The 576716-nt window shown below is 36.7% G+C and overlaps 5 protein-coding genes, 1 long non-coding RNA gene and 4 pseudogenes across 10 annotated transcripts in view; 6 read left to right on the forward strand and 4 right to left on the reverse strand.

Annotated features, from left to right (window-relative positions):
• The window catches only part of LOC110199240 (interferon omega-1-like), a 15876-nt gene extending 965 nt beyond the window's left edge, over positions 1 to 14911 (reverse strand). The window contains exon 1 of the mRNA XM_078153059.1: positions 1 to 14911. This exon is cut by the window's left edge and continues 965 nt beyond it. The gene's annotated coding sequence lies outside the window, so the exon portion shown is untranslated.
• LOC144456893 (interferon omega-1-like) lies at positions 10766 to 11316 on the forward strand (annotated as a pseudogene).
• Positions 14912 to 24231: 9320 nt separating the features above from the next.
• LOC110199230 (interferon tau-2-like) lies at positions 24232 to 24989 on the forward strand. The gene has a single exon (XM_020973971.2). It carries the CDS (start codon positions 24435 to 24437, stop codon positions 24984 to 24986), a length of 552 nt encoding a protein of 183 aa, XP_020829630.1. The 5' UTR covers positions 24232 to 24434; the 3' UTR covers positions 24987 to 24989.
• A 9132-nt stretch (positions 24990 to 34121) lies between these two features.
• On the forward strand, positions 34122 to 59192 carry LOC110199235 (uncharacterized). Its single transcript, XR_002321951.2, has 4 exons — positions 34122 to 34250; positions 53282 to 53442; positions 56447 to 56611; positions 59111 to 59192. It is a non-coding gene; the product is annotated as an uncharacterized LOC110199235 (long non-coding RNA).
• On the forward strand, positions 38497 to 39137 carry LOC110199231 (interferon tau-2-like; annotated as a pseudogene).
• Positions 58259 to 243791, reverse strand: CDC42SE2 (CDC42 small effector 2). 5 transcript variants are annotated; one of them, XM_078153062.1, is made up of 7 exons: positions 203236 to 203468; positions 189170 to 189395; positions 121703 to 122039; positions 106240 to 106301; positions 83239 to 83340; positions 69835 to 69951; positions 65799 to 69198 (listed from the first exon to the last, which is right to left on the reverse strand). In XM_078153062.1, the coding sequence occupies exons 4-6, from the start codon at positions 106276 to 106278 to the stop codon at positions 69853 to 69855; spliced, it is 240 nt and encodes a 79-aa protein (XP_078009188.1). In that variant the 5' UTR covers positions 106279 to 106301; positions 121703 to 122039; positions 189170 to 189395; positions 203236 to 203468; the 3' UTR covers positions 65799 to 69198; positions 69835 to 69852. The 5 variants fall into 5 exon arrangements, 4 of the variants coding, with proteins under 4 accessions (XP_020829633.1, XP_078009188.1, XP_020829632.1 ...); XM_020973974.2 differs by lacking the exons at positions 65799 to 69198; positions 106240 to 106301 and adding an exon at positions 58259 to 60620 and having other exon boundaries at positions 203236 to 203452; XM_020973973.2 differs by lacking the exon at positions 106240 to 106301 and having other exon boundaries at positions 203236 to 203450.
• Positions 91362 to 92004, forward strand: LOC110199228 (melanoregulin pseudogene; annotated as a pseudogene).
• Positions 243792 to 249539: 5748 nt separating the features above from the next.
• On the forward strand, positions 249540 to 257046 carry HINT1 (histidine triad nucleotide binding protein 1). The gene is made up of 3 exons (XM_020973972.2): positions 249540 to 249758; positions 251808 to 251912; positions 256733 to 257046. Exons 1-3 carry the CDS (start codon positions 249648 to 249650, stop codon positions 256895 to 256897), a joined length of 381 nt encoding a protein of 126 aa, XP_020829631.1. The 5' UTR covers positions 249540 to 249647; the 3' UTR covers positions 256898 to 257046.
• A 9714-nt stretch (positions 257047 to 266760) lies between these two features.
• Positions 266761 to 378459, reverse strand: LOC110199243 (solute carrier organic anion transporter family member 4C1-like). Its single transcript, XM_020973998.2, has 13 exons — positions 377967 to 378459; positions 365327 to 365590; positions 359547 to 359732; positions 356622 to 356718; positions 341529 to 341650; positions 336185 to 336300; positions 324619 to 324763; positions 323409 to 323604; positions 315043 to 315196; positions 295577 to 295767; positions 291031 to 291095; positions 283534 to 283671; positions 266761 to 268410 (listed from the first exon to the last, which is right to left on the reverse strand). Exons 1-13 carry the CDS (start codon positions 378265 to 378267, stop codon positions 268265 to 268267), a joined length of 2121 nt encoding a protein of 706 aa, XP_020829657.1. The 5' UTR covers positions 378268 to 378459; the 3' UTR covers positions 266761 to 268264.
• Positions 268988 to 270326, reverse strand: LOC110199245 (DNA replication complex GINS protein PSF2 pseudogene; annotated as a pseudogene).
• Positions 378460 to 576716: the final 198257 nt, after the last annotated feature.

Below are 576716 nucleotides of genomic sequence, written 5' to 3' on the forward strand. Positions count from 1 at the left end.
ACACTCCCTTATATAGTGCTGATTATAATTTTCTTTACTTAAGTGGGATTTTCTTGCACTTTCTATTTTCTTTTACTCAGTTCCCACATTGGCCTGAGAAGATGTCATTAAAATCTAGCCTTGTGTCTATCTGTAGAAGTGCAACTAAGCTTATTCTTAAAGAGAATTATTCAGATTAAACTGTTTCTGATGAGGGACCCTCCCCCAACTTTGTATTACACTTCTTATGAGTGGCCAAAGCCCATTAATCTTCTCCCTCAAATGTCTCTTGAATCTGTCCTTCTCCACTGTCACCATTTACATTCAGTCCCTCATTACCTCCTGTCTTCCTTTGAGTTCCGCAGCACTCATCTTCCCAGTTATTTTTTCCAATCTCTTTTTCCTTTTCAGTATCACTTCCTGCATCATCTTCTACCCCTTGGTAGGTGTACCTCAGGGCTCTGTCCTGGACTATCTTTTATTCTACCTTTGCATTCTCTCCCTTGGAGATCTTATAGTTCTCATGGGTTCAAATTGCCTCTCTAAGTAGATGGGTTCCAAATCAGGTATTGTCCAGTACCTGCTGAATGTTACTTTCTATATAACCTAGAGGCATTTAAATTAAGATGCTACCAGTAGAACTTACTATTTGTCCCCCTCCTCTATTCTCATCTTCACCAACATACTGTTCCTTTCCTATTTCTATTTTTCATAGTCAATTGTTAATAAGCATTTATTAGGCACCTATTATGTTGTCAGACACTGTTCTAAGTGTTGGGGGATTAAATACAGGAAAGAAAGACAGTCCTTACCCTCAAGGAGCTTACAGTCTAATGGAGGAAAGACAACATGCAAAAGAAAGCTTTAAAACATGGGGGCATAGTGGAGAAGTCAAAGAAGTCCAAAATGAGTGTGTGTGGATGAGAAGTCCCTTCTTCCTTTTCCGCATGCCACTTCTTTCCCATAATCCATCATTTCCCAAGTCTAATGTGCTCCACATTCACAACATTTCTCATATGCCTCCCTTTATTCCTTTAGCATTTTATCACCTAGTTCAAAGCCTGAGGACCTCTTAGTTATACCTACATAGTAGTCTCCTAATTTCTTTCCCTAGTTCCAGTCTCCACTGTCCATTCACTTGCCATGTCACTAAATTTTTTCTTTCTAGATCTAACCATAATAACCTTCAGTACTTTCGCATTCTCTACAGGATAAAATATAAACTACTTAGCATGGCATTTCAATCCTTCTAGATTTGGATTCCTATCTATCTTTTCCATTTTTATTGTATATTATTCCCCTTTGTGAATTGGAGTTACATTCACAGAAAATGTAATTCCTCACATTGAGGAGACTTAAAGATGCCTTAGAAGTTGTATAAAAAGTATCAAGCTAGTTTAGAACTGTACTTATTTCTGAGATTGGAAAAAGTGTGACAATCCAGGAAAACCCTTTAGGAGGAATGACTTGTACTTTCTAAAACTGAATCCACTTTCCCCTGGACTCTATCTGTACTAGTGTGAGAGTGTCATAGACTTTTGAAGGGTGTTTTATAGCAATTATTCTCACTGTACCACTTTATTAAAAGCTTATCTCTTAAAACTAAATCTATTTGACTAAATGATTCTCAGATGATAATTATAGTGCAAAGCACACATATAGTGGTTCATGAACTCTCTGTCTCTCTCTCTCTATATATATAAATAGATAGATAGATAGATATACATATATATACATATATATACATATACACACAACACACACACACACACACACACATACATATTGATAGAATGACATCCTCAAAGCTCTAAGGAGTATACCTAGAACCTTGACAGAACATAATTAGCCACGATGTGGGGACTTGACTTGTCAGTATGTGGGAGAATTGGGATAATAGCTGGATGCTAGTAGAGCTGTGAATTGATCCAGCCATTTTGTAAAGCAATTTGGAACTCTACCCTCAAAGTCACGAAATTGAGCACATACCCTTTGACCCAGCAATACCACTACTAAGTCTCTAGCCTCAAAGAAATGAAAGAAACAGGAAAAGGATACACATAATCTTGGCAGCTCTTTTTGTAGCAGTAGTAAAAAAAAGAGAGAGGGAGAGAAAAAACTAAGGAGTCTCTACCTTTTGGAGAATAGCTAACTAGTGAGATATGAATATGATGAAATATCATTATGCCATGAGTAATGATGAACAATTTCAGAAGAAAATGGAAATACTTCTATAAACTTTATGATACAGAGTGAGTTGAACACAACTAGGAGAAAAATTTGTACAATGACAAGAATATCATACAGAAAAACAACTTCAAAAGACTTTAGAACATATTCCATGAAATGACAAATCATTACAATTCCAGAGGATTGAAGAAGAAGCACACTTTCCATTTCCTGCCAGAGAGGTGATAGACTTAATGGTACCTACATTCTTAGACAAGTCCAGTTTGGAAATATGTTTTATTTAGCTAACCATATTTTTAATGAGAATTTTCTTTTTCTCCTTTATGCTTCAGTAGGTGGAGGGGTGAAGAAGTGAGAGGGAGGGAAAATAAATATTTGTTAATTGGAAAAAATGATTAAATTTAGAAGAAGGAAAAAGATAGTAGCTCTAGGGAATGTTACATATACTTGCTCATATTTAAATTAAGTTCTTGTCAGTCTTTTTCTTTATATGTTAAATTATTGCTATGTTTTGCTTAATTTGTGGGATTGGCAAGAATATTATGTCTGTTGTGACTATGGTAGGCTCCAGGTTTTTTTTTTCCTTTTGTTGACAATTTCAGACCCAAGTTCTCCTCAAATCATTGATTTGGGGACCAGGATTGAGGCAGTGACCTCATAAGTCTCGTCCTGGCACAACACATGAAGCAGCATGGAATAATATAAATAGACCACTAGAGTTGAAGCCAAATAGTCCTGGGTTCAAATCCTTCCGCAGACTCTGGGCAAGTCATTTAATCTCTGTGCCTCAGTTTTCTCATTTCTAAAATGAGGAGGTTGGATTCAATGATCTAAAGACCAGTCCAACTCTAAATAAATGATTCTGTGACTATGTAAAATTGTTCTTTACACTTTATTTTGTCCAGAGGCCTGATCGCAGCAGCCTCTTTCAACAATCTTACCAATGGGGTGAATATGAAAAGACTGATTAAATGTCTTTTGTGCCCTCTGCTGGCCGCAGTGCAGTACTGCTCATATTCCTCTGTCTCTGAATTTATGACCATCTCTCTGTCTCTTTATCAAATTAGGCTTTTGGTGTGACTTTTTTTATTTCTTTTTTTTCTCCCATTTCTACATTGTTTGGCTATAATCTCTCATGTCCTGAGCCTGGAGCAGAGGCTCACCTCACATCCACCACCTTGTAACATAGTTTTATTTTTGAACCAAACAACCTCTGTTCTCTCTACTGGGTTTTCACTGCTACCACATTCCCTGGTTTTCACAAGATCCCCTACCCCCTATCCCCTGTAGCCTTTTAGGGAGAATCCATATCCCCTATTTTCCCAAAGCAACCTAATGCTGACTCTGGCTTTTTAAAAAGGAAATTTATTATAAAACACTACAAGGAAAACATGCAACAATCATAACACATTTGATTAGTACTTTATTTTTACAGAACATTTTCCATGCAATAATATTGAAAGGTAAGGGATACAAATATTAATGAACCTATTTAGTAGATGAGGAGGCTGGTGAAGTGAATTACTTAGGGTCACATAGCTGTAAAGTGTCAGAACTGGGAATCCACTATAGATCAATTCCCAGTCCTATGGTCTTCTCACTATAACACACGGACTTTAGAGCTGGCAAAGGAGCTTTAAAATTTATAAGCGGTAATGTTTTTAATACTTTGATTTTGGTCCTAATTACAAAATACAGGTATAGACCTAATGCTTTTTTTTTTCTTGCTTTTCCCTCCTGCTCAGCTTCCTTCTACTTGCTCTTTTTCTGATATTAGAAAACTTCTAGCTTCTACTATGGATTAGCTTTCTAAGCTGCTCCTGCTCAGCCTTCTGGAACCTGCTTTTCCAGCTCTCAGCTATTGATAGCATAGGTAGGGATTTTCTTCCTACAGGTCTTCATTGCCATCATTCTCAGCCTACTTCTTTATCTTCACTAGCTATGGCCAGATCATGAGCTCTAAGACAGGTTACTTGCCTGGGATTTTTTTTTGGTGGTAGGGATGGGGGAGAGCCTTGAACATAGACACCTATGGTCCAAGGTAGAGTATGGTAAGTGCATAGGGCACCCAAAGTACTATGAGAGATTCGGGAATATTGGTGTCAGGGATGGTGGTTGTGCTCATGCAGGCTTTCCGCACGGATCTGTCTAGATGTGGCTCATAGGGAGGCAGGAAGAGACATCTCTAAAGTCTTCTCCTTTCACCCCTCTACAATGGAGACTTTGTTTCCTGATAGGAGGAGAGCAGAAGATTGGGGCCAGAGGGTGTTTACTCTCTTCAGAAAGGGAGTACCAAATTAGAATTATGTCTATGTGCCCTCCTAACTATTATTAGTCTAAGGGAAATAATTTGTAGGTTCAAGCTGATCTCCTGATTGCTATCCCTCAATGGTAAGGATTGCTTCAAGCTATATATCCAAGGCTTGACTTCCTTCCCACCAAATACCAATTACATAAAGATGGCATATGGCAAATAAACTCATTTATTCAAACTGAGAGCAAACAGAAATCAGCTAAACACTTAAGACTACATGTCAGACAATATACTGAGGGAATGAAGCCTTCCAAAGGCAGTGAGAAATCTCAGCTCAACCGAAAGAGAGTCCCAGCTCTTACCCAAGGGGAAATTCCTCCAAAGTAATAAGCTGGGAATAATAAGCCAGGGATAGGGACATGATCTAGGTGGCAGCTCCTCTATATTAGTTTCTTTCCAGACTAGAGCTGTGTGTCTTCACTCTGGAAGCTGGAAGCCAGAATAGGATCTCTCTTCTCCTAAGCTCTCACCAACTGCTTCCCTAATAAAGTGGTGGAGCACTAAGTAATCAATCTCTACCCACAAGGAGAGACTTATGCAAATGGACTTTGAGCCACAAATTACATAGAGATTGCTTCTCCTTTTGGTTACTGGGGAAGGCTTCATTGAAAGAGGTCAAGATTTGTACCTTATATACATTACCTTATTTCATCCTCAAAACAGTCCTAAAGAAATAATTTTCTCCATTTTAAGATAAGGAAACTGAGGCTCAGAGAGGTTACATGATTAGAAAACATGAACTTTATTTTTGAGTGTTGACTACAAGGGCACATTATTTCCCCCTCCCATAGGCAATAGATCGCTTGGACTAATATGTGAACTTTATTAGAGAATGTATCCAAAAGAGAGATACAAGTTACTTCCAAAAGGGAAGAAAGCTCACAAATCTTGGTTGCAGAAGTGAATAATGGAATGGAGGGAGTTGGTTCCATTACAGTCCCAAAGGCACAGAAATGATATTTTATGATGCATTTATCTTGCCTTGCAGGGTTTGCCATGACTCTAAGCAAATAGAATACCATTTAAAAAAAAAAAAGTAAAGCTAATAGCCTAATATCTCTCAGAGAGAATTTAGAAAAGAAATTCTATGTAGAACTAGACAAGATCTTTCAAACTAAATGAACACAGATGATCCACTTCAATGCAGAAATGAAGAAGAGCAAAATCTATATTAGGAAATGTAGTCAAGGCTTAAGAAATTACAGAAGCTAAAGTTTATAGACTATTTAGCTCAGAAGCCTCATGTGTGCACATCATGAATGCTTTTGATTCAATTCAACAACATAATTAAAGGAGCGGTTATTTTCAATGTGATGTGCTGGGGATAAAAAGACCCATGCAGCATTTGCCTTGCTTATCCAGTAGTTTACAACCTAATTAGAAGACGTCATTTTAACACGAGGGCAAAATTTAAGTTGAATGGAGAAATCCAGATAACTTGATATAAGAAACTTGAGGAGGTAAAGGAAGGATTCATGAGAAGATACATCTGAGCTGGACCTCAAAGGAAGGAAGCAATTACAAGTGAAGATGAAAGAGGGAGAGAATAAGGAAGATATTCACTGAAGATATAGGGTACGGCATAAGTAAAGATGTGGGGATAAGATGGAGTAGAAGAAAAATTAAGGATAGAGTCCCATTTTGGCAAGAACATAAAGTATATGGGAAAGAACTATAAGGTAAGGCTGAATGCATAGGCTGAATATGGACTACAGAGAGCCTTGCTGGTGCCATGAATTTATACTTTGTTTGGTAAATAATAATCCACATTTAGGAAGTTCTTTAAAGTTCACAAACAAACTTCTTGATAACATTTGTAATCTTTAGAGCACTATATAAATATATTATTATTATTGCATTATCATTTACTTTGTGAGGTTGAAAGTATAAATATTATTTAGGTCCATTTTAATAGAGGAAGAAACAGAGGTTATGAGAGTTTAAGTAATTTGTTTTCATTATAACTAATAATTGTCTGAAGTGGGATTTGGACTCAGACCTTCTACGTCCAAATCTGCCATTCTATACGATATCCCACAGTGACTCTCACATAATAGCTTAGAGTAAACAGTTGTATGCTGGTAAATGCTAACAACCAGCTCTGCAAAAAACACATAACATACTTTTAAATTTAATCTGCATTCGCCACATATTTTCCATACTTTTCTTAAATCTAGGCAATCAACAAAGCAATAAAACAAGCCCTGATCTGTAGTGTTTGCCTATTTCTAAAGAGTATGTACCCATATTGAAAATTTATGAAAATTAGCTGGTGAGAGCAGACTCCAGAATATCCCAGTTTGTGAAGCCCTTTATAAATATTGTTTAATAGAATCCTCAACTCTGTGACAAGGCAAGACAGGCCACACAGTTAACAAGTTCAAGAGGTGGGATTTAAACCCAAATTTCTCTTATCTCTTTTCTCTCTTCTAAGTCATTTCCCCATGGTTGGCAATGGGGAACCACTGGGAATGTTTCAGTGAGAGTGTCATGATTATAGCAACATAAGATTACTCAATCAGTTTTCTGGAGGAGGAGCTGAACAGAGGATAACCTGGAGTTAGGAAGAACTGTTAGGAGACAATTAAAATAGCCTTAGCAAGAAGATATCAGGACCTGAATAGGATGGTTGTTGTAGAAGTTGAGACAAACTAAATGCAAGGCACATTGCTGAGGCTGACACAACAGAGCTAGGTAATGTACTGCCTTTACAGGGTGAAGGAGAAAGGAATCCTAAGTGACTCCACAGTGAACCAAGGATGACACTGTTAACATTAACAAAAATAGAGCAATTTCTGTCCCTTCTTGAAGTTTGCAAGTGAAGAAAGGTAATAGATTTAAAAGGATATGGAATATCTGTTTGGAGTTTTTAAAGCATCAGAATTTTATTTTCTCTACATCAAAAATTCCTCGAGGGCAAAAGGGATATGAGAAAGCAAAAGGAAACTGAACTCATGTCAAATATATTGAAAATAGAAGTAGAGAAAGTAGTTTCCCCTCTAGTCAAGTGAAGTAAATTTAGCTGAGGTAAACCAGTGCAGTGAACTCAGCAACTCAGGGTACCCAAAGAAACCAAAACTACAGGGCCATGACGTAAGCTCTGGCAAGCAAAAGAGCCGTATCTGAGGGCTAGATCAGATAGCTGAGGGGGATTCTGTGAAGTCTGAAGGGTACAGATAATTCATACACAGATGCACAATCACTAACTAAGGAAATGCTAAGATAGGCTATTTGGGTGGGCACCCCACCACACCCATAGAACCCTGAGTGTCTTATGTTTTATTAAGGGTCAAAGGGGAATCCATGGGACAGAGATTCCCTGCCTTACTCTACCTCATAATGAGAGTAAGAACTGAGCTCAAAATTGGATCCCTGGAAATGGAATCTCATTAATCTGACTTCATAGGAAACCTGTTTCTTATTTGGGGACCAGACATGAATCACAGAGTATGGGAATGTTGGAGTAAGGAGAGACTTTAGAAATAATTTCTGTTGAATCTTTGAATCCTTAAACTTAGACATATTGTGATGTGTTGGTAGATTCAACTCAACAAACTTATGTAGATGTCTTTGTCTTTTTGCAATTCAGTTAAATTATCTTTATGAATTTTGAGGCTCTACTGTATAGTGCATATGTTTTAATTATTTTAATTATGTTTCCATTAAATATAGTGCCTTTGTTTTTCTCTAATGATAATGATAATTTTTTGCTTTGCCTGAAAGCACTTATCTTCTAGATGATTGTGGCCTTTCCCATTAACTGTACAATCTCTTCTATGAGTCCACACATGTCAGCACACACAGGCATATGCTCAGACCATCCCGAAAGCCAGCTGTCCCCAGGAGCTCACATATCATTTCTCATTGACCAAGATGTTGTGTAGGGACATGTAGCATTCCATCAGAGAAGGGGTCTCCCATTCCACCAACTATTCTCAGAATAAACCTATCAAAAGGTCACTATTGCAAACAGACTTTCCTTCCCTGTGGGAATGCTATTAGGTGCTAGATGAGGCTGAGCTTCAATATGATCCAAGGCATAAGCACCCAGTTTAAATTGTACATACTAGGCAAGTGTGTACAGGGTGGTGGTGAAGGGCTGAAGGGTGAGCACTTTAAGGATTAGCAATCTCTGAAGTTCATTCATAAGGATTTTACCTTGTCAGGTTACTTTCCTGTTTTGTCTTATGAATTCAGCTGTAATTGTTCTATATCTAGTGCCTAATTCCTCTTGGAGGAGTTTTTTGGGTCTGGAGAAAGTATCTAGTCCACACTGCTAATTGACCCTTTAACCCTAATTTAGTATTTTATGTTCTAATATTTGGAGACAATACATCTAGGGAAAGTGGTGGCCAGGGAGGGGTATTTTGTTATGAAAAGTTACAAGTGTGTGATGTATTATTGATGAAGTAGTGAACTGATCCAACCATTCTGGAGAACAATTTGGAACTATGACCAAAGGGTTATAAAACTGTATTCCCTTTAATCCAGCAATACTACTGCTAGGTCTATATCCCAAAGAGATCATAAAAAGGGAGAAAGACTGACTTGTATAGAAATATTTATAGCAGTTCTCTTTGGGGTGGCAAATAATTGGAAACTGAGGAGATGCCCATTAATTGGGATTGTCTCAACAAGCTGTGGCATGTGATTGTGATGGAATACTATTGTGCAATAAAAAATAATGAGCTGGGACAGCTAGGTGGCGCAATGGATAGAGCACCAGCCCTGGTGTCAGGAGGACCTGAGTTCAAATTTGACCTCAGACCAAACACTTGATGCTTACTAGCTGTGTGACCCTGGGCAAGTCACTTAACCCCAATTGACTATAAAAAAACCAAAAAAAATGATGAGCATAATGATTTCAGAAAAATCTGGAAAGACTTACATGAACTGATGCAAAGTGAAGTGAGAAGAATCAGGAGAACATTGTACATAGTAACATCAATATTGTACAATAAAGAATTGTGATGGGCAGCTAGGTAGCACTGGCCCTGAAGTCAGGAGTACCTGAGTTCAAATTTAGCCTCAGACTAAACGCTTGATACTTACTAGCTGTGTGACCCCGGGCAAGTCACTTAACCCCAATTGCCTTAAAAAAAAAAAGAATTCTGGATGACTTAGCTATTTTCAGGAATACAATGGTCCAAGACAACCCCAAAGGACTTGTGATGTTATCTGCCTGCAGAGAAAGAACTGATATTGCCTGAATACATACTGGGGTTTTTTTTTACTTTCTTTAGTTCTTTTTTTGTTTTCTTGCACAAAATGACTGATGTGAAAATGTTTCACATGATCACACATGTATAACCTATAACAGATTGGTTACTATCTCAGAGAAGGGGAGAAAAAGAGGAAGAGAGGGAGGGTTATAATTAGGAACTTAAAACTTAAAAAAACCAAATGTTAAAAATTGTTTTAACATGTAATTAAGGAAAAAAGAAGATATCATTTTTTTAAAAATTACAAGTGTGTTCAGGGAAGCCATGGGAGAATAGATTAGCATACCCCTTCCAAGAACAAGGACAGAGTTAACCAGGTTATGCTCTCAAATTTGGAAAAAGTGAGGTGAGGAAAGGCAGGCCAGAGAGGTTATACACAAGGCTAATGAGAAGATAGCAGGGCTGAGAAATCAAGTATGAATGCAGGAAGACTTAGATGTAGTGGATGATGTGAGAAAATCATTAATCAGGAAGGCTAGGTTACAGGGTGGGAATTAATTGGGATGAAAGAGTTAAATTGAGTAGAATATTATTTCTGGTCTGAGTTGCTAGAGAACTATTAAGTAGGAGGCCACAGAGTAAAGTGAAGAAAGGAATGTCATTGAAATCAAAAGAAGTAAAGAGTTAATGAAGGTCTAAATGCAGATGGTGGCAATGGAGGTAGTAGGGAGAGGACATGGGTAAGAAATATTTCAGGGATACGTTTAATAGCATTTAGCAAATGACTATATGTGCCCAACAACAGAATGACACAAAAAAAGAAGCAAAATAGGATGTCTCATCTCAAAAAGCTTAATCTGTAAGCCCTCTTTAAGGGTAAATTTGGTTGAAATTCTACAATGTTTCAAAGATGGGGTTGCAATGACATCTTCTAAGATCAATATGGAAAGTAAATAAAAGAAAGTGAAAAAAGTGAAGGGAAATCCCATTATAAGTAATGAAAATTACAATTAACACTATATAAGGGAGTGTGGCTTTGAGGCCAAATAACCCAAGAAGCTGAGACAAAGGCTCACTGGTCTCCCAGCTCAGCCAAACCCAAATCATCCTCCGTGTCACCATGACCTCCGGGACCTTTTTGCCAGTTGCCCTGATGCTGCTCTGCTCCAGCACCCTCTGCTCCCTGGGCTGTGACCTGACTCAGGGACTTCTGGAAGACTTCTCACTTCTGCACCAAATGAGCCCATTTTCTCTGGGGCCATGTTGGAAGGACAGGACGAACTTCAACTTCCCAAAGGAAGCCATGAAAGGCAGCCAGCTCCAGAGGGAAATTGCCACAGTAATTTTCATGAGATGCTCCAGCAGATCTTCACCATCTTCAGCCTGAATGCCACTCCTGAAACTTGGAATCAGACCCACCTCAAGCACCTGCTCAGTGGACTGCATCAGCAGCTGGAACAGCTGGAGAGGTGTCTTGGGCAGGATGTGGAGTGGGAAGAGCCTTCCTTAGGAAGTGAGAACCCCAGGCTGGCCCTGAAGAGCTACTTCCAAGGAATAAGGCAGTACCTGCAAGGTAAAGAGTACAGCCACTGTGCCTGGGAGATCATGAGAGTAGAGATCAGGAAGATGTTTCTGTTCATGAACCAACTCACAAGAAATCTCAGGAACTGAGGAAGGAAAAACAGACTTTCAGTTCTTCAAATAATTGGATGTTTCCTCAAATTAAACAGTCAATCATTAGCAAGAATTCTTTCTATATCAATTGAAAATCATCTGTATTCCCTGAATGATTTTAAAACAATGTAAGTTGCCATTCCTCTAATGGAAGAGGCTTTGAATACAGAGAATCATCATCTATGTTTAATAATTGAACATTTTAAACTTTCCATCCTTCTATTTATCTATTTATTCGTGCTTATTTTTTTATTTATATTCATTCTTATGCTAATATTTATATTTATTGTTCATAGATGGGACATTTTTATACTATTTATATTGAGCATATTGTTAATCGTTATATTTCCAATATAAAATGCATTATTTTAAATAGCTGTTTTACTAATAAAATTATTTTTTGAATGAACCTCATGTGAAAAGGCTGATTTAATAATCTTTTAGATTTCAAAGAAGACTGATTGCAAGAACGCAATTCAACAACCATCTACCAAAACACTTAAGTTCGAGGCACTGTGCGACTCAATGGATATATATACACCAGCAAGATTACATGGTCACTGTGCCCTCAGATGACTTACAGTCTAAAGGAGAGATACCACCAGTGTCCAAATACATGTGTCCAAAGGCAAGATATAACAGAGACAAAGCTGTGGAGCTATGAAATGATATGACAGTTCTGGAAAGGAAATTATAATTAGAGAAATAAAGTGACTAAAATTTCCATACCCTTTTGCTGAGAAATTCCATTATTAAGTTTTTACCCTAAGGAAGTCATTGATAAAAAGAAAGTCTCCAGTTAAGCTAAAATATTTATAGGGTTACTTTTTGTGGTAGCAAATAGGAAAAGAAGTAGATGGTCACTGACTGAGGAATGGCTAAACCAGGGCATTGGCTATATTGCAGTGAGTGACATTCCCAAGTACTGCCTGAGCTCTATTAAAAATGTAATTGAGAAATATTTAACAAATTTTTGGTTTTGTTTTTTTTTAACAAAATTTTTAAAAATACAATAGAACATGGATAATGTTAATATGTGATTTTCTATATCAATATGTGGCCTGCAGAGATCTTTAAGTACAGAGTTAGATGGCACAATGGATAAACTTGGAAGACCTTAAAATCTGGACACAGGCACTTACTAGGTAGGGGACCATGGGCAAGTCCTTTCAGTTCTTTGTTCCTCACCAGCAAAATTGAGAAAATAATGGCACCTACCCGACAGGGCTATTGTTGTGAGAATCAAATTAGATGAAATATGTAAAATGTTATATAAATGGCAGCTATCATTACTAGTATTAATTGTTATCATTATTATTAGATGACTCCCACATTGAATTTCCCATAGTGCAGTATTTAAAGGGTCAAATACACAAATATTAAAATAAATGAAAAAAGTGTAGATGAATAGTGAATACAAAAGTAGCTTAGGTATTTATAATCATGAATGAAAAGAATAAAGATTGCAGGCAATGGTTGTGATGTAGTGTTAAGAGAGGAGATAATCCCACATTTCACATGATTCATGCAAACACCCCTTTTAGGTCCTCACAGGTAGAGGAATTGCCATTTTTCCATTTGATTGACTTTCAGCTGTGCCATTTTCTGTTCAGGGACAATTCTTTTAACTCAGCCCTATGTTCTCATTCATGAATTAGGGAGAGAGAGCTGTCAAACATTAATTAAGGGATGAAGCATCATATCTTTTCACTGTGATCCACTGATGGAAACTTGCCCCATGTCTATTCTCACTCTTTTCTGGCCTTTTTAGGTAGGGTTTTGGTAAGAGGAGAAAAGGATCAGAGGAAGGAAAAAGAATAATGTTTACTGCTCTTTAACATTAAGAGATTCTCTTTTCTCATTTGAGCTTAGAGACCTTGGTGTAATGGAATCACTGGATTGGGTACCAAGAGACCTGATCCTAGTGTTGGCTTTATCACTGATTAGATGGCTCAAGGAAACTTACCTGGCCCCTCTTTGCTTCAGTTTCCTCATCTTCAGGCTGAGGAGACTAGATCTGGCAAATTTCAAAGTCTCTTCCATCTAGAAAGGTTTTGGTGTCTGAATTTGACAGACGTATTTTATGAGGATGTTTGCTTCACTGCAATCATTACATATATCCACATATCTTTTCTCTGGAGCCCACATTTTCACCTGGAGCTTTCCTCTGCAAGTAGGGAGAAGTCACAGTTTTTCTCATAGTTTCTTCAATGCCTATCAAAGACAATAATGGAAGGTAACACTTTGATTTACTTTCAAGTGATTACATTTTTTTGTAATCAGCACCTGGGCTTTTCACTTGCTCATAATGGGACAAAGTTGGACTTCTGTCCTTGCAGCCATTTCTGTCTCTTCTTGTGGTTGTTCACATAATGAAAATATGATAACTATTGATAACTTCAAAGTGATCAATTCTTTTACTGAAAATCTTTTCTTCTATAACCAATAACCTGCAAGAGTTATGTGTGTTTATCATAAAAAAAAAGCATCCATTTTCCAAGTAATTTCCTCATTCTCTCAAGTGATAAATCTATAATTAGGCCAATCCTGTCCAGTAACAAATATGGTCAATGTTGAGTTGATATTAATTACACAATATATGATACATGCTACATGATTGCTCTGCCTAGTACTCTGTTTCTGTCTCTCTTTCTATTTGTTGCTGTTGTTCCAACTCTTCATGTCCAACTCTTTGCGACCCTATGTGGAGTTTTCTTGGCAAAGATACTGGAGTGGTTTGACATTTCCTTCTCTAGCTCACTTTAGAGAGGAGAAAACTGAGTCAAACAGGATTGTTCAGAGTCACACAGCTAGAAAGTGTTTGAGGTCAGACCCGAATTGAGGAAGATGAGTCTTCCTGACTCCAGGCATCACCTAACTGCTATCTCTCTCTCTCTCTCACTCTTTCACCCTGTCCATCCTTAGAAGTCTTTTGCTTCTGACTACTGTCTCCCCCTCCTATCAGCTCTCCTTTCTATCAGCCCTCCTCCTCCTTCTCTTATCCCCTTTTCCTCCTATTTTCCTATAGGGTAATATCAATTGCTATACCTAGCTTAGTGCATAGGGTGTTCCCTCTTTGAGCCAGTTCCAATGAGAATAAGTTCAAGTGCTTCCCTGCCCCAATTACTCCAAGATGCTCCTCCACTATAAAAGCTGTTTTGCACCTCTTTTATGTGAGATAATTTACCTCATTCTACATTTCCCTTTACCCTTCTCTCAGTGCATTTTTCTTTCTCACCCCTTAATTTTTAATTTTTTTAGACAGTATCCCATCATATTCAACTCACACCCATGTCTTCTGTCTAATGCATAGATAATGAGAAAGTTTTTAGGAGCTACACTTATCTTCTTCTCGTATAGGAATGTAAACAGTTTAACTTTGTTAAATCCCTTATGACTTCTCTTTCCTTTTTACCTTTTTATGCTTCCTTTAAGACTTGTATTTGAAAGTTAACTTTTTTATTCAGCTCTGGTCTTTTCATCAGCAACACTTCAAAGTCCTCTCTTTCATTAAATGTCCAACTTTCCCTTGAAGCATTATGTTCACTTTTGCTTGGTAGGTGAATCTTGGTTGTAATCCTAGCTACTTTGCCCTCTGGAATATTGTGCTCCAAGCACTCTAATCTTTAATGTAGAAACTGTAAAGCTTGTGTCCCTGACTGTGACTCCATGATATTTGAATTGTTTCTTTCTGGCTGCTTGCAATATTTGCTCTTTGACCACATGTGGTTTTGAGTGTTTTTTAAATAATTAAGCTATTTATTTTCTTCATGGTGAACTATTCTTATATATTAGCTTTAAATCCAGTTTGCTCACTTTTTTTTTTCACAAATTGCTATATTCTATTTGTCAGGATTTTATTTTTAAACATTTAATTAAATATTCTTAGTGATATCAGTCTATATTTTGTCTTTTATTTATTATTACTTATTTCAGTCTATAGTTCTCATCTTTCATTTATCATTACTCATTATAAACATTAAAACTGTATTTTGTCTCCAAAGAGGATTTCAAAGAGTCTTTCTCAATTTTTGAGGATAATTAGAGTAGCACAGGTATTAATTGCTCTTTAAGAGACTGATAAAATTCTCCTATAATTTGGTAAAGAATAGTGTGGGGTTTTTTTTAGTTGTTCATTTATATATATTTGAAGTCATTTTATTCAGACTTAATTATTTAAGATTCCCATTTGCTACTTAAAAAAAACTTGGGGTATCACATTTTTGTACATGATCCCATATTTCTTTTGAATTCTAAGCTTTGTTGGCATATAATTTGGTACAGTAAGATCTGAAAATCATTTTGTATGTTTTTTTTATTTTTATGATTTTATGGTCTCTTATCGGTTCATTTCCCCACACTTGTCTTTTTAAATAAGTTGGTTAAAGGTATATAGTTTTGATGAGTTTTTTTCCAATAAACCAGCATTTGGTTCTATTTATCAATTCTATAGACTTTTAAGATATAATTGATCTATTTCTTCTTAGATTTCCTTTGCTGAGCTGTTTGGTTTTCTTTGTTGTCTTTTCTTTTAAAAAAAATACTATTTGTACAGTTCATTGATGCTCATAATATTTTATAAGTATTTTTGGAATATAATTTTTCCTCTGAGCACTCCTTTACAGGAAATAAAGAAATGCTGAGGTGTTATCTCATCATTTTCACTGTCTTTCATAAGTTGGTTAACTGTTTTGTTAATTTGTTCTTTGACATACTTGTTTAGAATTAGGTAATTAAGTTTCCATATGGGTCTATAGCTTTTTTGTGCTCCCTTAATTCATTTCCACTTCTGTTGAATAAAACTATTGAGTTTCTTTTATGTACACTTTTTAAAAACAATTTTTGGGTAGGCAAATGGGTTAAGTTCCTTGGGCAGAGTCACACAGCTAGTAAGTGTCAAATATCTGAGACAGGATTTTGAACTCAGGTCTTCCTGACTCCAGGGCCAGTGCTCTATGCACTGCACCACCTAGCTGCCCAACTGCATACTCTTTAAGAGTATATGTGGTTTCAGTTCCACAAATACATGTTGCATATGTATTCCTAAAATGTTTGAGTTTGTTTTATTATAAAAAGAATTCGTTTGGACATTCTATTTAAGGACACATGGTTAGTTTCCCAAATATAAGTCGATATGTTTTCTTAAAATGTCTGAGTTTCATTTAGAGTACAGAGTTTCCTTGTGCATCCTCTTTAAGAGTAAACACTGTTTCAGTCCACAAATATAAGTTGAATGTGTTTTGTTAAAACTTTGAGTTTGATTTATGAGTTCAAAGAGTTTCTTTTGTGCGTCCTCTTTAAGAGTAGACACAGTTTCAGGTCCACAAATATAAGGGGAGTATGTGTTCAAGTTTTGTTTATGATTGCAAAAAGTTTCCTTTTTGCATACTTTTTAAGAGTAGACATGATTTCAGTTCCACAAGTATGTCCGGTATATGTTTCTAGAAGGTTTGACTTTCAGTTATGAATACAAAGAGTTTCTTTTCTGCATCCTTTTTAAGAGCAGACATGGTTTCAGTTGCACAAATATACATTGAATATGTTTTGTTGCAACTTTTGAATTTGATCTATGATTACAAAAAGTTTCTTTTGTTCCTTCTCTTTAAGAGTAGACATAGATTCAGTTCCACAAATATACATTGAATATGTTTTGTTAGAACAATTGAGTTTGATTTATGATTAGAAAGAGTTTCTTTTCTGCATCCTTTTTAAGAGCAGACATGGTTTCAGTTGCACAAATATACATTGAATATGTTTTGTTGCAACTTTTGAATTTGATCTATGATTACAAAAAGTTTCTTTTGTTCCTTCTCTTTAAGAGTAGACATAGATTCAGTTCCACAAATATACATTGAATATGTTTTGTTAGAACAATTGAGTTTGATTTATGATTAGAAAGAGTTTCTTTTGTCCTTCCTTTTTAAGAGTAGACTTTGTTGGTTGCACAAATATAAGGGTGCTGGTGGAGCCAAGATGGCGGAGTGAAAGCAGTGACTTGCTTGAGCTCTCCCCCAAACCCCTCCAAATACTCATAAAAAATGGCTCTAAACAAATTCTGAAGCAGCAGAACCCACAAAAAGACAGAGTGAAGTAAATTTCCAGCCCAAGACAACCTGGATGATTGATCAGAAAGGTGTATCGTGCCGGGCTGGGAGTGCACCGCAGCGCAGCGTGGGCATGCAGGCCACAGCAAACCTGGAGCAGGCCTCAGTGGACTGAATTGCGGGCAGCTGTGGAGGTTTCCAGACTCCTCAATCCACAAATGCCAAAGACAACTTAGAAGGTCAGTGGGAAAAGTCTGGTTCTGTGGTGCTCAGAGAGGAAGGCAGGGTCTCAGCTCCATTCCCCAAGAGCATGGCCCGAGGGGGGGCAGCTGCTTCCCGAGCTTCTGACCCACAGACTGAGGGGGAATCCACTGGCTGATCAGAGAAGGATTGCAGGGATCTCTTTGCCAGTGCCCAAGGCAGGAATCTCTTGCTTTGCCCGTGTTTGGATCTGGGTCACAGTTCTGGGCAGCAGTGCTGGGGTGAGGAGGAGCACTGGCATGGTGGAGCCTGTAGTGGCTGTGGAGAGGAACCCCTCCTCACAGTTACAGGACAGAAAGGAATACTTGTGGTCACAGGCCAGGAAAGGAGTAAACACCTCACCCTTATCATACCACCTTGGAAGAACTGAAATTTACAGGTCCCTACAAGTATCTCTGAAAACAGCTACAGAAACCCCTGAAGCTTGGGACAGTACACTCTTCACATTGGAAGCAGACTCTTACCTTAACAAAGAGTTTAAAACTCAAGTAATTGGCTGGGATCATGAGCAAGCACCACAAAAAGAGTCAGACTTTATTATCTTACTTTGGTGAAAAAGAAGATCAAAATATACAACCAGAAGAAGACAACAAAATCAAAGCTCCTACATCCAAAGCCTCCAAGAAAAATATGAATCAGTCCCAGGCCTTGGAAGAGCTCAAAAGGGATTTTGAGAAGCAAGTAAGGGAAGTAGAGGAAAAACTGGGAAGAGAAATGAGAGTGACGCAAGAAAATCATGAAAAACAAGTCAACAGCTTGCTAAAGGAGACCCAAAAAAATACTGAAGAAAATAACACCTTAAAAAACAGCCCAACCCAAATGGCAAAAGAGGGCCAAAAAGCCAATGAGGAGAAAAACGCCCTAAAAAGAAAAATTGGCCAAATGGAAAAGGAAGTCCAAAAGATTAATGAAGAAAATACTTCTTTAAAAATTAGAATAGAGCAATTGGAAGACAGTGACTTTATGAGAAATCAAGACACTGTAAAACAAATCCAAAAGTATGGAAAATTAGAAAACACTGTGAAATATCTCACTGGAAAAACAACTGACCTGGAAAATAGATCCAGGAGAGAGAATTTAAAAATTATTGGATTATCTGAAAGCCATGATCAAAAAAAGAGCCTAGACTTCATCTTTCAAGAAATTATCAAGGAAAACTGCCCTGATATTTTAGAACCAGAGGGCAAAACAGAAATTGAAAGAATCCACAGATCTCCTCCTGAAAGAGATCCCCAAAGGAAAACTCCTAGGAATATTGTAGCCAAATTCCAGAGTTTCCAGGTCAAGGAGAAAATATTACAAGCTGCCAGAAGGAAACAATTCAAGTACTGTGGAAACACAATCAGGATAACACAAGATTTAGCAGCTTCTACGTTAAAGGACTGCAGGGCATGGAATATAATATTCTGGAGGGCAAAGGAGATAGGATTACAACCAAGAATCACCTACCCAGCAAAATTGAGTATAATCCTTCAGGGTAAAAAAATGGTCATTCAGTGAAATAGAGGACTTTCAAGCATTCCTGATGAAAAGACCAGAGCTAAACAGAAAATTTGACTTTCAAATACAGGACTCCAGTGGAACATGAAGAGGTAATCGAGTTTAAGTGATTTGCCCAGGGTCACACAGCTAGACCTGCTGGGACTATCGTTCAACAGAGCAGCTCAAAGAAGGTAGAAAACAAAGCCATGTGATTTGTGTGGGAAATGTGCTTTGCAGATGGGTTATTCAGATCATGCATTATCTATGGCTTTGCTGATTTTCTATTCAGACAATGCATGGAGAAGATGTGGCCAAAGTCCATGGCTCTTTAGTGACTTCCATGTATCTAATATTTTGTTGAGTAGGTGATTGCTAAAAAAGTTATTTAAAATTTTAACAAATCATGTGATACCCAAATTTCTGGCAACTTTATTCTACGTACAGAATACTTAAATTACATCTAAGTGTAACACCTACTCTACCCTTTAAAAATACATGATAAAAATAAAATTGAGAAAGTGATAAAAAAAAACACCAAATATAAGGGTGCTATCTGTCCTAAAATGTTTGAGTTTGATTTATGAGTACAAAGAGTTTCTACTTTGCCTCCTCTTTAAGAGCAGATGTGGTTTCAGTTCCATAAATATATGGCCAATATGTATTCCTAAAACTTTAGGTTTGATTTATGAGTACAAATAGTTTCTTTTGTCTCTCCTCTTTAAGGGTAGATTTGGTTTTAGTTACACCAATATAACTAGAATGTTTTTTTCTTAAAATATTTTAGTTTGATTTATGAGTACAAAGAAATTCTTTTAGGTACAATTTTTTCAGTTCCACAAATAAGTCAATTAAGTTTTCCTAAAATGTTGCATTTTCATTTATGAGTACTAATAATTTCTTTTATGTATAATCCTTAATAGTAGACATGGTTTCAGTTTCACAAATATAAGTATGTGTGCCTAAAATGTTTGAGTTTCATTTCTGAGTTTAAAGAGTTTTTTTGTGCCTCCTCTTTAAGAATAGACACGGTTTCAGTTCCACAAATATAAGTAGAATATGTGTTCCTAAAAAGTTTGAGTTTCTTTTATGAGTAAAAAGAATTTCTTTTGGACATCTTCTTTAAGTAGACATGGTTTTAGTTCCCCAAATGTAAGTCGAATATGTTTTCTTAAAATTTTGAGTTTCATTTAGACTACAAAGAGCTTTTTTGTGAATCCTCTTTAAGAGCAGACTTGGTTTCAGTTGCAAAAATATAAGGCTGGTGTGTGGTCCTAAAATGTTCAACGTTGGTTTATGAGTACAAAGTGGTTCTTCTTTGCATCTTCTTTAAATGTCGATAGATGTGTTTTCACTTCCACAAATATAAGGTGAGTATCTGTTCTTAAAATGTTTGAGTTTGATTTCTGAGTATAAAGAGGTTTTGTTGTGTGTGTGCATACTCTCTAAGATAGTTTCAGTTCTAAAAATATAAGACAAAATGTATTCCTAAAATGTTTGAATATCATTGATGAATACAAAGAGTTTCTTTTGTGCATCCTCTTTAAGAGTACACAAGGTTTCAGTCCACAAATATAAGTTGAATATATTTTGTTAAAACTTTTGAGTTTGATTTATGATTACACAGAGTTTTTGTTCCTCCTCTTTAAGAGAAGACTTGGTTTCAATTACACAAATATAAGACAAGTATGTGTTCCTAAAATGTTTTAAGTCCATTAATGAATACAGAGAGTTTCTTTTATTCATCCTTTTTAAGAGTAGACTCAGTTTCAGTACTACAAATATAAGGGGGGTATGTGTTCCTAAAAGGTTTGAATATCTTTGATGATTGCAAAAAGTTTCTTTTTTTTTTTGCATACTTTTTAACAGTAGACATGGTTTCATTTCCACAAATATAAGTTGAATATGTTTTTCTTAAATGTTTCAGGTTTGTTTATGAGTACAAAGAGTTTCTTTTATGTAAGCTGTTTAAGAGTAGACATGTTGTTGTCCACATCCTCCACCAAAAAAAAAACCCCAAAAAACAATACAAAACAAACAAAAAAAAACCATAGACTTGGTTTCAGTTCTACAAATATAAGCCAAGTATATGTTCATAAAAGTTCTGACATTCATTTATGAATACAAAGAGTTTCTTTGGTGCACCCTGTTTAAGAGTAGACATGGTTTTAGTTGCACAAATATAAGAACTAGAATGTTTGAGTTTAATTTATGAGTACAAAGAGGTTCTTCTTTGCATCTTCTTTAAGAGTAGATGTGTTTTCATTGCCACAAATATAAGGCAAGTATCTGTTCCTAAAACTTTTCAGTTTGATTTCTGAGTACAAAGATTTTTTTTTTGTGCATCCTCTATAAGAGTAGACATGGTTTCAGTTCCAAACATATAAGATGAGTATGTCTTCCTAAAATGTTTGAGTTACATTTATGATTAGAAAGAGTTGCTTTTGTACATCCTCTTCAAAGGTACACAAGGTTTCAGTCCACAAATATAAGTCAAATATGTTTTGTTAAAACTTTTGAGTTTGATTTATGATTACAAAGAGTTTCTTTTGTCCCTCCTCTTTAAGAGAAGACTTGGTTTCAGTTGCATAAATATAAGGGTGTTATGTGTCCCAAAATATGTGAGTACAATTTATGATTAAAAAGAGTTCTTTTTGTCCCTCCTCTTTAAGAGAAGACATGGTTTCAGTTGCACAAATATAAGGGTGTTATGTGTCCTAACATGTTTGAGTTTGATTTATGAGTACAAAGTTTCTACTTTGCATCCTCTTTAAGAGTACATGTGGTTTCCATTCCACAAATATACATCGAATATCTTTTGTTAAAACTTTTGAGTTTGACTTATGATTACAAAGAGTTTCTTTTGTCCCTCCTCTTTAAGAGAAGACTTGGTTTCAGTTGCACAAATATAAGGGTGCTATGTGTCCTAACATGTTTGAGTTTGATTTATGAGTACAAAGAGTTTCTACTTTGCATCCCCTTTAAGAGTAGATGTGGTTTCAGTTGCACAAGTATAAGCCTGGTATGTGGTACTAATATGTTGGAGTTTGGTTTATGAGTATAAAGAGTTTCTTCTTTGCATCCTCTTTAAGAGTAGACATGTTTTCACTTCCACAAATATAAGGCAAGTATCTGTTCCTAAAACTTTTGAGTTTGATTTCTGAGTACAAAGAGTTTCTTTTGCCCCTCCTCTTTAAGAGAAGACTTGGTTTCAGTTGCACAAATATAAGCGTCATACGAGTATGAATTACTACAAAGAAGAGTTCCTTTTGTCCCTCCTCTTAAAGAGAAGATGTGGTTTCAGTTGCACAAATATAAGGGTGATGTGTGTACTAAAATATTTGAGTATGATTCACGATTGAAAAGAGTTCCTTTCATCCCTCCTCTTTAAGAGAAGACTTGGTTGCAGTTGCGCAAGTACATGAGTGTTATTTATCATAAAAAAGAGTTCCTTTTTTCCCTCCTCTTTAAGAGAAGACTTGGTTTCAGTTGCACAAATATGAGTCATATGAGTATGAATTACTACAAAGAAGAGTTCCTTTTGTCCCTCCTCTTAAAGAGAAGATGTGGTTTCAGTTGCACAAATATAAGGGTGATGTGTGTACTAAAATATTTGAGTATGATTCACGATTGAAAAGAGTTCCTTTCGTCCCTCCTCTTTAAGAGAAGACTTGGTTTCAGTTGCACAAATATATGAGTGTTGTTTATCATAAAAAAGAGTTCCTTTTTTCCCTCCTCTTTAAGAGAAGACTTGGTTTCAGTTGCACAAATATAAGGGTGATGTGTGTACTAAAATATTTGAGTGTGATTCATGATTGAAAAGAGTTCCTTTTGTCCCTCCTCTTTAAGAGAAGACTTGGTTTCAGTTGCACAAGTATATGAGTGCTATTTATCATAAAAAAGAGTTCTTTTTTCCCCTCCTCTTTAAGAGAAGACTTGGTGACAGTTGCACAAATATAAGAGTCATATGAGTATGAATTATTACAAAGAAGAGTTCCTTTTGTCTCTCCCCTTAAATAGAAGACATGGTTTCAGTTGCACAAATATAAGGGTGTTATGTGTCCTAACATGTTTGAGTTTGATTTATGAGTACAAAGTTTCTACTTTGCATCCTCTTTAAGAGTACACGTGGTTTCCATTCCACAAATATACATCAAATATCTTTTGTTGAAACTTTTGAGTTTGATTTATGATTACATAGAGTTTCTTTTGTCCCTCCTCTTTAAGAGAAGACTTGGTTTCAGTTGCACAAATATAAGCGTCATATGAGTATGAATTATTACAAAGAAGAGTTCCTTTTGTCCCTCCTCTTAAAGAGAAGATGTGGTTTCAGTTGCACAAATATAAGGGTGATGTGTGTACTAAAATATTTGAGTATGATTCACGATTGAAAAGAGTTCCTTTCGTCCCTCCTCTTTAAGAGAAGACTTGGTTTCAGTTGCACAAATATATGAGTGTTGTTTATCATAAAAAAGAGTTCCTTTTTTCCCTCCTCTTTAAGAGAAGACTTGGTTTCAGTTGCACAAATATAAGGGTGATGTGTGTACTAAAATATTTGAGTGTGATTCATGATTGAAAAGAGTTCCTTTCGTCCCTCCTCTTTAAGAGAAGACTTGGTTTCAGTTGCACAAGTATATGAGTGCTATTTATCATAAAAAAGAGTTCTTTTTTCCCCTCCTCTTTAAGAGAAGACTTGGTTTCAGTTGCACAAATATAAGAGTCATATGAGTATGAATTATTACAAAGAAGAGTTCCTTTTGTCTCTCCCCTTACATAGAAGATGTGGTTTCCTTTGCACAAATATAAAGGTGTTATGTGTCCTAATATGTTTGAGTTTGATTTATGAGTACAAAGTGTTTCTACTTTGCATCCTCTTTAAGAGTAGATGCAGTTTCAGTTCCACAAATATGTCAAATATATTTTCTTAAAACTTTAGTGTTTCCTTACAAGTACAAATGCTTCTTTTCTGCATCCTCTTTAAGAAGATATATAATTTCAGTTGCACAAATATATGTTGAATGTGTTCATAAAATTTCAGCCTTCTTTCATGATTATGAAGAGCTTAATATATGCATAATCTTCAAGAGTCTAAGTGGTTTCCATTCCACAAATGTAAGAATGAGGGACTTCTGGGATATTTATCACCAACACAAAACCCCAAAACTTTTTTTAAATAGAGTACAAATGAAGAGAAATCCCATTATGAGGATGAAAATTACACTCAACAGAATACAGGGGTGGTTGGCCTAGAGTCCAGATAACACAAGAGACTGGGATAGAGGTTCACTGGTCTCCCAGCTCAGCCAGCTCCAAACTATCCTCAGCATTACCATGCGCTCCTGGACCATATTGCCAGTTGCCCTGATACTGTTCTGCTCCACCACCCTCTGCTCCCTGGGCGGTGACCTGACTCAGGGCCTACAGAAAGACTTCTCACTTCTGAACCAAATGAGCACATTCTCCCTGGTGCCATGTTGGAAGGACAGGACCAGATTCAACTTCCCAAAGGAAGCCATGGAAGGCAGCCAGCTCCAGAAGGAAAATAGCACATCCATTATTCATGAGATACTACAGCAGATCTTCACCATCTTCAGCCTGAATGCCACTCCTGAAACTTGGAATCAGACCCACCTCAAGCACCTGCTCAATGGACTGCATCAGCAGCTGGAGCAGCTGGAGAGGTGTCTTGGGCAGGATATGGAGTGGGAAGAGCCTTCCTTAGGAAGTGAGAACCTCAGGCTGTCCTTGAAGAGCTACTTCCAAGGAATAAGCCAGTACTTGCAAGGCAAAGAGTACAGCCACTGTGCCTGGGAGATTGTGAGAGTAGAGATCAGGAAGATCTTTCTGTTCATGAACAAACTCACAAGAAATCTCAGGGATTGAAGAAGAAAAAACAGACTTTCAGTTCTTCAATTATATGGCTGCTTCCTAAAATTAAGAAATCATTAGCAAGAATTCTTTCTATGTCAATTGAAAATCATCTGTATTCCTTGAATGATTATTTTTTTAATTTTTAGGCAATTGGGGTTAAGTGACTTGCCCAGGGTCACACAGGTAGTAAGCGTCAAGTGTTTGGTCTGAGGCTGGATTTGAACACAGGTGCTCCTGACTTCAGGGCTGGTGCTCTATACATGGCGCCGCATAGCTGCTCCCCCCCCCCGCCCCATCAATGATTTTAAAATAATATAAGTTGCCATTCCTCTATTGGAAGGGGCTTTGAATACAGAGAATCGTCATCTATGTTTTATAACTGAACATTTTAAACTTTCCATCCTTCTATTTATCTATTTATTTGTGCTTTTTTTTAATCTTGTTTACATTTATTGTTCATAGAACGGACACTTTTGTACTATTTATATCGAGCCCATTGTTAATTGTTATATTTCCACTATAAAATACATTATTTTAAATAACTGCTTTACTAACAAAACTATTTTTTAAATGAACCTCATGTGAAAAGGCTGATTTAATGATCTTTTAGATTTCAAAGAAGACTGATTGCAAGAACGCAATTCAACAACCATCTACCAAAACACTTAAGTTCGAGGCACTGTGCGACTCAATGGATATATATACACCAGCAAGATTACATGGTCACTGTGCCCTCAGATGACTTACAGTCTAAAGGAGAGATACCACCAGTGTCCAAATACATGTGTCCAAAGGCAAGATATAACAGAGACAAAGCTGTGGAGCTATGAAATGATATGACAGTTCTGGAAAGGAAATTATAATTAGAGAAATAAAGTGACTAAAATTTCCATACCCTTTTGCTGAGAAATTCCATTATTAAGTTTTTACCCTAAGGAAGTCATTGATAAAAAGAAAGTCTCCAGTTAAGCTAAAATATTTATAGGGTTACTTTTTGTGGTAGCAAATAGGAAAAGAAGTAGATGGTCACTGACTGAGGAATGGCTAAACCAGGGCATTGGCTATATTGCAGTGAGTGACATTCCCAGTACTGCCTGAGCTCTATTAAAAATGTAATTGAGAAATATTTAACAAATTTTTGGTTTTGATTTTTTTTTAACAAAATTTTTAAAAATACAATAGAACATGGATAATGTCAATATGTGATTTTCTATATCAATATGTGGCCTGCAGAGATCTTTAAGTACAGAGTTAGATGGCACAATGGATAAACTTGGAAGACCTTAAAATCTGGACACAGGCACTTACTAGGTAGGGGACCATGGGCAAGTCCTTTCAGTTCTTTGTTCCTCACCAGCAAAATTGAGAAAATAATGGCACCTACCCGACAGGGCTATTGTTGTGAGAATCAAATTAGATGAAATATGTAAAATGTTATATAATGGCAGCTATCATTACTAGTATTAATTGTTATCATTATTATTAGATGACTCCCACATTGAATTTCCCATAGTGCAGTATTTAAAGGGTCAAATACACAAATATTAAAATAAATGAAAAAAGTGTAGATGAATAGTGAATACAAAAGTAGCTTAGGTATTTATAATCATGAATGAAAGAATAAAGATTGCAGGCAATGGTTGTGATGTAGTGTAAGAGAGGAGATAATCCCACATTTCACATGATTCATGCAAACACCCTTTTAGGTCCTCACAGGTAGAGGAATTGCCATTTTTCATTTGATTGACTTTCAGCTGTGCCATTTTCTGTTCAGGGACAATTCTTTTAACTCAGCCCTATGTTCTCATTCATGAATTAGGGAGAGAGAGCTGTCAAACATTAATTAAGGGATGAAGCATCATATCTTTTCACTGTGATCCATTGATGGAAACTTGCCCCATGTCTATTCTCACTCTTTTCTGGCCTTTTTAGGTAGGTTTTGGTAAGAGGAGAAAAGGAGCAGAGGAAGGAAAAAAATAATGTTTACTGCTCTTTAACATTAAGAGATTCTCTTTTCTCATTTGAGCTTAGAGACCTTGGTGTAATGGAATCACTGGATTGGGTACCAAGAGACCTGATCCTAGTGTTGGCTTTATCACTGATTAGATGGCTCAAGGAAACTTACCTGGCCCTCTTTGCTTCAGTTTCCTCATCTTCAGGCTGAGGAGACTAGATCTGGCAAATTTCAAAGTCTCTTCCATCTAGAAAGGTTTTGGTGTCTGAATTTGATAGACGTATTTTATGAGGATGTTTGCTTCACTGCAATCATTACATATATCCACATATCTTTTCTCTGGAGCCCACATTTTCACCTGGAGCTTTCCTCTGCAAGTAGGGAGAAGTCACAGTTTTTCTCATGGTTTCTTCAATGCCTATCAAAGACAATAATGGAAGGTAACACTTTGATTTACTTTCAAGTGATTACATTTTTTTGTAATCAGCACCTGGGCTTTTCACTTGCTCATAATGGGACAAAGTTGGACTTCTGTCCTTGCAGCCATTTCTGTCTCTTCTTGTGGTTGTTCACATAATGAAAATATGATAACTATTGATAACTTCAAAGTGATCAATTCTTTTACTGAAAATCTTTTCTTCTATAACCAATAACCTGCAAGAGTTATGTGTGTTTATCATAAAAAAAAGCATCCATTTTCCAAGTAATTTCCTCATTCTCTCAAGTGATAAATCTATAATTAGGCCAATCCTGTCCAGTAACAAATATGGTCAATGTTGAGTTGATATTAATTCCACAATATATGATACATGCTACATGATTGCTCTGCCTAGTACTCTGTTTCTGTCTCTCTTTCTATTTGTTGCTGTTGTTCCAACTCTTCATGTCCAACTCTTTGCGACCCTATGTGGAGTTTTCTTGGCAAAGATACTGGAGTGGTTTGACATTCCTTCTCTAGCTCACTTTAGAGAGGAGAAAACTGAGTCAAACAGGATTGTTCAGAGTCACACAGCTAGAAAGTGTTTGAGGTCAGACCCGAATTGAGGAAGATGAGTCTTCCTGACTCCAGGCATCACCTAACTGCTATCTCTCTCTCTCTCTCACTCTTTCACCCTGTCCATCCTTAGAAGTCTTTTGCTTCTGACTACTGTCTCCCCCTCCTATCAGCTCTCCTTTCTATCAGCCCTCCTCCTTCTCTTATCCCCTTTTCCTCCTATTTTCCTATAGGGTAATATCAATTGCTATACCTAGCTTAGTGCATAGGGTGTTCCCTCTTTGAGCCAGTTCCAATGAGAATAAGTTCAAGTGCTTCCCTGCCCCCAATTACTCCAAGATGCTCCTCCACTATAAAAGCTGTTTTGCACCTCTTTTATGTGAGATAATTTACCTCATTCTACATTTCCCTTTACCCTTCTCTCAGTGCATTTTTCTTTCTCACCCCTTAATTTTTAATTTTTTTAGACAGTATCCCATCATATTCAACTCACACCCATGTCTTCTGTCTAATGCATAGATAATGAGAAAGTTTTTAGGAGCTACACTTATCTTCTTCTCGTATAGGAATGTAAACAGTTTAACTTTGTTAAATCCCTTATGACTTCTCTTTCCTTTTTACCTTTTTATGCTTCCTTTAAGACTTGTATTTGAAAGTTAACTTTTTTATTCAGCTCTGGTCTTTTCATCAGCAACACTTCAAAGTCCTCTCTTTCATTAAATGTCCAACTTTCCCTTGAAGCATTATGTTCACTTTTGCTTGGTAGGTGAATCTTGGTTGTAATCCTAGCTACTTTGCCCTCTGGAATATTGTGCTCCAAGCACTCTAATCTTTTAATGTAGAAACTGTCAAAGCTTGTGTCCCTGACTGTGACTCCATGATATTTGAATTGTTTCTTTCTGGCTGCTTGCAATATTTGCTCTTTGACCACATGTGGTTTTGAGTGTTTTTTAAATAATTAAGCTATTTATTTTCTTCATGGTGAACTATTCTTATATTAGCTTTAAATCCAGTTTGCTCACTTTTTTTTTCACAAATTGCTATGTTCTATTTGTCAGGATTTTATTTTTAAACATTTAATTAAATATTCTTAGTGATATCAGTCTATATTTTGTCTTTTATTTATTATTACTTATTTCAGTCTATAGTTCTCATCTTTCATTTATCATTACTCATTATAAACATTAAAACTGTATTTTGTCTCCAAAGAGGATTTCAAAGAGTCTTTCTCAATTTTTGAGGATAATTAGAGTAGCACAGGTATTAATTGCTCTTTAAGAGACTGATAAAATTCTCCTATAATTTGGTAAAGAATAGTGTGGGGTTTTTTTTAGTTGTTCATTTATATATATTTGAAGTCATTTTATTCAGACTTAATTATTTAAGATTCCCATTTGCTACTTAAAAAAAACTTGGGGTATCACATTTTTGTACATGATCCCATATTTCTTTTGAATTCTAAGCTTTGTTGGCATATAATTTGGTACAGTAAGATCTGAAAATCATTTTGTATGTTTTTTTTATTTTTATGATTTTATGGTCTCTTATCGGTTCATTTCCCCACACTTGTCTTTTTAAATAAGTTGGTTAAAGGTATATAGTTTTGATGAGTTTTTTTCCAATAAACCAGCATTTGGTTCTATTTATCAATTCTATAGACTTTTAAGATATAATTGATCTATTTCTTCTTAGATTTCCTTTGCTGAGCTGTTTGGTTTTCTTTGTTGTCTTTTCTTTTAAAAAAAATACTATTTGTACAGTTCATTGATGCTCATAATATTTTATAAGTATTTTTGGAATATAATTTTTCCTCTGAGCACTCCTTTACAGGAAATAAAGAAATGCTGAGGTGTTATCTCATCATTTTCACTGTCTTTCATAAGTTGGTTAACTGTTTTGTTAATTTGTTCTTTGACATACTTGTTTAGAATTAGGTAATTAAGTTTCCATATGGGTCTATAGCTTCCTTTTTGTGCTCCCTTAATTCATTTCCACTTCTGTTGAATAAAACTATTGAGTTTCTTTTATGTACACTTTTTAAAAACAATTTTTGGGTAGGCAAATGGGTTAAGTTCCTTGGGCAGAGTCACACAGCTAGTAAGTGTCAAATATCTGAGACAGGATTTTGAACTCAGGTCTTCCTGACGCCAGGGCCAGTGCTCTATGCACTGCACCACCTAGCTGCCCCAACTGCATACTCTTTAAGAGTATATGTGGTTTCAGTTCCACAAATACATGTTGCATATGTATTCCTAAAATGTTTGAGTTTGTTTTATTATAAAAAGAATTCGTTTGGACATTCTATTTAAGGACACATGGTTAGTTTCCCAAATATAAGTCGATATGTTTTCTTAAAATGTCTGAGTTTCATTTAGAGTACAGAGTTTCCTTGTGCATCCTCTTTAAGAGTAAACACTGTTTCAGTCCACAAATATAAGTTGAATGTGTTTTGTTAAAACTTTGAGTTTGATTTATGAGTTCAAAGAGTTTCTTTTGTGCGTCCTCTTTAAGAGTAGACACAGTTTCAGGTCCACAAATATAAGGGGAGTATGTGTTCAAGTTTTGTTTATGATTGCAAAAAGTTTCCTTTTTGCATACTTTTTAAGAGTAGACATGATTTCAGTTCCACAAGTATGTCCGGTATATGTTTCTAGAAGGTTTGACTTTCAGTTATGAATACAAAGAGTTTCTTTTCTGCATCCTTTTTAAGAGCAGACATGGTTTCAGTTGCACAAATATACATTGAATATGTTTTGTTGCAACTTTTGAATTTGATCTATGATTACAAAAAGTTTCTTTTGTTCCTTCTCTTTAAGAGTAGACATAGATTCAGTTCCACAAATATACATTGAATATGTTTTGTTAGAACAATTGAGTTGATTTATGATTAGAAAGAGTTTCTTTCTGCATCCTTTTTAAGAGCAGACATGGTTTCAGTTGCACAAATATACATTGAATATGTTTTGTTGCAACTTTTGAATTTGATCTATGATTACAAAAAGTTTCTTTTGTTCCTTCTCTTTAAGAGTAGACATAGATTCAGTTCCACAAATATACATTGAATATGTTTTGTTAGAACAATTGAGTTTGATTTATGATTAGAAAGAGTTTCTTTTGTGCTTCCTTTTTAAGAGTAGACTTTGTTGGTTGCACAAATATAAGGGTGCTGGTGGAGCCAAGATGGCGAGTGAAAGCAGTGACTTGCTTGAGCTCTCCCCCAAACCCCTCCAAATACTCATAAAAAATGGCTCTAAACAAATTCTGAAGCAGCAGAACCCACAAAAAGACAGAGTGAAAAAATTTCCAGCCCAAGACAACCTGGATGATTGATCAGAAAGGTGTATCGTGCGGGCTGGGAGTGCACGCAGCGAGCGTGGGCATGCAGGCCACAGCAAACCTGGAGCAGGCCTCAGAGGACTGAATTGCGGGCAGCTGTGGAGGTTTCCAGACTCCTCAATCCACAAATGCCAAAGACAACTTAGAAGGTCAGTGGGAAAAGTCTGTTTCTGTGGTGCTCAGAGAGGAAGGCAGGGTCTCAGCTCCATTCCCCAAGAGCATGGCCCGGGGGGGCAGCTGCTTCCCGAGCTTCTGGCCCACAGACTGAGGGGGAATCCAGTGGCTGATCAGAGAGGGATTGCAGGGATCTCTTTGCCAGTGCTGAGGCAGGAATCTCTTGCTTTGCCCGTGTTTGGATCTGGGTCACAGTTCTGGGCAGCAGTGCTGGGGTGAGGAGGAGCACTGGCATGGTGGAGCCTGTAGTGGCTGTGGAGAGGAACCCCTCCTCACAGTTACAGGACAGAAAGGAATACTTGTGGTCACAGGCCAGGAAAGGAGTAAACACCTCACCCCTTATCATACCACCTTGGAAGAACTGAAAATTTACAGGTCCCTACAAGTATCTCTGAAAACAGCTACACAAACCCCTGAAGCTTGGGACAGTACACTCTCCACATTGGAAGCAGACTCTTACCTTAACAAAGAGTTTAAAACTCAAGTAATTGGCTGGGATCATGAGCAAGCAGCACAAAAAGAGTCAGACTATATTATCTTACTTTGGTGAAAAGAAGATCAAAATATACAACCAGAAGAAGACAACAAAGTCAAAGCTCCTACATCCAAAGCCTCCAAGAAAAATATGAATCAGTCCCAGGCCTTGGAAGAGCTCAAAAGGGATTTTGAGAAGCAAGTAAGGGAAGTAGAGGAAAAACTGGGAAGAGAAATGAGAGTGACGCAAGAAAATCATGAAAAACAAGTCAACAGCTTGCTAAAGGAGACCCAAAAAAATACTGAAGAAAATAACACCTTAAAAAAGCCTAACCCAAATGGCAAAAGAGGTAAAAAGCCAATGAGGAGAAAATGCCCTAAAAAGAAAATTGGCCAAATGGAAAAGGAAGTCCAAAAGATTACTGAAGAAAATACTTCCTTAAAAATTAGAATAGAGCAATTGGAAGAGTGACTTTATGAGAAATCAAGACACTGTAAAACAAATCCAAAAGAATGAAAAATTAGAAAACAATGTGAAATATCTCATTGGAAAAACAACTGACCTGGAAAATAGATCCAGGAGAGAGAATTTAAAAATTATTGGACTATCTGAAAGCCATGATCAAAAAAAGAGCCTAGACATCATCTTTCAAGAAATTATCAAGGAAAACTGCCCTGATATTTTAGATCCAGAGGGCAAAATAGAAATTGAAAGAATCCACAGATCTCCTCCTGAAAGAGATCCCAAAGGAAAACTCCTAGGAATATTGTAGCCAAATTCCAGAGTTCCCAGGTCAAGGAGAAAATATTACAAGCTGCCAGAAGGAAACAATTCAAGTACTGTGGAAACACAATCAGGATAACACAAGATTTAGCAGCTTCTACATTAAAGGACGCAGGGCATGGAATATAATATTCTGGAGGGCAAAGGAGATAGGATTACAACCAAGAATCACCTACCCAGCAAAACTGAGTATAATCCTTCAGGGGAAAAAATGGTCATTCAGTGAAATAGAGGACTTTCAAGCATTCCTGATGAAAAGACCAGAGCTAAAGAAAATTTGACTTTCAAATACAGGACTCCAGTGGAACATGAAGAGGTAATCGAGTTAAGTGATTTGCCCAGGGTCACACAGCTAGACCTGCTGGGACTATCGTTCAACAGAGCAGCTCAAAGAAGGTAGAAAACAAAGCCATGTGATTTGTGTGGGAATGTGCTTTGCAGATGGGTTATTCAGATCATGCATTATCTACAGCTTTGCTGATTTTCTATTCAGACAATGCATGGAGAAGATGTGGCCAAAGTCCATGGCTCTTTAGTGACTTCCATGTATCTAATATTTGTTGAGTAGGTGATTGCTAAAAAAGTTATTTAAAATTTTAACAAATCATGTGATACCCAAATTTCTGGCAACTTTATTCTACGTACAGAATACTTAAATTACATCTAAGTGTAACACCTACTCTACCCTTTAAAAATACATGATAAAAATAAAATTGAGAAAGTGATTAAAAAAAACCAAATATAAGGGTGCTATCTGTCCTAAAATGTTTGAGTTTGATTTATGAGTACAAAGAGTTTCTACTTTGCCTCCTCTTTAAGAGCAGATGTGGTTTCAGTTCCATAAATATATGGCAATATGTATTACCTAAAACTTTAGGTTTGATTTATGAGTACAAATAGTTTCTTTTGTCTCTCCTCTTTAAGGGTAGATTTGGTTTTAGTTACACCAATATAACTAGAATGTTTTTTTCTTAAAATATTTTAGTTTGATTTATGAGTACAAAGAAATTCTTTTAGGTACAATTTTTCAGTTCCACAAATAAGTCAATTAAGTTTTCTAAAATGTTGCATTTTCATTTATGAGTACTAATAATTTCTTTTATGTATAATCCTTAATAGTAGACATGGTTTCAGTTTCACAAATATAAGTATGTGTGCCTAAATGTTTGAGTTTCATTTCTGAGTTTAAAGAGTTTTTTTGTGCCTCCTCTTTAAGAATAGACACGGTTTCAGTTCACAAATTAAGTAGAATATGTGTTCCTAAAAGTTTGAGTTTCTTTATGAGTAAAAAGAATTTCTTTTGGACATCTTCTTTAAGTAGACATGGTTTTAGTTCCCCAAATGTAAGTCGAATATGTTTTCTTAAAATTTTGAGTTTCATTTAGACTACAAAGAGCTTTTTTGTGAATCCTCTTTAAGAGCAGACTTGGTTTCAGTTGCAAAATATAAGGCTGGTGTGTGGTCCTAAAATGTTCAACGTTGGTTTATGAGTACAAAGTGGTTCTTCTTTGCATCTTCTTTAAATGTCGATAGATGTGTTTTCACTTCCACAAATATAAGGTGAGTATCTGTTCTTAAAATGTTTGAGTTTGATTTCTGAGTATAAAGAGGTTTTGTTGTGTGTGTGCATACTCTCTAAGATAGTTTCAGTTCTAAAAATATAAGACAAATGTATTCCTAAAATGTTTGAATATCATTGATGAATACAAAGAGTTTCTTTTGTGCATCCTCTTTAAGAGTACACAAGGTTTCAGTCCACAAATATAAGTTGAATATATTTTGTTAAAACTTTTGAGTTTGATTTATGATTACACAGAGTTTTTGTTCCTCCTCTTTAAGAGAAGACTTGGTTTCAATTACACAAATATAAGACAAGTATGTGTTCCTAAAATGTTTTAAGTCCATTAATGAATACAGAGAGTTTCTTTTATTCATCCTTTTTAAGGTAGACTCAGTTTCAGTACTACAAATATAAGGGGGGTATGTGTTCCTAAAAGGTTTGAATATCTTTGATGATTGCAAAAAGTTTCTTTTTTTTTTTGCATACTTTTTAACAGTAGACATGGTTTCATTTCCACAAATATAAGTTGAATATGTTTTTCTTAAATGTTTCAGGTTTGTTTATGAGTACAAAGAGTTTCTTTTATGTAAGCTGTTTAAGAGTAGACATGTTGTTGTCCACATCCTCCACCAAAAAAAAACCCAAAAAACAATACAAAACAAACAAAAAAAACCATAGACTTGGTTTCAGTTCTACAATATAAGCCAAGTATATGTTCATAAAAGTTCTGACATTCATTTATGAATACAAAGAGTTTCTTTGGTGCACCCTGTTTAAGAGTAGACATGGTTTTAGTTGCACAAATATAAGAACTAGAATGTTTGAGTTTAATTTATGAGTACAAAGAGGTTCTTCTTTGCATCTTCTTTAAGAGTAGATGTGTTTTCATTGCCACAAATATAAGGCAAGTATCTGTTCCTAAAACTTTTCAGTTTGATTTCTGAGTACAAAGATTTTTTTTTGTGCATCCTCTATAAGAGTAGACATGGTTTCAGTTCCAAACATATAAGATGAGTATGTCTTCCTAAAATGTTTGAGTTACATTTATGATTAGAAAGAGTTGCTTTTGTACATCCTCTTCAAAGGTACACAAGGTTTCAGTCCACAAATATAAGTCAAATATGTTTTGTTAAAACTTTTGAGTTTGATTTATGATTACAAAGAGTTTCTTTTGTCCCTCCTCTTTAAGAGAAGACTTGGTTTCAGTTGCATAAATATAAGGGTGTTATGTGTCCCAAAATATGTGAGTACAATTTATGATTAAAAAGAGTTCTTTTTGTCCCTCCTCTTTAAGAGAAGACATGGTTTCAGTTGCACAAATATAAGGGTGTTATGTGTCCTAACATGTTTGAGTTTGATTTATGAGTACAAAGTTTCTACTTTGCATCCTCTTTAAGAGTACATGTGGTTTCCATTCCACAAATATACATCGAATATCTTTTGTTAAAACTTTTGAGTTTGACTTATGATTACAAAGAGTTTCTTTTGTCCCTCCTCTTTAAGAGAAGACTTGGTTTCAGTTGCACAAATATAAGGGTGCTATGTGTCCTAACATGTTTGAGTTTGATTTATGAGTACAAAGAGTTTCTACTTTGCATCCCCTTTAAGAGTAGATGTGGTTTCAGTTGCACAAGTATAAGCCTGGTATGTGGTACTAATATGTTGGAGTTTGGTTTATGAGTATAAAGAGTTTCTTCTTTGCATCCTCTTTAAGAGTAGACATGTTTTCACTTCCACAAATATAAGGCAAGTATCTGTTCCTAAAACTTTTGAGTTTGATTTCTGAGTACAAAGAGTTTCTTTTGCTCCTCCTCTTTAAGAGAAGACTTGGTTTCAGTTGCACAAATATAAGCATCATACGAGTATGAATTACTACAAAGAAGAGTTCCTTTTGTCCCTCCTCTTAAAGAGAAGATGTGGTTTCAGTTGCACAAATATAAGGGTGATGTGTGCACTACAATATTTGAGTGTGATTCATGATTGAAAAGAGTTCCTTTCATCCCTCCTCTTTAAGAGAAGACTTGGTTTCAGTTGCACAAATATATGAGTGTTATTTATCATAAAAAAGAGTTCTTTTTTTCCCTCCTCTTTAAGAGAACACTTGGTTTCAGTTGCATAAATATAAGGGTGTTATGTGTCCTAACATGTTTGAGTTTGATTTATGAGTACAAAGTTTCTACTTTGCATCCTCTTTAAGAGTAACAGTGGTTTCATTCACAAATATACATCAAATATCTTTTGTTGAAACTTTTGAGTTTGATTTATGATTACATAGAGTTTCTTTTGTCCCTCCTCTTTAAGAGATGACTTGGTTTCAGTTGCACAAATATAAGGGTGATGTGTGTACTAAAATATTTGAGTATGATTCACGATTGAAAAGAGTTCCTTTCATCCCTCCTCTTTAAGAGAAGACTTGGTTGCAGTTGCGCAAGTACATGAGTGTTATTTATCAATAAAAAAGAGTTCCTTTTTTCCCTCCTCTTTAAGAGAAGACTTGGTTTCAGTTGCACAAATATGAGTCATATGAGTATGAATTACTACAAAGAAGAGTTCCTTTTGTCCCTCCTCTTAAAGAGAAGATGTGGTTTCAGTTGCACAAATATAAGGGTGATGTGTGTACTAAAATATTTGAGTATGATTCACGATTGAAAAGAGTTCCTTTCGTCCCTCCTCTTTAAGAGAAGACTTGGTTTCAGTTGCACAAATATATGAGTGTTGTTTATCATAAAAAAGAGTTCCTTTTTTCCCTCCTCTTTAAGAGAAGACTTGGTTTCAGTTGCACAAATATAAGGGTGATGTGTGTACTAAAATATTTGAGTGTGATTCATGATTGAAAAGAGTTCCTTTTGTCCCTCCTCTTTAAGAGAAGACTTGGTTTCAGTTGCACAAGTATATGAGTGCTATTTATCATAAAAAAGAGTTCTTTTTTCCCTCCTCTTTAAGAGAAGACTTGGTGTCAGTTGCACAAATATAAGAGTCATATGAGTATGAATTATTACAAAGAAGAGTTCCTTTTGTCTCTCCCTTAAATAGAAGACATGGTTTCAGTTGCACAAATATAAGGGTGTATGTGTCCTAACATGTTTGAGTTTGATTTATGAGTAAACAAAGTTTCTACTTTGCATCCTCTTTAAGAGTACACGTGGTTTCCATTCCAAATATACATCAATTCTTTGTTGAAACTTTTGAGTTTGATTTATGATTACATAGAGTTTCTTTTGTCCCTCCTCTTTAAGAGAAGACTTGGTTTCAGTTGCACAAATATAAGCGTCATATGAGTATGAATTATTACAAAGAAGAGTTCCTTTTGTCCCTCCTCTTAAAGAGAAGATGTGGTTTCAGTTGCACAAATATAAGGGTGATGTGTGTACTAAAATATTTGAGTATGATTCACGATTGAAAAGAGTTCCTTTCGTCCCTCCTCTTTAAAGAAGACTTGGTTTCAGTTGCACAATATATGAGTGTTGTTTATCATAAAAAAGAGTTCCTTTTTTCCTCCTCTTTAAGAGAAGACTTGGTGTCAGTTGCACAAATATAAGGGTGATGTGTGTACTAAAACATTTGAGTGTGATTCATGATTGAAAAGAGTTCCTTTCGTCCCTCCTCTTTAAGAGAAGACTTGGTTTCAGTTGCACAAGTATATGAGTGCTATTTATCATAAAAAAGAGTTTCTTTTTTCCCCTCCTCTTTAAGAGAAGACTTGGTTTCAGTTGCACAAATATAAGAGTCATATGAGTATGAATTATTACAAAGAAGAGTTCCTTTTGTCTCTCCCCTTACATAGAAGATGTGGTTTCCTTTGCACAAATATAAAGGTGTTATGTGTCCTAATATGTTTGAGTTTGATTTATGAGTACAAAGTGTTTCTACTTTGCATCCTCTTTAAGAGTAGATGCAGTTTCAGTTCCACAAATATGTCAAATATATTTTCTTAAAACTTTAGTGTTTCCTTACAAGTACAAATGCTTCTTTTCTGCATCCTCTTTAAGAAGATATATAATTTCAGTTGCACAAATATATGTTGAATGTGTTCATAAAATTTCAGCCTTCTTTCATGATTATGAAGAGCTTAATATATGCATAATCTTCAAGAGTCTAAGTGGTTTCCATTCCACAAATGTAAGAATGAGGGACTTCTGGGATATTTATCACCAACACAAAACCCAAAACTTTTTTTAAATAGAGTACAAATGAAGAGAATCCATTATGAGGATGAAAATTACACTCAACAGAATACAGGGGTGGTTGGCCTAGAGTCCAGATAACACAAGAGACTGGGATAGAGGTTCACTGGTCTCCCAGCTCAGCCAGCTCCAAACTATCCTCAGCATTACCATGCGCTCCTGGACCATATTGCCAGTTGCCCTGATACTGTTCTGCTCCACCACCCTCTGCTCCCTGGGCGGTGACCTGACTCAGGGCCTACAGAAAGACTTCTCACTTCTGAACCAAATGAGCACATTCTCCCTGGTGCCATGTTGGAAGGACAGGACCAGATTCAACTTCCAAAGGAAGCCATGGAAGGCAGCCAGCTCCAGAAGGAAAATAGCACATCCATTATTCATGAGATACTACAGCAGCTCATCACCATCTTCAGCATGAATTCCACTCCTGAAACTTGGAATCAGACCCACCTCAAGCACCTGCTCAATGGACTGCATCAGCAGCTGGAGCAGCTGGAGAGGTGTCTTGGGCAGGATATGGAGTGGGAAGAGCCTTCCTTAGGAAGTGAGAACCTCAGGCTGTCCTTGAAGAGCTACTTCCAAGGAATAAGCCAGTACTTGCAAGGCAAAGAGTACAGCCACTGTGCCTGGGAGATTGTGAGAGTAGAGATCAGGAAGATCTTTCTGTTCATGAACAAACTCACAAGAAATCTCAGGGATTGAAGAAGAAAAAACAGACTTTCAGTTCTTCAATTATATGGCTGCTTCCTAAAATTAAGAAATCATTAGCAAGAATTCTTTCTATGTCAATTGAAAATCATCTGTATTCCTTGAATGATTTTTTTTTTAATTTTTAGGCAATTGGGGTTAAGTGACTTGCCCAGGGTCACACAGGTAGTAAGCGTCAAGTGTTTGGTCTGAGGCTGGATTTGAACACAGGGTGCTCCTGACTTCAGGGCTGGTGCTCTATACATGGCGCCGCATAGCTGCTCCCCCCCCGCCCCCAATGATTTTAAAATAATATAAGTTGCCATTCCTCTATTGGAAGGGGCTTTGAATACAGAGAATCGTCATCTATGTTTTATAACTGAACATTTTAAACTTTCCATCCTTCTATTTATCTATTTATTTGTGCTTTTTTTTAATCTTGTTTACATTTATTGTTCATAGAACGGACACTTTTGTACTATTTATATCGAGCCCATTGTTAATTGTTATATTTCCACTATAAAATACATTATTTTAAATAACTGCTTTACTAACAAAACTATTTTTTAAATGAACCTCATGTGAAAAGGCTGATTTAATGATCTTTTAGATTTCAAAGAAGACTGATTGCAAGAACGCAATTCAACAACCATCTACCAAAACACTTAAGTTCGAGGCACTGTGCGACTCAATGGATATATATACACCAGCAAGATTACATGGTCACTGTGCCCTCAGATGACTTACAGTCTAAAGGAGAGATACCACCAGTGTCCAAATACATGTGTCCAAAGGCAAGATATAACAGAGACAAAGCTGTGGAGCTATGAAATGATATGACAGTTCTGGAAAGGAAATTATAATTAGAGAAATAAAGTGACTAAAATTTCCATACCCTTTTGCTGAGAAATTCCATTATTAAGTTTTTACCCTAAGGAAGTCATTGATAAAAAGAAAGTCTCCAGTTAAGCTAAAATATTTATAGGGTTACTTTTTGTGGTAGCAAATAGGAAAGAAGTAGATGGTCACTGACTGAGGAATGGCTAAACCAGGGCATTGGCTATATTGCAGTGAGTGACATTCCCAAGTACTGCCTGAGCTCTATTAAAAATGTAATTGAGAAATATTTAACAAATTTTTGGTTTTGTTTTTTTTTTAACAAAATTTTTAAAAATACAATAGAACATGGATAATGTTAATATGTGATTTTCTATATCAATATGTGGCCTGCAGAGATCTTTAAGTACAGAGTTAGATGGCACAATGGATAAACTTGGAAGACCTTAAAATCTGGACACAGGCACTTACTAGGTAGGGGACCATGGGCAAGTCCTTTCAGTTCTTTGTTCCTCACCAGCAAAATTGAGAAAATAATGGCACCTACCCGACAGGGCTATTGTTGTGAGAATCAAATTAGATGAAATATGTAAAATGTTATATAAATGGCAGCTATCATTACTAGTATTAATTGTTATCATTATTATTAGATGACTCCCACATTGAATTTCCCATAGTGCAGTATTTAAAGGGTCAAATACACAAATATTAAAATAAATGAAAAAAGTGTAGATGAATAGTGAATACAAAAGTAGCTTAGGTATTTATAATCATGAATGAAAAGAATAAAGATTGCAGGCAATGGTTGTGATGTAGTGTAAGAGAGGAGATAATCCCACATTTCACATGATTCATGCAAACACCCCTTTTAGGTCCTCACAGGTAGAGGAATTGCCATTTTTCCATTTGATTGACTTTCAGCTGTGCCATTTTCTGTTCAGGGACAATTCTTTTAACTCAGCCCTATGTTCTCATTCATGAATTAGGGAGAGAGAGCTGTCAAACATTAATTAAGGGATGAAGCATCATATCTTTTCACTGTGATCCATTGATGGAAACTTGCCCCATGTCTATTCTCACTCTTTTCTGGCCTTTTTAGGTAGGGTTTTGGTAAGAGGAGAAAAGGAGCAGAGGAAGGAAAAAGAATAATGTTTACTGCTCTTTAACATTAAGAGATTCTCTTTTCTCATTTGAGCTTAGAGACCTTGGTGTAATGGAATCACTGGATTGGGTACCAAGAGACCTGATCCTAGTGTTGGCTTTATCACTGATTAGATGGCTCAAGGAAACTTACCTGGCCCCTCTTTGCTTCAGTTTCCTCATCTTCAGGCTGAGGAGACTAGATCTGGCAAATTTCAAAGTCTCTTCCATCTAGAAAGGTTTTGGTGTCTGAATTTGATAGACGTATTTTATGAGGATGTTTGCTTCACTGCAATCATTACATATATCCACATATCTTTTCTCTGGAGCCCACATTTTCACCTGGAGCTTTCCTCTGCAAGTAGGGAGAAGTCACAGTTTTTCTCATGGTTTCTTCAATGCCTATCAAAGACAATAATGGAAGGTAACACTTTGATTTACTTTCAAGTGATTACATTTTTTTGTAATCAGCACCTGGGCTTTTCACTTGCTCATAATGGGACAAAGTTGGACTTCTGTCCTTGCAGCCATTTCTGTCTCTTCTTGTGGTTGTTCACATAATGAAAATATGATAACTATTGATAACTTCAAAGTGATCAATTCTTTTACTGAAAATCTTTTCTTCTATAACCAATAACCTGCAAGAGTTATGTGTGTTTATCATAAAAAAAAAGCATCCATTTTCCAAGTAATTTCCTCATTCTCTCAAGTGATAAATCTATAATTAGGCCAATCCTGTCCAGTAACAAATATGGTCAATGTTGAGTTGATATTAATTCACAATATATGATACATGCTACATGATTGCTCTGCCTAGTACTCTGTTTCTGTCTCTCTTTCTATTTGTTGCTGTTGTTCCAACTCTTCATGTCCAACTCTTTGCGACCCTATGTGGAGTTTTCTTGGCAAAGATACTGGAGTGGTTTGACATTTCCTTCTCTAGCTCACTTTAGAGAGGAGAAAACTGAGTCAAACAGGATTGTTCAGAGTCACACAGCTAGAAAGTGTTTGAGGTCAGACCCGAATTGAGGAAGATGAGTCTTCCTGACTCCAGGCATCACCTAACTGCTATCTCTCTCTCTCTCTCTCACTCTTTCACCCTGTCCATCCTTAGAAGTCTTTTGCTTCTGACTACTGTCTCCCCCTCCTATCAGCTCTCCTTTCTATCAGCCCTCCTCCTCCTTCTCTTATCCCCTTTTCCTCCTATTTTCCTATAGGGTAATATCAATTGCTATACCTAGCTTAGTGCATAGGGTGTTCCCTCTTTGAGCCAGTTCCAATGAGAATAAGTTCAAGTGCTTCCCTGCCCCCAATTACTCCAAGATGCTCCTCCACTATAAAAGCTGTTTTGCACCTCTTTTATGTGAGATAATTTACCTCATTCTACATTTCCCTTTACCCTTCTCTCAGTGCATTTTTCTTTCTCACCCCTTAATTTTTAATTTTTTTAGACAGTATCCCATCATATTCAACTCACACCCATGTCTTCTGTCTAATGCATAGATAATGAGAAAGTTTTTAGGAGCTACACTTATCTTCTTCTCGTATAGGAATGTAAACAGTTTAACTTTGTTAAATCCCTTATGACTTCTCTTTCCTTTTTACCTTTTTATGCTTCCTTTAAGACTTGTATTTGAAAGTTAACATTTTTATTCAGCTCTGGTCTTTTCATCAGCAACACTTCAAAGTCCTCTCTTTCATTAAATGTCCAACTTTCCCTTGAAGCATTATGTTCACTTTTGCTTGGTAGGTGAATCTTGGTTGTAATCCTAGCTACTTTGCCCTCTGGAATATTGTGCTCCAAGCACTCTAATCCTTTAATGTAGAAACTGTTAAAGCTTGTGTCCCTGACTGTGACTCCATGATATTTGAATTGTTTCTTTCTGGCTGCTTGCAATATTTGCTCTTTGACCACATGTGGTTTTGAGTGTTTTTTAAATAATTAAGCTATTTATTTTCTTCATGGTGAACTATTCTTATATATTAGCTTTAAATCCAGTTTGCTCACTTTTTTTTTTCACAAATTGCTATATTCTATTTGTCAGGATTTTATTTTTAAACATTTAATTAAATATTCTTAGTGATATCAGTCTATATTTTGTCTTTTATTTATTATTACTTATTTCAGTCTATAGTTCTCATCTTTCATTTATCATTACTCATTATAAACATTAAAACTGTATTTTGTCTCCAAAGAGGATTTCAAAGAGTCTTTCTCAATTTTTGAGGATAATTAGAGTAGCACAGGTATTAATTGCTCTTTAAGAGACTGATAAAATTCTCCTATAATTTGGTAAAGAATAGTGTGGGGTTTTTTTTAGTTGTTCATTTATATATATTTGAAGTCATTTTATTCAGACTTAATTATTTAAGATTCCCATTTGCTACTTAAAAAAAACTTGGGGTATCACATTTTTGTACATGATCCCATATTTCTTTTGAATTCTAAGCTTTGTTGGCATATAATTTGGTACAGTAAGATCTGAAAATCATTTTGTATGTTTTTTTTATTTTTATGATTTTATGGTCTCTTATCGGTTCATTTCCCCACACTTGTCTTTTTAAATAAGTTGGTTAAAGGTATATAGTTTTGATGAGTTTTTTTCCAATAAACCAGCATTTGGTTCTATTTATCAATTCTATAGACTTTTAAGATATAATTGATCTATTTCTTCTTAGATTTCCTTTGCTGAGCTGTTTGGTTTTCTTTGTTGTCTTTTCTTTTAAAAAAAATACTATTTGTACAGTTCATTGATGCTCATAATATTTTATAAGTATTTTTGGAATATAATTTTTCCTCTGAGCACTCCTTTACAGGAAATAAAGAAATGCTGAGGTGTTATCTCATCATTTTCACTGTCTTTCATAAGTTGGTTAACTGTTTTGTTAATTTGTTCTTTGACATACTTGTTTAGAATTAGGTAATTAAGTTTCCATATGGGTCTATAGCTTTTTTTTGTGCTCCCTTAATTCATTTCCACTTCTGTTGAATAAAACTATTGAGTTTCTTTTATGTACACTTTTTAAAAACAATTTTTGGGTAGGCAAATGGGTTAAGTGCCTTGGGCAGAGTCACACAGCTAGTAAGTGTCAAATATCTGAGACAGGAATTTGAACTCAGGTCTTCCTGACTCCAGGGCCAGTGCTCTATGCACTGCACCACTTAGCTGCTCCAATTGCATACTCTTTAAGAGTATATGTGATTTCTATTCCACAAATATAAGTAGCATATGTGTTCCTAAAATGTTTTAGTTTCTTTTATGAGTAAAAAGAATTTCTTTTGGACATTCTATTAAAGGAGACATAGTTAGTTCCCCAAGTATACATCGATGTTTTCTTCAATGTTTGAGTTTCATTTAGAGTACAAAGATTTTTTTTGTGTGTCCTCTTTAAGAGTAGACACCATTTCAGTCCACAAATATAAGTCGAATATGTTTTGTTAAAACTTTGAGTTTGATTTATAAGTTCAAAAAGTTTCTTTTATGCATCCCTTTCAAGAGTAGATGCAGTTTCAGCTCCACAACTATAAGGTGAGTATGTGTTCCTAAAATGTTCGAGTTTCACTTACGATGCAAAAAGTTTATCATTTGCATACTTTTTAAGAGTAGACATGGTTTCAGTTCCACAAATGTAAGTCGAATATGTTTTTCTAAAACATCGCAGTTTTATTAGTATAGTTTCTTCTATGTATCATCTTTAACAGATGTACTGTTGCCCGCATCCTCCCCCCGAAAAAAAAAAACAATACAAAACGGAACAAAAACCATAGACATAATTTCAGTTCCACAAATATGAGTCAAGTATTATATGTTCCTAAAAGTTTTGACTTTCATTTATGCATACAAAGAGTTGCTTTTGTGCATCCTCTTTAAGAATAGACATGGTTTCAGTTGCACAAATATAAGAGTGATATGTGTTCGTCAAATGTTTGAATTTATGGGTACAAAGAGTTCCTTCTTTGCATCCTCTTTAAGAGTAGGTGTGGTTTCAGTTCCACAAATATACATCAAACATGTTTTGTTAAAACTTTTGAGTTTGATTTGTGCATGCAAAGAGTTTCTTTTGTCCTTCTTTAAGAGCAGACATGGTTTCAGTTGCACAAACATAAAGGTGTTATGTGTCCTAAAATGTTTGAGTTTGATTTATGAGTACAAAGAGTTTCTACTTTGCATTCTCTTTAAGAGTAGATGTGGTTTTAGTTGCACAAATATAAGGCTGGTGTGGTCCTAAAATATTTGAGTTTATTTATGAGTACGAAGAGATTCTTCTTTGAGTCTCTTTAAGAGTAGATGTGTTTTCGCTTCCACAAATATAAGGTATCTGTTCCTAAAACTTTTGAGTTTGATTTCTGAATACAAAGAGATTTTTTTTGTGCATCCTCTTTCAGAGTAGATGTGGTTTCAGTTGCACAAATATAAGACTGGTATGTGTTCCTAAAATATTTGAATTTGATTTATAAGTACAAAGATTTTTTTTGCATCCTCTTTAAGAGTAGAGATGGTTTGAGTTCAAAAATATGACACGAGTATGCATTCCTAAAACGTTTGAGTTTCGTTTATGATTACAAAGAGTTTCTTTTGTGCATCCTCTTTAAGAGTAGACACGGTTTCAGTCCACAAATATAATTCCAGGGGCAGCCAGGTGGTGCTGCGGATAGAGCACCAGCCCTGAAGTCAGAAGGACCTGAGTTCAAATCCAGCCTCAGACCAAACACTTGACACTTACTAGCTTTGTGACCCTGGGCAAGTCATTTAACCCCAATTGCCAGGAAGGAAGGAAGGAAGGAATGAAGGAAGGAAGGAAGAAAGAAAGAAAGAAAGAAAGAAAGAAAGAAAGAAAGAAAGAAAGAAAGAAAGAAAGAAAGAAAGAAAGAAAGAAAGAAAGAAAGAAAGAAAGAAAGAAAGAAGGAAGGAAGGAAAGAGAAAGAAAGAAAGGTTGAATATGTTTTGTTCAAACTTTTGAGTTTGATTTGTGAGTTCAATGAGTTTCTTTTTGTGCATCCTCTTTAAGAGCAGACAGTTTCAATTCCACAAATATAAGTCAAGTATGTGTTCCTAAAATGTCTGAGTTTCATTTATGAGTACAAAGAGCTTTTTTTGTGTTTCCTCTTTCCGAGCAGATGTTGTTTCAGTTGCACAAATATAAGGCTAGTATGTGTTTTGAAAATATATGAGTTTGATTTATGAGTAAAGAGAGTTTCTTCTTTGCATCCTCCTAAACAATATACATGGTTTCAGTATCAGAAATATGAGTTTAGTATATGTTCCTTAAACATTTGAGTTTTTTATAAATACAAAGAATTTCTTTTATTCATCCTCTTTAAGAGTAGACACTGTTTTAGTTCCACAAATGTAAGGCAAGAATGTGTTCCTAAAACTTTTGAGTTTCATTTATGAAATCGAAGAGTTTCTTTTGTGCATCTACTCTAATACACATGGTTTCAGTTCTACAAATATAAGTTGAATATGTTTTCCTAAAACGTTGCAGTTTTGTTTATGAGTACAAAGAATTTCTTTTGTGTATAATGTTTAAGAGTAGACACGGTTCCACAAATATAAGTCGAATTTGTTTTGTTAAAACTTTTGAGTTTGATTTATGAGTACAAAGAGTTTCTTTTGTGCATCTCCTATAAGAGTAGACACAGTTTTCAGTTCCACAAATACAAGTATGTGTGCCTAAAATATTTGAATTTCTTCTATAAAAACAGAGTTTCTCTTGTGCATGCTCTTTAAGAGTAGACACAGTTTCAGTTGCAAAAATATGTCAAATATGTTTTGTTAAAACTTTTGAGCTTGATTTGTGCATACAAAGAGTTTCTTTTGTGCATCCCCTTTAAGAGTAGACATGGTTTCAGTTGCACAAATATAAGGCTATTATGTGTCCTAAAATGTTTGAGTTTGATTTGTGAGTAAAAGGGGTTTCTAACTTTGCATCCTTTTTAAGAGTAGACATGATTTCAGTTCCATAAATATAAGGCCAATATGTGTTGCTAAAACTTTTGAGTTTGATTTATAAGTACAAAGAGTTTCTTTTGTGCATCCCCTTTAAGAGGAGATATGGTTTCAGTTCCACAAATAGAAGCTGAATATGTATTTCTAAAACATTTGCATTTCTCTTATGAATACAAAGAGGTTTTTTTTGTGCATCTGCTTTAAGAGTAGAAATGCTTTCAGTTCCACAGATACAAGTTGAGTACATGTTCCTAAAAGGTTTGACTTTTGTTTATTAATAGGAAGTGTTTCTTTTTAGCATTCTTTTTAAAAGTAGACATGGTTTAAGTTCCACAGATATCAGAAATGTGTTTTCTTAAAAGGTTTGAGTTTAATTTATGATTACAAAGAATTTCTTTTGTGCATCCTCTTCAAGAGTACAAGTGACTTCAATTGCAAAATATAAGGGTAGTATGTTTTTTTAAATGTTTAAGTTTTATTTATGAGTACAAAGAGTTTCTTCTTTGCATCCTCTTTAAGAGTAGACATGATTTCAGTTCCACAAATATAAGTCAAATATGTGTTCCTAAAACTTTTGTGTTTGATTTGTGATTACAGAGTTTCTTTTGTCCCTCCTCTTTAAGAGAAGACTTGGTTTCAGTTGCACAAACATAAAGGTGTTATGTGTCCTAAAATGTCTGAGTTTGATTTATGAGTACAAAGAGTTTCTACTATGCATCCTCTTTAAGAGTAAATGTGGTTTCACTTGCACAAATATAAGACTAGTATGTGTTCCTAAAACGTTTGAATTTGATTTGTGAGTACAAAGGGTTTCTTCTTTGCATCCCCTTTAAGAGAAGATGTGGTTTCAGTTCCACAAATAGAAGTTGAGTATGTATTTCTAAAACGTTTGCATTTCTCTTATGCATACAAAGAGGGTTTTTTGTGCATCTACTTTAAGAGTAGAAGTGCTTTCAGTTCCACAGATAGAAGTCGAGTAAATGTTCCTAAAAAGTTTGACTTTTGCTTATGAATACAAAGAGTTTCTTTTTTGCATCCTCTTTAAGAGTAGACATGGTTTCAGTTGCACAAACATAAGAGTGGTATGTGTTCCTCAAATGTTTGCATTTGATTTATGAGTACAAAGAGTTTATCTTTGCATCTTTTTAAAGAGTACAAATGTTTTCACTTCCACAAATATAAGGCAAGTATCTGTTCCTAAAACTTTTGTGTTTGATTTCTGAGTTCAAAGATTTTTTTGTGTGTGTGCATCCTAAGAGTAGACATGGTCTCAGTTCCAATAAAAGATGATTATGTGTTCCTCAAATGTTTGAGTTTCTTTATGATTACAAAGAGTTTCTTTTCTGCATCCTGTTTAAGAGCTGACGTAGTATCAGTTTCCCACACATCAGTAGAATGTTTCCTTTAAACTTTTGAGTTCGATTTTTGTGTACAAAGAGTTTCTTTCATGCATCCTCTTCAAGAGTAGATGTAGTTTCAGTTCGACAAATATAAGGCTGGTGTGTGTTCCTAAAAGGTTTGAGTTTGATTTATGAGTACAGAGAGTTTCTTCTTTGCATCCTCTTAAAGAGTAGACTTGGTTTCAGCTCCGCATATACAAGGCGAGAATGTGTTCCTAAAACTTTTGAGTTTGATTATAATTACAAAGAGTTTCTTTTGTCCCTCCTCTTTAAGAGTAGACATGGTTTCAGTTGCACAAATAGAAGGGTGTTATGTGTCCTAAGATGTTTGAGTTTGATTTATGAGTACATAGAGTTTCTACTTTGTATCCTCTTTAAGAGTAGATGCGGTTTCAGTTGCACAGATATAAGGCTGGTGTAAGGTCTAAAAATGTTTGAGTTTGATTTATGAGTATAAACAGTTTCTTCTTTGCATCCTCTTTAAAAGTAGATGTGTTTTCAATTGCACAAATATAGGGCAAGTATCTGTTCCTAAAACTTTTGAGTTTGATTTCTGAGTACAAAGAGATTTTTTGTTTGTTTTTTTGCATCCTCTTCAAGAGTAGACACAGTTTCAGTTCAAAAATATGAGACGAGTATGCAGTCCTAAAACGTTTGAGTTTCATTTATGATTACAAAGAGTTTCTTTTGTGCATCCTCTTTAGAAGATACAGTTTCAGTTCCACAAATTTAAGTCACATATGTGTTCCTAAAATGTTTAACTATGTTTATGAGTACAAAGCATTCCTTTTATGCATCCTCTTTAAGAGTAGACACAGTATCAATTCCAAAAATATGAAGCGAGTATGCGGTCCTAAACTGTTTGAGTTTCATTTATGCTTACAAAGACTTTCTTTTGTGCATCCTCTTCAAAAGTAGACATGGTTTCAGTCCACAAATACAAGTTAAATATGTTTCATTAGAACTTTTGAGTTTCATTTATGAGTACAAACAGCTTCTTTTGTGCATCCTCTTTAAAAGTAGCCATGGTTTCAGTTGCACAACTATAAGGCTGGTATGTATTCCTAAAATCTTTGAATTTGATTTATGAATACAAGGAGTTTCTTCTTTGCATCCTCTTTATGAGTAGATGTGTTTTCAGTTCCACAAATATAAGTCAAATATGTGTTCCTAAAGTGTTGAGTTTAATTTGTGGGTTCAAAGATTTTCTTTTCTGCATCCTTGTTCAAAGTAGACATGGTTCAGTTCCACAAATATAAGTGGAATATTTTTTCTTAAAACATTTAAGTTTGATTTATGAGTACAATGAATTTTTTTTAATGTATAATTTTTAAGAGTAGACATGGTTTCAGCTCCACAAATATGTCGAAGATGTTTTTCTAAAACGTTGCAGTTTCGTTTATGAGTACAAAGAATTTCTTTTATGTATAATCTTTAAGAGTAGACTCTTTCAGTTCCACAAATATAAGTCAAGTATTTGTTCCTGCAGCATTTGAGTTTCTTTTATGAGTTCGAAGAGTTTCTTTGGTGCACCCTCTTTAACAGTAGACATGATTGGGGCCGCTAGGTGGCACAGTGGGGCAGCTAGATGGCGAAGCGGATAGAACTCCAGCCTTGGAGTCAGGGGAACCTAAGTTCAAATCTGGCCTCAGACACATGACACTTACTAGGTGCGTGACCCCGGCCAAGTCACTTAACCCTGACTGGCTCAACAAAAAGGAATAAAAAAAAAAAGGTTTCAGTTCCACAAATATACAAGTATGCGTTCCCAAAATATTTGAGATTCAGTTATGAATACAAAAGGTTTCTTTTGTGCATCCTCTTTAAGAGTAGAGACAGTTTCAGTTCACAAATGTAAACATAAAAAATACTAGACTTAATTAGTAATGACTTAGCTTTGTGAAAGTTATCTTACTTCTCTTTACCTCAGTTTTCTCAAGTATAAAATGAAGACACTGTATTGGAAACTTTCCATGGTTTCTTCTTCCTTAAAAACCTTTTTATATCTGAATTTATTTACAACATCAGGATTTGTTCACGTCACTGCAATTATTACATGTATCTGCTTATCTTCTCTCTGGAAACCATACTTTCTCATGCACCTTCCTCTGCAAACAGGGGATAGTACTGCAAATGGTTGTCTCCATGCCCATGAAAGGCAATAACGAAAAGTAAAGCTTTGATTTGCTCCACTATGATTAAATTATTTGGAATCAGCACCTAGGTAATTAACTGTACAAAGTTGACTTTCTATCCTGGAAATAAGTTCTGTCCTTTCTGAGGTTTTTCAAATAAAGGAAAGTGAAAGATTTATAAGGGAATGAAATTTCTTCATGGACCTTTTAAATCACAAGAATTTTATTTTCTCTCCACCAAAAATTTCTTGACAGTAAAATGCATGTTAATTGCATTGAAAATAGAAGTAGAGAATGAGTTTTTCCCTCTCTCTGGCCAAGAGGAGGAAATTCAATTGAGATAAACCTAGAGCAGTTAACTCAGCAACTCAGGGCGTCCATTGAAAGCCAAAATACAGGGCCACGATGTAAGGCCTGGACTGTAGGGAAGCAAAAGAGCTGTATCAAATGCCTCGAATGGATAGCCAAGGAAGACACTATAGACTGAAAAGAAAGGAAAATGAACACTTTCATGCTCAATCACAACCTAATGACACACCAAGATAAGCTATTTGTGTGGGCATCCTACAATACCCAGTAGCAATCTGAGTGTCAATATGTTTGCAGTTCTCTAGGCAAAATCCATGGGACTCAAAGTCCCTTCCTTATTATGTATCATTTAGACTAAGAGTAAAAACTGAGCCCAATCTCATTTTATTTAAAATGAGCTAGGTGGGCAGCTAGGTGGCTCAGTGGAAAGAAACTGGAAAGGTCCTCCTGAAGTCAGGAGGACCTGAGTTCATATCTGGCCTCAGACCAAACACTTGACACTTACTAGCTGTGTGACCCTGGGCAAGTCACTTAATCCCAATTGCCTAAAAAAACCCAAAAAAACCCAAACAAACCCCAAAATGTTCTTGGATCACTGGAATTCATTCTCACAAATGAGACTTCAGGGGAAACTTGGTTCTCATTTAGGTAACAGGCATAAATCACAGAATTAGAGATGAGTTAAACAAGGAGGAACTTCAGAAATCATTCCGGCTGAACCACGTTGTTCTTCAAACTCATAGCCTATCTATGGTGGTATCTTCTTAGGCTTAATTCAAAAAGCATGTTTTGGATGTCTATTATGTCTAAGGCCCTCTTTAGGATTCTCCCTCATTAGACTATGAGCTCCTTAAAAGCAGAGACTGTGTTTATTTGTTTTGCCACTTTTTTTGGCATCCCCAGAACTTAGCGTCTGGTACGTTATAGGTGCTTAATAAGGCCTTTAAAATGCATATTATTTTTAATATATGAAGAACAGAGAATGTTTGTTGTCTTGTTAACTAAGATCATGAAGATGAAAATCATCATATTTCCTGCATTCATTAGTTTGACTGTGTAGCATGGGATTGGCATGTATACACAATAAATGTAATGCAACTTAAGAATAATTTAGTGCATAGGAATGGCCTGAAAGGTTTAAAGAATTAAATATCATTTCTTGGCTTTAGGGTAAGAAAAGACAACAAGAAAAATGTTGATCTTGAATTAGACCTTGATCAAAGAGGAATATTTCAATAAAAATAGGAAATGGAGGTGTATTTTAGGCAAGTACTAATGCATGAAGGAGATGGCAGCAGGAGATCAGCAAGTACTTGAACTAAAGTGCAATACTGAATATGTGAAGGGAAAAATTTTTTACTCTATTTACTGGCTGTGGAACTTTGAACAAATTACTTACTATTTCTGAGCCTTTCTTTTTCTCTTTGTAAAATATAGATTAAAAATACTGACTAGAGCAATATTCTGCTTAAAGAGATGTCGAGAAAATAGAATTAGCAAGACTTCTAAAATGATTGGCTATGGTGGCCAAAGGGAGTGGGAGGAAAGAATCAAATATGATTTGATTTTATGAAACTGAGTGACTAGAAATTTTTTCAAAAGAAATGAGGATTTTTTAGGAGAGGAAGGATTGGGATTACGGGTTTAAATCATCAATAGAACTTGAATGCCAATTACCCCAAAGCACACATTTTACTGATGAAGAGAAGAAGGCCTAGGGAGGTTAAGTCACTTGTCTAAGGTAACACAGACAGTAAACAGCCATTGCTAGGATATGAACTGAAGCTGTCTAACTCTAAATCCAGAGATTTATCCCCTAGGTTGTGCCTAGGTTGCACAATGGAAAGAATGACAATCCTAAAGACAGTCAGGAAAACTCATCTTTGTGAGTTCAAATCTGGCCTCAGACACTTACTAGCTGTGTGACCCTGCACCAGTCACTTAACCCTGTTTGCCTCAGTTTCCTCATGTGTAAAATGAGTTGAAGGATATGGTGAATCACTCCAGTATTTTTGCTAAGAAAACACAAAATGGGGTCATGAAGAGTCACACATGACTGAAAGACTGGACAACAACAAAATCACTGCCTCCCATTTAGGAAGAAACAGAAAGAATTCTATTTAGGAGATATTGATTTGGGGATGCTTAAGGTACATCCAAGAGAATCCATCTCCTTGTCACCTCAGTGTCTTGTGACCTCTTTCATCAGCAAGAAACCAGGTGTCTCAATTCCTTTAATCCTGTTTTTTACTCCCTCCAAACTGTGTGGAAACCAAGAGTTCTAGGTCCTTGGCTTTTGACCCAGTTTATTTCTGCACCCACATGCATTGCTAAATAAATCTTTGTCTGGACATAACTACCTAATTTTCTTTATCCCATCATAACAGTTATGGTGACCAATGAAGGGACTGAAGCTGTGAGTCTCTGTGTGATGACCAGATCTTTACTGAAGGAACACCATAGGATTTCTTTTAAGGGACTGCCTTGGTGAAGGACTTCCCATTTCTAGAACTCCATGTCCTCCCAAACCACATCCAGATGGCAAGAGGTAAGTGGTCCCTGATGAGGAAGCCTTAGGGGTTTGGCTCTATTAAGCTGATGGACACTCCCTTAGGGAAGTTCTAATTGGCCTGAGATGAGGGGAAACTTCTCATTCAGAAGGGGATGATTAAGAATACAGCTCTCAAATTAAGCAAAGATTGGTTTAAGATACATAAGAATCTCAATGGGTCCCACACTTTGCCTGATAAAGGAACTTTGGCATGATTAGCCAAAGGAAAAAAAATACTGTATTTTTCTGAGAAACTTTCAAAGTCTTCTGAAACACTCTCTCTCTGCATTTTTAACTGGCAAAATTGGGGAGGTAGATGAAAACACAGATGAGGAGGAAAAGAATCTTTGTTCCCAGTCTGCAGGATTTTATGGCATAGTAAACTGATTGGGGACTAAATTTGTTTTCTCTACTGTGAATATCCAAATTATGGTTTGAATGTTTCTATAAATACTGAAACATTTTAGTGAGTTTTGGGGTATCATTCTGTAGAATTTGTTTTAAGGAAAAATAAGAATAAAGCTGTGAAAGTTACATGAAAAATAGTGCTTAGACCTTTCTTTTATCACTCTTCCCTCGAGTGTGACAGATTTATTGTTTTAGTGACAGGAAGAAAGGTGATTTCAGTGATTAGAGAAGGGAACTAAAGCAAGTTTGAACGTAATATCAGTGAAGTTGCAAAGTTAAAAAAAGGTTTGCATTTTGTAGTTTAAATTTAAGAACTGTCTATTATTAACTCTTTCTTGACCCTGAAAAGAGAGAGGCAATAAGGGAACAGATTAAAAGTAAGTAAAATTTAACTTGGAAGAATGTTTTGTGTTATCACTGTATTTTCTTGTGTGACTGACATAATGGAACTCAATTATTTAGGTGCTTAATAGCTATTGTCCTTTCTTCTCAAAGAGAACCAAAATGACATTACTTTTTTGGGGTCAAGGCACAGGGTGTCCATCTTTGGCTGATCAGATCAATATGAGCTCAAAGGCTCTACCACAGTTCAGATTCAAATAGTACATATGAACATTTGAAGTCTCTAAATTTGTGTATGTCATGTTTCTTTTGAGCTACTGCATTTCTACTTTTCTCAAAGAGCATGGCACCTTCTTTGACACAGCCAGGCCATGCTAGATGGTCTGTGCCACATCTCACAATCGATACCAAATTCTTCAGAGAAACTTAAAGAGTGTCCTTGTATTGCTCCTTCTAACTTCCATGTGAGCACTTGTCTTTGTGAGTTCTCCCTAAAATAGTATCTTAGGCAAATGAATGGTTGACATTTGAACAATGTGGCCACCCCATCTGAGTTGTGCTCTCTGCAGTAGTTTGAATGCTTAGTAGTTCAGCACAAGAAAGGACCTCAGTGTCTAGAACCTTATCTTGCTAGATGATCTTCAGAATCTTTCTAAAACAATTCAAATGGAAGCAATTCAGTTTCCTGACATGGTGCTGGTATACTGTCTAGGTTTCACAGGCATACAATAATGAAGTTAGCACAACATCTCTGTAGACCTGCAGTCTAGTAGCCAGTCTAATAACTCTTCCACACTTTCCTTTGGAGTTTCCCAAACACTGAGCTAGCTCTGACAATGCATGTGTCAACCTCATCATCTATGTGGACATCCCTGGAAAGTATACTGCCAAGGTAAGTGAACTCATCCACAGTATTCAAAATTTCTCCATTTGTTGTAAATGATGGTTCCATGTACAGATGGTGTGATGCTGGCTAGTGGAGAACCTCTGTTTTCTTGGTGTTAATTGTTAGGCCAAAATTAGCACAAGCATCAGAGAATCAATCGATTTGATACTTTGTTGCATCTCAGCTTCAGAGGCTGATTAGAAATCTTGACTTAGAAATCATCTTCAAACAAAAAGGCATGCACCAACTCTCCCTCCACTTTTGTATTGGCTTGTAGCCTTTTCAAGTTAGATAATTTACTATCAGTGTGGTAGCTGACCTTGGTGTTGTTTCCAGCCTCATTGAAGGCAACATTGCTGAAAACCTCATGTTAACACGGAAGCAAGCACATAGCCCTGTTTCACTCTATTGGTGACTGGGAAAGCATGACAGCATCATCCATTACCAGAACCCTTGCAAGCATGCCATCATGGGACCGGCATACAGTGCTGATGAACTTCTCCAGACCACCAAATTTTGCCATGATCTTCTATAAGCCCTCATAACTGACAGTACCAAAGGCTTTGGTCAGATTGACAAATATTGTGTGTAGACCTCTGTTCTGCTCCAGGAATATCTCCTGAGTTGTTGGGCAGCAAACACCATATTGACTATTCCTTGGCCCTTTCTGAAGTCATATTGGCTCTCAGGTACATGGTCATCTTCCAGGTGAAAGAGGACTCTGGCAAGAATCTTGCCAGCAATAACTGAGAGAGACCCCCTGTGACTGTCACAACACAAATTATTTCCTTTTTCTTAACAGAGGACAATGGAGGCATCCTTGAACTCCTGGGGGATAACCTCCTCCTGCTATATATAACCTGGAAAATTTCAGTCAGCTTTTGTATGAGTGCTGGACCCCCTGTCTTGTGAATCTTGGCTAGAATAGAATCAGCACCAGACTCTTCCACATGAGAGGAGCCTGATGGCATTCAAAACCTCTTGTCATTTGGAAGTTTAGTTAGAGAGGGATTGATTTCAACTTTATGTACACGGTCAATGGCTTCAGCATTGATTGATGATGGTCTGTTGAGAACACTATGGAAAAGTTCATCCCACCTGTCCAGGATCATTCCTCATCACTAATTAATGTGGCTCCATCAGAACTGAGTAGGTGAGATGCACTGTAGGTCTTTGGCCCAAAAATAAGGGCATCATGGATTGTTTCTATCAGCATAAATATGAATTTCATCTGCCTTCTTACTGAGCCAAGAATCTTGCATCTCTCTAAGCTTTGCTTGCACTTTATTTTTGATGGAGTTAAACACTGCCTTCTCAGAGATGGATGAACTGTTCTGGTAAACCCTATTCTCATTTTTCATTTAGCAGTTTCTGAATTCCCCCATAATCTTCATCAAACCAGTGTTGATGTTTGTGAGTGATTTGGCCCACATGAGTAAATACAGAGCTGTACACCAAATCTCTGAAAGTTGCCTACTCCTTTTCTACTCCACTGTTGTCATTTGTGAGTCGGCCCAGCTTTCCCTCCAGGTTAGTAATGAACTTTCATGCTCAGAGAAATGCTCTAATCTGTAGATACTAAGTCTTCTGGCAGTTGTCTTGCTTTGTGGTAACTCCTTTTATCAAATATGAATGTTTATCTTGGAGAGGATGTCTGATAGGTCCAGCATTCTGCACCACACATTGCCTTCATCACTCTCACATCCTGTATCTTCTCCTTATAATGACACAGTCTATTAAATGCTAATGTTTGCTGCAAGGGTGCATACATGAAGTTTTAGTTTAGGTAAATGGAAGACAGTGTTGGTGATGAAGTCATGAGACACTTAAGTCTTCATTAGTAAGTGACCATTGCTGTTGCTGTTTCTGACTCCATTCCTCCCAAGGACTCCCTGCCATGTCTGATAGTCTGTGCCTACTGTCTCTCTGGCATTAAAGGCACTCAGAACTCTAAGCCTGTCCTCTTTTCAGTACACTGATGATGAGGATCTCCAGGTTTTCATAAAATTGTTCTTTGACCTCGTCAAGGTTCATCATGGTGGGAGCACACAGATGATAGTGGTATGCTTTCCTGCTAGTGGCAGTTGCAATATCGTTAGCCTGTCTCTCACTTCTTTTGGGAGGCATACAAGTTTGTTGATTAGATTGCTTTTGATTGCAAAAACCTATACCACGTTTACAGTACTCTCCATCACTGTGGTCACTCAAGAAAAATGTGTATTCACCTCCAACTTTGGTAAGCTGGCCTTCATTTGCCAGCCTTGTTTCACTCAGTGCTGTTTTTTTGTTTGTTTGTTTTTTTAATGAGCTAACTGAAAACCAGTGGGTCCTGAAATTTGAAATGTTAACAGTAAACGGCTTCTTGGGAAAAGTGAGGTTCCAAATATTACCATTTGAGATTGTAAACCCAAACTTGGTTTGCTTGGAGTTTTGCCCTGAAAATAAATTATGTGGTCTTATTTACAGAGAGATATGTTCTCCTATTAAGAAAATTGCAGTAAATCGTAACACAAAATACATTTTCAATTTAGCACTATGCTGAAATATGCATGGATCAAGTAAACTTGAATTAAAATTCAGTCTCAGAAATTTATTAACTATGTGATCTTAAATAAATTTTCATTTCTGTTCACCTCAGTTTCCTAATCTGTAAAGGGGATAAATAATAGTACCCATGTCCCAGGGTTGTTGTGAAGATCACATGATTGTAAAGTGCATAGTGCCTGGCACATGGAAGCACTACACAAATGTTAGTAAATGTAAATACTCTATATTGGTTTTGAATGCAATCACTATAGAATGCCGAAAGTAATAAAATGAGTTATTTTCTATGTAAGATATTTTGGAAACACATTTAACTGAATTGAAGTCACCTGACTGGTAATAAAAATTTTTGTTTCATATTTTAAATACATGGTATTGTGTATGTGATTATTGCATTTCTATAATTATTTCTTATATTGCAAAATTTAGGAAACCACTGTATCAGAAATGCTGTAAGAAAAGTAACTCCTCTTTTTATCTGGATGCTGTTAGATTACAAATTGAGTTGTTATATGAATGTGGTCAAAATGTTTGAAATCTGTTAAATATTTAATGAGTTATATCAACAGGAGTAAACCAGCCTCTAACCTGTGGGTGGCCAGAGCTAAACAGAGCAGCCTAGAAACAGGAGAGTCAGAAATCAAATGGAAGTTTAATTTCAAAGTGAGGGAAATGCTTACAAGCAAGAAGGGGATCTAGACACATGTGCTCAGGCCCCATCCCTCGTGGGGCGACCCAAGACCGTGAGGAGAGATCTCAATACTTATACCAATAGCTACACAGTGAGCTGTAGCCCTGACAATGAGGGCTAACAGCAACAATGACACATGTTTGATTCATAGCAGGGCTTCATGATCAGAAAACGGGTACCTCTCCAGTGCTTGTCCAAGCTCAGAGAACACCTGGTGTTGGTCAAAGCAATACAATAATTACGTAATTTTGCCAGATGGTGAGATCACCCAGAGAATGAGCACAAAGGACTGTTGTTACGCCAAGCTCAGAGCACAGCTTGCTTGCTGGGTCTTAGCTCTGGAAAACAGGGTGTCTCCTAATATCTTGACATGTATATTTGCTTTAAAGTGGATTATAATAAAATAGCACAGACCCCTTTAAGTTATCTTCATCTGGGAGGTTCTTTGGGTCTTTCTACTTGGGTGAAGTCATAAGATCTTATCAGCTCTGCTGATAAGACAGGCTGCCCTACGATAAAATCCTGAAGTACTGAAGTTTGAGAAACGAGTCAAAGTGGGGAAATTTATAAGTTTGCTTATTGTAAAGAGTGAGTTTCATCTGAGATTATTTGACCATCACTTATGTAAAATTATGAAATTGTGCCTGTCAATAAGAGGCTGCTAGAGGGGTCAGTGGATAGAGCATTCATTCTGGAGTCAGGAAGACCTGAATTCAAATCTGGCCTCAGACAGATACTTATTAGCTATATGACCCTGGGCAACTCACTTAACCCTTATTTTCCTTAATCCACAGGAAAAGGAAAGAGCAAACTACTCTGGCACCTTTGCTGAGAAAATACCATGGATACTATGGTCAATGAAAAATTGGACACAACTGAATAATAACCTCTTAATAGTCTATATTGAAGTTCACATCTTTGAGCCAACTTAGTAACACTATATCTTATGTTCAAAGACATCAATCTTACCTTCAGAGTGAATAGGTAATGCAGATTGGAGGTTTACTATAATCAGCATTTTTCTGGGGGCTTTGAGTCAATTACCACTGATTCACTGCATATATGAACTTCAGAATGTGATTATTCTTTTTTGTGTTTGTTTCTTTTTGCTAGGCAATTAGGGTTAAGAGACTTGCCCAGGATTACACAGCTAGTAAGTGTCAAGGGTTTGAAGTCAGATTTGAACTCAGGTCCTCCTAACTGCAGGGCCATTGCTCTACCCATTGTGCCACCTAACTGTCCCAGTGATTACTCTTAAATTATAAATGAAAGACAAATAAGATGTCCTTATATGTGTTCATTATTAAATAAATATATATTGTAACACGAGAAAAATAACAATATATTAGCCTAAGCTATGATCAGTGAAATTTTGCAATGTGAGGTAAAATCTCATGGAACTGTAATTGATATTACTCTAAGTTTTCATTTTAGGATTCTCTGTAATGTTAGCAAGCCACCATTCTAGGAAATACCACGTGCTGCCCAAAGGGAGTGTAGTGTAAGAATGTCTACAGGTAGATATCTGTGCCTGTGAAAAGCTGAGGAGATGACCTTGATCTTGTGTAGAAAAGGTAGGATCCTCTTGACTCAGTTTTCCATTATGCTATTTCCTTTCCAAAGAGGAAATTTTCCCACCTGGTTAATTCTGAGCCTGGCTTTTGATACCCTGTGAATAAACGTGGACCTTTGACACATATTGATTATCAGAGATGCCTGGATTCCCACGCCTGGAATTACGCTGAGCTAAGAAAGTTTTTCCCCTCTTATGGCTTATGTCAGGTCAGTCTGTGCTTTTGAGGGTACATTCTTGATTTTTTAATAAACATGTCCCTCTTATGGCAAGTGAAAGATGAGATAACTGAGGAAACAAAGGTTTGATTTTCTGAGCATACTGGTTTATTAAGCAATGCATGACAATTGCCCAAACAAACCAGGATCAGACCTCCTCGGCTTGGGACTGGACCCCAAATACCAGGGGAAGACAGACTTTTATATGTGAAAAACAATTAACTGAAGGGCAGCTAGGTGGTGCAGTGGATAGAGCACCAGCTTTGGATTCAGGAGAACCTGAGTTCAAATCCAGCCTCAGACCTGGGCAAGTCACTTAACCCCACTGCCTAACAAACAAAACAAAACAAAACAAAAAAAACCAACACAATCAAATAAGACCGATCAAATAAAAGGAAATAATACTTTAGGTAATCTCATTTCCAGCTGAATAAAGATTAAGGACTTTCCAAGTTGGGATGGAGACAGCAAACAGATGCAATTCCTTGAATTCAGAAAATGTGTTCCAGGTGTCTGTAAACAATCAAAGGAATATGGTAACAGTATCTGATTAAGGCCAGTTTTCAGATAAGACATACGGGTTGCATGATATGTACAATTCTGAGAGAACCCCTTGCATCAGTCTTTGGATCTAACTGGGTTTATGGTCAGCATAACCCGAGTCTTTAGGTAAGGGTCTCTCAACGGCAGGTAGAGGTGGTCCGGTTTCCCAGCCACCCAAGACTAGTTTCAAGCAATGCAAAAAGGTTTCTCCTAATTCCCACCACTGAATAAAGTTTTCTCACAAGACAGAATTCGGACCAGACCCATAATTAATAGAAACGGAACTGAGCTAGCTCCAGAATTGAGTCACGAGATGGATTTGGTGTGGTTCACTCAATCCCCACAATTAACCACTTGTTGTCCTAATCCCCTTAATTCCCTCAATTTCCCCATTCCTTTTCCTTTCATAGCAAATTTCTATAATTAATAGTGGAAGTTTTGTTGTTGCAATAAAAAAATCTATTAATTGATACTAAAATATCTCTGACTTGTTATAATAGGATGCAAGTGTGAAAAAATCTCACTATTTTCAATCTGAATTTGTAGTCAATTCTATCCTAAGCAACAAAGCAAACGGGATCTTGGGCCTGCTATCTATCCATTTGCTATAGTAGTTACATATTCATGTATAAGATTAGGTCCTTGACATATCTTGTTCTTTCAAGGTGATATGGGAATAATATCTTCAAAAGGGGGGAGTGAGACAAAGATATAAAAGTTTTCCTAATTAAATGGAATAGCAAATTTTGAGATAGTAACGGAACTAGGAGACATTGTTTCAAATGTCTGTAATAGGATATATAGGCCTTGAGTTCGTTTTAGTGACAGCTTCTCATATTTGGTTTAAGGATTTTATATATAAAACTACATTAACAATTGTAAATAAATTTTAAGTCATTTCCCCCCCTTTTTTGAAGTGTCTGTCTAATAATTTTAAGAGACAGAACAGGTCATTTCTCAAGAATGGCTGTTTTGCATTTTCTTTTGCTTTTTTTGGTGAGGCAATCAGGATTCAGTGACTTGCCCAGGGTCACACAGCTAGTAAGTACCAAATGTCTGAGGCCAGATTTGAACTTAGGTCCTCCTGACTCCAGGGCTGGAGCTCTTTCTACTGCACCACTTAGCTGCCCTGAAATTTTTTTCTTTTTAAGATTCTTCCTTCAGCCTGCTGATGGCAGATATCAGATACAGGGCTCATGTCAACATAGAAACAGTAAAGTAATATGTAACAACTGATATTCTCTGAAGTTTCTGGTGAATTATGGATTCATAATTTGATATTCTTCTTATAGCTTTGTTGTTAATAGGATCAAAACCATAAGGCTTGAACTGGTTTTCACCACATGAACTAGTTCATGGAAAAACAAACTTAGGAAGCTGTACAAAACTGTATTGAGTATTGTTACTGGCAGATTTTAGCAGAATTACCTAGGAAATCTTTGTAGGTGACTTGGAACCGCAGAAGCAGATTTACTAAGAAGAGCCCCCGTTAGAACTGCTCTGAGACTGGGATTTATCTCAGAATTTCCAAGGGAAGATTTTCCACATAGGACATCTGGGACTCGAGATGAAACATACCTATTAAATGGACTTTGGGAGTGGGTTTCCAGGTTACAAGGAAACTTGATGTTACTTAATGTTGGTAATCATTATTGTATTGCTTTGGCCTTTTTGTTTCAGTGTTCATGTTTGTTGAGTTTTCTTGGCTACCTTGGTGACATGTAAATCTCCTCTCTCAGATTAGTCCATGGTGAGCCCTCTAAGTTGTTTATCTGTAGCCTGAACTTACTTTACTTAGAACTTAAGAGTCTAGTTAACAACATTTGTCTCCTTAGGGCATATGTAAGATTATGACTCTATTTGTACCTTCCCCCCCCCAACCCTTTGATGCCCATTAAGGGAGACTATCATTTCATCCAAAAATCCCTAATAGATAAGGCATTAAAATAAGTGATCCTGGGGGCCAAGAATCCCAGGATCAAAGTGGGGAATATAGGGGCAGCTAGGTGGCGCCGTGGATAGAGCACTGGCCCTGGAGTCAGGAGGACCTGAGTTCAAATCCCACCTCAGACACTTGACACTCACTAGCTGTGTGACCCTGGGCAAGTCACTTAACCCCAACTGCCTTGCCAAAAAACAAAACAAAAACAAAAGAACAAAGTGTGGAATGTCGCATTAAAAAATAGCATTAGTGACTCCATTTTGACTTTATTTACCATTTTGTTAGGCTTATTTTCAGCAGCTTGCAAATTACCTGATTTTGGAGAAGTCACAAGATTACTCTACCTCCCAATAGTCATCCAACTTAAAGAATGTCACCAAACTACCCCCTCTCCCTCTCACCTCAGTGTCTCCTGATCCCCTCCACCAAGGAACCAAGTGTCTTAACCCCTTTAATTCCTGTTTTCCACTCCCTCCAAACTGTATATTAACTATTTAGAAACCAAGGTTCTGGGTCTTTGGTACAGAGACCCTTGGATGCAACCACATGTATTGCTAAGTAAACTGTCATCTGCATGTAACTACTAGGTTTTCTTTATTCTATCATAACAGGCTTCAATGCCAAGCTCAAGAGTTTGCATTTTACCCTACAGGCAAGAGAGAGCCAAATTTATGTTTAAAAGCCAGGAGGCAACACATTCAGGCCTGTGCAATTACCATAAAAGCTCTGAGAATGATAAATTGTAGAGTGGACAATGATTAAACATAATACATGTTCTAATTTAACTTAGGTCAACCTAAACAACATTTTTATTTGACATGACATCTACAGCTGTATTTGAAACTCTAATTATTGTTCATTCACTGCTTCAATTAGTTAAAAAAAAATGAGCCCATAAGAAAAAGACAAAATCTACATTTCCCTTCTTACCAAGGTTAAAGTAGAATTTTTAAAAAAAATCTTGTAGCAAAAAGTCTCCAAGGTCATCCCCTGCGGGTTTCTTTAATCTATTTATGATTGATTTCTTTCCTATTTTCAGAACGTTAAATGATAACTCCAGTAATACATTTATGTTAATTATGTGTCTAACTTTCCTTTCAGACACTAGATCCCAGTGTACACACACTAATGTTTCTTACCTATAATGAACCAGTCCCTTATGGCTCTAAATATAATACGCTTGAAAATCTTAGTAACAGTATACATATACATATATATACATATGGATTACTGAAGAGATTATGAGAAACTCATTCATTTATCTTAACAATTGTGTATGTTTACATACACATGCTTCATTATTATGTTACACTTAGGGTCAGCAGAATTGTGTTAGGGATCGCCTTCGAATAGGGTCCAAGATACCCCCATCCAAATACTGCCTGAAATTTTGACTGGTAAAAAATTTGGAGAAACCCAATATTTCCATTTTTTTTAAACCTTGTCTATGTATCACTGCTTCTCTATACAATAGTGTATTCACTTATTAATACTTCTTATTAACTCCAAGATAATTTTCATTCCCCATTATCAAAAAATTACCATCTTAGGGAGATTCCAATTTGTAGTACAGTTGGAAGAACTTTAATGGACACCTACTCCAAACTACACACAAAGCCATCTCCATTATGATATACCTTTTTTTTAGGCAATTGGGGTTAAGTGACTTGCCCAGGGTCACACAGTTAGTAAGTGTCAAGTGTTTGGTCTGAGGCCGGATTTGAATTCAGGTACTCCTGACTTCAGGGCCAGTGCTCTATCCACTGTGCCACCTAGCTGCTACACATTATAACATACCTAACAGGTGACTGACTGCCTAGCCTCTGCTTGAACACATCTAAAGCAAGCGAACCCACCACCTCTCCAGGCAGATCTTTCACTTTTGGATGACTTTGTTTCAGGAGTTTTTGCCAAAATAAAGCCTAAATTTCTCTCTTTGCAACTACCGCCTATTGTTCAAGGGGCTCCCTGGTGGCAAATAGAACAGATCTAGTTCATCTTTCATACGACACTCCTTCAAAAATTTGAGATAGCTATCATGATCCTTCTGAGTCCTTTTCTCCTCTAAGCTGAAGACACCTAGTTCCTTCAACCAGTCCTCATATGACATGGATTCAAGGGCTTTAACAATCCAAATTTCTTTCCTTAGATATTCTCCAGTTTGTCAACATGCTTCTTATACCATGGGCCCAGAAATTAAAACTATGAGGTCTAGCAACAAATGAAGCCAAGTGAGGTGAGGTCAGAGTTCAATGGGAATATCACATTCATATTCCTAGAATACAAATATGCTATTCAACGCAGCCCAAGATCACATTAGCATTTCTTGGTTGCCACACCAAAATATTGACTCACAGTGAAATGCAGTCCACTAAAACCCCATATATTTTTCAGAATTTCAGAATCCACAATGATAACTGGACCGTTATCAACCAGGATCCACCTCCCAACCTCTAATTCTCTGCAACATGGGTCAGGCTAGTTTTGCCTTGAAAGACACCAACTATTTCCAGAAATTTATTGGCCCAGAGACCAAGGCTTAAGCTATGGCTACTTTGACAGAGTTTCTTAGTAGCTTCTGACTATACTGAAGTGACTTCTTAGTAATTTGAGGGCATAAAAGGCTCATTCATGTAGGGTCTGAACCCTTCAGACTTGGCAGATGTCCCAAGACCTGTCAAGTCTTTTCTGCTAGCCAGATAAGTTTCCACATTAAAAAAAGGAGGGTGTAGGTGGGGTTAATATTTACCTAAGCTTAGTGTTAGAGAAAGGGGCTAGTTTGTGATTTCATTGGTATAGGAAACTCGAGGATGAGGAGACTCCATCTATTAATGAAGGTCAGCACCTTCTCTGCAATTGAAAGTATAAGAGAACTACCTGACTCTAGCACTGAGAGGTTAAGTGACTTGCTCAGGGTCTCCTAGTAAGTATGGGTTAGGAGTAGGATTTGAATCCAGGTTTTCCCATCTTCAAGATGTTACTTCTTAATTATAGAAGCAATAACCCATTTCTAATGAGAATTTAATATCAAGTCTGATTTTCTTTTTGGGGGGGAGAACACAGAAATAGGATACAATATTAAAAAAAACCCTGCTAAGCAGGTTTTTAATGACAGTGGCTGTAAAATGAAAGGATAAGAAACTCACTTTTAAAAAAGTTTTATACTTGAACATTAGTGCATGAAAGAATGGAAAAGGTAAACCGGAAACCAAAAGAAAATATTTATTGAATCAAAGTCATTACTTTCATTTTAATATCTACAAGCCAACATGGAAATGACATCATTCAAGAATGTAAATAGTTTACAAAAAAAAAGTATGCTATAAAGTATGTTATAAAAATACCCCAATTTCTTTTTCTGGATGCTGAGCAGAGGACATCTGATGAGAGCAAGTTTTGAATCTGCTTTAATTGATAATTGGTGGCAAAAGCAAAACAAAAAAATTATAACCACAAAACATTTTTTTTCGAAAGGCCCAATGACAAAAATTATGTTGGAAATACTGGCTTCCCTTTCTGAATTCCCCTTCCCCCAACACTCTCAATCACTCAATCATAGTAATTCTGCTTTCCATATATTGGCACCATTTCAAGCCTGAATCATTGTTGTCAGATACCATGTGAGTTAACCACAACTGTTATTCCCCAATTTAAAAAAAATGCATTTCACTGAAGTTGACCAGAAACTAAATTTTGGGTAAGTGGGCTCTATTTTTTGATCAGTTTCTATTTTAAAAGGAAATAATGCTTTACCACAGGAAAAGTGTTTGTCCCTTAGACATAATTATATCACCTTTTAAAATGTATTAAAACTCTTAATTGATCAACCAATTAGTTAATTAAAGCCAGCCTCAAAACTTTATAATGCTTCTAATTTTTCTTCCTAAGTATCAAAAAACTCCAGAAAATGTGGTTCAACATTTTAGGGAGTTTTCTGATCACATGATTTAATTGTAAAATCTCCTCCCTGTGACAAGCATACATAATATTTTAATAGTATCACTGGAGAGGCCACACAGCAGTTTAGAAAGCTAAGGAATGAAAACTTCAGTTCTTGCTTATCAATGGAAGCTCACATTATGTCTTCTGGAACATTCATTCCTTTGAGTCAGGAATGGTTCTACGAGCAGCGAGGGGGTGCAGTGGAGAGAATGACAGGGTCTGGAGTCAGGGGGACTGAGTTCAAATTCTGCCTCAGACACGTACTAGCTATGTGACCTTGGGCAAATCATTTCACCCTGTTTGCTTCAGTTTCCTCATCTGTAAAATGAGTTGGAGAAGAAAATGGCAAACCGTTCTAGTATCTTTGCTAGGAAAACCCCAAATGGGGTGAAGAAGAGTCAGATATGCCTGAACAACAACAGGAATGGGAAAGAAGACTGACCCAAATGCCTATCTGGACATCAAAGGAAGAAAACCTATGATGTTGAAGAGCCAATGACTTTACAGACCTGGCTCCTCCTGCTGTTCTAATTCAACTCTCAGGGAGTACGATGTGCTGTCAGTGCTGCTCCTCCTGGCCTCGTGTCAGCCTTTTGCCCACAGAGTACTGCACTCTATGCAATATGATTTATGTGACTGAAGAATTTCAGCAGTACTTGTAAGAAAAATAGTAGATGGAACGTAGCTATCACTTGTTGCAAAAAGCATCGCTCTTTTAAAGTGCACACACTCTGACAACATTATGTGAAATGACAATGCACAGCAGAACTAAGTATGCCAAATAGTGCTACGGAAAAAAAATGCCAAGGTCAGTGTGGTAGTCATAGTCGCACAACTGGATCATCAAATCAAATACATGCAAGACTGCTGTTTCCAAAATGACAATGATTTTCTCATGTCAAATTCTAAGGAGCAAATTATATTAATGAAAAGGATCCTGGGGACCATTTGAAATCACAAATCCTAAGAATCAACCATCTGGTTCTCTTAACCCAATATACTACATCTGACCACTCTTACAGGTATAGTGTAAGTATGGAAGTATAATTGGGTGGCTACTTCATTTCCAGTAAATCAACTTATAAATTACCAGAGCAAAGGTAATATGCAGGGCCTTCATACATCTAGCATTTATTTAATTTGTTATTTCAGAGAGAACTGAGGCTTAGGTGAAGGGGAAATATGAACAAATATAAAAATTTACTTCTTTGCATTTGTTTAATTTCCAACTTGTTCATGACACTCTGGTTAAGCTCAATTTTGCCCTACAGCTAGATAACTGTATCAGACAAACATGGATAGCAGTGATTTGTGCACAGGATTTAAAAAAAAAATCAACAAAGAATCAAATCAATGACTTTGCTTTAAAATTACCATAATGATAAGAAGTAGGGATAAGGAATGGGAGAAGAACCATTTCAAAAATTTGGAGACAGTGCAATATTCAAATTTAAGTCGTGAAAGATGAACATGCTTTGGAACCTGAGCAAAAGGCTTCTTACCAACAGTAAAAAGTCACCCTGTAAGTTGCTTTCAATCATTTCTGTTCTGCCAGGTCAATATGTTGCCATTGGCAACTTAACATGGCCTGGAAACACTTAGAAAAAAAAAACAAAAACAAAAACCCTGCCAACTATGTTGAGAAGTCCACTGAACTGCTATTAATAACATAGCCAGGCAGTTCAACATTCTGCTGATGGACAGTCTAAGAGTCAACATAAAAAGCAAAAAGGAAGAGAAGGGAAAAAGAAATGTGCAGCTAGTGCAACACCACTTGAAAACTGACTGGATGAAAGTACTGTCATATGTTATTTACATATGTTACTATAAGTTTACAATCTTGAGGTCAGTTCTCTTAAAATAAATATACTAAACATTTACAACAGAATGTCTTATGAATGCAAGCTTTTGTTTTATTTCAAGATCAAATAGAACTAAAAGCAGCTAAGTAACAAGTTATCTTTTTCGGTGATAGATAAGGACATCATTGTAGTGCCATACTTAAATTTTCTCCATTAGCAGCAATATCAGCTGCAGCAAATGAGCAATTTTTATTTCTGGCACCAAAGAGGCGACTTCCTAAAGCCAGGCATTGACTCTGCCAGACTTCAAACAAATGGGAAAACGGTCATTGTGCTTGTGGGTCCCAGACTTTCCCAAATATATAAATAAAAAATGATAACATGTCATGCTTGGGACCTAAAATTACAATAAGGAGGGTGGTGGAGACAGAAAAGGTTTTTTTTTTAAATGAAAAAATTGGCAAACTAATGCTCTATAGTAGTGATTAGAGAAAAAGGTCATGCTAAAATCAGTTGCCTATTTATTCAAACTTGAAAAATGTTTAAAATATAAAATCACAACCCAGCCTATTACTTATCAATTATTTTGGTAGAAGCCAAACACATGCATGCCAATGGAAGGCATGACGAAATCCACTTTACAAATAGCTTCTTTGGAGCCTAACAGTAACTTTTCACTGAAATAATCACAAGAGGTTGAACAAGGTCCCATCACATTTCTTTCTTAAAATAAGCATGGAAAGTAGTCTCAAGGGCCCCCTCCCCCCCCAAATCCCAAACCAAAACAATTCCAAAAACCAAAAAACTTCAAATAAACAAAAACAAAACAGTAGAAAGAAGAGATATGGAAATTCACACGAACCTGTAAAGACAAGAAAAAAATCCAAGTTATTTCCAATATTATTATTATTAAGAGAACACTCAGGGCTTTTGTTTTTGTTTTAATTTCGAGAAGCTTACAATTTCTAAGTTAGAAAACAAGACAGTTAAAAATGAAAACAAATTTACTTCTTTGGGTTTTACATAGCTCATACAGCATAAGCATTCAGTAGTCTTTTTTTTTTTAAACCGTGATGCATTTTTAATATACCTCAATTAACTAAAGGTTTCTTTTGGGGGGGGGCACGAATGGACCAAAGCCTCTGCTTAAATTGGATTTCCCTGTTAGTACTGTCAAATTTTACATTATGGCAAAGAACAGATGCTATAAATGATAGTATTGCTATCTTAATTGCCCTCAATCAGCATAATTTTGTCAGTCAGCACCAATTTTTGCATAATTGAAGATGTAACACCATAGAAATATACCCCTTTTATTAGAACTCAAGGATTAAGAATAATACAGCTTCAGTTGCTAATTGGCTAATAACCATGTGTTGAATTGAATTGGTTCTTCAAAAAGTAAGTACCAAATAAACGGTACTTTCAGTATTTTCCGGTGGTAATAGAGCCTGCACATCTCTTGATTCTGAGGTATAACAACACCTGAGATACTTACTGGAAAGGGCTCCCAAGGTTATCCTGCCTTTGTATCTACAAGCTGCATTTGGACATTTGAAGACATTCCACCTCCATAACCTCCCTTGGATTGCATTTGGTTCTGTATGGAGCTAACCTAAAAAAACAAAAAAGGGTGAGTTGAAAAAAACAAACAGAACTTAGGAAGGCTAATCAAAAGTAAACAAAATAGTTCTCATTTTGAATTCCCCCTCCAACTATGCTTGCTATGTTTGCAGAATGGCATTTCTTTAAGTGCTTTTCTGGAATTTGAAAATTTCTACAATGGGCAAGGCTAGAGAGGATTAACATTTGTTAGCGTATTTCTGTGTTTTTTCCTGACATCCTATTTATGATGCTTAACCTTTCTAGGACTTGGTTTCTTCACCTGTAAAATAATAGGATTAGACAAGGTCTTTGAAATTTTCTTAAAATGCTAAGATGATATGATTCTAACTCCTAAAAACATCATAATCTCTCCTCTACTATGGAAATTCTTGGTGAGGGTGATTACAGTAACAACTAACATATAGATAGACAGACAGAGAGAGAGAGATTTGCAAAGCACTTTAGATAAAATTATCTTACTAGATTCACACAACAACTCTCAGAGGTAGGTGCTATAATTATCCTTGTTTTACAGATGGGAAAACTGAGGCTGAAGGAGATTAAGTTGAGTTACAGGTCACACAGATAAGGATTATCTGAGGCAGGGATTTAACTCATGCCTTCCTGACTCCAGGGGCAGCTAGGTGACAAAGCAGATAGAGTACTGGGCTTTGAATCAGGAAGACTCATCTCTGTGACTTCAAATCTGGCTTTAGACATTTACTAGATGTGTGACCCTGAGCAAGAACCTTAATCCTGCTTGCCTCAGTTCATCATCTGTAAAATGAGCTGGAGAAGGAAATGGCAAACTACTTTCCTTTCTAAGAAAACTCCAAATAGGGTCACAAAGAGTTGGACACAACTGAAATGACTCAACAACTTCCTGACTCCAAGTCAGGAAGTCTGTCTTTAATTAAGTACACATTTGAATTCAGCTTTCCACTTTTCTCCCCAAACAAATGTTTTTTTCTGTTTAGTAACATGTCTCTTAGGATCCTACAATCATTGACTTAAAGGTGAAAGGGACCATAGGTAATATCATCTGATCTAGTACCATCATTTTATAGACAAAGAAACTGAAGGCCAGGGAGACTAAGTGACACAGGTCATTTAAAGTCATAAAGAGAGTAGGTGGCAAATCCAGTGTCTGAACTCGGTTTGAGGGCTCTTTCTATGATGTGCTTTCTTTATTCAAAGTTCACTTTCTTTAGCAACTACTTGGAACACCCTCTACACAATCATATTTAAAAAGCCCATACACTTAAAACTCACGTACCTTCCTTATGTGAGAGCCTCTCAGACTCTCATGTAGAGCCTACTTTATTCTTTCACATATAATTCTATTATGTAATAGTGACTTAGCTTTCTAGACCAGAGGACACAAAAGCTGCAAATAAGAAATTCAGCTAGCTTAATAGTGAGAGAAGGGCGTTCGTTATATCAAACAAACACAAGAATTCACGAAGTTTGGGGCCCTCTAGTTAAGAGGCAAACAGCCTCAACGGACCCTAAACACATTAAAGCACAGCACAATAATTGATGTTCATGATGCCTCAGTTGTCAAAAAAGCTAAATTATGTTCTATATAAATCCTTTTGAGCAGATTATAAAGTATGTAATACATTGTAGAAGCCTTCGTTTTAAAATAAATTTAGAAGTTACAAGACTTACAGAGGCAAACTTTGGTTATCTGGAAAATTCCCTTATTTTCCCAATATGTCAAAGAGTGCATGTGAAATGTCACTCCATAAAACTTTTCTTATTTTAATTTTTTTCTTTAAAAGGAGTGAGTTTTATATAGCAGACTAAACACTTTAGTATCAAGGTGAGGGGTGGTGGTGGGGTTAGGTCCAAATTCTTTCCTCCTCTTTATTGTCCTTCTCTTATTCCTTATCATCACGACCGTCCTCTTCCTCATCTCCTTCCATTTCCTTCTCTTTCCTCAGCTTTGAAAATTTTCACTGTAAGAGGTTTTTCCCGGTAGGCAGCCATATCCATTTCCATTTTCCCTTCTATTTTACCCTCCTCATACGGTGGCTGGCCAATTGCAGGAGTATTGTATATTTGTCTTCTCTGCAACCTTCCCCCTCAACCTTTCAGCCACGTTGCCAGTGGTTTCTTGCATTCGTGGGATGTACCAAAGCATACATACAACAGACAGCTAGAAAGGGTACCCATTACAACAGTTCTCCAAACCTTCAGTTCCATCTTCTATAATTATGCCTTTGTAGATGCATTTAGTTCATCACGCCTAAAATGGATTCCCTCTTAGCCCGTACCATTTCCTACCTAAACCTAACTTTGAACTGGTCTCTCTACTTTCAGTCCCTTCTCTCTTCAGTCAATCCTTTAAAGAGATTCCAAAATACTCTTTCTAAGGCATAAATCTGACCATGTAACTCCTCTATTAAAAACAAAACAAAAAAACCAAACAAATAAACAAGCAACAACAACCCAACCACAACAACAACCACCACCCAACCACAAACTTTCAGCCACCTACTGCCTCTAGGATAAAATGCAAAATTTTTTTTTACTCCCTTATTATAATCTTTTTTTAAAAAATTTTAAATCGTATTTCTTCTTTTTCTTCCAATTACCCATAAATTTTTTTTTCAACATTTAAAAAAAATTTTCAGTTCTGAATTCTCTTCTTCCTTCTTTCCCCTTCCTCCTCCCCCCGTCCCTGACACAGTAAGTAATCTGATATAGGCTGTATATGTGCAGTCATAAATAACACATTTCCACATCAGTCACTTTATGGAAGAAAACTTGACCCCTGAACCCCTCTGCCCCCCCCAAAAAGTGAAAAAGAGTATGCTTTGGTTTGCATTCAGACTCCATCAATTCTTCCTCTGGAGGTGGAAAGCATTTTTCATCATGAGTCTGCTGGGATTGCTTTGGATCATTGTATTGCTGAGAATAGCTAAGTTATTCACAGTTGTTCATCATACAATATTGCTGTTACTGCGTACAGTGTTCTCTTGGTTCTGCTCACTTTGCTCTGCATCAGTTCTTGTAAGTCTTTTCTGATTTTTCTAAAATCATCCCTCTTGTCATTTCTTATAGCACAATAGTACTCCATTACAATCATATACCACAACTTGTTCAGCCATTACCCCAAGGATGGGCATTCTCTTAATTTCCAATTCTTTGCCACCACAATAAGAACTGCTAGAAATATTTTCATATGTAAAGATCCCTTTCCTTTTTCTTTGATATCTTTGACATGCAGACCTAGTGGTGGTATTACTGGATCAGTTTGTTACTGCTTTGGACACTGTTGCAAGTGACTCTCCAGAAGTAGGTTCAAAACTCTACATTAGTTCCCAATTAAAATGTGAATTATTTAGCTTATCACTAAAGGTTTTTTACAACTTGCCTCTTACCTATTTCTTCAGTATTTTAAAGATAGTCAATAAGCATTCACTATGTGGCTGGCACTATGTTGTGTTGAGAATAAAAATATAACAAAAAGAAACATAGTTCCTGCCTTCCAGAAGCTTATATTCTAATGGGAAAAGACAACACATAAAAGGAAGCTGAAAATCTGGGTGGGAGGAAAAAGTACTTGTGCAGGGGCATGGTGGTGAAGCTTAAAGAATCAAGAGTAGAGTCAGGAAAGGAATGAAGGATGGTTGCTCTTGTTCCTTCCATAAAATGTAAGTTCCAGGAAGAATTTACCAATAAGAAGAGGAAGGGGTTTTGCAGTGGAGGGATTTTTAAGAGTAAGAAGGCAGTTGAGGCTTTTTTTTGATAAATATTTTTATTTTGAATTTGATTAATATTGATAAACATGAATCATGGAAACATTTCAATATATAAAGAAAAAACAAAAGGAAGACTGCATATTCAACTTGAAACTTCTGTTTTATACTTCAGACAGAGTGATAGATGTTAGCTTAGTTTTTTTCCCATTATGTACATCTTGGTTATTGTTTTTGTTTTGTACTATTCAAATTTAACATGGTAGTTTCAATACTGCTCTGCTTCTTTGTGTCCTCCTTCAGAACTTCTATTATAACATAAATTAATAATATAATAATTCTATTCTACGTTTATTTTCAATGATTCATTGATGTTCTTTTCTTCCCATTTCTGATTATACTCTCCCTACCTAATTAATCTTCTTTCTTAAATATTCCCCTCCAAAAAATGAAAAAAGCTCCCCTTGTAACAAATAAATAAAACAAATTCATAAATTGACAGTATCTGAAAAATGAATATGCCATTCTGTGCATTCCCTAGTGCACCACTGTTCTGCCAAAAGTTGAAAAACATAATTTATCATCAGTCTTCTGCAGTCATTTTGTTGATCCTAATTGTCAGGTCTTTCATAGATATCTTTCTTTATGAAGTTAAATTATCTTAAAAGTTTTTTCTCCTGTTTCTGCTCACTTTACTATGCATCAATTCGTATAAATTCTCTCAGGTTTCTCTGAAGCCTACCCTTCCATCATCAATTAAAATAGAATAATATTCATTCTTATACCATAATTTGTTCAGATATTTCTCAAATGTTGGCCACCTTTGTTGTTTCAATTTCATTACAACAACATGTACAATTGGGTCACTTCTCTCTTTCTTCAATTTCTTAGGGAGGATAAGCATAGAACCAAGGGATATGCACAGCTTAGTGATTTGGGGGTTTCCAAATTGCCTGAACCACTTTATGGCTCCACAAGCAGTGGACTGGGGTGTCTGCACTTCCATAGCCTCTTCAACAACTATCACTTTCCTTTTTTTTTTTTTGGTCACTTCTGTAAATTGTAGGAGTGAGATAGCAGCTCAGTTTTGTTATTGTACATTTGCCATAATTATTATAAGTTTGAACATTTCAATATAGTTCTTGATAGCTTGAACTTCTTTTGAAAATCACCTGTTTCTATCCTCTGACCATACATCTATTGTAGAATGGCTTTTGTTTATATATTTTTATCAATTCCTTTTATAACTCGGGTGTCAGAACTTTATCAGGGAAACTCACTGCCAAGATATATTTAATGTTTCCCTTAAATGTTAATGGTTTCCCTTTTAATTTTAACTGCATTGATTTTATCTGTGAAAAAAAAAACTTTTCAGGGGCCAGCTAGGTGGTGCAGTGGATAGAGCACTGGCCCTGAAGTCAGGACTTGAGTTCAAATCCAGCCTCAGACCAAACACTTGACACTTACTAGCTGTGTGACCCTGGGCAAGTCACTTAACCCCAGTTGCCTAAAAAAAACAAAAAAAAAAAACAAAAAAAAAACTTTTCAATTTCGTTTAATCAAAATTGCCCATTTTATCACAAGTGATCCTCTTTATTCCTACTTTGTTAAAGGACTATTTCCTTAACCACACTTGTCAAAGATATCTCCAAACTTTTTATTATATCATCTTTTATATCTATGTCTTGTATATATTTGGAATTTATCTTGGTATATGGAGTCAGACAAATTTGAAGTTCTCTACATATCTGAGATGAGACCTTTACCTGAGAAACTGTTGATAAAATTTTTTCTCAGTTTTCTGCTTTCCTTTTAATCTTGGATACATTGCTTTTATTTGTACAACCATTTTTTATATGTCACAATGCTCTCTATCTCTTATTTATTCACAAATTATTTTCCTATACATAAATCTGATAGGTAATGTTCTATTCTTCTTCTAATTAACTTATGCTACCTCCCTTACCTAGGTCATGTATCCATTTTGATCTTATCTTGGTAAATGGTGTAAGATAATGGTTTATACCTAGTTTCTGCTATACTGAACAATTTTTACCAAACAGTGAGTTCTTATCCCAAAAGCTTAAATCTTTACGTCTGTCAAACACAAGATTATTATAATCATCTATTACTGTGGATTATGTACCTATTCTATTCCACTAATCCACCATTTTATTGCTTAGTGATATTAGTTTTGATAATTACTGCCTTATGATACAGTTTAAGATCTGGCATAGTTAGATTTTCTTCCTTTATATTTTTTTTCATTAATTCCTTCGATATTTTTGACCTTTTCTTCTTTCAAAGGAATTTTATTATTTTTTTTCTAGCTCAATAAAATATTTTAGTAATTTAATTAGGATAGCACTGAATAAGTACGTTAGTTTAAGTACAATTTTCATTTTTATTATATTGGCTCAGCCCACCTATAGACATTTCTCCAATTATTTCAATCTGACTTTATTTGTATAAAAAGTACTTTATAATTATGTTCACGTAATTCTTCATACAGTGAAGAGTTTGAAGAGGTTTATTAAATTACTGGATGAAATAATGACACAGAGACACAAACCTACCAGCAGTTCAGAAGGTGTCTCACCTTATGATGCAAATTGTACTTCAACAATCTGCTCTCCCAGTGTGGGCCTACTCAGGGAAGATGCTCTTTGACCACAAGAATGAGACCCTGGCCATCACAGTCCAGCCTGGAGAGGGGAGCAAAGCTGCTTTCAGTGACATGCAATCTTTGTCCAGGGGAACGTTCTTTTTCAACCGTTTGTTTCATTTTTTCTTTATGGTCCATCGCAGAATCTCCCTTCAGATGCCTGGCTGAATTTGATGTCTACATGGATATGGTCAACAGAAGAAACACCATGGACATGATCCTTAAGGTGGCTGATTCCCAGAACTACCACAGTCCATCCTGCTCACATCACAGAACATGAGCTCTCTTCCCCAAGTAGAATGATTAGAATGCTCCAAATGCCAGACAAAGAAAAAGGCCAGAGAGCCCTGCCTTTCCAGCCAGCCAATCAAGAAGCAGAAGACCGAAGCTGATTTCTAGTTTAATGTGATTGTGCTACTGGCTTGTGATGGGATTGTACGGATTTTGTTTTCTCAAAGTGTTGTGTATAAAATTTCACTACTTTAAAGAAATAATATATGATAATTGAAAGTATTTCAAAAATGAATCTTCTTTGTTCCCCCTAATAGTAGAATGTAAATCTCACCTTGAATTATAAAGTGAACCATGAATTCCATTTCTTCTAATGTGTGGCCTTGAGAAACTGTAATGCTGTTAGGATTGGTTCAAAACCATTCCCTCTTTCCCAGGCTCATCTGTCTTATAAGAATTGAATAGATATTGCTGAATGTATATTTGCATGGGATTTATTTTTGCTCTTATGTTTGCAAAATTCCAATAAATACTTAAGAGCCTAAAAGTACAGCAGGCATACCACCAGGTATTTCACCTTGTCTATGATTATTTTAAATGAATTATCTGTTCCTATCTCTTCTTGCAGGGCTTTGCTGGTGATGATATAAAATGCTGATGATTTATGTGGGTTTATTTTATATCCTGCTACTTTGCTAAAATTATTAATTGTTTCAACTAATTTTTAGTTGAATCCCTAGGATTTTCCAAGTATAACATCACACTATTTGCAAAAAGAAATAGTTTTATTTCCCCACTGCCTATTCTGATTTATTCAATTTCTTTTTTCTTCTCTTATTGTTATTGCTAACATTTCTAGTATAATACTGAATAATACTGGTGATAAAGGGCATCCTTGTTTCACCCCTGATCTTACTGGGAAGGCTTCTAGCTTACCCCCATTACAGATAATGGTTGCTGATGGTTTTAGACAGATGCTTCTTAAGGAAAAAACCATTTACACCTATGCTTTCAACTGTTTTTAATAGGAAGCAGTATTGTACTTTTGTCAAAACCTGCTTTCATCTGTAGGCCACAGGTGGCAATGGATTTACCAAACATTATGCTACATATGTTCAACTATTTCTGGGTCTTCTGTACCTAATTTGTTCTAGTGATTGACTTTTCTGTTTTTTTCAAACTGGTACTAAATATTTTTAATGACTTATCAATAATCTATTTTTTGGTAGTATAGTTTGATTCCCAAAGCCCCTTTTCCTTCTCACTTTTTCCATTATTTCCCTTGAAATTCTTGACCTTTGTTCCTCCTTATAAATTATTGTTTTGCTTTGTTTTTTTCCCTAGCACTATATAAAGTAATCCTTTGGTAGTCTGAAATGGGACTGAATTTATAACATAATTTAGGTAGTATTTTCATCTTGTGGCATATTTTTGGCATGACCCAACCACGAGCAATTAATATTTCTGATTACTTTAAAGTGCTTTGCAACTATATATATAAATATATGTGTGTATAAAAAAATAAATAAAATTTCTCTGTCTTGGTAGCAGACCTCCCAGATATTTTATACAATCTCTAATTATTTTGTTTTTTATTTTTATTCTGAACTTAAAAACAAACAAAAAAAGATCATTTCTATACATACAGCAGAATACAAAAAGAACACGAAATAAATGAATCTGCGGGGTTTTTTAAAAAAAATGTATACAATAAATTCTACATGTTGCTTTAGGTAGCTAGGTGGTGCAGTGGTTAGAGTGCTGGGCTCAAAGTCAGGAGGACCTAAGTTCAAAAACAGCCTCTGAAACTTTCTAGCTGTGTTACCTTGGGCAAGACACTTAACCTCTATTTGCCTATGGGTCAGTGATCCACTAGAGAAGGAAATGGCAAACAACTCTACTATTTTTGCCAACAAAATTCTTCATGGACGGAGATTCACAGGGTCATGAAGAGCTGGACATGACTGAATGACTGAACAACAAACAGGATACTTTCAGGACTGTCTTACTTTTCTATATTTCCTTTTGAACTTCCTTTGTTCTTTTCTATGAATTTTTGAAAAACCTCACAATAAGTTCCTTTAAAAAAAATCACTATTGCTACCCCTCCTAAGCAAAATGTCCATGTCCAAAAATATATGTGTATTTGTGTTATTGCACCTTGTGTCCACCAGTTCTTTGTTAAAAGGTTTCGTGTTTCATGATAGGTCCCTTGGAAACACAGTTATTAAGCCTTTTGAAGTAATTATTCTTTACAATTTTACTACTCTTATATAAATTATTTTGGTTGTGCATACTTCACTCTGTATCAGTTCATACTACCCAGGATTATCTGAAATTATCTTTCATAATTTCTTACAGCAAAGTAATATTCTATTATCACAATTTGTTCTACCTTTCTCTAATCCAAGACACTCCGTTAAGTTCTACTTCCTCCCCTTTAATCTTTCAGAAAAAGTCTATCTTGATTATGACTATTCCATCCCTGGTATTATGTTCCCTTCTGCTTCCCCACCTGCACCCCATTCCATGCTTGTCTCCCTGTTGATGAGAATGGGAAGGGTAAGTTATTTTGGGTTCTAATTGTCTTCTTCTTTAATTTTGGTACTTGAATTAGTTTTGTCTAGATGTCTGTGGTATTTTTTTTTCGTTTGTTTAATGTAGGAGCTCTACATTTTGGTTATGACATTTCTTCGATTTTTAATTTTGGGGATACTTTCAGGAGGCTATTTTAAATGATAAGAAATCTGTGGGATAAAGAATTCTTTAGTTTTCAATCAAGATCTCTGATATCATTACTCTGGGGGTATAGATTAAAATTAGAACATCTTGTTCTTTAACACAAAAGGAATTTGAAAAAAGTTACTGGGGTAGAGAATATTTATGGAAATGAAGGTGAACAAAATGTATCTGTGGATGAGGCAGGTTCAATTTACTCAATTAAGTCATCACATCTTATCCCACTTGAAATCATCAATCAACTAATTTCAGTCACAGATCTTACATCAGAGATTCTTAACTGTTTTGGAGTCACGAACTCATTTGGTAAGCCAATGAAGACTATGGACTAAACTCAGAATAATGTTTGTAAATGCATAAGATAAATTACACAGGGTTAAAAAAAGATACCAGTTATACTGAAATACAATTATCAAAACAGTTAAAGCAAACAAACAAACTTCAGGGTTCCCAGGTTAAGAACCCCTGTCTCAGACAAGATGTGAGAAGCCTATTGACAGCCATTTGTTGAATGAAATGATTCCAGACAGGAAGTCTGTTCCAACTGGTTGAGGGATTTCATCACAACCTTTGGATCCTACATGAAAGTATTAACATTAGCTTGTAATGGGGAGTTATAGTAAAAGAGAGAGTGTTTCAATAAACCTTTAAGGAGGAACTGCCTGGGGAGTGAGTGCAAAGGATAGGCTTCAGCTCTGGCCTTGGCTTAGTCAGGGGTAGGGAACCTATGGCCTGGAGGCCACATGGGGCCCTCTAGGTCCTCAAGTGCAGCCTTTGACTGAATCCACACTTCACAGAACAAATCTCCTTAATAAAAGGATTTGTTTTGTAAAACTTGGGCTCACTCAAAAGGCTGTATCTAAGAACCTAGAAGGCCACAGGTTCTCCATTCCTGCTAGGTCTTTTCCTCCCCCTCCCTTTTGGATAGAGGATTATCTTGTGAGCTTCAAAGAATTCAGAGGATGATGGATTTCCCATCCACCTCCAATTGTCCTAGCAGCATTCTCAGCAGTATCTGTGTTGAGAAGCAAAGGACAGAATGGACAGAGTAATGGTTTCATAAGGAGCCCAGGAAAGAAACTATAGCATGATTAAGGGAAACTCTTTGAGCACCTTGTCAATGACAAAAAAGGATTTCAAACAACCTGAAGCTATAAGCTACCCCTTTGCCTTATATGCTATCTAAAGCTAAACTCACTTCCCTCAAGACTCTTCCATACTTGTGGGAAAGTGTGTCACAGCATTGGTGGTGGGAAGGATTGTATTAACTGACCTTATTGTACACTTTAGTAAATACTCCTTCCTAAGAGCTACTTAAGGCTGGCTGACTAAATATTTCTTATTTTCTCAAGGCAGAAAACTACTAATATTAAGTTAAAATATTTTCTTTTTGAGAAAAAAGCATATCCTTCATACTTTTTTGCAAAGTACTTATATTTATGTATCTCTCCATTGTCCTTTGAGTGCTCCATATTTTGATTCTACTTTTGAGATGATGGTGCAATGGACAGCAGAATTGTAGTTAGAGAGATTAACTTCAAATTTACTCTCTGACCCTTAACAGATGTGTAATATTGGGTATTTAACCTCTCTGGGTCTTAGTCTTCTCACCTGTAAAAATGAGAATGTTGCTTTGTATGATCTCTAAACTATGACTATATAAAACATAAGATACATAATTGTTCCTGTAAATTAAGCTGAAGCCAGAAAGGATCACTTTTCTAAGGCATTTAGGCAGCCTGCTGAGTACCCTACCTCTTCCAAGCAAGTTCCTATTTAGTTAATGGGCAAAAAAAGTTTTTAGGATCAGCCAATAATTTCATTCAGAAAAATGAATCCCACATATAATTGGACATCCATGTTATGTGCCCCTCAGTAAACTTCATCTGAAAGAAGAATTAAGCTCCTTTGTCTAGTTTTGTTTGGAAGCATGTTTATGGAAATGGAACTATGGCCTCCTAAAAATTATATACCATGGTTCCACATAAAACACAAAATTGCAATGGCAGGTAGTGCCACTGGAGTGAAATGCTTTCTGGGATTTTTGCATACACTTCTTAGAGAGACATGCACTTAAAACTCAAACACAGAAACAAAACCAGAGTGAAAGTCATAAAGTGGGGTTCAATTCAGATGTACACTTCAAATTGTGTGGGCTGGGGGCATTTCTTATTAAAAGACATGAGGAGAAAAACACATCCAATGAATTAAAAGCCATTTGTTTACTATTCACAAATGGCATAGATGACTACATTATAAAAAGAAACAGATGTTCTATACAGAAGCAAGAGTTCAAAGGTCATCATAGCACTGTATCTTGATGGCAATGTAACATCTCCTGCTCATTCCTAGAAGTAGTCAGGTAAAACCAAGTACTTTTCATGCAAAATTAAAAGTGAACAAGCTGCTTTCTTTCCAGGAAGCTACAAATAGTGTCCCTTTGCTTATGTAGCAATTGATATGGCAAACTTATATACTCTGATAGGCAGTAGCCTAAACTCCCACCTGCCAATTTATAAAAAAACCACCATTCCCTAATTAGGTCTTTTTTTCCCCTCTTCCCAAGGTAACAAACAAAGGAGTCACAATTTGGGAGCGGGGAAAAAAAACTCCTGCCTTACTTTCCTCACCTGAAAAAATGGAGGTGTTAGAAATTCAGGACTGAAAAGGAACTTAAGACATCCAACTAGTTCAATCATCTGATTTTATAAGTGAAAAAAGGAAATCCAGAAATTGAACTGATGTGGGTCATATAGTTAACTAACAGAGGAGCCAGAAGCAAATCCCAGGTCTTCTGATTCCTAGCCCTGTGTTTTTCAGTACTCATAAAATGAGGAACTCATATGAAAATTTGAGTTATTATAAAAGGGTAAAGTTTGGATTAGGAATAATTTCATTCAGAAAAACGAATTCCATATATATGTATGGTTACCAAAGATCCATATATAATTGTACATCCATTTTATCTGCCCCTCAGTAAACTTCATTTGAAAGAAGAATTAAGCTCCTTCCTCTAGTCTTGTTTGGAAGCATGTTTATGGAAATGGAACTGTTGGCTCCTAACAATTATATAGCACGGTTCCACATAAAACACTAAAATGCAACAACAGGTAGCGCAACTGGAGTGAAATGCCTTCTGGGATTTGGGACCTCTAAAACATCTAAAGATTAAAATATAGTATTTTCTTTCTATTTTAGCTAAAACATATTCCAGATAAAAGAAAAATGTTTAAGTTACTTGTGGTTTTTTTTCTTAAAACATTCCGCATCCTTTGTATCCTACTGACAGGTATAACATTTTTGTTCCCACAGATTATTTGCTCTTATGGATGAAAGGATAAGTGAAAATTCTAATAGTCTGTTTGAGGCATCACAATTTGCTCTGTTATCACTCAAAAATTTTTTAATAATAACATCAAGGAGACACAGAAGTATACTTAGGAAATAAACTCTACAGTAATGTTTGCATAAAACACACTTAAATCAAAGAGAGCAAATACAGCATATAAAGGAGGAACTATTTAAAATTGTTGCTCTCTGAAGTAGGGACTTTCAAAATCACAGTTTAGCTACTTTAAACTCTTAACTATGGGAAACAATAGTTTGCTTCCAGTGCTACACTGAAATGGAAACATGGAAACCTAAAAGGTTGTATCTTCCCTTCTGAACTTACATATTTTAATGTCTCAATGTTCCCATATTAAAGGAATAAGGCAGCAATGTGGCTGCAGAGGAAGAAGCAAAGCATTTGAAGGGGGGAGAGTCAGTAAAATATTTAAAAAGGGATATGAGTTAGAATGGTTAAGTGATACACATTTGCCTACATCATATATACTTTTTCATACTGTCTTCAAACTTTAAGATTTAATTAGAGAATATTTAAATCATCACACAGACTCCATTTTTGGCTCTCAATAATCATGTATGTTATATCATATGTCAAAACTATGCTTACTGAATTCATTCCACTGAAAAGATCACCTGATCCCACATGGGCTGTGTGAACAAAGTTTGTTGGCTCGCCTATCATGCTTCGGTCAATCCTCCGTCTCCTTTTCTAAAATGAGAAGAAAACAAAGCCAAAATCAGCTATACATGAAAAGCATCAACAATTTTCAATATAAAATTAATTTCTACAATTGGGGTAACTGACTTGTTACAAGAATTTTTTACAATGCTTATCACACATTGAACTTTAGAAGTATTGTCAGAATTACACGTTACTTGAACTCAAGTATTTAGTCCCAGTCCAAATATTTATATTGTAAGCATTTAAATTTCACATTAAAAAAAAGATGAAAGCAAAAGGCAAGGACAAGAAAATCACTTTCATCAGTCAGCACATCCCCTACACTGCTAGCATGAATGGGGTACAAATCAGCAGTGTTAAAAAGAAATGTGATCTCACTCAGAAAATTTCTGTGCTAGTCAAAGTTTTCATTCATCTTTTTTGTTTGGAGTAATGGTCTCAGAAGTCACTATTTTCTAAAGTCATCCATAAACATATTGATATTTAATTAAATAATAATTTAATTGATATTTGATGTCACACTATCTGTAACCATGAACCACTATCACTCTAACCCATGTGTCATTATAATAATTTTCTGTACTATATCATATACATTTTTTTTTTCCGGTTCCTTTTCCATATCACATCTTCTAGATATCGATGTCCCTCAGGATTCTGTTCTAGGTCCTTTTCTCTTCTCCTCCTATACTGCTTTGCTAGATGATCTCAGCAGTTCCACAGACTTAATTACTATCTCTATGCTGATGATTCTCAAATCCATCTAACCAGCTTGAATGTCTCTGCTGACCTCCAATCTTACATCTCCAACTGCCTTTCAGATATCTTGAGCTGGATGTCCAGTAGACACCTCAAACTCAACACGTCCAAAATGGAACTCATTATCTTTTCCTCTAAACCCTTCTCCTCTCACTGTTGAGGGCAACACCACTCTCCCAGTCCTTCTGGCCCACAACCAAGAAGTCATCCTCGACTCCTCACTATCTCTTACCCGACCAGATCCAATGTGTTTGCAAGGCTTGTTGATTTCACCTTCACACCATCTTTTCAATATGCCTCTTTCTTTCCTCTGACAATGCCATCATTCTGGTGTAGGCCCTCATCACCTCATATTTGGATTATTTTAAAAACCTGCTGAGTCTGCCTGCCTCAATCTCTCTCTACCCCAATCCACCCTCCATTCAGTAACTAAAGTGTTGAGTGCAGATATAATCATATTACCTCCCCTTTTCAACAAACACCAATGGCTGTCTCAGCTCCAGGATTAAATACAAAATGCTGTTTGGCATTCAAAACCCTTTATAACCCAGCCCCCTCATACTTGTTCAGTCTTCTTATACCTTATTCTCTGACACATATTCTTCGATTAAATGACCTTTGCCTTCTTGCTGCTCTACAAACAAGACAATCCATCTCTCTGCTCCAACCACAGACCTCTGTGGCTACCTATGAGTCCCAACTAAAATTCCATCTTTTACTGGAAGCCTTCCCCAACCCTTCTTAATTCTAGTACCTTACCTCTGTTAACTATTTCCTATTTATCTTGTATGTAGCTTGATTTGTAGATATTTCTTTGCATTTTGTCTCTCCCCCTTAGACTACAAGCCCCTTGAGGACAGGGAATGTCTTTTGCCTCTTTTTGTATCCCCAGGGCTTACCATAGTGTCTGACATATAGCTGACACTTGATAAATGTTTACTGATTGAATGACTGCTTGGGGAGGAGACAGAGGACAGGGTAAGGAGGAGGATAGATTCAGGGAGGTATTAGTCATAAGCAAAAAACAAACTCTAATCTCAGGAGGTGAACTGTGAAGAGGGAAAGAGAGAAAAGATAATAATCTGTGACTGGGCTCTGCTTGAGGGAAAAGGGGATAGAAGAAAAGAAAAAGTATAAAAGAAGAGAATGGGGGAAAATACAAAATTAACGATCATACTTTCAACTGTGAATGGGATAAATCCATAGAATGGAAGAGGACAGCAAACTGGATTACAGAATCTAACAATATGTTGGTTCACAAGAAACATAACTGAACATAAAGATTTGCATGAAATTCAGGGGATGAGGCTGAAGCAAAATATATTATGCTTCAGCTGAAATTTAAAAAAAAAGATTTCTCAGACAAGACAATAACAAAAATAGATTTGATTAAGAGATAAATTATGTAATCATGAAATGTACCATAGATAATGAATTATTATCAATATATAACATATATGCACCCAATAGCGTAAGATCTAAATACTTAAAAGGAGAATCTATATGTCTTAGAGAGAAACACTAAGCAAAACAGGAGATCATGATGTACTCCCTTTCAGGGCCAGATAAAACTAACTTAAAAGGAACAGAAAGGAATGTATTTAATTCTCAGCCGTCCATGACACCTCTACAAAAAAATTGATCATATATTAATACATAAAAACTTCTCAAAATTCAGAAAAGCAAAACTATCAAACATATTTTTTACTGACCACAATGCAAAACCTTACATTCAAAAAAGAGCTGAAGAAATTTTAAAAATTAATAGGATACTAAAAGACTTAATCTTTTATTGAAAGATGGGTCAAAGAAAAAAACTGTATAATGGAAAAGTACATAAATACAAGACAATATGCCAAAATTTTGTAAGGTAGCCAAAGCAATCCTTAGGGGGAAAGCTATATCTCTAAACACTTGCATAAAGATCAACAAATTGAGAATATAAAAAAGAGAAAGAAAAAAACAAAAACCCCCCAAAACTAGAAAACTAACAAATAAAAAAAAAAATTAAGTACCAAAATAGAAATGTTGAAAATAAGAGACTGATAAAATTGAAAGCAAAAAAGCTACATGAAATTATAAACTAGAAGCTAACTGGATTAAAAAAAAAAGAAAGAGAAATACCAAATTACTTATATTAAACTGCAAAATGATGAATTCAGAATCAATGAAGAAATAAATTATTCAACAGTATTTTACCCAATCATGTATTACAAAAATGAAAACCTAAGTGAAAAGGATGGATATTTACAAAAACATAAAATGTCTCTATTAGCAGAACAAGAAACAGAGGAATTTAAAATTCAATCTTATTTTTTTATTTTTTTTTAAGCAATTGGGGTTAAATGACTTGCCCAGGGTCACACAGCTAGTAAGTGTCAAGTGTTTGGTCTGAGGCTGCATTTGAACTCAGGTCTTCCTGACTTCAGTGCCGGTGCTCTATCCACTGTGCCACCTAGCTGCCCCTCAATCTCATTTTTAAAAAAAGGAAACTGAATTGCCAAAGTTAAAAAAAAAATTTAAGAAAAAAGAAAACCCGGGGCCAAATACATTTCCAAACATATTTTATCAATTGTTTAATGATCAATCATTTCCATTGTTACATTAACTATTTTTAAAAACAGAAAAATATGGGGTCCTATAAAATTCTTTCAATGATACAAATATGGTCTTGATAGTTAAAACAGAAAGGGTAAAACAGAGAAAGAAAACTTTAGACAAACATCCCTATTAAGTAATAATGCAAAAATTTTCAATAAAAATAAGGAAAATATAACACAGATTATAGACTATACATTATAATTATATTGGATTTATACTAGAAATGTAGCAGTTTGTTCAATATTAGGAAAACTATCAATATAACTAACTTTATTAATAACAAGAACAAAAAATCAATTATAATACAGAAAAGGCTTTTACCAAGATATAAGATCAATTCCTGTTAAAAACATTAAAAAAGGGAAAACTGGGACATCAATGCATTGCTGATGGAGTTGTGAACAGATCCAACAATTTTGGAGAGCATACGCCCAAAGGGCAAGCAAACTGTGAATACCCTTTGACCCAGCAATACCAATAATAGGTCTATATTCCAAAGAACATAAAGAAGGAAAAAGGACCTACATGTGCAAATATGTGTGTGCGTATATATCAGCCCTTTTGGTGGTGTGAAAATGTTGGAAATTGAGGTGATGTCTGTCAGTTGGGGAATATTTGAACAAGATGTGGTATATGAACGTAATGGAATACTATTGTGCAATAAGAAATGATGAACAGTCAGATTTCAGAAAAACCTGGAAAGACTTGTACATTCTGATGCTGTGTGAAGTGAGCAGAACCAGGAAACATTGTACACAGTATCAGCAATATTGATATCAACTATGAGTGGACTCAGCTTATCTCGGCAACACAAAGGACTCACAAGGAAAATACTATCCATATCCACATAAAGTCATCCTGATCTGTATCTGGCCACTGGACTCAGATGATGTTGGAGGAGAAAGTGAGGCTGGTGACTTTGCACAGCCCTCCCTCACTGAAATCCAATTCAACTGCAAGTCATCATCATTTCCCTGATGCCATGGTCCTCTTTGAGAATGAAGGCTAAACCACAACCTGTGAGTTGTCTGACTGAGGACCCCGCTGGCCGGCTCCAGTTGGGCAACTCATCTCATCCCCTCTCCACTCCTCCCCTTACCTGAAGGTGTTCTGCCCAAAGGAAGGTAAGTTTTTGATGGCTGAGACTTACCTATTTCTATTGGGGTTTACTGGCTAGATTTCCTTCTCATTGACCATGCCTTAAACCTAATTCACTCTGGATCTCATTGACTGGACAACAATAGGTCCCTGCCTAACCACCACTTAGTGGTTTATTTCTGGGGTCCTCCTGCCTCAGAATGAATGTAAATCAGGCCTGCACAACCTGGGGCCTGAGGGCCACTTGCAGTCCACCAAAGAATTCCGGGCAGCCTGCAAAAAATATAGAGGAAAACATCCTTTGTAGGTAGAGGAAAGGCCGTTGGCTGGCCACAAGCACTCCACGGGCTTTAAGTGGGCCACAGGTTGTAGGCCTGATATAAATATTAACTGTTTCTCTTTTGGCTAGCAACCCTGAGGGTCTTCCCCTCCCAGTTCGATTTTTTTTTTTTTAATTGAAGGGGCCAGTCCTTGACTCACTTCTTAAAGAGGACTTATTCACTGAATGGGCATAACATCACTTAAAGTGAGAACCTGAAAAGACCTTAGCTTAAAAAGGCCAACATTTCCCACTGCATCCTGAGCCATCTCCAGTTGTCTTGATATGTATCTGGCCACTGGACCCAGACGACTGGAGAAGAAAGTGAGGTTGGTGACTTTGCACAGCCTTCCTTTACTCAAATCCAATTCAACTGTAAGCCATATCATCATCTCCCTGATGTCATGGTCCTCTTCAAGAATAAAGGGCAAACCACACAACCACCACAAAACAGTGATGGACTCTGAGTACAGACTGAAGCACACTTTTTTCACTTACTTTATTCTTTTTCATGTTTTTTTTTTATCATTTTGATATGTTTCTTCTTTCACAGCTGTGACTAATATGAAAATGTTTCACATGATAGCACATGTATAACCTATATCAAATTGCCTACCATTATCAGGAGTGAGGAGGGAGAAAAATTTGGAACTCACAATATTGTAAAAATGAATGCTAAAAAAATTGTCTTGACACGTAATAGAGAAGCAAAAAAACCTATTAAAAACATTAAAAAATATAAGAATAGCCAACTCTTGCTTAAAAGTACATATTTAAAAACTAAAAGCCAGCATTACATGTAATGGGGATTAACTATAATGGTAAAAGCTAGCATTTAAATGGTGCTTTAAGATTTTTAAAGTGCTTTACAAATATTATCTCACTTTATTCTCTTAACAACTCTGGGAAATGGGCGCTATTATTATTACCATTTAACAGATGAGGAAACTGAAGGAGACAGAAGTTAAGTGACCTGACAAGATCACAGAGCTTGAAAGTATCTCAGGCTAAGTTTGAATACAAGATTTCCTGATTCCAGACCCAGTACATCTTACATTGTGCCATGCAAGTAAAGGCCTTCAAAGTAACATCAAAGTGAAAGCAAGAACATCCTAATTATACCACTAATAGTTGATGTAATGCTAGCAATAACACACACAGAAAAAATGAGGAAATAAGCATGGGCAAAGAAGAAATAAAATTATTGATTTTTGCAGATCAGATGATACTATAGTTGACATACAGTCAATTAAAAAACTAGTTGAAATAACAACTTCAGCAAAGTTGCAGGATACAAAATTAATCCACATTATCTTTTTATTATCAACAAAACGTAGGAGGAAGACACAGGAAGAGAAATTCTATTTAAAACAAATGGTTGGTTGTTGGAGAGGACCAAAATGACATTTTAAATGTACAGTCTCTCAGATTGTGGCTGATCAGACCAATATGAACTCAGAAGGCTCTACAACAGGTTGGCCACAAATAGCCCATATGAACATCTGGGATGGAGATGTCTCTAAATTCTCTCATCTCATGTTTCCTTTGAGCTACTACAATTCTACTTTGCTCACAGAGCACAGCACTTTCTTGGAAGTGGACATACCATGTTGGACAGTCCTGTGCCAGTGTCTCACATGTCTCCCAATCAATACCAAAGTTCTTCAGAGAGACCATGAGAATGTCCTTGTATCATTTCTAAAACCTGTTGTTTAAAACAACTAGAGTTGTTTTCCCTGAAAGTCTATCTATAAAGAAACAAAGAGAAATATAAGAATACAATTATAAAACAATTTTTACATAAATATAGACCTAGGGAAGCAGACTCAAGATGGAGAAAAGTCAGGGACTCAGCTGAGTTCTCCCCCAAACCCCTTTAAATAATGTCTCAAAATAAATTTTAGAATGGCAAAAACCACAAAAGGAGGGAGGAAAACAATTTTCCAGCCCCAGAGAACTTCAAAAATCAGCAGGAAAGGACCAGGATGTGAGAGTGGAGCACAGTGCAAGCTGCGCCAGTGCAGGCTGGGCCCCTGCAAACCAGCAGAGGGACCTTGGGGGCAAATGAATCAGTGGCACCAGTGGTGGTTTCTGAACCTCTCAGCAGGCAGATGGTAAGGGGGTTGAACAAGTGGTCAGAAGGAGATTAAAGGATCCTTTTGCTGGTACCAGGGACAGGACTCTGTTGCATTACCCATATTTGGATCTGGGTCTCAGTCCCAGGGAGAGAAGGAGCATTAGCATACCAGAGTTTGGGGTTGCAAGGGAGAAGAGACCCTTGTCACAGCTTCAGGGAAGAAAAGAGTGCTTGTGGTCACTCATAGATCAGAGCACAGGCCAGGGAAGGAGTAAACACACCTCTCCCTAGATCATACCACCTTGAAAGAACCAAAAACTTGTAAGTCCTCAGAATTACCTCTGAAAACAGCTGCACAAAAACCCTGAAGCTTGGGGTGGTTCCCCCCTCCACTCCAGAAGCAGAACCCCACTTTAGCATAGAGTTAAAAGTCAAGAAATAGCCTGGAAAATGAGAAAACGGCAGATAAAGATCCTGACTATACAGAAAGTGACTATGGTGACAGGGAAGATCAAAACACAAACTCAGAAGAAGATAACAAAGTCTAAACTTCTATATCCAAAGCTTCAGAGAAAACCATTAATTGGCCCCAGAACATGGAAGACTTCAAAAAGGATTTTAAAAATCAAGTAAGAGAGGCAGAGGAAAACCTGGGAAGAAAAATTACAGTGATATCAGAAAATCACAAAAAAGAGAATCGACAGCTTGGTAATGGAGGCACAAAAGAATATTGAAGCACCTTAAAAAACAGAATAGACCACATGGTAAAAGATGCACAAAAATCTAATGAAGAGAAGAATGCCTTGAAAAGCACAATTGGCCAAATGGAAAAAGACTTACAAAAATTCACTAAAGAGAAGAAACTTAAAAAACAGAATCAGCAAGGAGCCCACCCTTCGTGTCTGTGGCGTGGCATTCTAGGCTTCGTGCTGGCTGTCCCAGGTTGGGGGCCAGCCCAGCTGAGGCGCTGCTGACCACGACCACAGTGTGATGCACCTGATGCCCGGCCCACTGATGCCTTAGCATTGACTTGCCGGGCAATCCCACCGGCTTCTGCGCTCTAGTAGGCTGGACATCCAGCAGGCCTTAGGGACCTTGGACAGGGACAGACAGACAGGGAGATGGGGACAGGACCAGTCAGGGTCCTTTCCACCTTGTCCCGCTGAGTCTCCAGGTGGTCCTGGACAGCTCTCCATGGGGCTGCGGGCCTGGCTGAGGACACTGTGCTGCTGTTGCTGCCCATGAAAATGCCAGGGAGACCTGCACCCGCCTGAGAAGGAGTCCCTGCTCAGTGGCAACAATCCTCACACCTCTTTTGCAGCAACTCTAGTGAGGAACGATGAGAATTCGTGGAGTACAACTCACCATGTCTCCCATACAGAAGTGGATGATGCTAGGATACTATCTAATTCGATTGTCACTCACAATCAGCAGCCCAAAGATTCAGAGGAATGGCAAAAACTCAACTGTGATATCTACACCTTAGGGAGAACTTGTAGGGGAGTGAGGAACAGATGGAAATGCATTTTGGAAGATTTAGACTTTCAGAAGGAAACAGACTCCTTGTTATCAGTGACTAAACTCAGCGCCATCAATGACTCTCAGAATAAGGAAAGCACCGGAGATACCATTAAAATTTGCTGAAGAGACAACCATATTCCCACCAAATTGGGAGCTCTCAGAGAGGTACCTCTTTGTGGTGGAACATCTCATTGCTCCTGATGCCACAGAAGAGGTTTTTAAAATGGCCAGCCTCACTTATCCCAAAAAGCCTGGACTGACCTACTTGGCCAATGGCCAGAAAGAACTGCCCCACCTTCCATCTCCAAGCCCCTAAAGAAAAGGACCTGGAACAGAACCTGAATTTTCCCCTGGGAACTCAGGGCAACCAGCCAAAGTACCATGGATTTTCTTTGGAGAATTATAAATAGGAGGGAGACAAGAAGAGAGAAAAAGAAAAATGTCTGTGTTGTGATTAGGAAACACATATCCGTGTGCAGAAGGATTTGGAACCTTGCCCAGCTCCACGGAAGGTCTAAACTAGCCCTAGTGTGGGCCTTGTACTAAGAGATGATTACAGTTAAGATTATCATCCTTAGTTAGGAAGATTCATCGTGTGTGTTTAAACCGTCAGGGAAACCCCATGGTCTCAGTCTTCCTTTGGAAAACATTAAACTCTGCTGATTCTCACAAAAGGAAAATTCAGTAATCCAACAGATTCAAAACAATTTTATTGAGTGCCTCCTATGTGCAAAGCACAGTCTTAGGTGCCAGTGGACACAAAGATGAATAAGATACGGGTCCTGCCCTCAGGTAGCTTATGGTCTAGTGGGGGATGGGGCAACAGACGGGGTGGCAGGGCGGAGAAGGCTAAGAAAAGGTAAATGGATCTTAGTTGATAGGAAGCTGCTGGTCATCCCATGTCAGGATGAACTACTTTCAAATCGTGTACAATATAATCTGCTGAACCCAACACTAAATCTAAACTGAATATGGCGTAATCTTTCTTTGGTCATTCAGAAAACACATCAGCTCCTTATGGTGCCTCAGGAGTATCACTAACAAATGTTACTTTTTATGCAAAAAGGATGTTGGGCGAGTTACTAGAGACGTGTAGAAATCCTGGTTTGGAAGAAGGCGGGGGCAGGTTGCTTTGATGAGTAGTGAGTTGCCCATCACTGGAGGTATTCAAGTAGAGGCTGATGAGCTACATGCTAGGGAGTATGAATAGCTAGAATATATGACCTCTGAGGTCCCTTTTGATTCTGATCTTCTATCTTTTCAATTACTATATTGCTAGAAAGCTTGGGTTTATTGTTAGTGAGATGGAAAATCTGGACCTTACCAACATGTGAGTTTTGAGATAGCAATTTCTCAAATCTAATCATAGCAGGTTACCTCATTCTTCCTATTATGTATAGGAACCAGATGGATATCTAATAAAAAGCTGTTTTTTTTTCCTTAACCAGAAATAATTGAAAAAAAAAAAGGCAGAATTGGCCAAATGGAAAAAGAGGTACAAAAATCCACTGAAGAAAATAATTCCTTAAAAATTAGAATTGGGGATGTGGAAGCTAATGATTAAACAAAAGCAAAAAAAATGAAAAAAAAAACCCAAACCAAAACAAAAACCAGAATACAATGTAAATATCTCACTGTAAAAACAGCTGACCTGGAAAATAGATGCAGGAGAGATTATTTAAGAATTACTAGACTACCTAAAAGCATGACAAAAAAGAGCCTAGACATCATCTTTCAAGAAATTATCAAGGAAAATTGCTCTGATATTCTAGAACCAGAAGGCAAAATTGAAATAGAAAGAATCCATGGATTACCCCCTGAAAGAGATCCCCAAGTGAAAATGCCCAGGAATATTAGAGCCAAATTTCAGAGCTCCCAGGTCAAGGAGAAAATACTACAAGCAGCTAGAAACAATTCAAGTATCATGGAGCCACAGTCAGGATAACACAAGATTTAGCAGTTTCTACATTAAAGGATCAGAGTGCTTGCAATGCTATTCTGGAGAACAAATGAGCTAGCATTACATCCAAGAGTCACCTACCCAGCAAAACTGAGTATAATCCTTCAGGGAACAAAAATGCATATTCAATGAAATAGAGGAATTTCAACCATTCCTGATGAAAAGACCAGGGCTGAACAGAAAATCTGATTTCCAAATACATGACTCAAAAGAAGCTTTTAAAAAAAGGTAAACAGGAAAGATAAATCACAAGGGATTCAATAAAGTTAAACTGTTTACATTCTTATATAGGAAAATGATACTTTTAACTCCTAAAAACTTTCTTATTACTAGAGCAATTAGGAGTATGCATATACAAAGGGTACAAGTATGAGTTGAATATGACCGGATGATTATCTAAAAAAATAAAATTAAGGGGTAAGAAAGAAAAGTGCACTGGGAGAAAGGAAAAAGAGGAGGCAGAATAGAGTAAATTATCTGACTTTAAATAAAAGAGGTGTAAAGAGCCTCTATACTGGCAGGGAAGATGGGGGAGGTGAAAGGGAGAATATGAACCTCATTCTCATCAGAACTAGCTCAAAGAGGGAACAGCATACACACTTAGTTGGGTGTAAAAATCTATCATATCTTACAGGAAAGGAAGAGGTGAAGGGGATAAGAGAAAGGAGGGGAGACTGGTAGGAGGGAGGTCCAATTGGAGGAGGTAAAAGTCAGAAGCAAAACACTTTTGAGAATGGACGAGGTAAAAGGAGAGAATGGGATAAATAAGGAAAATAGAATTCAGGGAAATACATAGTAATCATTATTGTGAAAAAAAATTTATTTTTTTTTCTGATTCTCTGATAAAGACTTCATTTCTCAAATGTTTAGAAAAATTGAGTAAAATTTATAAAAAACAAGAGCCATTCCCCAATGAATAAATGTTAAAAGCATATGAACAGGAAGTTTTCAAACTAATGAAAGCTATCTACAGTCATATAAAAAATGTTCTAAATCACTACTGATTAGAGAAATGCAGATTAAAACAACTCTGAGCTGTGTGACCCTGGGCCAAGTCACTTAACCCCAACTGCCTCACCCAAAAAACAAAACAAAAGTAAAACAACTCTGAGCTACCACCACACACCAATCAGATTGACTAACATGACAGAAAAAGAAAAAGACAAATGTTGGAAAATTCACACACTAATTCACTCTTGGTGGAGTTGTGAACTGATTAAACCATTCTGGAGAGCAATATGGAACTATGCTTAAACAACCATAAAACCATACACTCTTTGACCCAGTAATATCACTATTAAGTTGGTATCCCAAAGAGACAAAAAAAAAAAACAGAAAGGAAAAGGATCTGTATGTACAAGGTATTCATAACAGCTCTTTTTACGATGGCAATAAATTAATTGAGGGGACGCCCATCAACTGGGGAATGGCTAATGTGATTGTGATGAAATACATATTGTGCTATAAGAAATGATGAGTGGGATGCTCTCAAAAAAACCTGGAAAGACTTACATGAACTGATGCAAAATGAAATGAGCAGAGGCAGGAGAACATTGTACACAGTTAACAGCAATATTGTATGATGATCTGCTGTGAATGACTTAGCTGTTCTCAGCAACAATGATCCAAGACAATTCTAAAGGACTTATGATGAAAGGTACTATCCATATCCAGAGAAAGAACAGGCAGAGCCTGAATGCAGATCAAAGATACTTTTTCTTTATTTTTTTAAAAATAACATAACTTACATGGAAATATGTTTTGTATGACTACACATGTTATAACCTATGTCAAATTGCTAGCCTTCTGAATGGGAGGGAGAGGGGAGGAAGAGAGTGAGAGAATTTGAAATTCAAAATTTGAAAAAAAGAATGTTGAAACTGCTCTTCCCACATTATTGGGGAAAAATAAACTTTAAATTTAAAAATTTTTTAAAAAAAGAGCTAAATAACTGGAGAAATACTATACATGGATAGGCTGAGCCAATCTTATAAAAATGACAATATTAGGTAAATTAATTTAACTATTTCGCGCCATTCCAATCAAACTACCAAAGGATTATACTATAGAATTAGAAAAAATACATACATACATACACATATATACACACACACACACATATACATATCTATCTATCTATCTATCTATCTATCTATCTATCTATCTATCTATCTCTATATATATATATCTTCATCTGGAGAAACAAAAAGCAAAAATTTTCAAGGAAAATTTTAAAAAGGGAAGGAAGGGGGTCTAATAGTACAAGATCTCAAACTTCATTAGAAAGTAGCAACCATCAAAACAATTTAATGCTGGTTAAAAAAATAGGTTGATCAGGAGAGCTGATAACTTACAAAGAATAAGGAAGCAAATCAGCACAAAAACCTAGTAAGCACAGAACCCCAGGAACAAGGGTTAAGAATTCACATTCAACAAAAATCAGTGAGAAAACTAGAAAGGAACCTGGCAGAAACTACGCATTGACCAACATCTAATGCTACATACCAAGACAGACTCCAAATGAGAACATGCCTTAGATGTAAGTCATGGCATCACAAACAAACAAGAAAAAATGAAGAGATCATACAAGATTAAATGACAATTTTGATTATAAAAAATCAAAAAGGTTTTGCACAAATAAAACCAATACAGCTAAAATTAGAATGGAAGAAAGTTAATTGGGAAAAAATATTTACAGTATGTAAATTTTTTTTATTAATTTATTTTTAGTTTTCAACATTTACTTGCAGAAGTTTTGAGTTTTAAATTTTCTCCCTCTACTTCCCCAAGACGGTGAGCAACCTGATATAGGTTCTACATATACATTCCTATTAAACATATTTTCACATTAGTCATGTTGTAATGAAGAATTAGAACCAGTAAGAGGAACTACAAGAAAGAAGAAACAAAACAAAACAGAAGTGGGGGGGGGGAGAGAGAGCAAATAGCATACTTCGATCTCTAGTCAAATTCCATAGTTCCTTCTCTGGATGTGGATAGCATTTTCCATCATGAGACTTTTGGAGACGTCTTAGATCTTTGCACGGCTGAGAAGAGCTAAGTCTATCAAAGTTAGTCATCTCACAGTGCTGCTGTTATTGTGTACAATGTTCTCCCGGTTCTGCAACACTTCACTCAGCATCACGCCATATAAGTCTTTCCAGGTTTTTCTGAAGTCTGCTTGCTCATCATTTCTTCCCCCCCCCCTTTTTTTTTGCTTTGCTTTTTTTTTATTTGTTTGGTAAGGCAATTGGGGTTAAGTGACTTTGCCCAGAGACACAGCTGGTGCGTGTTATATGTCTGAATGAGGACGGATTTGAACTCAGGTCCTCCTGACTCCAGGGCTGGTGCTCTATCCACTGCACCACCTAGCTGCCCCTTGCTCATCATTTCTCATAGCACAATAGTATTCCATTTCATATACCACAATTTGTTCAGCCATTCTCCAATTGATGGGCATCCCCTCAATTTCCAATTCTTTGCCACCACAAAAACAGCAGCTATAAGTACTTTTGTACACGTGTGTTCTTTTCGCATTTGCATGATCTCTTTGGGATACTGCCCTAGAAGTGCTATTGCTGGGTCAAAGGGTATGCATATTTTTATAGTCCTTTGGTCATAGTTCCAAATTGCTCTTCAAAAAGTTGGGATCAGTTCACAACTCCACCAACAATGAATGCATTAATATTCCAATTTTCCCACATCTTCTCCAGCATTTATCATTCTCCTCTTTTGTCACGTTAGCCAATCTGATAGGTGTGATGTGGTATCTCAGAGTTGTTTTGATTTGCATTTCTCTAACAATAATAATAATTTAGAGCATTTTTTCATGACTATAGATAGCTTTAATTCTTTATCTGAAAACTGCCTGTTCATATCCTTTGACCATTTATCAATTGGGGAATGACTTGTATTCTTATAAATTTGACTCAGTTCTCTATATATTTTAGAAAAGAGGCCCTTATCACAGACACTAGCTGTAAAAATTCCTTCCCAGTTTTCTGCTTCCTTCCTAAACTTGGTTGCATTGGCTTTGTTTGTGCCAAAACTTTTCAGTTTAACATAATCAAAACTATCTGTTTTGCATTTTGTAATGTTCTCTATCGCTTTTTTGGTCATAAGTGTTTCTGTTCTCCATAAATCTGACAGGTAAACTATTCCTTGCTCTCCAGTTTGATTATAGTATCAGCCTTTTCACCTAAATTGTGTACCCATTTTGACTTTATTTTGGTATAGGGTGTAAGATTTTGGTCTATGCCTGGTTTTTGCAATACTCTTTTCCAGTTTTCCCAGCAGTTTTTGTCAAATAGGAAGTTCTTATCCCAGAAGCTGGGGTCTTTTAAGTTTATCAAACAGGATTAGTATAGTCATTGACTACTGTGTCTTGTATACCTAACCTATTCCACTGATCCACCGCTCTATTTCCCAGCTAATACTAAGTAGTTTTGATGACTGTTGCTTTATAATATAATTTAAGATCTAATATGGCTGGGCCACCTTCTCTAGCATTTATTTTCATTAGTTAAGAGGCATACTTTTGAAAATGCATAGTATGTATATTGAATGGATTCAAATTTATAATAAAATGTGTCATTTTCAAACTGATAAATGGTCAAAGGATAGAGATGGTGGTTTTCAGAAGAAGAAATCAAAACGATCAACACATTTTAAATGTTCTAAACTACTAACAAGTAGAAAAATGTAAATAAAAGTTATTTTGAGGTTCCACCTAAAACTTATCAGCAGAATGGCAAAATGCCCTCCCCCTCAAAAAAAAAAAGAAAAGGAAAATAGCAAATGTTGGAGAAGCTATGACAAACCAGTTTTCCTAATTTAATTGGCCTAGTTATACTGGGAAGTAATTTGTAAATACAGCCCAAAATTTAGTAAATTGTGCATGCTCTGACACAGCAGTACCACAACATTTAAGTTAAGAGAGCAAATAAAGAAGAAAAAAGATCTATATGTATAAAAAACTTATTGAAGCCCTTTTTGTGGCTGCAAAGAAGTGGAAATTCAAAGACTACACACAAATTGGGGAACGGCTGAACAAATTATGTTTTACGAATGTAATGAAATACTATTCTGCCATAAGAAGGGAAAGGAATCAACATTTATGTAGCACCTACTATGTGCCAAGGATTTTACAAATATAATCTAATTTGATCATCACATACAAAAAATTGTGAGGTAGGTGATGTTATTATCCCCATTTTACAGTTGAAATTAAGGCGAACATAGGTGACTTTTCCAGGTTCACCTAGCTACCTTCAAAAAAAAGGATGTAACAAATGATCAAGGTAGAAGTTTCAGAGAAAACTCAGAAGACCTGTATGAACTGATGCAGAACAAAGTGGCAAAATCAAGAGAACAATTTGTATTACAACAACATGTAAAGAGAAACAACTTTGAACTTAGAGAGACTTAAGAATTCTGATCAACATAATGAGCAGCCAGGGAAATTATAATGAAACATCACAACCACCTCCTTGACCAAGAGATGATACAGACTGAATCATATATTTTTGGACATTATCGATGTTGGAATTCCTTTTGCTTGGCTATGCCTATTTGTTATAAGGGCTTTATTTTTCTCTTCTTTCCAATCAGGGGGAGATGGGACAGAAAAAATGTGAATTTTTGTTAATTGAAAAAAAAAATTAAATGGACCTAAATAACCAGAAAAATATTAATTTGGCATGGGGAGGCTGAGCCAATATAATAAAAATGACAATACTACCTAAATTAATTTACTCATTTAGTGTCATGCCAATCTAATGATCAAGGGATTACTTTACAGAAGTATAAAGAGTTATAATAAAATCCAGCTGGAGAAATAGTCAAAACTGTAAAGAAATAACGAAAAAAGTGAAAAGGAAAGTGGTCTCGGAGTATCAGATCTCAAATTCTGTTAGAAACCTTTTGTTGGGGCAGAGTTCAAATCCGGCCTCAGACAATTGGCACTTACTAGCTGTGTGACCCTGGGCAAATCACTTAATCCCACTGCCTAGGCCCCTCCCCCCCCAAAGAAAGAAAGAAAAAGCTTTTGTTGTTATTCAGTCAGTCATGTCTCACTCTGCATGACCTCCACTGTCTCTTGAAGTCTGTTTACATTCATTGTTTTCATGATACTATCTATCCATCTCATTCTCTGATATCCCCTTTTTCTAATTATTTGCAACTGGTTAAGAAATAAACAGGTTGATCAATAGAGCAGATCAGTCACCCAACATACAGAAAGAAACCAACGCAGTAGCCTAGTGGATGATAAACACAGAGACCTTAGTTATAGGGACAAGACTCATTATTCAATAAAAACTGCTGGGAAAACTGAAAAGCAATCAGGCAGAAATTAGGTATATACCAACACACCACACCATACAGATAAAGAGAGATAGAGTTAGACAGATAGTTATTAGTATATAGATAGACATGTATATATATGATGTGAACGTTCATCTGTATCTGGTTTCTGCCTTATTGCTTTCTAGAGTCTTTGTGTTTATAAACCACCAGACTATGGTGCTGGTTTTCTTCTTTATGTTGTGTGACTAATCTGTTCCACTTCTCTATTTCTTAACGAGTAGCAAATAATTATGATGATTACTAGTTTTTAATAGAATATATAACTCCATCTGTACTGTTTATCTTAGTAGATCAACCAATCAATAAACCTTTACTAGTATCTATCTCAATAAAAATGCCAAACAAATATGACACTTATATGTCTTATCACAAATGAATTACAGAAAGGAAAGAAATACATTTCACAAATATGACTGGGGAAGAATTTCTGACTAAATAAGGGATGGAAAATATCACAGAAGATAAAATGGACAATTCAGATAAAATTAAAATTTTTGCACAAACAAAATCAGTTCAATTAAAACGAGAAGGGATTGTTATCTATGCAATTTTTAAAGTTTCTCTGATAAAGGTTTCATATGTAACGTATGAGGAAATGGTTCAAATATATAACAAATGGCATTCTCCATTCAAATATGGGAAGATTCTAGATGTGTCCTTTCTGAACCCTATCACCATCACAGATCACAAAGGAAGTCAAATTATGTAAGACTTATATGAACAGAATGAAGTAAACAGCCAGAACAATTTATACAATGACAACAACAACATTGTAAAGAAAAACAACTTCGAAGGAATTAAGGACTATGATCAACTCTGATCAACTCTATGACCAGCTCTGATTCCAGATGACTAGTGATGAAATATGCTGCCCACTTTCTGATAGAGAGGTTAAGACTTTTTTTTTAACGTGGCCAATGTAGAAATTTGTTTTGCTTGAATATACATGTTTGTAACAGGAGTTTTATTTTTCTTTCATTCTCAAGAGCTGGAGATAAAGGATACTTTGCAAAAGATAAAATATGATTCTTAAAAATGAGAAAAGACCATTAAATTTGGAAATGAAGAGCTCATTGGTAACTTTGGAGAGAACAGTTTCAATTAAATTATAAGGTTGGAAGCCAGATGATAGAGCTTAGAGTAAAAGAGAAAAGAAGAGGAATCAATTATGAACAGCCTTCTCAGTAAGTTTAGCCACAAAAGGGAGAAGAGATTATATCAGATCCTCGGTTTTTTTTGTTTTGTTTTGTTTTTGAGGATGGTTGGGGAGAGAGTGGGGAAGATGGGCATGTTTGTAGACCACAGCAAAAGTAGACAGTAGAAAAGGAGATACTGAAGATAAGAGAGAATGGGTATGGTAGAGAAGCAATCTGCTGGAGAATATGGGAAGGAATGGAAGAACTTGGGCAATTAGAGGGTTTTGTCTTGGTAAGGGGAAAGGCCACTTCTTCATATGGGATAGATATTCTTTCTCTGGAGTAAAAAAAGCCTCCAAAAGTGGTGTTACTGGGTCAAAAAGTGTGCACAGTTTGGTGACTTTTTACATAGAGTTTCAAATTGGTTTCTAGATTGGTTGGACCAATTGACAATGCCACCAACAGTATATTAATGTGCCTATTTTTCCTCAGCCCCTCCAGAAATCTTCATTTTCCTCTTATGTCATCTTTGCCATTCTGATGGATACGAAGTGGAACCTCAGGTTTTTTTCAAATTTGCATTTTCCTTATTGTTAGTAATTTTGGAGCACTTTTTCATATAGTTATTGATAACATCAGTTTCTTCCTTTAAGCACTACTTAAGATATAATGGCAAAAGAGAGTTCTTACTCTTAAGGAAGTCTTAATCTAAGGAGTGAAAACATGTAAATAACTATATACAAACAAGCTACATACAGGATAAAGTAGAAATAATCAACAGAGGGAAGAATTAAGAGAGATGGGCACAATCTTCCTGTAAGAGGTAGAATTTTAGCCGGAACACAAAGGCTAACAGTGTTAAAAGGCTACAGAAACATGAAGAAAGATGAGGATTGAGAAAAGTCCATTAGATCTGGTGATTAAAGAAATCATTAGGAACTTTACAGAATAGTTTTCATTCAATGATGAAGACAGAAACCAGACTAGACAAAGTTAAGAAGAGAATAAGGGGAAAAGAAATGGAGGTACCTATATGGACTTTCTCAAGAGTTTAGCCATAAAGGGAAGGAGACATATGAGACAAGAGATATGCAGAGGAGTGGATTAATCGAGTGATTTTTGAGGATGAGGGAGACAGGGGCATGTTTATAGTAGCAAGGAAACAGCTAGAAGACAAGGAGAAACTGAAAATAAATGAGAGTGAAGATAAAAGAGAGGGAAATCTGCTGGAGAAGATGCACAAGATCACTTGTGCATGGAGAGGGATTTGCATTTGTCTATTCATCATTTCTAACAGCACAGTAATATTCCATTACAGTCATATGCCATACCTTATTTAGATACTACCCGACTGATGAACATCTGCATTGTTTTCCATTCTTTGCTACTAAGGAAAGTAATGCTATAAATATTTTGGTATATATAGTGAGCCTTTCTTTTTATTGTTCACTTCTTTAGAGGCATATGCCTAGTAGTGGGACCTCTGGATAGCAAGAATAATAAGTCACTTTCTGAGAATAATTCCCAATTACTTTACAGAGTAGTTGGCCTAATTCATAGCTTCACATTCACACATGCCCAAGTTTTCACAATTCCTCCATTATTGACTTTTGTTAATTTTTGCTTCTTTGTTTTTAGTAGTAATGTGGAGTATTACTTCATATGATTTGTAATTTTTTAAACAATAATTTGTAATTCTTTTGTAAACTTTCTGATGACTTCCTATATCTACTAGAGAAAGGCTTATGGTCTTATACATTTTTATTAGTTCCTATATACTGGAAAACAAATCCCTTATCAGAGTTGCTTGATGTAAATATTTTCCCAATAGAGTACTATTTTTTTTGGGGGGGGGTGGGCAATTGAGGTTAAATGACTTGCCCAGGGTCACACAGCTAGTAAGTGTCAAGTGTCTGGTCCGCGACAAGATTTGAACTCAGGTGCTCCTGACTCCAGGGCTAGTGCTCTATCCACTGTGCCACCTAGCTGCCCTACTTTTCTTTCTTATCAAAGTGGTGTTAACCTTGTGAAAAAGCTTTTCAAATTCATGTAAATGAAATTATCTATCTTTTCTTTTTTGGTAAAAAATCCATTCCTCATAGTCACAGCTATGAATTAATTATACCTTACTCCAATTTTTTGTTGTATGATGTTTACATGTCATATGTAAAGAGACTACTGTGGTATATGATGCAAGATGTTGGTTTAACTAAATTTCCACGTAGTTTGTTTTTGTCTTATTATTTAAGGACATGATTTCTTCATATACCATATTCTTTTCCGTAAGTATGATCCTTATATTATCTTTGCACACCCTGTCTTCAAGGTCACAGCTACTTTGACTTATATATAACTCTTGTGCTTATAATGTTGTTACCTCCTGTTTTTCTTATGCCAAATGTTCTTCCATTTCTGTTATTTTGTGTTTCCAAATCAAATTAGTGTCTCATTAATACGCATCATAGAGTCTGCAAGATGCTATGCATGCTATCTAATTAGATTGTCATGCAACCGTATAAAGGTGGGTGCTATTATTATCCACTTTTGGACTTGCCCAGGGTCAAACAGTAAATGTCAGAGATGGTATTTGAACTCACTTCTTCCTCACTCCAAGTACAATGCTCTTATTCATTATGTTACCTAACTGCCCCCATATCCTCTCTTTCAGTGTCTATTTTAGAGATTTGGAGAATTCCCCAAGTTTTAAATTAGAGATCTAACTTTCTTTATAATATTTTACTATACAAATTTTATTAAATTTTAGGAATAGTCTGGAGTATTTTACTTGTTGTTCTTTTGGGAGTCCACAATAGTCCCTTTTACATTGAGGAATTTGGGCTCATTTTTCTTCATAGTATAATACTTGTTCATTGTGTTCTTGCCTCTCTGCATTTTTAATCACTCTTCTATGTGTTTCTCTTTCCATTTTGCTATCTGTAACCAATTTTAAACTCAGGCTTCCTCCCTTGGAATACTGGTCATTTTTCTTGTATTCTCCAATCTTGTTCTGGTTTTCTTCTTTTCAATGCTGCAGATACCCGAAATCTGGCACAGGCCCCTATCCAATGTCAACTCCAGCAACTGGACTGGCCTCGGATGGACTTCCAGTTCCATTTTCCCCATACTTGGAAAATTTCCTTCCTAGCCTATTGTGCACTGTATTCTGTGTTGCCAGAATCTTCCACCTCCCTCTTCCACTTATTCTTCTTTTCCTTTGAGTGGCTGTGCATTATTGGTACCTGCTGCCACGTGAAGAAAGAGGAGGGATTTAGCAGTGTCAATAACATGTAAGGGCAGATAAGGACCCCCTTCCTTCCCAGAAACACCTCAAAGCCAAAGCTTAAGAGATTACTTATGCTGATCGCACTCAGTATGGGTTAGGATTGAGGGACACTAAGTGGGACCTCATAAGTATTTAAGGTTTTTGATGTTATTCCAAGGGGTCTTTATTTACATGCAGTCTTTTCTTCTCCTTATCTTGTGTATTCAACTTTATATCTGGTGCATAATTCCTTTTTCTTAGGCTTGCAGGTTGGGAAAGTTTGCAGAAAACAACTGCTCAAAGATTCTACTAATGATATGATCCAAGAACAAAGTTTTCAAAAGAAGAAACTAAAACTATCAATAACAAACTAGAAAACATTCAAAATTAATAGTAATCAGACGTTAAAAATAAAACTAAGAGGCATCATCTCAAACTTATCAAAGAACCAAAGATCAAGAAACATAGATCTAGATTTGGAAGGGACCTCTGAAACCATCCTCATTTTACAGATGAGGAATTTCAGGCTCAAGGAGGTTAACTGACTTGCCTACAGTAGGCAGCTAGGTGATGCAGCGGATAGAGTGCTGGGCCTGAAGTCAGAAAGATGAGTTCAAATCTGTGTGACCCTGGGCAACCTGTCTGCCTCAGTTTCCTCAACTATAAAATGGAGTTAATAATAGCTAGATCTACCTTTCAGGGCTGTTCCAAGGATCAAGTCAGACACTCAGCATGATGTCTATCATATAGCAGGTGCTTAATAAATGCTCCTCATCTCCCCTTCTACCCCCCCAAGGTTACATAGGAAATAGCTGAGACATTAAAATATGGAAAAATTTTATGCTAAAGGAGCTGTATGAAGATAAATCATATTAATTAATGTTGATACAGCTGTAAGTTGATCCAAATTCTGGAAGACAAATTAAAAAAAGCAAACTAAATTGCTTATACCCTTTGACCTACAGATGACACTACTGTACTCACAACACCCCTGTTTATAATAGCAAAAAGCTAGAAGTACAGTATGCACACACCAGCTTTTGATAAGGTATCTCATACTATTTTCAGAGAGAAGATGGAGAGATGTAGATTAGATAATGATAGAGAGCAGGCCTCTACAACCTATGGCCCACCCAAGGATTTTGGGTAGCCCCAAAATGTAGAGGTCCAAGATCTTTGGGCAGGTTGTGCAAGCCTGATATAGAGGGATTCAGAACTGATTGGATGTCCAAACTCAAAGAGAAGTTGTTAATGTTTAATGTTAACATGGCACGAGGTCTGTAGTGGACTACTCCAGGAATCTGTGCTTGGGTCTGTGCTGCTGGACACTTTTATCAATGACTTGAATGAAAGTATAGACAATATGCTCATGAAATCTGTAAGATGACACCAAGGTGAGAAGGATAGCTAACACCCTGGAGGACAAAGTCAATGAGGATCCTGACAGGTTAAAACATTAGGCTGAGATGAAATTCAATAGAGTTAAAGATAAAGTCTTATCCTTGAGTAAAAATAAACTTCACAAATATACAACAAGGAAGGCATGTTTAGGCAGTAGTTGTTCTGACAAAGATCTGGGGATTTTAGTACATGCAAGCTTAATATTAGTCATCAGTGTACTTTGAAGTAGCAACAGAAAAAAAAAATCTCAAGTGATCTTGCACAGCTTTAAATGGGGGCCTTTCAGCTTGCCTTTCAAATACACGAATACAGGTACTGTGTCCTCCCAGATTCTTCTCTTCTCTAACAATAAACATGCCCACTTCCTTCAACCAATACTCATATGATATGGACTTAGCTTACCTCATACGACATAGATTTACTTACCTTGGGGATCAACTCTGTTAGTAATGTTTGTTTTGCCATTTCCAGTGTAAAGGGTGGCCTTCCTTTGCAGAGAAAATGTAAACAGATTAAGAATGGAGAGGTTCTGCTGTCTCTCTGTTGTCAGCTATTATCATTCCATGCATATCAAACTAAGGTACCTTTCCTTTGATTTTTTTCCTTTTCTCTCAACAAAGCTAAAAAATCTAACCAAAAAAACCTTTTTGTTGACCTAAATTTCCCTCATCATCCTCAGTTCATTTTGCTCTTTAGCATTTCTAACACTATTTTTAGAGGATCATGCTAAACTTTTATATTTATCCTCTGTTACATGGCATTGATTCCATCATCTATTCATTTTTTTAAAATCAAAGACCACTTAATCTATCAGTGTTCTCCGTAAACCTCTAAGATTAAGTTTTGGATGAAATACCAAGTTGTATGAGTGAAGAGTTTCTCTACTGGACCTCCTCTAACCTCTTCTTTCCCCCCACCACAAAAGCATCCCTGTCTCTACCAATACAGCCATGCCCTGTGGTGGCCCTCATCACCTAACACTTGGACTATTATACAGCATAGTCTCCTGACTCAAGTCCCTCTTCAATCTTGTCTGTTCTCCAATCAGCTGCCATGGTGATCTTAAAGTGCAGGTCTCCGTCACCATCCTACTCAATAAGCTCTATTGGCTTCTTATACCTCCCAGATCAAATATAAAGTCCTCTTTGGCATTTAAAGCTCTTCAAAACCTAGCCTCTTCTTACCTTTCCAGTATTCTTACATCTTACTTCCCTCCACATATACTATGATCCAGTTTATATAGGCTTATTTGCTGTTCCTTGACATCTCATCTTCAAATTCCATGTGTTTTCCCTGGCTTCTCCTATATATGGAATGTTCTCCTTCCTCATCTCTGCTTCTCAGCTTCCCTGGTATCCTTAAAAACTCAGCTCTATGGCAGCTAGATGGTACAGTGAATAGAGCACTGGTCCTGGATTCAGGAAGACCTGAGTTCAAATGTGATCTCAGACACTTGACACTTACTAGCTATGTGACCCTGGGCAAGTCACTTCACCCCATGGCCTCACAAAACAAAAACAAACAAAAAAACAAACAGAAAGAAACATACCCACAAAACATCTGTAATCCTACCTTCTACAAGGGGCCTTTCCCATCCTGATCAATACTAGTGCCTTCCTTTGGAGGGTACCTCCAGTCAATCCTTTATATATCTTGCATGCATAAAATTATTTGCACACTGTCTGCCCCATTAGAACATGAACTCCTAGGGGGCAGGAACCATGCTTTTGCTTTTCTTTGCATCCCTTGTGACTGGCAATAGTAGGCACTTAAAAATTCTTTAACTGACCAACATTTTTTACCTCCCTCAGTAAAATGCAAGGTCCTGTTTTTTGGATTAGTAAGATCTGGCTTCCACAACTAGTGTTTTTGAATCATATGAAAAACAACGGAAGCATTTGGATAAATGGTAACTTCTCTATATACTTTTGAATAAGAAGAAAAAATATAAAAACATTAATCTAATCTTTTATTATACATATATACCACTCTTCCTTGCAAATGGAGGTAAAGAAATGGACTATTCTTTCTCATCACCTACCTTCTCCCCACCCCAAACTCAAAACTACCATTGGAATTTTTTCTCAAAAAATTAGGAACAAAAGACCTAAATAACTGGGGAACTAAAATGGACACAGAGAATATTAATTTTTAACTATTAAGTATAATATTTGCTATAGAAATGTGTTATCTTTTCCTACATGGGACCTATAGTATTTATGATTTTTCCTTATGAGGTATATATCAATTTTTATTTATTATTATAATTTACTTAGTAGTATAAAATATTCCTATCTGTTCATTACAAGACAGTTACTCAATAGATGATGGATTTTTTTTTTATCCACAGCAATTCATGACATGGTCTATTAAGTCATGGAGAAGGCTGTGAAATGTATCAGTGGAGGAAATGCACGAATAAATGAATCAAGGATCCAAGAATATATAGCCTATCCAAGATGGGGAATATGCAACATTTATACATGGATTAATTACATGGAGAAAGAATTACAAGTTTAATTTCCTCAAGTTCTTTTTTTATTATTTTCAAAAAAATGAAGATTTGGAAAGGAAAAGTATTGGATATTCTCACTGAACAATATAGCCTTTTCAGAAGTTGAGCATTTTGAAGCTGGACTATATTAGCAACATGTGACAAGAATGTGATTTGAATTAGGTCTAGCTAGGGGAATTCCAGAAGCACCTTTTGTGAAGTAGAACAGAAAGTGCTATATTTCATCTCAAAATGTGACAACTATTGATAACTGCAAAGTGATTAACTCTTTTAATGAAAAATTTTCTTCTATAAGCAATAACCTGCAGGGATTATTTATGTTTATTGCAAAGAAGTATCAATTTTCCAAGTAATTTTGTCACTCTATCAAATAATAAATCCAGAATTGGGTCAATATGGTCCAGTAATAAATATGATCAGTGTTAAGTTGACATTAATTCAATAATGTATGACGCATGCTATATGATCACTCTGCCTAGTACTCTCTGTTTCTGTCTCTATTTGTTGTTGTTGTTCAGTCGTGTCCAATTCTTTGTGACCCCAGTTGAGGTTTTCTTGACAAAGATACTGGAGTTGTTTGCCACTTCCTTCTCCAGCTCACTGTACAGATGAGGAAACTGAGTCAAACTGGGTTGTTCAGGGTCACACAGCTTGTAAGTGCTTGAGGCCAGATCTGAATTCAGGAAGATGCGTCTTCCTTACTGTCTCTCTTAGGGCCAAGCACTACCTAGCTATTCTTTCTCCTCTCTCTCTCTCTCTCTCTCCATATAATCTCTTAAAATAATTTAAATAATAATTACCATAATTACACTTACATATTTTAAAGTCGAAAATTCATCGTGTTAATCAAATGTATACTCTAATGCCATAAAAGGTTGAAGGAATTGGCAATATTTAACCAAGAAAAGAACTACTTAGTGGGGGCATGAAAGCTGTCATTAAGTGATTCTAAACCCCTGCTTGCTTATATAAAAACCATATTCCTCTTTCCCAACTGCCCATTCCCTTACTTCCATCCCCTTCAAATTTACTCCCCTCCACCAACATTACACTATAGATTTGCCCTTCCCTTCTACTATACTTTCTGGGATGCCAGCCACATAATTAACACGCTTACTTTCATCTTAAACCATTTCATTTTGCACTCCTAAGCCAGAAGCATTCATTTAGATCTGGCTCCCTCCTATTGACACTGAATCCCTAATTATACTAGTTCCACTTTTTACTCATACGTTTTCCTTAAAGTAGTCATGTCCAGATTCTCCTGTTACCATCATCACTAAATAACTTCTCCTCTGAGGCCTGTTCAATCCAAATTAATCACCCAATTCTATTGGGTTATGTTATGTATTCCCGCCCTCCTCTCCCTACTAAGTTCACATCTAGCTTCAGAAACTTCCTGGCTGTGTGACTGTGTGTGAAATTAAAATTGAAACAACTCTGAGGAACCACCCCACACCTATCAGATTGGCTAATATGACAGAAAAGTAAAATGATAAATGTTGGAGGGAATGTGGGAAAATTGAGACAACTAATGTAGTGTTGGTAGAGTTGTGAACTGATTCAAGCATTCTGGAGACAAATTTGGATCTATACCCAAAGAGCTATCAGACTCTGCATACTGTTTGACCAAGCAATACTACTACTAGGTCTGTATCCCAAAGAGATTAAAAAAAGAAAAGGGAAAAGGCCTTATACGTACAAAAATATTTATTCTTCTTATGGTGGAAAAGAATTGGAAATTGAGGGGGATGCCCATCATTTGGGGAATGGCTGAACAAGTTGTGATATATGATTGTGATGGAATACTACTGTGCTATAAAAAATTATGAGTGAGATCCCCTCAGAAAGACCTGGAAAGACTTACATGAACTGATGCAACATGAAATGAGCAGAATTAGAACACTATACACAGTAACAACAATATTGCACAATGAACAGCTGTGAATGATTTAGCCATTCTCAGCAATACAATTATCTAAAGCAATTCTGAAGGACTTCTGAAAAATGCTATCCATCTCCAGAAAAAGAACTGATGGGAGTCTGTAAATCGAAGCATACCATTTTTTGAAAAACTTGTTTTTTCTTGTTTGTTTTTTGTCCTGCCTTCTTTCACAACATGACTAATATGGAAATACATTTTGTATGACTCTATATGTATAACTAATATCAAATTGTCCGCTTTCTTAAGGAGGGGGTAAAGCAGAGAGGAAGAGAAGAATTTGGAACGCAATATTAAAAAAAAAACAACAAATGTTTAAAATTGTTTTTACATGTAATTGTGAAAAACAAAATATTAAATTTAACAAAAATTTAAAAAGAAAAAAGAAAATAAATATTAGCTAGTCATCTTATTTTTTAAATGTCAATTTATGTCATTCAATCAACAGTCAACCAGGTGCGGGGAGAAATGCCTAACATGTGACAGGAAACCACAAAGACCATAATGAATGTTGTACCAAAAAACTGAGAAACAAATTGAATTGGACTAGTTTTCTATATCATTCGTATACATATTTTCCTTCTCTGTCTTCTGGAGTCACAAGAAGAATATTACTCCTAAGATGTAATTGAAAATAAATTTTAAAAGGTTCTTTAGGGCTCAGCACTTCTAATCCACAAAATATTAACAATGATGGGAATTTAATTTTGACACAAGTGTGTTAATTCTATTACTTACATTAAGTTATAAAACATGGTATATCTTATCACTGCTTTGAAAAAATATAACCTCAGGAACACACGAAACCCCAAGATGTAATCATAAAAACTTCTCCAAAAGACCACTGTTTTAATTATGATTCCGCCCCCAACAATTCTGCCAGTTCAGTCATAAATATCAGCTATCATATTTTCATTGAAATTATCACTAGATTTTGAAGGGTTACTCACATTTGTCTAAATCTACAGTCAGTTCATTGTTGGGAAAAATGAAAATGTTTTCACACAATCCATTAATAAATTTAATATAAATCACAGTGTACAGAAGACTTTCTACGTCACTTCATGCCTACGTGTGATACAATGTAATGAGGTACCCGCTTGAGGTACAATATATTGACTGTGTAGAATCAAGATGACTAATCATCACAGCAAGAAAGAAGCAGCCTCGCTCCTCCAATACAACTTGTTCACAAAATCTAGATAATGTACTAGACCAAAACCTGATCAGGAAATCCATGGAAAAAACGAGTAAGGTATTTTTCCGGGCCAGCTCAGCATAGACAGACAGATAGAAAGGTCCAATAATACACAATTCCAATACTACATAAACTATTTAGAAAAAAAAATAGGAAAGGAGGGAATCCTAGGCCAGCTGGGTGGTACAGCAGACAGAGCATCAGCCCTGGAGTCAGGAGGACCTGAGTTCAAATTCGGACTCAGACACTTGATACTTACTGGCTACGTGACCCTAGGCAAGTCACTTAACCCTGAATTCCTGAAGGAAAGAAAGGGAAGGAAGGAAGAAAGAAAGAAAGAAAGAAAGAAAGAAAGAAAGAAAGAAAGAAAGAAAGAAAGAAAAGAAAGAAAGAAAGAAAGAAGAAGAAAGAAGAAAGAAAGAAAGAAAGAAGGAAAGAAGGAAAGAAGGAAAGAAGGAAAGAAGAAAGAAAGAAAGAAAGAAAGAAGAAGAAAGAAAGAAGAAAGAAAGGGAAGGAATCCTAACAAATTCTTTCTATAATATAAATATGGTATTGATACCTAAACCAAGGAGAGTTAAAATAATCAAATCAAACTCTGTATCAATATCCCTAATGAAAATTGGTGCAAAAAATTTTAAATAAAGTGATAGCAAGAAAACTAAAGCAATATAACACAAAGATTATACAATATTACCAGGATAGATTACCAAGAATACAGGGATGGTTCAATATTAACAAAATAATAAACATAGTTTACCATATTAATAAAAAAGAACAAAAATCATGATTATATCATCATCAGAAGAAAAAAAAGCTTTTGAAAAGATACAATACTCATTCCTGTTAGAAAATAAAAACACTAGAAAGAAATACAAAATAAATGGAGTTTTCCTTAATATGAAAAGCAGTACACATTTAAATTCAAGAGCCAAACATTAACTGCAATGGAGAGACAATGCCCATTACAAACAGAGTCCCTTCTAATAAGATCAAGGGTAAAGTGAGAATGTCCTTTATCATTATTACAATTCAAGATAGGGCTAGAAATGCTAGCTATAGGAATAAGGCAAAAAAATTATGGGAAGAAACAGGCAAAAAGGAAACAAAATGATTGCTTTTTGTAGAAGATATAATGGTTTACTTACAGAAAGTTGTAGGATATAAAATAAACCCCGACAAATAATCAACATTTCTGTATATCACTAATAAAATCTCCAGCAGTAAGACACAGAAGGAGAAATTCCATTTTAAATAACTACAGACAGTATAAAATACCTGCAAGTCTACTTGCCAAGACACAAACAGGGACTAAAGGAATAAAATTACAAAATATTCTTTATGCAAATAAGGCCAGATCTAAATAACTAGAGAAATATTCATTGATCACGGGTAGATTGAACCAATGTGATAAATTACTCAATGCTATGCCAATCAAAATGTCAGGATTATTTAAAAGAACTAGAAAAAAATATCAAGTTTAATCTAAAGGAAAAAAAGGGTTTTAGCATTAGATATAAAGTTTGACATCATAAAAGAATCAAAGTCAAGAATATCAAGGGCATTTTTACAAAGTGGAAAAAGAAGCCTATTAGCACCAGAAGGCAAAACTATACTACAACATTTAAAAATGCAAATGAATCTAGTTCCCTAGTGTTCAATAAACCCAAAGACCTTGGGTCCTGAGGTAAGGACTCAGTAATTTATTTAATCTGCTTGGAAAACTGAACATCAATCTTGTAAAAATTAGGTTTAGAATAACATATCATTATATAAGCTACTAATAAAGACATGAACTAGATACAAAAGGTCACATCATAAACAAATCAGAGGAACAAAGAAGAAAATACTTTCAGATACAAGTACAGGGAAAGATTTTATGACCAAACAAGGGAGACATAGCTCCCTTAAGATGAAACAGACAATTTTAATTATCTAAAATTTAAAAGTTTGTGTACAAATTGAATTCAGCTGATTAGAAGGGAAACAACTGGGGAAAAAAATCTTTGCAGCAACAAGTTTCTCTAATAAAATTCTTATTTCTAAAATATATAAGAAACTGATTCAAATGTATAGGAATGAAAACCATTCCCCGACTGAAATGTGGTCAAAGCATATGAATAGGCAGATTTTTTAAAAAAAACTTACTGATTTTTTTTTATTTCTTCACAACACCATTGTGTTCTTATGAATACTTTCCATTTCCCTTCTGTGAGAACTACCCCTTTGACAAATGGGAAGGGGGGGGTTGTTTGTTTTAGAGAGGAAAAAAAATCTCAGAATAACTGATCAATACATTGAGGAAGTATGAAAATACATGCAATATTTAACACTTACGGACCTCCCACTTCCACTAAAGGATAGGTGGGGGGCATCTTCTCATACCTCTTCACTTGAGGCCCACTTGATCTTTTAAATTTTGTTATATTTACTTTTGATTATTTTGGTGTATATTTTTTTCTTTCCATTTACATTGTTACAGCTACTATGGATATTTTCTTGGCTCTGCATCAGTTTTCATGCTTCTCTGGATTCATTACATACATCATTTTTTTTTTTAATGTGAGGCAATTGGGGTTAAGTGACTTGCCCAGAGTCACACAGCTAGTGTGTCTGACTTCCGATCTGAACTCAGGTCCCTCCTGACTCTGGGGCCAGTGCTCTACCCACTGCACTACCTAGCTGTCCCTGTGCACCATTTTTTACCACACGGTAGTGTGGTACTCACTCAAGCATCAAAATTTGTTTAGCCAATTCCCAATCCAGGGCTAGTTACTTTGTTTCTAATTCTTAGCTAACACAAAAAGTGCTGCTATAAATATTTGAGTGCATAGGGACTTTTGCTTATCAATGGCTTCCTTGGAGTACAGGCCCCGTAACAGAGTCCCTGGTTCAAAGTGTATGGACATTTTAGTCATTTTATTTGCATAATTCAAAATTGCTTTCCAAAATAATTGCACAATTTCACAACTCCACAAATAATTTATTAGTGTGCCTATTTTTCCACGATTTCTCCAACACTGACATCTGATCTGTTGACATCTTTTCTCATTTTTGCCAATTTTCAGGTTGTGACATGAAGCCTCAGGGTTGTTTTGATTTGCACTTCTCTTGCTTTTAGTGATTTAGAACATTTTTTCATGTGGTTATAAATATTTTGCAGTTGTTTTGAGAACTGTTTATTCATATCCTTTGACCACCAATCTATTGTGGCATTACTAATAGTTATACACACACACACACACACACACACACACACACACACACACACACACACACACACACACACACACAGAGCTTATATATCTTGGATGTTGTTGTTCAGTTACTTCAGTCATGTATGACTCTTCCTTATTCCATTTGGGGTTTTCTTTGTCAAAGATACTAGAGTGGTTTGCCATTTCCTTTTCCAGTTCATTGTACAGATGAGGAAGTGAAGCAAACAGGGTTAAGTGACTTGCCTGGAGTCACGTAAGTGTCTTGAGGCCAAATCTAAACTCAGGTCTTTCTGATGCCAGGTCCAAAGCTTTATCTGCTGTGCCACCTAGATGCCCCATATATCTAAGATACCAAACACTTAATGGACAAATTTGATACAAAGATTTTCTTTTTCCAAATTGGACCACTTCTCTTCTTATCCTGGATGTATTAAATACTGTCTGTGCAGAATCTCTGCAGTTACAAGTATTCAAAGTTATATATTTTTTATTTTATAATTGCCTCTATCTCATTTAAGGATACATTTCTTACTCATAGCTATGAGAAGTACATAATCTCTTCTATTTTTTAATAGTATGATCTGTAATATTAGGCATACATCTACTTAGAATAGATTGTAGACAGGTATAAGATTTGATATAAATCTAATTTCTGCAAGACTGCTTTCCAGTTTTCTAGCAATTTTTATCAACAGGGAGCTTTCCCTGTGTAGCTTGTATTTTCTACTTTATTAAACAGTGGGTTATTGAGTTCTATTGTTTCTGAAACTCCCTTGTCTAGTCTTTTCCATTGATTTATTTTTCTATTTTTTTTAACTAGTACGAGGTCATTTTGATGACTGTTAATTTATAATATAGTTTGAGGTCTGAGTGTAGTCTCTCTTCCTTACTTTTTTCCATTGTTTCCCTCAATATTTTAGATCTTTTGTTTTTCCAAATGAATTTGGTATTATTTTATCAAGCTCTGTCAAGTATCCTCTTGGTAATTTGATTAGTACAGAATTAAAGATATAAACTAATCTTGGTAGTATTGTCATTTTTATCATATTGGCAAGGCATAGTCATGAGCACTGAATATTCATTCCGCCAGCTATTTTTGTTGTTCCTTAATTCTTTAAGGAGTGGTTTGCAATTAAATCCTTAAGTGTCTTTTGTGTGCACTGGGAGTCTGAGTCCCAGGCATTTTATGCATTTTGTAGTTATTTGGAATGGGAATTCTCTATTAGTGTTTCTTGGGTTTTATTATTAACATACAGAAATGCTATTTACTTTTGAGGATTTGTTTTGTAGCCTACAAATTTTCTAAAGCTATTAATAATTTCAATTCATATCCTTGCTGATTCCCTGGTGTTTTCCAAGTAAAAACCATCATATCATCAGCAAACAGGAAATAGTTTTATTTTCTCATTACCTAATTTTATATCTTTAATTACTTTCTCTTTTCTTATTGCTAACACTTCCAGTATTATATCAAATAACAGTGGAGAAAGTGGGCATCCTTTCTTCAGTCCTGTTTTTTGGTTTGTTTTTTTTCCAGTTGTGTCTGATTCTTCATGACTCCTTTTGGGAACTTCTTGGTAAAGATACTGGGTAAAAGATGAGGAACTGAGGCAAACAGGGCTAAGTGATTTGCCCAGGGTCACACTCTAGGCCTAGAGCTCCAAGCACTGAGTTTATCCTTGCTTCACTCTTGCATTTGTTGGAAAATTTTCTAATGTATCCCCATCACATATGATGCTTGCTTTTGGTTTTAGGTAGATGCTTTTCATGATATTAAAAAAGGTCCTTCTATGCCTATACTTTCAAGAGTTTTATTGCTGTATTTTATCAAAGGCTTTTTCTTCATTTATTGAGATGATCACATGGTTAGGAATATTTTGGATTTTTTTGTCAGATTATGTTTATTATTTTTCTAATGATGAACCATACTCATCTCCTTGGTATAAATCCCACTTGAAACAACATTAATTAATTATACTGGCCTACTGTTTTCTTTTGGAGTTTTTAGCTTTCCCTGGTTTAGGTATTAGGACAACAGGAATACCTTGTTTTATTGTGCTTTGCTTTATTGCACTTCTCAAATATTGTCAGGGTTTTTTGGTGTTGTTTTTAACAAATACAAGGTTTGTGACAACCCTGCATTGAGCAAGTCTATCAGCACCATTTTTCTAACAACATGTGTTCACATTGTGTCTCTAGATCACATTTTGGTAATTCTCATAATACCTCAAACTTTTTCATTGTTATCCTATCTATCACGGTGATCTTTTTTCAGTGATCTTTGACATTACCATTGTAATTGTTTGGGGGTGCCAAAACTGCCCATATAAGACAGCAAACTTAACTGATAAATATTATGTGTGTTCTGACTGCTCCCAAATCTCTCTCCCTCTTCTCAGGCCTATGTGTCTCCTTGAAACAGCAATATTGAAATTAGATTGACTAACAACCCTACAAAGACCTCTAAGTGCTCAAGTGAAAGTAAAGGCAGTTGCTGCAGAAAACTTCACTTATCTCAATAAATTGCTACAGCTACCCCAACCTTCAGCAACCATCATCACCTTGTTCAGTTAGTAGCCATCAACACAGAGGCAAGACCCTCCACCAGCAAAAAGATTATGACTTGTTGAAGTCTCAGATGACAGTTAACATTTCTTAGCAATAAAGTACTTTTTAATTAAGGTATGTACAATTTTTTTTAAACGTAACACTATTGTAAACATAATTTATATGTAGAAACCAAAAGTGAGCAACAAGGGAAATGGAGGGGGTTTTATGCTGCAGTGGGAAGGGGGGAAAACTGCTAGGAGGCCACCTCAACAGTCTTGGTGGCTGGTATTGGAGGTGAGAAATATTGGTGGCTGAAACAACAGAACTCGGTAACTGACTCATACAAGATATGAGAAAATCTCAAATATACGTGACTGGGCAAACTGTGGTATGACTGACATCAACAGTGAAGTGAACAATGTAATTTTAGTGGGTAAAGGCAACAAATATTATTTTGGATATACTTAGTAGCCATGGGACATCAAGTTGGAGACGTCCAGGAGCAGCTAGAGTTGTTGCTCAGAATCAATCAACCAATCAATTAACAAACAGGCATGGAACGCTTTCCTTGTGCCAGGCACAGTGCTAAGACAATGAGAAATACAAACAAAACAAAACAACAACAAAGAACAATAACCGATTTGCTGTCAAGGTATTTACCTTCTATTGAGTGCACAATATAATTATTAAGAAGACATTCACACACACACACACACACACACACACACACACACACACACACACACACAACACACACACCACACCCGTTATCTACCAGGTATCCGAGAAATCTTGGTGCAATTTTGAGCTGTCTGGGTCAATGAGAGGTTAAGTGACTTGCCTAGGATTATAGAACCAGTAGGTGTCAGAGGAAGCAACTGAAAACAAGTTTTCCTGTCACCAAGGCAAGTTAACTTAACCACTACACTGAATTACCTCTATATGAGATATATACAAAATAATTACAAGGTAACTTGGGAGGGGGCTGGGGTGAGAGTGAGAGGAGGAACTCACCACTAAAGGAATCAGGAAAAGCCCATGGAGAAAGTGGAGCTTTAAGTGGCAGCTAGGTAGTGGATAGAGCACCAGCCCTCAAGTTAGGAGGACCTGAGTTCAAATATGAGCTCAGACCAAACACATGACACTTACTAGCTGTGTGACCCTGGGCAAGTCACTTAACCCAAACTGCCTTAAAAAAAGAAGAAGAAAGTGGAGCTTGAGCTGCACTTTCAAGGAAATTGAAGATTCTAAAAGGTGGAGAAGTCAGGGCAGTAGATAAGGATTTGGGCATCATCTATGTGCAGGGAATAGTTGAAACCATGGCAATGAGGTTTTGTGCAGAACAAGAGATCTTAACCTGGGATCCATGACTTCATGGATAGATTTTAGAAGCTCCCTGAACATAGATGGGAAAAAATACATCATTATTTTTACTAACCATTAAATATAAATATGTATGTATGTGTATAGATACATTCTCATTTATGAGAGACAAAGAGTGAGAGAGAGAGAGGGAGGGAGGGAGAAAATGAGAATATCTTAGGCTTTGCCCAACTGCCAAAAGTGTCCATGACACATACAAAAAAGTTAAGAACTGCCAATAGAGAAGATGGTACTCTACTTAAATTGAATCCTGAAGGAAACTAGGGATTCTAAGAGGCAGAGGTGAAGAGGGAGGGTGGTCCAGGTACAGGTGTCAGTCACTTTAAAGGCAGAGATTTGGGAAACAGAGTGCCATATGTGAGGGATACTATGAATGCCAATTTGACTGCACTACAGAGGGAAGGAAGTGGAGTAATGTATAATAAGGCTGGTTGGGGTCCAGTTATGGAAGGTTTTAAAAGCAAAAGAGAGTTTATATTTGCTTCTAGAGGTAACAGGAATTTATTGAGTAAGACAGTGACATGGTCAGACCTGCACAGAACAGAATGTATGCTTCACATATGAATAGGGATGGTTACATTCTTTGCATCTCCAGTGCCTAGCAAAATGCCTGGCACAAAGCACATGCTTAATAGATATCTGATTGATTGATTGACTAACTGGAGAATGGACTAGAGAGGAAGTGATTTTTGAGTCAATCTGGCTATCAATTGAAGTAGTCCAAATGAGAGGTGCCAAGGACTGAACAAGAGTGATAGCTGTGTGCATGGAGAAAAGAAGGAGTAAACCAAGAGATGTAGATTTGTCAACTAAATAGGCATGTGGGGTAAAGGATGGAGGAGAGTTGGATATGACATCAAGAGTGCTAATCTAGGATAATGGAAGGATGGTAGCGCTCTTTACAGAAAAAGGAAAAATTCAGAAGGTCGGAGGATTTAGGGGAAAGATGATGAGTTTGGTCTGGACATAGTGAGTTTTTGATGTCCACTGGGTAACCAGTTTGAAGTATCTAATAGGTAATAGAAAATGTGAGACTGGAGCTCATGAAAGAGAGTAGGGGTGGATATACAGATCAGGGAGCCATTTGCACAGATATGATCATTAAACCCAAGGGAGTGCATGAGGTTACCGAGTGAGAGAAGAGAGGAGGGACCACAACAGAGATATAAAGTAGATCCACAGATTACAACTATGATACTGATGCTAATACAGTAAAGGAGAATGAAGAACTACAGATTGGTAGGAACAGAACCAAAAGCAAAGAGCGTTACAAAAACACAGAGAGGAGAGCAAATATCCAGTGGCCAACAACGTCAGCAGAGAGGTCAAGAAGGATAAAGATCAAGAAAAGGCCATTTGATTGGCAACAGAGATCACTGATAATTTCTAATTCTGCATTAGGTGGACTTGTTTTTCTTAACTAAATGTATCATTATAGGAGAGGTTTCTGTAGGGGGAAGGGTGCATTAGTACGTTACAGTGTTTTATTTTGTTTTGTTTTTAAAGCATCACTACATAGAAAGGGAAGTGTACAGGCATTTATTAATTATCTAAAACACGCCAGGCACTGTGCTAAGTGCTTTACAAATATTCTCATTTGATCCTCACAACAACCTTGAGAGGTAGGTTATTATTACTCCTATTTTATAGTTACAGTTAAGGAAATTAAGACAGACAAAGATTAACTGACTTGCCCAGATTCATACAGCAAATAAGTGCCTAGTTTGAATTCAGGTCTTCCCAATTCCAAGTCCACTGCTTTATCCACTGAGTTCTTTACCTGCCTCTAACACTGAGTGTAATGAGCAGAACCAGGTAAATAATTCATACAGTGACTACAATGTTATGGAGAAAAATAACTATGAAAGACTTAAGAACTCTAATCAAAGTAATGACCAACTAAAACTTCAGAGGACCAATGATAAAACATGCTAGCCATTTCTTGCCAGAGAAGTGATGGATACAAGAAGCAAAATGAGATGTCCATTTTCAGACACTGCTAATTCATGGATCTGTTGCGTTTACCTATCCACGCTTATCTGTCAAAGGGGAGGTGATTTTTTAATTTGGAAGAGGATTTAGATGGAATGAAGGGCATAAGTGATAGCCAGGTCAAAAAAAAGAAAAGAAAAGAAAAGAAAAGGAAAGAGAGTCATTGAAGCATTAAAAAAAGAAACAGAAGATAAAAAAGCAAGTTTAGAGGAAAGGAAAGCAGGATAACTATAAAAATAATGTGCTGAATTTGTTATAAGCTTTTTTTAAAAGACAAGTTATTTGTAATAAAGTCAGTTTCATTTACAATGCTCTTTTTCTATTCTTCACATAGAAAAATTTTGTTATGTGTTATCTATCTGTAACAAATTATTAATATTAAATAAAGTTAAAGATATATAATATATTACATATAATATTATATAACATTAAATAAGTTATTTAAGAAAAAAACAAGTTACACATGAGTTTACAATTATTTCTATATTTCTCTTGTTTGTAGATTGAAAGATTTGTGTTTGATGGTTAAGCTCACAGTAAAAAAAAATTAAAGCATCAATAAACCATTTATTTAAAATTAAAAGAAAAAAATCCCTGCTCTAAAGAGAAACAATACTATTTTATTGTCATAGGGTTGTTTTGATTCCATAAAGGCAATTTTTACACTTAAACCTTAAAACAAGTAGTTCAGCATTTCTTAAATTGTTTTCAATTCTCTTTACTACCCTCTCCTTAAAAAAAAAAAAGATTCCTAAAATCACCCCAGCATTTCTCATTAGTAAAACTATTTTGTGATCATTTAATTTTAAAGAACCACGACTAAAAATGGTTAGGACTTCCACAATTAGAGCCCTTACTAGCAATGATTCTTTAAAAAGTCCAGGGAGCAAAAAGGAAGTAAAGGGAGAGGTCAGTTCCCTGCTACCTTCACCACTAGACAACTACTGAGACATCGATAGCTCTACTCCCCACAGGACCCCTCAAAACTGTCCTGCAAACTCACAAGTCTCTTGGTTTTAGAATTTGTGTCTCCTTCAAAGTCAGCCCCCAATACCCTGTTAATCCCAAATGTATTAATATTGCTTCATACTTACAGGCTGAGGCTGCTCTGCAATACAGCAATTGAAACACAACCAGAACTCACTCATGCTTACGATCCAAAGTGCAAATAAAGTATCAATGAAGTTTTCAAATCACAGCTCCAGACACTCCACAAAGAATTGTTCTCAGCCCAATAAATGTACAATTTATCCTGAAAAGATGACTGGTATTTTTTTCTTTCCTAGAACTCGGGTCTCTCATGCAGGCAACTGGATAAAGAAAGTTAAGATGTTTTTCCTGTCTTGGTTTCTTTTTCCAAAGAGTCTTATTTCTGGACCACCAGCAAAGTATAAAAAAAAGTTGTATAGTTCCAGGGATATCACTTTTATCCTGAAAAGAAAAGAAGAAAAAAGTTAAATGAAACTTAGAATCAAAGGATATAATTAAATACTTCTCAAAAGAAATATAAACAGTTAATAAACATATGAAAGAATGTGCCAAATCACTAATATTAAGATGAAGGAAAATCAAAACAAATCAGAAATTTCACTTCATACCCAGCAAATTAGCCACTTTTGTTGTTGAATCAGCTCATCTCAAAAACACTGATGATCCTGATTACATAGCCAATGGCAAAAAACTTCTCCTAAATACACAAATTAATGTCCATGTATGCTCTAGCCCTCCAGTTTCATGGAAGCAGTTCCCCAAGAATATTCCACATGGATGACACCACCTTTTATGGTCTAAGTATGCACTAAGTCCCCATTTACTTTAAGATAACAGGATGGGGAAGGGGAGAGGGCCAAGACGGCAGAGCAGAAGAAGCAACCCAGGTGAAATCTTCCAAACAACTTTAAAATAATACATCAAAGTGAATTCTAGTGTACCACATTATATAAAGTTCAGGGTGACACATTTTTCCAGCACAAAAGAACTTAAAGGTTGGTAGGAGAGGTCTTCTATGACACTGGGGTTGGAATTGCCCTGGAGTGCATGTGATAACAACACCATCAGTGGGCCTTGGAGGCATCTGCAACAGGAGCAGAAGCTGCTTTGGGAGCTTTCTGGCCAGCAATGGCAGCTGGTTACAAAGAGATTACAGGGGACCCTGAACTGACAATGGGTCTAGGTCTAGGAGCTGCAACTCCATTGAACATGGGCAGCTCTGGATTGCAGTTCCAGAACAGAAAGGAGTACTTGTGGTTTTTCAGAAGGGAACAGGGGTTCTGGTCACAGTTCCAGGGTAGGGAGAAGCATTACCACTTCCGGCTGCAGGGGAGCAGGGCCCTTTCCTGGGTAAATACCAGACAACAGACCTTAAGAGCAGTGACCACACCTCTCCTTGTATTATACCACCTTAGACGCACTGAAAACTTGCAGACCTCCAGAACTAGCTCTGAAAACGATAGCACAAAAAGGCCTAAAGCTTGGGATAGTGCCTTCCCACTCCCAGGTGGACAGAATCCATTATTAACATAAAGTTCAAAGTCAAAAAACAGGCTGGAAAAATGGGCGTATAACAAATAAACAAACAAACAAGAACCTGATCATAACTACTATGATGACAGTGAAGATCAAAACATAAACTCAGAAGAAGGCAACAAGATGAAAACAACTACAATCAGCCTCAAAAAAAAAAAAAAGAAAGAATTGGACAGAAGCCTATCAAGAACTCTTGGAAGAGTTAAAGAAAGAGATAAAAGTGAAAGAGGAAAAACTGGGGAGAAAAAATGAGAGCGATTCAAGAAAATTAACAGCACCAAAAATACAAAGAAAAATAATACTTTAAAAAACAGAATTTGCCAGATGGTAAAAGAGGCAGATTTCAATCATTACAGTATGAGGAATGGAATAAACATGGGCAAGGAGGTAAGAAAGCTCTAGGAGTTTTTTCCTCTCCCTTACCCTTCCTTAAATATACCAAAACAATTATCACGAAAGTGAACTACACTTGAAAATCTAGATAGAATAACTTAAAATGGTGACTTTTCCTTGATGTTCATTTTAATATGATTGATCAAAGATGTAGTCAAGAGAAACCAAGAAATTTATATTTATTTGAACAACTGGAAGGAATTATGCAATGCAGTACTGCAAACATTCTAATAGCTGAGTAAAAGTGAGTATTCCTTCAGAACCTTATGTCTTTAAAGTGTAGAGGGAAATAAATAAGAAAAACGGAAGTCCTCTGGGGTGGACTGGTTTTGTTTTGTGAAGATAATTTTGATACACCTACTTCATTTAATCAGCATTTTCTCAGTACACTGTGACTTGACTGGCATCAGTGATTGTATTAGTGAATTAAGCAGAATAGAATTAAGTTTAACTTAGTTATGCTAGCTAATGCTGTTATCAAGATAAGAGTTGTGATCGATTAATCCACCATGTATTGATGATTTTATTAATTGTAGTTGATTTATCAGATAGTCATACTGCATTAGTTAGGTCTGATATAAGGAATTATCAGTGTGCTAACCCCACCCCCACTCCAAGTGTAGTACTTGAAACAAGGTTCATTTGCCTTTCTACTCCTCTGAATCACCATTGCCCACTCCCTAGTGACCTTTTTGCTTTAAAGCCACAACTTCCTTGGTCCCCAGGAAATGGCAAACACTTGTGTTTGAGGGGCCATGGAAAACCCCTGCTGAGATGGTCTGCAGCAGACAGCCTGCAGTTAGTAGCCTGTAGCTGATGACCTATGAAAGGCCTGCTGACAAAGTGGTTGTGATTGATGGACACTGCCTGTGGCAGATTAGCCAATCATAAGGAGTTTCCACACTTCTGAAGGAAACTCCCTATGACTGGGGAACCTCCCAGGGATTCCCAAGATCGAGAAAGCCCCTTAGCCCCTTAAGCATCAGGATCCCTGACCATGAGAAAGATCTTGGCCCCAACTGATTATGGACCACCAGTCTCCCTAATAAATTTATTAATCAGTCTCAGGGCTCTGTCTCAGTGACTTTTGTTGAAGACTAGAATTTTGTGGCCATAATGCTGAGGTTTTAAAGAAGGGAAGCTAAAAGTTATATATCCTAGTGTAGAAAGAAGGAAGGAGATAGAACTTGTTATTTCTAATAACCAATGGGCATCAGGGGAAACTCAATCAAATGGATAAAGGAGGGATGAACACATCCACAGTTTTGGCATAGAAATATATCAAACTCAACAGGGAATAAATCAAATAAAAAATGGGAATGGGAGAGGGTTCTGAGAGGGAGAATTTATTCCAGAGGGATATTCTTGGGAGAATAAATATTAAATAATCAAATCTCCTGCTCCTATAAATGTGGGTGGGGTGAGGACATTAAAAGGAGGTGGACAAAAAGGAAAAAAAGAACTAGAATCTAAGGAGCTGGCTTAGTCTGCCTCGTAGGCAATTAAAGAATGGCTGCATTTATTGTGGGTTATGAATGTAAAGGAATATTATTTCACTTTAAGAAATGACAATCTTATTTCAAAGAAATTTAGGTAATACGAAGTAATGTAGAACAAAGTAAGTAGAATCAGGAGAACAATTAATACAAGGATAGCAACATTTTAAATAAAAACTACTTTGAAATACTTAGATCAATGCATGACCTACCATGTCAGAAAGTGAGCAATGATGGAAAATATGGGAAAGGAGAACTGAAATGATCAAAGACTTCAGGAAGAAGATAACTCAGAGACTGTGAACATCAGTAAGTCAATAGAGAAAATATTAGAAGCAACCGGAAATATGGACTCCAGATCTAGTAAAAGAGTTCAGACATCCGTAAATAAATACTGCAAAACAAAGGAAAATGATCCAGCACTTGATGAGACAGAGGACCCAGTGGAATGTGAGAACATGGAACCACAACATGCTAATCTTAAGTAGTTGAAAAGAGAAATGAGAATTATGGGAATAGAATTCACGGCTTACACAGAAAAAATAATGGGCAGAATAAAAAAACTGGAATCTTCAATGGTAAGCCTCACCAAAGGGTGAAAAAAAGAGAAAATAGATTGGAGATGCAAATATATTAAACGAAAATCCAGAAGAGAAAAAAAGTTTTTAACATGCTCACTGCACGTAAAACATGTTGATCTTGAAGACAGGATAGGCTGCATAGACACAAACTAAAGATCATGGACTTCCTAGAACATGACAGGAAAAAAAAACAATACTATAATAAAAGAAATCACAGAAAAGAACTGTGCAAAGCACAGAAAACAAAATTCCAATGGAAAGAATTCGTAGATTGTCCTAAGGGAGGGGGGGGAAAAAGAGAGACTACAAATTCCAAGACACATAGTGGTTAAATTTAATAATCCAATTCAGAAATAATTAGTTGTGGAAGCAATCGGGATAAACATCTTAAAACACAAAAAGAAAGGAAATTCAAATAACACAAGACTATTCTGCACCTACTAGAAAATGTGGGAGGGGGTGGAATGTGTTACAAAGAGCACTAGAGCTCTCAGGAAGAAGAGAGTCCAAAGGACAACGGTCAAGGAGGAAAAAAGAAAGGGCTGGAAATGGGGAAAAGAGAGAGATTTTGTATCTGAGGTGGGAAGAGACACCACTGATAAATGCTCATATGAGAGAAAAGTGACATTCTATCAAGGGATATAGGGACCTTATAGTGGCTATTATTTGCTAGAATTTGGTGCTAAGAGAGACCATTCATTCTGCTTCAGGAGAAGGTGAATCACAGCTCCTGGGAGGTAAGAAGAGTGGGAGGGAATAGATCCAAGGAAGAGATTTTGAGGAAAATGGTTTGGGAGAGGGAATGATTAAGAGGAGCGCAAAATCTAATAACAATCTACAATATAGGAAGATTCACACCACGGGGTAATATCCTCTCACTCACCTACAGGAATTGCTAAGACTAACACACAACAGAGAATACGAGGAAGGGAGATAGGGAAAGAGATCTACAAGGCAGTAACAATGTGTTTAGAAGAAAGAACACCAAAAAAATGATATCTCAAAGACTGGTTCTACTGGATTCACATGAGAATGCTATCAAACTTTGGAAAGAACAATCAGTACCCAGCACAGACTATCCAGAAGATTTGGGAAATGCATTCTTAAGCAAGGGATAAAGACAAGATGATAAAATCACAAAAGACTAAACAGATAACATGGGTCACATAAAACAGGAAATCTTCTATACAGACAAAACTAAATTTAGGATAAGAACGGAGGCAATTAAATGAGAAAAAAAATCTTCGTGTCAAATTCTTGACAATAGATAGTTATCTGTTAATTGTTTATGTGTGTATATACGTATACACAACCCCCCCCCCAAGACTCAAAGCCATTCTCCAACAGATAAGTGGTTAAAGGATATAGAAAAACATTCTCAAAAGAATTACAGAGTATTAACAGTCACAGGGAAGAAAGAATTCTCCAAATCACTAATAAGAAGAGAACTGAAAATCACAAGCCTGAGGTTTTACCACATACCCTACAAGTTAGCAAAGATGACAATAGTCAGTGTCGGAGGGGCTGTGGGAAGATGCATGCTGTTCAAGTTGTGAATCAGCACAACTGCTCCAGAAAAGAATCTGGAATTATTCCAATAAAGTAACTAAGATGTCCGTAACTTCTGACCCAGAAATTCTATTTATAGCCTCATATCACAAGGAGACCAATGATGAGAAAAATCCTCATGTACACCAAGATATTTATAGCACTTTTTTGTGATAGCAATCAATCAATCAATACATATTATGAAGTCAGTAGTTGGAGCAGAGGAGGGAAAGCATGCCAAGTATGGGGGACAGCCAGAGAAAATACCCAGAACTGAAAGTGTCTTGTTCCTGGAACAGCCAGGAGGCCAGTGTCACTGGAACAGGGTAAGAGTCAGGGACAAGATGTAAGAAGACTGGAAATGTATAGGTGGAGACTAGTTTAAAGCTTTGAATGCCAAACTCAGCATTTTGTATTTGCTCCTGAAGTCAATAGGAAGCCATGAGTAACATGATCAGACCTGGGTTTTAGTAAAATCACTTAAGTGGCTGAATGGAGAATGAATTGGGATGGGGAGAGATCTGAGGCAGGGTATTCCAATAATCAGGGCATGAGGTGATGGGGAGTTGTACTAGAGTGATGTCAGTGTCAGAAAAGAGAAGGGGGCATATTCAAGAGATGTTGAAAAGGTGAAATTGGCAGGCCTTGTCAATAGCTTGGATATGGAGGATGACAGTAAGGGATACAAAATGTTTTAGAAACAGAGCAGCATTGATTGAGGAATGGATAAACAAATTTTGGCACAAGAATAAAATGGAGTTTTAATGTGATGTAAAAATAATGATGAATGTGATGAATATAGAGCCAAGAAAACAATATACACAACTCCAATACTGTGAATGGAAAAAAACACCACACACATACAAAAATCAAAATTCAATGTTGAAAAAAATTATAAAGAATAAAGCATGGCTAGAAAGAGGAGATGAGAAGAAATTCCCAAACCACTTTTTTGTAAAGTTGAGAGATCAACACGTGTTTAACAGTACATGGAACAGTTTTTCAGACTTTTTCAGTTTATTAATCAGTTAAGCTTTTTCTCCTTTTTGTCTTAAAAATATTATTTTTTATATGGAACAGCTCTGGGAAGAGGAAGGGGGAAGAATACAGGGAAAATTAGGCTGATATAAAAAAACCAAAAGATATAAGTAAATACCTTTTTAAAAAAAACCAACAAATCACACATCTACAACTAAATTTCTACCTAATATATTTATTCAATATTGTACAAATCAAACTCACAAAGTGATACTTTATAAAACTAGAAAAAAAATTTAAAAATTCACATGAAGGAACAAAGAGTCAAAATTTATCTCAAGTATAATAATAATTAAAAAATAAATCAAAACGAAGGAAGACATCTATTCCAGATCCCACACTATACTATAAAACAATAATCATCAAAATTACTTCTTACTAGTTAGGAAAAAAGTAAGTTCAATCAATGAAAAAGAGTAAGGCTCATAACATATAGAAACAAAAACAGTAGCATTGTATATGATAAACTCAAAAGACATCAGTTACTAGAGGAAAGCTCCACTATCTAACAACACTAGGAAAACTAGACAGCAGTATGAAAATGTTTTGCATGTTTGCACATGTATAACTTACATCAAACTGCTTATCATCTTAGGGAAGAGGAAGGAAAGGGAGGGACAGAATTTAGAGCTCAAAATTAAAAAAAACCAAATGTTAAAAATTGCTTTTGGGGAAGAAAAAATATTGTTAGAAAAAAAGAAATGGTATTTTCTTTTTGCATTTTTAACCTCAAATCATAACCTTGTTGAACAGCAGAAGCAGAAGTATTTATATGGATATAAATCAAAGATCTTTTTGAGGACACTCCATATAATTATATAAGGAGGAAGGCATGTTGTATATGTATGATAGACATTGTCTTAGTAAGGAAATATAAAGTGAAGAACACAATTAATTTATGAACCAATAAGCACTCTCAGGAGGGAAAAAAAGAAAATTGGAGAAAATATATATTTTTTTAATATGTAAGGGGGGGAGAGAATGCTGCAAATATATCACTAATGGGCTTTACCAATTAACTAAGCCAATAAAATACCAAAACTATGCAATTATGACTGATTTGTCCCCTTCCACAATAATTTTCTACTTAACATATTTTTAACTTTGCATTTGGCTTAAGAAAGTCAAGTTATTTCAGTATTTTCATTTGTAAAAATTTTAAAAAGTGGCAAAAGCAGGCCTTTTTTTTTCAGAATTATAGAGAAAATAAAATAAAATTCACTGAGACACTGGGGAGTGTTGGGCGGGAGAGAACTGAATATTTCCCTTGTCTAAATGGATGTAGCCAAAATTTGTCTCTTGTAAAAAACTAGAAATTTCAAAATTATACATTTTTACAACTTGGGTTAAAAATAAACCTTCTCTAGTGTACTTTTCTGAAATTCTTCAATCTATATATACAGTCCCAGTGGTAATAACATTAGGCAAATGTAGGAAGAAATGATAAAAATTCTCATACCAGCTTATTTTATCCTTTTCCATCTTGTCTCTTCTGGCTGCAGCAAAATTATAACATATATTTTTTTAAACTAATACAGACCCTAATATCAACATCACTGACATAATTTAAAGAGTGTCTCAGAAAGATAGGATAGTGACATGTTATGACTGAGTACAAATGATTTTATTTGAAAGAAACCTGAAAGAAATTAAAGGAATAAACGTGTTGTATTTTCTCTTTCGGGCAATTCTGATGTTATCTGGTTGATTAAAGCAGAAGCACATTAAATAACCATTTGTTATTGTTGTTTAGTTGTTTCAGACACATCTAACTCTTTAGTCATGTCCATGACCCCATCTGAAGTTTTTCTTAGCAAAGATAGTGAAGTGGTTTATCATTTCCTGAAGAAACTAAGGCAAATAGTGTTAAGTGACTTGCTCAGGGTCACCCTGCTCATAAGTGTCTGAGGCCAGATTTGATGTCAGGTCTTCCTGACTCCAGGTCCAGCACTCTATCCACCGTGCCACCTGGCTGCCCTAAATAGCCATTTAGTAATCAGGAAGAGTTAAAAACTGCTTTGGAAGGTGCTGGGTGCCTCATTTTTAGCCACAGAGCAACTCAGAAGAATCTGAGTCATCAAGTCTCTGGTTTTTAAGCAACTTCTCAAAAAGACACTTTCTGTTAACAGGAGAGGTGGCATGGTATGGTGGAAAGAATGCTAGATTTGCAGTCAGAGGATCTAGCTTCAAATACAAGGTATTTGGGCTAGTTTCTTAACTTCTCTGGGTCTCAGTTTCGACATCTGTAAAATAAAAGAGGATGGACTGGATGATTTTTAAATCAGTAAGAAGGGCAGTATGTTCTTTCTAAATCTATGATCCTATGATTATTTTTAATATGAGAATATACTAATGTAATGTTTCATATGCACATAAAACATGCAGCTTCTATCACCAAAAAAGATGTTTTTTAATAAAAAAAAAGTCCTTGTCTGTTATTTCTTCTCTACCTCTTCTAGCTCATACCCAGTGCTAGTCATACTTTGCCAAACCCCAACCCTGGAAAGATCTCACCATCCGTGACTGCCATTTCTACTCACTTCCTGCTTAATGGGGGTGGAGGAAGTCACACAACTACATAAACTAGATCACCTACAATTTTGTTTTCTCATCTCAGTCCTCACTGCAGCAAGGAAATCTTTTCTCTTTCTTTAAATGATTCTCAATTGCAGACCCTAACGTAACTATTCCAAAACTTCTCGTCTCTCATAAAGTCGTCCACACTTCCCTTCAGCTCACGATTTCTTGACACCATCCCCCATTCTCTCCTACTGTTCTACAGTTTTTGACAAAGCTGACCCTTCTACAAGCAAACACCAATCCTCTAAATGTGCTGCGGATCCACATCGTCTCCAGTCTCCTATAGCAAACAGCCGCACGATAATTCCCTCTCTTTCTCTATTGCATCTCTCTTTATCTACTGGTCCCTTTCCTGTGGCCTACAAACACACCCAGGTCTCCCCCATCTTTAAAAAAACTCTCGATTGAACCTTTCACAGCCTCAAGCTGATGTCCTTTAGTTCTACCTCCTTTCAGTCAAACTCAAAAACACCTGTCTACTCTGGATGACTCTACTTCCTCTCCTTTTACTCACTTATCAACCCTTTGCAATCTAGCTTCCTGCTTCATCACTCAACCGAAATTGTCTCTATAAGATCATCATAATCTGCCAGATAAAACAGTCATTTCTTAACCTTTATCCTTCCTGGCTTCTCTGCAATATTTGACCCACCTCTCCTCCTATACTCTCCTCTCTTAAGTTTTTGTGAAACTGTTCTTTCTTGGTTCACCTACTGGTAAGACCACTCTTCAGTCTTTTTGCTGGATAGTAACCCATGTTACACCCTCAACCACTGCGAGTACTGTAACACTCGGCCTTCTCTTTCACCTGCATTCTTAGTAACATCAACGGCTCCTCCCACCGATTTAATTATCTATAGTCTGTGCAGATATAAATCCAGCTTTAGTTTCTCTACGTGCTTGGTCCGTATCACAAACTACCTATTAGACATTTGGAAATGAATTTCCTCTAGGCATCTGAAATTCAACATAGCCAAAACCATTTCCCCTCAAAAATCCACTGCTTTTTTGAATTTCTCTACTTCTGTCATGGGCATCCACCATCTTTCTAGTCACTGGAGGTTGCAACCTGAATCATCCTCAATACTTCTCTTCCTCACCCCACTTATTAGTTCAGTTGCCAAGTTTTATTTGCATCATCTCTCACATCTATCCCTTTCTATCTAGATACCATACCAGTCTAGGCTTCTATTACCTCTCATCTGGACAACTGCAACAGCCTCATAATTGATCTCTCTACTTCTACCCTATCCCTTTTCCAATACAATCCTCCACACCAATATGGTTTTCTTAAAGCACAAGTCTGACCATGTTACTGCTCTGGTCAGTAGAATCAAGTGTTTCCTGACTGCCTCTAAAATCAAGGGCAAACTACGCTATTTGGTATTTAAAACCCTTCACAACATGGCTGCAAGTTGTTTTTCCAGATTTATACATTACTCCTCTTCACATACTGTCTATGATTAAGTCACACTGCCCTTCTTACCATTTCTTATGCATGATACTCAACTATGAGAGCTAGAAAATTATGCTAAGTATTCACAGAAAACGAAACAGAGAGACCCAGTAATAATAAGTCAGTGATTAGTTTACTTAACTTCATGAAAAGATACAGAAGTATTTGGGGGGATATAGATTTTAGGGCACAAATTTGAGAAAGAGGCATCTCCTTTTCCTTTTCAAGACCCCATGGAGGCAGATCTAGAAGAGAAGCTTCGGCCACTCTACCCAGCAAGTTGCTTGCTGTGTAGAATATATATATATATATATATATATATATATATATATATATAGATATAGATATAGATATAGATATAGATATAGATATAGATATAGATATAGATATAGATATATAGATATAGATATAGATATGTGTGTATGTATGTATGTATGTATGTATGTATGTATGTATGTATGTATGTATATGCCTTGTAGAGCTGGCCTTCTTGCCAAGGTGCAACTGAGATATCTCAGAGTTTTTTCATTTCCTAATGTGACAATTTAAGGGCAGTTTGCTAGGCAAAGATGTTAGGAGTGGGCTTCCTGGTAGCCTACCATCCTCACTAACTAGGTGACTAAGTAAACATGCTTTATGATCTGGCCTTGTATAGGGGAGTTTAAGAAGGAAGGTACAGTTGGAGAAGGAAAGCAAAATCATAACAAAATTCATCATGATGAACAAAAAGTCAAGAATCTCAAAGGAAATAGTAGGGAACCTAGCAGTACCAAATCTCAAAGAATAATATAAAGCAATGATCACTTGGTATTGGTTTGGGAAAAAAAAAAAGAGGAAGTTGAATAGTAGAAGAGATTAGCTACAGAAGACTGAAAAGCAATCAAACATATTCTACAAACCCAAGGACCCAAACCACCAGGGCAAAGGATTCATTATTCAATAAAAATGTCTTGGAAAAACTGAAAATCATTCTGCCATAAATTAGGTTTAGACCACCATTTTACAACATAAAGCACAATCAACTCTAGACTTCTTTCTTTCACATCCTTCACAGAGACACAGATTCCCACTTATGACAGGGCACCCTCAACTATCCTCTCCATTTCAGTTTTTTATATACCACTTGCTGTTTCTATCTTTACCTAAACCTTGTACCCGATCTAAGAATCTTTTAAAAATTCTTGCGGGCTTAATTTGTAAAATAAATTCTTCTGTCTTTTAAAATGGTCAGACAGATACTTTAAAAATGGGAAAATGATTTCACTTTCTTTACAATTATCAATATAATTTTATATGTAAAATTCTTAATCAAATTTTGAGAACTTTACTAAAACATACCCAAAGTCTGAATTTCCATACTAGAAACATATGGAAACCAATCATATACGTATATATATAGTTTTCAGAGAAAACAGTCTAATCATGTTGCTTTCTCAAAATTTATTATTCCATTTCATTAGAAAACTTTTACAATACATCTTTGTCTTATTACTTCGTTTAAGTCTTCTCTTTAGGAGGCTATAGCATCCCTATGTTGTAATTTTATTGTAAAAACAAATTAAAATTATAAGATTTTTCATACATCCTATTATGGTAACTCAGAAATATTGCAGTATCAATCTATTAATTAACAGATTTCATATTGTACTTAACAAAATTTCTACTGTTCACCTGACTTAATTATAGAAATTTGCTATGAAAGGAAAAGGAGAGACACAGCTATAATGTCAAGACCCAACCCCTCAAGGGCACAGACTGACTTAATATATACCATAAACGGGGAAAAATTCCCTTAGCTCTGGTTTGATTCCAGGCATGAGTCTCATCTGACAGCCAATCATGTAGTCACAGGGTATCAAAAGCAAGGATCAGGATTAACCAGGTGGAGAAATGTCCTGTTCAGAATAGAAACTGCACAACGAGGAAAGTGAGTCAAAAGGCTCCTACCTTAGGCCTTACCAAAGTCATTCTCTCAACTTTTCCCAGGGACAGACATCCACCTGTAGTTCTCAGACTGCCATTTTATACTATTGGCTTCCTGACAATTCACACAATAGTAAAATATAGTCCTCAAATAGCAAAATTTCATTAATAATAATTTAGGGCTTGAAAATTATTAATTTTCTCATGTTTCCCTAACAGCTACATTTCATTTATCTTTACTTATAAATTAAAACTAACCACATTCTGGGGTTTCAGACATAGCAAATACTTGATTTATATCTTTAAACTACCCTATACATTTTCATAACTTTTATAAGCCATAGCAAAAAATATATCTGTTTTTAAAGGTCTAGTTTTATCACATTCTTTTAAAAACTCAATTCATAATCTAACAGCAACCAGATAAAAGAAGTGATTTGTCTAACAGCATTTCTGATACAATGGTCTCTCAAATTTCACAGTGTAACAGAATCTAGAAATACAGTAATAACATATGTAACGTCATGAATTTAAAACATGAAACAAAACTTATTACCAGTCAGATGACACTCATTCAGTCAAATGCACTTCCAAATTATCCTACATAGAAATCATTAATCTTATTACCTTTGGCATATACTAATCACATCTAAAATCAAGTAAGAATTAAAGAATTTTAAATTCAATTAAAGAATTAATTAAATTATTCAATTAAAGAAATAATAATAACAACAGTCAATATTTATATAGTGCTTACTGTATGCTAGTCATTGTGTTAAACATTTCACAATCATTACATCATTTTGATCCTCACAACAACCCTGGGAGGTGAGTACCGTTATTATTTTCCTTTCTCCAAATCAGGAAAGTGAGGCAAACATGGGTAACTTGCTTAAGATCACACAAGACTAGAATATAACTCAGGTTTTCCTGTATTTTCCCTATATTTTTGTTGTTGTTTTCCAACACCTTTATTCAGGAACCTGACGTGACTTGAGGGGGATTAAGAGTGTCAGAGGGGGAGTAAAAGGAGGGTCTGTAACTGAGTTATAGGGGTTTTCTGAAGTGGAAGTCAGAGGGGAATCTCTGAGCTAGGATGGAGGGCTCATGGAGTTTCTGATATGGGATAGGGGGTCAGAATGGGGAATCTCTGAGCTGGGATGAGGGGGAGGCAATTCAGGGAGTCCCTGATTTAAACAATTTTTTTCTCTTTCTATGTTCAAGGAAGTGTTAAGTACCAGGTAAATTTAAACTGCAAACTACATGCTTTTTTGTCCTTTATTTTGGGGCTGCTTTCAAACTAGCTACCTTTCTTCATTACACTAAAACAATAGCTTTATCAATTTCCAGAAGAAAAAAAATTGCTTAAGTGTTACCCCTAAAACTTTTACAGAATTTAATTCTTATTTTTCCTTAAACCAAATTCTACAGAGTGGTACTCCAAAACTCACTAAAATATTTCTGAAGAGGGTGAGTTCCTGAAATTACCCAAGTCCCAGGAGTGGTCCCCTGCAATTTAAAATGCATAATCTCCAAACTCTTTAATGATTAATCTCCAAATCTCCAAAATATACTAAGAAGTTTTTAGCAATTCTACAAACTAGGGAAAAGTTACAGAAAGAACCTTGCAGGTTTGTTTTTTTTAAACCAAATCTCTTGCTGAAAAGTGGCAGTTAGTTCCACTTATTGGGACAGAGAATCTGGCATGATTGTTTCAAATATGAAATCATGAACCTTTATTGATCTTCCCCAGCATTCTAAGTTCTCTGGCTACTGCTTTTTTGGGAGTTTTTCTGGCTAGCTGCATTTTCCCTTTAGAAATCTTTTGAGGTAACAGAATCTACAAACAGACACAGATTTTTCCCAAAACCACACAACCCACACAAAACAGTAAGACAAACACATACTTATTAGCCTTAATTTTTTTTTCAGTTTGCAATAATGAAAAGAGCCAAATTAGCCAAAACAAATGACTAGTTGATTCCCTTGCAAATATGTCAGATGTCATACAACTCCCTCTCTACGGTACAGCTTTGTTATCCCTTTAAATATTGGAAGCATCCTTTGGTCTCAGGCTACAAAAAGTATATTCAAGGGAGAACCCACAGGTACTTTACTACCACCAGAACCTATCTTCCCTTACTACCCCTGAGGGAAAACTTGAAAACACTGAAACTTAATCCTAATCCTAAACTACCCCCACTCCTGAGGGAAATTTAAACCTTAAACCTCCCCACTTCTTAGGCAAACTTAATCAAAATCTAAACTAACCCAATCCCTAGGGCAAACTTAATCTAAAACCTAAACCTTACCTTAGCTCAGAAGATACAGAGATCAAGAGCAGGAGATTGACCTCTGGGGGCAATCTTGTGCAAAAAAAAAAAGTCCCTGAGTGAAAGATTAACCAGAGCACTGCAGGGAGCTTTCCTGGAAGACTATCAGCTGGGGGTAGAGTGGGGTGGGGAGACTTGAAGGAGTGTCAGAACCCTGACTTAACCTGGATGGTTCTGCCAAAAATGAAAAGAGGTACGGATGAAGGCAGAATAGTACTTTCAGACCTGAAACTATATTATGAAGCACTATCAAAACCATTTGGTATTGGCTAAAATATAAATAAATAGATAAGCAGAACACAAGGGAAACCCAGAAACAAGGGAACTCAATGACTCAGTGCTCAATAAATACAAAAACATAAATTACTTAGGAAAGAACTCCCTATTTGATTTTTTAAAAATTGCTTACAAAACTGAAGAGTAGTCTGACAGAAATTAGTCAACAAAATAAGTGCCAGGCTCTGTGCTGGGGAAACAAAGGAAGGCAAAATATAGTCCCTGTTCTCAGGGAGCCAGCAGTCTAAAGGAAGAGACAACATGAAAACAAAAATGTACCAACAAATTCAGCAGTAGCACTTCTAGATCTGCATCCTAAAAAGATCATACAAATGGGAAAAGGACCCACATGTACAAAAATATTGACAGCAGCTCTTTTCGTGGTGGCAAAGAATTGGGAATTGAGGGGATGCCCATCAGTTGGGGAATGGCTGAACAAGTTGTGGTATATGAATGTAATGGAATACTGTTGTGCTATAAGAAACGATGAACAGGCTGACTTCAGAAAAACCTGGAAAGACTTGTACGTTCTGATGCTGAGTGAAGTGAGCAGAACCAGGAGAACGCTGTACACAATAACAGCCACGTGATGCAATGACTAATATGGATAGACTTAGCCCTTCTCAGCAATGCAAGGATCAAAGACATCTCCAAAGGCCTCATGATGGAAAATGCTATTCATATCCAAAGAAAGAACTACAGAGTTTGAATGCAGTTCAAAGCACACTATTTGCTATTTTTTTTCTTCTGTTGCGTTTTGTTTCCTCTTTCTGGTGGTTCCTCCTATTAGTTCTAATTCTTACTTACAACATCATTAATGTGAAAATATGTTTAATAGGAATGTATATGTATAGCCTATATCAGATTGTGTGCTGTCTTGGGGAGGGAGGGGGAGAAAAATTTAAAACTCAAAAGCTTATAGAAGTGAATAAGTGAATGTTGATAATTCAAAATAAATTAATTAAAAAAAAGAAATTAGATCATCCCACAAAAAAAAATTACCAACAAGATACATACAGGCTACATTAGAGTTAATCCACACAGACAAGGCATTAATTATCATGAAGGGAGATCTGGAGAGGCTCCTTATAGAAGGTGGGATTTTAACTGGGTCAGTGAAAACATATGGACAGGTGTGGAGTACAGAAAGGTAGCTAGTCTTTTCCTGACAGTAAGGGAAGAAACTGTACTCCTGCTGCTGCTGGGTTCCTGGCCTGGCCTGGCCTGTCCTGCCTTGCCAGAAGAGGAAAGAGGAAAACACCATTCCATAGGTTCCTTCCACAAGGGTCCCCTTTTCTCAGCCATGTAATGCCTTGAAAGGACTGAGGCTAAACCCCTAAGGATCCTGATAACCTATCTGAAATGATGGGTCATGATCCCCACCAGGTCATACCCAGTGACTCTGAACCCTAAACTCTATCCCTCACTGCCTACTCCCTTACTCTCATTCCACTCAACCCAGACACTTCCCACAGTATCTCCTTGACTCAGCTTCCCTGGTCACCACAGGTTGCCATTACACCCATTCCCCTCAGCTCATTTGTTGAGGTAGGTGAGTTACAATACTCCTTGCTCCCCACTGCCACTTCCAGACTATATTTCAATCGCTATCACTTTCTTCCTTTGAGATTTACGTTTAGACAAACATCTTCTACCACACATCACAATAAATTCAAAATGGATACATAATCTTACTATTAACTAACTTTTAAAAAATTAGGCAAAAGCAGGTCATATGCCTTTTATAACTATGGGTAGGATTTGTATTCTTAAGCAAAGAATAGAAGCAATTACAAAAGATAAAATATCTAACATTGTTTGCATGAAACTAAAAAGTTTCTGCTCAAACAAAACTAGTGCATTTAGGATAAGAAGGGAAGTCCTAAAATGGGGGGAAAAAATGTAACAAATTTCTTAGTAAGGGTTTGGTGTCCAATATTATGTAGACAACTAACACATACACATATCTACAAATATATAAAACCAACATATTTTATATGAACCATTCTCAAAAGAAGAAATGGGACAAGCTAGTCCCAACCTACCTTTCCAGTCTCACTGAACATTATTCGATGTCCTTGCTGTTTCCAAAATAGCCCAACTGACCTCTTCTCTGTTCCTCATTCATACCCCATCTTCTATCTCGCCTTTTTGTTAGTTGTCCCCCCAGCACTTCCATGATTAGAATGTACTCCCTCATAGAGGTCCTCTCTTCCTTTAAAATGCAACTAAGGTAGTACCTTCTGCATAGAATCTCCTAATCTCCACAACTGGTAGTGACTTTCCTCCCAAACTATTACTCATAATACAGATATGAGAAAGTGTTGTTGTTCAGTGGTTTTTAGTCGTGTCCGACTCATCATGACCCCATTTGGGGTTTTCTTGGCAGTGATACTGGGGTGGTTTGCCATTTCCTTCTTCAGCTCATTTTACTGATGAGAAAACGGAGGCAAACTGGGTTAAGAGGCCTGCCCAGGGTCAACACAGCTAGTAAGTGTCTGAGGCCAGATCTGAACTTAGGAAGGTAAGTCTTCCTAACTCCAGACCAAGAATATGGCAAAGCAGTAAATTATAAGATACAGTTTATAATTATAATATATATTTATTTTTATTTGTACTAGTGTCCCCCATTAAAATGTAAGTTCATTGCTATATTTTTTCATTATTTGTTCTTGTATATTCAATGCCTAGAATATATTAGGAACTTAATATTTGTTAACTGGTTAATTAATTCTACTTTGAGTTTCAGAACCTCCCTCAGTTTGGCAGCTTCTACTATTGAAAATTAGAGCTCCATTAATGGGTGAGGTCCTAGCGTAAATATCATACACCATCCTCACAGTCATAGGAACTGGAAGTAGACTATACCAGTCCAAACACACACACACACACACACACACACACACACACACACACACACACACACACACACACACACACACACAGAGGCAGAAACAAAAGAACTGGTAGCAGGCAGGGAGGGATTTTTACTTTCTCAACTCAATATTCTTCCCAATAGAGAAAGCACCATTCTGTTTCTGCCTGCTTTCTGATCTGAAAGGGTTGCCTAACTACAGACTAATGGACCATTGGTGTATCAGTGCAGTATTTATATAGCATAAGCACCAACTGATTCTTCAGTTTCCTACCCCATGCAAAGCTAGATTTACCAGCCTTAAGAAGGCTCAAGTTACCTATACCTTGCTCCTAATCCACAACTGTAAATAGAAATTCAGGCTCCAATTTTTGTTAAGGTTATACCATTAAAAGTTATAGTTCAGGGGCAGCTAGGTGGCGCAGTGCATAGAGCACCGACCCTGGATTCAGGAGGACCTGAGTTCAAATCCCACCTCAGACACATAACACTTACTAGCTGTGTGACCCTGGGCAAGTCACTTAACCCCATTGCCTAAAACAACAAAAACAAAAAACAAACAAACAAAAAAGTTGTAGTTCGAAGTTCTCTTCTCCCCCCCCCCCCGCCCCCTACTGACTGCCACCATTGCTGTCCTATTGTCATAGATAAACATTACTGAAAGTTATTCTGACTCAGTGACTCCATTGTTCCCAGTCCTGCTTGTCAATCAGTATTGGGGGAGGCTCAATTGCCTTCACTTTTATATTACCTGCTATCCATCAAGTAACAGGTCACACCCCCTACCTGTTAGCTAGCACATACCAGCAAATACAGTGATAAGGAATGGCCCATCCCTTTTTCCTGAAGTGGACCCATTGGAATTGTCCTTATCTCATTACGAAAATTATCAGTAAAAGCTGGTTCCATCTTGAATTCCTTATTGATCTTTTGTGATCAGTCTGTCAATGTGTTGCTACCTTGACATCTTTCTAAATAAATTCCTTGGGGCAGCTAGGTGGTGCAGTGCATAGAGCACAGGCCCTGAAGTCAGGAGGACCTTAGTTCAAATCCAGCCTCAGACCAAACACTTGACACTTACTAGTTGTGTGACCCAGGGCAAGTCACTTAACCCCAATTGCCTAAAAACCATAAATAAATAATTTTCTTTTAATTTTCTTTTCCCTGAGTTTTGCTGCACTAATCAGGGTGAAAACCTGAAGGAAGAATTTTCCTTTTAACAGCATCAATATTTATTGCTTTTAAAACATCTGAATTTTTTAATGAATGCTGTGACATGGTAATAGATAAACATCAAACAATAAATGTTAATTTGTTTAAATCACAATTTTTAAAGAAATGAATTTGATGTGAGATGTTTTCACCTCCTTTGACTATGGGGCCCTCATGTACTCAATAATTAACATCTTAATTTTCATCTTAAACTTTTTCCTTTCTCATTCTTTCCTTTTTCAGGCATTCATTGAGGTCTGATTCCTTCCTAAAGATAGTGCATCACCAAACACCCTTTCTAGTATTAGCTGCACTTTCATTCATACCCCTTGACTAAATGATCATGGGGAAAGTTAAGAACATACTTGTTCCCCACTGCCACTTCCAGGTTCTCCCTCTACCTTGATTACTCAACAATTCCTCTTCTTTCAAGGTTCACATTATTCAAATTCGTCTCCAAATCCTAATGGTTGGTTATCAGTTGGCCCCTAGAACACTTTATTTTCTTCTTCAATATTTTTCAATTGCTTGGTTTGTATTCTTTATTTCCCCAAATCCTGTTCTCACATTAGAAGACTTCAAATACACAGAGATACTTCCTCAAAAACCTTAAGTTCCCAGTTCCTCAATCTATTCAATTCCCATAACATGCCCCTCCACTCCACCTCAGCCACACACAGTGATGGTCATTAACTTGATCTTGCCATTACAACACAACTGTTCTACTTACATGTTCATGAACTAGGAAATACCATTATCTGAAAACAACCTATCATTCCATCCTTCTCAATAATGCTCTTCATCCTCACTATGACCTCCACCCAGTTCTTTCCCAGGCCAATTCCTCCTCCCCGTTTTTCAACTGCAGGTACACTTGCATATCCCTTAGTGAATCTGTTCAACTCTATACCATCCTTGAATTCCCTTAACTTACCACCAATCATGACTTGCTAAATCCTAACCTTACCATCTTCCTTTTTTCCTATGCATATGGTGCTGAATAGAGCTAGAAGAAATCACAAAACCATGTAGGGTAGGCCCACTATAATTTTATGGTATTTAATATCAACCTGGACTTCACTGCAGCAAGGCAGTAATCCTTTTATACTTTCTCAATCAATTTGTTCTTCCACTTACGATATCAGATATTCTAAATCTTTTCACTTCTTCCCAGGTCCTTGTTACCTGACCCTGACCTCAATGGTTGGAGCCAATCTTGTGATAATCTCTGCAAACTTCTCATTGCAGCACCTGGAGCCTGCGGTTCTGACCAGATGTAACCACTCCCCAACCTCCCTTGCCTTCTCTGTGGACTTTCAGTTGTTATGCAAAACAATTTATTTAATAGCTTTTCAAGGCTGTGCCTTCCATGAGACTCCCTCCCAGTTGTTATTTAAACCCCGCCTTCTTTGCCCCTGTTGGGCAGTCCAGGACTTCTGTGATGTGTGATGTCCTGAAAAGCAATTCCCTTGCCTCAATTAAAGATCCTAATTTTTTCCACTCTGATAGTCTTCTTTATTTCAGGTTGACATATGGTGTCAGAATAGGGATTCAGACTCTGGCCCAGCTCAATGCTGGTTTCAACCTCCACGACCTGGTATCTGCAGAGGTCCTTTGTGTCCAGTTTGGACTTGACTTGGCAGTTCAACTTGGGAAGTAAGCTCTTGAATTCCTGAACTCCCATTTCTTTTTCAGCTGAGCTCTTAGCTCTTTGATCTAATGTTTGTTAAAAGACCCATAGCCAATTTTGGGTCTGTTCCAACAGGTCCCCTTAAAAAGGGACAGTTGCTGGGTTTGTAATTATGGATCGTATGTAGCCACTCTGACACATCTCTCTAAAAGGATGGCTGCTGGGTATATGTTATATACTTTTGTCTGTTTTTGTGGAATACCGTTTGTGTTAAGTGTGCTGTGTGTATGTGGGTGCTCATAAATAAGAAGCCACAGGCTTAACTGAACCTTAAAATTAAGTTTTTTTAGAGTATATTCAGTTTGAATCTGGAGAACTGTCTGGCTTCTTGGCCACCAAACAGTTTTAAATGTTAACTAAAAGAGAAAGGTTTGTTCGAATCAAGGAACAACCAAAAGGTAAATAGGATTTGATTACAAAGTCTAATTGGATACTTGGAAGTTTTATACAAAGCCAAAACTTCCCTCAAACTTTTTTTATTCCCTTCATATTCCAATTATATTTCAGACTATTATTCTCTAATCTTTACTTTAGTGAGTTCCTCCTTAAAAATGTAGTCAAAACCAGTGACTTATTAAAGATTTTTACTTTACCTAAAATATAATCAGTTACTATTTTGTTATTCCCTAAGAGTACCAAAAATCCTTTAAGATATTCCTAGCAATTATAGAAACTTTAACAGCTTATAAAAACTTGGTCTACTCAAATAACAAGTTTTGGGTATGTTATTCAGAGAAATAACATTAAGCAATTAACCAAATAAATTTCATATAAATTCCAAGTTGCCTTCTTAAATATACTTCTCTTTTTGTGGGCAAAAAGCAAACTAGTCCTCAAAAATTTAACTACATAATATATTATAAAAATAGGTAAGAGTTTCATAATTTATAGCAAAATTTCTAAGTTCAAACACACCAATTCAAAAGTTATTTCTAAATTTATTTCTCCACTTGAATTTGAAGATTTTATGAAAGTATGGAAATGCAGTAATTACAATTGAAGTTTTTTTAAAAAGCAGAGAGAAACTTAAAGACAGCTATAAGTAACGGTTTCTGAGATTTTAAATTTGTTTGTTTTTTGTTTTTGCTAGACAATGGAGTTAAGTGACTTGCCCAGGGTCACACAGCTAGTAAGTGTTATGTGTCTGAGGCCGCATTTGAACTCAGCTCCTCCTGAATCCAGGGCTGGTGCTCTATCCACTGAGCCACCTAGCTGCCCCTGATTAGTAATTGTAAAACCTAGTTTTGAACTAAATTAAAATGTACTTTTAAACGGGATGATTGAAGTAGATTAAAACCTAATATCAGGCTGCCACTTAAAAATCTTTAGCATCGGATTAATCAGAAATAGCAGGCCCCATATCATGAAATGCTTTGTGAAACATACTAAATAATTAAAATTATAACTTGAGATTCTGTTTGATACCATTTGGAAAATAGATACAGGTATAACTGAATTTATTCTGATCTCATTTTAAAAGAAATATGCCTCCCCTAGTAAAAATGCTTTTGGTAAGCCAGAATTTATTATACTGTTTAGCATTAAGACAAAGTGGTAACGTGCATGGATCTGGAAATTTGTTAATTATGTGATCCTAAAACAAGTTACCTCAGTTTGCCAATATGTTATGTGGATAAAGATAATACCTCATACTGATTTGGTAATTCATTATATTAGGACTACTAGTAAAATGGTAAATTCTTTTTAGATCAGTATTTCTTTGGGTTACAGACCAAAATACTATTCTTTGAGTTATAGTCAAATTGTTATAGATTTAATAGTTAAAGAAATGATGCTAAATGTTTTAAAATGTTCATTTAGAAATGCAATAGTATTTATGATGTTTTTATTTAGTTTTAATTGAGAACTAGAAATTACAAAAGGAAAAAAATTCTGAAGCTTTGACTCTTAGCTACAAGCAAGGTTAGATAAGCATCTAGTAGTCCTGCCCCACCCACCTTTCAGGATGTTTTTTAAAGAAGCTCTTGTTTAAAGAGGCCTTGCCCATATTACACATCAATACTATATAAATGTTGGCTGTTGTAATTTTCAGTGCTCTATTCACTGTATTAACTCTTGGTGAAAACTCTCAAGGACTTGAGTATATCTTGTCATCAGATCAAACTCTTTAGGGATTTCTGCCTGAGCCAATAAATAAAGAAACAAACAACTAAATTAGTCCTCCATGGGATCTTTGAGGATTGAGGAATTTTAACACCAATGGGCTTATGATATTTAGCCTAACATACTTTGAGCTAACATAATAATAATCATGAAACTAAACTGGTAAAGATGTATATGTATTTCCTAGTGCTATTAATGAAAAATTAAGCATGTGCTTGTATTGTGAAACTTAGTAAAAGGGAATAAATTCCACCTGAATATATTTAGCTGTATTAGAACTATGTGAGACATGATTTTCTATGTAAGGTAATTTGGAAATGCATTCAATGGAATTGAAATCGCCTGACTGGTAATGGCTTTTGTTTCAAGTTTCAATTAATAATATTGTTTATATTTTACAATCATGCTGTTAAGAATGCAGCTGCTCTTCTCATCTGGATATTGCTAGATTATGAACTGAACTGTTAAACGGTTAAATGAAAGGAAAATGTTTGAAAACTGTTAATATTCTGAAGTACTATAACTTAAGAAACTGGAACCTCCCATGTTTGTCTATAGTAAAGAGGAAGTTTATCTGAAATTCTGTGGCTACCACTTACAAAAACTGTGCAGCACTGTGAAAGAATTTGTGCATTGCTCCACTTAGTAGAATCCCCTCCCCCATTGCAAACATTCCTTGATGAGAGGGAGGAGTACATAGGAATTTGTTTATAATATAGGACTGTTTATTGTGAATTACAAAGTTGCATCTGGAATAGTCTATATACTGACATTACATCTTTAACCAACTTAATCTTTATAGACTATAATCTTCTTAGGATATATATTTTTGCTTTAAAAGGTTAGTAAACTATCATATATGTACTACCTATCTGAACTTACTGAATGTGATTACTAAATTCTAATAACTGCCTTTTTATATAAGATTGAATTTTAAACTGTATTTGAGAAAGGAAAACATTAAAAGAAAAGAATATTATACAAAATCTTTTATATGATTTTTCTTTCTCTTCCCTTTTTTCATTATTTATGTATTTATTTTTAGTTTTCAACATCACAAGATTTTGAGTTCCAAATTTTCTCCCCATCTTGTCCCTCCCCCTACCCCAAGACAGCATGTATTCTAAAAACCCTTTCCCCCAATCTGTGTCCCTTCTATCTCCCCCTTTCTGTTATCCACTTCCCCTTCTATTTTCCTGTAGGGCAAGATAGATTTGTATACTCTACTGCTTGTATATCTTATTTCCCAGTTGCACGTAAAAACAATTTTTAACATTTGTTTTTAAAACTTCTGAATTCCAAATTTTCTCCCTTCCTCCCTCCCCATCTACGTGTAGTCATGCAAAACACTTCCATGGTAGTCATGTTTTGGAAAACTAACATTTGCCTTCCTCCTATCCCACCCCCCATTTCTTTTATATGATTTTTAAGAAGGCTTAATAACTTTGCAACCTTGGGAAGGTTAAGGTAGGACTCTCCTTGACTCAGCTTCCCATCCAAGAATGGTATCCCTATCATAGACTTGGCTGCTTATGCTATTCTCACCTGAATTCAAATGGAACTGAGGATGCTTTAGTCATTCTATACTCTTGGGCTTCAGCCTGGAGGCTGTTATAGCAGTCCCAACCGGCCTCTTCCTCTCATAGCAAAATATCTATAACCAGGGCAAATCCTTCTTCACATAATTGTTGTTGTAATACATTAGCCCTTCCTGCTGTTTTCAATCTGAGATTCCATGCCCTGAAGGATTCAGTAAATGAGTATTTGAGGGCAACTATGTGGCACAGTGGCCACATAGAGCACTGGCCCTGGAGCCAGGAGGGCCTGAATTCAAATCTCACCTCATGACACTTGACACTTACTAGCTGTATGACCCTGGGCAAGTCACTTAACCCCACTGCCTAGCCAAAAAACAAACAAACAAAAATTAAAAAGTAAATGAGTATTTGGCCTCATGATCTGGCTGTCTATAGTTATATACTCATGCCTAAGTCCCTTAAATTTTTCAAAATGTTATGAGGTTAACTAAATAATGATGTAAAAAGTTAGTGGAACAAAAATATTGTATTAATTAGTTCCTAATTAAATATGAAACATCTTTAGTTTTGTTTTAAAGAAAAGGATTAACTTTAAAGGAGAATAACTTATGGAATATTCTGTGCTACCTCAAAGGGAATTCTAATTTTTTACTTAGGCTTATTATTTAATGTGGGATTAACACTTGTATATAGAGCACGCTCTGAAATGCAAGCAAATGGAACAAGGGTTTAAAGAGGACCTGAGAGTTGCAGTCTATGTGGGTGTAATATCTAGTTCATTTGAGCATGGTTAGTAGCTGAACATGACAAGTCACATGATACAATCTGGAATTATTTTCTTAACACCATTCAGACATCTTACCATTCATTTCTGTGGCCATTAAAGTTAGCCACAGAAGTCACCTATTTACAAAGGGTATTATTATCAGATGATCCTTAGCCACATCTCATCCTCCTAAGAGGGGAATGAGTTGCTTATTTTTTTCCTATAAGCTTTACAGACATTTTGAGTTTCCATGCTCTTGGTATTCAAATATTATGATGGCTCTGTGTATTTATTTGACAGTTTTTCACTGATATATGCTTAAGCAAGCATTTCAGTAAAACAATATATTTATTAAAAACAAATTTTTAAAGTAATAAATAGGTGTAGAAGAGTATTACATATTAAGTATCTTGGGTTCTGTTCTTAGAATGGCAGAAGTATGTAGGAAGACTGTGTTTTTAAAATTATTTTATTATTTAATAATAGGATATTTGACTACAATGGTTTATTACTGTCTGATGTTCTTGTTTCACAGCACATTTATACTAGATTTTTCCTTCCATTAATATTATTTTATTTCATTGCCAGGTTTATGAACTTTGGTAACCTGTGTTCTGTTTTTAGCTTTTGTATTTTTTTTTACAGCTTAGCATCTATCTACTTTTCAAATGTTATCTTAACTGTGGTTTTATTACACATTTTAAGGCAAACTACATTTTCATATCAAGTATGACTTACGTCAGATCTAACCTTAACGAGGAACCTTCTATCCTGTATATCTGCTCAAGAAATTTTGATGATTACTTACAATTAATTTCTAATGAAAATGTAAAAAGACGCTGCCAAAATCATATCATACTTTTAATTAAATCAAGATGGCCAATGAGATTAACTTTCACCACTGCTCTGTGCACTAAGGCTAAATGATTTAAAAGCCATTAAAACATTTCAATCAATATTAAAACTTTAACTAATTCAATAATGCTAAATGTATGTTGCTGCTGACAACACGGGTCAGTAAGTTCTTCAATGGGTTCCTTACAACAATTTAAAATCAATCATGTCAGGTATTGTGTTAGATGGTGGGGTTCAATTTTTCACATATATATGCAAAAACCTAGAGTATTTAATCTGTTCCTTTTGAGAATATGGTTGTCGATTTAGCACTCTGACAAATCATAGGACATTTTTCTGCTATCATTGTCACATAGATGACACAAGATGCTTTTTTATTAAGTTTCATATCACAGTGATACTGCTGCCAAATCATTCAGATATTTTCATGGAAAATATAAAGTGCCAAATGCCAGACAGAACCCACACGTTCTTATTCTTTCCCTGGCACTATGGCTGTGTACAGCAGAATTCTAATTTCCTCACAGATCTCCCAGATAACCACCCAATTTCTCCATGGCTTATACAGGATGGGAGTGCTGGCTAGTGGGAAGAACAAGGCAACTCATGACTTGAGGTTTCTATCTCTAGCTTGGCCACCCTGGAGTCAGCTGCTGCAAATCCCTGAGTCTTTGGCCTCCTTAACCTTCACCTTAAATAGACATCATTGTTGTCTTAGATTATTTTCTGCCTTGAGGACCAAAGTTAGCAGCACATCCAATTCCTCCCTTGGTCAGTGACTGAATCATCTAGATCAAAAGGGGGAAATGCTGAATGCAGCCATCACAGGGAGCCACCTGACCCTGACCCCATGTTAGAGCAGGTCCAAACTGGCTGGAGCCAGTCTTAGGACATTTGGAACCTACTATTCTGATCAGATGTCACCACTCCTCAAGCTAATAAGAAGGAAGGAAAGGTTTTCAAAGAGACACATGGAGAGATTAAAAGAACTGATGCAGAGAGGTAAGCAGTAGCAGAGTAATTTATACCACAAGATCGATTTTATAAAAATAAACAATTCTGAAGACTTTTATAAACTGACAGAGTGAGATAAGAACTGGAATAACTGATACAATAATGACACTGTAAAGACAAATAGCTTTGGAAGCTGTGAGATTAATACAATGAACATCCATGATTCCACAGGACCAATGATGAAACATACTATCTACCTCTTGAAAGAGATTTAGGGTACAGAATGAAATATAAATAGATATAAATTTGAATATAGCCAATGAAAGAATTATGAATTTGTTATAAGGAATTAGGTTTTTTTATTTCTTTTTTTTTCCAGTGGGTTCCAAGGAAAGAAAATACATCTTAAAAAAAATTTAAATAGAGATAAGGAGTGATACAGATATGGAATGTTGCATGCACTTAGAGACGAAGTAGTTGTATTAATAGTTTTGCTTAATTGTTTTACTTTTTTACAAGAGACTTGTAAGTGTAACATAAAAACAAAAACCAAATAACAAATAAAACCCTTTTTTTTGGGTAAATTTGTAATCAGTTTGAAAAGAGAGACTGGAGTCAGATTACGAAAGTACCTTTTCTAATAGCAATTATTATTAATGACCTTAAAAATTTTGGAATAAAAACACCAAAATTGACACTTACCAGATTGATAGTTCAAGATTCTCTTACAAAACAAGAATATCTATTCACAACATATATAGATATTGGCTAGGCAAGGGAGTTAAGTGACTTGCCCAGGGTCACACAGCTACTAAGTGTTATGTGTCTGAGGCCCAATTTGAACTCAGGTCCTCCTGACTCCTGGGGCAGCTACACAATCCACTGCACCACTTAGCTGCCTCACAACTTATATTTCTTAATCAAAGAACCTAAATTTTGAGATTTGTGACAGGTTCACTTTGTAATAGGTATAGATAACACCCTAACCTAAGGGAGAAGTGTTTTCACAACATGGTCCAAAAACACTGAGGGTCCATAGAACTAGAAATCTTACAGGAAAAACAAACAAACAAGCCTTATTTGTTTCTTAAGTCAGTCAAGCAAGCCTAATCAACAAATCTTTCCAGTGGTAGACCTGGGAACTGCAAAGCAAACAATAAGCCTTAATCAGATATCAGTGGCCTTAAGACCTTGTCAATTAAAGACACAATATCAAAAGAATTTAGTCTGGCTCTAAGGGTAGCTGCTTTTGAAATCAGTAAAATAGGTTGTTGTTGTTATTTGTAACTGAGGGAGAAGGCAGCACAAAGTTCTTACTATTTTTTTAGCCTAATGAAAGCATCACATATAATTGTGCAAAAAACCTACATACACTTCAGCAATAACATCACTAGCACTTAACATCAAAAAAATAATCTTCTGAAAAGAATTTAGATTCAATATTTATCCTAGACACATTTGCTTCTATTAGAGAGGAAGAGATGAGCTGAAATTGGTTCTAACAATTTCAGGGCATTGTTTCTTTGTCTCTGGAAGATAGGAGATTTTGGTTCACTTTGCCAGCTTCAAGAATGAAGGACGGGAAGTTTTATGTCCTAGCTTAAGTCCAGAAAGGCTTCAAAAATTTCTATATAGAATGAACAGTTATTTTCCCAAAGGACTCTGCTATTTAGGTCACAGGTCATTTGTTCTTCCTCTACTTTAACAGCACCCAGGGTCTCATAGAACTCCCAATACTTCCCCTCCCCCCCCAAAAAACCCCCCAACAAACCTTTGGGTAATTAATGAGATCTATTTTATTGCCCTCACGGCTGTTACCTAATTTCAGCATTCTCTCTGCAAATTATCATACTGTTAAAGGCACAAAATGTTTCATAAATATTAGGTTTTTAAATACTTTAATCCTCTGTCTAAACATTTATCCAGAAACTGAATTTAATACCTTTAAACCAGGTATCAATAAAACCTTTTTTAGAAAGTTATATAACTGTGTGTGTGCGTGGGGAGGAGTACTCTATATATTTAAATCATCTAAGATTTATCTCTTGAGTTTTGTAAGTTTCAAAATGTACAGTTACACAGAAATATTTTATATCTAACAACAGGACTCTCTTACTCCCATAATTACTCAGATTACCGTTATTTTAAATTAAAGGAAAGAGAAGTATCTACTCTAGGTGAGATGAAGTCACCTTTTTAATTCCGTAAAATATAAAAATGTGGGGCAAATTCCACCATGCCAAAGAAGATGGTGGTGTTGCTATTCTTAAGTTCTGCTACCATTTTCACTTACTCAGTTCCAAATAAGACTATTCTCTGCCTTGATTTTTGGAATGCTGCCCTAATTCTTTTTTCCTAAGTCTTGTTACCACGGTTGCAGCTGCACAGCCAATTCTGGTTGAAATACAAGTCTTTTTATGGATGAGATTTGGGGGTTGGGGGGGTGGGGAGGGAGACACAAAGGATTTCATTATCTTTTCTCAGCTCAAATAGTGAGGATAGAGCACTCTTTCCTGAGCCACACTAGGACAGTACAGTTCTCCACTGAAATAGACACATACTGTCCCTAAATGAAAGGAGTCAAGCAACTCACTCATAACTATTTACATATGAACAATCATGCAAGGAACATGACATCCTAATGATACTTCAAATATGCCAAAAGGTTCTCAAAATCCCCCAGCAAAAATGTAAACGTAAATGTATCATAGCTATAGCTAGGCAGACACAATGGCAGAGTGCCAGCCTTGGAGAAAAAGTCATGATTTTAAAAATAAAATACATTTGAAAGGAAAAATTGATATTTTATAATAGAAGCTATTGTTAATGATCTCAGAAACTTCTGAATTAAGACAACCAAAATTTAAATTTACAGGACTGATAGTTTCAAAAGTCTAAAATTTACATATTTAAACCTACAGTGGAAATAGAATATCTATTTACAGATTAGGTTTCTCAAGCACAGATGCCAGTTTAAAATCTCGTTATGGGAGTCTGAGGTGGAGGAGAATAAGAAGACTGAAAAAGCAATCTATACTCCTCCATTTTTTATTAGAATCGCCTGAACTGTTTGTTCTGTGCTGAAATCCCATCCAGCTGCTTGTTCTTATTCCTGAATGACAATTTGTGACTAAATTCAATTTGCAGAAAAGTTAGAAACAAAACTGATACAACTATTCAGATAAAATTATTTTGCTATGAAGTATAAAAACAATCAGAAAAGCTAGCTATAAAGTAAAAATAATTTACAGAAATTAGTTTTTATTAACCATCACATAACATTTATAGGTGGTACATATTTTGTATTCATGTAATATTCGAGAAATTTGGAATTTTAATTATTCTAAAGAAAAATGATGAGGTTAACAAAATCCACTGGTGTTAATTATTGCCTGTTCTCTCTGTTCTCTGGGTGATTTATTCATTGTTAGAGAGAAGTAAAAATGAGGAAAGAAAAGACACTCCCCCTTTAAGAATTTGGAAATACAATGCATATTTCAAGTCACAGAAACAAGTATTTCCAAGCTTGCAAGTATGTAATTAAAGCATACCAGAAACAGTGAATATCTGGAGCATTTTAGGCAAGCAACCAGAAACTATCATTACTTTAAATGTTCTTTAAGTCACATTTTAGAAATCCACACATCAAATTAATACAGCACAGAAGTGGATGTCTTTGCAAATTTTGCAATTCAAATATGATCTTAAAATGCTTCCATGAAACAGACAGGGTTTGGTCCTAGATTAGAAAATTTCCCCATCCAACCTAAAACCAGTATGGTTGGTATTGTTCATCAACATCAACTCTTGTAGTTCCCCAAGAGTTTGTCACTGAAAACACAAACTGTGCATCTCTGAAAGCATTAACTTATGACGTCAAAGACAGAACGAAAAACAGACCATATTTTTGCCATAGGATTTGACTCCTAAATGGATCAGTAACAAAACCTGACTTCAGTATTGTACAGACCAAGTAGAGTATATCTCCAGATCATCCAGAAAAATGTCCTTTAATCAAAACCACAAAAGAATTCCTTCCAGGGATATACCCATGCAAATCTTGACTTCTTGTGCTAAGATTTACTACAAAGGTGCTTATTCATTCCCATTATTGAGGTAGTGGTTTACACAATCGGGTCAGATGCCCAGTAGCAACTATACTGAGAGCACCAACTACTAACTAAACACAAAGTAATTACTTCTAGACAATTCTGGGGAAATAACCAAAAATCAAGAAATTCAGCATCAATTCAAATCCCCCAAACTATCCAGCTACCAGTGAAAGCAACATAAAAACCAAAATCATGGATATTACAGGGTTAGGTCAGATCATTTTTAAATAACTACCAGGTTAACACCAAGTGGTACCATTCTTGATCCTGTGGTATGGAAGAAGCATTGGATTACTGACCTGGATTAAAATTCAGACCCAACTGTTTACTAGTTATGTAACACTATCAAGGCACTTCTCCTCCTGAGCCCTAAGTAACTACAAAAGTAGGGGAAAAGATAACATTAGGATTACCTGGAAACTTACGGGAGAAAAAAAATTTAAGAAAGGAGGCAGCATGGAACAATGGAAAAAAGTAGCTCTGGAATCAGAGGAACTGGGTTGAAATTCCTCCCATGAGGTTTACAACTTGTAAAATACTAGGCAAGTCATTTAAATACTCTATACCTCAGTTTCTTCATCTGTAAATGAAGAGGTTGGACTACCTGGCCTCTGATATCCTGTCTCCGCACAAATATATAAGGTACAGCTACCGAGAAGAACTAAAGATTCTATTTCAGAGACGCAAATTCAGCCTGATGTGATAAGACCCATGACTGGACTATGTTCCAGAAAGGTAAACTTAATTTAAGAGGAACAGGATAGATTTTTTTTTAAAGGGGGGAAGGTGAGAATTGTTTAATAACAAAAGAGGATATGATGTATTCATGTAATGGAATCTAGGAACCATATAGGAGAATATGGTGACAATCCTTTTGGTAATAATCCATAGAGGCAGTAAGAGAAATTATATCATCATCAGAACGCAAGGCAGACCACTTAAACAGAAAGATAAAATAAATAAGGATTTGGAAAAGAAATTATAAGCCTGGTACGGAGACAAAACTCAGTAGTAACACGTTAACACCCATTAATCTATACGCAGAGTTCTTTCTCTCAGAAAGATAGTGTGGTTTAGTAAAAAGAGTGTCTGGAACATAGATAGTAGAAAAAAGTATCTGGAAAATAGTAAAATCTGGTTTTAAATCCAGTCTGTCACTTTATTAGCTGTATAACCCTGGGAAAATCACTTCTCCCCTTAAAACCTCCTTTTTCCCATCTGCAAAATGATTATAATAATTCCATGTTATTATAAGGATCATAAGAGATAAAATATGTAAAGTGCTTTGTAAAACTAAAATGCCATATACATGTTAATTACTATTATTATTGTTGCTGCTGCTGCTGAATATAGAGGCATTACTGCCATCAAAACATCTTTGCAAGCAAAAGATCAAGAATCCAACAGTCAATCACCTAACTGTAAGCTCCTTCGGGACAGGTGCCATATTTTACGCACCTTTTTATCACCCTCTCCTTCTATCTGTGCCTTGTGTTTTTAATTAGATTGAAACCTCTTTACTACTATACAATCAGCTATTGCTGCCCTTGCTGAGCAAGGAGGTACACTATGACAATGACTATTAGTAACCTGAAGACTTACAAAATTAATATTCTATAGTTCAACTTCTGGATCTTCCAGTCACTGGCAGCACGATCTGTGCAAGTCACTCTCCATCTCCAAGGCAACAGTTTCCTCATCCACATAGTGACTAGATGATTACTGAAATTTTCTGGCTTATATTGCAAGTAGAGGTTATCCCCCAGGAGCTCAAAGATGCCTCGCCTCCATTGTCCATCTCTATCAAAGAAAAGGAAATGGATGGTCCTGTGACAAACACAGGGGAGAAGGGGATCCTCTCTTTAGTCACTGCTGGGAAGATTGTTGCCAGTCCTCCTTAACAGTCTGATCCTTCACCGTGACAATGGCCAACTGTGTGGCTTCAGAAAAGGCTAAGGAATAGCTGACATGGTGTTTGCTACCCAACAACTCCAGAAGAAATGCCAGGGGCAGAACAAGAGGTCTGTACATAACATCTGTTGATCTGACCAAGGCCTGTGATACTATCAGTTTCAAGGGCTTGTGGAAGATTTTGTCAAAATCTGGTTGCCTGAAGTTCATCAGCAGTTTCAATATGGCGTGCTTGCCTGGGTTCTGGATAATGGATGATGCTCTCGTACGTTTCCAGGCACCAATGGAATGAAGCAGGACTCTGTGCTTGCTCCCATGCTTTTTAGTCTGATGTTTTTAGCAACAACGTCAGAAGCCTTCAATAAGGATAAAAACGGCATCAAGGTCAGCTATCACACTGATGGCAAATTATTTAACTTGAAAAGCTACAAGCCAAGACTAAAGTGGAGGGAGAGTTGGTGCATTTTTTTTTTGTTCACAGATGATGGTGTACTTTCAAATGCAGCCTCTGAAGCTGAGATGTAACAAAGTATGGATAGATTCTCTGCTACTTGTGCTAATTTTGGCCTGACAATTAATGCCAAGAAAACACAGATTCTCCACCAGCCAACACCACACCATCCATACATGGAATCATCAGTTACAGCAAATGGAGAAATTCTGAATACTCTAGTTACATTCACTTACTGTGGCAGTAATAACTGCTAGTTATGTACATACAGATGGTGTGCTTGACACCACACACCCAGAGCTAGCTCAGTGTTTGGGAGGCTCTGAAGTAAAGTGTAGGAGAGAAGAGGTATTAGGCTGGCTACCACACTGAAGGTCTACAGAGCCACTGTGCTGACCTCACTGTTGTATGCCTGTGAAACCTGAACAGTATACCAGTGCCATGCCAAGAAACTGAACTGCTTCCATTTGAATTGTCTTAAGAAGATTCTAAAGATCACCTGGCAAGATAAGGTACTGGATACTGAGGTCCCTTGTCGAACTAAACTCCCAAGCATTCAAACTCTACTACAGAGAGCACAATGACAATGGGCTGGCCATGTCGTTTGAATGCCAAATGCATGTTTGCCTAAAACACGACTGTATAGAAAACTCACGCAAGGCAGGTACTCCTATGGTGATCAGACAAAGTGATACAAGGACATTCTCAAGGTCTCTCTGAAGAACTTCGGAATCAATTGTGAGACACAGGAGACACTGGCACAGAACTGCCCAGCATGGCACGTCCACTTCAAAGAAGGCTCGATGCTCAAATTTAGAAACATCTTCACTCCAAATGTTCATATAGACTATTTGTGCCCAATCCATGGTAGAGAATTCCGAGCTCATACTGGTCTGGTCAGCCACAGTTGGACAGACTGTACCTTGATTACAATATGGTGACGTCATTTTGGTCATCTTTGAGAATAAAGGACAACAACCAATCAAGCAACCAGGTGATGACAAAGGTCTCTTCCAGCTGTAACAACTGATTCTAAGATAACAGCAGGAACTAGCTTCTTAGTTCTGTGAGAACAATTTATATATATATATATATGAAAAAATTTAACAATGCAGTTAAGATGTGAAAAATGACAGAACAGTATTTATATAACCAAAAATTAATGTAAACAATATATACTATTGCCTTGGAATGGGGAAATGGACATTATTTACATTTAAATATGAAAACATCTCAAAATTTTCTAAGTTCACAAAATTTTCCATGCATTTCAAAATTTTTCTAAGCTCTAAGAATCAATTTTGAGAGTTAGAAGGGACCTCAGCAGCCCATGTCTAAAAGAAATCCCCACTATAACATATCTGAAAACTGGTCATCCAGCATAAAAAAGTGAATGACCTCTTTCCTATTTTTAAAACAAATTCATTACTCTTGTAGATAAATTCAATTTCAATACAACTGTTAAACAGTAATGATGTAGAGACGCATTAGTATCTGACAGCAGGACCTCTACCAGTTTTGTGACCATGGGCAAGTGACTTAACCTCGCTGACCCTCAGCTCTCTATGACTACGTTTATCAACAGGTCCCAAAACTGCTTCACTGAGAAGATGACACAGTGACAAAATTACAGATGCTTAATATATTAGTGTATATCAAAGCACAGAGAAAAGGACCTTAAAATACTGTATGTCTTGGGTTTTTAAATCATGACAATTTTATGACAAATTAATCGTGCAGGTAGTCTAAAATAATATGCAGCAAAAATACTTATTTACTAATTATAAATTAAGCAAATTGTATATCCAGCACTCCAAATGTATAGATACAATTGAGCATAAGCAAAACAACAGTTAGTTCATAGATGTTTGCAAGTAGTTTATAGGAGGGATCGGGAAACATTGGGATTCTTGGTCAACTTAGACAAAGATTATGTATCACTATGAATAAAATTGTTTTCACTGTGAACAGTAAAATGACATACATATCATGAATCTGCTGAACTACTTATCTAAGTCCCACTGCTAAAAAGTTAGTTCAAATTATGCTGAAAATTTATTTTAAATAGGAAATTTAAAAAGATTCAATATAAGGTTAAAATTCTGTCATGCTTTGATGTTTTTTGCACCACATACAATTTCACTTCCACCTGCATCGACGATGAAAATTTAGCAAAACAATTGTACCAAAGAGGAAAAATGAACAAATTTTCCAGGCTGACTTTAACCACTACATTTAATTCAATTTCTTTCAGTTACTATTATTAACTTAATTATATATAGCAGCAGCCTTCTTTCCATTTGAATTGACAAAATAAACTTTTATTATACAGAAAACTATAATTCAAAAACTTTCCATTTCTTATAGTCTGGTGGAAGTACAAAGAACTACAGTTTAAATCCTAATTTCTACTAAGTACCAATTACTTATTTCTCTGCTTCAATTTCTTCTATGCCCAATCAATCAACAAGTATTTATTTATGTGCCAGACACTGAACTATATTATATGCTGGGGATACAAATATTAAAAAAATGAAACAATCCCTACTCTCAGGAAGTTTATAATTCTATCATATAGCTGAAATCATCACATTATCATTCTCTGCTATTGATGGAAAAACAGCAGATCCTCAGGAGGAAAATGAAGTGATGTGAAATTTACTTGGGACAAGCAATAATTTTGGCATTATTTCATTTTATAATAGCAATGGTCATGTAACTATGCTTCTACTGACACTAGGTTGACTCAGAATATCAAACTAGATAGAATCAGATTGAGCTACTTTTCCCACTTTTAGTTAATTCTATCATGTAAGTGTTGAATTTGTACCATATACACATACTTCATTGCTCTCTTTTGCTTGTTTTTAATTTTAATTTGATGGTTTTAAAGAAAGGATATTATTCCCAGGAAACCTGCAAGATAATCAAACTGCTGTCAGAAGACATCCAGGTTAGCCTATCAGGTGTGGGCATCTTCATCAGACTACAGAATATCCACCCCAAAAAATGTTTAGAGAAATTATAATAATAGTAATAATAGCTATTATTAAATAGCTAGCATTTGCATAATGCCTTTTATGTGCCAAGTACTGCCATAAGCGCCTTACAAACATTCCATCTGGAGCCCCCCAAAAAGACTTTTGTCTTGCCACTAGACTTTAATGACTGGAATAGAAAGAGAAAGAGGCTGACAACTTTGTGCGACTCTGCCTCACTTAAATCCAATTCACGCATATGTCAAGATATCACCCCAAGATGTCACCGGTCCTCTTTGAAAATAAAGGACAAATAACAACAATAACAATTTGATGAAATAACTAAAAACATCTTTAAAATAAAAAGAAAACCTACAGGCTAGACTTAGAAAAATGGTCAAATGTATGTTTACTATCCAATGTGATAAAAGTATAGTTTCAATTAAAGACTGTAGTGTATGACCTCAATGTCAAATTATGCAAGATGTATTACAGCAAAGGGAGGACATATTGTATATGTTTTCTAAAAATTTAAAGTTTTAAGATCCACTGCATGTTAATAAATGTATTTACATTCAGACACAATTGTATATGTATTTGCTGATTCAAAGTCAAAAATATCCCTAGTGCTTTCTTGCTATACATAACTACTAGTTAGACTCCACGTGCAAATATTCAGCATTCATTTGTTCAATTATGTACAAAGCACTGCACTAGGCAATGAAGATAATTCCTGGAATTTGTAATGAAGCAATTTTAACAGTCATTAATGGTTAAAATATCTATTATATATCACTATGGTTTCAGGGAATAGCAATAAAGAGAGCCCACAAAACTCTTTCAGCTTCCTACAGAAAATGTCCACAAAATATAAGAGATCATAGGATTATAGCATTACAATTGGGACAGATCTTACAGGTCACTAGATCAAACCTCACATTTAACACATAAGCAAAATGGACCAGAAAAGTAATGTAATTTTACAGCAGGTCACATGAGTTTTAAGTGATAAAGCTTAAATTTGAACTCATGTCTAAATCTAACACTTTTTGAACTATACTATCCCATGCTATTTTCTCCATTTTGAAGTTATGGAACTAGAACCTAATTTCATTGCTGCAGAATAAGGAAAGTTTGCAATTCATAACCTAACTATCACAGAACCATGTGCCTTTGAAGTCAAGGTCTCTTAGAGGTTATCTAGCCTTCAAGTCCCCTTAAATTACAGATGAAGAAATCAAGGCCCAGAAGAGTGAATCACTTGTCCAAGGCTATAAGCTGAGTTAACATCTGGGATGGGAAACCATGCTCTCTCATCCCAAAGTTCATTCCACTATAACAAGCTGTTTCTCCTCACTGTTTCAATGCTTATTAAACCTCTGTGCTATTACTGTAAATGAAGCGTGCAAACGGCAAAGAGAGGGACCACAAAGAATGCAGAAAGGGAAAGAACTCTAAGAGAGTCAGGAAATTTTCAGTAGTTACACCAGATTATTATAAATGCTGCCTGCTGCCCTTTCCATGAATTGCTCTCTAGGAGTCAGTACATTGCATTCTGCCATAAGGAATGTCCTCCCAACCTTTGAAAACACTAGTCAACATTCATCTCCTCCAAGAATCCTTCTCTGGATGAGCCCGTATTATCTTACTCATTGCAAGAGTCCTTTGTACTTTTCAGGTTGCAATTATTTGCAGTTTCCTTGAATGTATTTTTAGATTGTTTTCCCAAAAGTTTTTCCTTTTTTTTTTAAATATAAATTTATTTATTTTTAGTTTAACATTTACTTCCACAAGATTTTGAATTCCAAATTTTCACCCCATCTTGCCCCTTCCCCCACTCCAAGATGGCATGCATTCTGAACACCCCTTCCCCTAATCTGCCCTCCCTTCTATCTCTCCCCCCCTCTTCTCTTATCCCCTTCCCCTTCTGTTTTCCTGTAGGGCAGGATAGGTTTCTGTACCTCATTTCCTGCATTTCTTATTTCCCAGTTGCATGTGGAAACATTTTTTTTTAAACATGTGTTTTTAAAACTTTGGGTTCCAAATTTTCTCCCTTCCTCCCACCCCACCCACCCTCAGTGAAAAGGCAAGCAAGTCAGTACAGGCCATACATGTGCAGCTATGCAAAATACGTCCATAGTAGACATGTTGTGAAAAACTAACTCTATTTCCCTTAATTCTATCCTGCCCCTTCCCATTTATTTTATTCTTTCTTTTGACCCTGTCCCTCCTCAGAAGTACTTCCTTCTGATTACCCCTTTCCCAATCTGCCCTTCTCTCTATCATCCCCCTGCTCTCTTGTTCCTTTCCTCCCCTACTTTCCTGTAGGGTAAGACAGATTTCCATACCCAATTGAGTGTGTGTTATTCCCTCAAGCCAAATCCTATGAGAATAAGATTCCTTCATTTCCTCTCTCCTTCCCCTGTTTCCCCTCCACTGTAAGAATCTTTTCTTGTCTGTTTTATGTGAGATAATGTACCCCATTCTACCTCTCCCTTTCTCCTTCTCCTAGTATAATCGTCTCTCACTCCTTAATTTTATTCTCCAGATATCACCCCTTCATCTTCAACTCACCCTGTGCCCTCTATCTATCTATCTATCTATCTAAACATACATATAATTTTTCCCCTCCCACTACCCTAATAGTGACAATGAATTATAAGTATCATCTTTCCACGCAGGAATGTAAACAGTTCAGTCTTAATAAGTCTCTTATGATTTCTCTTTCCTGTTTACCTCTTCACATTCCACTTGAGTCTTGTATTTGAAAGTCAAATTTTCTATTCAGCTCTGGTCTTTTCATCAAGAATGCTTGAAAGTCCTCTATTTCACTGAATGACCATTTTTTCCCCTGAAGATGATTACGCTTAGTTTTGCTGGATAGGTGAAAGTTTTCTCCTCCTTATATCACACTCTTCCCCCCAACAAAAGAAAGCTTCTACAGAGGATGTGTTCTACTTTCTTTGTACCCTTCTCATAGGAAGAAGTGAAGTACTCTAAAACAAAGTAAATGCAGTTCAATTTCTTTTTTAACCTTTCTATGAAGTACAGAAATATCAAAGGTCAGTACTGCAAATCAGCAGAAGTGGGTTCTAGGTCCCATCAATTAGCTGTGTAACCTAAGTCATTTTATCTCTCTGAGTTTCAGTTTTCTCATCTGAGAAGGCTAGATTAGATTTGCTATTTTTTTATGTACATAGTTCTAAACACAGTTCTAAAAAAATCTAAATGGGTGTAGGTCATATTGAGCTTAAAGTACTACAGAATTTTGCTTATTACTTCTATCTGCTGGTTCTGCTGGTATCTGCATTTTCAGTTCTTAGGCAGAAGTGTGATAAACATGGTTACACTTAAGAGAGAAAAGGATGAATGATTGTGAAGTACAGGCTATATATGCATTTACAAGCAGCTACAAAAGGCAGTCAGGTGGCACAGTGGATAAAGTGCCAGGCCTGAAGTCAGGAAGACTATCTTCCTGAGCTAAAATCTGGCCTCAGACTCCTGGGGCAAGTCAATTAACCCTGTTTGCCTCAGTTTCCTCATCTGTAAAATAAGCTGGAGAAGGAAAAGGAAACTACTCCATTATCTTGGCCAAGAAAATCCCAAATGGGGACACAAACAGTCATACATGACTGAAAATGACTGAACAACAAAGCATCTATGAAGGAAGAAACTAGGAAGCCAGGAAGGAAGAAACAAAAAAAAGCAGCAAGCATACTGACTGGACTTGTTCACTAGAACTCCTCACATTTATATGAACTACTGTGTCTTCCCATCTTTTAATTGTGAAGTAGGTATTCTGAACCCAATTTACATATTCATCCTTATTAAACTTCAGTTTATGAGATTTAGCCCAAGATTACTAATTTTCCTCTAGTTATCATTTTAGCTCCTTCCCCCCTTCTCTGCTAAGGTCCTCAAAAGAAAGCTATCAACAAATTACCTGCCTCTATTTCTTCTCTGACTCTCTTCTAAAACATCTTCAATTTGGCTTTTTATCACATTATTTTTAAAATAAGTTTTTTATGGATATTTTCTTTCTCTTACATCACTATAGTTATCCCAAGTATTTCTTCATCTCTTTTCCAGAGAGACATTCCATATGAAAAATAGCATGTTTTGGAGTAAAAAAAAGTTAGAACTGATCAGTATGTTTCAAAAGTCCAAAAATATGTGCACTGTGTAACACCTGTGATCCTCTTACATCTTTGTTACATCAACTTTTGACTTTTTTTTAGTGTGTCAATCTTTCCATTTCTACTGTAAATATTGTTTTCTTGGCTCTCCTTACTTCACATCATTTCATATAGATCTTTCCTTGCTTTTTCATATCACATATCATTTCTTACAACACAATAATATCATTATATTTATGTACCACAACGTGTTTGGCCATTCCACAACTGATGGACATTTAATTTGTTTCCAGTTCTTAGATAACACAAAAAGTGCTGCTACAAATACTTTGGTGCATTTGAGGACTTTTTTCTTATTAATGGCTTTTTGGTGTATAATCAAGTCTTTGTTTCAAAGGGTAATAACCATTTAGTATGGACATTAGTCACTTTATTTGGATAATCCCAAATCACTATCCAAAACCATTATACCATTTCACAGCTTCACCAACAATATATTACCGTGCATATCTTTCCAAAACCCATCCATCATTGACTACTGCTATTTTATGTTATTTTTGCCAATTTGCAGGGTATGAAATGAAATCTCAGGGTTGTTTTGATTTGTATTTCTCTTATAATTATTCTTTCATGTAGTTGTGAATACTTTGCAGTTTTTCTTTCAGGAACTCTTTGTTCACATCTTTTGACTATTTCTCTATTGGTGAATATTGGGGAATATACACATGTACACACACACATACATACGTATAGATACACACATATATATGTTTGCTTATATCTTAGATTCCAAACCCTTATTAGAGAAATTTGATACAAAGATTTTCCCCCCATTGAACCACTTCCCTTATCCTGGATGTATTACTTTTGTCTGTGTGGAAAATTTTCAGTTTCAAATAATCATAATTATTTTATCTTCTGTAATTGCCTCTATCTCTTCTTTAGTTAAGAACATATCTGTTACCCATAGCTGAGAGAAATATGATCTTTCTCTTCTAATTTTTTTATAGTATGATCTTTAATAAGAAGGTCACATATTCATTCAGAATGTATTGTATTGTGTGCATGTGGCATAAGGCATTATTATAAGCCTAATTTCTGCCATACTGATTTCCAGTTTTCCCAGCAGTTTTTATCAAATAGGGAGTTTCCCCCTGCATAACTTATTTTCCACTTTATCAAACACTGGGTTATAGTGTTCTCTTTTTTCCGAATCTCCCTTGTCTAGTGTGTTCCATTGATTTCTCTATCCTTTAACCAATGCCGGATGATTTTAACAACTGCTTATTTATAATACTGTTTGTGGTCTGGAAATGCTATTTCTCCTTAGTTCTTATTTCTTTTCACAACTTCCTTTGATATTCTAGACCTTTTGTTTTTCCAAATGAATTTTATTAACATTTTATCAAGTTCAGTAAGTATCTACTTGGTAATTTGGTATGGCATTCAAAGTATAAATTAATTTTGGCAGTATTGTTATTTTCATTATACAGGCATAGACAAGCCATGAGCACTTAATACTTCTGCAGCTATTTAAGTCATTCTTTATTTCTTTAAGGAGCACCAAACAAGTGCCACAGAATTAATACTTCTGAACTGTGGTGCTGAAAAGACTTTTGAGAGTCCCCCTGAATAGCAAAGAGATCAAATCAGTCAATACTTAAAGAAATTAATTCAGATTATTCACTGGAAGGTCAGACACTGAAGCTGAAGCTTAAATACTTTGGCCACATAATGAAAAGGCAGGACTCAATGGAAAAAACCCTAATGTTGGGAAAGAGTGAAGGCAAAAAGAAAAGGGGATAGCAGAGGATGAGATGGATAGATAGTATCATGGAAGCAAAGAACATGAGTCTGGAAAAATACACTATCCAGACTTCTACTTTAGTCCTTCCTCCATGTACATTAACTTTAAATGTATTGTATTTATCTAAATTAATAATCTCTGATTTTCTATCTGTAATCGATAATTTTTACGTCTATATTATATTTTTATAATCTATATTTAATAACCTATAATTTTCTACCTATAATATAATTTTCTATTTATCTATATTTAATAATCTAAATCTTGGCAACATATCTGTTCTGGAAAATTTTGAAACTCCTCAAATAAAGTAAAAACCATACCAGCTTCTCAGAAATGTCAGTTAAAAAGCAGTTCACAGAAAAAAAAATAGTAAGTATAGATAATAATGAAATTTTTAAAAAGTTTTAAAGGTTGCAAAAAGAATAGCAGTTAGCAGCAATTTGTTAAGGCTGAACGCACTGAGCAAACACAGAAACCTCATTGAATTGAGCCACAACACTGACAAAATTGAACAACAGAAGTCTTAAGAGCATCTTTAAAAAGAATCTGTGATCAATACTTATCAGTTCAGGAAGGAGAAGAGAAAAAGGAAAACTTCTCAGTACAAAATGAGTCTTTAAAACATGTAACAACAAAACTAAATACCAAATACTAAGAAAAAAGTATCAAATAAAATAAAATTAATAGATCTACATTTATAGAGTCATTGACTTTACCCAAATTCTCTTAGTGCCTAAATTCCTCCTGAGTAAACTAGGTAAACTCTCAGGTCAATCAAGAAATTTTGTAATAACTTGAGCCATGGTTAGCTACGATATTAGTTTATTATCTCCTTAATATGCTCCCAAGAAGTATTCTGGCAAGGAAAAGAGGCTAGATTGTAGTTTGGAATATGGTGGGATTATCATTCCCCCAAACCCTTAAACATAGCAATATTAATCTCTTCCTAAATTAAAAGCACAATGGGCTAGACTTCAAAATTCACTGCCCCCTAAATTTTATTGAGCACCATTCTAGACTAACTGATGATCTGATACTAGAAACACCCATTAACACTCTTTTTGGTTCTAAGCTGTGAGGACATAAAACTTACATAACAAAGCTTTTAAATGTCTCTTAGAATCCCCAGCTTCCTTCAATGCTGAGAGAAATCTTTCCTTATCACCCCAGCTGTTGTTGATTTTTTTCCTCAGATTATCTTGCATTATACTTTCTGTATACCTGGTACAATCTACACCCCTCCCTCACTCAAGTAAAAAGAAAGATTATAAGTTCCTTGAGGACAGTTATTTTTTTCCCATGCATTCCCAGTACATAGTATAGTGTGTTGCACTCATGTCCTTAATGAATATTTGTTGAATTCAATATACCAAAGCCTGACCTACTGGCATAGCCTTTCGTAATTCAAAGGTTTTCTCACTACCAAGATGAGTTAGTTCTACCTATTAACAAAATACTTCCTTAAAGGCAACTATAGCAAAGTTTCTCCTTTGTACATATTAAGAACATAAAAGATTTTTTCAGTAGACAGTATAGAAATAATTTTCTGTCCTCTGATCATTAAGTAATATTAAGTGAAGCTTAAAAAGGGAGACATAGGACAAAGAAGTTGGCCATTGTTAAAATAAAACAGAGATTCCCCATAAAAGTTGAGGATCTCCAAATGTTCCTGTTTGAGTACATGGTTCTGATATTATCTAGCACTAAAACAGTATAGTGCCTCACAAAACAGATTAATAATAATTCAAATAAATTCATTCTAACTCCACACAAGAAAATCCAAATGATTATCTATTGTCCAGATCATGAAACATAACATAATCTGAATGTGAACGTCTGTGTAAGTGCCCGTATTGTGGATGGACAAGGAAATGGACCTATAATCGAATAGGAGGAAGAGAACACGTTAGATTGCATTTAGAAAATTGTACAGAACTTTCCATGAACCCAAGATACTCCATGAAACAAAAACTAATCTTTTTAATATCAATTTTTCTGGTAATGCCGTACAATCGCAGAACATGGAATACCACAATCTTATTGGTTCACATATTTAAAGCTGGAAGGAACTTGAGAGGTCAACTAGTTCAATGTCCTCATATTAAAGATTAGGAAACTGGATCCCAGGGAGGTAAAATAATTTGCTAGATAAATCCAGTAGTCTTCCCAATATACTATGGTTCCAAAGGAACCAATATGTGGATGACCCAAAGGAAAATAAAGAAACACAGTTGCTAACAAATATCAAACAAATCTGAGAAAATAAGTTTTGGAACAGATAGTAATTTTTTATTTGAGGATTATGTTCATCCAAACAAACACAGAACGTTTGCAGAAAAGAAAAAAGGGATACTATAAAATATTATTCTTCAAAATTCACTCTAAAAGTTCACTCCTTAAGTTCCTTTACTGAGTATTCATCTGTGTTGATGTCCACTAACTATGGGCATCCTTCAAGGTTCTATTCTGAGACTTCTCTGTTGTCTACTTACTATCTCATTTGGCGATTTCGTTAGCTCCTATAGGTTCAAACAGAATCTTAAATATGACTCCCAGAAATCAAATCTTGCTTCTCTCGTGAACTCCAGTCTGGAATCACTAACTGCCTAATGGATATTTGGAATTAGATATCCATAGGCATATCAAACTCAACATGTTCAAAAGAGAACTCATTATCTTTACCCTAAAATCCTCCCCTCTTCCAAATTTGCCAATTATTGTCAAAAGTCCCACTAACCTCTTAGTCACCAAGGTGCCCAACTTCAGTGTTATTCTTGACTCTTCACTCTCACTAACCTCCCATATCCAATCATGACCAGATCTTATTGTTTCTACCTCTACAATATTTAGATCCCCTTCCCTCTATTCACAGTCACCACTCTGGCTGAGGCCTTAATTGGTCTTCTTCCTTCATCTCTCTATACTCCAATTTACTGTCCACTTGGTTGATACACTAATTTTCCTAATATGCAAGTCTAAATATAGGATCCCTCGGTATCTCATTGATTCCTTATTTCTTCTTAAATCAAATATAAACTCTTTCCATTTGGCATTTAATGCTCTTCCCAAACTGGACCCTTATTAACTTTATAATCTTCTGACACCTGACTCCCCTCCACATACTCTATGACCAAACCATACTGACCTACTTGCTACTCCTTGCACCCAACATTCCATCTCAAATTTCTTTTCACTAGCTGTACTTTTCACTAGCTGTCCCTCACACCCAGTCCTCTCCCTTCTTACCCACTTGTTAGAATGCCTGGCTTCCTTCCAGACTATCTCAAATCAATCATCTGCACCAGGACTTTTCCAACCCTTGAAGCTGCCACTGTCTTCACCTCTAAAATTACTAACTTCCACCTGTTCTGTATAGATTTTGTATATTCACTTATATTTTGTCTTTCCCGTTAGATTGTAAGTTCCTTGGGAGCAGAGTTTGTTTTTTCACTTTCTTTGCATCCCCAATGCACTATGACCAGAACATAATAACTTAAAAAATGCTTGTTGATTAATTAATTGGTTGATCTAAAGAAATATCAGAGCTGACATATTTTAAAGTTGAAAAGAAATTAAATTCATCTTTGAAAAAGCAAACATGGGAATAAATAAAAATACGTTAAGAAAAATTTAGAAATTATACTCCTTGAATTATGGTCAACAAATTGTCACTTCAATTCTACTTTGCCTATGACATCTAAAACTTTCTTCAAATAAAGCAAAAATCACTATAAAATGAAATTACATCAGAAACTACTTACTACATTTGTATTTCCCCCCCCCCGCAAAAGCCAATAGTTAAAACACAGGAATTATTACCATTTAATTGCAACGTGAGTTTCATTCATTTTCAACCAGTGACAGCAACCCATTTCCAAGTGGTTCATAAGATAATATTTAAACACTAAACAAATCAGATATCAGGGCAACAAAAATGAAGAATGGTGGCTAAGAGGGGTATTTTTGGTTTGGAAAGTTAAAAAGTTGATAAATATATGAAAGTAGGTTGACATATACCTCCAGTATCAGTCAGTCAATAAATAAGCATTAAGCACCAACTTAATGCACCAGGCACTTTGCTAAGTGATGGGGATGCAAAAGAGACAAAATGCTTCAAGGAGATCACAATCTAATAGTGGAGACAATGAGCAAACAAATACGTACAAATAAGCTATATATAGGATAAAAAGAAATAAAAGACAGAAGACACTAGAGTTAAGAGGGGTTGGGAAAGGTTTCCTGTGGAAGATGGAATTTTAGTTGGGATTTAAAGGAAGCCAGAGAAGCCAGGGGTCAGAGATGAGGAGATAGAGCATTCTAGGCATGGGAGGCAGCCAGAGAGCATTCCCAGAGCCAAAAGACGAAGCATCTTGTTTGTGGAACAGCTAGGAGACCAGTGTAAATGGATGAAAGAGCATGTGGCAGTGAGTAAGGTGGAAGAGGACTGGAAATGAAGGTGGCTAGGCTGTAAAGGCCTTTGAATGCCAAAGAGAAGATTCTGTATTTGATCAACAACTCATAGGGAATCACTGTATTTTACTGAGTGACATGGTCTGATCTACACTTTAGGAAAATCACTTTGGTGGCTAAATGAAGATGGATTAGAGCGAGGAAAGAATTGAGGCAGGCAGATTACTAGCAGGATATTGCAGTAATCTAAATATATAAGGTGATTCACCAGAGTGGCAGCATGTCTGAAGAGAGAAGAGGGCCTATACCAGAGATGTTGCAAAAGGTGAAAGCAGAAAGCCATGGCAACAGACTAAATAGTGGGAAGGTGAAAGACAGTGAGCAGAGGACTGGACTGGAGGGAGGGGCTGCCCTTCATATTAATAGGGAAAATAGGAGATGGGGAGGGTTTAGAATAAAAGATAATGAGTTCCATTTTGGACATGTTGAGTATAAGATGGTCATGTTGAATTCAAGATGTAGCAAGGGCAGTACCGATTTTATTATGATTCTAGGACTGGAAAGGTAGAAAGCAGCAGATGAAAATATGGGGGTAGAAGAGTCAAGAGATACATGGCTAAAGCAGCTGGGTCTGATATAGTAAGCCCCACATGAGACACTCATCAATCAGGACCTTGGGCCCCAGGATAATGCCTTCATGAACATCTAAACAAACTTTTTTTTCCCATTTGTTTCAAAATAGTAATCTTATAAGTTAATAGGCATGTGACATACATTAACATCTATGATGTAGTGAAAAGAATGCTGGATTTAGAATCAAAACACCTAGCTTCACATCCTGGCTCTACTACTATCTGTATAACGTTGGACAAGTCACCTCACCTTTTCTGGGCCCAGATGTCCCATTCATAAAACGAAAATGCTAAATTAGATAATCTCTAAAAAGTACCAACCAGGTCTATAACCCTATGAATGAGGAAGTTGCAGTCCTTTACCTAGGACAGGTCTGGCCCAAGGCAAAATCATTAAGTACATGATCTTTACCTTCTTTTCTCCTCCCAATTCCCATTCATAAAGAGGCCCAAGTTCTTTGCTTCCTGACATTTTCCACTAAAAACAAACAAAAATGCATTTATGATAAATTTTGTTTTGACATCATACAAATCCCACTATTTCCCTAATGAATCTCCCTCAAATGACACCAGTAGTACATGCAATCTTATATTCGAGTAGTTTTGTAAAAGGATGCTAATATGCTTTATAAATTAGAATGTCCAATTTTTTTTAACTGAATTTTGTGGCCATACAAAATTGTGTATGTTGCTACTTTGGTTCTGCTCCTTGCATAACTTCATGTATCTGAAAAAATCTTTATTTATCCCTTATGACAACAACATTCTACATTTATACACCACAATTTGCTCAGTCACACCTCAGTCTTTGGGAATACTGTTGTTCTCTTTTTTTGCACTTACATACAATGCTACTGTGAATATATTTATAGATATGGGTCTTTTATTGATACTGCTGGGTCTTCCCATTAGGAAGGTGCCTCATCACCAAAAAATGTTCCCAAGCTCAGAACTTTTACCATATCATCCCATCAAACCTTGTCTTTCTCATTCCATTCTGTAGGGCCTCAATCTTAGCTAGAAAAGAGTAAAGGTTGAAGAGTTAATCCACTTCAAATAAACCAAGTAGTCTTTTAAAAATGGCTCTAAAGGTAGAAAATTCAAGAACTATGGCAGATATTTCAGTCTTAGAGATCATCTAATCAGTCCTACCCCTTCATTTCACAGATGGGGGACTTATAGATTGATAGATAGATAGATAGATAGACAGACAGATAGACAGATATAGAGATATAGAGAGCTGTTCATTCAATTTAAAGATAGAACCAAGATTGTCTTCACCTTAATATCCACCCTTTTCTTGAACTTTCCTATTTCTATCAATGGCTACAGCCTCCTTCCAATCAATAAGATTCTCAATGTTGGAGTAATCTTCAACTCTTCACTGTCACTGACTCCCCATACACAATGAGTGACCAAATCCTGTCACTTCTACCTCCATAACATATTTAGAATCTATCCCCTTTTCCCACTGGTGACCATAGTTCAGATTCCCATCACTTACAACCTAGACTACTGAAATTGGTTTCTCTGCCTCCAATCTGTCCTTTCTCAATCTAACTTTCAGAGAGGAATCAAAGTGAAATTCTTAAAGCTCAACAACATTTCATGTCTTGGCTCTGTGCCTTTGCACCCTGTTGTCTATGCATGGAACATTCTCACTCCTCATTTCTCTTGTATAGCATCCCTAACTTCCTTTAAAGCACAACTAAGAAACCACCTCCCATTCTAGCTGAGCCCTTTCTAGTTGTCAGTGCTCTCCCTATTCTGTAAATATTGCTTAACATGCTTATCTGTGTACGTGATATCCTGATTTTTTTTCATTCTTGCCTTTGTATCCATAGAACCCAGTACTAGCATGCACTCAATAAATGGCTTTTAAATGGAATGCTCATTGACTAGAAACCTAGTCTCATGATACTCAGTCCAGTGTTCTTTCCATTACACACAGTAGACAAGTGTGCTAAATAACAAGCCATCCTTCTATAGTCCTTCAAGTCACATCACACAGATGATTGTTTATTCTGCCTAAAAGGCCTCATTTAGTTGCAATAATTTACCCATTTTTAATAATGATTCAACAACCAGCATCCTGCTACCTTTCAACTACAATCTCAACATAATAAAACAGACACAAAAATTTAAAAATTGGAAATAACTCAAAATTACCAGTATTTATTTTTTCATTAAAAACAAAAAAAACCCATAAGCTTTTCTAAGTCCATCTTAATTTTCTCAGATTTGGCCATGGAATCCCTTGGCCTTTTAGGGACAAATCATGGTCTTCTATTATTTCTACATAAATATATAGAGATTTTAGGGAATAAATATGAACCTTCAGTTAACAAACACAAGTTCACCACTTCTCAGTAGAACTAATCCTGTTACCTAAAACCTACTTATTCACAACTTTACCACAGATGAAGTAATTCTGTCAAAGAGAGATACTGCTACTTTAAGAAAGAAAGAACAATGAAACAGCAAGGGAAAAGGACATGACAAGAGTTATGAAAATATAAGCAAGTGAACACCTCCTACATTGTTACAGTGATCAATATCAATCTGATGAAAGAGCAAAGGAATGAGCAAGTAAAATTATTAATTATGTCTTTAGTGAAGCAATGTTTAGACTCTAACATTAATCTGGGATCTTTAAGACTCAATATGGAGACAGTCATAGAGACAAGCTCCTTGTATATAGTAAAGTCATGTACAACAGAGATCTTCCATTCTTTTGATATACATAAAACAAACAAAAAAAACCCCTCAAAATAAAATTGTTTTACATGTTAAATCTTTTATCTCCAAGTAATCCTTCTTGATCCCATAATATAAACCAAGAAGTAAATGACAAATATCAAAACTATAAATTTTGATAACTGCATTAAAGTAAATGGTGACATTTTAATCCTATCTTAATATCACAATATTAATATTAAAATCTAAAACTGATCTTTTCTCAAAGTCCAAAACTAATGAGCCACAGTGACAGGGTACTTAAGATTTCACTCAATACTAATATATTTTTGTTTCAATTTAATAAGGAAGCGAAGATACATGCAATAGATAAATACCTGGATTTGTTTACTTGATGCTTCAGATCAAATTCTAGCTCTATTGCATATTACCGGAATGCATTTCTTTAGGCCTCATTCCACCACTTCACTTCTTTGAGGCCTCATTTTCCTCCTCTAGAAAATCAGAGGGATAGACTAGATGATTCTTCAAGTTCTAAAGATATAATCTAAGGAAGATTCTGAGAGTATATCAGCAAAAAGAAAAACTATGCCTATGTACTATCCCTGAAGTTGTTAAAATAATGGTTTACATTAAGAGGAAAAGTAAGTGTCCCCATAAATCATTGCTTCTGCTATCAATATAGTTGAAAACACCCAACAAACCAGTGATTCAGGAAGATTACATCAAATTATTTGCAGCAGTGAACATCAAAGGTACTAATGAAATTAGGAACCACATAAACGAATTTTACAAGGATCAGGCAGTTCCTAGTGGTGACAAATACTTGTGATATTAATGTAAATTTCTGGCTTTATGTGTTCTCTCTATTAATATACACTGTTGAAATGATTGAGACTTTGTCACCTTTCTAGTCAAGAGACAATACTGGAATTGACTCTTTTTTTGACGCCCTGAACTGAAAGAGGATGCATTTAACAATACCAGAATTAGAAAATGTCATTAATTTTTCATTCATTTGTGCAAAGGAAAAAGTCATTTAAAAATAGCCAACCGTGATAAATATATTCACTGAAATGCCACTTTTCTTTTCCCCATATACATGGTAAAAATTTAATTCCTAAAGAAAATAGTCTGGCATGTACCCACATGACTCTTTTTAGGTCTTGTAATTTTTAAAAGTATGCCTGACCCCTCTTTTGCATAACTCTGACAAAAACAACATTACAACTGTGGGTTTCAGTAAAGATGACAATACTTCGAATGATAAAAGTATTTTCCTTCAACAAAAGATACGTTTGTGTTTCAAATATTGTTTTAATGATCTACACAGGCTGAAACTAATGATTTTAATTTATATTTTCCATACTGCATGGATATCAAGTTTAGAAACATTAATAACCAAAACAACAAATTAACCCATCACCTGCTTAAACTTCTTAACCATATGAATAATCCACAGGCTCATATTGTACATGGACAGGTAAGTACTAAATTAAATTATTATTTATCATAATAATTAGGTAATAGGGTCTTCTGGTTAACTATTTTGCTGTTTTTGTGTTGTTTCAGCTGTGTCTGACTCTTTATGACCCCATTTGGGGTTTTCCTGGCAAAGATGCTGGAGTGGTTTTGCCGTTTCCTTCTCCAATTCATTTTACAGATGAGGAAACTGAGGCAAACAGGGTTAAGCATCTTGCCCAGAGTCACAAAGCTAGTAAGTGTCTGAGGCTTCAGATCTTCTTGACTCTAGGCCCAGTATTCTCTTTTCACTGTGCAATTTAAATGCTAGCAAACAAGTCACTAACTTTCCACTTAAAATACCTCCAAAACCATAAAATGCACTTGATATTAACTGGTAATGGAAAGTAAGCTTATTGCTTAGAACAGGTGATAGATTTAGAGCTAGAAAGGTTCTTAGAAGTCATCTAGTCCAATTTTTCATTTTACAGATGAGGAAACAGAGTTGCAGAAAAATAAAGTGTCTTGTCTAAGGTCAAAAAGGTAATAAATAGCAGAACTGAGATTCAAAGCAGGTCTCAACAGCCAGCCAACAAATCTGCTTTCTGCAATTGATTAAACACAATATGATTACCATTTACCACAAATCCAAATAACCAGAAATCTTACATAACTAGATGTGTTTTTACCATTATGATATTGGTTGTTATTTATAAATTCATGAGAATAAAAAGAGAAATTTTAAATAAGACATTTCAGGTTATTATCAATCAAAAACCAGTTACCGGCCTGGAGCAAATAAGGCAGCAGCACAAACACTGGGCAATGAAAACAGTGGTGTAAAGGAAGGATAAGGGGACTGAACAATTGATCAGAAAGAGTTTACAGGGGACCCCTCTGCTTGCACTAGGCACACTACTGCTTACAGCTACAGGGAAGCAGGGGACTTGGTCATAATTCACATGCTAATGCTTGCAGCTGCAGGGGAGCCAGAGTCCTTCCCAGATAAACACCAAAGTGCAGACTAGAAGAGCAGTGACCACAACACTGACTGGATCATACCAGCTTGGATGCACTGAAAACTGACAGAAACGCAGAACTAGCTCGAAAATAGCAGCAAGAAAAAGCTTGAGGTTCAGCACAATGTTCCCCATCCATAGGTGAGCACAGCCCCAACTTTAACATAAAGTTCAAAGTAAAGAAATTGGCTGGGAAAATGACCAAACAACAAAAAAAGAACCTGACCATAACAATCAACTATGGCGGTGAGAAAGATCAAGACATGATCTCAGAAGAGACAATAACATGAAAAGAGCTACAAGCAACGCCTCAAAGAAAAATAAAACAAATTAGAAAAAAAGGAGGCAAAATGGTGGAGAAAAGCCAGGAATTTGCCTGAGCTCTCCTCAGTTTCCCTCAAACAATGTTAAATCAAGCCTCTAAATGATTCTGTAGTGACAGAACCCACAAAAAGATTGAGTGAAATAATTTTCCAGCTTCAGATAACTTAGAAAGGACTTCAGGAAAGACCTGTCTCACCTGGGCAAAAGGGGAGCGCAGCCCAGGACAGGAGGGGTCTGGGCAACACAGCAGGAGGCCCTTAGCTACAGCACAGATCAGTCCCGGATTGGAAGGCTACTTGTGAGGCCTCCAGCCCCAGCCCAGCAGGTAAACTGCCAGCCCCTGAACCACCAGCACAACAGGCATAACTAGGCCTGGCTATCCTAGAGCTCCAGCTCAGTGAGGAAGCCACCAGCCCTTGAGGCCATCTGCAGAAAGCCAATGACTGAGCCCCTGCCCTCCAGCACAAGAAGAGTGGGACAGTGTCTCCTGTATCCTGGGCGCAGAGCTCAACTTTAAAAGCCACAAATAGGCTACAAAATGAGTAAAACAAAACAAAACAAAAAAGCCATGACCATAGAAAGCTATACTATGGTGACATAAAAGATCCAAATACAAACTCGGAAGAAGACAACAATGTCAAAATGCCTATATGCAAAGAAGCCTCAAAGAGAAATATGAATTGGTTTGAAGCCCCAAAAGCCTTCTTGGAAGAGCTCAAAAAGGATTTTAAAAAACAAATAAGAGAGGCAGAAGAAAAATTGGGAAAAGAAATTAGAGTTACGCAAGAGAGAATCATCAGCTTGGAAAAGGAAGCACAAAAATTGGCTGCAGAAAACAATTCCTTAAAAAAATAGAACTGCCCAAATAGGGGGGGAAAAAAATCCAATAATAAAACAAAAAACTCCTTAAAAAGTAGAACTGGCCAAATGGAAAAAGAGATAGAAAAGCTAACTTAAGGAAATAATTTCTTATAAACTACAATTGGGCAAGTGGAAGCTAATGACTCTACAAGACATCAAGAATAAGTCAAACAAAATCAAAAGAATGAAAAAAATAAAAGAAAACATAAAATACCTCATTGGAAAAAACTGACCTGGAAAACAGATTCAGGAGAGATAATTTAAGAATTATTGGACTACTTGAAAGCCATGATCAAAAAAAGAGCCTGGACAGCATCTTTCAAGAAATTATCAAGAAAAACTGCCCTGATATCCTAGAACCAGAGAGTAAAATAGTCGTTAAAAGAATCCACCAATCACCTCCTGAAAGAGATACCAAAATGAAAATTTCAAGGAATATTGTAGCCGAATTCCAGGACTATCAAGTCAAGGAGAAAATACTGCAAGCAGCCAGAAAGAAACAATTCAAATATCAAGGAGCCACAGTCAGTATTACACAGCACTTAGCAGTTTCTACATTAAAGGACTGGAAGGCTTGGAAAATGATATTCTAGAAAGCAAAGGAGCTTGGATTACAACCGAGAATCAACTACTGAGCAAAACTAAGCATAATCTCTCAGGGGAAAAGATGGCCATTCAATGAAATAGTGAACATTCAAACATTCCCAACGAAAAGACCAGAGCTGAACAGAAAATTCGATCTTCAAATACAAGATTCAAGAGAAGCATAAAAAGGCAAACAGGAAAGAAAAAAACATGCTATTCAATAAGCTGTTTACATCCTTACATGGGAAGATGACACTTGTAAATCTTAAGAAGTGTATATCTAGGGGCAGCTAGGTGGCGCACTTACTAGCTGTGTGACCCTGGGCAAGTCACTTAACCCACTGCCTAACCAAAAAAAAAAAGTTTAAAGAAGCGTATTTCTATTAGGGCACTTAGAAGGAGTATACATAGAGGATGTAGGTATAAGTTGACTATGATATAATGATATTAAAAACATTAAGGGGTGAAAAAAGATTGTACTGGGAGAAAAGGAAAGGGGGAGGCAGAATGGGGTAAATTATATCACATGACAAGGCATGAAATGCCTATTACAGTAAAGGGAAAGAAAAGAAGGGCTGAGCATTGTTTGAATCTTACTCTAGTGGGATAAGGCTTTTAAAGAGGGAATAACAAACACACTTGGTTGGGTACAAAAATCTATCTTACCCTGCAGAGAAGTAGGAGGGAAAAGGGAAAAGAAAATTGAAGGGTGCTTATGGAAAGGAAGACAGATTGAGGGAGGTGGTAGTCAGAAGCAAAGCACTGGTGAGGAGAAACAGGGTGAAAGAAGAGAGAGAAAAGTATAAACAGTGGAAAAATAGGACGGAGGGAAACACACAGTTAGAAATCATAACTGTGAATGTGAATGAGATGAACTCATCCATAAAAGAGAAATGCATAGCAGAATGGATCAAAAACTAGAATCCTACAATATCTTCTTTACAAGAAATACACTTGAAGCAGAGACACACACAGAGTAAAGGTAAGGGGCTGAAGCAGAATCTATCATGCTTCAGCTGAGGTTAAAAAAAAAGCAGGGGTAGCAATTCTGATCTCAGACAAAGCAAAAGCAAAAATAGATCTAATTAAAAGAGACAAGGAAGGAAACTATGTCTTGCTAAAAGGTACCACAAACAATGAAGTAATATCAATACTAAACATATATGTACCAACTGTTATAGCATCCAAATTCTTAGAGAAGTTAAGTAAGTTGTAGGAAGAAATAGACAGCAAAACTATACTAGTGGGGGACCTCAGTCTCCTCCTCTCTGAACTAGATAAAACTAACCACAAAATAAACAAGAAATAAGTTAAGGAGATGAACAGAATTTTAGAAAAGTTAAGATATGATAGACCTCTGGAGAAAACTGAATGGAGACAGAAAGGAATATACCTTTTTCTTAGTGGTACATGGCACCTACACAAAAACTGACCATTTATTAGAGCATAAAAACCTCACAATCTAATGAAAAAAGGCAGAAATATTTTCTGATCATGATGCAATAAAAATTACATGTAATAAAGAGCCATGGAAAGACAAGCTGAAAACTAACTGGAAACTAAACAATCTAATCCTAAAGAATGGGTTGGTCAAACAACAAATCACAGAAACAATAATTTCATCAAAAAGAATGATAATGAGACAACGTATCAAAATTTATGGGACGCAGCCAAAGTAGTACTTAGAGGAAATTTTATATCTCTAAATGCTTATAGGAATAAAAAAGAAAAAGAGCAGATCAATGAATTGGCATGCAATTAAAAAATAAAACTAGAAAAAGAACTAATTTTAAATCTCCAATTAACTCCAAAATAGAAATCCTGAAAAATCAAAGGAGAGATAATTAAAACTGGCAGTTACAAAACCATTGGGCTAATAGGTAAAACTAGGCATTGATTTTATGGGAAAAAAAGCAGTAAGAAAACCAATTTCCAGTATCACAGATGAAAAAGGTGAATGTGCCACCAATGAAGATTAAAATTACAGCAATTACCAGAAGCTATTTTGCCCAAGTGTATGCCAATAAAACTGACAATCTAAGTGAAATGGATGAATATTTACAAAATATAAATTGTTCTAATTAACAGATGAGAAAATAGAATACTTATAGAACTTAACAGAACCCTATCTTAGAGAAAAAAAAACTAAAGAAGCCATAAATGAGCTTCCTAAGAAAAAACTCCAAAGACCAGATGGATTTGCAAATAAATTCTACCAAACATTTAAAGAACAATTAATTTCAATATTATATAAACTATTTGAAAAAACAGGTAAAGGAATATTACCAGATTCCTTCTCTGACACAAATATGGTTTTGATACCTAAACCAGGAAGAGCAAAAGCAAAAACCAATTTCCCTAACAAATACTGATGCAAATTTTTTCAATAAAATACTAATGAGGAGATTACAGCCAATATATCACAAAGATCATACACTCTGACCAGGTGGGATTTATACAAGGAATGCAGGACCGATTCAATAACAGCAAAGCTATACACATACATAACCATATCAATAACAAAAAACAGGGCGGAAACTAAGAGTTTTGTAAAGATGACTTGCTAGTCAGAGCAAACATTCTTTTTCAACAACAGCCCAAAAAGCATCTTTACATATAGACCAAATGGTCAATATCAAAATCAGATTTATTCTATATTTTGTAGCTAAAGGTAGAGACACTCAGACCTGGAGTGGACTATGGCTCAGATCATGAGCACCTTTTTGCAAAATTCACACTTAAAGTGAAGAAAGTAGGGAAATCATTAGCCTTTATAGGTATAACCTAAATAACATCTCTTATGACTAAGAAGTGGATGTGATGAATAAATCTAAGGAATTAGATTTGGTAAACAGAGTGCCTGAAGAACTATGGACAGAGGTTCACAATAGTGTACAAGTAGCAGCAACAAAAAATATCCCCCAGAAAAAGAAGATCAAGAGAGCAAAATGGCTGTCTGATGAGACTTTACGAACAACGGGGGAAAGAAGGAAAAAGAAAGGTAAAGGAGAACAGGAAAGATATACATAACTGAATGCAGAATTCCAGAGAATATAGCAGAGAGATTAGAAGGTTTTCTTAAATGATCAATGCAAAGAATCAGAAGAAAATAACAGAATGGGAAAGACAGAAGATCTCTTCAAGAAAATTAGAGATATCGAGGGAACATTTTATGCAAAAATGGGCGTGATAAAAGATAAAATTGGTAGGGACTTAACAGAAATAGAAGAGATTATGAAGAGGTGGCAAGAATATACAGAAAAACCATATGAGAAAGATCTTAATACTACTGATAACCACAACAATGTTTACTGATCTGGGGCCAGACATCCTGGAGAATGAAGTCAAGTGTGTCTTGGAAATCATTATTTTTACTAGCTCTTTTTGTGGTGGCAAAGAATTGGAAATGGAGAGGATGCCTGTCAATTGGGGAATGGCTGAGCAAGTTGTGGTATGTGAATGTAATGGAATACTATTGTGCTGTAAGAAATGATGAACAGGCTGACTTCAGAAAAACCTGGAAAGACTTATATGGTCTGATGCTGAGTGAAGTGAGCAGAACCAAAAGAACTTTGTACACAATAACAGCCACATTATGCGATGACTAATATTGTTAAACTGAACCCTTCTCAGCATTACAAGGATCTAAGACATCTCCAGAGGCCTTGGGATGGAAAATGCTGTCCACATCCAAAGAAAGAACTATGGAAGTCAAATTGCTATCACTTATTTTTACCTTCTGTTGAGTTTTGTTTCATCTGTTTGATGGTTCTTCCTATTGGTCTTAATTTTTACTTACAACTTCACTAATATGAAAATATGTTTAACAGGAATGTAAATGTAAAGCCTATATCAGATTGTGCGCCGTTTTGTGGAGGGTGGCGGGGAGGAAGAGGGAGAAAAATTTTCAACTCAAAAGCATATGGAAGTGATTGTTGATAAATCAAAATAAACTAATGAAATTAATTAATTAATTAATTAATAAACAAACAAACAAATAAATAGAAATCATTGTTTACAATAAGGCTAATGGAGGTGATAGAATTCCAGCTACGCTATTGAAAATCCTAAAAGATGATCCTTGTTAAAGTTCTGTACTCAATATGCCAACAAATTCAGAAAACTCAACAGTAGTCACTGTATTAGAAAAGATCATTTTTGTCCCAATCTTAAAGAAGGGCAAAGCCAAAGAATGTTCAAATTACCAAACAATTGTGCTCATTTCACAGGCAAGCAAGGTTATGCTTATGATTCTCCAAGCTAGCCTTCAGCAATATGTGAAATGAGAATTATCAAAAGAGCAGGCTGGTTTTCAAGAGGCAAAGGAACTAGAAGACCAAACTGCCAACATTCACTGGATCATGGAGAAGCAAGTGAGTTTCAGAAAAACATCTACCTCTGCTTCACTGACTACACTAAAGCTTTTGATTATGTGGATCACAACAAAATGTGTCAAGTCCTCCAAGACCTGGGAGTACCAAATCATCTACTTGTCTCCTGAGGAACCTGTATGATGAAGAAGCAACAATTAGAATCGAACATGAACAACTGATTGGTTTAAGAGTGCAAAAGGAGTACAAGACCATATAATGTCATCTTTATGCAGAGTACATCATGTGAAATGCCAGACTGGACAAAAGAAAAGCTGGAATTAAGGTTGCTGGAAGAAATATCAACAACTTCAGATATGCAGGCGATTTCACTCTGATGACAGAAAGTGAAGAAAAATTATTGTTAGAAAAATTTGAAACAAAAATCTACTACAGGAGTGAATAAAGGAAAGCCTTTATTATGGTTCTCGCGACAAACGCGGGCACACTGCACTCCAGTACCAAGTGGGCACTAGTTCAGTGGTAGAATCAACTTTTAAATAGTAAGGTCCATACTCCACCCAGCAGGGCTAGGACTGGTCTAGTTTATCTGAGTTACACTCTTCCTGAACTGCCCATTCCATGTTCCTCCATGTTCTGTTAATTCCTCCCACTTCATGCGTCCCATGTTCAAAAATGGTGGCTATCTCTGCCCTTGGGGTGTGTCAGTTAATATTTAATAAGCTTATTATGCAAGAGCAGTGGAGAAAAGCCTTTGCCCTGTGGAGGCCCTGTACTTGACCCCAATGGTTGCAACCAGTTTCGCTTCCAGGGCTCACTCTTAAGGAACTAGCTGTCTGCAGAATGTCTGGGGCACTTTCTGATTGGTTGAGGGACTATCCACAAGACTTTGGAAGTCCTTCTCAGAATTCCCTTGCTCTGTTGTGGAAGCCTAACTCCTAATTCTTTTTCACAATTATGAAGCCTCTTGATGAGGGTAAAAGAAGAAGTGTCAAAGCTGGCTCGAAGCTTAGCATTAAAAAAAAAAAACTACAGTCTTGGCAACTGGTCCCATCACTTCTTGGCAAACAGAGGAAGAAGAAATGGAAGCAATATCAGATTTCATAATCTTGGGCTCAGAGATCACTGTAGATAGTGACTGCAACCATAAAATTAAAAGATGCTTGCTCCTTGGCAGGAAAGTTATGGCAAATCTGGACAGCGTACTAAAAAGCAAGGACATTCACCTGGCTGACATTGGCCAATATGGTCAAAACTGTGGTTTCTTCCAGTAGTAATGTATGGCTGTGAGAGCTGGACCATAAGGAAAGCAGAGCACTGCAGAATCAATGCTTTCGAATCTTGGTGTTACAGAAGACTTTTGAGAGTCACTTAGATAGCAAGCAGATCAAATCAGTCAATAATTAAAGAAATTAATTCAGACTATTCACTGGAAGGTCAAATACATTAATTTAAGCTTAAATACTTTGGCCACATAAAGAAACCTAAAATCTCCTCAAACAATCATCCTACCTCTTTATCTCTTCTTTCTTTACAATCTAGGAACTGTAAGAGTAGTGATATCCTTGCCACAAATAGGGAAATTCAGTGGACAGGAGGGCTTGGGGAAAAAATAATGAATTCTTTTGAGGTCAGTTAGTAAGTTAGTAATGATGGGATATGGGCCCAAGCCAAGACCTTTGCCCCTTACCCCAAAAAAGAATTTGGGTCCCATTTGTCTACAGGATTCTCCTTAAATTTTCCCACTTGATCAAGGAAGTCTCTGGTGTCTCTCTAAGGCTATAATCCCATCAAATAGCCTTTCAAAATCTCTTATCTCCATTGCCCAATCTCCCAATTCTCTGTTACCCTTAACTAGAGCAGCCTATTGTCTATTACCTCTTCCCACTCCCCATCATGGTTCTGGGCTACTTCCCACCCTAGACCCTATCTAGACCCCATTCTAGACCTCCCAGTCACTGATCCCTCCTACAGTCTTTCTGTATATAAGGAAGGTCATCTTGTCTCCATTAAGGTGCTCAGATTCTTAAAGAATAGCCAAAGGCTCAGATTCCTTAAGAACCTAGCCAATAGCTCACAAATATTAAGATTCCTTAAGAGTCTGACCAATATGGTGGATGTTTAATAAAACTTGTCTTTGGCTGAAAGAAGGCTTGGGTTGAATTCATTCGGACAGGACCCACATGTTGTGATTTTGGGATTCCAGTACTCCTAACCCTGTAGACCTCAACAGTAATGGAACTCAGGTTGATTAAATTTAATCCATGGAGTTGATGAGATCACTGAGAATATAGTGACCTACTAAATTGCTTTCACCAAATGGTCTAATGGTTAGACTTTACCCTATAATCTCTTAATTGACAGATCCAATGGTCTTTAGTGACCTCTTTGCAGATTGACACTGTTGCCCTCCCTTTCCTCCTAAATATTATCTCCTCTCTGGATTTTCATTATAATTATAATTTCTTCTATATAATACCTACCAAGTATGGGGATACTCCAAGGTTCTAGCCTGAGCCTTCTACACTTTGCTTTCTACATTCTCTCTTGGGGACTTCAATAGCTCACACTGGTTTCACTCAGTGTAGTCTGTCTTCTGAGCTAGACCTCAGACTGGATGGGGGAACTGGAGTCCCACATCACCAAGAGCCTTTTTACTGAACACTTCAAACTTGATGTCCTAGAGACACCTGAGAATTATAGCAAAATATAACAGAACTCACTATCTTTTCTCCAAAACCTTTACTACTTCTTTTTTTTTTTGTGAGGCAAATTGGGGTTAAATGACTTGCCCAGGGTCGTACAACTAGTAAGTGTATTGTGTCAGAGGCCAGATTTGAACTCAGGTCCTCCTGACTCCAGGGCTGGTGCTCTATCCACTGTGCCACCTGGCTGCCCCCAACCTTTACTTCTTTTGAACTTCCCTATTTCTGTCAATGACACTGCCACTCTTCCAGTCTCCCAAAATTGTAAATTTATTGTCTTCTAAAGCTGGATCCAGCTTTAGTTACTCAATATGGTATCAAGACCCATAATCCTTTCTCTAAGGTTGTGACAATGGAAAAGTTTGCTAAAAATAAAATCAAAGGGGCAGCTAGGTGGCATAGTGGATAGAACACCGGCCTTGAAGTCAGGAGGACCTGAGTTCAAATCCAGCCTCAGACCAAACACTTGACACTTACTAGCTGTGTGACCCTGGGCAAGTCACTTAACCCCAATTGCCTAAAAAAAAAAAAAAAACTACTCCACCATCTTGCCAGTCACCTGAGTTGTGTGAATTTACCACAATAATAATACATGGCAGTATCCCCTTTTAATATTAACGCTTATGTGGGTAGTACAAACTGGACAAGAACACATAACCATTTCAGGTATAACCTACAAGTATCTTGGAGCTAATCTTTTTTATGGGAAGCAGGGTCTTTATCATTAGAATTCAGCATTGTAGCACCAGCTCTGCTTAAGATCAAAAATCTCAGTTACACAACATTAAAGGATTTAAATATTTAATTCCTACTAACTCAGCTCCCCAACCCATTTCTCAGGCTGTGTGCAGCAAGCACAGGAAAATCCCAGGCTTATGCTTCACTGTGAAGCCATAAGGGGCCTTTCCTCATTTTCCCATGGCAATGACAGCATGAAACATTCCTCCTGCCCCCATACCAAATGCCACAAAAACCAAGACACTAATTCTATCCAGTCATACAAAGGAAAGAGAAAAAACCTTCGGAAGGAAAAAGAGCAGAAGATTCAGGCAGAACAAAGCCCAATGCCAAAAGAGCCAGAGCTTCCTGCCTAAAGAAAAGCGGACTAGAAACCCAGATGCGGCCAATCCTCTCTTCCTTAAAAATGCCTAACAAGAAGCAGCTGAGAATAATAATAACAGCAACAACTAACATTTAAATAGCACTTACTGTGTGCCAGACGCTGCTAAGCACTTCACAGTTATTACCTCATTAGATCCTCACAACAACCCTGGGAGGTAGGTGCTATTATTGTCCCCATTTTACAGATGAGGAAACAAAGCAAACAGAGTGTTTGTTAAGTGCTTTCCTAGGCTACCCAGTCTCAAGAATCTATGTGTCATTCAACTGCCTGGAATTATAAGAGAAAGGCTGAAAGGGCAGAAGCCTAAATAAAAGCAATAAACAAACAGAGAGGATCATAAAGACAAAAGGAAGAATGAGTAGAAAACTGAAAAAAGGGGCTAAGATGCCATGAACAGTTACACAAAAGAAAAACAAAACAAAATTTCCTGATAAAAACAATAATTCTACAGACCCTCCAAGGACCACTGAATAGCAGCAAGAAACTGTATAATGATTCAAAAGAGAAACAGAACTATTACAAGAAATACTCAGGGTGAAATTAGGTAGAAAAACTAAAAACACTCAAAATAAAACTAGAAATAAAAAACAGCAACAGACTACAGTGCTTAGAAGACACAATAAACATTCTCTCTTAAGAACTGGAGGCTCAGAGACAAAAAAATGAAAGATTTGAAATGTAAAAATACAGAAATGGAAGGATTTGCTGATGATAAACAAAAAGCCACAACACTGAAATAACAAGTTCTACACAAGCTAAAGTAACTGACCTTGAAAACAGGATCTGCAGAGATAACTTAAGCATCAAAGATAAATCGAACAAATAAAAAAACTGAATACCATATTAAAAATACTAATACAAGAAAAATGCCCAGAATTTCTATTATCACCTGAAAAAAGAATATTTTTAAACTCCAAAGCATAAGTGGTTAAGTTTCACAATTTCAATGACAAGTAACTTTTGCAAGCAGCCAGGTATTACTGTACAATCAAGAAAAATTAGAGGGAAAAAATAGTATATTACATATATAAAAAACATTTATATACATAAATACATAAAATATAAATAATAGTATATTATAACTACAACTCAAAATAACATACACTGAAAAATGGGCCTAATTAATCATATATAAAAAAGATGGAATTTCAACAAGAGGGGCACTTGTGGCATTCTTTTTTAAAAGAGATTTAACTTCAAAATACTCTTAAATGACAGAAATACAATAAAGATAAATAAGTACAATTAGCAAGAAATGACTAAATAGTAACATTATGTTACTGCTTAGTCATTCTCTCGTGTTTAAAAAGAGAGAGAGAGAGAGAGAGAGAGAATTGACCTGACAGATGGTCAGAAGGAATAAAGAAAGCTCAATGAACAAAAAGGACCTTAGGGACTAGAGATTTAACATTAATTAAAAGAATCAAGAGAAAGGGAGGAAAAAGAAAGACTGTATAGTGGGTTCAAATCTCACTTCAGATATAGCTTTGTAACCTTGGGCAAATCACTTAACCTCTCTGGCTCTTAGTTTTCTGATCTGTAAAATGAGGGATTTGGACTCAATGGCCTCTAATGAGATCTTATAAGACCTACAATAATATTCCATAGACTAAATGCTGTGAGTCCCTATAAATTAATTGGTATCTTTTGTGGGAGTATTAAGACAGTGGACAGTCACGGGAATGAGGTTGTGAGCTAGATGTCTACCCACAGCAAGTTCACATGTGAATAATAAAGGGATAATTTCTTTAGTCTCTCAACAATAGAAGGGGCTGTGGAAGACTAGGAAAAAGCAATGGTGCAGAGAAATTGGGATGGAAGGGGATCATTACCATGATGGAAGAGATATACATGTATATGGAAAGACACCAAGACCTTTTTTAATGGATTTCATCTGGTAAGAATTTGTCATTTGGAGACCATCTTGTCAGAGACAGGCATATCTTCTACAGCTACACCCCAACCAAGGAGAGAGTAGCCAGCACCCTAGAACAGAGATGGGGAACTTGCGAACTGGAGGCCACATGTGGCCCTCTATTTTGGGCCCCCCTTTTGACTGAATCCAAACCTCACAGAACAAATCACTTTATTGAAAGGATTTGTTCTGTAAAATTTGGACTCGGTCAAAAGGCCGCACCTAAAGACACAGAAGGCTCTCAAGGGCACAGATTCCTCACCCCTGCCTTAGAATAACAGGGAGCACACAAACCTGGTCTCAGTAGGGAAAAGGGCAGGATGTTGGCCTTGGTCCAATGACTTGGGAGTCAGTGTTTCTAGTAGGAATGCAGCTTCTTTTCATGAATTTACATTTCTAAGTGTGAAGATGGTACTTCAAAACTGTATTGGTCATGAATCAGAGAATAAAATACAAAGGAAGAGAAATAATGAGAACAACACAAATGAAAACTTCTAGAAAAGCATGTGACAAAAGGACTGTTACTTATAAGAGACAGGAGGAAAGGAAGATTTTTGAACCACTTATTAACTAAGTAAAAAAAATCAAAAGAAGGGATTAAATTTTTTTTCAATTAAAAATTAATAATTTAAGTAAATTCAAAGAACAAGAGATGGGGCAGATAAAATTAGAATAGGTGGGAGAGTAGGAAAGCCCATTGGAAAGAACTGGTAATACAGTAGTATAAACAAAAGTAATCACAAGGAAAAAATGCTGACTTCATAGAGTAAAGAAATAAAAATCAATACAAAAGAAACAAATCAAAGAACACAAAACTAACAAACATAACCTTAAATGTGAGGCCATTTCAGGAAAGGATTCTTTCTTGATATTGATCTTTCTCTATTTCAGTATTAGACAGTTTTGATACTTTTTTGTTTCAATGAAATTTTGTTTCCCATCTCATTATCAGTAAACTAATAATCATCAAAATCTCATACAAGGCAATAAAAGTAAAGAGGGCTTAAGAATGAATGTGAGAGATCCAATCAATGGGACAGATAGTTGCAACATAAGGAAACAAAGTATCAAGTTCCATCATATTAGATAAACACAAAAGACTTCATTTCACCTTATACAAAGATAATCTAAAGAGGAGATGTTAGGGGAAAAAATTGCTTAGATTTATGGATTGAATAAAAGTTTAAATGAAGTTACAGTGAGGATCACAGAAGATAAAGTATATAATTCTAAATCCATAAAATTGGAAAGTTTTTGCAGAAACAAATCTAATAACACTCAGAATAAAAGGGGGAAAAAATAACTGATAAGAACATTATTTGCAGCAAGTTTCTCTGAAAGGTCCATTTCCAAACTATATAAGGAACTTATTCAAATTTATAAGAATAGGAGTCATTTCTTCCATTGATAAATGTTCTAAGGATATAAACACACGATTGTCTTGGGAATAATTGTCAGGGTATCTATAGCCATATGAAAAAATGCTTCAAATTTCTACTACTTAGAGAAATACAAATTAAAGCAATTCTGAGATTTCACCTTACACTCATCAGAGTGGCAAAGATGACAACAAAGAAAATAGCAACTGTTGGCAGGAATGTGGGAAAACAAGCACACTGATGTATTTATTGTTGATGGACCTATGAAGGTATGCAACCATTCTGGAAAGTAATTTCAAATAACACATTAAAAAATTATTAAAGAGTACCAGTACTGACCCAGTTGTATCATTGCTAGGCCTTACCTGAAAGTGAACAAAGAAAAAAGAAAAAGGGGCAGCTAGGTGGTGCAGTAGATAAAGTACTGGCCCTTAAGTCATGAGGACCTGAGTTCAAATCCAACCTCAGACCAAACACTTGACACTTACTAGCTGTGTGACTGTGGGCAAGTCACTTAACCCCAAATGCCTAAAAAGTTAAAAAAAAAAAAGGAAACAGTCCTAGATATGTACATACACAAAAAAAAGATTAAAAAAAAATAAAGCTACATACAGAAGGAAATCAAAGGCAGGAATGGTATAATAGCCTCAGAGACAAGACTTGGATTCAAGTCTTGCCAAGACACATTGTTTATGAGGCCCTAGGCAACTCATTTAATCTCTCAATACTTTAAGCAGCTCTCTAATATGGTAAGTTACAAAGAAGATGCTAACTTAAAACTGTAAATTAAGTTCTTCACCAGGAACTTCCTATGCCAATGAACTCAAAGGTCTCTATGCCCTAACACTACAGTATGAAAAATAAATTTATACTATTTGGAAGAAATGAAGCTGTAAAGAATTTTTTAAAAGGCATATTCACTGAATATATTCTAGTGTACTTAAAAGCCAATTACCTTAGTTTTAAAATGCCTTCATACACTTTATAAGTCTTACTAATGCAGTGCCTTCAGAAGACTACTAATGGTAAACATGCCTCCATACTCTGGGCAGTGAGGTGGTCAACTACAGATGGGACATGCATTTTCAGACACTGATGTTTTCCTTGACTATGCTTATCTGCTATAAGAGACGGTACTATTGCAGGGTAGAGTGGAAGGTGTCATTGGGAAGTCAGAACGACTCAAAAAAAAAGAGAGAGAAAATATCAATAAAACATTTAACAAGAAAAAAATTTAAATACCTTTATATATGCTCAAGGGCTTCTAAATTTAAAAGAAGAAAAGAAAATATGCCAACAAACAGTCTCTAAATTTTAAAAGCGCATTTTTAAATCAATTATTTCTAAATCAGAAAGGACTTTCTCTAAAAATACACAGAGAAAGAAATGGTGATTATATCTCTAGCAGTCCAAAATCTGTGGCTGAAGTATTGAACCAAACTACCCAGACTACTCACAGCTTATGTATGTTACTGTACTACAGAGCCCAATTACCCTGAATTACAATGGGGAAACTCCTTCAGAGTTCCCAAATGCAAAGCCAGGAACACATCTCACCTTCTTCCCACCAGCTGTCAGTGGAGGTGGATCTTTGCCACTTGTGTTGATCAGGAACTTTTGCTGATATAACCCCCAGGCAACACTTGTCAGTCCCAGGTGGCTCCTCACACCTTCTTTCTATTCTTCCATTGGTCCTAGAGATTTCTCCCCTTGCTTCTTCCAACTAAGGTTTCTCTCCTTTCTGGCCCATTGTGCAACAGAACATAGTTTTATAGTTTTTCCCCTATGGGTATAGAAAAAAGGCAAAATGGTATGTTGAAAGAGCACTGCACCATAGGATATTACAAGGACAAATTGTGTTTTAGGAAAAGGCATCTGTAGGAGGTGTACTTCAGTGGGGAAGGGATTTGAGATGAGAATACCAATTAATAGACTTATCTCTTATAATCAATTCTATGTTCGATTCCATTCTGATTTTTCAATCAATCATCAAGCTTTTTATTACGTGCCTGTTGTTTAATCATTTTTCAGTTATGTCTGAATCTTTGTGATCCCTTTTGGGGTTTTCTTGGCAAAGCTACTAGAATGGCTTGCCATTCCTTCTCTGGCTTATTTTACACATGAGGAAACTGAGGTAAACAGGGATAAGTGACTTGCCCTGGATCACACAGTGTCTGAGGCCAAATCTGAACTCAGGTGGAGGAGTTTTCCCAACACAAGGCCCAGCACTCTATTTACTGAACCACCTAGGTGTCCCAAACACAATATAGCTGTTTGCTGTTCAGTTGTGTCAGTTGGGACAAACACTGAACTAGGTGCTAAGAATACAAAAAGAAAAGTGAGACAAAACTGACGTCCAAGGGACTTAGAATTTTATTGAAAGGATACAACATATCCAATGAAATTTTGATGGCCGAAAGCTACCCAGTTAACTTGGGGTTTACTGGCTAGATTTCTTTCTCAAAGATCAAGCCTTAAACCCAATTCATTCTGGATCTCATGGATTGGACACGGATTGGTCCCTGCCCAAGCACCACTTACTGTTATTTTTTGGGCTCTCCAGGCTCAGAGTAAATGTAAATAGTAACTGTTTCTCTTTTGGCCAGCAACCCTGAGGGTCTTCTTCTCCCAGTTTGATTTTTTTTTTAAATTAAAGGGGCCATCCCTTGACTCACTTCTTAAACAGTCCAGTTCACTGCATGGGCATTGCCTACTCAAAGAGAGAACCTGGAAAGCCCTTAGCTTAAAAGGGCCAAGGTCTCCCACTGCATCCTGAGCCATCTCCAGTTGTCCTGATCGATATCTGGCCCCTGGACCCAAATGACTCTGGAGGAGAAAGTGAGGCTGGTGACTTTGCACAGCTCTCCCTCCCTCAAATCAAAGTCAATTGCAAGTCATGTCATCATCTCCCTGATGTCATGGTCCTCTTTGAGAACGAAGAACAAACCACAACCACAATAAATGCATCATATGTAGGAAATCAATACAAAGCAGTGGCACAAGAGATAGACACGGCCCTAACAACTGGTGAGGGCAAGAAAGACCCTCTAAAGGAAGTAGCATGTGAGCTATGCTTTGAAAGAAGTTAGGGCGGCAGGTAGATGGCACAGTGGATAGAGCTCTGTCTGCCCTTGGAATCAGGAGGACCCGAGTTCAAATCCAGCCTCAGACACTTAACACTTACTAGTTGTGTGCCCCTGGGCAAGTCACTTAACCTCCACTGCCTCATCAGAAAGGAAAAAAAAAAAGTTAGGAATTTTTAATTCCCAGAATCCTATATAATATAAATTCCAATGATGCAGATACATTGAGTTTATATCCAATAGTTCTGACCTTAGGTAGCTACATTTCATATAAAAGAAAAACTTATTTTATAACATTTCTACCCCATGAAAGCCAAGTTTGTAGGACCGGTTATTATTTTGGGAGAGGGTATTAGATCTCTGAGGTAGTCTAATGTGAGTTTTGATCCATGAAACCAGGTGCTACCCTCAAACTTATAAGATAGAAGGAGAGGCAAGGGGAGAATTCTTCCATATCAGCTTGGGCCAGAAATGGATAATTTATAAAACAAATACAGGTTTGATTCACTCCTGCTAAACCCAAAAAAGCAAGAGATTTGGATCGAAAATACTTTAATGCAACTGAGTATTCAGTTTTTTAAATATAAATTGGTATTTTGGTTTAATCCCAAATTGAGGTAGAAGGTCCTTAGGGACTAACTAGTCCAATCTTCTCCTTCTGCAAATGAAGAAACTGAGGCCTGAGGTCACATGGTTTGTAAGTGGAAGGGCCACGATTTTAAACCAGCCTCATTGCCTATACACCCAGTGCTATTTCAACTGTGCTTTCATTTATATTTAAGCAAATTAATGTGTTTCATATTAGTCTTCCTTATCCGCCACAGGGAACACATGACTAAAACCTAATGGTTTTTAATGGTTTATTGGCTCAGCAACTTTAGCAACAGTTTGCCTTTCAGTGAGCACTCCTTCCTTCAAGTGAAAGACTTAGCTACTCTGATTAAGACAATGATCCAAGACAATTCCAAAGGACTCATGATGGAAAACTCCATCCACCTCCAGAGAGAGAGAAGGATGAACTGAGTGCAGATCGAAGCATACTTTTTTCACTTTTTTATCTTCTTGCTTTGTGTGTTATTATTATTATTTTTTGGCAACACGGCTAATAAATTATGTTTTGCATGTCTTCACATGTATAATTGATATAATATTGCTTACCTTTTTTTTTCTTTAAATAAAGTTGCCTGGGACTTTTTTGTTGACTAAAATTATCCCTGGGGAACTGCTCTGGCTGAATTCAAAATAGTTTTTAAAAGGCAGCTAGGTGGCACAACAGTTATAACACAGGATTTGGTGTAAGAAAGACTGAGTTGAAATACTGCTTCTGAGAAGCATCTGTCACATTAGATTGTGATGCTGAGCAAGTCACTTAACCTCTCTATCTCAGTTTCCCTGTTTTCAAAATGGGGATTATAATAGCAGTCAACTCACAGGATGAGTTAATGTACTCCTAAACCTTAACGAACTGCATAAATGCTAACTACTATTACTAATACATTTTCATTATCATTTTCTTTGATTAAATTATACATTATTTTTGATGATTTTATCTTTGTTCTACTGATTTTAGAGTAAATAATTTTAAAATAAAATAAAAATTTTAGACTAAATAATTTAGTCACTAAGTCTGACTACTTTCTTTCTGATTATCACAAATTTACAGCTAGAAGGGAACTTAAAGACTATTGAGTCCAACCCCTTCATTTTGTAGATGAGAAAACCGAAGCTGAATACCAAGGATCACCCAACCAGAAAGTGGACCAGAATTTTAACTCAGACTAGGGCCCAATGCACTATGCCACATCTGTTTTATTATAATTTTATTTTGTTGTGGTCAGTAAAGGATGTTTTCATATTTCTGCTTTTCAGCATATGTTAATGAGGTTATACCCCACAACAAAGGGATTTTTTTAGAGGTACCATGCATAGCTGAGCAATATGTTTATCTTTTTAATTCCCATTTGGTAACTGCCAAAGATGTATCATATCTAACTTTTTAAAAATCCTGTTCAAGAGCTTATCTTCTTTCTTATCTATTTTTCATTAGATTTGCCTAGGTCTGAGAAGGATACACTGATGTCCCCAATTATTACAAATTTGCTATTTTCCCCTATAATTTCAAATAATTTTTCCTTTAAATATTTAGATTCTATTCTCCTTCATATAAATATCTTTAGTGATACTATTTCATTACTTATGATGTCTTTAAGCGTAACAGATTCTCTACTTATCTTTTTAACTCTATCTACTTTTACTGTTATCCTGCCTAAGATCATAAAAATTACCCCTGCTTTTTAAAGTTTGCCCAAAGCATAATAAATTTCCCTTCATCTCATTTTTAACTGTGTGAATGTGGGTTTTAAATAAGCAATACATGGTTAGAGCTGACTTTCTAATCCATTTTGTGGGTAGTTCATTCCATTTACATTCATAATTATGATTCAGTCACTCAATCAACAAGAATTTATTAAGCCCCTACTATGTACTAGGAACTATGCCAGAAACTTGGGGTATAAATATAATGAATGAAAAAATACCCATTCACATGGCCCTAAAAGTCTAATGAGTATATACTGAATAATAATGAGGATGATGGTGATGATGATGATAATGATGATAAAGCAAATAAATACAAAGTATTTACCTAGAAAAAAGTTTGGGAGACAGAATACTAGAACTTAAAGGATGAGATAAGGTTTAATGTAAAATATGGTGCATCTTGAAAGAAAAGTGAGATGGAAGCAAGGAGAGAAGTGAAATGATGCAAAGAAGGGGATGCAGGATTGTGCATAAGGAGTTGATGGGAGGCCATTTTGGCTGTATCATAAAAGTGGGCAGGGGGAGGATTGATAGGGAGCAGAAAATGATCTGAAGCCAGATTTGTGAAAAGCTTTAAAATCTAAACAGAGGATTTTATATTTAATATTATAAGTAATAGGGAGTCACTGGAATTGATTGAGTAGGGGAGCTGCATGGGCAGATCTGTGCTTAAGGAGCTTATCATTGTGAGAAGGGTATAAAATAGAGAGCGCTATGAAGTAGTGACACCAATTAGAAGGCTTTTTCAATAATCTGAGGCCTACACTAAAGTGGTAGCTGTGTGAGAAAAGAGAAAGGGTCAGATAGGAGAGCTATTTTGAAATTAGAATCCACAAGATTTATGACTTTGTGGCTATGTGGGATAAGGGAGAGTAAAAAGTCCAGGATAATGCTGAGGATATAAAACTGGAAGACTGGAAGGATGGTGATACCTTCTTCCATGTTTGTACACACTTCTTGTACACTTCAATTATGTGAAATAGTAAGTTCCTCCCCTTTCTTTCTCACCTCTCCTCTAGTACATCTCCTTTCCCCTCCTTTTTTCTTTCCTCTCTTAAAGCCAATAAAACAAAACTTAATCACATCCAGTTCCTATTTTAGTATGCTACTTAATTCCATCTGTCACCTTTGGAGAAAATGGGATTCTGGAGGCATTAGACTAAAATCACTTAACATTTAGCCTTTTCCAATGGCTCACAGGAATTTTGCTGTCTAGTTTTAACTTCTATACTCAAATTTCAAAGTTTCCCTATTCAGCTCCAATCTTTTGAGCAGTAATGTTTCAAAGTCCTCTATTCTAGATGGCGGAGTGAAAGCAGTGACTTGCTTGAGTTCTCCCCCAAACCCCTCCAAATACTCATAAAAAATGGCTCTAAACAAATTCTGAAGCAGCAGAACCCACAAAAAGACAGAGTGAAACAAATTTCCAGCCCAAGACAACCTGGATGATTGATCAGAAAGGTGTATCATGCCGGGTTGGGAGCACAGCGCAGCGTGGGCGTGCAGGCCGCAGCAAACCTGGAACAGGCCTCAGAGGACTGAATCTCAGGCAGCTATGGAGGTTTCCAGACTCCTCAATCCACAAATGCCAAAGACAACTTAGAAGGTCAGTGAGAAAGTCTGTTTCTGTCCGTGGTCAGAGAGGAAGGCGGGGTTTCAGCTCCATTCCCCAAGAGCGTGGCGGGGGGGGGAGGCAGCTGCTTCCCGAGCTTCTGGCCCACAGACTGAGGGGGAATCCAGTGGCTGATCAGAGAGGGACTGCAGGGATCTCTTTGCCAGTGCTGAGGCAGGAATCTCTTGCTTTGCCCGTGTGTAGATCTGGGTCACGGTTCTGGGCAGCAGTGCTGGGGTGAGGAGGAGCCTGGCATGGTGGAGCATGTAGTGGCTGTGGAGAGGAACCCCTCCTCACAGTTACAGGACAGAAAGGAATACTTGTGGTCACAGGCCAGGAAAGGAGTAAACACCTCGCCCCTTATCATACCACCTTGGAAGAACTGAAAATTTACAGGTCCCTACAAGTATCTCTGAAAACAGCTATACAAACCCCTGAAGCTTGGGACAGTACATCTCCACATTGGAAGCAGACTCTTACCTTAACAAAGAGTTTAAAACTCAAGTAATTGGCTGGGATCATGAGCAAGCAGCAAAAAGAGTCAGACTATATTATCTTACTTTGGTGAAAAAGAAGATCAAAATATACAACCAGAAGAAGACAACAAAAAAGCTCCTACATCCAAAGCCTCCAAGAAAATATGAATCAGTCCCAGGCCTTGGAAGAGCTCAAAAGGGATTTTGAGAAGCAAGTAAGGGAAGTAGAGGAAAAACTGGGAAGAGAAATGAGAGTGATGCAAGAAAATCATGAAAAACAAGTCAACAGCTTGCTAAAGGAGACCCAAAAAAATACTGAAGAAAATAACATCTTAAAAAATAGCCTAACCCAAATGGCAAAAGAGGTCCAAAAAGCCAATGAGGAGAAAAATGCCCTAAAAAGAAAAATTGGCCAAATGGAAAAGGAAGTCCAAAAGATTACTGAAGAAAATACTTCCTTAAAAATTAGAATAGAGCAATTGGAAGACAGTGACTTTATGAGAAATCAAGACACTGTAAAACAAATCCAAAAGAATGAAAAATTAGAAAACAATGTGAAATATCTCATTGGAAAAACAACTGACCTGGAAAATAGATCCAGGAGAGAGAATTTAAAAATTATTGGACTATCTGAAAGCCATGATCAAAAAAAGAGCCTAGACATCATCTTTCAAGAAATTATCAAGGAAAACTGCCCTGATATATTGAAACCAGAGGGCAAAATAGAAACTGAAAGAATCCACAGATCTCCTCCTGAAAGAGATCCCCAAAGGAAAACTCCTAGGAATATTGTAGCCAAATTCCAGAGTTCCCAGGTCAAGGAGAAAATATTACAAGCTGCCAGAAGGAAACAATTCAAGTACTGTGGAAACACAATCAGGATAACACAAGATTTAGCAGCTTCTACGTTAAAGGACTGCAGGGCATGGAATATAATATTCTGGAGGGCAAAGGAGATAGGATTACAACCAAGAATCACCTACCCAGCAAAACTGAGTATAATCCTTCAGGGGAAAAAATGGTCATTCAGTGAAATAGAGGACTTTCAAGCATTCCTGATGAAAAGACCAGAGCTAAACAGAAAATTTGACTTTCAAATACAGGACTCCAGTGGAACATGAAGAGGTAAACAGGAAAGAGAAATCATAAGAGACTTATTAAGATTGAACTGTTTACATTCCTGCATGGAAAGATGATATTTGTAACTCATGAGAACTTTGTCAGTATTAGGGTAGTTGAAGGAAAAAAATTGTATGTATGTATATATAGATAGATAGAGGGCACAGGGTGAGTTGAAGATTAAGGGGTCATATCTGGAGAATAAAATTAAGGGATGAGAGAGGATGATACTTGGAGAAGAAAGGGAGAGGTAGAATGGGGTAAATTATCTCACAAAAAAAAAAGTCTCTCACAGTGGAGGGGAAACAGGGGAAGGTGAGAGGGAATGAGGGAATCTTATTCTCATAGGATTTGGCTTAAGGAGAGAATAACATACACATTCAATTGGGTATGGAAATCTGTCTTACCCTACAGGAAAATAGGGGAGAAGGGGACAAGAGAGCAGGGGGTGATAGAGAGGAGGGCAGATTGGGAAAGAGGGTAATCAGAAGCAAATACTTCTGAGGAGGGACAGGGTCAAAAGAAAGAATAGAATAAATGGGAGGGCAGGATAGGATTAAGGGAAATAGAGTTAGTTTTTCACAACATGTCTACTAAGGAAGTGTTTTGCATAACTGCACATGTACAACCTATATTGAGTTGCTTGCCTTTTCAATGAGGGTGGGTGGGGAGGGAGGAAGGGAGAAAATTTGGAACTCAAAGTTTTAAAAACACATGTTTTAAAAAAAAGTTTTCACATGCAACTGGGAAATAAGAAATACAGGAAATGGGGTACAGAAGTCTATCCTGCTCTACAGGAAAATAGAAGGGGAAGGGGATAAGAGAAGGGAGGGGGAGAGACAGAAGGGAGGGCAGACTAGGGGAAGGGGTATTCAGAATGCATGCCATCTTGGGGTGGGGGGAGGGGCGAGAAATTTGGAACTCAAAAACTTGTGGAAATGAATATTGAAAACTAAAAATAAATAAATTTATATTTAAAAAAAAGTATGTTTAAATGTTTATTAATTTTTTGCAAGATAAATTATTCCTGGTTGTAAACCTTTATATTTTATCTTTTAGAATACTGTCTCACAAGATTGCCTCTCCTAAAAGGACTTGTAGCTTAGTTTTATGCTGTCTTAACTGTGGTTCTTTGATATTCAAACTCTTTCTTTCTGACTGCTTAAAGTATTTCTTTGACGCAGAGGCTCTGGATTTGGGCTATGACATCCTGGATGTCTGTCTCCTCACTAGAACTGGCTAGGGGTAGGACGTGGGAAGAGGGTGAAGACAAGGCCCTGGGATCATTCTCCACCAGTTTCTACTTCAGCACTCTTTTCACCATGCCAGTGATCATCATCACCATCATTGCTATGCCACCAAGAAGGCTTTACGAAATAAATACTTACATGTGCCCTGAGTTTCCGAGTTTTCTATAAAATATGTCTAAACTGGTTGAAGATTTGCTGCTATGCATGTATAACCTATATTGAATTGCTTACCTTTAAAATGAGGGTGGGTGAAGAAGGAGGAAGGGAGAAAATTTGGAACCCAAAGTTTTAAAATCACACGTTTAAAAAAAAGTTTTCACATGCAACTGGGAAGTAATACAGAAAACTGGGTACAGAAATTTATCCTGCCCTACAGGAAAATAGAAGGGGAAGGGGATAAGAGAAGGGGGGAGAGATAAAAGGGAGGGCAGACTAGGGGAAGGGGTATTCAGAATGCATGCCATCTTGGTGTGGGGGGGCGAGATGGGGTGAAAATTTGGAACTCAAAATCTTGTGGAAGTAAATGTTGAAAACTAAAAATAAATTAATGTATACATACATATACAAAAAAATAAAAATAAAAAGATTTGCTGCTATGGGAAAAATGTTACCCTTGGAATAGTGGGACCTGAACCCCAGCTCTACAGTTTACGAACTTGCATGAGCTTAGGCAAGTCACTTCATCTTTACTGGCCTCAATTTCCTCCTCTCCAAGATGAGGAAATTTGGCTAAATAATCACTAAGGTCCCTTCCAGTTTTAGATCTATGACCCTATAATCCTATCAATCCTATAGCCAATCAAAGATTAGAAGATCAGAGTGACCTTCCTGAACTGTAACATCCTCATTTTACAGATGAGGAAATTCAGGCATTAAATGGTTTGCCCAGAGTCACAAAGCTATGGCAAACTCAGACTGAAGCATTTTTGTGTGGAAATATGATATTCTTTGATGAAAGTATGGGTATGGATGAACATCAGTAAAGAATTCTGTCTTTTGCAAGTTCTGTTAAAAATTAGGTATTAAGAGTATATCCAGGGGCAACTAGGTTGCACAGTGGATACAGCACCGGCCCTCAAATCAGGAGGACCTGAGTTCAAATCCAGCCTCAGACCAAACACTTGACACTAGCTGTGTGACCCTGGGCAAGTCACTTAACCCCAATTGCCTTGAAAAAAAGTACATCCACATAAAAATCTCAACTGTAAAAAAATACTACTGACTTTCAGGACATTTTATGAACAGTCATTACTGTTTGATATGCCATTGCATATCAATTTGACCTTCTAAAGATAACTGAAAGCACAGAGGTATAGAACGATAGGACATCATCAGGTTCCTAAAAAATACCAGCTAATATATGGAGAATTTAGATAATATAGCACAACAAAAAAGAAAATATAGTCTTTCCTCAAGGATTAGTCAGTGCAATGGCACAAATCTCTTCCATATTTATTTTAAACTACTCTTACAATAGGTTCTTATATTATTGGCAACAAAGTCTGGACGTAGGTAGTAAATTATACCTAATGACTCTTACATTTTCAGCACTATTCAAAATTTGTAGCAGACAGATGAAAAGTTAGAATGATTATTTCTTGAAAAGGTACTCCATGTTGGGCAAATAGAGCAAAGGAATCCAGTTTCTCTTGGAGGAATTTTTGTAAATAGAAAATGCTGTTTTTGCAAAATCAAAAACAAGGCCAAAAGCAAGAAGCTCTTGAATAAACATATTGTATTAAATAGCTTCTCACTTCTTTCTCAAAGGAAAATTAAGAATACTACAGTTATCCCTCTTCCTCATCACAAAATGTAAAGAAATATTTTTAAACTGACGCAAGGAAATATTAAAGCCAGAGGTAGTGGGATGAGGTGGACCCCGCCTTAGAGTCAGGAAGGCCTGGGTTCACATACTGCCTCTGACACATTCAACTGCGTAAGTCACTTAAACTCTCAGTTCCCCAAAGCAACTCAATTACAGAGTAACTACCTATCTGCAAGAGTGAAAAAAGTTCCCCACCAGTGTTTCCTATACAGATAAAATAACAGATCAGGACCAAAAAAAAAAAGCTTTAAAATATGTCTGTATGTGGTTAACAGCCTCACTTCCCCGCCCCTCCTACCCCTTGTCCAAGTAACTTATTCACATGTAAATCATTCAAGTATACTTTTAGGTGTAACATACATCTGTAATTTTAAGATCACAGGATTTAGACACAGAAGCATCACAAACTTGGAGCTGGAAGGACCCACAGGGAAGGATCATAAAGTTTGATCTGGAAGAGATTTCTGGTTCACTTATGTTAAAACTCCTGATGTATACCTAAGTGGGAAGAGACTCTAGATTTAGAATTGGTGAAAATAATATAATCTCATTTGATCCTCACTACAACCCTGTGTGGTAGATGCTATTATTATTCCAATTTCACAAATGAAGAAACTGAGGCCTAAGGAAGTTAAATGATCAAATGACATAATATTTGTAAAAGCACTTAGCACAGTGCCAGGTACATAGTAGGTGCTATGCTTATTCTCTTAACCACATTCACTTACCCAAGATAGTACAACTAATAGAGCCAGAACTTGAACCTATATCCTCTGACTCCAAATCAATTCATTTTCCCCTAAAATTATGACTTCTCTATATGTACATGTAGTCTGTATCATACAGACTTTATCATATATGTAGATACACACACACACACACACACACACACACACACACACACACACATACTGGAACATTTAATACTAGACTCTAGTTCAAGCTCTGCCACCTCGGCTGTGTGACCTTAGGAAAAGTCATACAAAATTCTTTGGGTCTCAGTTTTCTTATCAGTAAAATCTGAAGATTGGAATAAAAGATCACAAAGTGTGTTTCTTCTCCATTCTTCAGGTCTTTTTTTTTTTTTGGCTAGGCAGTAGGGTTAAGCGACTTGCCCATGGTCACTCAGTAAGTGTCAAGTGTCTTGAGGCTGAATTTGAAGTTAGGTCCTCCTGACTCCAGGGCCAGTGCTCCATCCACTGCACCACCTAGCTGCCCCTCTTCCTCTTCATTCTTTAGAGCATCTAGGTGATACAGTACAGAATGCAATGGATTTGGAGTCAAGAATACCTGAGTTCCAACGCTGCCTCAGTTACTTACTTCTCAACCTCAGTTTCCACATCTGTAAAATGGGGATAATAATAGCATCTACCACCCAGAGTTGTAGTGCAGCTCAAATAAGATAATATGTAAACCTCAAATCACTATATTATTCCCACAAATTCTAAGTCTAGGATCCCTCCCCATTTAGATAAAGCACCAAGGGTTTTAATATATGTGAATCATATATAACAAAAGAGAAAAAGTGGTATATAGTTTTGTCATATAACATCAATTTTAGCCAAAAACTTTAATCTTAAGATAAGATTTTTACAAATTCACCTTACTTTTTGCTTCATAAAGAAAATAAATATTTTATTTCTAATACTATTGATGTGTGTAATGGCAAAATAAGTTTGGTATTTATTTTTATTTCCCACTTTCAAAGACCAGAAATTAAATCTCTTCTTTAGTCTCAAACGCATTCAGTTAGAGAGGGGCAAGGAAGCAATTATTTAAGAAACACCAGATGTTACTATGGCACTTGACTTGCATCCACATATCCAGCAATACTGGCCTCCTTGAAGTCAGTTCCTCACACATGACACTCCATCTCTTGATTCCATGCATTTTTCACTGGCTGCCCCCCCATGCCCAGAATGTTCTCCCTTCTCACCTTCTGACCACATCTTCCCTGGCTTCCTTCAAGTCTCAGCTCAAATCCCAGCTTTTTCAAGAGGCTTTTCCCAGGCTTTTTCAATACTAGTGTTTTCCCTTGGAGATTAACTCCACTTTGCCCTCGTTCTTAAACAGTTTTTGCAGATGACAGTGTCTCCCTTATTAGAATTTGAGTTCCTTGAGGGCAAGGACTATTTTTTGTTTTTCTTTGTATTACCAAGACTTAGCAGGATGCCCAACATAAAGAATATACTTAAATGCTTGTAGACTTGCCTAGACTTGACCTAAGGTGGGGACTTACATATTAAAATTCAGCAATTAAGGTTCTATCTATTTGCCTACATCTTGGTTGTCTTCATTCATGCTAGGTGCAACACCAAACATTCATATATTCAACACCAAATATCAAGTCTTCCCTGGTCAACGGTGTGAGGGACAGAGGGCAGTGTCTGTGTGTGTGTGGGGGGGGGGTATACGCACGACTTCATTTTAATTCAGATAGGCTTAGGTTTTGCCTCTCTGCCTTCATATATAAAAGCCTTGATCTTGAACATTTGAGTTTCACTTATAAATTCCATGTCACACTTAACACTTCCCCAACGTAAATGCTTATTAAAGTAACAGCTAAAAATAAACCAGAATGTTTCATACATGTGAAGTCAGCACTCTAGCTTCTTTTCAGCTATCGTTGCTACCTTATAAAGTAGCTACCACACCCAATAACCAGCAAAACATACCTATAGAAACATCCATTTGTCCTTGAACTCAGTAGGCACTTTTATTAGACAACCTGTTAGAGTTTATGCTCCTTTACAGAGTGTACTGATCTCATTTCTAACCAACTACAATAAAAAAAAAGTTGCTAACTGTGTAGTCGCCTTTACAAAACATTTACTTTTAACTGCTATAAAATGATGACTGTCAAGGGTCACAGCACTTCCTTCACCCACTGCAACTCATGAGTAATTTTTAAATGTTTTCCTATACACTGCAGATGTGAAAAAAAGGAACAAGAAGCCACTTGTGCTTCAGATGAAAAAAAACCTCCTGTTAAGTAACTATGAGAAAAAACCTAGTTGTTCAAATATTAGTTCCATTATGGTTCTGAATATCTGGGGAAGGCTGTGGTAACCTCTGCCTCTCAGCTAACATCCAATTCCTATACAAGAAACCATTACCTCTTCCACAAAAATAAAATCTAAAGATGTCCTGCCAATTTCAGTTTGCAGGACTCATGACACCTCTTTAATCTACAGGAATGTGAAATCTGATTAGTCTCTGATTCCACACTTACATTGCTAGTGAAGCTGACTTTCGAGCGTCTAAAAAGTTAAAGGGAATTGTCTTAATTTTCATTGAATGCCACATGTCAGTTTGAATCATCTCTAGTTCTGCACAGAAGTTTTAAAGCATTTTGAACTAAATCATTTAAAGTAAAAGCCGGAGAGGCAGAGGAAGAGAATCAAACGTCTAAAAATGAATAGAAAAATGTGCCCAGGAACGAAAATGGAGCTTCACGCTCGCCTCTAGCACCGCTCTGCTCTGGACCGTCATGGTGTTAGAGGTGAAGGCTACGGTGGCGGAGTCACAGAGAAGCAGAACAAGAAGGCTCCAGTCGGACTTGGTTTCGCTGTTGGTGGCGGTTTGTCTGTTTTTCTCTTTTGGGGGGTGGGGGTGGAGGAAGAGGTAACTAGCTCAGCCCAGCTCCGTCTCAGTCCCCCTGTTGCTATGTCTCCTTGCAGCTGAGGATGTGCAAGCAGCCAGGGACGGGTTGCTACTGCAGCAGAAACTAGGGCTAGAGGCTAGGCTTTCTGGGAAGTGACCTCTCCCAACTAACTCATAAAAAGGGGGGGAGGGGGTGGAGAGGGCAGAAACGAATAGTGAAAAGGAGAGAAGTGGAGGTGGGAATGTGGGAGCAGACGAGACCAAGTGGCGCACCGCTAGGACACGGATGCCTCGCCTTCCTCGCCTTCCCTCGCCCCACTACCTCCATCCACTCACCAGTTTTATAGCGGGTGTTCTCCTTTGTCTGATCGCCTCCTTTCTTCCCTCTCTCTCCCGGTTAGCGGCTGCTTCTCTTCTGCTGTTTCTCCGGTGCTCTCAGCACTGCCCCCTCGCTCCGAAGTCCCCCACCCCCTTCCTAGTCTCCTCCCTTCCGCAGTCCCCTCCCTAGGGCTCGGAGGGAGAATGGTGATAATAGAGGATCTCTCCCCCAGAAGGAGGAACCCGGAATAATGCTAATGCTGCCGCTGCGCCGCACCCCCTCCCCTTCCCTGCACACCCACACCCACACGACACACACGCTGGACCCCCACCCCGCCAGTCACCTCCCACACCCTCCCCTTCGCCCCACTCCGGCGCGCTCCGGGTTCCGCGGGCGGCCGCAGCTGCCGGGTTCTCAGCCTCCCACAGGGCGTGCGGCGAGGGCTGCCATTCACCTCTCTCACTTCTCCTCACTCCCACCCCCTTCTACCTTCCTGCAATGAGGAGTGCTTACTAAAATGCTGGAAGTGAGCGAAGATCGCAGATGGGAAAAAGGAAATTCGTAAAAGAGGGAGGGGGAAGGGACTCGAACGAGGCAAGTTGCAAAGGAGGTGAAGATGGCGACTCTGAAGCTGTGCTGCACGGCTGAGAGGGAAGCAGTGAAGAGCCCCCGACTCTGCTTGTTGCTGAGGCTGCCGCGGCTGCCCCCTTTGCGCTCCGCGCCTGGCCTCTCGGGTCACTGACCAGGTGGGATACAGGGGAGGGGCGAAGGCTAGAAAGGCCGTCCTTCATCCTGCTAGCTGTGGCTGCTGCCTCGTCGGCCATGCACACGGCTCGCGGCTGCCCTCCGGTTCTGCTTCTGCCGCACTTTCAAACAGCCGCCACACTCCTGACCACTCCTGGGAGAGGAACCCGAAAAGGCAGGCCGGGCCCGAGGGCCCCCTCTGGCGCCCAGTCTGAGAGCGAGCGAGAAGTAGGGCTGCAGGGGGGAGGAGGAATTCCTCAACTCAGCAACTCAGCGAGCCGAACTTCAGACCTGGGGCCTGCAGTGCAACCTGGCCACCTCCCTTTCTAAATGTTACATATTAAGGTTTCCTTTAAACTGGATCAAATTGGACGAATCAAACTGCCAGTTGCACATCTGGCCCAGGGCAGTCGGGCCTGGGTCCACTGATTTCAAATCTAGTGCTGTTTTTATTATACATGTTGCTTCGTTCAACCCTCTCATTCCATAGATCATTCAACAGGCATTTAGTTAGTGACTACTATGTTCCAGGGTCTGTGCAAGTTGAAAGGAATTAAAAGACAAAAATGAAATCATTTCTGTCCCCCTCCCCCAAGAAGTTTGCGTTCAAAGAAGCACTAGCATACTTGTGGTCAAGTCAGTGAGCTTCTATTAAGCACCAGGAAGTGGGCTAAATGTAGGAAATAACAAAGAAATGCAAAAGCAGTCCCTGCCCTCAAGGTGCTCACAGTCCCAAGGAGACATTTTGCAAACAATGCACAAACAGGATAAACTGGAGATCTCTGAGGGAAGGGGCTGAAAGGCTTCTTGCAAAAGGGTCTTGAAGGTAGCTAGGGAACTCAGGAGATTGAGGGGAGCAGGAAGAGAATTCCAGGCTTGGGGGAAAGCCAGAGAAAATTTGTAGAGTTGAGAGGTGGAGTGTCTTGAGGGAGTCTAATGCCACTGGATCACAGAGTAAGGTGTAAGAAGACTGGAAAGGTAAGAAAGGGCCAAATTGTGAAGGGCTTTAAAAGCCAAAGATTTTATATTTGTTCCTGGAGGTAATAGGTAGTCTATGGAATAGGATGACATAGTCAGACCTGTATTTTAAGAAGATCACTTTGATGAATGAATGGAGGATGTGATGGGGTGTGGCCCAAGCCAAGGTCTTTGCCCCTTGCCCTAAAGGGAATCTGGCTCCCCTTCGGTCTACAGGCCCCAGCCCCTCATCTCCCTTTGAAAGCCTTAGCCTGCCTTTTAATCTCATTCAGATACCTTTCAGTTCCTTCATTATCTATTCCCATTGTCTGTTCAATCTCTTAGACATTCCAATCTCTGGGAATTCTCACCCAGACCCTTTTCCCAGACCCTTCCCTGGTCACCTAAAGTATATAAGATCAACCCTGGCCTCATTTGGGGCTGAGAATCTTTCATGCCCGCTCATCCTTGTGGGATCACCTGGCCCTAAGTGTTTTATCACTAATAAACTTTTCCTCTGGCTGAAGATTTGAGTTGAATTCTTCCAGGCAGGGCCCGGTACCGTGATCTTGGGGTCCCAGCACCCCAAAACCCCCAGACCTCTTCAGATGGACTTAAGTGAGGAGAGACTGGGGCTAGGAAGACCAACCAGCAGTCTATTTTTTTAACATTTTATTTTTCCACAATTACATGTTAAAACAATTTTTAAAATATATTCTTTAAAGTTTTGAGTCCCATTATGCCCAAAGGGCTATAAAACTATATATCCTTTGATCCAACAATACCACTTCTAGGTCTGTATCCCAAAAAGATCATAGAAATTCAAAAAAGACCCACATGTACAAAAACCTTTATAGCAGTTCTTTTAGTGGTAGCAAAGAATTGAAAATTGAGGGTTTGCCCATCAGTTGGGGAATGGCTGAGCAAGTTGTGGTGTATGAATGTAATGGAATACTTTTGTTTTATAAGAAAGGATGAGCAGGGAAATTTCAGAAAATCCTGGACTCACTTGAACTGATGCTGGGTGAAGTGAGCAGAACCAGGAGAACATTGTACACAATAACAGCAATATTATTTGATGGTCAACTATAATACATTTAACTCTTCTCAGAAATATCATGATCTAAGACAATTCCAAAAGACTCCTGATGGAAAATGCTATCCACATCCAGAGAAAGAACTATGGAGTCAGAATGCAGATTGAAGCATACTATTTTCATTTCTTTCTTTTTTTTTTCTTTCTCATGGTTTTGCCCTTTTATTCTGATTCTTCTTTCACAACATGACTAATGTGGAAATATGTTTATCATGATTGTACATGTATGACGTATTTCAGGTTGCTATCTTGGGGAGAGGGGAAAGAGAAAAATTTGGAACTCATCCTATAAAAAAAAATGAATGTTGAAAACTATTAACAGGGTACAGATCCAAGCCGAGACCTTTGCCCCTCACCCCAAAAAGAATTTGGGTCCCAGTTGCCAAAGGACTGACTAGAATTCTCCCACTTGATCAAGATAGTCTAGTTTCTTCCCCCCCCCTTTCATTATCACCTATGCTCTATCACCCAATTCTGTTACTCTTAATCTAGCCAAGCCCTCCATTGTCTTACCTTCCTATGGCCCCAGGCCACCTCCCACCCTTAATCCTATCTAGGGTCCATTCTCCCTTGGCCACTTGATCCAGGTCCCTGGCTTTCTGTTAACCCCAGCCTACCCACTTCCATCAAGATCCTCCCTATATTCCTGCCACAGTCTTTCTGTGTATAAGATCCATCTTGTCTCTATTAAGGGGATCAGATTCTTTAAAAGTCTAGCCAAGGACTCAGATTTTTATAATCTATCCAATAGCTCATAAATGTTCAGATTCCTTAAGAGTCTGGACAATATGGCAGATCTTTAATAAACCTTATCTTTGGCTGAAAGGCTTGGGTCAATTTCATTTGGGCAGGACCTGTGTCTTGTGATTTTGGGGTCCCAGCTCCCCTAAGTCTCTAGACATTAACACTATCTTTACATATAATTTAAAAAAAAATAAAAAGTTTTGAGTTCCAAATTCTATCCCTCCATCCCACCCCTTATTCCTCCCTTACATGGTGATCAGAATATAGTTTATACATGTGCAATCATAAATATTTCCATATTAGTCATTTTGTACAAAACTCAAGTAAGACAAAAAGAATGAAAGAAAATGAAAAATAGCATGCTTCAGTTGGTATTCAAACAATATCAGTTCTTTCTCTGGAGGCAATAGCATACCTCATCATTAGTCCTTTCGGATTGTCTTGTTTGACTGTATTGCTGAGAATACCTAAGATGCTCACAATTCTTCATCATACAATATTACTGTTACTGTGTATACTGTTCTGCTTCTGTTCTTTAACTCTGCATCAGTTCATGTAAGTCTTTCCAAGTTTTTCTGAAATCAGCCTGCTTGTCATTTCTTATAGTATAATAACATTCCATCACAATCATCTACCACAACTAATTCAGCCATTCCTCAACTGACGGACATCCCCTTAATTTCCAAGTCTTAGCCACCACAAAATAAATGTTTTTGTACAAATAGGTCCTCTCCCTCTCCTTTTTTTATCTCCTTGGGAAACAGACCTAGTAGTAGTAGTATTGCTTGATCAAAGGGTATGCACAGTTTCATAGCCCTTTGGGCAAAGTTACAAATTGTTCTCCAGAATGGTTGGATCAATTTCACAACTCCACTAACAATCCATTAGTATCCCAGTTTAACCACGTCCCCTCCAACATTTATCTTTTCCATTTCTGTCATATTAGCCAATCTGATAGGTATGAGGTATACCTCAGAGTTGTTTTAATTTGCTTTTCTCTAATCAATAATGAGTTAGAGCATTTTTGAAATACAGTTCTAGATAGCTTTGATTTCTTTGCCTGAAAATTACCTGTTCATAGCCTTTGACCATTTGTCAATTGGGCAATGACTTGTATTAGTAATTTTATTCAGTTCTCTATATATTTGGGAAATGAGGCCTTTATCAGAGATACTTGCTATAAAATTTTTTCCCTGGTTTTCTGCTTTCCTTCTAATTTTGTTTGTGCAAAACCTTTTTAATTTAATATAATCATAATTATATGCTTTACACTTCATAATTCTCTCTTTATCTTGTTTGGTCCTAAATTCTTCTCTTATCCACAGATCTGATAGGTATACTATTCTATGTTCCCCTAATCTGCTTACAGTATCACACTTTGTGTCTAAATCATGTACCCATTTTGACTGTATCTTGGTATTTGGTATGAGATGTTGGTTTGTTCCTAGTTTCTGCCATACTGCTTTCTAGTTTTCCCAACAGTTTTTGTCAAATAGTGAGTTATTGTCCCAAAAGCTTGGATCTTTGGGTTTATCAAACACTAAAGTATTATGGTCATTTACTGTTATTTCTTGTGTACCTAATCTATTCCACTGATCCATCACTCTGTTTCTTAGTCAGTATCAGATTGTTTTGATGATAACTGATTTATAATACAGTTTGAGACCTGCTACCGCTAATCCACCTTCCTTCCTTTTTTAAATTGATTCTCTTGATGTTCTTTACCTTTTATTCTTTTTATAAAATTTTATTCATTTTTAGTTTTTAACATTCGCTACTACAAGATTTTGACTTTCAAATTTTCTCCCCATCTCTACCTTCCCCTCACCCCAGGACAGCATGCATTCTGCTTACCCATTCCCCCAAACTGCCTTCCTTTCTACCCTATCCCCATCTTATCCCCTTCCCACTTAATTTCCTGTAGGGTAAGATAGATTTCCATACCCAATATAGTGTATATGTTATTCCCTCCTTAAGCCAAATCTGATGAGAGTAAGGCTAACTCATTCCCTCTCACCTCCCCCTTCTTCCCTTCCACTGCAAAAGCTTTTTCTTGCCTCTTTTATGTGAGATAATTTACCCCATTCTACTTCTCCCTTTCTCCTTTGTCCGGTACATTCTTCTTTAACCCCTTAATTTTATTTTTTAGATATCATCCCTTTGTATTCAACTCACCCTGTGTCCTCTATCTACATATATTCCCTCCAATTACCCCAATAATAAGAAAGGTCTCATGAGTTACAAATATGTCATCTTTCCATGTAGGAATGTAAACAGTTCAACTTTAATAAGTCCCTTATGATTTCTCTTTCCTGTTTACCTTTTCATGCTTCCCTTGAGTCTTATATTTGAAAGTCAGTTTTTCTATTTAGCTCTCATTTTTTCTCAAGAATGCATTCGATTCCTCTACATTATTGAATGACAATTTTCCCCTTCATGGATTACACTCAATTTTGCTTGGGTAGGTGATTCTTGGTTTTAATCCTAGCTCCTTTGAACTCTGGAATATCATATTCTAAACCCTCTGATCCCTTAATGTAGAAGCTACTAAATCTTGTGTTATCTTGATTGTGTTTCCACAATACTTGAATTGTTTCTTTCTGGCTGTTTGCAATATTTTCTCCTTGAGCTGGGAACTCTGAAATTTGGCTATAATATTTCTGGGAGTTTTCCTTTGGGATCTCTTTCAGAAGGTGATCAGTGGATCCTTTCCATTGCTATTTTACCCTCTGGTTCTAGAATATCAGGGCAGTCTTCCTTGATAATTTCTTGAAAGATGATGTCTAGGTTCTTTTTTTTTGATCATGGCTTTCAGATAGTCCAGTAATTTTGAAGTTCTCTCTCCTGGATTTATTTTCCAGGTCAGTTGTTTTTCCATGAGATAGTTCACACTTTCTTCAATTTTTTCATTCTTTTGGGTTTTATAATTTCTTGATTTCTCATAGAATCATTAGCTTCCATTTGCTCCAGTCTAATTTTTAAGGAATTATTTTCTTCAGTGAGCTTTTGTAACTCCTTTTCCATTTGGCCAATTCTGCTTTTGAAGGCATTCTTCTGTTCATTGGCTTTTTGGACTTCTTTTGACTTTTGGTCTAGTCTATTTTTTTAAGGTGTTTTATTTCCTAAACTACTTTTTTGGGTCTCCTTTACCAAGCTGTTGACTCATTTTTCATGATTCTCTTGAATCACTCTCATTTCTCTTCCCAATTTTTCCTCTACTTCTATAGATATATTTGATTTCTTCATCTGAAAACTGCCTATTTGTATTCTTTGACCATTTATCAGTTGGGGAATGGCTTGTATTCTCATAAATTTGACTAAGTTCTCTATATATTTGAGGAATGAAGTCTTTATCAGAGATACTTGCTGTAAAGATTGTTTCCCAGCTTTCTGCTTTCCTTCTAATCTTGGTTGCATTGGTTTTGTTTGTACAAAAGATTTTCAAATTAATGATCAAAATTATTTATTCTACATCTCTATCTTGTTTGGTCATGAATTCTTCCCCTCCACATAGATCTGACAGGTAATGTTGAGGTTTAGGGGTGCTGGGACCCAAAAAAAGCAATGCAGGTACTGCCTGAAATGAATTCAACCCTTGTCTTTTCAGCCAAAGACAAGGTTATAACAAAAATACTGGAGTGGTTTGCTATGTCCTTCTGTAGCTCATTTTACAGATGAGTGAATGGAATGCTGAAATAGTGAAGCCCCCTCAGTGTAGCTGACCCCTCCCTACTTTTCTTGGAAGCTGCCTCTCTGAGAAAGCAGAGTGTCACGAGTAGATTAGGTGACAGAGCCACATCCTGTTCACCTGGATTCTATCCCTTCTTAGGCCCCCTCCCTAATTGTTGAAGCAAACCATTCCCTGTTTCGTGCTCTTTTTGTCCTTGGTGCTGGGGAGAAGTTTCCTCACTTAGACTGTGAGCTCCTAAGCCCAGCTAATGGGAAGAAGAGCCAGTAGGGGTGGGGGGGCTTGCGGTTAGGATCTATATAATCTGCTGAGCTGAACACACTTCCACTCTCTTCAGTCGGCGCCATCTTTTGGGTGCTCTGAGGGAGCCCTTTCTCGAGAAAGCCAATAAACGAACTATTCTTTTTGCTAATATCTCTGAGTTTTCGATTTGTTGGTAAGGGTCTTCATACCCCACACGTGAGGAACTGATGCAAACAGGGTTAAGTGACTTTCCCAGGGTCACACAGCTGGTGTCTTAAGCAGAATCTGAACTCATGAACGAGTCTTCCTGATTCCAAGTCCAGTGCTCTATCCACTATACCATCTAGCTGCCATATGCGTACATTTAATCTGTTTTCAGCTTTGTAGGCATGTAATTGGGCAAAATAATTTCTAATGATTTCCTTTATTTCCTCTTTCTTGTATTGAACTCACCTTTTCCACAATTTAATCTTGACAATTTAATTTTCCTCCTTTTAAATCCTATTAGCTAGCAGTTTAAATTCTATTAGCTTTATTTAAAAAATAAAGAACAATTTTTGGTTTTTTTTTCTCCAAAAAAGCTGGAACAATTGTTTTTTTGTCCTCTGTGGTTTTCCTTTTTGATTTTGTGAAATAAAGCTCTGAAAAGACAGGTTTTTAAAAGCCCATTTTGTTTTAAATAGAGCTACTTGATTCCACTTTAAAACCTACATCATTCTGGCTTTCATTAAAGGGTCAATAATAGCCCCAACCCAAGCCTCTATGGCTCATTATTTAAGCTTTGATGACTTAGAATGAGTGTAAATAGCAACTGTGTTCTGTTCTGGCCATAAACTTTGAAGATCTCCCCTTCCCAGACTGATATCTTTGTGATGGTAAATTAAGCCACCTTTTGTCTCAACTCTTAACTAGCCTTTAGTCATTGAATGGGCTTAGCCTCAGAAAAACTGAAACCTGGGAAAGACCTTAATTTAGGTAGGCCAAGATTACCCACTGCATCGTGTGTGTGTGTGTGTGTGTGTGTGTGTGTGTGTGTGTGTGTGTGTGTGTGTGTGTACACACACACACATTATACATATCTCTCTCTCTCTCTCTCTCTCACTAGCAGGTCCATCAACAATATTAAAACATTTGAAGCTTTTTTTTCTATGGTTGTGTGCTTGGTTCATATGATTCAGCTTGAGTTTCTTCTCTTCGAATTATCTGTTCACAAATTGTGACCACCTCCTGCTGCACTAGCCTCCCAAAAAAGGAGAGGTAAGGTGAAATCAGGCCATGAGCTTTCCATTTCATGCCACCACTCTCTCCTGGTTCTCCTACCTATCTGACTGTTCCTTCTTAGTCTCCTTTGCATGATCCTCATTCAAGTCATGCCAACTAACCAGAGGTGTCCCACAGGACTCTGTCCTCAGCCTTCTTCTATCTTCCCTCTATACTATGTTGCTTAGTGATCTCATCAGCTCTCATGGATTCAATTATGATTTCTATACTGATGATTCTTAAATCTAACTATTGAGCCCTAACATCTCTGCTAACTTTCAGTCTCATGTCTCCAACTGCCTTTTAGAAATCTTGAACTTGATGTCCACTAGACATCTTAATCTCAACATATCCAAAAGTGAACTCATTATCCCTTCCCATATACCTTCCCCCTTTCCAAATTTCCCTGTTATTGGCTATGGCATCACTATCCTCACAGTCCCTCATGCTTATAACCTAGGCATTATCCTTGACTCCCTACAACTCTCACCCCCATACCCAACTTGTTGCCAAAGCCTACTGATTTCACCTTTGCAACATCTCTTAAGTACACCCCCTTTTCTCCTCTAATACTACCACCACTTTGGTGCAGACCATCTTCACCTCATGCCTGGACTATTGCCATAGTTTGTTGGTAGGTCTGCCTGCATCAAATCCCTCCCCACTCCAATCTATCCTCCATTCAGCCACCAAAGTGATTTGCCTAAAGCAAAGGTCTGACAATATCACCCCTACTCAATAAACTCCAGTGGCTCTCCATCACCTCCAGGATCAAATAAAAATTCCTTTGTTTGGTGTTCAAAGCACTTCAAAACCTCTTTCTCCCTACCTTTCCAGTCTTCTTATACTGTATTCCCTACCACATACTCTTCAATCCTGTGACGCTGGCCTCTGTTCCATTAATTGATGCTGTTTTATAAATAAGACATTACCTCTCTCAGCTCCAGGAATTTTCACAGGGTGTTCCTCATGCCTAATATGCTCTCCTTCCTCATATCTGCCTCTTGACTTCACTAAAATCTCAACTAAAATTCCATCTTTTTCAAGAAGCCTTTTCCAATCCCTCTTAATTCTAGTTCCTTCCCTTTTAATTGCTTCCTGCTTATCTTGTACATAGCTTGTTTGTGCATGTCTGTTTGCTTGTTGTCTGTCCCATTAGATTGCAAGCTCCTTGCAGGCAGGGACTGTCTTTTGCCTTTCTTTATATCCCAAGCACTTAGTAAAGTGCTTGGCACATAGTGGGTGCTTAATAAATGTTTACCAACTGACTAGTTTATATGCCTAGTAGTAGTATTGCTGAAACAAATAGAATGCAGTTGAGTTACATTTTGAGTATGATTCCAAATTTCTCTCTCCAGATCATCCATTGGAGAATGGCTGTTGTTCTCATATATTTGAATCAGTTCCATATATGTATATGTATACACACATATATGTGCATATAGATACATACAGCCCATTTTAGATACCAGACTTTAGAGAAGCTGCAAGGCATAGTAGATAGCTGGCCTTAGAGAAAGGAAAGACTACGTTTAAAGTTTGCTTTTGACAAAGTAACCCTAGGCAAGTCACTTAACTTTTAAATGCCCACGGGCAACTCTCTAAGTCAGTAAGTTGTGAATAAGATGCCAACTTGCATTGGTAGAAGTTTCTCACTGGAAGCTCCCACTTTAATGAAATTATAGTTCAGACCTTTAGAGAATCAACAAGCATTTATTTTTTTAACTTTCATAGATTTTATTCTGTTAAATATTTCCCAATTATATTAAATATTTTTAACATTCATTTTTAAAAATTTTGAGTCCCAAATTCTCCCTCCCTCCCCTACCCCTTGAGAAATCAAGCAATATGATATCAATTACACATGTGAAGTCATGCAAAACACATTTCCATGTTAACCATCAACAAGCATTTATTAAATATGTGCCAAACTGTGCTAAGCCCTGGAGATTCAAATAAAGAAAAAAAAATAGCTCCTGCTCTCATACAGTCTAACGGCAACATATATAGAAACACTTGTATACAAACAAAATATATACCAGATAAATTGGAAATGATCACAGAGGGAAAGTATTAGTCTGAAGGGTAACAGAAAAAGCTTCTTACCTTTATCAGGGAAAATTACTTGTAGTTATTTTCTCCAAGTTAATTGTTTTCCTTGTAATTTTTCCTGTATTGACTTTATTTGTGGAGTTTTAAATTGTTATATAATCAAAACCATCCATTTTATGTCTTTAATCATTTCTATGCCTTTTTTGTTCAAATTCTTCCCATAGTCATAGTTGCAGAACTGATCTCCTTTCCTGGTCCTCTCATTCCCCCCCCCCTTTTTTTATTTATCCCTGTCACTCCTCAAGTCTGTTTTGCTTCTGAACACTGTTTCCCTTAATATATCTTCCCATTACCCTCACCTGCCTCTTAGCCTTTTCCCCTATTTCCCTGTTGAGAAAGATAGATATTTATACCCAAATAAGCGTGTATGTATACTCTTCCCTCTTTGAACCACTTCAGTTAAGAGTGAGATTCAAGTGTTGCCTGTTCCTCCCATTTGTCCCTCCGTTGTAATAACTCTTCTTTGTGTGCCTTTTTATGTGAGATAATTTTCCCATTCTTCCTCTCTCTTCCCCCTTCTCCCAGTACATCCTTCTTTTTTGGTCTTCCATTTTTCCTGTAAGATCATCCCAACATAAAACACCCACACACATGCCTTCTAAGTAGACGCCTTCTAACTGCCTCAATGATGATAAAGTTCTTGAGGGTTATAGTTATCTTCTCATTCAAAAATGTAAGCCATTTAATCTTACTAAGTTCCTAATGATATCTCATCCATTTTTACATCTTTATGCCTCCCTTGAGTCTTATGGTTGAATGTTAAATTTTTCTATTCATGAATATTTGGAATCCCTCTATTTCATGAAATATCCATTTTTCCCCCTGTAGGGTTATACTCAGTTTTTCTGGGTAGGTTATTTTTGGTTATAATCCTAGTTCCTTTGCCTTCTGAAATATATTACAAACCCTCTTCTCCTTTAATGTGGCAGCTACTAAATCTTGTGTGATCCTGACTGTGGCTCCATGATAATTGAATTGTTTCTTTCTGGCTGCTTGCAGAACTTTCTCCTTGATCTGTGAGCTCTGGAATTTGGCTATGATATTCCTGGGCATTTTCATTTCTGGATCTCTTTCAGGAGGTGACTGATGGATTCTTTCAATTTCTATTTTGCCCTGTGGTTCTGTTATCTGGACAGTTTCCTTTATAATTTCTTTAATATATGAAATATGATGTCTAGACTCCTGTTTTGATCATGACATTCCAGTAATTCTTAAATTATCTCTCCTCAGTCTATTTTCCAGATCAGGTGTTTTTCAGATGAATTATTTCACATTTCTATTTTTAATTCTTTTGAGTTTGTTTTTATTGTTTATGTCTTATGGAGTCATCAACTCCCACTTGCCCAATACTAATTTTTAAGGAATTATTTTCTTCAGTATTTTTTGTGCCTCTTTTACCAAGCTGTTGTTTTCATAATTTTCTTGCATTGCTCTCATTTCTTTCCCCAATTTTTCCTCTATTGCTCTTGATTTTTAAAAATCATTTTTGCTCTTTTAAAAAAAAAAACTTTCTTAGCTCTTCTAGGAATCCTCATTGGCCTTATGTCCAATCTTCATTTTCCTTTGAGGCTTTGTTGTTGTTTTTTGTTGTTGTTTGCTCATTTTTCCAGCCTATTTCTTGACTTTGGAATTTTGTTAGAATTGGGTTCTGGTCACCCTTGAAGGGAAGGGGTCACTATCCCAAGCTTTGAGCTTTTGGACCCTACTTTTCAATGAGTCTGTAAGTGTTCAATGTTTCCAAGGTGGTCGCTGCTTTCCTGGTCTGTACTCTGGTCTTTACCCAGGTAGAGTCCCTGCTTTTTGGTGACCATAATTCCTCTCTGTGGAACTGCTACCTCAAACTGGGACCCATGGTTCCTTGCCACTGACAGCAAGTGCTCCTCTGTCCTGGAACTACAACCCAGAAATGGGTTACAGGCAGTGGAGCTGCCAAATGATGCCCAGTCCTCTGCCCAGTGATAGCATAGGGGTTCCCTATAGTCTCTTTATGATCAGATGTTGAATCCCCTTACGTCTGGGCAATTAGTACTCTCAGTATACAGTTGCTGCTGATGCTGACACTGAGCTGCCTTCCAGGTCCACAGCTGGTGTCACTCCCATGCTGTTCTCTAGGCCAGGGCTCACTCTAGTGCCACAGACCTCTCCTTCTGACTTCCTAAGTTGTCCTGGGCTGGAAAAATGTCTTACCCTGATCTCTTTTTGGTTATGGCACTTAAGAATTCGATTTGACACATTATTTTAAAATGTATTTTATTTTAGGGGGAACATTAAGAAGGCTGATTTAGAATGCTCCCTTACTCTGCCATCTTGGCTTTGCCTCTCCTAAGCTGATGATTCTCGAATCTACCTATCTTGCCCCAAACTCTGTGCTGACCTTTAATCTCACATCTCCAACTGCCTTTCAGACTTTGTGTAGTGGACATCCAGTAGACATCTTATACTTAATATATCCAAAACAGAATTCGTTATCTTTCTCCCTAAATCCTCCCGTACTCTCACTTTCCCCACTACTGTAGAGGGCAAGACAAATCTCTGAGTCCCTCAGATTTACAACCTAGGAGTCATCCTGGACTCATTTCTCTCAAACACCTTCCCAACCCCCCAGCCCCATATCTAATCTATAGCTAAGTCCTGTCAAATTCACTTTTGCAACATCTCTTAAATAGTCCCTTTCTTTCCTCTGACATTGCCACTCCTACAGTGCAGGCCCTCATCACCTTACATATGGATTATCATAATAGCCTGCTGGTGGATCCGCCTGTCTCAGGTCTCTCCCCATTCTAATCCATCCTCCATTCAACCACTAGAGTGATTTTCCTAAAGCACAGTTCAGTTGCCCACCACTTCCATCCTCACCTCCCCCCCCCAGTAAACACCAGTGGCTCTCTATTGCCTCCAGAATCAAATACAAAATGCTGTTTTTGGCATGCAAAGCCCATCAAAACTTAACACTCTCTTACCTTTTCGGTCTTCTTACACTTTACTTCCCAACATATAACTCAACTTCTTGATCCCAGTGAGACTGGCCTCCTAGCTGTTTCATATACAAGCCATTTCACCTCTGGGCTCTGGACATTTTCTCTAGCTGTCCCCCAGGCCTGGAAAGTTCTCCCTCCTCTGCTCCAACTACTTCCCTGACTTCCTTTGAGTCCCAACTAAAATCCTATCTTTTACTGAAAACCTTTCCTAACCCTTCTTAATTTTAGTGCAGGGTTTGCTGTGAAACCTTCACAGGATTGTTTTGATTTGCATTTCTTTCATTATTAATACTTTGGAGCATTCTTTCATGAGGATATTAATACTTTGCAGTTCTTTTGAGAATTTTTCAATCATATCCTTTGACCATTTATCTACTGAAGAATACATATTTGTCATATGTGTATGTATACACAGAGAGACACATGCATCTGTATGTATATTATGTGTGTAATTTTGTTTATATATGATGGATATCAAATCCTTATCAGAGGAATTTAATTCAAAGATTTTTTTTTCTCATTTGACCACTTCCCCTTTCTTCTCGTCAATATATTGCTGTCTGTGCAGCTCTTCAGTTTTAAGTAACCAAAGTTAGCTATTTTATCTTATGTAACAGCAAACCCTGAAAACTGACAAAAATGAGAAAAATGGCAACATTCAATGTTTTAAGGGTTGTAGAATGATAGGCATATGATATATTGTTGGCAGAGTTATGAAATGGTATAACCATTTTGGAAAGCAATTTGGAATATGCAAATAATGTGACTAAAACATCTATACCTTTTGAACCATAGACTCCATTACTGGGCCTTCTTCCCTAAGGAAGCCACTGATAAGAGGAAAGTCTCCATATACTCCAAAGTCGATGCCCATCAATTGGGGAAGGGCTAAACATATTGTGATACATGAATGTAATGCAATATTACTGTGCGATAAGAAACGATGTATGATAAATACAGAGAAGCATGGAAAGATCTGTATGAACTGATGCATAATGAAATAAGCAGAACTATATAGATATATACATAATAACTATGGTAATGTAAATGGAAAGAACAGGCAAACACCAAAAATAAAAAGTAAATGTAACAAAATTATAAAGTTCAAGCAAGATTTGTGAAGAGATATGAGAAGAAATCCCCAATTTTACCCCTTTGTGGAGGTAAGAGGTCCACAGGTGTTAGACATTGCATGTTTTCAGACTTTTTCAAATGTATTGATCAGTTGTGCTGATTTTTTTTCTCCTCTCTAAAAAAATATTATTTGTCATATGGGATGACTCTGGGAGGAGGAAAAGGAGAGATACTTGGGATATGGTGATATAATAAACAGAAAATATCAACAAACATATATTATTTGTTTTTTTAAAGGTTCAGGAAATGCTTCCTGTAGAGGGCAGAATTTTAGCTGGTATTTGAAGGAAGCCAGGAAAACTAGGAGGTTGAGATGAGGATGGAAAGTATTCTGTGCTTGGGGGACAGCCATTGAAAATGCCTAAAGTTAGGAGATGGAGTGTCTTATTTAAGGAAAAGCAAAGAGGCTTGTGTCACTGGGTAGAAGAGTGCATGAGGGAAAGTGTAAAAAGATGAGAAAATTGGGATGCACTTTGAAGGGGTGGGCTAGGTGCTCCAGGGAGGTGTGGGTGAGAGGGTGAGGTGTTGCTACTGAAGACAGGCATTGCCCTCAGGAGTTGCTGTAAGGGATGGCTGGCTAATGAGTACTTCAGCTCTCTAGGAATGGGTGGGGACAATTCTTTCAAGATTATGTCTATTTGTGCCCTTTCTGGACTTGCATCATCTAGGCAAAGACCGGATATAAACCAATATTTAGGCGTGGCTTTGGACAGACTTTGCTCTCTCCTCTTCATGAAGAAGACTTTGACAACCAGTACCTAGAGCTGCAACAAAAGGCTTGCTTATTATGTTCAGAGGCATTTTTCTAGATCCACATAGAATCTTTTGGAATATTTATAAGAAAAAGTAAAAGCTATTCTGCACCCCTGAGAATAGATCTCAATCAATTAATCAATCATAAACTTTAGACTATAGTAGAATTCTACATCATGAAGAAGGGGAACTTCTTGAGCATACCATAAATGAGGAGAAAGGACTTCCAACAACTAGAATCTCTTTATCACATGTGCTCTCAACACTCTCAACTTGAGTTTATTTCCCCCTGGACTCTATGTACTTGTGGGTGAGTATGTCATAGACTTCTGCTTGGACAATTGTACCAACTGTTCTTATGTTACCACTTCCTTAAGTAGTACTTTATACAATTTGTTCAAAACTGGCTTGCCTAAAATTATATTCAACTGAATCTTAGGGGAAAACACAACAGAGGGGGTTCAAGGCAAAATATCATTGGAAAATTTCTCTTGACTCCTCAGGGATAACTCTTGAACCCTGAGGGGGAGATAAAGCCATGACCTGAGACTCATCTGTGAAAGCAGGACTTGGGATAAGGAACCTCAGAGTATATATGCATCATATAAAACATTATTAATAAATGCAAAAACAATGTCCTAAGTTAGATCTTTTTACAGCTAGCTTGGCCAGGACTGGGATCTCTTCCTTAAGCTAAGAAGGAAATTTTGTAGCCATTTATATTCCCTGTAGCTAGAAATACTAAAGACTGTCCACTTACACTCTCTGTATTCAATCAAAGAACACACTTGTAGAAAAACTGAGATTGATTTCATAATTTATCTAGAGAAATTCAGGTTTTAAAATATTTTTGAAATGGTGAAGAACAGCTTAAAAGTGAAACAGGAAACTTTGAATTTAAATATTTGTCATTTTGGTCACAGTGTAATGGATGACCTAAAACTAGTACCCAGGTAGTTTAGGTTTGATAGTAGAATGAAATAAGCACCCATAGATCATTCAATAGTTAATGAAAGGAGGGTTACCTAGCTAGAACACGAGACAAGATGTTCAACATGGATGCAATATTCAGCTAAAGTAGACTTCCCTTTCCTCCTCCCCCTTTGTTCCACAGAGAAACAAGTCTGGTCAGAAGGACACAGTGTGGGTGACTCTCATGGCCTTGCACCAAGTCTGAAAGACTTCGTCTCTGCGTGAATGGGACTTTTTATGCCCTTAGATAAACAAGAAGCTATGTCATCACAGTCTGAGGCCACAGAAAGCTGAATCAAAGTTGAGTCCTCTGGGCTACTCATTCCAATTCTGTGTTTTGTTCATTCCAATGTGATCCCCAAAGCTTTAAGTACTTTATTCTTCTATCTATAAAAGGTTTTTTAAAAGTATTCAAATGCTATCATAAAAGTATAAGGTAAAGCACTTTGCCTCTATAGCAAAATATAAAATTACTGCTAGGTGTAGAAATAGTTGTGGAATTTCAGTATAATAGAAGCAAAGAATGTAGTTTGTGGAGTGTATACAGAGGAGTTTCCCTCTCCCTTCTGACTTCCATGACTAAAAGAACAGATATGCCAACATACTAAAATTTTGGATTACATTTAATATTTTGGGGAGTAAGCAATTTAAGTTAGAATTTAGTAGAAAATAAGTCAGTTTATTAAAACATTTCATTCTCAATTAATCATGGTAAATTCAGAAAAATACTCAACAAAATTGGAAGAAATATGAAGTGACATACCTGAGTATAACCACTCTTTAGTGAAAAACATGGCCTGATTTCCTATGAAAATTAAATGTCTCAGCAAATATTCTTCAGAAATGCTCAACCACAATTAGATTTTCCCAACTGTATCCTTCTAATGTAAAATGTAGTCAAGATTCTGCATTCTAAGTCTCTTGTTTTCTGTTCGTATGTATAAAGAAGGTCGACATTTTTTCAGTGATCTTACTTAAAACGACTGAAAAATTAATATGCAAACACTTGAATTTGTCCTAGAAGAGTCATGGCTTATGGGTGATTGTATCACAATAACATATGTTTCTGTAAGGAGTTCTTCCCTAGGTACTAACCATGTAATAAAAATAAAAGGAGAGAAGAATATTTAAGATAATTAAAACCAAACACAATTGCAAGCACATTGTCATATTTACATCAGAGGCATTAGAATACCAAATTTCAACTTTCTCAAGTTTCTCCAAAGTGTGTGGCTTTTTTTTTAGGCATGTACTCGAGTACAGATAGTGAATTTAAATGACTTAGCAGTAACAATAAGTTGTACAGTCAATCTATACCTCTATCATATTCCTTTTAAAACATTTTATTGATATCTTTTGTTTTTTCATTGTCTTTAATTCAAAATATAGCCATTTCCCCCTCCGATTCACAGTCAGACCTTGTAAAATAGAAAATGAAAGTATGCAATAACAACAAATAAAAGTGGTTCAGCAAAACATCAGTCAAGGTTTATGCAACCTACCCACAGTCTCCAACTTCTGCAAAGAAGAATGTGAGGTGTATTTTTCCATCATTTGTTTGAAATTGTTTGGTGATTCATTTATTTCTTAAACACAATAAACACTGCATAGCATTTAGCTAAATATTTCCACTTATGAAAACAAATTACAAATCACTTAGTCATATAACTAAAATAAGATCATTTTAACATAGCAGATTTATTCCAACAGCTAAAGAAAAAAAAATGACTGTTAAATTAAAAGGTAAAGAAATTTAACCTCCTAAGCATATACATTTTTAGAATTTGGACTCCCCTTTGAAGCTAGACCATATTTTACTCACTTATTTTATTATACTTTGGCTCTATCTTTCAAATTCTAAGGAGTAAATAAAAAAGAGACCTTTTTTTTCACTATAAAGTCTTATTGTATTTAATAACAATATTTCAGTTTTTTTTTTAATAATTACTAGCCCTCATCCAAAATCTGTAAAAAACCCATTTTACAGGATCTTGCTATTCATATTCAGTAGATTCAGACATACCACAAGTCAATTAATGCGTTATACATCATCTATAAAATAAAGCTCTCTATGATCCAAAAGACTTAAAATGTACCCCCTTTTCCCCAAATGCTTATGATGATGGATTATTTATGTAACTCATTTTTCTTTGGTTCTTAAAATTCTCCTATTTTCCTCTGTACATCTATTTTTATTTTCCTTTCAAAGAAATCTTATTTCAAGGTCATGGGGCAATTTATCTAATATTCTTCCCTGCTTAGAAAAGACCTAATTGTGAAAGTAAAACTAAAATCGCTTAGCTACTGTTAATACTTCCTCTAGACTCTTACCATATCTAAAGACACTCTACCAAAAGAAAAAGTATGTTCAGCTATAACTTACCATCTGTGGCTGCCACTTACCAGCACTCCACTCTAAGAAGGAAACACTTAAAAGCTGAATATTCCTGGGTAAGTCCTTTAATTTCTCTTGACCTCAACTTCCTCATCTGTAAAATAGGGATAATAACAGCATCTACCTCACAGGGTTGTTGTGAGGATCAAATGAGATAATTAATGCAAAACCTTAAACTGTTATATAAATGTGAGCTATTATTAATAATTTTAATAATATTTATATAATGAGTATAAATTATCTACACAAAGCCATTATCTTTACATTGCTTGGCTTCCAACATCTGATACTACTACTACTACAACAACTACAACTACTACTACAACAATGACAATGATTACGATTGCTCCAGCTACTACTAGTTGGTATTTACAAGTTGCTTTAAGTTTTCAATATGCTTTACAAACAGTAAGCTCATAGCAACATAGTGAGAAAACTGTTCCTATTATCCCAGTTTAATAAATGAGGATAATACTGAGGCTCAGGGTCACCCAGGTCAAGTAAGACTTAAACCCAGGTACAGAAAGTTCTTTATGTAAATTTGCATTAAGCAAATTCGACTTTATAATATCCACATTCCAAAAAAACACCTATGTTAACTTTACTATACTTCATTCCTGCTCCTCTACTTGCTCCATGGCCTCCCACTCCATTACCAAAAAACAAAACAAAACAAAAAAATCCCTCCAACTGAAAGCAAAAGAACAGAAGCCCAGAAAGATGATCACCACCACCACAGGAGAGGGTGCTTGGCTTGAGACCAGAAATATATGAGAGACTTTAGCCCCAGTCTGCCCACCTGCCTGGCCTTGCATGTCTATCTTCCTTCTATCTGCACCTGGGTACCCTGTGTCTGTCCCCAGGGTAGCTCATCCATTCCTATCTGTGCCCATGTGTCTCCCTCTCCCCACCCCCAATTCCTTGTCCTTCTCAATCCCTGGCCCCATGAGTCTTTCAACTGTGTGCTGGCTCCCTCTCTCCACAGGACAAAGCCCTCTTATGCCTTCTTCCCTCCCTCCCTTCCCCAAGTCCATGGCAAAATCACACTATGCAAAAACTGCTTCATGTGATCACTTACATAAAGGAAGAAATGTCTGTACGCCTATTTCCAAGCCCAACATGTCATTCACTACACTGCACTGTCTTCCAAGCACAAATAGGTATTATAACAATTGTTGTCTCCACACTTGCTGATATTAAGGTCCATATAACTTTAAAGTGTATGTAGAAATAACTCCAGTACTCAATTAAGTCCTTGATTTATTTCAGTAGCACTGCTATGACCATTCTCAACTAGTATAGTACAAGTATATTATAAAACTGGTGTTAGAGATAATTCATTTAATTTTAAATAGAAATGTCGATTACATATTTTTATGTACATGGGGGATTTGGTTTGATCTAGAATAAGGGTGTTTAACCCTTTTTGTGCCATGGATCCCTTTGACAGTCTGTTAAAACCTATAGATCCCTTCCAGAATAATGCTTTAATATGCCTAAAATAAAATATATGGGATCATAAAGGAAACCAACTGAAATATAGTTATCAAAACACCAAAAAAAATTCAGACCCCAGGTTAAGAATCTTTGATCTAAAGTGGAACCAAGTTCTGTGAATAAACAAACTTTAATGACAAATGTTCTAATGTATTTAACTGTCAACATTTAATTGGCCTTCAGGAAATCAGTGGTTAGGATAAGAGTGAAAACACATTTTAATGTACCTTGTTATTCAGTAGATTCAATTATGCCATCATCCTAAAATACCCATATGTTGTATGAAATATATAAGTATATACATATATGTACATGCAAAATATATTTTTCATATGAAATGTATATTTATATTCAATTCATGTCAACATAATACTTTAAGATTTGCAAAAAATATATGACTGTCAACAATCTCTGAAGATAGGTAACAACAAGTAGTATTATTCCCACTTGGCACGGTATTCACCTTAGGCTCACAGGGTTTAAATGACCTGCTCAGCTACACATAGACAGTTGAGTGTTAAAGGCAGTATTTGAATCCAAGTCTCTGACTCCAAATATATTGATTGCTATTTTGTTATCACACCATGTTCTCTCTCTCAAAGGTTACAATGTGGGCATATTTCCTTGTACCCTCCCCTCCATCTTTCCTTCCCCCCATTGGCCCCCGACAAGAGTACCATATGTTTTATATATAATTTAGTTTCCTTATCTCTTAAAGTCCCTTGCACCTTTACTACACTGAAACCTTGAACTTCAACTGCCTATTTTCATAAAATGGAGAGCTAGTTTCTCTAAAATCCTCAATTACTCATCAGTAGTAATACTCAAACTAGGCTATAACTTATTTCCTGTAACTTGGACTTTTGGGGACATACTAAGTTACTGTTGTCAGTTTAAAATATAATTTCTTGAAAGAACACAAAGCATTTTATATAATTTATGAGTCAAGAGTCAAAATTTGGCTTAAGATAGAAGATTTTTTAAGATCAATGGTGGTAAGCTTTAGTATAAGAATTACGAAGGACTTCTGGATAATGACAAGTGCACAATTTAAAGTGGGGCACAGATATTTAACTCAAGATAGAAATTCTGCTAAGATGCACTGAATATCATCACAGAATATTACAAATATCAATATGCTAGACATATGGCTTCAAAAGAGGTCATCTGTGATGCTGAACTGTTTGCTTTAAATGTAACTGATATATAGACTTCTGATTGCCTGAATGGGAGATAAATTGCTCAGCTGCCACATATATACTCCAATAAAACACTGAAGTTTGTAACAGATATAAACAATGATCAAGAAATCCAGTAAGAAACAACAGTAAATGACTCCCCCCGCTTCCCTCCCAGAACTGCACTGAAGTTCAAGAGAAACAGGAAAGGGGGCCAGCCAGTTGGTTCCAAGCATTGACCAGAGACTGCCTAAGTGTACAGTGATCTAAGCTGTATCCAGAGGCAGCAAGAGCCTAGGTCTTCCCTAAAAACCCAGGATACTCAGAATAGTACAACAGTGGGAACCTTGGACTACTGCTTTGTCATGGCAGAGGGGCTTCTGTAGCTCAATGAAACTATGAGCTACTCTGTGCACCTTAAAAAGAGGTGGCAAGAATATACTGAACAGTACAAGAAAGATCTTAACATTACAAATAACCATGATAGTGTGGTTACTGATCAAGAGCTACCAGACATCCTGGAGGATAAAGTCAAGTAGGCCTTAGGAAGTATTGCTAATAGTAAGTCTAGTGGAGATGGTGGAATTCCAGCTGAGCATTGCACTGAATATCCTAGCAAATTTGGGAAACTCAACAGTGGCCACTGGATTGGAAAAAATCAGTTTAAAATCTAATTCTAAAGAAGGGCAATGCCAAAGAATGTTCAAATTCCCAAACAATTATGCTCTTTTCATATGCCAGTATAATTATGTTTAAGATTCTGCAAGCTAGACTTCAGCAATATGTAAACCGAGAATTACCAGAACAGACTAGTTTTCGAAGAGGCAGAGGAACCAGAGACCAAATTATCAACATTCACTGGATTATGGAGAAAGCAAGGGAGTTCCAGAAAAACATCAACTTCTGCTTCACTGACTACATGAAAGCCTTTGACTATGTAGATCAGAACAAAGCCAAGTCCTCAAAGAGATGGGAGTGCCAGATCATCTTAATCATCTCCTGAGTAACCAGAATGAGAATGAAGAAGCAACAGTTAGAACCAAATATGGAATAACCAGTTGGTTTAAGACTGGGAATGGAGTACAATGAGGCCATATGTTGTCACCTTATTTATCTGACCTAACATATGCAGAGTACATCATGCCAGACTGAACAAATTAAAAGCTGGAATTAAAGTTGCAGAGAGAAACATCAACAATCTCAGATATGCTGACAATACTACTCTGATAACAGAAAGTGAAGAAGAAGCAGCAGCCTCTTGCTGAGGGTGAAGGAAGAGAGTATAAAAGCTGGTTTGAAGCTTATCATCACAAAAACTAAGATCTTGGCAACATCACTTCTTGGCAAACAGAAGGAAAAGAAATGGAATTAGTGTCAGATTTTATATTGGGCTCAAAGATCCACTGCAGACAGTGACTACAGCCATAAAATTAAAAGACTTGTTCCTTGGAAGAAAAACCATGTCAAATCTGGGCAGCATACTACAAAGCAAAGACATTACCTTGAAAACAAAAGTCTGTATAATTAAAGCTATGGTTTTTCTGGGCCGTTAGGTTGTGCAGTGGACAGAGTGCCAGTTCTGGAGTCTGGGGTTCAAAATCCAGCTTCAGACACTTACTAGCTATGTAAGTTGTTTAGCCCTATTTGCCTCAGTTTCCTCATCTATTAAAATGAACTGGAGAAGGAAATGGCAAACCACTCCAGTATCTTTGCCAAGAAAACCCCACATGGGGTCATGAAGAGTTGGACATAACTGAAACAACTAAACAACAACGAAAATGGTTTTTCCAGTAGCAATTTATGGCTGTGAGAGTTGGACTACAAGGAAAGCTTGTACCACAGAACTGAAACTTCTGAATCATAGTGGTGGAGAAGACCTCTGAGAATCCCTTGGACAACAAAGAGATCAAATTAGTCAATGATTAAATAAATGAATTCAGACTATTCACTGGAAGGTCAAATGCTGAAGCTGAAGCTTAAATATTTTGGCTACATGATGAGAAGACTGGACTCATTGCAAAAGACCCTAATGTTGGGAAAGACTGAAGGCAAAAGGAGCAGAGGGATGGCTGAGGATAACATGGATGGACAATGTCACAGAAGCAAGGAACATGAGCTTGGACAGACTTTGGGAGACAGTGGAAGATAAAAGGGCCTGATGTACTATGTTCCCTGTGGTCACTATAAGTCAGCCATGACTGAATGACTGAGCAACAAGGGAAATTTAGAAATATCTAGAGCTGGAGTTGGTAGTAGTAGTGACCAATACACAGGGTGGCTCAGATTAAGCAGTCCCACACAAGCAGAATACTGCAGAACCAGGGCCATCAAATTCCCAAGCATCCTGTCCTATGATGCCACTGAGGGCCCTGAAGATTCTGTACTCTTTACTTCAAAGATCCACAGGAGCCCAACCCTGGTAGGAAGCACAGGAACCAAGTAGGACCCGCTGCCCAAAAATGCAGTAGGGGACAGTCTGGCCCTGTCAGAAACCCTTGTTGGAGAGATGAGTAAATCAAAGAAAAAACTGGCCAGTATAAAAAATTATTGCAAATCTAAAGATCTCTCCAAAGGAGGAAGTAACTCTAGCACTGATAGTAACTGCAAGCACAGACTCAAATGGGGGGGGGGGGACGCGAAGACTTTCCATAAGCACTACATAAAGACAGAAGCTATTGATCAGCCCCTGAAAGAGATCACAAAAGGAAAAGTCTCAGGAACATCAGAGCCAAAATCCAGAGCTTCTAGATCAAAGAAAAAATAGTGCAAGCAGCTAGAAATAAAAAATTGAAGCACTGTGCAGTCACAGTCAGGATCACACAAGACCTAGCAACCAGCTTTTAAAGGAGCAGAAAAGCTTAGAATACAATATTCTTAAAAAGGTAAAATATATAGGCTTATAACTAAGAATAATTTACTCTGCAAATCTGAATATCATCTGATGAGAGACTAGAGAAATCAAGAAAGGTATATTTACTTTAAATATACATACATACACACACACACACACATATATATACACAGAGTGTATATGTGTGTATACATGTATACATATACACATATATATGTAATTTCAATCATCAAAATTACAATTTTTCTCCAACAGAGAATGAAAGAAAAACAAAACCCCAGTTAAAATATGTATAATCAAGCAAAAATAATTTCTGCATTAACCATGTCCAAAAAAAAGTCTCATTCTACACTCCGAGACCTTTACCCATCTATCAGGAGGTAGGTAATATGTTTCATCATTAGTCCTCTACAACAGTGGTTAGTGATTGCACTGATTGGAGTTACTAATATGTGTTCAAAGTTGTTTCTCTCTGCCATATTGCCATCACTATATATATCTGTATCAATTCACATAAACCTTCTCAGGTTTCTCTGACACCATCTCCATTTCTTCTTCTTCTTCTTGGCAATGGGGTTAAGTGACTTGCCCAGGGTCACAGAGCTAGTAAGTATCAAGTGTCTGAGGCCGGATTTGAACTCAGGTTCCCCTGACTCCAGGGCCAGTGCTCTATCCACTGGGTTACCTAGCTGCCCTTCCATTATTTCTTACAGCACAATAGTATTCCATTACATTTATATATCATAACTCGTTCAGCCATTTCCCAATGTATGAGTACCCTTTTGATTTCCATTCTTTGCCCCCTCAAAAAGAGCTATATTTTTGTGCATCTTTAGAGTTTGTTTTATTTAGGACTAATCTCCCCCTTAATCTGCCTCCCTCTAATTGCTTCTTCCCCTCTTCTCCATTTTCCCTACTGAGTGAAATGTATTTCAGTATCCAACTGTGTGTGTGTGTGTGTGTATGTGTAGTCTTCCCTCCTCTGACCAGTTTAGATGAGAAAAAAGTTCAAGAAATCAACTGCAACTTCCAATCCTCCCCACACACACACATTTTTGCCTTTTCATATCCTGCGGCCATTTATTGATTGGGGAATGGCTTTTAGTCTAATAAAGTTGAAACAGTTCCTTCTATATTTTGGATATCAGACTCTCATTAAAGAAACTTGTTGCAAAGATTATTTTTTCCCAGTAATCTGTTTCTCTGAGTTTAACTACATTCCATTTGATTGTGTAAAAAATTTTTAATTCTGTGTAACAAAACTATTTTATCTCAATATTTGTTTAATCATGAAGTTTCATCATTCATCAATCCAAAAGGTAATTCCTTCCTTGCTCTTCTAATTTGTTTATGTTGTGACCTCTTTATATCTAAGTTATGTATCCATTTGGAGCTTCTGGTGTATGGTGTGAAGGGCTGTTTTAAAGCTAAATAGCCCAGACAGCTGTCTAACTTTTTCAGCAGTTTTTGTCATACTTTCCCAAGTGGGGTCTTGGGATTACCAAACACTATGACACTTTTTTTGGTTTGTTTTTGTATGTCATATACCTAATCTGTATGTCATATACCTAATCTGTTCCACAGATCAACCCTTCTAGTGTTTAACCTGTACCAAATTAAAATTTTTCCAATTATTTAGGTCTATCTATGATCATGCAAAGTGTTTTTATAGAGTCATTTGGTCCCTGCATAAATCTTGTTAAATAAGCTCTCCAATATTTTATAGCTCCTGCAGTCATTTTGAATGGAATTTTATTTTATCTTATTTTTCTTTCTTCATGATGGGCTTGTTGGTTATATATAGGAATCCTGGTGATTTATGTGGCTTTATCTTCTATCCTGCAACTTTTCTTAAGTTATCATGTCAGTTAATTTTAATGTGACCCTCTAAGGTTCTCTAAGTACATCATCATATTGTTTGCAAAAAGAAATAATTTTGTTTGCTTATTCTCTCAATTTCTTTTTCTTGTCTTATTGCTATAGCTAGCACTACCTTAAGCAGTACTGGTAATAATGGGCACCTTTGCTTTTCCTTTATGTTTGTTCTTGGATTTACACAAATACTATTTATTATATTAAGGAAAGACCATTTATTCCTATGATTTCCAGGGGTAAGAATGCAAAGTCAAGGATGACATCCAGGTTGCAAACTTGGGTAACTGGAAGAATGGTGGAGTTCTTAATAAAAATAGGAAAGTTAGGAGGGGGAGGGCAGGTTTATGGGAAAAGATAATGAGCTCTGTTTTAGACATGTTGAGTTTGAAATGCCTAAGGGAGCTATAGATGAAGATGTCCATCAAGCAGCTAGAGATGCGAGACTGAAGCTCAGGAGATAGATGAGAGCTGCCTAAATGGAGTTAGAAGTCATCTGCAGAGACATGACAGTTGATGCCATGGAAGCTGGTGAGAGCATCAAAATAGAGCACAGAGAGAAAAGAAAAGAGGGCCTAGTAAAAAGTTCTGTTATACACATATACAAAGAAGGCAGAACATTGATAATGATCCTGCAAAGCATAGTGAGAAGGAATGGTCAGACAGATAAGAACTAGAGAGAGGAAGGACATGAAAACCCAGGGAGGAAAGCATATCCAGGGATATGAGGTAGGGGTTATGGAAAGGGAGGGGGTGGACTTCACAATATCAAAGGTTCTTTGTGCCTTGAACTTCTCTATTCATTCATGTATATATTGATATCACCTGAAATTCCCTTTATTTTTCTGGTCCAAAGCTGTGGTTTAATTATCGGAGATAGAAGTGCTAAACTCACAGACACTATGAAGCAGCAAAACTCAATTTAGGAGTTATCTCCTGATGTCTTCCAAATCCATAACATCAGCTCTCTTCTATCTAATTTAATTTAACTGCATTAGATTAAATGTAATTGGGAAAATTTCTAACAAAAATATAATACAGCATAGATGTAAGTAAATAACATTAGAGGAAGGATGATGTTAATTTGTGGTTTTCTAAGTCAATATGCAGCCAGCATATCCCTTTCTATTTAAGTTTGACACCACTGGTATAGAGAACTCCCAGTGGAGAGATTTCCTTTTTCAACACATATCAGCAATGCTCTACAATTTATAGTTTTAGAAAATTAGCTGAGACATTGCAAGATTAAATTATTTGATTGTTAGTAGTACCTAAATTAAAGCCAGCTCTCAAACATGCCATGATGTCTCTCCCTGTCCTGATAAAATCACAGACCCTTTGCATAATTGTATAATCTAATACGTGGAAAGAATAAAACAAATTTAATATTTCCTTAGTAACTTACTCAGTGTGTTGTGATCTGTGTGAATCCCTTGTATAACTGATGTTCTGAGTAGTAATTCAACATCAGAACCTATCTTGATCAACTGTTAAAAAAATCAGAAAAACAGAAAAAATTACTTTTGGGGATGATTTTCTATGATTCATATACAAATATTTTTACTATAAAATTCCCTACTTCTTTTTCAATAATGCTTATTTCTATTTTTCCATTCTTATATCAAAATCTTTGAGGGAATCTAGTAGAACTTGAACAGTAATACCTCCTACAACATCATTAACAGGTGGTTTTTCAGCTTTTGCTTAAAGACTCTCAAGAAACGTGATACCATAACATTCTGAGGCAGGGCATTCCACTTTTAGGAAGCTTTAACAGGCAAGTATTTCCTTACATCAAACCTAAATTTACCTTTCTGTAACTTTTACCTATACTCCAACTTCTGCCTTTTGGAATAAGCAGAAAATGTCTAATCCCTCATTCATCTGACAGCATTTCAAATATGTACTTAGAAACAAATATGTGGTGACTTCTAAATCCTTTCTTCTTCAGGCTAAATATTCCTGGTTCCTTCAATCAATCCGCACATGATATGGTTTCCAGTCCTCCTATGTATCTCTAGTCAATCAGTAAATATTAAGTGTCTATTATATGGCAGACACCATGCTAAGCCCTGGGGATGCAAAAAGAGCCAAAAGAAAGGAAGGAGCTCACAATCTAATGGAGGAAACCATGAGCAAATGAATATGTACACAAACTATTTACCCAATAAAGAGGAAATAATTGAGGGGGTAAGGCACTAGAATATGGAATTTTAGTTGAGACGGAAAGGAAGTCAGGGAAGTAACAGTCTTCCATTGGACAAGCTTCTTAACAGCTTGCCTGTGTATTTCCTAAAATGTGGTGTCCAGAACTGAAAACTGCATCTGACCAAGGCAGAGTATAATGCAACAACTTAACAACAGAGTACAACTCAACAACTCACACAACATAATTATCATTTCTCTTGCCCTAAAAAACGAGGCCTCTAAATGTAGCCAAGGAGAGCATGAGTTTTTTTTGGACACCATATCACACCGTCAACTTACACAGAGTCAGCAGTCCACCACAACATTGAGAAATCCTTTTCAGATTAGCTGCTATCTATCTATTCTTACCCTTATAGTAGTCAAGTTCATTTCTAACTGAAGTATAAAACTTTACCTTTGTCCTTACTAAATTTGTAGTACCTTCAAGTACTACATATTGTTAGTCTTTCCTCAATCAGTGTGCATCTATTTTATTTCCAGCTCTATGCTACCACAAAATGGGCTACTATGAATATATTGGTCTATATCAGACTTTTCGGACTTTGACTTCCTTGGTACATATATGCCTAACAATAGAACCTCTGAGTCAATGGGTATGAGCATTTAGTCACTTTTTTTTATTTAAAGCATAAATCCAAACTGCTTTCCAGAATGACTGGAACAATTCAAAGTTCCACCAACACTGTAATGGTGCGCCCATCTTTCTGCACCCTTCCAACACAATTTTGCTTTTGTTATCTTTGCTATTTCGCTGGATAGGAAGTGAAACTGCAGAATTATTTACATTTCTCTTAGAATATAAACTTGTTAAAAGTAAGGATTGTTCAGTTTTTTTATCTGTTATCTCCAGAGCCTGGCATAGTGCCTGGCAATAGTAGATGTTTAACAAATACTTGTTTATTGATTATCTGAAGTGATTCAGTTATATGTTAACAGCTTGAAATTTTTCTTTTAAGAACCATTTGTTTATATTCTTTGAACCCTTATCAGGGAATGGCTCTTGGTAATATATGTTAATTCATATCTCACTTAACAGACCTTTAGCAAAGATATTTGGCAGCATGGTGTACTCCTGATTCACTGCTTCTAAATGTTCACAAACTATTCCAGACATCATGGAAACTTCTGATCTGCTTGCAAGCTTAACTGTATTAATGTATGTTAGAAACAATCCTCATCTTCTCTTTTAAAGTATGGACTTCTAATTTTTTAAGAGATCTCTGTAATTATGCTTTTTTTCTTTACAAATTATGGGCAGGTCAGCGAAATAGCACCAGATTAAGAAGCAGAGTTTCAAAAAACTTTGTCACTGAAATAGCTGTGAAACCCTGACCAAATAATTTTACTTCTCTGTGCCTGTTTTTTTTTCTTTTGCTTTTTGGTGAGGCAATCAGGGTTAAGTGACTTGCCCAGGGTCACACAGCTAACACAGCTAGTAAGTGTCAAGTGTCTGAAGCCAGATTTGAACTCAGGTCCTCCTGACTCCAAGGCCGGTGCTCTATCCACTGCATCACCTAGCTGCCCCTTATGTGCCTCAGTTTGACAACCTATAAAATGACAGGGACAACTAGATTCAGTGTGCCTAGGGGACCAAGGTAAGGTCCATTTTATACTGAAAATTATATCCCTCTACAAAAATCTGTCCTCTCTCTCCAACGTGCCTAGTGAGAGCACAAGTATTCACTACTTATGAAAAGAAGAAACACGCACAGAAACTTAGAGCTGGAAGTGACCCTAGAGACCATCGGGTTCAATATGAAGAAGAATCACCTTTACAGCCCTTAGGGCTTTGCTTACAGGGAACCCACTAAATCTCCAGGCAGGCCATTCCACCTTAGGACAGCTCTAATAGTTACAAATCTTTTTCTTACATTAATCCCAAGTCTGTTTCTCAGTAACTTCTACCCCGTGACCCTATCTCTGCTCTCTGTGGTCAAGCAGAAAAAAGCTAATCTCTCTTCCACGTGACCAATCTTCACATACCTGAGTTATAGTGTCTCCTTCCTCAAGTATTCTCTTTGACGGGCGCCAGTTCCTTCAACTGTCTTCAGCTGATATGAACTAGAGGTGCTTCACCATTTTTATTATCCTTCTCTGGACACTTTCCAGCTTATTAATGTCCTTTCTAAGATGTGGTTCAATTACTGAACATAATACTACAGATGAACTAGGGCAGGGCACAGCAGTACTATCACCTCCTTAATCTTAGGCACTAGTCCTCTCAATTCTGGCAAAGATATTAACTTTTTAGGCTGCCACTGTTGACTCATTTATAAAGATTTACAAAGCACTTTACATATATTTCATTTTATTATACTTGCAAGATTAATTTTTGCCAAGTGTAAGGCTTTATTTAGCTGTAGTCCAATTAAATGTAGTCTTATTATATTTCTCCCCACTAGCTAACTTGTCTAGATCTTTTTTGGATCTTGACCCTATCATCCATTATGTCAGTGAACAAACACTTACTATGTGCCAGGCACTGTGCTATTACACATACGAATGTGTGTAGAGAGACTCTGTGTGTGTGTGTGTGTGTGTGTGTTCTGCAAAGAAATTATAGTTAAACCCATGGAAGCTGCTGTTGTTTATCCTTCATTCTCAAAGAGGACCAATGACATCAGGAGGATGATGTCTTGACTTGCAAGAGAATTGGATTTAAGTGAGGCAGGGCTGTATAAAGTCATCAGCCTCACTCTCTCCTCCAAAGTCACTGGAGTCCAGTGGCAAGACTTCAGTCAGGGTGACTGGCAATGGCTCCCAACCCATATGGATGATGAACTAGCAAAAGAAATTAAGAAGGACGGGGGCAGCTAGGTGGCGCAGTGGATAGAGCACCGGCCCTGAAGTCAAGAGGACCTGAGTTCAAATTCGGCCTCAGACCAAACACTTGACACTGACTAGCTGTGTGATGCTGGGCAAGTCACTTAACCCCAATTGCCTAAAAATTAAAAAATGAAAATTAAAGAAATTAAGAAGGATCACTCAGATGAAAACTTAGAGAGAACAGTGTCATGGAAAAGTAACTAGGAAGGCAGTCTACTATATTAAATACAGCAGATAGAGAATGATTAGGATTGGGGGGGTGGGAATCAAACAACCAAACATCAGATCTTACAATTAAGAATACACTGGCAACATTGGAAAAAGCAGTTTCAGTTAAATTATAAGGTTGGAAGAGAGAATGAAAAGAGGTAAGGAGTGATTGAGAGGTGAGGAAGTAGAGGCAACAAATGAACTAGCACAATACTTTGCATATACAGTAGATGTTCATTAAATGTTTGTTGAAATTAACAAATTTACACACCCTTCTCTCCCCCTTAACTGCTCAAGCCATCATAACTACAAATAACATTCACTCTTCCTGGAAGTTCTCTATCTGTGTTCCTCTCTTTGACTAAATGTAGGCGGTAAACAACCTGGCATTAGAACGATTAGAGTTATAATGAGAACACCAGCATCAGACATAGAGGCTATATGCTAGTAATACAAGTGACAATTGGGAGTTAGTAACTGAAGCTGAGGAGACATAAAGATTAATATTTGGAGTCTATTTGCATGGCCACATCCCTAAAATGTAAATGATAGTGACTGCTCATACATCTCTCCATAGCCCTGATCTCCCTCCTCTACCCCTGACTGTTCTATTTAGTTACATGTCTCTTCCAAAGACTGTTCTTTTGAGAAAGGTTCTCTGACCCCAACTTGGCCACTAATAATAGCAGCAAGTCACTTCATTTCTATCTGTCTATCTCCTCACTTATAAAATCAGGGACTTGGATTAAATGCTCTAAGGTCCCTTCCAGCTTTATGAACTTTATACTGCTGATTCTGCTTTTGAACAGGGCAGATTCTATGCTCTCTTACTAAGCTACAGCCCTCTGGGGATAGGCAGAGGGCTCTGAGAAGAGATGCTACCACAAAAAAGTCATCAGTAACCAGTGGTGGTTGCTTAGTAAGAGGTTAACTTCATTTTACATTTTCCCATTTTCAAGAAAAGTATGACATAAGAGTTTTCCATTTTCTCTGGTGAAGCCTCACTTTTATTATTTTTGAATTCTTCATTTATCCTTCTTCTTGCTGCTGAAGATATATACATACATACATACACACACACACACACACACACATATATATTTACTTGTTTTCCCCTTACTACTGCTTGCCGTAACTGTTCTATTTTCTTTAAAAAACTATTTTCTGATGGTGGTCTCTAGGAGAGGATACAGCTTTGCCCCATTTGAGTCAATACTTCTACAACAAAGGTTTTATTAAAGCATCAGTAATCACTTGAAATGTGTTTTTAAAATGTTTTTATTCATGTTTTTATTTGTGATTTATAAGAACTAGAAATGGATTTCCTTCCTGAATTTATTTTCTTCAAGTACACTACAACTTCGTTGTAAATTTCCCTTTTTTCTCCCTTAAAAACAATGGATATTAAGTGACATGGCATCCTGTCAACAGAGCAATGGACTTGACTAACAATATCAGAAATTCTTTTGAACAGACAATGGAATACTAAGGGTGGGAAGGGCAGGGAGCCGTCTAATATATTTGCACTGCAGAGACTGAAATCAGAACACATATTTTTATCTAAAATACATCATTTTATAAAATTGAAATTAGAAAAAAGATATTAGAGGTCAACTCCTTATATTTAAAACAGCCCCTACGTGCCATAAAATCTAATGTAATTTGGGCTGCATTGAAAGAAGTACAGCTTCAAGAATAAAGAGGTGAAATTCCCTTTATGATCTCATCAGGCAATATTTAGATTGTTGTATTCACTTCTGGTCACCAGAACAGTTTAGGAAGGACACTGAAAAAGTGGAGAGCATCCAAAAGAGGATAGCAAAGAGCCTTCAGTCCAAATCAGATGGGGACTGGTTGAAGGAACTGGGAACATTTAGCTTAAAGAAGATTGGCCCAGGGGAAGGGGGGAGTTAACAACATAACTGTACTCAAATATTTAAAGAATTGCCATGTGAAAGAAGGCTTAGACTTGGTCTCTTTAGCCTAGGGAACAGAACGAGGAATAATGGGTAGAAGTTGCAAGGAAACACATATACTAGTGATATAGATACAGATATACACACATATACACACTCTAATAAGTTATCCAAAAGTAAAATGGGCTGCCTCAAGAAGTTGTGGGTTCCCTCTCACTGGAAGACTTCAAGAAGAGACTACAACACACTGGGGATTCGCTTCAGGTATGGAAGGTGGTAGACGACTGCACGCTACCATTATCTAGATTCTTTTGTTACAGAATTAAAGGTTGCCAGATTTGCTAAAACGGATCATATAGTTGACTACAACTGCTCTCTAAGGGCTACTAAGCACCTAGGTACATGCCCTTAGAACTTCTAAACGGAAGTGGTGAGAGGCAAATAACTACCTAGCATGTTTCTAACTGCTATTTGGACTGCTACCCTTTTTCTACTGAGTCACACAGAGCACTTAGAAATATGTAGGAAGAATAACATGTGGCAAAAAGAACTTGAGTAACAGTCAACACATGGATAGCATTGTCTCTAAATCTGTAGGTAGGAAAAAAAATGGAGTATACAAAATAGTAGTCTACATCCTGAAAACCACAGCTTAAATGCAGCTCTCAGCCACTGAAATCTCCCATTCTACATTATAAAATTCTGGATAATATTTTGATCTAGCAGGATAAAAAGTGATATGGTATATTAACTAAGTGCTCATTGAAATACTTTAAGAATAATGACAGTTTGAATATCAATCTCAGAGGCATGTCATCTCATTGCATGGGAAGTTAGCAAAACAAATTTTTGTTCAGTCATTTCAGTCATGTCCAACTCTTGGTGCTTTGCCATTTCCTTCTCCAGTTCATTTTACAGATGAGGAAACTGAGTCAAACAGGGTTAAGTGACTTGCCCAGGGTGACACAGCTATTAAGTCTGAGGCCAGATTTGAACTCAGAAAGATGAGTCTTCCTGGCTCCAAGGCCAGCACTGTGCCACCTAGCTCCTCCACTACACTACTACATGGAAATGACTATAGAATATTCCATTAATTCTAAATCTACTTCAAAATTATTCAGCCATTTAAAAGATACCTTTATGTTGACCCCAAGGTGTTTCCTATGGATTGGCATATTTTGGAATAAAAAAATTCCAGAGCCTTCTTGGCTAAATCTTCATCACCTGCCATCTTTTTAAAGAAAGATGAAAGGGGGAGAAAGAAAGGGAAGAAAAACAAAGTATGATAAATTTATGGAAAATGTTCACAAATCCTCCTATACATGCTTGATATTTCATCTTGGTTATTACAAGAAATTGTTTTTATGGGGAGGGAGGGTATGGGCATTTATTAAGTATCTACTACTGTGTCAGCCACTGTGCTAAGTACTTCATAAGTATTATCTCCTTGATCTTCACAACAACCCTGGGAGGCAGGTACCACTATTAGCCTCATTTTATAGTTGAAGAAACCCAGGCAAGTAGACGTTAAGGGACTTGCCCAAGGTTGTAGAGAACAAGTGTCTGTGGCTGGACCTGAACTCAAGCCTTTCTGACTTCAGGCCCAGCATACCACCCAGTTGCCTAAATATCATATTTAGATAACAGATATTCTATTTGGGTTCCCTTTAAAAGAAAGCTTAGAAATGTTTGGAGGAAACGACATTTCACCTGAGTATCAACAATGTTTTGTAGCTATAAACCTTCCAGATAGAATAGAAATCCCAACTATTAGTGATTTAACTTCTTTAAAAATTGGATTTGTGATTTCATCAGTATAGGGAGCTCCTGATAAGAAACTTCCTCTATTGATACAGATTGGCACCTGAAGAAAAATAAAAGTGCAAGTTAATTAATTAAGATTTATAAAGAGGGTACATGTACACAATACAGTCAGAGGGTACTGGGAAGCATCCTTAAGGGAGACACAGCTTGAGTCTTGACCCACCCTCAAGGTCTGTTACTCTTAACCAGGTAACAGACCAGCGTGTACTGTCTCCTTCTGGGCCTTTCTCCAGCACCTCATTCCCCACTCTTACTGCCACTTCCACACTTCTTGCCCATAAATACCTTAGTTTTGCAGGTGTCAACCCTCATGAGCCTTAGATGATTGATTTGTTTGATGTGTATTCACGGAAGATGATATGTCAGCTTTATAACTTCTCTGGTAGCATCTCTATAAATAGGTTTTATAGATAGATATAGACATATCCATGTATATAAATACAGTGATAGAACTTGTATGTGTTTGTGTACAAAAACAAGCGCGCACACACACACACACACACGACATACCTTCAGAAATAATTGTACGTTCAGTTCTAGACCTCCGAAATAAAGCAAATATCACAATAAAGTGAGTCGCACAAATTTTTTGTCTTCCCAATGCATATAAAAGTGTAGTTTACACTATACCAGTCTATTAAGTGTACAATATATTATAGTATGTATACAACAGTATACATAGTGTAGTGTAGTACGTATACAATATAGTATAATATAGTATAGTATGTACAAACAATGTACATACCTTAATTAAAAAATATTTTACTGCTAAAAAATGCTAACCATCATTTGAGCCTATAGTGAGTCATCATCTTTTTGCTGGTGGAAGGTCTTGCCTCAGTGTCAATGGCTGTTGACCGATCAGGGTGGTTGTTGCTGAAGGTTGGGGTGGCCATGGCAATTTCTTAAAATGACAATGAAGTTTGCCACATTGATTGACTCTTCCTTTCACTGGAATACTTAGAGTCCACTGTACAGTTACTGGCCTCATTTCAATATTGTTGTGTCTCAGGGAATAGGAAGGACCAAGGAGAAGGAGCAAGATGGGGAAAGGTAGGTCAGTAGAGCAGTGAGAATACTCCCAACATTTACTGATTAAGCTCATAACCTAAAATGACCACGGTTAGTGGTGCCCCAAAATAATTACAATAGTAACACCAAAAATCACTGATCAAAGATTATCATAACAAATATAATAATAATGAAAAAGCTTGAAATATTGTGGGAGTTACCAAATGTGACACAAAGACAAGATGTGAGCACACGCTGTTGGAAAAATGGCACCGACAGACTTGCTTGACACAAGGTTGCCACAAACCTTCAATTTGTAAAACATGTACTGTCTGTGAAGTGCAGTAAAGAGAAGCACAATAAAACAAGGTATGCCTGTACACACACACCCACACCCACACACATACACACACACACAGGTATACATAATCGACATAAAATGTATTATGTATTTTATAAAGTATGTCATAAACACTGATGAGGGCTTTCCTCTTTCTTATCTCCCAGTTATTAGCACTCTTCCCCTTTGAAGTCCTTGGTACTACTTTATCTCAAGTGACTGGTGTGTAATGTAGCAACCCCCCTTTAGGGAAAAGACTATTCTTATTTCTGGATTTTTAGCATATCATACAGTGTACTTCACAAATTATGTATTTAGTAAATTTTTGTTTAATTGAATCAAATAAGGGAGGCAACATAGTATGGTAGGAAGAACACTGATTCAGGAATGAGATGAACTGGTATTTTAGAAAAACATGACTCAGCTTGGTTGCCTGGTAGTTTAGGTCTGATCCCTGGAACTAAATGAGACACTGACAGGACATTTATCAGTTAAAAGAAGGTTTTCTTTCTTTTTTTTTTTAATTAATTTATTATTAGTTTTCAACAATCACTTCTGTAAGCTTTTGAGTTTTAAATTCTTCTCCCCCTCACTTCTCACCTCCCTCCCCAAGATGGCATGCAATCTGATATAGGCTCTACGTATACATTTCTATTAAACACATTTTCACGTTAGTCATGTTGTAAGGAAGAATTAGAATCAATAGGAGGAAACACAAGAAAGAAGAAACAAAACAAAACAGAAGAAAAAAAAGAGCAAATAGTGTGCTTCAAACTGCTTCAATCTGCATTCAAACTCCATAGTTCTTTCTCTGGATGTGGATAGCATTTTCCATCATAAGATTTTTGGAGATGTCCTACCAAAAGGTTTTCTTTAACATAGCAGGGGTGTGGGAAAGGAGGGTAAAAAGGACCTTCATCAAGGATACCTCATTAACTCCAGACAGTTACTCTTCTGCCATTGTGTTTCTTTGTCAAGAAATAGCTTTAAGCCTTTGTCCCCTAAGACCATGAAATCTCAATAACAGGTTGAATGCTGTTTTTTGTTTGGTCAGAAAATACTCCTTTGGGAACTTAAGTTAAACCATTTCTAAATTATCTAAAAATTCCTTGTTATTAGTCTACATCAATATTTAATATGTAAAATGATAAATTATTTTAAGCTTTTACCATTCAACTACTCAACTAATTATATTCCTTGTTAGAAAAGGGACTTGTTCATAAATTCCAGTTGAAATTATATCCTTTATTTAATACATTCAGTGAGTGTTTACTTCTTTATTATATCACTGTGGTCATGATTTCATTGATGTGGGTACTCCATCCACTGTTGCTAATGACAACCTACCCATCTTCATCCTATGAGATTCTTTTCTGTGTTCTCCCATAGGTCCTCAATAATAGAGGATCTATCCAAGGTCCTATACAGAAGCCTTTCTCTAGTTCTTTTTGTGTTTTTTGAGTACCATTGTAGTACTCAGACAATCCATTTTTATCCTTGAAAGAACTATTTATTGTCTACCATGTGTTTTCAGCAGTGTCAAATAGCAATAGGGTCAATGAGACTGAGGACTCAGGAGGCCACTGGATTTCACAGAATCACAAAATTTCAAAGCTGGAAGTGGCTAAAGAGTCAAAACAGAGAAATAATGATTCCTACTACAATAAAGCTGAAAAGTGGTCATCCAATCCCCTTGAAGGAATCCATTATCTCCTGAGAACCTCCATTTTTGCAATTTTCACTTGCCACTCCTAGATATGAGACCAAATAGAACAAGCACCTTCTAAAGCACCTTTCATATGACAATCCTTCAGAACTAAAAGACAGGTATCATGTCCCATCCTAAATCTCTTCTTCCCCAATTTAAATACATTCATTTCCTTCAACGGATTTGAACACACGAATAAATCTCACTTCTGACCCCTACTAGTTACATGAATATGGATAACTCATTTAACCTTTGGGAGACTCAGTTTCCACATCTGCAAAATGGGGATAGTAATGATAGTACCTTTATCATGGGGTTGTTGTGCGGCTCAAACGAAATTTATGTAAAGTGATTTGCAAAACTTAAATCATTATATGTCAGTTAGGATAGCATTAACTATTCTGGCTGTGTCGTAAACTTGTATAGCTATTTTGCCTGAGACAGCAAATCACGTAATTAGTTCAAGCCTTTTGAATTTAGTTGAAACATCTAACTTTAGATCTGCCACTATCTGGTTAGTCTCTGCAGCCTGAAAAATTATCAGCTTTCCTACAATAGGTAACTGGTCAGTTTAGCAGAAGCAGATCTTCCCCTTCTGCTATCCTTTCTTCGATGTGTAAACCTTTTATCTACCACTTTGCCCTTTGTAAAAATTCCAATTGTATCCATCCAGTCTGGTCCTATATGAGATGGCAGAAAATGCTACTTGTGATCCAGTAGTGTGCTTCGTTTTGTTTTACCACGGGATTATGCAGGGCATATATAATAAACCAGTACTAAAATGTCTGTTAATAAGTATGATTGGTAACAGTACCTAACAAGGAATCCCTGAATAGTTTTATATCAGCTATTATATCACACTACTGAATCACTGACCTTACTCTTCTCCCCATATCTTTTTCAAAAAACTGCTGTGCAAACCATGCCATTTCCATCTTGTATTTGTGAAATCAACTTTAACTCAATTTAAGACTTTACATTTATTTATTTACATTTATTCAATTTCATTTTATTGTATTCAGCCTAATGTTCTATTTGGCAATTTGATAACCGTGAACTTCAAGAGCATTATTTTTGTAGAGTGAATTTGGCATTAGGCACAGGATAAAGTGAAAAGTGGGAAAGTGAAGGTTTATGATAGGCCAGCGTATTAAAAATACGCACTTGCACTAAGTTAGCTACCTATATACCTAGAGTAGCAACTAGATGGCACAATGGATAGTGAGCTGGGCCTGAGTTCAAATGTGACCCCACACTTAACTAGCTGTGTGACCCTGGGTAAGTCACTCGGTTCGTCTTAATCCAGTGGAGAAGGAAATGGCAAACCATTCCGGTGTGTTTGCCAAGAAAACCCCACAGGCAGTATGGTCCACGGGCATACCTTCTAGTGGAAGATTAGCTAGCAAAGACCCGGGGGGTACCAATTGTTTCTGCACTCAAATGCATTTCGATTTTCCTCTAAATCCTCCACCACTATTCCCACAGTACTTAGCATGGGCACAATGTCCACGAGTCTCCAAAACGCCTCTCACTGGCTCAGAGAAAAACTTACCTGTATCTTCAGAAGGCCGTCCGCACCATTTTCTCCCACATTTTAATGTCTAAACATAAGAAGGCTTTCGCAGGAGACGCGGGGGCTTGCGCGGACCCAGCAGCAGAGCGCCCTGGGAAACAGACTCCAACCACTCACGCAGACCCACGCACACGGGGGCGCTCGCCAACCTGCGCCCACGGGGCAGCGCCGCCTAGAGGCGGCCGGCAGAAGCACCGCCCCGCTCCTCCAACGCGCCAATCCCCTCGGCCGAGGCAGCCGCGCCCGCAGGTCCAATCAACTTCCGACTCCCGAGAGCCAATCACCGCCTCGCTCCCGCCTACCCCCAACTCCTGAAAGCCAATCGTAACCTGAAGGCTCGGTCGAGTCCCGCTTTCCACAGCCCCGACTCCCATGTAGCGAGTCCATTTTGCCTGCCCTGTCACCTTCCTTAGATTAAGAGGGAAGAAGAGGAAGGAGACGGACTGAAAAGGCGGGACTTAAGAGAGCGAGTGAACAGAGACGCGGTCCAATCGCAAGGGAGGAGAAGCGGAAGTTGCGTCAGCGCGGCTCCGGACGTTGGGGGAGGGGCCCGTCGGAGCGGAGGCGGCGGCTGCGGAGGAGGGGCAGTCGGGGGCTGTGCCGAGGGCGGCAGTTTGTTGGGGGCGGCTAGGTTCGGTGAGGCCCGCGGCGCTGACTCTGTGAGTGTCAGTCTTCGCCTGTGTTTCTCTGAAGGCGTGTGGAAGCACTTCCGCCTTGGTGTGGGCGCTTAGAGAGGTAGGATTAAGAGAGGTCGGCCCGGAAGGGATTTTGGAGACCGTCAAGCAACGGCCGTGGCCTTGGAGTCGGGAGGCCTGAGTGCAAATCCTGCCGTAGACACGTGGTAACTGTAGCTCGGGTCATTTAACCTGTGTCAGCCTCAGTTTCCTCATCTGTAAAAATGGGGATAAGGACACCTACCTCATAGGGTTGTTGTGAGCTCAAATGAGATGACATGTAAACGATTTGAAAACCTTAAAGCGCTATATAAATACTACCTATTATCTAGCCCACCGCTTTCATAATACATTTATTTCTATCTATAGAAATGCATCTAGCTATACTTAGGTATGTTTCCTCCTCCCCCTTCCTTTTTCTCCGTCCTCTTCACATATGCCCAGAAAGAGGGAGGGATTGCATAAATTCACTTGGCTGCTAATTAATATCTAAAAATATTCATCTCCTTGCTGTCTTCCAAATCGTGGCTCATTTGCTTTACTTAAGGACAGACGAGTTATCAGGTGTTTTGCTGTCACCCAGGTTTTCCAGGTCTGATGCTGCTTCTGTAAATGTCACTACCTCTAGGTTTTTCCCAAATTCTTTGCCATCCATAGTCAGCAATAGGTTTTGTAGTGGAAAACTTTGTACCACAAAAAAATGCAAGTTTTTGTAGTGGCGGGGAATGCTTGAGAAGTTGAGCTCCCAGAGGGCAGTAACTTTAATTTTTTTATTCCTACAAGATAGACCCATAAACTTTCTGGTTGGTTGATTGGATGCAAGGGGAGGTGCAAATTCATTCATTCGTTTATTTATTTATCTTTAGGCAATTGGGGTTAAGTGACTTGCCCACGGTTACACAGCTAGTAAGTGTCAAGTGCGCCACCTAGCTGCCCCATATCTATTCATTTATTCAACAGATGCAGGATGCCTTCTTCCTTAGAAAGCACTGAGCTACTATGGAAAATAGTGGCCAAAGACACAGTACCTGCCGTTAGGAGGCGACAGTTTGGCAGGGAAGATGAACACAAGTCACACAATAAACATTTGTAGTAGTAAATTCCATCTCTGTGTAAGGCAACTGTACATATGTATTGCAGACACAAATATATGAATAACACAGTCCCTGCTCTCAAGAGACTTGCATTCTCACCATCCTTGTTACCCTTCAGCTTATCAAGGTCCTGAAAATGTAGTATCCAGCAGTAAATACAGCACAGTACTTTCTTTGAATGTGGGACTCAAACATGATAGAAATTTCAACATTTTGATAATGGAAAAAAATGAAAATGTTTGAGCATGCAAAAAGTGAGGGAAAGTAAAAAAAGGTTGTAAAATCTGTTGTGAAGTTGAAATCTTTTTAGGCTAGTGACCAAAGTTAGTTTGTATTACTCTCTTTAGGTTTGATTCAAGCAAAAATTTGAAATCTGCAAACAGAGGGCATCTATAACTCCATTTGGTATATAGGACCAACCCTGACAAAAGTGTTTATGATTCAGGATTTTCTCACTCTTAATTTGTTAATTCCTATGGCTACCTTAGCATACCCAGATACAAAGATCTCCAGGCCCTGAATCCCCACCTCAACTGTATATCATAGAGAATTGAGAATCCCCTCTCTACCCTGTCCTTGAGACTCCCTCTTCCCCCTTTCCAGTGGTGGTGGGCTGCTGTTGTGCAGTGGACTCCTTGATAAATTCCAAGTATTCCTAGACCTTTCCCAGGAAATTAATCTGTAGGATAGTGCTTGATTAAAAAACATTTAAGAAATGCTTTTCATTCATTCCATTTGACTTTACAATTTTATTCTTCTGAAGTTTTTATGCAAAATGAGTTGTCAGGCTGCTTGGTCCATAAGCTACCTTTCAGTTTAAGAAGCTTAGATTTCTTGTTTCCTAATTATTCTTTTTTTTGGGGGGGGGGGTGAGGCAATCGGGTTAAGTGACTTGCCCAAGGTCATACAGCTAGTGAGTATCATGTGTCTGAGGTTGGATTTGAACTCAGGTCCTCTTGACCTCAGGGCCGGTGCTCTATCTGCTGCACCACCTAGCTGCCCCTTTCCTAATTATTCTTAATAAGTCTTTACTGAATTTTAAAATAAAGTGGAATTACTTCCAAATGTTGGTGCCCAGGAGTACTTTGAGACTCTTTAAAAAGAAAATTCTGCTTCGTAGGCAAGTGTAAACCTTAAGCGTCTGGTTGTCTCTTCTGCTTCTGTTTCTTTCACTGAACATAGGTGACCAAAGATTGATCCTGAGATGTCCCTTTTCACAGGAGTTAATTGATCTTCTATTTGGAGTCAGCTAGCTATAAGATTAGGTTTCTGCAACTACATCTTAGAGAAGGCAGCCACAAAGAGGTGATTAATCTGACCTGGCTTGTCAAAAGACATGAATTTTGTGGGATTGGTTCAGACATTGTAGAGCTAAAGTGGAGGTGATGAATGCCTAGTTAACAGTCCAAGTAAATGACTCATGTTTCAGTATTTTGACTCCTGGAGTTACTGATTACTGTATTGTGTTTTAAATATTCATCCGTGCTTATTTTGTGTGTGTGTTTTAAGCATTTCTTTTGTGTGGTGAAAATAAATAGCTGTTCTATACCTGATTTATTTTGTATAGTGATTACCTTTCTATTCCCTTACAGGAAGACATGAGCCAAACCAAAACTTTAAGTGATGTTCTTCAGGGCTCTGTGGTGGGGACGTAAAGAATTAGAAATGGTGAGAAAAGAGCTGACCTCTTTCTTCAGAAGATAGATTTCCCTAGATCAGAAACCAGTTTGCATAGGTTCTTTGATGAAAGAGGACGCCCCAGCCTCCCCTGGCCTGGAATCAGTCTGTTACATATGGCAGGTGGTGCCTGAGTTGAGTCTTTAAGGAAACAAAGGTATTCCAAGAGGAGGAGTTTAGAGGGACTGCATTCAAAGCATAGGGGAGAGCCAGAACAAGACACTGACCTTGGACCACTTGGGAGATGGAATATTGTGTGTGTGTAACAGTAAGAAGCACAGTTTGGCTGGCCTATAAGGAGTAATCCATAATATTTAACTGCCTATTAGATATTAAAATTGGATGTTCTAGAAATATCTCAAACAAACTCAACATGTCTAAAACTGAACTCATTATCTTTGCCCCTAACCCCCTCCCTCTGCTTGTCTTCCCTATTCCCATCAAAGGTACCATCGGTGTCTCAGTTTGTAAACTTAGCAATATCCTCAACACATCCAGTCATTTTCCAAATCTTCCTTTTTTGTACTTTCACAGTATCTGTAAATTGACTGTCTCTGCATTTAGACAGCTGTAATTCTAATGCAGGCCTTCACCACCACTCCTCTAGATTTTACAAGAGCCTACCAATGGTTTCTCAGCTTCAAGTGTGTCTATTCCAACACATTCTACACACTGCTGCCAAAGTAATTTTTAAGGGCATATTTAGCTTTGTGACTCTCCTACTTAGACAACTCTAATAGTAATACCTTCTCAGCCCCATTAGACATTACTACCCCTTCTGGCACTCTGTGATCCAGCCAAAATGGCCTTCTCTGTATTCCTCATTCTAGAACTTCTGTCTTCTGTCTCCAACGTACTCCCTGCCCTGGCCCCAAGACAGCAGGCAGTCTGATATAGGTTATCCATGTACAATTATGTTAAACGTATTTCCACATTAGTCATGTTGTGAATGAAGATATATATTTTTACATGTACTTGTGTTCCCCTTTAGAGGGGACACAAGCTCATTGTGAGTAGGATTATTTCATTCTTTTTTATTTGTATCCCTAGCATCCAGCACAGCACACATCTTGGCATATAGTAGGTGATTAATAAATACTCATTGATTGATTGAAAGGTAGATTGGGGTCAGATTGTGAAAAGATCTAAATACCAAAGAGAGAAGTTTCTATTTCATCCTAGAGAAATAGTCATTGAAATGACTCCTTAAATAGGGTTCTGAGTGATGTGATTAGACTTGGGCTTAAGGAATATCACTTTGGCATCTGGGAAGAGGTTGGATTAGAGAGGGGAACAATCTGGTACAGGTGAGAGATTATGAAGGCCTGAATAAAGATGGTGACCCATGTGAGTAGTGAGAAGGGGTCAGATGTAAGAGATGTTGTGGAAGCAGAAAAGACAATTTGGCAGCTGAGTGTATCTGTGTGGTGAAGAAAAATGAGTCAAGGATAATGCTGAGTTTGTGAACCTGGGAAACTGAGAAGTGATAGTGCCTAGGCAAGTTCTGTTTTGGATATGTTGAATTATCACAAACATCTAGGTCTATAGGACATCCAGTTTAAAATGTCAACTAGTTAGTTGACAATGCATTACCAGAACTTAGAAGAGAGAGAAAAGAGATCTAAGAACCATCTGTATAGAAATGAAAATAAACCCTTGGGAACTGGTAAGACTTTCTTGTAAAAGAGTGTAGAGAAGAGGGCTCAGGTTAGAGTCTTGCCCTCGGTTTGGTTATGATGAACTAGCCAAGGCGACTGACAAAGAGTAGTGAGGTAGAAGTGCTTACCATGTGCCAAGCACAGTGCTAAGTATTTACAAATATCTCATAATCCTAACAACAACGCTGCTGCTATTATTATATACCCTTTTTTATGGTTGGGGAGACTGAGGTAGACCCAGCACTTTATCCATTGTGCTACTTAGCTTCTTCAAGAAGAAAAGCATATAGGAATAGGCAGTGCTGGCAATTACTGCAGAAAGATCAAGAATGAAAGATGGACAAGTAATTGTCCAAACAGATGTTTTCAACTAATAGGCCTCAGGATAGTTACAACTCATATTAGTTCTGAAACCTAAAAAACAGCTGAGATAACTGTTTATAGGAAAATTAGCATGTTTTTAATTCTTTAGTGCTTATAGAACCATGTCTCATACTCTCCTTATTTTAATACTCATGTGCATTGCAAAGTGGAATTTTTTCTTGAATATTGCCTTCTAAACAATCTGACAGGATGACCCTTAAAAAAAAAAAAAACTCAAGCTTTTTGCCTATCAGAGAAGCAGCAGTGGTGCAGTGAAATGCCTGCCACGAGCCGTTCTGAGCCTGTTTGTCTTTTTATAAAATGGGGGGGGGGAAGACTGTGACCTCTTCGGCTGTAACATTCTGCGGCCAACTCAGAGACTGCGCCGTCATCAGGCTAAAAACCACAGCCAGTTGTCTTTACAGCAGTTGCTCTGCCTACACTTTCCACCCAGTCCCTAGAGCTGGAGCTCAGTTATAGAGCACGCTCAATATTACTTGCCAAAGCAAGTTTCAATGTAAACAGCAAATGCTGATTTCTGGCCGAATGGGGAGGTAGGTAAGAAAAAGAAAAAAGTGTGATCAGTGAGGCGTAAGTAGGACTGTCACCCCTACCGGGTTTCTGGTAGCGCTGTTTCTTCGCCGCTACCTATTTTCCCCATTTAATGAGTTTGCACCACCAGCTTTTGAGACTCAAACCCAACTGGGGAGAAACTGCAAGCTAAGCTCCCACGTGGCTTTCGCCTCCGGGTCTGCGCATGCGCAGTGGCGGGGCGCGCTGCGCTCACAGGGAAGTGCTGTACCGCAGGCGCCCGGGCGAGGCTGCGGGGGCTGCGGCTGGCGGTGGCGGTAGCCAGCTGTGGGAGCCGCCGCGATGGCAGATGAGATCAGCAAAGCGCAGACTGCCCAGCCTGGGGGAGACACCATCTTCGGGAAAATAATTCGCAAGGAAATCCCGGCCAAAATCATTTTTGAGGATGACCGGGTAGGAATGGGAAAGAAGCGGTCAGAGGCGGGCGCGGGGAACGTGCGGAGCATCCTGGCCGAGGCGGCGGCGGCGCGGGGTCGGGGGTGATGAGGGTCCCCGGGACGTGGGGGGAGATCCTCAACCGTTGTAAAGCCATGCTGGCTGTGACTGGCGCCACTCTCGCTCTCCAGAAGGAGAAGCTCCCCGAAAACCCCACCCATGCCCGGGCAGACTGTGGGACCTCGTGCGTGCCGCCTGCCTGCTCCGGGCCACAGTTTGGGGGTTGGTTTTAATAAAAGGGAAGGGCGGGACGGGAAGGTTTGTCCGGTTTCTTAATGGAGTTTGTCGGCCCCAAGCCCGCGGTCCTCGCCCTGCAGCCGGACTCTCGGCCAGCTGTGTGACCTTGTTGGGAGCCTTTCCCGCTAAGCCGGGAATAAAAGGCTTTGGGGGCGGTGGCGATGGGGTGCCGTCTCCCGCTTTGCTCGACTCCGGAGCCCGCCTCGTCTGCTTTCTGAACTGCGGCTGCAAAATACAGCCGGCCCTGGGGCTCCGTCTGACCTCCCTGCCCCACCTCCAGGAAAGGCCATCTGTTAACACGGACGCCTTTGTGCGGACACGTTCCCCATCCGAAAGGAAGCTGTTTGGGGAGGAGTGAGGAGGCGTCGTGGGGGAGCGCATTTTTTCTGCCTTCAGGATTCCCGTCCCGCAGTCGCCATGCTGCGTGTTCCGGGCGGGGGTTGCGGGGAGTATCGCAATCTTGGCAGTGCTCTGAGAGATCAGAAATCTGATCATTCCCTACGCTGCTCCTGCTTTCTAGGGGTGCCTGCTGGGGTGGGGGGGCGAGCACTTAGAAGGAGAGCATGCACTGTACAGGTGGTGAGAGAGGGGGAAAGATGACTTGTGCAATCAAGCAGCAACGACATAAGTAACCTTTTGAAACCTGGCACTTTGCCAAATCAAACACACTGGTTCCACAGGAATAAAAAGTAACAATGAGGCCATGTGAAGTTCTTAACTCTTTACCTTAGTCATAGAAACATTTTTACTTGGAGGTGGGGTTCTGTTAAAATTCTAGTATGGTTAAAGTCCTTCTAGTAGAATAGCAACAACACTATCTGTGTCAGATGTGCAATCATCTAGCCCACTTTTCTGTTTTATAAATGGAGAAACTGTGTCCTTGAGGGTGATTTGCCTAAGTCTCAACCTAACTGTATCCCATCTACCACCTCTATCTCCAGTCACTCACCAGGGTGAGTAAGGAATAATTTTACTTGTATATTTTTCAGTTCCTATCATTTCTCAAAGTAGGAACTTGAAAAATTGTTCTTTTAATTGAATTTATTGAATTGATCTCCAAATCAAATCTACCTGACTTAAAGAAGGTTCAAGTAACCCAGATTTGGCCTCTTCTTTGTCTCAAGATTTTACTTGAGGTAAGGTCGATAGCTTTATGGTTTATAAATAGCAAAGGAAAGTGCTATTTCATTTCTGTAAGAAAGTGTATGGTATACTTGCTCTGTGACCCCCTCCAAAAAAAAATTAAAGGTGCATGATAAACGTTGGTATTTATTTTCAACATCTACATAGGTTTTACTTTTAGAATTATTATATATTTTGAAGCCAAAAAAAGGTACTAAGACCTCTCTATTCAGTCCCTTCTGTTAATTACCTGGGGGGGGGAAAAGAAATAATGTCAATAATAATGTTAACTAATATTCATTACTTGCTCCTTGGACATCTTACCAGTTATTTTTACTGGTGCATTTTTTTCTGAACAACAGAATAACTTAATATAAAGTACACATATATTGTGTTGGTGTATATTAATCATGATATTTTCATAAGATTGACAGGAAGTCCATTGTAAGTATTTGTGTGTTTGTGTATGTATACACAGTAAAGGAGCAGCCAGTATCAAAATATTGGAATCTAACCCCTCTTGAGTTTGCTTTTTTCCTCCTTGACGTCTATTATTCTAGTAAATTTTGTATGGATAATGTATAATATCTAGAATTTGAGTTATTTTTTGACCTACAGAAACTTTTATGTTCCTCTTTTTTCCCCTAGTGTCTTGCTTTCCATGATGTTTCCCCACAAGCCCCAACTCATTTCCTGGTGATACCTAAGAAACCCATTACCCAGATATCTGTTGCAGAAGAAGATGATGAAAATGTAAGTAAATATAATAAAACCTTTTTTTCCTACCTTTGCTTTTTAAAGTTGAAAAAATAACTTATTCTTGAAAGCTACATTTTGGAACAATTTATAAAACATTCTTTTTCAAAGTCTGTTTCTACAAAGGGGTATCTCAGTATTGGTATTTTGTCTGCCTTCTAGCTTTTCTTTTAATTTTGGCTGCTTATGTTTATTTTAGGAAAGGGCTTACATTTATTCTGATTTCCCCTCTTAACATTAATCAGTATTTGTTGAGCACTGAAACAAGTTGATTTTGATTTTAACACAGGGCAGTGTGCTGCAGGCCTGCTGAAGAAACTGAGAAGTCAGTTCTTTCTGTTCTCAATTAAGTATCGTCCGTTCCCTCAACTAATTCTTCGTATGCCATTATTGCTAATCCTCTCACTATTTTTGTCATTCTCTGGCTGTACTGTAACTTGTAAGTTCCCTTCATAAAATGCAGGCTGCTAGCACACAGAACTGGATTCAGTCCTCCAGATATGTTCTGATCATGGCTGCCTGTAGATGGATACCTCCATCACAGTGGGTACTCCCTGTACATTACTTAATGCAGGTTCTTCCTTTTTGGAATCATTTTGATTTGTGTAATGAGATTTTTGTTATTTAACCAGTTTTTCTTTCAGATTTTCAGACCTTGGGATCCTGCCTATCTTTTCTTTTAATTCTTTGAAATTTTTCTCCTAAAGACCTAGGGCGTTTATCAGATTATTTCTTTTTTTAAACAGTTAAATATCTCTCAGTGTTTGATTACTTGGAACAAACAGCATTGGATTTTTTGGGATACTTTTCATCAGGCTTTCAAGAGGGTTTCTTTTTTTTGTTGGGAAGAAAATACACAATATCTGCAGAGAAAACTTTAAATAAAAAGTATACATGACTTAAATGTTAAGACACTGACACCTCTGAGTCCTAGAAGGGCAGAGAAAAATCCTAGAAAAATGTTTAGGTTTATGTTAATGTATGATAAAACATTCATAATTACTTGGGGTTGATGTTGAACTTTTTAACCATTTGTTTCCTTGTGTGCTTAATGTCTTAATATTCACTACAAATAAGTATTTTTTTTTCTAGACTTGAGGTTTTGTCCAAGGAATGTCACAATGTGGAAACTTTTCTGCAGTTTTTCTGTAGCTTGTGATCTGAGAGTTGCCTAAGGGAGTACTGTGAGCTTAAGTGACTTGTTAATTATAATACTTGAACTCAGGTTTTTCTGACTCCAATCCCAGTCTTCTATCCAGTATATCACACTGCATGAGTACATGAAATACCCTGTATTTCCTCCTCAGAAATTAATTGGGTAGGGTCATGGTAGTAATATCCTATTTTTTTCTCTGCTATGGGATTTAAAATACTAATTGGGTCTTTTCCAAAACTTAATGACAGTACTGATTTATTTTTAGTTACTGTAAATAGGTATGTTTTCTCTAATTATGATGGAATTGAATATCCTAGAGAAGCAAAACTAGTTTCATTCTTCATCAGTGATATTTCTCCTTTACCCTAGAAGTCTAAACAAATAGTTTATGGGAAAAGATTTTATAAGAGGTTGAAGGAAAATAATGAGAAAATGTTTTAAGAAGGTCAACTTTATATTGGCTTATGATTAGAAAATACAATTTATCGAGGTTCATTTTTTTCTCTGCCTCTTGCCCAGAATTACAAATTATTTTATTTGTCATCTATTATCTTTTACAAAATCTTTCTAAGATGCTTCATATAGAGAGGTAGTCTTGAGTTCTTAAGTTGCTATTATACTTCATCAGTTTCTACCTTGCTGAAAAGGGTTTGAGTTTGGGCCTGGAGAAGGACTGAGTCTATCCACAGTCTGAGGGCCAGTCTAGCTAGGCAAGGAGAAACTCATCACTAGTAGATTTGCTGTAGGTGATCAACCAACAAGGGCAAGTGTTCATTAAGTTCTTGGTGTGTGCCAAACACTGTGTCAGATGTTGAGGATATAAAGACAAAAATGAAACATCCCCTTCCCTTCAGGGAGCTTACAGTCTATCGGATGATGAATTCAACAAGACAACCAAGAAAGAAAGAAAAATTTAATGTATTAAATTAAATCCAGATTCTTCTGTGATGTCAATGGAATGGCAGAAAAGAGAGCAGAAGATGCTAAGGAACATATAATATTAGCATGGTTTGTAAACATCCTATTACTTATAAACAACAGTTAATTATCTTGTATTGATTTTGTTAATTATAAATGTTAACTACTGTTACTTTAAATATGAGATCTTTGTCCAATGACCCAACGAATTGATGGACTGCTAGAAGAATGGAATTATATTAGTACTAGTATTCTTGCAATAAATCAAATCCAAAGTCCACAAAGTTTTGACTAAGGATAGATGGCATGGGTTTTCCTTGCAAAGGCAAAAAAAGGAGTTAGTGAAGTTGATCTTTTGCCAAGTACAAATACTCAATAACATAGAAATAACACATTTCCTTACTTTGTCAATCAGTAAACACTTATTAAATGCTTCTTATGTTCCAGGCACTGTGCTAAGCACTTGTCTTTCAGTGTTTATGATGGGCATAAATAAAAAGACCACTATGAAGATAATTACATCTTATTTGCCAACATTTGTGACAGGGGCTGAAGTAAAGAAATTCTATGAAGAATTTGATGAGGTCTTTAGAAGCTAAATTTGATATTGTATGACTTCAGAAGGATGGCGGAAAGTATATTGGGAACTTTAGCTCAGGTTTGAGATATGAAATCCAACTTGACCTCTTAAAAATTGTCACTGTAGATAAATGAAAATAAGCAGACATAATAACATTAATTGTCATCATTTCCTGCAAAAGCCTAGCGAATATAAAAGAGTTTGCCTTAGTGAGCAAACATTTGATTTCCTTTCCAAATGGAGTAATACAGCAGCTAAAAGTAAAATGGCCTTAGGATACAAACTCATTTATAAAACACTGTACGGTGTACCCCTAAGGTTTAAAGCTTAAACCTGCACTGAGACTTTTGGGACTCCTAGTACAATAGGATGGCAGAAGATTAGAAGCAGTATTTTCTCAAAAAAAATCAGAGGTCAATGAAAGCAGAAACAAGTCTACCCAAATGGACCACACCATCCCAAGAGCATTTGTAGATAAAACTTGAAAGAAAAGTGACTCATTATTGGAGACCACACCTTTATTAGGAGACAGTTTATTGCAGAGAATATAATACCCCACTTTCTTTATTAGAGAAAAATATTTGCTTCAGCAAGAGGAGTCTTTTGTACATATGTTAAAATTACATGAGGTTTGCTGATAAACCAGCACAGTAATTCTTTTTGGTGTCCCTTTGATTATTGTCAAGTAAAGCATGATTGATATATGTGTATATATTATGAACATACAATAATGTGTATTTGGTCATGTCAGGGGAGAATGTACCTCAGAAGTTCCAAGTAGAAGAGCGATTTTCTTTGAATGGTGAAGTCCGTTAAGTTTTTGCTGGTTGCATTGAGCCTTACAACATTACAGGCCTCCCCCAGTGGGATTAATGATGACTCAGAAGAGATCAACCTAACAATCTGGTGGTATAGTGGGGAAAAGGGATGGATTTGAAGTTAGTGGTCCTGGCTTCAAATCTCAGCACTGCTACTTAATAATTGTTTAACTTTGGGCAAGTCATTTGACCTCAGCCTCCTTACCTGTAAAACAAGAAGGGGTTGGACTGTGGCCTCTCAGGTCCCTTCTGGCAGTAAATATAGGATGTGACTAAACTCTTGATGTAATTTTAAGCTTTTAAAACTTAAATTCTTTTTAAAAATTCTTTTGGGGGGGGGTTTGGATCTGTGATTTCAGCAAGATGGGGGCTTTAGTATGGAAATGTCTTCCACTAATGCAGATTTAAGAGTTCTGTAAATAATAATAATTGCTAACTTGTGTATAGCATTTACTGTGTGCCAAGCACTGTGCTAAAGTTTTACAGTTATCTCATTTGATCTTCAAAACAACCCTAGGAAGTAGTTGCCATTATTTCCCCCCCATTTTGTAGTTGAGGAAACAGACAAAACGTTAAGTGACTTGCCGAGGGTTACTCAACTAGTAAGTGTCTTGAATCCAGATCCAATTCCATCCAATGTACCACCTAGCTGCTCCTGTGATGTATATATTATTACAACACATTACATCTCACAGGAAAGATATGAAAAATGCTCATTGCCCAGACTGGCATGAAGCTGGATAGCTAGTCTTTTGAGTGAGCAAGTCAGTGTTTAGGACAGTCACTGTATATGTGCGGTGTATTGGGTCAAGAATTGATCTGGGAGGAAAGACTAGCCTGAAAAGCATTTGGGAAGTTGCACTGTGCTTTTCACAGTTCCCAGATTCTACTCATTTTTTTTTAAACACAGATGTTTTCCTAATGATATATGGTTAAACTTGGAATACTATAATCTTTGAAAAATAAACATTTTAAGTTCTACATGGGTGGACACAAATAGCTTGCAGCATGTTTTCATTAATGACCTGCATGTAAGAAATGGTATCAAGAAAATGTGTGATTGGACAAAGAAGTGGATTGGATCAGTCTTAGTGAAAGTAAGAGATAGTAGAGTGCTCCCTGGGTATCCTCAAAAATACACAGACCAATAGAGGTTGACTTCTGACACATTCAGGGGATCCTGTCTGCAGAGCATCTATGAATTTGTGAAGAATTTGAAGGTAGATTTGTCCAAAGACTTTTTCTAGGGATAAATTTTATCTTGACAAATGGTTTATTACTTGTATCCAAAAATAGTAGGTTATATGTTGCTAGTATTGATTATGTAATTTTTATTCTTTCCTAGCTTCTCGGACACTTAATGATTGTTGGCAAGAAGTGTGCAGCTGACCTGGGTCTGAAGAGAGGATACCGAATGGTGATCAATGAAGGTGCAGATGGGGGGCAATCTGTCTATCATATCCATTTGCATGTCCTTGGAGGACGTCAGATGCAGTGGCCTCCTGGATAAATTGTTGGAATGATTTGTCTTATTTAGGGAGCAGAGTAGGTTTACAACATATATGTTAAGCTGAGTATACTTAGTGTTTTCTGTGAAACAGGAAATTGTGAAATTACTTCAGAATGTACACAATAAAAGACAGTTATCTGTTTCCCATGCTTCTGAGTTTGACTAAAATTTTATTTTAATTTTTTCCAGTATGTGGACTATATTTTTAAAAAAACTTAGAATTGGTGACAACTTTAAAGAGTGGTTCAACGTAGTTTACTTAGTGTTTAGACATGTTTCTATTTAGGGAGAAAGTGTTGGAGGCAAAGAACCCACAAATAATTTTTTTAATCCTGGGTTTGGCAATGAGTGCATAATCAGTGCAGTTTAACAGAAGTATGTTGGAGATTTAATGACTACAAGCTATTGAAGCCACTTGTCAATTTGCATTGTGGGGGGCCTATTGTGGCTGTTCAACTTCAAAGGAGTTCAAACAAATATCCAATTGTTCCTTCAAAAAGGGGGGGGGGCAGCTAGGAGGCACAGTGGATACAGCACTGGCCCAGAAGTCAGGAGGACCTGAGTTCAAATCAGGCCTCAGACCAAACACTTGATACTTACTAGCTGTGAGACCCTGGGCAAGTCACTTAACCCCAACTGCCTAAAAATTTAAAAGAAAAAAAAGAATTTGCTGAAACTCGGCATTTATTTGACTTTGTATATCCCATTCCCCCACCCCATTATCAATAATGCCTCAAGTACATTCAGTTTCCATTAGGGTTTCTTTGACCAAGAAATATTCTACTCAAAGAAAATGATTCCTGTTTATTGATAGAGAAAATGCTCAGTTGGCCTGAAAATATTCATAACTGGAAGAGAGAATAGCTGATGGCATAACAAATGGTTTCCTGTTATATTCACGATAGATATTCATTTATTAATCAGGACAAATTGAAGTCCTCCAATAAAACAAGATGTGTCCCATACTGTCCTTCCTGATAACACTAGTCTTGTCAATAATGTTGATTTTTCTTATTCCAATTGAAACCATTGAGTTCTGGGTAGATCTCCAGCTGAATCTGCTTATCCTTTTCAAGAATGTGAACATTACATAGAAAGCAAGAAGATTTTACTATGGGCCTCCAATATTCTTTACTCAATAGAACCATAACAAATTTATCTGTTTTTACTAAAGAGCGCACTCTTTGCAACGGTAAGCACATTCAGGCTAGAGTAAAGTAATTGACACGGAATTCAATGTTTTCTTTCAGTTGGAATAAGGAACATTAGATCTGTGGCTGCGAAGAGGGGTGGTATGGGTCACTTCCTGTTTTGTTGCATTACCTTTTCAATTTGTCCTGATTAATCAATGAATATCTATTGTGGTTATAAGGGGAAACCATTTCTTATGAGGTAAGCCATTTAATGGGCAAAATTGTATTTCATCAAGACTTGTTTTCTTTCATTGGATTCAAGATGTTACAATAGGCCTAGACTATTTCTGTCTTGAGTATTCTGGGTCTAGTTAAGACTTTTCTTTTTCCCATAGTTGGTAGAAAGGAATTCTTTCTTGGGGCAAAGAAACCCTAATGGAATTTTAATGGACTTGATGCATTGATGAGAGTAGTGAGGACCCAGGAAATCAAACAAATGCCCTGAATGACAGCAGATTTTTCTGTCTTGCTGTGGAATGATTTCCATTTATAAGGAAACATTCTCTCTCTGTAAACTCCCTGCCTAGCTTTAGGGGAAAACAAGATAATGAACTTCCATCCATTTACACTGAGGATAATGCAACATTGGAGTATTTGAGTGTTACCCCTAAATGTCAAAATTCAGCCCCTGAAATGGGGAGAGGGCCCCAAGCCAAGATGGCAGAGTAAAAGTAGTGACTTGAGCTCTCCTCCAAATACCTGTAAAAAATTGCTCTAAACAAATTCTAAAGCAGCAGAACCCACAAAAGACTGAAACAATTGTCCAGCCCAAGACAACCTGAATGGTTGTTTGGAAAGGTCTGTCGTGCCCGGCTAGGAGAGGAATGCAGTTCAGCCTAGGCAGGCAGGCAAAACGGGCCTCACAGGACTGAATCGTGGGTAGCTGTGGTTCCAGACTTCTTAACCCACGAACGTCAAAGACAAGTTAGGAGGTCAGTGGGAAAAGTCTGTGACTGCAGTGAGAGAGAAGCTTGGTCCCAGCCCCAGTCCTGGCACAGCCCCAGGGCGGTGGCTGCTTCAGGAGTTCCTAGCCCACAGACAGACTTGGAATCGAGGGGCTGATTAGAGGGGAATTGCAGGGATCTCTTTGCTGGTGCTGAGGCAGGATTCTCTTGCTTTGCCCAGGCTTGGATCTGGGTCACAATTCTGGGTGGTGGTCCTGGGGAGAGGAGGAGTGCTGGCATGGTGGAGCTTGTAGTGGTGGTGGAGAGGGGATCTTCCTCACAGTTCCAAGGCAGAAAAGAGTGCTTGTGGTCAGACCAGAGCACAGGCCCGGAAAGGAGTAAACACCTCTCCTTGATCATACCACCTTGGAAGAACTGAAAATTTATAGGTCCCTAGAACTATCTCTGAAAACAGCTGCACAAAATCCCTGAAGCTTGGGACAGTATACCCTCCATACCGGAAGCAGAACCCCCTACTTTAACAAAGAATTAAAAAGTCAAGTAATTGGCTAGGGACATGAGCAAACAGTGGGAAAAATCAGACTATAGAATCTTTCTTGGTGACAAAGAAGATCAAAACATACAACCAGAAGACTTCTCCCTAAAATACTAAATAGTATCTTAAAAAGTAAAAATTGTCATCAAGTATGTTAGTGAAACCATAGAAGCCTTTCCAACAAGATCAAGGGTGAAGCAAGAATGTCAATTGCCATGATTATTACTATAGTTTTAGAAATGTTAACTATAGCATAAGTAAAAAAAATAAGTTAAAAAAAACAACATGCATAAGCAAAGAGGAAATAGTCATGAATATTTTATAGATGACATGATAATTTACTTAGATAATTCTCAAGATTCAATTCAAATTAATTGAAACAATAGTTTCAGTAAATTATCAGGATGTAAAATAATCTCACAGAAACCATCAGCTCTGTACATGCTGATAAAAGTCAGCAGGAAGCTCTAGAAAAATAAATCCTATTCAAAATAAGTACAGGATTTCCAAAGTCACTAATAAGAGAAATACAAATTGAAATAACTATTATGTTCCACTTTACACTTATTGACAAAAATGACAAAAGAGAAAAATTAGAATTTTTGGAAGAAGGATAAGCACACAGATACACTGCTGTGGAGCTGTGAATTGATTGAACCCATTCTGGGAAAAAAATGCTTTTATTCCTGATTAAGTCCCTAACCTGTGCATACACTTTGACCTGTATTAATCATAGATTCCAAAGAGGTCAAGTACAGAGGGAAAAGATTCATGTATAGGAAATAAAGGGCAGTACTTTTTTTTTTTTGGTAAAAAAAGAATTGAAAACAAAATGGATGCCTATTGGGAAATGGCCAAACAAGTTGTGGCAGGCATATGGACGTAATAGAATTTTATTGGAATATAAGAAATGATGACTAGGACAGATTCAGAGAAATATGAAGAAAAGAAAACCTTCTGTTAATGGATTCAGATTAAAGTGAGCAAAAAGAGGAGAAAAATTTCCTCAGTGACCACAATTATGGTTTGAAGGGAAATGATTTTTAAAGACCTGTGAACTCTGAAGCAGTGATCAGTCATGACTATAGAAAATTGATGGGGCAGCTAGGTGACACAGTGGATAGAGCTCAGGCCTTAGAGACAGGAGGACCTGAGTTCAAATTTGGCCTCAGATGGGCAAGTCACTTAACCCCATTGCCTAGCCGGAAAAAAAAATTGACAAAGCCTATCTCCTGTCTCTTGGGTTATGTGACACTATAGGTAGAGACTCGGAACATTCTCATACATAATCCGTGTCTTGATTTACCTTTTTTTTTATACTGTACATGTTTATTGTGTTTATTATTTTACATTTGTTATTTTGGGGGGGCTGATCAAGAGATGGATTAGGGAGTAGCAATAAAAAAGCATCAGTAAAGTGAAACATCAATAAAATAGTGTTCTAAATGCACAAAAGAAATAAAAGCATAGAAGGGGGACACGATACTTTTGTTACTACCTTGTTAAACTTTATATGTATATACATACATTATGTTGTTGATTAGTCATTTTGTGTCTGAGTCTTTGGGACCCCATTGGAGGTTTTCTTGGCAGAGCTACTAGAGTAGTGTGCCATTTCCTTCTCCAGCTCATTTTACAGATGAGGAAGGTGAAGCAAATAGGGTTAAGTGACTTGCCCAGGATCGCACAGCTAGTAAGTGTCTGAGGCCACATTTGAACTCAGCTCTTAATGACTCCAGGCCTGGTGTTGTATACACTGCACCAAACTAGCTTGCCCTATATTCATATATTTACATATATTTAAATAGGCATGATACATAATATGTGTATTTATATAACCTCTAGGTCCTCAAATGTGGCCCTTTAACTGAATCCAAACTTCACAGAACAAATCCTCTTAATAAAAGGATTTGTTCTGTAAAACTTGGACTCAGTCAAAAGGCCGCACCCAAGGACCTACATGTGGCCTCAAGGCCTCAGGCTCCACATCCCATGACCTATACTTTATCTAGGAACTCAGGTTTATCAATAAGTTGGCCAGGTCATTCCCTTTGTTTCAAACAAATACATGTCCACCAGAGCTGTGCAGAGGTAATTGCACCTCTAGCCTGACACTACAAAGCAAAGGAACTCCCAACAATCCCACCCATTGCTCTCTCAAGCTCTTTCAGGGAAGGAGTTGGCCAAACCATGTTAAGGGCAAAATAAACTTACCAAATGAAGGAGACTTGAGTCATTTCCCTAGGATGTTTTTGGCTGTGAGGGGGCAAAGACATATGCCCAGGGGATGCTGTGCTGAAGTTGGAATAAGGAAGGTCTAGAGAAGATCAAATAGAACTGTCCAAAAGTATTCAACTGTAGTTGGGTTAAGTCTTCCTGGAGACTTTCTGAGAAATCACTGGACTAGAAAGTTCTCCCTCTTTCTAGATAGCATAGCTTTTGGAAGGTGAGATAGTGACTCTAGGAGTCAGGAGCTTGATGAAAAAGTAGTTGTTTATCAGGGGCAAATCTCTTGCTTTCAGACAGATGAAGAGGGCCAGTTTGCCATTTGGGAATAGATTAAGGACCATGCATAGTATTTGGGGCATTGCAGATCTGATCATGTCATCTCACTACAAAATAAACTCCAATGTCTCCCTACTGCCTCCAGAATCAAATGCAAAATTCTCTGCTTGGCATTCATCACCTTGTCTCTCCTACCTTTCCAGTCTTCTTACATCTTATTCCCTGACAATTGCTCTTTGATCCAGTGATTCTGGTCTCCTGGCTGTTTCATGAAAAAGGTACTACTCCATCTCTCAGCTTGGGTATTTTCACTGGCTATTCCCTTTGCCTGGAATGCTCTCCCTCCTCTGCTCTGCCTAACTTCCCTTGGCTTCCTTTAATTCCCAATGAAAATCCCATCTTTTACTGGAAACTTTCCCTAACTCCTCTTAATTCTAGTGTCTTCTCTCTATCAATTATTTCCTAGTTATCCTGTATATAATTTGCTTTGTATATATTTGTTTGCATGTTGTCTCCCCAATTAGATTTTAAGTTTCTGGAGGGCAGGGACTGTCTTTTGCTTCTTTTTTGTATCCCTAGTGCTTAGCACACAGTCTGGTAGAAAGTAGGAGATGCTTAATAAATGTTTATTGTTTGATTAGCATGAGGACTGGTATAGGGCTATTATAAACTTGGCAAAAGAATCTGAAATCTGATTTTTAAAATGTAAATTAATAAAAGCCCCAAGTTAAAAGCAATCTCAGGAAGGTATTTTCCTTTCCTCTGGAAACAACCATTTGCTAAGCTGGGTTTGAGAAGAAAGCTTATGCTCCCTATTTCGTATTCTAGAACTCCCAGATCTTTTTTTTTTTTAAAGATGAACTGCTACATCTGGCCATGCTTCCCCCATCTTGTACCCAGAAAAATGATTTTTTGAATGCACATTTAAGACTTTACAACTCTTCCTATTCAATTTCATTTTCTTCAGTTTAGCACAATGTTTTTGCTTGTCAGGGTCTTTCCTTTTTTTTTTTTTTGGTGAGGCAGTTGGAGTTAAGTGACTTGCCCAGAGTCACACAGCTATCGAGTGTCATGTGTCGGAAGCCAGATTTGAACGCAGGTCCTCCTGACTTCAGGATGAGTGCTCTATCTGCTTCACCACTTAGGTGCCCCAGGGGGTCTTTCTGAATCATGATAGTTACTCAGTTTGTTAGCTATCCTTTCCAGATATATAGTATCTGCAAATCAAAAAGTGTGGCATCTATGTCACTGCCATAAAGTCATTGACAAAACAGTGTTAAACAATATCAATTTAAGCACAGAGCACTTCACTGTGGGAGTGGGAGCACTTCACTGGATACCACCTTCCAAACTGACAACACCATTAATAACTTTTTTAATCTATCCATTTCACCTGTTTTGAATCTATCTAATTGAAGTATTGTCTCGCTCACATGTTCCACATTTTCTATACAAATGGTGTTAGAGACTTAATCAAATTGTTTACTGAAATCTAGATAAACTATCTACAGCATTCTTCTGATCAAAGAGTTTAGTAATCCAGTCAAAAAAGAACATATGATATATAACCTATTTTTATTTTCCGTGATTTTGTTTTCTGTGGTCTGATGTTCACAAACCTTCCCTTTAATAATATATTCTAGAATTTAAGCAGTCAAGCCAAGTTGGTCTATGGAGTCTGTATATACATTCTCTTCCATTTTTTCCTGGAAATCAGGACATTTGCCATTCTCCAGTTCTGCAGTATTTCTTTCATTTCCCTAGTCTTTTAAAGATTAATGACAATGGACCAATTATTGTACCTACCAGTTCTTTCTGTACTTGATGATGGAATTAATTTGGGCTAGATGACTTGAACTTATTAAGGTGAGCTAGGTATAGCAAGGTGATTTCTTACTTATCTTTGGTATTCCAATTAGCCCTCTTTGTCCTTTCTACTTCAAAGATCATTCTTTCTTGGCAGATAAAACAGAAATAAAATAAGATGTCTCTTTGTTCTATCATTTAACCTAAGCAGGAATTCTTGGATCTTCCTTTTGCCCCAATATAACTACAACAAAGCAAAAACAACAAATCTTTTTTTGTCGTTAGCTTTCCTTGCTAGCCTCAATTCATGGTGAACTTTAGCAATCTAGATGCTTTCCTTAGATAACCATGCCATATTTTTGTTACCTGCTCTTGGATCTATCTTACGTTCATCTTTTAAAAATCTAAGTTGGTTGGTGAGCTCTACATCCACATCAAGCTTTCTAGATAATTGTCTTATTTCCCACTCTTCAGAATTGTTTTTCTTTGTACCTTGAGTATTTCCTTCTTAAGTTTATTATCCCTCCCAGGGGTGTATGGGGTGTTCAGAAGGACTAATACTTTTGGGACAAGGGCTTGCTGAGAGCCCTTTTTGGGACTGCTCACCCACTTCTGGCACCCACCCAATTCTCGCCTATGACTCCAAGAAGCTGTAGCATGTGCAGCAGACATACCCCAGTAAACCATCTTAGGAGATGGGGTAAACCAGATTGAGGGTAACTGATGAGCTTCAAGTCCATCAATGAGTTAGAGGGGGGTCTATCCCAAGCATGAGAAGACTTCCCCCAGTAGAATAGGTGGATGTGAACAATTTGTCCCAGCAGCGACGAAGGCAGTTGGAGCAGCAGTATGGAATACTTCACACTTGGTCAGACATCGAAGACACCAAGGTGTTCACTGCATCCCAGGCCACTAGTAATCCTGACTTTTTTCTTGCCACTGGACTTTGATGACTCAGAGTGATGCTGATGACTTTGTGTACCTCTGCCTCACTTAAATTCAGTTCATGCACAAGTCATCACCCATGATGTCATTGGTCTTCCTCAGAAATGAAGGACAAACAACATTGTAGAATTTTAGTCCACCTGATTCTTACTCTGCAACAATTTAGGAGCATATGAGACTATTTCCAGCTTTCTTCTCCCTCATCATGAACTCTAAAAGACTGGTCCTTTCCTCTCAGATTTCCATCATTTATAGCTCAGCAGTCAGTTCATTCCTGTCTTTTGGACAGAATATGATTCAGAAAAGAATTTATTGTTGGTTCTTTCATCTTTTGAAGTAGGAATTTATCACTGAAGAAATGACTAGTTATCCTGCTTTTGACAAAGAAAAAGAAAGCTCCAGCACATACGTGGATAACTGAAGTCTCTCATCACTACCATACTGTGCTGCTATGCTAGCCCTGTGATTTATTTCCTTAGATATAGTATTGTTAGAAGGAAGCTTGTTTTGTAGTGATGTATAAATGAAAATTTCTTTACATAATTCTGGTGAATGTGTATTTATTTACCTGAAAGTGGCAGCAACCCTGGGATTTTGGATGAAGGTACGGGAGTCCTTACCTAATCCTCACAGAGTAGGGGAGCAGCTGCTTAGCAGAGCTAGCAGCTAGATGGTGGAGTGGATAGAACATTGGGCCTGAAGTCAGGAAGATTCATCATGAGTTCTATTCTGGTCATGTGAGCTGTGTGACCCTAGGCAAGTCACTTAACTGTTTGCCTCAGTTTCCTCATCTGCAAATTGAGCTGGAGATGGCATATCACTCTAGTGTCTTTAGCAAGAAAAGCCCAGATGGGGTCACAGAGTCAGATAAACCTGAAAAACGACTGAATAACAACCATTAGCATAGGCATCTTAAGGCAAGAAGTTTGATATCATCTTTCCCCTCTCTCCCACCATGGATCTCCCAGGGAGGGAGACGCCCTAGCTGGTGGGCCAGGAACACTAAAGGTGGTACAGGGCAAGTCATAGTTATCAACCCTGGCACTGGGATAAGCTGCACTCAAGAGCATAGTGACTGCTTAGCTACCTTAAAACAGATGTATCCTGGGCATAGGACTTTACACATACTGGGGACCTAAAAATTTTGTTTGGACTTAAATTGAAATTTTAGTATCATGGAGGCCACAAAGGGCACAATCCTTCTACAGACTAATGTGAGTATAAGACTTAATAAGTGTTTTCTCCTGGGAAAATATATTTTGTTTATGCTGCTTACCAGAAATCTCAATCCATTGTTGATTTATGACTGGCCTGAATTTTCAGTCTGTTCTCATTTATTTCTGAAATCTTTGTGTTAGTATCGCAAAGCTATGTTTGATAATCCATGATTACAAAAATATGGCATGGCGCAGCAGGGAGATCTTCTGGAATCAGAAGATATAGATTAAATCCCACTTCTTCCAAATACGTCCTGTGTAAAGTTGGGCAAATCCCTTACCTTGTTGGGACTCAATATCCTCCTCTGCAAAATGAGCAGTTAGGCTTGATAATTTCTAATGTATTTTCCATCTCTTCTCTCTATGATCTTATGATCTATGGTGTACTCCAGTGATCCAGTGTACCTGCTGGATCTAGTGTTTGGAAGAAGGGAGGGGAAAGGAAATGACTAAGTAACATTTCAGATATGAAAACAGCTGCAAAATTAAACTGACTCTCAAATATAGAATCCTATTAGACTACACTTTTGAAATGTATTTTTATTTCTAAAATTATATTCAAGTGACTGTTAGCCACATGATCCTGGGCAAGTCAAATGCTTTCTGAGACTATAAGTTGAAGAACACTTGCTGGTACACACTGGGCAGCGAGAATTTCTTCACTAGGAATTCCCTAAGACAATAAAATCAGATATCAGTACAAAAAAAAAGCCAGTATCAATTTTAAACATTTATTTTATTTCAAATTGATCAAGGCCAAGCTTTTACAGTCTTTGGAAAATTTAAAAATTCCAAATCAATATATTTTATTACATAACCTTGGTAATTCAAATTATCTGAAAATGAATACACGTGTTCTTTATAAAAAACATTTTCTAAATAGATCCAGAATTGTATTATTTTCTCATATTTCACAGTAATAAAAAATTCCATACAACTGTTAACTATCTGAATTTTTAAAGATTCATTTATATTTTCTAAAAGAATCATACAGAATTTTGGAAGAAGCAAGATTCTCTGCTTTTCAGTTTGTTCTGAGCTTAGCCTGGTTCAAGTCAAAGAAGACCTAAGCTAAAGGAAGTATTTTACTTATTTATCACCAACTTCATACTTATTTCACCTTAGCCATGACCTTGAATAGGCTATACAAAAAGATTCTCTAGCAGTTCACCAGCAGAAAGATTTCATGTTTCCCTTATTGAACCATGGAGGGCTTTTTTAGGTTATAGAAGACTGATGTTATTTCTAAATAGTGAAAAACTGGGGTGATCCAAATATGATTTTAATTTATGTACCCTATTGAATAAACTTTTTTATTTCTCACATAAATTGTTTTAAAGCACTTTTTTGGTAACAAGGTTTAGATTGAGAAACCTTTTCACATTTGGAAAATGTGTAGACATTTTTTATCCACTGAAAAGGTGTACTTCACTCATGAGGGTTTAAATATGATGTACTGATTAATTTTTTAAAAAGACAATGCTAAAATAAGAATTACAAATCAGGGATATCAACAAATTATTCTAAAAAAAAAACCACCTTCAAGTCAAGGCAAAAGTGTCAAGGTTCTTTCATATTATATTCCATGACTAAAAGGATAAAAGAAAGTTGGAACCAACCATGCACAGAAAGCCTCTGAAAGTAGGCCAAGTCCAGAGCAAAAGGAGAAAAAATACGAAATCATACACTGAAGCTATTTTAATTAGAAATTGCATAATATGTTAAATTCATGTGTTATTTTAAATAATATTTTTTGGGGAAAAATTTGATGTAAATTCTGAGGATGCAGAATTGGATTAGAGATAGAATAGTTAGTAAGATAAGTAAACATAAATTTTGCACAATGAAATAGACTTTTTGATGGCACTTTAATAGTCCTTTGTACTCAAAATTGTAATTATTAATGGGTTGTCTTTGCCTCCTCTATTTAGCTCACATAGGGTTTTTTTCCCCCCTTACGATTAAAGGAGTATGCTTTTCTTTTATTCACCATTATTCACCATAATGCACATGTGTATGTTTATTTTTTGGAACTGTTCATAGTTTTGGGGGGTCATTATTGGGCACATAGTCTACTTTATTACATTTGAACCCAAAATCAAAATTTGCACGTACCTAAAACTTTAATTGATAAATATATGAAATAAATTATATAAAAATAATAATGTAAATTTTTATATAATTGCCCAAAATTGCAACTGTACCATGCAGCCATAACACATCAATCTGTCAGTTATCAAATGTTCTCTTCAGGTTTTTTTTTAAAAAGTCTTGGTTTCAAGATCCATTTCTTGTTCACCCTCTTGATTGGTTGAATGCAATGATCCACTTGCGTCTGATGAAGGAGGTCTGTATAATATTAGTGCAAAAGTATTGAAGAGGATAGTAATTATTTTACAAAGGATACCTGAAGTAAAAAAAAAAAAGAAATGCAATGATCAGTTTAAGTTTCTAAGTATAGTAAAAATATTTCTGTAAATATTGTTTTTTGACTTGATCTCATTTAAATCATAAAATAAATAACAAAATGAGGTTTATACATTTTATCAGCAAAAGTTTATATTCCTCTGTATCTACTCTAATTTATCTTAAGGAAAATGGGTGCACATTTCTGTACAGATACACAGCTCTTAGATTTCTTTTTTTTCAAGACTTTACAAGTTTATTGGCAAACAACCGACCAAGTGTTGTTTTGCGTGCAATTCAATTTAGACTTCAAAATGACTTAATAATGAAATGGTTGGTCTAGCTCATTCAGCCATGTTGACACAAAAGCCAAGTGACTATTTACTATTACTGTAATACTGGGCAAAAAACCCCAAACCACTCCACCGTTTCTGGGGTTGATTCAGTCTACATGTTTCACCAGAAAGAGCCTAAGCAAACCACAACACATTAACATCAGTAACAATCCAGTTAGGCTAGTAGAAAATGAAACAAAGCAGATGAAATTCTAAATAACATCCTCATTATTGTGCCACTGGTATCTTATGAAAATATACATGAAAAAGAGAAACAACATCCTGCTGGTAAGGAAAGGGTAAATTCAAAAACCTTCAGCCACCAATGTCTAAATACCAGACCACCATTTATCTCAGCAGGACAGGGTGAGGGTGAGGAGGTGGATGGAATCTGCCAGGGAGAAGAAATTGTTTTGCAACAGGGATACTCAAAATAGACATGGGCCCAAAGACATCCTCTGAAAGTGAGGGAGGCCTGATGATTAATATTAAGTCAGGAAAGGGTGACACTGCCCTTTGTCATCTACATGTGCTTTTGACATTCTGAGAACTTCCCAACTACGGGAAGTTTGTTCCTGAAAAGTGGGCAAGGTACCAAACTAGCCTCCTTTTCACTGCCTCCCCTCAGTCTTACAAAACTTAGGAGGGGGTCTCTCTTGCTACAACATTTTCCTCTAAAAGTCTTGAGACTGAGCACTCTCTGCAGGATGGAGGTTTGTACATATGATTTAGGGCTTCTGTGACGAAAGCTCCAGTAGTGTTCTTCTCAATCAAGCTTAGGTTATCCAGTTTGGCATGTACTTCCTGCTGTTTGATAAAACTGTCTGCAGATACATGGAGTTTAGCTATTAAGAGTATCCCAAGTATCCTTAATCAGGGTCCAGATCTCATCTGCCTTGGGGATGTTATCAGAAGTATGATTTAACAATAATTTGGTAAGTTCCATGTAGTAAGGACCAGGCTTTGGGGTAAATGTTTCCTCTTTTCTCTCTTGATCTCATATCTCCTCCAATTTTTCAACATCCATCTATTCAGAAGGAATCACTTGACACTTACATATCTGTTTTAAGTTCATTAACAGCCAAAGAGGTACTTCTACAAGTAAACCAGGATTAAAAGGTCCCAGATCTCCCCTGATAAAGTAGATCTTGTCCGGACTGAAATTTGGGATGATGGTGACACTATCTCCTTGGCCAGGAACTCCACCTCAGCTGAGTCCATGGGTCCAGTCTGGGGTCCTCCAGATCAGAACCCCGGGGTCAGAGAGCTCTTAAGGTTTGTTTGGTTTTTTTAAGCAATTGGGGTTAAGTGACTTGCCCAGGGTCACACAGCTAGTAAGTGTCAAGTGTTTGGTCTGAGGCCAGATTTGAACTTAGATCCACCTGACGTCAGAGACAGTGCTCTATCCACTGTGCCACCTAGCTGCCCCAGCTCTTAGATTTCTTATAGAGTCCAACACAAAAATAACGAGTGGTGTTGCTTCCTAACATGTTAATTATAAATTCAAAGAAAAGCTATTTTCAAGTTTAAAATATTAAAAAGATTTAACTCGACGCAAAGCTTTAACTCTTTTGGAAATGCACTTCAGATTTTGAAACCACATAGTGCTTCATAAACATATAGAAAAATTAGAAATAAGAAATGATTGACATCTCTATTTTCCATGTTTGGCTGGCCATTACCACGCATAAAATAGACATGTTAATTACTCTCCAGGTCTACTCTTAATGTTTCATTGGGGTTTTAAGAGTACTCTAGGTGTTTAAGAATGATACCAACAGAGTGCATCTACTAAGCTAAAAATGACTGAAGTATAGGCCCAATTGATGAAATTTACATCTATCATTCTGAAGTCCTTCCTAGCTAAGTTTGGAGAAGTTCATCACCAAGTTGGCTATAGGACAATACATTTTTCAGCCACACAAAATATCCACAGTGATCTGATTTATAGAGAAGTTATGATATGCACTAGTGGAGGATGTTCCCATATTGATAAAAACAGAGATCTTTGAAATATTGAAGCATCTGAACTCATACAAATATATACCACTGTTAATGAATACATACAATTTTAGAGCAATGACGTTAATTATGTTAAGTGTTGATGCTTAGAAGGACAAACAGGAAAATGGAACTAGGGACAAGGAAAAATAGTCAATTTGGAGAAATCTTTGCATAAAATCTGATAAAATCTGATATCCAAGATATATAGAGACAATACTAATACATAAGACCATTACCCATCAAACCTTTGGCAAAATGATGTGAATAGTTTTCAGAGGAAATGTAAATTGTCAACAACCATATGAAATATAACCCAAATCACCAATAATGAAAGAAACAGAAATTAAAACAATCCTGAAATTTTATCTTACATCCAGAACACTGGCAAAGATGATAAAATAGAAAATCAATTATTTAAGGGGCTATGTCATGAGGTTAGGGAAAGACAAACCTACTAATACGCTACTGGTTAGTCTTGCCATTTTGAAAAAGGATTTGAAACTGTGTTTGAAAACTGACTTAAATCTTTATACTCTTTGTCCCAAAATCCCATTACTAGGTACATGTAGAAAAAGAAGTCACAGATAACGGAACCTAAAATATTTATAGTACTTTTTGTGATAGCTAGAAACTGAAAACAAACTGCATATCCATAGACTGTGGAATGGCCAAACAAATTGTTATAGGTATAATGGAATATTATTATACCACAAGTAACAAAGACTATGACGAATTCTGAGAAATTTGGGATACTTTATAACAACTGATTAAATAGAAAAAAGAACAAAACATACAAAGACCACAAAACTCCAAAGTATCTGTGATCCTTCCAACAATGCAAGTCACAATACATCCATGCCTCTTGCTCATTCTATATCATCACAGTATATAAATATGTATATAAATATATATGCATATATATAAATATGTATATATGTGTATATATACATATTATGTGTTTGTATATATCTATATTTAGTGTACCTTCTTTGCATTCCCAGACATTATGGGGATGCCAGTGATGCACACAGTCTGTCTATCAGTTAGCCCTTACTCTTCTGAATGATAGTTTAGTATTTTTTTCTTTACATTATTATCATTTTTTCAACCCATGAGACGAAGAAAAATAACTACAATAACACAAAAATAGCAATTGACATTAGAAATTAGATTAATTGCAGACCACTTCAGTCTATATTAGATAGGGAGTTGGATTTGGAGTCAAGAAGGTCAAATTCTGCCTCAGGCAGTTAAAAGCTGTGTGACCTTTGGCAAGACACTTAATGTCTATTAGCCTTAGTTTCTTCATTTTTAAAATTAATATAATGAAAGCACTTACTTTATACAATTGTGAGGATAAAATGAGATAATGTCTATAAAATGCTTAGCAAATATTAAAGTGCTGTATAAGTGTTAGCCATTGTTAATACTGTTGTTATTATTACTATTATTATTATTGCCTCTCTTAGTAGAGATACGGTGAACAAAGCATATGTTGTCAGACATGATCGTTGTTTTAATTTGCCTTTTAGATTTTATTTATTTATGGGTCACAATTTTTAAAAGTGTAAAAACATTTTTCTGGCACATTTGGTTATAAATGAAATGGGTAGCACAACTATTTAGTAAAATTTGTATGATGTATAATAGCATTTTATATAGTGGTTTAAGGTTTGTAAAACATTTTACATATGTTTCCTCATTCAAATCTTTTTAAAAACTTTTTTCCCAATTACATGTAAAAAACAATTTTAACATTCTTTTTTTCAAAATTCTCTCCTTCCCTCTCCTAAACCCCTCATTGAGAAGGGGGTGGCATTTCCAGTTGTCCTGATTTATATCTTGCCAATGGACCCAGATGGCTCTGGGTCCCTCACTTAAATCCAATTCACTTGCAAGTCATGACATCTCCTTCCTTATGTCATGGTCCTCTTTGAGAATGAAGGACAAACAACAACAAAAACAGTGAGAAGGCAAGCAATGTATACGTGTAAAACACATTTTTATGTAAAGCATGCTGTGAAAGAAAACACAAAAAAAACCCCTCCAAAAACAAATAAAGTAAAGAAAAAGTATCTTTGATCTGCATTCAGGCTCTGCCAGTTATTTCTCTGGAGATGGGCAGCACCTTTCAATATAAGTCCTTCAAAATTGTCTTGGATCATTGTTGCTGAGAATAGCCAAGTTATTCATAGTACATCATCATACAATATTGCTATTACTGTGTATAATGTTCTCCTGGTTCTGCTCACTTCATGTTGCATCAGTTCATATAAGTTTTTTCCAGGTTTTTCTGAGAGCATCCTGCTCATTATTTCTTATAACACAATAGTATTTTATCACATTCATATACCACAACTTGTTCAGCCATTCCCCAATTGATGGGCATCCCCTCAGTTTCCAATTCTTTGCCACCAAAAAAGAGCTGCTATAAATATTTTTGTACATATAAGTCCTTTACCTTTTTTTAAAAAAAAAATCTGTTTGAGGTATAGACCTTGTAATGGTATAGCTAGGTCAAAGAGTACCCTAAGTTTTATAACCACTTGGGCGTGGATCCAAATTACTCTCCAGAATGATTAAATCAGTTTACAACTTCACCAATAGGGCATTAATGTTTTAATTTTCCCACATTCCCTCCAACGTTTGTCATTTTCCTTTTCTGTCACATTAGCCAATCTGATAGATATGTAGTGGTAGCTCCAAGTTGTTTTAATTTGTATTTCTCTAATCAATAGTGATTTAGATCATTCTGTCATATGACTATAGCTTTGATTACTTTGTCTGAAAACTGCTCATTCAAATCCTTTGACCATTCATCAATTAAAGAATGGCTCTTATTTCTATAAATTTGACTCAGTTTTCTATATATTTGAGAAATGAGGTCTTTATCAAAGAAACTTGCTATAAATTTTTTTCATAGTAATGATTACCAATAGTGTTATTTTCCTCCATTCCGTTTTCCCTGTTTATTCCACTTTTTCTTTCTTCTTTCACCCCATCCATTCTGGAGTGTGTTTTGCTTCTTTTATTTCCCCTAATCTGCCCTCCCTTCTATCCGCCCCTTTCTCTCTTATCTCTTTCCCCTCCTACTTTCCTATATTGTAAGATGGATTTCTACACCCAACTGAATGTGTATATTATTCCCTCTTTGAGCCAGTTCTGATGAGAGTAAGGTTCACATGCTCCCTTCACCTCCCCATCCTCTGCTTCACTGAAAAATCTCTTTCAGGCTTCTTTTATGTCAGATAATTTACCCCATACAACCTCTCCTTTTCCCCTTCTTCCAGTGCATTCTTCTTTCTTACCACTAAATTTAAAAAAAATTTTAATGATAATCATCCCATCATATTCACATCACACTTGCGTTTTCTGTCTATGTAAACTCCTTCTAACTGCTGTAATAATGAGAAAGGTTTTAGGAGTTGCAAGTATCATTTTCCCATGTAGGATTGTAAACAGTTTAACCTTATTGAATCCCTTAGGCTTTCTCTTTCCTGTTTACCTTTTTATGCTTCTTCTGAGTCTTGTATTTGAAAGTCAGTTTTCTATTCAGCTCTGATCTTTTCATAAGGAATGCTTGAAAGTCCTCTATTTCACTGAATATGCATTTTCCCCTGAAGGATTATACTCAGTTTTGCTGGGTAGGTGATTCTTGGTTGTAATCCTCACTCTTTTCCCCCTCCAGAACATCATATTCCAAGCCCTCTAATCCTTTAATGTAGACAATGCAAAATCTTTTATTATCCTGACTGTGGCTCCAGGATACTTGAATTATTTCTTTCAGGCTGCTTGCAATATTTTTTCCTTGATCTGAGAGCCCAGGAATTTGGCTGTAATATTCCTGGGAGTTTTCATTTTGGGATCTCTTTCAGGAAGTGATTCATAGATTCTTTCAATTTCTATTTTACCTTCTGGTTTTAGAATATTAAGGCAGGTTCCCTTGATAATTTCTTGAAAGCTGATGTGAAGGCTCTTTTTTGATCATGGCTTTCAGATAGTCCAAAAATTCTTAAATAATCTCTCCTGGATCTATTTTTCAGATCAGTTGTTTTCCCAGTGAGATATTTAACATTTTCTTCTATTTTTTCATTCTTTTGATTTTGTTTTATTGTTTCTTGATGTCTCATAAAGTCGTTAGCTTCCATTTGCCCAATTCTAATTTTTAAGAAATTATTTTCTTCAGTGAGCTTTTATACCTCCTTTTCCGTTTGGCCAATTCTGCTTTTTAAGGAGTTCTTCTCTTCCGTGAATTTTTGTATATCTTTTTCCATTTCGCCAATTCTGCTTTTCAAGGCATTCTTCTCCTCACTGCATTTTTGTGCCTCTTTTACTATGTGGCCTATTCTGTTTTTTAAGGTATTGTTTTCTTCAATACTTTTTGTGGCTCCTTTACCAAGGTACTGACTCTTTTTTCAGATTTTCTTGCATCACTCACTTTTCTTCCCAATTTTCCCTCTATCTTTCTTACATGATTTTTAAAATCCTTTTTGAGCTCTTCCATGGCCTGTGGCCAATTCATATTTTTCTTTGAGGCTCTGGATGTAGGAGTTGTCAGAAAAGCCAGGTCTTTTTCATTCTGTCAGCTGCTACCATCTGCTTTAGAATTACATTTTTTTGAGTATACAAGTAAATTGTTGAATATTCAAATTTAATTAAGGCATTGTAATATGCAGTTTATTGAATTGAACCCTCTCAAGTTTATGATTGCTTAGTGGGATTCAGACACAGAATTGGATTCAAAGGTGGAAATAATTAAATACTTTACAATACAATGCAAAACAAAATGCTTTTAAATGCTTCCTTTAAAAAAAACTGTCCATTTGAAAAGCTTTTTTTATTCAGTCTACTGACAATAAAAAGCTACAAAATGAAATTTTACACAATAAAAGCTAGCTATATGAATTTAACATAATTGTCTCATTCATGTAATACATATCTTTATTCCACAAGTACATTACTAAATGATAGAGAATGTCTAATATAACCATTTCTACAGAACTTGAAAATAAATTTCTAGTATTTTTGAATTTTCATTAGGACATAATATATTTTTGATGATAGAAGAAACTTGTGAAAAACGCACTTAGGAACACGAACCTAAAGCAGATTATTTATCAAAGCTTTTTCTTCATTGCCTGTCACTCACTCTATCATTAGAACAGTATGGGACTTTCTCCAGCTGTCTTGTACAATGTGAAAGGCTTCAGCATCTTTTTTTACTATATGCTATTTTTTTCTCCTTTGAATGCAACCAGAATGACTTTACCTGTACTTGTTTTAGATGCCCTTATTTGAATTCCACTTATAGTTATGGTGTTTCTTGTGACCCTTTGAAGGTTTTTAGAGTTAAAGACATTAGCATCCAAATCTTCCTTTTTGTAGTCTATGGCTGGAAGCAAAACAAGACAATTCACTACTGTTCATTACCTGTAAAACCTGACATGGAGAAGTAGGCATATATATCTTTTTCCAATTTGGTGACCTAAACTTTTGGTTTGGCCAGTTACTGTCAATCTGTAATGGCACTGCTAGAGGTTCCACACTGCAATCTTTGAGTCCTGACTGTTACTTTTAAGAGGTGTGGAAAGTGAAAGATCTAAGGTAAGAGATTCTTCTCCATTTTTATAAATATAATATGTAAGTAAACGTTTGGATCTGACCTTCAATCTTTTAGGGCCAATAACATAAACATCATATCTTCATTCAGTTTTTCCAGATTTTTGTGAAACAATATTTTCCCATCCACATAGACCACATTTATAGCATCCCATGATCCTACCACCTATCACATTGAATGACAGCAAAACCTCACACTGACTTTTATAGCATATGAGTTATCTCTTTTGCTCTTTTTTTAATCACTATCCATTATCTCCATTTCACCCCCTTTCTCCACTTACCTGATTTCAATTTCTTCACTCCCTGCACTAAGAGGTGGTGCCATCTTGAAATACTTCACCAATCACATCAGTTTATTTTACTTAGCTATACTTTATTAAAAGATATACGGCAGTGGGTTTTTTTTTTAAAGCAGTAATTCAATCTTTTTCTTTGAAGAACAAGTGGGAAGCACTAATATATCTATGTGTATGAGCATACCTACATTAACATGTTAGTACCTAGAGTAAATATTAAAGCACGTGTGAATGAATGAACTCTCTTCTTCCTTTGGCAGAAGTATAACTTGTTTTGTTTCATGCGTACAGAATTTTGATGCCTTACATGGTAAGTTTCTGGGTATGTGGAGATTAGTGAGGATGAAACAGGTGAAACAGAAACTTTGATTTATTTAAAACAATTGGAGAAACTGGGCAGAATTAGCAAAGGATTTATCATTTAATGTGCCCAGGACTTAGAAAGTTTGCTCTGTAATACAAATAGGAAGACACTATATGTTAACCTTTGTTGTCAATAGAAAAATGATGTAAATAAACTTCACAGTAATATGATCTATGACCTAAATGTCACATGATAATTAGCAAAGAAATAATAGAATTACTAATAGGCAAAGAAATAGTTTCTGTTAACAATGAATATGCATCAGCATGTCCCTTTGGTAAAAAGGCTAGAATTTAACTAAGGAATTTCACAGAGGAACTAAACTAAGGCTTTGGTTTGGAAGTTATTGGAATTTAATAATCATACAGTAATCTGTAGAAACACAGGTAGATCCTTGATCATAAATGATTTATGACCATTTAGGGTATCTAAAGTAGGATAGGGAAATTCCGTTGAAGCAGAGATGATGGAATAGGATCACAGACAAAAGATGACTGTATAGTTAATAGGACTGATGGAGGTATGGTCAACAAGGTTGACTATTTCCTCTCTGATTATACATACCATCTCCTCTATTAATTTAGCAGCCCAAGATTGCATTAACTATATTGACTGGCACATCACACTGCTGAGTTATATTTAGCTTGTAGTTTTTCTCACATGACCTTCTTTATAAACATTTCCCCAATCCTGTACATATATAAAGGATTTTTAAATTATTTGAACTACCTCCATGTTCAAGAATTCCAAAATCCCTTTATCTGATCATAATCTCTTGGCTTTTCACTTGTTTCTCTGCATTACCCTACAAAATCCTACTCTTTGCCCACATTGTGACCTCCAATCCCTTTATCTCTCAATTCTCTCTCAGGCCATCTCCCCTGTACTAGCCACTCTTTCCTCTTTTCCCCATCTTGTTCCCTTGCTGAACCAATGCAACTCTACAGTGTCCTCTCTTGAATTCCTTATTATTTTGCCAATTATTCACTGCCAAGACTTAGCTTTGGATTACTCCCACCATTTGTTATCTTTGTTCCTGAACATGTGCTGATTAACAAAGGTGGAGAAAATCATACAACCATTCTGACTGGGTCCCCTACACATTTTTGTTACACGACATCAACTGGGTACTCACTTCTGCTAGACAATCCTTCTATACCTGCTTTATCAACTCTTTATCCACTCTCCACAGAGGTTCTTCTGTACCTTTTTAACCCTCCTCAAACTTCTATGGCTGCCTCTCCACCACCATCCTCTCAGCTTAAAACTTTACTTGATATTTTACAGGAAAAATTGAGACCATTCACTGTGAACTCCCTTTTCTCCTACTCCTTCATCTCTGATCACTTAGATGCCTTCTGCCACTATTTCCTCCATTCACTCTGCCTCACAAGATGAGGAGGCTTTTCTCCTTACTAAGGCTAACCACTCTGCCTGCTTAAGTAATACCATTTCATCTCTGTTTCCTCTAACAAATTGCTGCTCACCCCTGTCATTACCACCCTACTATGTATTTTCAACCTTTCCCTCTCTACTGGATTGACGGCAAATATGCCCAGATCCCCCTCATCCTGAAGAACCCCTTACATGATCCTTCCATTGTGCAATTAGATTGTAAGTTCCATGAGGGCAGGAACAGTCTTTTACCTGCACATACTAGGCACTTAATAAACGTTTATTAATTGATTACCAGCCCCATATCTCTTCTGCCCTTTGCAGCAAAACTCCTTAAAAAGGCTGTCTAGAATAGATGCTTCTACTTTCTCTCCTCTTCTGTTATCATACCACTGAATCTACTTTCTCAAAAGTTACCAATGATCTCTTAGTTGCCAAATCCAATGACCTTTTCCCAGTCCTCATTTTTCTTGACTTCTCTGTAGCCTTTCATGATCACCCTCTCCTATCTGATATTCTTTTCCCTAGGTTTTTGAGACACCATTCACCATTCTCCCTAGTTCTCCTCCCATCTGAATGTTCCTTCTCTATCTCTTTTGCTGTATCCACATCCAGGTCATGCCCTCTAATCCTAGTTGTCCCTCAGGGTCCTGTTTAGGACCTCTTCTTCCTCTATATTACCTCACTTGGTGATCTCATCGACTCCTATGGATTTAATTATCATCTTTATGCTGATGATTCAAATCTTCCTATCCTGTCCTAACCTCTTTGCTGACCTTGAATCCTGCATCTCCAACTGTCAGAAGTCTCAAGCTGAATGTCTGCTAGATATCTTAAACTAAACGTGTCCAAAACAGAACTTATCTTTCCCCCAATCCCTCTCTACTCCTACCTTCCCTACTACAACACTGTCTTAGATTCCCTTGCTTACAACAAAGAAGTCATCCTCAAGTCTTCACTCTCTCTTTCCCCCTATCCAATTTGTTGCCAAGGCCTGTCAATTTCCCCTTTGCAATATCTCTCCAATACATCTCCTTCTCTCCTATAACACCACCACCACTCTGGTGCAGGACCTCATCACCTCATACTTGAACGACTAGAATAGCCTGCTAGTGGGTCTGCCTGTTTTAAGTCTCTCTCCAATCCAATTCAGCTTTCGTTCAGCCACTAAAACGATTTTCCTAAAGCCTAAGTCTGACCATATAATACATTTCTCTCTCACCTCCTGACCTTCCCCCCACCCAAATAAAAAAAAATCTGGTGGCTCCCTATTGCCTTTAGGATCAAATACAAATACAAAATGCTCTGTTTGGCTAACCTCCCCCTACCTTTCTAGTCTTCTTATACTACATATTCTTTGATTCAGTGACACTGGGCTTCTGGCAGTCTGATTAACAAGAAACTCCATCTCTTGGCTCTAGGCACTTTCTCTGGCCATCCTCCATGCCTGGAACTGTCTTCAGCTGCACCTACTGACTTCTTTGGCTTCCTCTGAGTCTCAATTAAAATTCCTTTTTATGCAGCAAGCCTTTCCTAATCCCTCAATTCTAGTGTCTTTCCTCTGTTGATTATTTCTTATTTATGCTATGTTTGGCTTGTTTGCATGCATTAGATTTTGAGCTCCTCAAGAGAAGGGACTATCTTTTGCTTCTTTTTGTACCCCCAATGCTTAGCACATAATAGTCACTTAATAAATTTTCTACTGATTGAACTTGTGAAGAACTTTATTCCTATTATATTTTTTTCTTGTTACCTTTAATGAATTGTTCATTAAAAAAAAATTCCTGCTTCTGTCATTCATTTTACCTAGGCCCCCCAGCTTCATGTCAAGTGTAAGTTCCACTTATGTTATCATTTAAGTCAAAAAATAATTAAAAAAAAGAATTTGGCCAATAACAAAAACCTGTAGGATTCCACTAGATATTTCATCAACAACAATCCATGCATTAATCAACAGTTTCTGGATTTGGTTAACCACCTACAAACTCATTTATTATTCAGTCTGTCTATCTCTTTCTGTCTTGCTAACAAGAATACTGTGAGAGCCTTTGTCAAATCATATAAAAACATTCAAATATAATATGTCCATAGTATTCAACTGATAATGTTAAAAAATGGGAATCAAGCTAGTCTGGATTTAGTCTTGTTCTTAATTATAGTCATAATTAGTAAGTTTGGCTATTTCTATTCTTATTGTAAAACATTCAGAGAAGAAGACAGTTCCCTTTCATAAGTGCTCATATCCTTAAACCATTCTTCATTTGACATGAATTAAGGTAGGCTTCATTCAACCTGGTTACCCACCTGCAAATTCATTTGAATTTTGTCAAAGGCTCTTTTGAAACATGGAGTATAGAACTGAACAAAATTCTCCAAAGATGCTATGGTCTGCACAGATTACAGTACAATTATTATTCCTATCAAATTAAATACTATAAGCCTATCAATGCATCCTAAAATCACATTATCTTTATTGAAAGTTATGCTCCACTGTTGCCTTATATTGACACTAAGTCTTTTTCACATGGATTGCTATTAAGCTATATCTTCTACACTCCCTGGTCTCTAGTTGTATATTTGATTTAAACAAAACATCTGTGTGTAAGGCTTTACATTTTACTCTATTTAATATTATATTGCTAAACTGAACTCACTATTCTATCTTACAGAGATGTCTTTGGATCCTGATTCTGTCATCTATTATTTCCATTATCTTTTTTAGCTTTAGGTCATCAAAAAACTGAATAAACGTTCTCCTATAGCTCTATCACAGCCACTGATAACAGGATAGCGTCAAGGACAAAGCTCAGTACCATCACTGGAGACAGTGTCTCTTGCCAAAAATAACCTTATAAGGAAGCCTGTGTTGGTAGTACAATTGGATAGCAACTGCAATTACTGTATTTCACCACATAATTGTCACCACCACATAAATGTTGCAATCTCTTTTTCAATCCAAAAACTGGTTTATAACCTTTCATTGCATAATCATCTCATGGTACAATTCTGTTTGTCACATCACTTAAAAGATAAACAGAGCAGCAATGTATTTACCAGTGGCATATGGATACACATTTATTTTTCAAAAGTATTGTGACCTGAGAGCCTAGAACTCTCAGTGCATGACAATTCCAGGCATGGAGGATGGCCAGAAAAAATGCCTAGCAATAATACTAAATTTAAAAAAAATTTAGTATATTTCCTAAAGCCAACTTGTGTGGTTTGTTTAGAGCACTACAGTACTAACAGTACTGTCACTCAACCCAATGAAGAGCTGTAGGCACAAGGGGAGCAAGAACGCAGGTGAAGCTGCCATGAGTAAGTCACTGATACGGTAAGACTTGCATCTTCCCAATTTTAACATATATTCATGAGTATTCCATGCATCCTAATTTTGTACCAGAGAAGGCCTTCATTTGACAAAAATATGCATATATATGGAAAACCATGCTATACATATTTCCATCTAAAAGCTCCTTATCTGGAGGTAAACAGTATCCTCCTTCATAGGTCCTCCATAGTTGATTTGAGGACTTATAATACTCAAAATAACTTAATTGTTCATTCTTTGAATAATATAGCTGCTACCGAACACAATGTTCTACTGGTTCTGCTCATTTCACTCTTCTTTATTTCATTTAAGTTTTTCCATATTCTTCCAAAATCAACCAGCTCAACATTTCTTCACAGTAGTGCTGTAATCACAGTCACAATCATATACCACAACTTCTTCAGCCATTCTCTAACTGATGGACATCCCCTCAATTTCCAGTTCCCTGCCATCACAAAGAGAGCTGCCATAAATATTCTAGAACATAAAAGTTCTTCTTCCCTAATCACCTTAGGAAACAGACTCAACAGTGGTATTACTGGATCAAAGGGCACACACAGTTCCACAACTCCTTGGGCACAACTTCAGATTATTCTCCAAAATGGCTGGATCAGCCCCACATTTCCACCAGCTGTGCACCAGTGTTCCAATTCCTCCCCTCCAACACCTGTTCCTCCTCCATCATTCTGGCCAATCTGATAGGTGCGAGATGATAACTCAAAGCTGCTTCAATTTGAATTTCTCCAATCAACAATAACCTAGAACATTTTTCATTTGACTACATATAGCTTTGATTTCTTCATCAAAAAGCTGCCTGTTCATATCCTTTGACCATTTATCAATTGAGGAATGATGCATATTCTTATAAATTTGACAAAGTTCTCTATATATTTGAGAAATGAGACTTTTATCTAGCACAGAACAAAAGACAACTTAGAAGAAAGCATGGAAAAGCAGGTAATTTTGAAAATATATAGGAATGTAAACTGCTTAAACTAATCAATTCCTTTATGATTTCTCACTGTTTTTTGGCTTTTTCAGGATAGGAGAGGTAATAACTTTCTTCATCAAATAGGTATTATTACTTTTAAATTAGTATTTCTATGAATTGCAGACCTCACTAAGTTATAATCCAAGGATATATGCTTATTGTAAAACATTTTGTTTCAGAAAGACATGTTGACTTATAAATTACCATCTATTTTTTTTAAAGTTTAATGCATTTTTGTTTTTAATATCAAAATGATTTATTTATATGTCCTTTGACCACTCTCCTAGGCCTTCCCTTGTAATAAAAAAAAAAAGTCAAACATAATCAAACTTAAGATCTTGACATTATTTAACAGCAAAACATATTTTCTCAAAATCAGATGACTTTCAAAGTAATTGCAGAAATGTAAAGGCAAGTGTAAAATGCTAAACAATCCAGCTGAAACAGGGAGCTAATTATATTCACTCAACTAGAGCTAATTTAGGATAACTTGCAAATCTCCATGCGAAAGATTACTTAGAAGCAATTTGGAAAATCACTTAAATGGGGAAAAATCATTAAGACATCACCATTAACACAATCAAAAATATTATTTGTGTATTTAATGAAATCAACTCCTCAAATATGAATACAAATGACTAAGTTTCTTCATATATTCCAAAAATTCATGAAAACATTCATTTATTAAAAGAAATTAATTCTTTGATTGGGGGAAGATTGTTTATAAATGATGATAGTTTAAGCTGTTTTTTTCACTTATTAATATGTCATAATGTGGTCACTTACTTATTCCTACTAGCATGTAGGCCATTTTGAAATTGTCATAAATCCGACAAGCTCCTCTAACTCCACAATCGTTAAGGTCCCACAGTACACAAGAGCTGTCTATTGCAATGCCAAAGTACATCGGTCCAGGAATGGTGCCTATGAGCAATGCAGTTACATATGAAGAACCCATGAGAAAAGACTGCACATTAGGATCATGTTCTATTCACCATATTTAAATATATGCTCATATTTCCAGCATCCAATAAACATTATTTAACATTTTCATGCTGTTTCAGGGCAGCAGGAAGCATTGTATGTTGAAATACGTTAGCTCCTTAAGGTAGGGATTGTTAGATTTTTATGTCTGTCACCCAGCACCTAGCAGACTCCCTTGTATGAAATCAATAATTAATGAATTGAACTTTAAGGGAAGCTGGAAAAAAATTCTCTGTAGGCTTTCCCATTTAGTAAAAAGCCTTTTCATTTTAAGATAGTTTAAATGTAGTCTTGCCTACCAGTGGAGGTACTGGAAGATAAATTCTCAAAATTTATTTCATATTTATGATTCTGCGAATTCAGTTTGAGATCACTTACTTTGAGCAGACTACAAATAGATAAAGTAAAATATTTAGACAATAAAAACTTCAAAGTTCTGTGACACCACTAACATGGGTCTACTAGGTCTCAAACAATAAGTCAGACAGGTTAATAGCAACAGAGCACCAACATCTACCTGTTGAGCACTGTGTCAGTTTTGGGACCAAGGTGAGTGTGAGACTATTTTATTAAAAGATAATCTTAAGTGGATTTTCTGATAATAATTGTTATAATTTATATGGTCCTTGAGGTTTTTCAAAGCACTTTACATATGTTATCTCACTGGGTCCTCACCACAGGCCTTGTGAGGTAGGCACTATATTATCCTCCTCATTTGGCAGATGAGGAAACAGGCTGAGAAATACTGAATGCTTTGAGCAGAGTCAAACAGCAAATAAATACCTGGAGAAAGATTCAAACTCAGGTCTTCCCAGTTCCAAGTCCAGCATTCTATCCACTGTACACTTAACTACCTCAGTAATCTCTGAGAACAATCTCTGAGAAACATATAATCCAAGACAAAAGTATTAGCTACCTGGAAAATATCATCAGTCACTGTATGAGACAGCTGGATCAGAAATGTGACTGCATCGTATAATCCTCATTTGCTGTTTAAGGGCAGAAAACTATTTTGCCTTATTATTAGCTAATAGCATTTTTCTTCACATATCAATAAAATCCCAAATATTATATACCTAGAAAAGTCTTTTCATTTTTGTATAAGATTTATCATCATACAATGGGTCAGCTCTCCAAATGGGACAACTTTAAAGCTACCATACATATCAATAATACATTTCTTTTAGCATCCACACTAATGAGGAACATTTGATATTCCTGGCCTAAATCTCTGCATCCCACAGAGACTCCAAGGCACTGGTTTGTCTCAGGGCAGGTCTAAATCCAATGCAGATGCAAGTAAAGACAACACTCCACGATATCACTGGCCTTCTTTGAAAATGAAGGATGGACAACAACAATAACAAGACGCTCTCTAGTCTTGAGGTCATCCCCTACGCTTCCGAGGACCCTCGAGAGGGTGGGGCGATTCTGAGTACTATGAAGAATTCCAATGAATTTGAGGAAAGACTGAAGGCTGGGAGGTCTTGCCACAATCCCAAACTTTTAAATAATCTCAGAACCTGATATCTATCACAAAAGTAGAAATGTAACTATAGGTTTATACCTCGTCCTGTTGAAACATTCACAGTCCCCAGGTTCTCTGTTGACATGGAACACCCTAGAAATGAGATTTTCTGTATTTGTGTGTGTGTGTGTGTGTGTGTGTGTGTATGTTGTATGCACATGAACACACAAATATACATACACATGAAGATCTGCAGAGGAAACTCAATGGTTCTGTTCTAGTTTACAGAGGGGAGAAGAGACAGACAGATTCTGCCTAATTACCCAACCAACTACCTGTTGTCCATGGTATCAATACTGGGGCTATATACAGTTAGTTCAAGACGATTTAGTTAAAAGATACCCCTGTAGTACAGTTTCCTAACAGTCTCTGAGAGATTTCTTTAAAAATATTTTTATGTATTTCATTAAATATTTCTCAATTACATGTAAATATTTTAACACTTTTAAAAATTTTGAGTTCCAAATTCCCTTCCTCTCTTCCTGTCTCTCTCTATCTCCTTAAGAAGGTAACCAATTTACATTGATTGTACACATAAAGTCATGTAAAACATATTTCGACACTAGCCATGTTGCAAAAGAAAACACAAACAAAATAAAATAAAGAAAGTGAAAAAGTGTGCTTCAATCTGCATTTGGAGTTCATCAGTTCTGAGAGATTTTTTTAACCTGACAGAAAATGTTTCATTGAATAGATCTGTGACAAATATATCTTTGAAGAAAGTTCCACAGATTTTATTAAGCCAAGTTGTACATTTTTTCCCACAATGAGTCTATCAAGTACAATACTGTTGGAATTAGCGATTAAGTTTGTAATAGAATCTCACATTTCTGCACCTTTTGCTGGCAGAAGCTGTCTTTCTGAGAGAAGATGCCATTTGAGATACGCTAAAAATTTGGCACGTAACACAAAGGAGAGCAAGCTAAGGTGCATTAGCATAATTACTGGTTTAGCAACCTAAAGCAGTTTAACTGACATTTTCAAAATTACCTCTAGAATCTTAAAATTTTATTAATTTTTAAATATTAACCTTTACCTAAAAACAACTTAATATAAAGAAGCATCTTGGTGTAGTGGAGAGAGATTGGATTGAGAGTCAGGAGGCTAGAGTTCTATCTAGTCTTGGCTTTGCTGCTAACTAGCTGTATAATAGGAGTACTGAATGGAGTGGTGGAGGACCTGGGTTCATATCCTAGCTCTCTTACTGTGACCTTGGATAAGTCATTTGATCTCTTAGGCTTCACTTTCTTCAACAACAAAATCATAAAATTGGATTCAGTGACATCTAAGATCCTTAAGTAGCTCTAAATCTGTGATCAAATTACCTTGGGCAAATCACTTCATCTTGACCCATTTCCCTATTTGTAAAATGACATCCTCTGAGGTTTCTTCCAGCTCCTTCAATATTCTTTTATGTAAATAAAAAAAGAGGTTTTTGTTTGTAAAGCACTCTAGTTGAGTTAAAAAGAGATGTGAGAGACCTCAGTCCTACTAGAATAAACTCCAGGACACCTTATCTCATGAAAATCAATGGATCTATCAAGAAGCATTTATTTAGTGATTATTAATTAACTGCTTTGTATACCCATTGTTAAGTTCTAGAGTTGCAAAGAAAGGCAAAAAACAGTCCCTGACCTAATGACCTTACATTGTAATTGTTAAGACAATTTATACATAAATAGAGGTATATACTCATTCAACCAATCAACAAGCATTTATTAAATGCTTATCAAGTGCCTGGGGTGTATGAAGTGTTCTGGTGCTAGGGCTTGCTGAGCCCTTTTCAGGGCTGCTCTTCCATCTTTGGTGTCTGCCTATCATCCTACTCTCACTTGTGGCTCCAAGAAGCTGTGGCATGTGCAGTGGCCTCACCCTAGTAAAACTGTCTCAGTAGATGAGCTAAACCAGGTTTAAGGGTAACCAACAGACCTCAAACCCAGCAGCGAGTTAGGGAGATGTTTCCCCCAAGAATGTGAAGACTTTCTCCAATGGAACTGGCAGACGAGAACAATTAATTAGTGGTCATGAAGGTGGCTGAAGCAGGAGCTGTGAAGTGCTTAGAGTTTGGTCAGATGCTGAAGATGCCAAAGTACTCCACTGTATCCTGGGCCATCTCTAGTCATCTTGACTTTTGTCCTGCCACTGGACTTAGATGAGTCTTTTCATGCTTCTCTTGAATCTTGTATTCGAAAATCAAATTTTTTATTCAGCTCTGGTCTTTTCATCAAGAATGCTTGAAAGTCCTCTATTTCGCTGAAAATCCATGTTTTTCCTCTGAAGGATTATATTGATTTGCTGGATAAGTGATTGTTGGTTTTAATCCTAGCTCCTTTGATCTCCGTAATATCACATTCCAATCCCTGTGATCCCCTAATGTAGAAGATGCTAAATCTTATGTTATCCTGATTGTGTTTCCACAATACTTGAATTGTTTCTTTCTGGCTGCTTGCAATATTTTCTCCTTGACCTGGGAACTCTGGAATTTGGCTATAATATTCCTAGGAGTTTTCCTTTTTGGGATCTCTTTCAAAAGGTGATCAGTGGATTCTTTCCATTTCTATTTTACCCTCTGGTTCGAGAACATCAGGGCAGTTTTCCTTGATAATTTCTTGAAAGTTGATGTCTAGGCTCTTTTTTTGATCATGGCTTCCAGGTAGTCCAATAATTTTTAAATTCTCTCTCCCGGATCTATTTTCCAGATCAGTTGTTTTTCCAATGAGATTTTTCGCATTGTCTTCTATTTTTTCATTCTTTGGGTTTTGTTTTATAATTTCTTGACTTCTCATAGAGTCACTAGATTCCATTTGCTCTATTCTAATTATTTTCTTCAGTGAAGCTTTTGGACTTCCTTTTCCATTCGGTCAATTGTGTTTTTTAAGGCATTCTTCTCCTCATTGGCTTTTTGGACCTCCTTTGCCATTTGGGTTAGGCTATTTTTTAAGGTGTTATTTTCTTCAGTATTTTTTGGGGTCTCCTGTGGCAAGCTGTTGACTCATTTTTTTGTGGTTTTCTTCTATCAGTCTCATTTCTCTTCCCAATTTTTCCTCTACTTCTCTTACTTGCTTTTCAAAATCCTTTTTGAGCTCTTCCATTGCCTGAGACCAATTCATATTTTTTTGGAGGCTTTGGATGTAGGAGCTTTGACTTTGTTGTCTTCTTCTGGTTGTATCTTTTGATCTTCTTTGTCACCAAAGTAAGATTCTATAGTCTGAGTTTTTCCTACTGTTTGCTCATGTTCCCAGTCAATTACTTGGCTTTTTAATTCTTCGTTAAGGTAGGGGGGGCTCTGCTTCTAGTATGGAGGGTGTACTGTCCCAAGGTTCAGGAGTTTTGTACAGCTGTTTTCAGAGATACTTCTAGGGACCTGTAAATTTTCAGTTCTTTCAATTTGATATGATCAAAGGAGAGCTGTTTACTCCTTTCCTGGCTTGTGCTCTGGTCTATGAGTGACCACAAGCACTCTTTTCTGCCTTGGAACTGTGAGGAGAATTCTCTCTCTCCACTGCTGCCACAAGCTCTGCTATGTCAGTGCTCCTCCTTGCCCCAGGACCACTACCCAGGACTGCGACCCAGATCCAAGCATGGGCAAAAGCAAGAGAATCCTGCCTCAGTGCCAGCAAAGAGAGATCCCTGCAAACCCTTCCTGATCAGCCACTCTATCCCCCCACCATCTTTAGGCTAACAGCTTCAGAAGCAGCCACCACCTACCTTCGCCCTGAGGCTGTGCCAGGCGTCCAGATTGTGCTCCTCTCTCACCCATGTCTGACAGACCTTTCCAACTGACCTTTTCAGTTGTCTTTGGCATTTGTGGGTTGAGAAGTCTGGAAACTGCCACAGCTGCTAGTGATTCAGTCCCCTGAGTCTGCTCCATGTTTGCTGGATCCCCATCTTTGCCTGCATGGCCCATGCTGTACTGTGTTCCTGTCCCAGCTGGGTGCAAAAGACCTTTCTCGCCGACCATCCAGGTTGTCTTGGGCTGGAAATTTGTTTCACTCTTATCTTTTTGCGGGTTCTGCTGCCCTAGAATTTGTTCAGAGTCATTTTACAGGTATTTGGAGAGGTTTGGGGGACAGCTCAAGCAAGTCCCTGCTTTTACTCTGCCATCTTGGCTCTGCCCCCCTGAGAGATTTCTAAGATAAAAATTATTAGCCGACTAGATAAAACATCAATTGCTGTGTGAGACCCTTACATTACAAAGTTATAAATGCTGCCCGGAAACAATTAGATACAAAGTCAATCTGACACTATTAGCAGTAAGTGGAATTAAATCTTTATCTTCTATCTTTAATTAGAAGGCTATGATTCATAAAAAGAACCAGGAGAAATGTCTTATTTTTATCATCATCTTCTACCAAAGCTAAAAAAAATTAGACACAGAAGAATACACATTTAAAATTGTGCTACTCAAGTATGCAAGTAAAGGGTTCAGCTGGTTACTTAAAGCCTGAAAATATTTTCTCATAGAAACAACATGATAAATGGTTAAGTTCCCAGGTAAATGAGCACAAGAAACCCTTTTTAACTCATAATATAACTGAAGTATTATAATATGGCAATAATGATGAATAACAACAACAGTAGCAACAGCAACATTAAATATAATGATCAAATGAGATAACATTTGTAAAGTGCTTAGTACAGTATCTGCCACATAGCAGGTGTTATATAAATGTTTCTTTCCCTTCCCTTCTCTCTTTCCCTTCCACTGCCTTATGGCCCACGATGACTGATAATCACAAAATGCATAACATTCTTGTTGTCCTGTCTGCTACTGGAGTTGTAGCAGTGTAACTCCAGTGCGTTACAGAGGATGAGTACCCTAATGCTTTTATTCACCTGTAAAATAATCCATAAAACATTAATTATAAAAAAATAATTTCAAGACAGTGGCTTGGCCCAGGATTGATTCTATCTGGAATCCATAAAAAATATGAGAATAACATAATAATAATAATATGAGATAATGTATGCAAAGTGTTTTGCAAATCTTAAAGCACTATGTAAATGTTATTATCAGAAGTGATTCAACTGTATCTTTTCTGCTGTTTTCTTTCTCCTATACTAATTCCTTAGCCAAAATTCTTCCTTATTATGTGGTCCATTTCTACTTCTCTCCATTCTTACCTCTCTTTTATTTCTAGTCATAATGGTTTCCATTAGAAAACTCATTCTGAGCTTTAAAACATATTCCCTTAATGTTCATAGAAGTAGAAATAAAAGTTCTGGCTATAGTTACATGAGTGACTCCTTAATATTTGCATTATAAAATGTATCCTTTTATACATGAGCACAAGAAAAAATAACCATTTAGGTAAATCTAAGGGATGTTGACATTTTAGTTAAAGGTAAATATTTTTATTTTGTACTATATGTATGTACATATATACAGATATATATGTATAACATATAATATGTAATGGTGGTAGATAAATATACTTTAGTCCCACTGATTCATATGCACAAATTCCCCATAAGTCAAAAACTGCCCATATTTTTCTTTTTCAAATGTATAGCAACCATATCATTTATACCTTATGACAATTTTTGAATACCCTTAATTTAGACAGTGATAAAACCTTATTTATTTTCTCTTCTGAAAGATGACTCATTCCTGAATTTTGAAGTTCTCGCCTTCACATTTTTTGTATATCATGTCATCATTTTTATTTAATTTGTTCTCCCATATATGTATATAAAGACAAATAAACAATAAAAAATAAATAAGTCAACAAAATTAATAGTTCACAAAAAACTACGTATCTATGCCATACCCAATAATCGGATAAGCATGAATTGTACGCCCAGGGCAAGAGAATGCTGTCTGTCAAATACACACCTGTAAGCAAATAATAATTACACAATCAATAATAGTTACAGTGAATACACATTAGGTCCAAGGCTACTTTACTGATTGTTTAGACTACTTTTGTCACCAAATAATCAGTTTAGGTACTCCATGAACTATAGAAGAGCAAAAATGCCCCAAACAGTAGTATTTTGCTCACATTAGCAAGTTTAGTAGCCTCGCTGGTCCCCACCCATTCCTGAGCCCCTCATTTCAACCCTACCACCTCCTTCTCCAGTACTCCTATCCTCATGGCCAGGAATACATAACCCATACCTTTAGGGTGAATTTGTCCCCAAGTTCTAGGATTTATAATTATAGAACAGTGGGAAAGTATTCCATATTGGACTAGAATTATTTTTTTTTTCTTGGCAGGCGAGAAATAAGCATACCTAAATCTGTACCTGAACAGCTGCATTTCAAATCAGCCCAATTCTGCTGACCTGTACAGCATTTCTAGTAATCAAGTCCCTGTCTTGTTCTCTTTATGATTAAAATCCTGCCTTAGTTCAGTACCAAGTAAGCTAACTCCTTGGGTGGTCTCAAATCCTGCTCCTCTAGCGACTCTCTACTTCCTGCTGCCTGACTGCTTCCTTGGCAGGTGTGCTCAACATGCAAACTATTGCTCCCATGCCATGGGAGCTGGATATAAGATCTACAGCAAAAAACATTAGAGGAATTAAGTCTAGTCTATGGCCCTAGAAAAGGAACAGAATAAGTTAAAAACAACAACAACAACTATTTATGGAGGGGAGCAGAAGGGGTAGGCATTGAATAGCACTATATAGTAACAGGATAAATGCAATAGGAAATCCAGTCACTAGAGAATTTGGGCAAAAAAAGTAACTGATGGAAAAACAAAAATTCTTTAAATTGAATCTTATATGACATGTTTTCTAGCCTCTTCACCATGCTGGTCATCTTTTGGGCACATTCCTCCTTGCCACTTTTGATTCTTAAATATGGCATCCAGACCCCAGTACACAATTCCAGGGTAGAGGACTACCAGCACCTAAATCCCAGAAACTATAACTCTCTCAATCTCAATGCAGCCTGGGATGGTGTGACTCCCAGATCCCTCTCTCTCTCCTTCTCTATCTCTATAAAGATATCTGTTTATATCCATAAAGATAGATAGGTATCTAACTCACCTTATATATTCCCCTATATACATCCAGTTCAAAATCACCATTTCCACCTGAATGTCCCATAGGTAGGTTAATCTCAACACATTTGAGAGAACTCATTTTTCTTACCCCCAAACTCATCCCTTTCCCTAACTGTTCTACTTCTGTTAATAGCACTGTCATTCTTTTAGTTAACCTAGGTTCACAACCACTTCTCACTTTCCCTGATCCCTTATATCCTATTATTTGCAAGGTTTTGCAGATTCTGTGACCATCATCTTTCACATCTGTCTCCTTCTTACAAGAATGTCATTCCAGTTCATGTCAACTGGGCTAAGTGTACCTTCTCAGAATATCATGTATATATATGTATATGTGTATGTGTGTGTGTGTGTGTGTGTGTGTGTGTATATATATATATACACACACACACACACACACATATGTATGTATGTATGTATGTATCCTTGATATACTCTACGATTCAGTCAAATTGGCCTGCTTATTGCTACTTTCACACAACATTTCATCTCCTGCATCTATGCCTTTGGACAGGCTGTCCCCTAAGCCTGGAACGTCTTGCTTCTTCACCTCCACTTCCTAGCTTCCTTCAAGGCTCAGCTCAATGACTGCTTCCTTTCCTGATCCCCACTGCTGCTAGTGCCTATTCTTCTATCCCCGAACTCCCATAAATTACCTTATATTTACCTTTTTATATACTTATAATTATTTATTGTTGATACAAATGTTTGTTGTTTTCCCTAGAAAAATTTAAGTCCCTTAAAGTCAGAGACTAATTAATTTTTGTCTTTGCATCTGCAGTACATAGTACAGTACCTTGCACATAACAGGTGTTGAATAAATGTTTGTTGGTTGATTAACATTCCTATGTCTGGAATGTTCTTCCATTTCACCTTTTCCTCTTAAAATTCCTGGCTTTCTTCAAAACTCAGTTCAAACGCCTCCATCTGCAGGAGGGCTTCCCCACTGAAGCTACCTTCCATCTACTCTGTATGTATCTTGTACATATTTATCAGGTAAGGTCCTTGAAGGCAGGGATTATTTTTCTTTTTCTTTCTCTTCCCATTGTTTAGCATGGTCCCTGGCACACAGTATGCCTTTAATGTTTGTTGATTGAATGATTAGCTTCCATACCCATAATTGATTCATAATGAACTTGTAGTATACTAAATCCTCAAGTTCTTCTTCAGCTAATTTTTTTTTTTTGCCACAACTTTCCCATCTCGCACTTGTGAACTTGGTTTTCTAAGTTTTCTTTTGTAACTAATGATTTAATTTTAGGCCAGTGTTCTGGTTGTCAAGATCTTTTCTGTCATCCCCCATGTTATCTATCTTACCTAACTTAGTGCCATCTGGAAATTTGACAAATATGCCATCTGTGCCTTTAATCAAATAATTGATAAAAAAAAAAATTACATAGAAGAGAGCAAGTCACTCCCCAATGCTTATATAATAAAATATGCATTTCTTTAGTCTAGGATTTAAGACATTCAGTTATGGCTCCAACCTACCCTTTCTAATGTATTTCACTACACTCCCTTATACACCCTATATTCTGGCCAAACTGAACTAGTAGCAGTTGTCCTCTCTCATCTTGACCCCTTCTGCCTTGATTTATTTTCACCTGCCAGCCCCTCCCCAAAGACCACCCCCTCCACCTCCTTCCCCACCCCTACCTCCATACCAAGACTCCTTCATTTCTGCTTATTGAAATTCTTCTTCTCCTTCAAGGCCCAGTTCAAATGCTACTTGATCCAGAAGTATTCCCTCACAATTTCCCTCCCTTCTCACACCAACTGAAAACAACAACAACCACCACAACAGCTGGCATTTAAATAGTGACTACGGGGTGCCAGGCACTATGCTAAGCATTTTACAATCACAAATATTACTTCATTGGATACAGCAGCCTTGGGAGGTAGGTGCTATTATTACCTCTGTTTTATAGATGAGGAAACTGAAACAGATAGAAGTTAAGTGATATGGTCACACCGCTACTAAGTCTTCCAGGCCACATTTGAACCCTGGTCCTCCTGCCTCCTCTACCCACTGCGCCACCTACTGGTGGAAGCTTTCTCTTCTTTAAATTTCCTCAAATTTTTATGACATTTTATCTAGACCTCTGCTTTGTTTTTAACACACTTCACTTTGTATTATTTTTAAATATTTAAAGTTTAAATCATTTTATTACCCCTTTAAAAATCTGTTTAACAATTCTCTCATTATTAATATCAAGATATAAAACAGAGATACATGCTCTGTCAAAAGCCCTTTTCCACAGAAAAGAAGGGTGTTTGGCACAGAGTCCAGATGGAAGTAGACAGTACCTACAGATGACAAGGTCCTCCAGATGACAGTGTACTCATTTCAACAAAAGCAACATCACAGAACCTCTAAAATGAGACTGATTCACAATTACTCAAAAGAGCTTGGCATCAATATATCTACACAGGAAAAGCCAAGTGGATAAAGAATGTCTATTATTCTGATTATGATATAAAGCTGGCTATAGAGCTAATAGAGCTAGCTCATAAGTGCTTATATTTACTTACATACACAATATATATGTAAATGCATGCATATACACACATGGGTACATATGCAAATGCAAACATTTTTTCTTACATCATTAGTTTTCTGGTGATGCTACATTGCATCAAATCATGGAATACCATAATCTCTAAAAAATAAAAACTGCTGGTCACCCAAAAGGAAACGGAGAGATCTACTGTGGATATAAATAGGATGCAGCACATTACTATCAATAAATTGTGTGCAAGAAGCAGTTGTAAAAGGTTCCATCAAACAGACGTATGGCTGGAAGAAGCAATGGGTCAGTAATGTAGTAAGAGTGACTGCCACACTGATACTTATTTAATATTAGGAGATCTAAAAGAAGGAACCTAGCATTTTGAACAAACTCCCACTTGAAGAATTTAGAAAGACAGGGACAACAGTCATGGGATAAGAAGGTGTGGATGGGTTGCTCACTTAAGTATTTAAGTATACCCAAATGCTTAACATAGCCTCTGGCATAAATCAGGTACTTTATAAAGTCTTTTAAATTGCATCAAAATAAAATTTTATTATATTTGCTAATTTGTGGTTTGTTTTCAACCAATGTGAGTAAGAAGCAATTAAAATATGCTGTTGTGTTTTTCATGATTGGAAACAACTATAAAGCAGCTTTTGGGTTTTGTACCTTGTTCTAAAATATAGAAAGGACTGATGATTCAAGATTTTTTAATCTACTTAAATATAATGAATATTTCTTATAAATGAATTTAGGCCAGAACATGTAACGATTACAAAGGAAATGCATACCTGAGGATGGCCACAGTAACTGGAGTACCAGCCATAAAAGTAAACACAACCGTAGCAAAGAAAAAGGCAAAGAATATGGGTAAATTCTTGCATCGTGATTCACATTTCCCAGATTGAGCATCTATGACATCACCTTCCACAGTTGATAGTAGTCGTTTTTTCTGTCCCACACAGGAACAGTTATAATACACCTATGAACATTACAATGTAAAACAGAGTTTTTATGAACATGACTGTCATACAAAATTATGCACGAAAATAACAGTAAATTTAAATGAATAACTACATAGGAACTAGACTATTTTTATCTGTAGGAAACACCTTCAAATTTAGTCCATCAAAATTTAGAAAAGCATTCTGGATTCTCTCTTCCTTTAAAGAACACATCTTTACTATATCAGATATGGTTGCTTTAGCTAAATGTTTTTAATTCAAAAAAATTTCCCTTTCAAATATTTCATTTCCATTCAGGAGAAATTTACTGAACACCTAATAAGTACTACAAAAGGAAGAAAAGAAAATAAGCAACAGCTTTTTTTTATCTCAAAAAGGAGAATCATCTAACTTGAAACAGGTTTCACGTTGAAAAGTTATGCAAGATAAATGAGATGGAAAAATTGTCACCAACATTCAAAAATAAAAAGAAAAAAGTTCAGAAAAATTACCAAATTCACCAATTGCGTTTGAAAGTATATGAACTATTTTATACCCACAGTCTCTCCTCTGCAAAGAGAGGAGAAAAATGAATTTTCTCAATTTTTCTGAATGGCTGTGCTTAATTGTGTCTCAATTACAGAGTGTCCAATTTCATTTTTTTTTGTACTTTCTGATTATATTCTTGCCAATATGCATACTGTTCTCCTGGTTCTGCTTATCCTCTCTCTAGAATGAGAATTCTTCATATGCATTATTTCTGACAACATGTTCTATTACCTTCCCTAACCATAATTTGTTTAGCCATTTCCCAATCAATAGACACCTACTTTGTTTCTAGGATGCTTTGTATAATCTTTTGAACTGATTTTTTTCCCCTTTTCTTTGACTTCACTGACTGGTATTTCTGGGTTAAAAGGTAACATAAATAAACATTTCAGCTACTTTTAAAAGCATAATTTTAAATTGCCTTCAAGAATGAATAGATCAATTTATAGCTTCACTAAAAGTGTATTAATGTGGCTATCTTTCTGTAGCCTCCCTAACACTGATTACTTCCATCTTTTGTCAGCTTTGACAATTTGTGGGATAAAATTTCAGAGTTCTTTTGATTGGGATTTATCTTATTAGTGATTTGGAACAATCTTTCATTTGGTTGTTAATAATTTGCAAGAACTTTTGAGATTGTTCACACCCATTGAATGGGATGTCCCAGTGAAGACTTCTCAGTGTAATTAAGGTAATGAGTTCAGAAGGTAGGATAGGGTTAAGTATAGATTTCTGTAAGTTTTTTTTAGTGCCATATAACAGCAGTTAAAATTTGTCTAGTTGTTAAGCCTTGGCCTGCCTTCTGATCTTATCCAGATTCGCCTTTTGTCCCAAGCCCCAGAAAACCCTTAAATTTTCAAGTCCCCTTATCTCCCTTTGACAGGACCTTACTTAGATGACTTTCAATTCCCTTCGTTGTCTGTTCAATCTCTCAGACCTTCCAAAACAATTGCAAACTATCTTTTATGGTAGCCTGGTTCCTCAGTACAAAGTTTAACTTAACTGCACATTTTTAATTGCTTCTTTGACATTATCTCAACAAACTAAGAAATATAGAGATGTATACTATGCCCTTTGTCCTTTGTTAGAGTCTCGCATGTAAAACTGTAAGCCAGTTAGCGGACAGCTAAGGGGAGGGGGAATGTAGGCTATTTAAACTGACTTCTGTTACTGTGTCTGTGTCTCCCTTCATCAGATCCCACTGGTGTGGGGACACCCAAATCTCGAGATTTGAAATAATAATAATCATAATTATAGCAATAATAATTAACTTTCTGTTTCTCCTTGGACACCCCTGTGTTTTGTTTTATTTTTAATTTGAGTGGCATCCCACACTCCATTGACCACTTACCTATTCAAGAATGGCTCTTGATCTTATATGTTTGTATCAGTTCCCTACATATCTTTAGTATCAGACCATTATCAAAAATATCTGATGATAAGTTTTAGTCCCCTATTTGACACATTTACTCCTCATTCTAACTATATTGGTTTTGTTCATGTAAATCTTTTTAATTTAATGTAATCTAAATTATTTATTTTATCTTTTATGATCACATCTACCCTTTTTTGATTAAAATTTTTCTTCCTGGCCAAATTTGTGAAAATTACTTTATCTCACTGGCTTCCATTTTTTCCATATTCAGGTCACATATCTATTTTAAGTATATTATGGCATGTGATTTTAAGATATTCTTCTAAATCAGGAGCTCTCTACCTGGGGTCTATAGACACCAAAAGAATCTGTGGATAGGTTTGGGTGGGGAGAGAGGGAATCTATGACTTGGATGGATCTTTATGTACATCTTTATTTTCACTAACATCTAAATGAAATTTAGGATTTTCTTCAATTTATGTATTTCTAAAAAGAGTCAGACATGACTTAAATGACTAAACAACAAAGTAAAATCAATAAATGTAAGTTAGGCTATTTTTTTTTCTTTTAAAGAGACTGAGACCATCCTCAAGACTTGGTTGTCTCGGGAGACTAAAGGTTAAGGCTGCTGATATAATTTCCTAGTGGCCTGAATACAAAGTAGCCCCGAGACGCTTCAGGAGCATTCCCTGATGCTTGGCTAGTGGAAAACGATGGGCAAAATGAGCAAAGTAGCTGCATCTGGCTGAAGAAACTTGAGGTGCCTTCAATGACCACCCTTGCTGAGTATCCTTCTCCTGTTATGGCCAAGTAAGTCTCCTTTTGTTAACTACTGAATGAGCAAGGAATGATTCATTTCAATGCAATATCAAAACTGAAATAATACAGTGCTGGGCTGTCAACACCACAATAGCATTCAGGGGTGTGCTAGAGTCAGCTTGAAATGACCCACGAGAGCAGACTTAAATTTTCAGTATGAGTATCTGTACCTCAGAAACCAACAAATGCTACAAATTAAGGCTTGATTTATTGTGTGACAGATTATCTAGAACTAAGAAAGTAATGGGGAAATGTTAGTAATGTAGATTAAACTTAAAGGTGTATTGTTTGTATATATTTTTCTGGACAGCTATCTAACAGTTGCCAGAATACCCCTCGGTGTAGCTGTGTAGGAATGAAAGATAATGAGTTCATTCTGCTTCTGGAATTGCTTTTGGGGATGCCTCTCAAAGATGGTGGTTGCTTAATTTGAGATGCTCCCCACTCCTAGGGGATTAGAAGGTAAACTACTTGTGGCTACTCAAAAAGGGGAGACTGAAATGAGTATGTTCTGTGACCTTAAGAAACGTCCCTTGAAGACAATGACAATAAATGTTTAGTCCCTCCAGATGTGGTGTCCCACTGGGGGAATCTCTTCAGAGCACAGTTTACATTCAAAACAGCTTGGAAATCTTTAATTTAGGGGATAAAAAGAGATTTTATCCTTGCTAGAAATGTACAAATTCAGAAGAATAAATTTACATTCTGTCCTTGCTGGTACTAGATGCCTTTGTATGTCTAATGGTCATCATAACCCAGTTGCTTTTACAAAGGCCTCCTAAAAATAAAAATGCCCCTCTCAAGTTTTAAGGAGTCATATTTGTATGAAATGGGGAAGTAATTGTTTGGGTTTGAAAGTTTTTGAAATAACAATATAACTAACTGAACTAGCAGTATTCAGTCTTATGATTGCATATGAACCTAGCAAGCTGAGGGATGGCATGAAGGATCTCAATAGTGAGAGAATGGAAATAAAAGATTTTAAGGATTGTCTAACAACTCTTCTGAAGAAATTGTATGAGGCTTTTTTTTTGTCATTTGAGGGGCTAACTGAAATATTTCTACATAAACATTATCATAATTTTTTGATTCAAGACATTGGGAAAGAGCTTTAAAGGCCGATGCTTAATTCTCTCTAGATGCTTAAAGACTTATCTGAAATTGGGGATATGGACAAATGTGTCAACTGTATCCTTGCCTACTTACTGAGGATAGGCAGTGATGCCATATCAGCTAAAAAATATTTCCTCTCAACCCAGGTCCATAAGCAACAAGATGGAGGACAAGATATTTTCTCTGATCCTCCTCACCTCTCAAATCTCTCCAAAACAGAAATTACATGCAAAAGATAAAGCAATTTCAACTATCTCCATGGTCTAGGACATCCAGAATCCAAAAGAAGACAGACACACACACACACACACACACACACACACACACACACACACACACACACACCCCATGAACTGATGCTCACTGACCTTGAGTTCACTCAAGCACTACTACAAGGAACCAACACAGGCTTACGACAGGATGTGTAGAGACAACCTAAAGATCGTAGGTCTCCCAGAAGAATGTGACAGGACAAAAAAAATCTTAACACCATAATGCAGGAAATACTAGAAGAGAATTGCCCAGAACTTCTGAACATAAATATAATACCAACTGAAAAAATTCACAGATCACCTCCAGGAAAAACAAACAAAAAACTCCCAAGGCTGACAACTAACAAGACCCATAGTAGTTAAATTTAACAAGTCAATTCAGAAACAAGTTCTGCAGGAGACCTTCAAATACAAAGAAAAATTCAAATAAAGTAAGACTATTTTGCACCTAGAATACGTAGAAGGGAATAGCATAATGTGTTCCAGAGAGCAACAGAGCTCAGGGTACAGCCCAGCGTGGCCTACCCTGTAAATCTGAGCTTAACTATACTAATAAACAACACCTCAAAGACAAAGTAGAAACAAGCAACAGGAGGGGATCAGGAGTGACAGGAAAAAAACTAGCAGAAACAGGGCTACTTTAAAAAAGATCAAGGTAAAGTGACTGAAGCTCTGGTTTTATAGCAGAAGAGGGAAAAAAAATCATACCTTGGAAAAAAACCCCAATATAAGAGACTGATGAAGGAAAATACAATTTTATTTTTAAAATTAATTTATTTCTAGTTTTCAACATTCACTTCCACAAGATTTTAAGTTCCAAATTTTCTCCCCATCTCTCATCCCCACCCCAAGATAGTGTGCATTCTGATTACCCCTTGCCCCAATCTGTCCTCCCTTCTAACACCTCCCCCCCTTCCCCTCCCCCGCCTTCTCTTATCCCCTTCCCCTTCTATTTTCCTGTAGGGTAAGACAGATTTCTATATCCCATTTCCTGTGTATCTTATTTCCCAGCTGCACATAAAAACAATTTTTAACATTCATTTTTAAAACTCTTGAGTTTCAAATTCTCTCTCTTCCTCCTTCCCATGCATCCTCATTGAGAAGTCAAGCAATTCGATATAGGTCATACATGTGTAGTCATGCAAAACACTTCCATAACAGTCACGTTGTGAAAGACTAACTATATTTCCCTCCATCCTATCCTGCCCCCCATTTATTCTATTCTCTCCTTTGACCCTCTCCCTCCACAGAAGTGTTTGTTTCTGATTACCCCCTTTTCCAATCTGCCTTTCCTTCTATCACCACCCCCCTCTCTCATCCTCTTCCCTCCTACTTTCCTGTAGGCTAAGACAGATGTCCATACCCAATTGAGCATGTATGTTATTTCCTCCTTAATCCAAATCTGATGAGAGTAAGGTTCACTCATTCCCTCTTACCACTCTCCTCTTCCCCTCCACTATAAAAACTTTTTCTTGCCTCTTTTAGATAATTTATCCCATTCCTCTCTCTCTTTCTCCTTCTCCCAGTACATTCCTCTCTCACCCTTTAATTTTATTTTTTAGATAACATTCCTTCATATTCAACTTACCCTGTGCCCCTCCATCTATATATATTTCCTCCAACTACTCTAATACTGAGAAAGGTCTCATGAGTTACAAATATCATCTTTCTATGCAGGAATGTATACAGTTCAATTTTAATAAGCCCCTTATGATTTCTCTTGGAAAATATAATTTTAACTTTAAATGTAAATAGCTTATACAATCCAATAAAGTGAAAAAGAATAACAGGTTAGATAAGAAAACAATTTTCTACAATCTGTTGCTTACAAAGAAACATATTTTAAAAATACAAGCACACATAAAATAAAACTGAGATGAGAAAAAAATTACTATGAACCAAATGAATCCAAAAACACAGGAGTTGCAATCATCTTATCTGCCAAAGCAAAAAGCAAACAAACAAGAAAACCCATTCAAAATACATAAAAGGATAATAAACAAGGAAAATATGATGTTGAAAGGAGCCATAAACAACAAACCAATATTAGTAATAAACATATATTCCAAATGCCTTAGCATATAAATTTGTAAAGGAAACATTATCTGAGTTACAAGAAGACACAGACATAGACAAAGTAGTATAATATGACAGGAGATTTCAATTATCTCTCTCTCAGTTTTGGATAAGTCAAACAGAAAGATAAACAGAAGGGAAAATATGGATCTGAATAAAATGCTGTAAAAAACTAGATTTGAAGACTTTAGGCATCTTCTAAAGGGGACTGCAAAAGAATATATATACATATACATATATATACATATATATATATTTTTTTTTTTTTCTTTGAACCACACAGAACTTTTACAAAAACTGACTATGTACTAGGTTACAGAAATGATGCAAATAAATGTAAAAAGGCAGAAAAAGTTAATACATCCTTTATTGACCATAACTCAATAAAAACAATGATTGGTTCAAGGGCCACAAACAAAAGATACAGATCCAAATTTAGACTTAACAATGAAATCCTAAATAACGATTGGGTCAAAGAACAAAAGGGCAGCTAGGTGGTGCAGTGAATACCATGCTGGGTCTGGAGTCAGGAAGACTCATCTCCCTGAGTTCAAATCTGGCCTCAGGTACTTATTAGCTATGTGACCCTGGACAAGTCACTCTACCTCATTTATCTCAGTTTCCTCATCTGTAAAATGAGCTGGAGAAGGAAAAGGCAAACTACTCTAGTACCTTTGCCAAGAAAACCACAAATGGGTCATGAAGAGTCGAACATGACTGAAAAATGGCTGAAAACAACAACAACCTGTTGGGTTTTATTAGGAACAGCCAGATAACTTAGTGAATAGAGTGCTGCAATAGAGACTCATCTTCAGAAGTTCAAATCTGGTCTCAGACACTTACTAGCTGTGTGACCTTTGGCAACCCTGTTTGCCTCAGTTTTCCATTTGTAAAATGAGCTGGAGAAAGAAATGGAAAACTACTCCAATATCTTTGCTAAGAAAATCCCAAATGGGGTCATGACTGAAACCACTGAACAACAACAACAAAACAAATCACAGAAACGATTAATAACTATATGAAAGAAAATGATAATGATGAAACAACATACCAAACTTTCTTGGATGCAGCTAAAGCAGTCCTCAGGGGAAAAATCATATCCTTACAAACACACATTAACAAAATAGAAAAAAAATGTATTAATGATCTGAATATGCATTTAAAAAATTAGAAAGGTAACAACTAAACAAACCTAAAATAAGCACAGGACAGGAAATAATAAAAAGTAGAGGGGTAATAGATAAATTAGAAACAAACAACAACAACAAAAACACTCCCACAGAAATAAATAAAACTAAAAGCTAATTCTTTGAAAAGACTAATAAAATTGATAAATTCTTAACTAATATGATTAAAAAGAGAGTAAACCAATAAAACAGTAAAAGAATAGGGTGAAATCACAGCGAAACCAGAAGAAATAAAAAGAATAATCAGAAAACATGGAGTTACATGCTAAAAAAAAAACTGAGAACATAAAAGAAATGGAGGAATACCTTCAAAAATATAAAATATTCAAACTCTCAGAAGACCAGATAGAGATCTTAAATAACCCAATCTCAGAAATGAAATAGATTTGGCTATAAAGGAACAACCAAAGCAGGGGAAAAAAACTCTTTTTTCTGATTAATTAACCAGAGGATTCCATCAAACTTTCAAAGGACAGTTAGTACCCATACCTCACAAATTATTCTAAAAAATTAAGAAAACACAACCAGAATCCTTTTTATGAGGAAAATATAGCTCTAACACTTAAATTAGGTAAAGATAAAACACAGGAAGAAAACTATTGGCCAATATCATTAATGAACATTGACTCAAAAATTTTAAACAAAACCTTGTCATAGAAATTATAGTGATTTATCCAAAAAAGTCATTCATTATGACCAAGTCAGATTTATATCAAAAAATCCAAAGACAGTTCAATATTAGGAAAATAATCAATGCAATGAATCATATTAAAAACCAAAACATCTGAAACCACATGATCCTCTCAAGAAATATATAAAAAAAGTCTTTCATGAAGAGCTACATCCTTTTTATGCTAAAAACCCTACAAAATATAGGCAGTAAGGGACTTTTTTAATATCTAAAAAGCATCTATCTAAAACCAAAACCATACATGCAATAGGGATACACTAGAATATTTCCCAATAAACATGGGAATGAAGCAAAAATGCCCTCTCTCCCCATTATTATTTGATATACTTCTGGAACTAGCAATAGCAACAATACAAGATAAAGAAATTAGAGGGATAAAGATAGGGAAAGAGGAGATAAAACTATCCCTATTTGCTGATGGTTTACTTAAAAAATCCTAGGGAATCAACGAAGATACTGAGGCAATTAGTAGCTTCAGCAAAGCTACATGCTACAAAATAAATAAAAAAACAACAGCTTTTCTACATAATAAAAACAAAACACAAGAAACAACAGCAGAAAGGGAAAAGTCATTCCAAATAACTGCAAAATGAATAAAATATCTAGGGATCAGCATCCCAATGCACACAAAAGATTCAATTACATAATTATGTATTATTTCAAGAACAAAAATTAGATTCAATTACATAATGCTCCTTAAAGAAATAAAGAACAGTTTAAATAGCTGGAGGAATATTCAGTTCACATGGCTAGGCCATGACATTAAATGAAAAAAGACAAGACTTCCAAAACTAATTAACTGAATTACTAATGTATATAATTAAATTACAGAGTGGATACTTTAAAGAATTTGATAAAATAAATAAAAATAAAACAAAATTCATTTGGAAAAACAAAAGATCTCTAATATCAAGGGAAATGATGAAAAGAAGTATGGACAAAGGGGGAACAGCCCTTCTACATCTCAAACCATATTATAAAGCAGCAGTTATCAAAACCATCTGGTATTGGTTAAAAAATAGGAATAGATAAAAACTTGGAATAGATCAGTGGTATGTACAGACTAGACAAGGAAGATTCAGAAATGATGGAACTTAACAACCCAGTATTTGATAAAGTGGAAAACTTAGATAAAGTAGAAACTTGCATGAAAAACAAAAAAACCAAAACTTCTCATTTGATAAAAACTCCTGGAAAAAGTATAAAGCAATCTGGAAGAAATTAGGCTTAGACTAACACCTTATACCAAATTCTACAATACATTCTAAGTGGATGAACTACCCTGACGTGGCAGATCATACTATAAAAAATGAAAAGAGAAACAAATCATGTATCTCTCACAGCTATGGGGAGGACACATATGCCTAACCAAACAAGAGATAAAGACATTGCAAAAGATAAAACAGATAATTCTGATCACTTGAAACTGAAAAGCTTCTACACAGAAAAAAATTGATGCACCTAGAATAAGAAAGAAAGTGATTGAATAGGAAAATTTTTTTTATCATATTTCTCTAATTAATGTTTGGCATCCAAGATATATAAACAATTTATATATCTTTATATAATCCATATATAAACATGTATTATATATATACATGTTTAAATACATACGAGTGTATACAAATATATATGTATATAGACATGCTAAAAATACACACACACACACACACACACACATGACTAATAGCCATTCCTCAGTAGATAAGTGGTCAAAGGATTTAAACAAACAATTCTCAAAAGAATTGCAAAGTATTCACAACCACACATGCTCCAAATCACTAATAATAAGAGAAATGGAAATCAAAACAACTCTGAGGTTTTATCTCGTACTCTGCAAATTGACAAAAATGACCAAAAATGGAAATAGTCAATGTTGGAGTCATTGCGGAATAACAGGCATACTAATACACTATTGGTGGAGCTATAAAATGACATAAGGCATTCTGGAAGGCAATCTGGAATTATGTAAATAAAGCAACTAAAATGTTCATACCCTTTGAACCAGAGACTCCATTACTGGGCTTAAACCCCAAGGAAGTCATCAGTAAAAAAAAAATCCCCATATACTCCAAATTATTTATAGAACACTTTTTGCAAGAGCTAAGAACTCAAACAAAGTAAATGCCCATCAAATGGGGAATAATTAAAAAAAAATGTGGTACATAAATATAATAGAACATTACTGTGCTGTAAGAAATAATGCATGTGATGATTACAGAGAAGCATGGAAAAATCTTTATAAACTGGTACATAATGAAGTAAGCAGAGGTAAGAAAATAATACATACAGTAACTACAACAATGTAAATAGAAAGAACAACTACACTCCAAAAATCCAAAGTAAATGTAACAAAAGTATAAAGATCAACCAGAATTCAAATGAAGAGATATTATAAGATACCCCTCAACTCAATCCTTTGTGGAAGTAGGGGGTCCATAAATATTATACATTGCACATGTCTTCTGGATTTTTTTCTATGGATTGATTAGTTGTGTTGCTTTTTCTTCCTCACTAAAAAAATACTATTTGTTATATAGTATGGCCCTTAGGAAGGGGAAGTGACACTTGAGATAGTGACAATGATATAAGAAACAAAAGATATCAATAAAAAATTTACTTTAAAAATGTTTCTATTCTTACCCTTAAACTGTAATATCTTCTCTCCTCTCTCTCTCTCTCTCTCTCTCTCTCTCTCTCTCTCTCTCTCTCTCTCTCTCTCTCTCTCTCTCTCTCTCTCTCTCCTTTCCTCCCTATCTCCTTCCCGCCCTCTCTATAAGCCAAACAACTTGACCTTGAAGATCAAAGATTGTCATATAATTGCAGAATTACTGTTCTCTTGGAAAACATCAGAAAAAGATTAAATTTTAAAAAATAATATAAGGAAACTTCTCAGACATATTGGAATTAAAAATCAAAAGAATCTATATGCTATTGGTAGTGAGGAATCTCAAGTTTAATAAACCCAGAAATGCAGCCACTGAGTTCCAAAACTACAGATCTTGACCATCGCTTTACCGTGCTTTCTACATTCTGGTCATAATCCTCATCTTGCCTTCTCCTCTTTCCTTACCTCCACACACACATACACTGAAACCCAGGACTCTACTCTTGAGAGGTAGGCTTTTGATAGGTGAGATTTTATGTTATCTAGCTGGAACCAGGCCTTCCACTACTTCCCAGCCAACACCAGATCACCACATCACTTAAGTCCCCTCATTCCACTCTTTTTCAGCTCCCTTTTATGTGCTGTCTTCCTCATTAAAATGAAAGCTCCCTGAAGGCAATACTATCTCATTTGCTTGCATTTGTATCTAAAGCACTTAGCATTACCTTTAGAAAGTGCTAAAGAAAAGTTCTCTATTTCAGAGTCTAGGGAAAAGTGGGCATATGTAGCAAAGGGTTATCTTATAGTTCCTGGTAGCAGGAACTCTCTCATTTGTAGGGTGTTCAAGAAGTTCTCCTTAAGCAGGGTGAATCTGCACCCGTATATCCTCAGCACTTGATACAAATACAAATACTACTTCTAGCTGATCCTGGGACATCATTAAGACACCGATGGTAAAATGAAAAGTCCAAATTCTCTGTATCTTTTAAGCTGGCAACGTCCTCCTCCAACAAAAGAGGGGAAGGAAACCTGGCCAAGGCCAAAGCCAAAGCCTGTCTTTCCTCCTAGACAGGAGCCTTCCAGCTAGAATTTCATACTCCAATTTCTGGAATTAATTCTTTCTCAACAAATTTGACCCTTTTAGAGACAATCCTTGGGGATGCAGCCAAATTTCCTCAGCCTGTCGGAACATGATTTTTATATATAACATCATTCTAGTTTAACGACCCTTTGGTATTTAGTCCAAGGCCTATGAGTGATTGAGTGAGACACATTCTCATCTAGATGAGGTATCAAGACTAAAATGGGGTGTGATAATTTAATCCAATCCTTATACTTACATACAAATACAAAATGCTTTTTACAAAAATTAAGGATGACAAGTAGTTCAAGAGATAGCAATTGTTTATGGTTACTATTTAAATTAATTTACATATTTAGTGTTATAGCAATCACATAATGAAATTATATAATTAGAAAAAGTAGTAACAATTCACTTGGAGGCACAAAAGGCCTAGCTAGAAATAATGAAAAAAAGATGTAGAAATGAAGGTAGCCCATTTCAAAGTATATCACAAAGCAGTAATCAAATCTATTTGGTACTGGTTATATCAAGAGAAACATATATGAGTCACACAGATTAGATAACCAAAGCCCAAAAGAAATAAAACACAGTAGTTAACTAAATCTAAGAATACAAAACATTGTGGGAGGGATTCCCTATCAATAAGAAGTGCTGGGGAAAGTTGGAATTAGTTTAATAGAAAATAGTATTAGTCTAGCATCTATACCACACAATAAACTCCAAATGGATAAGCACTGAGACAGGAGATTATATGTCTTGTATGAGGAACAGAAATCCAGTATGGATGGACCATAGAGGGTGTGGAGGGAAATCAAATGCATTAAGTCTGAAGCGATTGCTGGGTGAGTGGAGAGAAGAGGTGGGTAGCAAGAGCCATAGAGATAAAAATGAATTGGTAAACTCTTCATTTCCCACCTTGCTGCACTCCATGAGACTGTTCTTCCCTCGTGCCTGACCATAAGAACCTCATCATCCTGCAAGATGGCCTCAGATGTAGTATTCTCACCTCCCAATATCTTCTACTCCTCTGGATGGTGGAGGGATGAGCTCCTCTAGAACCTCCATTTAAGGTGACTTCCCAGGATAGTTTTTTTCCAATCCAGCTGCACTCTTGTGAACTTCTTCATCATGCTCTTTTCAACTTCCTTTTGTGTGTTTTCTTCTCTCATTAGATTGTGGGCTCCCTGAGTACTATCTTTCTTTTTCATATTTGTATCTTCAGTGCTCAGCACAGGTCTGGCACACAGTAGGCTCTTCATAAATGTCTACTAACTGACTACTTGGCTATGTGGGGTGAGTGAGAGTAAGAAGTTGAAGATGGCACTAAGATTCTGAAACTGGGTAAATGTAAAGATTGTGGAATTTTTGACAAAGGAAAGTTTGGAAGATGGGTAGGTTTTGGGGGAAAGATAACAATTTTCAGATTTAAACATGTTGAATTTTAGATGTCTATGGGACATCTAGTTTTATTTGTCCAGTAGTCAGTTGGTGATGTAGGACTAGAGCTCACAAGGGATACTAAGGCTAGAAATAATAGTTCTCAGAGTCAACTACAAATATATGATAATAAATCCAAGGGAGCTGCTGAAATCCCATGAAAGAATATTGGGATGTATTTAAGTATTCAAAAACATTTTCAGAAGGGGTCCATTGGCTTCACTAGGTCTGACTCATCAGTCTACCGAAGGGAACCATAATACAAATATAAGATTTAGAACTTCTGATCTAGTATAAGAAGGTGGTCAACAGTATCAAATGATGTAGAGAGGCCAGGAAGGATAAGAACTGAAAAAAAGGTCATTAGATTAGAAATTAGAAAATTATGCATAACACTGGAGAAACAATTTCAGTTGAATAATAAGACCAGAAGTCAGATATCAGAGGGTTTAGAAGAAAGTAAGGAGTAAAGGACATGAAGGCAATGGGTATAGACAGCTTTTTCAATGAGTTTGCCTGAAAAAAGAAGGATGCAGTGAGAGTTTTTTAAAAATTTAGAAACAAGGCTGTATTTGTAGACATTAAGTCGAAGAATCAATAGGTAGGGAAAGACTTAAGATGAGAGAGAGGTGTGATCAAAGTGGTAGCAAGATGATAGAGAAGAGGGGAGGAGATGGGTTTAAAGGTATAAGTAGAAGGGTTGAGCTCACAGTAAATGGTTTCAATTTTCCAGTAAAGTATAAAGTTAAGTGCTCATGTGAGAGGGGAAGGATGTGCTGTCAGAAGTTTGAGAAGAAATTGAAATAGCCATTGTGGAAAACGGGATAGAAAAATCCATTTGAGAGGAAGAAAGGGATTGCTTTGATATACTAGTACAGCCCAGTTGAGATTAGATCACATAACTTTGTAGTGGACCAAGTCAACAAGAAGGTGTGACTTCTTGTAGCTCTGTTTAACAGGAGGTGAGTGGAAGCAAACACAGATGGTGGGCATAATCCAATGTTGGGGTTTGTCAAACCATGAGTGGTAACAGAATGGGGAACAAAGGTAGGAGATAGTATAATTATGAAAATTAAGGGGGGGAGGTGTAGCATGGAGGATATTCAGGAGATGTCCAGGAAATAAAATGAGGCCTTGCTGGAGCTGACCTATCTTAACATAGTGGTTATCAGCATAGTGAGGCCCCAGGACGGTAGTTCTAGAAATGAGAGCATCAAGCCCTCCAGGGCATGGTCTGTGGTCTGAGCAGCAAGGTGTCTAGAGAGGAGATGACCAGGGAGTAAAGTGATATGAGAATCAAAAATAAGGAGTGAAATGTTTAAGGTGCATTAGGAGAGGTAACAGTGTCTAAGATAATGGATATGATAGTGCCACTATACCAGGACAGACAACATGTGGAGCACTATCCTTAAATTCTTGGTATTGTTTTTTAGGGAGGGCAATGTGTTCTGAACATCAAAAAGTTTATAATACAGAAGAAATACTTGCTTGACCCTAGAGAAAAGAGCTAGGAACAATGAGTAGAAGTTGCAGAAAGGCAAATGAGAGCTATTCAAAACTAGAAGAGGTTGTCTTGGAGAGTAATGGAGGTCTTCATGAAAAGGCTGGAGAGCTAGTTGTTCAGTGTTTAGTGGGGAGTTTTGTTCATATAAGAGTTGCACCAAATTGATGTGGAGATTCTTCTCAAGTCTGAGATTCTATGATCTATAACTCTGCAATTTGGTCTGCAACTCCAGTGTTACACTAAAGTTGCTCTCTCCAAGGCTGCCAAAGACTTCTTAACTGCCTTTTCCCAGTCCTCTCCCTATCCGATCTCCACAATAACTAGTAGTCTCAACCACTGGTAGATATGCTTGCAGATCTTGGTTTTTGGGACAATGTGCTCTCATGGTTCTTATCCTTATCAATCCTCTTTGCTGAAGCAATTAGTCCATCAATTGACAAGTATTTATTAAGAACTACTCTGTATCAGGCACTGTGCTAAGTACTAGAAATACAAATTTAGTAAATGATAAAATCCCTACTCAAAAGGAGACAGCTAAATGTCACAGGTATAGAACACTGGGCTTGGAGTCAGAAAGACCTGAGTTCAAATCCTACCTCAGACACTAAAGGGTTAGAATCAATAACCTCTAATATCCTATAAGGATCTTACTTTCTAATGGGGGAGCCAACAAATACATATGAGTACATACAGAATAATTATTAAAAGTTAGAAATATGAGGGGCAGCTAGGTGGCGCAGTGGATAGAGCACTGGCCCTGAATTCAGGAGGACCTGAGTTCAAACCCAGCCTCAGACACATAACACTTACTAGCTGTGTGACCCTGGGCAAGTCACTTAACCCCATTGCCTAGCCAAAAAAAAAAAAGAGAAATATGAGGTAGTAGACTACAACGCAGTTTGAGAGGCAAGGCAGTAGTAGTTGGGGGAAGATCAAGAAAGGACTCATGTAGAACTTGGTGCTTGTTATGTTTTGAAGGAAGAAAAAATTCTATAAAGTGGGGGTGAAGAGTGAGAATATCAGGAATAAGGAATAACTTTTCAAAAGCATGGAGATAGGCAATAAAATATAATGTATGAGGAACAGAGAGATGAGTTTGGAAGAATTTAAAGTGTGTGAGAGGAAGACTAATATAAAATTGGCCTATCAAAATAGGTTGGGGAAAGATTGTGAATGGTCTTAAAAGCTAAACAGAGGAATTTATATTTTACCCTGGAGTTAATAGGGAGCTAATAAATTGAACATGAAGTAAGATGGTCAGATCTGTGCCTAAAGAAAACTATTTTGGCAGTAGTACAGAGGATGGACTGGAATAGGGGGTGATTTGAGACAGAGAAAATAATTAGGATGTCATTGAAATAATCTAGGTAAGAGTTTATGAGGACCTGAACTAAGGTAGTAGTTGTGGGAGAAGGGGTCATATAATAGAGATGTGGAGGCAGAAATGGCAAGATTTGGCAACTTCTTATATATGAGGGGTGAATAAGAATGAAGAATCAAGGACTAACACTAGGGTTATGAACCTAGCAGACTTATAAGAATTGTGGTTCCTTGACAGAAATACGGAAGTTCGAAAAAACAAGTGGGGATGGGAAGGGGTAGAAAGGCAGGCAAGATAATTTCTGTTTTGGACATATTCACTTTGAGATGTCTATGGAACATCCAGCTTGATATTCCACTGGCAATTGATGATGAAGGACCAAAGCTCAGAGGAGAGACTGGGGCTGGATATATAGATTTTTGACAACTGGAATAGGGATTATAATTAGACTCATGGGAGCTGATAAGGTCAACAAAGATTAAGAAGAGAGGCTAGAAAAAAAAAACCTGATTAGATAAGTAAGAGGAGAATCAGATGAGTGTAATATTGCAAAAACCTAGAGACAAGAGAATAGCCAATAGTGTTAAAAGCAACAAATAAGGCTGGGGGAAAAAAGACCAGATTTGGCAATTAAGGGGTTATTGGTAACTTTGGAGAAAACAGTTTCAACTGAGTAATAAGGGTTGAAGCTATACTGCAAAGGGTTGAGAAGTAATTGGTAAGAGATGAAGAAAAGACAGCAGGTACAGGCAGATTTTTCAAGGAGTTTGGCTTGAGGAAGGGAGGAAAGATATAATATGACAGCTTAAAGAATGGGAGGGCCTAATGAAGTGTGTGGTTTTTTTTTTTTAAGGATGGGGAGACATGGGCATGTTAAAAGTAAGTAGTGAAGGGGAGAAGCAGACAGAGACAGTGAGATATATAGACAGAAAGAAAAAAAAGAGAATGAAAGAATGAATTAAAATCGCAATTACTGGAGACCACAGGAAACAGTGGGATCAAGGGTACACACAGAAGATTTATATTTGGCAAGGGGAAGAGCAACCTCTGTCAGGGTAAGGGAAAGAAAGAGAGACTGGGAGATGACGAGATGTTTTGAAATGAAGAGAATAGGATAATTAGAAATCGAAATGGACTCAATTTTTATCAGTAAAGTAATAAGAGATGAGGTCCTCAGATGAGTAAGGTGAGAGAAGAGGATTGTGGGAGGCTTGAGAAGAAATGAAAACATTCTGAATAGTTTTTGTGGGGTTTGAGAGGGAATCAATTAGAGAACAATAAAAGGATTCCCTTGCAACAGTCAGGGCCCAGTTGAAGCTAGATCACACAAATTTATAATACATCTATCTAGCCACTATAGCTGTGTGCAGCTGTATGAGCTGGGACAGAGAAGGCAGATGGTGGGAGGAATCCAGGGAAGTCTGACAAGTGATGAATGGCAACAGGACAAGGGGTTGAGGAAATTGAGAACCAAGGACGATGCAGAGGAGAAGTGACTAACTATAGGGTCAAGATTAGAGAAGGAGGAAAATAAAGGTGGAGTAGGGGTAATGGCCTAAGAGTGTACTGAGGGGTGGGAGGAATTAGAAGTGTCAATGAATAATGTCCATGTAGTGTACCACAACCTGGCTCTTCCCCAAGTCTCTATCCTGGATCCTCTTCTGTCCTGGCCTATCCTTTCCTCTCTTCCTCCTTTCACTTCTCTTCTTTATAGTCTCTCGATGATCTCATCAGTTTCCATGACCTCAATCATTTCAATGCAGACTATTCCCAGTCCTATATATACACTCTATTTCTCTCCTAATTCTAGATCCACGTTAACAATTGTTTGCTTAGATATCTCTATTTTGATGTACTACAGATATTTCAAACCCAACATTTCCCAAATGGAATTCATTCCCATGCCCTATCCACATTCCTTCAACTAATGTCTCCTCCAAACTTCCTTATTTCTATTGAGAGCACTACTAACTTTCAAGTTACCCTACTTTAGCAAGCTCAGAATTATCCTTGACTTTCTGCTCTGCTTTACTTCCTACATGTAATCATTTATCTGGACTTGTTGGTTCTATTTCCACAAGATCCCTTGCAACTATCCCTTTTTTTCTAGCCATATAGCCAATACTCAAATCCAAGCCCTTATATCTTGCCCGAGCTACTATAACTGTCTTCTAAATGGACTCCTTCTTTCAGACTCTCCCATCTCCAAACCATTCTCCACTCAAGTTACCAAATAATCTTTCTAAGGCAGATGTTTGATATTGTCACTTCCCTGCTTAAAATTTTCAGTGGTTCCAAATAGACTTTAAATGTGAGGCTGTGGAGACTGCATCATATCTTAGAGACATAGGGAATATAGTAACACACCCTATATTCAATTTGTTGTCAAGTTTTGTTATCTCTTCCTTTACATCTCTCATATTATCCCTTTATCTCAACTCACACAGTTACTAACATGTTACAGGCCATTATGACCTTTTAACTAGTTGATTGCAATGACCTTCTAATTGATCTCCCTGCCTCAAATCTGTCCCTATTCCAATCTGTCCTCCATTCAGCTGTCAAAGAGATTTTCCTAAGAATAGGTCTGACCATATCAGCCCTCTTATACACACACAAACACACACACACATACACACAGCCAGTAAAATCCAATGGCTCCCTATCATCTATAGGATCAAACATGAATTTCTCACCTAAGCCTGTAATGCTCTCTCTCATAATCTCCACCTTTTGGCTTTCCTGGTTTCCTTCAAATCTCAGCTAAAATCCCACCTTCTACATGAATCTTTTCCTGATGCCACTTAATGCTAGTATCTAGTATCCCTCTATTGATTATCTCTAATTTATCCAATATATATCTTATAGCTATTTGCATGTTGTCTCCCCCATTAGACTGTGAACTCCTTCAGAACAGGGACTGTCTTCTGGCTTTCTTTGTATTCTCAGTGCTTAGTACAGTGCCTGGTACATAATAAATACTTATAGACTGACTAATTGCTGTTAATGTTCCTAATGTTGGAAACCTGGTCAGAAGAAAATAATCCCATTTTGAAAACCTACTCTCCTGCATTACTACTTTCAACTTGTTGCTCTATAATATGGCTTTGGAAATATTACATAACAAAGGTATGCTTCTAAAAAGAAGAAAGGTAAATTAAAAAAAAACGAATCAAAATATATTTCTACATAAATTTGGTAGATCCTGAGCTCCAGAAATATCCTGAAAAGATAGGTTCCTCACTGATGCTGAAGAAATATTTTAAAAATGAATTACCTTTTGATGCTCTATTGTATTTGAAGACGTACAACCTGCAATGCAGGGAGAGAAATACTGGAGACTGTCTCTTCCACAGACAGGATAATAAAATGAGCGAGAGCAATTACACCTCAAATTACAAGGGGCTGTGATGTTTCCTATGCTTTCTGCTCTGTAAGAAACAAATTGAATCTCTGTTTTATAAGTTAATGGTCACTTTAAAATGTAGGTGTCCATCTAAAAATGAGATCACTACAGAACAGTCATGCTTTTACTGTAAGGATTTCTATTAATAAGCTTGACACTACTCTAAAGAAAAAAAGATTTGTTTACATTTTATTTACTGGATACATAGACTCTTTTAATTAATAAAAAGGGTTGCATAATCAGGCTGTAGCATATGATATAGCAGTAAAGGCACTGGCTCTGGAGTTAGAGGACCTGAGTTCAAATTTTACCTGTGATGATTACCTATGTAACTTTGGCAAAGCCATTTAACTTCTCTGTACTTCAGTTCCTTTAGTAAGAGACTGGATTAGACAGCTTCTTAGGTAACTTCTGATTTTAAATCTATCATTCTCTGATTGAATTAATGATCAAAAATTCAATCAAGAAGAATTGGCTAAGCATCTACTATGTGCCAGGCACTGTGCTTGATAATAGGGATGGAAAGACAAAAGGGAAATGTCCCTTGAACTGAAGGAACTTATATTCTAATGAAAGTGATAACATGTATGTTATTTAGGTAAAAAATAGATAAAAGGTAACCTTGAAGGGACTAGCAACTGGGTAGGTATGTAGGAGAGGGGAACAGAGTCTTAGAAACGAGAGATTTCAAGAGGTAGAAAGTATTCTAGGCATAGCGGACAGTCAGTACAAAGATACAGAAATGGGAGTCCAAGCACTATGGTTTAGGAAGAGCAAAAAGGCCAGTTTGTCAGGAATTACTTTATGGAACTAGAAAAAAATAACAGAGTTTATTTGGAGGAATGAAAGGTCAAGAATCTAAAGAAAAATAATGAAAAAAAAATAGGAAGGAAAGGGGCTTTGTAATACCAAATCTGAAACTATCCTACAAAGTTATAATCATCGAAACAATTTTGTTTTGGGTAAGAAATAGGTATGCTGATCAGTGGAATAAATTAGGTACACAATGTACAGAATATATGGAAACAAACAAGTACAATAGCTTCGTGTTTTCTATTTCCCAAATACCAGGTATTGGAGCAAGAATTCACCATTCAACAAAAACTATTGGAAAAACTGGAAAGTAGTCTGGCATAAACTAGGTATAACCCATCAGCTCTCTAGGTATATTAAAACAAGCTTCAAATGAGTACATGACTTAGACATAAAAGGTGATAACATAAACAAATTAGAGGTGTAAGGAAGAAATAATCAGTCATATCTATGAATTAGGGAAAAGTTCATGACCAATCAGAATAGAGAGGACTACAGAAGGTAAAATGGAAAATTTTGATTATATAAAAAACAACAGGCAGAGATAGAGAAATCCTATTAAAAAATAACTAAAGGACACACGAAATATTTAGCAATGTACCTATCAAGTCATATTGAGGGATTGCATGAATCCAACTGTAAAATGTTTTGAATATAGATCTAAATACTTGTAGAACTACTAATTGCTCATGAATAGGTTGGGCCCATATAAAAAAAAATGACAACACTCCTAAACTAACTTACTTATTCAGTACCAGGCCAATCAAGATACTAATGGATTATTTTATAGGGCTAGAAAAATAATAAAGTTCCTGTGGTAGAATAAAGGATTAAGAATCTCAAGGGAAGCAAAGAAAAATAAGTAGGAAAGAGGTCTAGCAGTACCAGATCTCAAACTATATTTCAAAGTAGTAATCGTTAAAATGATTTGGTACTAATTAATAAATACAAGTAGGTCCATGGAACAAATCAGATGCATAACATAGAGAGGCAAACAGACACAGTTGCATATTGTTCAACAAATCCAAAGACCTGTTACTGGAGTAAGAACACACTAGTTGGCAAAAACTGCTGAGAAAACTGGAAAGGAGTCTGGACGAAATTAAGTACAGAGCAATATTTCATAAGATATACTACAAATGGATACATTACTTAAACATAAAAGGTGATGTCACAAGCAAATTAGAAGAAGAAAGAAATTACCTTTACAAAAAAGTTTTCTCAAAACCTTTTTCAACATCTATTTATATAAAAATATGGTTTAAATTATTTGTTATACTATGGCTTATTCAGTTTCAGACTTTCTTGTATTGAACTAACCCTGCATTTCTGGTATAAATCCAATCTGGTCATAGTGTATAATCTTTCTAATAGGGATAGAGTTCACAGCCAACCAAGAGACAGAGAGGTTCACAAGAGATCAAATAGACAATTTTGATTATATAAAATTAAAAAGGCTTTGTACAACCAAAACAAATGCAGTTAAAATTAGAAAAGAAACAAGTAACTAGGGAAAAAAATCTTCACAGCACGCTTCTCCAATAATGGTGTCATACCCAAGATATATAAGAAATGATTCAGATATATAAGAATGATAACCATTCTTCAATTGATAAATGGTCAAAACATATAACAGTCTTCAAATGAAGAAATACAAAGCTATCAACAACCATATTAAAATACTTCACATAACCAATAACTAGAGAATTGCAAATTAGAACAATTATGGTGTTTCATCTCACCACTTGTCAGATTGGCAAAGTTGACGAAAGAGGAAAATGACAAACTTTGGAGGGGCTGTGAGAAACAAGCTTGCTCACTAATGCTGTTGGTGGAGCTGCAATTCGGAAATATGCCCCAAAAGTTACTAAACTAGGTACACCAACTGACCCAGCTATATCACTAGTAGGCTGAGAGATTAAAGAAATAAGAAAGGGACCCACAGGTACAAAAGTACTTCTAGAAGCTTTTCTTGTGGTGGCACAGAACTAAAGAACTGCCCATCTAATGACGAACGGCTAAACAAGTTACAATGCATGATGCAATGGAATATTATTGTGCCCTAAGAAATAACAAAATGAAGCGTTTTAGGAGAAACTGAGAATGCCACTATGAACTGATACAGAATGAAGCTAGAAGAACTAGAATGACAATCTATAGAAGGACAATTATATTATAAAGAAAAATAAATTTGAAAGCTTTAGGACTCTGATTAATGCAATGATGAACCATGATTCCAAAGGATTAAAGATGAAACATGCTATCCACTTTCTGACAGACAAGTGATGGATTCAAAAATGAAGAATGATAGCCAAGGTGGGAATTTGTTTTGCTTGACTATGCATAATTTAGGTGGGTTTTCTTTTTCTTTTTACTGTTCAGTTGGAGAGGGAGAAGTGTAAAGAAAACTGTTTAATTGGAAAAAATATATATATAATATATATTTTTCAGTTATTGCAGCATCTAATTCTCTTTTGCTCTGTGTGTGTGTGTGTGTGTGTGTATGTGTGAGTGTCTGTCTGTCTGTCTGTGGGTGTCTGAGTGCTGATCCTCTCTCTGTCATGGAAACTTTGGCTCTATCCAATTCCCTCTGTATGAATACCTTTGTAGACATTACTGTATTGTATGAATGACACTTAGGAGTTCTTAGAACTAAATTTCTGAATATACATTAAATATCCGATTGAACAAATTTCCCATTATTGATGAACAATTTGTTTTGGGTTTTTTTTTTTGGCTAGGCAATGGGGTTAAGTGACTCGCCCAGGGTCACACAGCTAGTAAGTGTTTCACATTTGAACTCAGATCCTCCTGAATCCAGGGCCAGTGCTCTATCCACTGCACCACCTAGCTGCCCCCAGATGAACAATTTGTTGATGTGTACTGAAGTTAATATTTCTCCAAAGTACCACAGAAGCACAGAATCACTGAATTTCAGACTTAGAAGACACTTCCAATTCAGTCTAAACCTGAAAAACAACTAAAAAAAAGCAATCCCCTAGTCTGATCTCTACCTGAAAAATAAAATCCTCTATTACATACCTGACCAAGTAGATGTCCAGCTTTACTTGAAGACCTCCCATCAGAGGGAATTCATTACTTCCCAATGCAGTCCATTCCACTTTGGGGTATGTCTAATTGTTAAGACATTTTTTTTTCTTAAAATCAAGGCTAAATTTCTTCTTTACAACTCCCACTCAATGTTCCTATGAAACAGGCTGCCCTCTGAGGCCAAAAACCAGTCTACTAATTTCTTTTCTTTCAAGTGCCTGAAGACAGTTATCATATACCACAATATCTTATCTTCTCCAGATTAAACATCATCAACTTTTTTCAACAAATCCTCATGACTATGAGACTCCTTTACCATTTACCAGGGCTCCTGGACCAAGAGACTTCAGAGGGTCCAGTGGGAAAAAAATTACATCTTTATTTTCACTAACTTTTAACTGTGATTCAGCATTTCCTTTGATTATGAATTCTGATTATGAATTTTAAATGTGATTATGATTTTTGATTATGAATTTCAAAAAAAATTATTCTCCAATGACCATAGGTCTCACCCAACTGTCAACAGGGTCCATGAAAAACAAAAAAGATTAATAATCTTTGCTCAAATCTAATGGTCTTTTTCCAATCCTTATCCTTGACCTTTTTTTGTAGCTGTTGGCACTATGGACTACCCTCTATCTTTGAAACCCTCTTATCTCTAGGTTTCCATAACACTACTCTATCCTGATTCTCTTCCTACCTATCTCACAGATCTTCTATTTTCTTTGCTAGATATTCATCCAAGTTATGTCCTCCTACTAACCATGAGTATCCCCCATTCAGGGGCTCTGTCCTGGGCCCTCTTCTCTTGTTTCTCTATATATTTTAGTTGGTGATCTCATCAGCTTCTGTGGTTTCAGTGATAATTTCTAAGCTGATTTTCAGATCTACTCAGCCAGCTCTAATTTCTTTCCTGACCTCCAGGCTTGTGTCTCCAATCACTATTAGACATCTCAAACTGGCTGTCCTGTTGCCATCTGAAAATCAGCATGTATAAAATTGAACTCATCATCTTTCCTCTCAAACCCTCCCCTCTTTCTAACTTTCCTATTACTGTCAATGGTTCCACCATCTTCCCAGTCATTTAAATTCAGAACAGAGGTATCACCCTCTACTTTTCACTCTCTCACCACCACCCTCCCTCCCAATATCTAGTCTTTTGCTATGTCCTGTCAATTTTACCTTGGTAATATCACTCATCTACTTCACTTCTCTCCTCTGACACTGCCACCATCCTGGTGTAGGCCTTCATCACCTCATGACTGGCTACTGCAATAGCTTTTATGGCTGCTCTCCCTGCTTCAAGTCTGTCCGCACTTCGCTCCACCATCTCATACTTGAGCTAATGCCCAACTTCTTGTTTGCCTCCTTGCCTCAAGTCTCCCTATTCAAGTTCATCCTCCACTTGGCGGTCAAATTAATCTTTCTAAAGCACAGGTCAGACCATATTACTTCCCCCTCTTCAATAAATACCAGTGGCTCCCTATCACCTCTAAGAGCAAGACTCTGTATGGAATTCAAAGTCTTTCATAACCTCATCCTTTCGAACCTAGCCAGTCTTCTTCTACCTTTACTTCCTGCTCCCCTATGCCCTGTGATCCAGTGACACAGGCCTTCTTGCTGTTTCTCACACAAGGCAGGCTATGTCTAGACTCTGGGAATTTTCACTAACTGTTCCCCATGTCTAAAATACTCTCCCCTCTCCATAGCTACTTCCTGGATGCTCTTGCTTCCTTCAAGTTCAAGCTAAAATTTCATCTTCTATGAGAAGATTTCTCCTTAATTCTAGTACCTCCCTTCTGTTATCTCCAATTTGTCCTGTATATCACATGGTTGTCTGCATGTTGTCTTCCCCATCATACATTAGAGTCCATGCTCCTTGAAAAATAGGAACTGTTTTTTGCCTTTCTTTGTATGCCCATCACTTTAGCACAGTGCCAGAACATAACAGGTGCTTAATAAATACATATTGACTATCTGCTCTAGAGGCTCTCCAGTTTATCACTGGCTTTTCTAAAATACAGCCCTGTGAATAAATACAATATCTTACATGTGGTGTGACCAGGGCAGAGTACATCAGGCCTCTCTCTCATATCCCTGGTTTCTAAGCCTTTTTAAATGCAAGCAATGATCATATTGACTTTCTTCACTGCTATAATCATTCAATTAAAACCCATAGATTTTTTTTCAAAGACATTACTATCTAGTAAGACCTTCCTCATCTTGTACTTGTAAGGATATTATCTGAACCAACGTATAAGGGGTGTGTATATATATATATGTATATGTACATTTATATGTATATATGTACATATACATATATATTCAAATATAGGGAGATATCTATATCTATATCTATATCTATATCTATATCTATATCTATATCTATATCTATATCTATATCTATATCTATATCTATATCTATATCTATATATATCTATAGATATAGATATCTCCCTACATTTGAATTTATCCTCTATAAGGTATAAATTTTAACTTACTATCTTTGACCTAAAATTTTAGAATATCAAGAATTCTGAACAGTGGAAGGGAGAATATTCTAAGCTTGTATGTGAATGTTCCATGAAAGTATATACTATAGCATTTGGAGAAGGCAGTGAATGCACACCTTCAAATAAATTCCTTTTTTTTTTTCCTTTTTGGTGAGGCAATAAGGGTTAAGTGACTTGCCCAGGATCACACAGCTAGCAAGTGTGAGTAAGTGTCTGAGGTCACATTTGAACTCAGGTCCTCCTGACTCCAAGGGCAGAGCTCTATCCACTGTGCCACCTAGCTGCCCCACAAATAAATTTCTTGTTGGTGGGCTTTAGGAAATCCAAATTTTATATTATATTTTGTTATGGGATAATTAATTAATGATAACATTTCAGCTTGCTTTACAGTAGTCAGCTATTCCTCTCAGGTTTCTGTCACTTGCAAATATAATAAGCATTCTACACAGGATTTTGTTATACAATCTCCTGGAGGAGATGAGAAGGGATGAGTTCAGGGGAATAAGCAGAAACAGTGGCCTTTGACAGCAGAAGGGTCACACCTTTCTCAAAGAATGGGGTGAAGGAAGGTATAAAAAGGTTTTGAGGTATACAAAAGGGAAAAGAAGGAACTCAGGACAAATGTTCTATTTTTATAGTTAAATATGAGGCAAGGTCCTCTGCTGAGGGGGTAAGATGGGATACTGTAGGACACCTGAGAGAAGTTTCTAAACAGTTTCCATGGGAACTACAATAGAAGGTAAATTAGGGAAGAATAAAAGGACTGCCTGCAGTAATGAGACTAGAGGACAGTTGTAGGAGGCCTAGTTGGCCCAATTGTGTGATTTCCTCCAGCACAGGTGAACAGGGTAGAGAAAGAGATGATAGCAGTCACCAAGTAATGGGTTTTAGCAAGGCACAACCAGTAAAAGAAGAAGTTAATGAATTCAAGAGGACAGGCTTTATAACTGCAAAACCAGATAACCTGAGCCAAGTTTGAGAAGGAAGGAAAGGCCAGGGCAGGGGGTCTTGGTCTGGAAGGGCACTGAACCTTGCAAGGACCAGTAGTTATGATGAGAATGATGAATTAGTTTAGAAAGAATGAGATGTCAGGACAAATAGGAAGTTTTGGTCAGAGAGGAATTTTAGAATTCCTACTGAAGTAGACCAAAGGTGCTGGTCAAAAATAAAAAAATCTTGTATACCAATAAGATGGAATAAAGGTGTAGATTTTGAGAGTTGAGGCAGATGGGTGGTATGATGGATAGAGCACTGAACCTGGAGTCAGGCTTGAAGCCTTGAGTTCAAATATGGCCTCAGACACTTACTAGCTATAGGACCCTGAGAAAGTCACTTAATTTCAGTTACTCAGCTTCAGTTTCCCCATCTATAAAATGGAGATAATAATAGCACCTATCTCACAGATTTACTGTGAGGACAAAATGAGATATTTGTAAAGCACTTTACAAACCTTAAATCTCTATTATTAACTATTACTGTTATGAAGGAAGTTGAGGGATTGGAAGGATGGGATATCACTGAAGTCCCCAAGTATCAAAGGCGGGGAAGACAACACTAATACAATTCTTTCTTCTCCAAATTTTTCTTGTACAATTAGTAAGCACAAAATTTAAATTGCTATGTTTGCTATTGTTACTGTCATTATCATTTTTAATATCCTCCAAATCTTCACAAATATTGGATTTGTCTTCACATGATTTCAAGCTCCTTGAAAGCAGCAGCCACGTCTTATGATTTATAGTGTTTCATCTAATATTGAACACATATAGTACCTACTTAGTAAATACTTGATGATGACTAATAAACATGTTTTTGGACTATGATGTTAAAATATCAAAAAAGATATTAAGATATATTTACCCTTTATATGGTTGAAAAACTCCAGCAAAAGCCTCATTTGGACATTTCATAAAAATTAGAGTCATAGTCAGCAAAAAAGATGCTGTAGATGAAAGTACTGCAAATTTCATAGCCTCTTTACAAGACATTTTGAACCTGGAAACAATGACACCCCCCAAAATCTGCCCAAGAGCTGCTCCTGGTATTAAAACAATCCCTAAAAAGAAAAAAAGCCCAACATTAGAATATGAATGAGACACAGTCAATCACAAAACAATTCACAATGATATTCAGAAAAAAAGTAAATCATTTGCTCAACTAGCTAGCAATGGCAGATCTTTCCCTCCCCCAAAAAGACAAGCAACAGAATTGGGAAAGTAGAAGAAAAAAACAAGAAAGGGGTGAAAGAGAATAAGAAAGAAGAGACAAAAGGAAAATGAAATGTGAGAGGAAAGTAAAAGCCAAGAGAGAAATCAGAAAAGTCATAGGAAAGGAAGCAGATTTTTTTTTAAAGGTAATTCTGGAGAGAAGAGGATTCTGGAGACTCCCTTCTGCTAAATTATATCCCTAAAAGAACCATCTATCAAAAGGCCAAATGCACCAAAACATCCAATAACCTGTCACTGCTAGGTAGAAGTTATAAAATAATTTTTAAAAAACCCTTTAATTTGTGACAAAGATATTAAAGCTTAATGAAATTAGATATCAGTTACCTCATCTCTAAAATTGAGAAGCTTAAACTATGACCTCTAGGGTTCTTTCTTATTCCAACGTTTGTTATTCCACTTTTAGTTTTATTAATTTAACTTTGGCTCAATTTTTTTTTCAATCCAGACCTGTGATTTCATTGATATCAAGAACTCTAGATGGGGAAATTCCCTCTATCAAAACAGATCAGCATCTACCATACAATTTAATAGTCCAAAAGAAATCTCTGAGAGGTTAAGTGACTTGGCAAGGGTCACACAGCCAATGTGTATCAGAAATGGGACTTGAACCAGGTTTTCCCTAATCAAAGGCCTAAGTTGGACTGTCTATCCACTATACCATGTTGCCTCTCCATTTCTATTTTATAGAAGCTTTTCTTTTATACACTTAGACATTTTGACAAGGGCCACATTAAAATTTGTATAAACTAAAAGTTTTAGCAATAAAGACATTTAAGATTAGCTTATGATTTTAGGATAAAGTTAAATCTAATAATGTTAATATAATGGGGAGGAAACTCTACCTCCAAGGGTAGCTGCATAGCTGGATGACTTTCCAAATTGATTTTCTATATATTTAGGTAAAAAGGTAGCAAATCCAGTAGTAATCAAGGCTTCTGTGGTGGTGGATAGAACTAAACACATAAAGGCAGGATTCTTCAGCAAAATCTACAAGTAAAATGTTTCAAGTTAGTGACTGCATTATTAGTGATTATATTTCATTAAAAGGATAATCTAACAACCAGAAAAGATACTTTTCAGCCATCACATGTTAAAAGTGCACAATTCCCCAACTGAAGACAGGCACAGTAAATTTAAAAAGAAACCATTGATAAATAATATAAAGGCAGCTGGTATAGTACTGTGTTGGACTAGGAGTCAGGAAGTCCTGGGTTTGAATACTGCCTCAGACACTTATTACTTATATGATCCTGGGCAAGTCATTTAACCTTTCTAGATCTCAGCATCCTTATTGATAAAATGAGGAGGATGGATTCAATAACTTCCAGGGTCCCTTCCAGAATAAAATCTATAATCCTATTAATATGAAAAAGGTATTAGCATATGCTTGATATGTTTTTTGTTGTTCATAATACCATTGTTGTTTGTGTGCTATATGTTAGCTAGATGAGATAAAGAAAAAGTGGGCAAAATACCAAACAGAACTCAAAGTACACACTGACAAAGTATTATAAAAAAATAGTTCATTGAGTTTACTGGACTACATGAGGAGGTAAGATATATTTTAAATGATCATATTAACCATTCATATGCAAATGCACACAATATTTGAAAACAGCATGTTCCTTTATATGGATTAATTTTCCCATAATATTGCTAACATCATGTGTCTTTTGGAACTGTTTTGATCATTTCATTGCCCAAAAGATCTAAGACTAACAAAGTCAGTCATCGCACAGTGTTGCTGTTATTGCCATCTCTTTAAATACTCTTTCATTGGCAAGCTCCTAGACAGTATTGTCTAGTCTCATTACGTCCACTTCCTCATGAACCACTCACAATAATGTGGTTTCCAGCTTCCATACTCAGTCAAAATTTCTCCAAAGCCTCAATTTTTTGTTTTTATTTTTTGATAGCTTTTGCTTTTACATCACTTCCAAACCGATTCCTCCCCTCCCAATTTTTCTAACAAAGAATTTATAAGAGATAGAAAAAGCAGTTCAGTAAAACCAACTCTTCAACTACATATGGAAATATGTAATATTCCACACTTATAGTGCCCCATTTCAAAGGAGGTGGGGAGGCTAATTTTCTCAGTTCATGGTCACCTAGCTGCTAAATCTGATGACCTTTTCCTCAATCTTTATTAGAACTTGCCTCTGTAAAGGTTTCTTCTAGATATTCTCTCCTTCCTTGGCTTCTGTGATACTCCTTTTTTCATGTTTCTACCACCTTTTTCCTCTTTCTGGCTCATTATCACTTTCCCGTTGGCTAAGTATGAAGGCTCCCTCAAGATAAAGCTTGGTCCCCTTTCTCCTTTCCCTACAGGCTGTCTCTTTGCTCTCAGACACTCCTGGGTTCAATAGTCACTTCTAAGAAAATGACTCAGATTTGTATATCCACCCCTACTTGTACTAGAGTACTCTTGTACTCTAATACTGAATCATCCATGGCCTTCTGGACATTACTATCTGAATGTCTCATTAGCATCTAAAATTCAACATTTCAAAACTATAGCTCATCATCTTCCATCTGTACCTGAACCTTGTTAACTTGATATATAAGGCCATCTATATGTAATTCCAACTTAACTTCTCATACTTATTTGACATTACTCCCTTCAGGCATACAACATTCCAAGAAAACTAGACAATTAGCTGCTGGAATTCAGGATTCCAGGTTCCATGTCTATGTACTTAGCAAAAAGAAAAAGAAGAAAAAAAGGATTATTTTGTTTCTATGCAAGAGACTACTTTGCAAGAAGTATTCAGGCATTTCCTGAAAAAGAAAGATTGCTAAATGTCTATGTCCCTCCTGATTAGTATTCTCATTCATTCCTTTCCAAATCATCATCTCCAGTTTCTAAACTGATATTCCTAAAACACAAATCTGACCATGTCATTCTCTAACTCAAAATTACTTAATAGTTCCCTCTAAGTTAGCAACAAACTTCACCCACAGAGAAATGTTCTAATCTGTTGACATTAAGTTCTGGTACTTCTCTTGCCTTGGGGCCACCACTTTTGTTGAATGTGAATGTTTAGTTTAACAAGGATAAGTCTATGATCAGTCCAGCACTCGGAGCCACACATCCCTTTCTCTCATATCCTGTCTCTTCTTACAATGCCAATGTCTGCTGTGAGGGTGCATCCACCAAGTTTTATTACATTTAGGTAAATAGAAGGCAGTGTTGGTGACAAGAAGGTCACAAGACACAAGTTTTCAGTGGTAAGTGACTACCGCTGTTGCTGTTTCTGACTCCATTTCTCCCAAGGACTCCCTGCCATGTCTGATAATCTGTGCCTACTCTGGCATTAAAGTCACCCAGAATTACATGCTTGTCTTCTTTTGGCACATTGATGAGGAGCGTCTCCAGGTCTTCATAAAATTTTTCTTTGAGTTCATCAGGGTTCGACATGGGGTAGCATATGCCCCGATGATGGTGGCATGGCACTTTTCTGCAAGTGGCAGTCACATTGTCATGAGCTCCTTGTTCACTCCTTTTGCGAGGCATACAAGCCTGTTGACTAAATTAGTGTTGACTGCAAAACTTACTCCGGCTTCACAGCACTCCCTATCACAGTGGTCACTCCAGAAAAACATGTATCCAGTTCTGACTTTGGTAAGCTGGCCTTCATTCTCCAAACTTATTTCACTCAGGACTGCTATTTGGATGCAATGCCTGCTGAGTTCACTTACAAGGGGCTATTCATTTTTCAGGTCTACTGGATTTCATGTTGTCCATAAGTATGTGCACATTCCATGTACCAATGGTGAATGGAATCATCTTTGCAAAAGTTTTTGTACATTTTTTTTTGGTGTGTGTGTTTTGACCACAGGGTGGGATCCCTTCCTGACATGGTAAGCAGGCCAGGGTTGGGTGAAGCAGGCAATTTTTAGGGCTTTTCTAGCCCCTTACTCATGCTAAGAGGTGAGCAATGTGATCTTTTTTTAAAAAAAGGCTGTTCAGACCCCCAGGGGCTGCTGAATCCCACTGCTGCTTCAGCCCAGTGAGATGATGACTCCGTCCTGAGCTTCCTGCATGCAGGGTTGTGACTACAGCTCCCAACGTATCCACACCTGCTGCTTTGTCACTTGCCTGTTGCCACAATACTTTGAGGTAGTTAAAAATGATAAAATGGCATGGGTGCTATTTTTTGACTCACACATAAATTGGGTTCAAGTGAGGCAGAGCTGTGTGAAGTTTTGCCTTCACTTTCACTCCAGAGTCATCAAAGTCTAGTGGCAAGACAAAAGTCAAGATCTTTCCTCAGTCTCCTTTGCTGGATCCTCATCCAGGTTATGCCTACTAAAGTGGGTGGATCCCTCAGGGTTCTGTCCTGAGTCCTCTTCTCTTTTCCCTCAACACTATTGCACTTGGTGATCTCATCAGCTCCCATGGATTCAATTATCATCTCTTTGCTGATGATTGTCAGATTTAGTTTATCCAGCCCTAACCTCTTTCTTGACTTCCAGTCTTATACCTTCAACTAACTCAATAAGGACAAAACTGAATTCATTATCTTTTCCCTTAAACCTTCCCCTCTTCCAAACTTCTCTATTACTGTCAAGGGTACCACCATCCTCCCAGTTATTGTGTCAACTTCAACTCCTCATTCTCCTTCAGCTCACAATTCAATTTATCGCCAAATCCTATTAATTTTTCCATGATTACATCTCTTACATACGTTCCCTTCACTCCTCTGATGCTTTCACCAGCCTGACATAGGCCCTCATCACCTCAAGCCCAGACTATTACACTAGCTTTGTTTTTTTTTGGTTTTGTTTTTGCTTTTTTGGTGATTTGTCTCCCTTTCTCCAGTCTTTCCTCACTCCAGTCCATCCTCCACTCAGCTGTAAAAGAGATCCTCCTAAAGCACAGGTCTGTCTGACCATGTCACCCTCCTCTGCAATAAACTCTAGTAGCTCTTTGTCATCTTCAGGAGCAAATAAAATATTCTCTATTTGGCATTCAAAGTCCTTCAAAATTTGGCTCCCTTCAACTTTTCTAAACTTCTTACACCTTACTTGCCTCCATATAAATCACATTTGTATGTTCCTTGTATGTAGCAAACTACTTGGTTTTGTTTTCTTCTTCATTTTGGCACCCTATGCAATTTTAAGGGTAAATATACTATATTCACATTCAAAATTATTATTGTTAATTTTATTTTTCTCTCCATCAAATCTTGTTACAATTACTTTTCCCCCCTTCTATTCTTTTATGATGGGTTTTCTTAACCTTTTTTCTGCATGTTATAGATCCCTTGGGCAGTATGGTGAAGCATATGGACCCCTTCTCAGAATAAAGTTTTCAAATACATAGTATTATATTCTTCATCCAAGTTCACAGATCTTTTGATATCAGTCCACAGAACCCTCAGGGGTCCTCAGACTCTAGGATCCCCTTTTAGCAGGGAAAGGACAGAAATCATTATTAGGTATCTGCAGGTTTTTGTTTGCTTATTTGGCTTGGAACAATCTGATCCCTGTTTCATTTGTTTCTCTTCTCTCAGCCTAGACCTATGGGCCTTGACTATGGGGTAGAGTAATAAAATCTTTTAAAAGCCTTACTTTATAGAGGGCTCAGATCAGAATTTTCCAGGTAACTATTTTCTATCTGCAGCTCTCCTTGGTTTTGAACCCATGGAACATCATACTTTCTGGTATCCCTCCCCACACATATCCTCTTCTTTTCTCACAGGTAGATGGTCTAGCACAGAAGTGGAGAACCTGTGGCCTCAAGGCCACATATGGCCCTCTAGGTCCTCAAGTGTGGCCCTTTGATTGAATCCAAACTTCACAGAACAAATCCCATTAATAAAAGGATTTTTCTGTAAAACTTAGACTCAGGCAAAAGGCTGCACCCTAGGACCTAGAAGGCCACATGTGGCCTCAAGGCCTGTAGGTTCTCCACCCCTGAAGCACTATTTTGTACAGAGTTCCTTCAAATATATTTGCTTCTTTCTTGCTACATAAAGTATTTTTTCCCCTTTTTAATCTAAGAGCTTTGGAATTTAATAATCACTTTTCTGGGTGGGTTAAAAGAATAGTACCCTCCCTCATGGTCCTGTGAACTTTAATGATCTGCTTTTTTGCCCTTACTTTCTCATTCTTTTAGTCAATTCTTTAAAAAAAGATTTCTTGAAATGCGGAATTCATGAGTTTTTGTTTGTTGGTATTTCTTCATATTCTAGGAGGCCAAGGTCCTGTTCAACTGTTTTTGTGAGTATACATCACACATCTTTTCCATTTTCTCTCATATCTCTTTTATAAGTATCATTAAATTTTTAATTACATTTTTTTCTGCCCTTTTTCCAACATGTTTACTCCTTTGATGTTTTTCTAGCTTTTCCCCCAAGCCATTAAATTCCCTTTCAAGTTTTTCATTGAGTTTTAATTTATTCAGTTCTTTTATTAGACCCTTCAAGCACCTCTTTTCTGAAGCTCTAGTTGTAATTATTGAAGAATTATTTTCTCCTTTCAAGGTTATAGCTAGAATTCTCTTATCTCATAGTACTTATGAATTTTTCTTTACTTATTTCCTGTCTTCCTTATGGTTCTTTTTTTTTTTTTCTGTTCATGTATCTCTACCTGCACAGAGATAGAAGACTCTAGTTTCATCCTTGCTTTGAGGAGACATGAAGTAATTATAGGTGCTGAGGTGACTTCAGAGTATCCTTTGTGGGGTTTACTGTACCTTCTGATAGCCCGAATACACTGCTGTCCGTGAGGCACAGTTGTATGTAGCCCAAAGTATAAAAATCAGATCAGGGAGCAGAATAAAACAAGTATGTGGTGCAAAGTGGGGAGTTAAAGTGTGATACCCTGTTTCACCTCCATTACACACACTGACCAGTGGGAACTACCTTGTGGAGGTAAGACATGGATAAATTGGAAAGCATTCAGAGGAGGATAATCAGGATAGGCCTCCTGAGCATTCTATGTGAAGATTAGTTGAAGGAATTAGTGATATTTGGGGAAAAAAATGGAAAAACAGAACTCACAAAGCTAATGACATATACAACCAGAGATATTAGAGAAAAAATAGAGGAAAGATGACCTAGGGAATGATATAACAGCTATCTTAAAGTATCTGTAGGGCTTTCACGTGGAAGAAGATTTAAACAGGTTCTGCTTGGCATCAGAGGGCAAAACTAGAGCAAAGAGTGGAAGTTCCAAAGATACATAATTAGTTTTGATGTAATTTTTTAAAAAAATCACTAACAATTAAAACTTTACAAAAATGTAATTGTCTCAGAATTGAATGGGCTTCCCTTCACTGGAAGGCTTCAGGAAAACTCTGGGGAATCGCTTGTCATGTATGTCAAAAGTGGTTTTCACAAGTCACTTTGATGGTTGGAATGCTCTCCCTCTTCACTTTCTCCTCTCAGAATCTTCATCTTCTTCTAAGGTTCAATTAAAGTAACAATTCTGTGAAGCCTTCCTTCACTGTCCTTGGTTGTTAATTCTCTCTCCCTTTTTAAAATGCCTTGTAGTTACTTATCTATTACATGTTATATTCTCCCAGACCGCTTGTGCCACCTGGACTTAGCATGGCATACTATACACTTATTAAGCACATAGTGTTCAATAAATATTTGTTAATTTGTTGAAATGAATAAGAATTCTCTCTCAAGTGGTACAGCTGGCAACCTAATCATGCCTTCTTCTAAATGTATAAGATTTTTGTCCACATCCTCCTATAAATCTTCCACAAAAGATTTAGTCCATACACAATCTCCTTGTAAGTTGTTTTTTTTGTTTGTTTGTTTTAATATATGTGTGTCTGTGTGTATATATACACATATATTCCAAAGTTACTAATATAGTACTTGGGCTGTACATCACTCTCATTACACGAGTCCAATTCCTTTTTCCAATCACAGGATGAAATGTTATTCCACTTCTTGTACATGCATCACATTTAGTAATATGCTTCAATCTATTTACACCGCTATGCAGCTCTTCGTTGCCTTTAGGTTACCCACAATTTTGACTCTTCAAACCTGTAATGTGCCATGACTCAAAGCCATTTAACATCAGCAGCAGACCAGCATTGTTTAAAAAGATGGGTTTTGATGTTAAGGAGTAGCTTTGGATTTCATAATTTCCCAAATACAATCCTTGTCATTGTCTTCCTCCTATTCAATTCTGGACCCAGTTCAATTCCCTTCTTCCAATGCCTACATTGTTGGACTAAATGAAAGGACTTCACATCCAGCAGTATGTCAGAGTCTTCTATAAGAAATCTCTTTTCCACTTGGATTCTACACTCTCTATTATAAAGGTGAATATCTTTTGTGGGCATACATGTATTTTTTTGCTTCTGTTCACTATATGAGAGAGATAAGAATAGAGACTGGACCTATGATGTCACTGGCACAAGGAAATACCAAATATGGAAACTCTTCCAATGCAACTTATATTCTTAAAGTGTTGAGCAGAACAAAGTGACTGACCAAGAGTCACATAGCCAGTAAGTATCAAAAGGTAAAATTTGAACCCAGGTCTTCCTAATTCCAAGGACAGCTCTACATCCACTATGCTATGCTGTTTTACTGTTTAGAAGAGTAGTTGCTTTACAAGGTTTGCCATGAACTTCATTTCTGTTAAGTGCTTATTTTTTCCCTTTCCCTTCAGATAAAACTTTGGGTTTTTGATCCCATATCCAAAAGACAAGGCAGGCAGAGGAAATGGTATCACACAGTTATTTTAGCATAATAATGCTACAAATGATTCTTCCTATATTTTGCCACAGAGTATAAAAAGTAGAATTGCCATATCAGGGATGAACTATCAATACTTCTTTAATAGTGTCATCTTTTAGAATAGGAAAATTAGAAAAGAAACTATGTAAATGTTGCCTTTCATTTGTGTTCTTAGGGCATATGCCAAATTAATTTCCCATTATACTTTTGTTATATAAAGTTGTTACATGAATTGTCTTACAAGAAGATGCAGCTACATTCTAATTCTGATATTCAGCTCAATGTGGAACAAATATTCTCTCACCATTTCTTAATCTCACCTACATTAAAATTGATGATAATTCAACAATTTGCCACATTGTCCAAACATTTGGGGAGTGACTTGCCAAAAGATAAAGTCAGACTGGAAAGCTTCACATCTTCTTTTCTTTCAGACTCCTTATTAATTTAGGCTTACAAACATAAATCTATGAAAAGAAACTTCTCATTTTTGCTTCTTTGTATTGGATAAAATGATTTCATTTCCCATTTAGATTCTTTATCTTGGGCATCTCCAAACCCAAAGTTGTTTCTGTAATCTTAAGAGATAATACACACAAAGTGCTTAATAAATACTTTTTTCATTTATTTCATTCATTTGCTGAATGATTATCTATGGTTTGTAGAAACTTCTCAGTCTAAAATTCTATAACTTTTATGAAGATTTACATTTCTTATCTTAGATATAGACCATGCTCTTATGAACCATTCTTTTAATGCTTCCATCTTAAACTGGAAGCAATCTTTATAGAACTAACCATAGACAATATATGATTATAAAGTAATGCTATTGGAATTTTAGGAGAAGATAAAAATCAAAGTGATGTGGTACCTTTCCAAATATATCACCTCAGGAAGCTAAAAATGTTAGAATCCAAATTTTACCTTTGCTCATAATACTGTTAGAACTGCTTTCAGAGCCTATATCACATTCTTTCAAATATCCTTAGGTATAGCAACTCTTCATCATTTAAAAGTATTTTCTGAAACAGTCAATAGTCATTTGGAGCCATGTCTGGAAATAAAGTGAGTAATCAAGCCAGACAATACAATTTAGGGTCTTAAACTAAATGGGAAATTATAACCATCTTACCTCAGATGAGGAAGCAACTAAACTGAAGAGATAGTATGCTCTTCAGCACTGTCACAAAGAATGAAATAACTGAGGCAGAGTTCATTATTTTTGCATTGTAAAGAATTTCTCAGGGCGCCTCAGAATACTTCTATAATTCCTGGAACTCAAAGTATAGCAAAAGGATAGTGCTTAGTAGTTACTAGATGCTATGGGTCACACAAAATTACATGGTAAATTCTGTAAGGTGGTAATGTAAATGAAAGAGGTTACCACCAGGTTAGTAGAGTAAAAAGCAAGTAGGGAACTGAAGAGTGTGTTCAAATGTCAGATCCAGGCAACTAGGACCTAGTAGAAATTAGGCATGAATTAGGCTGACTTGAATGGAATGAATACAAAGAGAAAAGAACTAAAATGAACAAAACAGACAAAGAATGAAAACTACAATACATAAATCAGAAAAAATACTTCAGAGAAACTAGACCGAAGCACAGTTGTAAAGGAACAAGATTTGCCAATCTATAGCATAAATGTGCAAGTACCAGACAGCACTTTAGAGCAGAATATTACCTTAATCACAACCTAGCATAGACCACAGAGGATAAGACGAGGTAATCCATGTAAAGCTCTTTGCAAACCTTAAAGTTCTATATAAATGTTGGCAATTACTATTGTTACTACAATGGTTGCTGTTTCTAAATGAAATTCAAGTTCTTGACATTAAACGTAAACCTACAGAACTTGTACCTTAGTCACATGGATCCTTTCACTTACATAGAGAAATAACAAGTAAAATAGATAAAAAGTTACAGGGAAGAGTTCCTGAATTTTATCTTGAAGGAACTGAAGACAACGTGTGTTCCGTTAAAAAACATGATTGTGGGCATCTTTATAAAACATTCCCTCGGGAATTTCCAGTCTGTAGTTCTTTATGGCACAATAAAGAATATTTTTTATAATTGTCTTTATTTTAATAAACAGGGTCATCTCTACTTATTTGCACACATTTATTTCTTGCTTTGCATTTTTTTTTCATAATGGTATAACTGAGATTCATGAATGATAAGATAATGACAATAACATCAAATAATTGAAAATTAAAGCAATAAATATACTAATTAAGAGACTAAGGCTCTGGCTCTGGCTTAGCCCCTTTTCAATTTAAATTAGCAAACATTTGTTAAGTACCTATCATATACAAAGTGAGAGGCAGGATCACATAGCAGATGGAAAGCTGGACTAGGACCAGAGTTTGGTTTTGCCTCTAACAAATACTATATGATCCTCAACAGATCACTTAACCTCTCTTGGCCTCAAACAGCTCTCTAAGATGGTAAGTTACAAAAGACTGGCTGATTTGCATTGATGAAGAAGTTTCTCCACTAGAATTCCTCCACACTGACATATTCCAAACTTTAAAAAATATGTGCATGATACTATGCTAAGCACTAGGGATTTAAAAATAATTCCTACCCTCGAGGAGTTTAGGCATATCATCTTTGCATTTCCCTTACTTCATTATTTAATTCAGCTGTGTTCCATGTATTATCCATCCCTTGCTCTCACTATGTAACTAACCCACCTCCTCATTTCTCAATCATACATATCCTGAATGATATTCCTCACACCACATCTTGTGCACAGGCCATCAACAGAAATATGCTGTAGTCTGCTTGCACCCACTATGAATCTCACCAAAAGTTTTTGCCATTGTCATGGAGAATGTCCCGCACAGAGTCAAATGGAAGAGAGATTTCCAAACGATCAGTGTTTCACGAAGGTATAATATGAAATACTGAAGTTATTGAAAATAAAAATTCATGAATAATTGTGTTTCGTATAAAGCACACTTAACATATGTCATATAAGTATAATATTCATAAAATAAATACAATTTGTTTGTTACATGTATGTACTAACATCAGAATATGCCAGATCTTGAATTCAGAAATAATTCAACAAAAATTGCTGCTCAATTTGAAAACTGTACATGCAAGATTCTCCCAACTCTTATAGTGTTATCAACTTAAACATTTACTGGGCCTTGATTCCTCATGGCAAAGAATACTGTGCTGCCAGAAAAAAAAGAATTGAGAATCAGAACTCTAGATGATGAGGTCCTCCAGGTGATACTGCTTTTTTTTGCATCAAGCCTTAAAACATTTCCAGACCTCCTCAATAAGAACCATGATACTTAAAAAAGAATAGACTAATAATATAAGGAATGAAAGGCTAAAAGGATAAAAATGTCTATTGTCTAGTCTATGACATGGTGCTGGAAGGCCAGTTCACTGAGGTAGTGTGCATCATTACATATTTTAGGGACAAGAAGCGAAGATAAACAGTGAATCTTCTCTTTCCTTCTTCCTAAATTTTAATGATTGGCTTCAAAAAGCAATACTTGTAAGTTTGTTCTGCATTACTTTTTCTGTACCGTTGCTTCCACATTTATAAAAGATGAGTCTCTAAGGTTCTTATAATATTAATATTTTATGTTCTATGAAAATTAAATGCCTCACAATCCAAGTCACAGTATCAAAAAATGAAACATTCTCATTTAATATATTATAAAGGATGTTACATTACCAGAAGAGATGCTGGCAAATCTTTAAAACTCTTTCCAAATTCCTCATCTTGAAATTTTGTTATATTATCATCCTGATGGACCTGAGAAACTTTTCCAGCTCGTACTAAACTGGTGCCTACAAATGAACAAATTTGACATAATAGACAAGTTGGACAACCTCCGTGATTTCTACAATTAACATATCTTAATACAGGGTCTAATTTTTCTTTACTAATAAGTTAGTAATATGGAAACCTAAATCATAAAAACTAATAATAATAACTAAAACTTATATAGCACTATAAGGTTTGCAAAGCACTTTACGTATATTATCTTATTTGACTCTCACAACAACCTGAGAGAAATGATTATTAATAACCAATGATCTGGGGAGATCCAGAATTATCCCCTTTTTCAAAAGTCCTGATTTCAAAAGTTCACTTTCTTGAAGTATATTACTGAAATTGAGATTGGAGTAACTTTCTTGTTCAGACCCCACCTAGGTAGGGAAGCCACTGTGCTCTACTCAGGTTTGGGTGGGAATAAATTCTTTGAATAGACTGCCCAAGGCTGGAAGTAACTTAGAAGTAAATGACATAATCAAAGTTCATTTGAATAAGTTTAGTCCCTCATTTTAATATTCATTCTCTCATTAATCATTAACCAATCAGAATTGATTGCCACCTTGGGAATACCCCTCTTCCAGTGAGCACATATGCCGTTAACCCACTGCCATCATTGTCTTTAGTCTAAGGGAGACAGCCAAATTACTATCTTTTTATTAATAAACATGTTGGCATTACTAATAAATGATTAAATTACCCAGAAATTATGTCTTTCAAACTTTTTAAACTTCATAAACCCTATAAAATAGATGCTATTATTATCCCTATTTTATAGATGAGGAAACTGAGACTGAGAGAGGTTAAGTAACTAGCCCAGGGTCACACAGCTATTAAGTATTTGAGGAAGGACTGAGGTTCAGGTCTTCCTCACTCCATTATGCCACTTATGTGCCTTAAATAAGGGGAAGTTCATGACAGTGTTATGTGTTTAAAGAGATATACCCTCTAGTAGCCTCCCTTTTTTCCTTTAAATGTTTTTACACAAGCACAGGATTAAAGATTTAGAGGAGGAAGGAACTTTGGATTCAATTTCTCCTCTATTTTACAGATTTAGAGCTGGATTTAGATAGCTTAGAGGTTATTAAATCCAATCTGTTCATTTTACAGATGAGGAAAATGAGGCCCTGAGAGTTTAAGGGACTTGCCAAGGGTAACACTCTCGATCCATTGCACTACTCAGCTGCCTCAACACTTTTTTTTTAAATGACTTTTGATGAAAATAAAGTCAATGAAAGGAGATGTACTTAGCAGTGTATGGCTTTGCAATTAAAATGTTGTTCTTATAGACTATGCTCATGTAATAAAGCCTAAGAAACTCATAAGCTCTGTAAACATTCAAAAGTATAAGATTCATCTGCCATTCAAAGATTTTCACAGCAGCCTTGTATGTAATTGCAAAAGACTAAAAACAATCTTACCAACTAACAATAGGGAAAGAGTGAAATAAATTGTGGTACATTCGTGTAATGGAATAATATGACACCAGTTATAAGACATGAAGGAAACTGGAAAAGGCTTTATGAAATAATACAAAAGACAAAGAGCAGAACCAAAAGAATGAGGTAGACATTATGACATATATGAATAAAAATTATTAAAAAGTAATGAAAACAAAAAAAAAACTGATGGAAAGTGAGAAAAGCAAATGGATGGAATTCAGCTCTAGAAAGATGATGATGCTTCTTATCCAAAACAAGCAAATGGGATAAAAGTGTATTTGCATTACATAATAAAAATAATCCTTGTGTAAAAATTTCAGAAAAAAAAAGGAAAAGAAAAGTAGAATACATTTGGGTTACAAATCAATGGAGGGAGAAAAATAAATGAAATTGTTATATTAATTCTAACTTCAAAAAGTGCAAGAAGAGCCAAAGCAAATGCTATTCTGGACCTATTCTGATCAACAAGGATGTTCTCTCAAGGACTTACCCTCAAGAAACTTACCTTCTATAAGAGGAGACTACACACACACACACACACACGGGTATATGTATGTATATACACATATGTATGTGTGTATGTATATGTATATACAGAATACATATAAAAGAAATACAAGATAAAATGGTGGGAATACAAGGTGGCTAGTAGAATCAGGAAAGGTTTTATGTAGAAGGTGGCACTTGAACAGAGTTTTGAAGGAAGTCATGGATTATAAGAGACAGAAGTATCAGGGGAGTACACTCCAGGTACAGTGAACATCCAGGACAAAGGCAAGTAGTTGGCAGGGAGAGTGTCACACATGAGAAATAACAAGGCCAATTGGGCTAGACTATAGTCCAGCTGCTGGGAATCATAAGATGAGAAACTTAGAACTGTCTTAGCTTCAATAATGGCCAGAATAAACTGGGGCTAGTTGGGAAAATTAAAAAAAATTTTTTTTTCATTTATCTTAGGGTCAACGGGAAGATAATAATGGATGATTAAGAAGAAAACAAAACTACTCAATTCTTGTTTTATTTGTTTCCTCGGTCAAGAAAAATTATTTTAGGACAGAACAAAATTGGCTAACAATTAGAGCTGAAACCAAACGTAAGTAATGCAAGTAAGTAAAAGCTACTCTTAAAGAGCTCAAATCACCTGGCCTGAATGTAAAGATCTTAAAAGACTGTGAAAAATGGGATTAGAAAAAAATTAAATATCTGGATTTTTTTAAGGGAAGTGAGGGACGGAGGTGAAGGGGAGGGAGAATATACAAAGTATATATAGGCTTAATTTTGATTCCAGGAAGAATTCTAGAATGTAAGAAATAGTTAGCGAAAGTCTAGAAAAGAAGATAGTGATCACAGAGAACTAGCACAACTTCATCAAGAATGTATCATGATAAGTTAACCTCCTTTCCTTTCTGGATAGGGGAACTACACTGGTACATTAGGGGAATGTGATAAATACATTTAACAGTCTTTCATGAATGTTACTATAAACTTGGTAAGAGAAAGGAGGACTAGACAATAGAAAAAAATAGTACAGTTTGTTATATTCAGAAATGGTTGAATCAGAGTACTCATTAAAGGGCTGGTAACAATTTAGATAAAGGGCTTTACTGACTTCCCCCAAGAAGCTTCCTTCTCCCCATGCAGTTTAACATCTAAATTAATGATTTAGCTAAAAACATAGATGATATGTTTTTAAATATGCAGGTGACACAAAGCTGTGAGGGATAGCGAATTTGTTGGAAGACAGAATCTGGATCCAAAATGGTATAAGTAGGTTAGAATCCTGGTTGGAACAAAATAACACAAAATTTAATAAGGTTAAGTTAAAAAAAAATCAACACTGGAGGTACAAGATTGGGAAAGCATGGCTAGGCATAGTTAAGTGAAAATGACAAAGTTTTAATGAACAACAAGCCCAATTTCAGTGAAAAGTATGATATGACAATCAAAAAAGGCAAGATCATCTTAGGCTGCAGTAAGAATGAGGGATGTGACATTCGTTGTTCTATGCCACAGTCAGATTATATTCAGAGTATTGTGTTCTCTATGGATGTGACATTTTAACAAAGATAACTTACAAAGCACCCAATGAAGGGCAACCTGTAAATGGTGAAGAGATTCAAGATCATGAAATATTAGGATTAGTTGAAGGATTTGGGGTTTTTACCTAAAAAAGGGAGATTTTTATGGAGTACTGTCTTCATGCAATTGAAGAGCCATCATGTTGGAGAAGTATTACATTTATTCTGCTAGGTTCCAAATAGTTCAGATCACAGAATCTCACATTTGATTAACTTTAACAAGCATTTATTAAGTACCTCCTATGTACAAAGTACTGTGCTAGATGCTCAGGACACCAATAGAAAACAACAAAATCTGTGACTTCTAGGATATAAGTAAAAAACTAAAAATCATTTGAGGAAAAAGAAAGGACAAACAATAGAGGACATTAAGAAAGCACCATGTGGGGGACAAACTTGAGCTGAACGGTAAAGGTCATTGAGAATTCTAATAGGGGAAGGTGAAAGAGGTCATGAGTTACAGACATAGGACAAAAAGATGTACAAAGACAAAGAGCTGGAAGATGAATTTCTGCCTTTGGGGAACAAAAAATAACATGGTTTGGATGGAACATGGAATATGTGAAGGAGAACACTGTGAAATGCATGAAAAGACTGGCTGAGACAAGAGTGTGAAGGGGTTTGAATGCCAGCTTGGGAAGTTTGTGGTTTAATCTAAAGGAAATAGGGAACCACAGAAAACAATGAGGCAAGAGAGTGACATAGTCATATTATCCTGACAGTTGTGTGGAAAACAGATTTTTAGAGAAAGGAGAGTTTAGAAGTAGAAAGCCCAATGGGAAGACTATTCCAATAGTACATGTGAAAGACGATGAAGGACTAAATTAGAGTAGTGGTTGTTAAGTGGAAAAATAGGTATGGATGCCAGTAATGTTGCAGAGAAAGAAGTGACAAGATTTGGAAGCTGAGTAGTTTTCAGGAGTCAGACAAGAAAGACTCAAACATGACTTTGCAGTTTCAGCTGGAATACATCTGGAAGGTACCCTCAGAAGGAATATAGAGGGTCAGATGAGGGGCACATTTAGGGAAAAAAGAAGTTGCTTTGGATTTACTGAATTTGAAATGTGGGATACACAGGTAGAGATGGCCAGTAGGCAGAAAAAGTTAACAAATCTATGGCTGTGGCAGAGGAATTAAACAAAATAAGAAAATTTAGGAAGAGTACTATAAAGCCAGATACCACCAAAAAATAGCTTTTTACTCAGTCTTCTTACAGAATTATGGGCTAATCATGCAGAAAAGATATACTTCTAGATATCTGCTCTATGGAAACATATCCCCAAATAGATTATGATTTAGGCCAATAGGACCTATTTTGTTCTAATAAATTAAGGGCACATTAATCTGAAATAAAAAATTGTGGCAATGACAACTGTTATTTTACTGAAATTTATTTAGTCAATAAACTGTACTGTTATGATGTGATTATACGAAATTTATTTGAATTATAAAATAATTGCACGTTATTTTATTTTATCCAAAGAGCTATTCCATGAATGCAAAGTAGATTATTTTTGAATAATGCAAAGCAGATTTTTTTCAAACCAGTTGTTAACTGAAATTGGATTATTACTGGAGTAATATTTCTACCCTCTAGGAATAAAGCAACAAGTCTAATGGTGACAATGAAAAACAAAAACAACTAGTCAAGCAAGTCTTAGATTTTAGTACCTACTCTTAAGAATGAGGTTTATTTTAAGAAATTATCTTTTTAACATTTACCTGGTAAATGCTTTGGAAAGCAAGAAAAAGGTATAATCATAGACCATCCCAGGAAGCAGGAAATAAGAAATCCTATCCACCATGCACCCAGCCAGCGTGGATCATCTTCAGTGATGTCAATGCTTAAACAAGAAAACAAAAAGATTCAAATCTAGTTTCTTATTACAAACACACACAGAAATACTTTTCTACTTTGATATTATAAGGCAGAGGCCATATCCTCGATTACCTTTTTATCTCCTCAGCGCCTAGCTGAGGGTTTTATACACAGCAGTAGTTATTTAACAAATGATTGCTGAATGGATGCTTAGACAGACAGAAATTCCTTCTGAGACAGAACAGCATCAATTAATCAATCAATAAGCATATATTAAGGTACTAGGGAAACAAATACAAACAAATTATCTTGGCCCTTGGGAGTTTATCCTTGTTTCACATAGTAGACAAACTCATAGGTACTTTGTGTAATATTTTGTCATGTAAGAATCTAGTTTATATTATAATTACCAAAATAAAGCTCTCTGTCTTTTTCGTCCCTAATGCAGCCATCTCTTTAAAACATACCAGTATTCAAACTGGGGTAGCTTTCATAGAAAGTAGTTTGAAGCAAAAATATTAAAATATCTACAGATGAAATCCCACTATAACCAAGTTCATGGAAAATGGAGATTATTTTGTCATGGAGCTCTTATAATGTATATATTCAATCACTGAAATCAAATTCTCAAGATCTGAAAATGATATAGGGTTTAAGACCTGTATCTTTATAGCAAAATAACTGCAAAATAGTGCTCTGAAAAGAGAAATGTGGCATGTAAGTTGTCTTTTATTCCTTCCCTGCACTTAGTACTTTTGTGTTTATTTGGAAGAATTTTTTGGTGAGTGTTTTTTTTTTAATTCAAATGGGTTTCTATGACTGGGGTTTGTGGGAGGGAACTGAAATATTTCAAATCAAAAGGCAATGGAGAAGAGGATTTACAGAGGAAAGAGGAATTATTCATCAAAAATCTGTCCAAATTAGGGTAAAGGGTCCAAATATAACTTCACAAGATCCTTTCCCCTTCTAGTCCTAAAAAAAAGTACAAATGACATATTGCTCTCCCATAATTTGGTTTCCAAAAAAATCAATACCTAATAAGCACTGCATAGGGAAAGCATGAGTCAACAACTTATTACTGTAATGATCAATTTTGTTCCTGGGCAACAGATGATGAAACATACTTCTCTCATCTTAGAAGAGAGGCAGGGTACTACAAGGTGCTATACACCATCAGATGTCATCAATGTATTTGGTTGGTTTAGCTTAACTCTTTTTCTTTGTTACAATGGAGGGTTCAAGTGGGAATGTCATAACATGAGGGTTACGACTGTAGTACAAAAACAAATTTTTTAAAAATTGGCACCTTTAGTAGATTGAAAGTTCAATATGAATGAGTGTGTGACTTCAAAAAGTTAATGCTATGGAGAAGCATATTCATAACAAGGAAGTTGACAATTTTGCTGAACTCAACTCTGCCCTGCTCAGACCACATTTGGAACAAGCTGAAATATGTCTAAAGGAAATCTTCCAAGATGATGAAAAGACTGGAGAACATTCCATACAGAGATTGGTGGAAGACTTAGGGGGACCCGATAGCTAAAAGATGGCTTAAATTTGTTCTGCTTGCCCCCAAAAGGCAGAATTAGAAGCAATGGATGGAAGTTACGTGGAAGATGCAAGGGAAATTACAATTAAAATTACAATATGGAATCACAACAAAAAATTACAAAAATGGAATGTATTGCTTTTTCTCTTCCATAGAGGTCTTCAAAAACAGCAGATATCCACTTGCCAAGTATTTTGTGGAGAGAATTTTAGGGCACACAGATTGGACTAGATGGTATCTTAGGAGCCTAAATTCATGATTCTGTGAATCTGGATCCCTTTTTAGACTACTGAAAAATGGCTACAGATCAGGGTTCTAAGAAAAAAAACCATCAAAGTGTGCATTTCAATATAGTCTACCAAGGAACACCACTGTGACTAGCCTCCTCCACCCCTCCATGTTGTATAGGCACATTTTTGCTCCATTTTGAGCAATCACCTTGAGTGATAGTCCCCTGGTGATGGGTCGGTTCCTTGTGTCCCCATGTCAGCAAAACTGAAGAACAAGTATTATTTACCCTTGCAAGGCAGAAGGGGAGAAGGGGGACTCTGTCTTGGGAAGTGCCCCTGTAAGCCACTCTAGAGAGGTTAGCTTGAATGGTAAGGAGCAAAGAGATATTGTTGATGTTATTCCCTTATACTGGTCAATGTTCTGTAGATGCAAAGCAATCAAGCCTGAGGAAAGAGGGAAGAAAACGGTAGAACTTGTGTGGTAGTGAAGCAAAATAGTTGCGATGGTGTTGGGTAGCTGGGTGTTTTCATTTTTTCATGTGTTTCTGTCTGCCCTGTTGTTTCACTGCCCGCCCCAGGAAGGCTATCAATAAACTGTATCTACAGCTAGGTGGCGCACTGGATAGAGCACCAGCCTTGGATTCAGGCAGACCTGAGTTCAAACCTGACCTCAGACACATAACACTTACTAGCTGTGTGACCCTGGGAAAGTCACTTAACCCCATTGCCTAGACAAAACAAAAAAGACAAAAAAAACCCCCAAAAACCATATCTTATGTTGTCCGTATCTGGGGTCCTACTGACAAGCTGCTTTCAAGAGTCCACCTATGATAATTGCGCAGCAAAATATAAGTACTTGCTAAAGCTACTCCCTTTCTTTTTGCCTAGCAAGAGTATGAATTATACATTATTGAGAAAATTGGTGACCCTATGTCTTAAGTAGAGATTAGGATCTGAGAGGTAACACCACCAGGGGTATATTGATCAAGTGGTACAAAAATCTAGAGAATGTTTCAGGAATTTTTTTTTTTAAGAACAGATAAACTAGGAGAAAATGGGAGGGAGGGTGACAGAACTTCTCTCATATAACTGCAGTCTACAAGAAAAAGTATATACAAATGTGGATGGAGTGGAGGGAGTAGGCATCACACAAATGTAATTTTCGTTTAAACTGCTCAAAGTGGTAACAGAACACACATATACACAAATACATACAAAGGTAGCTAGATAGTGCAATGGACAGAGAACTGGATTTGGAATCAAAAGACTTTCGTCAGTTAATAAAAATTTATTAAGCATCTACTGTGCATAAGGCACTACTATCTGTTGGAGATACAAAAAAGAGCTAAAAGATAGATCCTGATCTCAGGAAGCTCACAGCCTACTGGGAGAGACAGCATGCAAATAAGCCATGTACCAAAAAGCTTTATGTACAACAAATTGGAAATAATCATAGGAAGAGCATTAGAATTGAGGAGAATTAGGAAAGGCTTCCTGTAGAAGGTAGGATTTCAGCTGGAATGCGGAGGAATCCAGGAGGCAGAGATGAAGAGGGAAAGCATTTCAGGCATGGGGGATAGCCACTGAATCATAGCAAAAAAAATTAAACACCAAAACAGAAATTCTGAAGATCAAGGAATAAATGAACAAAAGAATGGACAAAAACATTGAACTAATCAATAAAACTAGGAGCTTGGTGGTGATGGGGAGCTGGGGGACAGTGTGAGGGGATAAAATAGATAAATCATTAGGTAGTTTCTCTCTTCTTTTTAATCTAAGTTATCAGTAATAAAAATTTAAAAGAAGTCACAATGCAAGAAGAAATAAAGGATATTAATTAAAACTATTTTGTACAATTTATATGCCATGAAACCAACTTATTTGAAATAATGATAAAAATACAAAGTACAAAGATTAATAGAGCAAGAAACAGAGAATATAAACAACCCAATCTAAGACGAAGAAATCAAACAAGCCATAAATAGACTTTCAAAGACAAAAACAAAAACTAGGAACAAAGGGATTCACAAGTGAATTCACTGAAGTATTCAAATAAAATTTAATTCCAATATTATACAAACTATTTGCAAAAACAGTAAAAGAATGGATCCTTTCGAATTCCTTTTGAGAAAAATATAGCCTGGATATACAAAAAAGGGAGAGTCAAAACAAAAAAAGAATATATTACTAATCACATTGATATAAAAATTTAAAATAAATTATCAAACTGGCTGAAATAACATATTTCTAAGATTATTATACACTATGACTTAGATTTAGGTTGCTTTAATATTAATAAAATTATAAACTTAATTAACCATGTTAATAACAAAATGCCCCAAAACTGTATGATTATATCAATAGCTGCGAAAAAAAGCTTTTGACAAAGTGCAATACCAATTTCTGTTAAAATTTTTTAAAAATAGGAATAAATGGACCTTTCCTTTAACATAATAGTGTATATATGAAACCAAGATCTAGCATTATATGCTACAGGAGAAACTAGAATGCTTTCCAATAAAATCAGACGTAAAGCAACAATGTTCATTGTCGCTACTTTTGTTTGACATAGTATTAGAAATGCTGGCTATAACAATAAGACATACAAAGTTGAGGGAATAAGCACTGACAATGAAGAAATTAAATTATCACTTTTGTAAATTAAGTGATGTACTTAAAGAACTTTAAAGAGACAACTATAATTAATTGGAATAACTAATAATTTCAGTAAAGTTGCAGGATAAAACATAAATCCACACAAATCATCATCATTTCTTTATAATACCAATAAAACCCAGCAGGGAGAGATGGAGAAATTCCATCTAAAATAACTAGAGATTGCATAAAATACTTGGCAATATATCTATCAAGATACATACAAATGCTATATGAATACTACTAAAAGAGAACTAAATAATTAGAGAAATATTAATTCCTTGAGGGTAGGATGTGTTAATATAATAAAATGACAATATGACCCAAATTAATTTACTTATTCAGTACCACACCAAGTAAACTACCAAGGAATACTTTATAGACACAGAAAAAATAAAAATGAATTCACATGGAGGCACAAAATGTCAAGAATCTCAAAGAAAATAATGAAAAAGTAATCATGAAGACCTAGGAATAGCAGATCTCAAACTATATATACTACAAAGAAGTAAGTATCCAAACAATTTGATACTTGTTTAAACATAAAGTTCTATCAGTGTGATAGATTAGGCACAAAATACACAAAAGCAAAGGGACCTAGTAGCCTAGTGCTCAATAAACACAACAGTTGACCCCAGGTACTGAGTTATTTGATTAAAAACTACTGTGAGAATTGGACAGCAGTATGGAAGAAATTTAATTTATCCAACGCCTCACACCTTTTGTCAATATAAGTTCCAAATGGATATGTGACCAAATATAAAAGGTCTCATTGTAAACAAGTTAGATATACATGGGAAAAAAATAGCTATCAGATTTATGTACAGAAGATTTCACAGTCAAACCTCAGTTTTTGCAGCTAGGGGTTAACTGAAGCCTTACATACACAGAGTACAGTAATACTGGGAACACTGTGGCCAATGTTTCTGGTGTAGCATGTTTGATCAGCTGTACTGACAATACAGACAAAATCCAAAATAGGAGAGACAGTCTGCCAAAGGTAAAAGCGGCATGATCCTTAAAAAGACATTCACCATGATCATACCTGAAACAATATTTATCTGAAGCCAGGGTCACACTTAGGAGCATTCAGAAATTGAAGTGTGGACCCTGTGGTATGGTGATAGAAATGAGTGATAATGAGAAGAGAAATCACTCATTAGAAGTACGATTGGTCTAATAGAATACTATTCCAGTAATGTTAGAAATGGCAGTTTTGAAAACAGTACAGAACTAGAGTACTTTTTACAGTAAAACTCTGATTTGGGCTAGAAGGTTGTTAACTGTAGTTTCTATTACCTGGTAATAATGGCATTTAGAAAGATTCTACATAGAAAGAGGGTTTGTGAGTGAGATGATTATGTTGGAGTGACAGAAAAAAATGCATAGGTGAGGAAGAAGGGTGCCCTGGGAGAAAGAAAAGAAAAATAAAGAATGGGGGAAATTATCTCACATAAAAGAGGCATACAAGGAAGAGATTTTACATTAGAGAGAAGAAGGGGGATGGGGCAGGCAATGCTTTAGCCTCAATCACATCTAAATTGGTTTAAAAAAAAAAACATATACATACTCAACCAGCAATAGAAAGCTATCTTACTCAACTGGGAAGCAGGAGGAAAGGAATAAAAGAAAGGTGGGGGGGGGGAGGTTTGGGAAGGCAGATAAAAGAAGGCAGCGGTCAGAAGTAAAACAGACTTTTAAGGAGGAATAATAAAAAAAAAGAGAGAGAAAAGGATAAATAGAAAATAGGATAGAAAGAGATGCACAGTTGGTAATCATAACTGTTAATGTGAATGGGATGAACTTACCCACAAATGGGTGGATAGATAACACCCATGGAAGCAAATAACAGAATGAATTAGAAACCAAAATCCAACACTATGTTATTTACAAGAAATACCCTTGAAATGTAAAGACACACACAGAGTTAAAATAAGGAGCTGGGGCAAAACCTATTCTTCAGCTGAAGTAAAAAAGGCAGGGGTAACTATTATGATCTCAGACAGACAAAAAGAAAAAATAGACCTAATTAAAAACATAAGCTGGGAAACCACAGTTTGCTAAAAAGAACCATAGAAAATGATGTACTATCAATATTAAACATATATATACCAAATGGCATAGCATACAAATTCTCAAAGGAGAAGTTAAATGAATTATGTGAGGAAATAGACAATAAAACTGTACTAGTGAGGCACCTCAACTCTTTCCTCTCAGAGCTAGATAAATCTAACCATAAAATAAATAAGAAAGAAGTAAAGGAGATGAATAGAATCTCAGAAAATGTTAGATATGATAGACCTCTGGAACAAAAAACTAAAGGGGAGTAAAAAGGAATCTACCTTTTCATCAGCTGTACATGTCACCTTCACAAAAACTGAACATGTATCTGGACATAAAAAGCTCACAACCAAATGCAGAAGAGCAGAAATATTAAATTCTCTCTTTTCAGACTATTATGCAATAAAAATTACATCATTTAATAAAGTGCCATGGAAGTAAAGATTAAAAGTTAATTGGAAACTAAATAATCTAATTTTAAAGAATGTGTGAATCAAAGAACAAATCATAGAAATAATTAATTTCATTAAAGAGAATGACAACAATGAGACAACATATAAAAATTTGTGGGATGCAGCCAAAGCAGTATTTAGGGGGAAATTTATATTTCTAAATGCACATATAAATAAAAGAGAAAAAGAGCAGATCAATGAGCTGGGTGTACAACTAAGAAAATTAGAAAAAGAGCAAATTAAAACTCCCCAATTTAAAGTAAAAAACCATTGAACTAATAAATAAAATGAGAAACTGGTTTTATGGTAAAACAACAACAACATAGATAAACCACTGGTTAATTTGATTAAAAAAAGATGAAACAAAAAGGATGAATGCACCACCAATAATGATGAAATTAAAGAAATTATTAGGAGTTATTTCGCCAATTATATGCCAGAAAAAACTGATGATCTAAGTGAAATGGATGAATATTTACAAAAATATAAACTGCCCAGATTAACAGAAGAGAAATTAGAATACTTAAATAGAATAGAAATAGAATACTTAAATAACCCAGTTTTAGAAAAAGAAATTAAACAAGCCATCAATGAGCTCCCTAAAAAAAAAGTCCCCAGGACCAGATGGATTTACAAGTAAATTCTACCAAATATTTAAGGAACAATTAATTCCAATACTACATAATCTATTTTTAAAAATAGGTAATGAAGAAGTCCTACCAAATTCCTTTTATGACACAAATATGGCTTTGATACCTAAACAAGGGAGAGAAAAAAACAGAGAAAGAAAACTACAGACCAATTCCCTTAATGAATATCAATGCAAAAAATGTGAATAAAATGCTAGCAGAGGGATTACAGCAATACATTACAGAGATCATATACTAAGACTAGGTGAGATTTATACCAGGAATGCAGGGCTGGTCCAAATATTAGGAAAACTATCAGCATAACTGACCATATCAATAACAAAAACAACAAAAATCATATGATTATATCAATAGAAGCAGAAAAGGCCTTTGACGAAATACAACACTTACTACTATTAAAAACACTAGAAAGGATCAGAGCCAATGAAGCCTTTCTTAAAATGGTAAGTGATACCTAAAACTAAGAGCAAGCATTATCTATAATGGGGATAAACTTGAAGCCTTTCCAATAAGATCAGGAGTAAAGCAAGGGTGTGCACTGCCATTACTCTTATTCAATATTGTACTAGAAATACTAGCTATAACAAAAAAAAGAAATATAAGAAAAATATATAATATAAATATCAGAAAAAGAAATTGAAGAAATAAAAATAGGCAATGAGGAAACAAAACTATCACTCTTTGCAGATGATATGATGATATGCTTAGAGAACCCTAGAGAATCAACTAAAAAACTAGCTGAAACAATTAACAACTTTAGCAAAGTTGTGACCTATAAAAATAAACCCACATAAAGCATCAGAATTTTTATATACTACCAACAAAATTCAGCAGGAACAGATAGAAAGAAAAATTCCACTTAAAATAACTGCAGACAATATAAAATACTTGGTGATCTACCTGCCAAGACAAACCCAGAGATTATATGAACACGATTACAAAACACTTTTCACACAAATAAAGACATGTCTAAACAACTTGAAAAATATTAATTGTTCATGGGCAGGCTAAGCCAATATAATAAAAATGACAATTCTACCTAAGTTAATTTACTTATTCAGTGCCATACCAATCAAACTACCAAAGAATTATTTTATAGAGCTAGAGTAATGGTAATAAAATTCATCTGGAAGAATAAAAGGTCAAGCATATTAAGGAATCAATGAAAAAAAATGTTAAGGCCTACCAGTTTCAGATTTCAAACTATATTACAAGGTGGTAATTATAAAAAAAAATATGGTACTAGTTATGAAACAGAGGAGTGGATCAGTGAAATAGATTAGGTACACATGGCTGTTGTCCTTCATTCTCGAAGAGGACCAAAATGACATTACTATTAGAATCGAGTTTCAGTGTGTCTGACTGTGGCTGATCAGATCAATGCAAGCTCAGAATACTCAACCACAGTTTGGGCACAAAAAGTCCATCTGAACATTTGGGGTGGGTTCTCTAAATCTGCACATCTCCTGTTTCTTGAGCTACTTCAGTTCTACCTTGCTCATAGAGCACAGTATCTTCTCTGATGAAGGCACGCCATGCCTTGATGTTTTCTGGATTATATGGCAAGAGGAGGATATCCCCTGGAGTTCAAGGATGTCCCCATTGTCCATCTCTATAAAGGTAAAGGAAATAAATCATCCTGTGGTGATCACAGAGGAGCTTCTCTCTTAGTCACTGCTGACAAGATTCTTGCCAGAGTCCTCTTTAATAGGCTGATCCTTCACCTGGAAGATGGTCATCTACCTGAGAGCCAGCGTGGCTCCAGAAAGGGCCAAGGAATGGCTGACATGGTGTTTGCTGCCCAACAACTCCAGGAGAAATGTCAGGAGCATAACAGAGGTCAGTATACAACATCTGTAGATCTGACCAAGGCCTTTGATACTGTCAGTCATGAGGGCTTGTGGAAAATTATGTCAAAATTTGATTGCTCAGAGAAGTTCATCAATATTGTATGTCAATTTCACAACTGCCTGCTTGCCTATGTTCTGGATAATGGACAATGAATGCTCATGCTTTCCCAGTCACCAATGGAGTGAAACAAAGTACACAACACACAGAAGAAAATGACCATGGTAATCAAGTGTTTGATAAACCCAAAGCTCCAAGCTTTTTGGGTAAGAACTCAACCTTTAACAAAATTTGCAGAGAACACTAGAAAGCAGTTTGGCAGAAATTAGGCATGGACCAACATCTCACACTGTATGCCAAGATAAAATCAAAATCGATAAATGATTTAGACATAAAGCTTAACATTATAAGTAAATTAGGGGAGCATGTGCCTGTCAGATCTATGGATAAGGGAAGAATTTAGGACCAAACAAGATATAAAGAGTATTATGAAATGTAAAACAGATAATTTTGATTACATGAAATTTAAAAGCTTTTGCACACACACACACACACACACACACACACACACAAAACCTAATGCAGTCAAATGAGAAGAAAAACAGGAAACCAAGGGGGGAAATGCAGCAAATTTGTCTGATAAAGGCCTAATTTCTCAAACATACGTAGGAACTGAGCCAAATTTATAAAAATTTGCCATTTCCCAGTTGATATCATCAAAAAATATGAACAAGTAATTTTCAAAAGAAGATATCAAAATTATAAATAAGCACATGAAAGAATGCTCTAAATCACACTGATTAGAGAAATGCAAATTAAAACAACTGTAATACCATCTCATACCTATGAGGCTGGCTAACATGATAGAAAAGGAAGATGACAAGTGCTGGAAGGGATGTAAAACATTTGGGACTGAACTGTAATAGAGCATCATTGCATCACAAGAAATGGCAAAAGAAGATGGTTCAGGGAAATCTGGGAAGACTCTGTGAAGTGATGCAGAGTGAAAGTGAGCAGAACCAGGAGAACAGCTTGTATAGTAACAACATTGTAAAGACAAAAAACTTTGAAAGGCTTAAGAACTCTAATCAATATGATAATCAACCAGTATTCCAGAAGACCAGTAAAAAAGCTACTTACTTCTGACAGAGAGAGTTCTGACAGAGTTCTGAACTGATCCAACCATTCTGGAGAGTAATTTGGAACTATGTCCAAAGGGCAAACCCAGAAATATCACTACTAGGCCTGTATCCCAAAGAGACCAAAGAAAAGGGGAAAGGGTATATTTGTACAAATTATTTACAGCAGCTATTTTGTGGTGGCAAAGAACTGGAAATTGAGGGGATGTCCATCAAGGTGGCGAGTGGCTGAACAAACTATGTTACATTATTGCGATGGAATACCGTTATTCTATAAGAAATGATGAGCAGAACAGTTTCAGAGAAAAGTTATGCCAGAAAACGATTAAGTACACACGTAGAGGAGTTGACCTTAACAAGTTGAAGGGTCACCTCCTTTTCAGATTAGTAGATAGGAGACAGTGGAAAATGATGTCAAGGGGTTTTAACATGAAGAGAATGGGAGAAGAGGGAGTTCATGTTGAATAGCCTCAATTGTCTCAGAAAAATAAAAGGCAAGGGGCTCAGGTGAGGGGTTGGGAGGTGACATAGGAACACAAAGTTACTACACTAAATATCCCACAGAAGTTAGTCTATGGTGCTGGCAAGTATGTAGTGGCTCTCAATGCCCCTTCTTACATTCTGAGGCTTCCTGAGGTAGCAGATAAATACAGTTAGAAGTAGAACCACTGAGAAGATATCTGTAGATTGGTCTGTTATATTAAAGCAGCAGAAGTAATTGGCTTAGAAGTAGGAAATATAAGATAAGTCCTCTTCACTGTAGAACATTGTGACTTTGGGATCTAGTGCTACTGGTTTCCTGTGTTGTGTGCCCTCCTGGAAAAATCTTGTTTCGTTTTCAGGGCTAGATTTTATTGTGTAGGGATCTGCTATGAATATAGAAAAAAAAATTTAGGAAATGATGAATGCATGTTACAAGGTCAGTGATGTAAATGCTTAATAATTTCTGAATTCTATCTGATTCTCTCAGGCATGCTTGTGTCAGGTCATTAGGCCCAAGTAATCAGGGACAAACATGACCAACATTATGGAACTTAATACTGTCTAATCTCTACTCCCTGCTACAATTACCATAGAAGATATAAATAGTGTGAAGGCTGAGTGAATGGCTGCAGAATACAAACGACTATGGCAACCCCAACAGCATGTCTGCTACAATGGTACTGCCACCAATTCAGTCTACCATTGTTTCTCTATCAATTGTCAAAGTTAAAAATCACAGGGGATGTATGAGTATGAGGAAGTATGAGGAAGTTCCTCAGTATGAGGAAGAGTCTGTGTTTACTCACCTGCCTGTAATTATTAATTACCAACGTACCCAATTCTCCAGGCCACTAAAGAACTTTAATAACATTTTCCTATTATTGGTGACTAACTGTGGTTTAGAATAATGGTGAGATCTGGTTCTTCAATGTGTTTGTGATGGATAATGGAATTAGTGAAAGATTCGCATATGTTTTAAGATAGAGCACACATACGAATGAAGTACAATGGGGAGGGAAGACAAGGGGAGAAGGGGGGGAGAGAGGGAGAGAGGGAGAGACAGAGAGACAGAGAGACAGAGAGACAGAGAGACAGAGAGGGAGAGGGGGAGAGGGAGAGAGAGAACAGAGCATTAGACTACATGCAGAAAAAGAAAAAGGAAACCAACATGAAAGAACCAACATGAGGAAGGGGGAACACCTAAGCATTGCCTATTCTGCATCTAGAATGAAGAAGATTATCCAAATATGGACATTCAGAGTTAAATCTGTAGTTAGGAGTATGAGAGAAAATTGACATATGAGTGTCCTTAGAACTGATTCCACGAGCAGTGGGTTTTAGGGTTAAGCAGAAACAGGCAACTCTAACCTGGAGAGGACCAGAGAGACTGGGGAAATACCAGTATTTTGACATATAAATACCTCAGTGGCACAATTCTGAGCTGCTGGTAGTCTCCACATTGAAGAGTTTTTATGGAGAATCCAATAAGCCATCCTGAGTATGAATGTAACAATCAGTGGCAAGGATGACATTTATGAGTTAGGTGTGTGTATGTATGCACACGTGCATGCAAACAAACATATGTAAGTTTTCATGTGTTGGGGAGTGGGGAGGCAAAGGGATGGGAGGATGGGTTCATGCCAGCCGTTCTCCAAGCAAAGAAGTAGCAGAAACTGCCCTTCCTCTCTCCAAGATCCTGCCCTGTTGCCCGTAAACATGCCAAAGTCCCACCATCCTAACCCCTCCCCACAAATAAACCTTTCACTTGCCTCTATCACTCCTCAAGCTATCACTGTATATCTCTTTTCCCCTTTGAAATATATCTACAATCACAGTGTGAACTGGGTTTTAAAACTTAGGCATGGACCTCTGTGTCAACCCTAGTTAAGATAACCTACATTCTAGGAAAACTGGGAGTAGACAGGGAGCTGGATTAAGTAATTTATCTAACAGAAAAGAGAAGCCCTTTGATGATCTCAATGAGTGGCCGTATGCCAGGGCTACACCCTGGCACTTCTTTTTTCTCTCTACATTCTCAGTGATTTCAACAGTTCCTGTGGGTTTCAAATTCTTTCCTCACTCCCAGACGCATTAACTTATTACCACTGCATCTGCACACGGATGTCTGAAGGCACCATAAATTCAACAAGTCCAAAACCACAAATCCTTATGTCCACCGCTGACCCAAAACTCACCCCTCTTCCAAACTTAATTATTTCTGTCAGAGGAACTACCATCCTTCCCAATCACCTTAGTTTACAAACTGAGTCATTCTTAATTCTTGTTCATATCCAAATTAGCTGCCAAATCTTGTCAATTCTATTTTCACAACATCTGTTGCATATGCTCCCTTCTCTCTACTCACACATCACCCTAGTTTGAAGCTCTTATTACATCTCACCTATACCACTGCAATAGCCTCCCAATTGGTCTCCCAGTCTTTCTCCACGCCAACCCATTCTTGATACTGCTGCCAAATTGGTATTTCTAAAGCAAAGTCAGGATTCTCAGGATTGCCATGATCTCTAAGGGTGCAACAGATCTGTGATCTTTGTTCATCTGGCTGGACAGTGTTGATGCCCTAATGCCAGCATGGAAGAACACTGTGGGAGACAGGCCAAGAGAACCTCAGATACTTAGAATTCAGTCATAGTATTAAATTAAATCAATGCAAAGAGCATTAAAAGAAAAGAATACCAAGGACAGAACATGGGTGGGTGGGGGGAGATTTGATGAGCAGCTATTAAATGATGATAGTAGAAAGAAAGCCTGATCAGGAAAAGGCAGTGGAAAACAATTAGTATCTCACCTTGAGCAGAAGAAGCAGCATCTTTCATTAAAGAGGGAAAGAGAATATCATCAGGAGACAATCAAGATTCTGTCAGAACCAAGAGATAAAGGAAGTAAAGAAGTATTTATAAAACAGTTAAAGAATATAGGCAAAATTGCCTAGAATAGAATGGATATTAAAAGGACAAAGAATAGAAGGAGCAAGCAGAGGAATGACTACCAGCAAAATGGACATGGGGAAGTCAGGCCAAGATGAAAGCTGCTAAAATATTTTTGCTACTAGGTTATCTAATGTCCTAATGATGAATCTATACTATTTGTGTTGTGATTGGCTGACAAAACTATGGGATTCCAGGGATGCAGCCTCTGAAGCTATGGGTTATCTAAGCTTCTAATATTCCTTATGTGAGCTTCATGTACCATACCCAGGGACAGAGGCATTAGGGCAGGGTTATCTCGTGTATGTCTGTTGCAGAGTAGTTTCTATTTTAAATCCTACTGGCATTATGTAATACAGGTTGTCATCAGGGCTATTTTATCTTTTTTTTTTTTCACTGCAACACTACTGATGAAGATGAGTCTTAGGTATTAGATTGTTTTGTCTATGGCAAAGCAATCTGAAAGTCCACCTTTACTTGGTAGTAAGTGATGACACAATGAGGATTATCAATTACCCTGAACATTTACTTAAGGTGCTATATTAGTGATTTCTTTAGCTTCTGGGCTGGAAGTTAGGAAGAGAAAGGTAAGTAAGTATATGGAAGCTCTAGGTTCTGTGGATGATGTTTTTTCATAAAAAATGAATCTTGTTATATTCAAATTACTATGACACTTGCCTCACTTAAAAAGACACTGTACACCATAAATAGCATAACACTAATAAAATCAGTGACAGCATTAAATTGATATTTGGTAGTTTGTTAAAAATGGCATTGCAGCCTTCATCACATACAATTACATAGTAATATAATTAATACAATGGGAAAATACAACTTCATTTACATATTCTTTCTGAAGAATTAGAAATGTTAAGAAAGAAAAACATCCATTTTAAAAAATACAAATCAAGTGCAGCATCTATAAGCAACATTTTACACAATTAAAAATAAGAGAGAATACAGAAAAAAAGAATGACTTACTCTTCTTCTATATTGGTATCAATATAGATGGTTAAAAGTTGTCCTCCTAATACATAGCCAATAGCAGGGCCAAGGACAGACATAGCATAGCCAATTCCTAGAAAATTTTGAACATCAATACATACTATAATTTTCAAACATTAAGCTCAGTAATGATTAACTACTTTCTAATGTGACTTTTAGAAGCAATGACACAAATGAACATGGAGGCTATTTACATACTCCTGAGATTAAGAATAGAAAGTAATATAAATAATTTTTCTTACATGTAACTATTAAATGATGGAAAATACTTAAGTTCTGTTCAAGGGTACCCTGAACTTGTCTTTTTGAGTTCCCGTGTTTTCCAGAAACACTGGACCTCAAGTATGCAAGAGGCCCTGACACATGTCAAGGATGAAGCCCCCCTGCACTGACATAATTTGTTGTGTGCACCCCAACTTGGACTCCCTGTGTAGCACTGGGAGTCAAGACAGGTGCCAGTCAGTCTGCACTAGGCTAAGAAAATGCTTGTGCAGCTGGGACCTGTGTAGATAAGCAGACAATCATATCTTCATAGTCTAGCAGTTCCCAAGGGAAAAGAATATTGCTTTTGCCAGCTTACTTATTCATTCTCCTCCCTTTCAAGAGGGGAGTAGTCAATTTTCCCTGCAACTTAAAAACCAAGGCTTTCCCTGTACCGCTAGGCTTCTCAGTATAAGGAGTTCCCACACAGCATTTGCCTTTCTCTTGTAATAAATCCAGTTACGAACATATCTCTCACGGACTTGTGATACTGTCTTTTGGTTAACACTTCATAGGATTTAAAGAACTCATTATCCAATCGAAAGAGAAATTAGTATGATTTAATATATAAAATTCATTATTACTGATCTCATTAAAAAATAAATATTTTTAACATCTTCATATGTGGAACTATAATAATCTGCTACTTTCTGAAATACGATATTGTAATTTTTCTTTACATTTAAGCAAGAATAAGAATCTAAACTCTCATCTACTTGTACTTGTTTATGAGGAATATAATTTATTTAAATTGATTTTATATTTTTAAAAAATCATTAGTAGCTCTTGTTTTTTACTATCATCTTCATTTCCAAATATATTCTTTCCTCCACCCATTCTCAGCAATTATTTTTTTATAAAAAATTAAAACAAGAAAAAAATCAGTTCAGTAAAATCAATCAACATATTAAGTGAATATGAAATTAATCTGACAGTACATGTAATTATTCCATACCAATAGCCACCCGCTTCTGTAAATGAAAGAGAGAAATGTACTTTCTCAAGTCTTCCCTATGGCAAAGGTTGGTTTATATAATTGTAGTTTCAACTACCTAATTTTAGCATTAGTTAAAGCTAATATAATTAGGAATATGGTATATATAATAATTACATACTTCATAGTACCTTACATTGTGATTAGAAAAATGATTATTAATAATCAATAATTTGGGACAGCCAGTTTCCCCTTTTTCTAAAGTCCTCATTTCAAAGCTCAGCCTCTGAAGGACAGGACTGATGATAGCAATAGGATTAACTTTCTCCTCATTCTAGGTATTGTTAGTCCACTGAACCTTAGAAATTTAAGAAAGAAGAAATTTAATCCAAGGTGAAACACCCAACCTATTGTCTTCTGCTCAAGCTTCGGTGGGCAATGTAGATTTTCAGTCTAAATTTCCTCAAGGCTGAGGGTGATTTGGAAGTAAAATAACATTATTAAAGTTACATCCCCTTGCCCCTCATTAGAATAGGTCCAACTCTCATTGTAATATTAATTTTCTTTCATTACTTGCTAACCAATCACAGTGGGTTACCACCCTCAGAAACACCAAACACCCACTCCTCCAAGGGCATATAAACTGTGAGCCCGTTACCATGACTAGCCTTTGGCATTCGAGAGTGTCACTGACCCTTTTATTAATAAAATGCTAGCATTATCAATAAAATGATTAATTACCCAGAAATCATGTCTCTTGAACTTTTTAAACATCACAATAAAACCTTCATATGAATTTTGACTTATTTGATACTTGACTCATGCACACCATAATTTTGTTCAGTGGCATCAGTAATACTTTGCTTCTAACAGTCTCAAATAAATAAAGAAAAAATAGTTTACACTGTTTAAATACCCCCCAAAATAATAAATCTACCACAACTTCACATATCCAAATCTGTTGAAATTAGACTTCATCTGGACATAAAAGAATATCAAGGAAACCAATCTTGTGTTAGGAAAGATAGTACTATGTCAACTTACATAGTACAATGTGTCTTTGCCTGCTTTCACTGAGGCCTACAATTTTAAAGTCTGATTCCATTTCACTTCTCTGTTCTCCCTCTGACCAATATAGATTAATTCTTAATGAATCCAAAGGGATGCTTTGTACAACCAATCCAAATAGCATAAGAGTCCGGTTAGAGTTAGACGTTTAAAGGTCCTGACATTAAAACAAAAGAAAACAAAACAAAAAACTAGAGCTATCACAAATTAGAAAAAAAATGAAATGCAGAAAGCACGTTGGGGAAACCTGAGAATCTCTCATTTACCATATATTTTAGCAGCCTTTAGAAGTATTCCTACTCAAGGACCACACCTCAGGTGGCTTCTGAAGTGCTGCTGGCCAGAAGGACTTCAAATACAACTGAATTCATATCAGCATAGTTACTACTACTTACCACAATGAAATCCAAGACCTGCAAGGCTCATAATCTAAAAGTGACCATAAGAATTCATTTTTCAAGTCCTAAACAAGCAGGCAAGTCAATACAGCAAAATAATTTGTTCATCTTATGGAGAATGTCTTCAACATTAGTATCAGTAAACAATTAGATTTAAATTGATTTAAATGATTATATCCAAGTATACAAAAGTTCGAGAAGAAGTCAATATGGCTAAACTATATTAGTAAAATAATTCACCTATATAGAGAGAGGACAAGTGTGTGGGAACGCTGTCATGAATAAAGGCTGTTCCCAAAGTATAGAGAGGTGTTCCTCCAACTCCCAGTAGCATCTGTCCAAGTATGAAGACATATAGGTAGTTTGAAAGCGAAGATGTTATGTAGTGTTGACAAGTGCTGTTGATTCTTGTTTCTGGGCAGGTATCTTTAAAAAAAAGAGATAAAAAATTTTTTTTCTAATTGTTTCAAAAATTAAATGCACTACATACAGCATTTTCTTTACCAAAAATGACAATGTTATTTAACTATTTCAACTATTTCTTAATGATTGTTTTTGGCATTAGATTCGGGTAATTTATATTTGATTTGACAAAGCAGTGGCACAATGTTTAGTCTAAACAAAATACTATGATTTTTTAAAAAAAATTTGCTACTATAAAATATCTGGGGGCCTGCTGTGACCTCATTTAGGGTTTTTTTTTTTTAGGGGGAAGGTACTCGAGTGGTTTGCCATTTTCTTTTCCAGCTCATTTTACAGATGAGGAAACAGAGGCAAACAGGGTTGAGTGACTTGCCTAGGGTCACTTAGCTAATAAGTGGCTAGATCTGAACTTAGGAAGATGAGTATTCCTGATTCCAGGCCCAGCACTCTATCCACTCTCTCACCTAGCTACCCCTAAACTGTTATTACTACCTACATAAATTATTTGAGCTTGGTATTAGGCATCCCGACCCACAAAAATCTTTAAAAAGGTAAGTTTTGCCAAGGAAGAAAAGTGTTCCACCATGATGATCTTGATTACAATAGATCTCTTTTCACTCCTTAGTTCAAGTCAATGAATACTTATTAAATACTTACAATGTGCCAGACACTATACTTAGGTAATGGGGAGGGAAAGACGAAAAAAATGAGGAGAGTCTTTTCCCTCAAAAAATTTACATACTACTAGAGGGAAACAACATATAGCATATACATATATAAGTAACTACAAAATTTATACAAGATAATCTGAAAGAAAGGGAATGCTAACAATTGGCAGAATCAAAAAAAAAATTTCTTGCATAGGAGGTAGAACTTAAACTGGACATTAAATAGAACTAGGAATTCCAAAAGGAAGGGAAGACAGAGCACATTCCAGATTTAGAGGATGGTTTACGCAAAGACACAGAGAAAGGAGGCAGAGTATCTTTTAAAGGAAACAGCCAGTAGGCCATTTTGTCTGGAACTTAATAGTATGTAAGGGGAAGTACTGTGAGATCAGTTGAGAAGATATGTTGGAACCAGAGCGTGAGAACTTTAAATGAAGTACAGAAGAGTTCACATTTTACTCTAGAAGTAACAGAAAACCACTGACACTTCTCCGACAGGGTAAGAACAAAGTCAGACCTGTACTTCAGAAAATATTTTTTGCCAGCTGGGTGGAGGATGTATTGGAGAAAAGAAAGGCTAGAAAGAGGGACATCATTACAGTAGTTCAGGCAAGAAGTGGTGGAGTGATGAACTCGCACAGCAGCCATCTGTGTAGAGAGAAGAGACCAGATATGAGAGATGACAAAGACATATAACTGACAAACCTTGGCAGATTAGATACAGTGTGGGAAGGAGATGGGGAGAGTGAACAGTGGAGGCTGACTTCAAGGTTGTGAACATGGGTAAACGGAAGGATAGTGGTAGCCTTTACAGAAATAGGAAACTTAGGAAAAGGGGCAGGTTTAGAGAACAATGTGTTCTGTTTTGGACATGTTAAGTTAGTTCTCTATACATTTATTAAGAATCATGATACTTTTTCTGCATGGTTTTTAATTTTTAATTTCTTGCTTCAGATTTTGGGTATACATAAGAGAGAAATCATAACTAGCACAGTCCAAAAATATAATGAGTTGCCTACTTGAGACTGAAAACTCTCTATCATTCCAAGTATTCAAGCAAAGTCTGGATGACCAATTGTCAAGGACATTATCTAAAACGCATTAGATATTAAGATTTTATATCTGGCCTGTCTTAATATAAGTAGATGAGGGAGCAAGCTTCCTTCAGTCAATGAACAGGGAGACATGACCTGGTTGCACACTCATTTTGGTGACCCTATAATTCCTTGGTCGTCTTTCTTGCTGCCTGCAATATTTTTCTTTGTTCTGGAAGCTCTGCATTTTGGCCAACATTTTTCCATTCCCAGGTTGTAATTTCTTTCAGGTGGTGGCCGGTGGGTTCTTTTTATTTATTAGGAAGTATCACTTAGGGATATAATAATTGTTTCTCTTTTTAAATGTTCATTGATGATTTTTGGTAAAATGACTAAGAAGTAGAAGCCCAGTCTCTCTTCATTACCAGTAAACAGCAAGAAATACACCAAATAGAGAAAGTGGAAGAAAGGCCCACAGAAAAATTAGCATACTGAACAAAAAATGAATAAGCAAAAAAGATCTCCTAATACAAAAAGAAATACCATGGAGTAAAAGAACCTAAAAAAAACTCCAGAAAAGAAATACATGCAATAACTACAAACAGATCTCTAGAAAAGTGAATGAAGTAACCACACGAATGTGTGTGTGTGTGTGTGTGAGAAAGCGAGAGAGAGAGAGAGAGAGAGAGAGAAAATTTTACTCAGAGCTCTTAAAAACACTAAAGTCAACAAGTATTTATTAAACCCTTATTACTTGCTAAGCACTGCTGGGGTTACAAAGAAAAAGCAGAAGCAGCCCCCTTCCCTTGAGTAACATATTCTAAGAGGGGAAACAAAATGTAAATACTTCACCAAAAAATAGTGAAACAAAATCCTGAATGATTGAGGAAAATCATATAGATTTTTCCTGTAAGTATCAGAACTAGAGGACAAAAATATAGCTTAATAAAATCCACAGATTCCATTAGAAAATACCAAATTCAATTAACTCATAAATGTGGCAGCTTAGATTCAGAGCTTTCAGGTCAAAGAAAGAAATCTTGAAAACAGCAAGGATAAACAGCTCACTTACCAAGCCATTCCACCTGAGTGGCAGGCATTGTGCTAAGGTTTGGCAATACAATTAATAAAAATTAATAAAAACAACAGTCTTCCTTTGTATATAATAGCAAAATAAAAATATAATCCATAAAGAAAATATGAATGTAACTCAGTTCAGTAAGCATTTATGCTAACATCCCGAGTCATCTTAACCTTCGTCTTGCCACTGGACTTCAATGACTTTGGAAGAGAGTGAGGCTGACAACTTTGTTCAACTCTGCCTCACTTAAATCCAATTCTTGCTTGAGTCAAGACACCACCCTGTGATGTCATTAGTCCTCTTTGAAAGGAAGAACAAACAATTATATGCTAAGCACCAGGCTTAGGCACCAAGGATACAAGCTTAGGCTCTACAGAGTGAAAACAATATGTACCAAGATAAGTATATACAAATAAATACAAACCAAACTCAAAACAGTGTGTTAGGGGAGAGGGCACTAACAACTGCTGAGATTAGGAAAGACTTCATACAGAATGTGAGATCTGATCTATACTCTGAAGGAAGGTAGGACCTTAGCAGGTTGAGAGAAGGAGGAAGCACAATCCAGACATGTGTGGTAGGCTGTGCAAAGACAGAACATGAAATGACGTTGTTAACCAAAAGTCACAACTCCACAAGACATGCGTAGTAACTTGATTTATTACAAGAGAAAGGCACATACATATGGGAAATCCTTATACCAAAGAGTCTGCAATACAGATAAATCCTTGAATATTTATAGAGTACAGCAAGAAGGGGTGGTCTTATGGGAAGAGTGGAGGACATTCCCCTCCCAAAAGGGAGTGGCATAAGAGGAGGAAAGGAGCAGTAGGGGAGGAGGATTGAGACGGAGCAAGAGGGCATGTAAGCTTTGGACCCAATGTTCTGCTTATCTGAAAGAGTTTCAGTTGCATAAACAGTTTATTAGTCTCAGCAAACCTGGCCAGAGCCAGACTTGTGGCTGACTCCACCCCAAGGGCATTGAAAGTTTAATACAGTTCACTGTTATGTTAGTTTAGGGGTGCCTCATCTCTGGAAAATAGGGCAACTTAAGAAAACAAGTTCAGGGAGCCCCTCCACAGCATTGTATAGGGAATTGCAAGTAGTCCAGTTGTGCTGGAACAAGTTCATGACTTGTAATTTGACACCCGTCTGGAAAAAATTGGTTGATACTAGATTTTTAGGAGCATTAAATGACAAACAAAGGACATTGTACTTCATCTAAGAAGCACTGAAGTTCTTATGCAAGGTGGAGACATGGTCAGATCTACATTTTAGTAATACCAATTTAGCAACTGTGGAGGAAAAGTTGAAGAAAAAGACCTGGGAGACCAGCTAGGAGACCATTACAATATTCCAGGTGAAAGGGACAGAATCAAGTCGGTGTCTCTGTGCGAGTGAAGAGGAGCAGATGAATACTGAAGATGTTATCAAAGTAGAATCCATAGGATTTTGCAGCTGATTGGATATGTGAAATGAAGGAGTAAAGAGTTAAGGGTGTCTCCAAGGTTGTAAACCTGAGTGCTTAATAGTAGTACATTTGACAAAAAACTGAGACATCAGGAAAAGTGGTGGGTTAGGTGGCAGGTCTTCGGGGAGGAGTGAGGGTGGGAAGGATATATCACAACTTCTATTTTGACTTAAAGATGCCTATGGCAATCCAAATGAAGATACCCGAAAAGCATAATATAGAACTGGACGACAGATGAGAACTACAGAGAGACTTTAAAGTCATAAAGAGTGTATATATAGAGAGATGAAGCTGTTAAGATAGTACCCCAGGGTATACCATATACAGAGACACCAACACATAGATGATAATACAGAAGAAGGAACATTATGGGAGTAGAATAATAAAAATAGAGAGAGCAGATTGGGTAGGACAAAGGAGGAGTCAATAGCATCAAAAATGACAGAGAGGTCAAGAAGGATGAGGACTAAAAAAAGGCAAGATTCAGCTAACAGATTGTGAGTAACCTCGGACAGAGTAATTAAGATTTTTTAAGAGGGAGGATTTGGGCTGTTTTGTAGGCAGCAAGAAAATAAGGGAGAGGGGAACAGGGAGAGAAGGAAAGAAGGGGTGAAGGGGAGGAGAATGACTTAAGTGACAAGCTCATGGAACAGACTGGAGGAGATAGGGTCATGGGCACAGGTATGGAAAGTTGTTAGTTTTAGTAAGTAGAGGAACTATCTCTTCCTGGACACTGGAACGAAGGAAGAGGAGAGATCATACTGAGGATGACTGAGGTGTAGAAGTAGGGAGGTCCTAATGAAACACCTCAATTTCTGAGGCTCAATAATGTTATCTGACATAATGGGAAAGTGAAAAAATAAATAATGGAAACACAAATAATTGTAGTAAAGAAAATTATAACAATAAGACAATAAAGGATGCGGCAAAAGCAGTAAGGGAAAACACTTCTGAACATTTATATTAACAAAAGAATTGAGCATGTAATTAAAAAACTAGAAAATGAACAAATCAGTAATCTCAGAACACTCATAAAAGTATAAATTTTGAAAAATCAATTAAGATGATTGAGCTAATAATACCAAAGAATTTTTTTTTAAAAGCCAAATGTGACTGCCCATATATTTTAATCTAATTATACACCCTTAAGCATGTAGTGACATGGCACATAATAAACACTTAATAACTCATTTATTCATCCTTAAGGATGTATAATTAAATGAAAAGATATGGTCAGTCACATTTTTTATTATGTCATAGGCTAACTCCTTGATCCAATGACGATTTTCTATAAATGTTAAACTTTTTTTTAAAGTACGACAGGTTGTTAGGAAACATCTTACCTTTAAATTCAGATGCCAATTGATATTTTCCACTAGTAAAGTGAGGCAAAGAAAATACAAGTGACCCCAATCCTATCATAAAGGATGCGAATGCAAGCCATCTTGGCTTGTGTCCTCTTTCTCCATAAAACGATACAAACAATGATAACAAACAAAATGAAATATCATAACTTGATGACACCAGCCCAGTCATGAAACTGCTCAGTTGATAGCGCTTTTCAATGGTGGATATGCTGATATTTACTAATCCATTTACCACAATACCTATAATGAAACAAAAAAGAGATCATGAGACTATGTACATTAAAAAACTGTAACTGACAACCACAATCAATATATTGAAAGTGAATTCTTGGAAGAACATAACTGACTCCATTTTATCCTATATTCAACATTTTGTTGTGTACAACCAGCAGCAATAGCTGGTTCCCTTCTGTGTCTTTCTTCACTTTCCTAACTTGTATAAAAAGACTAATTGCAAAAAAAAAAATCTGTGAAATGTTTTCCTTTTTAAATCTAACCTAGAAGGTAGTTCTTTTTCATTTAGTGAAATTAGCTATATTGACCAAGATGCAGTCCTTATCCATCTCCTATAGTTAATGATATACAATTTTTTTCTTAACATTTTATTTCTTTTGTATAACCAGCTGAACTATAGTGAATAGCCACATACTTTTTCTTTGTTTCACGTAATGTATAAATACTACTAGCTTAATTGTGAATAATGCACATTTCCATCAACCGCTGGTGAGGTGTGTCACACTCTGAGTGTAATAAGACTTGTTTTTCTGATTCTTGCTGGCTCACTGGCAAGAGATAGTTAAATTGGCAAGATATAATTTTATATGATCAAAGTTCTTGCAATACATACATTTCATGCAATACATCTCAAGAATCCTTATTATTGTTTACTATTATCTACAGACTGACAAGTTACTTTCCCAACTTGCTGAATGATTTTAATACCTCTCTCATGGGTATTCTACTATTTCATGCCCTACAAATTGATGCTACATATGATCGTAACTGATTTCTCATTGTAGCAAGGCAAGCCTCTTACACCTGCCTAATTGATTCTCTGTCTCACTAACCACAGCGGTTATTCTAAACCTTTTTATCTCTTCTCAAGCCTCTCATTACCGCCCCCCCCAACTGAGGAGCTCACCTCATACTTCCTTGAAAAAAATGGAGGCCATTCACTGAGATATTCTTCTTTGCTCCTCAGATCACAATGATCAGACATCTTCCACTACTATGGCTTCTTTCATCCCCATCTCACATAAAGAAGGGGCCTATTGCTTGCCAAGGCAAACCTTCAACATGTACCATTGATCCCATCCCATCTACTCTAGCAAATCTCTCCTATCATCCCCACTCTGTAAGATATCTAACGACATCTTTCCTGTTCACTATGAATACTTAAATAATTCTCCCCTATGAGAAACTTCCACTTGATCCTGCTAGCTATAGCTTATATTTCATTCCTCTTTTAGTCATATTCCTTAAGAAAGTCATCTAAAACTGTTTGTTCACACTTCTTTTTCTGTTTTCTTCTGAACCCTCTGAAAACCTGCCTTTTGTCCTAAAACTACTCTCCAACAATCACTAAAGATCTCTTAATTACCAAATCTAGAGGCCTTTCCTTTGGCACTGCTGATCATCTCGTTTTCCTGGATACTGCTTTTTCTCTAAGTTTTCAAGACACCACTCTCTGTGTTCTGCTGCTGGTTCTCTTCCTGTTTATCTGGCTGCTCTTCAATTTCCCCTGGTGCATCTTCATCCAGGTCATGTCCAATAACTGCAGCCACTCTTACCAATTTTGATAAATGGAAGACATGGAATTTCTAGCATACTTTGAGAAGCAAAGAGAAGACTCAGCTGTGGTGAAGGGAGATACTGAGAAGATTCACTGGCTCTACAAGCATGATGAAACAGAGACCCCAGGCTGAGAGAAGTCCCAAGAAAAAAGGTCAGCTATTTCCCAAACTTCCCTATCTAATGCCTGTCTTTCCACAGACACTGTATTATAATATGCTATTTCATTACCCAAATATTTCCAAAAGACTGAATTTTGCCTCAATCACAAAGAATCCAGGAGTTAACCAGAGACAATTATAAATGTGAGGTCAGGCAGAGAGTCTCACTTCTGCCTTTTTGTTGTTCAGTCATGTCTGGATTGATCATGACCTCATGGACCACAGCACACCAGGTACTTTGTACCTCTACTATCCCTTAAAGTCTGTCCAAGTTCATGTTCATTGTTTCCGTAATACTATCTATCCATTTCATCCTCTGCCATCCCCATTTCCTCTTGCCTTCAATCTTTCCCAACATCAGGATCTTTTCCAATGAGTCCCATCTTCTCATTACGTGACCAAAGTATTTAAGCTTCAGCTTCAGTATTTGACATTCCAGTGAATAGCCTGAATTTATTTCCTTAAGTATTGACTAATTTAAGGAGTGATCCAAAAAGGGAATTTCTGCTTAGGAATTAGAAATTTTCTTAACCGGGGGTGAGGAATCATGATTGAACTCAGAGCTTCTCATCTGAAACTCCCTGAAGCAAAAGAGAAGAGGAAGAAGTGGATCTCAGGATGATTATATTTCCCCCTCTGCTTAAAATGAGTGATTTATTTTAAGAGTATTACACTTACATGCTGTATTTCCCCCATAAAAACATGAGCTCCTTCAGGGAAGGGGCTATTTTTACCTTTTTTTATAACCCTAGCATGCTAAGGTTATAAGTGCCAGTGTTAGCACAGTGTCAGACATACAGTAAGCATTTATAAATGCTTGTTGTTATTTAATTAGGTGCCAGGATACAAAAAGCAAAAATGAACAGTTCCTGACAGCTACCAGGATCAGGAAAGGCTTCATGTAGGAAATGGGCCTTATAGGAAGTTGAGATTCCAGGAATCAATGGTAAGGAAAGGGTACATTTCCAGCATAGGGATACTCTGTGAAAGTCTGGAGGCAGCAGATGGAATGTTGGGTAGGTAAAACAGGAAGTAGGCCAGTTTACCTAAAATGTATTATGTATAAATGGGAGCAGTATGTAATAAACCTGGAAAAGCTGAAGACATATTACAAAGGGCTTTAACTACCAAACTAGAGGTGTATGTATTTTATCCTCTAGTTTAAACCTCTAGTTTTTGAGTATGGGGGTGACACTGTCAGACCTGAGACCTTCACTTTAGGAATATAACTTTTAGCTGTCAGCTATGTAAAAGATGGGGAGAGACTGGAGATGGGAAAACCAATAAGGAGGCCACTGCAGTGGCTCAGGGGGAGAGGTGATGAGGCATTGAAGCAGAGTGATGGCTCTGTGAACGGAGAAAACGTAAAGGACATATGAGTTCCTGTGGAAGTTGAATTAAGACTTAGCAAAATTTGACAGCTGATTAGATATTGGCGATGAGGGAAGCAAAACATACACGTCTAAATGGAGACTTAATAATAATGTTCTGAATAATGTGTAAGTCACAGAAATAATAATAATATGGAATGTGGGAATCAAATGAAAATTATGAGTCAACATAACAAAAGTTCTGGGATACAGCTATAGAAATCTTCAGAGGAAAAATCTCTGAAAATATATATTAACAAAACAGAAAAAGAAAGGATTAACAAACTGAATATCCAATTCCAAAACCTGGAAAATGAACAAATACAAAATAAACACAAAAAGAGAACATTTTAAGAATTTGTAGACAAATAGAAAAGTAGAAAACAAAAGATATCAAACTGATAAATAAAATAAAAAACTGGTTCTTTAAAAAGAATAACAGTACCAATATACCTTTAACCTGATCAAAAGATGGAAGAAATTAAATTAATAAAACAAAAATTATAAGTCAACATCATAATAAGGTTTTTGTTGGGTTTTTTAAATTCTTATAACCTACTAAATACATATAATGGTATACAATATGCTAGTAAAACTGAGAATTTAAGAAAAATGAATGATTACCTACAAAACATAAAATAATTCAAATTAACAGAAAATACTAGAGATCTTAAACAGCCCACTCTAAGAAAATGAAATGAAGCATCTATAAGGGAAAGATCAAAGAAAAAAACCCTGAGTCAGGCAGATTAATGGGCTATCAAAAATTTATAGAGCAATTAATAGTATGCCATACACATCATTCTCAAAAATAAAAAAATAAAACATTCCACCCATCTCCTTTCATGAGATGAATAACTGTCCTGATAACTAAACCAGGGAAGGATAAAGCAAAGAAAGAGAAATATAGATCAGTATCACAAATGACTGTCAATGAAAAATTTTAAAATGAAAACCTAGCAAAAAACTACAGCAATATATAAAATGTCCCCCAACGATGACCAAGTAAGATCTTAGAAGAGGTATACAAAATGGTTCAACATTAGGGAAAAAATTATCATTTAAAAAAAATGAAAACAAAAACACACCAAATCACATAATGTTATAAATGGATGCAGCAAGAATCTTTTACAAAGCATAGTCATTTATTACAAAAACCCTACAATCTATAGGCAGAGAATGGTAATTTTGATGTAATTTAAAAGGATATGTACATATCTAGATAGACAAAATAAAAATATATAAACATATGTGTATGTGTCTAAAACCAAAAGCTAGAATTACTTATAATTGGGAGATGCCAGAATTTTTCCTAAGAAATAAGAGTAAAAGAAAAAATGCCTCTTTTATCCACTATTATTTGACAAATATAAGAAGATAATGATAGCAATATGACAAGAGAAAGAACTTAAAAACACAAGCATTAGGCAAAAGGAGACGAAAGCATATGTATTTGCTAATGACATGATGATTTACTTAGAAAACCCCAGAAATTCAGCAAAGAAACCATATGAGACAATAAATAACCTCTGTAAAGTAGCAGTATACAAAAGTAAATCCAAAAAACCATCAACACCTCTTTATAGCAAAAACAAAATGCAAAAGGAAACAATAAAAAAGATAATTCCTTTAAAAATTCTCTAAGATATATGGGCATCATTTACCAAGGCACACACAAGACCTGAGTAACTAAACTAATATAAATATACTAACAAAGCACTCTATAAAGAAATAAAGAATGGTAAATAATTGGAAGGATAGTTATTGTTCATGGTTGGGACATGACAATTTAATAATGGTGATACTACCTAAATTAGTATAGACTTAGTGCTTTATCAATCAAACTACCAAAGGAGTATTTTTATTAAGCTAGACAAAATAATAGCAAATCATTTGGAGAAACAATCTCATGAATATAGGGTTTTTTCTTGATTTTTTTTTTAAAGAAAGCAACCATCAAAACTATTTGGTATTAGTTTCAAAACAGAAAAGCAAGATCAGTGAATGAGACTAGAAAAGCAAGATTCAAAAGCATTGAACACTATAGGCCAGCATTTGATAAATCCAAAACAAAAGACTAATGGGAAGAACTATTCAATAAAAATTACTGGAAAACAGTTCAGTTAAAATTATATCTTGTATCATATACCACCATAACTTCAAATGGATACATTACCTAAATATAAAAGCCCACATGATTTTAAAAAAATAATTTAATTTTCATTTCTCTATTCAATAGTGATTTGGAGCATTTTTTTTCATATGACTATAGATAAGTTTGATTACTTTGTCTGAAAACTGTCTGTTCATATCCTTTGTTCATTTATCAATTGTGGAATGACTTGTATTCTTATCTATTTGATAAATGAAGCCTTTACCAGAGAAACTTGCTGTGAAAATGTTTTCACGCTTATGATTACTGACTGTGTATTTCCCTCCATCCTTTCCTCCCCCACCCCCCACCCCTCACCCTCACCCAGGTTTATTCTACTCTCTCTTTCCTTTTACCCTGTCTTTCCTCAAAAGTGTTTTGCCTCTGACTACTCTCTCCCCCAATCCACCCCGGCTTCTATCAGCTCCCCGCCTTTCTATTATCCCCTTTTCCCTCCTACTTTCCCAGGGTAAGAGATTTCTTTACCCAACTGAATTTGTATGTTATTCCCTCTTTGAGCCAATTGTGACGACAGTTAAGGTTCAAGGGTTGTTCCCCTCTTCTCCTGACTTCCTCCATCTTCCCCTCCACTGTAAAAGTGCTTTTGTGCCTTTTATGAGAGATAACTTACCCCATTCTACCTCTTGCATTCCCTTCTCCCAGTGCATTTCTTTTTCTCTTCTTTTTTTTAGATATTCTGTCATATTCAACTCATACCCATACCCTCTATGTATACTCCTCCTAACTGCCCTAATATTGAGAGTTAGGAGTTACAAGTATCATTTTCCCATGTAGAAATGTAAATAGTTTAACCTTACTGAATCCTTTATGATTTCTCTTTCCTGTTTACCTTTTTATGCTTCTCTTGAGTCTTGTATTTAAAAGTCAGATTTCCTATTAAGCTCTATTTTTCATTAGGAATGCTTCAAAGTCCTCATTTTCATTTAATATCCATTTTTTCACCTGAAGGACTATACTTAGTTTTGCTTGAATAGGTGATCTCTTTCAGGTGGTGATTGGTGGATTCACCAATTCTTTCAAATTCTATTTTACCCTCTGGTTCTAGAATATCAGGGCAGTTTTCCTTCATAATTTCTTAAAAGATGATATCTAGGCTCTTTTTTTTTTTATCATGGCTTTCAGGTAGTCCATTATTTCTTAAATTATCTCTCCTGGATCTATTTTCCAGGTTAACTGTCTTTCCAATGAGATAGTTCACATTTTCTTCTATTTTTCATTGTTTTGATTTTGCTTTATTTTTGTTTGATGTCTTATGGAGTCATTAGCTTCTACAAAGAATTACTTTCTTTTATACCCTCTTTTCTATTTGATCAATTTTACTTTTAAAGGAGTAATTTGTGCCTCCTTTACCAAGCAGTTGACACTTTTTTCATGATTTTCTTGTATCATTGTCATTTCTTTTCCCAATTTTTCCTTTACCTCTCTTATTTGATTTTTAAAGTCCTTTTTGAGCTCTTCCAGGAATTCTTTTTGGATCTGAGATGAATTCACATTTTTCTTTGAGGCACTGGATGTAGCAGTTTTGACTTTGTTGTCTTCTGCATTTATATTTTGATCTTCCCTCTGTCACCATAATAACTTTCTCTGGTCAGGTTCTCTTTTCTTGTTGTTTGCTCATTTTTCCAATTTATTTCTTGACTTTTAACTGTTTTAAAGTTGGGCTCAGCTCCAGGGAGGAGAGGGTATTCTCCCAAGCTTCAGATTTTTTGGGTAGCTGTTTTCAGAGGTAGCTCGGGGAGGTCTGTAGATTTTTTTAGTTCTTCCAAGGCAGTATGATCTATGAAGGTATGTTTACTACTCCTGCCCTGTGCTCTGGCTTGTGAGTAAATACAAGCACTCTTTCCACCTTTGAACTCTGACCAGTAACCTTTCTCCTCAGTAGCTGCAAGCTGTGCTATGTCATCCTGGGATTGCGACTTGGATCCGTGTATGGGAAATAAAATAGAGTCCTGTACCCAGTGCCTGCAAAGGAACCCTTATAATCTCCTTCTGATCAGTTGTCCAACCCCTTTATCATCTGTGGGCTGAGAACTCCAGAAGTAACCACTGCTGCTGCTGATCGGTCACCCCCAAGGCCTGCTGTTGGTTTGCTAGAGCATAGCCTGTGCTGATGTGGCCTGAGCTGGACTGCACTCTACTCTCACCTGGGTGCAACAGAATTTTTCTACCGACCTTGTAAATTGTCTTGGGTTGGAAAATTGTTTCACCCTGTCCTTTTGTGTGCTATTGTGCTCCAGAATTCATTTTGAGGCACTATTTACAGCTGTTTAGAGGAGAATTTGGAAAAACTCAGAGGATTCCCTGCCTTTTCTCTGCCATTTTGGCTCACCTCCATAAGCAGCAGGCTTTCACAATAGATACTCAATAAGGGACCACATCTTTACCATCTGACAATTAAAATGTAAAGAATATAAGGTCACACTGTGTTTATTGTCTGTTGATTACACCCCCCCAAAAAAAAGAATTACTCAAGATTCCTTGGAAGATATAAGGAAAGAAAATAAAGAAAGAAATCATCTTTGTTAACAACTTTCTGATAACAACCACCAGGGAAGCCATTAAAATAAGAAGAAGGATGTATAGTCACCAAAACTCTTTATGCTGTAGTAGAGGAGATCCAGCATAAAGTTCAGGCCAGGAATTTCCTGTGGATTGTAAGATGCTCTATGTGCTAGCTCCTATTTGTGAATTATATTCTGCTGATGATATTAAGAATTAACCATTTTGAAGCCTTTTGGAAGTCTGTAATAATTTAAAGGAGTTTACCCTAACCATATACACCAAACAAACAAAAAAACAAAAACAAGTGAATGAAGAATGTCAATAAATGAGTATGTGGGTGGACAACCATACCAAGCTTCTCCATCAGTATACATATCTAAGACAGATAATACATCTGGATAATGAGGAAGATTAGAGTTTAAATGGAAGAGAAGGATGGATTGGATTACCTTGGGGAAACTGCAAAACTTTATTATCTCCAAGTTTGTCATAAAGCTAAAGCTTATATTTTTTTAAAGCAACATTCACTGATGTTCCTATGAGGTAGTGAAACATGGAATATGATTTTCTCTAAAGAATAAAAAGTTTATATTGCACAAAGAACATGGAGAAGTGGGTGTGAAAAGGTCCCAGTATTATTTTGAGAGTTGGAAAGGTCCTCAGCAACAAAATACCTGACAAATGGTCATCTAGCCCAGAGGTGTAAAACTCGAGGCCCACAAAACTCCTTAGGATGGTCTGAACTAGATTAAAATGTAACTGTGAAATGTTTAACAAAATAAATAAAAATAAAACATAGTTAATGTTAATTTGTGATCTTTATATTTAAATTTGTTAGTGGTGATCTAGCCTATGCTCCAAGACTTCCAGGGAGGGAGAACCCACCACCTCTCAATTTTAATCAATAAACATTTATTAAGCACCCATTATGTGCCAGGCATTGTGCTAAGCACTGGGGCTACAAAAAAGAGGCAAAAGACAGTCCTCTGACCACAAAGAGCTCATAATCTAATGGGGGAGACAACAACAACAAAATATACACAAACAAGCTATATACAAGATGAATAGGGAGTAATAAAGAAGGGGGAAGCACTAGAATTAAAAGGGGTTGAGAAAAACGTCCAGTAGGAAAGGAGATTTTAGTTGGGACTTGAAGGAAACCATAGAGGTCAGTTGGAGGAAGGAAGGACGGAGAAAGGAAGAGCATTACAAGTATGTGTGACAGCCAGAGAGAATGCCCACAGCCCCTAGATTAAGTATCCTGTGTATGGAACAGCCAGAGTTACTAGACCCAAAAGTACGTGGCAGGGCACAACTATAAGAAGACTGGAAAGGTAAGGAGGCGCTAAGTTATAAAGCACTCTGAACACGGAACAGAAGATTTTGTACTTGATCCTGGAGGCAACATGGAGCCATTGAAGTTTATTGAATAAAGGAGGTGAAATAGTGGAACCTGAGCTTTAGGAAAATCATTTTAATGGCTGAATGGACCATAGGTTGGAGTGGGAAGACTTTAGGTAGGCAGATCCACTAGGAAGCTACTGAAGGTAGCATGAGGTAACGTGGGCCTGCACCAGGGTAGTGGCAGTCAATATCAGAGGAGAGAAAAGGAGCATATTTGAGAGATGTTGTTGATGTCGTTCTTTAGTCAGTCTTCAGTTGTATCCAATTCTTTATGACTCCATATTTGAGGGATGATGTTGTTGTTAAATTGTTTTTCAGTCCTGTCCAACTCTTCATAACCCCATTTGGGGTTTTCTTGGCAAAGGTACTGGAGTGCTTTGCCATTTCCTCCTTCAGCTCATTTTACAGATGAGGAAACTGAAGCAAACAGGGTTAAATAACTTGCCCAGGGTCACACAGCTAGGAAGTGTCTGAGGCCTGAAGAGGAATCTTCCTGACTCCAGGTCCCGCACTCTGTGCACTATGGCGCCACCTAGCTGCCTCTGACTTGAGAGATGGTGCAAGGCGAAATTAACAGGCTTTTGGCAACTGATGGAGAAAAGCTGTTTTTTCTCTTTATTTCTTAAATTAAATTTATCATTTCTTAGACGATTTTTTTCTTTTATTTTTTAATATTTGTAACAAGGGATGGCTCTCCTGAGAAGGATATATGGGGGGGAGGGGGACAAGAGATAGTAAGGTGCCCAAGATGACTCCTATGTTGCCAGCCTGAGGATGGAGTTGCTCTCTACAGTAACAGGAAAGGTAGGAGGGGAGGAAGGTTTACAGGAAAAGATAACAAATTCTGTTTTGGTGATGTTGGGTTAAGATGTTCACTAGACATTGTCAAGATTCTATGAGGAGACACCCTGTTTTCCAGAGCTAAGGCCCAGCAAGCAACCTGTGCTCTGAGCCTGGCATAACAACAATCCTCTGTGTTCACCCTCTGGAAGAACACTGCTGCAACTAAACCACAGAACTGATGGCTCCTGTGCTCAGGTGAGCACCAGGGCATGAAGCCCTGCTATGACTGGACTTTTTGTCACTAGACAACCTTGCCTCACTGTTGCTGTTACGCCTACTTACTGTTGCTACATTGCACTGTTCGATTTTTTTGTCTGGCCACAAATATAGAAATCTAGGTTTAGCCCCAGCACATGTGTCTCTCTTCCCTCCCTGCTTGCATGCCATTTCCCCACTAGAGAAAATAAACTCGGTCTGCTCAGTCTGTTCAGCTCTGGCCTCTGAAGACCAAGAGGTTTGAGATGTCCAAGTGTCCAAAAGACACTTGAAGATATGAGATTGGAGGTCAGTAGAGAGGTTGGGGCAGGATGTAAATTTGTGAAGAAGTTTTTCCTGAGACAAAGTGTAAATGTGTCCTTTTGTAACTTCCACCCCCTGCTGCTGGTTCTCACCTCTTGGGAAAAAAGGAACAAATTTAATCCCTCTTTCACATGACAGCCCTTCAAATAACTGAACACAGCTATCATGTGTTCATGTTAAAATACCTAAATATGGCTATCATATTTTTTTTACAAGCCTTCACCAAATGCATTACATTCCTGTCCATCATACCTAAATTTTAAGCATTGGTCCTGAAACCCAAATTTTGCTTATTGTTCAGTTGTATCTGACTGTCACCCCATTTGGGGTTTTCTTGGCAAAGATACTGGAGTGGTTTGTCATTTCCTTCTCCAGCTCATTTTTACAGCTGAGGCACTGTGGCTATTCATTTCTTCTATCAATCTTTTTCTTCTAAAAGTCCTACCTTTAATTGTCATCACTGATGACATACCTGTTCTTCTACGGTCTATAGTTTTTGCCCAAGTCTTCATGACCCCACCAATGGTTCCTAGATTTTTTTGTAGCAGCATCAGTCATCCCAGCACAAATTAACAAGTGGTTTTCTACAGTCTTCAGTCTGTCCTAGTACTCAATCCAAGCATGGATTAAACATATAAATCACTCCCCTACACAAACACTAAACTCTACCCTAACTAGATTACTCATTCCCTAAACACACTATGCACTTTCTTATTTCTGAGCTTTCCCCAGTCTACAACATGATCTCTCCTACTAAAATCTTTTCCATTATCTAGCTTGGTTGAAATTTCCTCTAAAGTTTTCTTGATCACCCCAGCCACAAGTGAGCTCATCTTTCTCTTTAAATTTTTTGTAACACTTTCATGGCAAACTTATACACTCTCTCTTGGTTTATAGGTACACTTTATTAGATAACCTCACTAGATTGCAGGCTCCCTTAGGGCAGAACCAAGGTAAAGCCAGTTTTGTATCTTAACACAGTCAGTACCTTACAGAGAGCAGATCTGCAATAAATAGTTGCTGGCAGGTTGGATAAATGAACTGTTGCCTTTCCAAACGGAAAGTAAACTCCATGGGGCTAACGAATAATAGTTAACAGAGCCACCAAAAGCCACTCACCCTCACCCCATTCTTGCACAGATACACAACAGGCACTAAAAAATTTGGTGACAAGCTATATTCAGATGCTTAGAGAAACATGAAAAAATGAAAGGAAATGAAATTTAAGATAAGCAGGCAATAATCCTAAGGGGCCTTTGGTCTCCAAGGATAAGTGTCATGAGCTTATGGACACCATTTTTTTTTTCAACTCACTTCCTATTAATGCTGACTACTTGTGGACTAGACTCCACTTGCCTTCAACTAGATCTACCCTTTATCACACCACCCTTGGTCCTTCGGATTGGAGGGTGGAGCCCAGGACCTAACCTTTCATCTCTCATCTGGCTGCAACGCCTCGGGGACTTCTCTCAGACACTCATCCCCAACCCCCAATACACACACACTTTTCGACTTCCTTTGATGGGTTGTCTTCCCCTGTTAGACTGTAAGCTCCTTGAGGACAGGTTAGAGAATAACTGGATAGAGAAGATAGCTAGCTAGCTAGCTAGCTAGATAGATAGATAGATAGATGGATGGATGGACGATAGACAGTAAAGATACATGTGTGTATACACACATGTGTAAACGTATAGAGGTCTGCAGAGAGATCAGATCTCTCTACATATAAACATCAGTGTATATATGCATGCACCGCGGTGCCCAGCGGTACTCAGTGATTTTGACCACAGCCCTTCCGCTCTTCCACCTCCGCGCACGTCATCGGGCTCCCCCCCCTCCTCGGGAGGGGTTACCTTGGGCCAGTGCCAGGAGGCAGTAGTGCAACAGGAAGCCCTTGGGGTTGTTCCAGTGCTGCAGACAGTCCTGTGTGAAGTTTCCCCAACCGCACAAGCCCTCCTCCAGCTCCGGGGGCTGCGCCTGTGCCCGCTGCTTGGGGGCGGGCGGCGGCGGCGGCGCCCCCTGTTCCTCCGGGGAGCTGGGTTGGGAGGCCGACCTGGAGACCTCCTCCTCGGCAGGAGGCTCCGGCAAATGACGCTGGAGGCCGGGGCTGGATGGGACGAAAGCCGGGTTGTCGATGCCTCCGGCTGCTTCCATGGCGGGACGCGCCCCAAGTCGCCTAAAGTAGCCTCCCGGTGCGGGGAAGAAGCTGCGCTCGGTCCCCCGGCTGCGCTCCGGCCCCGGCCCGGAGGCGAGGCCGTAACGCGGCCGCTACCCAACCGCGCAGCCCCTGCCTGTAGCCGGTCGGCCCGCGGCCCCTAGCCCCCAGCCCCGAGGCGGGGCGAGGCGGGCGCTGCCCACGCGAGGCCGCGTGGCCCCTTGTGGACGACTCTACCGGGGTGGGGGTGGGGGCGCTGCTGCGCTTGCGGGAATTACAGTCGTGGGATTTATTTTTAAAATTTACTTGTTCATGAGGCTTTCTCGAGTTCTCAGGCCACCCGAAATAGCTGAAGGATCCCCACGAAAGCATGACCCCACAGGCAGGCAGTTACTTCAACCCAGACAACAGCACACTCCACTTTGAACGTGCTCTTTAAAAACAATGGGCTAAAAGAAAGTCCGCGCACAGTAAATGCGGCTCTTTGCCTTTACCACATAAGCTTCTCACACCCAGAAAACCCACGCGCAAACCAGCGGCTTAAGGCGCCGCCTTTTCCACACACGAGCCGCCCACGCCACTCCCTGCCCTCTCGAAATAGGGCCTCCCATCGTAAGGAGAAAACGGGCCAGTCACTGTGGCGGGAGCTTCTCCCCCATCTCCTACTTGTAAATCCCTCAGGATCGCCCTCACTGCTTCTTTAGAACCGGTTCTGTCTCCTCCGTCCATTCCCCCAACCACCCAATCATTCCTCTCTCTCTGATTTTCTAGCTGTCCTTGTATACTTTCTCATTCCCAGTTGCCTACAAATTCACAGAAGTCTTGTCTCCGAAACCAAAACCAAAACCCTTCACCCTCAAGTTACTGCCCTATATTACTCCTAGAAAAAGCTGTCGATTCGGTCTTTTCACGTTTTAGCCCCTTGCACTCTGACTTCCTGTTTCATCACTCAACTGAAACCCCTTTCTCTAAGTTTACCAATGATTATTCTTCATCCTTAGACCTCTATGCAACATTTGATTGTGACCACCTTCCTCCTTTCCCCAATATTTGTTACTTTTTGCGTTTTGATGGCCCTCTTCTCTGTATGGTCTCTCATTAGTCTCTTTTGCTGAAGTATCACCCATGTCTCACCGGTTTTGTGTGGTAGTACCCCAGCACTCTATCCTTCTGTCCTTTCCCTCTCTACTTTCTTTCTGTGATCTTATCAGTTCCAATGGTTCAACTAGTATGTCTAAGTGGATGACTTCCAGATCTGTGGATATTCAGCTCAAGTTTTTCTCCTGGCTTCCAGTCCCCTCACCACCAAAAGCCTATTGGACATTTCCTACTGCTTACCTATAGGCATCTCAAATTCAACATGTCCAAAACAGAACTTAATCTTTGCTACATGCCACTATCTTACAACCATCTTTTCTTTCTAACTTCCTTTCTGAGGGGCCTAAGGGCACCACCCTCCTTCTATTCAACCAGGTTCATAAACTTGGAGTCAGCCTCAGCTCCTACTATGGCAATCCCCATATCCAGTCATTTTTCAAAGTATCCTGTATCTTTCTCCTGTCAATTCACAGGACCAATATCCCAGTTCTGGCCCTCAACACCTCTCACTTGGATTATTGCAGTAGCCTACCTGTTCCCAGTCTCTCTCCTCTAATATAATCCTCCACACAGCTGACAAGTTGATATTCCTAAAGCACAAATCTAAAGTTCCAGCAACTTCTGCATGCTTCTACTATAAAATGCAAAATTTCTCTGAGTTTTAAATCTCTTTACAATGTGGTTACAGGACTCAGAGTAAGTTTTAACCTCTCGGGCTAAGTTTCTTCATTTATAAAACTGGAATAATAATAATAGCTCCTATTTTACAGAGTTGCATGGATCAAATGAGATAACATGCAGAGTGCTTTGCAAATCTTAAAGTGCTATCTGTTATTATGTGATTACAAAGCCAATGTAAGTGATATTTGAAAGAGCATTGAAAATAAAGTACTGCATGATGGGCAAAATGAAACTTTTGTTTCAGTTTTCAAGAAAGGAAGAACAAAGTATGAAAATGACAGCCAGGGATTTTGACTTCAGTTCCTGAGAAAACAGTATAAATGACAACATTGGTGAATATCTAGAAAGGGTTATCAAAAATTAACTTAAACCTCGTATCCTTTTCTGGCAAAATTACTAAACTTGTAAATGAGGGTAATGATGTGGATATGTTACCTAGATTTTAGTACAACTTTTGATAAAATATCTGATACTGTTTTTGTTAATAAGATACAGAGATATGGATCAAGACAATGATACAATTAGATGGATTCAACATGGGTTAGATGTCTTTAATAACTAAAAACTAATTATTAGTGGTTCAGTGTCAGTATAGCAGGAGATTTCAATATTTGTGTGTTTGTGTATATGTGTATGTCGTGGACCCTTTTGGCAGTCTGATGAAGCCTATGGGCCCCTTCTCAGAATAATGTTTTTAGATGCATAAAATAAAATATGTAGGATTACAAAGGAAAATGATTTTGTTGAAATACAGTTATTAAAATATTTTTAAAAACAAGCTTTTGGAACCCAAGTTGAGAACCCTTGGTTAGCATTGGGCTAATCTAACAAGATGAAATTCGAAAGGGATAAATATAAGGTTTTGCACTGGGGTACAAAAATATAAAATGTGAGGGCATGGTAAAATATTAGTTATTTGAAAAAGATGGGAATTTTAGTGGCCTACAACATCAATGTGGATCAGCACTGTGATTGTAACCAAATACACTAATAAGATCTTGGGCTGCATTAAAATCTTGGGAGTTAGAAATAGGGAGGTAATAGTTCCTCTATATTGTGCCCTTGTCAGACCTTATCTGTATTGTTTGATTCAGTTCTGGGTACCACAGCTCAAGAAGAACATAAGCTAGAGACTGTCCATAGTGAGGTAATCAGAATAGTAAAATGCTTTAAATTTATCTATTTTGAGAATCAGTTAAAGGAAGTGGGCATGATTAGCCTGGAGAAGACTCAAAGTAGGGTTTAGAGGGTAGGACCTGGCAATTTGTCTTCTAATATTTGAAGAGCTTTCATGTGGAGGAGGTCCTAGACTTTTTTTCCATTTGCTCCTAGAAAACAGAATAAGAAGCAAAATCTAGAAGTTATGTAGAGGCAAATTTTGGCTCAATGTCAGAAAAAACCTCCTAACAATTTGAGCTGTCCAAAAGTGGAATGGACTGTTTGGAAATATGTTAAGTTCCCCTCTCCTTGAAGGTCTTCAAGAAGAACTTATATGACCACTTGTCAGGTATATTGTAGTGGAGATTCCTTTTGTGTATGAGTTGGACTAGATAGTCATTGAGGCCCTTCTAAACCTGGCACAACATAGGCAATAAATCTTGTGAAATGAATGAATATCAATACTAAATCTATGAAATGGTTCATCATGGCATTCAAAAGTCAAATTTGACTGCCATTACAAAGCCAACATTCAGGAGTAAGTCCTCAAAAGAAGTTTAAAATGGAAAATGATAAGTATAAATGTAAGCTTTACAAGACAAATTTTTAGCATACGTATCAGTGGCTAAAAATAACAAAAATCAATGAGCAAGATTTGAGTTTTTCATGTGCTCAGTACTGTGCTAAGAGCTGGAGACAAAAAGACAAGAATGAAACAGTACCTGCCCCCTTAAGGACCTTACCTTCTAGCAAAGGCCTGGCCCTTTTATAGCCATTAGAATGTTGGAGATGAAAAATTCTGCATTAGTTTTGACAGTTGATCAGGAAAATCCCTATATCAAAACTCAGTGTCATAAAATGAGATCAGTAAGTAAGTGAATGAGATCTAGGGTATAATCCCTCTTTACCCAAACAATTAAAAAATCAACCATTCAGTTAAACTTATGTACTCACTTCAAGCAAAGCACCACCTTACACGTTACCTATTTTATAGGGTTGTTATGAGGCTCAAATACCCCATATGTTGAAAATTTTAAAGTATTATGTAGATGTTAACTATTATTATCTCATTTTTTCTTTTGAATACTTGTATAGTCATTTCCCTTTAGAGAAAGATGTTAGCTATGAAACTATAAATAAAAAGAACAAACATGAGTGAATGAAGTCTTTGCTTTCTGAATCATCCCAATTGGCCTGCCTCCTCAGACTTTTGTTTCCCTTTGGTGCCCTTAGCAAGATTTGTGAAAATTCAAGCTGCTCCCTGGCAAGAAAAAAAACATCTTTTTTTATCACAGATTTTCTCCCCATAATGCTGCATGATTGAAAATCTTGAAGCACCATGGTCTCCAAAGAATCAGAGTTGCTGGTGGTTCAAGAGACAGTTTTATAAGGTGAACTCAAGCAGGCTGCCACACATTTCCAATAATGATTGATGCTCAAGAAGTGGGTCAAAGGACATCATTGAGGAGATGAATGATCAGAAAAAGATGTGGTACAATCACACAGTGATGTTGAGGGAACTGGCTGCCCAAGTACTCATGAAATATAAAAAGATCTAGAAAAGGGGTTCTTAACCTTAGATTTCATGGGGTCCATCAGTTTGGATGGGAAAAAATTTTATTTTGACTAATGTTTATTTTCCTTTATAATTCATATTATTTTATGCACTTAAAAACATTATTCTGAGAAAAGGTACATAGGTTTTACCCAGACTATTGGAGAAGTCCATGGCTCAAAAAAAAGGATTCATAATGAAATATGCTATCTATCTCCTTAATGAGCAGTGATGGATTCAGAGTGAAGATTGAGAATTTTTTTTTCCTTTGGACGTAGCCAATATAGTAATTTGTTTTGTTTGATTGCATGTGTTGTTAGCAGGTATTTTGGGGTTTTTTTCCTTGCTTTCTTAATGAAGGAAGGGAAAGGATGAACAAATGAAGATGTGAAAATAAAAAAGAAAAACATGAAACCTGAACCAGAAGAAGGCCTCTGACATGTTGAGTAGATTCTTTGTGGAGAATCTTTGGGAGAACATGGACAAGAATAAAGCAAGATGAGAAAGCATGATCTGCAAAATCTACATTGTTAGAGGGAATACTCATGTCAGTGAGGTCACAGATGTATTCATATCTCTACTTTGAAATTCCCTTCCCCTTTCTTCTCATCGAGTCATTGCTTTGGCAGCATGTGATGAGCTGTTTCTTTAAGGGGTAGAGGTACCATTTTGGCTTTGTAGACTTTTGACATTTAAGAAGCCTACCCTAATGAGAATGTTTATCAGAGGTTTCACCTGAGTACTTCCTGATTCTATATATGTTGTCTGCTATGCTGACTCTATGTAAGGAGCTGAAGAATATTTTATTTTAATCTTGTATCCTTTAAATTTATTTCACTTTGTTATTAAGTAAAATTTTAATTATATTTTATGATCCACACAATATCTTATTACATTTTAGAACTTGACCTGAGTTATTAGATTAGCTTAATTTAGATTTGCCTTCCTGGTATAAATTGGTAATGCTTTGGTTTTTTATTTTTTGCAATGGCCTCAGAGCCATTTTTAAAGTGAGGAAATTGGCTCTTAAAAGAAAGGGGACCATGGGTGATAGGATGGCCAGATGGAATGGTTTTGGTTCCAAGTGGCAAAAATTTTGTTTGATAAATAAGGAGCTTTTTTTTGGGAGGCAGCTAGGTGGCATAGTGGATAGAGTGCCATCCCTGAAGTCAGGAGGACCTGAGTTCAAATCTGACCTCAGAACAAAAACTTGACACTTACTAGGTGTGTGACCTTGGGCAAGTCACTTAACCCCAATTGCCAAAAAAAAAAAATAAGGAGCTTTTTGTTTGGGGGAAGGAAATAAAAAGAAAGTTCCCATTGATTGTGGGATTATGATGATGCATTTTGAGTCACTTAATACCAAAAAAAATATTCCCTGGCTCCTGTTAACTTCATTGGAAAAGTTGGATTATCAATGCAGCACAGTAAAAATTAATTGTCCTTACCTGTCATGCAATTAGGGTTAGATAATAATGAGCTTTTAATCTTGAAAGACAGGCACTGCAGAAGAAAGACTAATGGATTTGTTAATCATATAAGTGAAAAGGGCATTGCTGTTGGAGATAGAAACCAATAGACTACAACCTGAAAACATACTCCCCAACCCAGAAGTTTCTCTGGAAAAGATTTTAAATCTTACAGAAATTAGGGTTATAAGAGAGGAGAATAAAAACAGAAGTGAAGATAGAGGTGGATGGGAGGGAATCAGAGCAAGGCAGAATTCTATTACTGCCTTTTCCTCCCACCCCACCCCCCATTACTTCCCTGTTGAGTGACTAACTCCATGGGTAAGGCAGAAGTTGGGTAAGCTTTCACTAAGGAACTTAAGTGGTTGTAAGAAAAATGTAACGGGAAATCACTGAATCAGGGAAACAATAGCTAATGAGGCTGTAATCTAATGAAGCCAAATCAGAGCATTTATAACAGAATTTCACACTGGGAGAATTTACAAATGATTGGCTCTTATGAAATCAGTTGAATCAACCAGAGGCTCCAGATAGTTATTGTCCTTTGTCCTTTTAAGTTTTATAAAATGGGGAATTCTTCATATTTGGCCCGATAATGATGAATACCTTCCATTGCCAGTTCCTAATGGAGGATGGCAAAAGATGAGACTTTTTTTAAAAAGAGATATAGGTTTGATTGATTGGATTTATACAACTTTACACCTCTTATGACCACCTAATCTCAATGTCTTTTAGCTGCAGCCCCATTTAGGCTGATACCAGGTTTTAATTATGCATCTCTCTAATCAGACCATCGTATAGACCTAGGAAGATAAATTGGTGCCTTACCAGGTATCAAGACAAATAGGGCAATGCACACAAATAGACACTCTGGAGGTGATGAGAGAAGACAGAACACCTGCCACCTTGTTAGTTGAGTGGAGAGTGAGAATACTCCTTTCCATAAGGAGCTTTGAGTATGGATTTTGAAATATGGAATGGATAAGATGATAGATGGTCAGTCCTCAGAGGGGGGGCAGTTTTATTAGTAAAATTTTATTGAGATATCTAGGACCAGGACATTAAATATCTTTCTGACTCATCAAAATTCAGGACATCTCTGAAAGCTTCTACTATTTCTGGTTGTTCTTCTACTTGGCTGTTTGGAGTCTCCCACTGTGTCCATAATAGAGGACTATTAGAATGGTCTTTGCCCACCCTTACCCCTGCCCCAGAAAGATTCCTCTAAGACTTGAGCTATTTTAGCAGCAGAAGGAAGAGGGGGGGGCGGGATTAGAGATCACATTCTTCAATCACTGTAGCTTGGAAATAGAGAGTACTAAAAATATGAAGAACTCAACTGCAAACAGAGATGATTTTGATCTTGCCATCATCTATATATGTTGCACTTCTATGGTCATAAACTTTGATTTCTTTTAACTCATCACAGTCTGTTGCCTTATAACTCTTACCCTTGTTTATTACTCTCCCCATTACTTCCAATCCTTCTACCCTTCCTTTTTCAAATTATCACTCCTGCAATCTCCCTTCTCCATCTTGGCCCCTTGGTGAAACAGTTCAATTCTACCTTGTTTTTTGGGTTTTTTTGAGTCCCTTGCCCCCTTATCCTGTCACTGATCCAGTCTTGCTGTGTCTTCGCCTTAGTTTACTTCTACCATCTTCTGATTTCACTCCTGCTCATGTCCTATAGAAGGAATCTATAGAGAAAAATCACAATAACAGTGGTTGGGTGCACAATAAATTTATGTTATGTTATTTCAGCTGGGCCCTATCACAAGGCAGAAGTTTTATACCTCCCTAAATGATTCTTTTTACCACTAATGGCAGTGTCTTTTCCAAGTCTTTTCATCCCTTTTCAAACCTCCCATAATTACCCACCTCCTCAACCTCTCATAGAAAACCTTTCTCATATTTCACTTTAAAAAATTGAGGCTCTCTCTTCCCTACTCTTCTGTATTTCACATTATTCAAATGCTTTCTGCAACTATTTCCTCCTTACTCCCTATCTCTCATGAAGAGACTGCCATTTTTTTTGCAAAAGAAAACCCTTCTACATATACAGGTGACCCAATTCCATCCCATTTTCTTCAGTAGATGACCCTCTCTGTCATTACCACTCTGTCATTTATATTCAGTTTCTATCAACTGGCCATTTTCTTACTACCTATACAAATGCCCATTCCTCCCTCTCACAAAGATCCCCTATCAGGACCCCCACACCAAAACCACTTCTTTCTTTTCACTCCTTTTTTTTTTTAAACCATTAGGAGATACCCTGTTGTCCAGAGTTAAGGCCCAACAAGTAAGCTTTGCCCTGAACTTGGCATAACAACAATCCTTTGAACTCACCCTCTGGATGAACTCTGCTGCAGCCAAATCACAGACGTGGTGCAAACCAGCCCCAGAGGTCCCTGAGCTTGGACAGGTACCTGCAGGAACCACATTCTGGTCATGAAGCCCTGCTATGAGTAGGCTTTTTATCACTAGGCAAACTTGCCTCCTCACAGCTTGGTTCTTTGTCTAACCACAACTATATATATATATACACACACACACACACACACACACACATATATGTATATATGTATATATCAAGGCTTAGCCTCACTGCCTGGGGTTTCCTCAGTCTTAGAGGAGACTCTGGCACATGGGTCTAGTTTCCTACCTCCAGTGGAATAAAGAAGGCTTTTTGTCTCAAACCTCTGTGTGCTCTTTGTATTTCATTTTATTTTTCAGAGTTGACAATTAGTATAAAGCTTTTGCTATAATAACCTCTGTGGCTTTTTGGTCAGAATTGACAATTTGTATAATAACCTCTGTGAGCTCTTTAGTATTTTCAGGGTTAATACCCCACTTGATCCTCCCAGCCCTGCTGGTATGGTTCTATACCTTTCCTCCCTTTTGTGACTAGGCTCTACGAGAAAGCAACTCCATATCTTTCTTCTTGACTCTGCAGTCTGGATTCTGACATTCTTTAACTGAATCTACTCTCTCCAAAGTTACCGACGGGCCAAATCTAATGGCATTATCTCAATCTTCATTCTTATTTCCTCTCTTTGACACAAGTATATACCGTCTTTTCCTTGATACTTTCTCTAAGTTTTCATTACATTCTTCTATTCTGGTTCTCTTCCTACTGATCTGACTACTGCATCTCTGTCTCCTTTGCTGGATCCTCATCCAGGTTATGCCCACTAACAGAGACTCTGTCCTGGGCCCTTTTCTTTTCTTTTTCTGTACTATTTCACTTGATGATCTCATCAGCTTCCATAGATTCAATTATCATCTCTATGCTGACGGTTTTCAAATCTGTTTATCTACTTCTAACCTCTCTCCTGACCTCGAGTTTTGTTTCTCCAAATATCTATTGGACACCTCGAATTGAATGTGCCATAGACATGTTAAAGTCAACATGTCTAAAACTGACCTCATTTCCCCCTCTAAATTCTCTCCTCTTCCTCACTTCTTTATTACAGTTGAGGGTACCGCCATCTTCCTAGGCACTGAGGCTTGCTACCTAGGACTCATCCTGCACTCCTTAATCTCTTTTGCTCCCCCCCCATATCCAATTTGTTGCTAAGTTTTGCCAATTTTCCTTTGCAACATCTCTCATATATGCTCCCTTTTCTCCTCTGATATTGTCCCCACCCTGGCGTAAGCATTTAGGGTTGCTACTGCAGTAGTCCACCTGTAAGCATTTTGATTGGTCTCCCTGCCTCAAATGAGAATGTTTGTAAAGGCTTAGCCCAGTGCCTGAGACATAGCCTCACACACAGTACTTAATAAACGCTTGTCCCCTTCCACTTTACCCTGCCTCAATTCTCTGTTCTCTCTAGTCCATCCTCCATACAGCTATTAAATTGTTCTTTCTAAAGCACAGATCTGACAATGCCACAACCCTATTCAATAAGTTCCAGTGGCATCACTGCTATATGATTCTTTGTCTCATCAGGACTGGCTCCCAAAAGTCACTCTTTGTTGTTGTTGTTGTTTTTTAGGCATTTGGGGTTAAGTGATTTGCCCAGGGTCACACAGCTAGTATCAAGTGTTTGGTCTGAGGCCGGATTCCTGAGTTCAGGGCCAGTGCTCTATCTATCTACTACACCATCTAGCTGCCCCCAAAAGTCACTCTTGAAGGCCTCTTCTTGCTCATGGGGACATTGGTCCTGAACTGATTGCAGAAGTCAGCTCAACTCCCAGAGGTTAGCTCTCTTGACTTTTAGAAAATCACAAGGTTGAAACCTCTTGATTAATCTCTCTCACGTGAAAAAGAAAAGAACAAATCCCAAGGCAGGCAAAGAACCAAGGCCCATTTTCGCAGGCCCAAGTTTTCTCCACTTCCAGCATTTCCTCTTGACAGATATTCTCAGAAAAGGAATTAGAGACCCACCAAGAGCAAGTACATAAGTAGAATAAATGTCCAGGGCTCTGCTTGTTCGTTCTTTTTTAAGGCACTCCTAGTTCTGGCAGCCAATCAAAAAAGCTTCTCTTAACATTGTGATCAGCAGAAGGTCTACAAATAATCAAACCTCACCAAAGAATTCCCATCACATGTCACAACTTTCCAGAAAGTAGCTTCCTCAGCCTCTCCATCTGCATGTGGACCAGTTGCAGTTAATTGCTGCTGCTGCTGCTGCTGTTTGTGCTTCTTTCTCAAAGCAGACCATGATATCAGGGAGGTGATGCCACAACATGCAAGTGAATTGGATTTGAGTGAGGAAGGGCTGTACAAAGTTACCAGCTTCACTTTCTCCTCCAGAGCCATCTGGATCCAGTGGCCAATATAAATCAGGACAGCAGAACAGGTCCTCAGTTAATTATATGTTTGGTCAGAACCTGTAATTTCACTGATCTATGGAAATAGTGGTATGGAAACTCCCTGTAACTTAGAGTCTTTAGACAGGTACCTGGGGGCATTGAGAGGTAAGTGACTAAGCCAAGGTCACAGAATTATTATGTGTTAGAAACAGAACTTGAACCCAAAGTCTTCCTCATGACAAGACTATCCCTTTATCCATTCTGCCATACTGCTTCTCTTTCAGTTAAAAAAAAATCAAGAAAAAAATTAAGAACATTTATTATTAATCAGGAAGAAATGAATCAACTAGACTGAATGATGACTATTTTTAAATGAGGATCTTCAAATCAGAAGGTCCTATCATATTTTCAGCATCTTATTTTTCATAAAAATAACAGTCAAAATGGGAAGATTCTACTGAAATGTAGTTGCTTTGCTATTTAGAAGCAAAAATTGTAGCTCCTTAGGTAAGAATCCTTTCGATGTAAAGTTTTATGGTTAGTTTGCATGAACTGTTTTTCCTGATAAGAATGAATCATCTGTCTTCAGTGTTCCCATTTCCTAGAATCTTTTAATCTAACCCATTTGAACTGCTTACTCAAGAAGCCAGTGTTAATCATGCAAAAGTAAGCACTCTCTGATGTCTTTCGAATGTCTGTTTGTCATGCCTCAGCACACATTAGCTGAAATGAGAAGCAAAGCAGAAACTGACTCAGCAGTACTGTCAGAAACTCTTTCTTTCGAGACTTCAAAAGACAGATGCTTAGTGATATTTTTTGAAAGGAAGGAACTATGTTTGTATTATCCCCAATTTGACTGTAGTCTTAAAAGACAATGTAAAATCGCCTTTTTGCTTTGAATGAACATATCACCAGGAAGCTGTGTGGTGAAGTGGAAAGGTATTGGTTTAGAAGTCAGACTCAGCATTAAAAACTCCTGTGACCTTGGGAAAGTAACTTCACCACTTTGGGTCCCACTTGTCTCATCTGTAAAATGAGGGGGTTAGAGTAGATGACTTCTAATGTCTCTGCCAGCTCTAAATTTATGATCCTGGTGTAGCCATGAGTGGGGCTTGGAGGGGTTTGGCATAACAGAAAAACTATCTACTTCTTCTTAGACAGCCCCTACCTTTGTGGGACAGAGTCACCCTGTTCCCTACTTTTCTCTTTAGGTGGGACTTTCCCTTTATCTTTCTCACTCAGCTCCTTTTGGGGGAGACATTTCTTTCAACATGTACCAGAAGAAAATAGAGGCTTTGGAGACCCACAAGGTGACTGTCTCTGCAGGGAAGCCATTTCTGCTCTCTTAGCTCCCCAGGTCTGTTCAGCACTCTTTCTTCTATACCAGATCTGACCCATTAACTCCTTACCACTGAAGAAATTATGAGTGGGAGGGTTGTCTCTATCATTTATAAGCAATTAGGCAACTATTTAGGAGATAATCTCTTTTCATTATAATGACACTTTCCCCCAATCAGATGGGTAAAGATGATATGGGGGATATGGGAAAAAGGAAGGGTATCTTCTGAGCACCACTTGAAATTCTGTGTAGGCAGCCACTTATTATTCTACCTCTACAGTAAATAAGACTGAGTGACCGCATAAAATAGTCTTAAAAATCATTTCAGATATGCATTATGACATTCATATATAATTGACATTTATATGGAGCTTTAAGGGTTTTCACCCTTCAATACCTTCATTATCTTATTTGATTTTCCCCTTTGAGGTAAATGCAATCATACTCTCTCTCTCTCTCTCTCTCTCTCTCTCTCTCTCTCTCTCTCTCTCTCTCTCTCTCTTTAAACTAGAGGGGGAAATGGGGCTAGAACAGTTATCTGATTTGCCCACAGCCTACAAGCTGGCACTTGTAGGACTTGGTTCTGGCCTTTCCTGGTGAGGACACAAAAGTGCTCCTCTCACTACTTTTCTCCTCTCCTCTCATCTTCCCCTTCACTCATTTTTCTCTCTTCCTCTTGTCTCCTCAGTCTCCTGAATAATTGTATGGGATGGCTAGTAGATCATTAATCAAATTTCCTTCGGTCATAGTGTGGCTGTTGTTTTTCTGAGTTAAAAGGGAGGTTAGAGATCATTTAGGACAACTCCATTATTTTTAGGTGAGAAGACCAAGGCCTAAAGTTAAGAAGTGACTTGCACCAGATCACACAGTTAATTAGTGGCAGAGCTGAGATAAGAGCCAGGCTACCAAGCTTTTTTTTTTTATTCCTTCGCTATGCCATGTCAAAGTCCTTACTCTTTGGCACACAGTGCTAGAAGATGGAAGGAACTGGAAAGTGGGAAAAGAAAAGATTTAAAATGAAGGCAGGTTTGCTGCTTATAGAACAGAAACTAGTTCAGTCATTCTGAAAGTATTTTTTTAAATGCCCCAAAAGTTACTAAGCTGTACTAAACTCTTTGATCCAGCTATCCCACTGCTAGCCTTATACTGCCAAAGGAATTGAAGAAAAAGGAACAAGATCTATATGTACAAAAATATTTATAGCAACTCTTTTCATAGTAGCCCAAAACTGGAAACTAAAGGGTTGCTGTCTTCTTGGAAAAAGATTAAACAAATTGTATTATTATATAAATGTAATAAAGTGCTATAAGAAATGATGAAATGCAGAGTTTCAGAGGAAACTAGGAAGACTTCTTTCAACTGATGCAGAGTGAAGTAAAAACTAGGACAAAAATCTATACAATCATAACATTCTAGATAATGCAATGACAAATCATGCATAAAAATGAAATATGCTACCCACTTCTTGTTAGAAAGGTGATTAACTTAAAATACAGAAAGAAGCATACATTTAAAAATGTGTATAGTTATTCTGGGAGTTTATTTTTTGAGAGTTTTGGTATATATGTATTGAGGGCTTTATTTTAGTTTTCTTTTTTTTCATTCTTTTTAAAATCTGCTCAGTGAGAAGAGTAGTGAGAAGAGAAGATTATAAAAGCAAAAATGCATAAGTAGTTGAAAAACCATTATGAGTAATCATTAAATACAACTTAACACTTTGATTTTGGTTAAAATGGTTATTTTAGAAGTTATACATATCTAGCTATGTTGTGTTAATTTTATTTTATGTATGATTGGTTTATGTGTAAATAATATATTATTTTTTATTAAAAATAAATATGGGAGAAAAGTCTGACAATATAATCCATATTCTACACCCATGGTCCACAGCTTCTGAAAAGAAGCAGGGAGAGGTACCCTCTCATAGCTGTTCTTTTTTGGAGTCAAGGAACATCATTATATTTTGCAGAACTCAATTTTGATTATTTTGTATTTGTTTTTCCTATTTATATTGTTATAGTCATACCCAATGGTATGTTGTTTTCCTGTTCTGATCACTTCACTTTATATCAGTTTATATGATTGCTCGTGCTTCTTAGCATTCTTCCTTTCTTATAGCATATTAATATTCCATTATATTCACGTATCACAACTGATAAGTGACTCAGTGGATAGAGTGTTGCGCCTAGAGTTAGGAAGACCTCTGACCTCACAGGCTTATTAACTGTTTGACCTTAGGCAAGTCACTTGACTGAAGACTGCTTATTTCCTCATATGTAAAACGGTTTTAAAAATAGCATCTACTTCCCAGGGTTGTTGTAAAATCAAATGAGATAATATTTGTAAAGCAGTCAGCACAGTGCCTGGCACATAATAGGTGCTATGTAAATGCTAACTATTATTGTCATTAGTTTATCCACTCTTCAGTTGTTGGACATGTACTTTGTTTCCAATTCTTTACTAGTACAAAAAGTTCTCTTTTAAATATGTTAGTGTAAATGTGGCTTTTCTTTCAATTAGACCTCTTTGGATAGGTATATGCCTATCAGTGTATGTGTGGGTCAAAGGAAATTGGCAAGAAAGATAATTAGCTCAGTTTTGAACATATTGAAGTTTTGTTGTTGTTGTGGGTCATTATTCCCTGGCAACCACTGGTATTAGACATTTGTAGATCTCTTGTATATCAGAGAAATTTGTGGTATTTTTCTTTAATTAATAATTACCAAATTTTATCTTCTTTTGGCACATAGACTCTGGGTGCTCACTCTCTCAACCCCTACTCATGTGTGCAGTTTAGGTACCCAGAAAGGAGGCTAGCTGCTGCTTCTTTCAAGGTTCTAGAGAACACTGAACATTTCACTTTTGTCTAATATTGCCCAGCACTTCTTAAACTGTGGGTCACAATAGGGTCACATAACTGAATGTGTGGGGGTTGTTGTGAAAAATTTGGCAATGCTAAAAGGTTTCTGATTGCTCAATGACCAAAAATTAATTCAAAATCAAATGCATAATGAATCTGAGGTGCTTTTGGCAGTACTTGCCCGTCTTGCATCATAGGACTTCACTGTAGCCTTGGTTCTGAACACACAACATGCACACTTTGCACTGAGCATGCTGTCATGCCATGCAACACCAACCAACACTGCCAGAAACACCTCAGCTTAGATTAGAGACTGTTGTATTTTTTACTGTACAGTGTTTTTACTGTTCATGCAAAATTTCCTGCTCTTACAGAAACATAATAGTTTAATTATGGAAAATAAAGACTTTTGATATATTCCTACCATCATTCCTCAACATTTAAGTATCAAGTTAGTATATCTTTGGATTGTATTGTGTTAGAATGTTTGATTTTAAAAATTGCTGTTATCTCCTTCTTTTATAAAAACATAAGTGTTTAACTGCAGCAAGTAAAGACAAAAGCCCTTTAATAATATTTCTCTGCCATCACTGCTACATATGTATGTGTGAACACCAATTTTTAAAATTAAGCACAAACAAATGTAATTTCATACACTAAAGCTAGTATTTGAGAAATTATTAGCAATATTTATTTATATCTCAGGACAAAAATATTTTTTGTTTGTGGATAAGTGGCTAAATTTAGATAGAAGAGGTAAAAATACTGATGACAATGCAGCACGGTCTTTGCTACCAGGTGGTAGTACACCTAAATTGACAAGAAAAAGAAAATATGTCGAATCACTTTTGCAATATTGATTTACTTCTAATAATGATGATGGTGTGGAAAAACCTCTTTGCTTAATTTGTAGTGAAGTTTTGGCTGCAAAGAGCATGAAACCAGCCAAACTAAAACAGTATCTTAATACCAAGTATGCAGTGTATGGCAATGAGCCATAGGAATATTTTGAATTACTTTTAAAATCTTCAAATAAAGAAAAACAATGATTTGACCAATTTGTTACTGTCAATGAAAAGTATTTACTTGCATCTTATGAAATTTATTTAATTGCAAAAACTAAAAAGTTCTATGTGATAGGAGAAGATCTCATGTTACCTGCTGCTATTAAAATGTCGGAAATAGTTCTTGGGAAAAAGTATGGGGATGCAGTTTGTAAAATTCCCTTATTGAATGATACTTTTTCCAAAAACGTTTCTGAAATTAGTAATGACCAATTCCTGCAGCTTATTACCAAGTTTGAGGGCAGCCCAAAGTTTGCAATTCAGTTAGATGAAACAACTGATATTTCTAACATGGCACAGTTGTTACTTTGTATATGTTTATGAAGGAAACATACATGAGGAATTATTGTTTTGTCAGCCTTTGGAACGGCACACAAGAAGGGAAGATATATGTATTAAAGTGTATGAATTTTTCACAAATGAAGATTTACAGTGGAAAAATTGCATAGCATTCTGTATAGATGGTGCTGGAGCAATGATGGGAGAGAATGTTGGATTTGTAGCAAAAGTTAAAGCTAGTGGCAATGAACATACCACTTTTACTCTCTGCATGATCCATCGGGAGGCACTCATAGCCAAAAATAAATTGCCAGAGTTAGATGCTGTGTTTCATGATGCTATCAAAATCATTAAGTTCATTAAAAGCCATGCCCTTGACAGTCATTTGTTTTCAAACCTTTGGAAAGACATGGACTCCAATTATAAAAGCTTATTATTACATACAGATGAAGGTGGCTCTCAAGAGGGTGACGTTTAAACAGATTGCTGAAATTGAAAAATGAAGTTGTTATATTTTTGACTGAGTAGAAATCTGATTTTGTTAATTTTTTTCATAATAATGTGTGGCTTTCAAAACTGTTATCCGTTGGATATTTTCAAAAAGCTTGATTTAAATATGTCACTTCAAGGAAAAAAATTGTAACATTTATTTTAAAAGATACAATTGAAAGTTTTACTAAAAAATTAACATGGAAGGATCGGGTGGAAAATGGTTATTTAGAAATATTACAGCTACAAATGATTTCATAATTGAAAATAACCTTCCCAAAGATTTAATTGTAAGAGTTATAATTGATCATCTGAAGTACCTGGAGATACAGTTTCAGAAATACTTCCCTTCAACTTTTGATTCTAAAAAAACTAAGTTGGGTTCATATACCATACTCAATTGAAATTTTAAAAAAATCAGTCATCTACCATTAAAAGTTCAAGAAGAATTTGCCAATTATCAAGTGACATAGGTTTAACATTTGAGTTTCCTAAAAAATTGTTAAATGAATTTAGGCTCAAGATTAGGACAGAATTTCCAATATTTCTGAAATGACCCTAAACATACTTCTGCCATTTTGTACTATGTACTAATGTGAAGCAGCATTCTCAGCACTGAAGATTATAAAAGCAAAATATTGATCAACTCTGAAAAATGTTGAAGGTACTCTATGTCCTGCAGTATCAAATATTCTGCCAAGATTTAACTGTTTATATAAAAATAAACAACCATATCCATCTCATTAGTATGCAAATTTGCTTTCATCTTTAACAAATGGTAAAATTATATGTATACTAAAGAATTATTTTTCTGTATAGAAAACTTCCCAAAAATTCTTTATGATTTATTATCAATAAATGATTTGTGTACCTATTTTATATACCTACATACCCAAGGTCATATAAAAATTTCTCCGGCAAAAGGGGTTGGCAAGTGGAAAAAGTTTAAGAAGCTGTGATAATTGCCTGTTACTCATGAGTCCCCATCTATTGTGCTCTCTTCAATATCATTCACCCAGTTAGTAAAATTTCAATAGCCACTGATTACTTACTATCAATTAGCACTTACAAAAGGCATTTACTAAGAAGGTATCACAAGAACATTGGTACAACTACCTCCCAAACTGGGGCCATACTCTCCTTTTTGCATCTCAATTCCTGGGGAGAATGAACTCAAAATTACAGTGGTTGCTATAAAACATTTACCCCAGCATGTTCAAGTTCTAAGTATGACTCAGTACAAGAGTCACTGCCCACTCCACCTCTCACCCCCTTTTTTTTTTTTTTTTGCAGGACACAGTGTCTTGGCTGCTGGGCTAGGTCAAGCAGCTCACTACCTAGGGCTTGTACCTCATCAGACTTGGCTACTGCTACTATTAGCTCCAGTTGCTAATGGCACCTTTGTTGGCTTTTTCAGCCTTTAGAAACTCACAAATTTGTAACTTGGTCTATTTCATCTGGTATTCACTGGTCTAAGATCCAGAAGGAATAAACATAATAAAGAGAGAAGAAACAGAGGCACCATGCCTTGCTGGCCACATGATACTGAGTGGAAAGAGAGGGTGGCCTGCAGCAGGTACCTAGCCACTGATGCTTCCCCTGCTATTACTTCTGCCCCATCCCAGAGGCTTACAGCAGTTCTTGCCTTCCCTGCCACTAGAGGAGAGAGAAACTTTGTATATTCAAGCCTTTTGTATGTACACTCAGGTCTGGCTCATCAACCAATTAAAGAATCACCATAAAATCACCATAAAGTAAGCCAATATCAATTCTGGTACCTGCTCCAAAGTGAGGAGAGTCCCCACCATGGATTTCCAGAAGTAGGCTCATCAAGCTTCTACAGGGATATGCAACAGGCAGAGAGTATTATGCATACCTGAGGACTGGGCCCTCAAGGCCCAGCCTCCTCATTACAACTGATTTTTTTTCCCCCATTCAAAAAGTTTTTCATTTTATATAATAGAAATAGTCTATTTTGTCTTTTATCACCTCTCTCCTTTCTGTCCTTTAGAAGAAGGTTTAAAAGAAAAATGAAGATCAGGTCTTTAAGGGCTGGGAGATCCTGAGACTGTGACTAGCTTGCTTTTATAGGCCAGAAGAAGGGATGGATGATCACATCAGCCAATCATTAGGATCAATGATTTCCTTCAAACAATGTCCCATGGTGGTCTGCCCTATAATCTTATCAGTGTGACTATTGGGGTTTATCACACTGTGAAGGGTTCTCCTATCACCTCTATTACACCAATCAGGAAGATTGCTTCCTTCACTGAACTGATTTGCTCATTGACTAAACTGTTTAATTAGTTAACAAAATTTTCAGGTTATCTTGGTAAAAAAAAAAAATTAAGGGTGCATATGTATACACTTAGTTAATAGGAGTCCTGAAACAGGAATTAGGAGAATCAGTTAGAAACAAGTTCTTGTTGGGACACTAATCCACCTCCTGACCCTCCCTTTAGTTTCTGCCTTGTTTTCATTTTTCCAGACCAAGACCCTGATCATCTTTTCATAGAAGGTAAGGAGAAGAACTCTGACATATGGTCACATGGATCACATATACAGAAATATTGAAAATGTCTCCCTTTTGTCTTTAATATGTCAAATAAACTATATACCAACAAAAAGTTGAAAGTTTTGATTTCAGTCAAAAAAGGATTTTCTTCTTGCCCACCGTTTGAGGCCAAACAGCTATGTGAGGTAGGAGGACCACTAGTATATTAGAGAAAATCTTTATATGTGTAAGAGACTGGACTGAACCTTGGGTATAGTGCCATCTGGTGATCTAATTATGTATTATACTCCTTTATAATATACTCCACTGTGATTATAAATACATATGTACACACACATATAGTAATTTTATATTGTATTCCTTATTATAAGGTAAAATCCTGTGTTTAATATATATTAATTTATGGAAGGCATCAGATGAGCTGGTGTTTGCTGCTAGCACCCAATACAGTGCCCCAACTTCCACATAGTATTACAAAGTATATCTAACAACTATGCTATGGGCATGGTCACTTTCAAATGTTGTAAGAACCCATTTATTCATTATGCCTTTTATTTCTGGTTTTGTTTTGTTTTATGTGATTAAGAGATACAAATGAACCCAGAGAAATGCCAGTATCCAGGCTGAAAGAATTCACTGAAAACTGAACATATTGAATGTTCGGTGCCTACAGGAAGATTTTACTTGTTCCTTTTCTCCAGCACAAAGATGTTGCTCACCTTTTTGAGATTTGCTTAATCCCCAAATCTTCCTTATATCTGACATTTGTGCAAATAAATAAAGAGAAAAAAGTAATCACGTTTTTCTTTACCTCAGAAGGCCTCTTGTCCTGGCCTTTATAGAAAGACTTTCTTATAGAATCTTTGCTCCTTCCACCCCCTCTAAAAAAAATATGTTTTGACTTCGCATTTTCTCCCAGAATATTTCAGAAGAGCATTTGTGTTTCCTTGTCTCCTTTGTAAGAAATCTGATTTCCTTACTGGATACAAAGGAAAGTAGTTCTACAGTAGTCCCTGCTCAAGTGAAAATAGGTCTCATGGGCAGAAAAACTCTCATCCAGCTGCCCTACCTTCTCAGGAACCTGGATATTGTGAACAAGCCTTTAGGTAATAATGATAATTTATATTTTTAAAACACCCTACAATTTACAAAGGTCTCTCTTTATAACATGCAGGTATAGGACTGGTAATTTTTTCCTCTACACATGTGCCCTACTACAAAAAGTGCTGCTGTAAATATATATTTGTCTGTATATATGTATATGTCATAATTCCTTATTTCTTTGACCTCTTTGGGATGTATACCTATGTAATTTCTATGCCCAAGTGTCAGGATGCCCTTTCTCACAAAGAAACATCTGGTTGGGCATGTCCTTTTTTAAAGGCCCTACTGTAAGTGACCAGGGAATAGATCTATACAAGGTGTGTCATGAATACACCTTATCTATCATCTTATCTCAAGTGAGATAATAGATATAAAATACTAGGCAAAGTTTAACTTAAAATTCTATGTAAATACCAGTGGTGGTGATGATGATGATGATGAGCCTGCAGTCATCAGACTACCAGTCTGGTGATGATGTCATTCCTTGAGCCTTCTACTGTACTTCTGCTGACTTCAGGCAATGTTTATACAGTAATTTGGGAGTGTGCTAGTAAATGTTTAACAACCCTGCTTTCAAAAAAAGAAAAAAAATCAGCACACATTTAAGTTTATTCTGCATTGTTAATACTTTCTTAAGGCTAAACAGTCAAAAACAAATCAAGCCCTGATTGGTAGGATTGCTGATTTCTGAAGTGTAAACACTCACACTGAAAATTTAACCATGAGCTTTCCCAAGCTTAGTGAGCTGGCTCTAGCAGACCTCTGCAGTATTGCACAGGGACGGCCACTATTACATCTAGCAGTGATATCACTGGGTCAAAGGGACGACAGAGTTTGGTAACTTAAGAAAGTAGTTCTTAAAGCATATAGCTGCTGTGTTTTAATCTGGAGAAAAGCTAGAAGATGTAGTCTTATTAAGTCACAAGTGTAAGTAGCATAGGGAGGATACAGGTGCAGCAAGTAGCAGAAAACGCTTTACTAAAACCTTCTTTTAGTTTTGAATAATTTCTTCCAGAGTGGAAGAAAGAGCATTAGACGCAGTCTGATCAGAAGTCAGAAATAAAATCTCCTCTGTAGTTTATGTTACTTAATGCTATCTTCTTGATCATGCTTAATGTTTAGAGGCAGGTTAGTATGCTGGACTCTCGACTATGAATACAAATGACCAAAGAGTCAGAGAGTTTACGATAACAATGATAACTCAGAAAAGTAAAATACCAAAGAGCTCACACAGGTCATCCCAACCACAGTTAACTCTGAAAAATAAAATAAAATCAAAAAGCCACAGAGACTGTAGAACTGCTGTTAACTTTGAAAAGACCAAAGAGTTAGGGGCAGCTAGGTGGCACAGTGGATAGAGCACTGGCCCTGGAGTCAGGAGGACCTGAGTTCAAAATCTGGCCTCAGACACATAACACTTACTAGCTGTGTGACTCTGGGCAAGTCACTTAACCCCAACTGCCTAACCAAAAAAAAACCAAAACAAAACCCACCAAAAATAAAGAAAACAAAGAGCTCACACGGGTCATCCCAACCATAGTTAACTCTAAAATAAATAAATAAAACAATACCAAAGTAAAACCAAAGAGCTAACAGTGGTTATAAGCAAAAATGTGTCTTTATTCCAGTGGAGAAGGGAAACTAGACATGTGCTCTGGGGCCTCCTCTAGACCCACTTTAGTGAGGCCAAACCTTGATGCATACAGCAGTGGCTACACAGTGACCTTTGTGATGACGAGGGGTAACAATAATGAGACTAATTTGATTCATAGCAGGGCTTCATGACCGGAATATGGTTCCTGCAGCTGTTTATCCAAGCTCTGCAACAACCTGGAGCTGGTGTGGAAACAGTTCTGGGATTCTGAGGCAGCGGAGTTCATCCAGAGGGTGAGCTCAATGGATTGTTGTTTTGCCAAGCTCAGGGCACAGCTTGCTTACTGGGCTTTAGCGCTGGAAAATAGGGTGTCTCCTAATAGTAAAAAGACCGGAGTGAAAAGAGAGGGGTAGTCTTGGCACCGGGATCCTGACAGGACATGGAGTTCAGAATCAAGAAGAACTCTTTTTATGTCCCACTTCTGCTACATACTAGCATTGTGACCCTGGGGCAAGTCATTTAATTTTTCAGTGTTCCAGGCAGCTCTGTAATACAGTATTGCTGAGTAGATTAACTGACCAAAATAAAATACTTAAATGTGTTAACCTATACAACCTTACAACTTTTTACAACTTTAAAAAACTTAATATACCATACTTCTTCCTTTTGCTACATTTGTTTTTACAATTTGGCTCTAAGTTCATCAATATTTTGACATACATTCTTTAATTCTTCTTTAGGAAATCACACTTTTTATCAATTGGATGTTAAGCATGCCTTTGACAAATAGTTTATTTTTCCCCCAAGTCTAGCCTTCATTATTGCTCATAAGTTTTAGAAATAAGGTGAGTTTACAGGACATTGAAGGGCATTAATATTCATCCTTTTTATAAATTTCCTGACTTTTCATGATGTGTGGCATGGTTCAAGGTAGTGTTGTAGTGTTATATCTCAGTTCCCATTTATTAATTCCTCTAATTCTGGAATAATTCTGCTTCTCAATATATCAATATTTTAATCAAAATTCTTCATTTCCTCAGTGGGAACAAGACTTCCAGGCCCATATAAAGTAAAAAAAAAAAGTTTAACAATATAATGTAAATGCCCAGATCTTACAGGATCACCTGGACTTTCAACATTGGTTTTAGTATAGCTTTTATTTTTTTATTTTATTATTTTTTGGTTTTTTTTGCTAGGCAATGGAGTTAAGTGACTTGCCCAGGGTCACACAGCTAGTAAGTGTCAAGTGTCTGAGACTGGATTTGAACTCAAGTCCTCCTGACTCCAAGGCCAGAGCTCTATCCACTGTGCCACCTAGCTGCCTCTTTAGCACAGCTTTTAATGAAAAAGTTGTTTCAGTAGTAAAAATTGCCGTTTTCCAATCTTTAGCACTCCAGTCTTTATAACAAATTAGCAGAATTTTTTTACTTGTCTTCTTGATTTTCTTCCTTCCAACTTCAAGAAGTCTATGCTAAATTGCAGAGAAATCAGTAACTACCCCCTCCAAATGCCAGATCCCTTTGAAGATATATTTGCTTGTTTTTTTGAACATGGATTATTTTGCAACAAGAGTTTGTCAGTTCATGGTGTTGTTTATCATTTTCAACCTTTACCATTGGCTGTGACTGGTTGTATTTCATTGTGGGCTTGAATGGTCCTTGAAACATGTGACTTCTTCACACCAATGGTTGCTTCAATATTTCTAACAATCATTGAAATATGCTCTTTAAGTGCTATGTTTTTTGCACATTTCCTTGGCATAATATCCATTTTAAAAACCACTGAATTAAAAACATAACAAGAGAAAGCAATGAAACATGTGGATGGCACTAAATCCGATATTCAATTGAGGAAGAACTGACTTAAGGTTGGAAAACCAGTTCCATCTGGCTTCATCTGGTCAAGGTCAAATGTTCTGAGTCAGCTTGTTATCAGTAGAAGCACACACATTTGATCATTGACACGAAATAAAACCACATCATAATTATTGCTTATCCCAAGTAATTTGCATATCTCTCTACTCGTGGCAGAGAAGGTGCTGATATACATTGGTCAACAGAGTTGCCCGAGAAGAGATCCCTGTAATGAGGAAATCAAGTCAAGTAAGAAAAACAATGTGCAGGATACTAAAGCTTCTTATAGTTCCAAGCACAGTGCCTGACACATAGAAGGCAACCAATAAATGCTGGATGGTTTTTATTAATACGCTATTATAATTTTAAAATAGTCCAGAATTTTAACTTTTAATTTAGCTATTTTAATTAATCAAGTTGAGTCAAATTCAAAACATCTTAGTACTGGGTAATGTTCCTTATTTTCTGAGATTCTCTTTTTTGAGGGAGAATTACTAAGTAAGGCCATTTAAATTTCTTGCAGATGTTGTTGAGGTATATAACTGAGCACTAGAGATACCTTTAGTGCTGTTTTTTTAATTACATATTTTAATATGAAGAGATATAGTCCAGTGCTTTGATAATGATGACCACTATGGGAATGACATCATGATCTTGGCCCATACTGTTCTCCAGAGACCCACGCTGCTAAGAAACAAAAGAAACAAAAAGCTTTCCAGCCATCTGGGATGACCGTTCTAAACTGAGGAAATAAACAGTTTTGATTGCAGGAAGTCTTGTAGAAACAAATAAAATAAATACTAATTTCAAGGAAGCAGGACTAAAGAATGTCTTCCCAAAGAATTGGATAAATTTTTTTAAAATTTCAAATACTATTATTTGTTTGGAGACAGTGTCTTTCTATTCCTTTAAAAAAAGAGGAATTTCACAAATGCCATGGTATAGTTTTTATTTATAATGAAGAACAATGGGGTAAATAATATATGATTTTATCAAGGAAATATGTATTCTATAATGTCCTTTCCATAGTGTGAACTTTGAAAGAAAATGATCGTAATAATAATCTTCATGAAAACACCATGAAATTCAAGTACCTCTTTCTTATAAGTATAAATCAGCATTTAAAGATTAAAAAAAATTTTAGCTGAATTTATTATGTGTTGGAGACTCTCCGGGGATGGGGAACCTGTGGCCTCGAGGCCCACCCCTGCTACACTGGAGATTAGTCTTCTTAAAAAAAAAAACTCAGGATAAGAAAGGAATCTGTATATTTGGGACAAAGTATTTGTATTACATATCTCTGATAAGGGTCTTTTTTCTAATATATATGTATACATATGTGCATATCTATATGTGAGTATATATGTGTGTGTGTATATATATGTGCGTGTATGTATGTGCATGTGTATGTGTATGTGTATGTGTGTGTGTGTGTGTGTGTGTGTGTGTGTGTGTGTGTGTGTGTATGGAACTAACACAAATATGTAAAAGCAAGAGTCATTTCCTAATAGGCAACTGGTCAAAGAAAATGAAAAATTTTTCAAAGGAAGAATTGCAAACTATTGACAATCATAATAAAAATTGTCCCAAATCACTAATAATAAGAAAAACAACACTGAGGTTTGACCTAGCACCAAAGTGCAAAATGACAAAAGATGAGAATAGTCAAAGTTAAATGGGTTGTAAAAAGGTAGGAAGACTAATATTCTGCAGCTATGAATTGGTAGAACTATTCTGGAAACCAATTTGGAATTATACTAAATGATTAAAATAAATTAATAGTAATATAATAAAGATTATATACTAATTATATAACTGTATAATACATATATTAATATATAATATTGTATCAAATAATATATTATAAATAAAATAAATTAAAATGGTAATTCTCCTTGATGCAGAGATTCCACTATTAGGCATATACCTCAAGGAGGTTAAAAATAGAAAGAAAGATCTGATATACAACAAAATATTTATTGCCTCACTTTTTGTTGTAGCAAAAACTAGAAATAAACAGATATCTGTTGATTGAGAATGGCTAAATAAATTGCTGTATGTTACTGTAATGGAATATCATGTACTACAAGAAATGATGACTATGAAGAATATAGAGAAACATAGTACACCAAAAACATTTCCATCAGCAAAGTGATATAAAATGAAGTGAATAGAACTAGGACAAACAACGTATGTAATGACTGAAATGATGAAAACGGAAAGAAAAACAAAACTCGAACAGAGCATTGTTTAATAAGCAAGGCTGGCTCTAAAGAGGGGATGACAAAATATGAACCCTTTCCTTCCTTGTGGATGTGTTGGACTATTGCTGTGGAGCAATGCATATACTGGCACCCTTGGGCAGCAGGTTGGGTAGTTTGGCCAAACTGCTTTTTCTCTCTCAATTTAATTCATTGTTACAAAGTGTCATTTTAAGGAGAAAGGAGAAAAGAATAGAAAGGGAGAGGAGAGGTGAGGAAAGATTTGGAATTAAAATGATATAAAACCAAAATATATTAACAATTTTTAAAAAATCTTTAAGTGGTATAATAAAGTGAAGACTACTTCTCTCACTCTTGATTCCCTGCAATCTAGCTTCTGATGTCATCATTCAGTTGAAACTGCTCTCTCCAAAGTTACCAGTGATCTCTTTAATTGCCAAATTCAATTACCTTTTCCCAGTCTTTATCCTTCTTGACTTCTCTCTTTGACACCACTGATTGTCCTCTTCTCATTGACTCTCTCTTCTGTCTACATTTTCATGGCACTATTTACTTCTGATTTTCATTCTTTTTTGTTTTTGTTTTTGTTTTTGGTGAGGCAATTGGGGTTAAGTGACTTGCCCAAAGTCACACAGCTAGTAAGTATTATGTGTCTGAGGCCAAATTTGAACTCAGGTCCTCCTGACTCCAGGGCCAATGCTCTATCCACTGCATAACCTAGCTGCCCCATTCTGATTCTCATTCTACCTATCTGACTGCTCCTCCTCAATCTCTTTTTCTGTATCTTCATCCAGGTCATGTTGTCTAACTATGGATGTTCCAGAGGAGTCTATCCTAGGTTCTCTTCTTTGTCTATAGTATTTCACTTGGTAATCTCATCAGCTCCCATAGAATCAATTATTATCTCTCTGCTGATGCTTCTCAAATGTACTTGTCTAGCCCTAACCTCTCTGCTGTCTTGTTCCATGTTCATTTACCTATTGGCCATCTCAAACTGGATGTTCAATAGATATTTAAAATTCAACATATCCAGAACTGAACTCTCTAGGTTGTCAGGACACCAATCTCTCTTAGTTCTTCTCTTGCCTATCTAACTAGTCCTTCACAATCTCCTTTGCTGGATCTTTATTCAGGTCATGCCCATTAATCATTGATGTCCCACAGGTTTCTGTCTTCGGCCCTCTTCTTTTCTTCCTCTGCTTCACTTGGTGATCTCCTCAGTTCCCATGGATTTAATTATTTCTATGCTGGAGATTCTCAAATTTACAATCCTAACCTCTCTGCTGACTTCCAGTATCACATCTCTAACTGTCTTTTACATATCTCAACCTGAATGTAACATAGATAACTTAAATTCAACATTAGAACGGAACTCATTATATTTCTCCAAAACCCACCCCCTGCCCTACCTTTCTGTCTTACGACTAGCTCAGCTCACCACAAGAGCAAGGATCCTATACTAACTCTGAAGGGATGGGACCAGCTTAACCTTCTATCTCAAATGCGCATTGATGAGGTGGGAGGCAAGATGGAAGCAACTCCATTTAATTTTAACAAAGCATTCACTTAAGTAGTAAAGTAACAGGAACTTCTTCTCAAGTCACAATGATGTAGAGCTCATGCTGTGCTAAGGACAGTGCATGCACATCCTGTGCACTTATCTGACTCCAATCCCAGATAAACTGCTAATGACCATACAATAACTAGGGGAGTTAAAGATTGTTAACGATCCATAGAATGGAGCACTGAACCAGGCGACCTTTGCTCATAGATCAGTCACCCAAGAGGGGCCTCCACCCATCAGTGAGACCTCATGAACAGCCTGTGGCCCTCAACATCCTTACAGATCCCCAACACCTTTCCTATTTGAGGGCACCACCATCCTCCTAAGTCTCACAGCCTCACAATGAGGTTCAGCAACTCCTTATTATCTCTCACCCTCCATAATCAATCTGTTACTAAGGTCTGTCAATTTCACCTTTGTGATATCACTTGAATATGCCCGTTCTCTCCTCTTCTGCTGCTACCACCCTGGTACAGGCCCTCTTCTCCTCACAGCAGAACTATTCCAGTAGCCTTCCTGTGGGCCTGCATGTTACCTAATACTCAATAAATGCCAGTGGCTGCATACCACCTGAAGGATCAAACACAAAATCCTCTGTTGGAATTCAAACTCCTACATAACCTTAGCTCCCCATTACCTTTCTAGTCTTCTTGTATCTTATACCCCACATTATGAACTCTTCCATCCAGTGAAACTGTTCTTGCCGAAACAAGACACTCCATTTTGGCTCTGGGAATTTTCTCTGGCTGTCCTTCATGCCTAAAATTCAGTCCCTCCTAATTTCTGCTTCCTGACTTCCCAGGCTTACTTCAAATCCTAGCTAAAATCCAAATTTCTGCAGAAGTCCTCTCTCAATCCTTCTTATTTCTAGTGCCTTTCCTCTGTTAATTATTTTCTGTTTATCCTGTATATAGCTTGTTTGTACATATTAGTTTACATCTTGGGGCAGCTAGGTGGCACAGTGGATAGAGCACTGGCCCTGAAGTCAGGAGGACCTGAGTTCAAATGCGGCCTCAGACCAAACACTTGACATGTACTAGCTGTGTGACCTTGGGCAAATCACTTAACCCTGATTGCCTCACTAAAAAAAAAAAAACCCAAAATAGTTTGCATCTTGTATCTTCCTTCAGAATGTGAGCTGTTCAGAGGGCAGGGACTGTCTTTTGCCTTTCTTTGTATTTCCAGTGCTTAGAATAGTGCCTTGTCACAAGTAGGCACTTAGCAAATGTATATTGACTGACTAATGGAAATAATATCCTTATCTCTTGATACAAAGAAAGCTTACCAAATTTCTCCTAGAAAGGGAACATGTTATCCTGTAGACTAACATCACTTTCTGTTTACCTGAATAGAAAAGAGCCATAAGGAGCTCCAGGTGTGCTTTGATGCTTGACTGTCAGATCATCATAGGTAACTCAGATACAAGGAAGTTCACTTGGTTGAATCAACTTAAAGTGTCTTTAATGCATGTTTTTGCTGAGTATCTTTCTCTTGCTATGGCTAAATAAATCTTCTTTTGTTAAAAATTGATTAACTAATGAGTGCCTCATGTCATTCCAGTCAGTGAACACAAAATACTAGGGCACAGGCCCAGCCCAAAACAGTATAAATTAAGAATATCTAAGAATTCTAGAACATTTAAAAATACATCCAGTTTTATTACTTTCAAATTATGTCCAATATCTTATGGTTGTTAAAGAAAATGTCAAAAATGAAGTGGGTGAATGCATCAGCAATGAAGATGAAATGAAAGCAAAGATTAGGAGCTATTTTGCCTAATTTTATGCCAATAAAACTGACAGGCTAAGTGAAATGGATGAATATTTACAAAAGTATAAATTGCCCACATTAACAGAAGAGGAAATAGATTACAAAAAACCCTGTTAGAAAAAGAAATTTAACAAGCCATCAATGATCTCCCCAAGAAAAAATCCCCAGGGCAAATAGAATTACAAGTGAATTCTACTAAACATTTAAAAAACAATTAATTTCAGTACTACATAAACAATTTGGAAAATGGGTAAAAAAGGAGTCCTACCAAATTCCTTCTATGACACAAATATGGTGTTCATACCTAAATGAAGGAAAGCAAAACCAGATAAAAAACAGACCAATTTCTATAATGAATATTGATGCAAACATTTTAAACAAACACTAGCAAGCAGATTACAGCAATACATCATAACGATCATATACTATGATTAGGTGGGATTTACACCAGGAATGTAGGGCTGGTTCAATATTGGGAAACTTATAACCATAATAGACCATATCAAAAACAATAAAAATCATATGATTATATCAATAGATGCTGAAAACGCTAGGTAAAATACAATATCCATTTCTATTTAAAAATACTAAAAAGCACAAGAATAAATGGAGCCCTTCTTAAAATGGTAAGTGATACCTATCTAAGCATTATCTGTAATGGAGATAAACTAGATGCCTTCCCAATCAGATCAGGGGTGAATCAAGGATGTCTAATATCACCACTATTATTCAATATTGTCCTGGAAGTGCTAGCTATAGCAATAAGAAAAGAAAACAAAATTGAAGGAATAAAAATAGATGAAACAAAACTATTACTCTTTACAGATGATATGATGGTATACTTAGAGAACCATAGATAATTAACTAAAATAACTAGTTTAAACAATTAACAACTTTAGCAAAGTTTTAGGATGTAAAATAAATGCACATAAATCATAAGCATTTCCAAGTACTACCAACAAACCCAGCAGGAAGAGATAGAAAGAGATATTCCACTTAAAAATACCTGCAATGTACAATTTTTGGGAACATACCTGTCTAGCCAAACACAGGAACTGTATAAACACAATTATAAAACAATTTTAAAATAAATAAAGCCAGATTTAAACGATTGAAGAAATATTAATTAACCATGGGTTAATATGATAATGTGAATATGATAAAAATAGCACTTCTACCTAAATTAACTTACTTACACAGTACCATACCAATCAAACTACAAAAGAATTATTTTATAGAGTTAGAAAAATGATTACAAAATTCATCTGGAAGAACAAAAGGTCAAGGATATCAAGGGAATAAATGAAAAAAATGTAAAGAAGGAAGCCTTAAAAATAAAAAAGAAGGCAGCCTAGCAGTAACAGATATCAAACTATATTTCAAAGTGATAATCATTAAAACAATCCGGTACTGGCTAAAAAATAGAGGGGTGTATCAATGGAATAGATCAGGTACACAATACACAGTAGAAAATGGCCATAGTAATCTGGTGCTTGATAAACCCAAAGATCTAAGCTTTTGGGGTAAGAGCTCAACATTTGACAAAAAATGCAAGGAACACTGCAAAGCAGTTCGGTAGAAACTAGGCATAAACCAACATGTCACATGGTATACCAAGATAAAGTCAAAATGGGTAAATGATTTAGACATAAATGGTCATATCATAAGTAAATTAAAGGGAGCATGGAAAATATTACCTGTTAGATATATGGAAAAAGGAAGAGTTTATGACCAAACAAGAGATAAAGAGAATCACAAGAAATGTAATAGATAATTTTGATTACATAGAGTTCAAAAGGTTTTGCACAAACAAAACTAATGAAGCCAAAATTGGAAGGAAAGCAGAAACTGGGAGAAAATATTGTAGTGTTTATCTGATGAAATCCTCATTTCTAAACTGTATAGGGAACTGAGACAAGTTTATAAAAATAAGAACCATTCCCTAGTTGATAAATAGTTGAAGGATACGAACAGTTTCAGAAGAAGAAATCAAACCTATCAATAATCATGTGAAAAAAGCCTCTAAATCACCATTGATTAGAGAAATGCAAGTTAAAACAACTCTGAGATATCAGATTGGCTAACATGACAGAAAAGGAAAATGACAAATGCTGAAGAGGATATGGAAAAATTGGGACACACATGCACTGTTGGTGGAGTTGTGAACTGATCCAACCATTCTGGAGAACAATATGCCAAATGGGGCTATAAAATTGTACTTACCCTTTGACCCAGCAATACCACTACTAAATATGTATCCCAAAGAGATTAAAAAAAGAAAAAAAATACCTATCTGTACAAAAATATTTATTGCAGTTCTTTTCGTGGTGGCAAAGAATTGTAAACTGAGGGAATGCCCATCAAGGTGGGGAATGGCTGAACAAGTTTTTGGTATATGATTGTGATGGAATCCTATTGTACTATAAGAAACGATGAACAGGGTGGTTTCAAAAAAATCTGGAAATACATATTAATTGATACAAAGTAAAGTGAGCAGAATCAGGAGAACATTGTACATATTAACAGCAATATTGTAAGGATGATCAATTGTGAAAGACTTAGCCACCCTGATCAATAAAATGATCTAAGATAATTCTGAAGGACTGATGAAAAAAATGTTATCCACCTTCAGAGAGAGAACTGATGAACTCTGAGTGCAAATTGAAGCATAGTTTTTTCACTTTATTTTTCTTGCTTTTTTTTGTGACATGGTTAACATAGAAATATGTTTTGCATGATTTCACATGTATAATTGATATCATATAACTTGCCTTCTCAATGGGCGGGAGAGTCACTTGATAACTTTGAACCTGTTTCTCTATTGGTTAAATGAGAAGATGGAACTAAATGGCATCTCTTATGGGAGCAATGTCCTAGCCCACTGACCCCACATTAGTTCTTTTGTTTTTTCTTAAAAGATTTAAAAATAATTCTTAAGACTTCATTTATTCAGGGGACTTAAGACTCAGGTTGTTGACATAACTTCCTGGTCACCTAAATACAAAATAACTGCAAGGAACTCCAGCAGAATTTTGATGATTGTCTGGGGTATTTTGATCAGCAATTCAGAGGCAGGGGAGCCCAGCTTAGTTGAATCAACTTGTGCTGTCCTCTATACTTGCTGACCATCCTTCTGCTGTCTAAGTAAATAAATCATCTCCTTTTGTCAATTGTTGAATGATCTGTGAATGTCCCATTTCTTTTTATGTGGAACATAAACTACTAAGGAATTAGCCTAAGTCAGTCCCAGCTCAGAACATGAACTAAAGTCCCTTCTAGATCTAAATCTACTAGCTTGAGCCATTTATGAATCTATTGTAAATTGAAAATTCTAAAACATGTTTTGCAAGAATCCACTAGGTGGAGGCATTTGCCTTAGACTGGTTGTAATACACTCGGTAGTGTGTTCAGAAGTAACTGACCATAGCATCATAAGATTTAGAGTGGAATCTTAGAATTCATCTAGTTCAGCCTCCTCATTTTTCAGATCAGGAAACTGAGACCTAAAGAAGCAAAGGCTCAGGAACACACAGAATGGGGGACTCTGAAAGAACTCCAGTAGTAAAAACAAAAACAAAAAACAAAAATACTACCACTAAGAACCAATTTCTGAATTTTCCCTATTATTGAATTTTGAAAGGGTCATATTAATACTTTGTTCATTTTGGTCTAGACCTGTGATTTCATTAATTTAGAGATGTACCATTGTGGAAACTGAAGTTGAAGGGCAGAGGTTGTTATTTGTATTTTTCCTGTGTTAGTTCATTCGTGGCTTGCTTGAGTTCAATCCAATCCAACAACAGCTATTTGCTGGTCACTGTGCTAGATGCTGTGGATACAAGCACAAAATATACTCATGGAGCTGTAATTTTGCTCTCTGAAATTGGATTATTCAAGTTTTCTGTTGCTTGTTTTATTATTTGGAGTATTTGATATTTTTGTAGGTAGCTACTAATTTTAAGTTTTATTTTTCCTGACATATAATTATATATACTAATTTCTGAGATTTATTTTCATTTTGTCTCTTTGTTGTAAGTATTTCTTGTTCATTTAAAAAAAAACTTTGGTCATTTGATTTTCTCTTAAGAAATCAAATTAGTTTATTGATTTTGTTAGCCTTTTAAAACAGACCTGTTTTCTTTGTCATTTCTATGAAGTTTTTGTTTTTAACTTAATCCATTTTTTCTAATTGTCAAGACTTCTGTGATTGTTTTGAAAGTTCTCAATTTGCTGATTTTTCTAATATTTTTTCTAAATTGTATGCTAAGTTCATTAAGCCTCTCTTTCTATTTGTTTTTTTCTGAAGACTACTTTAACTGCATTGCACAAATTTTGATATATCATCTCATTGTTCTATGATTTGCTCTTTGACTTATTTAATATTCAAGGTGTCTTAGGACTTTATTTTTTGTTTATATTACCTGTATTGATTACCGTTTATTCAATTATGTTGTATAAAGGATGTGTATACCATTTCTGTTCTTTGATGCTTATGCCATGTCTCATGACCAATTTTTTTCTAAAGGTATTGTTGAATGCAAAAAATACACATCCATTCTTTAATATTATAATTGAGAAGAGACCATAAGTCTTTGAAATCAAAATTTTCCAACATTCCAACAGCTCTGTACTTTCCTCTGTTTATCCTTCTATTAATTTATTCAGCTCTGGGAGAGAAACATTGTAAAGCTATTTGGTTAGCTCCTGTCTAAGATCTTAAACATGATGTCATTGGGCGCATATATATTTAATGATGATGGTGTTTCAGTGTGTATGGTGCCTTTAAGTATAATGTAATTACCCTTGTAGTTACCCTCTCCATCTCTCTTGACATTGGTTTTTTTTGTTGTTGTTGTTGCCTTATTTGATATCATCATAGTATCATAGATTTAGCATTGGAAGGGACCTTAGAGGTCAGTAGGTCCACCCGATCCCATTTTACAGAAGAGAAAATTAAGGTCCATTGAGATTAAGTGACTTGCCCAGGCTCACACAGCTAACAAATTTGGAGGCAGGATTTGACATTGATTCTCCCTACTCTTATGAGCACCCTTATCTCTTATGAGCACAGCCCCTGATTTGGGGTAATCACCAGAAGAATAGTTAATTTTGTTCTAGCCTTTCATTTTCACTCTACATGTCTTTTATTTTATAATTCTTCCTTGTGTGTAGCAGTTTGTCAAATTTTATTTTCATGTAGAAGAGGCAGAATGGATAGAGCTTGCCTGATAACCAGAAAGATATAGATCCCTACTGTTGACACATAGAAGCTGTGTGAACCTGGGCAAGGCCTCTACTGCTTTGCTCCAAATGAGAAAGTGCTGACCTACGTAGAGAGGGAGTATTCTCACTGGAGAGTTCCTTATACCAGGGAAATAACAAGTTCTGTCCCTGTGCCTATCCATCAGCCCTTCTGTTGTTTTATTGTGCAGTTTAATTGATGCACATTTAAGATTATAATTCTTAGGTTTGTGATGGCATTAAATTAATTCTTTCCTATTGATTCTACACTCCTTTTTTTTTCTGCTCAAGACAGCAATCGGTCACTGAGATTGATTTTGTTTGTAGCAAATTAATTCTGCTTTTCCTCACCAAGTCTTCCCATCACCCTCCCTTTACCTTACTCTGACTCAAGTTCCCTGAGTGTGCTTTATTTCCTTTCTTTTCCTTTCCCTTCCCTAGCTTTTCTCTTCCTTTTTCACCTCCCCTTGCCTTTTCGTTTCCTGCCTTTCCCTTCCTTTGCTTAGTTACTTTTCTGAGCAGGAACTGACTCAGGCTAATCCCTTTGTAGTTTATGTTTGCTATGGAAAGAAATGAGACATTCACAGATCATTCAACAATTAACAAAAGGAGATGATTTATTTGCTTAGAAAGCAGGAGAAGGATATTCAACAGGGATATGCTCTGAGGACCACACAAGTTGATTCAGCTGAGATAAGCTCACCTGCCTCTGAGTTACTGATCAAAGTACTAGTTTTTAAATTGATTCTCTAGGATTCTCTAAGTATATCATTATATCTTCTGCAAAGATTGATAGTTTTGTTTCCTCATTGCCTATTCTAATCCCTTCAATTTCTTTTTCTTCTCTTATTCCTAGAGCTAACATTCCAGTACATGAATAATGTACTGATAATAATAGTAATGATAATGGGCATCCTTGCTTCATCTTATTGGTTAGGAATCTAGTTAACCCTCATTACAGGTAATACTTGCTTTTGGTTTTAGAAGATACTACTTATCATTTTAAGAAAGAGTCTATTTATTCCTGTGCTTTCTAGTGTTTTCAATAGGAATGGCTGCTGTATTTTGTCAAAAGCTTTTTCTGCATCTTTTGAGATAATCATATGATTTCTGTTGGTTTTGTTATTGACATGGTCAATTATGCTGATAATTTTCCTAATATAGAACCGGCCCTATATTCCTAGTATAAATCCCATCTGGTCATAATGTATGATCCTTGTGATATATTGCTGTAATCTCCTTGATAGTATTTATTTTGAAATTTTGCATCAATATTCATTAGAGAAACCAGTCTAAGGCAAATTCTTTCTCTGTTTTGCTCTTCCATGTTTGTGTCATAAAAGGAATTTGGCAGGCTTGCCTATTTTTCCCAATAGACTACATAATATTGGGATTAATTGTTTTTTTAAATGTTTGGTAGAATTCACTAGTGAATCCATCTGGCCCTGGGGATTTATTCTTAGAGAATTCATTGATGGCTTGTTCAATTTTTTTTTCTAAGATGGGGTCATGTAAGTATTCTATTTCCTATTTTGTTAGTCTGGGAAAATTTGTAAATACTCATCCACTTCACTTAAATTGTCAGATTTATTTGCATATAATTGGACAAAATAGCTCCTAATAATTATTTTAATTTCTACTTCATTGGTGGTGAATTCACTACTTTCATTTTTGAAACTGGTAATTTGGTTTTCTTCTTTCCTTTTTTAAATCAAATTAACCAGTGATTTATCTATTTTATTGGTTTTATTCATAAAACTACCTTCTATTTTTACTTATTAGTTTAATGGTTTTCTTATTTTCAATTTTATTAATCTTTTCTTTGATTTTTAGGATCTTCAATCTGGTGTTTAATTGGGAGTTTTTAATTTGTTCTTTTTCTATTTTTTTTAGTTGTATGCCCAAGTCATTGATCTGCTCTTTTTCTATTTTATTGATGTAAGCGTTTAGAGATATAAAATTTCCCTTAAGTACTACTTTGGCTGCATCCCATAGATTTTCGTATGTTGTCTCATTGTTGTCATTCTTTTTGATGAAACTATTGTTTGTTTCTATCAATTTTTCTTTGACCTACTTATTCTTTAGGATTAGATTATTTGTTTCCAATTAGTGTTTACTTTATCTTTCCACTGCCCTTTATTGAGTATAATTTTATTGCATTATGATCTAAAAAGGATGCATTTAATATGTCTGCTTTTCTGTGTTAGGTTGTGAAGTTTTTAGGCCCTAATACACAGTCAATTTTTGTGTAGGTGCCATGTATTGTTGAGAAAATGGTATATTCCTTTCTATTCCCATTCAATTTTCTCCAGAGGTCTATCATATCTAATTTTTCTAAAATTCTATTCAACTCCTTAACTTCTTCCTTGTTTATTTTTTGATTAGACTTATCTAGCTCTGAGGGGAAAATTGAGGTCCCACTAGTAAAGTTTTACTGTCTATTTTCTCCTGTAACTCATTTAACTTCTTTAAAAGTTTAGATGCTATACCATTTGGTGCATGTATGTTTAGTACTGATATTCCTTCATTGTCCCTTTTAGCAAGACATAGTTTCCTTCCCTATCTCTTTTAATTAGATTTCTTTTTGCTTTTGCTTTACCAGAGATCATGATTGCTACCCTTGCTTTATTTCTTTTTTTTTAACTTTAGGTGAAGCATAATAGATTCTGCTCTAGCCCCTTACCCCTATTCTGTGTATCTCTCTGTTTCCAGTGTGTTTCTTGTAAACTGCATATTGTAGGATTCTGGTTTCTAATCCATTCTGGTATCTGCTTCCATTTTATGGGTGATTTCATCCCATTCACATTTGCATTTACGACAACTGTGTATTTCACTCAATCCTATTTTCCTCTTGTCTATCTTTGTCTCTCTCTTAACTTTCACCCTCTCCTTCCTCATAAGTGATTAACTTGTGACTTATGCATTTCCCTATCAGCCCTCTCTTCTATCAGTCCCCCTTCCTTCTCCTATACCTGACCCTTTTTGCTTCCCTATAGGGTAAGATAGATTTCTGTAGCCAACTGAGTGTTGTGTTATTCCCTCTTTTAGCCAATTCTTATGAGAGTAAGGTTCAAGCATCATCCACCTCTCCCCCATCTTTCCCTCCACTGTAATAACTCTTTTGCCCCTCTTTTATGTGAGATAATTTACCCCATTCAATCCCTCCCTTCCCAGTACAATCTTCTTTCTCACCCCTTAATTTTTTTTTTTTGGATATCATTCCATCATAGTCAACTCACATTCACACTTCCTGTCTATATATACTCCTTTTAATTGCCCTAATAGTGATAAAGTTCTTATGAGTTACAAATATCATCTTGCCATGTAAGAATATAGACATTTTAACCTTGTTGAATTTCTTATATTTTCTCTCTCTTATTTACCTTTTTGTATTTCTCTTGAGTCTTGTATTTGAAGACTAAATTTTTTATTCAGCTCTTGTCTTTTAATTAAGAATGTTTGAAAGTCCTCTATTTTGTTAAGTATGCATTTTTCCCCTAAAGGATCATACTCAGTTTTGTTGGGTTAGTGATTCTTTCTCCCTTGCCTTCCATAATGTTATATTCCAAGCCCTCCAGTTCTTTAATGTAGAAGCTGATAAATCCTATGTAATTTTTATTGTGGCTCCATGATATCTGAATTGTTTCTTTCTGGCGGCTTGCAATATTTTCCCCTTGGCCTGGGAATTCTGAAATTTGGCTATGATATTTCTGGGAATTTTAATTTTGTGGCCTCTTTCAAGTGATGATTGGTAGATTCTTTCAATTTCTATTTTGCCTTCTAATTCTATGATATCAGGGAAGTTTGCTTTGATGATTTCTTGAAATATGATGTCCAGGCTCTTTTTTTGATCAGGTAGTACAATAACATTTGAATGATCTCTCCTGGGTCTATTTTCCAGGTCAGTTGTTTTTCCAATGAAAAATTTCAGTATTCTGCTTTTTTTAAGTTTTGATTTTGTTTTATTATTTCTTGATATCTCATGGGTCATTAGCTTCCACCTGCCTAGTTCTAATTTTTAAGGAATTATTTTCTTAAATGAGCTTTTGTATTTCACCTTTTCCATTTGGCCAGTTCTACTTTTTAAAGAGTTGTTTTCTTCAGCAAATTTTTGTACCTCCTTTTCCATTTGACTAATTTTATTTTTTAAAGAATTGCTTTCTTTGGTGAGTTTTTATGTATCTTTTTTCAATTTTTTTTTTGTGCTTCCTTTACCAAACTATTGACTTCCCCCTCCTCCTGTGATTTTCTTTAATAAATCATATTTCTTTTTCCAATTTTTCTTCTACTCCTCTTATTTGCTTTTTAAAATCCTTTTTGAGTTTTTCCATGAGTTCTTTTTGGCCCTGACTCCAAGTTATATTTTTCTTTGAGGTTTTGCAAGTAGCTATTTTCGATATGATTGTCCTCTTCTAAGTTTGTGCCTTGATCCTCCTTGCCACCATAGAAACTTCCTATGGCCAGTTTCTTTTTTATGTTTTGCTCATTTTTCCCCTCTCTATTTTGAGACTTTGTACTTTTTTGTAACAGTTGGGCTCTGCTCCTGGAGTGGAGAGGACACTGTCCCAAGCTTGTTGTGCTGAGGCTTGGGCCTTGCTGCTGGCTTGCACTGGGTCTCAAGGCTCAGCTCCTAGCTTTCACTGGTGTGGGGGTCCTCCCTGATGGCTTGTACTATGAGTGGGGCCTCGCTGCTGGACTAACCAGGGCAGGGGGCAAAGTCTTGCTGCTGGTCAGCAGTGAGGTGGGGCCTCTCTGTGCTGCTGGTCTGCAAGTACTGCTGGCTTGTCTTGAGGCTCTGGTCTTGCTTCTGGTTTACACTGGGAGTGTGGCCATGCTGGTGGTTTGCCCCAGGGCTTAGGGCCTCCTTGCAGACCCCTTGGCACCACTGCTGCTTACTAACCAAGCTTTCCTCCCACCCCAGTGAGACAGGCCTTTCCTACTGACCCTTAAAGCTCTACTGAGTTGGTAAGCTGCTTTCCTGGCCCAATATTTTATCTGAAGCATTGTCGTAAAGTTGTTTGGAGGAGAGTTTGGGAGGAATCCAGAGGATTCCTTCCTCATTCCACCATCTTGGCACTGGAAGTAGAGCTTATATTTTAACGAGGGATAAGGGAACAACATACAAATAACTATGCACATGAATTATATGTGCAAAGTACATGAGGTATGTCCTTAGAGGAGAAAGCACTAGCTTTTGTCTTTCTTTTTTGTTTTTATTTTCACCCCAATATTTCTGGTCTATTTTCTTGCATTGTTTTCCAAGCACAGTGCTCAAGCTTTTTAGTTCATTTTATTTTTATAATGGAGGAGATAACACAGGGAAAGGAGCCAGGGCCATAATCATTTCTCACCTGAACTAGTGTGATAGCTGCCTAATTGCTCTCTTTGTCTTTGAGAAGATACTCAGGCTAGCATTTAATACCTTCCAAACTAAGTTCGTTAAAATATCTTTTTCCACATTCTTCAAGGTCACTTATTTTGACTTATACAGATCTCCCATGTTCTTGGTTTTTGTTACAGTTTATTTCTATTCTATCTAATTTTCTTCTACTTTTGCATTATGGAGTTTCCAATATACTAGTCCCTTCCTCAGAGCCATTCCCTTTGTGTAGAGATTCTTCATCCTGTGTTCTAAATTGTTTGTGCTCTTCTTTGTTGTTGATATTCTTTTTGAAAGTTCTCATTTTTGTCCAAATTTCTACCTTAAGGTTCATCCTTATTTTGTCTTTTAATTTTTTAAAAATTCATTTATTTTTCTTCTGAACCATTCCAGAATTTCTTGCTATAGTTCAATGGCATTTATTACCATGCTTTCTCTTTTTTTTTTGCCTGCTCATTTTCCTTCTTATCATATGTGTAAAGCTTCAAATTTGAGTAAAACTATTTCTTCCTATTGAGTAAACAGCTGGTTGAGTAGCATGGGTTTGGCTTATATCCAAACCTTTTTTGTCTTAACCTTCCTGCTTTTCCCCTTCCTCTTCTACTGTAGGAAACTTTGTCTAAGTTCCCCCTCTCTCCTTAGGTCTTCCTTCTGTCGTTGCCATCTAATTAGACCATCATGGTTTGGCAATGTTAATAAACTTCTCATGTGAGGCGGACAGGGGAGGACTAGATGGATCCATGCTGAGTGAAAACTTCATTAGATGATGACTATATCTGGATTTATCCCTGCCTTCTTACAAAAGACTCTTCTCTAATTATAGTCATAGGTCCCTCCATTTACTCCTTCCATACTCATTACTTCTTCCATTACAGGGGCTAGGAAATTCAATGTTTTTTCCTTTTAAGGATTGGGACAAGATTAGACTGGATCACTAGTGAGGGGAAACATCAAGGGCAGAGGATAAAAGACACTATAGCCAAAGCTTGAAATTCCATCCTGGAAAGATGGTCAAGCTAGGTATGAAGCAGGCAAAACACAGCTAGGGGATAGAGTCTGAAGCATGGCCTTTTATGTTTAAAGAAAGCCTGAAGAGGTACCCAAACCCAGGTCTCCTGACACTTAGTCTAATATTTTTTCAATATATTACACTGTCTCAAGGAAATTCAAGTCTAGAAAAGCATGCTAATTTTAGCAATCTGTTAGTCTATCAACTATATATTGAAAACTCTGTGGTTATCTCTGACTCTTCTTTGTCTTTTTGATCATGTCCAGTCATTTCTGACATTTTGCCAATACCAGTTCTTGCATTCATTTCTTTCCTTTCTGGCAACTGATGGTCAAATCAGTTATGTATTATTTTTTTCCATAACTAGATACTGTATGTGTGCTTAATTTTAATCACTTCTTGTTAACAAACCAAAAAAATTTAAAACATTTAAAACAAAGAAAGGTTTTTTGTTTTGTTTTTTTGGTGAGGCAATCTGGGTTAAGTGACTTGCCCAGGGTCACACAGCTAGTAAGTGTCAAGTGTCTAAGATCAGATTTGAACTCAGGTCCTCCTGACTCCAAGGCCAGAGCTTTATCCACTGGACCACCTAGCTGCCCCTCAAAGAAAGGTTTTTAGATCAGTCCGGATATAGTGTCATGACCTACCTCTTCCACATAGAAGTTGAAGAGCAACTGAGAGTCACCAAGGTTAATGCTAGCTTTTCTACCCTGACATATTTCTTTTAACCAAAACTGACATGTGAACTTTGTATGGAGAACAAGGCTTTGAGTTCTTAAGAGGGTACTGGAAAAATACTTTCTTGACTTGTTTCTTACCTATAGACTTCATTTTCATATTTTATTCATGAAATGGGAAAATTCAACAGTTTGTTACTTTTGCAAGAGATCAAAAGAAAGATAATCTTAGAATGAAGGTTTCAATGAAGAGGCAATATAAAACCACCAACACTGGGATGGATTTGAGCTCAGCAATTATAATCACAAGATTCATACCATATCTATCAAAGGGAATAAAAGTAGATTTATAACAATACAGTACATTAGTTCTGTGTTCCATTTGGAGTCCATACTCCACTTCTTAGTAAAATATAAACATACTTATTGAAGGCAAGGACTTTTTTTTGTCTTCATGGCTCCAGAGACTAGAACACTGCTTTACAGATAAGACATGCTTGATATTTTAAAAACAATTACAGTGAAATACATATTTAAAAAGAACCTGGGAGACTATGAAAAGAATAACAAATATTTTCATAAATTTTTCTCAGGTGAAACTTCAGCTTTTTGAGTGTGAACTATAGAAACAACTATTAGACTCTATCTTCAAGGGGATGATTCTACAGAAAATTTGAATATGATGTATGTACTATACTGACAAATGCCTATGTAAAGAAAGGAGTCTCCTCCCCACCGCACACATAGTTAATGTAATTAGGGTAGGTCCAGAATGTAATCAAAAGGTATTAATCACATGTTAAACTAACTGTTAAGATCTATTAGGTGATATCTTTATGAGTTGTGAATACTTCTTATTGAATAAAAGAGAAAACAGCACAATGGGCTGAGCAAACAAATTAGCTATGCCTTTGGGGCTTTAAATAGCTAACATCCAGAAGGAGGTTAAATGGCTTCCTCTAGAAGGAATAATAGCAGTTAAGAGAAATTTTAAACTGAGAGGAGGAAGGAGAGAACCTCTTGAACATTAGCTCTGTAGCTTTGAAGAAGGGCTACTGGCCACATAGGAGACGATTCATTCAGTGAGGGGCAAAGGAACACACTCTGGGCAGAGGTTGATACACAGAGAGAGTCACCCAAGCTTCCTTGAAGCAGTTTCAAGGAACATGATTCAAGACGGTAGAGAAGAGGATTAAATCATAGATAAGGGCATGCCCTGAGAACAAATGACCAACCAGGCCTGGGGATAAACTCATCCACCCCCAAGATCACACCCTTCAGTGAACTTTGTGAGGACTCTTCCAAGAATAATAGTTTGAAGTCCTATTGTTTCTAAGCTGATTTACCATATGTGTTCTCTACATGTGTGCCTTGCTACCAACATATTTCAAGTTTGTGCCTAGCCTTTCCACCCCAATCCTCCACCATGGATTCTGGAGAGTATTATCTAAAGTTTTTGTTTGAAATGTTCGTTTTTTTTAAGTACTATTACGGCTTTGCCAGTTGAATAAGTACTTTTTCTAAAAGTGTAATGCAGAACATTATTTTGCCATTTAGGTAGTAGGGCCCTTTAAGCCATGGAAAGCAAAAGTTGGTGCTTAATCTTGCCCCAGACCTCTTTCCTCCTAAATCTAAACAATAGTGAAATGTACTCTTGCATAGCTCAGCATAGCCCGTACCTCCAACGCAAATGGATAAGAAAGCTTGCAATATAATTGCTTTAGATAATTATGTTTACACCAGAGGCCAGGACACCTGGTCTGGTTTGTGTGATCCCTGACCCGTAATAATGGGGTGCTCGGGTGCTTGTGCTTGTACTTGTGCCCCAATTTCTCCCTAGTCTCAGAAACACTGTCTCTAACAACCATTCCCCAGCCCAAGGACACTGTGCCTAGCAGTTATTCATGCATGGGCCTCAGCGTGACCCTCATCTCTCTCCCTGGTACAGCTACACAGAGCTGGGCTGCTCAGGCCCCAGCCCTCAGATCATGTCTCTGGAAGCCTCCCAATTCCTCAGTAAGTTCCTGTGTTGTGAGAAAGCTTTCCCTTGTTGCAGAGCATTCTTTCATCAAGACAGAGGGAGAGGGGTGTCCTTGGCCAGCCCAAGGACTCTTCCTCCCGCCAGATTCCAAAGATCCATCCCCCTCCCTGTCTGATATACTCCCTGTACCTTCCCATCCATAGTCCCCAGACACCTGCACCTTTGGATTACCTCATCAGTGTTCCTGGCATTTCTTTCCCATGCTCTTTTCCATATAAGCCCTAGCTCGACCCCTGGTCGGGGCTGCTTGATTTGGATGTGCATACCCTTGGCAGCCGCGCGCTAATAAATCCACATTTTAAATTACATCTGGGTCTCGCTCGCTGATTTCTTGGTACAACAAAAGGTCAATTGAAGTTACTGGCTGATTTTCAAAGTGAAAACACTTGTAGGGACTCATGAGATATGCTATATATATATATATATATATATATATATATATATATATATATATGTATATATATATATATATAGTGTGTGTGGGTATGTATATGTTTTTATATATATGTGTGTATATATGTGTATATATACTATATATATATATATATATATATATAGTATATATATATATATATATATAGTATATATATATATATATATAGTATATATATATATATATATATATATATGTGTGTATATATGTGTATATATACTATATATATATATATATATATATAGTATAGTCAACCCACACAGTTACCCTTAGAACCTGAGGTAGCAGCTACCCCTTCTGAGGATTCAGTGTGCCGGTGCTAGTGTGAGTTGGGAGAATAAACTACACTGATCCATATTTTCAATTTGGAAGTAGAAAATAGATTCTTATCAGCTTAGGAAGCCAGTGCCAGAACATTAGGGCAATCTTGTATTGCACTGAACCATCCTTGCTAAGTAGGAATCCCTCACATCTCTTATTAATGGAGAAGGAATTAGGGGAAATCCTGTAAATAGTATCTTTCTAGGAAGTAAAAAATAGCCCCAGATTTGTCTGTGGGATTTCTTTGGTTAGTACCCAACATGAAAGATCCTGTCCAATCAAGTTATTTGAATAATCTCTCACATAGGTACCATGTTTAGGCAACCCTAAAAATTGAGCAATTTTTATAACCATATCTACCCTAACACATTTACCTAAACAATTTTCATATAGGAATTTCATAAGAACACGTAGGTGGTACAATATATAAAGTGCTGAACTTGGAGTCAGAAAGGTCTGAGTTTAAATCGTGCCTCATATACTCAGCTATGTGACCTTGGGCAAGTCACTTCAGCTCTCTCAAACTTCATTTCCTCATCTCATCTACAAGATGAGAATAATAATAGAATATACCTCACTAGGTTGTTGGAAGTATCAAATGAGTTAACGTATGTAAAACCCTTCGCAAACTTTAAAGTGTTAATAGAAATGTTAACTATCATTATGTCAGTGAGCTAATTACCATGCACATTGACAGCAAATGTTTTAGTAGATATGCAGGCTAGCATAGTTTTGTTGCCTTCTGGTTCCTTGATCTTTGACGAAGAAGTCTCACATTTAAAAAAAATGATACATGGAAAGGATAAATGATAGATTTTCCTCATTGTCTACACATTTGAATATAGATTGTTTTAGAAGATGATGAAAGACTGTGGCATTTCAAAGTTTCTGGAACATTTTTTTTTGACTGAGATGTCATCATAGATCATCATTCCCTTGAAATTAAAGTGCCTGCCTCTATGTAGTCTCATTGTCGATGGCAACTGAATGAATGTCTGCTACTGAAGGCACTCTTTTATCTCATGGGACTCACAGTAATGCTATTTTTTTTGTGGTATCTTTTTTGAGTTATGCCAGGAAGCAATTTTACCAGGGTTTGAAAATGCAATTTCCTGAACAGTGAGAGATGGAAGAGGACAATGATTAATTCTCCAGAGAGACAAAACAAAAACATAACTCTTTTTTCTGATATATGCTTCAGTCTGTCATAGGTGAAACAAGTAATAACATAATTAACAGGACCTAGTTATTTGTTTAGGGCATTATCTTTTCCACTTAGAGGATGAAGGGATGGTTCTAAAGGAGGTAATTGTACACACTTCAGATTTATAGATTCCTGGAATCCTGAGACATCCAACCATAATTCAAGGAAAGAAAAAAGGTCACACAGGGTGTAAATGAGTATTACATAATACACAGTTTATTAAGTGGCCAGGACACTATGCTGGGTATATAGAGTGATGTGAAGCTTAGATAGGAGACAGCCAAGGAGCTTAGATTGTATCGAAAGATCACAGAGCTAGATCCCAAAGTCTCCTTAGAAGCAATCTAGTCTAACCTCCCCTTTTTATAAATTGGAAATGGAGGCTCACAAAGGGTATCACTTGCCGAAGGCCATACAGATAGAAAAAGGCAGATCCAGCATTCAGATTCAGATCCCATGATTCAGGGTTCTTTCCAGTATACCATGCTGAATTGAAAGGGGATTTGAGATCATTCAGTCCAAAACTTCCCTTTCTGAGTGTTACTTAAGAGATGGTATTTGCTATAGTTCTAATATATTAAAGTTCAGCAGATATCAATCAAATGTGAAATACACTCACTCTGGTGTGGGCACTTTTGAACTCTGGAGGCAACCAGTCACAATGGGCTTGGCCAAGTTCATATTCTTTCTTCCATTCAGATTAGGCACTTGACGCTTGGGTGGGAATTACTGAGTTAAAGGTGATTTTAAAACAACAAATAATTGTCTGCATTTGTAGTCCCAGAATAAAACTACTATCTCCTCTGTTCCTTGAATAGTGAGTAAAAAGATCAGCTCCATATGCAGATAGTCATATATTTCCAGTTTCCAGTCAATTTTTCTCAAGAACTCTATTTTGGACAGCTGACAAAGGACATCTTTTCAATTTTAACCACAGCATTAGCTCTCATTCATGCTAGCTTGATTCCTCCAGTTATATCTAACACTGAATTGAATTCCTAACTAATAAGTTTGAATGTTCCTTTAATGACTATACCTGCTCCCTCTTCCTCACTCCTTCCCAATGCTTCCCTTCTTAGGATCTCCTATAGTGCCTTCATCTAGCATCTGATTGCCAGATCATTAGTAATGGTTATTCAAACTATTCTCCTTGTGAGTGATTAAGAAATTGCTGGTGTTTCTTTCAATGCCCTGAAGCAACTCTCTAAGTCACAGAGCAGGTGCTGATCTTCATTGGTAGAGGGGATTCCCTCACTGAAAGTTCCCTGTACCAGTGAAATCTCTCTCTCTCTCTCTGTCTTTCACACACACACACACACACACACACACACACACACACACACACACACACACATATTTGGAGTAAGAGAATTCTAGCTCTACCAGAAACTTTAGCTATATAGCCATCCAATAGATGTTTTTATTATTGTTGTTATTTTATTATTCTATGTGAAGAATAAAATATGATATACAAATATTGGCTTAGCAAATATTTTATATTGGTTCTAGAATATTCAAATAGAGTAATGATGTCATTTTGCCAAGGTCAGTGCCAGGCAGAGAGTAAGCCTTGAATAAACATTTTTTCATTCACTAATACTCAGTGAAATATAGCAAGGTCATGGAAAGACAAGGTTCTTCATTAGATTGGGGCTTAGAATCTTTTCTGACAGGGTAAGTCAATACTAACCACACTTCTTAGGTGAATGTGATAGAACAGTGCCCCAGAGAGAGGTGGACCTGGAAACCTTAGAAAACTTGGTACTTCTACAGACTTCCTGCTCTAAGTCAAGATACATAACTACCAAGGTGAGTGTAGGACTTGCCCAGCACCTGATTCTTCTGGTTGAATGAGACTTGGATAGTGGCTATCAACAGCATTCAAGGTTAAATATCCATTTTTCTCTGAACAGCAAGTTTTAATTTTTTTATAAAAAGAGAATCCATCTTTCATTTCTTTGCCCAACAAAGAATTGAGCTAGACTGTGAAGAACCTCAGTAATGTTTTCATCTAGAAGGTTACATTTAGTTTGAAAAATTATAATTTCCCCAATTCTTTGGGAGTCCCTGTCATTATTAGAAACTTTTCAGCAGCTGAGAGAAAACATAGGGAACTTCTGTGCTTGATAATTCAAAATAGCTCAGATGGATATATATGGAGTTTGTTTCTTTGTCAGAATAGCAAAGATTATAAGCTATACCCACAAAAATAGAATTTTGCTCTTTGAAATGGAAAGAAAACATCTTAAACTTTTTGTAATTAACTGAAAGATGTAGAGAATATAGAATTGCATTGTGTTTGCTTGCTGACTGAAAGAAAACATTTGATTGAGTAAAACAAAATGCTACCTTCCAGACTTTTTTACAAGATCTCTCCTATCCACACATGAAGATCATACAACATTGTGTGAAAGATGTAACAACAGGAATGACACTACTCCACAATTATTTCAGGAGAAGCAGACAACAGGAAGGTCAGAGCCCAGGTTGAAAAGGGCATCTCTGTAGATGGTAAGATTCTTCAGATACTCCTATTTGTGGGTGACATCTTGATTGAATCAAGACCTAGGACACTGCAGAACCTCCTGGAAGAGCTCTGTAATTACTCAAAGAAGTTTGGTTCATTCACTCATACAGGAAAGACCAAGTGGATGAAAACTGTCTATTACCCAGATGAACATTTTATAGTCTGTCCAATGGTGTGTGTGTGTGTGTGTGTGTGTGTGTGTGTGTGTGCACGCACACATGTGTGCACTCACACATACATACTATTGAGTCTATATATGTATATATACATAGTATTATATATTATATACATACATATTTATATCTGGGATACATAATATAGATGGTCAATGAGCTGGGCCCAGAGTTCAACAAGAGGAACAAAATAGCCTAGAAAGCTTTTGGGCAATTGCAAAACCCTTTTACTAAACCTAAATTTCCCATGAAAGCAAAAGTCCATCTTTTCAATACTAACATTTTGCAGGTCTTGCTATATGGCAGTGAGATATAGGACACCACTGTTTCTGAAAAACTTAAAATAAGGATCATACAGAGAATAATGGAGACACACAGTTGTTGGGTTGTATGTGCTGCCACATAAAATGAATGAGAAAATCCAAAGAACAAGAATAAAGTGTCATCAAGGACTTGTATGATAGGAAGAGTAAATGGGCTAGTCACATGGCAAGAGTAAGTGATGACAAACGGACAATGAGTGTGTTCCGTTTGTAACCTTCCAATGTGGGGAGAAAGTGAGTAAGGCCCCCAGTGGGTGGGTTCCTGTGGGAACTTTTGGGAGAGATAGGCAAGAGTTGCACAGGATAGGCAGGCATAAATAGGTTGCATTCTGCATTGTAGGAAGGCACCCCTGAATCAATCAGATCACAGATCCATTTGAATATTTGAGTGATGCCATTTGAATATTCCAGGGCTAAAATGACTCAGTTTCTAAGACAACAAAGTGCAAAGTATTCTAAGTTGCTGCCAAATTACCACATGTGCATCAGTGTGAAAAAGACTCAGGAGCTAAGTGTCAAGTCATTTAATATTTTTTTCCAAATTATGCCACAAACAGATGGAAATGAAGATGAATTCTACTTCCTCCATTCATGCTTTCTTTAGAAATTAAATAATTCCTTAATTTAGAAAAAAAATTCATTTTCCTATAAATATGTAACCAACTACCACTGCTTCAAGTTGGTTCTGTATTTATAGGATTTAAACAATCTCCACTTTTCAACATCAATTAATATTTAATAAATGCCATCACATGTGCTATTTAGAATAGGATTGGAAAAAGATTCCCTATTCTTCAAGAGCTTATGTGAAATAACTCATATGGACTGACAAATGAACACATATAATATAGACATGTTATCTATGCACAGACTATAGTAAAAGAGTTAACCAAATTGTTATAGTCTAAAAAAAAATGGCCACTTATAGGGAACCAGTGTCAGAATTGAATAGCTAGTGTAAATGAAGTGTACAGCTGTCTAAAGTTTACCAGCTTTTGGCAGGTGCAAATGAGCTGAGAAGTGAGCCTGGAAAGGTCAGCAAACTTATTCATTCGGTCGCCAAGTTCCCAGATCTTCAAAATTGGATGTAGATTAATAGCCCAAGAAAAATGCAGTTATACTAAGAAAATGGTATCCATAAATCACATATGGAAACTTCAAGACTTTCAAAGTAACATCCTAGAAGGAACACATTTACTGAAATTGTACAATTGTCCACAGAAGTGTTGTAGGCAAGATCCTTGTATTTTATCCTGAAAATCTCTAATTAAAAAAAAAATTTAGAAACCTGTATCTTTTCTCTATGTTGAGATCAAACTCACAAAGACAATGAAAAGGGTATACTTAAAGTCAAATTGCATTTAAAAGAGTTTAAAACATGCAAATATTATTTTGTCTATTTTCCTAGCTTAAAAAAAACAATTCCATATATATAGACACATGTGCTGATAGAGGGGTTTTTTTTTGTAAATACATAAAGAAAAGCTACCATTTGCAAAGAAATAAATACTAATATAAATAACATATTTATAGAATGCTTTAAGGTTTGCAAAATACCTTATTCATAACAGCTCTGTGAGTTAGGGTCTTATTATCTCAATTTTACAAATGAGGAAAATGAAGACTCATGCTAAATTGCATATATTAAGGTAGTGGACCAGGAAAATATTATGGTGAATGTATTGAGCTGACCAGGAAGTGAAGCTTTGTTTGGAAATTTTGATTGTCCATACCTCCCATTACAGAGGTTATAAACAAATCCATTGTCACCTTATTGAAAGGACAAAACAACGCTCAATAATTTTCAGCATCTGGGGCTGCTCTCAAGAGGATGTAGTTAGCTAAGACTCTTCGGAGATTGGATTCTTGTAGGAGCTATTCCCCTGTACCAATCTCTAAAAGAAAGCCAAAAAAAGCTAGATAGCTTTCTATTCCCTTTTTTAACCTTTTCCCTATTAAGAGGACAAACCAGAATAAAGCAGAGTAAATTTAATATCTGGATAGGAAAGCCCATACATCCATACAGCCCATCCCACTTTACCTTGCTGTTAATGGCTATCTTGATACATCGGGGTTCCACATGCACCTCTACAATTTTACCTGACCAAGCTGCAACTAGAACAGTGGTGAAGTATTCTAGAAAACATATAGAGCTACATGTGTTTTTACACATAGTCCCAAGGAGGGACCTTGCATGCAATTAAAAAATGTCTTTGGCTGCATAGATTGGAGATGAATCAGATACTTGTTTTTTTTTTCTTATTAAAGTGCTATTCATTCCATGAATATCCTAGTAAGAGGGAAAACAGGAATTGTCAGAGGGATAACTACCAGAAAGAGGAAGATTTTGTAGAAATAAAGGAACAAAAATTCAAGGCATGAAGGAGAGAAAAATAAAAATAGAAAAGAGGTTTAGGCAAAGGTCAGATAAGGTTTTCAAATTTGTGTAGATGCAAGAAATGGAAAGGGAAGATTGTCTTTATCATATTAAAGCCATAAAAAAGCTTCTGGATAGCCAACTCTGAAGTGTATATAATTCAAGTCAGGTTTGTGTGAGGAAAGAGGAATGAAATAGACAACAATATGTTCTAGTCAGTTTGTGCCAAAGCCACATATTTAGGAGTTGGATGCATTAATTTTTCTGCTCTTGGCATAAATATAATCTACAGAGAACTGGAAAGACCAGATTTTATGGTCTCACATCTAGTTTACTTCCCTCATGTAAATTTTGATTATGCCTGGCCTAAGAAAATTCTTCATTTTCATCACCCTGCAGCAAAAATAAAGAACTCTTTAACCTGAATATCTTTAAAGCTTCCCTGACTCTTAGCAAAGGCTACATTATCTTTAAATAGGTATGCATTATTAATGCAACAAAAGAGAAGGGTAATTCTTTTCTGCCTTGCATGTGGATAGCTGTTGTACAAAACCTTTACAAATGGGAAATATTTTGCTTAGTTATATGCAATCTCTGAGCTTAATGTGAGTTATCTCTCCAATAATTAGCACATCATCTGAATGTATTGTTCACTATTCAACACAACTGTTTCCCCAAGGCATAATATGACAGTGAGAAAATATCTTTTTGTCCATTCCTTTTAAGCTCTTTATTTTTCCCCCACCTCATGCTCTAGTCATTAGAAGGGACCTCAGCAGTGATCTCGGCCAGCCCATACTTGAAAGAAACACACAACGCTTGGCTGTCCAGCTTCTGCTTTCTTCTCCAAGGAGGGGATACCTACCCCTTCTCAGGAGAGCCTGTTCCACTTATAGTCAGCTCTAATTGTTAGGAAGTTTCTCCTGACATGAAGCCTAATTTGCTTCTTTGCAGATTACATATATTGCTTTTGGTTCTACCTGCTTGCCCATTCTGATCACTTTATATGATGAATATAAAGCATAGAAATCCAACAATTCAGTTCAACTCAACAAACATATAAAACTGTTCATAAGATACAAGAGTATCTTATGTCTTTTCATGTTAGCAACACTTAAAAAAGCAAACAAACAAGAAAGAGTTTAGTTAGAATATTCTCCCTTCTGACAGACTATGTAAATAAGCTCTTTTCAAAGGGCAAATATTCTGTACAGACTTTAGAATTTATGGACAACTTCTGACTTTTTGGGTCAAATAATAAACTAAGAGGCAGTGATTTATGGATAAAGTGAATCTGCTTAGCCACTGGTAAAGACAAAGTTCTAGTATTTATTGCATTGTTTTCTAAAACATCTGAACAACCTTTCCTTCACCTGCAGTTGTTATATCAGATGATTTGAAATTTTCAGTCCCTTGAAGACTCATCATTGAAGTAATTGAATTTTACTGTAGTAAAGACATGCTGAATTTAATGAAATAGAATAGATAATTTTAAAGCCACTGTAAACTTTGCCTTAGTTGTTATACAAGGAAGATAAAAGTAGAAGAGTGTTTCTGACAGGTACAGTATACAATGCACATCTCTAGTATTTATTTTGAACAAATCAGATTGTGCTCTCTGAATTCACGGCTGAACCTAGAACATAACTGATAGATCAAGTCTTGATAAGTTACATTGGTGAAAGTTTTGAAATGGAATCAGTTCTTAAATAATTTATTCTTTAATTTTCTTTGTCAGAAAATATCAATAACCATTGTTAAGAATTCTGCCAGCTTTAAAGAAGTGTACCATTATGCATGGAACAAACACCATGATGCTTTTAAGAAGCTAAACTACTAAACATTCTACTCTTCTTTTAGGAAAAGATAACCTGAAGAGAGGAACTTTAATCATCATTCACAAGTTAAATTCTTGTGTTCTTTTTCTTAGACTAACTATCTGTGTGGACTAGCTCAGTATAAAGTGGTACAAATTGCTAAGGGAGTACTTCAGGAAACTTTCTAAAGAGTCCTCAGGTACTGTGAAACATAATTGGAGCATGGCAAATCTCTGCTTCCCTTTCCTCCAGCTTTACGGGAAGAGCCACCTCTTTGTTGAGTTCCCTGAGCAGTTCTGTGGGGGCTATCTATGAGACTGAAAAGGGATTCAGGTGGATTAGGCCAGGATGAGGGACAAGGGTATGATGGGAAGAAAGAGCGTACTAGTAAAATTTCTCAGAAGAACAGGGAATTTCTTAAGAGTTTTATTAGCTCAAAATCTTTTGCAAGTTCTAATTTTTTTCTACACTAGAACCTCTTCCCAAAGCTAATTGGTCCTAAGGTTCTTTGTATTGGTTCAAACCTGAAAACCTCCAGCCTTAATATAGTTCTCTAGGGCTACCTTATGCCCTTATGTTATTATCACCATTTTACAGTTAAGAAAACTGAGCCAAGTAGCCGTTAAATGATATGCCCAAGGTTACACACTTAGTGTCTAATGCTAGTTTTGAATTCATGTCTTTCTGACTCCTGGTCCATTGCTATCTACCCACTGTGTCTCCTAGCTGTCTTACTGGTTAAAATCATAAAGCTGTAAGATACATAGGCTTGAGGAAAACCCAAGAATAACCGAAGGGCATAAGATGGTCTTGGAGAACTTCCAGGTTTGAATCAACACTTAGTGGTGTTTCTGGGTCAAAGGGTATGTACAGTTTTACAGCCTTTTTGGACATAGTTCCAAATTGCACTACAGTATGGTTGGGTCAGTTTGCAATTCCACCAATAGTGTTTTAGTGTCCTAATTTTTCATATCCCCTCCAACATTTCTCATTTTCCTCTTCTATCATATTGGCCAATTTGGTAGGTGTGAGGTGGTACCTCAGAGTTGTTTTAATTTATGTTTTTCAAATCAATAGTGAGTAAGAGCATTTTACATGACTATAGATAGTTTTGATTTCTTCATCTGTAAACTGCCTGTTCATATCCTTTGACCATTTATCAATTGGGGCATGATTCATATTCTTATAAATTTGACTCAGTTCTACGTATATTTGAAAAATAAGCCCTTTATCAGAAAACTTTGCTGTAAAAATTCTTCCACAGTTATGGTTACTGACCATGTATTTCCCTCTGTCCTGTTTTCCCCCTGTTTATGCTTCTCTATCTCTTCTTTCACAGTCTCCCTCCTCAAAAATGTTTTGCTTTTGATCACCACTTCCTCCAGTCTGACCTCCCTCCTATAACCTTCCTCCCCCTTCTCTTATATCCTTCCACTCTTACTTCCCTGTAGGATAAGAGATTTTTATGCCCAACTGAATATGCATGTTATTCCGTCTTTGAGCCAGTTTCAATGAGAGTAAGGTTCAGGCATTGTCTGCACTGCCCGCCCCCTCTTCGTCCCCTCCCCGTTCCCAATCTTCATTTCCACTGTATAAGGTCTTCCATGATTCTTTTATGTGAGATAATTTACCCCATTCTACCTCTCCCTTCCCCTTCTTTCAGTGTATCCCTCTTTCTCTCCCTTTAATTTTATTTTTGTATGTCATCCCATAATAGTCAACTCATACTCTGCCCTCTGTCTATGTCTACTCCTTCTAACCTTCCCTAATAATGATAAAGTTCTCAGGAATTAAAAGCATCATATTTCCATGTAGGAATGTAAACAGTATAATCTTATTGAATCCATTATGATTTATATTTCCTGCTTACCTTTTTATTCTCTGGACTCTTGGATTTGAAAGTCAAATTTTCTATTTAGCTCTGGTCTTTACAGCAGGAATGCTTGAAAGTCTTCTACTTCATTAAATACCCATTTCCCCCCCTAGCTTTGGGTAGATGATTCTTGGTTGTAATCCTAGCTCCTTTGCCCTCCAGAATATCATATTCCAAGCTCCCCAATCCTTTAAAAATCTTGTGTTATACTAACTGTGGCTCCATGATATTTGAATTGTTTCTTATTGGCTGCTTGCAATTATTTTCTCCTTGACATGGGAGCTCTCAAATTTGGCTATAATATTCCTGGGAGTTTTCTGTTTGGAATCTCTTTCAGGAGATGATTGGTGGATTTTTTCAATTTCTATTTTACTCTCTGGTTCTAAGATATCAGGCTCTTTTTTTTTTTCAATCATGGCTGTCAGGTAGTCCAATAATTCTTAAATTATTTCTCCTTTTTATTATACTACCTATGGAGATGTTTATTTTATTCCATAAATTAAAAATAAAATAAATACAACTAAAAATTTTATCTCTCCTCAATCTGTTTTCCAGGTCAGTTGTTTTTCCAATGAGATATTTCACATTTTCTTCTTTCTTTATTCTTTTGACTTTGTTTTATTGTTTATGGATGTCTCTTGGAGCCATTATCTTCCACTTGCCCAGTTCTAATTCTTAAAAAAAATATTTTCTCCCATGAGCTTTTGTACCTCCTTTTCCATTTGACCAATTCTACTTTTTAATGGATTCTTTTCAATTGTTTTAAATTTTTTTTATTAATTTATTTTGATTTATCAGTAATCACTTCCATAAGCTTTTGAGTTTTACATTTTTCTCCCCATCCCTCCCCAAAATGGTGTGCAATCTGATAAAGGCTTTACATATACATTCCCATTAAACATATTTTCACATTAGTCATGTTGTAAGGAAGATTTAGAACCAATAGGAGGAACCATCAGAAAGAGGAAACAAAATGCAACAGAAGGAAAAAAATAGCAAATAATGTGCTTTGATCTGCATTCAAACTCCATAGTTCTTTCTTTGGATGTGGATAGCATTTTCCATCATGAGACTTTTGGAGACGTCTTGCATTGCTGAGAAGGGCTAAGTCTATCAAAGTCAGTCAAAGGAGTTCTTTTCTTCAGTAAATTTTATACCTCTTTTTTCATTTTGCCTATTCATTTTTTAAGAGGTGTTATTTTCTTTAGTATTTTTTTTTGTGCTCCCCTTACCAAGCTGTTGACACTTTTGTTTTGGTTTTCTTGTGCCATTCTCATTTCCTTTTCCAATTTTTCCTCTACCTCTTTTATTTGATTTTTATAATCCTTTTTAATCTCTTCTAGGAATTCTTTTTGGGTCTGAGATTAATATACATTTTTCTTTGAGGCATTGAGGTAGCTGTTTTGACTTTGTTGTCTTCTAAGTTTGTGTTTTGACCTTCTGTGTCACCATAGTAACTTTCTATGGTCAAGTTCTTTTTTATTGTCTACTCATTTTTTCAGCCTATTTCTTAACTTTCAACTTGATGTTAAAGTTGGGCTCTGCTATTGAGATGGAGCAGGCACTGTCCGAAGCTTCAAGTTTTTGTGCTGCTGTTTTCAGAGCTAAGCATGGTGGTTGTCAAGTTTTCAGTTCTTCTCAGGTGATATGATCTAAGGAAAGGCATGGTCACCGCTTTCCTGGCCTTTTCAGTGAGGCAGGAGGGAAGGAAAAGAAAGGAGAGTTTAGGACTCAACATTAAAAAAAAGAATGTTAAAAAGTCTTTTACATGTAATTGGAAAAAATAAAATATAAAAATAAAAAGACTATCTTGTTTATATAGTGATATATTTACATTAGATATACATAATAGCCAATAGTCAATAGACATGTATTAAGCACTTATATCATGTTAGGCACTGTGCTAAGAAAATACAAAGAAAAGCAAAAGATAGTCCCTGTCCTCAAAGAGCTCATTTAGTGGAGAAAAACAACAGCGGGGAAAAAAAAGGCTGAAAAGAAGAAAGTGATGATGAAGTCCTTCTACCAAGTGGGAAATGAGGTGTGTGCCCTGGGCCCCCTTCTCAAATAGAGGATCTGGCAGGACCTCTCCAATGTCCACCTGATCAGAGAGGGTGAAGGAGTCCAAGAGGCAGAGGGTGCTGAGAAGGTTTGGGTTTCAAAGTTGATGTGATTTTGCAGGAAGGTGAGTTCTGTCCAATATTGTCAGGAATGCTAAAGCTCATTGTTAGCTGAGCCTATCAAGGAAAATTAAGGACAATCAAAAGGCTTTGAAAAAAGTTATGTTAGGGAAAAAAGGAAAACCAAAGAAGGGATGGGATATTTGTGTGGGGTAGAGTCCTTTGAGCTGGACCTAATAGATTAAATTCAATAGGGATAAATAGAAAAGTCTTTAACTGGTACAAAAATTCAACTTCATATGTATAAGAAGGAGGAAGTATGGTTAGACAGGAGTTGTTCTAAAAAATATCTGAAGCTTTTAGTTGACTGAAAGGTCAGTGAGTCAGTAGTATGATGTGGCAGCCAAAAAACCTGAGATATTCAGTTGCATTAAGTGAGACATATCTTCCAGAAATAGAGAGATTATCTGAATAGGGAGATTCAGCTGAAGTACTGCATTCAGTTCTCAGTGCCACAGTTTAATTAGGACTTTGGCAAAGAGGAGAGTGTCCGTAAGAGGGCAATCAGGATAGCAAAGCGCCACAAGTTAATGTCATATGAGAATGGTTTGCAGGAACTGAGCACATTTAAACTGAAGAAGAGAAGACAAAAGGGTGACATGATAGCTTTAAAGACTCTCATGTGGAGAAGGGATTAGACTTATTCTGGTTGGTCTCAGAGGGCAAAATAAGGAACAGTTGGAAGAATTCACCAAGAGGCAAAATTACCTTGGATAGCAAGAAAAACTTCCCAAGAACTGGAGTTGTTCAGAAGTAGAATATAGAATTCACCATATTCAAGTGGAGGTTGATTTAAAAAAAAATCATAAGCAACCTTAAAGAGAGCACTTTCAATCATGATGGGGAAGAAAGTCTGATTGTAAGAGATTCAGAAGTAAGTGACAAGTAAGTGGAGGCAGTAAGTCTAAGCTACTCCTTTTCTCCCTTCTCACCTCATTTGATAATTTATAGATAACCCTGATGCGTGACCAAGTTTCATCATCCTGTTCAAACCCTCCATCAGCTCAATTACTTTTTGGAGTCTCAATTATTTTTAGCATTTAGTTTAAAGCCTATATTTAATTGATTAAAACTGAAGCCTGTGATTGAGATTGATTGCCTGTAATTTTAGATTGATTGATTGATTGATTTCACATGGTTAAAGTAGCAAAGTATCTTATCATTTGTTAAATGGGATGGGATGACATGATTGAGTAAATACATCAAACAATCTTTGCAGATTATTCACATAAAGATTTTATAGAAAGAAAAACAACACATACTTGATGATAGTGTCTTTTTGGACTGTGTTAGGGGAAAATAAACTCCCATGATCTCCATTTTTCTGGAATCTTCACCTTTTTAGAGTTATTTTGAAAATGGATCCCTTAGGTTTTTTTTTAACTCAGTTATGGATTTTTAAAATATCAATCAAACCTAGTAATTTTTCTGCACTTACTTTTTTTTGGTCTTTGGTTTTTTCCCACATATTCTTATAATACATAATTGGTTCACTGTCATCAATAATAAACATAAATCAACATAGAAACATTATCAAATCTCTTTTATTTCATTCCTCTCTGAACACTGTTATTATGATATTGCTCAGTTGGATCTCATGCCAAGATTTCTTCATTCTCATTTCTCCTTCCATTCTTTTGTTATTGTTGTTTTGGGAGGAAATCCTGCATATGATCTTTTATCTTACTTTTTCATAATGTTTTTCACATGATATTGTAATTTTTTTGTTGTTGTTTTTAACTCCCATGCCTCTCTGCTTGGCAAGATCAAGTATTTGCTGGCTGAGGAGATTTTGGAGTTCCTTTGTCCTTGTTATTACAAGTATTTTGTAATAGTTAAACTTTACTCAAAAATGATGACATTTCCACTTAATATGTTGATGTAGAAGGTTGTAGACAAGCCTAGCTATACTCCATAAACCACAACAAATATCTGAGAACCTCAGAAAGACCAGTGATAAAGAAAATAAATAAAAAAGAAACAGAAACAAGTTTTCCCATCCAGTTCGGAGCTGCACAAAAAGACTATTGGAGGTGAGGAGAAGAGCCATGCCAGGGAAGCCAGTGGGATTTCAGATATACATGGAAGCTGCAGGAGGTAAGGAGAGGAGCCACAGTAGGGAAATCAGTAGACACCAGTAACAGTGAACCTAAATGAAGCTCGAGTCTGTTCCTGGCCCAGTAAAATGGAGGAACAAAACTAGTCCCTGCAAATCATTGCACAGTGAGATGATATCTGGATGCACATTCCTCAAATGGTTGCAAGCCACATCAGGAGGCAGGAACTACTCAGATCTTTGAAGCCAAGTTTTGGCAGGGTTAGGGAGGGGTGTAACTGTGTGAGAGGTCTAAAACCACTATGATTTTCAACATCCCACTGAGTCCTAATAGGGCTACAGCAGGGGAAATAAGCATTTTCTGACTGAGGATTATGTATAAAAAAAGAAGGCAGAGATTAGCTGAGGCCAGAATACTGAATGGGCTAGGAAGGGACTAAAACAAAAATGAAGGAATGAGTCAGAGATGGGGGCTTAATACAAACCAACATAGCTAGATCAACAACATCCAGACCAAAGAGGGGACAGGAGAAAACAAAGTCTACCCAATCTGCCTAAGAATACCATAGAGGACTGGACTGAAATTTCACTCCAAGAACCTAGTCTAGAAAGATGAGGAAATTAAAAAAAAATACCAAATATAATAAAGAAATACTATGGGTTAAGAGAAGACCAAGAGGTAAAGTCATGAGAAAACCCATAAAAGAAAAAAAAACACAGAAGAGGAAGGGAAGAAAAAGACAAGGGGTTATGATTAAAATCACAATAGTGATTAGGAGTGGAATAAACTCACCCATAAAATGAAGCAGGGTAGAAGAATGGGATACAAACAAAATCAAACAAAATGCTTATAAGAAACACAGATTTCCACAGAATTAAGATGATGTCTGGAATAGAATTTATCGTGCTTCTAGATGTTTAGAAATTCAGGCATAAAAGTCATGATCTCAAGTGAGGTAACAGTAAAAAAAAATAGGCATGGCCAAAAAATATAAGTATTAAAAAATATTATTGTACATTACATATAATGGAGAATATTAGAAGCCATAATTATAAGATCAAGAGTACAGCAAAAAATCTCGACTATTTCCAAAATTATGTGATATAGTTTTAGAAATCAAAATGATAACAATAAGACAAGAAAAATAAATTAAAATTTTAAATAAGCAGGGGCAAAGAGAAGACAAAATTAATAAATTGTGAAGATGAGATTAAACTAATGAATTAATTGAAACAATATCCAACAAAGTAGCAGGATGTAAAATAAATTCCCCAAATCATCAACTTTTCCATATAATACCTATAACATTTGGCAGGAAGAGCTAGAAAGAGAAACTTGATTAAAAATTACTAAGGAATGTGTAAAATAATTAGGAGTATACTTGCCAAGTCACACATAGGAGTTATATGAGAAGATTTGGAGGGGATGGAGGAAGTGGGGGAGAGAGAGAGACAGAGAGACAGAGAGACAGATGTATAGGTTTATGATTAAGTGTAGATATAGGTATCCAAATGTTCCCCCCATAGTGAGCTCCAGGGCAGCTAGGCGGCTCAGTGGATAGAGTGCTGGGCCTACAGTCAGGAAGACTCATCTTCCTCTGTTCAAATCTGTCTTCAGACACTTATTAGCTATGTTACTCTGGGCAAGTTACTTAACTCTGCTTCAGTTTCCTCATCTGTGAAATAAGCTGGAGAAGGAAATGGCAAATCATTCCAGTATCTTTGCCAAGGAAAGCCCCAAATGGGGCCATGAAGAGTTGGAGACAACTCAACAACAACAACAATGATACTGAGGCCCACTTATTTATAACAAACGTTTGGGATGCATTAAAAATATTAGCTTATCTGTTATCTGGAAAGATATAGGCAGTATAGGCAATGTATAGGCAGTAAATATATGTTGTAAAAGAAGAAACCAACCAAAAAAACATGAAAAAAAATTAAGTGAAAATAGTATGCTTCCATCTGTATTCAGACTCCATCAGCTCTTTCTCTGGATGTGGATAGTATTGTCCATCGAGTCCTTTGTCTTGGATCATTGTATTGCTAAGAGCTAAGCCATTCATAGTTGATCATCACACAATGTTGCTGTTACTGTGTACAATGTGCTCCTGTTTTTGCTCCTTTCATTTTGCATCAGTTGACATAAGTTTTCTCAGGTTTTTCAGAAATCTGCTGGCTCATCATTTCTTACAACACAATAGTATTCCATTACATTCACATACCATAACTTGTTCAGCCATTCACCAAATGATGGGCATCCTCTCAATTTCAAAATCTTTGCCACCACAAAAAGAGCTGCTATAAATATTTTTGTACATGTGGGTCTTTTCCCCATTTTTATGATCTCTTTGGGATACAGCTCTAGAAGGGTTATTGCTGGGTCAAAGGGTATGCACATTTTGATAGCTCTTGGGGCATAGTTCCAAATTGCTCTCCAGAATGGTTGGATCATTTCACAACTCCACCAACAATGCATTAGTGTTCCAATTTTCCTACATCTTCTGCAGCATTTATCATTTTCCTGTTTTGTCACATTAGCCGATCTGATAGTGTGATGTGATGCCTTAGAGTCATTTTGATTTGTATTTCTCTAATCAATAGTGATTTAGAGCATTTTTTCATGACTATAGATACCTTTAATTTCTTCCTCTGAAAACTGCCTGTTCACATCTTTGACCATTTACCAATTGGAGAATGACTTATATTCTTATAAATTTGACTTAGTTCTCTATATATTTTAGAAATGAGGCCTTTATCAGAGACACTGGTTATAAAAATTCTTTCCCAGTTTTTTGCTTCCCTCCTAATCTTGGTTGCATTGGCTTTGTTTGTGCAAAACCTTTCAATTTAACGTCATCAAAATTATCCACTTTGCATTTCGTAATCTTCTCTATCTCTTGTTTGGTCATAAATTCTTCTGTTCTCCATAAATCAGACAGGTACATTATTCCTTGCTCTCTCAGTTTGCTTACCATATTAGCCTTTACATCTAAATCATGAACCCTTTTGACTTTATTTTGGTATATATTATAAGATGTTAGTCTATGCCCAGTTTCTGCCATACTATTTTCCAGTTTTCTCAGCTGTTTTTGTCAAATAGTGAGGTCTTATCCCAGAAGCTAGGGTCTTTGGGTTTATCAAAGAGTAAATTACTGTAGCCATTGACTACCTAATCTTGTGTACTTAACCTGTTCCACTGATCCACTACTCTTATTTCTTAGCCAGTACCAAGTAGATTTGATGATTACTGCTCTATAATACAATTTAAGATCTGGTATGGCTAGGCCACCTTCCCTAGCATTTCTTTTCATTAGTTGATATTCTGGACCTTTTGTTCTTCCAGATGAATCTTGTTATTATTATTTTTAGCTCTATAAAATAATTTTTTGGTAGTTTGGTATGGCACTAAGTAAGTAAATTAATTTAGGTAGAATTGTCATTTTTTATTATATTAGCTTGATCTACCCATGAGCAACTGATGTTTTTCCAATTATTTAGGTCTGACTTTATTTGTGTGAACAGTGTTTTGAAATTGTGTTCATAGAGTTCCTGAGTTTGTTTTGGCGAGTAGACTTCTAAATATTTTGTAACGTCTACAGTAACTTTAAATGGAATTTCTCTTTCTATCTCTTTCTGTTGTGCTTTGTTAGTAATATACAGAAATGCAGATGACTTTTGCAGGTTTATTTTATATACTGCAACTTTTCTAGTTGTTTATTATTTCAAGTAGTTTTTTTACTTGATTCTCTAGGATTCTCTATACATCATCATATCATCTGCGAAGAGTGATAGCTTTGTTTCTTCTTTGCCTATTCTAATTTCTTCGATTTCTTTTTCTTCTCTTATCGCTAAAGCTAATGTTTCTAGTACCATATTAATAACTGTGGTGATAATGGACATCCTTGTGTCACCCCTGATCTTATTGGAAATGCTTCTAGCTTATCCCCATTACATATAATGTTTGCTGATGGTTTTAGGTAGATGCTAGTTGTCATTTTAAGGAAGATTCAGTTTAGTCCTATGTTCTCTAATGTTTTTAATAAGAATGGGTATTGTAATGTGTCAAAAGCTTTTTCTCATCTATTGATATAATCATGCGGTTTTTGTTAGTTTTGTTGTTGATATGATCACTTCTGCTGATAGTTTTCCTAATATTGAACCAGCTCTGTATTCCTGGTATAAATCCTGGTCACAGTGTACTATTTTCATGATAAGTTGCTGTAATCTTTTTGCTAATATTTTATTTAGAATTTTTACATCTATATTCATTAGGGAAATTGGTCCATAATTTTCTTTCTGTTTTGACTCTTCCTGATTTAGCTATCAGCACCATATTTGTATCATAAAATTGAATTTGGTAAGACTCCTTCACCTATTTTCCCAAACAGTCTATATAGTGTTGGAATTAATCGTTCTTTAAATGTTTGATAGAATTCACTTGAAATTCAGACTGGCCCTGGAGATTTTTTCCTAGGGAGTTCATTGATGGCTTGTTCAATTTCTTTTTCTGAGATGGGGTTATTTAAGTATTTTACTTCCTTTTCTGTTAATCTGGGCAATTTATGTTTTTGTAAATATTCATCCATTCCACTAAGATTGTCAAATTTATTGGTATATAGTTGGGCAAAATAGTTCCTAATTATTGTTTTAATTTCCTCTTCATGGACGGTGAATTCACCATTTTCATTTTTGATACTGCTAATTTGGTTTTCTTCTTTTCTCTTAATCAAATAAACCAAAGGTTTATCTATTTTATTAGTTTTTTCATGAAACCAGCTCTTAGTTTTATTTATTAGTTCAATAGTTTTCTTAACTTCAATTTTATCAATCTCTACTTTAGTTTTCAGTATTTCTAATTTGGTATTTAATTGGGGATTTTTAATTTGTTTTTTTTTCTATCTTTTCTAGTTGCATGCCCAATTCATTGATCTCTTCTTTCTCTATTTTATTCACGTAAGCATTTAGAGATATAAAACTTCCTCTAAGAACCTCTTTTGCTGCATCTCATAACTTTTAGTATATTGCCTCATTATTGTCATTCTCTTGGATGAAGTTATTGATTGTTTCTATGATTTGTTGTTTGACCCACTCATTCTTTAGGATTAGATTATTTACTTCCCAACTAATTTTTAGTATATCTTTCCATGGCCCTTTTTTACATGTAATTTTTATTGAGTCATGATCTGAAAAGGATGCTTTTGATAGTTCTGTCTTTCTGCATTAGATTGTGAGGTTTTTAGGCCCTAATACATAGTCAGTTTTTATGTAGGTGCAATATAGTGCTGAGAAAAAGTATATTCCTTTCTAACCCCATTTAATTTTCTCCAGAGGTCTACCATATCTAATTTTTCTAAAATTCTATTCACCTCCTTAACTTCTTTCTTGTTTATTTTGTGGTTGGATTTATCTAGTTCCCCACTAACATAGTTTTGCTGTCTATTTTTTCCTGTAACTCCCTTAACTTCTCCTCTAAGAATTTGGATGCTCTACCACTTGCTGCATATATGTTTAGTAATGATATTATTTCATTGTCTATGGTGACTTTTCATAGGATGGAGTTTCCTTCCTTGTCTCCTTTAATTAGATCCATTTTTGCTTTTGCTTTGTCTAAGGTCAGGATTGCTACCCCTGCTTTTTTTTTTTAACTTCAGCTAAAGTACAATACATTCTGCTCCAGCCTTTTATCTTTAGCCTGTGTGTATTCCTCTGTTTCCAATGTGTTTCTTGTAAACAATATATTGTAGGATTTTGTTTTTAATCCATTCTGCTATCTGCTTCTGTTTTATGAGAGAGTTCATCCCATTCACATTGGCAGTTATGATTACTATCTGTGTCTTTCTCTCCATCCTATTCTCTCCCCTCCCCCATTTATGCTTTTCTTTCTCCTTTTCTCTGTTTTCCTCCTCACCAGAGCTTTGCTTTTGACCACTGCCTCCCTCAATCTGCCCTCCCTTCTATCTGCTCCCTCCCCTTTCTTTCCCTTTTCTCTTACTATTTCTTCCCTCCCTTCTATCTCCCCTTCTATCTCTATCTCTTTTCTTTCCCCCTTCCCCTCCTACTGCCTACTGCCTGCAGCAAGTTAGATTTCTATGCCCGAGTATGTTATTCCCTCCTTGAGCCAAATCTGATGAAAGTAAAGTTCAAACAACGCTCATCTCCCTCCTTTCTTTCCCTCCACTGAAATATGTCTTTGTGCCTCTTCATGTGATGTAATTTACCCCTTTCCACCTCCTCCTTTCCTCCTCCCCCATTTCATTTCCTTTTTACCACTTCATTAGGTTTTTTATCATCACATCAAAGTCAACTTAAACACGCCCCCGCTTTCTATGTATATCGCTTCCAAATTTCATAATAAAGATAACAGTTCTCGAGAGTTATAAGTATCATCTTCCCATGTAAGGATGTAAACAGTTTACCCTTATTGAATAACATGTTTTTCCTCTTTCCTGTTTACCTTTTTATGCCTGTCTTGAGTCTTGTATTTGAAGATCAAATTTTCTGTTGAGCTCTGGTCTTTTCATCAGGAAAGTCTCAAAGTCCCCTATGTCATTGAATGTCAATCTCTTCCCCTGAAAGATTATGCTCAATTTCATTGGGTAGTTGATCCTTGGTTGATCCTTTGCCTTACGAAATATCATATTCCAAGCCCTCCAGTCTTTTAATGTAGAAGCTGCAAGGTCCTGCATAATCCTGAATGTGGTTCCATAATATTTGAATTGTTTCTTTCTGGCTGCTTGCAAGATTTTTTTTCCTTGATGTAATAATTCTGGAATTTGGCTACAATATTCCTTGATGTTTTCAATTTGGGATCTCTTTCAGGAGGTGATTGGTGGATTCTTTCAATCACTATTTTACCCTCTGGTTCTAGTACCTTGGGGCAGTTTTCCTTGATTATTTCCTGAAAGATGCTGTCCAGGCTCTTTTTTTCATCATGGCCTTCAATAATTCTTAAATTATTTCGCCTGGATCTATTTTCCAGGTCAGTTGTTTTTCCAATGAGGTATTTTACATTTTCTTCTATTTTTTTCATTCTTTTGATTTTGTTTGACTGATTCTTGATGTCTCATGGAGTCATTAGCTTCCAATTGCCCAATTCTAATTTTTAATGAATTGTTTTCTTCAGTTAGCTTTTGTACCTCCTTTTCTATGTGGTCCATTTTACTTTATAGGAAGTTTTTCTCTTCAGTGAGTTTTTGTGCCTCCTTTTCCATTTGGCCAATTCTATTTTTTAAGGAGTTGTTTTCTTCAGTGTACTTTTTTCCCATTTTGTCAACTGTATTTTTGAAGGAATTGTTCAGTTTTTCTTCTACCACTCTTATTTGACTTTTAAAATCCTTCTTGAGCTCTTCCAAGAAGACTTTTTGGGCTTGAGATTTGTTCATATTTCCCTCTGGGGTTTCAGATGTGGGTATATTGACAATGTTGTCCTCTCCTGAATTTGTGTTTTGATCTTCCCTGTCACCAAGATACTTCTCTATGGTCATTGTTTTTCTATGATGCTTTTTACTTACGTTGTTTGCCTTTTTTTCTGGCTTTTAAAGTTGATATCTGCTTCTGGGGCACAGGGGGCACTGTCCCAGGCTTAATGTGCTGGGGTCTAGGATCCTGGTTACTGGTTTGTTGAGGTGAGGCTTCCCAGTGGTTTGCTGGACACCTCCCTTCCCATACTGGTCCCCTTTAGCACCAGCAAGAGGGACCTTTCCCATTAATCCCCCTAGCCTCCCAAGCTAAAAAACGGTTGTACCTTATCTTTCTGCTGGCTCCACTATTTCAGGATTTTTCCTGGGGCAATATTCTCTGGGTTTTTCAAGATCAATAAGGGAGAGTGAGACTGACTTATTGCTTACTCCACCATCTTGGCTCCTAGAAGTTGAAATAAGTTACTTCCAAAGCTCCAGTCTGTGGGCTAATAGCTCCAGGAGCAGCAGCAGCAGCTGCTGCTGCCAGTTCAGTCACTCCCAAGGCCTGCTCCTGGTTTTCTGGGGCCAGGGCTGTATTGGCATGCCCTGAAGCCCTGTGCTGGACTGTGCTTCTCTGTTACACAGTTCTGACAGACCCCCTTTTGCTGACCTTCTAAGTTGTCTCTGGTGTCTGTGGGCTGAGAAGGCTGGAAACCGCCACAGCTGCCAGTGATTCAGGCCCCAGAGGGCCTGCTCTGGTTTTGCTGGTACTGGGTTTTTGCTGTAGCTTGCATGCTGAATGCTCCTCTCCCAGGCCAATGCAACAGACCTTTCCTATCAACCTCCCTGTCATCCTGAGCTGGAAATCTGCTTCACACTGTCTTTTTGTGGGTTCTGCCACACTAGCATTTGTTCAGAGTCACTTTTTAGAGGTATTTGAAAGGGCTTGGGGGAGAGCTCAGGCGAATCCCTGCTTTCATTCTGCTATGTTGGCTCCATGTCGATACTACTTATCAGTTTAAGGAAAGCTTAATTTATTCTTGTGCTTTCTAGTTTTTTTTTTCTTTAGGAATGGGTCTTATATTTTGTCAAAGGCTTTTTCTGCATCTATTGAAATAATTGTAAGATTTCTGTTGGTTTTGTTATTGATATGGTCCATTATCCTGATAGTTTTCCTAACATTGAATCAGCCCTGCATTTCTGGTATAAATCCCACCTAGTCATAGTGTATGATCTTTGTGATTATTGCTGTATCCTTGCTAGTATTTAATGTAAAATGTTTGCATCAGTGTTCATTAGGGAAATTTGTCTATAGTTTTCTTTCTCCATTTTACTCTTCTTGGTTTGAGTCATAGGAATTTGGTTGGACTCCTTTTTCGCCCATTTTTCCAAATAGTTTACATAGTACTGGGATTCATTGTTCTTTAAATATTTTGTAGAATTCACTTGTGAACTCGTCTGGCCCTGGGGATTTTTTCTTAGGGAGTTCATTGATGGCTTCTTCACTTTCTTTTTATAAGGTGGGGTTATGTAAGTATTCTATTTCCTCTTCTATTAATCTGGGCAATTTATATTTTTGTAAATATTAATCCATTTCACTTAAATTGACAGATTTATTGGAATGTAATTGGGCAAAGCAGTTCTTAACAACTGCTTTAATTTCCTTTTCATTGGTGTGAATTCTCCCTTTTCATTTTTTGATCATGGCTTTCAGAGAGTCCAATAACTTTTAAATTCTCTCTCCTGGATCTATTTTCCAGGTCAGTTGTTTTTCCAATGAGATATTTCACATTATCTTTTATTTTTTCATTCTTTTGGATTTGTTTTATGTTGTCTTGATTTCTCATAAAGTCACTAGCTTCCAATTGCTCTACTCTAATTTTTAAGGAAGGATTTTCTTCTGTAATCTTTTGGACTTTTCCATTTGGCCAATTTTGCTTTTTTAGGGCATTCTTCTCCTCATTGGCTTTTTGGACCTCTTTTGCCATTTGGGTTAGGCTATTTTTTAAGGTGTTATTTTCTTCAGTATTTGCAAGCTGTTGACTTGTTTTTCATGATTTTCTTTCATCACTGTCATTTCTCTTCGCACTTTTTCCTCTACTTCTCTTACTTGCTTCTCAAAATCCCTTTTGAGCTCTTCCAAGGACTGGGACTGATTCATATTTTTCTTGGAGGCTTTGGACATAGGAGCTTTGACTTTGCTGTCTTCTTCTGGTTGTATGTTTTGATCTTCTTTGTCACCAAAGTAAGATAATATAGTCTGACTCTTTTTGTGCTGCTTGCTCATGATCCCAGCCAATTACTTGAGTTTTAAACTCTTTGTTAAGGTAAGAGTCTGCTTCCAAAATGGAGAATGTACTGTCCCAAGCTTTGGGGGGTTGTACAGCTGTTTTCAGAGATACTTGTAGGGGCCTATACATTTTCAGTTCTTCCAAGGTGGTATGATAAGGGGCGAGGTGTTTACTCCTTTCTTGGCCTGTGCTCTGGTCTGTTAGTGACCACAAGCACTCCTTTCTGTCCTGGAACTGTAAGGAAGGTTTCCTCTCCACAGCCACTACAAGCTCCACCACACCAGTGCTCCTCCTCCCCCAGGACCGCCACCCAAAACTGTGACCCAAATCCAAGCATGGGCAAAGCAAGAGATTCTTGCCTCAGCACTGGCAAAGAGATCCCTGCAATCCACCTCTGATCAGCCAGTGGATTCCCCCTCAGTCTGTGGGCTGGAAGCTCAGAAAGCAGCTGCTGCTTCTGGGGCCCGAGCTCTGTGCTCTTGGGGAACTGGATCTGAGACCCTATGCTCCACTCTCAGCACCGCAGAAACGGACTTTTCCCACTGACCTTCTCAGTTGTCTTTGGTGTTCATGGGTTGAGAAGTCTGGAAGCCACCATGGCTGCTTGTGATTCAGTCCTCTGAGGCCTGCTCCAGGTTTGCTGAGGCCTATGTGCCCATGCTGCACTGCGCTCCTCTTCCAGCCTTGCTCGATATACCTTTCTGATTAACCATCCGGGTTGTCTTGGGCTGGAAATTTGCTTCACTCTGTCTTTTTGTAGGTTCTGATGCTTTAGAATTTGCTTAGAGCCATTTTTTATAGGTATTTGGGGGGTTTGGGGGAGAGCTCAAGCAAGTCACTGCTTTCACTCAGACATCTTGGCTCCTCCCCTTCCCTTTTCATTTTTGACACTGGTGATTTGGTTTTCTTTTTTTTTTATTTTAATAAAATTCACCAATGGTTTATCTATCTTAATGTTTTTTCCCCATAAAACCAGCTCCTAGTTTTATTAGTTCCATAGTTTTCTTACTTCCAATTTTATTGATCTCATCTTTGTTTTCAGGATTTCCAATTTGGTGTTTAATTGGGGATTTTCAATTTGTTCTTTTTCTACTTTTTTTTTTCAGTTGTATGCCCAATTCATTAATCTGCTCTTTTTCTATTTTATTGATGTAAGTGTTCAGAGATACAAATTTTCCCCTAAATACTGCTTTCGCTGTATCCCAAAAATTATCATACATTGTCTCATTGTTGTCATTCTCTTTGAAGAAATTATTGATTGTTTTTATGATTTCTTCTTTGACCCACTTACTTTTTAGGATTAAAATATTTAGTTTCCAACTAATTTTTAATCTGTTTCCATGGTTTCTTATTGAATGTAATTTTATTGCATTATGATCTGAAAAGGATGCATTTAATAATTCTGCTTTTCATCATTTGGTTGTGAAATTTTTATGCCCTAATATATGGTCAATTTTTGTGTAGGTGCCATGTACCACTGAGAAAAAGATACATTTTTTCCCTATCTATTTAGTTTTCCCGAGGTCTGTCATATCTAACTTTTCTAAAATTCTATTCACCTCTTCAACTTCTTCTTGTTTATTTTGTGATTAGATTTATCTAGTTCTGAGAGGAGAAGGTTGAGGTCCCCTACTAACATAGTTTTACTATTTCCTCCTGTAACTCACTTAACTTCTCCTTTAAGAATATGGATGCTATACCACTTGGTGCACATTATATTTAGTATTGATATTACTTTATTGTCTATGGTACCCTTTAGGAAGATATAGTTTCCTTCCTCCTCTTTTTTCATTAGATCTATTTTTGCTTTTGCTTTGTCTGAGATCATGACTGCTACTCCTGCTTTTTTTTTTAAACTTTAGCTGAAGCGTAATAGATTCTGCTCTTGACCCTTACCTTTACTCTGTGTGTGTCTCTATGCTTCAAGTGTGTTTCTTATTAACAAAAGATTGTAAAATTCTGGCTTTTCATCCATTTTGTTATCTGCTTTTGTTTTATGGGTGAGTTCATCCCACTCACATTTGCAGTTATGATTACTAATTGTGTATTTCCCTTCACCCTACTTTTCCTCCGTTTATCCTTCTCTCTCTTCTTTCACCTTTTCTCTCCTCAGTGTTTTCCTTCTGACAACTACCTCCCCCAATCTGCCCTCCCTTAAACTTTCTGAATGTTATTTTTTTTCCTTTCCTTTAACAACGATTTCAAGTCAAGCAATTATTTGAAATGGTTTATGGAATACAAATAGATAAAACCTTTTTTAAGTCCCACATTGCTTTTTTTTTTTTAAATAACTGACACAAGAGAATGCTCTTGAAAGCTATTCAGAAGCCGGCTAATTTCTATGGGTCTATTTTTAAATTCTTAAATATAAAGCACTCTATAATTCATACACTCTCTATTCACCTAAATGTCACAGTGCAGAGAACTGAATGGAAAAGCATCCAAAGGCTGTTAGATTTATTGCTTATAGCTAAATATCATATAGAAACATGAGTGCTCAATAAGAATCTAAAAATACTGCTTTCATTTTGACATGGATATATACAGCATGAGGCCTCATTTTCATACCCTGTGAGCTGCCTTTCTTTCTCAAAAAAAAAAAAGTCATACTGGCTATGCACACCTCTGTATTCATGGACCTGTGGTTGAAATGATAGAAAATTTGCACTGAATTTATTATATTCTCTAGATCCAAGCTTTTGTTTACAAGGAAAAAGGCAGTGCTATTCATTTGACACAAGGAAAGAGACAATAATTGTTAAGATTTTGATTATATTAAGTATTTTTTAATTAACCAAATAGGAAGGACATAATTTTTGGGGAAAGAATTGAACAGGTTTAATTTAAATGATGGTCCTACTTTATTTGTATACAAGGACAAGGAAGATATATAGAAGTCTCAGTTCTATTTTTTAACATGAATAACTATGTCAGACATAAAAACTTTTTTAAAAAGTTTAAAATAATCAATCAATAAGCATTTATTATGTACTTACTATGTGCTAGGCACTGTGTTAAGTGCTAGAATTATAAAAACTAAAAAATGAAGCAGCCTTTGCCCTCAAGAAGTTTGGAGGAGTCAATCTACATATTTAAGTGTACACAAAATAAATATATGCTAAATAAACACAAAACAAATATAAAGTAGTCATATACATGGTACTTTGGGAAAAAAGGGAGTTGAAAGCATCAGGAAAATCTCTAGGTAGAAGATAGTACATCAGGTGAAACTTGAAGGAAATGATGAATTCTTTGAGATGGAGATGAGGAGGAACTGCTTTCCAGGCCTGATTTACCGTCAATGGAAAAGGCCTAGACTTATTCCTTGAATCAATCAATTCAATCAAATTAAAGATGTAAATTAGGTGGTAACCAAGATCTTAGTCAATTTGAGAAGAATGAAGCACTTTGATCATTGGATGAAAGTAGATGATGCCACATAGCAAATACCTTGAGATTGGCTAAAAGAATAAGATACACTTCTGGTGGTACAAATAACTAAATAAACCAGCTCACATTCCTGCATTCTAGAAACAGGCCAGCCTAGTAGTAAAACTCGGTTCCTGAGAATCTCTTTGGGACTTCTATCCATCCTATCACCAGAAAACAGCGTGAGTTTGAGAGATCCATATAAACATGAATTGTTATTATAGTATTTTTAGCTATTTTTTAGTGAAAACTATAGAGAATACGCTACTTTTTGTTACGTACACCCTAAAAAAGCTTCGATTGTTGCTTCTCAGGGACCACTTTGCTCAGAGGTACCTACCCAAACTATACCAAGCAGCATAGCTGCTTAATCTTAGATTTGATGCTTACTATCTGTATGACTAATATCTAAGTTGTTTAACACCTCTCAGTCTCAGCTTCTTTAGCTATAAAAAGGAGGGAGGGGGAATAACAACATTTTCATTACCTATCTCACAGGAATGTTGTTTGTGATGAAAACATTTTGTTTACCTAAGGGTGATGAAAAAATTCTTCTTAAAAGCCAATAGATGTGAGTATAAAAGAGTTATTATTAATTATTATTAATTCCTAGAAGCAGATAATGTCTAAAGATGACATTGTAAAACCCAATGTCACAATATTTAGGGGCCTAGCAGTTTAGTAGGGTAAACAAATTTTATATGATGATGTTTTGGTATTCCATTTAGGAGACCAGAATGCCTGGACACTATACACCAAGAGAGTCTTAAGAATAATAATACAGATAGTTTCTACTTCATGAGGTTTTAAAATTTTAATTCTAGATACACATTTGGCACACTATAGATATAAGCAGTCAAGGGGAAAAAATAAGTCTGCAGATCCCCTGTTGCATGAGCTGGCTAAATCATGTCATCCCAAGAGCTTTTATAGGTGAAACCGGAAGCATAGTGACCTGAAGATGTAAAATGAAATAGATGCTGCCGTTTCTCTAGTTCTTCTCATGGGGGAGGATAGTGGCGTCATCTCACTTGGTGACCATGATGCCTAAGAAGATTAAGTCAGGAAGAGTATGTGGAGCTTACCAAGGATTTATAGAGGAAATCTACACTGGAGAACACTTAATTTTAAAGTGACCCAGGTATTGATTTTCAATAGGGGAAGATCCCGAAAGAATGGAAAAATTTACAAATGTTAACAAAAAGGCATCAACAAATATAACCCATATATTTACTTTCTCAACTCACACACAAAAAAGCATTGACTAAATGTTAGCATTTGAGTAATAAAGCAAAATATAACCTTAAAAGCTTTCCTCACAGTGACTCCGATACACATGTTAAAATCTCACAAACTTTTTATGGAGCAACACCAAGTGAGATATAAAGCAGCGAGATAGCAGGATTCATGGAGGTGTGTTACATAGGATGTGTCATGAGGCTGGCCTGTGTACAACACAAAATAAGCAGAAAGATTGTTAGCACTGGCAAGGTTCTCTATATGCTCCTAGTCACGGATGACATTGTGATGTCTAAAACACACTCAAAATGTTAGCCCTATAAAGAGCTTTTAAAATTATGTAGTTTAATCCCCACATTTTACAGTTGAGTAGATCCAACTCATGATTCTTTAACCTTTCCTGCTCTTTCCACTACAGCACCAATGCTTCTTGCCTGATATCATTATTTTTAGGTGGAGTATGCTGGAACTAGCTCTAACCCTTCCACTCCCAGCTAAAGCCCCATCTTCTACAAGAAGCCTTTCTTGATCCCCACTAACACTAGTGCCTTCCCTCCATTGGTTATTTCCAGTTTATCCTGCATGTACCTCATTCTTCCATAGTTGTTTGCATATTGTCTTCCCCATTAATTTGAGCTCCTTGAGAGTTAGGGCTATTTTTGCCTTTCTTTCCCAGCACTTAACACAGTGCCTGGAACATAAACGCTCATGCGGCATTAAGAACCATTTTGAAACACCTTCCACGTGCAAGGTACTGTGCTAGGTGCTGAGGATGCAAAAAACAGAAAGAAAATAGTCCCTGCTTTTGAAGAAACTTACATCCTACTAGAGAGGGGGGCTGAGAATTGAGTGTGTATACAAATCATTGCATATAAGGTAATTTGGGGAAGTAGAGAACATCAGCAAAAGGGGATCAGGGAAGATGTCACAGAGGTAGCAGCTCCTGAGCTAAGCCTTGAAGAAGGACAAACATTTTGAAAAGCAGAAATGAGGAGGGAAAACATTCCAGACATAGGGGAAGGCTTGTGTGAACGCACAGAGGAATATTAAGGCCAGGTACCAGCCGCTAGTATAGTTTAGTCAGAACGTTGACTAAAAGCAGAAGAATAATGTGAAACAAGGCTAGAAAGGCATTTTGGTTTGTGAAGGGCCTTAAATTTTTAGATGAAAAGTTTGCATGTTATCAAAAAAGTGAATAAGGAGTCCCTGAAAGTTTTAAATCAACAGAATAACATGCTTAGTCCTATGCTTAGGAAGATCATTTTGGCAACCGGGTGAAACAAGGATTGGAGACGGGGGTAAGCTCAAGGCCTGGAGGCCACTTAGAAAGCTATTTATTTCAGCAGTCCATAGGTAATAGAGGCCTGGACCAGCTAGGCATTATATTGGCCATGCCTCCTGTAGGCCTGGCCAAAACAATCAGGATGCTGTTTTGGCCACTTCTCCTCCTCCCTTTCAGGCAAGAAGCAAAGCCCCCTTTGGAGAGGGGTGGTCAAGATTCCTGAGATATTTATTCAGACATCTCTGAGCGTAATAGTTAGACATATGCATGAGCTACATGGGCAACATACATACTCTATAAAAAAGAAGGGTCAGAATATAACAAGTTCAGTGTTGGAGAGACTCAATGCCTGAGGTGATAGAGGGTCACAAGTAGGTATTTTAAGATTAGGAGAAACCTGACCGTCTTTGTAGGCAGGTAGGTGGCACAGTGGATAAAGCACTAGGCCTGGAATCAAGAAGACCAGAGTTCAAATCCTGCCTCAGATACTTACTAGCTGTGTGACCCGGAACAAGTCACTCAACCCTGCTTGCCTCAGTTTCCTTATCTATCAGATGACCTGGAGAAGGAGATGGCAAACCACTTCAGTATCTTTGCCAAGAAAGCCTCAAATGGGGTTGTGAAGAGTTGGACACAACTGAAAAGTAACTGAACAACAATGAACATCTTTGTAGGTATTGAGAAAAGAAAACATAATAGGTAGGGGACACAGAGAGAGAGAGAGAGAGAGAGAGAGAGAGAGAGAGAGAGAGAGAGAGAGAGAGAGACGAGGCACAGTCCTAGAGGGGGTAGATCACAGATGCAGTTAGAGAGATTGACTTTGTCAAAAACTATCTGCTACTTTTAAAATGTTATGCTAACAACACTATTATTTTACTTATAATAAATCAGAAATATTGAATTTTCTCCAAAAACAATTAGGTGTTCAATAGTTCACCACCAGATGGCATTATTTAGTTTTCACATTTTTGAAAGCCTATATTTGCAGAGAATCTGCTGCAAAATACTCAAAATGGCTTAAGAGAAGGGTGAATCAGCTTCTATCAAATTAAAGAATTATTAGAGTAAGAGACAAATTCCCCGGTCCTACCCAACTGCAAAAAATGTAATTCTTTCTTTGAAATTAGTGATAATCAAAATAAGCTAAAGATACACATTAAAAAGCAGAGATAAGAATAGGGCCTGAAGTGCCCATCTTTAAAAACAAATTTTTTGAGTGTGAGGGAAAATAATTACTAGGAATATTATTAATTTATTTATTATCTCTCCTCAAAGCTTGAAGAATTTAATCAGAATTTAATCATGTCTAGTGTTTTTATCAAGGGTAGAACAACTTAAGCCCTCCCAATCATATTTTCTGACAGAATATCAACTTTGATATCTGCAGTAGGAATGTATGGGGAGGAGAATTACAGTGGTTATAGGTATTTCTGCATATTAAATAGACTGTGAATACAAATATGAATTTTTCATTAAGCACTCAATTAAAACAAAAGGTATTGCAAAATCAAAAATATTCCTGTGATCAGATATTGTCTCCATCTGCCAAATATAGAAAGTGAAGTTAACAAGCTTTTTCATAACATTCAGATGAAGTTTGGCCTAGAATTTAAGATTCCTGTTTCTTATTCCAGCTCCCATTACTGTTGTCATTTAATCTGAGTCTTGCAAATGTTGATGTGACCTAAACAAGGCATCTCTATAACAGACTTACTAGATGAAAAAATGTCAAATGTAGCTGTGTTAGAAAAGGCACTATGACTAGGCATGGATGGACTCAGATGGTAAGAGGAGTAAGTCATGAAATTTTATGTATTGTTTTGCAGACTAGTCCCTTTTTCTTTTGGCCTATATCTTGCTTAGCTTTGGGAGGATAGAGGGGACTTCTGAGAGCTCTGAATAGTGAGAACTGATACTGTTGAACTGCAATGGCTAAGAGGAACAGAGGATGCAAGCACTAGGATAAAGAGATGTGCCGGACACTAAAGGCTGAGTCAGTGGGATTGGACAGGCAGCTGAGGTGAAACCCCAGCCTTAGTGTGATTAGGTAGGGAGACCAATCCAACTTCCCATGCTTCCCCTGGTGTTTTTTTCCAGTCATTGCAAAGCCAGTCCTGGAGGATCCAAGATACTACTCCTTTCTCTTTCTTTTTCTCTATTCCCCTAGCAGAAGTGAACATGGCCAGGAGAATCTATAGGAGATTGTAGACCTGAATGTTCTATGAAGTAGCTCTTAGTAAGTGTCTTGTTTTCATTGTCCACTACACCACCTAACTTCCTCTCTTTTCCATTTTATAGATAAGGAAATTGAGTCTTAGTGAGGTGACTTACCCAGATTCAAATGACTAGTGTCAGTACTGAGGTGTAAACCCTGGTCTCTTGATCACAGGCCCAGATCTTTTCTCATTGTACCAGGCTATCTCAGAGGAGTGAAAGTTAAAGTCTTTCTTGCCTTAATGACAGTTTTCTGATCCATAGATAGAGCACCAGGCCTGGAGTCAGAAAGACATGAGTTCAAATCCAGTCTCAGACTCTTGCTAGTTGTATAATACTGGGCAAGTCACTTAACTCTCTTTGCCTCAGTTTCCTCATCTGTAAATCTGGGCAGCTAGGTGGCACAGTGGATAGAGTGCCTCCCATGTAGTCAGGAAGATTCATCTTCCTGAGTTTACATCTGGCTTCAGACATTACTAGCTGTATGAAGTTGGGCAAGTTACTTACCTGTTTGCCTCAGTTTCTTCATCTGTAAAAATGAACTGGAAAAGGAAAAGGCAAACCACTCTAGCATCTTTGCCAAAAAAACCCCAAAACCCAAATGGTGTCACAAAGAATCAGATACTACTCAAAATGACTGAACAACAAGATCTATATCACAAAAAATCTATCATAATCATCTGTAGCATATTCTCAAAACGTTATTTCTTTTCTGCAAGCATTACTTTATTTCTTCTGACTGCAAGAACTAAGCCCTTTCTATACCTAGACCTTTTCCAACTTCCTAAAGCATGAATGACCATGTCAGTTCCCTGCTCAGAAATCAACAATGGCCTTTTTATTTCTAAAATAAAACAGACCTTCCTAAGCTTAGCTTTTAAAGCCCTCAAGTATCTGACTTCCAACTAACTACCTTTGCTGTTCTATCTCACATTACCTAATCCCTTTTGTATTGTCTATATTCAAGCCATACTGGCCTATTATTGTTCCCTGAGCTCTGCATTTTATTTCTTGTCTCATTGTTTTCATTTAGACCGTTTCCCATGCCAGGAATGTACTCCTTTCTCATCTCTGCATCCTTAGAATTCTTACATTGTTTTGAGGAATAAACACTAAAATTCCATACACTGCATTAAATCTTGCCTATACCTCCAGGTGGTAAGGTTTTCTCCTGTCTCAGATTATTTTGTACTTATTTATTTGTGTGGATGTTTGCATTTCCAGTAGAATACAAGCTTCTCTGAGGTCAGGGACTATTTTTCATTTTTACTTAGTGTCTTCAGTACTTTGAATATTTTTATTGTTAAGTCATTTTTCAGTTGTATCTGACTCTGTATGACTCTATTTTTGGTTTATTTGTTTACCTTTTGACAAAGATACTGGAGAGGTTTACCATTTCCTTCTCCAGCTCATTTTACTGATAAGGAACTGAGGCAAACAGGGTTAAGTGACTTGCCCAGGGTCTAGTAAGTGTTTGAAGCCAGATTTTGAACTCTGGAAGATGGGTCTTCCAGACTTCAGGCCCAGCACTCCATCCGTTGTGCCATCTAGCTGTTCCACCTTGAACATAATACACATTTAATAAATGTTTGTTGAGTTGAATTGAATGAAAGTAAACTGAATAGCCCATATTGCTTTTCTTCCTATAGCCAAACCATCCTAAATGAGTTTCTCAAAGCGGAAAGTGTGAGTCCTAGGGATTTATGGGAATATAGCATATATGTGGTTTTTATAATAATAATAATAATAATAATAATAATAATAACAATGACAACAAGCCATTTACAGATAGCAACATGTGGATTTGCAAAGTACTTCCACTTCAGTGAGAATAGAATTTAGGAGAGAAGTGATATAATAGCAAAAATACTAGACCTAGAAGCAGGAGATCTACATTTGAATCCCAGCTCCATAATTTACTGTGTGAATTACAATTAATCATTTATCTTATTTGGAGCCTCATTTTCCTCCTCTATAAAATGAGGTTAATAACACATGTACTACTTGTATTACAGAGCTGTTGTGAGGAAAGTGTGTGATAAACTTTAATTTGATGATGATGATGACAGGGTATGTTACTCCCTAAGGAATAGGATATCATCAGAGAAGAAAAAAGTTACATAATTTTTCAATTCTTTAGTTCATAGGTCAAAGTTGTAAAATAAATATGTAGTATACTATTTTTCTAAGGCCTCTTCATATGGTTCAGTTTAGTGGCTTAAGGGACAGAAAAAGTATTTTTATTTTTGTGAAGGAAAAGACTTAAACCATTAAAGGATGTAAGATATTGCTGCTGCGTTCATTTGAATGACTAAAAGGTATAGATAAAGAACTTGATTTTAATACAAACTTGTAATATATAAAGAAACAAAGCTGTCATATGTGATTTGAGAAGTTTGGGACAGAAAATGAACTGACGCATAACTATAAAGACTTCAGTATTTTTTTGTTTGTTTTTTGGTTTTTTTTTTTTAGGCAATTGGGGTTAAGTGACTTGCCCAGGGTCACACAGCTAGTAAGTGTCAAGTGACTGGTCTGAGGCTGTATTTGAACTCAGGTCCTCCTGACTTCAGGGCTGGTGCTCTCTCCACTGCGCCACCTAGCTGCCCCTCAACTCCGATTTTTTTTGAACAATGCAAAATAATACCTTGCTAAGGTATGACAAGTTTGATGTCTTAAAGAGGCAGCAAAGACTCTTATTTATTACAAGAAGGCAAGATAGGAATTAGAATAAATACAGGTTTAAGGAGATAAGATAGGATGTTGGACTCTTGTGTAGCTGCAGGGAATTATGGTCCCTCAGATCATTTGCATATAACTGTTTACTAAAAAAGATAAAACTAAAAAAGTGATCAATTATAAACACTTGGAGGCAGTGGTATGATTTTTTTTGTTTTTTTATTAATCAATTTTTAATTTTCAACATTCACTTCCACAAGATTTTGAGTTCCAAATTTTCTCCCCATCTCTCCTCTACTCCAACCCCAAGACTGCATGCATGCTGATTATCCCTTCCCCCAATCTGCCCTCCCTTCTATCACCCTCCAGCTGCACTATTTCTTATTCCCTTCCCCTTCTATTTTCCTGTAGGGTAAGATAGATTTCTATATCCCATTGCCTGTGTATCTTATTTCTCAGTTGCATGTAAAAACAATTTTTAACATTCATCTTTAAAACTTTGAGTTCCAAATTCTCTCCCTTCCTCCCTCCCCATCCACCCTCATTGAGAAGGCAAGCAATTCGATATAGGTTATACATATGTAGTCATACAAGCACTTCCATAATAGTCATGTTGTGAAAGACTAACTATATTTCCCTCCATCCTATTACATCCCCCATTTATTCTATTCTCTCCTTTGACCCTGCCCTTCCTCAAAAGTGTTGCTTCTGTGAAGAATATTTGACCAGCTAAAGAAAGGTGAGGACCAACAGACAACAATAGACAAGAGTCACCATTTCATATAATGCAGATGTTCTGAATGGACCCATGACATCAAAGCCTACCTTCCAGAGTTATGTGTTATCACAAACACATGCATTTCTTCCCTCATGTACTTCCCTGCCAAGTTTCTATGAATCTGTCCCCATTCTTTCTCAAATATTGAGGGCATTAGTGGGATACAGTGGCCTAGATTTATAGGTAGCTTGTGCTGTATTTTACTATTCATATGACTGTTTCAATATACATTAATATCTATGATGTTACTATTACCTTATTGTTAAGTAAGTGGTTATTTTTATGATTTAAAAGTGCTATTACTGTAAAGTGATTGGTTGTATAAAGAAAAAGTATTGCTGAGGGCTCAAGACCTAGACTGGTGAGTAGGGGGAGTATACTTAAGGTGTTAAATCAATTTAAATTCATTAAATTAGTAAAGACAGTGAGCTGATGGTCTCCTAGAACCTAGGATTAGTATTGTGAGAGCAGGTTGGACCGAGTGAAACAACTTAGAAAGTGAGTAGTATTGAGGTTCCTACAGAATAAGGTGGCAGTCAGGGATGGGGGTTATACCACGGCCTCAGTTCCCGCTTCACTCTCACCCCCCTCTGTGTCTGCTGGAATCCCATCAAGCATCACCTCCTACAAGAGACCTTTCTGTGTTCCTCCTACAGAAGGCCCCCAGTTGTCAGTACTCCACCCTTTATCCCACTGAAATTATTTTCTATTTTTTTCTTACATATTATTTTTGCTCATTTGAATATATCACATTTTCACTCAACAGAATGTAAACTGTTTAGGGATAGGGACTATTGCATTTGTGGTTTTGTGTCACCAGTTCATAGTGTGTGATAGCAGGCTTTTACCTAATTTTAAAAATTGAATTAGATAATGTGGTATAGTGGATTTGGAGTCAGGAAGACCAGAGTTCCAGTCCTACCTCACACATTTACTAACCTTGTAATGCTGGGCAAAAAAAATCAATTTCCCTGGACCTCATTTTTATCATCTATAAAATAACAGAGTTGGCCTGGGCCTCTAAGGTCCCTTTCAGCTTAAAATCTATGATCTTATGATCCTACAAAAGACAGTAAGAATTTGTCTGGTGTCTAGAAAATCTCATTAAGAGGATTTTAAACTGAAAAGGAAGGGGGAAGAGACAAAACTGTCTGTCTATATTCTCTAAACTAGATTCCATAGAAAGTGGGATGAAGAAGAGCTGTCAAGATACCTAGAAACTCACAAAGAGACAAAACCCAAGCTAACTATTCCCCATTAGCCGGTTTTGTTGTCTTTTCCAGTATAAATATTCTCCTTGGTAGAAAGTAAAGAAACAAAATTAAAATTCACTAGCTCTTCTTTCTTCAGAGGTATTGCCACCCTGAGGAAATTTGTGAAAAAAAATCAGTTATCTTGTCCCATTCATCTTGAGCAGCGGTAATAACCTTCCTTTGAGCCTCCTCTTTACCCAAACATGGTTTAAATTTTAAAAAATGTGTTTCAGTTTTGTTTTATTTAAATAATTTTCTACAATTCATTCAACAACTATTGGATATCTACCATATTTAAAATATTGCAGTCCTAAAGCATCTAAAACTCAAAGGAAAGCAATACCATTAATTTTATTTAAATGGAATAAACATATTTGTTCAACCATCTGATAATTAAAGTTTCAATTAGCTTTTGAGTTACCAAAGGAGTAACTCATAATGAGAATTATGTTGCTGATATGCTAAACAAACCAAGCAGCACATCATTTCCTAACAATTTCATCACAAGGAGAATTGCACCCTCTGATTCCCTTTTTCTGTTAACCAACTGCGAATGTTAAAAAAAAAAAAGCTGATTCTTCCTGTAATTGTGTGAAATAGGATCCTATTTCTAATTAGTATCCCTTATCTTTCCCTCAAACATAGCTTCTTTCATTTCTGTTCTTTATACTCACACACTTCTTGACTAGAATTCTTGGCCCAGTTGTCTCCACCAAACTGATCCAATATAGTTCATATTTATTCTACTTTATGTTTTCTCTCCTTTAGTTTTCCCCAATCTTTCCCTGCTACCATTCCCTTATGCCCTTTGGATTGCCCATTCCAACATAGGTGAAATTCCATTCATTAGAGACGTTTCTCACCTCTTCCCTCTATCTCCTCATTTTAATATAAATATTCCTTCCCATATGTACTATATTTCTTGCTGCATCCTTTCATGAAGTTATTACCTTCTCTTATTCTCCATTCCTGTCTTGGGGATGAGGAGAATGGGAAATTAAACTTCTTGATTTGTAGGGTTACTACGTAGGGCCATAGATCCACCACTTTCTCTCTGTTTTCAATCATGTGAAGTCCATCATATCCATGTTTGCCATCCTCTTCGTTAATTTACATCTTTGTTTTCTCCCCCTCTCCCACCCTGCAACTGAATCCTACCTTTCTAAATGATCTCAGCATCTAGTTCACATATTTCCTCCTCATCTAATCTCCTACTGTCAACCTCAGCAACTTCAATACAAGTTGCTGAACTTTCAGGAGCCTCATGGACAATTCCATTGTCCCTAACTCTTCTGTACTATGATAACCATCCACAAACCAGCAGAACCTCATTGTAATTTTTACTAATGTGTTTTCTAGTTGTCTAATTCAGTGCTCCATTTCTAGATTTTATTATGAGATCTCTTGTCATCTGTTACTCCTTTAGACACATCGTACCAGATCATGACCCTAATTCGGGCTATAATTATTCACACTTTCCCCATATGATTAATCTTTTCCTGGTTTCACTTCTTCCCTCCCTATCCTCGTGTCTTCCTTACCCCCTAATAAACGTCATCTGTTTTCTTGGGTCTTCCTCTTGCCTTAAACTACTTTAGCATAGAACTGGCCTCTCGAAGGTACAAAGGAAATATAATACATGGTCTTTGTCCACAACGAGTTTATAATCCAGTTGGGGTAAAAACACACACACACCTGTCCATACCATCACCTTCTGTAATGGGGTGACCTAGCCAATGAGAATGAAGTTCTTGAGCATGCTCAGATTTTTCCCTTCTGGGAGGTTATAAAGACGTATGTACAGATATTTCTTGGATTGCTTCAACTCCAGCCATGTGTGGAAGCTTGTTGAGCCTACTTTGCCTGTGTGTGATTTGGGGTAGGGGATATGTTGGTGCTGTGTGTTGGCAAGGAGTCTTCTGGTTGGTTTTAAAAACACAGAAGCCAATGACTCAGGAGCCAGGACTGACTGCACATACGAAAGGAACAAGGAAGAACTGACAGGAGCTGTGAGGTTGGGGAGGAGAAGCAGCTGTCCTATTTCCCACCCAGCTGCCATATGTCCGTGAGGCAGGCGTCTGTTTCTTTTGTGTTGGCTCTTTCCTGATTTTAGAACAAGGAGCATTTCCAGATGGTGGAATGGAGCAATGCTGACAGTATTTGTTTCTATGTATGGGCTATTGTAAGTTGAATATTTGTATTTGATGATCTCTTTAATGCCACTTGTGATGTGCAATTTTTTTTATTGGTAGTGTGCCTTTGAAAAAATGCTGGATGAAATCAAGACAAAATTCATCTGCAAATGCCATAAAAACACAAATCATTGAATAATTACTGGTTTAGTTCCATAAAGAATAAATCTGATATGAAAAATCCAATCTATGGAATGATGAAAGGGAATAAATTTACCTATATTGTTTTTAACTAAGTCATAACTAACTAGCTTTGTGGCCTTGGCAAAATCACTTTACACCTTGGGTCCACAATTTCTTCATCCTCATTCTTCAAAATGAGGGGATTCAATTAAACAATCTCTAAATAGCTACCAACTCTGATATTCTATCATTCCATCCTATGTTATTCTAATCATTAAACTGGGAAACTACGGCCTAGACATGACAACTATAGAAATGTCTATTTTCCCTGATATGTATAAAAGAATTTTCTAGATAGCTAAAGGTTATTCTTTTAATCAATTTAATTATTTAATCAATAATTTTTTAAGAGTAACCATTGTGCCTGAGAGTCTGCCCAGGACAATTCATAGAACTTGGAAATAGAAGGGAACTTAAAAATTATCCAGTCCAATCCTTTCATTTTACAAATGAGTAAACTTAGGTGACTTGTCCAAAGTCATATAAATATTAAGTAGCAGAGCTGGGAGAGAAACCCATCATTCTTTCCACTACATGACCCTAAATTTATCCTATTTTCTCACCTTCCTACCTTTTTCTATTTTTGAACCAAGAGATTTTTTTTACTGGGTGTCAATATCTCTGGAGGTAGTGAAACAGAGTAGGCCTGATAGACTTTGGTTTTATGGATGAATCAGAGTAAGTTAGACATTACTCATATTTGGGATCCTAGCACGGTATTTTGTGTTGGGATACTTTCAATCAATCAGTGAAAATTTATGAAGTTATTAATATATGCCAGACATTGCATTGGGTGGGCCCTGGGGATACAAAGAACAAAATAAAATAATTCTTGTCCTCAAGGAATTTATCTTATTCTTTTTTTTGGCTAGGCAATGTGGTTAAGTGACTTGCCCAAGGTCACACAGCTAGTAAGTGTTATGTGTCTGAGGACAGATTTGAACTCGGGTCCTCCTGACTTTAGGGCTGGTGCTGTATCCACCGCACCACCTAGCTGCCCCACGCCTTATTCTTTAAGAGGGGACAATGTATACACACATAAGTACATACAAAATATATACAAGAGAAATGCGAGATAATTTTGAAAAGGGGAAAGTATTAGTTTTGTAGGGGAACCAGAAAGGCTTCATTCATGGGTGGGGAATCTGCAGTCTCAAGGCCATATGTGGTCTCGAGGCTGTAAGTTCCCCACCCCTGAATAGGTGATGCTTGAGCTGAGTTTTAAAGGATACTACTACAGAATCTAAAACATGGAGATGTTTGTTTTTGTTCTTGGCAAAGATACTGGAGTGGTTTGCATTGCCTTTTCCAGCTCATTTTATAGATGAAGAACTGAGGCAAACAAGGTTAAATGACTTGCTTATTCCACATAGCTACCCCAACGGAGATTTAAGTAGGAAGTACATTATAACTTAGAGAAGGAAATGGCAAACCACTCTAATATCTTTGTCAGGAAAACCACAACTGGGATCACAAAGAGCAGGACGCAACTGAAAAAGGACTGAACAATGAAACATTATAGCCGGTGCAAAAGTATCGAGAAGGAAACAGATTGTTGACTGTGAGAAACAGCAAGAAGGCAAATTTGGCTTAAGAACTTTGCAGTGAGAAACTCAGGCCCAACAGACCAGGTGCCTTGTTAGGATTTTACTTTGTGTACTTTTTTATAAGTGGTAAGATAACTTATCTTTGTCAGGGCTTCAAATTATTCTGCCAAAACGGACATTACCTACCATACGTTCAGTCCAGCTATTTCTTCCCTATCTCTTTAAATGCTTATGCCCTTGAGACCACGTTGTTCTTTCTGGAGAGGAAATAAAGATAACTCACTAGATTTCCAGTTCACAGTTTCTCACTTTGCCCCTTTAGTGTCTTATGGAAGCAAATGGAAAATGTGTGAACCTTGTTGGAGCCCCTGGGAAGATCAGGTTTCCTTGAGAAAGTTTTCTGTATGGTTTCTTAATAGCAGCTTCTTCTTCTTCTTCTTCTTCTTCTTCTTCTTCTTCTTCTTCTTCTTCTTCTTCTTCTTCTTCTTCTTCCTCTTTTTGCAAAAGTTTCAACAGTATTTCACAATTCCTCAGCACCTAGCACATAGTAGGCACTTAATAAATACACTTAATAAATGCGTGATGACTTGACATGTCCAAAGCAGCTGATCATAAAGTAGTAATCAGATTAGTAAGGTATTACTTTATCAAAATAGATATAATTATAATAATAATAATAATGTACTTGGAGAATCACAAGGCCAAGAATCTCAACAGAAATACTGAAAGAAATATTTTTGAAGGGGACATAGAATTACTATATCTCAAACTATCCTACAAAGTAAATTCATCAAAACAGAAAAGCAGAATGGAGTAGCAGATGAAGGGCCAACCTTGCAGGCAAAGATACCTAGGTTCAAGTCCTGTATCTGATACGTGCTAGTTGTGTGACCGTGAGCAAATTACTTATCAGTAGAAAAGATTACAGCATAACTAAGTTAGAGAACAGGAGGTACTTTCACAGCTCTACCAGTGGGGAGAATTCTTAACTAAACAAAGGATAGAGGTCATCACAAAAGATCGAATAGATAATTTCAAGTACATAAAACTTAAAAAGCTTTTTGAAGGAACAAAACCTCTCATTAGAGCTCGGGATCCCCCAGGACTAGGAAATACTCAGTGAAAATGCAAAAAGATAGAAAACCTTTTACGAGAAGCAGCAAGAAGGTTAGTGTGGCTGAAGCATATAGCACCCAGAACAGGATGAAATATAAGAAAATAGGAAAGGTAGGAAGAGCACAGATTGTGAAGGACTTTAAAAACCAAAGAGGATCCTGGAGGTAATAGGGAGTCACTGGAGTTTTTTTGAAGAGGTGGGGGGGTTGCATGGTTAGACCTGAACTTTAGGAAGATTACTTTGGCAGCTGAGTGGAATATGGACTACAGTAGGGAGAGACTTGAGGCAGGGAGAACAAGCAGCAGAATATTGCACTATTCCAGGCAATGAGGTGATAAGGGCCTGCAACTGGCTAGCAGCTATGAGAGTGGAGAGGAAGGAGACATACAAAAGACATTGTGAAGGTTAAAAATGACAAAACCTGGCAACAGATGGGATGTTAGGGATGAATATGAATGATGAATCAGAGGTGACACAGAGATTGTAAGTCTGTATGACTGGGAGGATAGTGGTGATCTTTACAGAAAGAAGGAAGCTGGAAAGAGGAGAGGTTTTGAAGTGGAAAGGTAATGTGCTCTATTTTGGCCACATTGAGTTCGAGATATCAACATGACATTCAAATTGAAAGGCAGTTGGTAATATTAGACTATAGGTGAGGACAGTTGTTAAAGTTAGATAAATGCATCTGAGAATATTCTCCTTGGAGATGATGGTTGAACCCATGGGAATTGATTAAACACCCAAAGAACATAGAATGGATGGAAAAGAGACCTTTATCAGACACCCACAATGAGCTGGGCATACCTTGGTTGAAGTTCCAGCAAAGGAGCTTGAGAAATGGTCATACAGGTAACAAGAAAACCAAGAGAGGGCAGTATCACTTAAACCTAGAGGGGAGAAAGTATCATAAGAAGAGGGTGAACAACAATATCCTCAGGAAAGATGAAGATTGAGAAAAAGACCATCAGATTGGGCAGTTAAGAGATCACTGGTAATTTTGGAGAAAGCAAGTCCTATAGCATGATGATCTTGGAAGCCAGACTGCAGAGGTTCCAGGAGAGAGTAAAGCAAGAGAAAGCGGAGTAACTTCTTTTTAAGGAAGTTTAGTTGAGAAGAGAGAAGTATGGGACAATAGAGAGAAGAGGTGGTAGAATCAAGTGAGGGCTTTTTAAGGATGGTGAAAACATGGTTGGGTTTGTAAGCAGTAGTGAAGCAGCCAGTTGATAAGGAGACAGTGAAGATAAGACAGGGAGTGGGATGTTGGTAAGGTCAATCTGCTAGAGAAATTGATTTGGCATGGGAGCAGAGGTGCATGTTAAAATGGGATTGCCTTGTCAAGAAGGATTGCCTCTTCATGTGAAATGGAACAAATTATGAGTATAATGGGTCCATATTGGACTGCAATGAGGACTTTGTGATGGCTTCTGATTGGGGAGAGTTAGAACTTCAGGAAGTAACAGGCTCTGAGTAAGGGATATACTTCTTGTCACTTCCTTCTACCCAGATTAGGGATGAAGAGCATTAGAACTCTCAGGACTGCCTAGTGCTGAGGTTGAATAGATCAAAGTGGGTGGGGAAATATGTCCAGGATCATGAGTTTTTGTCCTTAGGATGGTGAGGTGGATAGTGAAAAGTTGTGATATAAGACTAGATCTATTAAATTTGGTCACAAGCTCTTTGCATCACAATACATCATTGCCTCCTACATACATAAATGAATATTTTTTGGGAATGAAGCTCCTAAGAAAAATATGCTTTCAGATAGAGAGACAGAGAGGACAAACAGAAACAGAGAAAGACAAAGAAACAGAGACAGAAATAGACAGTCAGAGAAAGACAGAGACTAAAAATAAGCTTAGTTTAAGGCACAAAGGATTAGACAAGGAGGCAGAGTAAGGGAGCGAGGAAGGAAACTTGGAAGAGATTGGAGATGACTTGTGAAAACAAAATAAATTGCAGAGACTAAGAGCTGGTTTAAAAGAGTAGCCAGAAAAAAATAATACCAGGATTTAATGGAAGAAAGCATAAATTGAACAAAAATAACCATAAATGTAAAGTATTTAAAATTTCCAATAAAACAAAAGGGAATAGAAAATTGAGAACATAAAACCTAAACCTTTGCAACATGCAAGAAACAATTTAAACAGATACAAAATTATTACTTGAAGATGGAACAAAATTCATTATACTTCAAGTGATTCCAAAAAGCAAAGAAATAACTAGGACATGCCTTAAGGGCTTCACTTCTCTCGGTCTCTGTTTCTCCAGTTTTACTGAGAAAAAAAGAATGGAGCCACTTCAGGCAGAGTGATGTAAGGGAGAGAGCCACAGCTTCATGTAAATGGCTCTGTCTCCTATATACTGGTACTTTTCTTTTCCCCAAGTTCCCATTGTCATACTTGACCTTTCCAAACTGTTGACCTTCATTCTTAACATATGACCCACCCATCTTCTTTTCCATTCATACACACCCTCCATGTTGCTTTTTCACACCGATTTAGTGAAACTCATCATTGGTAATACAGTATAGACAATTTTCATGAATATTTCTATTTTATTACCCTATGTAACTTAAAATGTGGTGTTCTTTTACTTATGATTCTAAAGCATCACCAAAATACTGTGTCAAAAAGAGAGACCTTTGTGACAGCAAGCAGTATGAGATCATTTAAAGTAATGGGTAATTTCCTGAGTACTGTGCCCAGGCTCCCAACTCAAACCTGCACCCAATTAATTCTCTATCTGGAGTACCCGTCCAACATATCTATACATCTTCTAGCAGGGAGATAGTACAGTGGATAGAGAGCTGAACTTAGTTTTAAGAAAACCTGAGTATGAATCCTGTCTCAGATACTAGCTGGCCAAGACACTTAATCTCTTTCAATTCAGATTCCTCATCCATAAAAAGGGGAAAAAAACAGCACCTTCCTCAGAGTTCATGTGAGGATCAAATGAGATAGTGTATGTCAAGTTCTTTGCAAACATTGAAATGCTATGTAAATACTAGTTATTACTACTATTAGTATTAATATTACTAATAGTATGTATAATTATTGATATACAGATGTAGACATAGTTATATATTAATGCACTTACTCAATGGCCTACCCATCCAACTGCATATCTGGGCAATAGCAATTTTTCATGTATTTTATTTTTCCAGTATTGTGATTTTATTTTCTGGTATGTGATTAAACTAAATTCTTTCAAATTGGTCTGGATTTGCCTGATGAGGTTTGGTAGTGTTTCAGGACTTGATGCAATTAGTACACTAATCCTTGCAAACAGTAACTTTAGGAAAACTTCGTCAATGATAAGGGACTCCTACTCTCTTTTAGAGGTCTCTGTGAAATGAAATTGAGGACAATTCCTCCTCCTTCTTATGGAATTGTCTTTAATACTTATTTGAGATCTTATTTGAGAAGAGCAAAGTGACTGGCACTAGTGTCTGTAGTCTAAGCATATCCTGATTGCTATAATAATTGGCTGGCTGCTGTGATAAGTAGGAAAAAGAATAAAATTGGCAAAATTTGAAGAAATACTGAGCCAATGCCCATAGAAAATTCATTGTCCTAAAACTTTTCAAAGAGAAATGTAATTCAAAGATAAAATTGATTCAAATACTAAAAAGGACTGATCCTGAGAATGTCTGGGTATCACTGCAATCTTGTGAACAAGTCATATGATCAGCACCCATATTTATTCTATGCTTTGTATATTGCCTAGTTAGTTTTTTCTCTTTAGCTTAGATTTATATAAAAAAGGTTTAAATAAAACCTTTTCAATTTTGTGTTTTCAAAATTGTCTATTTTATCTTCTGTGATCCTTTCTATACTGTGTTTGGTCATGATTTATATTGCATTTACGTGGGCAGAAGTATTGGAAAGTTTATTCTGAAGTGCTTTTATAAATCTGAGATTCCACCAAGAAACACTTCTGAGTCACAAAGGCATTTCTATTTGTGTTGTGAGAGAAAGCTATCCCCCAAAGAAGGCTTCTAGCAGAATCCAACTTCATCATTTTTTCTCAGATAAGATAGGCCACAAACAACTACTGCATCACAAAATGTTCACTAGCTTCTTAATACGGAAGAAATAAAGGCCATTCCAAAACACTTCATCTTAGCTATAATGTAGCTAAATACGTTCTCAACAAGTTATTCCCATCCTGAGCCAGCACAGTTCTAAATGATAGTCATCCTGAAATGTCTGACACACACTCTCCTCTCCTGTGAGGAAACTGACTAGTTCGTTTCTGAGTTCAGGACTGCTTTCCCCTTTCAAACTGATGTGTTCCTCAGATGAAAAGAAATGTGTAGTATGAGATCAATAAAAGGTAATTTTAAGTAAGAGGATCTTAATGATTATAAATGAAGCTTGGGGCATACACCAAGATCTTAGCAACCCAGAGTTATGACCAGAACACTGTACTTTGTTAACATCTGTTTCTTGGGTATGGATATTTTTCTTACAAAACAGTATGGCAACATGACTCACAGAACTCCAATGGAATTAGTCTGTCCTATCCAACTTTGGTCTGGAGACACACAAAAAAAATTTGTTGATCTTTGGTGAGGTCTGTTACAGAAGCAGGAGTTATTTTTAAAGCCCCACCAGATGTTACAGATTGTTTTCATTGTTCCCATAAGAATGTATACTGTTTTTTCAGAATTTATCTGAGACCTGAAGAAGTCAAGCAAGTCTCCATGACAAATTCAGAGAATAGACCTGTGCTCAAAAAGACCTGTTATTGTTCCCCTTTGTGTAATCTGGCTGATGATTTTGTTCCCTGCCCTATGCCCCTGAAATATTTCTCTTAAATTTTCCTTTTGAGGCACATGCTTTTCCTTGGCAGACAGACAACAGATTTCTTTATCAATTTAAATTATTTTTATGGTCTCCTGGTGAAATTCAAATCCTAACTGACAAGCAATGAGGCTAGTCCATTCTTTTTTCAAGAGCAATAATATAAAGCCATTCATAATGTTAGGAATAATCTCTGGCAATATAAAATGGTAATTAGTTGCATTTAATTGGAACTGAAATAAAGGGAAAATTTTATTGTCAAAAGCAGTCTGGGCTTATGAGAGCTATCTCCTACCACATATTTATCTTCAGGAGGGGTTAGAATTTCATCTTTCAAAAATACTTCAAAGGATCCATGATTTCGTTAGGGAAGTGGATTGTCATTCCACCAATCAAGATCATAGGCCCTTCCATGTATTAGGAGGTTGTCTTTATGAGTTGCTATAGCCAAAATATTCATCATCTACTGGGTGGCAAATCTATTGATGATGAATCTTTTCAGACTTGGCCAAGTGCTAGTATTGAAGTCCTTCACCAGGCTCATACTCAAGGCCTCTTCAGTTTGATAAGACTTGTCTAAGCCTGAGATACCCCCATGCCATGATAAGATTTCAGTTGTTGTTCATTCGATCAGTCATGTACAACTCTTTGTGACCCCATGGATCATACTGTCCATTGGAGTTTTCTTGGCAAAGACACTGGAGTGATTTGTCCTTTCCTTTTCCAGTGGATTAGGGCAAACAGGTTAAGTGACTTGTCCAGGGTCACACAGCTAATGTCTGAAGCCAGATTTGAACTCAAGTCTTCCTTGCCTAGCACGCTATTCACTTAGCCACCTAGCTGAGATAGTGCTGTTAGTGAAGGAGTGTTCTATTAATGAGGCAAATTTCTTTCAGCAAATTTCATTCATATCAAAGGTATTGGATTAATAATCATCCTGTTCTTTTAAGAATAGAAATAGTACATTCAGAGGCCCTAAGCTGATTTTTCACCAGCCAGAGTCATATAACTGACGTGAGAGCTAAGACAATCTCTTGCTTTTAAATATTTGCATATTCTTAGCCCTTTGACTATGTTAAGAACATGCTTACAGTGACAGTCATGGCACAACTTCCATAACATGGACTTCTGTCCACTAGATAACATTCTCTTATCAGAAGTTCATTTTCAATGAGTAATTTAATTAATAGAGAGAGGAAGTATGGGATACTGCATGAAGAAATGGCCTAGGAGCCTGGAAGATCTGGTTTTAAGTTATGCCTCTGACATATTGGCATGTGACTATGGCAAATATGTAAGACTTTTCAGTGAAGGTGCCATGCTACATTGGTAAAGGAAGTTTCTCACCTGAACTCCCTACTCTGCCTTCTACTTTTATCATTCCTAAAACCACCAACCAAGGGGGAAAATGGAGAGAAAAGGGTAATCATCTGTTTTTTCCTGGAGAGTTATGTTAAGAATGAAGCCACCTGAGCTGCCATATGGAAGAGAGGAAACTTTGAGACATTCCTTCAATCCTTATATATTTGTAGCAAAGACACGTAAAGCAGTGCTCTGGCACCAAATGGAGTAGGCATAGATGGAAGCCTTCGGATGAAGCACCTATTCTTCCTGTCTTCTCCCATCCTCCACTAGCACTGAGCATTGGGATATTTTCAGTCCATGAATAATTATGAGACTGAATATTTCTACATCAAGAATGATACTCCTTTATTTATTTGTCATAAAAGATGTACAGAGTTTTATAGTCAGGGATTTTGTGAGGTTCAAATGAGATAGTAGATATAAATTTTGGAAACCTTAAAGTGCTATATAAACGGCAATTATTATTATTGCTATTGCTATTGTCGTTGTTGGCCTTTGGGCATCAGGCCTCCAGTCTGGTGGTTAATTCATTCTACCATACACCTGCTGAGCTCAAGCAGTATCTAAGGAACAATACAGAGGTGTGCTGGGGCAGCAAGGTGTTTTCTTTACTGTTTGCTTCTCCATTTGTGTTCCCTAAGTTGTCCACTTTTTCCTATGATGGTGTGCGTATTTGTGTGAGGGAGTGCCCCAAGTTTATGAAGGAACCTTCTATTACTAACTTTACTACTTTGTTATTTATTTAAATGTTTTTAAGTTATGTCCTCTGGCTGACTAGAAAAGTTAACACATTGATGAAGACTTGTGAACTGTAGTTTTGAGCGGGTGGGGACCCTTGGAATAGCTTTAACTTGAGTAGCTTGTCTGAAGAGTGGGGTGGGCAGGTGGGGCACACATTTTTAAAAAATAAATCTGGTCATTAACGTAACTAACTCCCAGGATCAGATCTTCCTATAATGCCACCATATTCACAGCCATTTTAGGTCTGACTTGGGCAAAGAGTCTCAGGGAAGTAGTGACCCAGTGCTACGGTAAAATAAATGTAAATATAGAACCCCTTTGTAATGTTAGCTGAGAAGGTGATGAACGGTCCCCTTTACCTTTGACATTACAAATTTTTATCAGAAATCCATCAGCATAAAACTCTATCTTTTTTTTTTTTTGGTGAGGCAATCAGGGTTAAGTGACTTACCCAAGGTCACACAGCTAGTAAAGAAGATTTTGTTCATTTGTTTTTGTTTTTTGGTGAGGCAATTGGGGTTAAGTGACTTGCCCAGAGTCACAGAGCTAGTGGGTATTGTGTGTCTGAGGCCACATTTGAACTCAGGTCCTTCTGACTCCAGGGCTCGTGCTCTATCCTTGTGCCACCTAGCTGCCACATAATTCTACCTTTTAAAAGAATAAACATCTCATTTGGTACAGCTGAAACACTGAAAGAAGTGTGACAAATAGAAGATATTTACAAGATGTTGGGTGTTGAGATGTTTCTATCTTTGAAAATGTCCTTAATTGAATCTGTTTACAAATGATATTTATAGTAAACAAAGCTTTCTTTTTCTGAAGCGTGTTAAAGATTTAGCATAATAATTGCCAAAATGTTTATTCCAAAGCTGAGGTATTTGCAGAATTTAATCTAAATAACCAAAGCTTTCCATCTTCTTTGGATAGAAAATGTTAAGAGATAAATTCCCCTAGGAACTATAGGATTCTGATATGTTGCCTCTTCTTTGTTATTGATGAAACTGTGGGGTGAACACCAAGGAATCATGCCAAGTTTATAGCAAATCCCTTCCTGCCTTTTCTGAAATGTCTTGTTCTAGTTTTTGTCAACATCTCATAGTTGTCACATGCAAAAGGAATACTTTCTGGCAGACATGACATTTGAATTTTCATATGTAAGAAATAGGACTTTAAATATTTAATTCATAGAGTTCTTCCTAATTTAAGAAAATTAGATGAAGACAGCTAAAATCACACACTAACTACTGCATCATTTAAACCCAAGGACAAGAGATAATGGTTCAAAAGACTATACATTTGCCTTATTTTTGGAAATGTTTCAAATAAATGGTATAGCATTCCAATTATTCTGCCTCGGAAAAAGCAAAGAAGACTGATTTTACTTGTGCATTTTGTTTTTCTACATGTCATAGCCACGATCATTCCTGAGATAAGATGAAAATGACAGCAGCTTTGGGTTTGTTCCAGAACACAAAAGTCTTCCAACTGTAATCACAATAAAAATTAACTATAATGCCTAATGGAATTTTTAAAAGCTAGATGAACTATTTTCTGTTGGGGGAATGGGAATGATTAGTGCTAGAAATCTTTTCCTATAACAAAAGATATGGTCAGTGTATGTGTTCCATGGAAACATTATAATTGTTCTCTCCTTCGTGTGAAATGCACATAGAACACATACTTTTTTTTTACAATGAGTAAGTATAAAAATTGTCCTTTTATTGAGTGTGTCTATATACAACATCGAGGCAAAAATAGAAAAGAACTGTTTGAACTTTACTATAGCACATTCCCCTTCCGTTTGTGATTTTCTTGAAAGAAGGAAAACTCCACAGTGCTTCATGCATAACATATTTTTAACCTGAATAGAGTTATTTCATGAAAATGTCCAGGTCTTCAAGAGATAACAGGGACAGACTAAAGGAAGAAAATGTTATGAGAGCTACCTATCTTCCTACTCCTTAGAAGATTAACACAGTACATGGCCCAAGAGATTTTGACTAAAACATGCACATCACAGTTTTATTTTCACATACATATAAATTTGCATAATATTCAGGCACTGGGACAAGAAACCATAAGTAGTAAAGTTCCATTGGGAGTGGAAGGAATTGTGGCAATGCCCTGTGTGTTATTAGAAGCTTTCATCTTACAAACAATTTAGGAGTCATTTTTCCCACATTTCTATTACATTTAAAATGTTGAATCCTACAGATAAGCCTAATTGGAATAGAATAAACATGTTTTAATGACATTTTAAATATAGAACCACATCAAAATCTAAGACCAAGCCAGATACTTAAAACTGACTAAACTGCTTCATATGCTATGTCTTGAACACAGTGGGTACCGGAGTCAATTCTGGTTGTCATGGCAACAGACACTGAAAATTTAAGCATCCAGCAGCAAGCTCAATTCTCTGCAAAGAGAGCTATTTTACATTAAAATTACATATCACTGCAACAGTTTCAGTGCAACATGTTAAACAGAGATGCATGCAAGCCATCTTTTCTTTAAAAGACATCTTAATTGAAGTATATGTAGGCTATGAGTCCTCAGGTATCACATTTATCATTTTAACTTGGACTTTTTCTTACTTATTTTAAAGAATTAAGTGCAATCCAATTCATAAAAAGCAAACAGTTAATTATAAAAACCCTACACCAGGGAAGATAAAAAGGAATTGAAACTAATCATATAGTTAAGATCTTATGAAATAGATTGTCAGTTGATCACAATTATTGTGGCAAAATAATACTTTGCCCCACAATCATTGGAAGAGATATTGTAAACAAACTGGGAGGAAATCGAGAGAAAAGTGAATATTTGTGGCTATCCACTCAATTTTAAGATTTGATCAAATGCATAATGATTTTCTCTGAAGAGTCTTTAACTCTATAACCAGATGAAAATTATTGGATTTTAAAATGAGAGTGTATTGTAAGTTTCTAATATAATTTTTATGGCCAAAGCTTATCTACTCCACCAAATAAAGTCTCATCCTTACAACTTAAAAAGCATTTGCCTTATGAATATTCAAATGAACTACAAGGGACTTTTGAAGGAAGATGCTATCCACTTCCGAAGAAAGAACTGTTATATGGAACTATGTGTTGTATAATTTCACGTATGTATCTATATCAAATGTTGGCCTTCTCTAGTGTGAGGTTGGGAGGGAGGGAAGAAAACTCAATATAACAAAAAATAATAAGTACAAAAAAGAAAAGCAGTTGCCTTGTATATATGAAACAAAAGGAAGGAAAGGAGGATATGAGGGGCTGTCAATAAAGTCTCTATCAAATGGAAATGGAAGAGAGCTATCATATCAGATTGTGTCTGGCCAGCATTTCATCTCTCCCTACAAGATGGAAAAGAATGGTGACATAATTACTGAGATGGATCCCTTGTACATGACAGCCTAATTTCCAAGATTTGAGTATTTGCCATTTTCATATTGCTCATTCTGTTCAAGTGCACCACCACTACTGACCTGGCTTAATTTGAGAGCTGATTAAATAGTTCCACTCTGTGGTGTCATCATTTGATTAAAATGGATATATTTGTCTCTTTGGATTTAAAAAAGATATCCTCCAACTTAATATACTTAAATCAATCTTTCTTTTTGACGTATGTGGGAATGAAGAAAATGAGGGGAAAATATTCCTTTAAACATCAATATTAGAAATCCATAAATTATATACAACCTTTTAGTGTCCGGGGGCTAATTACTGAGATTTTTTGGACTCCATTCCAGAAGGATGCCAGGGATATATTAGAATTTTATTGAATTTGCACTCTCAACATTAATTCACATGCTTCATATAGTCAAGGAAGGAGTGTGAGTCAGGTATTGTGGCACATCTAACCCATGCCCGTGATAATAATAAAAAGAAAATGCAATTTTGGGTTCTTCAAGTACAATACAGATGAGAAATTCTTTCTCTCTCTGTGTGTATATGTATCTGTGTATATGTATATATGTACACACACACACACACATATGTGATATTTTCAAGTCCCTCACATTTTAATATATGAATGTGCTCCCTTTAAACTTAAGAAATATGAAGGGCAGAAGGCCAAAAAAAACCCCCCAGAGATATTGAAATGCTTAGGGGAAGCACTTACAGATTTATTTGTTTTCTTTTTTTTTTTTTGTTAGGCGATGGGGTTAAGTGACTTGCCCAGGGTTACACAGTTAGTGTTATGTGTCTGAGGCCAGATTTGAACTCAGGTCCTCCTGAATCCAGGCTGGTGCTATCCACTGCACCACCTAGCTGGCCCAGCACTTACAGATTTAAAGAAAACTACCTACCTTAGAAATGGTCTGAGCCTTAACTAGTTTACCTACATTTCAAAAGGCAAGAAAATTCAATAAATTTGCCCTAGGGCACAGAATGTCTTTTTCTACAGCCACTCATTCAAATAAAAACCCAACAGAAATCTGGAAAGTTTTACTGGATGATCATTTTAACTAAAGGAAGAGTCCCTTATTGAGGGAACTTTTTCTGAATCAGGAAAAATTTTTGAATAGGTAATCTATACCTCTTTTACCTTCTGCTTAGAGATGACAATCCTAAGAGGCATCTATGAATCCAAGACAAAATGTCATTGTCTTTGCTAGAAGAGCACAGTAGTAGACTGGCTGAAAAAGAGTACTATTAACACTTTGACTGAAGAGAATACAGCAAGACCCAGTCAAGCCAGAGCCTTAAGGTGGTAAAGATTGAAGGTACCTATTCAAGAGTAAGTGCAGGAAATCCAGTGAATTGACCCAAATTGTAAAGGTGCTGCATCCTACGAAGAGTGTAGTGCTTAAGTGATCTTTCTAGCCCAACCCAGGCAGCAGCAATCCAATGACTGGAAAACTTCCCTGGTATAGTCCAGTAGCAGCTTAGAGACCTACTGATCAATGTGGACCACCCTAGAATCAACTGTGGTCATTGAGGAACAAGCTCCACTCTTGGCTCCACAGCTAAGCAACCTGAATGACCCATTCAGCTGTGAGAAACCAGCCCAAATGAGAATGGGAGCGACTTGTCTATTGCCAATGCCATGTCTCACAGCAAATTCTGTACATTTACAGGAAAATGTGCCCCAGGTTTGGTTTTGTTTTTGTTCTTTTGAGAAATATTCATAACTATTCTTTCTACAGCATTTGAGCAAATGCCTTTGCTAAAGAATTGAGTCTACTGGCTGATTGTTAAAGGAAAGAATGATGATAGGGGCTCATGAGCTACAATGCTAGGATAGCTGCAGTACATTATCCTCAGGACCCTAAGAGTAGCAGCAGCCACCTCTGGGGACTTAAATGCCTGTACCAGCAGGCTGGGGGAGTGAGCTCAGAAAGGTGCCAAATTAAAGAAGCAGAAAACCGAGCAATTATAAGGAGGGCAATGTACAAGTGACACTCTACTCTGAAGTATTAGAATTATTTATTATAAATGATATGAATGAAAAGGAATTAATTAATGATTACCATATGCCAGTTACTATGCTCAACATGGCAATACAGTACAATATTGAGACATTCTCTGCCTTCAGGAAAATTGCATTCTCATAGAAGGAGTGAAGCCATATTGGGAAATAGTGACTGAGGAAAGGAGTTTTGTTTTGGAGAATCACAGATCAATTGATCCATGACTGAGTTCATATTGATTTGATTAACATCTCCAGAGGACAGATTGGAGGAGACAGTGTAGAACATGGTAAATATTGAGACAGCCCAGGTGATCAGCTAGAATGAATTAAAGTATGGCCTGGTTCGGCTATGTGTTACAGGTGTCTAGGTGATTTTTCATTCACTTACAATCAAGTAGCCCACTCATAAGGCAGGAGTTCCAAAGCTGAGTAGATTAATTGCCCCAGGGACTGGGCAATTAAAAATAAGGCAATATCTATTAAAAATATACATGGAGTCTCAGTATTCAAAGCCCATTGATAATTATATATTTCTTTTAGTTATGTCTCAATATGTAGTCTAGAAAGGAATCCCAGCAAGCAGAGAATTACAAATATACTTGTTAATTTGGCATTTAAAAATCTAATTTATTTAATTTCAACTTTTTTTGTGAACAGTTTACTCAGATAAATTCACCCCCCCACACACACCTTAATGATTCCCCATCAGGTATTTGAAGGTCCTAGGAACTAATCCAAGTGTTGTTGATTATGACTTTTCACACATCCCTGCTTTATTTGTCAGCAATACCATTTATAGTTGTGTGGCAAATGTTCACTCCAAGAAAAAAATTATTCATTCTTTTAAATCTAATTTGCATAAAATCATGCAAGGCCTTTGCACACTAAATAAGAAAAAGCAGCCTAACATCACTAATTGGATAATAATCCATCTACTGAAAAGTAGATTTCATCCCAGGATTTAAATGTCAATTGATTTGATCTCTTAAAACAGATAAGTTAATTAAATAATCTGTATTCAATTAGAAACATTTTTACAAATTACTCATTATGGCATGTTCATCTAAAGCAGTATTACGCAATGGCAGATGCTTATTCCGATCTTCTATATTTTTGTTAAGCAATTCACTGAACACAGGTTTGTTGTTTGCTATCATTGTTTTTTTCCTGTGTCTAGCATTCAGTCTAATAATATGAAAAATATGCTTTTGTCTGCAGGCTTAGACACCTTTAGAATTCTGAATTTCTTATCAATCTGATTTTAACCTAGAACCTGGGACAAAAAGAGAAAAGAAAGAAAGGAGAGAGAGAGAGAGAGAGAGAGAGAGAGAGAGAGAGAGAGAGAGAGAGAGAGAGAGAGAAAATTAAAATTTCCATTAGACCAAAAAAATACTGAAGGCAGAGACTATATTTTATTTCATTTTTGTGTCTGTTGGATCTAGCAAGTACTTCAAACAATGTAACTATTTAATAAATGTATATAACATGTCAATTTTAGATGCAGCAGCCCTAGAATTTCTGCATGATTGTTTTCCCAACAGCTGCTCTTATGGATCTCTTCCCAGACTGAATTAAACACCCATAGTGTTGATAAAACTCTCAGCACAAACTCTAATTGGAGGGATTGATTGGCATGGCAAAGTGATGCACTTACTTGGAAGGCTTGGATATAAGGTTTAGAGAAGGAAAAGGGTAGGAAGAGATGTACTAACATGGCACCATTCATGCACTGTGCTAGTTAGGTAATCAACAAGATTCAGGACCAGACATTTGCTTTTTTTAAATTTTACTTTTCATTAATTTATTTTGCTTTATCAGCTATCGCTTCCATAAACTTTTGAGTTTTAAATTTTTCTCTCCCTTTCTCCCCACCTCACTTCCCAAGATGGCACACAATCTGATATAGGTTATACATATATATTCCTATTAAACATATTTTCATATTAGTGATGTTATAAGGAAGAATTAGAACCAATAAGAGGAGCCACCAGAAAGAGGAAACAAAACACAACAGAAGAAAAAAAAAGAGCAAATAGTATGTTTTGATCTGCATTCAAACTCCATAGTTCTTTCTTTGGATGTGGATGGCATTTTCCATCATGAGGCCTTTGGAGATGTCTTAGATCCTTGTATTGTTGAGAAGGGTTAAATCTATCAATATTTGTCATCATACAACATGGCTGTTATTGTGTACAATGTTCTTCTGGTTCTGCTCGCTTCACTCAGCATCAGACCATATAAGTCTTTCCAGGTTTTTCTAAAGTCTGCCTGCTCATCATTTCTTATAGCACAATAATATTCCATTACATTCATATGCCACAACTTGCTCAGCCGTTCCCCAATTGATGGGCATCCTCTCAATTTCCTATTCTTTGCCACCACAAAAAGAGCTGCTATAAATATATTTGTACATGTGGGTCCTTTTCCCATTTTTATGATCTCTTTGGGATACAGCCCTAGAAGCGCTATTGCTGGGTCAAAGGATATGCACATTTTTATAGCCCTTTGGGCATAGTTCCAAATTACTCTCCAAAATGGTTGGATCATTTCACAACTCCACCAACAATGCATTAGTGTTCCAGTTTCCCCACATCTTCTCCAACATTTATCATTTTCATGTTTTGTCATGTTGGCCAATGTGATAGGTGTGATGTGGTACCTCAGAGTTGTTTTGATTTGCATTTCTCTAATCAATAGTGATTTAGAGCATTTTTTCTTGACTATAGATACCTTTAATTTCTTCTTCTCAAAACTGCCTGTTCCTATCCTTTGACCATTTATCAACTGGAGAATGACTTATATTCTTATAAATTTGACTTAGTTCTCCATATATTTTAGAAATGAGGCCTTTATCAGAGATACTGGTTGTAAAAATTCTTTCCCAGTTTTTCACTTCCCTCCTAATCTTGGTTGCATTGGCTTTGTTTGGGCAAAAACTTTTCAATTTAACATAATCAAAGTTACCCATTTTGCATTTCATAATGTTCTCTATCTCCTGTTTGATCATGAATTCTTCCATAAATAAGATAGGTAAACTATTCATTGCTCTCCCAGTTTGCTTACAGTATCAGCCTTTATATCTAAATCCTGAACCCATTTTGACTTTATTTTGTTATATGGTATGAGATTTTGGTCTATGCCTAGCCATACTCTTTTCCAGTTTTCCCAGCAGTTTTTGTCAAAGAGTGAGTTCTTATCCCAGAATCTGGGGTCTTTGGGTTTATCAAATAATAGATTACTATAGTCATTGACTACTGTGTCTTGCATACTTAACCTATTTCACTGATCCACCACTCTATTTCTTAGCCAGTACTAAGCAGTTTTGATGATTGCTACTTTATGATACAATTTAAGATCTGGAATGGATAGGCCACCTTCCCCTTCTTTTCTTTTCATTAGTTCCCTTGATATTCTGGACCTTTTGTTCTTCCAAATGAATCTTGTTATTAATTTTTTCTAACTCTATGAAATAATTTTTGGTAGTTTGATTGAGGATCAGACGTTTTCTCCACTAATTGTCAACCTTTCCCTTTACCCCAAGCCCCACAAATGAGAAATCATGTGCTTGTGATACAGCAATTACAGTTGTCTCAACAGGATTAGAAACTAAGAAGCCCAACAAAGTAACAGTGAAGGATGCAGATCCCTAGAGTTCAGCCAGTATCTATCCTACACCATCTATCCATGCCTTATCAGGGCGAATTGATGCAATGGCTTGTGCTCTGGGACCCGATAAGGAATTTCCCTCTTGCTACAGTCTCTGCAAGTGTGCTGCCCTTGCCCCAACCCCAGCATTTGGCTGTAACAATCAGCTGGCCTGAACTCTGCCCAGTCACATACCAATGAAGAAACATATAGGATGAAGATTCTGGGAAAATTGCGGAGTAGGTCAGAAAATTCCAAGCTCTCCAGATTTCTCCAGAAACAACAAAAATAGTACCTCAGGGCAAACGGAGTAGTAAAAATAAACAAGAATTGGAGCAGAACAGTGGTCCTCCCAGGACAACCAGAGAAGATCTGAAGAAAAATCCCTGGGCTAAAGTTTGGTGTCTGTCAAGTGTAAACACCTTCAGGCTAGTTCAGCTGAAACAGCAAGTGGTAAGCCCTGGGGCCAGCTGAGTTGGGAGGTATCCTGGGCCCCAGCCACAGGAATTTTCACCCCTGGACAGTGTCTGAGCAGAGGGAAGATTGAGGGAAACTCTGCTGATAAGGGACATCAAACCCAGCTGTGTTGCTGAGATGTGGTCCTGGGTTAGAAGGAACCATCACATGCCCAGTGAGTGCAAAAGCAGTGGGGCAGGGATGCTGCTGGCTGTGGGCACTTATAGATGGGCAGAGTTCTTGGTTTTGGTTCCAGGCCAGAAGGGAGAACTGAAGGAGGATCTGAGACCAGAGGCACCATCCCCCTACTTTAGGACTAGAGGTGATTACAATAATAAGCTGCTGCCAAAAAAAAAAAAGTGAGCAGGCAAAGGAGAAAGAACCCAACTATAGAAAGTTATTATGGGAATAGAGAAGACTTTTCCTACTGACCTTCTAAGTTGTCTTTGGTGTTCATGGGTTGAGAAGTCTGGAAATCACCACAGCTGCTTGTGATTCAGTCCTGTGAGGCCCGCTCCAGGTTTGCTGAGGCCTGTGCACCCATGCTGCACTGCACTCCTCTACCAGCCTGCCAGGATATACCTTTCCAATCAACCATCCACGCTGTGTTTAGCGGGAAATTTGTTTCACTCTGTCTTTTTGTGGGTTCTGCTGCTTTAGAATTTGTTTAAGAGCCGTTTTTTACAGGTATTTGGAGGGGTTTGGGGGAGAGCTCAAGGAAGTCACTGCTTTTACTCTACCATCTTGGCTCCGCCTTGCAGCTAAGTCTTTCCCCAAAAAAGTTAGGTGGGAGAAAGAATGTAATCAATAAAAATGGTTTCCCCAATTTGACAGGAGGCTAAGATAATTTTAAGGTCTAACCCCAAAAGGTAAAAAGGAGGTAGAACAGAAAATAACTGACAGGGAAATATAACATAAAAAGACTAAATTCACCAAAGTTCTCAAAAGAAAGAAAACTCATAAGCCAAAAAAATCAGAAAGGAAGATGAGTAAAAAGATATATAAAAGATTACAAATGTTTCTAAATAATTACAGGACCAAAGCCCAGGGAAACACAAATGGATTCCCAAGAGAGCATTGAATTGCAATAGAATGTTCTTTAATACTTCAAGAGAGAAATCAGAAACTTGAAGAGAAGAATTTAGATGAGAATAAATGGCAGAATGAATGGACTACATAGCAGAAATAATGAGTAGAATAGGAAAACTTGAATCCATTATGGCAAGTCTCTCCAAAGAAGTGAAAGAAAGAAATATAGTAAAGTAAAGTAAAGGACAATTTGAAATAAAAGAAGAAAAAAGCAATAGTGTTAAAAGAATACATAAATGGGCATGGTGGTGCGTCCCCGTAAAGGGAGCCAAGGCTAGTCGATTGCTTGAGCTCAGAAATTTTGTGATGCAGCAAGGCTAAAGCCAATTAGGTGTCTGCACAAGGTCTGGCATCAGCATGGTGAATTCCTGTGAACAGAGGACCGTGAAGCTGCCTAAGGAGAGGTGAACTGGTCAAAATGGAGTGGGTCAAGTTTTCTGAGCTGATCAGTCATGGAACCAGTAATAGAATGTGAGTAACCAATGCACTACCAGTCTGAGTGAGATAATGAGACCTAGATTCAAAAGGAAAAAACATTTTTATACAAGTAAAACATTGAATTTGAAGACAGGATATATAGAGACAATTTAAGGATCATAGATCTCTCAGAAGAACACAAGAAGTCAAAAAACCTGAACATCATAATGCGAAAAATAATACAAGAAAACTATTCAGAACTTCTGAATTCAGAAAAAAAATCACCAATTGAAAGAGTCCACAGATTACCTCCAGAAACAAACAAAAACAAAACAATCAAAAAAGAAAAATCTCCTATACTCCAAGATAGAGTAAACTTGTACTTGGGAACCAGTAGAGCATTTGGTGATCAATGGTTCCTGCCATGTTAAATGCAGCAATTAGAGGTGGTGGAAATAAAGATTTATAGGGAATAACATTCTTGCAACCCTTAGGTAACACAGTGAAGCCCAACCCCTAATCTGTTACTAGCTGGTTATTAGAGTGACTACAATCATCCCCTGTACTGAAGGAAGTCCAGACACCTGCTTCCTTAGCAACTCCAACGAGTGACTTTGAATACTTGAATTCTAGAAAACTAGAGGTTTATATAAAGGAGGTGACTTCCTGATTTCTAATCCTCAAGTTCTGAAGTCCTAGGAAAAATAAAGCTGTAAGCTGGACAAGCAAGGATTGATAGAGCAATTTCTGCAGTGGTTTACAATGGTTTACCATGCTTTTAACTAACTGAACCATTTTACTTTCACATATCTAAGAGATCTAAATGATCTGTTGACAATCTAGGTATAGTTTTGATTAGTTTCCCAGTGGAATGGGGGTGAAACCACCACAGATAAATAAACCATAAAATTTGTGATGAAAAGAGTTTGAAAAGAGGTACTGCTGAGGAGACTGAAGACTACCCTACTGAGACAGGGAATATGTCACTCGTGGCAGTCTCTCATATTAGATGGGGCATCCATAACACATAAAACATAAGTGTTTTTGGGGATGCTGTTGAACATCCCAACGTGGAGATTGAATTTGAAAGGAGTTAGCAACCCTTGTGCTACTGGTGATTCCAATCTATGTTAAAGATAATACTCCCTCCAATGCCACTTATCTTTACCTTGTGCCTAGTTGTGCCCAGCTGTCTCTCTAGTTAACATGTTCTGCCTATCCCTTATATTCTACTCAATCTGCCTCCATTCTATACACTCACCTCCAAATACAGAGAAGACTGGAAACAAATGCCAGATCTTTCTTTTTTCAATCTTTTAAAACATATTCTATTTTTTCCAATTAAATCTGAAAACAAATTTACCATTCTTTTAAAATAATTTTTGAGTTCCAAATTCTCTCCCTCACTTCTCCTTTCCCCTCCCTGAGATGGCAAGCAATTTGATATAGGTTATACATGTGCAGTCATGCAAAATATATTTCCATATTAGTCATGTTGCGAAAGGAAACACAATCCAAAAGAAAATACACAAAAAAGCAAAAAATAGAATTCTTCGATCATCATTCAGACTCCATCAATTCTTTCTCTGCAGGTGGGGAGGATTTTTCATCATGAGTCCTTCAGAATTGTCATGCATCTTTGTATTGCTGCGAATAGCTATGTCATTCACAGTTGATCATTGTACAGTATTGCTGTTACTGGGTACAATGTTTTCCTGATTCTGCTGACTTCACTTTGCATCAGTTTGTTTAAGTCTTTCGAGGTTTTTCTGAAAGCATCCCACTCATCATTTTTTATAGCACAATAGTAAACCGCAACTTGTTCAGCCATTTCCCACCTTGATGGGTATCCCCTCAATTTCCAGTTCTTTGCCCCCACAAAAAGAGATGCTATAAAATTTTGTACCTATAGGTTCTTTTCCTTTTTTAATAATTTCTTTGGGGTTTAGACCTAGTAATGGTATTGCTAAATCAAAGTATGCACAGTTTTATAGCCCTTTGGGTATAGTTCCAAATTGCTCTCCAGAATGGTTAGATCAGTTGACAATTCTACAAGCAGTGCATTAGTGTCCCAATTTTCCCACATCCTCTCCAACATTTCTCATTTTCCTTTCCTGTCATATTAGCCAATCTGATACATCGGAGATGGTACCTCAGAGTTGTTTCAATTTGCATTTCACTAATCAATAGTGACTTAGATCATTTTTTTCATATGACTATAGATACCATTGATTTTTTCATCTGAAAACTTCCCGTTAATATAGTTTGACCATTTATCAATTGAGGAATGATTTACATTCTTATAAATTTGACTCAGTTCTCTATATAGTTGAAAATGAGACCTTTTTCAGAGAAATTTGCTATAAATCCCCCCCCCAGTTTTCTGCTTTCCTTGTAATCATGGTTGCATTAGTTTTGTTTGTGTAAAACTTTTTTAATTTAATGTAATCAAAATTACCCATTTTGTGTTTTGTTATGCTGTCTCTTGCTTGATCCTAAATTCTTCCTTTCTCCATAAATCTGACAGGCAAACTATCCAATGCTCCCTTAAGTTGCTTAAGATAGCACCTTTTATGTCTAAATCATGCACCTATTTTGACCTTTTTTTTTGGTCTCTGCTGTGAAAGGTTGTTCTATACTTTGTCGTTGTTTTCAGTCATTTCAGTCATAACCAACTCTTCACGACTTCACTTGAGGTTTTCTTGGCAAAGATCCTGAAGTTGTTTGTCCTTTCCTTCTCCAGCTCATTTTACAGATGAAGAAATGGAGGCAAATAGGTGACTTCCCTTAAGTATTTCATATTATATATAAATATAAAATGCATATGTTATATATAAATATATAAGACATATATCCCATACAAATCTGTAATAAAAATTTTATTTATGATTAAATGATATATTATAAATATTAACTAAATTAAAATAAATATTAATATATAAGAATATATTTTATACTTAATGACTTGCCAAGTATTTTATATTATCTACAACTATTTTAAATGGAATTCCTCTTTCTATATCTTGCTACTGGACTTTGGTGGTAATATATAGAAATGCTGATGATATTTGTGGGTTTATTTCATATACTGCAATTTTGCTAAAGTTAATTATTTCACTAATTTTTTAGTTGATTCACTAGGATTCTCCAAGTATACCATTATTTTATATGCATATAATAATCATTTTGTTTCTTCATTGTCTAATATAATTCTTTCAATTTCTTTTTATTCTCTTATTTCTATAGCTAACATTTCTAGCACAATAGTGAATAATAGTAGTGATAATGGTCATTCTTGCTTCACCTTGATATTATTGGAAGGCTTCTAGTTTATCTCCATTACTGATAATGCTTGCTGATGGTTTTAGATAAATATTACTTAACATTTTAAGGAAAGATCCATTTATTCCTATGCTTTCTAGTGTTTTTAATAGGAAAAAGAGTTGTATTTTATGTAAAGCATTTTCTGCATCTATTAATATACTCAAAAAAATTTTCTTGTTTATGTCATTCACCTGGTCAATTATGCTCATAAATTTTCTAATTTTGAACCGGCCCTGCATTCCTGGTATAAATCCCTTCTATATGATCTTTGTGATAAATTGCTGTAATCTCCTTGTTAGTGTTTTATTTAAAAATTTTGCATCAATATTTTCATTAGGGAAATCAGTCTGTAGTTTTCTTTCTCTGTTTTTGCTCTTTCTGGTTTAAATATCAGCACCATATTTGTGTTGTAAAGACCAAAACTTTAAAATAAGATTTTGACTCCATACAAAGTAGGTGAATTATTTCCTTAGGGTGAGCATGATAGTATTTAATGGAGACTATGTGGGAATTGTGCACACGTATACAGACACCCACATCAGGTAACCAGGTGTGATCACAGTACCTCCCAATGATCTTGCTTTGAAAGCATCAAAGTCATCTTAAGACACAGTGGCTCCCATGACTGGCATCTTTCTATAGTCCATGATTGTTTTTCTAAACCAGCTATAGATGCTTCCTGTATCATAGCACACTATTACTTCAGAGGCTACCACTACCAACTCTCAGGGAACCTGCTACTGACTCCAGTTTCCATTTTGATGGCTCGGAAGCAGCTCTGTTTTTTTTTTTGAGGCAATTGGAGTTAAGTGACTTGCCCAAGGTCACACAGCTAGTAAGTGTCAAGTGTCTGAGACCAGATTTGAACTCAGGTCCTCCTGACTCCAAGGCCAGAGCTTTATCCACTGCGCCACCTAGCTGCCCCCATATTAATTTGAACTTTTGTTGGTGATAGTATTCACCACCTTAGTCACTAGACAAGTCTTTTATTCAATCCATTTGGGGGGGGGTTAGTAATGGGGTTAAGTGACTTGCCCAGGGTCACACAGCTAGTAAGTATCTGAGGCCAGATTTGAACTCAGGTCCTCCTGACTCCAGGGACGGTGCTGTATCCCCTGTGCCACCTAGCTGCCCCTCAGAAGCATCTCTGAAACTTGCAAGGTCACCTGGGCACACCCTTCTTGGGATACTCATTCACCTAAAATGAAGAACAATTATATACCAAATAAAGAGATGGTCCATATGCTCATACACAGATAGCAACTGGGATGACAGAGCAGATGCCTTTCTTTCCATCCAGCTACTCACTGTAGCCCTCATCTCATTCATAGCCAGGAAGGAAAAGCAACCAAGAGCTCAGTGGGTTTTTTTTTTTGAATGCACACTTGAGCCCAGCTCAGCACGTCAGTTCTGTAGTAAATTAAAAGCCTTTTTGCCATCACAGAATTCTAGCCATTCATTTACATGTGCCTGAAAAAAACAGACTTCCTAAATTCCATATGTTGGATTGGAATAAGACATGGAATATTTTCACAACATATCAAGAAGGGCAAAATACACATTCTCTAAGGACTCAGCCCTCCCTAGCCAGTCTCTCATTATACCTCCATTGCTTGATCAGAAATAATTTTTGAAGCCTGGCAGCTTAAGCAGGAGTCCAATTTAAATCTCAGGTCACTTCCTTCCTTCCTTTACTCCTTTAACTATGTTTAGTTTTTTTAAATGGAGGATTTTCTTTTTAAAAAGACATAACAGGTAATTTTTTCATTGATAATACTATGACCCAGAAGAAAGAAAAAGTTTCCTAGTTTTCTTTGAGAAGGTTAAGTAGTTCTACCAGTCTTCATCCTCTAAAGATCTAGTTTGGAAATTTCCACATGTCCTTTGACTATCCTTAAGTGTTTGTTATTTTGCAATACTCAACTCAATTTAGAAACTATAGGCTTGGAGACTTTAGGAATTTAAAGAAAAGGGTTAGGGATATGGACTTAATTTTTTAAAAAAAGAAACTAAGGGACAAATGTTGCTTTTAAGTTTTTGTTGGACAAAAACAAGTATTTTTGATGATTAAAACTGAAACACATAACTGCTTTTCTTAAGATATTTATCACCAATTATAGTTCTAGCTCTGCTATTCACTAACTGTGTGAACTTGGAAAAATAATTTCCCCTTTCTGAGCCCCAATTTCCTCATCTCTAAAAAGAGAGAATTGCATTAAATAATCTCAAAAGATCCTTTCAGCTCAGACAGCCTATGATATTATAACTTAAAATCTCTCCATGGAAAAAAGGTATTTTGATAACCACATAATGTTACAGTTTTATTATTGTGACATCATTATTCAATGGTGATAAATATATCTTTGCTATAATGTTCAATGTTTTCTTCCTTGACTTTCATAAAATACTAAGTCATTAATAATCTATGCACCATTGACCACAGCACTCAGGAACTTTTATCTACTTATGCTATTTTTGGTAGATGAAATTTAACAATCTTTTAATTCTCAAGAACCATTTGCCCTCCTTTAAAAAGCATAAAATCTCATGCTGTCTCTACCATACAAAATGCTGGTGAGAGTCCCATTCAGCTGGAGGTCATGTTGATAGTACACAAAAAAATACTAACTATGTTTAGCAAAGGAAGTTTCCTTTCCCACAACCTGTGAGCACAAGCAAACGTTGGGTGTGTAGCCCAGAAGGAGTGTTAAACATATAAAGGTTTTTATGGTTTTCTTCAGACAGAAGAATTTTCTTCGGTGTCATGTTCATGTTCTTGCTTTACCACCCGTATCACCAGTGTTAGAAAGTGCTGGCAACTGGCTAAGAGCTGAATAGGTAGAGGGGACTAACTCTTCACCCACTAGAAATTCTTAATGATGAACTCTGCATTCCCAGGACAGGATATGGCAGTAAAAGATTAAAACGTGGAAGTGGAAGCTAATACCTTTTCTACATTAGATTTAGCTACTTGTGAGTTTTTTATATGTTCAATTCATATAAAGTAGAATATTGAAAGCTAGGCAATCCGTGTTATTGACCCAGCTTGTCCCTTCTGGTCAACTCACACATTCCATTTTTCAGATAGAGAACAGATGATAAGTAGGTCCATAGGAACTTGTCACATAAGCCATAAGGATGAGCAGGAACATATGATTGTCAAGAGTATGTGTCTGCTGAAGAAGTGGCATGATCTCTGTCAAAACAGCAAGTGATACATCTCTTACTAACACATGATGAGAATTATCTGGCACTTAGAATTCAACCACCAAGTTTTTATCTCCTTACACTGAGCTCTCAACCACATTTTCTAAAGTGTTTTTACCTGACACCCTTTAAAAGACATTTGCTTTAACCTTCTTCATTAAAGCAACAATAAAGAAATTCTCTTTTAGAGTTCTGTCAGGACAATATGGTCTTCATCTTAACCTTGTGTCCTCTTACCTTCCCAAAATACAAATTATAATTCCCTACAATTCTCTAAGAATCATTTGTCCATTAAAGCATACATTGAAAGCAAAGAAAGACATTGATTCTTTCATTAAACCATTATAGAATAACATTGTCTCAGAGTTGAAGTATTAGAGTATCATTGTGGAATAAAAAACATTCTTTGTCTAGCAGGTCAGATTGCTCAAAGTTGTTGTTTAACCAACTGATGGTAGAGAGAGAGTCCCTCTGCTAGGCCTTTTGCACTCTGGCTTCTTACAGCAGTTAAAAAAAAAGGTACTGAAATAAAAGGGTACTGGGTATCACAAGCAGGAAGCATTATGGCTGAAGGATGCAATTTCCTGAATGCAGAATTTTGAACATCTTGTGGTTGCTGAGGCAAGAAGAAAGAAACAGACAATTACTAAGTCAAGGGAAAGAGAATGGATATACACATTCTCTTGCTTTAGGGATAGTGGAAGGCAATTTCTAGTATAGAATCATTTATGTTATTTCTACAATTCCCTTTTTGTCCCTTGACAACACCTCATTCTGCATAGTTGAAAGGTCAGATTGCTCTTGGGACACAACCAGGGCTATCAATGAAGGAGGTTATTTGAAAAGTGCTAGTGATCTGTTGACAGCAGCACTAAACCCAAGCCTTGATCAGGAAGAAAAGAATGAAAATATAAGTAGCCATAAAGACAAGAAGAGGCAGATCTTGAATGATCAGCTTTTCTGTTCTGTAGAAGAGGTTATCCTGCACCAACTGACTCAATTAAAGGAACCATCTCTAAGGACTAGAGTCAAAGATTGAAGGAAGGCCAGAATTTTGGAGATACATTTAGGTTGGACAGGTGGACACATGTGCAACACTCAGAGGCATCAATAACCTTACAAACACCAATTTTGCACCCCAACACCCCCCCACACACACACACATACTTGCTCTGCAAGGAAGAAATTGAGGGCAAGGCTATTGATATAAGTCTTCAGACTTTTGAAGAAGATGATTCAAAGGAAGACAAATCAGAGGAGAATATAGTTTCATGGCAGGTTGGACAGAATGCAGGGGATTAGAAGCCTGTCCATGCCCAGCTGCAATGTAATCTGAGCTCTATCTGGGTTTCCATTTAAGGGACAATGACTACAATCACAGAGTGAAAATGTGGCCTTTGCTTCTCATCCAGTAAAAAACAGTCATTGATTCTCACCCCAGAGGATAGTTTCCTTTGCCTACATCCCCACCCTCTTTCATCCCAGTTTGCGCCACCAAGTGGATACTATTAATCCTATATGCCCACACAGTTCCTTGAGTCTTTTTTGAGGTAGTAACTCTATGCTCGATGATTAGCTTTACCATCAGAGCTCAGGCCTCCTTCTCAACATTTTGAAGTGTACAGCCTGAGTCACAGCTGGTAAGGAGGTTAGATTAAGTGTGGTAGACATATTAGTTCAGCTTTGAGAGATAGCAGTGGTACTTATTGTTGTATGGCCTTATCATTGGACATGGTATGAAGAATAAGGATCATCTGTTAGGGTTTTTTTCCACCAGGAATTCAATGAGGTTTCTCACTAGTGAAGAGAAGGGCAAAGATATCTGAATGGCCATGGAGGTAGAATTGATGGAACTTGGCAATTGTTTGGATATGGATCAGAGAGAGTGAAGAGTAGAGAACAATTTGGGGTTTGGAAGTCTGGGTGACTGAAAGGATGGAAGGCCCTCGACAAAAATAGGCAAGCCTGGGGAGGAGTGAGTTGGGATGGGATATGGGAAGGGAAGATAATGAGTTCTATTCAGAACATGTTGTATTTGATATCCTATAGGACATTCAGTCAGAGTTATCCAAAAGGAGGTTGGTGATAGAGTCCAAGAAAGAGATTTAGGTTGAACGTGTAGATCTGAGAGTCATCTACACAGAGATCATAGTTGAGCCCGGGGAGGGGGTGATGAGATCACTGAAAGAGTGTAAAGAGAGAGGTGAAGAGAGCACAGATAAAGTCTTTGAGTATATCCATGGTTAGGGAACAGGAAATGGATGATGATTCAGCAATACACTAAGCAGGAATAATCAAAAAGAAAGAAGGAGAATGATAGAATCAGAATTGCAGACCTCAGTGACAACCTAGTCCAATGCCCAGCTGAAAAGAATTCTCACTACAGCATGCCCAGTACACACTCATCCAATCTCTATTTGAAGACTTTCCGTGCAAAGGAACCACCTATGTGTAGAGGAAGTCCATTCCGCTTCTGGATAGCTCTAATTGTTAGGAAGGTTTTCCTTACATTTAGTCTAAATTTCCCTCTGTGCAACTTCTGATCTTCCCTCTTGGGCCAATGGGAACAAGTCTAATCCCTCTTCCACTAGAAAGCCCTTCATATATTTGAAAATAGCTATTATATCCTCACTGATCTTCCAGTTGGGAGTCTGGGAATCTAAATGGCCCTAGTTTCTTCAACTAGTTCTTATTCAGAACAGAGTCAAGACTCTTTACCATCATATTTGCCCTCATTTGGATTCTTTAGTTTGTCAGTATCCTTCCCAAATAGTGGCATTTGGTATCAAACTCAAAACTCTAAATGTTGCCTGATTAGGACAGAAGGGAGAATATTACTTTTATAGTTGTAGAAACTATGGCTCTTGGTCCAGCCCAAGGTCACATTAGTTTTGAGGTTTGTTTTTTGTTTGCCATATTATATCAATTGCACTTAAAATCCGCTACAACTTCCAGATATTTTACAGATAAAGTGCTCTCTGACCATGCCCCCTTAACTCTCTATTATACTTGTGAAGTCATATTTTTAAAACTCAAGTGTATCATTATATATTACTCCTTTTAAATATCTTCTTATTAGCATCCATTTAGCATCTAACCTGTTAGGATCTTGTTAGAGCCTAACTCTATCAAGTATGTTAGCCATGTTTTTACAGTTTTGTGTCATCTATAAATAAGATAAATGTCACCCCAATGCTTTTATCCAAGTCGTTGATAAAGATGTCAAACAGCACAAGGCCAAGCAGTGATCCCAGAAGCACACCACAGAAGAGCTACTGCCAAGTTGATGTGAAATCATTAATGATTATTTTTTGTATGGAATTCAATCAGTTTTAAACCCATCTAATTACACTATCATCTAGCACATTGCTACATTCCCCCTACCTCCCCCAAAATAGCATGGGGCATTTTATCAAATGCTTTGTTAAAATCTAAGTGAACTTTACTCATAGACTCCACCTAATCTAACCTTGTAGATATAGTAGCCCTGTCAAAAAGGGGGAAAAAGTTTATTTGATGTGACCTGTTCTTAAAGTGTTGTTGGATTTTTATGATCAATCCTTTCGTTGCTGTTATGTTTAGAGTTTTACCAAGAATAAAAGTCAAGCTTGTTGGCTGATAGATAGATACATACCACAATACCGGAAAAGGGGGTAAATGTCCTTATTATAAAAAACTAGAAGAAAATTTTACACACATATATGTATGTAAAATATTAATAAATATATGTAATACTCTGATATGAGTAATGTTCTTATTCTGACATGTGTGAGTGTATGTGTATATGTACATATATATGAGTAATACTCTTACTCTGATATGTATATATGTATACATACTCAAATGTAAATATTACTTTTCTGAGTAATACTCTTACTCTATTATATATGTACATATATGTCAATATGTGTATATGCTCATATATGAGTAATACTCTTACTCTGACATATGCTTATATATGTATATAAATACATATGGAGAAAGAGAAGGAGAGAGAGGGGTGGGGAGAGGGAGAGGAGTGAGTAGAGGGAGAAGAAGAGGGAGAGGGAAAGAGAGAAAGAAAGATGCAGAGAGAGAGAGAGAGAGTTTTTCAGCTCCTTGCCCAAGACTATGTAATGTTTGGCAATGCTTTCAAGCTTCTTTGTGGAACTAACATTTATTTTCACATGGATAACCAGACATTGGATAATTGTGTATATATACAGACAGATACAGACATCAGAGTAAGACTATCGTGCGCACACACGCGCATACACACACACACACACACACACACACACACACACACACACGCCCCTTCCATTTTTTTACAGTCCAAGCATTTACCCTCGGATCCGGTAGCTCTCCCATTATCTAAAATCTTTTTTTTCAAATATCACAAGAATCACATCTGCTTGTTCATTTAGTGCCCAAGAACATAGCACATTTGGGCACAGAGACTTAAATTACTCAAGAACAGCTGAGTGTATTCTATACAGTGCTCTCTCCTCATTGGGTATTCGTTCCTTATTAGCCTTTCCAGGCTAAAGATCATTGTCCTTAGCAGAGAAAATGGAAGCAAAATAAGAGCTGAACAGCTCTCCTCTTCCCCATTCTCCCATCCAGCTGGCCTTTCCTCTTCTTTTTCTTTGTTTTAGACAACCAAAAACAATAACAAAAATCCAAGTTTTTGTTTTCCTTAACTTTTGTTGCCTAGCTCAGCTCATTCTAAACTTTAGTAGTCCTAGAACTATTGATACTAAGCCATGACATCCTTTTTTTTTCTTTTGTTTTGTTAGCAATCCTCCGTCCTGCCATCCTCATTTGTATGTATCTTTCAAAAATCAAACATGGTTGATCAGTTCTCTTGGCATTCACATAAGTCTCTTCAGATTACAACCATTTTTTTTCTTCCTCAGCAAAATTATTTCCCTTTGTGTTTTTAGAATCTAATACTTTTGTAATATCTCCTCCCTGTTTTGGTCTGTTTCCTTCCCCTATTAAATTTCTATTCAGGAGATCCTGCCTTTCCTTCTGACTTTCCTCTCCTTCTTTAGCACAAATTCTAAAAGGTACTAATCACTTCCCGACAATGTTCCCATCATTTTCAACCCAGCAAACAATTCTTTGTTAGTAAAAATCAGATATAGAACAGAATTTGCCACTTGATGGTCCCTCTACCTTTTGAAGTATGAAATTATCTTTAATTATTAGCTGCTGTCCTTTGAGAGGGGATGAAAGAAGGAAAGGAGGGAAGGAAAGGAAGAAACAAATATCCACATAACTCTCTATATAGCTTATTTCATTTTTAAAATCCTGCTTTTCTTGCCTTTATTATGACAGAGAGATACAGAGACAGAGACAGACAGAGAGACAGAGAGAGACAGAGATATAGATAACTGAAGCTTCCCATCACTACAAAAATCATGCTTCTGTGACAGGCTTTTAACATTTTTTCCTGAACTTCCTGTCCTTTCTAGCCATATGGTCTCTAGTATACACCAGTGATAGAACCATGTCTTTCTCCCTGCATCTATTTATATCCCCAGTGTTCCCCATCTTTTCCCTTCATCTATCAGTTCTCTAACATGTGTCTATCTTTTAATAGAAACTGTTACACCATCTGCTTTTACTTGTTGAATTAGGTGTACCCATCCAGAGCCATATCCCAATAATGAATTTCGTTACTCCAAATCTCAGTGATAACTATAAAGTCAAACATACCTACTTATCTTAGGACCTTTAGTTCTATGTCCCTGTTGCCTAAAATGTTGTCCATTTTTTGTGTGTGTGTAGACATTTGAGATCATGAAATTTACTAAGAGTTCATTTCTTTTATCTTCTGTGAACTTCTGGGTATCTCAACAACTTTTATTTCTTCGTCATAGCTGCTCCATATGGAATCTAACAGTAGACATATATAAGCAATTTTCTCCCTCTTTCATCCTTTTCACTTTTAATCAGCTCTGGTTAGATTTACAAGGCAAATACATTCTAACAGCTTTCACTAGGTATGCCACATCTCAGGACAGGATCCCATTATTCCCATCTTTTAAGGTCAGAAATCCAAATATCATTCTGAGGCACCATCATCTTGGCCAGCTCTTTCACTTTCCGATGAAATCTTTTTCTTAGGCATCCTCTGCCTTCAGTGGTTTACCAATGATGAAAACAAAACCAGTTCCCCTGCGGTTTTTAGCTCCTTGCCCAAGATTGTCTAATATTTGCCAATGCTTTTGAGCTTCCTTCTGGAACTATCATTTGTGCTCGTGTGGATCTCCAGAAGCTGGGCAGCATTCATTTGTTTTGACAAGTTTTGGGAGGTTCTCTCATGTCTTAAATATGTGTCCCAGGATGACAACAGACCTCCTTATTGTTCTCAGGTTGATGAATAGCTGTCTCAGTAACCCTGAGCAAGGAGTCACCAACCAACACTACTCTTCTCTTCTTCTGACTCTTATATAATGATTTCTCATCTCACCACATGTAGATCTACTTTATCATTCTGTAGGCAACACAAAGTTTCTTCCTTATCAAATCAGACAGCTCCCTCTTCTTGTACTTGTATCTCTAGCAGTTACCACAGTACTTTGCATAAGATAAATGTCCAATAAATGTTTTTTCTTTCCTCTCTCCCTCACTCTCTTCCTTCCTTCTTTCCCTCCTCCCTTCCTTTCTCTTTCTTTCTTTCTTTCTTTCTTTCTTTCTTTCTTTCTTTCTTTCTTCTTTCTCTTTCTTTTTCTTTCTTTCTTTCTTTCTTCTTTCCTTCTTTCTTTCTTTCTTTCTTTCCTTCCTTCCTTTCTTCCTTCCTTTCTCCCTTCCTTCCTGACATTGAAAAAAAGGGTCACTTCTTTCTGCTCTTGTATCACTTTCATACATGGCATTCATTCTTTTAAAAAACAAATTTCCCAAGTTAAATACCAAAGCAAATGAAAGAACAAGCTCCACATAACCCCCTATATAGCCCACTTCATTTTAAAAATCCTACTTCTCTTGCCTTTATTATAAGTATTCTTAGACTAGTTCTCTGATTAATTCCAATGCCTACCTTTCTTCCTTCCTTCCTTCCTTCCTTCCTTCCTTCCTTCCTTCCTTCCTTCCTTCCTTCCTTTTTTTAGACAAAATAATTATATTTTGCTTATCTAAAGGTAATTTATCCATAAATCTCAGCTATCTAGAACACAATTTAAGGCAACAAATTAAGAAAAAAATCTCTGAGCAGCCCCAGTAGATTGCATGATATTTGTACTCTAAAGCTCATAGACTAGAGCTAGACGCATGTGAGTCTCTAAGGTCTTATTTTTTAAAAACATGATGCTAACAAGTTTCTTATCTGGCTTCCTAGTTTAGAACACTACACATTTAGATTGGACTGGGCAAATCAAGTGCAGTGGTGGTTGAGCCAAGCACATTGACAGCTGTGACAAGTGATAGCTGACAACATAAGAGGGTGAAGGTAGAAAAACTATAGAAAGCAGATTCAAGAACCTGTAGGGCCTTTTAGTGTAGGGGTAAACCTTTCTATTTCAAAAACCCCTAAAGCTATTACCTTTTTACGTTATTGTATAATAAAATTCATTATGCTGGTCCTGAGTCATGTTGACTCAGGTATTAGCCCACATTCAATTAGTGCTTAATGGTTACAAAGTACTTTCCTCACGACAGCCCTGTCAGATAAATAATGCTATTATTGTTGTTAATAAACAGATAAAATACTGAGGCTCAAAGAAATGGAGTTATTTGCCCAGGTTTATTGTCTTTGAATGAATGATTGGTTTCAAAGGATTCCCATGGTATGATAAATGGAGAATACACACATTTCATTTTCCTTTTATGGGAGGCATTATTTACAGAGAGACAGAGAGAGAGAGAGAAGAGAGACAGAGAGACAAAGACAGAGACAGAGACAGACAGACAGACACACACACACACACACACACACACACACACACACAGAAACAGAGACAGAAAGAGCTATAAGCAGCCGTGCTCTGCATAACCTTCCTGGACTGTCTTGAATCCCAGTATGACTATTAGAGATAAGAATTCGCAGCATTTGTGTCCTAAATAGGGACCCTCTGAGCATATGCAAAGAGTTGTCTCAAACTCAACTCAAACCAGGCTATATTCACTCAACAGAGTTTTCTTTTTTCTATCATGGGTTAAAGTATAAAGCATGCTTCCGTGCTTGAGTGATATGTGCAGATTGGTGAAAGGGAGGCTGCTATGGCTCCTGGCCTACCCTCACCTCTACAAAGTCCACCCCTTGATCACGGAAGAGATAACGCAGGTGTGGGGCTTAACTTTTGGAGGCGGTTCATAAGCAGTACTCAATTCTGTGACAATTCATAAAGCAACAAAATGATTCCTTTTTGTTGTGAACTTATGTATCTACAAGGATAGCAGTTCCAAACAAGCAATAAAAACATGGAAGTGAAGTGTAAAATTACAACAAATGTTTTATAGTGGTTTGGGGGCCAACCCAATTTTATGTACTTCCTCATCATCTGAGAACAAAGCAACCTATGGAGCTCCAGGTGTGCTTAGATTTGTGGCTGGTGTATCATGGTAGGCAAATGAAGCAATGAACTTTGCTCAGCTGAATCAACTCAAGATGTCTTCAGCGACTCTCCTTTTTGAATATCATTTTCCTGATATTGCTAAATAAAGCTCCTTTGGTTAACTATTTATGACCTACAAGTGTCTATTTTTGTCCCAATATTAAACCTAAAAGAAACAGGAAATGTGCCTGAGTCAATTCAAACAGAATCAATGATCAACTACTACTATTGGTTTGGGGAAGAAGGGAGGGAAGAAAAAAAAAAAAGGAAGAGGTGGGAGTAGTAAGTCTCCGAGGGTAGATTTGAACTCAGGTCTTCCTGACACCAAGCCCAGTACTCTATCTGTTGTACCACCCAGCTGCTTCCTTGTTAGAATCCTTCTAGCTTTCTCCAAAGCTCAGCTCAGAAGTCACCTCCCATATGATTCTTTTCTGCTCCCTCTAGTTTCTAGTGTCGCCTCCTCCACAACACACACAAAGAAATATTTTGTATTTATTTTGTATGTATGCAGCATACACTCATATGTGTATGTAACAGGGGCTGTCCAATGGGACCCTAGTCCTTGGAGCATGTTCAACGTTCTCTGCTGGCTGCATATATATCAACATAGAGACTTGGTGAGTCTGCTTCCAGGCGTGAGTAGTGGAGAACTACTCCTTGACTCAGATCATGTGCAGGTATTCCATGACTTTCCTGTTACATTACTGAGTGGGGATGTGAATTTTTTTTAAATTAACTGCTAAGCCAGAACCACATGTGCATATACAAAAGTGTGGACAGATGAAACCTCTCCCTCTTACCCTGTCAGCTTTCGTGAGAAGAGGAATGAATGATATAAGATTTCAGGTGAGGTAGGAGGTATAAGGAACAGCCACTAGCTGCTTTATCTCCCCACTCAGGCTACCATGTGGTTGTGAACCTATGGCACCTCGTGTTTCTTCTCTTTCTATTGTATCCTTTCTTCAACTAACTTAGCTGAATGGGTATCATAGATGTAATGGACAAGATCACAACTTTGTGAGCTTCAAATGGTTAAAAAGAACCATCAGAAGTACAGCATTTAGAGTAGATACAGCCTCCTGTGAGGGGCACTTGGTTTAACTCAGTCCATCAAGGACTTTGCCTAGTAACTAAGTCACCATGTCTAAAAGACACTCTTGATTATAAATCAAGAGAACAACTCATTCATTGGCTATACCACACCTAGAAGTGAACTTGGTAGGGAAACATATTTAATATCAGCTCCTTTAAATTTGAGTCTACTCTCCGTTGGGACTGAGGTAGCAGAAGGACCATGTTTCTGGTTTTGGAGGTTCAATTAAATGTCTTTTTGTAAAAGCTAATGATGTTAAGTTTTTCATTGATATTGAGGAGAGATCAAGAGGTAAAAATGATAGATATTGGGGCATTAACTGGTTAAATAATTGTAGAGATGGTAACTAGTCATTTGAAAACAGGAAGATACACTGGATAGGGGTTTGCATAGGATAATATTAATGAAGAACCAGTCTCTCTCTCCCATCCCGTCAAGGTCTCAAAGAACCCTGAGAAGAGAATAAATAGCTGAGCTCTGGGCCTGACTTTATAGTTCCAGTCAGATTGGGAGAATGAGCCCAGAGTGTGTATATATATACATGTATATATATATATATGTGTGTATATATATATATACATATATATATACATGTATATATATATATACACGTATATATATACATATATATATATACATATATACATATATATACATACATATATATATATGTGTATATATATATATGTGTATATATATATATATATATGTTCTATGTACATCTCGCCTCCTCCATTATAGTATAAAATCCTTTAAGGCAGGGACTGTTTCTTGTTCATCATTGTATTCCCAGCACCCAGAACCATTCCTGACACATTTTGTTCACTTACTGATTGATTTAGAGCTTAAAGTAAATTAAATTATTTAATCAATAAATGGCATCATTTAATTGTTCACCCCCAAAAGACTATTTTGTACACATTTCAAAGACATTCAAAGTGTCAATGAATGAGTGTTACCTGCTCTACATTCAGGCTTCTAAGACACAATTCACAAAATTAATGATAATTCTTAGTCTAGTCCTGAGTGAAGGTGGTTGCTTAATGGCTATTACCACTATTGTTGTTTGTCCTTCGTTCTTGAAAAGGACCAGCGACATCAGGAAAACATCAGGATGTCTTGATTTGCAAGCGAATTGGATTTAAGTAAGGCAGGGCTATGCAAAGTCACCTCACTCTCTCCTCTGGAGCCAGCTGGGTCCATAGCAATATTATGAGGGATGTTAAAAAAAAAAATACCACAGTTCAGTAGTAGTGTTACCATTAACTTCTTTTAAACATGTTATAAACATTCATTCGTTCGTTCAATAAACATTTATTAAGTACCAGTTATGTGCCAGACACTGTGCTAAGCACTCAACTTTATGTTTAGATCACATTCCAAATATCCCCAGTTCTTGCTATCTGTGCCGTTTCCGAGGTGGGATTCTTTGTGTTTTAGTCTCTTTGTTTCCCCAGAAGTAGCACTGCATACTACCACAAGTTCGCAGAAGCTTTGGTGGAATTTAGTACGAAATCAAATTCAAAAGGATACTGGAAAAGATTTATGGGGGGATATGGTGGCTGTCTTCCAGTACTTGGAGTGTTCTAACATGGGAAAGAGATTAGATTTCTTTTTATTTGGTCCCAGAGGGCAAAATTGATAATGATGCATAGAAGCTGCAGGGGGAAATTTTAGGCTTATAGAAAGAAAACTTCTAAATGATTAGAGCCAACCAATGAACTACCTGAGGAAGCTTTGGAGCTCTTTAAACAAATATTGGGAATATCACTTGTTGGGCATAACACAGAGGTGGTTGCTATTAATAGCTAATCATAATAGTTCACATATTGCATTGTAAGGTTTACATAATGCTTTACACATATTTCTCACTTAATTGTCATTATAAATCACATGAGATAGGTTTTGTTATTATTTCCATTTTACAGATAAGGAAAATGAAGTTAATGAAGAATAAGTGATTTGCCCAGGGCTCCCCAGTTAGTGAGTGTCTGAAGCAGGGTTGGAATTCACATTTTCTTGACTCCAAGCCCAGTGCTCTATTTACTATGCCATGCTGCCTCCCAGGTATGAGTTAGATTTCATGGGCTCTATAGCAGCTTTATTTTGTAGATAAGGAATCTGGGGCCTAAAAAGTTTATGTGGACTCATAAAAGTCACACATCAACTAGAACCCAGATGTCTTCACTCCTTGCTCACTGCTCTTTCTACTATACCAAACATTTGCCTGATCAAATAGTCACATTCAACAATTCATTTTTTAGTACTATTATTTTTGTTCTTCAGATGCCATGAGGTTCTTATTTGCATAATTTCTCTGAATAGTAGCAGTAATTCAGGAAATTTGGCCTTAATGTGTGTGACACAAATTGGCCTATGCAATGGTTGCATGTCATTTTAATAACCTCCAATCCATGCTTTTTTCTTTATAAATGGGAAACCTTGATTTTGTCTCCCTACTCTAACTTTAAAAAAAATTTTTTATTGATGTCTTTCAACCACTCAATTGCAATTTTAACAAACATTTCCTAAATGATTGCTATGTGAAGGTCATTGTACTAGGAGCTTAAAATTCTAATAGGAAAGAGTCACAGTATAATGTGATGGGACAAAGAGGTCTCTGAACAAAGTGTTATAAGAACATCGAGAAAGAATAGATCACTTTATGAAGGTGAAAGGCTCTAGGATAAGCTTTAAAAGAAGAGCATTTCAATAGGCAAAAATGGTATACCCCAGGAATGAAAAATGACCTACACAAATGTTTGGAGGTAGAAAATATAGAGTAAGATCAGCATATGTTTAGTCAGACTATTTGAAGGGGGAATAACATGAAATAAAAATAGGACTATAGATTGTGTCAGAATTGTGAATGACTTTAAATATTGGTCTAAGAAGTTTGTACTTTATCATACGGGTGATGGGAATCTGCTGAAGGTTTCTCAGCAAGGTCAGACCTGTGCATTAAGAAAATTACTTTGTTGTGAAGAATGGAATGAATAGAAAAGATGAGATAAGGAAACCAATTAAGAAGCCTTTATAATAGTTCAAGTGAGTAGTGATATGGGCCTGGACTAGGATGATGGCAATATGAATGGAGAGGATGGAGCAGACAACAGGAACACTGTTAAGGTAGAATTGACAACCTTTACAAATGAATGAATATGAGCGACAGAGAAGAAGATTCAAAGATGTTTTGAGCCTGGGTGGCTAAGAGAGTAATGGGGTCATTAACAGAAATAGGAAAGATACCTGTACCCCAGGGCTCAAACCTGTAGGTTTGCAAAAGCCTCTCCTTAATGGTAGGGTTAATGATTGCTCGATATTCCATGTCTGATGGGGTGGAGTTGTCTAGAGCTTAGGAAAAGAGAGCTGCCTTTGTTTCTGGTTTCCAGATTTGAGAGAGGACATATATGGTTCTAGGTTTTCTTTAGGGATATGTTCCTGGAAGCAAAGAAGGTTTTTGGGAAGAAGCAGACATACAGAGAAGCCAGTTCCTTGATACGTCCCTGCTTTCAGCTTTCCTAACTAGAGACGTTAGAGAATTTCCCCTTGAGTGAAATCAAGGACTTTCTCTCTTTTTGTTGAGCTGAAATATCTTACTCCCCAGTGTGAAAGTCTGTTCACTATGTGTATTGTCTGATACATTCTAATCTGTACAATTTTTCTAATTTCTGTTTACTAATGCCTTGGATAAATGATTTTATTCACTTTTCTATTATTCATTATTTGATGGTAGTTGGATAACTAGTATTTAGTGGGAAGGGAATAAAGCCTTCACATATATCTTGGGACACTCCTTCCCCAAAAAGGGATAGTGATTAGGAGAACAGCATGAATCTAAAAATCATTTCCCCTAGACAAGTGATATTTAAGGGGGCAAATCAATGTTATTCTAGTTTGGTATTTCCTTTTGGAGGAGAGCAGAGTACTCCAGCCTTATGGCCACAAAATTCTGCTCCTTTCCAAGCAGGAACAAAAGACTCTCTTGGAAGTGGGTGGATAAGATTTGTGATTCCAGAGATATATATTCACGCTTCCCTGAGAGCTGCATTTAGGAAAACTCATGAGGCCATAAGCCTTCATGGGCGATACACACAGGCCTTGCATAGCCCTATAGGGATTCCATAATTTTGAATTCTTATAGTGTTTCAGTAAATTAAATGGATTCAAAGTTTTGCTCTGCCCAATTTGGCTGACCTTACCGATATACCCTTTGTTATCTCACTTTTATTGAAGCATGTTAATACTGAGGTCCATACTCAGGGAAGGTATAGATTTAATCTTGAGAGGAGATGCAAGTTCAAAAATTGGTACCTAACAAATTAATACATAAAGGCAAATTCATTCTAATTATGTCCTAACAAATTTATTTTGAGTTCAAACCCTTCCTGAGGCACTTAATTAGCTGTGTGGCCCTAGACAAGTCACTTAACCTCCCTGTGCCTTACTTTCCTCTTCTGTAAAATAATAACAGCACCTACCTTATAGGATCATTGTAAGAGTCACATAAGTTAATATGCATAACACACTTTGCAAAACTTAAATCACTATATAAATACTATTACTATTATTTTGAGGCAGTTAGATGGCTCAGTGGATGGAACTCTGGGTCTAGAACCAGGAAGATCTGAGTTCAAATCTGGCCACAGACACAAACTAGCCTTGTGACCCTTGGCAAGTCACTTAACCTCTGTTTGCCTCTGGAGAAGAAAAAAGGGCAAACCACTCCAATATCCTTGCCAAGAAAACACCATGGACATTATTAGCATGTTCTAGTCCATGGGGTCATGAAGAGCAGGACATAACTGAAAAACATAAACTATTATTTTTATTATTAATTACCCATCCTTAAAAACAGTCTGAGTATCTGAATCTAGGCACCAAGTATTTAATTTTCAGTTATACCTTTCTTTACATTTTCAGTTCAACAAGCTATCTCATACATCTGAACTGCACAAGATATAACAACAGTTCTCTTACTTTGCATTACCACATTAATATTTAGAAGCAAAGCTAAGAGAGAGCAAAAGGCTTCCCTAATGATATGGAAACCTTTTCTGATGGTGTTAAAACAAACTTTATCATTTCACTAACTCCATCCTGGCTACATCTCTCATAATATTTTTATAAAAGTTATATTAATGCCCTTTGTTTTTACACCAGAGTCACTTTGGGATATATCTCATACATAGCCACTCAGAGGGCCCTCCCTTTTGTGCAGAAAAAACAACTGTGCAAAAACAGCTGTCAAAATGACTATATCTGACAGTATATGCAACATTCTCTACCCTTAGTCTCCTATTTCTCTCCTGAAAAGATTAAGATACATTTCTTCTCCTTTTCTCCAGTCGATTATTCATTACAAGTATACAACATTCTGCTTTGTTTTAGTGTTCTTTTAATTTGTATTATTATAGCTATTTTGTATGTTATTTTTCTGGTTCTGCTTGCTTCACTGTGCATCAGTTCATAGAAATCACAGTATGTTTCTCTGAATTCCAATCTAATCCAATCCAATAAACATTTATCAACCTCCTACTATGTTTCAGGAACTGTGCTAAGTATTAGCCAGGGATACAATTAATAACAAGAAAGACAGTCCCTGCCCTTAAGGGGCTGACGATAAAGGGTGAGACAACACAGAAAAGGAGGCAGGAAAGCAGGGAGAGGGGGATGGGATACCAGGGCATATCTTGTTCTGTGGAGCTGAAACCAGGCAGAGCAGCAGACACAAAGTAGAGCTGAGAGTCCAATTTCTGGCTTCTATAATGAAAGGCATTGGGAGGAGATGGGTACTCCATACTCTAGCTCTCCAATCAGAAGGGAGAAGAGACTGAGGGAGGTGGTGTCAGTCAAGGCTTGAGTTAGTAGCAGTGGTGAGTTTAGAAATGATAAGCATCCAGACCATCCAGGGAGGGCAGCAGATGCCAAGTGGAGTGATACTGAATTCCTCATAGTCATTTTTATGACATAATAATGCCCCACTAATGCATATATGCAATTTGTTCAGCCATTCTCCAGTTGATAAGCGATCAATATTTTCTTTGTTACTAGTTAATTGCTACCACAAAAAGTGCTGTTATGAATATATGGGACCTAGTAAGTGTCTTGAGGCAGGATTTAAAACCAGGTAGAGTGTTCTGTCCACTATATCATTCTACCACCATGTAAATTCTGTATGTGTCTCGGTTGGTTCATTCTCCAACTCATTTTGCAGTTATTTTTAATGGGATTTTATTTTAATGGGATTTCTTTTCTACCATTTCCTTTGGGTTTTTGTTATTGCTATATACAAATGCTAATTTTTACAGATTTATTTTTTATCATGCTACTTCCTGAATTATTAATCATTATATTATTTTTCTTGTTGATTCCTCTGGGTTTCCAACTATGTAAACTATCATGTTATCTGAAAATAAAGAAGATTTCCTCTCCTCTTTAAAATGATTATGCAATTAAATTCTTTCTTGTGTCTTATTGCTGTATTATTACTAGCATTTCTAGAACTATACCAAATAATAGTAGTAGGTGGGAATAGGCTTCCTTTATCCTTGTATTTATTGGAAAAGCTTCTAATACTACTTCATTGCAAATAAGTCAGCTGCTTCAGTGAGAAGAGCATTAGATTTAGAGTTGGAAACAGTTTTAACTTTAATCTGTCTTTTCAAACTTATCCCACACTACTCCATTTCATAATTCTGTGCTGCAGTCAAAATGATTTGCTCGTAAAGCCATCTTTTCCACTAGTGTTCTGCATTGGTAAAGGAAGTGTTAATTAATTAATTCTAATTAAATTAGAATTATTGGCATATTGAAATATCAAAGTGTGCAGCATAAATTAGAGGAAGAAGAATATCAAGATGAGAATACAAATTAAGAGAAGAGGGTATTGGCAGGAAAGAGAAGGATATAGTAGTTGTTGCAAAGAAAAATATTTGACAACTAATTAGATGTGAAGGGGATGAGAGACAAGTTTTAGTTAAGGCAAGGAAATGAAGGAAAGAGGTTAGTAAAAATCAGATAGTAAAGGAGAATTTAGCCATTTTTTAAAAATAAAGGTTTTATGTTATGCAGTGGAAGGGGCCAGTAGCGAGGACATTGAAGAAAGGAAAGCCAAGGGTGAGATCGGTTAGAGTACAGCTTTAGGAGGAGATGGCAAAGTCTGTGCAGAGAATAGTAGTTATATATAAACAACAGTAACTCCTACACAAGAAGTTAGATAGCATGAATCAGGGGTAAAACTTCAAAGACCGCCACAATGGGAGATATGGAAGAGCTACAGGGGAAGGAGAGGAAGAGAGAACATTTCAAGTAGATAGAACAAAATAAGAAAAAAAAATGGAGATAGGAAAATAATAGGCATGTTTGGGGAACATTTGGAGAAAGGAGAAAGCAGTTTGGAGTCAGGGTAGAGTTATACTTTAGTGATAAGAGCAACCATGGTAAGAGCAATTACATAGCACCAGGCCAGGAGTCAGGAATATCTGAGTTTAGATCTGGTCTCAGACACTTATTAGCTATGTGACCTTGGGCAAGTCACAAATCTGCTTGCCTCTGTTTCCTCATCTGTAAAATGGGATAATAATAGCACCTATCTCCCAGGGTTGTTGTGAGATTCAAATGCTTGTAAAGCACTTAGCATGGTGCCTGGCACATAGTAAGCACTGTAGAAATGTTAGTTAGCTATTATTATTGAGTAGTTTTCCATTTCTTCTGAAGGTTCTAACTTCTCTGTGAGGCATAACAACTGGGGATTCCTCAGAGTTGTCCTCTCGGATAAAAGCTGATTTGGAGTGAATTATTATAATCTGAGTAGCTGCACTGGTCCTTTCTTCCCACAAATAGAAATAGATTAGCTAGTCTCCTGTTAAGCAATCCCTTAGTCACCCTGTATTACAGGTATGACTTGCCTCCCTGAACCCAATCCTAAACGAGCAGATGCTTTCACAAATGGATGGTAGGGGGTGGATTTCCACCCCCTGGACCTCATGGTCCCATAAGTGGCTCAACTATGGAGTACACCATATTTAAGTTAATAATAACGTGGCTTAATGAAGCAGAGACAAGCAGTCAGACCAAATCATCGATGTCTGAACTTATCTGTCATGAGGCATCATCATCTCCCTATTCTCATAAAGAGAGAACATGTTAGCTACCATACAATACCAAACAATCTCCCCTCTTTTCCACTCTTGTCTGCTCTTGTCCCTGCCCTTCTCTTCTCTCTCCTCTTTGTGCAAATGGTGTGGTTTCCTTGCATGAAAGATAGGGGTTTGGTTTAAAAAAAAAAAATCAGTAGGACTGAAACTCTTGGGTATAACACGTGAAATTGCCTTGGGGCGAGGGTGGGTGCTGTGGAAAGGGAATTTTAGATGTTGGAGAGTAAGATACTTTTGTTGTAATCTTGGTCTTCTATCTTGTATGTCACTCGGTTAATAGAATTTATTAGGTACTTACCATGTACCAGGTGCTGGGGATACAGAGAAAGGAAGAGCTAATCTCTGCCCTCAAGGAGGCCACAATTTAGTTGTGGAGACAGCATGCAAACTGCTATAAACAAACAAGCCATATGTAGGATACATGGGAAATAATGAACAAAGCGGCAGCACTAGAATTGACAGACCGAAAAGGGCTTCCTGTAGAAGGAGATTGTGTATGTTCAGATGCATACATATTTATGAAATTGTGATGTTGTTGTTGAGTAAATAGTACATAGTATTGAGGAAAATACAACAATACAGACTATAGTTACTGAAGACCTAACAAAGGAGAAAAAAATAGAAGTACAGGTTTGGCTTGACTGTGTAAGAGTCATATTGACTAGAGACATTTATGTGAACTGCAGACCTTTTGTATCTAACCACTAAGCAGTACAATAATGGTCATAAATGTACAATGTGCCAGGTTAAACTTGTAAGTTTTATTTGATCATATTAATATACTCTCTACAGTTATGTACAGCTTCATGATCACAGTCGCAGATCTAGAGCTAAAAGGAATATTAGGCGTTATGTAGTTCAAATCACTCATACTTACAAATGAGGAACTAGAGACTCAGGAAGAAAGGAGAACGTCTGGGTATATTAACTATTACATAAAACCAGTTAGCCATACGCAGAATTCAACAGATCAAACTGGAGAAGTATGGCTTCAATTTATGAGTTGGCTGCCTTCCAAGACCTTGCTCTTAGACACGTGGTCCTGCCATTTGATATCAAGTTAGTTGTACAGTTGGAATTTTTCTATTGCTGTAGTTGATTATGATAATGGTAAAAAAAAAATCAGAGCTATGAGGGGAAGTGTCAAAAACTGCTACTTGCTAGGCTTTGATCTTCATCTGGCATTTGGTTCTGCCTTGCTGCCATGCCTTACCTGTCAGCCTTCCAAAAGACATACTGGCTTGCCCCCAGGGAAGAGAATAACAAGTCTGCAGCAGGAAAAACAAAAAGGAAAAGATATTTTAGTCAATGGATCTCAACAGACTGATGGCATAACTTACATGATGAGGCTTAGTGTGTGAATTACATGGTGCATTTTAAGAACTCAGAAGAGCAAAACACAGATTGAAAGACATATGATCCCCCTCCAGCTCAACGCTACACAAACATTAAGAGCATGTGCAAAATTCTGTGGGCCTTCTTCAGTGCAATTTCTAGCTTTAATGTATATTGACATCTTTCTCCTGTGCTCAGCATTATCTGAGAGAACAACAGTTTGCACTTTTTTTTTCTGTTGCCACAAATTAGAAGTCTTGTCCCAACCGTGGGAAACTTACCCAGAAATCTGTATTGATTATATGCTGCCATTCCCTGTTCATGGGCACCAATACTTTGACTTTCTGTGACTGATTTCAGTTCATTCTAATGAAGATATAGATAGGCTATAAGTTTCTGAAAAGCCAGGAAAACTAACAACTAAGGCACATGGAGGAAGCTTTTTTTTTTTTTTGAAAGACATAAATGGCAAAAGAAGTGATTACCTGCTGAATTCCCCAGAATGACTCAGAGTAGTGGAGCTTCAAACTATAATTTTTAAAATGGTGGGTGAGGAGGGGAGAAGGTGGAATTACGGGCCTTCCATAATAAACAAATTAGGTAAGAAAAAGAGAGAAAAATGACATGCCAGGAAACAGTGCTGATTAGGAAGTGGGCAATTTAATTTCTTCGGGAGAGTAAACCTCCAACATGAATTAATTTGTTTCATGCCGAGTCCTGCTGGTTTTATTTCTTTCCTCAATCACTGTTTATTTCACAAAATCAGCACTCACCTATCTTCTTTGATTATTTAATTTCAGGAGGATTTTCTTTTCACAAAGTAGTTAGCACAGTTAAGCCAAGCTCTGCGTGTAATATGTAAACACATTATCATACACTGCCTGAGTGTCTTAGCGTAGAGACAACATTGTCCAACTGTTCTGTCTTCCTTCAAGTGAAAGATTCTTGTGACATTTCTGAATTCGCATCTTTAGTGTGCATCTTCCAATGACATTTAACAAACTTACTCTGACAGTATTTTAGAAGGGCAGTATTGGAAATTCTGGGGGGAGGGAAAGCACAGGATAAGATTTCTGAGACTAGTAAGTAATAGATAAAATAAATTATTTTTATGAAAATCACAGCGTGCAAAACACTACAAACAAACAAGCCATATGTTGGATACATGGGAAATAATCAACAAAGTGAAGGCACTAGAATTAAGACAGACCAGGAAGGGCTTCCTGCAGAAGGAGATTGTGTATGTTCAGATGCATGAATATTTATGAAATTGTGATGCTATTATTGATTAAATGGCACATAGTATTGACCATTAGAAGAGTTTTAAAAACAACACTCTTCTTATTTTAATTAAGCACATAGGTCAGGACAAATGTAATACTTATTAGGATTCTGAACTATGCCACATTAAAAAAAATTACCATTGGTTTTCCTAAAGATTTCACTTGGCAGAGTGTTTAAATAAAGATCATTTGAAATAGGGTAAAACACTTAGATATATGTAACTAAAACTCTGCTGAGAAGCAGTTTTTCCACTTTGCCTCAAGGATGAGTCTGACACATAGAGCCTTTTCTCTTTATCTGTATTTTGGCTTCTTTACCACTTCTTCCTGGCAACCTCAGTTGAGACTCATTTCTCATTTTAAAGGCTGCCACTGACTTGTTTAGAGTCAGAATGTATTGAGATGGAACATTCCTTTTCAGACCCAGTGGCCTCTCCTCTCTAGTTCACCATAATCAAAACTCTAGGTATCTATGGTGAGAATTTTTAAAATGATAGATGCATTTCCCATGGATTTAAAAATTACATTTAAGGTAATCACAGAGCCTTATCCTTCTCATTTGCAAAATGAGCTAAATCATGCTTGCACTATACCCATCTATCACAGGGTTGTTGTGAGGCCTATCTGTAAAGTGCTTTGTAGGTAGAAATGAAAGCTAACATGCCAGCGATAATAATGGCAGTATTTGTATTGCAACTTATACCAAAAAATAGGTTCCCTGGCATTATACTCTCAATTTGCTATGTAGATAGTTTAGAATAAAGGTGTCAAATATGTGGCTCACAACACTCCTGAGTATGACCCAAACCAGATTAAATTGTCATTCTTATCTGATTTTAATGTGTTGGTGTATTAATAGAAAAAGAAATATATAAATATGGATAGTTTTCTAAGTGAATGTGGCCCATAGTCATCCTTATGTAAGGTTTAGTGGCCCCATTTCAATTTGAGTTCACTAGTTTAGGGGACCAAGCTAATCACAGAGAAAAATAAAAACATAAGACTGTGCTTCTGTATTAAGATCCCAGCGGGCATTTTTGGCTGTTTGGGTTTACAAGGAACACCGATCACTAAATAGTCTCTAAGGCTAGTACCCAACATAAGCCCACTGCTGAATATTAGCTGCAGCATCTATTATTCAGTCTCAATGCTTGTCACTTTATAGACATGAAAGTATGTGGCATGGAGGTGGGCAGAAAGATAAGCTGTTGCTAAGAGATGTGTGTCTATGGCAACAGAGAGGGGCAGAGACAGATGGAAATCCTCAAACATGGATATTTTTAGGGGTTTTTTTTGTGAATGATCAACAAATGACAATTCTGAATAAGGAGCTCCAAATTCTAAACCTGTCATATTGCCTTTGAAAGCTACACCACATGGCTTCAAGTCAGCTTTTCTTCATTAACAAATGCCTGTTCCAAACTTAGCCATCATGCTAATGGGTTGCCTCCAACAAAGCTGGATAACAAGGGGAAATTATCACTACTTAACTGGGTTTTTATACAGTTATTAATTCGCTTTGGATGTCATGCCATATGCTTTCCCTCATCATTGTACTGAATCCCTAGTTTGTGGAAGTTCCATGCAAGGAATGAGGGCAGCATATGACCCTGATGTTGATTTCTATATTCTTTAAAGATTTATGAGTGTTTCCAAGCCATTAATCACTGTCAGCAGGCACACTTCAGTTTATCCAGGGGAGAGTTCATTTCCCACCTCCAGTGGACTCTTCTAGCATAGCTATGGCTTTAGTTGGTATTTCTTTCCCCCTCGAAAGACAGAATGAGAAGGACTGTCTCATGTTTCTTATATAATCAGCAACCAGGAAAGTAAATTCTACTAATTACGGGTAACAAGGCTACACTTTCTTATTGTCTCAAAAAATAGTTTACTAACTGGACCATCGATGAATGAAGCAATTTATTTACCGCTTCCTGTCTTTGACTCAAAAATATGCCATAGGCACCATGGCACTGAACGTTAGCACTGAGACATCATTTAGTTAACTCCTCTCTCCCCTCTCATTTTACAGATAAGGAAACTAAGATCAGAGAGGTTACACAGCTAGCAAATGATGCAGCTGGGATGCAAATGTAGGTCTTCTGACTCTAAGCACAGGGTTCTTTCTGCTACAGCATCCTGCCTTACATCTAAACTGCTCTGTCAAGTTCTCCCCACCATACCACCATAATTTAATCCCCAACCCCATTATTTACTTTACTAACTTACTGCTGCCTAACCTAAATTCTTTTCTTCAGACTGTTCTCATTATCCAAATACCATTTCAGTTCTCCCCTTTGTTTCTCTGTTGTTCCCTCATCACGGAGTGCTTTCCTCCTCTTCTCCCTCTATCCACATACATCCTTCAAAGACTAGTTCCAGTCCTAATCCTCCATGAATCTGCCCCTTACTGCATTGTCACTGATTTGTCCTTTCTCTGCTTATGGTACTCATAGCTTTTACTATCACTCGAGTGATATATCCCAAATGAGAAAATATATGTAAAGATCTATGCAAACCTTATAACGCTCTATACATACTAGTTATAACATCATGTACTTGTTTACATAAAGTCTTACTGTTTTTTATTTCGCTTGTCTTAGCCTCATCAACTCTACAACAATGTAGTGAAGATGTGAACTGCATTGTACTTCTTTAGTGTCTCTCAGGTCACCTAGTGCAGAATTGGGGACATATTATATAAGCTCCTTGAGAACAAGAAATGTTTCATTTTTGCCTTTGTATCTCCACTACCTAGATCTGTGTTGGGCACATAGGAATGACTCAATAAATGCTTATTGGTTGATCCAAAGTAGAGCCTTATCTCACCCTTTTCACTAATACCTTACCTTCACACAGTACTTCACAATTTTCAAAGCATTTTCAGTATATAGCACTATAAGATTATAGCATCTTAAGATTTAGAGTTTGGAAGAGATTTTAAAGATGATCTGTTTCAAAATGCTTATCTGATAGATTAGGAAACTGAGACCCAAAGAGGTAAATTTCCTTGCCAAAGGTCACATGGGTAGTAAGTAGCAGAGGCATAATTTGAGACCAGATCCTCTGTCTCCTAATCTGACATTTTCCCCAACCATACCACATTCTTTCCTTCCAACCATATTGTGAGACAGGACAGTTTATTATTCCTACTTTTTAGATGAGGAAACTGAGGCTCTGAGCCCAAGTGGTTTGCTCAAGATTACACAGTTTGTAAGTGATATAGTTGAGACTAAAACCAAAGTTTTTTTTATTTATTCCTGCTTGCATTGATTTGACTAAACTCCATAGTATCATCACTAGTATCATCCAGCCTCATGTAATTCATATCATCACAGACATGACACAGTGATAATCTAGTGTGCTGTTTCTTTATGTAAATGTCTGGCCACTTTTATCTCAGGGAAGAAAGCAGCACGGGATTTCACTGTCTAGTCAACCATTTGATAGCTGAACCAAGAGCCAAAAGGGGATTTTGAAAACACACATAAATGGCCATGCTGGCTCCTTCTGTCCAAGTGAGAATCCTGAGAGAAGCCAATTAACATGTCTCGTGCTGCATCTAAATAGCAGGTGGGCATTCCTAGCCATCTGTTGACTTTCCAGGCTAGAGTCCTTGTGAAAGTCACTAATACAGCAATAAATGGGACAAATAGCCATGGACATTAATCAAAGATTACATGAAAAGACAGTGTGTCTGGTTTCTCCACTGCAGTGGGACCTTGGTCTATAGATACAGAGGGAATGCCCTAAAGGGTTTTAGCTCAGAGAAGCAAATGTGTCTTCAACTTCACATAGCAGCACTGAGCACCCAAAGGGCTCTGGGTGATCCCATGGCCCCTGTACCATTCATGGGTAGAATATGATATGAACAAAGGTAGCATTCAAGTGTGAATAGACAGTAGTCCTGGACATTCACCCACCAGGGCCCACATCCTATAACAGCTTGAACATTGTTATGCTCTTGCTAAAGTCACATAACAAAGTTTCCTATAATTTTAACTTTAGCACAAGAAGTTAGCACTCACCATGAGCAAAGCACTGTATGTATAGGCAACTTGAGTATGTGTAGAAGAGGGGGTGAAGAGGGGGAAGGACATATCTGATCTCAAAGAGCTTCAAATTATTCAGGTAAAATGGATATAGATACATGGAACAAATGAACAATACCATGATGTTTCATTTTACAATCTGGATTTATAAAGTTAGACCTAAACAGGTTGACTATTTCCTCCTATACACTATGTCTGCAATTCAGGTAGCTAACACCTGAACTGTCAATCCTGATTTATGTTTGTGTGAACCAACTGGCCAGGCCCTCCCTAGGCACAGATAACTAAAATACCCCAAATTTGCACTTCATTGAGTCAAGGTCATTGTGACATACTTGCCCGACTGCTCACCTGGCATATTCTCAATCTGGCCAGGAGATTACTCAGGCCAAACAGGAAGCCACATCAGGACATTGCCAAGGTCAAGTCAGAATCTTTTGCAAGATTTAAACTACAGTGAGGAAAGGGGAATGCAATATGCTGAGAGTATCAAACCAAGCAAAAAGCCAACTGGACAGATAGGTCAAGGAATCACAGGAGATTATCAATCAATTACTTAATCAACAAGCATTTATTAAGCATCTACTATGCTGATATGGTCCCTGATCTCAGGAAGCTCACTTTCTAATGAGAGGATACAACACATATAGCTGAATGTCAGTAGAGTCATGGGCCAATAATTGTGCCATCTCATCCAGTACTAATGGTAATTTTTATTTAATTAAATTTCCAGAGTGACAACAACACAATTAACATTGACATAGTACTTTAAGATTTGCAAGGTTCTTTACAAATATCATCTCACTTCATCCTCCCAACAATCTTGGGAGTAGGTGCTTTTATTATCCCCATTTTACAAACTGAGCAAACTGAGGCAAGAAGCTAAATTATTTGCCTAGGGTCACAGAGTTAGCAAGTGTCTGAAGCTGGATTTGAACCCACATTTTCCTGATTCCAATTCCAATGGACAGCAATCTGTCCATTGCACCACCAAGCTCCCTCTAGGGAAAAAAAAAAAGGAAAATGGGGCAGGGCAGGTGGCAAGAGACTTGACTATTTATGTATTTCTGCTAAATAGATGGGCGGGATATGAAACAAAGTCTGGGGCTTGGTAGATGTAGTGAGTTAGCTAAGTTTTCACTCAACTATCAGTCAAGACAACTGAATCCCAGGGGGGAACCCCAAAGCTGTGTGGATGAACTTCTGGGATTTGATGAAGTTAGAGAAAAGTCTGCAGAGCTAGAGTAGCAGAGAAAATATTGTTTACTCAAGGGTTGTGGAGAGCTGTCACTTTTTTCAAGATGAATGCCTGTGTTCATCAGGACTGCTGGTACTAACCGTGGCTTTATTTTCTCTATAAAAACATTACTCTTTGCTACAATAACTGCATACATTATTTTAAAAAAGTAACATTTTTTCAGGGTTTGTCCTTGGTTTTCTTCTCTTCTTCTACATTTTATTCACTGAGCTCATCATCTGCATCTCTGTGCAGATAATTCTCAAATCTATTTATCCAGCTTTAACTTCCCTCTTGACCTCCAGCCTTACATCACCAGCTAACTACTAAAAATTTAGAACCGTCTGTCCCACAAATATTTAAAATTCAATAGATCCAAAACAACTCATTATTCCCCCCTCCCAAATCCTTCCCCTTCCAAACTTCCCTATTACTGTTGAAGGAATGACCATCCTCACAGTCTTTCAGGCTTGCAATCTCAGTGTCACTCTCAATTCCTCACCTATACATAGCCCACATATACAATCTATTATTAAATCTTGTTATTTTTACCTTCACATCATCCTTTTCAGGACTTTAAAAAAAAACCAATTAATTCATTCTTTGTTCTAAAGCCTTCTGGAAGATGTAGTCCAGAAAGAGAGTACTTGCCTACCCAGACAAAGGTCTACCCCAAAACTTTCTCGGGAACACTAGTCTTTTGCAATATCAAAAAAATTAATCAGCTGTAACTACTGACCCATAAGCTTAATTCTCAATCTCTACAATTTTTAAAAAATAGTATTGTATTTTTTCCAATTGTATGTAAAGACAATTTTTAATATTCACTTTTTTAAAAAAACTTTGAGTTTCAAATTTTCTCCCTCCATCCCTCACCACCAACCCCCAAGATGGTAAGCAGTTTGATATAGTTATAAACGTGCACAAAATGTTATGCACATGCACATGCACTGTCATGGAGGATATCCAGCACAGAATCCACATAGCAAAATGAGTCCCTATAAATAATAAAATCATCAGATCACTTAGGCAGCAAGGCAGCACAGCACAGTGAATCTATTGCTGGACTTGAGATCAAATAAGTTCAAATCCCAACTCAGATACTTCCTGGTTGCATGACCCTGGCGTAGTCACTGAACCTGTGTTTGCCTCTGTTTCCTCAAATAAATATAAAATTAAAATAAAGATAACATATATAAAATAAACACTGAAGCACTATGTAACTAAAATGAGAATCTTCATTATTATTACCACCTTGTTTGTGGAATGACAGTGTTGTTTGCATAAAGGCCTGGAATGTTGCAGATCTTCGTAAATGAGGTCTATAATCACTCAAATGAGTCTGGCCTAGCTTGGAAAAACCAAGTAGACAAAGAAAGTCTATTGATCTATTTTGGACACCAAAAATCTGCAGACTCTGCCCATGATAAATACCAGTTCAGCCCAGCCAGAAAAAGAGACAAGGGAGGAAAAGAAGCAGTTGACCAAGTTGCAGTCGGTGTACTGGTCCTGAATAGTGTAAAGGAGATAAAAATAGCTGGGGACGACGTTAATGCTCTGCTTCCCTTCAATTCTTAAGGGCCTACCCAGGGCAGGAACATAGATGTGAATGCTAAATTACTCAAGGTAGAAAGAGGCTGAGGAAACTTTGTAGACCAGTTTTGGATATTTGGCCACCAGGAAAAAGGAAGAAGTAGGAAATGAGTGACATAGATATATTGGTATAAAAGTGACTGGGGGTTGGACTGCTTTAATTTAGCAGGAAAACTAACTACTCTTTCTTGGATAACTCCCACCCTTATGGGGGAGTGGGGACCCACTCTTTTCTTCTGGTATGATAGGCTGACTTTTCTTTTAGTCAACACCATCATTCCACCCATCAGAGTGGGAAGGGGAAATTACTTTGAACCTGTCCTAGGAAGAAAATAATGGTAAGGAGTTGCCCCAGGCCAGCTGCCTCAAAGGACTTACAGAGAAAGCTTCTCCTTACCAAACCTTTATCACTCTGCTACTAGTTTAGCTCATTCTTTGCCCAAGGGAATCTAAGAAAGGTCCAGATTCATTTTTGATTTGCAATTTTTGTAATTCAACATCATGTGATCAATAAGAAAATCTCTTTGGTTCATTTAAAGCCCCCAGCAGGAGAAGTTCCCAGTGATTTAGAAAGAGAATTTCTTTCATGTTCTTTGTGGAGCTGACAATTACCTTCATTGCACAGTCTTTGATCAAATGAAATACATGCAAACCAATCACGCATTTGGGTAATCCACATCTTTTTTTTACTCAGTAACAACTTGTAGAGAAACTACGAAAATAGCAATGTAAAGTGTAGATGTTAAACTAATAGTGATAAGCTTTGAAAGCAGTATTAATCACTATTATTCAGTAGATTAAAAATAGAGAAATTAATTCAATGGCAAGTGATTGGATATGTAAGATGCAGAAACAAATTAACATGAGAGTATAATGTTGAATAAACCCAAAGGTCTCAATTATTAGAATAAGGATACACTAGTTAACAAAAAATGCTAAGAAAACTGGAAAAGCTATCTCACAGAAATTAGATTTCAATCACTAGCTCAGAAAATATAATACAATACATTCCAAAGGAATAAATGACCTAGATGTAAAAGGTCATGTGATAAATTAGAGGAGCAGAGATCACTATAGCCTCTGGATAGAAAGGACAAAAGAGGTAAAATGGATAATTTTGATCACATATAATTGAAAAGATTTTTGAAAAACAGAATCAGTATATTTAAAAATTTGAATAGAAAGAATTAACTGGGAAAGAAAAAAATGGAAACAAGTTTCTCTGAAAATTTAGGGGGACTATTCATCAATTAAAGAATAGTTGAATAAATTATGGTATATTAATGTAATAAAATATTATGCTTTAAGAAATGATGGAAATGATAGACAAATAGACCAAAAAAATCAGAAGATTTGTATGTCTATCGGTAAATCATCAAGCATTTATTAAAATGAATTATGCATCAGACACTAAAAAAGAATCTAAAGGATCTAAAGAAAGGCAAAAAAGCAACCAAAAAACAGTTCAAATCTAATGGGAGAAACAACATGCAAAGTATGGATAAACAAGATATATATAACAGGATAATTTGGGGATAGTCTCAAACTAAAATTAAGGAGGATTGGGAAAAACTTCTCGTAGAAGATGAAGTTTTAGCTAAAACTTGAAGGAAGCCAGGAAGCCAAATGAGGAGATAGAGAATTCCAGCCATGGAGGACAGCCAGTGAAAATTCATAGAATTGAGAGATAGAGAATCTTGAGCATGGGACAGCAAAGTGGTCAATATCCCTGGATCAAAAAGTACATGGGGTGGGATGTGGGAGAGAGTAAGATGTAAGAAGACTGGAAAGAGAAGAGGCCCAAATTATGAAGGGCTTTAAAAACCAAATGAAGGATTTTATATTTGATCCTAGAGACAATAGGGAACCATTGGAGTTGATTGAATAGGAGGGTAATAATAGGAGGGTAAAATGCAGGTCACACCTACATTTTAGGGAGGTCAATTTGACAGGGGAGTGGATGATGGACTAGAGTAGGGAGAGACTTGAGGAGAGGAGACCAGGCAGTAGGCTATTGCAATAGTCCAGGCATGAGATGGTAAAGGCCTGAACCTGGTCATAGAAGTGTCAGAGAAGAGACTATATATGAGATACGTTATGAAAGAGGAAAGGATAGGTCGACCACTGTGGGGAAAAGAGAGTGTGGAGTCAAGGATGACGTCTAGTTTGCAAGTCTAGGTGAAATTTAAAAACCACAATAAATTAAAACTGTTCAAAGCTCTTAGAGTCAGAGCACTTGGACCTAGCTTTGAGATCACGGATCTGATAATTAAGTAGTCATATAACCTTGGGCAAGTTACTTTACATCTCAGGTCTCCTCACTATAAAATAAGGATATTAATATATGTACTATATCCCTCACAGAGTTGTTGTTTTTAAATTTTTCATTTATTTTATTTTTAATTTATGGAGTAACAGCATAATTTAAAAAAAAGATGATTGCACATGAAACAGCAAATCTATTGTGTACAACTTGCTATTCTTTTTAATATATAATGAAGTTATCATGTAAATTTCTTATTTTCCCCTTTTTTCTTCCTTCCCCCATCCTAGAGATGTCTATCATTACACACAAATATATATGTATGTGTGCATATGTATATATGTACATAGATATGTAAAATCATTCCATACATCTGTTTATCAATTCTTCCTCTGGATGCAGATAACATCTTCCTCATATGTCCTTTGTAGTTAATTTGGGCATTTACATTAGTCAAAATGACTTATTTGCTTAAAGTTGTTCTTAAAACAATATTGCTGTTACTGCATACAACATTCTATTGGCTCTGCTCATTTCACTTTCCATTATTTTATGCATTTTATTCATCTTTTTCTAAGGTCATCAAGCTCATCATTTCTTATAGCACAGTAGTATTCCATCACAATCATATGCCACAACTTGTTAGGTCATTCCCCAATTGATGGGCATCCCCAAGATTTTTAGTTCTTTTGCCACCACAAAGAGCTGCTATAAATACTTTAGAACATATAGGTTCTTTTCCTTTTCCCTATTCATCTTTGGAAATAGACCTAATAGTGATATTTCTTTGGGAATAACTCTATATTACTCTTCAAAATGGTTGGATCAGTCCACAATTATACCAACAATGAATTAGTGTCCCAATTTTTCCACATCCCCTCCAACACTTGTTGCTTTCCCTTTCAATTATTTTAGGCAATCTGAGAGGCATAAAATGATATGTCAAGGTTATTTTGTTTTGTATTTCTCTAATCAATAATGATTTAAAGTGTTTTTGCATATGACTAAATTGTTTTGATTTCTTTATCTAAAAACTGCCTGTTCACATCTTTTGACCATTTATCACTTGGGGAATGATTTATAGTCTTCAGATTTGAAAAAGATCTTTATGTATTTGAGATATGAGACCTTTAGCTAAGGAACTATCTATAAAATTCCCCCTCCCAATTTTCTGCTTCCCTTCTGATATTGGCTACATTTCTTTTATTTGTACTAGACCTTTTAAATTTAACATGACATACAAAATAACTCTAGATAGCATAAAATACCTGGGATTACACCTGCCAAAACAAATCCAAGAACTGTATAAACAAAAAAAACCTTTTTATACAAGTAAAATCAGTTTTAAATAATTAGAGAAATATTAATTTTTCATGGGTAAGCAGGGTCAATATAATAAAAAAGACAATTTTACCTAAGCTAATTTATATATCAATGCCATCCTAATTAAATTACTAAAAATATTGTACTGAATTAGAAATAATAATGACAAATTTATTTGGAAGAAAAAAAGTCAAGAATATCAAAGGAAATAATGAAAAAACGTAAAGGAAGGAGGTTTAGCAGTACTAGATCTTAAGATGTATAAGGCAGTAAGTATCAAAACTGTCTGGTACTGGCTAAGAAACAGAAAGGTAGATCAATGGAACAGAGTAGACATACAATTTATAGCAGAAACTAAATATAATAATCTTGTATTTGACAAGTGTAAAGACTTAAGATTTTGGGATAAGAATTCATTATTTGGTAAAATATTATTGGCAAAACTAGAAAGCAATATAACAGAGTTATTGTGAGGGTAGCATTTTATGAATTCCAAAGTACTATAGAAATGCTAGCTATTGTGATTATAGGGAAATTAAAAACCTAGGTAAAATAGTGTTCTCAGCTAAACTTTAACTGCTACTAATCACTCTAAAATTAGTCTTGAATTTCTCTACCAGGGCTACAGAGGAAATGACCTAAAATTTACACAAAAATTTTTCATAGTTTTCTTGCAAAAGTTAAATCTCTTTTTAATTGAAAATAATTTGAATGGAATAATTTTTAAACAGTTATGCAGTGATTTCCTTACAAATGCACAAAGCAAGTCTCAATTTTACATATATTAATGGGCAATGAGGATAGTGGGGGATAATTGATAAGCCAATTTTCATTTTATATCATAAGTTCAATTAGCTCTCTTGCTAGAGCTATAAATAAGGATAAAAATGAACTAATTTGACTTGCTAGCTTTTCTTTTTACCTACTCCCTCACAGGTGGTTATATTAATGAGCAGTTATGTCCCCCAAAGGTAGGTAGCTAGAGGGGAAATAAGAGAAAAAAATATGGAAAAGCTACAGATTAGATAATAAGTCGCTGAATAATCAAAAGCTGACTTTCTATATTTATTGTGGCTATAGCACGTGCCAATACAACAATAATTTTGACTGTTTAGGGTAAAAATAATGTGATTCAATTAATATGCATTTATTCAAAGCAAATATATTTTTATAGGTAACACTGTTTTTTTGCCACACTTATGATTTTATTGGAATAATAAACTCTTAATGAATGCAGATTTATACTCAGCACTTCAACTTAGAGGCTTAGGGAGTCTTCTTGGTGATTAAGAGGTTAAGTGATTTGTTAGAGGTCCCACATCCACTATGAATCAAAGCTCACATTAGGTTTTAACTCTCAGCCTGGATTTATTTCTGCTTCTCAAGCTTTAGTAAATGTTTGTAATTACATGAACTCTTTGTAATTTCTGGCTGACTTTAGGAAGATCATTTCAGAGGCAGTGTGGTGTAGTGTTAAGAACACTGGAATTGGAACCAAAAGTCTATACTTTTCTGACCTTTTGCCAGTCATTTAACCTCTCTGGGTCTTAGTTTACTTACCTGTAAAATGGGTATGTTGGACTAGATGACTTCTAGTGCTACAATCGTTTGATTTTGCGTATTGTATAATTTTAAAAAGAAGTATCAAAATAGCAAGGAGATGAAGACATGAAAGGAGTTCTCCATATAGTCTTGGTGCATAGATGACTGGTTTAAAAGGCAAGTAGAAACTGTTGACTCTAACAGTATTTGTTTTTTTCCATTTACTTTAGTGGGATCCTTGGGCACAAAGATTCTTACAGTTAAGAAATCCCAAGGCAATGTTTACTATTTATCCTTCCTGATAAAATCAGCTTGGCAGATAGATCATAAAGTTAATCTACCCCTTGGTAGAACAGGTAAAGTTCCTGCTTGTTTAGCAATTAATTTCCTTCTTATGTCACATTCAGACTGAGTGTTGGGTTGATTCTTTCAGTAAAGTGTTAAAACATAGAGAAAGTTACTCTAAGGGTATAGCTAGTTTAAAGGGAAAAAAGCAAATTAAAACATAAACTCACTCTTTTTATCTCAGTCATCACAAGATCATGTGATTTGGCTGTAGCATGACTTCTTATAATTGCAACATTACTTAAGTATGCAGATGATTTAGTGGCAGATGCTGAGATCTTGGGATTTTCCTGGAAAGGTTTGGGGTGCTCCTCTGCTCTCATTGGAAGCATCTTATAGCTTTCAGTCCTACAACATCTTTCCCTTTTTAAAAACATCTACAGGGAATTTTATAGAAATAATTCCAAAAGTTATTGACCTGAATGTCCCTTGCTCAAAGTCAGTGGGGTAAAGCAAAAGTGATGGGATTCGAGTTAAGAGGGCTTCCTGAACAGAGACAGACCGCCCAGATCCGATATACCTACTCTAGCAAAAGTCTAACATACAGATTAGGCCCAATAATGATCAAGAAATCCAGTGCAAGGGAGAGGATTCTGGGAAGATGGCAGATTAGGTCAGAAAATTTCAAGCTCTCAAGATTTTCCTCCACCAAAGAGACAAAATAGTGCCTCTAGACTAACGTAGAGCAGTGAAAACAAATAAGAGTAGGGGCAGAAGAGGGGTCCTTCTGGGACAGTTGGAGAAGATCTGAAGAAAAATCCTGGACTAGATTTCCTCCCTGTGAAGAGTAAACACCTCCAGGCTAGGGTCCAAAACAGCAAACAGCAAGCTGCTTAAACAACAAGCAGCAAGCCCTGGGTTAGGGAGTATGGGAGGCTGCCTGGCCCCAGCCTCAGGAACTTTTACCCCAGGATGGTGAGAGGAGTTGGGCATCTGACCTGGAGAAGATAGAGGGAACCTCTTCTGACAAGAAATGCCAGACCCAGCTGTAGGCACACTGTGGGGGTGAGAAGGAACCAGCACACCTCTGGTGAGTGCAGAAGGATGGGGATGCCTCTGCTGTGGGCACTTACAGGAGGCTGGAGGTCTTGGTTTGAGTTCAAGGTCAGAAGGGTGGACTGAAGAAGATTAGAGGCACCATCTCCCATACCCCAGGACTAGAGCGGATTATAAAAACTGAATTACTACAAAAAAAAATGCACAGGCAAAGGAGAAAGAATCCAACCATAGAGAGCTATTATGGGAATAGAGAAGATTGGGATTCATCTTCAAAGGAGGATACTGAAGCAAAGAAACCCTCTTCTACCCCAAAGAGTAATGTCAAATGATCACCTGCCCAAAAAGAACTCATTGAAGAACTTTAAAACAGTCTTTAAAAATCATGTGAGAGAGACTGAGGAAAAACTAAAAAAAAAATAAGAATATAAGAAAAACAGGAAGATTAAGACAAGAAAGTCAACCAATTAAAGAAGGAGTTCCAGAATCTTAAAGAAGAAAATGACTCCTTGAAAATCAGAATTGGCCAGGGGAAGCCAGCAAAGTTATGAGATGAAGAAATAAACAAATAAATAAATAAATAATATATATATATATATATATATATATATATATATATATATATATATATATAAATGAAAAAAATAGAAGAGAATATGAAGCATCTCATAAGAAAAACAACAGATCTAGAGAACAGATCAAAAAGAGAATACATAAGAATAATTGGACTACTGAAAGTTCTGATCAGAAAAAAAATCTTGATACAAAAATACAAGAAATAATTAAAGAAAATTGTCCTGAAGCATTAGAACAAGAGGGGAAAGTAGAAATAGAAAAAATCCACTGATCACCACCTGAAAGAGATCCTATAAGGAATCTCTAAGGTCCTCTAAGATCCTAAGGAATCTCTTATAGGATCCTATAAGGAAAACTCTCAGGAATATTATAGTCAAATTTAGGAACTCCCAGATCAAGGACAAAATATTATGAGCAACAAGAAAAAAAATTACATACGATGGTACCACAGTTAGAATCACACAAGACCTAGCAGTGGTGACACTAAAAGATCACAGGTCTTGGAACACTGTATATCAAAGAGCAAAAGAACTGGGCTTCTAGCCTTAAATATCCTACCCAGCAAAGCTAAGCATAATTCTGAATGAAAAAACAAATGGACATTTGATCAATTGTCAGACTTTCAGGTCTTTGTTAAACAAACAAACAAACAAACAAACAAACAAACAAACAAACAAAAACCCTGAACTCAATAGAAGATTTAACATACAAGAGTCAAAAGAAATATAAAGTACATACCAATGACCAATTACAAGAGACTAAATAAGTATAAAATGTTTACGTTTTATGTATAAAAAATGCAAAACCAATGTCTAAGATTGTTACTAGTAATTAGGTAACTTATAAGGAAGATTGGGGCAGACCTGAGTATGATATGACTTCAAAAAGTAAAACCGTTCAAGTATAGCTAAAAGAGCAATTATTGTTTACAAATGAGGTGCAAGAGGAAGAACCAATACAGAGGAATTAGATGGGGGAGGGGGGCTGTTAGTTGTGGAAACCAACTCTCATTGGGAATGGGTTTAAGGAGAGAAATATATATATATATATATATATATATATATATATATATATATATATATATATATATATATACACACACATATATATATATATATATATACACATACACACATTTAGAAGAGTGTAAAAGCTTTCTAAATTTAGAAAGAATTAAAACTAAGAGAATAGAAAGGGAGGGAGAGGATAAAGGAGGGATCTTTAGAGGGGAGGGTGTGGGAATAGGTTAAAAGGATAATATAGAAAGGGATTTAGATTTAGGGGAATGGGAAGGTAAGGGAGTGATTGCTGGAGTGGGGGTACATTAAGTAATAGGACAGTAATGTAGCAGGTAGAATTTAAATAGAGGAGTTAGGAAAGATAGGAAAAATAGATATGCACAAATATAATAACAAAGATTAGGAGTAGAATCTCTTGGGGAAAGTATATGTATCTATCTATATGTATGTATGTATATCTGTATGTATGTTTATGTATGTATAAATGTATGTATATATCAACATATGTATTTGTATATGTGTGTATATATGTATGTATGTGTGTGTGTATATGTATGTGTGTGTATGTATGTATGTATGTATGTATGTATGTATGTATGTATGTATCCAATGCTCAACTGTAGCCTTGGGGTGGTGGGAAGAGGGGAGGCAGGGGGAAAAAGAACAAAGTAAAAAGTGTACAGCAGAGAACAAAAGAAAACTTACAAGGAAGCAAAGAAAAGAAGGACAACTTCGTAGAAAAAGAAGAACAACAATATAGGCTTTCTCGAAATGAAAAGTTATCGCTACATAATATGAATCTTCTCCTATGTTTTGCTGTGCATATACCATTTTTTTGTTTTTTCTTATTTTATATTTAAGTTTATAATGCTTCTTTTTCTTTTCTTATTTTGTATTTCAGTTTTAGCATTTGTACAGGAAGATAGAGGAAGGATCCTTGGAGGGGGGTAGGCTAAGTGATAGAAGGGCAAGGTACTGGGTAGAAGTAGAGGAGTCAGGAGGGGTAGGAAACAAGAGATATGCACAAACATAAAAACAAAGATCAGGAGTAGAATTTTTTTGAGAAAATGTATGTCTACATATGTAAGTATATATGTGTATATAGGTATATGTATATATCTATAGCTAGAGAGAAATATATCTGCAGTCAATTGTAGCCTGGGGGGGAAGAGGAAGAAGGGGGGGGGAAGAACAAAGTTAAGAAAGTACACAGCAGAGAACAGAAGAAAATTTACAAGGAAGCAAACAAAAGATGGACAGATCTCAACACAATGTATGGTATTTATCATATAGGCTTTCTTGAAATGAAAATTTATCATTACATATTTTGAATCCTCTCCTATGTTCTGCTATGCACATAACATGCTTTTTTCCCCTTTACTTTATAATTAAGTTCCAATATTTAAGTTTATGATATTTTTTTCTTTTCTCTATTCTGTATTTATGTTATGGTGTTTGAGTGTAAAATAAAGTTCAATTAAAAAAAAAGAAATCCAATGCAAAATTAAAGTGACTTTTTCCACCATAGAACTGCATAAAAAGTCAGCCAGAAGTTCATGAAGAATGGGAAATAGGCCTAGTCTTTCCAATAGTCTTTCCAAGTTTTTTTGAAGTCTGCCTGCTCATCATTTCTTATAATGCAACAGTATTACATTACATTCATATATCATAACTTGTTCAGCCATTCCCCAGTTGACTGGCATCCCCTCAATTTCCAGTTCTTTGCCACCACAAAAAGAACTACTACAAATATTTTTGTACATGTGGGTCCTTTTCTCATTTTTATGATTTCTTTGGGATACAGACCTGGGTCAAAGGGTATGCACATTTTAATAGCCCTTTGGGCATAGCCCCAAATTGCTCTCCAAAATGTTTGGATCATTTCACAGCTGCACCAACAAAGCGTTAGTGTTCCAATTTTCCCACATCTTCTCCAACATTTATAATTGTCCTGTTTTGTCATCTTGGCCAATCTGATATGTGTGATGTGGTACCTCAGAGTTATTTTGATTTGCATTTCTCTAATCAATAGTGATTTAGAGCATTTTTTCACATGACTATAGATAACTTTAATTTCTTCATCTGAGAACTGCCTGTTCATATCCTTTGACCATTTATCAATTAGGGAATGACTCGTATTCTTATAAATTTGACTCAATTCTCCATACATTTTAGAAATGAGGCCCTTATCAGAGAGACTGGTTATAAAAATTCTTTCACAGTTTTTTGCTTCTCTCCTAATCTTGGATGTATTGGCTTTATTTCTGCAAAAAATTTTCAATTTAATATAATCAAAATTATCCATTTTGCATTTCACAATGTTCTCTATCTCTTATTTGGTCATAAATTCTTCCCTTCTTCACAGATCTGAAAGGTAAACTATTCCTTGTTCTTCTAGTTTGTTTATAGTATTAGTCTTTATATCTAAATTGTGTACCCATTTTGACTTTATCTTGGTATAAGGCATAAAATGTTAGTCTATGCCCAGTTTCTGCCATATATTTTTCCAGTTTTCCTAGCTGTTTTTGCTAAATAGTGATTTCTTATCCTAGAAGATGGAGTCTCTGGATTTATCAAATAGTAGATTAGTATAGTCATTGACTGCTGTGTCTTGCATACCTAACCTATTCCACTGATCCACCACTCTATTTCTTAGCCAGTACCAAGTAGTTTTGATGATTGGTGCTTTATGATACAATTTAAGATCTAGTAGAGCTAGGTTACCTTTCCTTGCATTTCTTTTCATTAGTTTCCTTGATAATCTGGACTTCCAGATGAATTTATTTTATTGTTTTTTTTCTAGCTCTATAAAATTATTTTTGATAGTGTGGTTGATATGACGCTCAATAAGTAAATTAATTTAGATAGAATTGTCATTTTTATTACATTAGCTCTGCGTACCCATAAACAACTCGATATTTTTCCAATTATTTAGATCTGACTTTATTTGTGTGAAGTGTTTTGTAATTGTGTTCATAGAGTTCCTGTTTTTGTTTTGGCAGGTAGACTCCCAAATATTTTATAGTGTCTACTGTAATGTTAAATGGAATTTCTCTTGCTGCTGGGTTATTTGTGATTTCTTGAAATATAATGTCTAGGCTGTTTTTTTCCTAACTCTGCTTTCCAAAGAGTCCAATGATTCTTACTTATTTCTCCTTGACCTTTTTTCTAGGTCAGTTGTTTTTGATATCAGAACTTACATTTTATTTTTTAATCTTTTGATTTTGTTCTAATTGTTCTTGCTGTCTCATAGAGTCCTTTACCTTTACCAGTCTCAGCACACAGAATAAGGTTGTGTACTCTCCTTCCTATTTTTTCCTCCAGGACTTGTATTTCATTTTTAAATTTCTTGTTTCATTTCTTCTAAGTATTCATTCAGTCCTTGCAGAAACTCAATTTTTTATATTGATTCTCTGATTGAAGTTGTTACAGAATGACTATTTCCTTATATGCTAGATTTGGGGGCATCTCTAGTTCTTTGTATTAGCTGGTGTCTTCTTTGGTTTACTTATCTCATCATCTTTAGTTCTTGAATTTGGGCATTGTGCCGAGGCCAGCACCCAGCTTCTGCTGCTCTTTGGGGTCAGGGTAGTCTGCCTTGCTTGATCTCACCCTGGATTACCAGGGTTTCCGTGCAGACCTTCATGTCCTAGGGTTAGGTCCTCCTGGGCTTTTGAAATTCAGAGACCAGAATTTTCAAGGCCCTCTGTGGAATTTCAGGACAGAATGTTAGGAACTTCTGAGGCCCTATGCTTTCCCTATCTGTTTATTCCCATGCTACCTAAATAGTGCCAGTTGTGTGCCAGGTACTGCAGCAAATATCTGAAGTCAAATTTGAACTCAGGTCTTCCTGACTTCAGGCTCAGTGCTCTATATGCTGTACAATCTAACTGCTTAGATGATGTAGAACTTGCTATTTGTCAAAATTGGAATGCTTGAGAACATACAAAAATGGAAGAAGAGATGGGGAGAGATGGCATCAGATGAACTTCCCTCGTGAAATGTATAAAGAAGGGTTGAATACTTACACATACACACAAGCAATTCAATATAGAAATACATGAAACTCAAAGGAAATAAACGAGAGGTTTAAAAGGAAGAATGATACAGGTTTGTCTACAAACAATCCTAATACTGAAGAGGGGAAGGGAAAAAGAAAATAACTATAATCTATATAATATATATGCGTGTGTGTATGTATATGTATATGAGTGTGTATATGTATACATGTGTGTATGTACATATGTGTGTGTGTGTGTGTGTGTGTGTGTGTGTATAAAGGGGTGCCAAGAAATTAGAAAATTGCTGAGAAAATAGTGTTATTTGAATGTAAGGGAATAATGTTATACCAAGAGAAATTCTAAAATAGATGATTTCAGAGAATCCTATATAGGACTCACTGATGTGGCATGAAGTGAGCAGAACTAAGACAAGTTTTAAAAGAACAACCATTTTGTTCTTTGAAACATAAGCAACTTTGACATTTAAACTTAAGACATCTAAAAAATTCAATGACCAATTATGTCTCCATAGAATCTATGATGAAAGAAGTTACTCACTTCTGACTAAGAAGTGATGGACTCAAGGTAATAAAAAAAAGATATACCTTTTTTTGACATGGCCACTATATGGATTCATTTTGCTTAACAGCATTTATTTGTTTCAATTTTTCCTTTTTTTCTCTTATTTTTAATTGAGAAGAGAGGTTGTGGGAAAGGGAATGTTAGCCACAGCAATCCCCCCGCCCCCACCAAAAGAGGGTCATGAGAACATTCTTTAAGATGCACAGAAAAGAACAGTTAAGACACTGGGAGGAGAATACAGACAAGAAAGGTAGTTTTGAAAGTAAAATATGGAATTCATTATATACTTTAAAAAATCAAGCACTGTAAAATGGTTCATTTTTTAATAAACTATCTTTTGTGCCCTGTTGTATAGATGGAAATGCTCATGGGGGAGGTATTTTAATTCAGAATTGAAACATTAATTTAATTTTTTAAAATTTAACAAGGAAAAACTGCCAGGACATTTTAAGCAAATTTTTTCCCTAATTCTTCTAAGGGATTTAATTTGCATAGTCATGGTCAAAGTCTTAAGCTGAACAACTTAAATTATATATATCAGAATCATAGTCATGTCTTTTCCCTGTCTCTGTATTGCCACCAAGCACACCCAGAAAGACTTCACACAGAATATTAGATCTTCCAGTTAAGATGGTGGCTGTGAGAAGATCATAGGATTTTGGATTTAAAGCTGGAAGGGATTTTAGAGGTGATAGGGGATCCCTGATCACCTAACTATTTTCCAGTAGAGATTTCATGAAAGCACCATGTAAAATAATGATAAAGATATCTCAAGAGAAATAATTGTAAGTGGCTTCATTTAGCCCATTTAGCAGAAAAAGGAGGCCAGAATCCTGTGGGCATTGTGATAGTGATGCTACAAAAGAAACCACTGTGAGTACAGGTAAACAGAACAGAAGCTGCTAGCACTTTGATCAAAACCTCCAGGAACACCTCAAGCCCAGAGTGTTCTCACTTGTATTTTTTTTTAAATGAAGAAAAAACACTCTCAAACCAATAATGGCAACAGCTGCTGCAGCAGCAGCAGCGGGAGCAGCAGCAACATCTGACCTGGAAAAAAGGTTGAGGAGTTATTTTACACTTCCTGAAAACCATGACAAAAGACAAAATTGGGATATCTTGCTTCAGGAAATCATTAATGAAAACAGTTCAGCACTGTTTGAACTGGAACCAATGGGAGAATATGAACCGCTCAACATCCTAGTTTCTGAAAGAAACTCCAAATTTGAAAACTCTGAGGAAACTCATAGCCCAAATCCAGAGTTTCCACATGAAAGAAAAATGTTTCTAGCAGGTAGCAAAGGAATTATCGTCAAGATCACACAAAACTTGGTATGCAACTAAAAAAGCTAGAAAACAAAAATTTAAAAGCCGTATAAACAACAAAATACAATTTCTGAAAAAAAGAAAAGGATATTAACAAAAAGAAAGAAAAAACCATTGAATTGATAAAAGTGATTAAATAGGTAAATTATTAACTAATCTGACTGTTTTTATACAAGAAGAAAACCAAATTGTCAATATCAAAAATGAAAAAGGAGAATGAACAACAAATGAAAAGGAAATAAAGGAAATTATTAGAAATTATTTCGTCCAATTATATGCTAACTAAACTAATAATTTAAATGAAATAGATGAAGAGTTGTGAAATATAAAATATTCATATTCATAGAAGAATATAAACTTAAATAACCCAATAGAAGGAAAAGAAATTGTCAAGTCATAAATGAATTCCTAAATAAAATGACCAGATGGATTTAAAAATGAATTCTATCAGATATCCAAAGAATAATTAATTCCAGTATTATAAAAATATTTTAAAACTAGGAAAAGAAGACATCTTACTAATTTTTTCTATGAAACAATATGGTCTTGATACCTGAAGCAAGAAGGGACAAAGCAGAGAAAGAAGGCAATAGACTAATATTCCTAATTAATACCAAAGCAAAAAAAAATGGACTGTATTATTAGAAAAGAGTTTACAACATGTTTTAAAGAGTGTACATTATGACAAGATTTTAATTATAATTTTATGATAACAAAATCAATGAAACAAAATGATTTATATATAATTAATGACATGATCAAATAATTAATAGATTCAGAAAAAGCTTTTGACAAAATAAAACTCATTCCTGTTAAATACATTGGAAAGAAAAAAAATAACAAGTCCATATTCCTTAATATGATCATTACTACCTGTCTACAATCAAGAACCAGTGTTATCTGGAATGAAGAGGGGGGAAGAATGTCTCTGCCCCCCCCAGTAGAATTAGGGCTAAAGCCCAAATATCTATCATCACCACTGTTATTTGATATAGTTTTAATAAAGTATAGCTATGGCAAATGGAACAAAAATATATATGGGGAAAATAAGCAAAGGCAAAGAGGTAATACAAGGATCACTTTTTATAAATGAAATGATGGTTTACTCCAAGAACTTCAGAGATTCAACCAAAATTAATTGAAATAATTTATTGGTATGACAAACAGCAAGAAAATTAATCCACAGAAATCACTAGCTATTTTGTGTATTACCTGCAATTCAACATGAAGAGATTTTAAAAAAATAATTTCATTCAAATAGCTACAAAATATAGAAAATATTTGGTACTCAATATAACAAAACATACAAACAATTATATGATTACAACTACAAAATATTCATTATAGAAATAAAAAAATAATTGGATAGATATTAAAGTTCTCATGGTTGATCAGTATTAATATAATTTTTAAAAATCCAATCCTATCTAAATTAATTTCCTTTTTTTTTCAGGTCCTTAGCAATACTTAGCTTATAGAGCTAGAAAAGAATAATGAAATTCATCTGGAGAAACAAAAGGTCATGAATCTCCAGTGAAATTATATTTTAAAATAAAGCAACCTGGAAAGGGGATTAACAATACCAGATCTCAAAATATACTACATATAAGCAATCATCAACTTACTTGGTATCAGTTAAAAATTTTTAAAAATATAATAAATAGAACATTTTAAGTACACATGAACCAGAAATAAACAAAAATTACTGGGGTAAGGATTCACTGTTCAATAAAAATCCAAGGAAAATTAGAAAGCAGTTTGGCAGAAATTAGGTTTACAACAACAATTCACATTATATGTCACAATTAGTTTCAAATGTATAGATGACATATAAAATGCTACATAAATAAATTAGAAGAGCAGAGAAAGAGATACCTTCTCCATCATGGATAAGGGAAGAGTCCATGAATGATCAAGGGATAGGAAGAATCTCAAGAAATAAACAATTCTGATTACATAAAATGGAACAATTTTTTACACAAACAAAATCTGAAGTTAGAAGGGAGATGGTTGTAAAAGGAAAAAAATGCACAATATTTGATAAAAGTCTAACATATGAGATATATAAGATACTTATGCAAATATATAAGAATAAGAGCTATTCCCCAATAGAGAAATGGAATGTCAAAAGATAAGATCAGTTAGTTCTCAAAAGGAAAACAAATAAATAAGCTATCAACAACCATATGGACAGGGAGCCAAGGTGGCAGAGAAAAGGCAGAAACTCACCTGAGCTCTCCCTCAAACACCTTCTGGACACCCTTAAATAATGCCTGAAAACAAATTCTGGAGTGGCAGAACCCACAAAAGGATGGGATTTCTGACCTTAATCCTGGTGGTGTTCTTGCAGCTTTGCAGCAGATTCCTATACTGGCCCCAGGGGCATGTAGTTCTGGGAAGTTTGGTTGCCTGGATGGCTTTCCTTAGGTTAGAAGCTTACCACTCTTAAACTTACCATGAACAGTTATTCACTGGCTCTACTCTTCTTCCTTCCAATATACTCAGCTATAAAGCCACAATATAAAGCTTCATTTAGGAACCCTACTACAGAGGCCTGAGATATATGTGGTAATTGAAGGCAACCTCAATGTGGGAAAGGAGTTGATACCCTCTTTCCTTACATGTCTATGTATATTTTATGCATTGATCTGTGTTTAAGGCTACTTGAGGTCTTAGGCACAGAATATATCAAAGAGTTTAACAGTGATTACTTTGTATCATGTGTGCACTGAGAACTGCTATATCCCCAATCCCACTCACATTGAAGGGATTGAATCCCTCAGGAGCAACATACTATTACTCTCAGCATTCTAGGGCTAACTCTGAATGTCTAGTTTCTAGAATTGTTGCTCATAAACCCCTACTGAAAGGATTCCCACTAACAATTGGGTAGATGATTAGCTTTTAAGCAAAGGCATTTACTATGATAGTATAGAAAGAATAATAGTTACAAAAACATTCTCCAAAAAAACCTAGAGCACATTTCCAGGGGAACACAAATACATAAAGAATACAGGGGGAGAGTGGGCATGAACTTTAAGTATGAGGGTAATGAGGCACAACACTTGGCAGAAGAGTAACCTAAGGGGTAACTCATAACTCCCTTGTTACCAGAGGTCTTCTTTAAAAATCTATTTTGGAAAGAAATCTCTTTAGAATATTGCACTTAGTGCATTTGTAGAGTTTGTAGCCAGCAATGCTCTCTGCTATGAAAGGTCACACTCTCTAAATCTGCCTTTCCTTGGGTGACTATGCTAATAACTGGATGTATTGTCTGTTACTGGTCTAGTCTCTCTGATGACGTAGTTGGAAAGGAGAAGAGAAGAGTCTCTCTCTCTCTCTCTCTCCTGCCCCACAGAGGTTTAGATTTCAAGAGTCCTATTAAAAATACTAGAGAGCATAGGAATAAATGGAGTCTTCCTTAAAATGATAAATAGCATCTATCAAAAACCATCAGCAAGCATTATATGTAATGGGCATAAGCTAGAAGCATTTCCAATAAGTTCAGGGGTGAAACAAGGATGTCCATTATTACCACTGTTATTCAATATTGTGCTCAAAAATGTTAGCTGTAGCAATTAGGGAAGAAAAAAATTGAAGGAATTAGAATAGGCAAAGAAGAAACAAAACTATCGCTCTTTGCAGATGATATAATGGTATACTTAGTGAATCCTAGAGAATCAAGTAAACAAATTTAGCAAAGTTGCAGGATATAAAATAAACCCACACAAAACATTGGCATTTCTATATATTTACTAACAAAGCCCAGCAGCAAGAGGTAGAAAGAGAAATTCCATTTTAAATTACTGTAGACATTATAAAATATTTGGGAGTCTACCTGCCAAAACAACACCAGGAACTCTATGAACACAATTACAAAACACTTTTCACACAAATAAAGTTAGATCTAAATAATTGGAAAAAGCAGTTGCTCATGGGTAGGCAGAGCCAATATAATGAAAATGACAATTCTACCTAAATCACTTCACTTATTCACCATCATACCAATCAAACTACCAAAAATTTATTTTATAGAGCTAGGGAAAAAAAAAACAATAACAAAATTCATATGGAAGAACAAAAAATCCAGAATATCAAGGACTAATGAAAAGAAATGCAAGGGAAGGTGGCCTAGCTGTACCAGATCTTAAATTGTATTATAAAGCAGCAATCATCAAAACTACTTGGTGCTGGCTAAGAAATAGAGTAGTGGATCAGTGGAATAGGTTAGGTATGTAAGACAACAACAGTCAATGACTATAGTAATCTACTATTTGACAAATCCAAAGACTCCAGCTTCTGGGATAAGAAATCACTATTTAGCAAAAACTGCTACGAAAACTGGAAAAATATATGGCAGAAACCGGGTATAGACCAACATCTTACACACTATACTAAGATAAAGTCAAATGGGTACACAACTTAGATATGAAGACTAATACTATAAGCAAACTAGAAGAGCAAGGAATAGTTTACCTTTCAGATCTGTGAAGAAGGGAAGAATTTATGACCAAACAAGAGATAGAGAACATTGTGGAATGCAAAATGGATAATTTTGATTACATTAAATTGAGAAGATTTTGCAGAAATAAAGCTAATACATCCAAGACTAGGAGGGAAGCAGAAAACTGATAAAGGCCTCATTTCTAAAATATATAGAGAACTGAGTCAAATTTCTAAGAATACAAGTCATTCTGTAACTGATAAATGGTCAAAGGATATGAACAGGCAGTTTTCAGAGGAAAAAACTAAAGCTATCTATAGTCATGTGAAAAATGTTCTAAATCACTCTTGATTAGAGAAATGCAAATCAAAATGACTCTGAGGTACCACCATCACACTTATTAAATTGGCTAACATGACAAAACTGGACAATGATAAATGTTGGAGGAGGTATGGGAAAATTGGAACACTAACACATTGTTGGTGGAATTGTGAAATGATCCAACCATTCTGGAGAGTAATTTGGAATTATGCCCAAAGGGGTATAAAAGTGAGAGTATCCTTTGACCCAGCCATATCACTTCTAAGTCTATATCCCAAAGAGACCATAAAAATGGGAAAAGGACCCACATGTACAAAAATATTTATAGTAGCTCTTTTTGTGGTGGCAAAGAACTGGAAATTGAGAGGGATGCCCATCAATTGGGGAATGGCTGAAAAATGTTATGGTATATGAATGTAATGGAATACATTATAAGAAATGGTGAGCAGGCAGACTTCAAAAAAACCTGGAAAGACTTACGTGAACTGATGCGGAGTGAAATGAGTAAAACCAGGAGAACATTGTACAAAGGAATAGCCACACTGTAAGATGACTGACTTTGATAGACTTGGTTCTTCATAGCAATGCAAGATTGTAAGACAACTGTAAAAGACTCACCATAGAAATTGCTATCCATTTCCAGAGAAAGAATTTGGAGTCTGAATGCAGATGGAAGCATACTATTTGTTTTCCTTTTCCTTTGTTGTTGTGTTTTATTGCTTCATTCTTGTGGTTCCTCCCATTAGTTCTAATTGGTCTTTACATCATAACTAATGGGAAAATCTGCTTAATATGAATGTATATGTAGAGCCTATATCAGATTGCATGCTGTCTTTGGGGCAGGGGAAGAACAGTGGAAGGGGAAAAAATTTAAAACTCAAAATCTTATGGAAGTGAATGTTGAAAACTAAAACTAAATAAATAAATTATCAAGAGAAAAAAAGAGTTGGAGCCAAGCCTCTGAAATAAAATTGCTCGGGGGGGGCAGGGAAAGAAAAATAGAAGAAAATACTCTCTTCCGCTCACTTAAGAAAAGTTCTATCTTGGGCCTTGCCTTCAGTTCTCCAACTATAATCCTCAAAACTAGAACCATCACTAGACTGATTTATCACTTGATTAGCTGATTCTGAGCTGTTTACTATTCTTAAACCTGGCCCAACAATTGTGACTTGATCTTCACAGCCTATATTGTGATGTTTCCTAGGTCAGGTCACTAGCCTTTAATCCAATACCTAACTTTATAATCTTCTCAAACCCTAGAATCTTCCAGATTGATTGACATTCCCACCTTATTTACACATTGGATTGATTCAATCCAGGTGTCTTGGCCTTTTGAGATTATGTTATTCACAGGGAAGGTAGAAGCCCACCCATATACTTAGCAACATCTTCTGAATCCTGACCTATGCCCTACTCAAGTATGACTGTATCACAGGCCTTGAGACTCTTGTCAGTAGTTATAGGACCTATGTCAGTATAAATGATTAAAGAAATCCTTGAGGACCTACATGTACAAAAATATTCATAGCAAGTCTTTGTGGTGGCAAAGAATTGGAAATTGAGAGGATGCCCATCAATTGGGGAATGGCTGAGCAAGTTGTGGTATATGAATGTAATGGAATACTATTGTGCTATAAGAAATGATGAACAGGCTGACTTCAGAAAAACCTGGAAAGACTTATATGGTCTGATGCTGAGTGAAGTGAGCAGAACCAAGAGGACTTTGTACACAATAACAGCCACGTTATGCAATGAGTAAGATTGTTAAACTGAACCCTTCTCAGCATTACAAGGATCTAAGACATCTCCAGAGGCCTTGGGATGGAAAATGCTGTTCACATCCAAGGAAAGAACTATGGAAGTCAAATCACTATCACTTGTTTTTACCTTCTGTTGAGTTTCATTTCATCTTTCTGATGGTTCCTCCTATTGGTTTTAATTTTTACTTACAATTTCACTAATGTGAAAATATGTTTAATGGGTATGTAAATGTAAAGCCTATATCAGATTGTGGACTGTCTTGGGGAGGGTGGGGGGGAGGAAGGGGGAGAAAAATTTTCAACTCAAAAGCATATGGAAGTGATTGTTGATAAATCGAAATAAATTAATAAAAAAAAAAAAGAAAAAAAAAAGAAATCCCTGTCATCATCTGGCATTCACTGGCTTTGATTGCGAGCTTCTAAGAAAACAAAATTGAAAGCTTTATATAATCTTAATAGCTCTGAGCCTACCTATGGACTGTAGTTGCCCATCTAGTTTCACTAGCATCCTGACCTGGGCTCCTTCAGTTCCTATTTTTCTTCTTTATCTGTCTCCATTGGTTCAGCTACTGCCCTTTATGATATCACCTCATGGGAGTTCAGGGGCAGCTAGCAGCAAGAAATGTTATTCAAAAACACAAAATCAGTAACTGAGGTTTAAGCTGATACACTGAGGGCCCAAAAGTTTTCACTGTGTCTGGATAGGGTCAGTGACCAGAATTAAGATCAGAAAACAAGCGAGCCAATGAAACCTGGCCCAGGGTCAGTCTACTAGGTTTGAATGCTAAAATAAATAACAGAGGTAACAGTTCAAAAAAAAATTTTCTCAGCTTGATGCACTTAGTATATAAGGCTTATGCTCAGAGATGTGTGACCGCCCCTGCCCTCCAGATCCTTCTAAATTTGCTGTCACAGGAGAGTTTTCACCATTCTCACCTACATTACTCTCCATGGCAATAGTGATCTTTACGTATGGTAAGACATCTTCTTTCATATCTTAGTATTGCACTTCAGGCAACCTATTTGTAAGCTACTCAATGAATTATAAATAATAATAACTTTTAGAGTCACTAGCTTTATGACCCTAGGCAAATCACTTCCTCTCAATGTCTCTGTTTACTTATCTGTCAAATAGGGATAATTTTTGCGCTATGTACATATTATCTTCCCTGATAGAATGCAAGCTTACTGAGAGGAGGGCCTGTTTCATTTTTTTCTTCATATCCCAGGGTCAAGCATAGTGCCTGGCACGTAGTAGATGGTGAATAAATGCTTGGGCTTAATACCTATTTCACAAAATTATTGTGAGGAAATCTTTACAACCTTAAAGCTCCATAGATACATAATTCTTTTTTTTTTTAAATGCCTTGCTTTCAAGGCCGTCCCCAGTAAAATTCCATACTGCTATACAATCTTACTTCCATTTCCTCCCAAGTTTTACCCCTTTATTTCAGTAAGAATATTCCATTTAATGTCTCATGCAGACTATATGCTAATTTTTATATATAGCCTTTGCTCGTGGACCTAAAGTAGACACAGTCCTCTACTTCTCCAAATCCTACCCATCATTCAAGATCTAACTCAGGATTTCTTAAACAGTTTTTAAGTTTTAAACATTGGCCCCATTAGTTGTCTGGTAAAGCTTCTGGATGCCTTTTCAGAACAATGTTTTTAAATGAATAAAATTAAGTACATAGGATTATGATGTATACCATTAATAATACAATCCATAATATAGTCAATAATAATACAGTTAACAAAATACTTATAAAAATGAATTCACAGACACTAGGTAAAGAGCCAGCTTTCATTTAAAATTCTACTTCCTCTTTGAAGTCTCTGACTACCACAAGCCTTATAGAATTTTGTAGTCCTTGAACTCCTCTTGCACTTATAATATGGGGCATACAATTACCTTGTTAATAATTCCAATAGGTTCCTGTTAACTTTTTCTCCCCAAATCCTGTGTAGGACCATGCCTAATTATTCATCTATATGTCTTTTAGCACCAAGCATAATATCAGGTAACGAAAAAGTTAGTTTTGATTGATAAATTGAAAATCAATTTGACTCAGAACACAGTTTTTCCAATTTGGAGGAATATTGACACTCGGAGAGACAAGAGGTACCTGAAAAAGACACTCCTCAGGTGGTAGTCAGTTAGTGACAGTGACCCAGAACAGCCTAAGCCAATCAATTCAACCATAATTACTCCTCATCACCAAGATTCAATCATTTATACTCATGAAGTAGGAATTGGTTGACAAGTACCAAAGGACAAGTCTGTGCCCTCCATGAGTTAAAATAAGGCCCAAACAGAGGCTTACTCTCAGCACCTTATCAAGTTTTTAGGGAACTCTGCTGATACATATCCTGCAATTCTAATTTCCCAACAGGTCTGTATTTTGTGCTTTCAATTGACTATCATTGATGAAAAATAAAGATTAAAAACAGAAGACACTGAGGGAAAGCTGACATAGATTTTCAGACAGAAACTGCAAGGCAAAATAAAATGTTTTGGCCTAGATGACTAATTATGAACAGTCCTACTTCCACAAAACTTGAAGACAAGAGAATACAGCAACTAAAAATTGTGTAAGAGGCAGCCATCAGAAATTGGCATTAATTAGCCTAAAATATATTATGTGGTCACACAGCACAATTAAGAACTTACCTTAAAAATCTAGGCTAGTCTATCTTAGAACTCCATGGTCACTAGAAGGCCAGCCATGTACCTAGAATCCCTCAAGCATCACAAATATAGGGCAAATAGAAGTCACATACCAGGTGTCCAGTCATTTGAGATGAGGAACACCAAGATTAGATAATTGAAAAAAAAGTTAATTATGCATAGGATTAGATATCAAGGATGTAGGAAAAGGTAATTCAAGCATATCATTTAGAAAGATAAGGGAGTACTAAAGTTTGTCAGTCAGTCAAACAAGCATTTATTAAATATCTGCTATATGCCAGGCACTGTGCTAAGCCTTGGGGAAAAGCAAAGCAAAGGGTTCATTCTCTAATAGGGCTGATGATATGCAAATATCCATTTACAAATAATATATCTATCTATATCTATCATCTATCTTTCTATGTATATATATATATATATATATATATATATATCTGTGTCTAAATATATTTCTATATACACACAGGTATATATACATACACACATGTACTTATATACACATATATACATACAGGGTAATTTGGAGGTGATCAATAGAAGGAAGGAAGTAGCATTATAAATAGAAGGAAGGAACTAGGTTTGGGAAAGGTGATTTATAGAAGATAGGATTTTAGTGGGGACTTGAAGGAAGCCAGAGAAGCCAGGAGGCACAGATAAGGAGAGAGAGTATTCTAGGCATGGAGAATAGCAAGTGAAAATTAAAAGTCAGGACATGGAGTTTCTTGTGCAAGGAACAACGAAGATGCTCATGTCTTAGAATGTTGGGGTTAGGGGGTGGAAATAAGTATAAGAAGACTAGAAAGGTTGGAGGGAGGCCAAATTATAAAAGAATGGAATAGGATAGGATTGCCAGAGGATTTTATATTTGACCCTAGAGGTCACTGGAGTTTCTTAAATAAGAGGGTGAAGTGGTCAGACCTGTATTTTAGGAAGATCCATTTGACAGCTGAATGGAAAGAGTAAGGAGAGTCTTGAGGCAAAGAAACTAACCAGCAGGTTATTGCAATAGGCTAGGCATAAGGTGATGAGGACTACACTAGAATGGTAGCAGTGTCAGAGGAGAGAAGAAAACATGTTTAAGAGATGCTGCAAAGGTGAAATTGACAGGTTTTGGCAAGAGATTGAATATGGGTGGGTGAGAGAAAGAGAGAGTTGAGAATGACTCCTAGGTTGCAAGTCTGTGACTGAAAGGATGGAGACACCCTTGACAGAAATAGGGAAATGAGGAAGGGATAGGATTTGGCTTTCTATACTTTTTTATTTTGTTGGCCTTGGTTGCTATATTTGTTTAATTTTCTTTACATCTGTTGTCCGGGCGATTTGCAAAGCAAATAATTACTTCAGGTCTGGTTATTTTTTTAGGAATGCTTTGATTGCCCCTTTTTAATTGACTATCCACCTTCTTTTTATTAATAGTTAAGCCCAGGTTTGTAAGGTATGTCACTTTCAGTTGCATCTTGAGCTCTTTCCTCTTTAGAATACATTATTCCAATCTCCTCTTAACAGTTTCTTGTTATTTGAATTTACTTTCCTCTATATTTAAAGGACTTCCTCCTGGTTGCTTTCAGAATTTGTTGTTTTTCATTGGAATTGTTCAATTTAACCACTTTATGTCTTGGAGCTTGTAGCACAGAATATTTTGGTTTGGGATTTTGTTTTATTTTTTTTTCTGGAGATGATACATGTATTTTTTTGATTGCCACTTTGTTTACTATATTCAGTTTTTTTGAGCAGTTTCTTGCATCACGGTATTGGGTTTCTTGGCTTGTCTTGTTTTTTCTGGGAAAACTATAATCTTTAACCTGTCTCCAGACATGCTATCTTCTAGATCAGCAGTGTCAAACTCAGCCAGTAGGCTATAAACTCTGCAAAACTCCTAGTGCAGCCCAAACCAGATTAAAACGTAATTGGGAAATTTAACAAAATAAATAAAAATACAACATAACATAAAGTTAATTTTTGGTTTTCTAAGTCAATATGCTGCTCGTAAGGATCCATTTCTACTTGAATTTGACACCATTGTTCTAGATCAATATATTTTCCTTATACAGAGATCTTATTTTCTTTTAACTTTATTGCTTTTTGCTTCTCTTCTAGATTGTCCTTCACTTCTGTGTATTTACATTCCCAATAAGTAATTCTTTGTTTTGTTTTCCTGTTCTCTCTTTTTTTCTTCTTCACCATCGATTTAATTTTCTGTTCTGCCAATTATTTCTACTACACAGGTCACAAATTCTTTCTTTGCAATTCTTATATCCCTTTTAAACCACGGGGAAACATCCTGATGAAGTTTCAGAATCTCTTGGGAATCCATTGAATCCTCTCCATTATTAGTTATTGATTAATTTCTCTTTGTCTTACAGTTCTTATTAATAGATGTCTGAGTCATTTCTGTTATTACTAGCTTCCCTATTGGTTCATCTGTTTATGCTCCAATTGTTTACCTGAAATTTCTTCCTCCTAAGATCCTTGGTAATTTCTGTCTTAAAAAATCCCCCATACCTCACTTTCTAACTCTTTTCTCTTTATGTTCCCCTTTAATTGGTTTCCCAGGGGCTAGACCTCAAAGCTATCTCAGTCTCTTCCCACCTTAGACAAATTTACATTTTACCAGCCTCAGTTTCTGCTCCCAGGGATTTCTGGGGGTACAGAATTGGCTCCAGCTAGATGTTGGATGCTTTGTTCCACATAGATCTGATGAATCCATGCTTATTGTTGCATTCTGCATTAGTTCTCTCTGTTCTAGAGTTCTCCAGCTGAGTACTATTCAGACTCAGCCAGAGCAAGACTCTCTCTGCCTTTTGGTTTTCCCTAACATTGGGAGGATAGATTTGAGGTTTGTCATAAGTTCTCAGGTCAGCCTTTTTAGCCTCACCAGAGAATGGTGGGTGGTGGGGAAGGGTGTAATAAGTATTAGGAGTTAGGGATTAGCCTTCTATGCTATTAGTTCACTGGGTTTTCATTAGTTCATTGTTAGAGTTCTTAGTGTCCTAGACCCTGGATACAGTTGAAATTGCTTTATCTTTTGCACATAATTCCTATTTTAGAGAATCTTAAAAGGTTATGAAGATTGGAGAAAATATATCCCCCATCTTGTTGGTCACATGATTACAACAATTTAAATGAAAAGAAAAATAAAGTAATAATAATCAAATACGGTCAAATTGTAATGACCAAGTTTAGCCACACAAAGAGATATGAGAATTACCTCCCTCTCTTTTTTGCAGAGGTGAAGTACTCAATATATAATCTTAAATATAATGTCAAACTTGGCTGATGTATTGGCTAATTTTGTTGAACTAATATCCTTTTCTCCCTTTAAATTTTTTTTATAAGGCATAACTCTGGTACAGATAGCAGGGAGAGGTATATTGGGAAAATGTGGGTTATGTAAAAACAAATGATGTCAATAAAAATTTTTAAATAAAGTAAGATGTTTCTCCGGTAAATGTTTTTGCACAATATGATTTGATATAGAGCCAAAGACTCCAAGCTGAGGCCAGGGTGGAAATTAGCTGGGGTCTGGCATTCTGTGGGTTTCCATAGAAAACAAGGTTAACTCTGTCTTGGGAACCCAGGAATTCCCAGGCGTCTAGTGGCAAGGTTAGAAGAACCAACTTCTACAAAGGGCCAGTGTTTAAACTGCCAGACACAACTCCACTTTGGCCAGCACTAGGATTCAAAGTTAATTTTTCAGAGATGAAAGGTTACTGTTACTCCACCTTTCCTGGTCTCTGCCCATCCCAGTCTCAGAAATATATGAGGCAACTCTACTACTGGGATGAAGGAGATATGTTTCCCTTCAAGACCTAATTTCAGCCTGCAGTGAATTTTTATGACCAAGTTATTAACCCCTGAAAAATGGGGTTTGTAATGGAAATACTAATAGATTCTTAATGGTAGCTCTGCTAGCAGGCATCCATATATTAGCCTTCATGGTGTCAAATTGTGAAACTGAAGTGATTGAAAACCTACTAACTTACACTTAAGAAATGCCTGCTTCACTAGTTTTTGATGTCTTCCTCATTTGAGTGATTTTCCAGGCAGTTCTAATGACCATTGTCCTACATTTGCGAAGATGAGAGTTATGGCACCATAGGGTTTTTGTGAATACTATAAAATCAGGATGGCATATTTATTTCTGAATGGTTGAAGATTCTGTGGTCCTTTCCCATTTAGGAAATTTACTATAAAAAAAACCCTTGTATTTTCCAGCAATGAATTTGACAGCCTGGGATATTTTTCCTCTTCCTTCCATTTTTATGCATTTTATTTCTCCTTGTTGATGACTCATTGCACAGCTGAAGGGATATAGTGAAGTTTCAAGAAAGAAGACAAATAGCTTGACTTGGGTGTGAGGGCAGAGTCTCCACATTATTAGTGGAATTAACTGTTAGAGGCTAGACTTTCATTGGCTTGATCTCATTACATAACCTCTTTTCTGCAACTGTCTTCTGTTATTTCCTTTTTTTAATGTGACCTGACAGCCCATATATAGTTGTAACAGTAAATACAAGCTGCCCCTACTTAAGCAAAAAAAAAAAAAAGAAAGAACCATTTATCATCATGCTAATGGGAATAAAGGCATTGCCAGGTATAGTCTCCATCTTAGGTTGATGATCATAACTGAACAAAGCCATCCACCCTTCCTCAAGGGGTTCCCCTTTCTTATGTGGCATTTTTAAAATGGCGAAACATGACTGAATGAATCCAAGTAAACTCTCTAACAGATGCTCAGGAAATGTGAAAGACAGCTTTTAGCTGAACAAGTTTCACACACTTGAGGTGCTGCTGTGCACAGAAAACAGTGGCAAAGTGCATTTTGCCTCTGACAACCTTGTTATAACTAGGGAAATCAAATCAGTTGTTAAAGAAAACATATGACCTAATTCTTACACTGCATGTTTTTGGGGAGTGGGGGAAGTGTCTGACTGGTTTGTGGACCAAGATCCCCTTTTAGAGAACCATCATCACATCCCAGCTTAAGAAATATTACTCTGGTTTCCAATTCTGTCCTCTGCCAGAAATACACAGAGGCATGCAGTAAAGGATGACAGTACCAGGATGCAGAGTGGGCCTGTAAAGTTACATTCACAGCTGTGGTAAATGGAATAAGAAGGAAGAGTTTGCATTTTTTTTTATATGCAACTGGAAACAATGCAGCAAATGCCAGTGACTACCCTGCTTTCCATTTCAGATGCCACAAAGGCTGTACTCTTTGCGTTCAGGCTTTGGCTGTGGTGGAGGGCTTTCCATCCTTTATATTTCATCTGCCATCTGGCAGCAAGACGTTTGCTCCATTGCTTCAGTCACAGGCCCCATGCTGTAAGGCTCTGGAAATTACTCTAAAGTACATGATTTAAATGTCTTGACTGTCAATTGTTCATGCTGAGTTCATCATGATAAAGGGGGGAAAAAAACAGGGAAAATGTGTCCTAATGAGTATTTTTTGTCATCAGAAAGAAATATGTGTGAAAAGGAACAATTGCTTTGTGGCTTCAAATTAGTTTTACTCATAATTCTAGGCTTTCCAAGTGTGAGGTAACAGAACAGTAATTACTCAATAAGCCAAGTGCTTCATGTACAGAAGATCCAGTGCTGATGTGCTGGTGAGTAATAAAACATCTTAAATAGCTACAGTTTGGTAAAAATCCTCACTTATTCTGGTGACTTCCCCTCCCCTAAAAGCTCCATTCCCACAAAGGCAGGAGATGAATCCTTGATTTATGGCACGTTGTATAATGTCACCCTCCTTTATGTCATAATAAACAATGCAGCTCACTACCACCTGGGGAATTGCCTGGAGTCTTCACACCATCATGTTCAATTTCTGTCTCTCTGCCTAGCCTGTCTGTTTTAAGGACAGCAAATAGTATTGCAGAACTGAACTTAGCAAGCACAGTGTCTTTCTGTAAAAACACACACGCATAATTAAGAAAGCCAGATCAAAAGGTACCTATGAGAACTAAGAAGAAATTGCCTTGATTCTAGCCTTCAATCTAATGAATGTGAACTTTGTAATATGACGGGCAGATTCTCCCTCACTTCTCTTCCCAGGTTCCCCCTCAATATTTATCTCAGGACTACACAGGAAAAGGTCCAGTCTGCATTTTAGAAGGTATGATAGGGGGAATATCTACCAGGATCCATACAATGTAGTCTGGAGCCAGCTCAAACTGGCTCAGAGAAGCCAACTGTTCAATTTTCAGTATAAGCATTTACATCTGGGAAATCTATAAATACCACAAATCAAGATCCTATCTATTTTTTTGGGCTGATTGACTGAACTTAAGAAAGTGTGAAGAAAACATTAATGCATATTAAACTTACAAGTATGTCACATGTACATATTTCCCCCAGGGAGTTGGTTGTTAAATATTTACCAGCATATCACTGTTAAGTAAGGTTTTTTTGCTTAAAAGGTATGAAAGCTTTGCTTGAAACTTAATTGGATAAGGAGACTTAAGATTCAGACAGTTGGCAGCTTCCTGGTCACCTGAGTAAAAAAAAAAAGCTAGGGCAAGAGGAACTCCTGGTGCTCCCTTAGCCTTAACCTGTCAAACACCATACTAGGCACCACAGAGGCAGTTACAACTGTGCTCAAATAAATCAAAGCTGTATCTTCACTGCTTTGAATGTCTTTCCAAAAAGTTAGCTGATGGATGTTCCTTGAATGTTTTATTTTATTCCAAGTTTGAGGAAGGCAATAAACATTTATTAAGCACCTACTATATGCCAGACACTGGGCTAAGCACTTTACAAATATCTCATTTAATCCTCACAACAACCCTGGGCTTTAGGGCTATTATTATCCCCATTTTATAGCTGAAGAAACTGAGGCAGACATCTCCAGCCTCAGTTTTCTTATCTATAAAATTGGAGTAATTATGTGTAACCTTGGTTCCAAAGCCCATTGATATGGGTCTCTCTTCTTATTGGCAGAATGAATGACCTGTGCTACATGGTGGTCTGGGTGGTGGTGGTGAGAGGTGAGAGCTTCAGTTTTCAAACAGTCCCACTTTGAGGACACATCATTTGGGTGCTCCTGGCTTCTTGCTTTGAGAGAAAAGATGGAAGAAGCCAACCACACTTCAGGTTGCTGAAGGAAAAGACTCTGGGAAGACATGACAGGGGCAGGTTGTCTTCATCATGTCCCTATTCCCAGTTGGCTACTCTGGAGACTTAGGGGAGTTTCCCCTCGGACACTCTTGGTTGAGATGAAAATTAGGAGGCATAAGGAATGCTCACCCTATACTAAAGTGAGGTCTCTGATGGAGAGAATAAAGCCGCCATGACTGGGAATTAGGACTCAAAAGATAAGAGTTAAATTTAAGGTCAGTAAATAGCTGGGTATGATACTGCTCTATGTTCTGAAAGGATTGGTATCTGAGGCAAAGAATCTTTTGCTGAAGATGAAATACCAATTTTAACCTGGGTCTAAATAGAAATGATGTAGGGTGAAGCGTGGGAAGGATTGGGTGGATGGGGGAAGCTTAGGAGAATTTCTACCCCACCAAAGTGCTTTTTATGATTTCACGATTTAAAAAGCTGCTGCTTTTCTAAAAGAGCTTATGGAAAGCCTTAGGTCTTTAAATTTAGAAAGCTTGGCAAAGCATGCTCTTCAAATAAGGAAGAGATAGCACTCCAGCCAAAGTCTCCAGCTGAAACCAGAAGCTAGAAGCACAGAGAGGCTTCCCAGCTGAGCTGTGTCTAACAGTGGCCAGCAGGTACCATGCATGTGTCCAGTGGAATAGCATTTGGCGAAAACTAATTATCCAACAGAACCACATCTGGCAAGGGCAAGGTGACCAACAGGCTAGTGCAATGCCATCATCTGAAGGCAATGGCAGCCCTGAGGCATCAGAGGCCTTTACACATGTCCTGGTCACACACATTAATTATATTTTAGGGCCCACCCACAAATGTCCTGGTCCTAATTTTCTGAGCATGCAACCTAGGCACAAGTGATCCTTCTGAATGTGTCTATGCATGTTACCTACATGTGTTCACTGTTCCTAGCACGTGAATGTATCCATGAGTGTGTCCCAGGATTTCTTATGCTACTTCACTGAATGCCTTTGACTTTGAATCAAATGTGTCATCTGGCTGACTAATAAAGGGTGATGGTTTGTGACCTATCGTTTTACACCAACAGAGTAACTTGAACATGAAGTAGCCTTGTTCCTTGAACCTCCTGGATCTGGTTATAGCTACAATGTATCCAATGGGGGCTTATTTTGTATGTGGTATGAATGTTGGTCTAAACCTAATTTCTGCCCAAATATACTTATTTTTATTCAGCAATTTTTGTTGAATATTGAGTTCTTCTCCCTATTAACTGCAACCATCGGGTTCTGCAAACATTATTCTACTACCTTTGGTTACTTTGGGGGCAAGTGTACAAGATCTGAACCACTGATTGACTTCTCTGTTTTTCTTAACCAATAACAAGTAGCCTTGAAAATTGCTGTGTGGAGTACAGTTTGAGATCCAGTATTACTGCATTCATTCCCACTTTTTTCAATTATTTCTCTTGAGTCTTGACCTTTTGTTTTTCCAGATGGATTGCATTATCATTTTTTTCTGGTTCTACAAAGTAATCCTTTGGTAATTTGGGATAGCATGGAATCACTAAATTAACATAGGTGGGTTTGTCATTTTTATTATTATTGGCATATCCAAACCATCAGCTGAGAGAAATTAATATTATCATATTATATTAATAACTATTCATTTGTGATCCACCCTTTTCCTTCTCTCAGTCCACAAGACACATGCTTGTTAACTAGATTGGGCAGGATCCCACCCAACTGGAAAACCTAATTTCTGTTTAGCTATAAACAGAATCAAGTCTGTTTGAGTCTTAGCCTAAGGGAGAAACTCTCTGTCCTTGATCCCCTCCATTAGAGTTTAGGGAACCCAGCTCACGAAGGAGAAAATAGCCAGAGAGGCCCAGATGGAAATAGCTTCCCCCTGCCCATATGCCCTGAAGCTACTGAGTCTCAGGATCAAGTCACATTCTCAGCAGGAGGAGCTGAAGACTTTTATCCCCCTTCTTCATTAAAAATCCACCAATCAGGGTTGAATTTCACTTGTAAGGAAAGTTCCCTTTAAGATGGGATTTAAGGCATTTGAGAGTCTCCCTTGGATTCCTTGGTCACCAACAGAAATCACTGACCATCAATTTATTGATTTCTGGATTGCCTAATTAATAAATTGATTACTAATTACCCAGAAACTCTCTCAGGGGTTTTCTTCATCACATATTTAATATCTGTCTAATTATTTAGGTCTGTTTATTTCCATAAAGATTATTTTGTAGTTGTATCCGTATAATTCCTTCTGATGTTCTTGGTGGCTAGGCTCCAAGTTATTCCATAGATGCCATTGTTTTTTGAAAGGAATTCTTTTTCTATCTCCTCCTGAGTTTTGTTGATTACATATCAGAAGGCCAATGGTTTTGCTACTTCACTAAAGTTATTCTTTCAATTATTTTTAGTTAACCCTCTACGGTTCTATAAATAAACTATCATATAATTAAAGGTGATATTTTCGTTAAATCTTTGCTTATTTCCTTAATTTCTTTTTTTTTTTTGGTCATTGTTATAGCTAGCATTTCTGGAACTATATCAAATAGTTATGGTGACAATGAACATCCTTGTTTATTGGAAAGATAAATAGAGCTAACTCTTGGTTTTAGATACTATTTTTCATATTAAGAATTGTCCTTTATTCTTGTGCTTTCTAATTCTTTTTTTAAAGATAAAGGAGTACTTATTTTGTCAAAAGCTTTTTTACGTATCCTTACAATCTTTTTTGGTTTTGATATTAATATGGACTATTGTGATTATATTTTTTCTGACTATTGAAACAACTCTATGTCCCCAGTATAAATCCAATCTGGTCACAGTTTATAATCATTTAAATACATTATATTTTCTACACATTTTATTCAAATATTTTTACATTAATATCCATTAGGCACAATTTGTCTATAATTGTCTTTTTCTACTTTATCTCTCTGTTTAGTACATAGACGCTGTGTCATTTGATGCAAATATTATGTGCTTTATTATATCTATATCTACAGTTCCTTTAAGCTTAATGTCATTTTCCTGCTTATTTCTTTTAATCAGGAATATTTTTTCCTGATGCTTTGTCTCAGATCACAATTACTATCCTTTTTTTTTTTTTTGGCTAGGCAATGAGGATAAGTGACTTGCCAGGGTCACACAGCTAGTGAGTGTTATGTGTCTGAGTCTGGATTTGAACTCAGGTCCTCCTGACTCCAGGGCTGGTGCTCTATCTGCTGTGCCACCTAGCTGCCACTATCCTTTTTTTTAAAAAATCACCTGACATATAATAAATACTGCTACACCCCTTCATTTCAACTCTGTGGATCTTTCTGTTCTTGATGTGATTCTTCTAAACAATGTATTGTTAGATTTTTCTTTCTAATCCATTATTTTATATTCCTTCATTTTATGGATGAGTTCTTCCCGTTCTTTTCACCACTATGACTTGTTAATAGTGTATTTCCCTTCATCACAACTTCTTACCCTTTTTTCACTTTTCCTCTGCCTACCCTTTCACAAAGAAGAAAAGGGGAAGAAAGAGAAGAAATCGAATACGTACTAGAAATATATAATTGAAGCGGTTGATTTCTACTCCTCTGACCATTTTCTCTTGACTAAACTCAAACCCTGATTTCTGGTTCTTATGTTTTCCCCCTTCTCTTTAATCACCCATTATCATCAGCCCTCTGAAGTTGAAATTTGTTTTACTAGTATTCCTTCCCCAAATCTACTCTCATTCTTATATCTTTATTTTGTTTTTCCTGTTCTGGATGTATCCCTATTAAGTTTAATGCATTTCTATACCAAACTCTGTGTGTTAAACTTTTCTTTATGTAGTTAAAATAAGAGTGAGGTCAAGCTATGCCAACAACATCTTCCACATATATACACCTCTACCTAAATACTCCATTTTAGTAAGTTTCTATTCCTTTCTTCCCTAGTGTATTCCTTTTCTCTCTCTCTCTCTTTTTAATCATCTTAAAACCAACAAAACAGAATAAATCCATGCCTAGGTACTATGCTTGTCTTATTTTACTCCTTCTGTGATCCTTGAAGACATTAGGATTCTGAAGGACACTTGCCCATCCCCCCACCATAGAAACATAAAGTTAGGACTTCATCAACATTTTGCTCCTCCAATTATTCCAGTATATTTACTTCTTACTTTTCTCTTGACTCCAGTATTTTCATTTCAAGGTTTTTACTCTACTCTGATCTTTTCATTGGGAACTCTTCAAAATCCTCTATTCTATTCAAGATCTTTTTCACTCCTATGAGACAATGATTAGAATTGCAGGTTAATTGTTCTTGGTTACAAGGCTTTTATTTTTTGCTTTTTGGAATATTGTATTCTAAGCTTTCTTCTTTGTTGTTGTGGCTGCTGCCAGGTCTGGCATGATCCTATCTATGGTTCTCTGATACCTGAACTCTTTCTTTCTGGCTGCTTGAAGCATTTTTTCCCCTTTAATGTAGAAGCTCTAGATTTTGGCAATTACTTTCTCTGGTTGTTTTCAGTTTAGAGATTCTTTCTATTTTAATTTTGCCCTATGGTTCTAAAAGATCTAGCTGGTTTTCTTTTAACGTTTCTTAGAATATAGTGTAGGTAGTACTTAGGATTATGAAATCGTTTGTCCTCAACCTGTTTTCCAAGTCAATTTTGAATAATACATACTTGATATTTTCCTCTTTTTTTAAATCTCTGATTTTATTCTGTTATTTGTTGTTGCCTCCTTGAGTCATTTGATTCTATTTTCTTTCTTTCTTTCTTTCTTTCTTTCTTTCTTTCTTTCTTTCTTTCTTTCTTTCTTTCTTTCTTTCTTTCTTTTTCTTTCTTTCTTTCTTTCTTTCTTTCTTTCTTTCTTTCTTTTTGTACAGAGTTCTTATTCAGGTAAGGTTTTCTACCTTTGTTGTGGCTGTTTAGTCCTTTCTGACTCTGTGACCCCATTTGGGATTTTCTTGGCAAAGATACTGGAGTGGTTTGCCATTTCCTTCTCCGGCTCATTTTACAGGGTAAAGTGATTTGCCAAGCATAACAGAGCTGGTAAATGTCTGAAGCCAGATTTAAACTCAGGTCTTCTTGACTCCAGGCCTGATCTATCTACTGTGCCAACTAGTTGCCCTTTTTGTGCCTTTACTTCTAAGCTAATTTTTCCTTTCAATTTTTTTTCTCCTGAATTCTCATTCTTTGTATAATTTCATTTGATTATTTCAAATGTCATTTGTCCAGTCTTACAATCCTTATGGCCAAGCCATTTTTTTTTCCTTCATGGTTCTTCTTATAATTGTTGTGGGCTTACTGTCTTCTTCTGGGTTTACCTCTTGGGCTTCTATTGACCCATAGTATTTCTTCATTGTGATCAGTGTTTTCTCCTGTTTAATTACACTTTCAGCCCCAATTCTTCATTTAAGAGTTTGTGCTTGGACCTATCCCCTTGAGCTCTTGAGTGGCTTGAATAGTCTCTGTTTAAATCTATCACCTAAGTAGCCTAGATATTACTGCTACTATCAATTCAGGTAGGGGCAGGGCTGGTATTAGACCCTACCTTTTGCTTTAATACTTGGTTTCTCAACTTATCTCTTGATGATCCACTGTGGCTACTTCTCTTAATTGGACTCAGCCTTTTTCTCTTTGCAAAATCCCTAATCAAAAATAGGTTTTGTCTCCTGCTGTGGCCCTCCCAGGACTTGTAGGGTGTGTCAAGATCACATTGATCTCTGGCCACCAGCATAGTTCTGTTTGTACTATCTCCCATTGTGGTCTATCAGTGCTGCTTTAACTGTGGGTCCCTACTCTATATGGGGTCTCAAAAAATTTGGCAACAGTAAATGGTTTCTGAACACACGAGTACCAAAAATTAATTTAAAATCAAATGTATGATGAACCTGAGGTGTTTCTGGCAGCATGTGCTGGTGTTGCATAGCACAACTTCACTGCAGCCTTGGTTCTGAACACAAACCATGTGCACTTTGCATTGTTCATGCCCTCAGGCCATGCAACCCCACAGAACACTGCTGAAACTCAGCAAAGGGATTGCAAGTGGAAGAATTTTAAGTAGCTCTGGATTATAGGACTAGTCCTATCCCTACTTTTATTCTCACAGGCTCAGGGTCAGGATTTGGCTTCAGATCCCTAGTTATTTAGACTTGTGATGAGACTGGTTTCCCTGATCAGAGCACTGTCTTCAGTTCTGTTTTGAAGAATTTGCATTGGTTTCCTTGGCTCAATTCTTTTCCCTGTCTCTTCCAGAGACCAGCCTGTCTAGCAGTGCTCTTGCTGTTTTCCTTGATAGCTCCTCTTCCTGGTTCTGCCAGCTGCTATGTTTACATGTGTTTGTACTCGCTTCCATGGTTAGGTCTTCCTTGCCTGCCTTGACTGGCCTCTAGCCATATTTGTGTCAGAGGTGCTGAAACTTTTATTTTCCATTTTTGTTATCATTAGTCTTTCTGATATAATTTTCAGATACTCATTGGGGTTCACGTATGAAATCTAGGCTTCTCTATGACTTTTCCCATATCAATCTTACTCAAAAGTGTCCCATCTTCAGATTTATCATTTCTTATATTGCACCACTATTTCATCTCATTCATATATTAACTGTTTAGCTGTTCCCTAAACAACATGCATCTATTTTGTTTCCATCTCTTTGCTACCACCAAAAGAAATGCTGCTAGAAAAACTGGTATATTGGTAGTTGGTAAATACTTTGCTATATGTGGTATATTGGTAATTAAATCTTTCTTTTTGACATTAACCTCCTTGAAATGTCTCCCTAGCAGTAGGATCTCTCAGAGTATGAACATTCAAATCACTTTGCCATCCCAAGTTAAGTTTAAATTATTTTCTCTCTTTATGTTTATCTATCTATCCATCTATCCTTCCATCTATCCATCTATGCTTCTATCTCTTTTATATACTCCCTCATGCTCAATTATGCAGGTTCCTCAATCCAACCTTTTAACTTCCATGAGATTCATGAGTGATGTCCTACTTCAAGACACATTGATTTACTGCTGCCTTTTTATTTCTTTGCTCTACTAGTCTCTTTTCAGATCTTATCTCCTATTTATGGGCTATTTGCTTGTACTTTCTTATATATGTGCCTCATACAAAAGTTTTGCAAAATAAGCACTTTATTATCTCTGTCCTATTCAGGTACTACAATTTGGAGTTGCTATTCACTAATTATACACGAAAAATATTTATTGACAATGAATCCAAGTGACCTTCTGAGTTTCAGAAAGTAATCGGGTAGTACAACAAATCAGTGGCTTCAGTATACACCAGAGGGATGGATCACAGTAGCAGCAGCAGTGGTGGTAGGTGCAGGTCGACACCAGGAGAAGAGCAGCCACTGAAAAAGAAGCTCATGCTTGACATTTAATGGGATTCTCCTAAGTAGAGGTGAAATGTGAAATGTCAAATTAGCGGCACTGCAAAGACTGTTTATGTCCCAACAAGGCTTGAATAATTAGCCTCCCAAATGATTATAGTAGTAGTGAACAATCTGGATTCCTTTCTAATCACTGAGTAATTCTTAATCAGGTGTACACGCCCACACAGATACTTCCTGTAGCAAACTACTATCCATGGCAATGTCTCTAGACAAAGAAGCTACTCTATTTTTTTTTCTGCTATATTTATTTATAATGTTCATTGGGCTTTTTGTAGCCACAGGAACACTGTTAAAGAAGCCACCAGAAACTTAACACTTCTTTATAGGCTAAATGGCAACACTTGTACAAACTCTTAAAGTCTATGCTCTGATGTTACTGGTAGTAGAAGCAACACCTTGAGTGTCGGCCATCTCTAGAATGGTCTCTTGTTTTTCCATACTTTTTTTTGGAGGTAATTGTGGTTAAGTGACTTGCCCAGAGTCACACAACTGGTAAGTATCTGAGGCCAGATTTGAACTCTGCTTCTCCTAACTCCAGGGCCAGTATTCTATCCACTGTGCCATCTCACAGCCTTTTTCCCATACATTTTCAGCCATATTGGACAAGAAAGCACATTTCTAATATCCTTAGAAAATGTTTTCTAATATAATTTCTCCAAGGGCATTATAATTCAAAAGTATTGCTCTACCACAGATTTAAGTAAATCAATAACTTCAGATTATTTCAGTTTGCCAAATGGCAATTTCTATTCATGTTCAATCTCAAGCAAATCTAACAACAAATAAAATCAGTCTCAAAATCTCTCTTTTTCAAAGACCTTTCATTTTCATCCCCTTTTCCACCAAGTTGAAACAGTGTCCTATTCATATTTTTTTGCTTTATTCTTATTTTTCTTCACCTATACCCTGAGTGGATCTAGTTTCCAGAATCTCCTACTTTTAATGTCTTTAAATTTAAATTAGATTCACTTGTTTTGAACTCTGAAGCTTCAAATCCCAACAGGAGATTAGACAGCTGAGTATAATTAAGATTAATTGGTTGGTTAAGGAATAAAAACAGCAAACCAAATACAGTAGGAGGTAGGGGGCTGTGCCAAAGAAGTAAGACAAATTCAATTTGCCCATTAGCCTAAATGGAAAATCCTGAACCTTAGGAGATTGAATACTATTGGCCTAGAAAGCCTGTAAGTGAGACAACCAAATTTACAAAATTGTGATAGAATAAACATATCATCTTTAGGACCAATATCACAGCTGTTAGAAAAAGACAGTAATAATCATTTCAGATGCTTTCAGATAAATAAACTTCAAATAATAAACCTAAACCTACTGACATATTGCCTGTGTGGTAAGGATTTTTGGAAGCTCCAACATGTAGGGCTTTTGAATGCTTGTCGGCCGGGCTGGTTCTGATGCAACTGAAGATTTGGTGACTCTTTTTTAGAATCATCACAAAAGGGCCAATGAAGCAATCATTGAACATGAATTGAGTGCTTACTATATATAAAATACCGTTAGTTGTTGGGGATATGATATCTGCTCTATAGAATCCAACAATTTATTTGGGGCAACAGAACATATGAATTAAAAAAATAACTATTGTAAAAGTATTTTAAAAAATAAGTAACTATTGTAAAATGTGACATGAAATGAGTCAAATGTGGGATCCAAAAAATAGGTGCTGTCAGATTCAGAGTAGGGAAGATGACTGGATTTGGGATGACGTAATGAGTAAGTAGAATTTTAGAATTTGTGACATTATGAGTAAGTAGTTAAATTTTGAAGGAAGGATCAAATCAAGTAAATAATTTATTAAGGTTCTATCACATGACAGAAATGAGGCTAAGTGCTAGAAATACAAAGAAAGACAAAAAGTCATTTGCTGTTCTCAGGGAGCTCACACTCTAACGGATGAGAAACAGGAAAGCAATAATGTGCAAACTAGATACATGCATAATAAATTTGAGACATTTTGTGAAGGAAGACACTGGCATTCAGGGAGATGGGAGAAGGATTCTTGAAGAAAGTATTCTCCTAGCTTATTGAAAGCTAGGAGAAGTAGGAGAACTAAAGTGAGGGGAGACCAGAAAGTTGTACTTTGATTGTTTCATTATCAGAGCTAATGATTGCCACATATAGCTTTTGAGTTCTGCTGAGCCATTGTAAAGTCTACTCTAAATCATCATTTTGACTCTGTTCTCATCCTAACATTTTGAGTCTTCTGTTTTGCAAATAAAAAATTTGGGGGTTTCATTTTCTAATCAAGTATTTTGCCACCCTCTTGCATTTCATAGATGAGTTCGTACCATTCACTTTAATGGTTAGGAGTCTTAAGTTAGTATTTCCTTACATCAAAACTTGTCAAAATATTTCTTCTCTCCTCTTTGCCCTCTTAAGGTTTACAAAAAAAAGGAATGATTCAATAAATCAACAAGCGTTTAATAATCATTAAGTATGTTTAATGACATAGTGAATAAAAAGCCTCTTCAGAGCTGGGAAGACCTGGGTTCAAGTCCTGCCTCTGACACATACTGCCTGTATTACCCTGGGCAAGTCACTTCACCTCAGAATTCTAAGCAACTCTCTAAGACTACAAGTTGCAAAAAACTGCCAATATGCAATTAATAGAGTGAACTTCCTCACCAGGGAGTTCTTCTATATCAATGAGATTGCTATCTCTATCCCTGATATGTGTCAGGTACTTTTCTAACTCTAGTACCTTCCTATTTTCCCTTTTAAAAATCATTTCTTATTTATCCTGTATTATAGCTCATTTTGCATATATTTGTTTTTATGTTGTCTCCCCCATTAGATTAGAAGCTCCCTGAGGGCAGGGGATATCTTTTGCCCCTTTTTGTATCCCCAGTGCTTAGCACAGTGCCTGGCACATAGCAAACAATAAATGTTTACTGATCGATAAAGATACAAGGGCAAACATGAAACCCAGTATATGCTCTGGGAGTACATAGTCTTCTCCCTTCCCCTTATTTTTTCAAACCAGACCCAAGTTACAGGATCTTATCCATTTTTTTTCCTTTTTTCCCTTATACCAAGGAAATCACAGGTTCAATCCCTGTCCTATTCTGAGACATACTACATGCAAGGCACTGTAGGAGGTACTGGCCATATAAAACAGATCCTCATCTCAGGAAATTTATATTCTACTGTACTTTGTTTTGCTTGAGGCTATCCATTCCCAGGCATAATCCTCCCTCTCAAATCCTCTACTACCTCCATCTGTATCTGTACAATCCCCCATTTATTTCATTGTATTTCTACCACAAGTCTTAAAATTTTAAGCCTTTCTTTGCCCAGAACATACAAAAATGAGTTTAATGAGATTCTCTACTCCTACTTCCATCCCTCTACATTTGAAAATTTTTATCCTGTATAAGAAATCTTCCTTTTTCCTCTTTCTCTCTCCTTCCTTAAGTAAATTTTTGTTTACTTGAGGTTTGAAGGCTTTTCAGATTTTTTTTTGTTCTCTCATTTGTCCTTAGAGATGTTGGGGCTCTGAAGTGACAATACAGTCTCTTCTCCTTTTAGAAATTAAGTAAATGATCATCATGTAACCTTTTCAAGTATTGTTTACTTCTCTTAAGTTTATTTTATCCCATTTACAATTCAAAGATTCTTATAAGCTCTAACTTCCTTAAGAGGAGTGTTTAAAATTAATTCTATTAAAAGTCGATTTCTTTCCAATAGGATTACAATCAACTTTCCAGGATAAAATATTCTAACTATATCATATTCTAGTCTATTATTGCCTTTTTCACAGATGATATATGGTTCTGTATGATCCTGACTGGAATTTCCATTGTTTGTGATCTCCCTCTTGCTTATTGCTTGCAACCACTTGACCTGGGAGTTCTATATTTTGGTAGGCACATTTTTACGTGCGTTATATCTGGAGTTTCTCACTTGGGGACCTGTGGATTCAAAGTTCATTTTGACTCCTAATTCCAGTACTTCTGAGCAATTTTCTTTTAAGTATCTTTGAAAGATGAATCATCTGAAAAATGATTTTGGGGGGAGAAGGAGCTGTTTATTTTATCACAGTTTCTAGGAACTCAAAAATTCTTTGATTATTTCTCTGTGTCTTATTTTCCAAGTGAGTTAGTTTTTTTTTAATAGATGTTTGACCATTCTTAAAATGTTGCCTTTTTATTTTGCCCTATTTCTTATTGTATCATTGAAGATAATGATAATGTATTATATATTACGTATTCCTCTGCTTTTCATTTTTAGGGTATCCATTGCTTTGCTGAGGTTGTTCTAAACTGTCTATTCCATTATTTATTTCTTCCTTCAGTTCTTTTATTAGACCTTACAGCCATACTTACAGGTTTTGCTTGTGGCCATTCTACATCTTTTTCTGGGGTTATAGTTGTAGTTAATAATATTTATTGTGAGTTTTATCCTGTGATTATCTACACTAGTCACAGTATTTCAATGCTATGTTTGACGTTTTCCTTTGGTCATTTTCCCAGTCTCTCTGTTGTAGTTATTTATCCTTGAAAGAGATTAACTTCTGGACTCTCCCTTGTTGAGGGTGGAAGACTGGTTGAACTGTTTGTTGTCAAGGGAGACTCAGCTTAGAATGACTAATTAAATATTCTCAGTGATTGTCCACCCTATTTGCAACTGGTATTTTCCTTTCAATAGCCAGAGGTAGTGTGGTATATGATAGGGATACAAGGTGTGATGGGAAGTACTTACTATTGAGTCAGAGGTTATTGTTCAGTCTTTCAGTTGTATCCAACTCTTCATGACCTCATGGACCATAGCATGCCAATACTGTCCATGGAGTTTTCTTGGCAAAGACATTGGGGTAGAAGCCCATTTTGGGAGCAGAGCCAAGATGGCAGAGTAAAAGCAGCGACTTGCTTGAGCTCTCCCCCAAACTCCTCCAAATACCTGTAAAAATTGCTCTAAATAAATTCTAGAGCTGCAGAACCCACAAAAAGACAGAGTGAAACAAATCTCCAGCCCAAGACAACCTGGATGGTTGATTGGAAAGGTCTATTGTGCCAGGCTGGGAGAGGAGCGCAGTTCAGCATGCACCACACAAAGACAGGGCCTCAGTGAACCTGGAGCAGGCCTCAGGGGATTGAATCAAGGGGAGCTATGGTGGTTTCCAGACTTCTCAACCCACAAATAACAAAAATAACTTAGAAGGTCAGTAGGAAAGGTCTGTGATGTGGCAAGAGAGGAGCTTGGTCTGGCCCCAGTCTGGAGTTCTCAGCCCACAGACGGAGTAGGGATCAAGTGGCTGATCAGAGGGGGATTGCAGGGATCTCTTTACTGGCACTGAGGCAGGATGCTTTGCCCGTGCTTAGCTCTGGGTCACAGTTCTGGGTGGTGGTCCTGGGGTGAGGAGGAGCACTGGTGTGGTGGAGCTTGTGATGGTGATACAGAGAGAATCCTCCTAACAGTTCCAAGGCAGAAAAGAGTGCTTGTGGTCACTCATAGACCACAGCACAGGCCAGGAAAGGAGTAAACACCTCACCCTTGATTGTACCACCTTGGAAGAACTGAAAATTTACAGGTCCCTAGAAATATCTATGAAAACAGCTGCACTAAACTCCTGAAGCCTGGGACAGTATGTTCTCTACACTGGAAGCAGACCCCTAAATCTAAAAGTCAAATAATTGGCTGGGATCATGAGTAAACAGTGCAAAATAGTTAGACCATAGAATCTTACTTTGGTGACAAAGAAGATCAAAACATACAACTAGAAGGAGACAACAAAGTCAAAGCTCCTACATCCAAAGCCTCTAAGAAAAATATGAATCAGTTCCAGGCCATGGAAGAGCTCAAAAAAGATTTTGAGAAGCAAGTAAGAGAAGTAGAGGAAAAATTGGGATGAGAAATGAGAGTGATACAAGAAAATCATGAAAAACAAGTGAACAGCTTGCTACAGGAGACTAAAAAAAAAATGCTGAAGAAAATAACACCTTAAAAAATAGCCTAACCCAAAGGGCAAAAGAGGTGCAAAAAACCAATGAGGAGAAGAGTGCCTTAAAAAGCAGAATTGGCCAAATGGAAAAGGAAGTCCAAAAGCTCACTGAAGAAAATACTTCCTTAAAAATTAGAATGGAACAAATGGAAGCTAATGATCTTTATGAGAAATCAAGAAATTGTAAAACAAAACTAAAAGAATGAAAAAATAGAAGACAATGTGAAATATCTCATTGGAAAAACAACTGACCTGGAAAATAGATCCAGGAGAGATAATTTAAAAATTATTGGATATTGGGGTAGTTTCCCATTTCCTTTTCCAATGGATTAAGGTAAACAGAGGTTAAGTGACTTGCCAAGGGACACACAGCCAGTAAGTGTCTGAAGCCAGATTTGAACTCAGGTTTTCCTGGTTCCATGCTCAGCACTGTATCTATTGAGCCATTTAGCTGCTTCCAAGGCAAACAGAGGTTAAGTGTCAGTAAGTGTCTGAAACCAGATTTGAACTCAGGTCTCCCTGACTCCTAGCCCAGTGCTCAATCACTGAACCATTTAGCTTCCCTGAGTCAGAGGGACCCAGGTTTGAATTCTACCTCTATCCTTTCCTAGTTTAGTGTCCTGGGTCAAGTCATTTGATCATTCTGAGACTGTTTCTTCATCTGTAAAATGGGAAAGTTGGAGAAGATAGCCTTTAAGGCAGATTCCAAAGGTAAGCTTTGTAGAGCTAGACAAAAACAAAACAAAACAAAACAAAACAACACCAACACCAACACCAAAATTTACTGGAATGGACAAAAGTCTACGATCTCAAGAGAAGTGATGAAAAAAAGTAGGAATGAAGGAATCTAAGAATTTAGAATAATTCTCTACTTGAACAAGAAAGGTTGGAGGGGCAGCTAGGTGGCATAGTGAATAGAGCTCTGGCCTTAGAGTCAGGAGGACCTGAGTTCAAATCTGGCCTCGGACACTTAACACTTACTAGCTGTGTGACCCAAGTGTGGGCAAGTCACTTAACCTCGATTGCCTCACCAAAAAGGAAAAAAAATAATGCTGGAAAAACCAGAAAGCAATTTTTCACAAATTAGCTTTAGACCAAGATCTTACATCATATACCAAAATAAGGTCAAAATGCATAAGCCAATTGAATATAAAAGGTCACACCACTAAAATATTGGAAGAGAACCAGATTAGGTACCTTTTACAGCTGTAGTTAAGGGGACAATTCTTAACCAAAAGAGGTACAGTGAATATCTGAAAAGATAAAATATATAATTTTAGTTACATGAAATTGAAAAGTTATTATAGCTATGTAATCTAAGTCTATGATCTTATGCAGAACTTGGAGCACTGACCATGGAGGGAGGATACATCCAGGCACATTTGATCCTCTTTAGGAGAGAAAATGCAGGGTTCTAGGAGGGAGGATCTTGAACTGTGGTAACAGCCTCCTAATTGGACTCCTGACTTTCAGCCTCTCCACTTTTCAGTACAGCTTCTATACAGCTGTGTGGGGCTAATATCATAACCTTTGGTATGTTTTGTGTGTGCATGAGTGTTAATTTTTGCATAGATTAGGTTATGGGAATTTCTTTTGATTGTTAGTCTTTTACTCCATTTGGCACATTTCTTACTGTTTTTGAGATAAAGGCAGAAAGAGCAACTTCTAGCCTAACATTTTCACTCTAGTCATATTATTAGAAGTTCTGCTAAAGCGTTGCTTTTTTCCTGCATCTTTCACCTCCAGTTACAGTTGGCAGAGATCACCAATTTCTGGTCCCTGACATAGAATCTATTCACTGTTCTGTATCTTACATCTTCCCTCCAGTTATCTCTCCATCTATTAAAATTCTTCCTGGGCAGCTGAGAGGTATTATTTAAATAACAACTTCCCAAAAGATTATTCCTAGGGCAAGGAGGGAGGAGAAAATTAACACACAAGCACCTTAAAAAAGGGAAGGATGTGTAGTCCTTGCTATACTTATAGCAAGCCAATGCGTTAAGGAGATATATTGCTATACAGACATATAAATATCAATATATATTGATATATTAATATATTCATTTGACAAATGAAGAAACAGATCTAAAGAGAAGAAATAATTTGATCCCAGGTCTTCTGATTCTAATCCATTACTTTTTTCATCATACTCTGCTATATTTTCAGGTACACTGAGGCAAGTCATTTACGTCTTAATGCAGTCTGCTCCCCAGGATGTTTTGGGATGCTCAAATACCTGGTGAATGACAAAGTGACAGCATATTTATTGAATCATAGGACATGCTTGTGGGAGACACAAAAAATCACTTGCTTCACCACCTGTGGGTTGGCAAGGAAAACTGGGTCAATAAAATTTTCATTGTGACAGGAAAGATGAACTGGATTATTATATGCCTTTTTCTCTTTTTCCTGTTTAAAAGGGAAATGCTAAGCTGCTGGACCTATTTAGTTTCATTTGACTGGTCCAGAGGTGACCCAGAGGGAGAATAAGTGCTCAGCTAATTATTTGAGTCTCTGAATGGTAGCAGAATAGACCCTCTTGAGAAAAGAACTGATTTTACTTTCACTATATTTAGTTTACATAGACCCCAAAGAAATAAATATTTTTTACATGTTTGTCCATCAGCTGATTTCAGGACTGAAGCTGTAATCTGGGACAGCAGCCAAGTTATGTTTATACTTTATATGCTTCAGGCTGACGCTTTCAACAAAATCTAGGCCTGTCTTGGTGTAGACTGGGCCTTCTCCCTAATAAACTCAGAAGCAGTGATTTCTTCTGGCAATAAATGAACCTCCCTTAATCTTTCTTCAGTTGCAGATGATAACTTTAATAATTTCAGTCACCAAATATATTAATTATATCTCTCCTACAGTTAATTATTAGTTACTAGATTAATTAGCTTTTGTTTCCTTACCATAAATTTCCAACACTTGTTGCCTTCTGGCTATAACTATGAACTAATTTAAGTCTTTAAATCAGGGGTTCCTAGTCTTTTATTTTGTTTATGAGCCCTTTTGGAATTTTGGTGAGGTCTAGGGCTCCCTTCTTAGAACAACATTTTTAAATGCATAAAATACATAAGATTACAAAGGAAGCAAATTGTATTGAAACAGTAATCAAATATATGTGTGTATATATATATACACACATACATATATGTATATGTATATATACATATATATATATATATATATACAATGCATGTGTGTATGTATGTATGTGTGTGTGTATGTGTATGTATGTAGATGTATTTAAGTTTACAGACTCCAGGTTAAGAATCCCTCTTTCAAACCCTTCTGCATTTACAAATTATTCTGGGTGGTATAATGGACCAGGAGTCGGAAAACCTGCTTCAAGTACAAGCTTTTCCACCAAACAGATATGTGACTTTGGATAAATCATTTTCACCATGCCTCATTTTCTTCATCTGTAAAATGAAGGCTTGAGCCTGGGTGAGCCAAAAAATAGAACTGATGGGGCTTTGCCTCAGGCAGGGCAGAATTCAAAGGGAGTCAAATTGTATACTACCTTATAGGGAGGGGAGGGTTTATGGGTCTCCTTAAATTATTATGAAGGGAAAGGATGGGAGGATGTCCATCACTCTGGATTCCTACAGGGAAAACAGAACTAGAGGCATTAGAGTCAATATGGCAGAGTGATAGGAAGCAATGTGGTAAACTCTGGTCCACTAACTCCTCTACCAGACCTAGAAAATGAACTAGACCAAATCCTAATGGGGAAATCCAGAAACAAAGTCACAGAGAGCCTTTTGTCCATCAGATTAAGCGTGAGGAGACAGACAGGGAGTTCTGGAGACAGACAAGAGGGATGTACGAAGACTATGCTACAGGGAGCACTTTTGTGTCCCAGAAGAAGATGTGCATCAACATAAAAAGAGTTCCAAGATGCTTACTGAGTCACCTTCAGATTCTCACCTTGGTACTGCAATAGACATAGGTGTGAATTGGCAGTTTTGTCACCCACTATCTGGATCTGGGTCACAAATCCAAGGTGCACTAAGAAAGGGACATGCACAGGGGAGTACCATTCTAGGTAGGGAGGTCCTAGATGGTGTATTGAGAAAAGTGCTCATTCAGAAGCCAGAAGCAGCAGTAACATGGCTCAGAGCCTGGGGGCAAAGCAGGATCCTAACCCCAGTGTCTCGCACAGCCTATAGAGGAATAACCAAGGCCAGAATCCCAAATCAAAGCGAAGCCTACAGTTTGATTGCTGAGCCAACAGAGTTTTCCAACTGGAGTCCAGCAGCAGCCTATTCTGGTACAGATCCAAACTCCTGTTAGGAATTTTCAGATCTCAGAACAAGGAAAGGGGAGCAGCAATAAGACTTTGCCCTAGAACAGACCACTAGAGAGTGCTGAAAGCTTTCAAGTACCCAGCCTATCCTTAAGAGCCTGGAGTAATACAACACCCAAGAAGAAAGCAGCAAGATCAGCCCAGACCTTCTCTGCGGAGGGTATGGTAGAGCCTAGTTCTAATATCAAGCCCAAAGTCAGGAAGTAGGTTAGAAGAATGGGCAAAAAAACCCAAAACCCTCCACTACAATGAACTGCTTTGGTGGCAGTGACACTCAAGACACAAATGCAGAATAACAAAAATTAATCCAAAACATCTAAAAGCAATGGCACAGAGAAAAATTCAGTTTTGGCACATATTCAACTAGAATTCCTGGAAGAGATGGAGCAAGAGTCTCAAAAAGATCTTAAAATATTTTTATAGATGGAATGAGAATGCTTGAGGGGAAAAAAAAGGAAAAGTAATGAGAGCTATATAAGAAAAATTTATAAAGAGAATTTATTTACAGCTTGACATAAGGTATAAAACTTTCTGAAAGCACCAAACTCCCTCAAAATTTGAATGGACCAAAGAAAGACAAATTATTCCATCAGGCAATGACAAATATTAAAACAAAGTCAAAGGGCAAAAAATATAAGAAAATGTAAGATATCTTATAACAACAACAATTGACCTGTAAAAGAGATCAAGGAGGAAGAATTAAAAAATCACTGGACTACCTGAAAACCATGACCAAAAAGTTGCCTAGATAAAAAGATAATCTGTTTCAAGAAGACTGCTCAGATTTCTTGTAACCAGATAGCAAAGTGGAAATAGAAAGAATCTACTGGTCATTGCCTGAAAGAAACATCAAAATGAAAACTCCTAGAAATATCATAGTCAAAATCTAGAACTTCAATGTCAAAGAAAAAATAGTGCAAGTAGCCAGAAAGAAAGAAATCAAGTACCAAGGAGCTACAGTCAGGATCACACATGATTTAGCAACCACAACTATAAAGAAAAGGAGAACTTGGAACATAGTATTTCAGAAGGCAAAGGATACGAGCTTACAGTCAAGAATAATTTAAGCAGAAAAACTGAGTACACTGAATGCTTCTGGGGAAAAATATGTACTTTTAATGAAATAAAGCACTGTCAAGCATTCCCAATGGAAAAAAAAAACAGAGCTGTGGATAAATTTTGAAGGTCAAACACAAAAATGAACAGTATGAATGAACAATGAAAAAGGACTAAACAAGAAAGACTGGTTAACATTCAAATATGAGAAGATGATATAAGTGTACCTTCTGATTACTATTATCATTAAAGTTCATAGAGGGAGTCCAATTAAACAAGGCCTGGGAGTGGTTCTGTTATGTCTTAATGATCTTAAGAAATAATGGAAAGAGAAGGAAAGAGAAACACGCTGCTGGGGGAGGAGGAAGAGAAGGAAAATCAGGGGAAATGATTTCACATAATCAGAGTATGGAAGTAGACGTCTATAGAAACAAGGAGGAGAGGATGGAGGGCAGTGGCTAACATTTGAAATTCGTTCTCATTTGAGCTGCTCAGAAGAAGGAATACACACATATATAGAATGTATGTATAGAATGTACACGTTAAATGTATAGAAATGCATTTTGCTCAACAGGGAAATAGGAAGAAAAGGGGACGAGGGGGAAGGAGATATTAGAGATACAGTAGATTAAGGGAATGATTAATACTAAGCAAAACAAATTCTAAGGATTTACAAAAATATTTATATATATTTTGGGGATAAAAAAGAATGGGAATCTTAGGGGGATGCCATAAATTTAGGCATGGATGAATAAGTCATAGTATATGAATTTGATTGGATATTATTGTGCTGAACTCATCGCTATAATAATCAACAAGAATTCCAGACAACTAATGATAGAACATGCCATGTACCTCCTGATAGAGGTAAAAGAAGCAGAATGCAAAATAAGACAAATAGTTTTTAGAACCTGGCCAATGTGTAAATTTGTTTCAATTAACTACATGTTTGTAATGGGTTTTGTTTTTCTTGTATTTTCAATGGGGGGGGTGTAGAGTGAAAAAACATCTTGGACAATTGAAAAGCGTGTGTGTATGTGTCTGTGTGTGTGTGCATAAAATTCTTTCTTGCTGCTTACAGTATTTTTTCCTACCTATAAGCAATAGGTAATAATTGTATGTATATGTGTATGTGAAGTAAAAACGATTCACCAAGCTATTGTTCAATAGAACACAAACTTATTACGTATAATTATAGGTAAAAAAAAATACTGGAAGCAGACAAAAATATACATATGCATATAAAAATTTAATTTTAATCAGCCAAGATCCACCTTCTCGCTCTACCTCTCCCTGCAATGAGAACACATGAAAAATAAAACCCATTACAAACACGTATATATGTGTATGCATGTTTTGCTTGACTATACATGTTTGTAACAGTAGTTTTCTTTTTCTTCATTTCTCAAGGTGAGGAAGGAGGAGAGAAGTGTGAGGGAAAGAAGGTTAATCTTTGTTTGAAAATAAAAATATAATTTAATTGGGAAAAGAGATAAGAAAACAGAACTGGCAGCACAGCAGTACCCTGAGTAGAAACAGGAAATTGGGAGGAGGGGTAGGTTCAACAAAATGAGTTCAGTTTTGGATATGTTAAATTAAGGTAACAGCACATTCAGGTGATAAATAACGTGCTTTGGGAGATGCTACACAAAATCTCAGGTAAGATAGCAGGGATTTGGGAGTCATTTATATAAAGGTAATAACTGAACCCATGAAAGTAGATGAGATCACCAAGGAATAGCTGTAATGAGAGGAGAGAAGAGGATCAAGGGCAGAGCTTCAGGATATTGACATTTAAGAGGACAAATTAAGAGAAAAAAGCAGTGAAACAGGGAGGAAGAGCACCAGGAAAGAAAAATGTTCACTGAAACCAAGGGAGGAGAGTGATCAGTAAGAATGAAGACTGACTGATCCAACCATTCTGGAGAACAATTTGGAACTATGCCTAAAGGGCAACCAAGCTGTGCATACCTTTTGATCCAGCAACACCACTACTAAGTCTGTATCCCAAAAAGATCATAAAAAAAGGGAAAAGGACCCACCTGTACAAAAATATTTATAGCAGCTCTTTTTGTGGTGTCAAAGAATTGGAAATTGAGGGGATGGCCATCAATTGAGGAATGGCTGAACAAGTTGTGGTATATGAATGTAATGCAATACTATTGTGCTATAAGAAATGGTGAGCAGGCAGATTTCAGAAAAACCTGGAAAAATTTACACGAACTGAGGCTGAGTGAAGTGAACAGAACCAGGAGAACATTGTACATAGCAACAGCGACATTGTGCAATGATTAACTATGATAGCTCTTCTCAGCAATACAATGATCCAAGACAGCTCCAAAAGAAAGACTTGTGATGGAAAATGCTAGCCACATCCAGAGAAAGAACTATAGAGTCTGAATGCAGATCGAAGCATACTATTTTCACTTCCTTTTTGGTTTTTTCTTTTTCATGGTTTTTCCCTTTTGTTCTGATTCTTCTTTCATAACATGACTAATGTGGAACTATATTTAACATGATTGTACATGTATAATCTATATTGGATTGACAGGTTGCAAAGCAGATTTAGAAGCCAGAACAGAAGAGATTGTGGACTGAATAGAGAGTGAAGAAGTGAAGATATTGAGTGTAGTCTTTTCTTTCTAGAAGCTGAGCAGGAAAAGGACAATCTATAGAACAATAGCTTGCTGACTTGTCTTTTTATTTTCTAATTCTTATTTTTTCACATTTATTTATTTTATTTTTAATTTATGCAATAAAATAAGCATTTCCATGATATATAGTTACCATGCAAATTTTTTTCTTTCTTTTTCCTTTTTTTTTCTTCCCTCACCTCTCCCTCTAGATATGGCTGCCATTCGACACAAATAGGGGTGTGTGTGTGTGTGTGTGTGTGTGTGTGTGTGTAAAATTATTCTATACATGCTTCTATTTATCAGTTCTTTCTCAGGATGCAGATAATAAAACCACATCAATTCAACAAACATTTATCGTAAACCTATTGGACACCTAAATTTATAAAGATATGTAACTCATCCTCAAGTTACTCACACCCTAGTAGGGGGTATAAGATATTGACATAAATGACCATGTAAAATAGAATATATTAAGTATGCCTGAGAGATACAGAAGGCTTGTTAGGAGAATTCTGGGGAGGTAACATTCACATCTGGCTTCAGGGAAGGAATCTGGTACCTGAGCTGAGTCTTCAGAGATAGAAAGCATTTCATTTGGGACGAGAATAAGGCTAGGGTCAGAAAGAGCATTCCAGGCATAGATCATAACAGAGGCAAAAGCACAGAGAGAGGAGGTCTTGTTGCAGGAGCAGTCAATTGTTCCATGTTTATGGTAAACTCGAAATTGTGACTTCTTTCTAAACAGCACAGGATGATTTACATTTTCCAGTCACCCAGAATGAAACTCAGATCGAATAAAAGTATATAAAGCTAAAGCTTTCCTCATTTCCTTGCCTTCGTTACGTGTGTGTTCTGGAGTCACACCACCTAGACCTGCTGCTTTGTATGGACTAAGTATGCCTAAGCTTTTAAGAACCATCCATTCCTGTAAGCTATTCAAGGTTTAGTTCATTTTTTTGTCATTTCTGTAAAACTGATCCTTGACTCGTACAAATATTCACCTTTTCTCTAAAGGTGAGTTAATATTTACTGTGTGCTGCCCCACCCTTTTCTATAAGCTCTATAGTTATTTTTTACATAATATGCATGATTTTGTTTCTTCTTAGATATAGCCAGGAGGAAGAGGAAGAAGTTGGAGGTGATCACTCTTTTCAGAAAGTTTAAGTATTTGCTGAAACAAAACATCTGTGGAATGATGTCAAACTTTTTTTTTGAATGAGTCTGTCTAGACTTGTGGGAGGGAAGAATGTTGACAACAACATTTTGAAAGGATTATTTAATATATCAGTGCATGTCCTAGGAAAAGCTTTATTCCAGCCCGTATGATTTAAAACAAGGGATAGTGTGTGAAGAATTTATCCCATATTTAACATGATAAACAACCCATGCTGGGATGAGAATGCATGAGGGACTCTGAAGCAGTACTGGGTTAACCATCAAAGCTAGAAATCCTCATTAAAGTTGCATTCTGCCTCCCCTCACCTAATTCAGATCTTTCCTGTAACTGAAGACTCTCAGTGAATTCGGGTACAGCTAAATCAAAGGCAAATATCTCTGAAAAAGAAAAAGAGACTAGGAGAGAAAATAGGTCAAAGGACAATGAAACTGAAATGCAGGGCTTCCATAGACAACTTAATCATATGAAAAGAATATATTAAGCATGAAGCACAAGAATGGTGACACATTACCAGGGAGATGTATTAGTAAAATAAAAGGAGGTGTAACAGAGCAAGAGAAAGAGAGATGTACTCCACTAGTGTCCTTCAGTGTCAAGAGGTCTAAAGAACATCTTGAATATTGGGAGGACTCAACATGGAGGAATTATAGGAAGACATGAGTGAGAGTTGAACAATATGTAGCCATTGTGCACATTGGTTTGTGGGGTAGGGTTGTCTTCATTATACATCAGTTCATGTAGTTCTTTCCATGCTTCTCTGTACTCATCTCATTTGTAATTTCTTGCAGCACAGTAATAACGTTCCATTACATTGAAGTGCTACAATTTGTTTAGCCATTCCCCAATTGATGACCATCTACTTTGTTTTCAAATCTTCACTATCAAAAAAGTATTGCTAATAAATATTTTGATGCATATCAATGACAGTTTTTAATTTTATGTATATGGTCATAGTAATGGATGTGTCCCTAAGCTGAAAGTCAGGACACCCAGAGTTTTGTCCTGACTCTGCCTGTATAGGTTTCAACATCATCATCTGTGAAACAAATCTCTAAAATTCCATCAAGCTCTAACACCTTAGGATTCTCCATTTCCACAACTCTCTAATAGGCATTTATTGTAGTGAATACCAGTTGAGGAAGGCTCCTCTCTATCAAAGGCTCTAAGAGCTAAGAAAGCTCCTGCTTCATACTCAACAAGCTTCAATGGCTCCCTCTCACCTCAAGAATTAAATATAAAATCTTCATAAGTGACTTTTTCTAGTCTTCTTCACTTCTTCACTTCCATTACATGTTATTTGTTCTACTGACCTGGCCTCCTTGCTCTGCGTCCCAACTCTGGGTGCTTTCACTGGCTGCCCTTCATGTCTGAAATTCTATCCCCACAACCCTTATCTCTGCCCCCTGGCTTCCCTGGCTTCCCTGGCTTCCTCCAGTCCCCAAATAAAACCCAACTTTCTAAAGGAAGCCTTTCCTGATTCCTCCTTCATTCTATTGCCTTCCTTCTTTTGATTATTTCCTGTTTATCCTGTATATAACTTGTTGGTATATAGTTGTTCTCATGTTGTCTTCCCTATTAGGGCAGGGATTGTATTTTGCCTTTGTTTTTATTCCCAGCATTTAGCACAATAACTGGTATATAGTAGGTGCTTAAGAAAGGTTTATTTTTTTATTCTATTTTTTTAAAGCAATTGGGGTTAAGTGACTTGCCCAGGGTTACACAGCTAGTAAGGGTCAAGAGTTTGGTCTGAGGCCAGATTTGAACTCAGGACTTTCTGACTTCAGGGCTGATGTTCTATCCACTGCGCCACCTACCTGCCCCAAGAAAAGTTTATTGACTGAGTGGCTGGTACCCATAACCACTTGCTTTTTTTTCTTTTTTAAAAATTTATTTAGTATTTTATTTTTCCCCAATTACATGTGAAAACATTTTTTACATTTGTTTTTAAAACTTCGAGTTCCAAATTCTCTACCTTCCTCTCTCTCCCCACCCCCCTCATTGAGAAGGCAAGAGATTCTTTATAGGTTATTACATGTGTAGTGTTGCAAAATATATTTCCATATATGTGTAAAAAACCTCAAGAAAAATAAAGTAAAAAAGTATGCTTCAATCTGTATTCAGACATTCTTTGCCTGGGGATGAATAGCATTTTTCATCATAAATCCTTCAGAGTTGTCTTGGATCATTGCATTGCTGAGAATAGCTAAGTTGTTCACAACTGATCATCTTACAATATTGTTGTTACTTTGTACACAGTACATTTTACTTTGCATCAGCTCATGTAAGGCACTTGGTTTTCTTAGAGCTGAGCTTTTCGTTTGTATGATTATCCACATCTTTTATAACAGTTTCGGTCATTTTTCAATTGCATGTGACACTTTGTGTCCCCATTTGGCGTTTTCTTGGCAGACACTGGAGTGGTTTGCCATTTCCTTCTCCAGCTCATTCTTACAGATGAGGAAACTGAGGCAAACAGGGTTAAGTGACTTGCGCAGGTCACAGAACTAATAAGTGTCTGAGGTCGTATTTGAACTCAGGAAGATGAATCTTCTTGACTTCATGCTTGGTACTCTATGCACTGTGCCATCTAACTGCCCCTTATAAAAGAGTCCTCAGGCCTTTAATATAAATCTGTGTCCTATCTTGTGTAGGTAGCATTATAAAGGGAAGAGGAGAGGTGCACAAGTATGGGGACACCACATGGAGCACTTAAGCGGGGGTTGGGAGTTTGTTTCCCTTTAAGGAATGTTCCACAAGTAGCAGGTTTAAGGGGTAGGAGTCTTGCCCTAAGGGTAGCACATGTCCCTCTTTTCCTAGGCTTGTTTTACTTTTGCTTATAGGGCTTATCTCCATTAGGGCTAAGGGGTCAATATCTAGGTTAATAATAATAGGCTCTCTTGTTTATGAAAAGTTGTGTTTGCTCAAGGGAGTATACATTACGCTGATGATTTCTAAATGGAGCTATTATCAACTCTTCATTCCCTGCAGTTCCCTTCCTGAAGCCAGCCCTTGACAAAGAAACAAACCTTTCTCTAAATCGCTACACCTCACCCCTACCCCACAAGCGCTAATTGCTGCAAGATTTTTCTTTGATATAAAGAAGTGGAACCAAGGGTGTTGTGCTGGAGTCAAATTGAACTGACTCAAGAGAAATTATTAAATTTTCACTACGAGTGTCTACACCTCAAAAATCAGCAAATGGGACAAATCAGGGCTAAATTTATTGTTCTAGACTTAAGAAACTCATGAAGAAAATATGAATATTGCAAATTAAGCTTCAAGGTATTGTGTATACATTTTTTAGCGTTCACCAGCAGACCTCTGGGTGGAACAGAATCACTACTTTTAAAGTCTACTTAGTGGGATGATTTTCCTAGTTCAGTGACCAATTGTCTCTGAGGCAACTTTGGAACAGCCCTCTATTGCATAAAGAGGGACTCCTGGGTTTGCTGTGTGGTCCCAAAGTGCCAAGTCCTTTTATGCTAGACTGTAGGTCCAGCTTTCCATGGGAAATGCCCTAACCAGAGCACATGGGTGACTGGAAGAGTCCAGATCTGAAACCCATTACTACACATATTCCATGGTATGACCACTGTCTTCATTTGAAATTTGCAAACCTTAGCAATTCTACTGGGATGCATTTGAAACATTTGTCTATATTCCCAATTCTAGAAAGTTTTCTGGGGAAACTTAAGGACCATTCTTTCAAGTGCCTTCCTATAATTACTTGCATTAAAGAGTCTCAACAAAATCCACGTGACACAGATCTTAATGGGCTCCTAAATCCATTTAAAGAATACTAAAACGTCTGTTGAGCGTATTATTAGTCAACACTAAAAGTCTGTCTGTGAGGGCTCAGGTCTATTATAGCTAGTAGATTCAAAGATTACAATTATCCCAAATACGGTGACACAAATTCAAAAATCATTTTTTAAAATTTATTGTGGCTTGGGGAAGCTAGGTGGTGCAGTGGATAGAGCATTGGCCCTGAAGTCAGGAGGACCTGAGTTCAGAATTGGCCTCACACCAAACAACTTGCCGCTTACTAGATATATGATCCTGGGCAAGTCACTTAACCCTAATTGTCTAAAACAAACAAACAAACAAAATTCATTGTGGCTTATAACTTACAGTGGATAGCTAGTTGATAGAGCACTGGTCCTGAAGTCAGGAGGACCTGAATTCAAATTTGGCCTCACACCAAACACTTCCCACTTACTAGCTATATGATCCTGGGCAAGTCACTTAACCCTAATTGTCTAAAACAAACAAACAAACAAAATTCATTGTGGCTTATAACTTACAGTGGATAGCTAGATGATAGAGCACTAGTCCTGAAGTCAGGAAGACCTGAGTCAAACCCAGCTTCAGACATTTCCTAGTTGCGTAACTCTGAGCAAATCACTTAATCTCTACCTGCTTCAGTTTCCTCATCTGTAAAATGGGGATAATAATAACACCTACCTCCCAGGGTCATTGTGAGGCTCAAATGAGATAATTATTGTAAAGCACTTAGCACAGTGCCCAGCACATATGTAAATGTTGGCTATAATTATTAAAGGTGAGTTTCAGGAAAGACAGAGCTCTATCCTTGTTTCCAAACTGAAGGCTGGCATAATGATGCCAATATTAGGTCAAACTTATCTTAGAAAGAAACTTCAGTGCTGTCCAGAGGCATTCCATGCCCTCTTCACAATCCAAGACCTATGTTTCCTCAAACACGGTGCAAGTTGGCATATCCAAACTGAGGGTGGGGTGGGGAGGAACAAGGGAGAAAACTGGTTTCCCCTCTGCCAATATCAAAACAGGGGGTATGATTATAGCTGGAGGACGAGGCTCACCAGAGTGTGTCTAAGTATTCTTTCACACCTGCAAATCAACTTAGTGATTGAGAGAGATTCTGGAATGTAAATGTAGCATATGTTCCAGTTCAGATGTGGTCCTAGGGTGTTTGGGCTGCACTTCCCAATAGCCCTGCTTTAGCCTCAGACTGAGCTAAGGGCAGTCAGTGCTGGTGGCTTAACACAAATTCTAATTAGAGAGACTGACCTGAGGAGGTAGTGAAGCAGGTCACTGGAACATCTGACTACAAAGTTAAATTGGAAAGGTGGGTTGAATAAAAAGAGACTAGACCCAGAGTTAAGGAAGTTACTGCCTATATCCCGTCCGGCTTCAGACTACAGATACTAAGAGTGATCCTCTCCTCCTTTGCCCAATGGCTACAATGTGAAACCAGGGAGACTGTCAGAGTTGGAGCAGCCAGGGAGAGGGATGTATCCAAGACTTTCTGCAATTCTGTTGAAGATGGTGAAGCTGTGACAAACACTAAAGGCCAGAGGTGTGCTGGAGTCAGTTCAAAGTGGCTTAGGAGAGCCTATGGTTAAATTATCAGTGTGAGCATTTATGCCTCTGAAATCTGCAAACACCATAAATCAGGGAGTGATTTATTGCCTTGTTGATTGTCTAGAAATAAGAAACAATGAGAAATATAAATAATGTAGATTAAATTTAAAAGTATCTGCCATCCTTTTTTTTATTTTGAGAGCTAATTGTTAAACTTCTACCAGTATACCATTGGATTGTACAGGGGATCATTTGATTCCTGAGTCAAGCTGATTACATCCCAGTTGGTGGTCAATTGCTTTCCTATTGAAAGACCATGTGGAGTGTGTGGGCAGCTAGGTGGTACAATGGATACAGTGCCAGGCCTGGAGTCAGAAAAACTCATCTTCTTGGGTTCAAATCTGGCCTTAGACACTTACTAGCTGTGTGGCCTGGGCAAGTCACTTAAACCTGCTTGCCTGAGTTTCCTCATCTGTAGAACGAGCTGGAGAAGGAAATGGCAAACCACTCCAGTGTCTTTGCCCAGAAAACCCCAAATGGGGTCATGAAGAGTCAGGCATAATTGAAACAACTGAATGACAAAAGTGGTATGTGTGTGGCGGGGGAGCAGTTTTATTTTAAGCATGCCAACTTCCTTATTTTAATTCCTTCATTTCTGGAGGCACAGAGGAATGAGCAAAGTATGCTTTGTCCTCAGAGGCAGAGATTGAGATTTGTTATGATTCCTGCTACTGGTGTTGCTACTGCTGTTATCATGATAATTTTAGTAATTAAACTATTAAATTTTTCATTAGAATAGGATGAATTTTAATGTTTGGTTCTGAACAGGAAAAGGAAGCATTTCTAGAGAGGTAAGGGTAGAGTCAGAAATTATAAATTAACCCTATATCTGAGGATTTTCTGAGGAAACTGCAGTGCACCCAACAGGCAACATGCCACCTAAGGGACCTTGTGATACTACTCTGGGCACGCCTTTACAAGCCTATGTACTTGTGTGATGGTGTTTTGATACTTCCCCCACAAAATGAATTGTCATGGGTGTTCAGTTAGAAAGTGTCCAGTATTGAACTTTTGATCAAAATCTTCATTTTTAGTGCACCTTTTTGAGGAGAAAAATAACATGTATTTGTTCCTTTTGCAAAAAAAAAGTATATAGCCACAGAATTTGGGCCTCAGTTCTTCTTTCCCAGGTATAACCGCAGTGAATTTGATTACTCTACTTTGACTATACACATTTCAGAAAGGTTCATCTTCAGGACCTCATCATTAATATATTTGAGGTGCTATTTGGAATGCTTTTGCTGCTTATTCAGTATCTGAAAAACCAACTTTCATTCATATACACTGGTATTAGTGTAAGTAAAATGGGACCGCCATCATCCAGAAGATGCTACTTTTGTTGTGCCTTCAGGGCCTGACAATGCCTGAGGTGGGTCATACCAGACCAATTAAAATAAGAAAGTTACAGTGTCACAGGAATGCTTGAACACGTCACCCCATTCCTGCTTTGTTGACACTAGCATGAATTAAAAACTTGGCCTGGGAGATTAAAATACTGCACTTGCAGTTTAGTTATTATCTGGTTTGACTTAACAAAAGTAGGTGTTATTACTGTTTGTGTCTCCAGAGACCTAATTCCCTTTTCAGCTCTGCTCCAGGTGCTCTGGATCACACAAAGAATGTGAAGGCCTATCCTGCATAATACTTGTTAGTATTTTTGAGGTCATCTATGGCTGACTGAGAAACTAGGCTGAGTTCTCCAGAAAGTAGAAGCACTTGTATTCATCTCAGATGATTTAGAGCAAATGAGTAATAGTCTGATAGACTAGCGCCAACTTTCAAAAAAAAAAAGTATAATGTAAAGTCTACCATCTTCTATTTCTTCTTCCTAATGAACTTAAGTTCATTAATGAGTCAGCTAGTTAGAGC

Source organism: Phascolarctos cinereus, unplaced genomic scaffold (assembly GCF_003287225.1).
Source record: "Phascolarctos cinereus isolate Bilbo 61053 unplaced genomic scaffold, phaCin_HiC Scaffold_4;HRSCAF=312, whole genome shotgun sequence".
Lineage (NCBI taxonomy): Eukaryota > Metazoa > Chordata > Mammalia > Diprotodontia > Phascolarctidae > Phascolarctos > Phascolarctos cinereus.

Coding starts and splice junctions, on each gene's coding strand:
- LOC110199243 (XM_020973998.2), bottom strand. CDS start 378,267: ATGGAAGCAGCCGGAGGCATCGACAACCCGGCTTTCGTCCCATCCAGC. Junction 323,605..324,618: donor CTATGCAGCTACCCTTGGAG/GTAGAGTTTCCT, acceptor TTTTCTTTTTAG/GGATTGTTTTAATACCAGGA. Junction 291,096..295,576: donor GTTACTGTGGCCATCCTCAG/GTATGCATTTCC, acceptor ATTTGCTTACAG/GTGTGTATTTGACAGACAGC.
- CDC42SE2 (XM_020973974.2), bottom strand. CDS start 121,756: ATGAGTGAGTTCTGGTTGTGTTTCAATTGCTGTATTGCAGAGCAGCCT. Junction 83,341..121,702: donor TTGCAGAGCAGCCTCAGCCT/GTAAGTATGAAG, acceptor TTCTCATTTTAG/AAAAGGAGACGGAGGATTGA. Junction 69,952..83,238: donor TTTTCAGTGGAATGAATTCA/GTAAGCATAGTT, acceptor TTGTTTTTTTAG/GTTAGCTCCATACAGAACCA.
- LOC110199230 (XM_020973971.2), top strand. CDS start 24,435: ATGCGCTCCTGGACCATATTGCCAGTTGCCCTGATACTGTTCTGCTCC.
- HINT1 (XM_020973972.2), top strand. CDS start 249,648: ATGGCAGATGAGATCAGCAAAGCGCAGACTGCCCAGCCTGGGGGAGAC. Junction 249,759..251,807: donor TCATTTTTGAGGATGACCGG/GTAGGAATGGGA, acceptor TTTTTCCCCTAG/TGTCTTGCTTTCCATGATGT. Junction 251,913..256,732: donor CAGAAGAAGATGATGAAAAT/GTAAGTAAATAT, acceptor ATTCTTTCCTAG/CTTCTCGGACACTTAATGAT.